The following is a 576,716-nucleotide window of genomic DNA, read 5'->3' as shown; positions in this document are numbered from 1 at the left end:
TTATCGCCAATCATAAAAAAACCTCAACACTTACTTAACACTTACTTAATTACATCCTTCTAATGAAAAAAAGAGTGTGTGTACTTATAGTACACACCTCTATAAGTACACACACTTACCTATAGTAAGTCCTTATAATAGTCGAAATATGTCAATAACAATTAATATTAAACAATAGCTATTTGTATAACAAGGGAGGAAAGTGCTACTTTTCCTCCCGAGAATGAAGTTTACTGCCCGACGCGTAGCGGAGGGCAGTAATCATTCAAGGGAGGAAAAGGCACTTTACTCCCATGTTATACATATGGTTTTTCCACCTTCCTCAAATAACAAGTAATTTTTTCATTTTTACTTAATTTATTTATGTAACTAACCAACAAAATTTATTGGAACTAGAACTAACAAGTAGGTACAATATAACTGTCAACTGTCAAATATAAGTCAAATTATTAATGTAAACATTGTTAAATCAGAATAACAATTTACTGTTTTTTATCATTCTGCAAAATACAGAGTGTTTTTAAATAAACGTTAAAATGTATAGATACTTACGTAATAGAAAATAGGTATTGTACAGGGCGTCAATAAGTTATATTTCATGAATGAAATACCATGACGTCACTTTTACTTTTCCTCCCTAGGGAGGAAAAATATTTTCCTCCCTAGGGAGGAAAAGTACAACTTTGCTCCCTGCAATCAGGTGCGGAAAAGTATACTTTCGGTAGAGGTAGGTGGAAAAAGAGTTTTCCTTACGGGGGATTCGAACCAAGTACTGACACGTCCGTAACTAGATACGCATACCGCGCAACCAGTCTAAACATGGCCGATATTAATTATAAAAGGAACAAATAGGCAAGTAAAAAATGTAAAGAAAATAATTGACATTAAAAATGAAAATACATTATATATAAATCATGGTAGATATAAGGATATGAAAAAGAACTTTACGTACAATATAATATGTAATAGTAATTTTATTTTTATTGAATTACCTTCATCATTAAAAATAATGGTTATCAGGTGCATTTAATAAGAAATTTATCACTTCTTCTTGCGACAGGGTTTTTGATTTTTTGAGAATGTATAATTCCTCCCTTTTTGTTTCAAGAAAGCTGTAAGTTTTTTATAATTGCTTATACATATCTATGTCTTTAGTTGTGGTCAAAGTTGCCTTTAACATTGAATAATAGGACCACATAGTCGATGGAGAATATTCTTTAGGCAATTCAAAGAAATATGCTAGTAAAACACTTTCACTATAATTTGCAATACAATTTTTTTCACGCCCTGCTTCAAATATGTCATATTGCCTATTGTATTTTTCGATGGATTTTGCTAGGAGAAGCTCTGAAACTGCTTCTAACGATTTCTTGTGTATTTCAGGTGGCGTTCATGTAATTTCTTCCATTTCCAAAGCAGCACTACTGTACTATAATTTCGTTTTAATACTTTTATTACAATAAATAAAATACTAGTTTCAATTTAAACTTTTAAACTTTTTAAATATGACAGTGATGACAGGTGACTTCTGCATGCCGTTTTCGATTTTCAATCGATAGATAATTGAATAATTACTAAATCGGTAAAATTTTGATTAATATTATATGAATATAATTGCAAAATACTACAGAATTTCACTTTTTGGCATAAATTTAATTAATAATAACGTAAATTGTGTACAATATTTTCAAAAATTAAAGTAAATAAAATTTAAGCTCACTCAAATAAATAATCGATTTGCCATCGACCACTTACATTCAATCTCGGTTAATTTGATTAATCGCGGCAGGTAAAGTAAAATTCTTCTTTCAGTACAATAAAGTGTTACTTTACTGCCGCAAATGAGGGCAAATGAGTACAATAATGAATGACTTTAGTGACGGTTGGCGATAAAATAATTTATTGTAGCTGGCTTTATACCTTCAATAACAAAAAATTTACCAAATCCTTTATAAAAGTAAATTTTATTAAAAAATCCCTTAAAAGGCTACATCACAGTACGTTTTCGAACTAAAAATTCATCATCAGTGCTGTTAACACGTTTATAACATGATGAGCCACCAAAATATGGCCAGTGTAAAATCACTTTCAATCTTGTACAATTATAAAAGTATTATTATGTTAAATTAAAAGTGATGTTTAAAATTATCCTAGATATAGCAACAGGCATCACAGGACTTACCCTACTTCTTTTTCTTCTTCTTCTTTTTGCATAGACATGACTCTGTCTGCTATTTCAATGTGCCTCTAGTAAGTTGTCGTTCCATCGTTTTCGTGGTCTTCCCACTGATCGTCTTCCTATTAGGGAACCGTCTCTCGCTGTCCTGATTATCATATTTGTTGTCATTCGGCTTATGTGGTCATTCTATTCTATTCATCTGTTTCTTACCCAGTTATTAATGTTATACACCTTGCATCTACGTCGTATATCTGTACTTCTAGCTCTGTCCCATATAGGCTTACCATCTATTTTTCGAAGGATTTTCATCTCCGCTGTTTCGAGCAATCTTTTTGTCCTCTCTGTGTCGGGTCGTGTTTCTGCCGCGTATGTCATTATTGGTCTGATGACAGTTTTGTAAATTCTGCCTGTCATTTCGATATTTTTATTTCTTCATATTGTGTCATTCAGGCAACCTGCGGCTCTGTTTGCTCTATTCACTTGATCTTCCACTTCTGTTTCGAGCCTTCCGTAGCTAGAGAGTGTGATGACTAGGTATTTAAACTCCATCAATTGTTCTAGTATCTGACCTTACAGCTCCAATTTACATCTTATTGGATCTGCTGTTATAACTAGAGAGCGGAATATATGCAAAGTGCATATAGATGCATATATTGCATATTTTCAGACAACAAACACAACATTGCATGTTTAAGCTAAACACGATTTATTTTGCATATTTTAAAAATAAATTATACAAAAGTTTAAAATTTTCCTCTCTTAGTTGGAATTTTATAACTTCGATATGAACGAGCTCGTTATTTATCTATCTATCGCTCATTATTATCTATCTGGACTTTCCCATGACTACCTGAATTAAACAAATATGTGTGTTTCAAGAAAAATATTATTTTATTAGCGTAGCAAGTCGTAGGTACCTACCTGCTTTTAAGGGTCTAATATTTATTTTGTCAGTTTCCGGCCAACATTTGTTTAAAGTAAACGTTGTATTGTATTTAGTGTTTTTGAAGTGATTGGTATATATTAAATTTAAATATGTTTACCATTCAAAAAAGTGCTTGGATAAAGTGTTTTCCCGAGTTACAGCTAAGTGGAGACAAAGTATTTTGCAAGGCCTGTTCCAAAATCGTAAGTTACATTCATTTTCACATTTCATTTTTAAATGAGGAACTGACAAACAAAAGCTTTTTTAATTTTAGTTTTTTACTAGATCTAATAAAGTCATTAGAACAAAGGAATTTACAATTAAGTGATTCGGTTAATCTTGTTAACACTTTTTCTGCTCATTGTCAAAAAATTCCCGGAAATACAGGGATTACAATTAGAAATAAATTAAAAAATGTTTTAGAAAAAAATGAGGGCTTCGATTGTTTGAGGAAAGTTGTACGTATTTTTGAAGGCAACTTTTCTGAAGATCTTACGACTTGGCAAATTAGTTTACTGCCTAAATTAAAATATTGTCCTATAACATCAGTAGATGTAGAACGAACTTTTTCTGTGTCCAAACACGTTTTTAGTGATAGAAGGCAAAAGTTGCTAGTTGAAAATTTTGAAAAATATTTGATTATAAATTCATACTATAATTTAGATTCTTAATTTAATTATAATATCAGTTTTTGTGTGTCATTTCATTTGTTTATATGTGAAAAATAAATATGTATTAAACATAAATATAGGTTGAATTTTTTAAACATAAATGTTTATATTTAATATATTGTTTTATTTTTGAGTATTTTTAATATGCATTTGCATATTTAGACAAATTTAGAAAAAATACCTGCATATTTGTAGTAAAAGTAATGCATATATATGCGCATATTTTGGTAATGTTGTGTTGCATATATTCCGCTCTCTAGTTATAACTATGCATTTTGTCTTTTGTGAGGAAATTAACATGTTAAATTTTCTGGAAATTATGTTGAATTGGTGCAGCATACGTTGTAAATCATCTTCACTTTGAGAGATTAGTATTGCATCGTCCGCATAGCAGATTATTTTAAGTTGTTTTTCCCCATTTGGTATCCTTTTTTAGTTCTTACTTTTTTTACTATTTCGTCCATGATCAAGTTGAATAATAAAGGACTCAATGAATCCCCCTGTCTTATCCCATTGCTGGCTTCAATTGGGTCAGTTAATTCATCGTTCACTTTTACTTTTATTGTGTTGTTCTGGTAGATGTTTTCGATCATTTTAATTATTCCTAGAGGTACCTCTCTCGAGTATAACAAATGGATAACGTCCTTTAATGTGACCCTGTCAAATGCTTTCGAAAGGTCCACGAAACATAAATATGTCGGTTTGTTGTATTCCAACGATTTCTCTTGAACTTGCCTCATTATAAATATAGCGTCAGTGCATGACCTTCCCGACCTAAAACCTTGTTGTCCTTCTGCTAATGTTATAATTTCATTCAATTTGTTTGTTATCACTTTGGTTGTTAATTTTAATGTTCTGTTTAAGAAGTTAATCCCTCTGTAATTCTCCGGGTCTGATTTGTCTCCTTTTTTGAAGAGAGGTATTAGGATGCTTGATCTCCATTCTTGTGGTATTTTGTTTTGTTCTATTATTTTTTGTGTTAGTTTTAATAGTTGTTTAGTTTGATCTTGTCCTCCGTAATTTAGGAGTTCGTTCGATATTCAGTCCTCTCCTGGAGATTTTTTATTTTTTAATTTTCTTAATGCTTCCTTTACCTCTCCCTCCTCGATGTTTATTTCTTCGTTTGTTGTAACTTCAGGTGTTGGTAGATAGAGATCGGAAGTAGTCTGTCCATGTTTCCTTCTGAATGTGTTTCGCCTTTATTAATTCGTTCATCTCTTTCTTTGCCCTCTGATCATTCTCCATACTTCTTTTTGTGTTCCGTAGGAGTCGTGTTCCATCTGTTTCTAGAAACTCTACCAGTTCTCCCTTTTTATTTGCCTCACTAAAGTATTCGTTTCTGATTCTTTTGTAGTGGTTGTATGCCTGTTGTGTTTGTTTCGTTCTGTATTGTAAAAAGGATTTCTTCTTTTCTTCACATTTTATCTTAACTTCCTTTCTAAACCACGGGGTTTTCTTCTTTAATATGTGAATATTCGTTACTTTTCTCTCTCCAAGTGATTCTGTTGCAGCGTTGATTATGTTATCTTTGAGTTTTTGTCAGCTTTTATCGATGTTATCGTTTTCTAATATTCCATTCTCAGCAATCTTCTCTGATATTCTTTTCCTGTATAAGTATTGCGTGGATTCCGTATGTAGTCCTTCGACTTTGATTTTTGTTTGTGTTGGTGCTGCCCTTTTGGGTGTGAAATATTTCAAAATGATTCCTATTTTACATAATACTAAGCTAGGACTTACCCCTTTGCCTGAAAAGGAAAATCTTTGACCAGTGTGTGTTGCCTGTACTCACTTATGGAGCGGAAACATTAACACCCACAAAAAAGGTAGTAAACAAGATTTGCCTAATTTAGAGGCCTATGGAACTCCAAATGTTGGGTGTCTCCCTGAGGGATCGAATCCCAAACGAAGAAATACGTCGTAGAACAGAAACAACAGACGCTGTCGAAAAAATCACGGCTCTAAAGTGGAATGGGGCAGGACACCTCGCCAGATTGTGAGGCAACCGATGGACAATACGTATTGTCGAGTGTAGGCCACGAGAAGAACACTACAGAGAAGAGGATGCCCACCAACCAGATGGGCCGACGATCTCAAGCGTCATATCGGTAACTGGATGCAATTCGCACAAAATAGAGACAAAAGGAATAAGCTGAGGGAGACCTATGTGCAGCAGTGGACACGTACGGGTTGATGAATATGATTATCACAGGACTCTCTACACAACAGTGGATTGCAAGTTCGGAGGTTATGTCCTCGCATTACGTAGCAACTTACCGTTGGTACTTGGTAGTGTTGCAAGGCACCATCGGTATGTCAAGTACTTACCGTCCGTAATGTGAGGAAATAACCTCTAGACTAGCAACGCACGTGTTATATGAGGAGTCTTTTGATGCTTGATGCTATATCTAGGATAATTTTAAACATAACTTTTAAATAAAATATGAATGTAAACTTTCATAATTTTACATTTAAAGGGTTTTTACCTACAGATTTTGGTTGATCAAGCTTGTTAAAAACCTGTTAACAGCACTGGCGATGACCTTTTTAATTCGAAAACTTTCTGTGTTGTAGCCCTTTAAGGGATTTTTAAATGAAGTATAACTTTTATAAAGTAGTTTACTGCATTTTTTTAAATCTATTACAAAGCCAAAGATGTATTAAAAAATAGGATCTCTCTCCTGTCGTTTCCCCATTACTGAGGATCGTGATTTCTTCCAATATTCCTAACAATGTTTCTCCATTGGTCTCTATCTTCTGCTGCTCTAAGAGCGTCGCAGAATGAGTTTCCAGCTGAATGCTTTATTTGGTCAGACCATCTAGTTGGTGGTCGTCCTCTTGATCTTCTCCCCGGAACGTTTCCAGAAACAATTAATCTCTCCAAACTGTCGTCACCTCTGCGAACCACGTGACCAAAGAATTGCAGAATTCGTTGCAGACATAATGTGGACAGCCTCTTTTTAATATTGAGTTGGTTTAAAATGGAAACGTTTGTCCTACGGTATGCGCAGCATTCTTCTCCAGCACCACATCTCAAGGGCATAAATTGTTTGACGCTCGCATGCGCGAAGAGTCCAAGTCTCTGCTCCGTATAGAAATATTGAGAATACAAGGGTATTCACCAGTCTCATCTTGATATTCTGAGAGATAGATCTGTCTTTCAGTAACGTCAAATAATTGTCAAAGTGTGGACACGAATTTTTATTCTCCGCATTTTAATAGTTTGATTTTAACGATACAAACGAGCAGTTCTCGGTGTATTGTGTGTTATTGTGTTAATTGGTGTTCCTTTTGTTAATTTTCTTTATTGTTTATAATAGGTAGGTTAGGTAAGTAATTAAAAAAATATATAATGGATGAGACCTCGGGTGGCACTTCGCCACCCGAAAATAAGGATGCAGAGGAGGATAGGTATGTAAATAATTTTATAGATTTAAATAATAGATATAGAACTGAGGATAAAGGTCCATATTTTGTATATATTGAGAGTACTGATAAGCATTTGGGAAGAATTTTCCCAATCCGGATTGGTCACGTTTTGTTGACTGACAATTATATAAAATCCGATGTCCTTGATATCAAATCGGTTGGTCTTAATCGCGTTAAAGTTATTTTTAAGTCGTATGAAAAAGCTAATTATCTAGTTGATAATAAAATTATGTCAAATAATAACTTAGTAGCGTATATACCCAAATTTTTTACACACAAGAAGGGTGTGTTGAGGAATATTGACACATACTTTTCTGAGGAATATTTAAAAAATGCCATAATATCTAATAAAGAGGTGGTTCAAGTTCAACGCATGAAACGAAAGGTAACAGATAAAGACGGTAATATTTCATATGTAAACAGACAAATGGTTATTGTGCAATTTGTAGGAAATGAACTTCCTCAAAATATACAAATTAATTTATGCAATTTCTCTGTAGAACCATATATATTCCCCGTTGTTCAATGTTTTAATTGCTTGCGATATGGACATTCTGCCAAGCAATGTAAAACCAAATCTTCTCACTGTCGAAACTGTTCTAGCCTAAATCATACGTCAGACTCTTCTTGCGAAAAATTCTGCATTTATTGCCAAAACAATGAACACTGCTCTACATCCAGAGATTGTCCAGTATATAAGAAACAAAAAAATATCAAACAACTCATGGCCAGCGAAAATATTACATTTAAAGAAGCTGAAAGAGTGCATGATAATCCATCTTATGCCAAGATTTCTACAAATAATAGATTTTCAGTTCTTAATAATTCCACTAATTTTCCCTCTCTGCCACTCCCTAGTACGTCCCAAACTCCAAATTCTAGCTTTTTGCTACGTAAACCCAATGTTCGAAATACTTCACCCAAAAGACAAGTGAAAAAACGTAAATTATCTGCTCCGGAGTCTCCACCTATTTCTCAGTCTCTGCCTACTTCTTCCCATTCTCAAACAAAAAAAACCAAATCTTCACATAATCCCATCATACCAAATCCTCACAGAGATGACTTTATCCAATATAAGGAAAAACTAACAAGTCAGATAATAACCGTAGTTAAACAAGTAGTTAATTCAGATTCATCCGCAACAAATTACAATTTAGAAGAAAATATTAGAAATATGATCTCCTCTATATTAAGTTCTTCAAATCTAATTCCAGAAATGGATATTGAATCTTGTTCTGATGATTCAATCCACTAATAAGATAAGTACACTCAATAGTAAAAACATTAAAGTTATCCAATGGAATATTCGTTCTTTCTCTAAAAACCATCCAAGTTTATTAAATTTTTTACACAATAATCCTGTAGATATTATAGCTTTATCAGAAACCTTTAAAAAACCAAACCATTCTTTTAAACTAAAAGGGTATAAGATTATCCGACAGGATCGTGCAAATGGCTTTGGCGGTGTTGCCATTGCAGTTCGCCAAGACATTAAATTTATCAATTTTCCTATTATTTTTGCATATAAAAAAGATTTAGAACTTTGCGCAGTTAAATTTCCGTCCTTAAATATCATACTAGTATCGGTGTATAAACCACCTAAATTAAATGTTTCTAAATCAGATTGGTCAAATATCTTTCGGCAATTTAATTCTCCTGTTATTTTCTGTGGCGATTTTAACAGCCATCATACACTTTGGGGATCTCATATTAATAAAGCTTGTGGTAATCAATTAGTAGAAGCCTTAGATGATAATAACTATGTTGTTCTCAATAATGGTAAACCAACTAGAATTTCTCGTCCAGAAGAGCTACCTTCGGCGGTAGACATTACATTTTGCTCTGCTAGTTTGGCTAGTGATTGTTGTGTATGGGATGTCGTACCAGATGCGTTAGGTTCAGATCATTGTTTAATCAAATTTGAAATTATTAGGGATAGAGTTATAATAAATAAAAATCCAGCATCTAAATGGAATGATAAATTAGCTGATTGGTCTGCATACTCCACTATACTGGAAAATTCGTTAATTAGTACAAACCAAAATCTAAACTCCAATCTACTAAGCTTCTCTATTTTTATGGAAAAAGTCTCAGAAGCAGCATCCGCAACTATTCCCCTAAAAAGAGCAAGACAACAAGTAACTCAACGTCCAATATGGTGGGATACCGAATGCTATGATATGTTTCGTCGCAGAAAAGAAGCCCTGAACCAGTATAAACGTGTCTCAAACTATACAAACTATTGTCAATACCAAAATGTAGCTAGTCAAACTAAATTACTATTTTCTAAAAAAGCTCGAGACAGCTGGATATCTTTCATAAGCAGTATTAATAAAAACACGCACCCTACTAAAATTTGGAAATTTATAAAAAAAATATCAAACAAAGACTCAACGGGATCGGGCAGTATATCAGCTGATATGGTGGACGATTTTTTTGAGTTTTTTATTCCCAAATTTGCATCAAATAAAATCGACTTCAGTAAATTCAATAGTAATGTAGCATGCAATGAATCATTTTATATGCCTATCAGTTTGGAGGAATTACGATTAGCAATCAAACAATCTAAAAGTACAGCACCGGGTTTTGATAGCATTACATATAAAATGATTGAATACTTGCCTGCAATTGCTAAAGACATTCTTTTAAATATTTTTAATAGTTGGTGGTTGCAAGGTTTATATGACCAAAGTTTAAAAAAAACTGTAATTTGCTTACTTGCTAAACCCAACAAAAATTTAAGTCTACCTAACTCTTACAGACCCATTTCATTAATATCATGCATTACAAAAACATTTGAGAGAATTATCAAATTAAGAATGGAATTGCATTTTGAAAGTAATTGTTTATTACCTATTAATCAGTTTGGATATCGCAGAGGCAAAGGCACCTCTGAAGCATTAGCTCACTTAGTTTCCGACATTCAGAATGCACTTTCCGTTAATCTTATAACGGCATGCTTGTTTTTAGATATTAAAGGGGCTTATGATACTCTGGATATTGATATTCTAACTGTACAGCTCATAAAATACGGTCTAAATTATAAATTCGCACAAAGAATCACAGATTTGTATAGGGACAGAGAAGTTTTCATTCGAGATTCAGAAAATCACATTTACCGCCCTCGATTATTATCAGTCGGAATTCCGCAAGGTTCAGTCCTAAGTCCAGTACTTTTTAATATCTATACTGCAGAATTGCATGACATGTTAAATGAAACAAATAATACAATTAAAATCATTCAGTATGCAGACGATTTCTGTATATACAGCAGCCGTAAATCATATAATGAGTGTTTATGCGATTTGGAACTGATAATGCAATGTGTAAAAAGATGGTCTATGGCTTTTAATTTCACGTTATCCCCTGAGAAATCTAGCATCACCTTTTTCACTAGACATAGGTTAAGTTCCCCTACCAGTATAAATTTAAGTAATGTTGATATTAATGTATCCTCTCACCATAAGTATCTGGGCGTGGTTTTGGACAAAAAACTAACCTGGACACTCCATGTGAATCACATTATCAACAAATGCGAAAAAGGTTTAAACATGCTTCGTTGCATATGTAAAGCTAGATGGGGTGCCGACCCAAAGATAGCATTAATGTTCTATAAATCGTATATTCGGTCAATCATTGATTATGGATGCTTTTTATATGGTTCATCGTCAAAATCTAATTTATCAAAAATCGATCATATTCAGTATAAGGCAATACGTATATGTATTAGTTCGTTTAAGTCAACGCCATGTGCTGCAATTCTAGCAGAAGCGCAGGAACCTCCTCTAAACCTTAGAAGAGAATTCTTGTCTAATAAGTTTCTATTAAAGACCAGGACTTTAGACTCACATAACTTATTAAGTAAAATTAACAGTCTCACTGAATATAACTTAACAAATTCTTATTGGAGAATTAAAACTTCTCCCCCTCTTACAGATGCTTATCTAGAAACTAACAACTTTAGCATTAACACTAAACAAATATTACCCATATATAACCTTTCTATTGAGGAAATCGCAATCTTTCCAAAGATCATAAAACCTACATACAGAAACTTACCATGCCAAAACAATAAAATTGTAAAATTAATCTTATCTGAATTTTCTAATTATAAATACATCTATACAGATGGTTCAAAAACATGTAATAGTGTAGGTAGCGCTTATTATGTTTCTAATATAAAAAGTGGTAATTCTTTTAGACTACCTAAATGTACATCTATCTTCACTGCCGAACTTTATGCTATTGAAAGAGCCCTAACTTACGCGGTTGAACAGAACTTTGGAGACACGGTTATACTATCAGATTCTTTATCTGCTCTTGAGGCAATATCGCAACCAATAACCAAAAAACACAACAATGAGTTGTTATGCCATATTAGAAAGACAATCGCTCGATTTAAAAATAATAGCAGTGACTTGGTCTTTATCTGGGTAAAAGGACATGCCGGAATCAAAGAAAATGAGATAGTGGATGAAATGGCAAAGAATTCAGCAACTTTAAATGAAATAGTAGATTTAACAATCTCCAGCGATTACATTCCCGAATTGCATAAAAAATTAAGAAAAAAATGGGAAACTATTTGGCTTAAGTTTGTACAAACTTCGAGGAATCCATACACTAACATACACCCACAACTTCCGCAAAATATCCCACATATATTTGATTATCACGTTACTCGATTTTATTCCACATCCCTAAGTCGCTTAAGATTAAACCATGGCAATTTTCCTGCACATTTAGCTAAAATAGGAATGCGTATCAACTCTCTCTGTTCATGTGATAACTACTCTACTGCAGATTTAAATCATATAATCTTTAATTGTGAACTTAATAAAAACCATACGAAAGCACTAATTGCTAGACTTCAGGAGCGGAATGTAAGTTTACCGCTGAATATTTCACATCTACTAAGCTTCAATACCAAAACTATTAATGATATTATCATACAATTTCTTAAAGATTCTAAAATAAAAATTTAATATGACATCTTCAATCTTCAACTTTCAAATATCTGTGGCAAAAAGTTTATCTAATGCCATCCCCACTTTGTGAACACACACACAGATCTGTCTTTCCAAACTTTAGTTAGGCGACTCATAGCATTTTTTGCCATACCAATACGTCTCCGAACTTCTGTCTCACAGTTACCATCGTAAGTTATAGTAGGATAGTTATACTAGGATAGTTATACTCACAAAAAATAGGTTACCAAGTGCAAAAGTGAATTTAAACTCTTTCCAATCTGATAATCCCATTTGGGATCATATCAATGTTGCATTGATTTATTTGACAGTTGTGTCATTGACCTATTTGACACTGCATTGAGATTTATTTGACAATGTATTGATTTATTTGACAGTTATACCAGTAAGCGTTTGGGCTGAAAAGGCTTAAGAGGAAACAGTAGCGATCAACAGATAGCAAAAACGCGTTCCAAGAGTGCGGCTGTAATTTTGAATACTTTTTCGAGATATTTGGCACACGTATTCGTAATATAATAAAGAATGGCGGTACAGAGCCCAATTTGAAAAATATATTAATATGTGGAAATTACTCTGTAATTAAATACAATATTAAAAAAACGAGCCTGTGGCACCATTAAGAAGAACAAAAAAAATACACTTTCTTCAAATAAACTTTTTTATCCGATGCCTAGATTTTGGGTCATTTTGAAACTACTAATGAAATAAAAAAAATTAGTAGTTCCAAAATGACACAAAATCTAGGCATCGGATAAAAAAGTTTATTTGAAGAAAGTGTATTTTTTTGTTCTTCTTAATGGCGGTACAGGCTCGTTTTTTTTTAATATTGTACTTAATTACAGAGTAATTTCCACATATTAATGTATTTTTCAAATTGGGCTCTGTACCGCCATTCTTTATTATATTACGAATACGTGTGCCAAATATCTCGAAAAAGTATTCAAAATTACAGCCGCAATCTTGGAACGCGTTTTCGCTACCTGTTGATTGCTACTGTTTCCTCTTAAAATCAAAATTAGAAAAATACAAAAATAGTGGAAATATGTTTTTAAAGCGGTCTTATCACGAAGAGGAAAGCTTAGAAAAAATAGACGATAAAGGCAGGCAAAATTTAGAAAACTCGTTTGAATACTAAATAGTCTCAAAATTTCTCAATACTTGAGAAGCAAAGTGTTCAACAAGTATACCTATGCTTCTTGTCATGACGTATGCATGTCAAGCCTGGACCTTAACTAAAAAAAAAAATATGATCAAACTTGTCACAACAGAATGAGCAATGTAAAAAGCAATATACAGGGTGTTTGTTTGGGAAAGTAACATATATGTTAACTGAAAAGGAGACAATTAGTCAATCTCAAAAACCTCATATATTTTCGCTAAAATTTAGGTACAAGTAACGTTTTATAGGCAAAAAATAATTTTTTCTCTTTTTTTAAATAAAGCAAACTGAAAAGAGTTGATTCCTCATTAACTTATCTTTTAAGACCTTTAAAATCCCGTGTAAGACTTTTTCAGCTATTTTTTTGACTGGCCTAATTTTTTTTAATAGTTGTAGTTAAGTTATGTAATTGCTGATAATATATTATCGATACTATTTATTATATCTAACAGAATACTGAATAAACGTTGAAAAAAAAACTGATAATGACATAGCAGACAGCTGTATCTCACAACTATCATTTAATTCCCCAAAATCTATTAAAAGGTGTTTGTTTACTATAATTGTTTCACGAAAGATTGATCGATTGCTTTAAATTTAGAAGTCGACAAGTTTTTTTGACTAAAATAATGCGAGTCAACCTAAAAATAAGTTACAGAACAAATCATTTCGTAATATAGGCCAAGGCATTCAGGAAAAACTCTGGAATAAATCGATTTTTAAACACAGCACTTGAGAAGGTGTCCTTCACTACACAATAAAGAAGAAGAAAATAGAATGGAAAAAATACATTGAAGCCGAGCTGGAAGAAGATAAAGGGGTATATAAAAGGCTGAGACGATTAGCGAAAAACGCTATAAGACAATTACAGTCACACAATCAAAGACGTGAGAAGAGTTTGGAGGAGAATTACAGGAAAACTAAGTAACAAGTAATAGAAGCAAAGTAAGTTATTAATCGAAGTAGCACAGAAAACGACAATAAATATCGTTCCCATACCACCAGATTGACAACAGGTGGAATACTTTCTTTGGTTACAACCTCCCGAGATTTTAAAAAATTATAAAGCATACAGGATGCCGAGGAAATTAAGATGAAAGAATTTTAAAAAAATTCACAACCCATATGTTCAGCGTGGTAAAAGTTACAACAAGAAAGATTCCTTAGTACTCAACAAAAGAGTAAATGAATTAAAATGTATAAATATTTTCAATTTCTTTGCAACACTTTGTTGAGTACTAAGAAATCTTTCTTGTTGGAATTTTACCACGCTGAGCAGATGGGTTGTGAATTATTTTAAAATTCTCTCATCTTAATTTCCTCGGTATCCTGTATGATTTATAATTTTTGAAAATCTCGGGAGGTTGTAACCAAAGAAAGTATTCCACCTGTTGTCAATCTGGTGGTATGGAGACGATATTTATTGTCGTTTTCTGTGCTACTTCAATTGATAACTTACTTTGTTTTTCGGTATATGGCCCTAGTACATCCGTGATATTTCGATTTTTGCAATTCGGAAAGGCCCAAAGTGTGATGCCTGGGGAAATCGGAGAGAAGAGGAAATGGGACTACTGGTGAGGAGGAAAAAACCTCCGAAACCGGTATAGACTCTTCCTGCACTCTCATGTGAGAAAATGCAGCAGCTGCTGCATTTTCGTGTTGCAAAGAAATTGAAAATGTTTATACATAATAATAGAAGCTTTTGGACAACAATCAGACATATGAAGAAAGGAAAACATAAAGAAATTACAATAGTAAGGGATACAACAAACCAAATCCAGATAAATGAAGAACAAATAGCTCATGTATGGAAAGAAAACTACGAAAATAAATTTAGAAATAAAGCAATAGACGTTAGAAATGGAACATATCAAGATGACGAGAACAAAGACATAGAGCAAATAAGTAGAGAAGAAGTAATGCAGGAAGTATCAAACATAAAAACAGGCAAAGCAGAAGAAGTTGATAACATAGACTCGAAAATGGTAAAATATATGGAAGAAGAGGGGATAAACTAGCTATGGAAAATAAAGAGGCACAGAAAAAGCAACATATCCCAAAAGACTGGTAAAATAATCTTATAGTGTCAATATACAAAAAAGGATAACACGTCGACTGCGAGAATTGTATAGTAATAGGCTTGTCATCGGTACGTTTTAAAATATACACAAAAATAGAAGAGAAGAGGCTAACCCGTTGTCCTAGGTGAACGACAAACGCGACAACGCGACACGATGCGACGCGACGCGAAAATATCAAGTAATGGTTGTATTTGTGTATGGCCTACGTTTTCGAGTTAATCAGTCTACGACAAGACGCGACGAAGTGCGAACTTGATTTGTTCGCGACGAGACACCACACAGCGTGACGCCCCTTTGCTTTTTTCAATTCAAATTATGCTACGCAATAGTTTATTAAATAAATAAAAACTAATAATAACTATATAGTACCATTGATTTTTCATTAACATACCTTATAAGTCAGTAACAGCCTCTCCTCAATAGAATTTCGTTTTTGAAAATTACTTATTGATAGCTCAGTTATTAATACTGAGTTTAACAGCTGCAATGATATAATCGAAAGTGAATAAGCTACAATACTCTTTAAACCAACGTGGATTATTTCATTAATTTCGGATATAAATGATTAAACTCTCCAAATTTACTCGTTCTAAATATATGACATTTGTTGTCTTTCTTTTTCGTTTATGGAATTTTTTAGCTAAGTATTTAAAATATGAATTTTCTAGTTACACTGCCATATACTTCCCCAGACTTAAGAATAGGAATGAATAATTAACATCGTCACGTTTTTCCTGGTTTGAGTGATAAAAAACAACGCGATGCGACGCTACATAAGCCACACGTCGCGTGAATTACTGGTCGCATCGCATCGCAACGCATCGCATCGCGTTGCGTCGTTTTCCGTCGCTCACCTAGGACAGCGGGTAAGACAAGAGATAGAAAAAGAACTGGGAGAAGAACAAGCAGCGTGTAGACCAGAACGACAGACAAACGATAACATTTACATCATTAGAAATATAAAAAAAAGAAGTATTGATTCGAAGGGGAAAGCTCATTATGGCATTCATAGATCTAACAACAGCGTTCGACTGTATAGAAAGAAAAAGAATAAATATGGCAATTCTTGCAGAAAATATAAGTATCAATTACATTAATAAAAATAATTGAAATAATTGAAAGTATTTATTGGGTAGTAAAAGGACGTGTTCAGATAGCAGGAGAAAGTTCTAGAAAATTCAATTGGGAAAGAAGTATCAAACCAGAAGACAGTATTCGCCCAGTACTATTCATAATAGTCACGAACGAATTGATTAGAAATACTGTAACATTTTTTTATATAATAGTATTAGTAAATAATTAATATCCTTCATCTGTGGTTAATGCTAATCACCGATGTAATTAATCTATTTCACTTAAGGACAGCGATTTCATTAATAAAACTTTTTATTCATTAAATAAAAACTTTTCATTATCAAACATTAATTACAAACAATAATTATTTAAAAATACAAAATTAGACGGTTTAGTTTTGATTTAAATCTGTCTCCTGCCATCCCCCGATAGCGCTATTTCTAGGTCTACCTTTTGTCAAGGAGGCTATGCAAGAAGACAAATTTAAATCAAAACTTCCGTAGTTCTCGGTATACAATAAAACTATTTATACCGGAGTAAGGTTAGAACGCCCTCTAACGGGGAATAAGTGAAATAAATGGCGACTCGATTCTAGTTTTCTGTTGACCTAGATATCAAAATATCAACAGGCACCGCTGGGAAATATTCCAAAAATGCGGTTCAGAGAAACTATATGAAACGAGTCTTTGTACTCTTATACAGAGTATAGCATTAGTAAAAATACAAAATTAGACGGTTTAGTTTTGATTTAAATCTGTCTCCTGCCATCCCCCGATACGCTATCGGGGGATGGCAGGAGACAGATTTAAATCAAAACTAAACCGTCTAATTTTGTATTTTTACTAATGCCATACTCTGTATAAGAGTACAAAGACTCGTTTCATATAGTTTCTCTGAACCGCATTTTTGGAATATTTCCCAGCGGTGCCTGTTGATATTTTGATATCTAGGTCAACAGAAAACTAGAATCGAGTCGCCATTTATTTCACTTATTCCCCGTTAGAGGGCGTTCTAACCTTACTCCGGTATAAATAGTTTTATTGTATACCGAGAACTACGGAAGTTTTGATTTAAATTTGTCTTCTTGCATAGCCTCCTTGACAAAAGGTAGACCTAGAAATAGCGCTATCGGGGGATGGCAGGAGACAGATTTAAATCAAAACTAAACCGTCTAATTTTGTATTTTTACTAATGCCATACTCTGTATAAGAGTACAAAGACTCGTTTCATATAGTTTCTCTGAACCGCATTTTTGGAATATTTCCCAGCGGTGCCTGTTGATATTTTGATATCTAGGTCAACAGAAAACTAGAATCGAGTCGCCATTTATTTCACTTATTCCCCGTTAGAGGGCGTTCTAACCTTACTCCGGTATAAATAGTTTTATTGTATACCGAGAACTACGGAAGTTTTGATTTAAATTTGTCTTCTTGCATAGCCTCCTTGACAAAAGGTAGACCTAGAAATAGCGCTATCGGGGGATGGCAGGAGACAGATTTAAATCAAAACTAAACCGTCTAATTTTGTATTTTTACTAATGCCATACTCTGTATAAGAGTACAAAGACTCGTTTCATATAGTTTCTCTGAACCGCATTTTTGGAATATTTCCCAGCGGTGCCTGTTGATATTTTGATATCTAGGTCAACAGAAAACTAGAATCGAGTCGCCATTTATTTCAATAATTATTTAATTAAAAGCTGTGCGATTGGCTATTTTTTAATAAAACCGAGCTTCTTTTTATAAAACCACCCCTGCGAGGTTGTTTTTGAATTTTGAACTATAAACTTTTGTTAACTTTGTATGCTTTTGCTTTTAATTCTATTTTATATATTTGTTCTTTATCAGTTTTCTCGAGATAAGCCCTAAAACAGTAAAGAGATATTTTTCATGATAGATGCTTGATTTGATTTTTTTTTAATTAATAACCAGGCTCTCTTTTTTGTGCGTTTAATTGTGCATGATTTTACCTTATGATACTTGTATTTCTTTTATCATAATTATTGTTTATTTCTACCTGTACCCAACCACACATTAATTGTTGGTGCAGTTTTTCCTCTTTATTTCTTGTTGTTTTTTGTGGTTCACCCTTCTGGTGAACCATTTGTTCAACATATTGTTTTTTGTTTATTTCACGATTTTTATTTATCTACTCCTAATAAGTTTCCTGATAATAGATTACCTCTAAATATTTGCTAAGTAACATAACTATCACTATATTATCTTCAACCAGGAGAAAGATCTCGCAGAGTAAGTTTTATAGGTAAGTAGGTGGAATACTGTCACCGAATATATTTATTATTTCTTTATGTAGTGTGTTGACAACATTTATTTCTTTTACTAATTAACTGGTCATATCTTTTCTTGTATTTGGTCTCAGAACCTAATTATCTATCCTTACCTGTTTCCGTTTCTAAGGTTTCTTAATTTTCCCCTTGTAACCCCAAAAAGTTAAGTGGCGCCCTCTTTCTGTTTTCTCTTATCTTAGGTAATTTTACCTATCTATATTTTTATCTGTTTCTCTCTCTTCTCTAATCTACCTTATCTTGTCTTATCTTTACCTATTTCTTCTATTGGTCCCATTCCACTTTGCAAAAGCTAGTTTCGAACCCTCGACTCGATTTCCACCAACCATCTGGCTGCCGTTCGCAGTGTCTGGTGCCCATTGGTGACCTTTCTAGCACCATCCAAAAAGGTTTCCGAGGTTACAATACTGAAGAAAGAACCAACAAAATACGGACAATAATAGGATACCAAAGATTACAGCCATTAAAAATAGAAACCTTACTTATAAAATAGAAAAAAACTTAAAACTTATAAAATAGAAACCTTACTTATTGTATGCAGATAACATAGTCCTTGTAGCAGATTCCGTGACCAAAATGCACGCAATGACTGAGGAAATAGAGAAACTAAAAATGTAAATTAACATTGAAAAACGTAAAATAATGATCATCGGCGAAAAGGGAGAAAACGAAATAAATACAAAATGAAAAATACTCAACTGGACATAGTGTACAAGGTGTACTACGCACTAGCACCAGGTCTGAGAAAAAATGAATTGTCCCAAGAAACAAAAATGAAAATATGATTGTAATATCGACGATACTATACAGGGTGAGTCATGAGGAACTGTACACACTCCTACCTCGTATAGAGGCTCCTATGGGAAATAACAAATGACCATTAAAAAGTGTCTGCTCCCATTGTTTAATAATATACAGGGCGAGTTTCGCATTTTGACAGAAATTTGTATTCGTCATAATTTTTGAACGGTCAGATCGATGTGTCTCTTATTTTGGTCAATCGTTACACTATTACCACCTAATCAACTGATTTATTCAAACAAGAAAAAAATCAGGTCCGGCTTTAAAAAAATTAGTTCGTTTGGGTCTTAGAAAAAATTTCACCCTGTATACGCTTTTTGAAAACTCTAATATAAATTTTACAAATTAGACAAATATGCAGGTAAAATGGCATATTTATTTTTTTCCGCGCACGATTGATTAATTTTTTTATAAAAAAATCAAATTTGACTATGAATTAAAAGTCTGGTAAAGTGAACCATAGATTTAACAAAATTAACTTTTATTACCAAAATTAATTTTTTTTTTTGAACAAATATTTAATTTATGTTACCACCCAATCATCTGATTTACTCAAACTAGAAAAAAATCAGGCCCGGATTTAAATAATAAGTTCGTTTTGGTCTTAAATAAAATTTCACCCTGTATACGCTTTTTGAAAACTCTAATATGAATTTTACAAATTAAACAAATAGGCAATTAAAATGGCATATTTATTTCTTTCCCCACACGATTACTTAATTTTTTATAAAAAAAAAGCAAATTTGACTATGAATAATTAAAAGTTTGGTAAAGTGAACCATAGATTTAAAAAATTCACTTTTATTACAAAAATGAATTTTTTTTAAACAAATATTTAATTTATGTTACCACCCAATCAACTAATTTATTCAAACTAGAAAAAAATCAGGCCCGGATTTAAAAAAATAGTTCGTTTGGGTCATAGAAAAAATTTCACCCTGTATGTGTTTTTTGACAACTCTAATATGAATTTTACAAATAAGACAAATAGGCAATTAAAATGACGTATTTATTTTTTCCATACACGATTACTTAATTTTTTATTAAAAAATCAAATTTAACTATGCATAAAAAGTTTGGCAAAGTTTTTGCATAGATTTAAAAAAATTAACTTTTTTTACAAAAATTAATTTACAAAACCAACGTTTTTCTTAAAATTAAAAGTTTTACCAGTTTTTTTATAACACGTCTAGATCTAAAACTCCCCATAACACTTCTTTTGGACTCTATAGTTTAACATAAACGTGATCAAATAGATAAATTTTAAATTTTTCACTTAATTTTTGCGATTTAACTTTGCAATTCGCGAATCTGCACCTTTTATTTTTTTAAATTCATAACTTTTACGAAAAGAGGACTGAAAGTCTACAACAATTTTCATAGTCTTCACAATGGTAAGAGATATGTGCTGTAAAAATTTCAGAAAAAAAAATATTAAAATGGAACAGAGTTGTAGCGAGTTAAACCATGATTTTATTTTTTTTTTTTTTCATTTTTAGGTTAAAATTGAAAAATTCCGATTTTGACAAATTTGATTTTTTAATAAAAAATTAAGTAATCGTGTGGGGAAAAAATAAATATGCTATTTTAATTGCCTATTTGTCTAATTTGTAAAATTCATATTAGAGTTTTAAAAAAGCGTATACAGGGTGAAATTTTTTCTAAGACCAAAACGAACTAATTTTTTAAATCTGGGCCTGATTTTTCTTTAGTTTGAATAAATCAGGTGATTAGATGGTAACATAAATTAAATATTTGTTCAAAAAGAATTAATTTTTGTAATAAAAGTTAATTTTTTTTTAATCTATGGTTCACTTCACCAAACTTTTAATTCATAGTCAAATTTGATTTTTTTATAAAAAATTAAGTAATTGTGTGCGGGAAAAAATAATTATGCCATTTTAATTGCCTATTTGTCTAATTTGTAAAATTCATATTAGAGTTTTCAAAAAGCGTATACAGGGTGAAATTTTTTCTAAGACCCAAACGAACTAATTTTTTAAAGCCGGACCTGCTTTTTTTTCTAGTTTGAATAAATCAGTTGATTAAGTGGTAATAGTGTAACGATTGGCCAAAAAAAGAGACACATCGATCTGACCGTTCAAAAATTATGACGAATACAAATTTCTGTCAAAATGCGAAACTCGCCCTGTATATTATTAAAAAATGGGAGCAGACACTTCTTAATAATCATTTGTTATTCCCCATAGGAGCCTCTATACGAGGTAGGAGTATGTACAGTTCCTCATGACTCACCCTGTATAAGAGTGAGAAATGGACTTTGCAATAAAAGTATAATAGTAGGATAAATGCAGTGGAAATACGAGCTATAGTAAGAAAGACCAAATGGGACAGAAATGAGACAATAAGGGGGATAACAAATCAGGAACCAATAATAAATAAAATAATAAAGGAGACAATTAAACTGGTATACATATGTATACAACTGTAGTCATATGATAAGAATAAAACCCAATAGACTAACGAGAAAAATTCACAAAAGAAGAAATATCACAAAAGAGAAAAAATGCAGATAAAACAGAAAAGAATTCAAGAGTTAAAAGACTTTTTCCTGACCTCAAAAAATCCATTTATTTTTCCTAAATCTCCTGGTCTAATAGTAGGCGGTGGTGAGTTTCTATGAAACAACTGCATGGAATATTTTATTTTTAGGCAGAAAAATATAACAAATCAAACTGTTTTCAAATTCTTCGATGTTTCGAAAATAAACGGTTCGACAACTGATATAAATCGGCTTGTAATTTATTTTTAAAAATTGTTCTTGGAGCTCTTCAATGTTACCCATAAATCTTCTTTGGCAATTTTAAATAAACTCGATTTTCGTATTTCCAATTCTCAGCCATGTTTTATACTATTATCTAATATTCAACACGTCTTTTCAAAAATACAGTGAGCACATTGTGATCTTTTACATTTTTTTGTTTTTCACACCATATACTGGGTGCGCCAAACCTCCGATTTTATTTTGTTACGGCTAAACTGTGAAGTAGGTATATAATGTTTATAACAAAACTGATGTATATTAAAGACTTCTACAATTTTAAATTACATTCGATTATACAGGGTCAGTCTGAACAACCGAATGAAACAAGGTTGTGTTCTTGAAGTTATACTTGGGTATACCGCGATTGGGAGTGAATATTTATTATTCTGCGCACATGCGCACACAGACAGTATGGAGTTGCTAAATCCAAAGAATATATCTCTCTCTTAACGTCTATATTATTTCCTAAATCTTTTAAATTATGTATGTATCAGCTAGTGTTACCAGGTGTCCCGATTTGCGCGGGACGTCCCGATTTTCAGGGGTCTGGGGACGCGTACCGATTTGTACCTGATCGGGACAGTAAATGTCCCGATTTTCACCCACGAAAACCTTGGAGGATTTTAGGGGGACGTGCAGTGAATTTTATAACTATGTTATAAAAACAAGGCACTCCTAAAAGCGGCAAAATCGAATAAAAAATATAATTTTAATAAAAAATTAATAATTTACTTAATCTATGATTTTTTTTGTAGTTTCATCTGATTATTATTATTATGTAGGATTAAAAAATACAGCTTATAGAAACACCTTGTAGTCCAATAAATGAACGGGAAATACGGCGATACCGTGTAATTTTCAGGATCAACTCCGAATTGCATGAAAATTTGGACGGCTTGTTCCGTTGGTTGCTTTTACTCGGGGGGTGAGTCACCCCTAGTTGGGGCTGAAAAACCGCGCGTTTAAAATAAGTCCGGAGATGGATAAATTGACTAATTCTAAGCAATTTTAGTTCTATAGAATTTTAACTTATTTAATACTTTTCGAGTTATTTACGATTGAAAATTTTTATTTTTAGACACAAAAATCACGTTTTCAGGCGATTTTCAAAATAACTCAAAAAGTATTTGATCGAAAAAAATATTCTTAGCAAAAATGTAGCATAATATCAAAAAATGAAAAAAATTGTGAACTCGTAAAGTCTATAGACCCAGCAAAAGCAAAGTTGTAGCTCATGAAAAATATGTTCTTATTCGTCAAATTCCAAATCAAATATTTCAACGTGAAATAACCAAGAAATGAAGCACTTTTCGGGGAAACCCAATTAAAACTTTTTGAATAAATCTTTATTTTTATGTTTTAAAAAAGTTTCTAGCATCAAAACTAAGCGAGTTATGCTCAAAATTAAGTTGACTCCTTTTTTTTGGTAAAAGAATCGTGAAGATCTCCCCCTACTTAGCACCCCAAATTAAATTAATCGTTACCGCTTTACAAACAATTTACTTTACTTATGTATTTTTAACATGGTTGAAAGGGCCTGAACGAGTCATTAATCACGAGTGTATGGAAAATATGAACAGCCATATTTTAACCAATTTTTGTCTTACAGAAAAACAAAATGAATCTATCATATTTATAACAGCAAAACCTACCTACTTTTACTCCTTGAGATTTTTAGTATCGCTAATACTTTTTAAGTAATTTTGAAAAAAGGGCATTTTCCAATACCTTAGGAATTCTTTTTTATTATAAAATCATTTTTTTTTTCAAAACTAAGCACTCCCAACTGGTAAACCTTTCAGATCGTATAAACAATACCCATATAAAGTAAATGGTAAAGCGGTAACGATTAATTTTATTTACGGGGCTAAATAGGGGGAGATTTTCACGATTTTTTTTATCAAAAAAAGGGGCCAACTTTATTTGAAGCGTAACTCGCTTAGTTTTAATACTGGAGACTTTTATATAAACCAAAATTAAAGATTTTTTTAAACACTTTAAAAAATTATAATAGGTTTTGTCCGAAAATTGCTAATTTTTTGGTTATTTCAAGTTGAAAAATTGGATTTGGAATTTGACGAATAAGAACGTATTTTTGATGAGCTACAACTTTGCTTTTACTGGTTTTATAGACTTTCTGAACATACACTTTTCTTTTGCTTTTTTAAAAGCTACATTTTTACTAAGAATATTTTTTTCGATAAAATTACTCGAAAAGTACTGACTTGGTTTAAAAATTATATACAAAAAGGGTTTTTTAGACTTAGTCAGTTGATCTATTTTGGAACTTACTTCAAACGCGCGTTTTGCTACCCCCGAGAAGGGGTAACTGTATCTGCCACCCCCCAAGTAAAAGCAACCAACGGTACAAGTTTAACTTTGAAGTAGACAGTAAGTAGAACCTAAAACCAGATTTTCATGCAATTCGGAGTTGACTCTGAAAATTACACTCCAAAACGGTCATTTACTGGGCTATTATTGTTTATTTGTCCCGACCTACAACCCTAAATCCCGATTTGTTTTTGCTTGTGTACCGATTAAAAACAAATCGGACCTGGCAACACTAGTATCAGCCCAAGAAAGTTGTGGAAAAAATATATTAGTATTTTTAGTAAATATATTTATTATAATTTTTGTGTCTTTGGATTTGTCTTCCTCGGGAGTAGGTAATACGTATTATTAAAACATTTTTATATTTATACTTCACTTCGTCTATTTGTTACCGTGATTTGTCATAATGTCCGAGAAACCGTATAAACCATGAGCTCGTAAAGTCATGGGGCATTGATTCGACTACAGATCGAGAGGTCCCGGGTTCAAATGCGGACAACTGCTGTCTTTTTTTTTTAATTTTTAGATGTTTGGGAAAGTAGCAAGTATTAAAATTAGTTTAATATTTAAATAAAATAAAATAAACTGTTTCAAACGGACCAAACGGAAAATTTAAACCTCCTCTTCAAACAGTGTTGCGTGTGAATGCGAAATGTTAAAGCTGTAGTTGTATTCATGCCCCGGAATCTCATATGGAAAAATTGGGGAATTTCCCCCACCACTTCCACACCGCTCAGCTAAAGAAAGAGAAACGACAGCCTTTCTCGCTCACGAAGACTTTAACCAATCATTTATGTTAAAACACCATACCTGAATGTCACAAATAAAATAATCAAACGAGGCTTAACTCGACGATGTCAAAAGTAATGACAGTTAAGGCGGCTGCACAATTGACCGGGAACGGGAACGAGAACGGAAACGAGAACCGGAAAAAAGTTAACCTCTACGTAAATTAATGTTGTAGATGCACAATAACTGAGAACGAGAAGCTGTCCGGTAAAGGAACGAGAAGTTGACCATGTTTTAACTTTCTCGTTCCCGTTATATTCCCGGAACCAATCAGAAGGTAGTATTAAAAATACTGTCAAATGCCCAATAAAAATTTGTTGGAAGTGTGTGACCAAGTTTTACTGACAATTTTTATACATTTTGCATTAAAATAAATGACGAACGATTGATTTCTTTATTGGAAAAATAATGTCCTCATCCGTATGATGATTGATGTAGAATGTAGATCATAGTACGTACTTATATGGTAATTTGATACATAATAATAATATAAATATTTGAATGATATGCTTTTTATCTTTATGCTGACAAACCTTTGTGATTGAACACATATTGTGTAAATTAGTTCCAAGATCATAAAAAACGAAAATATTAAAAGCTCGTCATCAAATAAATCCATATTTTTAGAGTTAACAGGCATTTTCTTTTAATAAAATTAAAAAAAGATCGTTCCACAAAATTTATTTTGAGAAGAAAAATAATTAACAGCACAAGTGACAGTGACACAAAACAGCTGTTAACCATTTAATTGTGAACCTGCTGATGCTTTCACTTCCCGTTCTCGTTCCCGTTTCCGTTCTCGTTCCCGTTCCCGGTCAATTGTGCAGCCGCCTTTAGAGTTAGTAGTGCAAATACAAATAATTTTCTATTAGTTTACAGTTTTTATTGTATTATCTGTAACGATTTATTCTTAGTAATTTCAATTTCAGTTGGTTCCTTATCCTTCGTTTATAAAGTGTAGTGTGTAGTTTTGTTTTAGTTGCGAAAGAACTTTGGTATTGTGTTAAAAAAAATAAACATGGTTTATTATTGTTGTGTACAAATCATAGAAAAGTTAGAAAATGCATAGGTAAATAGTAATTAGTTTATAACTGTTTTATCTGAAACAACAAATAAATACACGTACCTATATTTAGAAAAAAATTGTCTAACTTTTTTATATCCCTTTTCCTTACTAAATTTGACAGCAAAAATAACATATTTTGCAACTTGAGAATTCCGAATAATTTATGAGTATTACTTAGATATTATTTAAATAAAATACTTTAACAAGCTTAGTAAGTTTTGGTATTTTATTTTAATAATATAGATGAGATTATTTCTTGCTAAACGCGTGCCTCTTGCGAGAAGATTTCTCGCAAGAGGCGCTAAACGGATAAAATTAATGCTTGTCCATTTGAATTTCCCGCCAAATGGTGATTAGTTAACACATCGCTCGCAAATGGCGTAAGGAACCAAATTTTTACAGTGAGTTGCCTATCTATCTGGTAATACTATATATTATTTATCTATGGTTGTATTTTCCTACTGTCTTTCCTTTTATGTTATTTACCATTAACCGTTGCCTGTATTGTCTGTTAAAAAAAAAGTCGCTATGACGGGCACCTTAGCGTGAAGCGTGTGTCCATGTTATTCCTTGTTGTACAATCTTCAATAGTGTTTCCAATGGGAAGGTTAGGAAATCGAGTGAATGTGCGTAATGGAAATTGACCGGCATAAACTATATATTATTTTTATTATTTTACTTTATTTATATGTATATATTATTATAAAATGTAATTTTTTACTTATTAATAAATTGTCTGGCTAAATAGGTCTTGAACTTAAGGCCAAAAAAAAAATTAAACTGTTTAAAGTATTTTATTTTTTTGAAATCATATAATAGAATTATAACTTCTTACGTGCGTACAAAGTACACACACACATTCTTTTTTAATGGAACACCCTACATGTTCAAGCATCTTTAAATATTTTTTTCTTAAATAGGAGTTTGTAAAGATTTTATAGGTGTAAAGTAAATAATTATTGAAGTATTTACACTCTTATTGAGAAAAATGTTAATATTTAAAGGGCTATGGATTACGTTAGGTTGGCTATTCCAAATCGTGAAATAATCACAATCCTGGGAGATTTTAACCTCAAAGTACCAGTAAAACTTTCGTTAATTACCTTGTTTCGACTGACCTTATATATATATATATATATATATATATATATATATATATATATATATATATATATATATATATATAGGGTGGAATGCACTTACGGAATAAAATTATTTCTCTCCTTGTTTTAAAAAGTTTTTAAAAACGCTGAGACCGGTCGATTTTTATATGTAAATGTGCGCTTGTTAGTTATAAATTTGAATGTACAGGGTGATTCACGCAAGCCTGGAATAGTCCATAAGCTTTATTTTTAATGGAACCCCCTATATATTTTTCAAAGCTGCTCAAGAGCCTGATGTCAACACACTATATCATGTATAGTGTATTATGAATAATACAGGGTGAAATTTTGAAATTATTATCTATGGAGACCACTTATGAAATAAAATAGTTTGTGTCCTTGTTTTAGAAAATTATAAAAAGAGTTAGAATACGTCAACTATTAAAATCAAATATGCACTATTTTAACACAAATTTAAATATACAGGGTGATTCACGCAAGTCTAGCATAGTTCAGGATCTTTAATTTTAATGACACACCCTATATATTTTTATGTTTTTAAAAGCTTCTAAACAATCCCATCTCAAAAAGTGTATTATGTATGGTCTATTATGATAAAATAAATAAAATAAATAATACAAGCTGAAATTTTAAAATTATGTATAATTTTCGTCAATACATTAAATACATTAAATTTTGAAATTAATAATTTTGTCATACCCTAAATAATGCTATTATTTTTTAAATTAGCTAAATAAAGACATACATTTTCTATACTTAGTATGAACATATTGGGTTTTGTATTTATTGTCTTGACGAAATTTATAAACAATTTCCAAATTTTACCTTGTATTATTCATAATAGACCCTAGATAATCCACTTTTTTGATATGAGGCTGCTAAGAACATAAAAAATATAGGGTGATTCATTAAAAGTGACGATCATGGACTACGCTATACTTGCGTGAATCACCCTGTATATTCAGATTTGTTTGTAAAGCGCCCATCTAAATTTAAAAGTTGACGTGTCTCAGCATTTTTTATAATTTTCTAAAATAATGACACAAACAATTTAATTCCATAAGTGATTTCCATACTATATAATTTAAAAATTTCACCCTTTTTTATTCATAGTACACCCTACATTATATAGTTCGTTAAAATTAAGTTGTTAAGCAGTTTTTTTTAATATAAAAATATACAGGGTGTTCCATTAAAATTAAATCTCATAAACTCTGCTAGGCTTGCATGAATCACCCTGTACATTTAAATTTATAAAAATCCACAAGGAAAAAGTTTTCCTGTAGTTGGCTGTATACCAAGTGATACAAAAAACAGTAAATCTTGTATAAAAGGTATATTTAAAAAACCGTCAAAAGGGCCACATCAAATTCACATAACTAGTTTTCGACTGGTTTACCAGTCATCATCAGTGCTTACCTAAAATGAATATAACCTGATAAAAAAGGCAAAGATGTTGAAATTTTGACTAGGGTTAAAAAATATTAGGTTATACTCACGTGCAATGTACATGCTTAACCACCAAGATAGTATTATACAAAAATATGTGGGTCAAAGCCCAGTAAAAGTAGTCCGTCAAGGAAACATAGGTATAAAATGCTACCTTAAGCCTGGATGTTTAAAACCTTAGTCAAAATTTCAATATCTTTGCCTTTTTTTTTCAGGTTATATTCATTTTAGGTAAGCACTGATGATGACTGGTAAACCAGTCGAAAACTAGTTATGTGAATTTGATGTGGCCGTTTTGAGTGTTTTTTAAATATACCTTTTATACAAGATTTACTGTTTTTTTTTTGTTTTTTTTTTATTTAAATTTATGTTTATATTTATACAGTGAGCACGTAAAGGTTGGAATAAATTCATTTTCTCGAGAATGGAAGATTTTGGAAAAAAATCTGGAAACTGGTCAATTTTTATTTTTACGACTTTTTGGCATATATATCATACTAGTGACGTGACCCATCTGGGCGTGATGATGTCATCGATGATTTTTTTAAATGAGAATAGGGGTCGTGTGATAGCTCATTTGAACAGTAATTCAATTTTCTATTCAGTAATATAAACATTAGCATAATTATTTTTACAGGGTGTCCAAAAAAAAATTTTTGGATTAAATTTATTGACATAAAAAGAAGAATGTATGTAATTTATTTAGTTCAAAATACATTCTACTGCTCTCAGAACACTGAAAAAAATGTTTATTTTAAAAATAATCATTGCTTTTCGCTTAAATTAAATGTTCAAACTGTCACGAGGCTAGTGGGTGGCGGCTTTAATATTGAATTTAAGCAAAAAACAATATTTATTTGCCAAATAAACATTTTTTCCTGTTTTCTGATAGCAGTAAAATATATTTTGAATTAAATAAATTACACACATTCTTCTTTTTATGTAAATAAATTTAATTCAAGAAAAAATTTTTGGACACCCTGAATAAATAATTATGTTAATGTTTAAATTACTGAATAGAGAATTGAATTATCTTTCAAATGAGCTATCACACGCCCCCTATTCTTATTTAAAAAAATCATCGATGACGCCATCACGCCCAGATGGGTGACGTCACTAGTATGATATATTATATGCCAGTAAGTTGTAATTTTAAAATAAAAATTGACCTGTTTTGGGATTTTTTTCAAAAGTCGTCCATTCTCGAGAAAATGAATTTATTCCAACCTTTACATGCTCACTATATATAAAAATCGACGGGTATCGGCGTTTTTTACAATTTTTTGAAACCATGACAGAAATAATTTTATTCCATAAGTGCCTTCCACACGGCATAATCTAACATAATTTTAAAATGTAGACGTATGGAGCGGAAGCAATGTTCCTTACGAAAAAACAGGAAAAACTAAGAATAACTGAAAGAACACTTATGAGAATAATACACGGACCAATAAAGATAGAACAGTAAGAATATGGAAGACTGATGAATCATTAAATAATAATAATAAATATAACCGGACACTATAAAGTATAAACACTGAGATGGTTTGGACACATACAAAGAAGAAGAGAGAAAGATGCAGTAATTAGGAGCATATCGAACTGAAAACCAGTAATAAGCAGACTAACAGAGAGCCAAAAAATAGATAGAAAGACTAACTACTAGAGGATATATCAAAGAGAGAGTGGAAAAAGATAGTAGACAGAGCAAAAAAAGACAATAATATTATTAATAATGTTATAATAGTGATATCATGACGTTCAAGAACACTGAAATAGACTAGACACTTATATTATCATGCACTAATTCTCCAAAACAGGTTAAATAAAACAGCAGAACAAATTCAGTTCCCACACTTTTCCTGCCCAATACTTCGTTTTAACAGGTATCCGGTAAAAGAATATGTGTTTAAAAAGTCCATAAGGTTGATTAACTTTTTAACAGACTTTGTGATTTGCTGCACAGATTTCACTACCGAGGAATTTCTCTAGAGGAAGTACATTATTTGTAATTGAATCGGTGCAAGCAATTTTCCCAAATTGTTATTATCTTTCTAACGGCTCTAGTTTTAGAAAATACTGCAAACAGTTACCGTATTTCTTTTATCAAAAGAATAACGGAGGAATGGGATTCACAGAACAATACAAACAAGCATATACTCGTAGAGATACAAATTCAGTTTCATTTTCGGAAGAACCCAAATATTATTTCCATATTTTGGAAATTGTTTGAAATTTTGATAATAAAATCAACAACCCTTATAGTCAAGCATAGAATATACATACATACACAGGGTAAGATTTTAGTGCGATATTAGTCAATAATTATATTATGGTACCTACTTCTTGTGTCGTCTGTTAACGAAGGTTGGCGATCACTTTTTTAAACGCTTCTCTAGTTTTTGCAACGTGAAATATCTGATCAACATTGAGGTTAGTCTAAACTTTGATATTCCTCAGCCAATATTTTTCTTTCTTTCCAAGCCTTTTTCCCCTTTTCTTTACTCTTCCTTGCATGATGACTATGACGCGTGGCACATATTATTTATCGTTACGAAGTATGTGGCCCAGATACGATGTTTTTCTTATTTTAATTGTGTTCATAAGCTTCCTGCCATGTCCAATTCGTCTTAACACTCCTTCGTTTGAGACTTTTACAGTCCAAGGAATTTTCAGAATACGCCTATATAGTATATAGCCACATTTCGAATGCCTCCAATTTTTTTATGGATTGAAAAACGAGACTCTTACAAAAACAACTGCCAAGAATATAAAATTAAAATAAATGGAAGACATATAGAATGTAGAGGAAGCAGATATCTATACCATATATCTCGGGCCTATCGTGGAAAAAAAGGCTGTAATAGATCGGATGTAGAAAAAAGAATAGTAAAAAAACAACATGCATATATTATATTTGACAGCTCTATAAAGAGTATATTATTATTGTATTTTTTAGAATCTTAGCAATAGGAAGAAACAAATATCAAAAAAGTACAAATCTTTATGAATAAATCATTAAGAGAAATCTTAAAAATACTGACCTGATAAAATATCAAGCGCAAAACGATGAAGAAGAACAAAACAAGAGAAAATAACACTAATAATAAAACGAAGGAAATGGAAATGAATTGAATATACAATATGGACAGACCAAAATAATATAACCAGACAGGCACTCAACCTACTAAGTAGGTGAAAGATGAAGAAAGGGAATAGCCGGATATTAGCCGAAAAAAAAACTGTAACAAGAGATCATGACCGAATTGTCCTGAGATTGAGAGAGGGCAAACAGAGAGCGAGAAATAAAGAGGAATGGAAAACTTATGTAGCTGTAGAGGAAATTTCGAACGAATACAACAGAAAAGGATGCTATAGATTATACTACAGGATATTTGACGGGTTATGGTTAGATATGATTCAAATTTTAACTTTAAGCTGTGTTTATATTTACAAAAGAAATTTCCAAGAAACTCTATTTGGTATCAACGCAAACTAATCTTTCAATATTTGTTTCAGATCCAGTAGTCAGATGTTCCTGGATGTATAAATCAAAGCAAGATGAACCTCACCACGAACTCTACCGAAGTAGACGAATTCACCTACCCTCTGGTAGTCCAGATATTCCAGACCATACTATTCACGGTCGTCTGTATAGTCGGCCTCGTAGGAAACACCTTAGTCATTTATGTAGTCATACGCTTTTCCAAAATGCAAACAGTTACCAATATGTATATCGTCAACCTAGCCATAGCCGATGAATGTTTTCTTATAGGTATTCCGTTTTTAATAACAACCATATTGAACAGGCATTGGATATTTGGTTACTTTGCTTGTAAAGCGTACATGCTTTCTACAGGCATCAACCAATTTACTAGTTCAATTTTGTTGTGTGTGATGAGCGCAGACAGGTATATAGCTGTCTGCCATCCGATATCTTCTCCAAAATGGAGAACCCCGTTTATTTCTAAGATGGTATCTTTATTCGCTTGGACCTTTAGTATCTTACTGATGATCCCCATAGTACAACACTCAAAAGAAATTGACAATGATGGAAAGACCTCGTGTGTCATAGAATGGGCTAATTTTGATTCTACAGCAAACATCTCCACCAACTCCACATTTGAGTTCGATGACCAGGAAAATGCCCATATGTTCACCTGGTACACTTTTATCTGTGGTTTTGCAATTCCGTTGTGCTTAATAGTCAATTTTTACTGGTTAGTGATTTTGAAATTGAAGAGGGTAGGACCCAAGAACAAGTCAAAGGAGAAGAAGAGGTCTCACAGGAAAGTTACCAATTTGGTGCTCATCGTCGTGACAGTGTATATCATCTGTTGGTTGCCGTACTGGGTTACACAGCTTGCTATGAGTGATGATGTGGATGATACGTGAGTATTATTTTTTGTTTATAATTATTAATTTATGTAAGAGACCATTTGATTCTAAACGTTTTTATATTATTATATTCGATGAGTCCGCAAGTTTCTTTTTTTTTCTTTACTTCAATAGTTTGCATCAAATCTTTAGACGTTAATTTGACTGACTTTTCTTCAATGAAAATGAATGAAAATTTGCAGAGGTATGCATTCGCGGGAACAATACACGAATAGTCAATAAAAACATTTTTATGTTCATTAATAATTGTTTAAATAAAAATAAACGATTTTAATGAAAAATACTTAAATTCTCTTGTTTTTTACAATGCAGAAACTTGAAACTTCTACGGATTGTAGCTAATTATATCAACTATACATAATTTCACTTTTTACGTTAATTGTTTACGTTATGCTTCATAAATAAACAATAAAGTTTCAAATTTTTTGCCGATTCCGACTACTTTTTATGTTTGTACATAATATGTTTTATACATATTTTAATAAACATGACGATATATTTTAATGTTTGAAAAGTGTAAGACTAAAAAGTAAAAAAAAAATATGAAAAAAATATTTTTAAGAAACGCTTTTCTTTAGTTACGAGTGACTAAAATTAAACATATTATAAAAAAAATCAACTAAAAAGCAAAAAATAAAAAAAGAATGTGTGTGTACTTTGTACGCACGTAAGAAGTTATACTTCTATTATATGATTTCAACGAAATCAATATAACAGTTCATTTATATTTTATTTAAATATTAAACTAATTTTAATACTTACTACTTTCCAAACATTTTTATTAACACAATACGAAAAATTAAAAAAATAAAAGAATTAAACACACGCAAACACATTGAAAAATGAAACCAAAGAATTGGTTCTGAAACTGAACAATTGTTGAGAAAATTTTAACTAAATACCTACGTATTTTCTGAAAAAAAAAATATAATATATACTTACAATCATAAAATGTTTCAAAAATATAAAAAAAATAAAAATTTGCATTGGGAATTGAACCTGCGTCTATCAGGTTTAGATTATTTTGAACTCACCTCACCGCGAGGATGAATCGGGTTTACGTCTTAGCGTAGTACAAAAAAAAACAATTTATAAAAAATAACAATAAAAAAATTAATAAAAAAAACAAATTAACAATATAAAAAAATGCAAAAAAAATACAAAAAAAATAAAAATTTACAAAAAAAAATGAACAACCAAAATAGAGTATTATTTAGATAATAATTGTAGATAATAATGTTAGTTTGTTATGTATTTAGAGTTAGAAATACAGAAAAAATTCCTCTGATTGAAAAATCAAATTTGTTTGTTTTTAAAATAACAAAATGTCTGGCTAATTGGCTCGGCCAAGGCCATCAAATTCACTCAAAAAAAAAACTCACCCCACCCAGAATTTAACTACCGAGACATGTGAATGAAGTGGAAAGCTATACCTAGCAACTAAACGTTTTAAACATTTTTTGACAGTTGCTTATTCTGTTAGTTTAATCAAATAAGTTTGATTCTTGTGGAATTAAAATACGTCAAAATATAGACTGAAAAAGTAATATATTAGATGGAGATTTTTGTTGGTAATCAAATTATGTAAATCAAAGCATTACCTACTAGCTAGGTAGTTACATTTTCCAAATAGGTATTTACCTAATTTGTAATTTTTGCTTTTAAAAACTATTTAAAAGGTCACTACAATTATGAACTTGCTTTTTGTCACTGTCCTCACAACAATAATAACTAATATACACAACATTTTGTTTATCCAGAATCTCCATTTGAACAACTATTGGCAGATGATTTTAACACCCAATCAGATCCCTCATAGCGTTTCATACCATACTGTCGGTGTGCGCATGCGCCCAGCAAAATAAAAATTTACCCTCGTGCCTAAAGAAGTATAACTTCAAAAATTGAAAAAATGTAACACATTCGTTAAAGAAAAGCGTGGTGAGAAAACCGTTTATTCGATAAAGACGCACCACGCTTTTCTTTGACGAATGTGTTAGATTTTTTCATTTTTTTTTTATTTTTTGCTTTTTAGTTGATTTTTTTATAATATGTTTAAGTTTAGTCACTCGTAACTAAAGAAAAGCGTTTCTTAAAAATATTTTTTCATATCTTTTTAATCTAAAATGATTGGTTTAAAATATCAAATAATGCAATGCAAAAGTTTATATCTTTCAGCAAAAATTTGCTATCGTTTTAATTACTAAAGCCAATAATGGTACAGAAGAACAATCTATCATTATATCGCTCATGCTTGAATCAATAATCAGCAAAGTATTACGAAGTCATATCAGTATCCCTGTCTAATCAGACAATCGGACTAAATACAAAATCGAAGAATCTAGGCCAAGGAATATCTCCTTCTGCTTATTTTCTACTGAAGTGGTTAGCGTACAATGGAGCCATTTACTGTGATAACCATGGACGAAAACGATTGTGCAAAAGCTTACATCTTTTAGCAAAAGCTTGATATCGTTTTATCTCATATTTGAATCTATAATCAACAAAGTGTTATGGTGTCATTTCAGCATCTCTGCCTCATCAGGCACTCGGGCTGGCTGCAAAATCAAAGACGATAGGCCAACGAATGTCTCCTACTTATTTCTCACTAAAGTGGTTAGCGTACAAATGCGCCATCAACGTACCGTTCGAAATTCTAGAGATTGGCTAATTTTTATAAGAATAGTCACGTTTTTTAAAACGTTTTTATATACTTGGCTTGGTTGTTGTCACGGTCTCCGCAAATTTTTTAATCCATTTTAAAAATAGTTCTAGGCTACCTAGATACCTGAAATTTTCAGAATAGCTAACAATGCAATATTTAACTGCTATTATACAGGGTGATTGATTATTGGGGTAAAACTCCGTAGATCCGTTTTAGTAATGGATAGCGATAAAAGTAAAAATTGTAGCCAACTTTGAACTTCACATTACAAAATTAGTTAGAATGTTACAGGGTGTTCGATAACATAGTGACAGATCAAAGGTATGTTTTTTTAAATGGAACACCCTGTATTTTATTTTATATTAAAAATCTTCTTAATTTCTCCATTACAAAAATATAAAAGTTTAGTGTGTTATATGGGGTATTTACAAAGTTATAACCAATTTTATATGAACATCGTAACAAGTTTAACTCCCTGTATAAATAAAAATAAGCACAACGGCAATGGTTTATTAATGCCATATTTTTTATTTATTATCAAAATTTTCATAAATAATCGATATTACTAATTTTCTTTATATTGAATACAGGGTGAGTCAAAACGCAAGTACATTATTTTCTCAGTAATTTTAAATGAAACACCCTATATTTTATATCACTATCGAAAATTATCATTGCCGTACTTTCATTTTTATATAACATTCCCTATGTCTAAATTTATTAGTTTTCGAGATATTTTCATTTATCAGAACAAATTAATTATTAATTACGGGTCTAAATCTATCCAAATTTTAGGAAATCCATGACTGAATTGTCTAAAACTGATTATTTCATTCATAGGAGATTCTGACCAATAGAAAGTTACATAAATCTAAATTAAACTGATAATTTTTGATAATTGGCCGTTGTCAAGTATATTACGTCAGATGCCCTTCGTTGCTATGAAAAAATACATTCAGTGACATTAATGACAATTAATGTTTTTAAAATCATAAAAGTAATGACTTTTAACCATAAAATATTTATAACAACTGTTTGTTTAATTGTACTAATTTGTACTTACATAAATAAATTACAATAAAATTTTGGTTTTGAACAGTTTTATTCATGAAATAATCACAACAAATTGCACTCGCTCTCTAAAATTAATATAGAATTTTAGAGCTCTTGTGCAATTACTACTGATTATTTCATTGATAGGAGATTCTGACCAATAGAAAGCTGCAGGAATCTAAATTAAACTGATAATTTTTTATAATTTCCCGTCGTCAAGTATATTACGTCAGATGCCCTTCGTTGCTATGAAAAAATACATTTAATGACATTAATGACAATTAATGTTTTAAAAATTATAAAAGTGATGACTTTCAACCGTAAAATATTTATAATAACTGTTTGTTTAATTGTACTAATTGGTACTTACATAAATAAATTACAATAAAATTTTGGTTTTGAACAGTTTTATTCATGAAATAATCGCAACAAATTGCACTCGATCTCTAAAATTAATATAGAATTTTAGAGCTCTTGTGCAATTACTACTGATTATTTCATTGATAGGAGATTCTGACCAATAGAAAGCTACAGGAATCTAAATTAAACTGATAATTTTTTATAATTTCCCGTCATCAAGTATATTACGTCAGATGCCCTTCGTTGCTATGAAAAAATACCTTTAATGACATTAATGACAATTAATGTTTTAAAAATTATAAAAGTGATGACTTTCAACCGTAAAATATTTATAATAACTGTTTGTTTAATTGTACTAATTTGTACTTACATAAATAAATTACAATATAATTTTGGTTTTGAACAGTTTTATTCATGAAATAATCGCAACAAATTGCACTCGATCTCTAAAATTAATATAGAATTTTAGAGCTCTTGTTCAATTACTACTGACAATTCACGATTCCTAATTAGCAATCTGTAATCAAAGTTGGTTACAATTTTTGTTATTAACTCTTATTGCTATCTATTACTATAACGGACACTTTTTAATAGTAATTTGTTATTATCCATAGAGGCCTCCATGTGAGGTAGGGATATTTACGGTTCTCATGACACCCTGTATAACATTTATTAAAACGGCTATTTACAAACTAAGGGTAAGTTATTAGACCAGTAAGGATCTGTTTTTAGGTGGATGTGAGAGGTGGCATTCAGATTTTTGCGGATAAAGTTAGGTGATAACTTCGTTAATAATAATTGATTTATGCTCATTCTCAAATATGCCCGGAACATTAATAAAAAAAATAAAATATTTAAAAATTTCAAAAAATTTCGTTTTTTTTCTACTTTTTTTGCTTATAACTTAAAAACTATTCATTTTAGAACAAAGTCCTATAGGAATAAAACAAAAATAATTAAATTTTCTATCAGATGCGATTGGCTAAAAAGTCTTAATTTATCACCCTTGCTTCAAAATAGCAATAAATATAAAATAAGGGGGCAAAACAAGCCTGTCTTTATTCAATGATTTTCCATCACTTAGGTTACACTTGGAACCTTCCTAATTCGCTTAGAAAATTTTTGTAATGTGCTAAAACCGTACACCAAATTTCATTAAAATTGGCTTACTAAATTTTGCATAATAATTTTGCAATCTAAACTTTTTTAAAAAATTAAAATTTTTTAAAATCTTGCACAACAAAAACTAGAACATACAAAGATTTGTCAATTTTTTTACATATAAAGAAGTACTCCACCTATCTAATGCACTTTACGGAATTGAAATCTGATTATTTAAGCAGCCTCAGCAATGGTAGGGGAGCCCAAGCGGGGATTTTTGCAGTTACTCGAGCGCGTCAGATTATCATATGGGGAGAAACGTGGTACCCTGCAGATGTACCTCTACCATATATTGGCTCTTAACACAGGGGAGTTCGTTAAGGGGGGCCCGAAAAAAAAATCTATCCTTAAAAAAACTCGAAATTGTCAGATTAAGATAAGGTAAGTTAAGTATATGCAAAAGAGTGTATATTTCAAGAATCTGACGATTTGAGCCGGGCGTAAGGAAATGGGCGAGTCCCAAAATTTCACAAGAAAATAGCGAATATTTCGCGAAATGAACGACAGATCGAAAAACTAAAAAATATGTGCTCAATATTTTTTAAAAATCTATCGAATGATACCAAACACGACTTCCCACGGAGAGGGGTGGGGGGTAAATTTAATATTTTAAATACGAATCCCGCGATATTTCGCGAAATGAACATCAGATCGAAAAACTGTAAAATACACTTATTTAAAATTTTTTAAAAATCTACCGAATGGCACTAAATACGAATCCCCACAGAGGTGGGGAGGGGGGTTACTTTAAAATCTTAAATGGGAGCCCCATTTTTTATTGCAGATTTGGATTCCTTACGAAAAAATAAGTAACTTTTATTCGAAACATTTTTTCGAATTATGCATAGATGGCATTATAATCGGAAAAAACGATTGTTGGAAATGGAAAATTAAATTAAAAAATGGCAAGCGACCACTAAAATGGAAAATGTTACTTAATTTTTTTTTGGATTTAGGACCTACTCTTCACAAACCAATAGGTCTCCAAAGCGCTCAAGTGACTGCACATTTAGCATACTTTGCTCCCCTACCACAATGTTTTAAAGTTATAAACAATTTTTTGGTTTATAAACAAATTAGTGCTGTGGCCAGGAGGGGGTGCTACGGGCTCCTTTATTTAGATGGACTTACCTAAGTTTTCTTTTTATGTATTTTGACCCGTAGAACACGAATTTTTTGGGTAACAGTTTATCCGGATGTCGATAAGATTGTTATAAACAAAGAACTTGAGGAATTACATAAAATCGATTTTTCGCAAAATTATTCTTTTTTTTGTATTTCTTGGGTAATTCTAAGCAAAAAATGTTCTTACAATTTTTTTCGTAGGATGCATAGTTTTCGAGATAAACGCGGTAGAACTTTCAAAAAATCGAGAAATTGCAATTTTTGAACGCGAATAACGTTTGATTAAAAAATAAAATAGCAATTCTGCTGACAGCATTTGAAAGTTTAAGTCAAATTATACCGGTTTTAATTATTTGCATTGCTAAAAATTAATTTTTTTATTATTAAACAAAGCTATTTGTTTATAAGCCAAAAAATTGTTTATAAATTTAAAAACATTGCTGGGGCCCCTTAAATACTCCGATTTTAATTCTGTAAAGTGTATTAGATAGGTAGAGCACCTCTTTATATGTAAAAAAAAATTAGCCAACTTCTAAATGGTCTACTTTTTGTTCAGAAAGATTTTAAAAAATTTAAACTTTTTTAAAAACATTTAGATTGCAAATTTATTATGCAAAATTTATCAGGTCGATTTTAATGAAATTTGGTAAACGATTTAAGTATATTACAAAGAATTTCCTAAGCGAATTACTAAGATTCTAAGTGCCACCAAAGTGGCTAAAAAATATTGAACAACAACAGACTTATTTTGCCCCCTTATTTTGTATTTATTGCTATATTGCAGAAAAGGTAATACATTAAGACACTTTTTACCAGTCGTATATCATACAAAATTCAATTATATTTATTTTATTTCTCTACGACTTTGTTCCAAAACGAATCGTTTTAAAGTTATAAGCAAAGAAAGCAGAAAAAAATCGACGTTTTTCGAAATTTTTTAATATTTTTATTTTTTATTAATGTTCCGGGCATATTTGAGAAGGAGCATAAGTCAATTATTATTACTGAAAGTGTCACCTAACTTTATCTGCGAAAATCCGAATGCCACCTCTCACATCCAAAAATAGACGTTTTTTCGCAGATACTTACTGGTCTATTATCAAGCCAACAAAGTTATATAAAAATTTTGAATTCCTTTATCTTTTCCTTTACAAAAACTTTTAATTATCTTTTTTAAGATTAGGCCTAACAAATATCTTCTATTTTTCTTATTGTATTCGGAACTTTCTAAATTAACTCAACTCGACGATACGATCTGATCAATTTGTCGTAACAATTAAGAGCATACTTTTCCTCCGTTCGGCAATCTACCCACAAACAAGCAAAAAAAATAACAGGGAATCTGCTTCCTCAGTCGAACCACGTCCCACTTAGTCAATATGTCAAATCAGATTAGTATATTACTCTTTCTTGAATTTTCTCCATGGTTTGTTTATTTTGGGTCGTTCACACTGATGACCTAGCGTCTGTTCCAGTCTGTTTCAGTTAATTATTTTAGTTGATCGGAGAAAAGATACTTTATATACAGTTGGTCATACAAGGGATATCGAAAAATTTCGTTACGTTTTGATCTGTAGCCGCTAGGGGCGGGGCTAGCGCAGCCATCTTAGCATCGTGGCGTTCCTGCGTTCAGTAGCTGTCCAACTGTGCCAGTGCGAATTCACTGTCTTTTTTCGTTATTTAACAAGAGCTCAGGGGCGTAACAGAAGCCCCCGCAGCGTGAAGCTTGCGGGGGGCCCCAATCGATCAGAGGCCCCATCTTGTCGTCTGATATTATGTAAAAATCTGTTATAGGTATATGATTTTACTTTGTGTGTTTTAATTAAAAACGTAAATTTCTAAATAGGCGTATTCGGCAAGTGAATCATGTCATATCTAGAAACTTACTCCTTTTCGGTCTCACGAACTTTTATGGTGACGACAATAAACTACACTGCTCTATTGAAAGATTTGAGAATTGCAATTTACCGAATTTTAGAACAATATCTCTACATCCAGAAATGGGTTTTCTCTTTAATCTACGTTTAGTATTTCGATAAAATTATCCAGAGGCGTAACAGATGCCCCCACGCCCTAAGCTTACCAAGCTTATGGGGACAACAAGGTGACACTCCTCCTTGGGGTGAAAAACATAGGTACGTTTAGTCCGGAAATGCATAAATTGACTAGTAAAGCAACTTTTGTTCTATAGAGTTTCTTTATCTATGTTAATACTGTCTTTTCAAGTCATTTGCGAATGAAAATGTTTATTGCTTAACAAAAAAAAACCAAGTTTTCAGACTGGTTTTTCGCAAATAACTCAAAAATAAGTATTTATCGATGTAAATATTAGATATCGAAAAACTATTTGTAGCAAAAATGTAGTTATCAAGATACAAAAAAATGGTGTACTTATTCATGAAGTCTGTCGACGCAGTAAAAGCACAGTTGAAGCTCATGAAAAATTATTCTTATTCGTCCAATTCCAAATCGAATATTTCAACCTGAAATAATCAAACAATGAAGCACTTCATTCGGGAAAAACTAATTCAAACTTTTTTTAAATGTTTCAAAAAAAAGCTTTATTTTTATTTTGTATTAAAGTTTCTAGCGCCAAATCTATACGAGTTACGCTTAAATAAATTTGACCCCTTTTTTGGTAAAAAAAAAATCGTGAAAATCTGCCCCTATTTCGCACCCCAAACAATTTATCGTTATCGCTTTACCATTTACTTTAAATATTTATTGTTTATATGATCTGTAAGTTTGACCAGTTCTAAGTTCTTATTTTTGAAAAAATTTGGTTTCATGGTAAAACAAGCTGAAAATGCGAGCATTATCATAACGAAAACTTTGTTTATTTACGTATTTTAGTTCATAATGGAAAATTGCTATTATGAAAAGTAGTTTCGAATTAATAATTATGTTTTAATGTGGAATTATATCATTCTAATTTAAATGTTATGAACTATAAAGGTAGTTTACTCTTGATCGAAATTCATATTTTTTATATACCTCGTATAAAATTAATAAAATTTTATATATGATGGTTGCATCATAAATCTTAGAACATGAAGAGCTTTCTATGAAGAATAACTTTTCTTCGTCAAATTAAAAATAAAAGAGTTATAAATGAAAATGTTGTTGGTATCTATAATTTGAGAAAAATCTTCAAATATTTTTTTCATTCGAAGGATGTATTTGCACATATCAGACCATAATTTTTATACCAAACAAGATTTAATGGGTTGTTAAAATGGGTATATTCAGTTTCTACTGTTGTAAGACATTGATAACAAATTAATAGGATAGTGTTCAGTGGAATTCAATTCAATCTCACTTTTGTTGTTAGGTGTTTTATTTCTAAGCTATCATTACTTGTTGATAGAAGTATATTGTGTAAATATCTGTATTACAACAATGTGTATATAAATCTGGCGAATAGTCACATGTTTTCCTTATTTAAAGTTATAAAATTAAATTTTAAATGTAAATACAATAGTTTTTATATACATATATTAAAGATTGTATGAGGTTACTACTCCACTGTCTCCCACAGATACTTGAATAAAGGTTTATAATTACAATTCAGACTGATATGAGTATTAATACAAAAATCAGGATTAGACTTCATCTCTCTTGAAAATCATTAATGTTTTTATTTATCTTTATCATGTTGTCGGGCTCAATTTTCTCCTTAAGTAGTCTTCTAATTTGACACAGTCAAAGGCTTTATTTAAATCTATAAAACACAAATACGCACGTTTGTTATGTTCCAAAGCTATCTCGGTTTGAAAGTGGATATTGACGCGGCAAAATAAACTTAATTTCAATTAAAATTGTTGCTAATTCCCATTAAATTTAATTGATAACAGAAATGCCACAAAAAATAATTTCAGAATCGTATCAGTTCTTATAATTCATGTATAAATATAAAAATAATAATTTCGCAAGTTTCTCTTTTATTAGAGTTTTACGATACGATACAATATCGATACTTTTTAAGTATTGAGTATTGTATTGGTTATGGCAATGAAGTATCGTATCGAGTATCGATATCGGCAATACTTTCTTATAAAAATATCGTATTGATATTGATTTCGATACGAGATCGATACAATACTCGATAAAATATCGACATAAAAAGAATAATTATACATCTGAGCTGTGTAGGCTCTTTATGCCCACTTTTGCATGCTTGGCAAATGGGCATTATTCTAAAAATATTACAAATATTTCTTATAACTTATAGATTCTTATAAAAATTGAATATGGCTGAATGCTTATTTGAAACGACTAATACTTAATAATTCTGTATCTATTGTTTAAAAACTACTTTTGAAAAGATGGGGAAATCCCGGAGATTCGGAATAAATCGCAATTCATTATTTTTGTTCAAAATTATTTTTGCGTCATCATCATTTCCTCCTCCTCTATCCTTTATCCTTCGTAAGGATGTGGTGACGTTATGGTATTTGACGAATGGTTGCTATCCATTCTTCTCTCTCCTGGGCGCGGTGTGCTGCCTCAGACAGAGAGTAACCGGTGGCGCATTTTATTTGGTCTGACCATCGGAGTGGCGATCTTCCTCGAGTTCTTTTACCCTCTACCTTGCCTTCAACCACCAACCTCTCCATGCCTTCTCTTCGTCTGGTAATGTGTCCAAAGTAACTCAATATATTTTGGTTGATGATGGTGGTAAGCCTAGTGTTGATGTCGAGTTCTGATAATGTTGAGATATTTGTGCGATGTGCTGTCCAGGGTATGCGCATTATTCTACGGTATACCCACATTTCAAAGGCGTGAGTCGGACTTTTTAATGGTCCAAGTTTCTGAAGCATAGGTAGCGATAGGAAAGATAAGCGTCCGTACCAGGCGCAGTTTCGTGTTCCTGGTTATGGCCGTATCTTTCCATATTTTAGTGAGTTTGACCGTTGTTGATCTGGCCATTGTAAGGCGTCGGCGTATTTCTTCTTCGCATCCACCATTGTTTGTGATAACGGAACCTAAGTAATTGAAACGGCTTACCACTTCAAACCCCGCTACGTTTCGTATTTCCGGCTGGTTATTTCTAATTCGATCGATTATCATTACCTTGGTCTTCTGTACATTAATTTTAAGTCCATATTCACGACTAATAGTATCTAGTCTGTACATGATGTATTCAAGTTCATTTGTTGATGATGCTAGTACTAAAGTGTCGTCAGCATAGCGGAGATTGCTGATTTTTCGGCCTCCGACTGATATTCCTCCTAGCCATCCGTCGAATACAATGCGCATGATGTGTTCGCTATATATATTGAATAACGTGGGAGAGATAATACATCCTTGACGAACACCGGCTTTTAGTTTAAAATTATCGGAGTATGTGTTGTTGACTCTTACGTTTGCTATGTTGTTGATATACAGTTGTTTCAGCAGGTATATTAGATGTTCGGGGGTACCCATGTCTCTCAGTATTCCCCACATTTTATGCCACTTTACATTATCTAACGCTTTCGAGTAGTCGACGAAGCACAAATAGGTTTCTAGATTAAATTCTCTAGATTTTTCTATAATTTGTCTGAGATTAAGAATTTGTTCTCGTGTGCCTCTTCCAGGGACAAATCCACATTGTTCTTGTGGGATCTGTGGTAAAAGTATTGATTTTAATCTCTCGTTAATTATAGTTAGAAGGACTTTACTTGCGTGGGAGATCAGGGCTATAGTGCGGTAGTTATTACAATCAGTTGGTGAGCCTTTCTTATAAATGGGTATGAAAGTAAGCTTACACCAATCATCTGGCCATTTTCTTGTGTTCCAGATTTCATTACACAGTTTGAACATCACTTCAACTCCTATGTCTCCCATTTCTTTAAGTGCTTCCGCCGTGATTCCGTCTTCTCCTTGAGATTTTCTAGTTTTCAATTTTTTTATTGCGGTTTCTATTTCCGATTTTAAAATATGTGGTTCCTTTTCGTCATTTATTTCTTCTGGATTCACGTCTTCATGGTCACTATGAAACAGCATTTCACAGTATTTTTTCCATGTCGCTGCTATGCCCTCTGCATTGGTGATGATCGTTCCCAAGTTATCTTTAATTACCTGCGTTTGTGGTTTAAGCTCTTTAGTTAAGCATCATTTACTTCCATAATATTGCCATAAATGCCACATGATATAAACAGTGTAATCATAACAGACATTTACTCACTCTCAAAAATTTCAAGTTCATGCACTCAAGTGTAAAATATTATCACAGCTGATGCTTGGGTTGCAGATCACTTATCTAAATGCCTATTCCACGAAATATAATTAAACAACTGTGGCGTTTTATTTATTTTTTTCTCGATATCGATATTTTCAACAATATCGAGGGAAGCGTATGGAGAATACAAAAGTATTGTATTGATTTCAGATAATGAGTATCGTATCGACATTAATATTGCTAAGGTGTGTATTGTATCGGTATCGTATTGATTTTCGATACGATATCAGTACAATATCGATATTTTTATCGAATATCGAATATCTAAAACAAATTGGATAAAGGTTTAATTGTTTGACAAACATTCAATAAAAAACATAACTGAATGTTTGTCAAACAATTAAACCTTTATCCAATTTGTTTTAGTCAAGAAATAACTATTGCACGGAATACTAAGTGTATGGTAATTTCTTCTTAAATATTCACCCCTCGGCAATTACTCCAGTACATAAACCAAGCAATAGCTATAAAAATGTAATAATAATAAGCAGAATGGCATTATTATTGCTCTGTTTAGTGACTCCCGGCAAATTTGGAGCATGGTGTGTGATTTAACATTTTCGCGTCGCAATTTGACGCAACTATTTGTTTTTCATTACCAGGTTTTCATTACAAACGTCTAAGACTCGGCAATTGTTACTCTAAGTCTGATTTATATGCGTTTATTTTCAATGTGGAGCAAGGAAAGGAAAACATTAGAAATACATATTAGCATAGTGTTTTAAAATAATTTTCATTGTTTTGTCAAGATGCTGAGGTAATATTGGACATGAAATTTTAAGAAAAATTTAAGTTGGCAAAGAAAAATGGTTATCATATTTCTTTTTAAAACGGTCAAAGTTTGTTTTGTTGAAAAAAGTTTGAAAACATGCTTGATTCCCGTATGCTGCCAGAACTTGTTCAATAATAATCCTGTGTCCACATGAAATGCCCAAATCGTAGATTTACGTCTAAAAGATAAAAAATCTGTTAGCTAATATCAGTAATCAACTATTTTCAATGGGAAATAAGCCACAATTTTACCAAAAAAATGATTTTATTTTTTTAAGCCTTTCCTCGATGTTTTAGTCTCAAAGAAGGATACTGGATATGAGACTCAAGTGTATAGAAAACTAACACATACCAACAAATATCTCAATTACAAATCAAATCACAACATCAACGTTAAAAAGGGAATCATTAAATCCTTATACGAAAGAGGCAAAATTACTTGTTCTATCGAAAATTCATTGTTAGAAGAAAATCAATTGTTAACATAATATGTTTTATTAAAAATGATTATCGTTTATCGTTTATAAATAAGGAATTGTCAAGATTGGATCGAATAGAACAGAACAACGTAGAACGGGATCCTATAACAGCCACAAGAAATAATACGAGAAAAATATCAATACCATATATAAAAGGACTATCCGAGAAACTTAAAACAATAGGAAATAAATTCAACATTTCAACAACATTTAAAACAACAAACACTTTGAGATATATTCTTACTAAAACTAAACCTAACAATGAACAAGAAAGAACAAAGAATTTTATTTATAAAATACCTTGTGAATGCGAATAGTTTAATGGTCTTGATGGTGAAACATCAAGACCATTAAACGTTAGAATAAGTGAACATCAGATTTATATTAAGAATAGAGAATTTTATAGATCTCAAATATGTCAACACGCATAGGATAATGAACATAGAGTTCAGTGGAGAGATTCAAGTATAGTCCTAAAAGAATCAGATATTAAAAAGAGAAAAATCAAAGAAGCGGCTTTAATTATGCTAAATCAAAGCAATTGTGTCGCAAATTCCTCGGTAGAATGCAGTAGGATGTGGTTTCCCATACTGAAAGAGGAAGTCAATAGAAAGAAAATACCACGATTAGTAAGTCAGTAACATATCGAGTTAGTACATAATATATATTTTAGTATTATGTATATAATATATATGTATTATTAATATTATTTATAATTTAAAATAGCATTCATATATTAAAGTCGGAATTTTGAATTAGATTTGAGAGTAAACTAAATGTAAGCCCAAATACTTACGATGTCGGGATGGTATAACGAGATTTTTCCTGGTTTTCCCTCGTGATTTACTATGGAGTCTCTACCGCGAGAGTTTTACTGCCACCGTTGCATTTGGTTGTCTTTTTAAAGACAGATTACATGCTATGATTTTTGTGGCGGATATTCTTGAATTGGGTTGAGTTCATGTAATCAAATGAACTATCTTTTAGTAAAGTCGTCCCAGGAAGGCAACTCATTAATATTGGTAATATTATTTTAAAGTCTTCTACTTTAAAATGTGTAATACATGTCTGCATTGCCGATATAAATGAGTCAGATTAAATAAATTATTAGAAGAATTTTTTACTAAGTAACAACATATTTGTTTAATTTAGTATTATTTTGTATTTTGACAACGACACCCGCGTCAAAACGTTAATAGAATCATTTTTTTTTTGGTAAAATTGTGGCTTATTTTCCATTGAAAATAGTTGATTATAAAAATGCCACAAGAAAATAACTTCAGAACAAGCTAAGATCAGGTTCCACATTTTCGTGGTATAGGCATTGTGGAAAAGAATTCGCGGAATATTTCTCTCAAGAGGGTTCACTGGTGTGTTATTCCTGAAGTAGTCATGAAACAATGAGCTGACAATTACGATTCCACATCATGGCGGTTATTTGTTAATTCTTCTAAGAGAAGTCTGAAGGGTGTCATGTTGTACATTGGTAATACTTATTCCTTCCTCGGTGTTTGTTGCTCGCTCCGTACATCTCAAACAAACATATGAGAATCTTGAGCTGTTGCTAAATAAATAAAAGGACCTTAAAATCGGACAGATTTTTCCAGGATACAATGACACATGGAGTTATTTCCTAGAAGTGATATACTGTTTCCTTGGAAACAACAAGTCTCCAAAATACAAAGAAATTGTAATTGATATGGTCTAAAATTATAAAAAAATCGTGATGCAATATGAGCGTCAAACTTCATTTCATGGATTCCTACATTGACTATTTTCCCGAACATTTTGGAGCTGTGAGTTAGCAACAAGGAGAGAGGTTTCATCAAGAATGGAGAGACGTTACTAAAGAAGATGTAGAATGATGGCTGTTTACTGCTGAGCCTTGAAAACGGACCCACTCGCAAAAATCCACAAAAAGAAAACTACAAAACGCAGTTTTCACGAAAAAAAGAGAACGATTTTATTTTAAAAAATCAACGATTATCTAAAGTGGATATAGTTGCGTTTTTTTTTTCAGTAAGTATAGTTTTAGTAAATATTTCTCGGTATTTTTGGCAGTTTCTACAAAAAATTTCAAACACACTTTCCCTGAAAATCCGACGTGGTGGAAAAAAATAAGCCCAAATTTACGACCAGCACACCCTATTTACTATAGGACACCTATTACACTTGAAACAATTTTCATGGAAAATAAGTGTAGACCAGGGCGCATCTGTAAAAATATTAGTACATTTGTATGTTGAGAGGTGACTCATATTTTTTTGCAGAAGTTGCTTGAAAATAACTCATATAATAATATTTGAGCTATCCTTCCACTCAAAAAGGTCCGGAACATTGTTTAAATAATCAAAATGTCAAAAAATGAAGGAAAAATTCGATTTTTTTGTTTTTTTGATTATAACTTTAAAAGTGTTTATTTTCGAGAAAGCTTGCACTAAAATAAAAGTTGTATAATTAAATTTCCTACAATACACTATTAACTGAAAATTTTAAAAAACGTCACCCTTGTTGCAAAATAGCAATAATTTCGAAAAAAACAAGTATTCGCATTTTACGTTTTTCGCCTATCTATACTACACCTTGGACCTTCATATTTCACCCAGAAAAACTTCATAATATGATAAAATAGTACTGTAAATTTCATTAAGATCGGTTTAGTAGATTTTGCAAAATAAATTTTATCTACTCTATGTCATAATATGTATAAGTTTTTAGTTTGTGAAAACTGTCATTATAGATAGCAGTGCGTGAAGGGTTTAAAGTATGCGTGAAGTAACAATGTATTTTAAATGGGATTTACTTTTTCGCACTGTGCGTACGCAACAATCGTGTGCGTTTCGTGTGCGTTCGCAAAAAGCATACTTCACGAACTGTTTCATAAATAACTATTGCAATCCAGCTTTCGCTAAAAAAATTCATTTTTTCAAAATTTTGCTGCACTGACAATAAAGCAGACAGCAAGTTGAATTGTTTACATATAAAAGAATACAGTACCTTTTATTTGCAATTCGCAAAATTAAAATCGGTTAACTATCACGGGGTCAGGAATTTTTTTAAATAAACATTAATTTTTGGTGTTACGCGCAGGACAGCGGATACGTTCGCTTTGATTGAGCATTCCAATGACCTTTGATAGTGATTAATAAATTTTAATTTTTAGTACATTTCGAAATAAATAAATAATTTGTTTATTGCAAAATAAAAAACATACTCTGTCCTTTGAAATAATACTTTTTTAGCAAAAACTTTTTTTGTTCATATATTTTAACTTAGAAAATAAAAGTGTATTATTTTTAAACATATGCAATTGTTTAAACAATTTTTCACAAACAATAATCAAATTAGTTTGATGTTTGTGGAATTAAAATTATGAACATACAGCAAAATATAGAGTAAGAAAATAATATATCAGATAATGATTGGAAGAAATTTTGGTGGAAATCAACTTGTGTGAATCAACACCGCGGTCCTGCGCGTAGCATCAAAAATTAATGTTTATTTAAAAAAATTCCTGACGCCGTGGTAGTTAACCGATTTTGATTTTGCAAATTGCAAATGAAAGGTACAGTATTCTTCCATTTGCAAAAAAATTTAACTTTATATCTGCTTTATTTTCAGTCCTGCAACATTTTGAAAAATGAATTTTTTTGGGAAAGCTGGATTGCAAAATTTATTTTGCAAAATCTATTGAACCGTTCTTAACTAAATTTACACTATTGTTTTATTGTATCATAGAATTTTTCTGGGTGAAATATGAAGGTCCTAAGTGTAGCAGAAACGGTTGAAAAACGTAAAATGCGAATACTTGTTTTTTATGTTTTTTTCGCAATTATTGCTATTTTGCAACAAGGGTAACAATTTTTAAAATTTTTAGCTAATCTTATATTGTAGGAAATTTAATTACGCAACTTTTATTTTAGAGCAACTTTTCTTGAAAGTGAATACTTTTAAAGTTATAATAAAAAAACGAAGAAAAAAATCGAATTTTTCCTTCATTTTTTAACATTTTGATTATTTAAATAATGTTCCGGACCTTTTTGAGTGGGAGGATAACACAATTATTATTATATGGGTTAAGTCCAAGCAATTTCTGCAAAAAAAATTAGAGTCACCTCTCAACGTCCATCTCAAAACAGATCCGCCCTGGACTATGTGTAGTTTTGTCTTTTATATAATATAATAATTATATTAAATACCTAACATTACCAAGTATATTTATTTTACATGTTCAGCTGAAAGCGCTCTGAGACAACAAAAGCACACAAGCACTTTAAAAACGTCAGAAAACTGCAATAGTTCAAGTCTGGATTTTTAAACCTCTGAGATTGTTCGATACAACATAAGCGTTGTACTTTTTGTGTACTTGGAGCGAGAATGCCAGAAAAACCAAACTGTTATCGCTGATAGCAGTGATTTTGCTGAATACAAACGACAGCAACTCTTTACAATCGAGATCAAGCTGTTTAGAAAAGGGGAAACGTCCTTTTTATTCTGTTTCTTTTGGAGCTCTAATGCGAACGGTTTTATTTTAAAAGAATTAAAGATTTTACATAACTGTACCAGTAAACAATCACAAGACATAATAATTAATAATTATGAATCTGAAATTGAGTTATATGTACCTTGCTTTTAAACTAGAAGGAGTAATTCAAATTTACCACGCTGTAATGCTTGTTTGAAATGTTATGTGTGGTCTATCCTATTGTATGGTTGTGAGATATGGACGTTAAAAACCACAATGCTAAACAAATTAGAGGCATTCGATTTGTGGTGCCATCGACGAATCCTAAAGATATCGTGGGTTTCGCACACTTCCAATGAAGATGTTCTTCAAATGATGAATTCAGAACGTCTGCTCATAAGCATCATAAAGAGGAGAAAAACAGAATACTTCGGCCATATAATTAGAGGACCTAAATACCATCTGCTTCGCCTTATAATACAAGGAAAAGTGGAGGGAAAGAGATGGATTGGTCGAAAGAAACTTTCATGGCTGCTTAATATTAGAGAATGGTGTCGCTGCACAGTAGAAGAATTATTTCGCGCAGCAGCCGATAGAGAGAGTTTTCAGGAAATTGTAAATATGATTACGGCCAACGTCTGAATACAGACACGGCACCCAAGTAATTGGTCCAACCTCAGGCAAGTTTACTACACTATGAGGAAATTTTGACACTATTGACATTTATGAAATTTTGATACTATTGGCATTTCGTAGGTTAACTAAGTTATATCGACGATTTTTGTGTTTTCTGCGTTATTCCTTTAATTTATAGTCTGCTTTTATATAAAAAAAACAGTTGTTTTTAGAACTGTTTGGCGACGTATTAGTATAATATATTTATGGATTACCGATTAAAGTCGAATGCCGACATGATCAACCAAAAATGAAGATGTATTTGGTGATTTTTCGAGTGAAATTATTGGGCATAAATCTGTCTTTGAGTTTACTCCTCTTGGTTTAAAAAGAGGGATTAGGACCTTAAAATTAATGAGTGACACTAACTTAAAAACTGGTGTGCATGGCTTCTTTACACTTAGTCCAGTGTCCTTCTATGTGTAGATTTTCTTTGATTTTTGATTACGCTTTGTTTAAAATTTCATGTTTTTCAATAATAGTACGTTCTTTAACGGTAAAATATTGCAAAACCTCTAAATTTTAAAGAACCGCTTGGAATGACATGAAATTTAGCATACATATAGCCAGCAAATCAAAGAAAAAAAGTGATATTTAGCCGATGTGTGATTTTTCCCTGGGGGTGAGTTTCACCCCCTATTGGGGGTGAAAAAATATATGTCCAAAATAAGTCCGGAAATCAGTAAACTGATTAATTCTAAGCAACTTTTATTCTATAGAGTTTTTTCACCAAGCCAATACTTCTCGAGTTATTTTCGAGTGAACATGTTCATTTTTCAACAAAATAATCACGTTTTTAGACGAAAATAACTTAAAAAGTAAGTATTTTGTCGAAAAAAAGCATTCATAGCAAAAATATAGCCTGTAAAAAAGTGAAAAAATAATGTATATACTAGCTCTTATGGCTAGTAAAACCAGAGTTACAGCTAATGAAAAATAGGTTCATATTCGTCAGAAAGATATAGAGATTATAGATAGATAGATAGATTCAATTCCAAATCGAGTATTTTAACGTGACATAACCAAAAAATGAATCACTTTTTGGGGAAAACTAATAACAACTTTCTCAAAGTGTTTAAAAAAAGGTAATTTTTTGTTTTGTAAAAAACATTACTAGCATCAAAAGTAAACAAGTTACGCTCAAAATAAAGTTAGTCCCCTTTTTTTTGTAAAAAAATCGTGAAAATCACCCCTAATTAGCACCTTAAATAAACTTAATCGTTACCACTTCACAAGTTTCTTTATTCGTGTATGCATTGTTTATATGATCTGTAAGTTTCATCGGTTCAATGTCCTTATTTTTCAAAGGGCCTGAACGATTCTCTAATCAGGAGTGTATGCAAGTTGAGAAACACCAAATTTTAACCAATTTTTGTCTTACAGAAAATAAAAAAAATAAAAAATATTCAGAAAAGCAAAGCCGACATTTTTTATTGTTTGAGATTTTTGGTATCTCTAACAAATTTTAAGTTATTTGAAAAAAAGCTTTTTGAAATTTAAAATTTTAAAAATTTTACTTTAAAACCAATTTTTTTCAAAAATAAGTACTTTGAATCGATGCACGAAACACAACATAATTAAAGCAACTTGTGAAGCGGCAATGATTAATTTCATTTAAGTGGCTAATTAGGGGTTAATCTTCCCGATTTTTTGTGCCAGAACAAAAGGGACCAACTTTATTTTGAGCGTAACTTGCTTACATTTGATGCTAGAAACTTTTTTTTATAAAAACAGAAATAAAGCTTTTTTAAAACACTTTAAAATAGTTCTAATAAGTATTCCCCAAAAAGTGCTTAGGTATTTTGATATTTCACATTGAAATATTCCATTGGGAATTTGGCGAACATGAACCTATTTTTCATTACCTATAACTCTGGTTCTACTAGGTGTAGAGATCTCATGCATACACCATTTTTTGTACTTTTTTACAGGCTACATTTTTGCTAGGAATATTTTTTTCGATAGAGTACTTACTTTTTGAATTATTTGCGAAAAACTGTCAAAAAACGTGGTTAGTTTGTTAAAAAATTAACATATTCACTCGCAAATAACTGAAAAAGTATTGACTTGGTGAAAAAACTCCATAAAACAAAAGTTGCTTAAAATTTGTTAATTTATCCATTTCAGGACATATTTTGGACATACATTTTTTCACCCACATCGGCACAATATCACTTTTTTCGTTACCATGTTAGCTATAGGTATGCCAAATTTTATGTCAATCCAAGCGGTTTTTTAAAATTTACAGTAAAAATTGTGAAAGAATGTATCTACTATAATTTACTGTATTAATTACCAGTTTTGTGACTTTCATATGAAGTATGGTGGCAGTTCATATCCTCTAAAATTACCGATATTATTTTGATTTTTTTAATAACGAACGAGATTTGAAACTCGGGAATTTGGTACATCAGCTTATATTTATGATTCACCCTCGTCAGTTTCCTCTCGAGGTATAACTAATGCACTTAAACTTGTAGTGCAGATATGAAATAAAAAGTATGAAAATTAAAAATATACAAACATTTTCAATTTCGTTGCAACCCGAAAATGGAGCCGCATTATATTCTAATTTAATCAGAGAGTACAACAAGTGTCTATACCGGTTTCGGGGCTTTTTGCCCCTCGTCAGTAGTCACATATGCTCTTCTCTCTGACTGAACCAGGATACAACGACGCGTGCAGTCCCGGATTGCAACGAACGAAATGGCTGGGATGCCTTAGCGACATCTGCTAGAAAAAAGACTTTTAAAGAACATTTAAAATATTACTTTACATCTATCAGATTGAAGACAATGGGAACCTCCTCTGGTGACACCTTCGAGGCTTCTAAAAAATTCGTACTCTATTTGGAGTACGTACGAAACCTTCTCGTTGGAGCTTTTATCACGCTGACCAGATGGGACGTAATTTGCCAATTGTAGAAATCCCTCATCTTCCTGTAGTCTCGGCATCCGTATGGCTTGCATTTTTAGAAGCCTCGGAGGTGTCACCAGAGAAGGTTCCCATTGTTTTCAATCTGATGGGATGTAAAGTAATATTATTTTAAATGCTATTTTATGTACTATTAGATTGAAAACTTAGTCTTTTTAAAAAAAATATGGTTTGTTTTTACTATTTACAATGACAATATCTCGACTCATATATTATATCGAGACCAGGGCCGAACTCGACCAATATTTACACTGTAACAATTAACCTGCTAGATAACGAGTTATTAATGGTAAAATGTACGTTTTTCTTCTACTATTTTACTATCGATAACGATTTTATTTTTGTTCGGCTTAATCTAAACTTCAACTAAAAAACGCTAATGCCCTTTTTATAAAAACTTCTTGGCGAACTTCAGGAATTTCAGACGAACTTAATTAACTAACTTTGAACAGCCTTGGCTTTTTTATTATATTTTTATTAATTATTTCAATGCATTCTCTTCTTTCAGAACCGACGGAAAATCTAATATTGTGTTGTCGAAATGCAGGAATGCATAGATGTTCTGTACAATATAATTACGTTATTTCAATTCTTGGACTTAATAAAGATATACTTGAGAATTGAAGATCTAGGTAAAAATTGAATTACCTTATACTAAATTTACTTTTAAGATGAAGTAGAAATAAACAAACCAAGACACGTTTAATCTTACGAGGAGCACTCCCAAATCATGATTTACAATGTATAAACTTTGGAAATCATGATTTGGGATTTACAATGTATATACTGTTATATAATTTTATGGGGAAAATTTAGAGAAAATTTTGGTTTTGTTTCCATAAGTAGTAATTAAAATAATTAATTAATTAATCGAATAAATAAGGTGCGGATCAATCTCATAACAGAGAGATAATTTGGTAACTTAAAAGCCTTCTTGGTTTAGATTATAGTTCCAGAAGCTGGTGAAAATTGAACGAATATTTTAGCAACAATTCAATTGTTAATTAATAATTTAGGGTCGCAATAATAACCAAAATAATTATGATACACTGATCAAACTTTGAAATCTTATAAAGATGAGATGCCTATTTAACATTTTGTTAACAAAATATAAATTTTTTATTTTTTTGCATAATCTTTAAGGGCCGGTTGTTCGAACGCTAATCAACAATGATCATTATTAAATATTTAATTACTGTCACCAAAACTGTCAATGTCAACTTTGTTTGGGTTGCTGAAAACATAATTAATTACAATTATGAGATTTATTATTAATTATGTTAATAATTATTGTTATATTAATTGATTATAGTCTCAGAATTGTAATTAATTATGTTTTAACAATTGACATTGACAGTAATTAATTATTTGATAATGATCATTGTTGATTAGCGTTCGAACAACCGGCCCTAAATGTTTAAAAAAATAGTTATAAACAAATTAACGTTTCTCAGAAAGTTTTTATTATATTCTAATTTTAAAAAATAGTTAAAATGCGTATTTCAAATATCTTGAAAATGAATGCTTTAAAACTTTTTTGCAAGTATTTGCAAAAAAGTTATGAAACAGCAAAATAAACATACGATTACTACTTTGTTTATAATTTTTTAAATTATTTCAAAGCGTAAAAGTGAGTTTAAAGTACAAGCTAATTATTTACAAAAAATATCGATTATTAGTTTAATGGTTATATTTTAATTAAAGATTATAAATATATTTTTTTGTAATTTGCACGCGCGAAAGTAGACTAATACAGTACTGTAGCTAAAATGTTCACTCGATGCGACGACCGCCCGCGCGACGTACATTTAATAAATAAAATTATAACATTATGTATGCTGCGTGCCAGTCGCTTCGAGTGAACATTTTAGCCCCGGCTCTGTATCAAGGCTACTTTCGCGCTAAAAATTACAAAAAAAATATTTTTAGGGCAGGTTGTTCGAACGATAATCAACAATGATCACTATCAAATATTTAATTACTGTCACAACTGTCAATGTCAACTTTGGTTGGGTTGCTGAAAACATAATTGATTACAATTATGAGATTATTTAATCAATTAACATAACAATTATTAACATAATTGATTAACTAATTTCATAATTGTAATCAATAATTATGTTTTCAGCAACCCAATCAAATTTGACATTGACAGTTGTGACAGTAATTAAATATTTGATAATGATCATTTTTGATTAGCGTTCGAACAACCGGCCCTTAATCTTTGATTAAAATATAACCATTGAACTAATATTTGATATTCTTTGTGAGTAATTAGATTGTACCAGAGACTCACTTTTAAGCTTTGAAACAATTAAAACAAATTATAAACAACGGAACAATCGTATATTTACTTTGCTGTTTCATAACTTTTTTGCAAATGGTTGGAAAAAATTTTTATAAAGCATTCATTTTCAAGACCTTTCAAATACGCATTTTAAGTATTTGTTAAAATTAGAATATATTAGACAATTTCTGAGAAATGTTAATTTGTTTATAACTATTTTTTTAACATTTAAAGAATATGCAAAAAAATGAAAAATTTATATTGTGTGTACAAAATATTAAATAGGCATCACATCTTTATAATCTTTCTAAGTTTGATCAGTGTCTCATGATTATTTTGGTTGTTATTACGACTGTAAATTGTTAACTAACAATTGAATTGTTATTCTGAAATTACAATATATACCAAGAAAGCTCTGATGTCACTAAGTTATTTAATTATTGATTAATAATTTCTTACCTAAAACTTTATTTGAAAATTAGAGCTTTTGTTGGGAAAACCCTCATTTTCGCAGATCGGGAAAATCATATCTCCATGCAGAATTTAATTGCGATGAATTTTTATTTGGGTGTTTTTGTTGTACAGTTAAAATCTTCGGAGCTATAGAGCTATAATTAAAAAAAATACGATTTTTCGGCGCCATTTTGTTTATAAAAAAAGTAGCACACTATCTGCGGCCTTTGCATACCTATATTATTAATGTATAGGATCTTATAATTCGATTCCAGCAATAAAATTGCTGGTAAATAGCTTTTCCATGAATTTTGCTAATTAGCACAGAGTATAATGTTTTATGTTGATTAAACTTATAAACTTAGTGAGATATTTTTATTTATTTTAGTTCCTCGACAACTAATGGCCATTGGCATGGTACAGTGGATTTTGCAATCAGATACTTAGTGTAGTGTGTAATGTGTGTGTGTGTTGAGTAAATGTCTTTGAAAAGTCAACTTCATATTGTCCTTACAAAGAGAAACTAATTTTGCCCAAACGTCTACGGTTCCTCCGGGGTGAGTACCGATCCCACAAAGATAGAAACTCATTTTCATTTATTAATTTTTACAAAATTAAAAATTTCCTACCCAGCTGAGATTCTAACTCTCTATCTACACACACCGGTAAAATTAGCCGAACACCTTAAAAATGGGACATGTTTGATGTCTCGAATTTTCTAAACCAGTGCAGTGGTCTGATTTAAGTGATTCTTTTAGTATTTTATAGCCTTATTATTTAAGAAAATCGTTGTAATAATATTGTTGCTAGACAGGTAAATATCATTTTATACCGGGTGTACGAATCATACTGTGTTTTTTTTCTTAAAGTTTGGAACACCCTGTGGAATATTCTACCATATGTAAGATATTAAAATTAAAACTCGATTGTAGACTTATGCGTTCTTAACATTTTCCTCTTTGATTTATTTACTTATGTGGGATAATAAAAAAGTTATGTGCGCTAACAATTATCCATGTTTTTCATCAAGAAATCCTCATAGTAGGGGAGGAAAGTATAATTTTGCAGTTACTCGAGCGTTATGGGGACCTATTGGATTGTGAAGAGTATGTGCTAAAACCAGAAAAAGGTTAAGTTAAGTTTTTCATAAAGTGGGGGACTTTTCATTTTTTAATTTAATTTTGAAACAATCGTTCTTTTCCGAATATAGCGCTATCTATTCATAATTGAAAAAATGTTGCGAATAAAATTTGCTTATTTTTACGTCAAGAATCCAAATCTGCAATAAAAATTGGGGGCTCCTATTTAAGATTTTAAAGTAAACCCCCACCCCACTTCCGTGGGGGGTCGTGTTTGGTGCCATTCGATAGATTTTTGAAAAATATTGAATACGTGTTGAATTGAATACGTTGAAATATTGAATAAGATTTTTCAAAAATCTATCGAATGGCACCAAACACGACCCCCACGGGGATGGGGTGGGGGGTTACTTTAAAATCTTAAATAGGAGCCTCCAATTTTTATTGCAGATTTGGATTCGTGACGTAAAATAAGCAACTTTTATTCGCAACATTTTTTCCAATTATTGAGAGATGGCGCTATAATCGGAAAAAACGATTGATGAAAATTAAATTAAAAAAGTCCCACACTTTATGGAAAACTTAACTTACCTTTTTTTGGTTTTAGCACCCACTCTTCACAATCCAATAGGTCCCCATAACGCTCGAGTAACTGCAAATTTAGCATACTTTCCTCCCCTATTATGAGGATTTATTGATGAAAAACAAGGCTAATTATTAAAGCACATAACTTTTTTATTTTCCAACATAAGCAAATGAATCAAAAAAGAAAATGTTAAGAAAGCCTAAGGCATAATTAAGTTTTAATTTGAATATTTTATATGTGCTAGAATATTCCACAGGGTGTTCCGAACTTTAAGAAAAAAACACAGTATGATTGTTACACCCGGTATAAAATGGCATTTACCTGCCTAGCAACAATATTATTATATTGATATTCTTAAATAAAAAGGCTATAATATACTAAAAGGATCGCTCAAATCGGACAACAGGTTTAGGAATTTTGAGACATTAAACATGTCCCATTTTTAAGGTGTTCGGCTAATTTTGCCGGTGGGTGTATCTATCGATGGCTTAGTGTGAAAACCTCGTATCTCATTTTTTTTTCGAAAATGACGTTTTGGTGGTTTTAGTTTGAAAACCTTTTATCTCACGATTTACAACTGTTAGAAAAAATCCAAATACACCAGACTATTTTCTACAGCCGAAAAAAGAAACCACGTATATCAATTGCTCTCTTGATTTAGTGTGTATACCACGTATATTTATAACCAAGAACTTGGTACTTAATTTGGAGTGTGTGTTTAAGAAATTCGACTTGAAGAAATGTTTTTTTGTGAACAACAAAAGGTAGTCCGGCATATAGAAACAATTTATAAACCTTAAATCAAAAGATTTGTACTGTATCAACCTAGTATTTGGAGGTGTGCAATAAGCTATGAACAATGAAAACCTCATAAATAACCATAAACACAACCTCATTTTAGATGATAAACACGTATATCAAGATATACGAGGTTATTATGGTTATTTGGGCAAAGGTTCTATATACTGCAAGGATATTTACGTGTTTTTCATATAATATAATAGTTAATATTTGTATTTTCAATTTAATGGCAACATTTAACACTTTCAGCTCTGGGCAAAGATCAGATATTTGTCTCAATGTGCTCAAATTAAAATACCTAACAGTAGTTTTTGTTTCAAAAGAAACTTTTTGTTTATTATAAGGGACTTTCGGCCCTCGGTAATAATGTAATCTTTCATTCTGCATTTAAATTTTTCAAAAATATTTATTAATTTTCTCAGGATTCGAAAAAAATGCATTGAAATAGCATTGGATGAAGATTTTACGCCTACCCCCTTAATGATGGATCGTAATGAGTTTGAGAAATAAAAGGCCTCTGATATATAAAGTATTCCTGAATAATTGCCTACATCTAAAAAGAATCAACAGATAGACAGATAAAATCAATTTTTTGTCGATGCAAGAAAAAGTAAAAATACAAACTTTTAACTTCAGATTTGTTTTTAGAAGGGTTTGCAATTTCAGATTATGTTACGGTTATTTGAAAATTTTTTGCGGAGTGTTGTTTTAAAGAAAATTGGAAGTATGAAAGACAAACAGGATTAGTCTTGGCAGAAAATTTATTTGAAACGTTCCATTGTTGTTTGAATTAAAGTTCAAAAAGTTTTTGAGCTGATTTTCAAATAAAAATGGTGAAAAGGTGTCGGAGCTTAGAGGTATTTGAAATATCTGTGTTAGTTCTTAAAATTATTTTTTGGTATACAGGGTATGTCAAAAAAAGGGTAACACGGTCTCAAGGATAGGTAAAAAACTGAACAATAATTGGGGTTTCCTTAGTAAAAAATTTTTGTAACGCCATCCGTTTTCAAGATAAAGAATGAAAAAAAATGTTACAGGTTTTTTACGATTTTGCCGAAACTACTAGCAACATTGTAGTGAAATTTTATACGAAAATGTTTTGGAAGCTGATACATCCCATGAATTAGTTTTTATATCTAAGTTTCATAGAGGGCGCTAGTTACAAAGTTCGTTCCAAGTATTATTCAACATAACTTTTTTAAGGGTAAAATTATTATTCAAAATTCCAATTGAACTTAAACATCATACAATTTTACACCAAGAAGGTACTTTTGGTAAAACTCGATATTGTGTCCCGTTTTTGGAATATTTTCATTTGAAAATTATGTTAATTTGAAAAACATGTATTTATGTTAATATTTGGATATAAGAGCAGAATATAGATAGCAAATACATACAGTGCGCTGGAATAAATGTCCCCCCCCCCCTTATTAACTCATTTATTTTTAGCACATAAGCAAAACGCACAGACAAGTCGATTTTTAAAATAGTCATAGTATATTATTGCATCAATATTTCGAACTTTACGCGATGCTTCTTCATGTGACAGGCATAACTAAAGCTCGGATTTATAGGCAACAAAAATTGAAGAAAAAGGCGCCTATATAGGCAAAGATTTTTATTAAAAAAGGCAGGAATATTAACATTTAGGCAAAATATAGGCAATAAAGGAATATAACTTATTATTTATTGTACAAAGTGAATTAACGTAATATTAACTTAAGGCAGGTATATTTACACATTAGTATAAATAAACTAGTAACTAAATAACTGTTAATTAATAATTAAACATTGTAACCACTTAAAATTTTATCATTAATAGAAACAACTAAATGTTTTTCAATATTTTCGGTCTTAAAACTATGTCTTCGATCATTTAAAATTAATTGGTACATTGAAAACGAACGTTCGACATCGACAGATGTAATTGGAGCATATTTCAGAGCGGATAATAAATCTGGCATAATTTGTAATTCCTCGGAAAATGTCCCATTCAAAACTTTAGCAACATTAGATAAAAACGAAAAACCTTCATTCTTGTCGAAAACATATTTCATATTTTTAAAAATTAATTGACCGTTACTTCCAGGTGCCGATTTAATTGTCGTCTTTAAATTATCTATTAATTTTACTGACTCACGTAAATTTATCTCTTGTTTTTCTAAGAAGGTAATTGTGGTAAGGTTGGGTAAAAAGAAGTTTGTTAAACTATCTTGTATAAATCGACTTATTGTTAAATTGTTTGTTTTTTCCAATTCTTTAACGGCAACTAAATAAGGTTTTCTCGCAAAGTTTTCGTTCAAAATTCCAATCATACCTGCCGCATACATCTGTCGTTTCATCCACGATAATATACAAAAAATTGCCCTCTAACTCCCGCTTAATTTTTGAAATACATTCCACATAACATGTTTCCACAGTATGTTTTCTCAATGAACTGTCGTCCGGTAAGGATTTATTAAAATATTTTTCGAAAAAGCATTTAAAACGAGGGTTATTAACTTTATATAGAGGAATGTTGGATGCAATCATCATCTGGCATAAATCAAATTTAAATGCGTCTTCCTCCTTTTTTTTCAACTGCTTAAATTATCCCGCAGAGATATTTGGGCTAACTTAGAGGAATTTAATTTTTCCAAATTACGTTTATGAAGTGGGGTTCCACAATGCTGGTCAATAAAGTACTTTTTTCTACTTGAAATCTGAGAATTTAAAAAAAATAATTAGAATTCTAAAACCGCTTTAGAATTTAGTTATGTTGTGGGACGAGAAAAAAAGAGAAAAAATAAAACTTACCGATTTGCCGCATGGTTTACAAAATGCTCCATCTCCTTCTAGAGAAAGTTCCGAATAAGGTGCGATCCGTAGCCTTAATTTAGATGTCATCTTTTCACACAAATATCTAAAACGTTTTAAAACGTGTTCTTTACTTTTCGGTATACGCAACAAAACTAAACTAGGATATAGCAATTTGTGACTAAACTCTGATACAGTAACCGACTGTACAACTGATAATAAACTAATAAAGCTTAGGGATTTCCAAATAGTTAACCCTCAAGTCTCGATCAGGTACATATTCCTAGAAATCTGTTATATAAACAAACCATTGATATTTTATTATTGACCCAAAATTTTATTATAGAATGGTTTAGTAATAGAATAATATCATGGGTAGTACCATGAAATTTTTAAAAAGGCACAAATAGGCGGAATTTACGAAAAAAGGCAAAAAGTGCAAAAAACAATTATAATAGGCAAAATAGGCAAAAAAAGGCATTTTGCCTGTAATCCGAGCTTTAGGCATAACTTTGATTTTTTTAATGGGAAAGTACATCATGTGGTACCTCGTTTAGAAGCTTTTGAAATACTGATTACAAAAATGTATAATACTTTAATCCTATTTGAGAGCGTAGGAGCAAAATTTCGGTCGAATTATTTTTAAATTTTTTTCGAATCCTGAGAAAACTAATAAATATTTTTGAAAAATTTAAACGCAGAATTAAATATTACAGTATTATCGAGGGTTAAGAGTCCCTAAGAACTTCTATAATGTTTATTTTAATAAGTCACAAGGGTGAAAAAAAGAGAAAATTTAGTCTGATTTTTAATTTAAAATATATCATTGATAAGAAACTTTTTGTTTAGTCTAAGGGAATTTCATCCCTCCGTAATAATGTAATCTTTCATTCTGCGTATAAATTTTTCAAGAATACTTATTAGTTTTCTTAGAATTAGAAAAAAAATATAGTATTATATATTTCTCAAATAGGAATATAGTATTATATATTTTTGTAATCAGCATTTCAAAAGCTTTTAAATTAGGTATCACATGATGTACTTTCCCATTTAAAAAAGTCAAAGTTATGCCTGTCACCTGAAGAGGGATCTCGTAAAGTTCGAAACATTGATGCTATAATATACTATAATTATTTTAAAAATCGAAATGTCCAAGCGTTTTGCTCATCAATTACAAAAAACTCGAAGATGTACCACAAGGTTATGGATACTTCTCTTCATGTTTTTGATAACCTTGTGGTACATCTTCGAGTTTTTTGTAATTGGTTTACCTCGAGACCACATTTGAGTAAGTATGGATACTTCTCTTCACGTTTTGCTCATGTGCTAAAAATAAAAAAGTTAATAAGGGCGGGTAACACTTATTCCAGCGCACTATATATTAAAATGAAAGGAGCAGAGGATGACTATAGTTTTGAAAAACTGAGTTTGAATACTTATAAGTATGAAGGAGTAACCTTATAACGAATACAAAACTACCAAGAAATAACCAAGCAATAATAATGCTATAACTTTATGAAGATAAAATATAGAATCGAGATAGCCCGCACAACATTTTTAAAAATGAGGTCATTCTTCTTTAATGATAATTTATAACGTCAACTTCGAAATCATATGATTAAATGTTACATTTGGTCAGCCCTTTTATATGGTGTCGAAGCATGGACATTAAAAATACAGTGAAACCCCGATAAGTCGGCCCCCGATAACCCTGAAATTCGGCTAACCCGGATCGATTTTTATCAGACAAACATTTAAACAATAGAAATGTATGTAATATAATATTTGAGAGATAATGGGTATTTGTGTAATTTGAACTACATATACGATAGTAAAAATGATTCATGGCACACGACGTTCATTGTCGTGTTATCGGAAACAATAGGCACCTGTAGTATCCTTTATTTATTTCAAACTGTCTTCTTCACGTGCCATCTCCGCGACGTAGGTTGGTAATCATCATGGCTATTCTGATCTTAGATGCTGCTGCACTGAATAGTTCGGTTGATGTGCATCCGTACCATTCCCTCAAGTTACGCAACCACGAGATTCGTCTCCTTCCTACACTTATCTTGCCCTGGATTTTCCCCTGTATATTCAACTGAAGTATGTTGTATCTCTCACTACGCATAACATGCCCCAGGTACTGCAGCTTTCGTGTCTTGATGGTTTCCAATATTTCCAGTCTTTTGTTGACTCTTCTCATGACTTCGTTGTTTGTTGTATGCTCGGTCCATGATATCTTCAGGATTCTTCTATACACCCACAGTTCAAATGCTTCCAACTTTTTAGCAGTCGATGCGTTAAGTGTCCATGCTTCTATCCCGTAAAGCAGAGTCGAGAAAGTAACCTTTCCAGCCTAACTCTCAAGCAGGCCCGCGCCGTCCATAAGGGCGAAGGGGGGCGGAGCCCCCCGGCGCCGTATTCAAAAGGCGCCAGTAGGAGCCGAAAAAAATTTTTTACAATACCGAAATTACCAGAAATGTTAGTAATATTTTATTATCTTGTAAAATTTAAAACTTACCAATCGTCGGTAGGTATAAAAATGGCAGTAAGTATTACTCTGATCCCATAGTTGTACGAACCCTTATTTCTCTTATTAAACTGAACCATTTGTTCTCTGATGGTATAATCGTTGTTTTTTGTAAATATTTATAGTATTCATAATAATTTACCGGTAGGTATATTACTTTCCTAAACACATAACAAATAGTTTGTAGGTATTCGCTCCGTGCATAACTGACGCAACACCTAGCTTCACCAGGACCTCGATTTTTGACCCTTCGCTTCGTTATCGATCATTCGCTATCTGTACACTAAACAGATACGAAGCGCATACGTTCGATAACGAAGCGAAGGGTCAAAAATCGAGGTCCTGACCTTTTTAGATCTCACAAATTGACGTTAAGCATATGATAAATAGATAACATTTATTTATCATTTTTTATAAAATTTCTTATACCAACAATACCAATGACATTACAAAGATAGCTCCAATAATGTCATTTTCGCCACTAATCACGCTGACATCGTTTCTAGGTACCCCCACCATGGTCACGCACGGAGCGAATACCGAATACCGATTCTAGTCCATTCACTCACAATAAAATATTGCAAAACTTCCGAATTTTAAAGAACCGCTTGGCTTGACATGAAGTTTGGCATACACATTGCCAACCTGCCAAATAAAAAAGTGATATTGTGCTGATATGTGCTTTTGCCCTAGAGGTGAGTTTCACCCCTTCTCGGGTGTGAAAAAGTATACGTTTAAAACAAGTCCGGAAATTAATAAACTGACAAATTCTAAGCAACTTTTGTTGTATAGAGTTTTTTCACTTCAAGTCAATACCTACTTTTCGAGTTATTTGCGAGTGCATATGTTCATTTTTCAACAAACAAAAACACGTTTAGAAACCCACGAAAAACACTTTTCGGGGAAAACTCATCATAACTTGTTTATTTTTGTTTTTTAAAAAAGTTTCTACCATTAAAAGTAAGCAAGTTACACTCAAAATAAAGTTGGTTCCTTTTTTTGGTAAAATAATCGTGAAAATCACCCCCTAATTAGCATCCTAAATGAGATTAACCGTTACCGCTTCACAAGTTACTTTAATTATGTATCTATTATCTGTAAGTTTCTTCGGTTCAAAGTGCTTATTTTTGAAAGGGCTGTAGTTGAAACGGCTTGAACGAGTCCCTAATCACGAGAGTATGCAAATTTTGAACAGCCATATATCTTATAGTCCAATCTGTCCAATCAACATTTTCTCGTGGAATTTTGAGAATCAAGGTCGATTTCAGGGTAGGGTAGATTTTAACCTTTGTCAAAATCTACCCTACGCCGAAGCGGGCTTTTGCCCTGGGGGTGAAAACAACCCCGTCTAGGGGATGAAAATATTTTTAATCAAAATAACTATGGAAGTCGATATATTGACCAATTCTGAGTAAATTTTATTCTATAAATTTTTTTTTGGAAAGTTGATACTTTGAAAGTTATTAGAACCGAATTATGAGAACCTTCAATCTTAAATAACTCGAATGTGGTGAAATTTTTTTGGGAAAACAAGAGACATCTTTTATAGGTCATTAAAAAAATATAAGTTATTCATGAAAAACGGTCAACGTGAGTTTTTTCAATGAAAAATGCATAGTTTCAATCGCTAATAACTTGGAAAATATCAACTTTGCAAAAATTATTTATAGAACAAAATTTACTCAGAATTGGTCAATCTAACGACTTCCATAGTTATTTTAATTGAAAAATTTTCATTCCCTAGATGGGGTTGTTTTCACCCCCAGGCAAAAGCTCGGTTCGGCATAGGGTGGATTTTGAAGAAGAGGATCAACCGAGCTTAAATCCAAATTTTCATTAAAATCGGTGTTGATTCTCAAAATTCCACGGTTTTACATTTTTTTACCGCTTTTTGCCAATTCTTGTCTTACAGAAAAACAAAAAATCCAAAATATTCAGAAAAGCAAAACGTACATTTTTTTACTCTGAGATTTTTGGTATCACTAATAATTTTTGTAGTAATTTTAAATGTAACTTTTTCGAAATTAAAAAAAATACTTTAAAACCAATTTAAAAAAAAGCACTTTGAACCGATGAAACTTTTGTAATGAGTTTACCCCGAAAAGTGCTTCATTTTTTGTTTATTTCTCGTTGAAATAGGTATTTGATTTGGAATTTGACGAATAAGAACCTAGTTTTCATTAGCTACAATTCTGCTTCATCTGGGTCTACTGACTTCATGCATACACCATTTTTTTTCTTTTTTGTAAGCTATATTTTTGTTAAGAATGTTTTTTCGATAAAATACTTTTTGAGTTATTTGCGAAAAGAGTTTTTTTTTATTGAAAAATGGACATATTCACTCGCGAATAATCGAAAAGTATATACTTAGTGAAAAGCTTTATAGAAAAAAAGTGGCTTAGAATTAGTCAGTTTATCCATTTCCGTACTTATTTTAAAGGTATAGTTTTTCACCCCCCGAGAAGGAGTAAAACTCGCCCTCAGAGCAAAAGCACAATATCACTTTTTTTCTTTGACATGTTAGCTACGCTGATGCCAAATTTCATTTCAATCCAAGCGGTGCTTTAAAATCCGGAGCAAAAACCGTGCGTAAATGGACTTATTCACTAAATTGCAAAAAACTACTTACAAGGAGAGGAGGAAAGGGGTGCCTAAAATTACTTGCCCCGGGGCGCTTGAAAGCCTTGGCGCGGCCCTGCTCTCAAGTCTAATTTCAGTTCTCTTGCACAAAGTACCTTTCTAATTTTATTGAAGTTTGTTCTTGCTTTCTCTATTCGAACTTTGATTTCTTTGGAGTAATCATTTGTGTGATTAATTATTGTGCCAAGATAGTTGTAGCTTTCCACCCGCTCCAAAGTTTTACCTTTAATTGTCAGGCTTTCATCATCATTTTGGGTTTTTGATATCCTCATAAATTTAGTTTTCTTGACGTTTATTTATAATCCATATTCTTCTCCATACTCAACTATCTTGTTCATTAGCTTTTGGAGGTCTTTAAGGTTGTCTGCTATTATGATAATATCGTCCGCATATCTAATGTTGTTAATTGGCGTTCCATTTACCTTTATTCCTGCTGTTTCTCCCTCAAGAGCTCTTTTCATAATTTCTTCAGAGTATGCATTGTCTTAGATTTGCAAACTGTCTTAGCATTGTTTAAAAAATACTAAAAGACTATTAAAAAATTATTTTTTAAACAATGATCTAGTCTTCACTGTTATGAAATACCATAACATCGTTGCGATTGAGACCGTATTGTGTGTAGTACAGTCGTATTGTTCGCGTCCGTTCTGTAATCGTTCGTAAATCTATTCAGATTTTGTGTTTGCGTGTTTTTTTGTGTCCGTAATGGCAACAAAACGTAAAAATGTTGTAGTGACAATGGAAAAGAAACTAGAAGCATTAGGTAGAATTGATAAAGGCGTAATTGATACGTAATGTAGATGTGTACTGACCATATATATTTCATGTTATTTCAATTATTTGTTATATTTGGTATATATTTCATGTTATTTCAAACGGAGTTTATCTGTAAGTATACCGTATTTTATTAATTTTTACCATTTTCTCCGGCTAACCCGGATTTTAGATAACCCGGATCGGCCGCGATCCCAATTAATTCGAGTTAGCAAGGTTTCACTGTATCCACCATTAATAGTTTGGAGGTCTTTGCAATGTAGCTGCGCACACGAACACTAAAAATACCATGGACAGCTATGCTAACAAATATGGCAGTCCTTAACAGAGCAAGTGCTGCTCGCGAGCTGCTTGATAACGTCATATGTGGAAAGATAGTCTATTTTGGACACGTAATAAAGGGAGACCGATATAATATGATTCAACTTATTATAATGGGTAAAATCGAACAGTGAACAAGAATGAAGAAAGCAGAGCAACTATTTAGAATAGCTCGAGACAGAGACAGTTTCGCCATGTTAATCGCCAACGTTAAGGGGACTTGATAGGGCACGTCAATAAGAAGAAGAAATACCATTATGGCTTTCCATAATGGTATTTCTTGGGTTAGGAACTTAAAAAGACAAAATGAGCAAATTCCACCAATTCGTAAAAGAGACCGAACATGGGCACGCACTGATGAGGAAAAAGCAAATACCTTCCGAGAATATCTGGAGGAAGCCTTTCAACCTCTTCCATTGCAAAATACGCCTGAAATAGAAGCTAAAATCAAAGAAACTCTTGGAGCTCCACATCAAATGTCCCAAATTCCAAAACTCTTTAAATTCAAAGAGGTATATGAGACAATCAGAAGAAACTTAAATCCAGATAAGGCTCCAGGGTTTGATCTGATCAAATGCCGTCTTATTAAAGAGCTCCCAAGAAAAGGGATCGTGCTAGTAACAACAATATTCAACGTAGTGCTACGATTAGGACACTTCCCTGCCCAGTGGAAAGTTGCCGAGCTTATACTTATTCCGAAACCTGGAAAACCAATAAATGAAGTAACTTCATACAGACCAATCAGCCTGCTGTCAGTCCTTGGTAAACTCCTAGAAAAGCTACTCATAACCCGACTGACTCCCATAATAGAAGAAAACCACCTGATTCCTGAACACCAATTCGGATTCAGAAAGCATCACACAATTGAACAGATACACAGAGTATAGTGGACGAAATAAATGAAGCATTTGAGCAAAAAAGTTACTGTACGACTGCTTTATTAGATGTGAGTCAAGCCTTTGATAAGGTTTGGCATGATGGGCTACTGTTTAAATTAAAAAAATCACTATCCACACACTGTACATTATTATGGAATCCTACCTAAAAGAAAGATACTTTACTGTAAGGTACGGACAGATATCAGAAATCACATTGATAAAGGCAGGGGTACCACAGGGCAGTGTTCTTGGTCCACTTCTCTATATTATGTCCACAGCTGATCTTCCAGTAAGCAACCAAACAATCACAGCTTCCTTTGCAGGCGATAAAGCGATAATGGTTAAACACAAAGACCCAGTCATAGCCGCAAAAATTCTCCAACAATATCTAGTGAAAATTCAGGACTGGACAAGAAACTCTAGAATTACAGTCAATGAAGTAAAATCAGTGCAGGTTACATTTACCAAATGCAGAGGTACAGTGCCACCTGTTACACTAAATGGACAAGATCTGCCTCAATCTGGCAGCGCTAAGTATTTAGGGATGCACTTGGACAAAGGACTGACCTGGAGAAAGCACATTTTTACCAAAAGAAAACAACTTGGCTTGAAACTCAGCAAATACTACTGGCTATTGGGAAGACAGTCAAAACTTAGTTTAAAAAACAAATTATTGGTGTATAAAGTAGCCTTAAAACCAATATGGACATATGGTATACAATTATGGGGTACGGCTGCAAACTCAAACATAGAGATATTGGAACGCTTCCAGTCGAAGGTACTACGGGCCATAACAAATGCACCTTGGTTTATACCAAAGAGAAATCTGAGACGATCTCCAAGTAGCCACAGTTAAGGAGATAGTGAGTGAATACAGCAGCCGCTATTTGGTAAAATTTGAAAACCACCCAAATAATCTTGCAGTGAACCTGCTAGAGGAAAAATATTTGGAAAGCGAGGTCCAGAAAAAAGAAGAACATCCTGGTTAAAAAACCTCAGAACCTGGTTCAACACAACATATGTGCAGCTTTTCCGCGTTGCTGCAGATAAGGTGAAGATTGCCATGATGATCGCCAACATTCGTCACGGATAGGCACATCAAGAAGAAGAAGAAGAACCTGCTAGATAATAGTGAGCAGACTCGGAGACTGAAGAGGCACAAACCATTGGAGCTACCATAGAGGTTCTAAGCAGCAGTGAAGGGAAGTGTAGTGCAGTGCATTGAAGTACTTACCCCTACACGGCACAGTTCAATAATTTAAGAGACTAGTGGAGTCTTTGTTATCACTGGATAACAAATCCAAATTTATACATACACCCCTCTGAACAAACAAAAAACATGCTTATAATTTTTATGTATTAATTGCATGTAGAAAATATCCTATAATAAAAAAAATTATGGCTTTCGCACACCGCTTTTTCGTCTGTTTGTAGATCGGCAAAATAAGAGCGCTATTCTATTGTTTAGAAATTTCTTTCTTTACCAAACTGATAAAATTAAGTGGCAGCTTCCTTCTTAAAGTTACTTGCCGCCTTCGATGAAAATCCGAGAACAATATGTGAATCTATCACACATCTATCAAAAAATTTGGAATTTAAATATAAAATGAGGATAGGATTATTCTAATTCAAATTAAACATAGGAAAAAATAATATTCGAGTTATTTCAACTAAATTTAAGACGAAAATGATCGCCTCGTAGCCCATATTAACCTTTCAAAATCAACTACATCCTCCCTAATCCTTATTAATATCTCGTGATCCTTTAAAAATAATTCATGTGGAACAATTATCAACGAACGATATAGAATGTAATTATTTGAATTATGTGCTCAAGATCCATCCAATAAATATATTCACAAGCACGTGATTGATGTTCCCCAGATTTTAAGGGAGGGAGTTTATTAAAATGTTGCTTTCTTTGGGAGTCTTTGTTGATAAAGAACCTCGTTTTTGCCAAGCGAGATGTGTTTTAAAACAAAGTGTGTTTGAAAAAACACTGTAACTGTATTCTGATTGAACAAAGTTTCATATAACGCTTATTTATGAAGTCTACAGACCTTAAATTAATTCAAGAATAATACTAAAAAATAAAGAAATGTTGATAAAACAAAATATTAAAGATGTAAGAATTTTTTTCGTTTATTTACAATTGGCGTCAATCTGGTCATAAGATAAAAGATAACCAATAATCAATTGTAATCTATCTGAAACTGCTAACTTAATATCAAGAGTTTATCTTTGGTGTTTTCTTAACCCTCCGTTAGTACTGCGGGGTCTAATTAGAACCCTAACTTACAACTAGATTTAAATTTAAATTGAATTGAAATATATCTTATATTTTAATTCGCCCAGAGAGGACCGTAAGCCCCTTACTTATGTTTCACCCTCATTAAAGATCATCGGAGGAGTATACATGGTTACCTCTGAACTAAATGGTAAATACAATGTCTCCCAATGTCGAATTACAACAAATATCTCGGATATTGACGCCATAGCGACATTTAGATCTGCAGGAGAGTATAGAATACTTGCAGATAGGATAGACTTTTCTACAAAAAAGATTGGACATTTTTTGCCCATACTAACAAAGATATTTAGGGATAGCTTAGTACTAAGTTATATACCCAAGATTTGAACAACTGTAAGGCATGATACAATAACCCAAGATACGACACGCAGCGTTCCTAATTTCGTTTAGGTCGCGCATGACGTCACGTTGTGAGTAGATCCTTTACATTTCGAATGCCTTGTCATTATGATTTGGGGATTTTAGCTTTTAATATCAGTTGTGAAATTTTCGAGAAGTGCTGTTTTGTTTAGTATGATTAAATATAATTATTGAGAACATAATCTAATAATAGAAATCAATTACAAACATGATTTTTTATTATTAGGCAAGATATATTTCATTATGTATATATTATACTGTATAATACACAGCGTTGCTCTCTACTGTTGTTTTGAAGCTATTTTCTTGTGGCAATTTTGTAATTAACTATTTTTTAATGGGAAATAAGCCACACTTTTACCAAAAATAAATTATTTTTTTAACGTTTCGACGTCCAAATCGGATGGCGTTCTCAAAATACAAAAAATATTAATGAATTAAACAAAAATGTTGTTGCTTAGTAAAAAATTCTTCTAATAATTTATTTAATCTGACTCATTTATATCGGCAATTCAGACATAGTATATTATACATTTTAAAGTATAAGACTTTAAAATAATATTGCCAATTGTTCATTCGATTACATGAAATCAACCCCAACTCAAGGATATCCGTCACAAAAAAAATCATAGCATGTGATCAGTCTTTAAAAATACAACCACATGACCACATGCAACGATGACAGTAAAATTGTCGCATTAGTGATTCCATAGTAAATCACGAGTGAAAACCAGGAAAAAACCTCGTAATACTATCATGACATCGTAAGTATTAGGTCTTACTATTATTATCGTAAGTATTATATTAGAATCTGGTATTAGTTTTGAGAGTAATCTAAAGTAAGCCCTAATACTGACAATGTCAGGGTATCACGAGGTTTTTTCCTGGTTTTCCCTCGTGATTTACTATGGAATCTCTAACGCGAGAATTTTACTGTCACCGTTGCATGTGGTTGTATTTTTAAAGACAGATCACATGCTATGATTTTTTTTGTGACGGATATTCTTGAGTTGGGATTGATTTCATGTAATCGAATAAACAATTGGCAATATCATTTTAAAGTCTTCTACTTTAAAATGTATAATGTATGTCTGAATTGCCGATATAAATGAGTCAGATTAAATAAATTATTAGAAGAATTTTTTACTAAGCAACAACATTTTTGTTTAATTCATTAATATTTTTTGTATTTTGACAACGGCATCCGATTTGGACGTAGAAACGTTAATAAAATAATTTTTAGTAAAATTGTGGCTTATTTCCCATTAAAATTAGTTAGTTGCTCTCTACCAGAATCCACTTTGCCTTTTCCCGTTTTGGCTAAATTTTGGGATGGAATAGCTTTTTTTTAAAGTATTGAAAATTTTTAGGAGAATATCCAAGCAGCTCGTGTTTCAGATTGCGTTCATAATCGTCGCTGTTACAATGTGTTGAACAGATACGAGCGTTGTTAACGTTAAAATTGTCTGCACGTTTACGTTTACATAATTGTTTTCACACACATCGCACTTTTTTGTCTTTTGGAAAACTAAAAAACTTGATTTTCGTATCGAAACCTTGTGATTGATTGTCCACATTACAACCAAACACGGCACACCTCATTTTTAATAAAAGTTTAACAAATTATAAGTAAAATTCACCTTAAACAAAAAAATAAACACCGTTTACTATACGACCACACTGAATTTAATGCTGTTCTACTCACAGAGTGACGTAGCTACGTAGGCCCCGCCCACCGACTCCATGTCATATCTTCAGTTATTGTATCATGACTGTAAGGGTGGTTACAACTGTAATTGCAATTGTAATACAAACTGTGACAACTGTTATTACAACTCTGTAATAACATGTTACAAGAATACCAGATAGTAAACACCTTTGTCTATCTCGGGCCTAGTAAAACTAAAGATGGTAACTGTGAAGCAAAAGTTCGGAGATGTATTGGTGTGTGGCAAAAATGCGATGAGTCTCCTAACTAAAGTTTGGAAGGACAGATCTATCTCTAAAAATATCAAGATGAGACTGGTGAATGCCCTTGTATTCTCAATATTTCTATATGAAGCAGAGACTTGGACTCTTCGCGCATGCGAGCGCCAAAAAATTTATGCCTTTGAGATGTGGTGCTGGAGAAGAATGCTGCGCATAACTTGGACAGCTCATAGGACAAACGTTTGCATTCTAAACCAACTCCAAATTAAAAAAGGCTGTCCACAATATGTCTGCAACGAATACTGAAATTCTTTGGTCACGTGGTTCGCAGAGGTGACGACAGTTTGGAGAGATTAATTGTTTCTGGAAACGTTCCGGGGAGAAGATCAAGAGGACTATCACCAACACTAGATGGTCCCACCAAATAAAGAATTCAGCTGGAAACTCATTCTGCGAAGCTCTAAGAGCAGCTGAAGATAGAGACCAATGGAAAAACATTATTAGGAATATTGGAAGAAATCACGATCCTCAGTAATGGGGCAACGACAAGAGAGAGAGAGAAGGGTGGTTACGTACTCAAAATAGGACGGCAGGACAACGCTCTGCTTAAATTCTAGAGGTCGATAAATCTTACATTATTTCTGTTAAGGCAAGACTAAAAATTTTTGATAGGCTTATTAAGTAGGGGCCTTTGAGGTATCATCCTCTCAATGGCAAACAGCATAGATATCAAGAAGGAAAACCAACATAAAGAGCACTTGACGAAGTAAGTAGTTCAGGAAATCAGTGACTCCGTTAAGGTGATACAGTAGCAATCAACAGGTAGCCAAAACGCGTTCCAAAATTGCGGCTGTAATTTTGAATATTTTTTCGAGATATTTGGCACACGTATTCGTAATATAATAAAGAATGGCGGTACAGAGCCCAATTTGAAAAATATATTAATATGTATAAATTACCCTGTAATTAAATACAATATTAAAAAAACGAGCCTGTACCGCCATTAAGAAGAACAAAAAAATACACTTTCTTCAAATAAACTTTCTTATCCGATGCCTAGATTTTTTGTCATTTTGGAACTACTAAAATTTTTTATTTCATTAGTAGTTCCAAAATGACACAAAATCTAGGCATCGGAGAAAAAAGTTTATTTGAAGAAAGTGTATTTTTTTGTTCTTCTTAATGGCGGTACAGGCTCGTTTTTTTAATATTGTATTTAATTACAGAGTAATTTCCACATATTAATATATTTTTCAAATTGGGCTCTGTACCGCCATTCTTTATTATATTACGAATACGTGTGCCAAATATCTCGAAAAAATATTCAAAATTACTGCCGCAATCTAGGAACGCGTTTTCGCTACCTGTTGATTGCTACTGTTTCCTCTTAATAATGGAGAGATTATATTAACAGCCTTTTTAGATTTAGAAAGCGTATTTTATTATGCACTATCAGCTTATCTTTATGATGCAACAGCATCAACAGAGATGTCCACTGCCGTACGCAACTAGATCAAGGCACTGCTAGAAATAGGCTGCTTCTAACCACAAATTAGAAGCCTTTGAGATGTGGTCATATCGTAGAATGCTTAGAATAACATGGGTTCAATGCATTTCAAACAGATAAGTCTTAAAAAGAGTAGGTCAAGGCAAAGGCGACTTGATGAAGATGACAAAAGAGAGAAAACTTGAATATCTAGGGCATATAATGAGAGGTAACAGATACCAGATGCTGCAGGTAATACTCAACGGAAAAATCGACGGAAAAAGAGGCTTTGGTAGGAAGAAATATTCATGGCTCCGAAATCTTCGCCAATGGACTGGCTTATGAGCAGATGGATTGTTATATGCCGCGCAAGATCTAGAACCATATTGGCAAATTGTCATGGACGCTACTCACGCCTAAAATTTGGGCACGGTACTCATAGAAAAAGAACAGACATGCAAGTGGAGGAGTTTTTGGCTGTCTAAGCCTGCGCTGCACTTAGTACAGTGAGTAGCGAATATTGTAATGAAGGGATCTGAGCGGTCCGGAGACTAAGTTCCCGGACGCCCTTAAGAGGACGTTAAATAGGATGTTGAAAGCTCGGTACGGTTTTAAATCAGAGTGAAAATCAACCGATGAATGAACTGGATTGTAGAAGAGATTGTCGATTATCACTAATAGTTCAGGGCGCATTTGTTTTAAGATGGACGTTGAGAGGTGACTCATATTTTTTTGCCGAAATTGCTTGAAATCAACTCATAATACTAATTGAGTTATCCTCCCCCTCAAAAAGGTCCGGAACATTGTTTAAATAATCAAAATGTAAAAAAATTAAGGAAAAAATCGATTTTTTATTCGTTTTTTGATTATTATAAGTTTAAAAGTATGTATTCACTTCCGAGAAAAGTTGTACTGACATAAAAGTTGCGTAATTAAGTTTCCTACAATACAGGATTGGTTAAAAATTTTAAAAATTGTCACCCTTGTTGCAAAATAGCAATAATTGCGAAAAAAACATAAAGAAGTATTTGAATTTTACGTTTTTCAACAATTTATGCTACACTTAGGACCTTCATATTTTTATTTCAGCTTTCGCAAAAAAAATTTATTTTTCAAAATGTTGCAGCACTGAAAATAAAGCAGATAGCAAGTTGAATTTTTTTACATATAGAAGAATAATGTATCTTTCATTTTCAATTTGCAAAATTAAAATCGATTAACTATCACGGCGTCAGGAATTTTTTTAATAGTCCATGTGGTGAGACCGCTCCCGTCTGGAAAAATTTCTGATTCGGTTTATTTGTGGAAAAATGTCCCCTTTAAACAAATCTGAAGGGTGCCGGGCGGAATTTTTGGGCAGAAATTGTTTAAACAATTTTTTTAAACAAATACAAAAGATCACGTTTTTTTGATCCGAAACATATATTTTTCAGTGTCTTGGGTCATTCTGAACAAGAAAGGTATATTGTAAATTTTCTTAGAAATTGATAGTTTTCGAGTTATAGGCGATTTAAAATCTGAAAAATGCGAAAATACGCATTTTCAAGACTTAAAAACTCATATTCAAATTAGTATTTTTGAGGTTGCCAGATACTTAAATTGAAGAATAAATATTCAGCTTCAAGATTCTGAAGAGTGGTCGCGTCTAACTTTAATTTATACCGTTGTTTTTTAATTGTTAAATATGCGTGTTTATCCGATATTTTTGCCGGTGCGGCGCGCTCCGTTTCAAAAATCTCCTATTTTTCTCCGAAAAATATTTTTTATGGATTCTTTGAGACATTCTAAATAAAACAAGTTTCCTGATATTTTTCTCAAAAGTTAATAGTTTTAAAGTTATAAGCGATTTAAAATCCAAAAATGCGTTTTTTGTCATTTTTCGAATTTTAAATCGCTTATAACTTAAAAACTATTAACTTTTGAGAAAAATGGCAAGAAACTTATTTTATTTAGAATATCACAAATAATCTAGAAAAAAGAATGTGTGTGTACTTTGTACGCACGTAAGAAGTTATATTTCTATTATATGATTTAAACGAAATTAATATACTTTTTATTTATATTTTGTTTAAATATTAAACTAATTTATACTTACTACTTCTCAAACATTTTTATTAGAACAGTGCCAAAAATTAAAATAATAAAAGAATAAAACACACACAAACACATTAAACAAGCCACAAATGATGTCTGAACATTAATTGTCGAAAATTTTTTTAACTAAATACGTATTTTCTGAAAATACAATTATATAATAAATATACTTACAATCATCAAATGTATTAAAAAAAACAAAAAAGAAAGTTTCTATTGGGACTCGAACCAGCGCTGATAAGCGCGGTTGGTATTGGAATTCATTCGCCTTCAACGCTTAGCCACGGACACTATGTGTCATTATTTACGAAGATCGACTAACTAAACGGATTAAACTTGTGATATTTTGATATTTTGAAAATTGATCAAATTATTTAAATTTTGAATTGAAATGATTTAGAATTGAAAAAATACAACAAAACATAGAGTAAGAAAACAATATATTAGGTGAATATTGATAGAAATTTTGATGGTAATCAAATTATATAAATAAAAGTATTACATACTATGTATTTTGGCAGACCAAATAGGTAGGTTTATACCCATGATACATTAACAATTATTACGTACCTGTTGCCTTTAAAAACTATTTAAAAGTCACTACAATATTATAAACTTTTTGTTTCTGTCCTCACAACAATAAAACTAATATATTATACATTTGTTTACCTTTACCTCCAAACCACAGCTGTCCTACAGCTGCCATATCGGATAATTTTTGACATGTCATTTGAACATCCAATCAGAACAAAGTTATAATGCGCATGCGCCGGGCTGATAGGTTTTAACATATAAAAATTCACCCTCTATCGCCGGTAAAGAAGTATAACTTCAAAAATATTTTTCGGAGGAAAATAGGAGATTTTTTAAATGGAGCGCGCCGCACCGGCAAAAAAATCGGATAAACACGCATATTTAACAATTAAAAAACAACGGTATAAATTAAAGTCAGACGCGATCACTCTTCAGAATCTTGAAGCTGAATGTTCAGTCTTCAATCTAAGTATCTGGCAACCTCAAAAATACTAATTTAAATATGACTTTTTAAGCCTCGAAAATGCGTATTTTCGCATTTTTCAGATTTTAAGTAGCCTATAACTCCAAAACTATAAATTTTTGAGAAAAATTACAAGATACCTTTCTTATTTAGATTGACCCAAAAAATCTAAAAATTTAGTTCCAGGGCAAAAAAACATGATCTTTTGTATTTGTTTAAAAAAATTGTTTAAACAATTTCTGTCCAAAAATTCCGCCCGGTACCCTTTATATTTGTTTAAAGGGGACATTTTTGAATAGGAATCCACAAAGAAACCGGATCAGAAATGTTTTTCAGACGGGAGCGGTCTCACCGCATGGACTATAAATAAACATTAATTTTTGGTGCTGCGCGCAGGACAGCGGTATTCGATTCACACAAGTTGATTTCCATGATTATTTCATTCATAGGAGATTCTGACCAATAGAAAGCTACATAAATCTGAATTAAATCGATAATTTTTGATAATCTCCCGTCGTTAAGTATATTACGTCAGATGCCCTTCGTTGCTACGAAAAAATACATTCAGTGACATTAATGACAATTAATGTTTTAAAAATTATAAGAGTGATGACTTTCAATCGTCAAATATTTATAAAAACTGTGTGTTTAATGGTACTTACATAAATAAATTACAATAAAATTTTGGTTTTGAACAGTTTTATTCATGAAATAATCGCAACAAATTGCACTCGACCTCTGAAATTAATATAGAATTTTTGCTCTCGTGACACTTTGACATAATTAAAACTGTCAAAGTGTCACTCGGGAAAAATTCAATAATTTCAGAGCTCTTGTGCAATTACTACTGAAAATTTCTTCCCATATGTATCTAATATATTATTTTCTTACTCTATATTGTGTTGTATTTTAATATTTTAATTCCACCAAAATCAAACTAATTTGATTATTTTTTGTGAACTATTGTTTAAACAATTGCATATGTTTAAAAATAATATACTTTTATTCTCTAAGTTAAAATATGTGAACAAAGAAAGTTTTGCTAAAAAAGTGTTATTTCAAAGGACAGAGTATGTGTTTTTATTTTGCAATAAACAAATTTATTTATTTATATCGAAATTTACTAAAAATTAAAATTTATCAATCATTATCCAAGGTCATTGAAATGTCCAATCACAGCAAACGTATCCGCTGTCCTGCGCGTAGCACCAAAAATTAATGTTTATTTAAAAAAATTCCTGACGCCGTGGTAGTAAACCGATTTTAATTTTGCAAATTGCAAATGAATGGTACAGTATTCTTCTATACGCAAAAAATTGCCTGCTTTATTTTCAGTCTTGCAACATTTTGAAAAAATAATTTTTTTGCGAAAGCTGGATTGCAAAATTTATTTTGCAAAATCTATTGAAACGATCTTAATGAAATTTACAGTGTTGTTTTACTGTATTATAAGGTTTTTCTGGGTAAAATATGAAGGATCTACGTATAGCATAAATACTTGTGTTTTATGGTTTTTTCGCAATTATTGCTATGTTGCAACAAGAGTGAAAATTTTTAAAATTATTAACCAATACTTTTAGAAGTTAATTAACCAATACAGAAATTAATACTTTTAAAGTTATAATCAAAAAACGAAGAAAAAATCGAATTGTTCCTCAACTTTTTGACATTTTGACTATTTAAACAAAGTTCCGGACATTTTTGAGTGGGGGGATAACTCAAATATTATTATATGAGTTATTTTCAAGCAATTTCTGCAAAAAAATATTAGTCACCTCTCAACATCCAAATGTACTAATATTTTTACAGATGCGCCCTGGTCTACAAGAGAATACCAGAAAAGTACAGTACAACCTGCCATATCCGGACCTGTCATATCCGGACCTCCCCATATCTATATCCGGACGGTTCTGCGCCGTCCGGATCAACCGAAATCTACCGAGAAAGGCAGTCCTGCTGTTGGACAACGCACTAAAAGAAGAACTAAAAGATGACGAAATAATGTATTATAGAATCTATAAAACGTGTCTATCGACGAAAGTTATTGACGGCGTTGATTACTGGAATGTATGAAGGAGAAAACGTTTCAGAGACTGTAAAAGAAGTAGTAGTCTTGATATCTGGATTTTTTCATATCCGGATCGGTCTGTCGCTACATTGATCCGGATATGGCAGGTTTGACTGTATAGGCAAATCTCAAATTTTGAGTGAAAATTTTACACTATTTTTGAAAACCACTTTCGGAGTATAAATCGAAAGTCAAATAGCAGTTGAAAATGTAATTGGCATTACAATCAATGTATAAACATAATATTCAAGTTGACAAGGCACAATAAAACAGTTTCATAACCGATATAATATAGACCTCTGCCATTATATTCAGAAATATAAAGTATAAACATAAATATAGACAGAAATTGGTAGCATACCTAGCTATATATCTGTCAAAGCAGTAATTTCATATAAAAAAGTTTAACATGACAAACGAGCTAGTTATTTTGCACGCAAACCATGGACGGTAATAACCGTCAGAATATGCGGAACTGAAACTGCTATCGAATTGAATTATTGTTGAGGATACAGTGGATAAAAAGATATTGATTCTCTTTATCGGTAGCACAAGCTGGCAATTCGACCGAGAACGTTTATTTTTTCTCATAAATTTGCGATTACGACCGTACTTAGTTGACTAATTTCCAGCGATACCAACCTCTAATTTATTTTTATCCGATTTACTGTATAGTCTGCGGTGGTGGAGTTGAAATTTATTTGCTTTGAAATGTGTAATTAGGTGAAGTTCTTCTTCCAATGGTCTTTTAATGGTCTTTGTACAAAAGGAAAACAAAATTATCAATAATAGTCTAGGATCCAGGGGAGAGGGGTTGAGTATGCACTATTATAATATCCCCTGGGTATCTTAACGTTTTTTTATGTTTTTAGTAGGTTCCATTTGCTACCACATATCGACACAGGGTCTATATGTGGTAAGAGTATATCCCTAACAACACAAAACATTCCAGGAATGTAATATCAAAGTTCTATTAATGTTTGAATGTACTGGATATTCAAGGAACATTCGGGGAACATCTTATTAAATTATTGGTGGAATGTTACCACAAGACATTCTATGAACATACTACCAATGTCCTATATTTCAAAAGTTGTCAATTACTATTCAATTTGCGTTCATTTTCAAATTTGCCGCGCGTGTATCTATGTAAGGTCGCGTGGTCATCACATTTAATGATAACCTAAACATTTCTGATTGGAAAATGCATAGATAAAGAATATTGGGAAAATGGAAATTGGTGGCTTTTTGCTGTTCTGTTAGTTTTACTCTGGCTGGATCTATTTTGTTTAAACAATTATGTAAGTATTATAAAATCCGTTTTCAATTTTCTTTAGTCTTTAAGGAACGAATTATTTATGCATATTATTACCTGTAAATAGTACCTATTTCATTTGATTTTTTTTAGAATCAGCTGAAAGTGGTCTACAAAAAAATCAGGAAGGAAACGTATAGCCTTGTGGCTATGAAAGGCAAAAGAAGGATATAAAAAGTATATTGGCTAATTGGAAGAAACTCCACATTGTCGATGCATAATAAGTTATTACTTTATAAACAAATATTAAGACCTGTATGGATTTATGGATGCCCACTATGGGGGTGTACTAGACCAAGTAATATAAAAATTATACAAAGATTCCAGAACAAAATACTGAGAAATATTGTAGATGCTCCTTGGTATATGACAAACAGTGATCTCCATAAGGACCTAGGAATGGAACCTAGATATAATCAGCAAGAAGATGTCAGGAAGTCACGAGCAACAACTTCATAAGTACGAGAATATTGAGGAAATCCAGCTCCTCGATACTACTGGGCAAACTAGAAGATTGAAGAGGACAAAGCCTTTTGAACTAGTTTAAGTGATAGGTGATAGTGAAAAGCAGAGCATAGTGCTTGTGTGCCTGTGTATGTTAGAATAGTGAAGGATCTTGTTAGATTAACTAAGAGACGCTATGGGGTAAGCTCTTCATTTTAAGGAACAGTAGTAATTTAGGTTAAATTAAAATTGCTCATTGGTCAGTTATGATCAGATTGTAATTGTAATGTACAATTCAATACAATGAATCATCATCGTAGTGATGATTATGGAAAAAAATATATGACAAGATTTGGTGCAATAAAAATGTTTATATTTATCAAGGATGTATTATTTGCTATATCCACATATACTTCTGGTATATCGTCGGTGATGTGAATGTTAAAAATGCTTACAGAGGATTTTCCTGGGACATTTAGGGGACATTCTTGTGCTTTTGAGGACATTCCAGGAATGTTTTCTATGAACATACATCGAATGTTTGGTGTTATTAAGGATGTGGTCGACACAGTTCCACTTAAAGATCAGAATTATTTCTATGGTATCTGTCACTCCTGTTCTCCACCTTATTTCCTTGTTCGTAATCCGATCCCTACGAGAAATCCCTAACATCGAGCGTTCCATGGCTCTTTGTATAACACAAATTTTATTTCTTTTTTCTTCGTTACCTACTGTTAAAGTTTCTGCAGCATATGTAAGTAGGTACTGGCAACAATATGACTAAGTGTTTCTCCGTTGACATTAATTTCTTTTTCACTCAGATTTGCGTTCTTAAACATATGCTCTAATAATGTTGTAAACAATTTTGGCGAAATTGTGGATCCCTGTCGAACTCCCCGTTTTATTTTAAATGCGTTGATCTTTTTATCTGCATGTTTCACGTTTGCTTTCATGTCGCGTTTCATGTCGCATTTTGATAGATGTATTTCATCATGTTTATATAGCGATGATCTGTACGGCAATCTGTTAAGGCTTTTAACATGTTTTTGATGACATTGTGTCGAAAGCTTTTTCATAGTCAACAAATATTAGGACTAATATCTTGTTATATTCAACACTCTTTTCTATTAAGTTCTTAATTACTTATAAATGATCATTCGTGCCATATCCTACTCTAAAATCTGCTTGCTCTCTTGGCTGATAGAAATCCAATTTACTTCTCAACTGTTGGTGGTAAGATTAGCTCATCGAAATGTATATATAACTGAACTCTGTGTGTTCTTAGAAAATATCCACAACATAACTGTGTGTGGCCAAACTGTAAGGAATAAATAACATGAAGCTGGCCTGTACGCAACATGTCCATTAATGGTTCTCATGTTACGTCATAGAAATCGTGGACTCAGATTAAGATGTGCACAACAACGTCTGCATTGGGGTGTCAAAAGGATGGAGTTCTGTGTTATTCGCAGATAAAGCTAGGTTTTGTTTTCACCCTGATTCAAGAAGAGTGAAAGTTTGGAGAGTAGCCGGTCGACAAGAGATACTCAGGAATATACAGTGTGTTCGTCAATATAGTGGTCTACAAGTTCATTATCATCATTCTCCTTGCCTTATCCCTATGCGGGGTCGGCTTCCCTAATTGCATTTCTCCAGACAATTCTATCTTGGGTCATATCAATATTAATCCCCTTTACCAACATGTCCTGCCGAATCATCTCCCCCCACGTCTTCTTTGGTCTTCCTCTCCTACTCCTTCCAGGGATCTGCACTTCAGCAATTCTTCGTATTGGGTGATTAACGTCTCGACGTTGAACATGACCAAACCATCTTAACCTATGCTCTCTCATTTTGGCATCAATTGGTGCCACACCTAGACTTCCCCTAATATACTCATTTCTAATTTTATCCTTCTTTGTCACTCCACTCATCCATCTAAGCATTCTCATTTCAGCCACAAGCATTCGTTGCTCCTCTTTCTTTTTCACTGCCCAACATTCATTTCCGTACATCATAGCCGGTCTTATGGCTGTTTTATAGAATTTTCCCTTCAGCTTCATTGGAATTTTTCTGTCACACAACACACCACTCGCTTCTTTCCACTTCATCCATCCAGCCCTAATTCTACTGCATGCATCTCAATCTATTTCTCCATTACTCTGTAATACCGATCCTAGATACTTAAAACTATTGCTTTTCACAATCATTTCACCATCCAAAGACACCATTTTATTTGTGGTAACTCCATCTTTAAATGAGCATTCCAAATACTCTGTCTTTGTCCTACTAAGTTTTAAACCTTTTTCCTCCAGAGCTTGTCTCCACTGTTCCAGTTTTTGTTTTAAGTCTCTTTCACTATTTCCTACTAATACGACATCAGCATACATTAAGCACCATGGAATGTTACCCTGTAGTTTCGCTGTTATCTGGTCCAAAACTAATGAGAATAAATACGGACTAAGCACCGAGCCTTGGTACAATCCTACTTTCACATGAAATTTAACAGTTCTCCCACACCTGTCCTAACACTAGTCGTTACTTCCTCATACGTATTTCTCACAATCTTTACATATTCACCAGGGACTCCTTTCTTATTGAGTGCCCACCACAGAATCTCTGGAGGAACTCTATTATATACTTTCTCAAGATCAATGAATACCATATGAGCGTTTGTTTCTTTACTCCTGTATTTTTCCATCAACTGCCTTATAATAAAAATTGCATCTGTTTTTGATCTGCCTGCATAAAGCCATATTGTCAATAATAAATGACAACAACACCAGTCAAGAAATACAAAAACGGATTCTTAGCGGTAATAAGTGTTTTTATGCATACAAAAACTTAATGAAAAGTAAGTTACTGAATCGTGAGTCTAAGCTTATAATCTACGAAACAGTAATTAGACCAATGGTCACATGAATGTGAAACGTGTGGACCCTCTCAATCACTGATGAAAATCAACTGAGAATATTTGAGCGCAAAATACAAAGGAAGATATTTGGTCCAACACATTGCAGCGAGGGTTCATGGAGACTTAAAATGAACCACGAGCTGGATAAACTAATGCGGAGCGCAGATATTGTTAGATTTGTAAAGTCACAAAGACTAAATTGACTTGGTCACTTATAGAGAATGCCAGACCGACCATTAAGAGTTATCCAGAGATGGAAGTCTTAAGGAAATAGAACAAGAAGAAGGACCCGTAAAAGATGGATAGACGACGTAGAGGAGGATATTAAAACCATGAACATCAGGCAGTGGCGAAGGACAGTATGGAATGGAAGAACATTTCAGAATGGAAGAACATTGTTAAGCAGGTCAAGACTCACAAAAAGTTATAGCGCCATTAGAAGAAGAAGAAGAAGAAGAAGAAGAAGAAGAAGAAGAAGAAGAAGAAGAAGAAGAAGAAGAAGAAGAGGAGGAGGAAGAAGAAGAACCGATTTAGTAATATAAGCGTCCTATTTTAGTTTATGTTTGTTTAAACTTGCTACAATATGTTTGTGTGTATACATTATATATCGATGTTAGTTCTTACTTTGTTTTTCCACCCGTCACTTTAAATTTGTGTGCTATTATTTGGATAAGATTGTTAAAATTTTATAGTAAGTTCCAACTATCATGGTTTATTCGTTGTTCTGTAGTTTGAACTCCGATGAAGTCTATATACATAGACGAAACTTAGACTCGTAATACAAAGGCACGTTCCTTAGTTTTATTTGCTTCCTCTCAGTGAGAAACAAAGGGTATCTACCAGTATTATCTCTTTCTTCTTTAAATATTTCACTAGTATGTATCCGTTGCTCGATGGGTCGCTCTGTTAGACAGCAGACTTAGTAAAACACAGGTTAAGTTCAAATAAAAATATATTCTTATAACCCAACAAAATAACATTTTTTAATCCTCAGCGCAGTGCAGTACATTAACATAAGGCAGGCAATTGGTACTAGGATAAAGATGGGAGCGGCCGTTCAATACACGGTCTGAGAATAACGGGTCAGCGATTCATCAATTCTAAATCGCTGGACGGTTGGTCTTTTATATATCTATATAAAATTTTGACAAATATAGTAAATAAAAACCCAAAAATCTGTATAAAAATACTAGGACATTACCAAAATCGATTTAGACCAGGAATATCAGTAATAAATTACATATTTGGTAAAAGTTGAGATATCGCAATAAATAATAGTTTTAAAACACATTTTTATAGATTAAGGAAAGTTTTTAGAAAGATATTTTTACAAAAACCCCAAAAAGAACCGCTTTGGCGTAAAGAAATACTAAAATACAGTTTCTCGAGTCTTAAAAACTAGCTCTTTAAAACCATAAATCATTATTGGGGGAAACATAAGTACAATGGAGTTCTCTTTCCAGATTTTCCATCACCCTTCATCTGCTGGCGTCTTGCATGAGTTACTCGAATTCCGCAGTCAATCCAATTCTTTACGCCTTTTTGAGCGACAACATATATAAACATCTATATAAAATAGCGACATCTATATAAAATTTTGACAAATATAGTAAATAAAAACCCAAAAATATGTATAAAAATACTAGGACATTGCCAAAATCGATTTAGACCAGGAATATCAGTAATAAATTACATATTTGGTAAAAGTTGAGATATCGGAATAAATAATAGTTTCAAAACACATTTTTGTAGATTAAGGAAAGTTTTTAGAAAGATATTTTTACAAAAACCCCAAAAAGAACCGCTTTGGCGTAAAGAAATACTAAAATACAGTTTCGCGAGTCTTAAAAACTAGCTCTTTAAAACCATAAATCATTATTGGGGGAAACATAAGTACAATGGAGTTCTCTTTCCAGATTTTCCATCACCCTTCATCTGCTGGCGTCTTGCATGAGTTACTCGAATTCCGCAGTCAATCCAATTCTTTACGCCTTTTTGAGCGACAACTTCAAGAAGAGCTTCGTGAAGGCGTGCACTTGTGCGGCCAACAAAGAGGTCAACGCGACGCTCCAGCTCGAGAACAGCGTCTTTCCGAAAAAGAATAAACACGCGTCGGAAAGGTGAGTGGATTTTTTAATTATTGTGACACGGTTTTTTATTAGTTTGCATCTGCACGGCTTTTTTATATGATTTACTAACTTCTTTTATAAATATAAAAAGCAATATGATTCGGCAAAGTTAATAAATTAAACTGCAGTATTTGATTAGTAGACGATTCATCAGCGGTAAATAACTGTAAAACCGTGGAATTTTGAGAACCAAAACCGATTTTAATGAAAATTTGGGTTTAAGCTATGTTGCTCTATACATTTTTTTGCAAAGTTGACACTTTCCAAGTTATTTGCGATTGAAACTACGCATTTTCATTGACGAAACTCACGTTTTATAACGGTTTGTCATGAATAACTTTAAAAAAAATTAATTTTGTATACTTGAAAATATTTTATGGTTCTACTCATCATTAATCCCTGCATTTGAGAAAATGTTCGATGCCATATTTCGGGGACACACTATAGATGTATAATGTATAGATTATTGCATAAATCAATAGAATATTATAGTCATACTTTCATTTCAAATTAGTTAATTTTTCTGAGAAATTAATAGTTTACAATATTTGCATTTCATTCTATTTCTATTACGCCAGTCAATGCGCGACATTAAGAACAAGGTATTACCTCCGAATTCTATCCTACTGCATGGATTTTAATGAAATTTTGGGAGTAGCCCAATCTCTTGATTCAAAGTCTATTCTATATACTATGGCGCTTTTATCATGGGGGCGGTTCTCACCACTTCTCGGGGGTGGAACATTTTTATTTTCGAATTACATGGAGAAAAAGGAAGGATTTTAAAAAAAATTTAAAAATGCATTCTATAATTTGATCACATTTTTTACAAAAACCATTCATTTTAAACCCGTTCAACTTTTTGAAAGTAGAAATAACACTATATTAAAAGGTATTGCAGAAGAAAAACAATGCATTTAAATTCTGGTGGATGAGGGGTTAAATGTATGTACTTTTCATTTTACCTTAAAGTACATTAGTCATATACTTTTTTGCACTATATCTCGCTTAGTTTGAATGTAAGCGGCATTTAATGGTGCTCGTTTTAAAGGCTTTTTCAAACACTACAAAAGGCGTTGGTAGCATTATACACCTAAAACCTACCGTTCCTCTGTTATTTCAAGTTGAATACACCAATTTGAGCATGCACCAAAAAACAAACTCTTTTCACCTACCATATCTCTTTTTGCATTATAAATAGAACATTTACGAAGGAACGAATCTCTTTGTTATTTATAACCTAAAAAATGTGTTATATAGTGTTTTTAGTTCGATGCATAGTTTTTAAGGTATTCACAAAAAACCGTCCGAAAAGGTGTCATTTTTCAATGAAAATGGCCAATTTTCAATTACGCATAACTCAAAAATTATTGAGTTCTCAAAAAAAGCATAGACCAGTTTTTGCTTAGAAATAGGTTCTCTAGCCACTCCCGTGCTTATTTTGACCAACAAATTTTCCACCCCCTTGACGGGGTGGGAACCGCCCCAAGATAAAAGCGCCATAGTATATAGGGTAGATTTTGTTTCTTGAGCTATTCCCTACTTATTGTGAAAATATCAAGTACATCGATGTAGTAGGATGGAATGCGGAGCCAAATACCCTCATTGACTGCCCTATAATAATGCTCTGCTATGATCGCGTGAGAGAGGACACACAAGATTATAGCAAAATTTCTATTTACTGTAACTTTTCGAGTTTTTGAGCTACAGCAACGAGTTTTTCCGCTTCAACCGGAATCCACATTTTAAGTAAAATTTATTGTGATAAAAAATAATAAAGTAATATATATGTCTGCAAAATTTAAAATTTTAGTTTCTATTACAAAGGAAGTTACGGGCACTTGAATATTTTTTTTATAGAAAATTCATAATTCCCCTCCTATGGGGAGTTAAGAAATCTGACTAATGTCATTCAATTTACCGATAGGATTTCAAAAATATATCAAAAAATAAACAAATTCCTTGGAGCCATTTTTGAGAAAGTCTAGTTTAAAGTTATGTCAAATTTTGACCCCTTAAATATAGGCAACCCATAACTTTTTCTGAAAAACGATAATATTCTTCTTATAGCCCCATCTTTAGGCTATATAACGCCTTTTTCAAATTAAACTTATCTTAAACAAGTTTTTAGATAGGTAGGGAAATGTGTCGGGTGGGCGGTCGGCCATGTTGGCCGCCATTTTGAATTTGGAAACGTCAAATTCCGTATTTCTATTTACCTATCAATGAGCTAACTTTGAGTTAAATTTCATTCGTTTCGGTCAAAATTTGCAAAAATGGACCCTAAATAACCCCCCTATTTCAGCCCCCCTTTGAGAAGTTTTTTTTAAAACCTTAGTTTCTCGACAAAATTCTCTTACCGAAATCAAACTTACTCATACCGAATTTCATCGAAATCGGTCCGGTAGTTTTTGCTGGGCGGTGGCGACATACGTACATACGTACGTACATACGTACGTACATACTTCCGACATGTTTTTTTTTATTTGCTTTTTAGACTCAGGGGGACTCAAAACGTCAAAAAAAAGTGAAATCTGAAAAAAAAAATTGCACGATCCTATAACTTTATCTATTATACTATACTACGAATATAGTATGATAAAGTAAAGTTGCGTCAGAAAGACCTAGGTAAACCCAATAACGACTGAATTATTGCTCTTTAAAGAATGGTTATTTTCGAAGAATCTCGAAATGGAAAACCTTCAATCTCAAATAACTCGAATATGGTGCAAGTTTTTGGGAAAACTTAACAGACATCTTTTAAAGCTCTTTAAAATATCTTTCACATAAGCTCTGACAAAAGTTTTTGCGTAAGAACTGACTGACTTATGACGAAAATAAAGTCGCTCTCTGCTTTTTTCTTTTTGAAATGTAAAAAATTAAACCCTCGTCGTTACAATCCTAATTACTCTGGGCTAATTAGCAAAATTCATGGAAAAGTTATTTACCAGCAATTTTATTGCTGGAATCGAATTATAAGATCCTCCATATTAATAATATAGGTATGCAAAGTCCGCAGATAGTATGCTACTTTTTTTATAAGCAAAATGGCGCCGACAAATCGTATTTTTTTCAATTATTGCTCTATAACTCCGAAGATTTTAACTTTGCACCAAAAATATTCCAATAAGAATTCACCCCAATTTAATTCTACATAGAGGCATGTTTTTCCCGATTTGGTCCGACGAAAATTACCCTCGGAAAATGTGGATTTTCCCAACAAAATCTCGAATTTTCAAATAAATTTTTTGGCCCAGTAATTATTTATCAATAATTATATAGCTTGGTGAAATAAATGCTTTCTTGGTATAGATTATAAATTCAGAAGCCGGTTAAAATGAAACGAATATTTTAGCAACAATTCAATTGTTAATTAACAATTTACAGTCGCAATAACAACCAAAATAATCATGAGACATTGATCAAACTTAGAAAGATTATAAAGGTGTGATGCCTATTTAATATTTTGTTGACAAAATATAAATTTTTCATTTTTTTGCATAATCTTTGAATGTTTAAAAAAAATTGTTATAAACAAATTAACATTTCTTAGAAATTGTTTATTATATTCTAATTTTAAAAAATACTTAAAATGCGTATTTCATAGGTCTTGAAAATGAATGCTTTTGAAAAAATTTTCCAACCATTTGCAAAGAAGTTAGGAAACAGCAAAATAAATATACGATATCTCCATTGTTTATAATTTGTTTTAATTGTTTCAAAGCTTAAAAGTGAGTCTATGGTACAATCTAATTGCTCACAAAGAATGTCAAAAATTAGTGCAATGGTTATATTTTAATCAAAGATTAAAATTACTTTTTTTTGTAATTTTTAGCGCGAAAGTAGGCTTGATACAGAGCCGGAGATAAAATGTTCACTCGAAGCGACTGACACGCTTAAACTCGCGCGAGTTGTGTATGTGGGCGGGTAGCTAGAGTACTGTATTATTCTACTTTCGCGCGTGTAAATTACAAAAATATATATATATAATCTTTAATTAAAATATAACCATTAAGCTGATAATCGATATTGTTTTATAAATAATTAGCTTGTACTTTAAACTCACTTCTACGCTTTGAAAGAATTAAAAAATATATTAACACCGTAGTAATAGTATGTTTACTTTGCTGTTTCATAACTTTTTTGCAAATGGTTGCAAAAAAGTTTTAAAGCATTCATTCTCAAGATATTTGAAATGCGCATTTTAGCTATTTTTTAAAATTATAATATAATAAAAACTTTCTGAGAAACGTTAATTTGTTTATAACTATTTTTTTAACATTTAAAGATTATGCAAAAAAATAAAAAATTTATATTTTGTCGACAAAATGTTAAATAGGCATCTCATCTTTATAAGATTTCAAAGTTTGATCAGTGCATCATAATTATTTTGGTTATTATTGCGACCGTAAATTATTAATTAACAATTGAATTGTTGCTAAAATATTCGTTTAATTTTCACCAGCTTCTGGAACTATAATCTAAACCAAGAAGGCTTTCAAGTCACCAAATTATTTAATTACTGGTAAATAATTACTTATCTAAAACTTTACTTGAAAATTAAAGATTTTGTTGGGAAAACCCGCATTTTCCGAGGAAAATTTTCATCGGGACAGATCGGGAAAAACACGTTTCTATGCAGAATTTAATCACGGTGACTTTTTATTTGAGTATTTTTGTTGTAAAGTTAAAATCTTCGGAGTTCTAGAGCAATAATTGAAAAAAAACACGATTTTCGGGCGCCATTTTGTTTATAAAAAAAGTAGCACACTGTCTGAGGACTTTGCATACCTATATTATTAATATATAGGATTTTATAATTCGATTAATAACTTTTCCCAAAAATGGCCTATTCTCCGATAATCAGCCCAGACTAAATAGAAATGAATAAATTCTCACTTGAAATTAACTTTTTTTAAGTATAGTTGATACGATCCATGTGATTCGACGGGTTTGGAATGCCTAGTTTAGAAAAAATAGTTAATTAAATCGAAAATGACATTAATATGATTTTAAAAAAAGGTGAATTTTTCTTAAATAAACCTAAAAGTATTCATGATACAAAAACAAAAAACAATCAAAATTTTCAGTAAAATAAATTCTACAATTAATATTTGAAACATTTATTCATATTATAAATACTTTTAGGTTTATTTAAGAAAAATGCACTTCTAATAATAAAACACTGAAAACGTTTATTTTCTATACTTCCACAGAATTTTCATCATTACTTCCATCAATTCTGTGGAAGTATAGAAAACAAACGTTTTCAGTGTTTTATTATTAGATAAAATGAACTTCCATCAAGTAACGGTCGAATCCATCAAAAATGCACTTTTTTAAATTTTAAAAATGTCATTTTTGATTTAATCAACTATTTTTTCTAAACTTGAATATGGTGCGGCTGTATTTTCGTGTTGCAACGAAATTGAAAATGGTTATTCATTTTTGATTTACATGTTTACTCTGATTGGAGTACGAAGGGAACCATTCTCGTTGGAACTTTACCGCGCTGGGCAGATGGGACGTGAATTATAAATTGTAAAATTCCCTCATCTTCTTTAGTCTCAGCATCCGTTATGGCTTGCAAATTTTAGAAGCCTCGGAGGTGTAACCGGAGAAGGTTCCCATGGTTTTTGGTCTGGTGGGATGTAGAGTAATATTTTTGGTGTTATTCTATGTGCTATTAGATTGAAAACTTAGTCTTTTGCTAGCAGTTGCCGCTAGGGCATCCCCGCCATTTCGTTCGTTGCAATACGTGACTGCACGCCGTGTTTTGTCCTGGTTGGGTCAGAGAGAGCAGCATATGTGCCTCCTGATGAGAGACTAATAAGTTTCGAAACCGGTAGAGTGTAGAGGTGCTTGCTGCACTCTCTGATTGAATTAGAATATGGTGCGGCTGTATTTTCGTGTTGCAACGAAATTGAAAATGGTTATTCATTTTTGAAAAAAGTATTTGTTAAATGCTGTCCCAATTTCCATTTGTTTTAATACAGACAGTTTAGCAAAGAAATATACAATACTATATCTATAAAAGTTCGTGTAATTGTCCATGAAACATTAAAACATCTCTTATTATAAAAAATAAGAAATGGTTTCCCATATATCCAAACATTTCCAGTATGTGTGCTTTGTTTAAAAATCTTTTTAAGCGGGACCGTCTGTTCTGAGTAAACAAATCCGTTTATTTAGGCGACACTACATACATCAAACACAACCGCAAGTTGTAGCTCTTTAGAAATTGAGCTTTCAAGGGATACTTTTTAAACAGACTTTTGATGAGGTCGAGGTTATTTTTCTGTATGCTATTAAAAAAGTATGTGTAAAACATTAATGAGTCATGTGTGTGTCACTTTTCTGTAAAATATAATTCAAACTCTTTTGATATTAGTATGTATAATATAAAGGGTGGAACTGTCAAATGTCGTCTTTGTTTTTTACTAAAATTATTTAAACTGACACTGACATTTTTATAGATTTATCACTATCACACAAGTTCAAAAGGTTTGGTGCGTTTGATCCTGCGGACTAGGTTTTGATTATCTAAAAGTTCTAACACTTCCCTGTTTGTATGGTTGTGGAGTCGTTTTTCGTGACCCTTGGCAATCTTCTTTATTTCTTCTTTGATTGTTGCTATACGAAGTTCCCGATGTAGGTCTTTGTTGCGGATATACCATGGAGCGTTGACTATGTTTCTTAGTATTCGGTTTTGGACTCTTTAAAGGCAAGCATAGTTACTCTCACTAGTACAGCCCCATAACTGTAAACCATAGGACCACATTTGTTTGTAAATTAATACTTTGTTTTTGATTGTAAGTTGTGAGCTTCTACCTAATAACCAATATAACTTCTTGTACTTCAGTTTTAGTTCTTCGGTTTTCTTTCTGATATGTTCCTGTCACTTTAATTTGCTATCCAAATGTAGCCCTAGATATTTAACTATTTTCTTGTACGGAACGATTTTATTGTTTATTCTAACTGGGTGACTATTTATTTTTTTGTAGGTGAAATCGACATGGGCAGATTTCCCTTCATTGATTCTTATGCGCCATTTATTATTCCAGGTGTTTATTTTGTTTACTGCATTTTGCAGGACAGTGAACCTAGCCACAACAGTGATGTGTGCAACAATAATTATTAAATTCTAAGGTGAACCGTTGGGAATACCTAGGACAGTACAGTAGTAGATTAAGTTAAATGTAAAATGCTGGTTAGTCTCAAGATTAGGTGCATTGTTAATTTAATAAATAAAAAATAAAAAAAAAACTAAGATTATTTGATCATCGTCAAACAAAAAGCTATGGATATAGTTTCGTCAATTTTTACTCCAATCTGCCCACATTTCTTATTCTAGTTTTTAGTGTTTCATTTATACAGGGTGTCCAGAAACTCTCCAGAAACGTGCAATTCAGCAGCGTTGAATTCCATTGTTTTTTTCATGAGCTGTTTTATAAAAAATGTATAATCAGTAGGTACATGAGCATCATAGACGAAAACCACTATGTTATTCTGAATTCGCAGCTGTTCTTCTATTCCTTCCTTGATGATTTTCCCATGCAACCTACCCACAGAAGGTATAAATCATATTACCAGTGGCGGCTCGTCAGAGGAGGCAAGGGAGGCTCAGCCTCCCCATAAATTTTTTACACACTCTACACTGTTTTGTTTATCATGAATCGCGAAAACAACAAGTATAACTCTCACTATTATAAAACGTGTAAATTCCATATTATCACTAATTATCCATACGTACGGAACATTAGCATTAGAACGCATGATCGCGTCTCAGTTTTATTACATATTATTGTAGGCAGGACCCTGGGTTATCCCGAGATGCATGAACGGAGCACGGAGCCGAGAAGCCCAACAGTCTCCGTTGCTAATGCTTCGTGCAGCGCAGCAGGCGTTTAAGGAGACCCGGTCTCCTAACAGTGGCATCTACGGTGCCATCACACGCTGCCCGGAGATATACCAAGGGAGGCAGAATAGCTTCTCGGCTCCGTTGCGTGCGTCTCGAGACAACGAATTTTAGGGTTCTGACTAAAAATAATGAAAAATCTAAAAGTGCGAATTTTGTTATGAAATTTGGTATCTGGGGTTATAATAATATTTAGAACAACTTGCTCAAATAACTTTTTCCGATATCTCTAACTCAAAGCAAAATATCGGTAATTTATGGTGTTTTTGAATTCGCAGTAGGCCGCGTTTAGAATTAAAAAAATTCAGTTGAGTATCTTAAAAAATTTTAAGCTTCATTATGTATGGACTGCAAAACTTCAAATCTGTATTTATTTTGATATGCGAGGTATCTCTTTACAAATAGATGGAATTGTTAACAAATAAACGACACAAACTTTGGTATTAAACTTTTACAATTAGACTAACTATTTTTAAAATGATATGATATCATGAAATTATGAATTAGGATGATATTATGAAATGTAAATAAAAAATGGTCAAAAAATGGGGCCTTAAATTACATTTTTTGGCGCATTTTTTTGCTAGTGCAAATTTGTCTAGATATTTTACAGTTAAGTATAGCCTCCCCTATTGTAAAAATCACGAGCCGCCACTGCATATTACCCTATAATTATTGAGATCTTTTTTGTTTCCCTTTTTATATATGGAGCTCTAATAGCCCATTTTCCATTCCTCTATGTTTAATTCTTTTATTAACGCTTGAGGGGCGTATTTTAGCATTTCTGTAGATATGTCTCCAAGGCCAGTTGCTCTGCTATTTTTCATCCTTTGTATCGCATTTCTTATTTCCTTTTAAGATATATCTGCAACTTGCATTTTTCTGTCTCTTATTTCGTAAGTTAAGGGAGTATGTAGATATCTTTTTTTGTAATAACTTTGAGTAATGTGTTATCCATTCGCCTATTTGTATCGGTTCTATCTTTACCCTTTCATGGGCATTCTGATAAGGCTTGTTGCAACTAAGTCTTCGGGGAAAGGTATTTGGAAAGAGAGGACCAGGGAGAAGAAGAGTATCTTGGCTTCAAAACCTGAGAAAGTTGTTCAGTATATCGACAACCGGATTATTTACCGGACATTATGTCTAAAGTTTTTCAATGTTTTCCATTCCTCCCTTTGTTTTGATCTTCCATTAAGCTGCCCATATCTTTATATTTTTGCCAAAGTCGTTTTTTTCTACTCTTTATTTTTTTTTGTTTTAGAAGGTTGCCTTCTGTATTCTCTTCTGTCTTCTTGATCTACTGTGGTGAGCCACTTGTGATAAGCCTTCTTTTCATTTATTTTCTTTTCTATCTTTGGTTTTTTATCTCGTTAGCTTTTGGTTTTCTATCTTTGCTGTCCAAGAACATAGTTTTTTGTTTTTATAAATTATCTGGTCAATTTTCCTTCCAATGGATTTTTTTTACTACTAGTTGTATTGCGTTTTTATGTTTTCATGTCGTTCTTCATTTGATATTCCTTGTATATCTTTGGTTTTTGATGCTACTCTCAATTTATAAATAAAAGAGTTCGGCATTTTATTTTTTTAGACTGTTGTGATCCTTTTCTCTTACGTATATCCTTGATTTCACCAATTGGTGGTCTGCTCCAGAGCTAGCTTCTCTATTATTATGTATCACTTTATCAATCAAAGATAGAGTAAAAATTTTAATTTTTTAATTATAACGCGGGCACATGAATTTGATACACCCTGTATATTGGTTTGTAACTATTTAGTAGAAGGTAGTTTTTACGCAGTGAGTCTATCCTTAATGAGTTTTTCCCTGAAGACTTAAAGACATTTGTAAACAAAGTGAAGTGAAAATACAATTTATTTCGGATTATAATTTAAAAAGATTGTTTGTTACGGGAGAGGTAAGATCCACAGGCAGCTGTAATTATTAGTTTTTACGAAAATAAAGGTAGAGAGATTTGGAATTTTAAGTCTGTTTGTTTTAAGAACAAGAATATTTGTATAATTTCCGGAAAGTGATTAGGATGAGTAGAAGTATTGTTTGAAAGGAAAGTGGAAAGAGAAATGTTTGTGATTGGCTTGGCAATTTAGAATGGGGAAAGAAGTTTGAATGTTGAGACAGTTTGGAAAAGAAAGAGCATTGTGTGGCCGGCATCCGGGAAGAGCAGTCGAAAAGTTTTCGCGGATAGTTCAGAAGAAAGTACTATTGGATTTGTTTGTTAGTGGAAAGTAGCTGAAAAGTGGAACGAAAGACAAATCAAATCGAGAAGAAATACCTCTTTGATTCTGTAAAGTCCAAGAGAGTACGTTAAAAGATTTATCGTTATTAAAATTATTTGTGACACCAAGTAAAAAAGATACTTGGGTCTCAGGAGATTATTATTGAGAGAAAGAGAGGAGAGAGTTTTGGTGTTTATTGAACGAGTACTGGTCAAAAGCATATGAATTAAGATTCCAACATTTCAAAAATTTAATAGGAGGTATAAGTAGTTTTGTAAATACCTAAATTTGTTTGTTTAGCTTATTTTATTAATGGTATTAGGAACAAAGCGATAAATATTTGTTTAAATTAGATTAATTATATGGTAAAAGTTTCATTTGGACAATTATGCCCACAGGATTTAATTTATAGATTTTCAGAGCATTGCTTTTGATAATAAAGGTATTGGTATGTGCTTATTTATGATTTTTCTATTTATTTCCTTTTCCTATTTTATCCCGATAAGGATCAACTAAGAGATACTGAGGCCACGAGAACGGATAAGTATAACCTAAGATAATTTTAGTTAATTTTTATGACAAAAAGGCACCCTGAGATTTTTTATTAATTTTTTATGTATGATTTGCGTCAATTCAATAATTAATTAAATAAATACTCAATTAAAATAAAAGTAATAGAAAGCAGATCATAACACTATATACTATCGTTTCTTTGCCCATGATCATTGACTCTTGTCTAACAATTACATAGTATATTCATTACGTAGTCATTAAATATTCTTAACGAATACTAGTCACATAAGTCCAGTACGATTTTTTTGACTGTTTACTTTTTCTATTGTTACGATGTTATATCATTCCTATACTGTTGTACAGAGTTGAGTCGTGGACTCTCACAGATCCCACCTGCAAGAAAATTGAGGCTTTCAAAATGTGGCTTTATCGTCCAATCCTGAAGATATCAGATATCTTAATAGTTAATTACAAAAATGCCACAAGGAAATAGCTTCAGAACAACATGAAGATATCTTATACCGATCACGTTACCAATCAAGGTGTTTTTATTAAGAATTCTTTGACTATATCACTTCATTTTATTTTTATGTCTGCGCTGATGATTCTTTCATTTATGGCTGTCCAATCCTTGACATATTTATTTACTTCTCTGTCGACTTATGTTAAGGTACGTATCCACTACGTTGGTGCTTCGTGCCCCCTGTGGATACAGCATTCGCTTCTCTACATATAAACAGCCACCGTTCCAGGTGATCTTAACCCCTGGCGATCCAATCGGTGGCGGTTTATACAGAGCGTTTACTTTGTAATTAGATATACCACATTGAAAAAAGCGCTAAAATCGGCAACATTGTTTATTATTCCACTACAGTATCGATGTTTATAGTCTAAGAGCTAGTAAACCCTCCGACTAACGGTCGTCCTGTAAGGCTAGAAATTTTTCTAGTGATAATTCTTAGCACACCAAGGCTAAAAACCATGACCTGGCAGGCCTCAGTGGTGCACGTGTATCTACCAAGTGAATCGAAAAGTGCAAATTTAGGGGGTAAAATAAACTTTCTCCTGTAAGGTTTAAATTTAAGTATGTGTTTGAGTAAGTCATTCAGAAGAAATGTGTACAATGACAGGCGATTCTGAAGAGCATAAGACCTTGCCAGGAGAGGGGAAAGATTAGGGGTTTTTCCTAAAATTATTCTTTTTGCATCGAACAAATTTTTTTTAGGTTTTTTGAATCATTCCAAACAGAAAACGTATTTAGTGATTTTTTTCTTAAGTTAATAGTTTTTGTTATATAAGCGATTGAAAATTTTGAAAATTGCGAAATCGGCCATTTTTAACCTTAAATCGGACATTTATCTAAAAATTTCAATGTTGCCAAGATACGTAGATATTCTTTAAACATTGATTGATGAAATCCCAAAGAGTTTTTTGCAATAAAATATTGAAAACCCCTTTGTTTTTTTAATTGCTAATCAAGCAGGTGCGACACTGTAGTATAAGTGAGGACGTTTGAGTTTGCATAAATTCATTATCTCGAGAATGGGCAAATTTCAAGAGAAATCCTCAGACAGGTCGATTTTTATTTTTAAATTAGGACTTTTTGGCATATAAAAAATAATTATTTTATTTGAAAGATAATAAATAAGATTGCCGCCCCCCCCCCTTTAAAAAACCCCTAGAATAGAATAGAACAGATAATTTGTAGTTTCTCGATATGCGCATTTTTTGAATTTTTGTGCATATCTTGCGCATATTTCGTAATTTTTTACTGCATATATATGCGCATATTTCATCAAAATTGATCGCATATAAATCCGCTCCCTAATAATAAATTAACATAATAATCCACAGGTGATTGAATTTGGGGAGCCGGCAATGAAATTGATACTCTAATGATTGCTCATGCCGCCGACACTTTTAAATGTTTACATGTCTATAAATTATATTAACATCGTATATATTGTTATGATCTGCTCTCTATTACTTTTATTTTAATTAGTATTTATTTAATTAATTATTGAATTGACGCAAATCATACAAAAAAAAATTAAGAAAAAATCTCAGGGTGCCTTTTTGTCATAAAAAATTTAACTAAATTATCTTACGTTATACTTATCCTTTCTCGTGGCTTCAGTATCTCTTAGTTGATCCTTATCGGGATAAAATAGGAAAAGGAAATAAATAGAAAAATCATAAATAAGCACATAGAAATACCTTTATTATTAAAAGCAATGCTCTGAAAATTTATCAATTAAATCCTGTGGGTATAATTGTCCAAATGAAACTTTTACCATATAATTAATCTAATTCAAACAAATATTTATCGCTTTGTTCCTAATATCATTAATAAAATAAGCTAAACAAACAAGTTTAGGTATTTGCAAAACTACTTATACCTCCTATTAAATTTTTGAAATGTTCGAATCTTAATTCATATGCTTTTACGCAAAATTTTTAACTTCGGATTATAAAGAACATCTATCAAAGTTATTGACTGACCTTTTTGATTCACACACAATGATGTCTCCTCTTGACCCAAACAGCTCTTCCTTGTTGATTATGTTAGGCAACCAATCAAAGCCCTCTCCGTTCTCAGCATCAATCCAGCAGCATACCAGCAACTATTTCTCCAAAACACAAGCGAGGCCACTTTTGACCAGTACTCGTTCAATAAACTCCAACTCTCTCCTCTCTTTCTCTCAATAATAATCTCCTGAGACCCAAGTATCTTTTTTACTTGGTGTCACAAATAATTTTAATAACGATAATTCTTGTAACTTGCTCTCTTGGACTTTACAGAATCAAAGAGGTATTTCTTCTCGATTTGATTTGTCTCTCGTTCCACTTTTCAGCTGCTCTCCACTAACAAACAACCTTGCTTCTGAACTATCCGCGAAAACTTTCGACTACCCTTCTAGGATGCCGGCCACACAATCATCTTTCTTTTCCAAAACCGTCTCAACATTCAAACTTCCCTTTCCCCATTCCAAATTGCCAAGCCAATCAGAAACATTTCTCTTTCTACATTCTTCTTTTTCATTCGAAAAACCAGGCATTCTTTCAAACAATACTTCTACTCATCCTAATCACTTTTCGGAAATTATACAAATACTCTTGTGCTTAAAACAAGCAGCCTTAAAATTCCAAATCTCTCTACCTTTATTTTTCTAAAACATAATAACTACAACTACCTGTGGATTTTACCTTCCCGTAACAAACAATATTTTTAAATTATAATCCGAAATAAATTGCCATTTCACTTCACTATATTTACAAATGTCTTTAAGTCTTCAGGGAAAAACTCATTAAGGAGAAACCCACTGCGTAAAAGCTATCTTCTACTAAATAGTTACAAATCAATATACAGGGTGTATCAAATTTATGTGCCCGCGATATAATTAAAATTTTAAATTTTTACTCTATCTTTGATTGATAAAGTGATACATAATAATATGTAACTCATTGCATGTGGAAAGCCGGCAGTATTGCCATCTTAAGTTCCTATATCTAATCGTCAAGTTAACATAGTGTATGTAGAGGAGCGCATGCCGTAGCGACACGGAGCACTTAGCACCAACGTAATGGATGCGTACTTTTATACTATTAAAAACTGAGTAACACTAACGTCTTTCTTTATTTCCTTGTTTAACACAAAACCTTTTCCTATAATAACTGTCCTGATCTCCTCTAATGAAATTTCTGTAAAACTCTCCTACTATCCCCCAATTTAGGTACCACAAAATACCGTTTAAGAGGGGTAAAACACTTCTATAGAGACGCAATTAACTAGGTTGGAAAACGCAATTAGGACCTGAAATAATCACTCATTTCTATGCAGGTCATAACAATTGTATGAACTCATTAAAATAATAATTAGTTCATTGTATAGGTAGTTAATATGTATGGGGGGTTTGGACTTTTGAAATACGCGTAGTAATGATTTTATATTCGGTCTTTATTATGCAACAATTATTATTACAGGATTATATATCGGTATTACATTTGTAATATCTGTATTTTGAACCCATTAAAATTTGTAATAATGAATTATTCCTGAGTAATTATTATATTGTGTCTCAGTGGCGGCCCAATCCAGCGATACTTCACCGCCAAAAAATTGACAAAAAGAATTTTTTTCTCTATATGTAGTTTTATTTTTAGTGAAGCCCTTTTAGGATGACTTATTCTACTTTCCGATAATACAGATCTGTATCAACAACAACAAACTGAAGAGTTGGTCGAAGAAATATTCAAAGAAATAATGATAAATACAGCAAAAGGGATAAGTGGATTGAAAAAAACAGGAAATAAAAAAATAAATAAATATCATCTAAAACTCAAAGAAGGAAAGAAGCAAATTATCGAAGAAATCGTACAAAAGGAAGGATCGGAAAAAGAGGGGGTACTTGAAAGGAAATACAATCCAAAAAACTCAGAAGTAAAGAAACAAGCCAGAAAATATAAAAGAAATTATATAAATGAGATGCTAAATATATCAGAGAAAGCAGCACAAGAAAACGACCTTCGAACATAATATAAAATCATACGAAACTTAACAGAAAAGGCACAAAGAAATATACGAGAAATAATGAATACACAAGAAAACTGAATCAAAAATGAGAAAAAAATACAGAGAAGAAGAAATCATAGAAGTCATAGAAGACAAAGTAGAATCACCAGAGCTGGAAGTGAATGTTGGAGAAATTACAAAGGAAGAAATTGGAAACACACATTGGACTTCTAAAAAAATATAATACCTCAGAAATTGACAATATAGTTGATATTTAAAATACCCAAAACAGGAGACCTAAGTACTCGTAGATGCAATAATTGGCGTACAATAACACTAATAAGCGCACATCTAAAGTGTTGACCAAAACCATACTGGAAAGATTTAAACCTTAATCAGATAAACAACTGAGAAACAATCAGGCTGGCTTCCTTGCCAATCGCTCTACCATTGACCATATTTGCATCCCTAGAATTATCTTGGAACAAACAAATAAGTGGAATATAGATATAAATGTGAGTTTTTCGACCTTAGAAAGGCTTTCAATCTTGTAAATAGGATACAGATATGGAAAATCCTAACATTATATAGGTCACTACTAAAAATAATAAACTTTATTAAACTCTTCTAATAAGGATACAAAGCCAAACGGGAAGTCTCAGGTAAAGTATACCGAAATACCTGTAAAAGTGGAGTCAAACCCTAATAACACAAAACATTCCAGGAATGTTCCTAGAAGGTACACACATGACATTGAAAACATTCCTGGAATGTCCCCAAAAGCACACGAACGTCCCTGGAAAGTCCCAGGAAAGTGCTGTGTCAGCATTTTAAACATTCCTTGAATGTCTTGTTGGAACATTCCATGAATGTCTGCGAATGTTCTTTGAACATTCACAGTATATTGTTTAGACTGAATGTCTTGTTGAAACATTCCATGAATGTTCTTAGGACATTCAAAGTATATTTTTTAGACATTCTCTGAAATATATCGTCAGTGATGTGACAATACCTCCTATATGTTTTTTCATGAGTTTTGCAGGAGACGAAAAACTTTTTTACGGTCACCTCCTGTTTTCATACGTAAGTTTTGACTTGTTTTGTAGTAAATAGATAGTTGAATTTACTACAAAACAAATCAAAAAATATATGAAAACACGAGGTGGCCCAAACAAGTTTTTCATCTCCTACAAAATTCATGAAAAAGCAGATAGGAGGTATTGTCACATCTCCGACGATATACCAGAAGTACAGTAGGAAAAATGAAAGAATACCCATGAACGAACATATAAAACACGCTGTATTTTCCTGTCACCGTGTCACACAAAAAACTGGTCAGCACAAGTATATGTAATAATTATTGTTACTTGCACTGGAAAATTTTCTTTGTGACACGGTTACAGGAAAATACAGCGTGTTTTATATGTTCATTCATGAGTATTCTTTCATTTTTCCGACTGTATATGTAGCCATACCAAATAATACATCATTGATAAATATAAACATTTTCATTGCACAAAATCTTATCATATATTTTTTTCCATAATCATCACTACGATGACGATTCATTGTATTGAATTGTTCATTAGAATTACAATCTGGTCATAACTCTGACCAATGAGCAATTTTAATTTAACCTAAATTACTACTGTTCCTTAAAATGAAGAGCTTACCCATAGCGTCTCTTATCTAATCTAACAGGCACACAAGCACTATGCTCTGCTTTTATAACCGCACTATCCTAACATACACATGCACACAAGCATTATGCTCTGCTTTTCACTATCACTCAAACTAGTTCAAAAGGCTTTGTCCTCTTCAATCTTCTAGTTTGCCCAGTAGTATCCAGGAGCTGGATTTCCGCAATATTCTTGTAGGTACTTAGGAAGTTGTTGCTTGTGACTTCCAACTTTACTCCAACTTTAAAAACAAATCCAGCTGTAAAATATTTATATGCCTGAAGGCTTTTGTATGCTTTCATCTATAATATCTATAATAGTAATTTGGTGGAATGCACTTTAGGGTAAAATATTCTGACTGATTGTATATGGATCTAAATCCCCAATTATTTTCAGCTTCAATAAAAATCTAAAACAATAAAAGAAATAATGTTATTGCTTGCAAAATTCATCAATATTGATAAATATCAGAGAAAAATGAACATTGATAAAAATTGTTTGCCCTACCTTTCTCCAAACATCTGGTGTCTCCAATAATAATTTCCTTAAATAATCACTTTGCAGTGTGGTAAAGTTTATAAAGTTCACAAAATACAGCAAACGAAATCCAAATGAATCCAAAATATGACGATAAACAGTGAAATGATGAAATGAAATGATATTACAAACATAACCTCTGTAACCTGTATGCCATGCCAACCAGAACCAGAAGTCACGTGGTTTGGATTGCCTAAATACATATACACGCGCAGCAAATTTGAAAATGAATGCACATTGAATAGTAAATGGCCTCTCTTAAAATATAGGACATTGGTAGTATGTTCATAGAATGTCTTGTGGTAACATTCCACGAATAACTTAATCAGATATTCACCGAATGTTCCTTGAATGTCCAGTACATTCAAACATTAATAGAACTTTGATAGTACATTCCTGGAAGGTTTTGTGTTGTTAGGGAACAGGCACTATCCCCTACTCTATTCATTATTATGATAGAACTAAGCACCGAAATCATATGAAGGATCAAGGGGGAAGAACGATGAATGTCTATATGCGAGTTTCGGTAAAATGAGAAACAAAGTTACATATTCATTGTTTTCCCCTTTGCGTCGAATCTTGTGACGTGATTTTAAGACGATTATCATCTTTATTACCCCTTGGCCATTCACAGATTCATAGTACTCTTTTTAAGCTAACAGATTGCACCAAAATCGCAAAATGACCAAAAATTGACATTCATCGTTTTTCCCTCTGACCCTTCATATGGAATCAAAAATTGACACGTCGGCATAGTACTCCTTGGTACTCCGAAGAAACACAGAAAAAGCCAAACTGTTAAAAAATAATAACCACTCAAATAATATAATAATGATAAACGGTAAGGAAGTAGAAGAGGTAAACAAGTTCACATATTTGGGATCAATCACGGAAAGGAACGGAGGGTGTAAAAATGAAATACAGAAGAGAATAATAAAGGCCCTACATGTATTCAAACGGAACAAAACGACAAATAGTCCAGTCGGGTTAGACGAATAACAGGCCTAACCTTGCATTAGGAGCTGCCCCAAATTTTATTTTTCTAATCTTTAGGGAGGGTCAATATTAGTATAAATTTAAAATCTCGACTGAATTCCACCGTTGCGTTAGCCGCCATCTTGATTTTAAACGAGAACTGTTTTTGCTCAATATCTCCGCCATTTTCAATTTTTTGACAAAAAGTGTAAAACTAAAATTGTTGAAAATACGATTTTCTATAATTTCATTTATTATAATTTTTTTCGTGCGGTCGATATTTTCCGAGTTATGAGGGGAAAATAGTGACAGTTGGAGCACAATTATTGAATTATTGAATTATCTCGTTTATTATTAGTTTTACAACAAATATGTATCTGTACAAAAATAAAGAGAATTGAATTCTACACAATTTTGATCTCTTTCATTTTTTTGCTAAAATTAATATTTAAGGTAGTACGTATGCGGTAATGGCGCGAGCGTAAGACCGGATTGATTTTATAGCAATTGTTTTTGTTCAATATCTACGCCATTTTCAACTAAAATTGTTCAAAATATAATTTCCTACAATTTCTTTTTAACAATTTTTTTCATGCGGTTGATATTTTCCGAGTTACATGGGAAAATAGTAAAAAGTGGTGGGGGGAGCATAATTATTGAATTGAATTTTGTATCCGAGCTGCCCCAAATTTTATAATTATATCCTTTAGGAGAGATCAATAGTAGTGTAAATTTAAAATCTCGACTGAATTCCGCGGTTGCATTAGCCGCCATATTGATTTTAAATGAGAACTGTTGTTGCTTAATATCTCCGCCATTTTCAACTTTTCTATATAAATGGTGGGAAAGAAAGTTGTTGGAAATGCAATTTCCTACAATTTCTTTGGCACAATTTTTTATACGATCAATATTCTCCGAGTTAAGGGGGAAAATAATGGAAGCGGAGGGGAAGCATAATTATTGAATTGTCTCATTTATTATTAACTTCACGGCATAATTGTACATAAACAAAAATAAAGAGAATTATATTTTATACAATTGTTGAAACTTCCAATGAAACATCAACCAAACTAAGTATATAAAAGACATAAAAAGACATTACATACATTAAGTTCACTTAATTTTATTAACTAGCGGGTTTTATTGGTTGAATTTGTCTGTCGATATTTTAAGTTTTATGTCAGCTAATATATCGTGATGTTCCAACAATTTTTTTTTTAATTTTGGACCCTGTTGGGGGGAATTTTCCCATCCCCCCCCTTGTAGACCCGCCACTGGTTCTGTCAAAAAATTGTAGTAAATCGTAATTGCAACAGTTTCAGTTCTTACACTTTTTGTCGAAAAGTTGAAAATGGCGGAGATATTGAACAAAAACAATTGCTACAAAATCAATCAGGTCTTACGCTCGCACCTTTACCACATACGTACTACCTTAAATATTGATTTTATCAAAAAAATGAACGGCATCAAAATTGTACAAAATTTAATTCTCTTCATTTTTGTATAGGTAAATATTTGTTGTAAAACTAATAATAAACGAGGTAATTCAATAATTCAATAATTGTGCTACAACTGTCAGTATTTTCCCCTCATAACTCGTAAAATATCGACCGCACGAAAAAAATTATAATAAATGAAATTATAGAAAATCGCATTTTCAACTATTTCAGTTTCTACACTTTTGTCAAAAAATTGAAAATGGCGGAGATATTGAGCAAAAACGGTTCTCGTTTAAAATCAAGATGGCGGCTAACGCAACAGTGGAATTCAGTCGAGATTTTAAATTTGTACTAATATTGACCCTCCCTAAAGATTAGAAAAATAAAATTTGGGGCAGCTCCTAATGCAAGGTCAAATGCTATCCCGACTGAGCTAAAACAAAATACATATCAAAAATAACAAAAATTAAAATCTTTAATAGTTGCATCAACAGTATACTCCTTTACGGATCACAAACATACAAAATCATGAATGTAGAATCAAATTTTTTAAACGGATATTTTAAGTATCTACCCTGTAAATAATAATAGAGACACCCACACCTGAAATTGCCTCTTTTTACAATTTTATTACTATGTGTTGATTGCGAAAACACTTTATAGTCTGGTATCTTACCATTGTTGATTATTCTATTCATAAGCGTAACCAGGGGGAGTTGGGATTAAACCCCCTCCCCCATTGGGATCTACTTTGAGCTCTATACGCTTAACACCATACCTCCCAGAGACCTTCCAGTTGTTGTAACCCCCCCCCCCCCCCCCCCATTAGGATCATTCTGATTACGCCGTTGATTTTATTTACTGAGATATAAGATGCTTTTATTTAATTTACTTATTTCTTGTACAGCATTCTTTAATTTTACTGCTTCAAAGAGCGTGTTCGTGTTCCAAGTGGCATACTTGACATTTTTTATACTTCCGGAAATTGTTTGTCTGGAAAACGTTCTGGATATTTAAAACCTGTCGGAAACTAAGCGTCATTATATTTCTACTTTCTATATAATTGAAATACAGTGGAACCTCGATAACTCGAATTAATCGGGACCGCGGCCGATCCGGGTTATCGAAAATCCGGGTTAGCCGGAGAGCATGGTAAAAATTAATAAAATACGGTATACTTATAGATAAAGTCCGTTATAATTAAAATAACATGAAATATATATGCACAGTACACATCTAACTTGCCTATAGTTGTATAGAGTATAGTATAGACAGCTTAGAGTATTGTTCATTTCTCTTCTTCTAAAGGTGCCTATCTTCTGGAGATGTTGGCGACTACATTGACCCATCTTATTCTATTTACGGCAGCTCGAAATATATCAGTTGACGTTAGACCAGTCCACTTTCTAAGAGTGGCTAGCCAGGATATACGTCTACGTCCAGGGCCTCTCCTGCCCTCAATCTTGCCTTGTAGAATCAACTGTAGCAGTCGGTATTTTTCATTACGCATAATGTGGCCGAAGTAAGCCAATTTTCTGTTCTTTACGGTGTTCATTTCTAGGTAAAAAAAACTCAGTCAGTTTCGGTTGTGTCAATTTCGTCTGCCATCGAAACAATGTTATGTTATTTAAGGACAGTGGCTCTTTCATTGTTTAAAAGACCATTGTTTAAAAAATAATTTTTTGAAAGACAGTTGGAAATAAATAAAGGAATAACAGGTGCCTGTTGTTTGCGATAGCCCCAGATAATTAACATCGCTCTGCCGCCGCTGCCGTGTGCCATGAGTCATTTTTACTATCGTATAGTTCAAATTTCACAAATACCCATTATCTCGCAAATATTATATTATGGTCGAAGCGAAGTTTTATCAATGAAACTCGATATTTTAAGACATTCCATAAGAGGCTACAGATAAAATGTTTTAATAATACATACATTTTTATTGTTGAAATGTTTGTCTGGTGAAAATCGGTCCGGGTTAGCCGGACTTCCGGGTTATCGGGGGCCGACTTATCGAGGTTCCACTGTACTTGCAATAATTTTGATAATGGGCTATTTTAGACCACACAAAACGTTGTAGAATCGATTATTTGTTCTAAAATTAATAGTAAAGAAGCAACTTAAGTTCGTAAGTTCTAGATTTTCACCCAACGTTACTGGAAGTTGGACCGGAAGTCGATATTTGAACTATTCGTGTGACTTTGCGTCGATCGATATTATAGATAAACGAAGAGAAGTGTACTTTTGAATTGTGTAAAATATAAATATGATTTCTAGCTGAGCGCTTTCGGCTTATAAAGCCATCTTCAGAGCTATGGTCAATAAGTTCAAAATCCCGCTATGAAGAGAGATGGATCCCATGTACGATATAAGAAGACTTATTCTATTTCTTAGGCAGTTTTTAATGATAAAAAAACCTTGTCTGTCTGTTGAAAAAAATTGTTCAATGTTGCTATTGGTTTGTAGCCGGAAAGTTAAAAACTTCAAAAACGAGCACAAAAGACTTTCACGCAAAAAATTACATTACAGATAACGAATATTTGATCATGGTAAAGTCTAAAAAACCCTACAATCTGAAGTGTACGGTGTCAGCATGCAGAATGGACCATTTATCGATGCATCGTCAGCATGAATTTAGCGCACGTCCCCAAAATTGCCCCGTCGCGTCCGTCGTGGCGAAAAAAAAACTGAACAAAAAAGTGGCTTGGATTAAGAAATATTTACAGATGAAAGCTGTGAAATGTGTTTTAAATGTAATCGTTTTTCGAATAATCAGAAAAATAATAAATATTATTGAAAAATTTAAACGCAGAATGAAAGATTACATTATTACTGAGGGTCGAAAGTCCCTAAAAACTTCTATAATGTTTATTTTAATAAGTTACAGGTGTGAAAATAAAAGAAAAAATTTAGTGTGATTTTTAATTTTAATCTTTAATTTTGCGTTTAAATTTTTCAAAAATATTAGTTTTCTCGGGATTCGAAAAAAAATGAATACATTTAAAACACATTGAAAGTGTGTTTCACTGAAAAAGATTTTGACTACGACTTTTTGCGCTTTTCCCCTTATACATATACTGTTGTGATCTACTTTGATTAATTAATCAATTAATTATCTCATTAATCAAACAAATCAAACATAAATAAATTGTAAATCTCAGGGCTAAATTATGCTATCAATAGTTACTTTCGTGACTTCAAAATATTTCTCAGTGGCTTCCTAATAGGGATAGATACAAGAGAATAAAATAATACACATATGAATTTCAATTAGAAATTATAAAAGTTGTTTATTTTATCTAACGGAAATAAATAATGTTTAATACTTCAAATTTTGAAGCATAATCTTCACTGATGATGCATAAGGATGCTGAAATAGTTACTATATGGAGATGGTAGTCCAACTCTGAATCGAATATAAACAAAACCTGCCTTGAACCCTTTTTTATCTTTTTCATTTTTACTCAATTTGTGAGTATTTAGAAACTGTCTTTCGGTCCTTTTCCTAGACGAAGAGAAGGTAAATGTGTGGCCTAAGTGTCCTCTATTTGCTTTCTCCTATTTCGTTGTCTCTATGTGATTATATATTGTAAAATCCGGAGATATGGGATGCAGCCAGAAGCAGTTTATTAACGAAAAGTCTTGGATTTAAAATATTGTTTATTATATTTTTATTTCAATTATTCTAATTGTTTAAAAAGTAGTAAACTTTGTATCTAGGGCTTTTCGTTTTCCTCGTAATACGAGAGATGTCGCTGTATTGCGTCTCAAAAGGCGGGTTCATCGCATCGCGATGGTTTGCTTTAAAAGAGGCAGAATGTTTGTATTCCCTTCAGAGTTGTGACTGCATAATCTTCACTGATGATGCATAAGGATGCTGAAATAGTTACTATATGGAGATGGTAGTCCAACTCTGAATCGAATATAAACAAAACCTGCCTTGAACCCTTTTTTATCTTTTTAACTTCAAATTTTATTTATTCTTCTATCTTTATTTAATCTAACAATTATGAAAATAGGAATCTTATTTCTTTTTGTCTCCAAATTTGTTTTTTAAATTATTTACTATGAATCTCTCTACTTCTGCTATACAGGATGTTCTACCTGCTCCAATTTTTTTATATAAAAATATTTTATTTTATCAATATTATTGTATAGAAAAAAAATCAACTATAATGATTTATAAGTAACGAAATTGATTGAGGTTTGATGATTTTATAATAGTGAAATGCGTATGTAGTTCAATATGCACTATTAATACGTAAAACCATACATTCATGTCTCAATAAAAAATAAAACTGACCTTTGCTGATAATTTGACAATGTCGTTCACACAAAACACGTTTCCTTCTTTGCTGGTGTTGCGATCCAAAGAAACTCGTCCACGTTTTCCAATAATGTCCCTGCTCCTCTGCAAACTCGTTCTACCATTCCTCACTATGCCTCGTACAGTACTCGTTCCGGCTTTCTCCTGATGCAGTATTCCAACTTTTGAAACACTTAAACAACCACTGGATAATTTAGACTCAAGGAGTTATATCATCTCTCGACTTGGCCTATTACTCGTTCTACGATATGATGCTTGTCACTTTTCCAAAAACCAAACCGGCGTTTTACTGTCTTTGTACACTATTCCTCAAAACTGGACTCTTCCTTTCGATCCAACAAAACAGACTGACTCTCTCTCTCCTCATTCATTCTCATCCTTCCAAATCGTTCCCCTCCAGAATTAATTTTCCAACCAATCAACACAACTTTCCAACAATCATGACGTATTTACTAAAAAAACACTTTTTTTCTAAACATGTCTTTATGGATTTCCAAGAAAAAATAATATTCGGACTATTTTAATTCTATTTTCTACACTAATCATATTTTTATCTATGTTTAAGAATCTTAATACACAGGTATATTTTAACTATCTATTATGTACCGTGCGGCTAATGAATTACCTACCCGTATATCTTGAAAAACTTAATGACCTATTATATTGTCCGCGGTTTTGATAAACAGTTCAAAGAACACTTTCTTAAACCAGCACCCTAATTGCTTACTTAAAATGCATTGTTCATGGGACTAGTAAACACTTCTGCGAAAACACTTTCTTAAAAACTAGCTATAACTATTTTTACAAAATTTGTCTTATACAGGGTGTTCAAAATTTATATGCTCGTGGTTGATAAATATGAAAATTTTTATTTTAATTTGAATTTTAAATATAAATATAGTATTTTATTTCTCCTGTCAAATAGTAATATAACAATACTTATTAATACTTTATATGCTTATTAATACTTTAGAATACTATGCACATTTGCTATTTATCATTTGATTGCAATGTTTCACATACTAACCTCAAAACAAGAATCGCTGCACGTCATTTTCAATTATTGACATACTTGGCAAATCGTGGCCGTATGAGAATGACGTGAAACGATTAATTTTCTGCTTTCGCTGTACGTGTTTGTTTGATACTGCTTGTTTGTTATCGTTTGCCGTTTTTCATTTGTTTATTTTCTTCCAGTGAGCGGACAACACAAATTTCGTCCCTGTAAATTTAATAGTGAGCAGCTCCCATCATCTTAGCAATGGACGCTAATCTTCTCGCTATTTACGTTTCAATCGTAATGTATGTTATGGTTGTCCATAAAAGTAGCATATTTATACCAAAGTTGAATAATCGTATGAGAAATGTAGTAGATTTTTGTATAAATTAGTGAAATATATCATATATGATTTAAAATTGTTTTTCGGATAGATATAATGTTACGCTACATTTGGTGTACAAGTTGATTCAAAATCAATTTTGTTCAGTGGTAAATTCTTAATGTGATAAAAAAGCAGAAAAAAAGAAATATGTAACATGTTCAATTCTCATAACATATCCAATATATTCTAATTTGTGCTCTTTGATTATATGTTCATAATCTCGCATTCCTTGTCTATTCTACGTAGGACTTCAACACCTACCACATCTTAAAGGCGTTAAGCTTTTCTAAAGAAACTTCACAAAGTGTCCAGGTCTCTATTCCATATAATAACGTAAAAAACAGTCACCATATAATGATATCAATTTTGGTACTAAGTGGTACCAAAATGATTAAGTCATTTTTGCTGAAGCAGGGAGGACATGGATAGAGTTGCACAAGTTTGACTTGAATGTTTGAACTTGACTTAAATTTAACTTAATTTCAAGTCAAACTCAAGTCAATCCTTCTGACAAATAATTCAAGTCAAGTCAAGCTGACCAATCGTAAAGGTTTGAAAATTCACACTGTTTGTCAAACTAGTTTGAAAGAGTTTGAAAAATAATTTATTTAGTAGATATACTTTTTTGTCGAGATTGACATGTTAGTTGCCAATTAAGACAAGAAAATTAATAGATAATACAATGAGTGCCACATAAAAGTATCTTGATACAGGAAGCGATTATAATCAAAATAGGGTAAATTTTTTGAAAATGATTCCTGTATGCTTAGAATTGCTTGCTAACAAGTTTCGTTTTATCGATATAACTTTTTTATATTTGAGTGTTACTAGATTAAAACAAAGAATTCGTTGGATAGTTTTTTTATCATACCAAGTGTAATTAAATCTACTTTGGAAGCTTTCAAGTATTACGTAACGCAAGTTGAGGGGAGAGGGGGCCATGTAAAACGTTACGCCGCGTTATACGGGGGGGGGGGGGGGAGGCGGTTACGTTCGAACAGCACGTTACGTAACATTGTTTTTTAATATAAATAAAAAAACTACGGAATCACAATCTCCCAACTTTTCAACGTTCGTTTATATGTTACATAGAACCCCTGGATTGTATTATATTTCCCATTCACTCTCCGCTCATGTTACAATAGGACAATAGTATTCAAGTGACAAAAATCTTAAAATTTGTATTAACCAGATCAAGCACAGTAACACGTGTTTGCAATAAATAGCTGGACCTTTCTTCACAACAAAAAATGAATAGATACAGATGGGATAAAGAGGTTGTAAGAGCTTCAAAAATTGCGTTTCGTAATACTTGAACGGCCCCTTTAACAAAAATTCATGAAAGAACAACAAAATATTATATTTTTGATAGAGTAGGTTTAATGATTTTTTTGCGACTTTGCAATGTCGTCTGAAAGAATTAGTTCACTATTTGTCATTTTACAACGCTGTTCTTTATTTTTACATAATACAAGTATGCAGATTTTTTTCTCCTAATTTTTGCACTGGGAATACCTTCAAAATCAGACTCAATTTGATGTGGTACTTATTCTGAACCAAAAAATATTCAGGTTTAGATATTATTTCACAAAGCACACACTTCAAAACGAACGTAATAAACAAGCCAAGCATATACTTCTTAATAATATGAACTACAAACTAATTTGCGGAGTAGCAGATTCAGACCTATCCAAATAAGTAAAAACAAAAGTCGGTACGCTAATTAGAATTGGAAATAAACAAGTTGCGCAATATGATATTCAAACTTCAAACTGTTTGAAGAAGTTTGATTTCAAGTCAAACCTAAAGATATTGAAATCAAGTCAAGCCAAACTTTTTTGCAAAAAAAGTTTGGTTTTCAAGTCAAGTTTGTTAATTAAAATCAAACTAGTTTGACTTCATGCATCTCTAGACATGGAATATATGATAAGGAAATGAAACGAAGAATAAAAGCTATGGAAGCACTCAAGATAAATATGTAAGATCGAATACTTAAGTATTGGATCCGAGGTTGCAGATTTGAAGTTAATTTTGGAAGAAGAGATTATTAAGAGTTGTAAGACTTCTATTTAGGCTCAATGATGCCCAGATGGTACTTGTATGAAAGATACAGAAATGAAAATAGCATAGAGAATCAAGCCACGAAAGCACTTTGTGGAGTAATATAGAACAATACTCTAACCAAAGAAAACAAAAAAGATTATGTACGATAACTTGTACATATGTGAAAGTATGAATATATTTTCAGAGGATGTGGACTGTAATTAGGTTAGGTTAGGTTTAAAAGTGAAGCGTTTTACCTGTCTGCTCTATGGGGACAAGGAAAGACTATCTACTAAGATACTGGGGGGTCAGAATGGGGCTAGTAGAAGGAACAGACACATAAACCTTCATGCGAACGGCAGCTCATTTTTTGTGCGGTGGCAGGTCGTAGATTCATTGGGAGGGGTAGGAGGGTTTAAAGAAGACTAAACTACATAACCAAATAAGCAAAGGATACTTACACAGACTTGAGGACTTTCCTACTATTTAAACAAATTGGGACGCCGTTTGAAAAATCCTCAAATTCTCATATCGAGTACTTACTGGAAAGCAACTGGGGGACATTCATCGTAGATTCCTCGTTGGGGTTAAACTGGGCTACAAATTATCATCATTTGGCTTCTATGCCATTATATTTTCTTCTGTTCTAAAACTTATTCACTTGTATTAGATATCTGTTAATAATTTTCTTAAATAAAAGAGGTTACAGAAATAAAGATGTGTACATTTTATAATGTTTATTTAAAACTTACTCCGAGAATAAACATATTCTCAAAAAAGAAATGAATAATAAAAACAAATATATGGTTTTACAATTCTTAACCTTATTTATTTTTAGCAGTGTACCAAAACAAAAATTTGACATGGCTGTCAAAAGTCACTGCAATTTTATATTTACTTTACAATAAAATTTTTAGAGAATCCATGTTGAAAACAAAATATTTAATTATGTAAAACCTTTACCATTAATATCCACTTTTGAATTATTTAAAATAAACATTATCCATACCTCGTTAAAATAAAATCCTTGTCACATGTCACACTTGGAACTTCAAAATTTTCCATTCGAGATTGGGGGGAGGGAAGACATTCAAATCCAAATCATTACAAAACAGGATAAAATCTATACCAAATAATATCATCCGGGCATTTCTTACTGGAACATGAACAAATCCAAAACTGGAACATAAACAAATCCAAAACATCATAAAACAGGAACCAGGAAACCACGCACTTCTTTTTTTACCACCGGCAAACCAAACTGCATAACAATAAAAGTGTTTCACAATAATATATCCATTGAAAATGTTGTGAACTATTGTAATAATATTCCAGACAAGTTAAAAATCCATCTGTACTTCTACTATAATAAGAAAACCATTTTGCCGGCTAAGTGCGACTTTCTATGAGTCTGTTGGTTGAGTTCCACACAAAAAGATGTTTACTCTTCAGACATTTTTTTGGAACTATCTTATTTTCGGTGGCATACGCACGTACCTAACCTTCAGAAAATTCTCCTACGCTTCAAGCCGATCATTCTTTCGGTTTGACATTTGACCAATCGGCGGAGAGAACTCAACGATCTTTCAAAATTCTGACCAATAATAACATGGGATTTTTAGCGCTCAAAGCTAAAGGAAATATACTGGGACCTAACGAATCCTTCCAGAACAACAAATGTTTATACAAGTAAACAGGAAATTTCCTATGATTTTACTATTGTGAAATACTTTGAAATATTTCGAACAGGAGCGGCTTAGGAAATTTTAAAGATATATAAACTCACCAAAATATTAGAAAAATAGATATTTTTCTTGGGATAGGATATTAAATTAACGGATATTTTTTTATAAAACATTGTAGTAGAAATCCATCAGCTACAAAAGGGAAGATAAAATATAAGGTTTTATACAGACAATATTAACATGTGTATAAAATCTTACCAAACTGTGAAGCCTTGTCCGGGACACTGAAGCGGAAGCCGGTCACATACGAGATGGCTGTTTTCGTACCACGTGCCTCGCGTTTTGACTGTTGCGAAATCGTGTATGGCGTCACTCCCGGATTACTGTTTATGATTACTGTTCGTGCACGTAACGTACGTATTGCTATTTCGTTTCAGCCCAAAAGAAAGGCTGAGAAGGTCGAGAGGAGGTTGCACCCTCACGTGTCTCACCCTACGGTGGGTATAGCAGGAGAGCGTTACTTCTTGACCGTAGAACGGCTGATGAGATAGAGAAAGATTTCTATTGTGCCGAATCCAAAATTATCTGTCTGTAAGGGATAAGGAGAGAGGGTAAAAATAGGAGATATGGAATGGTACTATTGAACAGGGCTTTCCTGAGACTTATTTAAGGGTTGTAATAAGAGATTTAATGCAGTAAAAAAATATAAAAATATTTTTTGCATGTGAAAATTAAACAGGATCTTTTAGAGCATAGTGTTGAATATTACCCTATATAGAACGAAAATTTGGCCAATGACAACCACAATAAAAAATAAAATAACAAGTAGTTGGACTTCGTAAGTCCTAGGTTTTCACCCAAAGTAATCGAAAGTAGAACTGGAAGACGATATTTGAATTTTACGTGTAACTTTGCGTGGATTGATATACGAATTTACTAATGTTGAGTCATTCTTACTAAACTTTGACATTTGTCACCTCATTTGTGATTCTACCCGGTATAATGGCAGAGGAGTTACATTGGCGGTCCTACGGACCGACGGAAAGATTGCCCAGGTCAAATATCTCACCTTAGTACCATCCTTAGATTATAAGCTTTCATTTGACACCTCATTTATCATTCAAGCTGGTATAACGATGGAGGAGTTATATTCGCGGTCGGAGGGACCGACGTACAGACCGCCTAAGTTAAATATCTCACCTTTAGTACCATCCTTGGATTATCAGCTTTCATTTGACACCTCATTTGTCATTCTACCTGGTATAATGACGGAGGAGTTATATTCGCGGTCGTACGGACCGACGGAAAGACAGCCTAGGTCAAATATCTCACCTTTAGTACCATCCTTGGATTATAAGCTTTCATTTGACACCTCATTTATTATTCAAGCTGGTATGACGATGGAGGAGTTATATTCGCGGTCGGAGGGACCGACGTACAGACCGCTTAAGTTAAATATCTCACCTTTAGTACCATCCTTGGATTATCAGCTTTCATTTGACACCTAATTTGTCATTCTACCTGGTATAATGACGGAGGAGTTATATTCGCGGTCGGAGGGACCGACGCACAGACCGCCTAGGTCAAATATCTCACCTTTAGTACAATCCTAGGATTATAAGCTTTCATTTGACACCTCATTTGTCATTCTACCTGGTATAATGACGGAGAAGTTATATTCGCGGTCGTACGGACCGACGCACAGACCGCCTAGGTCAAATATCTCACCTTTAGTACCATCCTTGGATTATAAGCTTTCATTTGACACCTCATTTGTCATTCTACCTGGTATAATGATGGAGGAGTTATATTCGCGGTCGTACAGACCGACGGACAGACCGCCAAGGTCAAATATCTCACCTTTAGTACCATCCTTGGATTATCAGCTTTCATTTGACACCTCATTTGTCATTCTAGCTGCTATATTGCCGGAGGAGTTGTGGTTACGGACAGACGGACAGACGGACGTGGATAATACAAAGATTTCACATTTTTTCAAAATGGGTGAAAACAACAACAGTTTGACTTTATGAGAAGATGTCTACAAATCACCAGAGAGTATAGAACAAGAGCAAAGGAAAACAGAATGGAAGTAGAATGCCCAATTACAAAAAAGTTGGAAAATAGAGCCCTACAGTGGTATGGGTATGTAGGTACAAAAATGCAAGAAGAGCACAGGTTACCGAAAAGAATATTGGACCCGGCGGGTAGAAGACGAAGAGGAATACCTGCTACAAGATGGAAAACGTACATAGGAAACTATATGATAAACCTCAGAGTAGGTGACTGAGAGAATAGATTGCTGTGGAGAAGAGGAAGAAATAAAAAGCAGGCAGAAGAAGAAACTTGTGACTCCAAAATCTGCGGAAGTGGTTTCAGCTCACATCGGGCGAACTATTCATAAGTGCCAAAATCAACATCAAAATTACCATGATAATCAACCAGCGAAGAAGATAAACTAGAAAAAGAAGTAGCTCAAATAACACAATAATCTTCTTGCTGTGTTTTTTCCTTTTGAACTTTTGAACTTTCCTTTCGAAAGAACTTCCTCAAGGACAAAGGACAATTTGTTATTAAGACAATCTGATTAATCCTGAACTCTTCTACCCTAGTTGCCTGTCACCTCTTGTAACATAATGACCTAATTAATTATTACCTAGTAACTCACTTACCACGTGTGGGGGTCATATGTTGCCCTAAAGCCACATCCATAGTAATTATATCCATCCTTTGGATTTTACGATGTTTACATTTATATAAGACTTTTAGTGTAGTTTTAAAAGTTTTAACCTTTGTATTTTTTGGTGGCTCACCATGTTCTTGTAACACTGATGATGCTCTTTTTAGAGAGCGTAAACGTTTTGTTTCTGTTTGTAGCCCTGTAGGGGCTTTTTAAACTAATATACCTTTTACCAGGACAAAAATTTTTTATTAAATTTTACTTCTACCCTACTCAAAATTTGGCAACGTTTAAAATATAGCAAATAAGTAGAATATATGTGTTTGCGGTTTAGTACACTCATAATTTTATTTAATTAGAATGGAAAAACAACAATGATTTAAATTATGTTTTATTGATGCGCTTTCCATGAATGAGCCTAATTAAATTTTATCACACTAATTGAATTAATTACTACGATATTTTCACTAAATACAATTTGCAGTATCATAGCAATACACGAAAGCATTGGTTTTCTGCAATTATATATGCCATTTTGTTAATATATTTTCCGTGTTTGTTGCCGATTATTTTTTAGCTGAAGCTGTTTCCACTTAAACTGATCGAATTAAAAACTGAAAAACGAATACTATCTCCGACTGAAAATTACTACTCGGGGTTATCACAAAGTGTAGTAAATTTTAGTGCGAAATATACTTTTTCTACGAGCGTGCAAAAATGTCTACTTTCGCGCACGCATTTTAGTTTAGAAAGTTTCACTTTTCCGCACGCGTGTTACTTTTCCGCACGCGTGTTACTTTTCCGCACGCGGTTTTTACTTTTCCGCTCGCGTGTTAATTTAGATATGTTAATATGGCCTTAAAGTAATTATAATACATGCAATAAACTAATATTTAGATATTATTTACTAATTTATTTCAAATATATCTTATTCTGTTCCTGTTTTAATGAAATTAACGCGACAATTCGATGAAATAAAATTATTTTGACATAATATTCGAAAGTCAAATCGGTAGACAATAACAGTCGTTTTGAATCATCGTCATGGAAACCAAGATCGTCGTCATGCTAACTAATTATATTGAAAGTTTGGTTTTGACAACCTTGTCAAAGAATTAATTTGTGTATGTATTTTCATATTAATTAAATTAATTGATTAAGATTTGGTAATTTTTCAAAGACTCTTAGAAAAAATATTGTTCCTAACTCTTGCAGAAAGTCTCTTTTCCGCACTCGACTGCTTGCCGAACTCCCGCTTCGCGTCGTTCGGCAAACTGCAGTCGCGTGCGGAAAAGAATGACTTTCTGCACTTGTTAGGAAAATAACTATTTCCGATTTATACTTTCATGCTAGATATTTATAGTTTCTGGTTTATATTTCGTAAAATACATCGATCACTTACAACTCATTACCAAAAAGCTTAATTTTAGCTTCGAAAACAGTCAAGGAAACATAAAGGATGATGCTTAATTACTTAGAACAATATCTGGAAAGAAAAGCCAGAACCGTCTTGGAAATCTACACAAAATTAGTCAAAGTCTATTTGAAGTTAAATTTTAAGGTGCAAAATAATTAATCAAATAAAGGATACAGCATGTAATTAGAGAGGTGGATCCCACATTGGGACAAAGGCAAAGATAATTATGACGAAGCCAAACTAACCAATTAGGTCTGGATCCCGCGTACCAAAAAAAAAGTTGATTAATAGCAAGCTGAAAATTTGTTAATAGCTTGAGGGGGTCTAGTCGGACAAACTTTGATATATTATGGTAACACTGGAACAGGGGAAGTTTGATTTGTGGAACAGGTTAAAAATTTGGAACGTCAGACTACGAAAACGTCAGATGTATTTTGTCGGACAGAACTTCCAATTGATTTGTTACCCTTTCATTAAACTCTCATGCAAAAATCAGACTGCTATTACTAACCAACATGATTCCTGTCTTTTGATTATGTTCTTCGTGTTCCACTCAGTAAAATGCCCAGTTGGTGATAAACACCAGTCTGATTTTTGCATAAGAGTTTAATGAAACGGCAACAAATCAATTGGAAGTTCTGTCCGACAAAATACATCTGACGTTTTCGTAGTTTGACGTTCCAAATTTTTAACCTATTCCACCTCTAAAACTTCCTCTGTTCCAGTGTTCCCATATATCAAAGTTTGTCCGACTAGACAGTGTTAAGCTATTAACAAATTTCAGCTTGCTATTAATCAACTTTTTTTTTCTTATGCGGGATCCAGACCTAAATAAATTGCAGGTAAAGACGGTTGGTAAGACAAATAATGTAGTAATACAAGAATTGTCAATATATACAGGCAAAACAAAATTGCTAAAAAAACATAACACATTTCGAAAAAATGGCTAATATCTGAGATCATCTCAATATCCAAAAAAACCAACGCAATGAAATGCGAAGAATATAGAACGATCAGCTTGATAAACCATGTTTTAAAAGTCTTTGAGTAATACATGAACGTGTTTAAAAAAATCTGGAATACACGCGATATATATCAGAATTAACCAACATCAAAATATGTGACAGCTGCATTAAGACTATATTATTGTATGGGGCAGAATCTTGGAAACTATGAAAAAACTACAAACTTTTATAAATAAATCGTTGAAAAATTCCTCAAAACATACTGGCCTAATAAAGTAATAAATGCAGAACTATATAAAGTTGATTGACTATATAAAATAATAAAATCTGTCAACGTTGTAGTTCCTTTCTAAAATACATAATCAATAGCCTACAATAGAGATTAGCGGTTATTGTAGAAAACCTTTGTCTACTCCAAAAAATCTACAAAGCCTAGTTCTTTATAGTTTTTACTCTTCTAACACATCGCTTTCCTCTCTTTTACTCTTCATGATCAATTGGGGAATGTAGTACTTTTTAATAATAACTAGTTATTCTTTTTTAATTGATCTCAATAGTTGTTTTTCAAGGTATTTGTAATAATTTACTTGTTCTGATACCTTTCCATTTATCAATATAGTTAATGGGATATTCTGCTTCTTTTGGACTACCATTCTTGGCCTGCGCAGCATTGTTGATCATGTTGTTAATATTATATAAGTGCTTCAATTAACCTTGGAAAGGTTACCACTGGATACTTGACCTCATTGGTTCATTCAGGTTTCTCATGGTTTCTCTCCAAATTATTTCAACTCACTTAGTCCAGTAAGCTTCCCCCTATTTATAAAAACTACTAGTTTAGTTTTAGACGTGTTCACAGAGAGGTTATCTTTTAGTTTTAGAAGGGTTCACATGCACCAATTCTCTATGTAATTAAGGGTATATCGCATCTGATCCGCAACAGTACTAGACAATTTTCCTTTAATCACTATTACAATGTTGTCTGCGAATCCCTGGACGCAATTTCCTTAGCCAAAGAATCAGGTAAAAAAACTTAGCTGTGGTTTATTCCCAATACATATAGTAGATAATATTAAAATAATAGATATTATTGGAAAATTCTTCAATTTTTCAATAGATATTTACGTACATAGCAAAACAGTATATTTAGCATTATAATATGGTATTTTTATGGACAACCTTATAGCTTGAGCTGTTATTATCATCTAGTTTTAGTGTATATTAGTTAGTTTTGTAGTGTATAGTTTATTTTGTAGATGCACCTCGATCATAGAATACTTAAATTGCTAGAGATGTTTATAGTAAACATCGTTTTATGTTTTGTGCTCTTTCAAGAGGTTCATTATTTTAAAGTTTTAGTCTTTTAAAGGATGAATCGGTTGCAAATGTTACTACATTTTAACAAAATTAAAGAAATAAATGTTAGACTTACTCAAAATCAGTTAATTGTACCTTCGACGACCGGTTTCGAACACTAAACTTTGCTGTTCATCGTCAGATCTCTGGACAGGTTAATTAAATGCTAAAATTGCAAATTGTAATTATAGGGCAGTCAATGAGGGTATTTGGCTCCGAATTCCATCCTACTACATCGATTTACTTGCTATTTTCACAGTAAGTAGGGAATAGCTCAAGAAACAAAGTCTACCCTATGCCAATGTGCACTTTTATCTTTGGGGTGGTTCCCACCCCTTCTCGTGGGTGAAAAATGTTTTGGGTAAAATAGCCAGGGAAAAGGCTAGAGACCCTAATTTTAAGCAAAAACTGTTCTATGATTATTTTTTGTAAACTCAATACGTTTTGAGTTATTCGTGGTTGAAAATTGGCTATTTTCATGGCACCTTTTCGGACGGACTTTTGGGAATACCTTAAAAACTATGCATCTAACAAAAAAAATTTATGTAAAATATTTCTGTAGGTTATAAAAAAAAACAAAGAGATTCGTTCCTTCATACTTCTAGTTAAAATACAAAGAGGGATATGGTAGGTAAGAAGAGTTTGTTTTTTAATAAATTACTTTTAATGGGAAAAGTTTGTTTTTTTGCTGCATGCTCAAATCGGTGTATTCAACTTGAAATAACAGATAAACTGTCCATTTTAGGTATATAATGATACCAATAACTTTTGTAGTGCTTGAAAAGACCTTTAAAATGAGCAATACTAATTGTCGATTACATCCAAACTAATCGAGATATTCTGCACAAAAGTTAATGACTAATGTATTTTAAGAAGAAATGAGAAGTATATTTAACCCCTCATCCATCAGAATTTAAATACATCGTTTTTCTTCTACAATATGTTTTATTATAGTGTTATTTCTATGTTAAAAAAGTTGGGCTAGATTATAATAAATGGTTTTTGAAAAAAAATAAGATCAAATTATAGAGCGCATTTTTAAATTTTCTTAAAAATCTTCTTTTTCCTTCATGTAACTCGAAAAAGATAAGAGATACGAAAAAAGGTACCACACAAAAATGCAGGATTTTTCAGATAAAAATTTTCTTTTTATTTTTCCTTACTGTATCTCTTATCGTTTTAAAGTTACATGGAGAAAAAGGAATATTTGTAAGAAAATTTAAAAATGCGCTCTATAATTTGATCTTTTTCTCAAAAACCATTCACTTTTATCCCGTCTAACTTTTTGAACATAGAAATAACACTATAATAAAAGGTAATGTAGAAGGAAAACCATGCATTTACATTTTGGTGTATGGGGGTTAAAATTACTTCTCATTTTTTCGTAAAATATATTAGTTATTAATTTTGTTTGTAGCATATCTCGCTTAGTTTTAACGTAATGGACCTTTAATATATCTTATTTTAAAGGCCTTTTTAAGCACTACAAAAGGAATTAGTGGCATTATACACCTAAAATCGACCCAATTTGAGAATGTATCAAAAAACAAACTAATTTCACATACCATATCTCTTTTTGTATTATATCTAGAAGATTTATGGAGGCAAGCGTCTCTTTGTTTTTTATAACCTACAAAAATGTTTAATATAGTTTTTTAGTTAGATGCATAGTTTTTAAGGTATTCGCGAAAAACCGTTCGAAAAGGTATTATGTCTCAATGAAAATAGATAATTTTCAAACACGAATATCTCAAAAAGTATTAAGTTTTCAAAAAAAATATATAGAACAGTTTTTGCTTAGAATCAGGTTCTCTAGCGAATTCCGTGGTAATTTTAACCAAAAAATTTTCCACCCCTAAGAAGGGGTAGGAACCAACCCCAAGATAAAAGCACACATCGGCATAGGGTAGACTTTGAATTAAGAGATAAGTAGAGGCTAGGCCCAAAATTTCATTAAAATGCATGCAGTAGGATAGAATTCGGAGGTAATATCCTATTCTTGTTACCATTGAATGGCGTATTATTAGGATTCTATCAGGTAATTTATAGTGTATCTGATAGAACCCAAACAGTTACAATGGACCGCGATAGTCGTGACGTCAAAACGTCAAAAAAAGGTTTCCAAACACGTTGTGTCTAGGTACACGCTAAAATGTACGCAAATAAAAAAGTTAAACTTCATCAAGCTAGTGACTATTTAGCGTGGGCAGTGACTGTATATTTTGATACACGCTATTTTGATATGTTTAGTGTTTTTTTTTTGTTCTGATTCTGTCCTTGGTTTATAACCTTTAGCCACTGTTTAGTGTTTGTTTGCTAGAAAAATATTTGTTATGACGTTTAATTCTACTTAACTTTTTTATTTGCGTACACGTTAGCGTATACCTAGACACAACGTGTTTGGAAAAATTTTGACGTTTTGACGTCACACTATCACGGTCCATTGGAAATTTTAGTATTTAAGTAACCTGCCCAGAGACCTGAGGATGAACATCAAAGTTTAGTGTTCGAAACCGGTCTTCCAGTTTACAATAAATTGATTATGTTTAAGTCTAATATTAAGTTCTTTAATCTTTTTAATCGTTTATTTATAAACAGGTAATCTTAATAAATGAATTTTGTGTTTAAAATTGCAATTGTGTCTTATCTAGAATGTGGAAACCATTTATGGAATGAAATTGTTTGTGTCCTTATTTTAGAAAATTATAAAAAAAAACTTTGGGACCAGTCAACTTTTAAATTCTAATCTGCGTATGTTTGTACAGTTTAATTCCCGCAAATCTGGCCTAGTCCATAAACTTTTTTCATGAAACACTCTGTATATTTTAATTTTTTTTAAAGCCCCTTAACAACGAAGTTTTTCATGTAGGGTCTATTATGAATAATACAAGGTAAAATTTTCTCCACCTTGTTGTTGGCAATAACCGACTGTTCTATAAAACTCTTCTTTGGCTTTGTTTGCGGTAAGTTTGAGATAAAACATTTTTGAATTCATGAAACATTTCCATTCGATGGATCTGTCTTGTATCTACTATTAGTTGTTCTTTTGGGTTATCTCTCTTATTTTTGTAGATATCCCTTGGATCTTATCTGCATTTATGATTACTTTCCATTAGATACAATCTTCTATTGAGACGAATTGATAAAGAGATGGAATTATTAACAACTGTTAAAAGAAGGGAAACGTCCTATCTTAGCCATATATTCCATCATCATCATCATCATCATCATCATCATCATCATCATCATCATCATCATCATCATCATCATCATCATCATCATCATCCAGCCTTCTGGATCCAAAGTTGAACATAGGCCTCCCCTAATTTCTTCCAGTTTTGTCGATCTTGGGCTTTCTGCAACCAATTCCCAGCAATCCTTTTGATGTCGTCTCTCCATCGTGTAGGTGGTCTACCTCTACTTCTTCTGTCTTCTCTTGGTCTCCACACTGCAATTTTTTGGGTCCACCTCCCGTCCTTCATTCTGGCTACATGGCCCGCCCAATTTCACTTCAGCCACGCTACTCGCTCTGTGACATATGTGACGCCTGTCCTTCTTCTGATTTCTTCGTTTCTGACCCTATCTCTGAGAGTCAGTCCAAGTAGTGACCGTTCCATTCTTCTTTGGGCCACTCTAAGTTTCGTTGCTGTGGCCTGGGTTAACGATAATGTTTCGGCGCCGTAAGTCATGACTGGAAGCACACATTGGTTGAACGTCTTCCTTTTCAAATAATTTGGCAAGTTGCCCTTGAAAATGTCTGATAGAGCTCCATATGCGGCCCATGTTAAGGTGATCCTTCTCTGTAATTCAACAGTTTGATTGTCCCTGGCAATTTGGATTTCATGCCCTAAGTATTTATATTTATGGACCAATGCTATTTCATTGACGTCGACTTTTGGATTTTCGCTTGGTACCAGGTTTGTCATGTATTGTGTCTTTCCAAAATTTATGTTTAAACCAACTTTTTTACAGGCGGCATCTAACTCAGTAAGCATAGTTCTAATCTCTTTTAAGTTGTCTGTTATAAGAACTATGTCGTCTGCCAATCGTAGGTGGGAGAGCCTTTTACCGTCGACATTTATTCCTTTGGCGTCCCACTCCAATTGTTTGAAAGCATGTTTAAGTACTGCCGTAAAGAGTTTGGGAGATAACGTGTCTCCCTGTCTAATTCCTCTTTTGATTTTTATAGATTTGGTATCTTTGTGTAGTCGGATGGTCATGGTTGCATTATTGTATATGTTCGCTATCAGTTTGGAGCACCGAAAATCAATACGACTTTCCTCCAATGCTGTCATTATGCTGTTAATTTCTATCGTATCAAATGCTTTGCGAAAGTCTACGAAAGCCAGGACCAACGGTCGGTTGTATTCGATAGATTTTTCTATAATTCCTTTTATCCATTGTAGGTGGTCGTTAGTGCCAAAGTTTTTCCTAAAACCCGCCTGTTCTCTAGATTGGTAAAAATCCAATTTTGTTTCCAGTCTATTTGTTATTATTCTTGTGAATAACTTGTAGATGTGGTCTAATAGGCTTATGGGCCGGTAATTCTCGAGGTCTGTTGGATCGCCCTTTTTGTGTAATAAGATGGTAAGTGCACTGTGCCATCTTGTAGGTGTTTCACTTTGGTGCAGACAAGTTGAACAATTGCTTTATGTTGTTTAAAAGTCTGTCTCCTCCAATCTTTACGGCTTCTATAACGATATTTTCTTTTCCCGGAGCTTTATTTCTTTTCATTTTTCTCAATGCGTTCCTGATTTCGTCTGTTGATATATCAGGCATCAATTCCGATCCGTGGTTGACTAACCTTTTTCCTGAATCTTCTAGTGGCTCATCATGGTTTTGTTGGCTGTTGTATAGTTCTGTATAGAAGTCTTCTACTACCCTTAATAATTCATCTCAGTTGATGATGATAGTTCCATCTATATCTTTTAATTTCGTTATTCCTTTTTTGCCATTTGTTAATTGTCTTCTTAGAACTTTATGGCTCTTGTTATCTTCAATTGTTTGTTGAATTTGTTCGTTTTTATATTTTCGGTTGTCCGTCGTAATAGATTTTTGTATTCTTTTACTGATCTCTCTAAGTTCATGGTGTTCTTTACTTCTATTACTTTGTTACACCTCCATATATGTTCCATATGTTCCATATAATTACAGTCCGTTACAGCTTATAGTGGAAGGCAAGATTAAAGGTAGAACATGTTTGTGTAAAAGCAAAAAATCCTGGCTGAGAATTTTAAGGGAAAGGACTCTCATCTGTTGGTTGTCAATCTTCGGTTGAAGATGGCATGTAAAGAAGAAGAAACTTTAGAAAGTTTGCGAGGCAGTGACGTCTAAAATTTCTCCTATATTCATAAAATTATAATTTTTGAACCTCCCTATATACATAAGGTAAATATCCATTCCCAAAAAATCAACACTTCCAAACAATATTTCGAATAAGCAAATTCTATTGCTGAATTGAGAATCCCGCAAAAACAGATAATAATCAAACATAACAAACATATGTCAGGTAAAATCAAGATTTATTGCCGAGGAAAAAATAATTCTAAACAAATCATGTGGATATAGGAATTTCGTTGTCAAAATAAGCTAATTAGTTCATAATGTGAGGCCGCTCCCGTCTGACTAAATTTCTGAATCAGTTTTTCTGTGGATTTCTATTCAAAAATGTTCCCTTTAAACAAATCAGAAGGTTGCTAGGCGAAATATTTCAGCAGAAACATTTTTTTAAATAAAGCCAAAAGATCTTTTCTGTTTCCGGAAAATATTTTTTTAAGTTTTTTGGGTGATCTTAAACAAAAAAGTCTTGTGTCGTTTTTCTCAAAAATTTGATAGTTTTCGAGTTATAAGCGATTTAACATTTTTTTTATTTAGCTAATGCCTCAACAACGAATGGCCATTGGCATAGTAGGTACGGTGAATTTTTGCAGTTAGGTACCTACTGTCATGTGTAGTGTGTGTGTTAAGTAAGTGTCTTGTTACTTTGCAAAGTCGACGTCATTGCCTTTGCAAAGAGACGCTAATTGTATCCGAACGTCTGCGGTCACTCCGGTGAGTACCGATCCCACAATAGACTAAGAGCTGCTATAGGTGAAATTTCTTAATCATTTTAGGCACGATGGGACCCTATAACTTAAATAGTAGAACCTAAAAGAAAACGTTTGAGCACTGTGCCGTCACTTTTCAGTGGCACATGCGTCGACAGTGGCGCATCAAACTTTCCACTTATGGACGGGATAAATAAATTAAAAGTTAACAGAACTTACTAACAGAATTAATTTTTTTTTATTTTTTTAAGTTCTACGTGGTTAACATATAGGACTCAGCGTAATTTTAACCCACCACCCCCTTCCCCCTGCCCCCACCATCAAAAACTTCATTTTTAGTTTTTATTTTTTTTTGGTCGGATGCAATCAATTTTAAAATTTCAAAAAATTCACAGGCATAGCTGAGGCTTTTATAAAACATGCCTATTTTTTATAGACCCATAGGTAGAGTGTACATAACCTCAAAAATTTAAAGAATATTTTTTTTTTTCACAAAAGCGTATAACTTTTTTTGAGGAATAGCTGCAGGTCTAATTTTTTCTTAATCCTGTGTGTTTTATCAAACACTATATTTTTAATTTTTTTCAGATTTTTCCGTTAGGCACCACGCCTTCAAAAATCCGAAAAACTGTTTTTTGGGTGGTTTTGGGGGATTTTCCCTATTTTATAGACTTTATAATATATCAAATCAATTTTGTTTTTACAGGTTAAATGTATCTTGAAATAACTGAGTCCTTTATAATATTTAAAAATCAGAAAAACACGTTCAAACGCCCCAAAACCCCCTTAAAAAGAGTTTTTTGGATTTTTGAAGGTGATTAGCGTTACAGAACAATCTAAAAAAAATTAGAAATATAGTGTTTTATAAAATACATAAGACTAAGAAAAAATTGGATCTGTAGCTGTCCCCAAAAAAAAGTTATATACTTTTTTCCAAAAAAAAAATTTAAGAATTTTTTTCGGTTATGTAAACTCAACCTACAGGTCTATAAAAAATAGACGTGTTTTATAAAAGCCTTAACTATGTGTGTGAATTTTTTTAAATTTTAAAATTGATTGCATCCCACCAAAAAAAAAATTAAATCGAAAAATAAAGTTTTTGATGGTGGGGGCAGGGAGAAGGGGGTGGTGGGTTAAAATTACGATGAGTCTTATGTCTTAATCACATAGAACTTAAAAAAATGAAAAAAATTAAATTTTGGTAATCAGGGAGGGTATTTTTTAATTTATGTATCCCGTCCATAAGTGGAAAGTTTGATGCGCCACTGTAGACGCATGTGCCACTGAAAAGTGACGGCACAGTGCTCAAACGTTTTCTTTTAGGTTCTACTATTTAAGTTATAGGGTCCCGTCGTGCCTAAAATGATTAAGAAATTTCACCTATAGCGGCTCTTAGTCTACAAGGATAGAAACTATTTTCATTTATTAATTTATAATAAACGAAAAATTTCTGACCCTGGTGAGATTCTAACTCACGACCATTCGGACCTTTCGATCCAAAGGTAGGCGCTCTTACCACTGAGCCACAGAGGGGGTTGATTTAAAATTTGAAAAAGGCGGAAATACGCATTTTCGAGGCTTGAAAACTCATATCTAAATTATTATTGTTGTCAAGTGTCTACATTTAAGTTTAAACATTCATTAAAGTACATTCATTTACATTAAAGTAAGATTGTTTTGCCTTCGCATTGCAACTGAATAAAAATGGTATACATTTTTATTTTAAACATTCAATTTCAAGATTCTGACGAGTAACTGGGGCTTAACTCAGTATAGTCCGCTGTTTTTAATTGTTAATTATGCGCGTCATCTCGACTACTTCTCAACAAATACATTCTTGACATTTGTTAAAGTCTTAAATTGATTATAATAATGTTTTAATTTATATATTATATTTATTTCTTCTTCTTCTTTCTCGAAACTCCTTATGCCCCTCAGGGGCGTCGGAGGTCTTATTCATCCATATCTTCCATTTCTTGCGGTCCTTTGCTAACTCTTTCATTTGTTGATGTGTTTTTCCTTTTTCCTGTCCAATTTCTATAATCTGATCGATCCATCTCTTCCTTGGCCTCCCTTTCCTTCCTTTACCATATCTTTTTGATTCCATCGCTTGCTTTGGTAGCCTTCCCTGGTCCATTCTGTTAATGTGTCCATACCATTTTAGTTTTCTTTTTTCTATCTTGGTTATTATCGATTCCTGTTTCAGTTTTTGTCTAATATCTTCATTTCTTATTCTGTCCAATTTCGTTTTTCCTGCTATTTTTCTTAGCTGCTTCATCTCCGCTGCGTTTATTGTACTGTCTATTTTGGCATTATTTACCCATGTCTCACTTGCATATATCAAAGTTGGTACAGAGGTTGCGTTGTATACCTTCAGTTTTATTTCTTTATCCATTTCTTCCTTTTCAAATATTGTTTTATTTAGTGCATAGTAGATCATATTTGCTTTTTTCGCTCTGTATGAGATTTCTTGATCTATCTTTCCATCCTCTGATATTATTACTCCAAGGTATTCAAACGTCGAGACTACTTCACTTATTTCGTTTTTGCACCTAAATATCGTTTGGTTTATTCAGGGCCCCCGCTACCATATGTGCAAAGTGTGCAATGCACACGGGCGCCGTCCTTTAGGGGCGCCAAAACCGAGGGTTAAAAAGTGCAAAAATATTTACAAAAAAAAATAAAAAAGCAAAAATCAGTTTTAAAATGAAAGTTGAGAAATTAAATAGTTCAGTTTTATTTTGTTTGGATGTTGGATGACATTTTTAGTCTTTCTATAAACATAAAATAAAAAATCCCGCTATAAAAATAACAAACACCCAACTGTAGATAAGAAATACCTAACTATGCGCTGATTTTGTGAAAAAATTCCAAACACATTGGTTGAGCAATAGTGTGTGGGCGGTAATTCTATCTCATCGATAAACGAACGATTCTGCGGCGCTCAAATGATTAATCGACAATATTTGAAAATAGCATACCTATCAAATAACTAATTAGACCGGACTGTATCGTCGCCCCCTTTGCGAAATTATTCCAAATCGATTTTTTTGCACAAACTAACTCAAAAAGAGGTCCTTATAACAAATTCACAGGGTGCCAAGCGGTGCCGTGGACGAAAAATTGGTAAAAGATTTTTTTTAAAACAAATTCACAACAGAATTTTTCATTTCGAACAAATTTTTTTAGTTGGGTCCTTCCGAGTAAAAAAGGTATGTTTTCATTTTTCACTCAAATTGATTTTTGTCGAGTTATATGCAATTTAAGATTTAAAAAATACGAAAATGACCATTTTCAAGGCTTAATAACTCGATTAAAAATTATTGTTATGAAAGTCAAAAAGCACCAAATCAAAGTTTAAAATCACTCCTTCAACATTCTGAAGAAATTTTTGTCATTATTTTATTACAAAGCTGTTGTTTTTAATTATTAACAATTAGCGCTATAGTCCAGGCTGTATCGTTGCCCACGTTAGCAAAATTATTTCGATTAGATTTCTTTGCAAAAACTTACTCAAAAAAGGTCCTATAACAAATCCACAAGGTTCCAGGCGGTACCTTGGTCGAAAAATTGTGTAAACAACTTTTTTTAAACAAATTCACAAAAATAATTTTTTTACTTCGAACCATTTTTGTTTTAGATAATTTGGGTAATTTTGAGCAAAAAAGGTATCTTGTGATTTTTCTCTAGAATTGATTGTTGTCAAGTTATATGGCCATTTTCGCATTTTTCAAATCTTAAATCGAGTATAACTCGACAACAATCCATTTTGGAGAAAAATGACAAGGAACTTTTTTACTCAGAATGACCCAAGTTATCTAAAAAAAATTTGTTAGAAATAATTTTTTTTGTGAATTTCTTTAAAAAAATGTTTAAATAATTTTTCAACCACGACACCGCCTGGCACCCTGTGGATTTAATCTAGGACAAATAATCCTCGGACAACTAATCCCGGAAAAAAATCCCCACAAATTATCCCTGGACAAAAAATCTCCAGACAAAAAAATCCCCGGACAAATAATCCCTACAAATATTTTTGGATAAAATATCCCCACAGAAAATCCCGGACAAACAAATTTTACGTGACAAAAAAGAGTGAGTTTTTTCAAAAATCGTGGGAGAGGATGATATGGGGAATGAGCTGAGGCTGTGGGAATCATGTTGTAATTATTGGCTTAAATCTTTTGCTTACTCTGTTTTGAATAAGTATGTCCAGTACATTGCGTATCCGTGATGATAACTGCTGGTCTTGACAACGATAATCTTGATTGTAATCCAAAAAACATGTTCCTTTTTGTATATTTAGCGTCAAAAATATTTAGTCATCATCATCATCATCAATGTCGTTATAACTCCTAGAGAGTCTTTGCCGCGTTTATTATTGCCTTCCATGTTTGTCGGTCCTGTGCCACTCTTTCCCATTGTCTCACTCCCATTTTCTCCAAATCTCCTCTGACTGCATCTTTCCACCTTTTTCTAGGCCGTCCTACAGACCTTCTCCCATCTGGCCTCTCCCCGAGTAGCTCTGTATGTCTGGTTTGATTTTTGGGTAAATTTTTTGCATGACATATTCTAAGGCCAGATTAAACAACAATGCTGACAACGGATCTCCCTGTATCAGTCCAGAATTTACGCAGAAACCGTTTGACATTTTTCCCACTATTCTAACTTGTACAAAGGAGTTACTTAGATGCATTTGCGTTACCGCAGTTAGTTTCTTCTGCACGCCCAACTCGGCCATTTTGGTCGAGCTGGGTGTAAGTTAAAATTGTATTCCATGTAGTGTTGGACGATTAATGTAAAATTTGAAGATTTCGGCATGGAATTGGAATTCGAAATTTAGTAAAATTTCGGGAAAACATTTAGAGAATTATCCGACAACAAATAATTCGTGGGGATTTTTTGTCCGGGATTTTTTGTGGTGATATTTTGTCAAAAAAAAAATTGTGGGGAATATTTTTCCGGGAATTTTTGTGGGAATTTTTTGTCCGGGGATTATTTGTCCGGGGATCTTTTGTCCGGGGATTTTTTGTTCCGGGGTAATTTGTGGGGATTTTTTGTCCGGGATTATTTGTCCGGACCCCAAAAAAATAAATAAAAAACATTATCAAAATACCTATGCCCATAAAATGACAAGAGGCTCCAAAATCCTTTTTTGCACACAGGCGCCAGTAGTTCTTATGGGGGCCCTGGGTTTATTTCTTCCCTTTTCTTTTGGGTTACTATCATGGTCTTCGTTTTCTTTACATTTACCTCCATTTTCAAATTTTCTATTTCCTCCACCCAGATATCGATTAATTTTTGCATTTTCTCTTTATTGTCTGCTATTATTACTAAGTCATAAGACAATTTTTATTTGATTCTTTTTGGTGTAAAGTCAAAATCTTTGGAGTTATAGAGCAAAAATTGAAAAAAAAAACACGATTTTCGGGCGCCATTTTGTTTATAAAACAAGTAGCACACTATCTGCGGACTTTGCATACCTATATTATTAATATATACAATCGTAAGATTCGATTCCAGCAATAAAATTGTTGGTAAATAACTTTTCTATGGATTTTGCTAATTAGCCCAGAGTAATACTGCTCTAAATTAAAATACTGCTCCAAATAAAATAAACTTTATTTTTTCAAGAAAATTATGAACACATGCATATTAAAAAAATGGTAGAGGTTCTTTAAAAAAATTACAGAATTTTTGAGACTTTTTTGTTTAAAATGGTGCAAAGAAACCAAAAAAAATTTTCGGGGCAAAAAGGTGATCTTTTAAATCTTTTAAAGTTTAAAGGGGATATTTTTGAACACGAATCCACAAAGAAACCGAATTAGAGTTTTTTTCATACGGGAGCAATCTCACAATATGGACTAAATGGGGAGAATTGGCTGAAATACCCGAAGCTGATTATAGCTCAGTCCGACACGATTAAGAGGTCAAATTATCACAGAAAAACAGAATGCGTAAATCACCACTTAGGTCTCAATCAATAACGAAATTCATTAATCAAAACTGTCACTTCAGAGCTTTTTATTGAGTTTTGCAAGATTACAGCACAACAAGTAAATTAAGCTACTCATATTAATTTCAATCAAACGCAGAAGATCTAAAAAAATAAATAAGATGTATCGGATTAATCAGAAATTAAATTTATTAATCTTATTCAAGTCAAAATGGAAATAAAAAAAATAACCATATCCAGCTTGTTTTTATATAGTAATCAGAAAATAATTTTATATAAAAGATAATTAAATTTAAAAAATTAGTAATATATCATTGCAAAATGCAATTTAGAATTGAAAATAATAAGGCCACAGGTCGCGCATAGTGAATGGTCTCCAGCTACAAAGGTCAGCTGCAAATATATTGAATAAAATTATCACCGAGATGGAGATATTGACTGTATTGTATTAGCCCTAGCTAGTCTGCTAACACACACACACACACACACACACACACACACACACACACACAAACACACACACACACACACACACACACACACACACACACACACACACACACACACACACACACACACACACACACACACACACACACACACACACACACACACACACACACACACACACACACACACACACACACACACACACACACACACACACACACACACACACACACACACACACACACACACACACACACACACACACACACACACACACACACACACACACACACACACACACACACACACACACACACACACACACACACACACACACACACACACACACACACACACACACACACACACACACACACACACACACACACACACACACACACACACACACACACACACACACACACACACACACACACACACACACACACACACACACACACACACACACACACACACACACACACACACACACACACACACACACACACACACACACACACACACACACACACACACACACACACACACACACACACACACACACACACACACACACACACACACACACACACACACACACACACACACACACACACACACACACACACACACACACACACACACACACACACACACACACACACACACACACACACACACACACACACACACACACACACACACACACACACACACACACACACACACACACACACACACACACACACACACACACACACACACACACACACACACACACACACACACACACACACACACACACACACACACACACACACACGCGCACACTCACACACACACACCCACACACACACACACACACACACACACACACACACACACACACACACACACACGTGCTCAAGACGTTACAACTTTAAATAAAAGCCGGACATTCAACAGACTAGTTTTATTGTAGTTGAAGTAACATACAAGAGGTCGATGCAGGCAACTTCAGAGCTGACGTGGTTAAGAGATTCTGGTTTAACCCTTACCATTTTCTCGTGGATTTCTCTGGCAGCCATCTTGGAAGCTGCTAAACTGACCATTTTTTCGAGATCAGCGCTTACATCTTCTTCCATAAGCCGGTCCAACACGGGTCCCTTGCCGAAACCGAACAAAAATCTGTCTCTTAGGCATACTGTTAGCTCACTGCCGCACTCATAGCCTACCGCTAATCCTCTTAAGCGTGCAGCCCACTCACTAGCCGATTCAGTCACGTCTTTCTGAGCAATGTAAAATTTAAATCGCGCTGCAAACGGACTCTGCTATGGTTTTAAATACCCGTCCAATGTAGCAAGAAGCTGACTATACGTTTTTTCTTCTGGTTTTTCAGGACTTACCAGATCGAAAATAAGCTGATATGCGTTCTCGTCTAAAGCGTTTAATAAAATAGCTCTCATCTTCTCTGCGTCCGTATTGACTTTGATACCGTTTGCTGCGAAATAGCTTCCTAGCCGCGCTTTGAAAATTGACCAGTCTGAACTCTTCAAACAGAACTCGCGTAATTGACCACATACCGATTCCGGCATTTTTAACACTTTTTCACTATTTTTTACACGTTTTTCACTACGTATTTTTTACCTCGTCGCCAATGATGTAATGTATTAGCCCTAGCTATTCTGCTACCACACACACGTGCTCGAGACGTTACAACTTTAAATAAAAGCCGGACATTTAACAGACTAGTCTTATTGTACAGTTGAAGTAACATACAAGAGGTCGATACAGGTTACAAAATTGCCTTATACAGGGTGTTAGTAAATAAGTATGAAAAATTTTAAGGGCTAATTCTACATGCAAAATTAATGCCGGTTTGCTTTATAAATATATGTCCGCAAATGCTTAGTTTCCGAGATACGGAGTGTTGAAATTTTTATTTCAAACTGCCAATTTATTTATTGCTTTAAGACCAGTTGAGCTATGAAAATGAAATTTGGTGAGTTTTAGGAGGTAGTTATTACGCATTTTTTGACATACAACTAAGTATTTTCTATTCATCATTGGCGCGCCTACGGGTAATGGTCTGAATTTTTTAAAGAAAAAATTAGTACGCCACTGAGATATTTCGAATTAAAAATTATTTTTAAATTTCACGTCTAATTTATGATTAAAAACCTTTCTTGCCTTTTTTGCATATGGTGCACCGTTTTTATGCAGAAAAATAAAACATCTTGACGCGTATTTTTCATTTTTTGAATACATTATCAAGAAATATCCAATAATAATACTAAACTGGAACAATAACAGAAAATATTACTAGTAAGATTTTAAATAGGTGCAGAGCTACAACAGATGTTAAAAAAGACCTCCTGTAGAGGTTATAGAAGAATTTTATATTCATCATTGGCGCGCATACCGGTAATGGTCTGAGTTTTTTTAAGAGAAAAATAGTACGCCACTGATATATGTCATTTACGATAAAAAATCTTTCTTGCCTTTTTTTAATATGCGGCGCTGTTTTTATGTAAAAAAATAAAACATCTTAACGTGTACAAAGTATTTGAACTAAGTTTCTATGCATATGGAAACTACCTCAATACTTTGTAAGTGTTAAGATGTTTTATTTTTTTGTATAAAGACGGCGCCTCGTATGAAAAAAAGGTAAGAAAGATTTTTTGTCATAAATTGAACGAGGAATTCAAAAATAATTTTTAGCTTGACATATCTCAGTGGCGTACTATTTTTCTCTTCAAAAAATTCAGACCATTACCCGTACGCGCGCCAATGATGAATATAAAATTCTTCTGTTACCTGTAAAGGAGATCATTTTAAACATTTTTTGCAGCTTTGCACCTAGTTGAAATCTTATTAGTAATATTTGCTGTTATTGTTGTAGTTTAGTTATTATTATATTGGATAGTCCTTGATGATGTATTAAGAAATGAAAAATACGCGCCAAGATGTTTTATTTTTCTGCATAGAAACGGTGCATTATATGAAAAAAAGGCAAGACAAGTTTTTTATGAAAAATTAAACGTGGAATTTAAAAATAATTTTTAATTTGAAATATCTCAGTGGCGTACTATTTTTTTCTTTAAAAAAATCAGACTATTGCCCGTATGCGCGCAAATGATGAATACAAAATTCTTATTTGTATGTCAAAAAATGCGCAATAGCTACCTCCTAAAACACACTAAATTTTATTTTCATACCTCAACTGGTTTTAGAGCAATAAATAAATTGGCAGTTTGAAATAAAAATTTCAACACCCCGTATCTCGCAAACGAAGCATTTGCGGACATATGTTTATAGAGCAAACCGGCATTATTTTTTCATGTAGAATTAGCCCTTAAAATTTTTCATACTTATTTACTAACACCCTGTACACTACTACAGTGTAGTGGGATGGTCAATGTCAAAATGTGACACCGCGCGAAATACGAATAACCTAAACCTAGTATATCACATTGACTTTATCGAAGACGTCAAAAATGACAAGCAGAAATATCCGAAGACTATGAGTGCAGAATCATGCTAACATCTCCAGGCGAAATAAGCGAGTTAATCAGAAAAAACTGGCCAAAAAAAGCAACTGAACAGGACGAAATAACAAACAGGGCTCTAAATATAATATATAAAGTATCTTCAAATCAAAGCCATAGTTCATTTGACAAATATTAAAAATGCAATATTTAGATAAAGGCTCTTCCCAAACAGATAGAAAAAAAAGCGAAATGTGATAATGATTCACAAACCAGGGAAGAACAGTAAAAGAGTAGAAAGAGTCGTACAAACCAGACACCAAACAGAGACAGATTGACTTGGGATAATTCATGAAGCACAATTGAGTTTCAGAGCAATAACCAAATACGTTTCAGCTTGATTTAACAATACAAAGGGGCTGGGAAAGCTTGTGTGTATTGAAGTATTGAATAAATACGTACAGCTAGACCGCCAGATCCTACTCCCTTGGATTTTTTCTGTAGGGTTTTCATAAGTACACAATATATGTATAACACACCCAAATTATTGCACCCAGCATTGCAGACCTCAAAGAAAGGATAGATACAAAAATACGGAATATATCACCTGAAACTTTTTTTCAATGCAAAATGGAGGTAAAAGAAAACACTAGCCATGTCAAGCTTGTTTTTCTGTAATAATATGAAAATATATATATTTTTTAAAGAGATGAGGTCAAAAGCAAAGAGGTGAGATCTTCTATCAAGAAGTTAAAAAGATAGGAAAAGGTTACCAAAATCACCATGTAGTTATGTTAAAGGAAATGACGGAATCAGTATAGTCTTATGTTCATTTTCAATATACAGATCGATATTTTGAATGTCCCTTTTAATAATCACCATAAATTTAAAGTTATCTTTCTGATATATTTAATCCAAATGATAATATTTAGTCCAACGGTTCTACGAATGACTGACTTGTAAATTCTGCTTTTCATTTCTTTCTCGATATTTTTATTTGTCAATATTGTTTGGAATCCTGCGTCTCTGTTTGCTCTATTCACTAAATCTTCCACTTCTGTTTCGAACTTTCCGTAGCCAGATAGTGCCATGCCTAGATATTTAAATTCCACTTATTTTATTATCTGACCCTCCATCTCATTTTATCTTTTTTGGAGAAACTGTCATGATATATTTTGTGGTGGTTATATTAAATTTGTGCAACATACGTTGTAAATCATCTTCACTTTCAGAGATTGCTTCGTCTACAAAGCAGATTATTTTAAGTTGTTCTTCTCCCATTTGTTATTATTTATTTTCGTTCTTACTTATTTTATTATTTCATGTATGATTAGGTTAAACAAGGGTCAGGGAATCCCTATATCTTATTCCATTGCAATTTCCAGTTCCAATTGAGTCAGCTAGTACTACTTCTACTTTTACTTTTACTGTATTTGTTTTTCGGGTAGATATATTCGATCGTTTTGATTATCCACGCAGTTATCTCTCTTAAGTACAATTTAGATAATGTCTTTTAATTTGACCCTGTCAAATGCCATCTTAAGGTCCACGAAACTTAAATAATGCCGGTTTGTTGTTTTCTAATAATTTCTCTTACACTTCCCTCATTATGAGCACAGCTGAGTGAATGATCTTCCCGACCTAAAACCTTGTTGTTCTTCTGCTATTGTTATAATTTCATGCCATTTCATTTTGTCATCACCAACATCATTCATCATTTCATGTCAGTCTATTGACTTTTACATATCATACAAGATCTTCCTATAAAAAAAAAGTAAATTAATTTTTTTATCATTTTCATTATTGAAAAGATACCTACAAGTAACAGTCTTCTATGGTCTCTGTTAGACAACGTGTTAAATGTCATAGTTTGTATTGTCTTTGAATGTTGTGTTTGTATGTGTATGTAATTTATATCTAGGTTGGTTTCAGCACAAATGCGAAAATGTTTCGAATTTGGACTGAAACAAATCTCTTGTTTACGTGTATGTATGTCATGTACTAATAAAAAATTGAATATAATTAGTATTTTATTTACAAAAAATCACTTTGTTTATGAGGCAATAGGTGAGCTAAAAAGGGCTGTTTTTGACCCTTTTTAGTGGCATATTTCAGGCCCAGGGTCACCTAGAAGGCTAAAAAATAGCTATATGCTACTTTTTTAAGGTACAATACTACACTAAAATTTGGTAAAAATCCGTAGACTGTGAATATATCTTGAATCCAAAATTCCAAAACTTTGTCAGATTTTAGAACAAAATAGTTTAGAACTTTTGTTAAATATAGAATCCATTTGTTTGCATATTAGACTTACTTTAAAAATATCAAAGACAATTTATATTCGGCGCCACATTTACCAACTCATACGCAAGGAGTATTCGACAAACTGAATATTTTTGTACAATATTCAGTTTCAAAAGGACAATACCAAATAATAAAGAAAGTAGCTTTTTGTGAAATTATTTTTGTTTATGGTAGTATAACATCGCAAACATTTTTCTATCTACATATTTATCTATTCAGTGTTCATTATCTGGCTCATATTATAAAATAAGAAAATAAAGATCATAGTGCAAGTTATTGGTTTTCTGTTGGTTAACTTCTTCATTTATGCCTGCTGACTCTACAACTTTCTTCTAATTTGTTCGGTCTTCCATCAACATAGGGTCAAATGGAATGTTCATTTTCCGGAGACCTGCTTGGATGTTATCTCTCCATCGCATTCTGGGACGTTCGAATGGTCTTTTGCCTGTAGGAATCACATCGCCATATCAAAAAGATGGAGATCATCTCTTCTTGATGTACGAAATAAAAGAGGAGCAGACATCGCAAGTGACCACCATTTGTTAATTGGTACCATTAAAATCAAGATGGCAAAAAACAAAATCACAAGAAACACCAACAGACCCACATATAACCTGAACAAATTAAAAACTCTTCCAGGAAAACACATGTTTAGGGAGGAGCTTCAAGTAAAAACAAGAGAACGTGAAGTAAATAGCTGGGAAGATTTGGCAAATGTTCTGACAGAAATAGCTGAAGACAAACTGGGTAAAAAAGAGAAAGATAAAAAGGAATGGATATCAGATGAAACTTGGAATCTTATCGAGGAAATAAAACAACGAAAAAAAGATATCTTGCAAGCAAGAACTGTAGAAGGAAGAACGAACCGACAACAAGAATATGAAACACTAAATAAAGCAGTTAAAAGGAATGCAAGAAGAGACAAAAGAAGGTGGGCTGAAGAACTGGCAAAACAAGCAGAAACAGCTGCACAACACAACAGGACTAGAGAGCTGTACCAAATTACCAGACGATTAACAAAAAATGGGCCCAACTGTTCGAACATTGTAAGATCCAAGACAGGTGAATTACTTACTACAACGGATGATCAAGTAGAGAGATGGAAAGAGCACTTTCAGGAGATGCTAGGCACGCCCAGGGATAACGCGGATGAAATTGTCGAAAACCCGCAGAATGTAGACTTGCATATATCTTGCGAGTCCCCTTCCAAAATGGAGATAATAACAGCTATCAAATCTCTGAGAAATAACAGGTCCCCGGGAATCGATAACATTGCTGCCGAACTACTTAAAACTGACCCGCATCTAACCGCTGAACTTTTGCTCCCCATAATCCGAGAGGTGTGGGAAACAAACCGCATTCCAGCGGGCTGGAAAAAAGGTAATATTATTAAGCTTCCAAAAAAGGGCAACCTCACACTGTGCAAAAATTGGAGAGGAATAACCTTGCTTACAGTCATAAATAAAATTTTTACGATCATCATACATAAAAGATTAACAAACAAGGTTGAATTTCGAGCGAATCAAGCAGGTTTTAGACCAGAATCTTCCTGCATAGATCACATTAATACAGTGAGGGTAATAATGGAACAATCGGTTGAATGGAACACACCTCTATACATGGTCTTTGTCGATTTCGAACGTGCCTTTGACAGCCTGTCTCATGCTGCTCTATGGAAAATTTTAGAGCTAAGAAACATTCCTCATAAAATAATTTCCATTATAAAGTCACTGTACACTGAGGCGACGTGCAGCGTGACACACAATGGGGTCAACAGTGACGAATTTGACGTACTTACTGGAGTCAGACAGGGATGTGTGCTTTCTCCGTTTCTGTTTAACATAGCTCTGGACTATGTTCTCTCCAAACTAGACTTCGACACAAAAGGGATACAATGGACGTTAACCACACGCCTAAGTGATCTGGAATACGCCGACGATATCTGCCTGTTAGGACAAAGGTTCCAGGATGTGGCCGACCAATTGGAAACACTATCCACTGAGTCCAATAAAATAGGTTTAATAATCAATATTAGTAAAACTAAGTCGATGAGAATAAATGCAAGGAACAACACGCTATTTAATATCGACAACAAGCAGATTGAAAATGTGGAGAACTTCACGTACCTTGGAAGTGTCATAACAGAAAGCGGAGGTACAGAAGACGATATTCGTATGAGGATACGAAAAGCTCAACAAGCTTTCAGCATGCTTAACCCTGTTTGGAGGTCTGGAGAATATACTACAAGGACAAAGATCCGAATATTCCAGTCAAATGTTATGTCTGTTCTACTCTATGGATGTGAAACCTGGAAAGTGACAAAATACCTTACAGACAAATTGCAGGTCTTTGTTAACAAATGTCTACGAAGAATTGTTCGTATTTTCTGGCCAAACACCATCAGAAACGAAGATCTGCTACACCTGACCCAACAAAAGAGGGTAGAAAATGAAATCAAATACAGAAAGTGGGGGTGGATAGGTCACACACTCCGAAAAGATAGTTCCAGTATTGCAAAAAATGCCCTAGAGTGGAATCCCCAAGGAAAGAGAAAAAGAGGTCGCCCAGCACAAACTTGGAGAAGATCCATCATGGACGAGATAAGAAGTCAAGGAAAGTCTTGGAATGAGGTGAAGGCCCTAGCGCAAAATAGAACCCGATGGCGCGTTTTCACTGAAGCTCTATGCTCCACTTAGGAGTTCAAGAACATTATATATATATATATGTCATGTACTAATAAAAAATTGAATATAATTAGTATTTTATTTACAAAAAATCACTTTGTTTATGAGGCAATAGGTGAGCTAAAAAGGGCTGTTTTTGATCCTTTTTAGTGGCATATTTCAGGCCCAGGGTCACCTAGAAGGCTAAAAAATAGCTATATGCTACTTTTTTAAGGTACAATACTACACTAAAATTTGGTAAAAATCCGTAGACTGTGAATATATCTTGAATCCAAAATTCCAAAACTTTGTCAGATTTTAGAACAAAATAGTTTAGAACTTTTGTTAAATATAGAATCCATTTGTTTGCATATTAGACTTACTTTAAAAATATCAAAGACAATTTATATTCGGCGCCACATTTACCAACTCATACGCAAGGAGTATTCGACAAACTGAATATTTTTGTACAATATTCAGTTTCAAAAGGACAATACCAAATAATAAAGAAAGTAGCTTTTTGTGAAATTATTTTTGTTTATGGTAGTATAACATCGCAAACATTTTTCTATCTACATATTTATCTATTCAGTGTTCATTATCTGGCTCATATTATAAAATAAGAAAATAAAGATCATAGTGCAAGTTATTGGTTTTCTGTTGGTTAACTTCTTCATTTATGCCTGCTGACTCTACAACTTTCTTCTAATTTGTTCGGTCTTCCATCAACATAGGGTCAAATGGAATGTTCATTTTCCGGAGACCTGCTTGGATGTTATCTCTCCATCGCATTCTGGGACGTTCGAATGGTCTTTTGCCTGTAGGAATCTCCTCCCGTACCAGTCTTACAAGTATTTCGTTATGAAGTTTGTGCACGTGGCCTGCCCATCTTAGTCGCTGTGATTTAATTTCTTGGACAATATCGCTGTCATTGTAGAGTGCTTTTAATTCGATGTTGGCTCTGATCCTATACTGGTTTGCGTTAATATCGTGGTGAGGTCCGAAAATTTTTCTAAGTAGTTTTCGTTCAAAACGTCTGAGCTTTTTTTCGTTTGATTTGGTCATGGTACAGGTCTGACGATGGTTTTATAGATTTTGATTTTGGAACTTTTTGTAAGATTTTTTTATTTTATAAGCTTATCCAGTGCGAATAGACAGCGATTTGCTGTTTGGATTCTGTCTGTTATTTCTTCAGTAACATCGATGTCAGCTGTGATTGCGGCCCCCAGATACTTGAAACGTTGTACTCTTACGAAATTGAAGGTGTTGACCGTCACATTTTGTCCTATCCTGTCTCTTCGTTTTGTTCTGTTTATACACATATATTTCGTCTTCTCTTCATTAATCCTCAGCCCTACTTCGCTTGTTGCTCCTTCCACCTTGTTGAAAATGGCTTTTCTGGATAGTATGGAGACTCTAACGAGATCAATATCATCTGCGTAAGCTAGTAATAAGCTGGAACTAATGGAATTACTGGAATATGGTCTTACTATATATACAATATGGAAAATGCAGTTCTACCTAACTTCTCTTAATATTTTTACTTTTTCTGGTAGTTCCACTTCTATAGCACCAAGTCCATTCTTGGACTTTCAAGAAATTATAAAAACAAAAAACACCCAAAAAGCGATACAGGCAAATAAAATATTTAAGGTACTCAAAGAAAATTAAAAACTGCAAAGAAGCAAATAATCACATTAAAAAAATAAACATAGTGAAATAATAACCAATAGGACTGAGTTGTTAAAAACTGTGGAAGACTTCTATCAAGAACAATACAGTAGTAAACGGGACACCGAAATAAAAATAAACAAGCAACTGAAAAAAATAGTATATTATTCAACGAGCATGTAATGATGGCTATTACTCACGATGATGAAGTTTGCGACACGAGCCGTAGGCGAGTTTTGTAATTCATCAGAGTGAGTAATAGCCTTTGCATGCAAGTAGAATACTATACTTTTTCTACGACCTTTTTTATTTGGGTTAGTAGAAAATATAATTATCAACTACTAACATTATTTAAAATCGAAAGATTTTATTTTTCATAAGAAAACATATTTTATATAACTATGGCAACATTGTTAGAATTGCCCTCTTTGAGCTTACGAAACAATGAAACAGGCAGTTGACATTAGTGTCATGGAATGGAGGTGGCTTTTAAAAATAAGACATATGTTAAGGCAATTACACGAAAAGGAACGTGTGCTCTCAATAAAAATTTATTGTACAATCAACAGTAAGTAAAACAGAATTCATTGATATAAATTTCATATCCGTAAGCCCTTTTACGGAATTATTAGCGATTGTTTATATTTACCTTTGAATAACGTCAATCTTAAAATGTCAAATGTTGAAATTTAAACGTAAAAATATACTAACCCATTGTTACAGTTAAACATCCTTTAACCTTCCGATGACCAACCTTTTTTTGTTACACGGATGACCAAGGGGTGGAAAAATGACCTTAAGTCAAAAATGTCAAAAATGACAATTAACAAAAAAATGAAGTTTTTTTTTAATTTTTTTATGGCATGGACTTTATGTCATTCAGCCAGTCACAACATGAGTATGAGTGTCATGTGTAGTGTGTATGTTGAGTAAGTGTCCTGTTACTTTGCAAAGTCGACGTCATTAGCGTAAAACTACTTGGAATTACACATAATAGACACTATTTTACTAAACATCAACTTCAGAATATATTTTTTATTCGTAAAATATAGGGAAGTTTTTTTATTTCAAAATATGAGGATATCTAGAATGATATTAAAGTCAAATAAAAAAATAATGAGTTAAAAATTGAAAATACTTTTGAATTTATTAAAAAAAACATACGCTGGGGCCACAATTTCCCCCGCTTGGTCATCCGAAGGTTAAACATTTTTCGAATTTAATTGTTGATATAAATTAGAATGATTATTTTATTAAATAAACAAGTTTAAGTAATTTTATTTGCTAATAGGTATATTAAAAGTGCTATGCACCACTTGAATCTAACTTCAACCCTTGAGTAATGACCCGTGAGTAACTTCAGCCCGTGAGTAATGAACTATTACTCACGGGTAAAGTAATGGGTGTTATTATCTGTTCAAAAACAGCGAATAATGAGCATATTATTAAACGGTCGTAGAAAAACATATTAAATCAATGTTCTGAACTAATACCAGAGGTAACACGTGAAATCAGACAAACAATGGATAAGATGAAAGACCTAGAAGTCACCAGGAAATGATGGACTAGTTATCGAATCTTTTAAGAACGGGGGGAAAGTCTGATCCCCAAAAAAAGGAGATAAAACTGACCTAGAAAATTATAAGCACATTATCCTATTATGCCATATCTACAAACTCTTGACAATAATCATAACAACTAGAATGGATCAAAAGCTAGACGTGTGCAAACCAGAGAGTAAGCAGGATTTTGATCAAAATTTGGCACCAACGACCACTTGCAAACGATAAAACAACTCATTGAAAAATCTTTAGAATACACAGACACAGACCTTTGATATTAGTCTTTTCAAATCTCCACAAAGCGTTTGACTCAGTGGAACTAGAGAGTGGAATTGACGCATTAAATGAAAGTCGCATTGGCAGCCGTTATTTCAGATTAGTATACAATATTTATCAATTTGCGACAAACGTAATAAAGTTAAGACTTTACCACCTTAAATATTCTGATGACATAGTTTTGATAGGAGATAATCTAGGCGACACCAACACCTTGTTAGAAAAACTGGAAAGAGCTTGCGACACAAAACACAAAATCCAAAACAAACTACATGGCTAACCTCGTTCCCAGTAATAATTTAAAAATTCAGGAAAACTAAATAGAACTTGATAAAGATAAAGGCATTTTTTGTTTATATTTGATTCAGAGTTGGACCACCATGTCCATATAGCTATTTCAGCATCCCATGCATCTTCAGTGAAGCTATGCAGTCACAACTCTGAAAGAAATATCAACAATCTGCCTATTTAAGGGAAACCATCGCGATACAATGATTCCACCTTTTGAGACGCAATCCAGCGACATCTCTCGTATTAAGAGGAAAACAACGAAAAGCCCTAGATACAAAGTTTACTACTTTTTAAACAATTAGAATAATTGAAATAAAAATATAATAAACAATATTTTAAATCCAAGACTTTTCGTTAATAAACTGCTTTCTGGCTGCATCCTGTATCTCCGGCTTTTACAACATATAAGCACAAGAGACGCCGAAATTAGGAGAAAGCAAATAGAGGACACTTAGGCCACGCATTTACCTTCTCTTCGTCTAGGAAAAGGACTGAAAGACAGTTTCTAAATACTCAAATCTGAGTAAAGATGAAAAAGATAAAGGCAGTATTTGTTTATATTTGATTCAGAGTTGGACCACCACCTCCATATACTAGAACTTGTTGATAAGTACAGTGGAACCTCAATAACTCGGATTAATCGGGACCGCGGCCGATCCGGCTTATCGAAAATCCGGATTAGCCGGAGAATATGGTAAAAATTCATAAAATATGGTATACACACAGATAAACTCCGTTATAATTGAAATAACATGAAAATATATATGTACAGTACATATCTAAATTACTAAAAACACGCAAACACAAACCTAAGCAAACGGAAGCGAACAACACAAGACTGTACTACACACAATACAGTCACAATCGGAACGATATTATGTTATTTAAGAACAGTGGACACTAAGAACATTGTTTAAAAAATAATTTTTTAAAAGTCTTTCAGTCTTTTTTAAACAATGCTAAGACAGTTTGAAATAAATACTTAAAGGAAACAGGTGCCTGTTGTTTCCGATAATCCCAGGCAATGAAGGTCGCTCTGCCGCCGTGTGCCATGAGTCATTTTTACTATCGCATAGTTCAAATTACACATAATGAACTATTTTAAATGGGAAATAAGCCACAATTTTACCAAAAAAATAAATTTATTAACGTTTCGACGCCCAAGTCGGGTGTCGTTGTCAAAATACAAAATAATACTAAATAAACAAAAATGTTGCTGCTTAGTAAAAAATTCTTCTAATAATTTATTTAACCTGACTCATTTATATCGGCAATTCAGGCATGTTTTATACATTTTAAAGTAGAAGACTTTAAAATGATATTGCCAATATTGATGAGTTGCGTTCCTGGGACGACTTTACTAAAAGATAGTTCATTCGATTACATGAAATCAACCCCAACTCAAGAATATCCGCCACAAAAAATCATAGCATGTGATCTGTCTTTAAAAAGACAACAAATGCAACGATGGCAGTAAAATTCTCGCGCTAGAGATTCCATAGTAAATCACGAGGGAAAACCAGGAAAAAACCTCATGATACTATCCCGACATCGTAAGTATTTGGGCTTACATTTAGTTTACTCTCAAAACTAATACCAAATTCTGACTTTAATGTATGTATGCTGTTTTAAATTATAAATAATATTAATAATACATAGATATTATATAAATAAAACTAAAATATAAAATATGTACTAACTCGATATGTTAATGACTTACTAATCATGGTATTTTCTTTCTATTGACTTCCTCTTTTAGTATGGGTAACCACATCCTACTGCATTCTACCGAGGAATTTGCGAGACAATTGTTTTCATTTAGCATAATTAGAGTCGCTTCTTTGATTTTTCTCTTTTTACTATCTGTTTCTTTCAGGACTATACTTGAATCTCTCCACTGAACTCTATGTTCATTATCCCATGCGTGTTGACATATTTGAGATCTATCAAATTCTCTATTTTTAATATAAGACTGATGTTCACTTATTCTAACGTCTAATGGTCTTGATGTTTCACCTACATAAAATTGTTCGCATTCACAAGGTATTTTATAAATACAATTCTTTCTTCTTTCTTGTTTATTGTTAGGTTTAGTTTTAGATAGAATAGATCTCAATGTGTTTGTTGTTTTGAATGTTGTTGAAATGTTGAATTTATTTCCTATTGTTTTAAGTTTCTCGGATAGTCCTTTTATATATGGTATTGATATTTTCCTCTTATTATTTCTTGTGGATGTTATATTCAGTGGAGAGATTCAAGTATAGTCCTGAAAGAAACAGATATTAAAAAGAGAAAAATCAAAGAAGCGGCTCTAATTATGCTAAATGAAAACAATTCCTCGGTAGAATGCAGTAGGATGTGGTTACCCATACTAAAAGAGGAAGTAAATAGAAAGAAAATACCACGATTAGTAAGTCATTAACATATCGAGTTAGTACATATTTTATATTTTAGTTTTATTTATATAATGTCTATGTATTATTAATATTATTTATAATTTAAAATAGCATACATACATTAAAGTCAGAATTTGGTATTAGTTTTGAGAGTAAACTAAATGTAAGCCCAAATACTTACCACATCCTACTGTATTCTACCGAGGAATTGTTTTCATTTAGCATAATTAGAGCCGCTTCTTTGATTATTCTCTTTTTACTATCTGTTTCTTTCAGGACTATACTTGAATCTCTCCACTGAATATAACATCCACAAGAAATAATACGAGGAAAATATCAATACCATATGTATATAAAAGGACTATCCGAGAAACTTAAAACAATAGGAAATAAATTCAACATTTCAACAACATTCAAAACAACAAACACATTGAGATCTATTCTATCTAAAACTAAACCTAACAATGAACAAGAAAGAAGAAAGAATTGTATTTATAAAATACCTTGTGAATGCGAAAAATTTTATTTAGGTGAAACATCAAGACCATTAGACGTTAGAATAAGTGAACATCAGTCTTATATTAAAAATAGAGAATTTGATAGATCTCAAATATGTCAACACGCATGGGATAATGAACATAGAGTTCAGTGGAGAGATTCAAGTATAGTCCTGAAAGAAACAGATAGTAAAAAGATAAAAATCAAAGAAGCGGCTCTAATTATGCTAAGTGAAAACAATTCCTCGGTAGAATGCAGTAGGCTGTGGTTACCCATACTAAAAGTCCAAGTCAATTGAAAGAAAATACCACGATTAGTAAGTCATTAACATATCGAGTTAGTACATATTTTATATTTTAGTTTTATTTATATAATATCTATATATTATTAATATTATTTATAATTTAAAATAGCATACATACCATTGTGTTTTCAATTTATCAATCAAAGGCAAAATGTTGAGTAAAAAGCATATGAATTAAAATTCCGATATTTCTAAAAGTAAATAGGAAGTATAGCTAATCTTGCGAATACATAAATTTGTTTTGTTTAGTTTGTTTTACCAAAGTCATCGGGAACAAACCGATGAATTGTTTTTTTTTTAACTATAACAAATTTAAGTGGTAAAAATTTCATTCGGACATCTGTGTCCACAGGTTTTAGATTTGATAGATTTTTAGAGTATTCATTTTGATAAATAAAAGACAATTCTGTATGTTTATTTTATATTTTTGCTTTATTTCTTTTCCTATTTTATCCCGATTAGGATCAACTAAGAGATACTGAGACCACGAGAGAAGATAAGTATAACGTAAGATAATTTAGACATTTTTTAATATTACAAAAAGGCACCCTGAGATTTTTTTATTCATTTTTTATGTATGATTTGCGACAATTAAATAATTAATCAAATAAATAGTAATTAATATAAAATTAATAAGAAGCAGATCATAACAATACATTAAAGTCAGAATTTGGTATTAGTTTTGAGAGTAAACTAAATGTAAGCCCAAATACTTACGATGTCGGGATAGTATCACGAGGTTTTTTCCTGGTTTTTCCTCGTGATTTACCATGGAATCTCTAGCGCGAGAATTTTACTGCCATCGTTGCATTTGTTGTCTTTTTAAAGACAGATCACATGCTATGATTTTTTGTGGCGGATATTCTTGAGTTGAGGTTGATTTCATGTAATCGAATGAACTATCTTTTAGTAAAGTCGTCCCAGGAACGCAACTCATCAATATTGGCAATATCATTTTAAAGTATTCTTCTTTAAAATGTATAATACATGCCTGAATTGCCGATATAAATGAGTCAGATTAAATAAATTATTAGAAGAGTTTTTTACCAAGCAACAAAATTTTTGTTTATTTAGTATTATTTTGTATTTTGACAACGACACCCGACTTGGGCGTCGAAACGTTAATAAATTCATTTTTTTGGTAAAATTGTGGCTTATTTCCCATTTAAAATAATAGTTCATTATAAAAATGCCACAAGGAAATAGCTTCAGAACAACATCAAATTACATAAATACACATTATCTCTCAAATAATATATTACATAAATTCTTATTGTTGAAATGGTTGCCTGATGAAAATCGGTCCGGGTTAGCCGGACTTCCGGGTTATCGGGGGCCGACTTATCGGGGTTCCACTGTACCTTTAAAATCACAAACGAAGACCTTCAAAAGAGAACCAGAGTTACAGGTGTTGTGAAGAGAGCTTGCAGATTAAGACTGAGATGGGTTAGATAAATGGCAAAAGCATACGAAAAATTGGATTCGTACTGCACAAGACCGTGTACTCTGGATATAGACAAGAAAGGCCTACGTCTTGCAGTGGACTTAAAACAGGCTGATGCTGATGAAGTCCACTCTAGACGTAGGGTGTAATTGACAATTGAATGGGAGCGGTGGCCAAATTAGAAGATGGCATCGGAATTACCAATTTCTTAAAATTTGCTGCTTCTACATGCTGCCCTAATTTAAGACGTGCGCCACTATAATTAGAATATAAATAAAAAATGAATTTAATGTAGACGATATCGAACTCCCCAAATATTCCTAATTAACATTTTATCCTGGATGTCTCCTGTAGTCGCTTCTGTTCTTATTTCTGATCCCGTCTTATTTGTAATCTTATCGATTTTGAAATGTAATAATATATACTTTAAAATCAAAATTGGTATAATCTAAATATAGAATTGGAAAGAAACATCAAGAGAAATGAGTAGCTCTAACATGGAAATTGCGTTATGGAACACAGGTGGCTGGAAAGGAAAAGGTATTTTCCATTATTCAGATATTCGTAATATATGCGAACTGTTTGAGTTTTGCAATAATGTGGTAGCTACTATTATTGCTCTATAGAAACACTTTTGAATAGAGTGTCAGTGACTTCATCGCCTTGCCAACGAAATGTATTTTGTTTTTTTTTTGAGTTTTTCCGTAAGTTAATGGCACTGGATTTTTTTTTGGGTAGAGATACCCAAGATGATGTGTGACAACAATATTGGTGTTTGGTTATTTTGTAAATATTGATACTCCTCCTCATTCCCTGAGCTCTTCTCAGGGTGTGATGACACTAAATATTGTTACCGAGGCGCAAAATAGCAACCAGGATTGAAAAACTGTTACATGCCTGCTGTTATTCTGTTTCTGTTAACATTTATACAATAATGAAAACTGTATAGAGCAGCTACTATTATTTTTATATGACAGCAGTTAAATTATACATAGATGTATATATCTCAAATTAAAATAGGCAACACCCTATCACCTAGATTTGCTCCTACGAAAGGGTTGCTGCTTTTGAATTTTAAAAAGTATTCAGCTAGTGAATGCAGAGGTTTAATCGGTCAAATTTGTTGGCAAAAAAAATAAAGAAGTCGGCTACTCCATTGATTTATTGAAAAAGTTTCGCTTTAACATTTGAAAAGCTTCGTCAGTTCACTACAAAATAAAATGAAGTCTACAAGTATATCATCTCCAATGGTGTTGTATATATTTACAAAACAATTTTTAGTTTGTTTTAGGTTTTAAACAACTGTACAGCTACCCAACACACAGAGCAGCTACTATCCTAACGAAAAACAACAAAAAGTAAACCGTTCACTACTGTTCATTTATTTGTTGATTCGGTGATTTAAATTTCACAGGAGGCATAATTTAGTTTGTTCGTACACATAGATCGAAAGACGAAAAATAAACTGCCTATGCAAACGAGCTAGACACATGTGCGAATGACTGACATCCGTGCTGGTCACATCTAAGCCTTTGATTTTTAAACTTATACGGGGTTAGTTGAAAAATTTGTTCGAAGGGAGAAACTATATGGCAATACTCTTTCAAGGTTTGTTTACGTCAGAGTATGGGGAATGATATTATCTTATTTATTCTAAGATGAGAGAGTGGTAAGCCCGGCTCAAATTGTCGATGTCAGTTCTTTTATTTAGAGCAGATGGCTGTTTAAGAATATGGCACATTTCAAGGAAGTACCTTTTTGTTAACTTTGTTTTTTGGCTAGTATTTTGACTTTCGTGAAGTCGATCTGATGTTTAGTGGAAATGGCGTGTTGTGCAAGGGCGCAATAGAGTTTGAAAATTCTAAATGTCAAAAAATAATATAAGAAATTATCAAAAAAATTGAATATAGGTGAAATATTAAATAATATAGAGTCAAGACTAGACTTAACAATATAAATGGATTTATGAAGTAGAACACCACTTTAAATCGATGAAAGATATACTGTTGTATAATTTTTATGGGAAAAATTTAGAAAATAAATTTATATAAGAGACCACGAGATCATAGATTTTCATCGCCCTGTATATGGCCAAAAATTGCAAATATTATAATTTAGTTAGTAAACAGTGTTTTCGCGGAAAGTGAAATCGTTAAGGTGGTTTTTTAATGGTTCTCTGAACGGACTTAAACAATGGTGCGGGAAGATTAGAAAGTACATTTTATTTCGCATTGGAATCGACAATAGGACATTTGTAAATGATTCGTAGAAGGAGAGACAGTAAACAAATTTATTGAGTTTAGAATACAGGGTGATCAACTTCTGTGACAAAGTCTAATATATCTGTTATTATAAAATATATATAAAAAAGTTGTTAATAAAAGTTATAGACACCTTTAATTTACACATTTTAAAATGAGTGAGAAATATACAGGGTCCTCCATAACACGGTGCCAAACCAAAGTTATGTTTTTTTTAAATGGAACACCCTGTATTTTATTCAAAATTTGGTTTCTCTACATTTTTCTGATTCTAGAGATATAACACTTGTCTAGGGTTATACTGAGTGTTTTAAAGTTATGAGCACTTTTATCAAAAAATCATACTGATTTGATCGCCCGGTATGATTCTAACAGTATAATATAAACTTATTTTTTTTTACTGCTGTTGACTGTCAATATTAAAGTAGTTTTGCAACAACGTACACATTATCACTACACAAATTGTATACAGGGTAAGTCAAAATGCAAATAAAAGATTTTCTTCATATTTTTAAATGTATTCGTATTTTATATTACCATCGAAAAGTTATTTCATTATACTTGCATATCTTTTGTTGATAAGTCATAGATACGTTTATTACAGTAAATTAATTACCCTTAATATTAGAAACCTCCAATGAGTTTGTTAATGATAATTAAAATTAGACTGCATTTCATTTTTTGTCCAAGTTTATGGTAAATTCTATACAATAACGATAATTTTATATTTACTAACAAAATTATATTAATTTTCCGCGAAGAAATGGGAACTGTAAATTGCTGCAAGTTCTTGTTTAAGGTGGCTTTGAAATAATTGACACAAGAACTGTCAGATGTAAGATTTTAATTATCTGTACGTTTTTATTTTTGTTATTGATTATAATTGTTTGCCATATTGTTATAATTGTCACCTAACAATGAATTTTATTCGTGAAGAAATGACAGACATGATATGGATTTTAGGAGAGTGTTTCAAAAACTCATTAGTTGCCACAAGAATTTATAAGGAACGGTGTCCATAGCGTCAACAACTAAATAAGAGAGCATTTGACAACCTATTAGACAGGTTTAATCGTACTGGTTCTGTTTATGAAGCAAAGCAAAAAACAAAAATCATTATTACGGATGAAAATCAATTAAATGTTTTACTGCCTGTTACAGAAAATCCTCATACAAGTTACAAGTTATGGATCTATGCAAAACATACGCAAGAAAAACAACATGCACCCATATCATATACAATTACATCAGGAACTTGTCGGGGATGATTTCGAACGAAGAGTACAATTTTGTCAATGGTCACAACAACAAATAGTTATACAGAGAGATTTTTTTTGAGTTTTTTCTTTTTTCTGAGACGAGGCAACATTCCACAAAAATGGTAGTGTAAACAGACACAATTTTCATTATTATTCCACAACCATTCCATATTGTGTTCAGACACATAGTCAAACTAGATGGTCCTTAAATGTGTGGGGTGGAATCATAGGCAATTACGTTATAGGTCCTTTTTCCTTTGAGGAATCGGTAAATGGTGAGGTTTATTTAAATTTTCTAGTGAATCATTTATCTATTCTACTTGAAAATGTGCCATTAAACATCCGCCAACATATGTGGTACCTTCATGACGGAGCCCCTGCTCACCACAACGCACTTGTTAACGGTGAACTCGATGAACTGTTTCCTGAAAGATGGATAGGAAGAGATGGACCATTTCACTGGCCATCCAGATCACCAGAATTAAACGAAGTTGACTTCTTTTGCTGGGGTTATATTAAAGACTTAGTGTATAGGACACCTCCAGCAATAGTTGACGATATGAAAATAAGGATTCAAAACGCCTTTCAAAGTGTCACACAACAAATGCTTACAAACATCAGTAGGTCTTTCGAAACTCGTCTCCAGGCTTGTGTAGACGTTATGGGAGGTCATTTTGAACATAACTTTTATAACATAAGAAGTACGTTGAACATTTTTTTTATTTAATTTAGTTTTTTAAGAAATTTTAATAAATTAAAGTATTGTTATTAATAACTAAGTAGCGCATGTTGTTATCAACAGTAAAACTAAAATATCTCGAAAACTAATAACTTTAGGTATAGGGAATATTTAAAAGATATGTAAGTATAGTGATAGAACTTTTCGATAATAATATAAAATAAAGGGTGTTCCATTTAAAATTAGGAAGAAAATCTTGTATTTACATTTTGACTTACCCTGTATACAATTTGTGTAGTTATAAAAAAATTGTACATTGTTGCAAAACTACTTTAATAATGACAGTCAAAATCATTAAAAAATAAGTTTATATTACACCGTTAGAAACATACAGGGCGATCAAATCAGTATGATTTTTTAATAAAAGTGCTCGTAACTTTGAAACACTCAGTATAACCCTAGACAAATGTTATATCTCTAGAATCAGAAAAATGTAGAGAAACCAGATTTTGAATAAAATACAGGGTATTCTATTTAAAAAAAAATAACTTTGGTTTGGCACCGTGTTATAGAGGACCCTGTATATTTTTCACTAATTTTAAAATGTGTACATTAAAGGTGTCTATAACTTTTATGAACAACTTTTTTTCATGTATTGTATAATAACAGATATATTGGACTTTGTTACAGAAGTTGATCACCCTGTATAAGGATTTTTGTTTACCATTTTGAAACAATAAAAGTAATTTGGTATCTCCTGGAATTTTAACAAAATGGAAAAGTTGTATACAAAATAAATTGGTTCTTAAGAAATGAAAATATGAATGTAGTGGGTAGAGAGGATGTTTGTGATTGGAGGAGAAAGATAGATGGTGGGGATGAGAGTGTTGAGTCTAAATTTGAGGAGAGAAAAAATTATGACTGTGAAATGAATATCTGGAGAGTACAGTCCAGTTTTTAAAAAGTGAGAAGTCGGTGAATTAGGCGAATTAGTTATAATAGAGAAATATACGAGCAGTATAGCGAACCAACTCTAGCACAACACACTAAACTGCAGAGATTACGGTGGGCAGGGCACGTGGTCCGCATGCATGAGAGTAGAATCCCCAGAAAATTGCTGAATGCAAGAATGCAGGGAAGAAGACCTGTTGGAAGACCTAAAAAGAGATGGGAAGACGAAGTCGATGAGGATGCCAGGAACTTTCTGGGAACGCGTTCATGGAAAAGAACAGCGGTAAATCGAAATGATTGGAGAAGCTTATTGAAGGAGGCCAAGGCTCGATTTGGGCTGTAGTGCCATTGGATGGATGGAGAAGTCGGTGAAATTGGCCTTTGCGAGCAGAATCGTGGTGAAGCGAAATCGTTGACCGAGTTGAGAAGTTAATTTTCCTTGTGTCCGAGGAGATTCCTGTTTTCTGTCTAGAACGAGTAGCCGGTGGGTATCAATTTGCACAAGATATCGAGCAGAGAGAAAACTGAATAGAGATTTCGAGCGAGTCCCGTTGTTTGTTTGTTTGTGAAGCAGTTTGGACGAGAAGGGCCTTTCGCTACATCCTAGGAGCACGTGTGGGAAAATCGAGGACTACGCAATCCAGGAGAAGAAGTAAAGAAGAAACAAAGAGGTTAGTCAGAATTTTTGTGAAACGGAGAGAGTTTGTTTTATATCCACACCATATTTGTTTATTTTTTGTATTGAGTAGCTATAGCATAATTTAATCATTCCTAATTTTAAAGAAGAAATAAGTAATCAATTCAAAAGGAGAAAAGTAAATTTTAGTATTTTTTGTAAGAATAGTCTAACAAATTATTTAAATAACATTTTTTTTAAACAAAAGATATATCAGAATAAAAGCTTAATGTACCGGGTGTCCACTTATATTTTCCCCCATTTTAACTGCCTATAACTTCTAAACGGCTTAAGATAGAAATATGCGGTTTTCGCTGAAATGTTTTATTTTAGTAAAAGTTTTGTCTGAAAGGATTGAATTTTTTATATCGCTTTCAAATACGAAAATAAAAATGGCGGATTTTTGAAAAAAATGTTGTTGACTTTTTTTAAATGGAACACCCAGTATATTCTTTTTGTAAATTGAAAGAAATGTCATTCACCTATCCAGCGATATAAAGTTTTTCAAATAGGTCTGGATCCCGCGTAAGAAAAAAAAGTTGATTAATAGCAAGCTGAAAATGTGTTAATAGCTTAAGGGTGTCTAGTCGAATAAACTTTGATATGTGTGAACACTGGAACAGGGGCAGTTTTAATTGTGGAACAGGTTAAAAATTTGGAACGGTCACAGCACGAAAACGGCACATTTATTTTGTCCGACAGAACAGACTTAAACTCTTCGAACAGAGATTAAACTCTCATGCAAAAATCAGACTGCTATTTATCACCAAATGGGCGTTTTAATGAGTGGAACATGTAGAATATGTCAAATGACAGGAATTATGACAGGTAATAAATAGCAGTCGGATTTTTTCATGAGAGTTTAATCTCTGTTCGGAGAGTTTAAGTCTGTTCTGTCGGACAAAATAAATGTGCCGTTTTCGTGCTGTGACCGTTCCAAATTTTTAACCTGTTCCACAATTAAAACTTCCCCTGTTTCAGTGTTCCCATATATCAAAGTTTATTCGACTAGACACCCTTAAGCTATTAACAAATTTTCAGCTTGCTATTAATCAACTTTTTTTTCATACGCGGGATCCAGACCTAAAATCGGTTGTCAAATCACTGAATAATTAATTTTTAAAATGAGAGGTGGAACGTGGATATCACATACTAAATACCATAACGAAGCAAATTGATATTATGTTATGTGATTTCCACATTGCATCTCTCATTTTAAAAATTAATTGTTCAGTCATTTGACAACCGATTTTAAAAAAATTTATATCGCTGGATAGGTAAATGACCGTTTTTTTTTCAAGTTACAAAAAAATATACTGAGTGTTTTAATAAAAAAAGTCAACAACGTTTCTTTTTAAATCCGCCATTTTTTAATTAAAAGCGATATAAAAATTGGTAATTTACCTAAAAACTTGAAAAAACGGTCATTTACCTATCCAGTGATATAATTATTTTTAAAATCGGTTCTCAAATGACTGAGCAATTAATTTTTAAAATAAGAGATGCAATGTGGAAAACACATACCTAAATACCATAACGAAGCAAATTGATATTATGTTATGTGATTTCCACATTGCATCTCTCATTTTAAAAATTAATTGTTCAGTCATTTGACAACCGATTTTAAAAAAATTTATATCGCTGGATAGGTAAATGACCGTTTTTTTTTTCAAGTTACGAAAAAATATACTGAGTGTTTTAATAAAAAAAGTCAACAACGTTTTTTTAAATCCACCATTTTTTATTTAAAAGCGATAAAAAAAATGGTCATTTACCTAAAAACTTGAAAAAACGGTCATTTACCTATCCAGCGATATAATTATTCCAATGTGGAAATCACATAACATAATATCAATAATTTGCTTAGCTATGGTATTTAAAGGTATGTGATATCCACGTTGCACCTCTCATTTTAAAAATTAATTACTCAGTGATTTGACAACCGCTTTTGAAAACCTTTACATCGATGGATAGGAGAATAAATTTTCTTTCAATTTACAAAAAAATATACTGGGTGTTCCATTAAAATAAAAGTCAGCAACGTTTTTTTCAAAAATCCACCATTTTATTTTCGTATTTAAAAGCGATATAAAAAATTCAATCCATTCAGACAAAACTTTTACTAAAATAAAACATTTTAGCGAAAACCTCATATTTCTATCTTGAGCCATTTAGAAGTTATAGGCAGTTAAAATGGGGGAAAATATAAGTGGACAGTCGGTATTAGATGAGAAATAGTTGCAACAGAATTGAATTTTAGTATAATTTTTTTAAATCTTATATTTATGGTATATTGGATAAATAAAAAATATTTATAACATTTATATGACATCGAGTGATCGAGTGTGTTTAATTTCCTTCTTTTGTCCCTGGATGAAGTAAACAACTAGAGATACTAGAAGCCACAAACCTAAGGTAATGCATTAAAATTAAAATAGCCCTGAGAATAAAATTTATTAGAAAATTTAAATTAATTTTGGTTTTGTTTTACATAAGTAATAATTCAAATAATAAAGTAATTAATCAAAATAAGAATTATCCTGATCAATCTCATAACAGAGAGAAATACAGATCATAACAATACATAAAAAAATTCCCTCTTCTGCATTAAGTAAAGGAAAAAGTTGACATTACAGATCAGAGGTTCCAACTCACAAAGGTTTTGTATTGCTAGATTTTACTATTTTTAGAAGAAAAATAGAATAAGAAAACAGAAAGTTAAGAAATGAATGAAATCAATAGAAATTGGAATAAAATAATTATTTAAAGAAAAATAACGAAAATGTAACGTTAATAACGTTACAAGCTTACTGTATAAACCACACTTCTCTAAATCACGCCATCGATCGTTTTGACGCCTTCCACAACATAAAAAACCTTTCCATGCCTCGGGCGCTAATCTCCATACTTCACTCGCTCAAATCGAACGATAAGCGACTTCAGCGACGCAATCTGCCATTTCCGTTGACAATTAACGTTTAATCTCAAAGTTTTGTGTACAAGTCGAGTAATATTTCTTAGTGCACTATCAAGTGTTTCATTTTATATACCACATTCACCACAAAAGACAAGGAAATGCACGACACATGTGACTAATTGATATTTTTTTATTACTCTTGGAAAAAATTGTAAACTCAATCTGTCATTTCCGTTGACAATTAACGTTTAATCTCAAAGTTTTGTGTACAAGTCGAGTAATATTTCTTAGTGCACTATCAAGTGTTTCATTTTATATACCACATTCACCACAAAAGACAAGGAAATGCACGACACATGTGACTAATTGATATTTTTTTATTACTCTTGGAAAAAATTGTAAACTCAATCTGTCATTTTCGTTGACAATTAACGTTTAATCTCAAAGTTTTGTGTACAAGTCGAGTAATATTTCTTAGTGCACTATCAAGTGTTTCATTTTATATACCACATTCACCACAAAAGACAAGGAAATGCACGACACATGTGACTAATTGATATTTTTTTATTACTCTTGGAAAAAATTGTAAACTCAATCTGTCATTTCCGTTGACAATTAACGTTTAATCTCAAAGTTTTGTGTACAAGTCGAGCAATATTCCTTTTTGCAGTACCTATCAAAGGTTTTGATTTTGACACCTGAGACTAATTGATATTTTGTTTGGCTATTTTTGAAAAAAACTTGAAATGACTGAAATCAGGTCATTAAAAAGAGAGTAATTAAAAAACAAAAAGATGGGAAATAAACAAGTAAAGCCTGAAAACTTCTCTCTCTCTCTCTCTCTTTTATTTTTTTCTCTCTCTCTCTTTGTTTCTTTCTTTCTCTCTCCTAAATATCAATGAAAAATTTTATAATTGTGTGAAGTATTTTTATCTGTATTTATGAGTTCAGCCGTATACTCAATCAACGGTTCAGGTGAATTACCTCAAAGCCTGATTTTTCTTCTCTTTTTTCTTCTTCTTATTAAGGTGGCGAACATGTCTACGTAGGCGTCCATTATACGTTGTCTTATCAGGTGATATATTAGATCAGTGTATTAGATCAGTAGATCTAACTAAAGGGCCCTGTGATCAAATTATTTGTCAAATTTCACGTGTTTTTCAAATTATTTGATAGTGTGCCGATGTGTTTGAGGCGTGTATGGGCGTGAGGCAGACAATTTAATGACTTTAATTTTAAATTATATTGAAATTTTTAAGAACTGATTAAAAAGCAGGGTACTATCAACTTTTAATAATAAATTATTAAAGTTAATACACAAATACTTATTTTAAAAATAATCAATACTTATTTACTACATTGCAACGACCCATTTAGTAATCACAAGAAAAATTCAGGTCCGGATTAACAAAAAAAAAGATAAAATAATTGTGACCTTGAAACAACACCCTGTATATTAAAATTTTCAAAGTTCGTCTGCACATTTGAAAACAGCACTTTAATGATATTAATTTTGAAATTATATCGGAATTTTTGTTTTGAAAGGTAGTTTTTAAAAATTTCGACATAATTTCAAAATCAAAGTCATTGAATTGTCTGCGCAAAAAATGGAAGCTCCATTAAAGCTCTTTTCAAATGTGCCAGCGGGTTTTGAAAATTTCAATATACAGGATGTTGTTTCAAGGTCACAATGGATTTATAATTTTGTTTAATCCGGACCTGGATTTTTCTTGTGATTAGTAGTTGGGTGGTTTGGGTTCTAAATGTGACATATGTGTACCAAATATCAAAAAATATACAAGGTGGTTCTAAAGTTATGGGTCCAGAAAGAAATGGGCAAAATCGATAAAACACCCTGTAACTCGGTTATAAAGTCGGTGGAGTAATAAATTTAGTATGTCTAGAACCGCCTCATTTACCTCTGTTCACCATTCAAGTATTTCTGTTTTCCAATGAAACACCCTATATACTACTACAGTATATAAGGTGCCTATATATAGGTGTTGGAGCTTTTACCATGCTGAGCAGATGAGTTGTGAGTTATTTAAAATTCTCTCATCTTAATTTCCTCGGCACCCTGTATGATTTATAAATTTTGAAAATCTCAGGAGGTGTAACCAAAGAAAGTATTCCACCTGTTGTCAATATGGTGGTATGGAGACGATATTTATTGTCGTTTTCTCTACTACTTCGATTGATAAGTTACTTTACTTTGTTCCAAAAAGAGAAGTATGGGACCTTCCATGAAAAGCTAGAGCGATGGTTGATATAGCAACCCTGGAATAAAGAAGAAAAAAAGTTACCACAAGTGTTCAGAATTATCTAAAACCGCGAAGTTCACTCAGGTAGCAAATCAAGGAGAGGGGACTACAGTTGAATGCGTTGGTGCAAAGAGTAAATATCCATTTAAAATGCATTGTGCACGAAATCAGTTGCTTTACGAAATTGTCAGGTAAAATTGTGGAATAGTTATTTATTTGCAATACACTTATTATTTTTTTTAATAAACATAAATATTACAAATGCCGTGAAAAATAGGACACCAAGTGCGCAATCCCGTGAAATTTAACAAAATGTTTTAAATTTACGCAGGAGAAAGTATAAGTAAATTTTACTGTAAAGCTGGTAACAAATGAAAACCCGGAAAACCTTTGAAATCCGATTGATCTGACAACGTCGAGTAACCAAAGGCTTCTATCGGTCTGACCTTGGCGGTTTCAGATATTTCTGTCAACCTGTACTTCTCTGAAGTTTAATTAATATATCTGTCTTCCTCAGAGCCTCCTTGAAAACAGGTAGACCTAGAAATAGTACTATGGGGGGATGGAGGAAGACAGACTTTAATCAAGACGAAACCGTAGATTTTCTTATTTTATTATTTTACTAATGCCATACTCTGTATAGAGTACACAGACTCGTTTCATATGGGTCTCTGAACCGCAAAGTGGAATGTTTTCCTAGCGGTGCCTGTTGGTATGGTTATACCTGGGTTAGGCAGAGAACTCGAATCGAGTCGAAATTCATTTCGAAATTCATTTAATTAATATGTTACAAAACAAATATCGATCACATAATACACTAACCATATTATCCAGCGTGTCAAAGCCTATTTAAAATTACAAGGAAACCAAACAAAGGCCTCTGATGTAGGGATTTGAAAGGCAACAAATTATATATACCGAGATGTTCCCGAGATCTTTCCCTGATTTGCATAATTCTTGACACGCTTCCGGAGGCCGTTAGCCGGAATAATTTAAGACGCCTACATCGAATCGACGCTTTGTAGGTATTTAAGATATTGAAATAAATTAGCTAGCGGAGCTGTTCGATTACGTTCTAATATATAATTTAAGTTGTGAGGTTTTCCAGTGAATACAACTATAGTAGAATCCCACTAATCCGGTACTACGAGGGTCGGCATAAGTCAGGCAACGCTCTCGAAAAATTTGCAACGCTCATAAGTAGGGAGCGGATTTTATGCTAAATGCATATTGCTTGCATATTTCGCATATTTGAGAACTTTACCAAATTTTGCATATTTTTAAAGAAATGTGCATATTATGTGTCTATTTAAAAACATTTTTGTCCAAACGAAAAAATTCTAAAATTTTTTAATTCGTCACAAAATATTCCCCCGCACATGCTGTCATATCTTTTCGAAAACTACCTAAAATCACTCACAACCTTTTCGGTTTTTTTAGAAAACACCCGATATTTACCCACAAAGTGCAACGGAAATTTAAATTTGATTTAAATTAGATCCCGTAAATCAGTAAAATTAGTCATCTTTAGTCTTTCAAAGCGAGTTTTTGTGTAAAAGTACTTCTCTTTGTGAATAGTGCAATATGCCGAAAAATTCTAACTTGGTTTATTCCCGGATCAGAACCTATCCCCAGCTTCTTAAAAAAATGGAACAGTATTCTGCAAAAGATGTAGGAAAATCGTGAGTTTAAGATTGCTTTCTTCATCTTTTTTCTTTAATATATAATATTTGGCTGCTTCCTCAACATTTTAAGTTTAAACAGTTTGAAAAAGTATGTGTTATTGTCGTAGATAACATCTTAGCGAAAATGTTCGGTTACAAATAACGTCGGGACAGAACTACATAAGTCAAAATGCAAGAAGATGAGCGAGTCGAAAGTTGATCATCGATCAGTTATACTTTGACAGTAAACAATCGTTGATGACTTCATCCAATGAGCAATATAAATTTAATTCACATTTATCCGAGGTGATGATTTGTGTAAACATACCTTTGAAAAAATTGGAAAATCCTATGTTTAAAAGTTTTTTGGAAATATATTCCAAGAAAAGTGTTCCCGATGAAAGTACATTGAGAAAAAAATACGTACCTCTTTACAACGATACCATAAAAAATCAAGAAGATAGTGGAACATCGATATATTTATTTTATTTTAGATAAATATTATGTGGTTTCTCACAATGCGCAGTTTTTGAAATGATTGTGCATATCTTGCGCATATTTCGGAATTTTTTACTGCATATATATGCGCATATTTCATCAAAATTGCTCGCATATATTTCCGCTCCCTACTCATAAGTATGGCAAAGCTGTCGAAAAATATTAAAACAAAGCATGTCCGTTAGGGTGCATCGAAAAAATAAAAGTTGGAAATGTTATATCTAATAGTGTGAAAAAGTTGCTAGTATTATTTTCATCATATTAGTATTTTTAATTTTTTTTCTAAGCGAATCTTCTGCTCCCCCAACGACCTTGAATTTTATTAAATATCTGATTTTTATGGAAATTTCAATTTAGATTATTTGGAATAAAATATGCACTAACTCGATCTAAGATCAATTAAAGAAAACCTAAAATGTTGTCAGTTACAAATTTAAACGATATTTAAAGTTTTATTTGTTTTTTCCGTCTCCCCAACCCCTTTGAAATGCCCCGTTTCGTGAGTCAGTGCGATGTTTGGTGCGATGCCTTACTTTGTTATTATTGTTGTTTGTAAATTAAAGATTTTTAAAATAGATAAACCAGGACCATGGGGAATAAAATCAAGATGTGCTGTGGACCGCCCCATTTTTGGGCAACCACCAAATATACCTGAAAATGTTTTACCGAAATACAAACAAGCGATAAAATTTTGTTGCAAGCGGATAAAAAACTCAGCAAGAAAGAGCCAGAATTTTCTGGTATTGCCGAACAGGTTGAAATTAAATTGGAGGAAATATGGAAAAAGGCTTTAATTCCAATAATTTAACATACAAGAATTATTCAGCTTTTAAAAGCTTATCATGACAAATATATGAAACTTATGAAACCATTTAAGAACAGGCAAAACAGTGAATTTTACAAAAATAAAATTCAATGCTTTAAGAACAAAACTAAAACTACTCGTTTCGATCTTGCAGCATGCAAATGTGACACTCTGATTACCTAATTGTCTTTGTAGCAAATCTCAAAAAGTGCCTCTGGATGAGCGCGAATTTATATCAATCAATCACAGAGGTCCCAGAAAAATGGTGATAAGCTCGATTGATAGGGAAAACATAAACAAATATAATTAGAGATAACAACGGTAAAAGAAGAAAGTTACCGACGCAAAGACAAAACTTTAGCTCAAGTAAAAAGCAGTACCAAGTTTTATTGTCAATCGATCGTGGAAGAACACATAACACTTGTACATGAGCCAGGGTGCAAATATTTCGGATATGGGTATCCTCTGTCTGGTATATCAGAGAGTATCAAATCCAGCTATTGCATGTGACGAAACAGTCGTAAATACTGGCGTTAAGGGTGATGTAATACGGCTGTTAGAAGAACATCTTAAAAAACCGCTTCACTGGTTTGTATGTCTGCGACATTCAAATGATGTACCCCTTGGGCCCTTGGACATCAAAAGAAGTTTGCCAGTGACCAAATCAAAAAACGTGAGGGTCTTCAAACTTTCTCCTATAAAAATGTTTATTCAAACGACTACTTTAAGTTAATTAACTAACAAGAATATCACCTTACAGAACCACCTATATCTCTAGATTTTCGAGTGACAATCTGCGAGATTTTATTAAGAACCCTAACTTAGACCCTTTTAACATTGAGATTGAGAAATATCACTACCACAAACAATGTGTAGAACGATGTGTCAAGCTTGTGACACAAGCTGCTCTAGCAGTTTGTGGAGTGTATTCGAGGGATGGATTTACAAAAACTCGAATTGATTCCAGTAAAACTATGCCTCACTATGCTAAATCGGAAGACATCTTCGAATAGAATGCTTTTACCATATTTTTTTGTAATATTTTTTTTTTCTCTGATTCTGGCTTTGGTTTAGAACTAGAACCTTTAGCCACGTAATTGTATAACTTATCACTAAGTCAGGGGAGTAATGTGTAGTGTGTGTGTTGAGTAAGTGTCTTGTTACTTTGCAAAGTCGACGTCATTGTCTTTGCAAAGAGACGATAATTGTTTCCGAACGTCTGCGGTCCCTCCGGTGAGTACCGATCCCACAAGGACAGTTTTGTAATATTTACATACCTAATTTTGTACTTTCCTTTATATTTATTTTAGTATTAAAAAACTTGAGTGACGTCAGGGAGACGGATAAGTTAGGCTATTTTGTTATAAAAGAATATTTTAGTATACTTTTCTTAAGTTAAATTTTTAATAGCCTTGTGAAACCAGAAAATACATATTTTCCAATTTAAACCGAATTTATTTATTCAAGTTCTATAAGATATTACATTTCCCTTACAAAATAAATTCGCATATTAATGTATTTTTTCTAATTTTTAGTTGCCGTGGGGGGCAGAATTTTTTTTTATTTCAACGCAATTTTACTAAAATACTAAATAGCGTGTTAGGCAACTTTTGTGAGCTATTACATTTTCGTTTCAAAATAAAATTTTTTTCGTCTGTTAACATTTTTTCAAAATTTTTAATTGTCTTGGGGGGGCAGAAGATATTTTCCAATTTCGAAAAAATTTTACCAAAATACTTAATAGTTGATTGGGCAACTTTTGTGAGGTATTACTTTCCCATCGCAAAAAAAAAATTTTTGAAGATATTCTTCTTTAGCGGCGAATCGATTGAGGGTAAAATTGTACATGAACCACGCGCCTGCGCACACTGACAGTATGTAGTTCTGACAGTATGTAGTTCATTGCTAATCTTTAAAAATAGGTATGTATGTATCTGTAACCGTGCAAATAAGTCATTAAAAGAATATATTAGTGGTTTTAGGAAATGTATTATTTATTATAATTCTTGTGTTTTTGGATTTGTGTTTCCCTGTAGTAAAATAATAAAATATGTAGGCATAACATTTTTACAGTTTGTCGCCGTATTGTGTAATTATATCCGAAACTTACGTGTCAATTCAAGTGGCTCGATGGCGTAGTTGGCAGAGCGGTGGGACAGAGAACGGAAGCACACGGAAGGTCGCGGGTTCTAATCCTGGACGATTCAAATTTTTTTTTATTTTTCGTTATTTTAATAAAAAATTTTTGAAAGTGGTAGATAAGAAAGTTAGTTTAATTTTTAAATAAAATACAAATAACCTGTTAAGTATATTTACTTCGTTTAAATTACCTATATAATAGAAGAATATCTTCTTACGTACGTACAAAGTACACACACATTCTTTTTTTTCGCCTTTTTCGATGCACCCTAATGTTCGTGCTTCAGACAGTTGTGTCGGTGTGATGATAGCACGTGGGCGTCGAGCTGTGCGGCATGTCTGCGGAAGTACCTTAATGTTAATTTTGGAGAATGGATAGGTAGGTAAAAGACGAGGAATTGTTGACTGGCCCGCACGAGCATGTGACCTGACACCCTGTGATTTCTTCCTGTGGAGCCTTCTCAAGAACCGCGTCTTTGTAAAAGGACTACGCACCCTTCCCAACCTCCGAACTGCAAGTGAAGAAAAATTTGAAAATCTTCGCGGCCAACTTGGTGTGCTTCGCCGGGCCTGCCTCCGTTGCGAAACGTTGCAATAAATGCATTAATAAAGATGGACCTTAATTTGAATACTTACAGTAACCCTTCTTCGAATCCCTTTTATAATTTCTTTGAAAACATTCATTTTGACGCTGCATTTTTTTCTCTTAATGCAAATTTGTTGCCTGACTTATGCGGACCCCTGTATTAAAACATAGAGTGTTTCGGATGATTGGAATCTTCGGATTACTAGATTCTATAGAAAATTCATAGTAAATAAATTAAAGCATTTCGTAATAGTCCAGTAGTTAGAAAAGAAAATGCCACTGAACCTCTAATAATCATACAAATAAGCTGAATTTTGCTGAAATTGTTAATTTTAATACTCCAAAAAATATGCAAAATGTTTGCCACTCTTACCCCCGGGCTCTCCCCTAAAGTCCCCCTGGGAGAGCGGGTTAGAGGTTCACTGAAGTTCTTGATAGGGTTAATAAAAAGGAAGAAATTTATACAAACGATTAAGGGGCGAAAGATTAAATGTTTCGGTCATATGGTAAGGGGTCCTCGTTATAGTCTGCTGCGTTTGATTATAAAAGGCAAAATAAAAGGGAAAAGAGATGTAGCTGCGGACCCGCCTACCCAATAAAACCACACATTGTATACCTATCAAAAGTTTTTAATAAACATTGAATATAAATCATCATAATATATTGTTGTAGAATTGTTTTTTAGCAAAATTCAAAAATAAATTATAGTTCATCATTTAAAACAAAAATTTAATTCATATCAAAGACCATGAGATCATAGATTCTCATCCCTATCTAATTTAGCTATTAAACAGTGTTTCGGGAAAGTGAAAACGATTAGTGATAATGATTCGACGAAATGAATTAGTACCCTAACAAACAATTCGGGATAAGAAAGTGGACATATCGTTTGGCGAGAACAATAATATTTTTAAAATGTTTTCGGGAAGGTTTAATGATGGTAAACACATTATTTTAGTTTTTAGAAGTAAAAGTAATATGTAGGAAAAAACTAATTATGATATTTCTTAAAATTTGACAAATTGGAAAGTTATATAGAAAAATATTTGGTTCTTAAGAAATGGGTATGAAAGGTGAGGTATTACAGAGAAAATAATATAGTATTATTTTGTATTTTGACAACGACACCCGACTTGGGCGTCGAAACGTTAATAAATTCATTTTTTTGGTAAAATTGTGGCTTATTTCCCATTTAAAATAGTTCATTATAAAAATGCCACAAGGAAATAGCTTCAGAACAACATTGTTTTTTTAATTATGAAATTTTTTTTAAATAACTTAAAAATTATTGGTGATACCAAAAATCTCAAGTACTAAAAAATACAGGTTTTCAGTGGCGACGCGTGACTTTTTCTAAAGTGTTACCAAAACCAGATGCAAAAAATCTTATTTAAAAAAATGAAGATATGGTTAAATGTATATACATATAGCTTCAATAATATCATTTTGTATATCACTTGAAACTCTCGAAAAAACAGTTGATATTTCTAGATATTGACAAAATTTTTGATCTTTTTTGGCAATTAATGTTAACAATTCCCTGTAATTGCCTCGAATGTCAGAGCCGTCGCCCTCAAAATGACCACGAAACGCTAATTCTTGTTCGGCCAAAAAACATACGGTACATATCTATTATAAGTGAGCTAAGGATATACGAGTACCTATCTATTTTTTTAAAAAACTCATTATATGTTTAGCAATATTTGCTTTAAATGCTTGGTTAAGAGAACTTTTGATTCTTGTTTTGCCAAACTGAATCAAATTGGGTATACATCTTACATGTAGATAACGGAGAAATTTCATGTCTCTTTTTTAAAACTCTAAAACTATTTCAATCGTGAACCTGGACCACCCATTTTTCTGTAAAAACCAGAAGACATAGCCAACAATACAGTCTATTTTTCTTGCAACCACATAACCAAGGATTTTCACTGTACCAACTAAATTTAAAATATCGAGCTAATTTTTTAAATTCCTTTTTTAAATTGTTTAAAATAGGTCTTTCATTTTCAATAATCTCATTTTATTTTTCAATCAGAATTACTTTTCAAGTAGTTGATCGATTACGCAGCGACACTCATCCATGGTGAACTGCACGCACACTTTTTATTATAGGTACTGTTAGCAAATTTAAATCTGGTAACAGCCCTAAGCCATACACAGCGTGCTTACACCCATCGCTCCTTCAAAATTTTCACTAGCCGGTCCCGAGCCGCCCGAGCAACAGCGAGAGAACCATTCATTGTCACCACAAATGAGACTGGTAACAGAATATAATAAAGTGCAACTGAGTCACATAAACTCGCCAATATTTTCGTGTGTCTGGCTATTTACTGAATTAGGTACTATTAACACATAATATAATAATATATTTCTATTGGTAAAAATAAAATAAAATAATAAATGGAATTATTCATCGTCATAAAATACATATTTATTTGCAAGATTTTTAACTGTTACCAATGGTAACAGTGGTTACATGGACGCTTCGCCAGTGCAGGTTTTGCTATTGTAAATATTTTGGACTTTTTGTTTTCCTGGAGACAAAAACTGGTTAAAGTATAGCTATTCAAAATTATTTAGCCCACTTATTTAGCCCACGATTTTTGTTACTAACAAAAGATAGGGAACAACATTATTTTGATCGTAACTTACTTACATTTTTACTGGCAAATAACTCGAAAAGTAATGGCTTAGTGAAAAAACAGTATAGAAAAAAAAGTTGTTTAGAATTAGTTAGTTCATCCAATTCAGGACTTATTTTGAACGTATATTTTTTCACCCGAGAACGGGTCGAAAGTCACCCCCGGGCCAAAGGAACACATCGGCACAATATCACGTTTTTCTTTGACATAATATTAGCTATGTGTATCCCAAATTTCATGTCTATCCAAGCCGTTCTTTAAATTTTGTTGGTTTGAAGGTTTTGCAATATTTTACCGTGAGTAAATGGACTATTAAAGCAATAAATTAATATTACCGTTTTTCATACTGACATGACTGATGACTTTACAGCCGTTTTTATAAATAATAAAACTTTTTTTAAAACAAAATTTTCTACATCTAAATCTCCAGTCATAATAAATTGAAAACCAATATCGGAAAACTACTACAACTTTTAAAAAATGAACATTGGAATGAAATTTATATCAACAAAATAGATTATCAAATTGCATATGATATATTTATTAATAAGTTAAATAATTACATTCAAATATCTAGGGAGATAAAACCCTTAAATAAAAAAATATCAAAAAAAAACCTTGACCGGTGAGGCTGATATCAATCAAACGACGAGATTTTCTTAAAAATAAATTAGTGTCTATATATTATCCTTATTATCCTTACCACTATAATTGTCTATATTTATGCAATGTTATTAAGGTGCTATAAATGCGAACAAAAGGTACATCGAGCGTCTTGGGATTATATTTATGACCCACCGTATAAAACTTGCATTGAATATCTGTTCCTGAATTACTGTAAATTTGCAGTTTACAACTTTTACTCATGGATCTCGCTAATATAAAAAATACAAATGTGTTTGTGTTAGCACGTGTTTAGGCAGGCACCGGCGGTTATTCTAAACAAGTGTTGAGACAAGAGCTTTGATGAGCAGGTAAAACGAAGAAACCTTACAATAGCGTTCTCTGTATTTCCTAATAAAGGTTTTCAAATTTTTTTATGAATAGATAATTTTTGTTTTTATTTATAAATGCCTACACAAAAATTAAAATTCATTAAGCAGTTACATTTCGTAGTGTGTAATTGTGTAGTTCAACATGTCCCAAACAAATTAGAAACAAAAGAAGTAAAAAGCGCGTTAGAACGGGCCCCTGCGGAGCCCAGGCCCTGGTTCCGCGGAACCCGTGCTCAGTACGTCACTGAGACTAACCTCTTGGTTACACACACGCTGACATTTCTAAAGGAGGGCTTCAGAAATGAATACCACCGAGTTCTTGTGTTATTGATACATTCTTTGTTAATTCTATTTCCGGCTTCAACATCAACATCATCTACTGCTTCTTGAAAGATTTTCTTAGAGTAGGTATATGTTTAACACATGACATTCCTGTCGAACTCCATGTTTGATTTTGATATCGTCGGATTCTCCTGCCTCTGTCCGGATAGACAATGTTTCACCTAGTAACAAACCCGAAATATTTCCTCCCCCAACTCGTACTAACAGGAAAAACTGAAGAAAATCATAAAACCGGAAGGAAGAAACTCTATCGACATACAAACAGTGAGGAATAACTTTTAGAATGTGCCACTAAACTGTCTCTGGGACATTCTCAGTACTCTTTTTTTTATTATTATTTTATAATGGCTTTGGCTTATAGCCCAGTAAATGAACGGGAAATACGGCGATACCGTGTAATTTTCAGGGGCAACTCCGAATTGCATGAAAATTTAGATTTAGGTTCTACTTACCCTCTACTTCAAAGTTGAAATTGTGCCGTTGGTTGCTTTTACTTGAAGGGTGACCCTTCTTGGGGGTGAAAAAACATACGTTCAAGATAAGACCGGAAGTGGATAAATTGACTGATTTTAAACAACTTTCGTTCTATAGTTTTTTATGTAAGTCAATACTTTTTGAGTTATTTGCGATTGAACATGTTTATTTTTCAACAAAAAAACTACGTTTTCAGACGGTTTTTTGCAAATAAATCAAAAAGTAAATATTATTATTTTATCGAAAAAAATATCTCTAGCAAAAGTGTAGCTTATAAAAAACCGAAAAAATGGTGTATCAGTAAAGTATCAGTAAATTGAGTAAAAGCAAAGTTGTAGCTCATGAATAATATGTTCTTATTCGTCTAATTCCAAATCGAATATTTCAAGGTGAAATCACCGAAAAATTAAGCACTTTTCGGTAAAAACCTATTTGAACTTTTTTATATAGTTTAAGAAAATATTTATTTTAATTGTTTAAAAAAGTTTCTATTAAAAATGAGCGAGTTACGCTCAAAATAAAGTTGGCCCCCGTTTTTTTTTGGTAAAAAAATCATGAAAATCTCCCCATGTTTAGCTCCCTAAAATGAAATTAATCGTTATCGCTTTACAAACAATTTACTTACTTATCTATTTTTTATATGATCTGTCAGTTTCGCCGGTAGAGTGCTTATTTTTGAAAGGGGTATAGTTGAAAAAACTTGAACGGGTCACTAATCACGAGTGTATGCAAATTTTGAACAGCGATTTCTTAACCAATTCGTGTCTTATGGAAAAACAAAATGAAACTAGCATATTTATAATAGCAAAACCTACATTTTTTACTCTTTAAGAGTTTTCTTATCACTAATACTTTTTAAGTTATTTTGAAAAAAAGAAATTTTTCAAAAATTTTTAGAAAATTTTTTTCTATAAAACCAAATTTTTTTAAAAATAAGCACTTCAAACCAGTCAAACTTACAGATATATAAACAATACACACACACACACTTAAAGTAAATGGTAAAGCGGTAACGATTAATTTTATTTAGGGTGCTAAATACAGGGAGGTTTTCACGATTTTTTTTTTACAAAAAAAGGGACCAACTTGTTTTTTCGGTGTAACTCGTTTATTTTTGATGCTAGAAACTTTATTAAAAAACAAATGTAAAGCTTTTTCTAAATACTTTAAAAATGTTAATAAGCTTTTCCCGAAATTTAATTTTTCGGTGATTTCACGTTGAATTATTCGATTTGAAATAAGACGAATAAGAACGTATTTTTTATGAGTTGCAACTTAGCTTTTGCTCAATTTATAGACTTTACTGATACAACATTTTTTTTTTATTTTTTATAAGCTGCACTTTTACTAAGAATAGTTTTTTCGATAAAATATTTACTTTTTGAGTTATTTGCGAAAAACCGTCTGAAAACGTAGTTTTTTTGTCGAAAAATCAACATTTTCAATCGCGAATAACTCGAATATTATTGACTTACATAAAAAACTTTATAGAACAAAAGTTGCTTATAATCTGTCAATTTATCAATTTTCGGGCTTATTTTAAACACCCGTTTTTCACCCCCGAGAAGGGGTGACTGTCACCCCCCAAGTAAAAGCAACCAATGTCACAAATTTAACTTTGAAATGGAGGGTAAGTAGAACCTAAATCCAAATTTTCATGCAATTTGGAGTTGCCCTGAAAATTACACTCCAAAACGGTCATTTATTGGGCTATTAGCCAATTAGCAAGTCTCAGTACTCAATCAGCTAAAAGATTAAAACTCCATCAGATTTATCGAAACGAATGTTTTAAAGACGCATAAAAACGTCTTTATTAATATATTTAATAAATAGGTAGAAAAAGAAAAGGTAAAAACAAAAATTAATAAAAAACTTTATTTACAGTTATAGGTACTTAACTTTCAAATTTGTTTTTGTTGTACACGAAAGCTACCAGATTTATCAAAATACCTAAACACCATTCATTTTATATCTGACTGTCACTTGTCGGGAAGCAGCTTACAGCGTGTTTTAACTACTCACGCATTTATTATTTTCGTTAAAGCTTTTCATTCTCTTACAAATGGCGTGGTTAGTAGGATTACTCTTTCAGCAGTGGCATTTTTTCGTCGCTATACAAAGAATCATGATTGATGTGATTTGTTTTGGCGGTAAAGTCCTCTTTGTAATTTAATATCGCGATGACAATGTACATGGTTGTGTTTTGTAAATGATTTGTTAACATTTGTTTTTCTGTTTAAAAAAAATAAATTTATTGTTTCTTTCGCTTACTTATCCAATTAATTATTGTATGATCTTCGCGGTTTGTCTCTCTTTTCTTCCTCTTATCATGTCTAATTATGTTAAGGTTTCAATATTTTCCAGGATTCACATTGCCTTGTTCCTTCTATGTATTTTGTATGTTGTGCACATGTTCCTGGTATGTCTTGTACATGATTAAAATTTCGTTTTCTTTATTTTTTCTCCAATATCTCGTACTTTTTTATTCCGTTATATACTCCAGGCTGTGGGTGAAAAATAGGTCGATTTCAGGATATAATTCAGGAATTTTTGAAACCTATCAGGTGTTGTAAAGGACGATGCCAGGAATAACTTATACTAAAATGTGACCAAAAATCATTTGTTAAATTTGCAATTTTTAAAGATTTTTAATTTTGCAACTTAGGATGTTGATTCTAGAGAAAAACTTTTTAAAAGAAAGTTGTAGTAAATTAAAAAACCTACAATTTGAGCTATGGTAAGTTTAATTTCGTTTATTGGTTATTGCAAAACAGCCTGCGAAAGGTCCAAAATGGCCGTTTTTTACAATTGCGTTATTTATTGTACAAATAATGTTTTTTTATTTTTTAAAGCTTTAAAATGAAGATCTTCCAATTCCAAACAAAAAAAAATTGTAAGGCCGGATTAAAGAATTTGTTGCTTAGATATTATAAATTGTTTATCCCAAGAGGTCAAATGTCGAAGGCTATAACTTTTTGAAAAAAAAATCGTAGAGAGTTGGTGAAACATTCAATCTCCTTCTAAAGAGTTATATTTTCATATAAATATAAATATATAACTATATTTTTAATTTTTTCATTGTTATATAAATATAATAATAATAATGTTACTTCTTATTATACAATATAAAACTTTTTCTTCTTGTAGTGACTATCCGTTTTGGATGTTGGCGACCATCATGGCAATCTGTACTTGCACACTAAATCGGTACTGCTGCTCTAAAAAGATTTGTAGTTGTTGTGTTGAACGATGTACGTAAATTTTCTAGCAAGGTAATCCTTCGCCTTCCTGGTTCTGTTTCCAAATGGGGTTTGCCAAATTGCCATGATGGTCGCCAACATCCAAAACGGATAGTCATTACAAGAAGAAAAAGTTTAATATTGTATAATAAGAAGTAACATTAATATTATTATATTTATATAACAATGAAAAAATTAAAAATATAGTTATATATTTCATAATAATATATATGTATCATTTTTGTAATATTATTTCTTCAGAAATGAGATTTCACATATAAAAGTTTATCAAGAAAAACAAATACAGTGGTAAATAGACTATATATTATAATGGTAATATATTATTAAATTGTTTTCGGTCAAAATTTAATACAAGTTATGTAAAAATTTTCCGAGCGCGCGGATTTGAAGCGAGCAGGGCGATTTGCAAAATTCGGCCGCTCGCAAAAGCACCGATTTTAAAAATAATTTTTAACAATTAAATGTAACTATATTTTATAATAATTTCTATTTTAAGATAACATAAGTCTTTCTTTAGTCAATGACTAAAATAATTTCTTAATTGTTATAAATAAAGGCACTACGATTTAAGAAAAAATAAACAATTATCTCGGCTTCAGTTGGTTGTAGAAAATTTTTATTTTTTTATGAATCTTCGTTTCGTCTTCATCAACAATAATCTGTAAGTTAGAAACTCATAGGATGTACAGGGCCGCTTCAGCTCTAAATGTTTATAACGAAATTTGCCCCCTTATTTTCAAACCCAAAAATTAGAGGTTTAAAAATGTTTTGCGCATTTATTTACATCAGAATATGAAAATATAATTCTTTAGAAGGAGATTGAAAGTTTCATCAACTCTCTACGATTTTTTTTTTCAAAAAATTATAGCCTTCGACATTTAACCTCTTGGGATAAACAATTTATAATATCTAAGCAACAAATTCGTTAATCCGGCCTTACAATTTTTTTTATGTTTGGAATTGAAAGATCTTCATTTTAAAGCTTTAAAAAATAAAAAAATTATTTGTACAATAAATACCGCAATTGTAAAAAACGGCTGTTTGGACCTTTCACAGGCTGTTTTGCAATAACCAATAAACGAAATTAAACTTACCATAGCTCAAATTGTGGGTTTTTTAATTTACTACAACTTTCTATTAAAAAGTTTTTCTCTAGAATCGACATCCTAAGCTGCAAATTTAAAAATCTTTAAAAATTGCAAATTTAACGAATGAAAATCGCAATAAAAAAAAAGCTCACAATATTTTTGGTCACATTTTAGTAAAAGTTATTCATGGCATCGTCCTTCACAACACCTGATAGGTTTCAAAAATTCCTGAATTATATCACGTTTTTTCACCCACAGCCTGGGGTAATAGTGTTGCTGGATATTCTGGGTGTTCTCTTTTAATTCTTGCTGCTGTATTTCTGTGTATATGTGACTGAACTAGTTCTTTTTCAAACGAATCTTTGGTCTCTTAGTACCTACTGATGGTATCAACTTCTTCTTCTTTCTAGTCGATAGATTATTTTTAAGAATTTTAATTTTATGAATGATCTCTTTTACTGACAAGAGATCTTGCGTCTTTAAGACAAGCGTCTTTAAAACATTCGTTTTCATTTGACTCGATCTTTTGCTATTCTTATTGATTGTAGAAAAGGCGTTTTATTAGTAAAAGCATTTTTGAAGTTATACTTCTTTACCGGCGATATGAGGGTGAATTTTTATATGTTAAAACCTATGATCCCGGCGCATGCGCATTATAACTTTGTTCTGATTGGATGTTCAAATGACATGTCAAAAATTATTCAATATGGCGGCTGTGGCACAACTGTAGTTAGATTATTTATGGTTGTTGCGTTTTAAAATTTGTGTGAAAAGAAACAACAAACAAAAGTTAGTTAATAGTTATACTGCCTTTTTAAATAGTTTTCATATACCTATATTTTTGGACTTTTGGACTATTTTGGACAAGGTAAACTTATTCTAATTTGGTAAGTAGTTTTTATTATAATCATATTGTAATTATACATTTGGATTAGGTTGAAATACAGTAGAGCGTCGATTATCCGAACTAATTGGGGGACATAGGTGTTCGGAAAACCGATTTGTTCGGATAATCGAACTACAATATATTGAAACATATTTATAGTCATACATATTTATCCACAAGTGAATAAAAGCCATATTTATATACCTACATATTTATTTATATCTTGATAATGACAACTAGCAACTAAACAAAAAAGTGCAGTCTTTGCAACCACATAATTATTTTTGGATACAATATTGAAGAAAATTGGAGATATTTTAAGCGTCAATTACTAACGCTTGCTCGGTATTCGAGTGCGGGACGCGGGAGTCGATAGTTCGAATAAGCGGTCGTTCGGTTGATCGACGTTCGGATAATCGACGCTCTACTGTACATTTATTTTTCTCAAGAATGGGGATTTTAGAGAGAAATCCCAAATTAGGTCCGATTTTTATTTTTAAATTATGATTTTTTGGCGTAGATTTATTTATCTAGTAGGTATGTAATGCTTTGATACTTAATTTGATTACCAACAAAAGTTCTACCAATCTTCATCTAATACATTGTTTTCTTACTGTTTTGTTATATTTTAATATTTTCTTCCACAAAATTTAAACTACATAATTTAATTATATTCAAAACAACTGTCAAACAGTAAAACGTTCAGTTACCCTATTTTTCCACATGACAAATAATGTGGAATTGGACGAGTGAGTCTAGACTTCGATTACGAATCAAAGCGTCCCGAAATTCACGGGTTCGATTCCCGATGCAAGTTTTTATTCTTTTATTTTTTTATGCATTTTATGATTGTAAGTATATTTGTTATATAATTTTTTTTTCAGAAAATGCGTATTTAAAATTTTTGCCAACAATTATTATCGTTCAGAAATCATTTTTGAAGTTATACTTCTTTACGGGCGTAATGACGGTGAAATTTTATATGGGAAAACCTAGCGACCGGGCGCATGCGCATTATAACTTTTTTCTGATTGGATGTTCAAATGACATGACAAAAATTATCCAATATGGCAGCTGTGGCACAGCTGTGGGACTGTGCATGGTTTGGTTATAATGTATGCTTGTTGCGTTTTAAAATTTGTAGGAAGAGAAACAACAAACAAAAAGTTAGTTAATGGTTATACTGCCTTTTTAAATAGTTTTAATATTATATTTTTGGACTTATTTACATAGAAGAGATGATTGTTGCATGCCAATGTGAAAGCTCATCAAACTGTGCCTAGTATGAGTGCCGCAGATCTCGCTTATTCAAAGCTAAAGAATCTTTCACTGGTAAGTGTTTTATAAATAGTTGATCAAATTTTGTTATGATATTTGAACATAGCCACTTTGCACGACGCAAGTGATTGCGAAATTTATTAGTCGTTATACGGGCTCCGATACCTACCTTGAACCTACCAAAATACATAAGTAGTATGTAATACTTTTATTTTACACCTTAATATTCACCTAATATATTGTCTTCTTACTCTATGTTTTGTTGTATTTTTTCAATTCTAAATCATTTCAATTCAAAATCAAAATAATTTGATTTACATAAGTTAAAAATGTCAAAAGGTTAATCTGTTTAGTTAGACGATCTTCGCACATAATGACAAGCTGTCTCTGTGGCGAAGTTTTAATGCGGGTGAATTCCAATACAACGCAAATACCAGCCGCGTGGTAAGTTGGTTCGAATCCCAATAGAAACTTTTATTTTTTTATTTTTTTTTATACATTTTATGATTGTAAGTATATTTATTATATAATTTTATTTTCAGAAAATACGTATTTAGTTAAAAAAATTTCCGACAATTAATGTTCAGAAATTATTTGTGGCATTTTTAATGTGTTTTTTGGCAGTTTTAATAAAAAATTTTGAGAAGTAGTAAGTATAAATTAATTTAATATTTAAATAACATATAAATAAAAAGTATATTAATTTCGTTTATAATCATATAATAGAAGTATAACTTCTTACGTGCGTACAAGGTACACACACATTCTTTTTTTCTTTGTGACATTTTTTCAATGTGTTTGTGTGCGTTTAATCTTTTATTTTTTAAAATTTTTGGTATTGTCTTAAAAATCACATAATATGTAGTAGAAGTATAACTTTTACGTGCGTACAAAGTACACACACATTCTTTTTTTATTTTAATACATATGTTTGTTATACGAAAATTAGATATCTACAATATCGCCGGTCTGGAAGAAGAACGACTAACTGCAAATTTTGTCAATTCCTGTTTATTGCGTAATTAGCTTCTAAAATACTATTAATGATACAAAAGCGACAGAACTGTACCAATGTGCTAAGCCACTGCAGGGTAGTTGCGTCGTTATTGAAATACGCGCCATTTTAGACCTTGTTTCATATAAATAATGACGCAACTGTAAATAGGGTTGAAAGTGGGGGGATTAAATTAAAATAATGAAATTCTGACCAATAGGGATGAAAATAAAAGCCATTGCTGTAAGAATATACGGCATACTAAATATTTAAAAATCTTTTTTTTTTGTACAGAAAAATTTTAAGATGAAGAATCACGCAACTGTAGATCGGGTTGAAAATGGGGAGATTAAATTAAGATAATGAGATTTGAACCAATAGTAGGCTAAAAGCATCCAGTGGCGGCTCGTCAGGGTCGGCAGTGCCGACCCACACATTTATGGATACATTATAGATTTTTTAAATATTTAATTTAATCGGAGTTGATGATATTCGTTTCTGTGAAATAAAAAATATATCTGTGAGATAATACAGACTAAATTTTATTTATTGTTTTTAAAGGACTTCGATCCCGATACGTTAGTTAAGTGATCCCTGTGCGCTGTGCGTAAGAGACTTTTCAAATTAATGATCCTGTAGCCATGCACCCGCACCCGATTGCTATTGTGTGAATTCTTATTATAAAGCCCGGCACGGCATGCCGTCCTCAGATCGAGGATTTGCTATAAAATAAGAAGCTATGGAATATTAGCCGATAGGCAACCAATTATACATTCTCCGTACTTATTTGAATGGCAAGTACGGCAGCGGGTACCTCTGCCGAGGCCGAGCCGAGCGGTGATCTGCAAACGGCAGAAAGGCACGTACGTAGCCACGTATTGCCTTGCTAGCGCGCCCGGGAAAATTATGAAATAGGTACCTAAGTAGTTTTACGTCGTTTAATTATTAATATTATTATTGATATTGTAATTCTTTTAAGTTGTTAGGAATTACCATTTAGGGGACAGGATGTATCGAAGCATTCGTTAAATCAAGTTAATTATAGAGAACAAATAAAATTGTTTAACAAATACGATCTGGAATTTTCTAATTTATTTTCTGACTCGAAGAATATACCGGCGTAACTAAAACAGCACAGAATGAAAGAATCAATTAGTAGTTACATTTTAATCCTTTTCGGTAGAAGTAGACGAAACTACTGATAGAGGTAACATGTCATTCACAAGTATCAATAATTGTTCTTCGATACGCGTTATGTCTAAATTTATGAGAGGTTGTTAGGTTTTCAGACGTGAGTAGAAGACATAAGACAGAATATATTTTTGGTGTTTTAATTTAAAGGATAGATTAAATTTTTTGATATCAAAAATAAATTGGTATGGCAAATTTATGACGGGGCTGTCTTGATGTCCAGTGAATTGTATATTCTCCGGACAAAAGTTAAAACAATTGCACCAGGCAAAACTATTATTTACTCACTGTTATAAGTCATTGACCTCTTTGACTATTCAAAATTTAAAAGTTACGCCAAAGAATTTTCAAAATATCTATTAGACAAGTTCATTAAAAATTATCCATCATTTTTTAATAAAATAAAATAAGAAAATGAATTAACAGTTTTATATTCTGATCCAAATATTTTCGGAAGGTGGGATAAGTTACAGACTATGTATAATTTTATATACTGCAATTCATTAGGTACAACAAACTGTTCCCGAAATTAATAAATTATTGTGCTCAAATGTGGGCAAATTCTGTCTCAAATGAACGGGATTTCTCTTGTCTCAAAAGAGTCAAAACGTATTGTCGAAACACCATGAAACAGGAGAGAATGTCAAACTTGTCTCAAATGTCGATAGAAAAAAACTTTTAAAATCCCTCCAAAACAATAATAAATTTTACAATTACATACATTATAACCCATTTTGCTACTTCGAAACAACATAGACTAGAGTTAATTTATAAACAGGTATAGTTTCTAAATTTATAGAAAAAAAAACAAAAAAAATAAAAAAAAAACAAAAACCAAAGATCTCCTATGAAATTGAAGCCTTTGGAGACAAAACCTTGCCGACCCTGTCCCTAAAGCCAAGAGCCGCCACTGCAAGCATCATTGTAAGAATAAATGCCATACCGATGCTCCTGGACGGTTACTCTTTATTTAATCACTATTTTAAAGATTTAAAAAATTTTAGGTGAATAATGACGCAACTGTAAATAGGGTTGAAAATGGGGGACTAAATTAAAATGAAATTCGAACCAATAAGGATAAAAATAAAAGCCATCACTGTAAAAATAAACGCCATACCGATGCTCCTGGGCGATTACTCTTCATTCAATCTCTATTTTAAATAGGTATTTAAAAATAGTTTTTTGCTCTCCTGAGAAATTTGGCTTTTTGCAGTTACGTCATCCTTACTCCGAACTGGCGATATTATCATTCCTTCCTTAATTAATGTACAAAATATTTATTTGATGTATTTACATTCATGTACAATTCACGTTAATGAATTAAATCTGGATTCAAATCTAGTTAGCTTAGTATCTATTTTTCGTTGCTGTTTGACTTACTCAAACAGCAACGTACAGCTTACAGCTTCGCTCTTATCTAATTGCACCAAATGTAATTACTTCTACAATTGAAAATGCTTAGCTACTTCCGAATTCTAAACGAGTTGAGTGATTTTCTCTCCTGTAATTAATATTTAGTAGCTATTCTGTACAAATTAATGAACTCTAAAGAGTTTCTAGGGTATCTAAGATCGTAAGTCGGATTGCTTTAATAATTAGCGCTTTCAAGTTTTAAGTCTGGCACTTTACTGTTTGAGGAAGTTCTACAAAATATTAATGCAAGTATAGAACTGGAAATAGGTGACGTATATCACGTACAAACTCGGAAAACTAAGAAATATTGGAGATTTAAACATCAAAGATCAAAAGATCGACTACAGGAAATAAGCAACACAAAATAGATAATCGACCTCTATCTTGAGCGATATACATCCAATTTGTTTCGGCTATTGATTAATGTCATTATCCATCTCAAATGTGGTCTTCCTCTTGGCCGTCTACTTTTGTAATTGTGACGTTCCAACGTTGGTCTTTTTGTCTAGCAGTGTGGCCTGCGAATCTCCATTTGAGTTTGAAAATTTTTTGTAATATCCTCGACTTTTGTTGTTGATCTTACCTGGTTGTACCTCTTTTATTTTCTGAAAGTCACAGTCTACTGGCGAATATATATCCATCTCACAGGTAATTTAAACAACGTGTTTGTGATTACTATACTTTGTTCTTGCAAGAATAATTGTATTAGTTGATCTCCTCCCTCGTTACTTTTTCCCTAATCCCTGATCTTCCACTATTGCTTCAGCTCCTTCCCAGCCGATTTTTGCTTTGAAATCGTATATAACGGACCTGACTTTTCTGCTCTCTGTTATTTTCAGGGCCTCTTCAATATGTTTTTTTGTCTCTTCAATGTTTTTACTTCATCTTCTGTTGTATTGTAAATGCGGGGAAATATATAATGTGCAGCATCTGAGAGTATACAGACTTTGCCCATCACAGTGCACCCTCTATGATTTATGGCTCGCAAATAAAAAGGGTGTAGACGTAGCCCAATTCTGGGCAGAAAAACTGTAATCGGTTCCAGACTCGAAAAAGTAAAAGTCTGTTGCCTCCGTCGTTGTTAAATATCTCTCTCTCTCTCTCTCTCTCTCTCTCTATCTATCTCTCTCTCTCTCTCTCTCTCTCTCTCTCTCTCTCTCTCTCTCTCTCTCTCTCTCTCTCTCTCTCTCTCTCTCTCTCTCTCTTGTCGTTTCCCCATTACTGAGGATCGTGATTTCTTCCAATATTCCCAACAATGTTTCTCCATTGGTCTCCATCTTCAGCTGCTCTAAGAGCTTCGTAGAATGAGTTTCCAGCTGAATGCTTTATTTGGTCAGATCATCTAGTTGGTGATCGTCCTCTTCATCTTCTCCCCGGAACGTTTCCAGAAACAATTAATCTCTCTAAACTGTCGTCACCTCTGTGAACCACGTGACCAAAGAATTGCAGAATTCGTTGCAGACATATTGTGGACAGCCTTTTTTTTAATATTGAGTTAGTTTAGAATGGAAACGTTTGTCCTATGAGCTATGCAAGGTATGCGTAACATTCTTCTCCAGCACCACATCTCAAAGGCATCAATTTTTTGGCGCTCGCAAGCGCGAAGAATATAAGTCTCTGCTCCGTATAGAAATATTGAGAATACAAGGGCATTCGCCAGTCTCATCTTGATATTTTGATTGATAGATCTGTCTTTCCAAACTTTAAATAGGCGACTCATTGCATTTTTTTCCATACCAATACGTCTCTGAACTTCTGCTTCACAGTTACCATCGTTAGTTATACTAGACCCGAGATAGACAAAGGTGTTTACTATCTGATATTCCTGTAACATGTTAGTCAGTTGAATAGTGTCGAATCTGTCGACCACCATTATTTTTGTCAGCTTTATTGATTTTCAGATTAACTTTATTGTTTTCGTACTCAACTCTTCGCAGAAGATCAACCATTTTTTGCTCATTTGCTGCTATAAATGTAGTGTCATCAGCAAATCTTAAATTGGAGATTTTCCTACCAGCTACTGTTACTCCACCGGCCCATCCTTCTAAAACCATGCTCATGACATGTTCACCATAAATGTTAAATAAGTCAGGTGACAACACGCATCCTTGTCTAACACCTCTCTCGGTCTTCAATTGGTTTGAGAACTTCTGATCTAGTCGTGCTGTCGCTATATTAGATTGGTACAGATTTTTAATAATTGTCACCAGGTGCATTGGTGCGCCCATTTCTATTAAAATTGACCACAGATTTATCCAGCTTACACAATCAAATGCTTTTTGGTAGTCAACGAAGCATATAATCATAGGATCAAATTTAGTTTTGTGGATATATCCTTATTTGTAAGAGAATAATGCTTTTTCTTCTTCTTCTTGTGCCACTCCTATCGGAGATTGGAAATCATCAAGGCTACCCTGACTTTGTTTACAGCTGACCTAAAAAGTTCATTAGTGGTGCAGCCAAACCACTCTCTCAAATTCCGCATCCACGACATTCTTCTACGGCCTGGATTCCGTTTTCCTTCTATTTTTCCTTGCATTATATTTTGAAGTAATGCGTATTTATGACCTCTCATCAGGTGACCAAAATACTCGAGTTTTCTTCGTTTTATCGTTAATAAAATTTCTGGGTCTCTTCCTATCCTTCGTATTACTTCAAGATTTGTGATTCTTTCAACCCAACTTATCTTCAGCATTCGACGGTAGCACCACATCTCGAAACTTTCAATATTTTTTATGTTGTTCTGTTTGAGAGTCCAGGCCTCTACACCGTATAATAGCGTGTTAAATACGTAGCCACTTAGCATTCTTAATCGTAGAGGGATGCTTATATCTCTGTTGCAGAAGAATTTTCTCATCTTTATGAAGGTGGCCCTGGCAATTTCGATACGTCTTTTTATTTCATTGTTTTGGTCTCCAGTTTCGTTTATTAAAGTTCCCAAGTATTTATAACTTGATACTTTTTCAATTTGAATGCCGTTTATAATAATATGTGCTGGTTGTGTCATGATTTTACTGAAGACCATATACTTGGTTTTTTTGATATTAATGTTTATGCCATAATTGTTGCAAGCAATATTTATTTTTGAAAGTAATCGTTGTAATTCTTCTACTGTTCTTGCAACTAGTACAGTGTCGTCTGCGTATCGAATATTATTTACAACCTCTCCATTGATTACGATTCCTTCATTTGCTTGCAAAAGGGCTTCCTGGCAGATGCTTTCACTATATACATTAAATAGCAGTGGTGACAAAATGCATCCCTGTCTTACTCCTCTACGTATTTCTATTGCTTTTGATATCTCGTTTTCTATTTTGATGTTAGCTTTCTGATTCCAATATAAGTTGAGAATTATTCGCAGATCTTTATCTATGTCTTTTCTTTCAAGAATGTCTCTTAGCCTATCGTGGCGTACTCTGTCAAACGCTTTTTCAAAATCGATAAAACATGCATGTACTTCTTGATTAACGTCTAGGCATCTTTGTGTAAGAACATTCAAACCGAAGAGAGCTTCTCGAGTACCTAGTCCTTTTCTGAACCCCATCTGTGTATTACTTTTTGGATTGGGGTAAAAACCTCGATTCTCGGTTCTGTTAGTTTCTGTATCGACAATACTTGCTAATCCTGGTTTATGTTGGTTGCCTCAGAAAGAATTATATTGCTGCAATTGATGACAATCCATAGGAAACTTCTTCTTTACTCTTCTTTGCCTTTTATATAGGCAGTACTGTCTCTTTTTCTTCAACGGTGCCTTTCATTCTGACCCTAAATTGCCATTCCATATTTTCGTTGGGCGTCCTTATACTTCTTCTGCCTAACGGTGACTTGTCCCTGGCTATTATTATTATCCGTGATTCAGACATCCTGCTTATGTGTTCATTCCACTCTGTTCTTTACCCAGGTATTTATATTGTCGAGGATTTTCCAACTATTTTTGCTTACAGTATTTTTTTCATTTTCAAAACACTTCCCTTTTTTTTGTATGTTATTTTTTCCCCTGGTATTTTCATATGTATGTTTTTTATCTCGCACTCAATGTCATATCGTTGGAATATGTTAGATATTGGAGTTTTATCTTATGTATCATTTTTTATATTATATCGGTATTCTCCAGCATAATTTTTGTGTTCGTAAAGCTCATCTTTATGTATTCTAAGCTTATTTAAGCAATATGAATGCGATATGCAAAGCAAAGATATACTATACTCATTTTTGTGATTGATCGTTCTCTTCAAAAGCGCGCGTAAATGTATTTCCTTGTATTTGCCCAGCTTTTTTGTTATACATAATATATATCTGCTACATTATGTTATATGTAAATAACGTAAGGTGGGGCATTGTTTTTCTTTCTACATTCTTATCACAAGGAATCCTTTACAATTTACTATTTTAGTTGGAAATAAGCCCCAATTTTGCTTTGAAATTATGTTTATTTGACGTTTCGATTTCCACTTTGAAAATCGTTATCAAAATACAAGACATTGATAAACAAATTCTTCTAATAGTATGATAATGTTCAGGAAAAAGTCACACCATTTTGAGCGTCGGGTTTGGGGGGGGAGATGGGGGAGGAAGTCGGTAAATTAGTAGTTTTTTTAAGTTTTTCGTCAATATTTCTATAACTATGCTTTAGCGTAAACAATGTTTTATACTTTGATAATAGGCCTCGGACACCTAAACCTTACTATGAAAGAATCTGAATGTACTGTTCTAAACTAAATATACAATTCCCAAAAGTTTTTCCAATAAAGTCTGACAACTGGCCCCGTGGATCATTGCAGAACGAAAATTAATATATCATTAAGCTTAAATATTAAAGACCAAACAAATCCATCAATCTTTAAAGCAAAGCTTAACTTTATCTTGAACCAGCAGTATAAAGACTGGTATAAAATATTTACCGACGCATCTAAAACCGAACAGGGAGTTGGTGCAGCTATTATCACATCAGACGGTCTCTTAAAATTTGACCTTCCCACTTATTCCACCATATACTCATCAGAACTTTTTGCCTTATTCAAAGCACTACAATATATTAACAGCAAAAACATCTCCTACAGTGTCATTCTTTTCGATTGCCTCTCCGCCATTAAAGCTATGCAAAATCTCTACCCGAAACATCCCATAGAGAAGATGATAAAATTGGAACTTCAGAAAGCTCAAGAAAATCTCAGAACAGAACAGTAAACTTCGTGTGGATACCTTCGCACATTGGTATCGAAGGTAATGAATTGGCAGATGTAAGTGCTCGCGATGCTATCGGTAGTGACGAATCAGAGGTCGAATATCGGAGTGCGGCAAGTGATCTAAAAGCCTTTTTCAAAAATAAAGTGTTAAGTGCGTGGAACCGGGAGTGGCAAAATTCTGTGTCGAAACTAAAACTAATTAAAAGTGACATTTCTCCGTGGCAACCGACAGCAACAAGCAGAAAATCCCAAATAATCTTAACACGTCTGAGGCTGGGCCATAGTAGGTATACACATGCACACCTATTCACAAACAGCAAAGCTCCAAAGTGTTCCGTTTGTAACGTAGTAGACAGTATAGATCATTTTCTAATTGATTGTCCTAAATATACTATTGAAAGACGTCTATATGGTATTCCGAACAGCTTACAAACGTTACTGGGAAAGAACTTTGATTACAGAAAACTAATAGGGTATTTATCTTGTATCAATATGTTGTACAAAATTTAATCATGTAAGTACTAGATATTACTGATATTTGTATCTATTGTAAATTGTAACCGTTATGTCGCTAATATCCTTCGGGAGGATGCGGCTTTGTTTTAAATAAATAAAAAAAGAATGTGTGTGTACTTTGTACGCACGTAAGAAGTTATACTTCTATTATAATATAATTTCAACGAAATAAATATACCTACTTAACAGTTGCAATACAAAAAATTAACAATAATTACCAAAAATGAACCAAAACTTAACAATGCCAAATGTTAAAAAAAAAAAAAAAAGAAAAAAGTATGAATCGTCCGGGATTTGAACCCGCAATCTCGCGATTTTTTGATCTCTTGTCCAATGCTCTACCAACAAGGCCATCAAGCCGCATGCTACTTACCTTTCAGATATACATAATTATACATCACGGTGACAAGTGAAATATAAAAATAGATGTTTTATTATTTTACGCCCAAGGAAAACAAATCCGAAGACACAAAATTATAATAAAAAACCTTTTAAACCACCTTTTTCAAATTGCGCAAGTTGTATTATTAATATTAATGTAAATAAATGAAATATAAATATTTTGACGTTTCACAATTTGACAATTCACTTTTAACTGCAGTGCCTTAAAAATTTTAAAGCACTAGTGCCTTAAAGTAGCATTTTTAACGCTCCTATGGAGTCCTAAAAATTGCATTTTTAACACGTTTGTAGAAAAATATATTTAAAAACACTAATATATTCTTTCCACAGCTTTTCTGGACTGATACATACATAAATTAAAACATTTTGAAGTATAACTTCAAAAATATAATATGAAAACTATTTAAAAAGGCAGTATAACTATTAAATAACCTTTGTTGTTTCTCTCCCCACAAATTTTAACACGCAACAACCATACATAACCAAACCGTCAAGCGTCCAAACCACAGCTGCGCTACAGCTGCCATATTGGATAATTTTTGACATGTCATTTGAACATCCAATCAGAACAAAATTATAATGCGCATGCGCCCGGATCGTAGGTTTTAACATATAAAAATTCACCCTCATATCGCGCGTAAAGGAGTATAACTTAAAAAAAATGTTTTATGCAAAAATGTTCTACATACAATTTAAAGCAAAAAAGGTACTATGCATAATTGTTATAATATCAACGGTTCCAGAGTTACGGAGGGTGAAAAGTGAAGGTTTTCGATACTTTTTATATTTTTTGGGCAATTGATGATGACTTTGGGCCGTGAGGTTGACGTTTCTTCAAGGGCTTATCACTAACATACCATCGGCCACTGAAATAGCAAATTTTATTTACTGTTAAAGAAAATTTCTTTCATCAGTAATAATATTATAAATTGCCCAAAAAATATAAAAAGTATCGAAAACCTCCACTTTTCACCCTCCGTAACTCTGGAACCATTGATTTTATAACAATTATGTATTGGACCTTTTTTGTTTTAAATTTTATGTAGAACATATTTGTATAGAACATTGTTTACGCTAAAGCATAGTTTTAGAAATATTGACGAAAAACGTAAAAAAACTACTAATTTACCGACTTCTACCCCATCTCCCCCCCCCCCCAAACCGGACGCTCAAAATGATGTAACTTTTTACTGAACAATATGTGGACCATATTGAACAATTTGGTGTTGGAGCAAAACTTATACTTTGGATGTTTGGGTTAGGCCTTTTTTGGACCAATTTATACTATACTACCTCCGTAACTTTGGAACCGTTCATTTTAGAAGGATTATGTATAGGACCTTTTTTATTTCAAATTTAGTGTAGAACATTTTTGTGTAGTAGGTTGTTCATGATAAACCGCATAGTTTTAGAAATATTGACGAAAATCGTAAAAAACTACGAATTTACCGATTTCTCCCCACCAAACCCGAAGCTCAAAATGGTATGACTTTTTTCTTAACATTATGTGGACCATATAGAACAATTTGGTGTTGGAGGATAACTTTCACTATGGATGTCTGGGTTTGGGTCCAGTTATACCATACTATAATAATTTAATTTTATCTGACTCATTCATATTGACAATTCAGACATAATGTTATACGTATTAAAGTAGAGATTTAAAATTATATTGCCAATATGTATGAGTTGTGTTTCTGTGACGACTTTATTGGAAGATAGTTCATTCTTTAGAAAGACAAATTACATGCTATGATGAAAATTACAGGAAAAAAATCTCATACTATCCTGACATGTTAAGTACTTGGTCATACATGCTCTGATTTTATATGTATAATATTTCAAAATAATGTATCCTCGATATTTTATTGACTTACTAATTGTGGTATTTTCTTTCTATTGATTTCCTCTTTTAATATCGATAACCGAATCCTGCCGACGAATTTGCGACACCATTGGTTTCATTTAACATAATTAGAGCCACTTCTTTGATTTTTCTCTTTCTACTATCTGTTTCTTTCATGACTATACTGGAATCTTTCCACTGAACTCTATGTTCATAATCCCATGCGTGTTTACGTATTTGAGATCTATCAAATTCTCTATTTTTAATATAGGATTGATGTTCAATTATTCTAACGTTTAATGGTCTTGATGTTTCACCTAAATAAAAATGGTCGCACACACAAGATATTTTATAAATACAATTATTTGTTCTTTCTTGTTCATTGTTCGGTTTAGTTTCAGATAATATAGAACTCAATATGTTTGTTGTTTTGAATGTTGTTGAAATGTTGAATTTATTTCCTATCCTTTTAAGTTTATCAGTTAATCCTTTTATGTATGGTATTGTCATTTTCCTCGTATTATTTCTTGTGAATATTATAAGATCCCGTTCTAAGTTGTTTTATTCCAATCGGTGCATTCTTGAAAATTCCTTATTTATAAAATTAATTTATTATTAGAAAAAATGTGTTTTTCTTTGCATTTAAATAATAAAAAACTATTAATCTTGAATGTGAAAATTATACCAAAACAACTTCCATCCTTAAATACTGAAATTAATGCGATTCCAAATATATTACTCTTATAAAAGAGTGACATTCAGAGACAAATTTCCTGGGAATTTCATTACAGTTTCAACACTTGATTGATATCCACTGGGCTAAAAAAACAAGGATTTCCGTAGCAGAAAATTAATAAATATAAGAAAAAAATTGCACTCAAGGGAGTGACAACAGAAGTGAAAAATTCTTGAATTGCGTTGAAATTAAATAAATAAAATTAATAATTTTTTGTGAATATGTATTAATAATTACATGTAATAATTACAAATTTGTAATCTGACTACAATAATTTCTTATTCTTTATTGTTTATTCAAAGATTTTGAAAACAAAAAGAAAAATATTTGCAGTATGTAAAGCACGTGCTCTGTATACTTTGTGAACTACGTATATACTATAGAAAAGGCACGTATACAGGGTGTCCCCGAAAATAGTGCGTTCCTTAAAGGTATAGGTAGAAGGTACCATGTAGAGCAAAAAAGTCTTATAACATTTTTTTCTAAACTCAACCATTTGGCTAAAAACGAAAATACATTTTGGTATGCAAATTGAAATCTGACAACTATGTATACAAAAATCTAAAGATATACAATCACAATTCAAAAATAGTTGCAGCATGGGCCTTTAGTATTTACATTAAACCCTGTCTTCCTCCTCAACAAACAAACAAATTCTTGTTTTGTTTGATTTTCGCACATAGGGTGGTATAAATATTTTGTTGGTGTCTACTGTCTGACCTAAATTGCTGGTGTCAATAACTTGTCCAAACAGTTCTTGTACAGTGATGTCAGATTATTTAATTTTATGAAAATAAAAGTTCGCTTATATGGAGGACAATGTAATTTTTTTAAACGGTTAACTTTAGAAAAAAATGTTATCGGATTTTTTGTTCTACACTGTGTATTATATCCATACTTTAAACGAACGCACTATTTTCGAGGACACCCTGTATATACGTAGAGTATAGAACTATATACATCCAAAACGTGCACAACGTCGCTAAAGAAGTTTTGACTTCAAAAAGTGATAATGTATCCATTCAACGGTGCTTTCATTCTGTCCCTAAATTGTCATTCCATCTTTTCCTTGGGCGTCTTATACTTCTTCTGCTTGTCCCTGGCTATTCTTACTATCCTTGATTTGGATATCCTGCTTATGGGTTGATTCCACTTTTCTTTCCTTTTCTTTACCCAGGTATTTATATTGTCTACCCCACATAGGCGTCTGATTTCCTCACTTCTTACCCTGCCCTGTAGTCCTTATCCAGCAATCCTACTTAAGATCTTCATTTCGTTGGTCTCCAGATGTCTTTGTGTTTTGCTTGTATCTTTTCTTGTTTTGGCCGCGTAAGTCATCGTAAAATGAACCAGTGCTCAAAGATTCTTTTTAACATAATAAAAACCTGCAGAAAAAATATTATACTTAACACGATCCTAAAGTGATTTTATGGGATTCGCAGGATATTCATCCCGTAAATTATCATTGTCAAAAATCGTTACATACATAGATCTAACATTCACACTACAGGTTAAAGCAACAGTCCAGAAAACAGCAACGACCAGAGCTGCAATTAGAGAAATCACGGGAAGAAGAAGCAAATTAACCATGAAAACAAAAATAAAGACTGATGTATCATACTACCAATAATTACATTTTCATTTCTTACGCATGGGGACACACAAGTCAAATCAACAAAAAGAAGGTCCAAGCAGCACACACTATTCAAAGACCTGAAAAAAATAAGAGTACTGAATCTGGTGGAGGAAAAAGCCAGAACAAAATTTGCTGAGCTAGACCACCCAAACCGGATCCTGCATAAGATATTAAGGTATGATGTGTACCATAGAAAAAACATTGTGTACATTAGAAAAATAAACAAAAAAAGAACTAAATTTATGATTGTCTCAAAAACAAAACATGGAAATGAAAGGTTAATGATAGAGCAAACGCAAATAGAAAAAGTTAAGACATAAAAATATCTGGGAACCTGGGTTGATGACAAAAATGACCAAAGCAAAGAAATTAAAGTCTGAATTGGAACTGCAAGGCAAGCATTTATAAAAATGCTTACAAACAAAGACCTTCAGTTGCCTCTCAGATTGGGGGCTCTGAGATGCTACATATTTTCTATATTGCTATACGGAATGAAAGCTTGGACATTGAAGAGACATCACATAAGAAGAATAGAAGCGTTCGAAATATGGTGTTACAGAAGAATATTGAAAATTCAGTGGGTTCAAAGGATTACCAATGTTTAAATGCTACGACGTTTAAATAAGGAGAAATTATGAAAAGTATAAAAACTAGAAAACTGGATTATTTGGAGAAAAACATGAGTTGCTGAGAATTTTTATGCAAGGAAGGATCCAAGGAAGAAGAAGCATGAGAAGAAGACGCGTCTCCTGGATGAGGAACCTTAGAGAATTTAACTGTAGTTCATTACAACTATTCAGAGCAGCAGCCAACAAAATAACCATAGCCATTATGATATCCAACCTCCGGTAGGAGAGGGAACTTTAAGAAGAAGAAGTGTACCATAGATTGAAGCACAGTCTAGATAATCGTAGCTCTATCAAAAGAGGACAATGCACTCACCTTTAGCATCTCAGTGTATTTACTAATGTTGGATTTATATTTTCAGACAGCCCACAAAAAAATCTACAAAAAACAACATCGGCCACCAAAAATTCAATAAAACACTAACAAAAGACGCAAGCCACAAAAAATATTAATAATACGTACTTGCTCAAAGATGTCGAGATATATCTGTAGACATATACTGTTGTTTTATTGACTTCCAAAAGGCATTTGATCGTGTTAAGCACTCTATATTTATCGAAGCTGTAAAAGACATAGGCTTGGACAGCAGAGATGTTCGAATAATTGCAAATTTATATTGGAATCAAACAACATCAGTTTTAGTAGATGGTGTGGAATCACAGGCTCTAAATATTAAAAGAGGAGTACGGCAGGGATGCCTCTTGTCACCACTGCTTTTCAACGTTTACTCCGAAAGAATTTTCAGAAAAGCTCTTTCTGAAAAACAAGAAGGAATACTTGTGGACGGTGAAGTCATCAATAATTTGCGATATGCAGACGATACAGTACTCCTAGCTTCTAGTCAAGAAGATCTGCAAACACTACTTGATAGTGTCGTTGAGAGTTGTAGGGAGGCAGGTCTGGATCTGAACATACGGAAAACCAAAACACTCGTAATAAATAAACAGCAGCATATAAAACCGTCTATATATGTAAATAATACCAAACTTGAGCAAGTTGATAAAATCGTTTACCTTGGACAGCAACTAAATTGTAACGCAGAAAGTCACGGCGAAATTATATCTAGGATAGAGCAGGCTATTTAGAAGGATGTTCAAGGTGTTATGTAACAGAGACCTAAAATTGGCATTGAGGATCCGCCTACTTCGCTGCTACGTGTTCTCGGTCTTACTTTATGGTGTCGAGTCCTGGATTGTGAATAAAATCGATCTAAATCGCCTGGATGCTTTCGAAATGTGGTGCTATAGAAGAATTTTAAAAGTTTCCTGGGTGGAGAAGATTCGAAACTCCACAATACTAGAACGTCTCAGCATCAAGCAGAGAAAGTTGGAGTACTTCGGACATGTAATGAGAGGTCCCAAATATAGGTTGCTACAAAATATTATGCAAGGAAAAATAACAGGCAAACGCAGTCCAGGACGAAGAAGAACCTCGTGGTTGAAGAACCTGCGAGATTGGTATAGTGTTGATACAAGCATGCTGTTTAGGGTGGCAGTGAATAAAATTAAGATAGCTATGATGGTAACCAAGGTTCTGAAAGGACATGGTACATCAAGAAGAAAAAGAAGAAAAAAACTTTCGAACGAAATGACAGATCGAAGATAAGTCACTAGAGATTGCGGGAATAAAACGCCTCACGCTGATCGGGGTAGGATTTCGTGAGGAAGTCCGTATACCCAGGACTCCCACATATTAAGCACTTTGCTGATAGAGAGCCCCTATAGCGCATCAGAGTGCTATAGGAGGGAGAAGTGGATGGTCCGGAGCATTAGGGCGGGGTGGAGTGATCCCTGCTTACATGAGTTAATCCTCCTCGCCCCAACGAATTGTATCACCCGAATGTCATTATCATGCTCAATTTCGTGAGCAAGCCTGTAAGGCTGGGTTAATCACTATTGCTTGCTTGCTACTATTAAATTACTTTTATTTAGTCCATGTGGTGAGACCGCTCCCGTATGAAAAAATTTCTGATTCGGTTTCTTTGTGGATTCCCATTCAAAAATGTCCCCTTTATACAAATCTGAAGGGTGCCAGGCGGAATTTTTGGGCAGAAATTGTTCAAACAATTTTTTTAAACAAATACAAAAGATCACGTTTTTTGCTCCTGAGCATATATTTTTAAGTTTTGTGGGTCATTCTAAACAAGACAGGTATCTTGTAGTTTTTCTTAAAAATTGATAGTTTTCGAGTTATAGGTGATTTAAAATCGGAAAAATGCGAAAATACGCATTTTCGAGGCTTAAAAACTCATACTTAAATTAGTATTTTTGAAATTGCTAGACACTTAAATTCAAGAATAAACATTCAGCTTCAAGATTCTGAAGAGTAATCGTGTCTAACCTTAATTTATACCGTTGTTTTTTAATTGTTAAATATGCATGTTTATCCGATTTTTTTTCGGGTGCGGCGCGCTCTATTTCAAAAATCTCCTATTTTCCTCGTAAAAATATTTTTCTAGATTCTTTGGGATATTTTAAATAAAATAAGTTTCTAGACATTTTTCTCAAAAGTTAATAGTTTTAAAGTTAAAAGCGATTTAAAATCCAAATATGCGTTTTTTGCAACGAACTGTTGCGCAACACGGATGGAATGGCCCCGTCCCATTCAAACAGTGAATCGAGATTGCGACCAACATACAAGTGAGAAGTCCTAGAGAGAGACAGAGCTTGCCAGGGAAAATTTGCTACAACATACCACCAGAGTTGCCAGATGTGATTGTATAAATCCCCCACTTAGAAACTGAAATTCCCTCAAATTGAAGCTCAAACCCCTTAAATTTAAATTTTTGCCGCATTTTAATAAATTAGTAGTCAAATGTAGAGAACAGTAAACCAAAATTATACTACTTATCAACAGAAGGCCCTGGAAATAATCCATAGGTCCTATCGTCTTCGATTATATGAGAGTAAAATATAAAGTCCTATGTATATACGCAAATTTAATTTACCATGACCCCTTAAAATCTCTCATAATTGTCCCTCCCCAACCATTTCTGCTTAGAAAAATTCCCCTAGACGCTTTCAAATTACTCCAAAATTATGGGAAAATACCCCAATCTGGCAACCCTGACTACCACTATCAATTTTTTTGTTTACGAAAGATGGTGATTACCTTCTATCCTTCCCTGACTAGACTCTCTCATCCTGGCCGCATTAAATTCACTTCTTGCCCATTCCATCCGTGTTTGACAGTTCGTTCGTTTTTTGGCATTTTTCGGATTTTAAATCGCTTATAACTTTAAAACTGTTAACTTTTGAGAAAAATGTCAAGAAACTTATTTTATTTAGAATGTCCCAAAGAATCTAGAAAAAAATTATTTTTCGGAGGAAAATTGGAGATTTTTGAAATAAGGCAAAAAAGTCGGATGGACATGAAAACAACGGTTTAAATTAAGGCTAGATGCAATCACTTTTCAGATGCTTAAAGCTGAATGTTTAAACTTCAATTTAAGTATCTGGCAACCTCAGAAATACTAATTTAAATATGAGTTTTTAGGCCTCGAAAATGCGTATTTTCGCATTTTTCACATTTTAAATCGCCTATAACTAGAAAATTATCAATTTTTGAGAAAATTTACAAGATACCTTTCTTGTTTAGAATGGCCCACAAAACTTAAAAATATATGTTCAGGAGCAAAAAACGTGATCTTTTGTATTTGTTTAAAAAAAAATGTTTAAACAATTTCTGCCTAAAAATTCCCACCGGCACCCTTCAGATTTGTTTAAAGGGGACATTTTTGAATAGGAATTCACAAATAAACCGAATCAGAAATTTTTCCAAACGGGAGCGGTCTCCAGGGGCGTAACAGAGGCCCCCACAGCGTGAAGCAATTGATCGGGGTGCCATCTTGTCGTCTGATATTATGTAAAAATCTATTTGTTATAGGTATATGATTTTAATTTGTGTGTTTAAATTTAAAAACGTAAATTTCTAACTAGGCGTATTCGGCAAGTGAATCATCTCATATCTAAAAACTATCTTTTCCGGTCTCACGACCTTTTATGGTGACGACAATAAACTAGCTTTATACGTGACTATTGAAAGATTTGAGAATTGTAATTTGCCGAATTTTAGAACAATATTTTTAAATCTAGAAATGGGTTTTCTCTCTAATCTTTACCTACGTTTAGTATTTCGATACAATTATCCAGAAGCGTAACAGAGGCCCCCGCAGCATAAAGCTTACCGGGGGCCCCAATATGTCAAGGCCTCCATCTTGTCGTCTAAAATATGTAAAAATGTATTGTTATTTGCATACATAAGTTTTTTAAGCAGTGCAGTATTGAAAATGAAGTTGAATAATTTTAGATATATTCGATGATAGTAGATAGTGCACGAAGAAAGTTGTTCATCTCATAGAATAATACTATGTACTAATGTAATAATTTAGTAATTTTCGTTCTATTTTATTCTATACCAATAAAGATGAAAAATGTAAGTCGTCATAAACAATGCACGAATACACGAATAGCTCTGTAAGAAAATTCTTTTTTGGTAAAAAAATCGTGAAAATTAATCTGCCCCTATTTCGTACTAGACCCAATATGTCAAGGCATCTGTAAAAATATTAGTACATTTGGACGTTGAGAGGTGACTCAAAATTTTTTGCAGAAATTGCTTGAAAATAACTCAAACAATAAAATTTGAGTCATCCTTCCTCTGAAAAAGGTCCGGAACATTGTTTAAATAATCAAAATGTCAAAAAATGAAGGAAAAATTCGAATTTTTTCTTCGTTTTTTGATTATAACTTTAAAAATGTTCATTTCCGAGAAAAGTTATATTGACATAAAAGTTGCGTAATTAAATTTACTACAATATAGAATTGATTAAAAATTTAAAAAATAGTCACCCTTGTTGCAAAATAGCAATAATTGCGAAAAAAAACCATACAAAAACAAGTATTCGCATTTTACGTTTTTCAACCACTTATGCTACACTTAGGACCTTCATGTTTCACCCAGAAAAACTCTATGATCCAATAAAACAGTACTTTAAATTTCATTAAGATCGGTGTAACAGATTTTGCAAAATAAATTGTGAAATCCAGCTTTCGCAAAAAAAATTCATTTTTTCAAAATGTTACAAGACTGAAAATAAAGCAGGTAGCAAGTTGAAATTTTTTTTGCGTATATAAGTGTACTGTACCTTTCATTTGAAATTTACAAAACTTAAACCGATTAACTACCACAGCGTCAGGATTTTTTTTAAATAAACTTTAATTATTGGTGCTACGCGCAGGACAGCGGATAGTTTGCTCTGATTGGGCATTCCAGTGACCTTTGATAATGAATGATACATTCTAATTTTTATTACATTTCGATATAAATAAATAAATCTGTTTATTGAAAAATAAAAACACATACTCTATCTTTTGAAATAACACTTTTTTTAGCAAAAACTTTCTTTGTTCATATATCTTAACTTAGAGAATAAAAGTTTATTATTTTTAAACATATGCAATTGTTTAAACAATATTTCAAAAACAATAATAAAATTAGTTTGATCTTTGTGGAATTAAAATATTAAAATACAACAAAATATATAGAGTAAGAAAATAATATGATAGATAAAGATTGGAAAAAATTTTGGTGGAAATCAACTTGTGTGAATCGAACACCGCTGTCTTGCGCGTAGCACTAAAAATTAATGTTTATTTTAAAAATTTCCTGACGCCGTGGTAATTAATCGATTTTAACTTTGCAAATTGCAAATGAAAGGTACAGTACACTTCTATAATAAAAAAAAATTAAACTTGCTATCTGCTTTATTTTCAGTCCTGCAACATTTAAAAAAAAATGAATTTTTTTGCGAAAGCTGGATTTTAAAATTCATTTTGCAAAAACTATTAAACCGATCTTAATGAAATTTACAATGTTGTTTAACTATATCATAAAGTTTTTCTGGGTAAAATATGAAAGTCCTAAGTGTAGCTTAAATGGTTGTAAAACGTAAAATGTGAATACTTGTTTTTGTATGGTTTGTTTCGCCATTATTGCTATTTTGCAACAAGGGTGACTATTTTTTAAATTTTTAACCAATTCTGTATTGTAGGAAATTTAATTACGAAACTTTTATGTCAGTACGTCTTTTCTCAGAAATGAATAGTTTTAAAGTTATAATCAAAAAACCAATAAAAAAATCGAATTTTTCCTTCATATTTTGACATTTTGATTATTTAAACAATGTTCCGGACCATTTTGAGTGGGAGGATAACTCAAATATTATTATTTGAGTTATTTTCAAGCAATTTCTGCAAAAAAATTTAGGTCACCTCTCAACGTCCATCTCAAAACAGATGCGCCCTGGACTATACCCCAAATAAAATTTATCGTTAGCATTTTACCGTTTACTTTACATATTTATTGCTTATATGATCTGTAAGTTTGGCCGGTTCGAAGTTCTTATTTTTGAAAAAATTTAGTTTCATAGTAAAAAACTTTTTTCATCTTGGAAAAATGCATTTTTCTGAAAATAACTTAAAAAGTATTAGTGATACGAAAAATCTTAAAGAGTACAGAAATGTAGGTCTTGCTTTTATAAATATTTTAGCTTTATTTGGTTTTTCTGTAAGACAAAAATTTGTTAAGATATGGGTGTTAAAAATTTGCATATACTCGTGATTAGTGACAAGCCTTTTAACCAGGACTCTTTTAAAAATAAGCACTTTGATCCAGTAAAACTTACAGGTCATATAAAAAAGTTAAGTATAATAATTTGTAAGGCAATAATGATTAGTTTTCATTTGGGGTGCCAAATAAGGGGAGATTTTCACAATTTTTTTACCAAAAAAAGGGATTAACTGTATTTTGAGCGTAACTGGCTTAGTTTTGATGGTAGGAACTTTTTTAAAAAATAAAGCTTCTTTTAACACATTGCGTGCCACGTCGCTCATATATGAGAGACACAGATGTTTTGCCAGGGACCACGTCGCTCATTTTTGATATACACGTACGACTGACTTTTATTGCCGTGGATATCAGTGGCCCCGAGACTATTATCCCGATTAAGGCGTGGCACGCAATGTGTTAAACAATTAAAAAAAAAGTTCTAATGAGTTTCCCCGAAAATTATTTAATTTTTTGATTATTTCACGTTGAAATATTCGATATAGAATTTGACGAATAAGAAAAACGTTTCATGGGCTACAACTTTTTTTTTACCTGGTCGATAGACGTCATTTTTGTTTCATTTTTTTATAAGCTAGATACATTTTTGCTAACAATATTCTGTTCGATTAAATACTTACTCTTTGAACTATTTGCGAAAAATACGTGGTTTTACGCAAACGTGGCTTTTTGTTGAACAATAAACATTTTTACTCTTGTCTTGAATTGACCACTTCGGTGGTGACACTGAAATTTACACGGTATCGCCATATTTTATGTTCATTTACTGGGCTGTAACACATAAATATAGATATTTGTTACACAAGTCGCATTTAGTAATTTTTTAAAAGGGGCCCCATTTCCAATTCTGCGGGGGGGCGACGGAGTTTGTTACGCCACTGGCGGTCTCACCACATGGACTAATTTGAAGTTTCGATTTCCACTTTAAAAATTTTAATATTTTCATCTTAATTTTTTTGTTTTCAATCCCAAATCAATCAAAAATGGTGAAACAGACTATATTATTACTACTTATTGTTCCAGGTTGAAACATAGCCGAACTCGAGGCACGTCAATCTGCGTAAACAACGACGAAGACGCAGACATAGGCCCTTTGGTCAGCAGGTCCGATGCCACCACATCTGGAATTACTACGACCACCAGGACCTCCAACATTACGGACAGTAGTGAAAGTGTCTTGAAGCACACGGTGAGGAATGGTGGGTCTAGTGGAACTCAACCTACTAGTTTATAAAAGAATTTAAGACTAGGTTAATAGATACTTTAAAATGCCAAATGAAAGTTAGATATCAGACCAAAAAGTAAAGTAATGGGTGTGTTTTGTTTGAAAATTGCTGTTTTTAAAAAGTAAGTACAATTTTTAAAATATTTATGGTGAGGAGAATAATTTTAAATGTTCTAGTAACAACGAAATCAAAATCAGTTGATTTTACATAAATAAATTATTAATTTCTATAATTACCCTATACAATGGAAATTTTATTACCCTATACAATGGAAATTTGCCCAAATTATTATGATCGGTAAACCAGGTAAACCACTTACTAAACCTAATTCATACCGTCCCATCAGCTTACTACATGTTATGTCTAAGGTATTTGAAAGACTAATTCTGAATAGAATTCAAGATCTTGTTGAAGTCTATGAACTTATACTGTAGGTTATTAGCAGGTATTGAACGAAAACGAGTAATAAAATCAAAACAAACAATAAACAATACAAATTACAACACCTGCTATTTTCTTCCGATAGCTACTATTGTTGGTAGAGATTAATGGAAATTCTCATAGGTGCCATACACACATGTTCAAATCAATTGGTGGTTAAATAGCTCAAAAAATGAAACAATGGATAAACAATGTAGGTAACACCAAAATATAAGGTAAAAATACAAGGTTACTTACAATCGTCAATCAGGACGCGTCGACCAAGTTACTATTTTTACGTCTTTTCTCGTGGGCCGTCTAAATGTTTCTCATCGGGGAAAGAATTCTTGGGACCGCAAGTGGTTGAAGCATCCCTTTCTTCATCACAGGTGGATTTCGAAAGAATGCGAGCGAGACACAACACGTGCGTCGACAAGGGTAAAAAAAGGGACATGATTTCGAACTATTTACACAACAAATCAATTGTATGGAATTTCCAACATATACCACAGCATCAATTTGGTTTCCGTCAGCATCACTCCACCATTCAGCAATGCCATCGAATCACTAACACAATAAAAAGCTGCTTGGAAGAGAAGAAAATATGCGCTTCTGCTTTTCTTGACGTAAAGCAGGCATTTGACAAAGTCTGGCACGACGGTCTCTTATATAAATTTAAAACATACATGCCTCACCAAATATATCTCATTCTCAAATCCTACATCAACGAACGATATTTTCAAGTCAAAGTTAACGCTTCAACATCAAACTTTCATCCTATCCATTCTGGAGTTCCTCAAGGAAGTGTCCTTGGCCCATTCCTGTACCTCCTCTATACATCAGACATACCTACCAATAATGATATAATAATGGCTACTTTTGCTGATGATACAGCAATTCTAACTTCAGACGCAGATCCTGAAAACGCTGCAAACCAACTTCAGGGTTACCTACAAGTGCTACAAACCTGGCTTGAACAATGGAAGAAAAAAGTTAACGCCGAAAAATCGACAGCAGTTACTTTCACAACAAGAAGACAAACATGTCCCCCAGTACACATCAATAATATACCAATTCCACAAAAATCTGAAGTAAAATATTTAGGGCTGCATCTAGATCAGAAGCTTACTTGGAAAACCCATATCAAAGCCAAACGGACACAGCTAAATATAAAACTTAGACAAATGTACTGGCTACTTGGAAATAAGTCGAAACTATCACTCAAGAATAAAATACTGATCTACAAGATCATCCTCAAACCCATTTGGTCTTACGGAATTAAACTCTGGGGTTGCAGTAAACCTTTCAATACCAAGATCCTACAAACTTTTCAGTCGAAATTTCTACGAACAATAGCCAATGCTCCATAATACGTTTCCAACCATACCATACACAATGATCTTGGTATTCCATTCATAAAAGAAGTCATTGACCTTCAGGCAAACAGAGCTAAAGAAAGAAAGTCCACAAACGATTGCCAAATCATCAGAGAACTATACCAACCACGACTACCTACTAGACGTCTACATAGAACCTGGCCCGAAGAACTTGGGGAATAGGTGAAGACTTAGAGAACCGTTAATAGACGGTACCCGCTACAAGCCACATATCAGTCAACATATTTGCTAAATACTCCTGTAATACTGAGTAGATTGTAAATTTGCTGTAATAAATAAAAAAAATTCAATACAGATATATACTTAGTTAACATTCAACATTTTTTTAACGTATTCTTCTTACTTAAGAAGTTCCTATTACGTACCTTAAAGTAACATTTTCCAACAATATGAAACTCACAGGCAATTAGGTCTCTGAACGCTACCCCTGTTATTTCTTTCCGATTAATTTTATTTATTAAGAGAGCCAGCACTCGGAGAGCTTTCCTCTTCTGAGGGAGTTATGTCGTCCACACCACCTGCTTTATTATCGTTTATTTGGTGAATCGTGTCTCCCATCCCCTCCAGACAAAAGTAGGTACCCAGTACATCTCTTTTTTCAACGATAGTTCGTTAGACTTTTACTCTGTTCCTCCTTGACCTAGACCTGGTATGACTTTTTTCAGATTGGGTCCCGTGGCGATGGGATCGTTGACAAGATTTCGACTCAACCTCCAAGCGCCTTTGCTGATGTGTCTCATGTCCAGAATCGTCATTAGCTTGCACTACCACATATCCGTTCAATTGGTGGATATCTGCATTGTTGCTTCCATAAAAAAGGTCATCCTCATGTTTTTCATATCTTTTATGTAAGCGTTTTTCTTCTGCTATTCATTTCTTGATATTTGTTTTAGTATTTGTACAAATTTATCTCATGACTCAGGCCACGGTGAGAAACTTCTCGATTAAAGGCTTCAGAGAAACTTTTCCATTTTGCTTTATTGAAATTGAACCTTCTCTGGAAAGGAACAGTTTTGGAATCTGATTGCTACTTTGGAAATGCAAAATAATTATTGGTCTGTGATATTTTTTGGGGAGGGGTTGCAAAAATTTGTGTCTCTATACAATAAAAGAATCACTGAAATTACGCCATGAAGGGACAGGACTTATGGGCAAAGAATATATACTCTCCTAGAAGAAGCTTTTAGGTGGAACAGATGGTCACGTTTATTTGTCACTTCAAAGCAGGCTTGTTGACGTGGGATGTTGCGGAACGGTGGTGAGGAGGTGAGGAGATCACGTAAAAAGAAGAAAACTGACAGAGCGTAGAGCGACATTCTGAGTGAAATAGAAAAATGTAACAGAAAAAGATAAAATCTGAAGACGGGATTCAACACAACGTGAAAAAGATTAAACACAACGAGAGATAGAGAAATTTCTGTCAAAATTTGGTATTTATGACCCTTAAAATAACACCAAATGCTAAAATTTATTGGCCTGTGGATGTCTCGTCAACCGAGGGTACGATCAGTGGCGTGGTAATTTTATGGTCAAACTACGTTTTGTTCTAATTTTTATCATTGTGAGAATTAAAAAAACCAACTAATATTTTTATCTCCACCACTGGGGGCGGTCACCTTTTGGTTTCCTGTATTCTTCGGGACATATGCTGTGACCCCTTTTATCACAAAGTAAATATTACTAACTTTACCGTCTTGTAGGTTAATGCGTTCTCTTTCTTTTCCACTATTATATATATTATATCCTCTCTTTGTCGGCGTTTAAATTAGGACCCACTTGAAGCTCGCTTCAACACGCGCTTCGACCTCGTCGTCAGATTTCCCCTTAAGGTCCGTAGTCGTTGTCACGTGGCTTCTACTCAGTGGCAACACAAATCCTATGCTGAAAAGTTACAGGGCAGTACTCTTCTACTCACGTCTATATTCTTTGTTATGAGTATCACAATGAGTGGGACGAAGGACACCTTTAATATATCCATATATCGGTATATTGTCAGCGAGTCAACCAGCACTACAAGCACTGGTGTGTTAGGAAGTGACGTCCAAACTGGTGTGATACTGTATCAAAGAACTGAAGGAACTGGGAGACCGCAATAAGGTTGAGTCTGGTACAGGCAACCAGAATTATCTGTAACCTTCAAGGTCACTTGCACCGCATAAACGAACGTATATAAGTCTTCACCTCACGGTTGCAGATAAATCGGTTTTACTGTACCAGGGCATCGAAGGCAACGAAAAAGCAAACACTTATGTTTATTTTCGAGATATCTCGGTCTAAAGCTTGAATCGTATTTTCTTATTCTGTCATGTATTCGCTGAACTTGATATTTTCTCTTTGATGTCTCTCTATTCTATTGTTAAATATTTTCTTATTTTGAAATTTATAATTTTAATAAATATAATTTATTGATTATGTATATCAGATTTTGGCATGAGAATTATAATTGTAAAATATAAGAGTTAAATTTTAAGATTATCATTGCATCGATGCCTAACAATTCCTGTTAATTGACGAAACTCATTAGAGAGTAAAGGTAAAAGTTAGATATTAAAAAAAATACTAAAAGCATGTTCGTGATCCATTAGCACATTCCGAAAGGCTTGAAAAAATGATAAAAGTTTCAAGTAACTTTTTAGTAAAAGCTCTCTCGTGTTCGGCAGTATATATACAGGTTGTCCCAGGACTAATGGAAAAACAGATGGAGAAATTATGAACTAGGCCAATATTAAGCATTTAGTATTAAACTTTTTTATTCCTGACTCCCGTCTCCCAGTGGATCGGCATTTAAGAAAAAGACATTTAAAGAAATAAGAAAGAGAGATATATATAAAACAGCAGATAGAGTAAAACAGCCAGAAGAGAAAAGATATCTGAAGGAAGACAAAGATAGAAGCACGGCCACCTAATAGATGTTAAGACAATAACAAGAAACAGGATAGCAACCTCACAAAATGGAGACACTTCGAAACATTTAGGGGGGGTTAATGTCAGGTAGAAGCCAAACAATTTAAAGATGGGTGATTTTATTAATTAAAATTCTTTGACAGATATGGTACCAATATTTTTTCTGTTTCTATGTCCAATAAATTGTAAGAGTATAATTATTATAATCTACTTTTGTATTGCGTACATATTAATATTATTAATTTATACTTACTTTTTAAAAATTTATTATATTTTTTATAGAACTATTAGTTTACAATTGTAATGTATAAGAATAAATAATTTATGTATTTATTAATTATTAATAATAAAAATGGTAATTTAAAACATGAGAACAAATTACAACCACGAGGCTTCGTTCGAGATATTTTTACAAGAAGAAAAATATCGATTTTGTTTTTTTAATTTAAAATAATAGTTATCTGAAAGGCCTCTATAAAGGTTGATGTAATAAAAATTAACAAAGATAAAGAACAACGCTCAATTTTTACTATGTTGCCGTTTATCTATTTAAAATTATATATTCAACCCATTTAATTCAGCCCTTAATTTTTTTTAAATCACTTTTTTTGAGAAGTCCAAAATTTCGATACCCACGAGATCGTCCGCCTTTTGTATTGATTTCCCCCAGATATTCCAGTTAAAAAATAGCGCCCAGTAATTTTTTGATTTTTGGCTTTCTTTCCTGTGGTATGTTTACCAAAAAACTCGTGAACGTCTAGAGAAGATGCAGAAGTGGAAAAATGAATGCCTAAAATGTTTGTTCAAAAATAAACTATACTGAAGTTTTTTAATATTTGCCAACTTTTAAAATAGCATCCCTTAAAGGACTTTTCAGGGACTTTTTAAACAAGTCTAAGATATTGTTTATAGAAGTATCATAAGATTCTTCAGTTTTAAATATTACTTTGAACAAATTTGCATGACAGTTGAAATTTAATTTTCTTTTTTCTACAGCTTATAACGTTTTATATCATCATCATTCTCTTTGCTTTTACCCCTGGGGGGGATCAACTTTCTTAATTACATTTTTCCATAAGTTTCTATCATGGGTCATACCAAAAGCAATCCTCTTTAGCCACATATCCTGACCGATTGTCTCCCCAGGTCTTTTTTCGTCTTCCTCTCTCACTCCTCCTCTTTTTTCTCACTCCATTCATCCATCTAAGCATTATCATTTCCGCCATATGCATTCGTTGTTCCTCTTTCTTTTTAACTGCCTATCATTAAATTCCATACATCATAGCTGGTCTTATGGCTGTTTTATAGAATTTTCCCTTTAGATACATTTAAATTGAGCATATTTTTATTTCCAGATTTAGATTTGGAAATTATCAAAAAGCGTTCGATAGAACAGATCATGACCCACATAGGCCAGGAACCAAAGCTTTTCACCTCGCAATTTTAACAGAATGGATCGATTTGCTTGAAAATTTGAGAATAAGTAGTGGATAGACCAATGATCAAAATCTATATGATGTCGAAAGGCGCTTTTACCATGGGGGTGGAAATTTTTATTATATTATGACCGCAAAAGTTGATAAAAACGTTCATTCTAAGCAAAAAATGTTCTATACATTTTTTGATAAAATTAATAGTTTTCGATTTATTCGCTATCAAAAGTGTTAGTTTTATATAGATATACCTACTCATTTAGGATTCACTCAATTTTTGCCGTAGAAAAAATTTTTTCAAACCAAGTTCTTGGGAATTGAATAACCTACAATCTTATATTGAAATATTTTTTCGTATCTCTGATGGTAATCTTTCTATTCTGAAGAAAATGGAATATTTTACCAAACTACAAAAAATTTTAACTCCAGTTTTTTTTTAAACTAATCTTTCTAAGTCAGTCAAGCTTCTAGAATCTATTATAATACATAAATAAATAAGAATGAATAAGGCCAATGACTAAAAACACCGCTACCTTACATTATTATGCTTCCAATTGGATTTCTCCTTTTTTTTTTTCAAAAAAATTTATTGATTTTTTAACCTTAACTTTTTTATTTTTTATCTTAGAAAGTTTAATAAAAAATAATTTTGTAGGTTTTTATAAGATCTATAAGTCTATTAATATTAAATCTTTTTAAAATCCTCAGTCGCAAAAAGAGGTGGCTTTGAAAGGGTCGGTAAAGGTGGTTTTTGCATGTTATTACAAGTTTTAATTGTCAATAGCTCACTTAACTTTTGCGGTAGAAATATTTTTGCAAACCAGGTTCTTGCGAATTAAATAAGCTACAATTTCATATTTAAACATTTTTTCGTATCTCTGAAGCTAATCTTGCTATTCTGAAGAAAAGGCAATTTTTTCCAAACTACAAAAATTCGGTATTCGCTTTTAACTCCTTTTTTTAACTAATAATTATAAGCCGGTCAAACTTCTAGAACCTATTAATAATACATAATTAAAAAAGACCAAATAAAGTAAATGACTAATTTTAATTAGGGTGGTGATTAGGGGGTTGCTTGCGATCACTTTTTCGCTGAAAAAAATGGGAACTGACATTATTTTCATTATAAGTCACTTAATTTTTGAGATAGAGACTTTTTTTTATTTCTGGAGATAGATATTTTAAGTACTTTAAATTAGTTTGAACAAACTGTCCTCGAAAAATACATAGTTTTCCCGTCTTTTGACTTTGAAACTACAATATTTAGCATTTAACGAAGAAGAGCCAACATATAATAAAGTATAGCTCGATTACTATTGGTCTTAAAGAAAATAAAAAAAGGTTTTGTTTATTTTTTCAAAAGGTACATTTTTGTTAAGTAAAGTTGTTTTGATAAAACGAAAAATTTTGGAATTATTAGCAGAAAACTTATTAAAAACATTGATTTTTTTCGATATAAAACTAACATGTTCGATAGCGAATAAATCGAAAACTATCAATTTTATCAAAAAAATGTATAGGACCTTTTTTGCTTAGAATGAACGTTTTTACCATCTTTTGTGATCAAAATATAATAAAAAATTTTCACCTCCGACCAACCACCCCCATAAAAAAGCGCCTCCCGGCATGATATAGATTTTGATCCTTAAACTATCCACTACTTATTCTCAAATTTTCATGCAAATCGATCCATTCTGTAAAAATTTTTCTGTGAGGTTTTGTCCTTTTATTTTAAGCTTCATTACTTGGACTACTGATGGAAATATTAAATTCACTTGGTCTAGATATTGGATGCCAACGTAAAATAAACAATATCTATTTAAAAAATGTCTTCTTCTTCGTCTTCCTCTTTATAAGTAATTCTGCTTGTTCATTGGCGGATTGATACCTCTATGGAAGGTTGTCACTCCATCTTTTGCGTGGTCGGTCGATACTTCTTCTGCCGATTGGTGATTTATCTCGTGCTATTTTGACCACACGTGTCTCCTCCATTCTGGTTATGTGGTTGTTCCATTCTTTTTTTCTATTTAGTGTCCATTCGTTTATACACTGTACGTTACATTGTCCTCTAATATCTTCACTCCTCTTTCTATCTATCAGTGTATTTCCTTTGTATGATGTTTAGCTTAGATGTGAAGATAAGTTTAGCAGATGAACAACAGGGTTTTCGTACTCTGGAAGATCGTGCACAGATGCAATTTAAAAAATGCAACTGTTCGAATTTGTAATCATTTAATAGACGCCATAAAGATAAAAAAAGAAGTGCGCCACAGGGATGTATAGTGTCCCCATTATTGTTCAATATATATTCCGAGCACATTATGAATCTAGCTAGACGCTTGTCTCCAGGATAGCAGAAGTAAGCAATTTTGGACTGTTGTGAATCCAAACTTTGTATTGTCATGTAACAAATATACAGCGTGTCTACTTAAGTTGGAAACATATGGAAAACTTTTTATTATTAATTTTGCGAAAAAAAGTTATTTTTCATAAAAAGTTCTGCATACTCTAAAATCTACGATTTAATCATCAGATATCAAATTTTATCAATTTTATGCGAGGTATGTCAAAAAATGTGAATTTCGTTCAAGAGTAAAGTACCTTTATTTCTCTCAATATCGAAAATTCTTATTATGAAAAGTTGTTTTTAATTAAAAACTAAGATCAAATATGCAATTGCATGCTTCTAATTGAAGAAAAAATTTCCAAATTTTTCTCAAATTTATGGATACTTAACTTCGTTTTTATTTATTACACATATGATAACTCTTTTATTATTAATTTTACGAAAAAAAGGTATTCTTTATAAAATGCTCTGTATGTCCTAAGACGCAACCATCATATATCACATTTTATTAATTTTGTACGAGGTATGTCAAAAATTATGAATTTCACTCAGGAGTAAAGTATTTATTTTTCACAATATTGAAAATTGTTATTATAAAAAGTTGTTTAGAATTAAAAACTATGTTTCAAAATGCAATTGCATTCTTTTAATTAAAATATTGTGAAATATAAAGGTACTATTATACTGATGAGCGAAATTCGTATTTTTGACACACCTCGTATAAAATTAATAAAAGTTGATATATCTTAGATATATCTTACATTTATATATAGGTGATCTAGGATATAGGTGATCTATTTAAGATATATCTAGATATACCTTAGATATGTACCTTAGATATATCTAGATATACCTTAGATAGGTGTATCTTAGATTTTAGACCGTGCTGAGCTTTTTATGAAGAATAACTTTTTTTCGTAAAATGAATAATAAAAGAGTTATCATATTTGTAATAAATAAAAACGATGTTGGGTATTCATAAAATTGAGAAAAATTTGTAAAATATTTTTTTTTTCAATTAGAAGCATGTAGTTGCATATGTGATCTTAGTTTTGATTTCCAAACAACTTTTCATAATCAGAATTTTCGATATTCAGAGAAATAAAGGTGCTTTACCCTTGAACATAATTCATATTTTTTGACATACCGACATACCTACCTCGTATAATATTGATAATATTTGATATCTGATGATTGAATCTTAGGTTTTAGAGCATGCAGAACTATTTGTGAAGAATAACTTTTTTTCGTAAAATTAATAATAAGAAAGTTTCCCATATGTTTCCAACTTAAGTTGACACGCTGTGTATTTGAGTGTTGATGTAAATGAATTAAAAGAAGTTTTAGAAAACACTATTAAAGCCAAATTTGTTCAAATCATAATATGCTAACCTAAACAAGAATCTTATATATTTGTATTTACAATTTTGGACCACCCTATATTGAGCAGGGTAGTAGCTACTTAAATTGTTTTGACTGTACATAAGTGTGAATATCTGTGTATATGTTTCGGTGTTACTTGAAAAATATTCAGTGTAAAAAAATATAAATAATATTGCATCAATTTGAAAAGATTGGTTTGAAATTTTTATAAATGTATAGCGTGAGAACTTCAGTGAAAATAATTTTAGAGGATTTTTCATGAGCCCGTCAAATCCTTTAAAACTATATGATATATAAAGACTTTTGTGTACAATTGTTAAGGTACATATCATGATACAAAGATAGTTCTCTGATAATGTTTGTAGATATGTAATGGCTAATGAATTTGGTCAACTTTTATTTCGTAAAGAGGAAAAGAATTTGTTAATTTTATTTAGAGAACTCTCTATTTTTATTTAGATAAACTCTTAACATTCCAAGCTTCGAATCGTATTGGGCTTTTCTTGTTTATTATTAAACGCTTTTCTACAAGAGAGTTTCGACAATTAAGGACCTGCGCTCTAAGTAAGTTGTATCTTCCCTGCCGGATCGTTTGGGTCACATAAACCTTTGATCAGTTGTTTTCCCCTTAGCTTCTGAATTCTTATCAATTTGGGTCAATTTGTCAATCACCGGACCCCTACTGCTTATCAACTCTTCCGCCCAAGACCGTTAGTTAACAAGTGAGGGATTGTTTATACCGACAATCATTCGGTCATGATTTGGGTTGGCTATTCAATTGGATATTACCCATCTTATACCTCGTGAAGATGTAGATTTTTATATTTATATCGTCGATATGAAGACCTTTCGCTATTTTTATTAATATTATTATTTTAGTTATACTAGACCCGAGATAGACAAAGGTGTTTACTATCTGGCATTCTTGTAACATGTTAGTCAGTTGAATAGTGTCGAATCTGTCGACCACCATTATTTTTGTCTTAGCTTTATTGATTTTTAGACCAACGTTATTGCTTTCGTACTCAACTCTTCGCAGGAGATCAAACATTTCTTGCTCATTTGCTGCTATAAGTGTAGTGTCATTAGCAAATCTTAAATTGGAGTAGTTCCTTTTTTGTGTAGCGAGCGGGATATAAATTGAGGTACACCAATCAGATGGTCATTGTCCTGAATTCCAAACAGCGACACAGATAAAATGAATGATATGTAATCCTTTGTCACCTAGTAACTGTTGTATTTCACATGGTATTGAATCAATGCCTGGGGATTTATTTCTCTTTAGTGATTTAATTGCATCCCTGACTTCAGCGAGTAAGACAGTAGGTTCTCTAATGTAGTGAGATGGCCACTGATTTTCTGCTGATACCTCCTTATTTTTATATAGCTCTCCACAGTAGTTTCGCCATTTTTTCAATATTTCGTCAGTGTCGGTCTTTAGATTAAGTTCCTTATCTATTACAGACCACGTTTGAGGTTTAAATTCTCTGGTAAGGAGTTTGATCTTCTGGAATAAATCCCTCGGTTCATTTCGACAGCCATGTTCCTCTATCTCTCTGTATATTTGAGAGAGGTAATCAGCTTTATCTTTGCGGCACTGTTTTCTGATTTCTTTCGATAACGCTCTGTATTCATCGTTTGTTCCGTATCTAGTTTTATGTTCTTTTCTGCGTTGAATCATAGTCCACGTATTATCGGATATCCATGGCTTACGGCCAGTGGAAACCGCTGCCTCACAGTCTTTTGCAACCGCGATTACCTTATCTCTGAGATAGATCCAAATGTTCTCAGGGTCACTATCTACTTGTCTAAAGAAAGAGCTTATTCTAGGTTTTGTTGGAAGTCACTAATTTTTGATGGATTTAGAGACATGACTTTTCTCTGGGTTCTTCTTTTGGGGATTTTAAAACGAAGTCGAACGTTCAATACCAGGAGTTGATGATCGCTTCCACAGTCTGCGCCAGGATATGTTTTACAGTTGATGGCCGACGACTTCCATCTTGATCTTATTAGGATGTAGTCTATTTGATTTCTTGTTCGCCCATCTGGGCTGCGCCATCTGTATAATCTCTGTAGGTGATGTTGATATAACGTGTTTGTTATTGTAAGATGTTGTTCTACACAGAACTCCACTAGACGGCCATTCTCATTTCTGTGTCCCAGTTCATTTTTGCTCAGCACTCCTTCAATATTTTCATTAGATGACCCCACTTTGACGTTAAAATCTCCTAAAATTATGATGAGTTAACGATTCGGAATAGCGCGAACAGTTTCTTCTAGACGACCATAGAACCTGTTGATGTCTTCTTCTTGTGCAGCTGTTGTAGGAGCGTATACCTGGACAAGGTGTAGGGTATTGGTGGATATTCTCATTTTAAGGGATATTATCCTGTCATCAATAGTATCATATCCAATTACGCAGTCGGTAAGTTTAGAGGGTACAATTATTGCCACTCCATTTGTACTTTTGTTATCTGGGCCTGAAAAATAGACGACGTTGCCAGCAGTTGTTTTAAAATGCCCTTTACCTCTCCAGTGAGTTTCTGAGAGTCTGAGTACCGAAAGATTGTGGTCTGCCATTTCTTTTTCAATTATGTGTAACTTTCCAGGGTTTTGGATTAGTCCTTGGACGTTCCATGTACCAATTCGCTGACATTTTCTTAAATTTAATGAAAATTTGGATTCAGTCTCACAATTTCTGCCAGGTGCCTGGTCCCTCACACCTTGGCAGCCGGTAGCAAATTTCACACCATCCGACCCGGAACCGAGATTGCGCCGAGCGTAAGTCGGGTCGCTACACATTCCATCTTCACTTACCGACATTGTCATCGTTATGAGAAGAAATTCTCTTGGGAAAATAGTGCAGTGGTTTCCTTTCCCTTTGCCTTCTGCACCGCTGTATGTGTGCCGTTTCTGTGGCTATCATTCTCGCCGCATGGTCAGTTTTGTAACAGTCTGCTGCTACTGTCCAACATATCACCATGTCTGGCTACTCTCACTTAGTTTAGCCTGCAGACCAATGCAGTTGCCCGGGATGTGGCACGTGGAGCCATAAGTGAGAGTTGAGTGCCTTATGAGGACCAGTTATCAAAAAACAATCTCCCTTCGATGACGTTTGATGTGGCCGTTCCAATAAAAGATACTACCTCTATAACACACTCTTACACCCCCGTATTTCTAATACGTTCGTCATTATTAAAAATTGTAACACACTTGGGTCAAACTCACAGAAATACTTTATTTTTGTCTGGACTATTATTGATTCTAATGAACCTCTATTTCTTTTGTCTGCGCTAGTTGTGTACCTGATAGGTGTTAAAGTCATACAAAATTTATTTAACAACCATATTATTATCCCAGAAATAAATCGTGACACAAATTCATTATAAATATAAAACACAACGTCAAGTTACATAAATTTTATTAATTGTACTCTTAGGTATGCCTGTTTAATGTGGTTGAAAAATAGTCAATATTGTTTTTCCTGCATTTTTCATTTTCTTGTGACGAAATTTTCAAAAACTGCAATTTTCAGAATCGTAATTTTTCATCACAAGAAGTGAAAAAATTTTAGGGAAAAAGGGAAAGTAATATCGAATTTTTTAATCACCTTAAGGGCGTAGGCGGAAAATTTCGCGCCAATATGTGTTTTCATGCATTAATTTTTTTCGAAACCTGAGAAAACTAATAAGTATTTTTGAAAAGATTAAACGAAGAATGAAAGATTGCATTATTACCGAGGACCGAAAGTCCCCGAAACCTTGTATAATCTATGTTTTAATGTCACAGGGATGAAAAAAAAAGAGAAAATGTGATTTTTAATTTCAAATATCTTATTAAAAAGAAAATTTTTGGTTATTCTAAGGGACTTTCGGCCCTATCTAATAATGTAATAAAAAATCAATGGGAAAATCCCAATAGTTGGCTGTATACCATAGTTTAAAAAACCAATACAGAAGTAAAAACTTCGAGATGTATTCTGGTATAAAATCGTTTATTTAAAAACTATAAAATGTCATCGATTGCAGAACGTTTTCGTTCTAAACAGAACATCTTCAGTGCATCCTGCCGAGTATTTTGAAACTAGCACACCGTAAATAGTGTTAACATCATCATATATGGTTTACATAATGTAATATGTTAAAATGTTATGACTACAAGTCGATGTTAATGGATAAAGTGGAACACATGCTAAAAGGGTGCCATGGTTCCCTGCTCGAAGATACTAGGTACTTGCCAATTCAATGGGCACAGACCAACTGAGAAATTATGAAGTGGATATACCAAGTGGATATAGTTGGTATATCCACTTCATAATTTCTCAGTTGGTCTGTGCCCATTGAATTGGCAAGTACCTAGTATCTTCGAGCAGGGAACCATGGCACCCTTTTAGCATGTGTTCCACTTTATCCATTAACATCGACTTGTAGTCATAACATTTTAACATATTACATTATGTAAACCATATATGATGATGTTAACACTATTTACGGTGTGCTAGTTTCAAAATACTCGGCAGGATGCACTGAAGATGTTCTGTTTAGAACGAAAACGTTCTGCAATCGATGACATTTTATAGTTTTTAAATAAACGATTTTATACCAGAATACATCTCGAAGTTTTTACTTCTGTATTGGTTTTTTAATAATGTAATCTTTCTTTCTGTGTTTAAATTTTTCAGAGATACTTATATTATTATTTTCCGCATGATTCGAAAAAAATGAACGTATTTAAAAGATATTGGTGCGAAATTTTACGCCTACGCCCTATAAAATATCGACAAAATAGCCACTTAGACAAAAAACAATTGTATTTTTAATTTATTACCTGTGATATTAATATAAATTCAATTCTGAATTAGATGTTGTGATAGTTTTTGTATATAGACCAATAATTAAATATAAAGATTTATTTTCTATTCTTCGTTGTTTTGTTATGTCTTTGGAAGTTAAGTGAATAAAGAAATATTAATTTATGTATAAATTAGAGAACTATGGATTAAGTATTACAAAATTGAATGTACCCTTGTATTTTCTGTATAATAAAATTGCAGCTGTAAAGTGTTTTTATTTTGAAGTTCCCATTAAGTAGGAATGCATAAGGGTTCTTACATAATAATAATTATCCAGTATTTATAGCAGAATATAAAAGCAATATTTTTTAAACAATTAATATTAAAATTACACTCACCAGGCATCCGGGTTGAACCCCGCATATATTCACATGGCCGAGTTTTCGACGTCTTCTCTGGCGTCGTCTTTAGGGCTTCCGGGGTCTCGGTCTCCTGAGTCCCCAGACACCACATTGTTCACTGCACAGAGAAAGCTCGGTCCCATGAATATCAAGGCAGTTCAACCCGGAAGCCTGGTGAGTTTAATTATAATATTAATTCTTGAAATCTTCTTCTGCTTATACTTGTTGTAGATATGTCGATCTGTTAATTCCGACGTTGAAGTAATTCTTGAGAGGTATACTGCCAGATATCTCTCCATCTTTTTGGTGGTCTCCCCGGTGGACGCTTGCCTGCTGGTTTTCCTTCTAGAGCAATTCTTGGTAGTCTGTGCTCCTCCATTCTTTTTACATGATTGAACCATTCTATTCGTCTTTGCCTGACCCATCTTACTACATCTTGCATGCCACATTGTTCCCTGATGATGTTGTTTCGTATTCTATCCCTTCTTATCTTTTGTCTTTCCTGCTATTGCTCTTAGTGTCTTCATCTCGGCTGTTCGTAGCATGCTTTTGGTTTTATTGGTGTCTTCTCTTGATTCAATACCGTAGATCATAACAGGTCTGTCGCTAGTTTTATAAATTCTAACTTTGCTGTCCATTCTCATATATGGGTTTTTAGTGCGGCAGATTCGTGCAAATATAAGAATTGTGCATTTCATGATAGAAGCATATAATTTAGACCACATATACTACAGATATAAAGGTTCAAAATTAGGTATGAGGCCATCTCAGATTTTACCTTTTACAAAAATGCGGGCATTCAAAATGGCGACGATACATATGTGACTAATAGCACGATAACTTTTAAACGAAAAGTCCGACTTCAACCAAATTTGGTATATGGGTTCTTTTTTGATGTATAAGATCGATCTCCTGAACCGGAAGAATCGGTTTACCAGAAGTTGTGTTTTTCCTGATTTTTATGTAAAAATATGTTGTTTTTGTTTTCAATTCTTTCACCCTGTATATATGAATTTTTCAAAAAGGTGATACCGGCATTGAAAAGAGCGAAAAATTAGGAAATATTTTGAACTTCTTAGTTATGTTAATTACCATGTAATAAATGCATAACTTATCTTCACATGGACCTATGTGCGGAAAATTCGTGCAAATCTTATAAGAATTATTGAGCATTTAATGGTAAAAGTATATAATTTGGACCACATATACTACACATACAAAGGTTCAAACTTAAATATGAGGCCATCTCAGATTTGGCCCTTTACAAAAAAGGCGGGCATTCAAAATGGCGACTATACATATGTGACTAATAGCACGATAACTTTTGAACGCAGAGTCCGATTTCAACCAAAATTGGTATATAAGTTCTTTTTTTGATGTATAAGATCGAGCTCTTAAACCGAAAGAATCGGTTTACCAGAAGTTGTGTTTTCCTGATTATTTTGTAAAAATATGTTTTTTTATTTTTTCAATTCTTTCACCCTGTATATATTAATTTTTCAAAAAGGTAGTACCGGCGTTGAAAAGAGCGCAAAAATATTTTTTAGGAAATGTTTTGAACTCTTTAGTTATATTAGTTATCATTTATTAAATGCATAACGTATCTTCATATATGTGGGTACCTCTATGCAGCAGATTCGTGCAAATAATAATATAAGAAATATTGTGCATTTAATGGTAGAAGCATTTAATTTGGACCACACATACTACACATACAAAGATTCAAATTTAGATATGAGGCCATCTCAGATTTTATTTTTTACAAAAATGGCGGGCATTCAAAATGAATCTGCCGCCCATGGGTACATGTGAACTTGTGAACATACGTTATGCATTTATTAAATGGTAATTAACATAACTAAAAAGTTCAAAATATTTCCTAAAAACATTTTTACACTCTTGTTTTTTTCAAAAAATTGAAAAAGGGATAACATATTTTTACATAAAAAAACAGTAAAAACACAAATTCTGGTAAACCGATTCTTCCGGTTCAAGGCCTTGATCTTACTCATAAAAAAAAATAACCTACATACCAAATTTGGTTGAAAGCTGACGTCTCGTTCAAAAGTTATCGTGCTATTAGTCACATAAGTATAGTCGCCATTTTGAATTCCCGCCATTTTTGTAAAAGGAATAAAAATTGAGATGGCCTCATATCTAAACTTGAACCTTTACATGTGAAGTAAGTATATGTGGTCCAAATTATATGCTTCTACCATTAAATGCACAATAATTCTTATATTTGCACGAATCTGCCGCACATATGTATCTACATGTGAAGATACGTTATGCATTTATTAAATGGTAATTAACATAACTAAAAACTTCAAAATATTTTCTAAAAAATATTTTTTAATTTTTTTAATGGCTGTATTAACTTTTTGAAAAACTAATACATACAGGGTGAAAGAATTGAAAAAAAAAACAACATATTTTTACATAAAAACCAACAAAAACACAACTTCTAGTAAACCTATTCTTCCTGTTTAAGACCTCGATCTTGTACATCAAAAAGAGAACCTATATACCTAATTTGGTTGAAATCTGACGTCTCGTTCAAAAGTTATCGTGCTATTAGTCACATATGTATAGTCGCCATTTTGAATGCCCGCCATTTTTGTAAAAGGCAAAATCTGAGATGGCCTCATATCCAAATTTAAACCTTTATATGTGTAGTATATGTGGTCCAAATTATATACTTCTATCATTAAATGCACAATTGTTTCATATATCGGCTGCACTATATTCCAGATCACAGCTCTCAAACATCCGAACATGACTGCGGCCTTGTTTGTTTGCCCTCTTAGGTCTCTGGTTGGATCATGATAACTTGATAAATCTACACCTAGATATTTGAACTGGTTTAGCTGTTCTATGGGTTTCCTCCCCACTACCACGAGCTTGTATCTAATTGAATCTTTCGCAATGGTAATGCATTTTGTTTTCTGCGTGGATATGTTCATGTTGAGTCGTCACATGCTAGTAGAATCGATAAAGTTGTCTTTGTAGGTCATCCCCATCTTCTGCAATCAGGGCTACATCATTTGCACACTATACTGATCCTGCTGGTGGTGGTCAAATGAAGTATAAGGAAAAATAAAAGAGAAGGGAAAATTATATAAAAAGTGGCAAGAAACCAGATCGGACATAGATCTTCAAAACTATATGGTCGCCAAAAAGGAAGCGAAAGTAGCAGTAGCAAAAGCTAAAGCAGAAGCGTATTCAAACCTATCCGATCAACTTGATACCAGGGAAGGCGAAGCAAGGATATATAAAATAGCCAAACAGAGAGCAAAGAAAGCAAGATATTTTAATCAGATTAGATGTATCCGAGATGCAAATAATAAAATACTAGTTCACGAAAAGGATGTCAAAAAGAGATGGAGAAAGTATTTTGACAGTTTATTAAATGCAGAATTTAACAGACAGCCTGTGGAGTTAACGGAGACAGTAACAGCAATGGTTACCAGAATAACAAACGAGGAAGTGGCTCAAGCGCTTCAAAAAATAAAAAAAGGGGAAGCAGTCGGACTAGATGGCATTCCTGGGGAAGTATGGAGAGCATTGGAAGAGACAGGAATAAGTTGGCTATCAGGTCTATTTAATAGAATTATGGAAGTTGGACAAATGCCAGACGAATGGAGAAGCAGTATATTAGTACCTGTCTACAAAAACAAGGGAGACATACAAGAATGTACAAACTACAGGGCTATAAAACTGCTTAGCCACACCATGAAAATATGGGAAAGAGTAATTGATAGACGGATACGTGAAGAGACCGAAATATCCGAGAATCAATTTGGCTTTGGACCAGATAACAGCGAAACTACAGGGTATCATTCCATGGTGCCTAATGTTTGCTGATGATGTAGTGTTAATAGGAAATAGTGAAAGAGACTTAGAACAAAACTGGAACAGTGGAGACAAGCTCTGGAGGAAAAAGGTTTAAAACTTAGTAGGACAAAAACAGAGTATTTGGAATGTTCATTTAAAGATGGAGTTACTACAAATAAAATGGTATCTTTGGATGGTGAAATAATTGTGAACAGCAATAGTTTTAAGTACCTAGGATCGGTATTACAGAGTAATGGAGAAATAGATGGAGATGCATGCAGTAGAATTAGGGCTGGATGGCTGAAGTGGAAAGAAGAGAGTGGTGTGTTGTGTGACAGAAAAAGTCCAATGAAGCGGAAGGGAAAATTCTATAAAACAGCCATAAGACCGGCACGGAACTGAATGTTGGGCAGTGAAAAAGAAAGAGGAACAACGAATGCATGTGGCGAAAATGAGAATGCTTAGATGGATGAGTAGAGGAGTAGGCTTAGAAGGAGTAGGAGAGGAAGACCAAAGACGACCTGGGGAGACGATAAGGCAGGACTTGTTGGTAAAGGGCATTAACATTGATATGACCCAAGATAGAATTGTGTGGAGAAGCCGACCCCGTGTGGGGATAAGGCAAAGAGAATGATGACTGATCCTGCTGTGACCGAGTCTGTATCCTAGTTGTAGCGATTCCACATCTTCTATTATTTCATATATTAGCATAATATAATTCTTGTAATAATATTGATAGATATTGTTCTTCTGTATCTTTAAACATAATTTTTTATTTCTTTTACATTTCTATGTAATTGAAAAATAATCAAGCGTGCCTGTATTTTCAGAGCTGCGTGTGTTATTATCTCGAAATAAAATGAAAGGACTTTATCCAATTTTTCTCCAATTTCCAATATTATACGGTAAAGGAAGTTTATGACGGGTGTAAATTTTTCAAATGGATACCTAATATATGCAGTAGAAAGAGAAAAATACTATCGGATCGGATGGTTCTAACAACGGCGACACCGGGAATATTATACTAAATCAATCTTTTTATTTCTTTATGATAGGGATTCGCTGTCCTTTTGGAAACTAAGTAATAAGAAGAGTGTTCGAATACGTCGCAAAATCAAAGTGATTTAGCTAATATTTTTCAATGATTTCGAATATAAGTAGAATAAAAGAGATAGAGAAATAAAAAATATAGGAAATTAAAAATTAAAACAATAAATAATTGGAGCAAGATCTTCACTGATGATCTAACTCGATTGTTATTCAATATTTGAGATCTTCGAAGTTTTCGATCTTAGCGCAGAAAACTCTATTCTTGCATGCACCAGATGACTCTAAGACATAAAATGACTCTATAGACATAAAAATAGACATAAAATAGACATAAAAAATGTAACATTTCAATGGACTATTAGTACCTACACCAGGTGGTGAATCGTAAAACGGGCCATAGGAAACTCAATGTAAAATTCTAAACTGTTGAATTCCTGCTTCCCTAATTATTTTACATCAAAATTCATGAGAGAGTATTTGTAGAGGATTGAAATCTGTATTAAAATCAAAAGTTAAAATTGTTCTACGATTTAAACGCATTCCAAAATTTTGAAAAATATAATACATTTGCCACAGTAGGTATGTATGTAAAAGTTAGGCCACACGTTACTATTTAACTGACAGTACTCACACCATTGACTGAATAAAAAATCTTTATTGACCTGCTAGGTATACAGGGTGTTTCATTAATAATTGTCCATATAGTAACTGGAGAAACCTTAGCACAAAATATGAAGATTTATCCTAAAACACTTAAATAAAATGTGGTTCCTTACTGAGTTACAGGGTGTTTTATCTAAAAATTTAAAAACTATTTTTGGTCAGCATTTTAAAATTACTCAAATTATCCTTTTCATACTTGACAGGAAGTGCGACTACTATACACTCTACTAAATTATGATAAACAAACGTTTATATCTACTACCAGAGTCGTACGACAGGGGATAGTGAATGGTTGACCCTTCTCAAATTCTACGTCACTGGAGGAATTACTATTTTAGTGCCATTTTTAGATTCTCCAATACTTTCTACGTAAATAATATACTCTTCATTGGTAACGATAAAGTCATTAGTTTTCGAGATATTTGAAGTTAAATATGAAACGGCACAGTTATTTTGATTAATTTATGATATGATTCATATGATTAAAATTTAAAAATTATTTGTACCCAGTACTTTAAAATTATTTGGCGTATCCTTATCATACTTGGCAGAAAGTGTAGGTACTGTACACCCTACTAAATTAAGATAAATAAACGTTTATAGCTACTACCAGAGGCGCACGACAGGGGATAGTGGCTGGTTGACCCTTCCCAAATTCTACGCCACTGACGAAATTGCTTTTTAGTGTAATTTTTTGATTTTCCAATACTTTTTATGTAAATAATATACTCTTCATTCGTAACGATCAAATGATTAGTTTTTGAGATATTTAAAATTAAAAATGAAGCGACAATACATTAATCAAAATAACCGTGTCGTTTCATTTTTAACTTTAAAGATCTCGAAAACTAATGACTTTATCGTTACGAATGAAGAGTATATTATATTCATAGAAAGTATTGGAGAATCCAAAAATTGAACTAAAATAGTAATTCCGCCAGTGGCGTAGAATTTGGAGAGGGTCAAAATAGTTTTTAAATTTTTAGATAAAACACCCTTTTACTTAGTAAGGAACCACATTTTATTTAAGAGGATCGGTACGTATTTTCGGCTGCAATGCTATTCAAATGGGGATTCATTTTTTTCGAATCCTGAGAAAACTAATAAGTATTTTTGAAAAATTTAAACGCAGAAAGAAAGATTACGTTATTAGCGAGGGCCGAAAGTCCCTGAGAACTTCTATAATGTTTATTTAAATAAGTTACAGGGGTGAAAAACTAAGAGAAAATTTAGTGTGATTTTTAATTTCAAATCTCTCATTCAAAATAAACTTTTTAGTTATTCTAAGGGACTTTCGGCCCTCGGTAATAATTTAATCTTTCATTCTGCGTTAAAATTTTTCAAAATTATTTATTGGTTTTTTCAGGATTCGAAAAAAATGAACACAATGCGGTGGTAATATTTTCCAAATCTATCTTTGTCTTACAACGCACTCAGCCGAATATAATATTGTCAGCATATGTCAGACACTGACAATCAGTGACAATTTTAAATATTTGACATTGCATCGGGAATATTTTGAGGTACTTATTGATTAAATATAGGGCTTTTCATCGATTGTCATTTGTTTCGAGCTTCTGTCATATGTTGTATAATCTGTGTATAATATTAATATACATGAATTATACGACATATGACAGAAGCTCGAAACAAATGACTGTGAATGAAAAGCCCTATTATTGATATATAGTGTATTTGATAAATAATTGATTTAAGACGTGAACTTAATAAAAAGTTATTTATTGTGTATTATTTTTGGAAGATCCAAGCAGAGAATACATCAGGATAATATATTCTGTGATCCAAGTATTTTGTTGTTAAAGATGTTCAAAATTGTAAGCGTTCCATAACAATATATTATTAAAAAATCACTTTAACACTTTTCCTCTTTTCTCGATTGAGTATTAGTCTTTGTTGTACAAATAACTTATTACAATCACTGAATACATAGTTAGTGAAAAAACTATCACATTTATTAACTGAATTAATAATTTGCAATTATAAAAATAACAGTTATCCAAGAACATTCAAAACCCATCTCTTTAAATTAATGATGACATTTTCAAGTAGAATGACATTCTAGTAATGTTTACATATCCATACCAGTGTGAATTTTACTACACGTAATTTGCCGTGTAAAGACAGAAAAAGTAGGGATACACCTAAAATATTTGCGAATTATGTACCCATAGCCTTAAATGTTTTAGGTTAAATCTTCGTATTTTGTGCTAAGGTTTCTCCAGTTAGTATATGGACAATTATTAAAGAAACACCCTGTATATACCTACTCTTCGACACTTTCGATCTCACTTCCATCTAAGTAGATTGTGCTATCTTGATTATAATGGTAGTGATATAATGGATTCTGATATCCTGTAATAATTATAAATCAAATTAAAACCAAATTCATGGCGACTAACACAAACACAAGAGCTGGAAATGTTGACGCAGATCTAATCGTCGATGGCCAAAACTTCGAAGCGGTCAAAGAGTTCATATATCTAGGGACATCGGTTAACCTCGATAATAACACATCTGAGGAAATAAAAAGGCGAATAATAATTGCAAACAGGTGTTTGCAATCAAACGTCTGTCTCAAAAAACTCGTATAAGGCTGTATAGAACATTGATAGTCCCCGTTCTCACATTTGTTCTCACATTTCTCTATTTCAAAAATCTCATATTTTCCTCCGAATAATATTTTTTAGTGGGAAATTCTAAATAAAATAAGTTTCTTAAAATTGTTCTCAAAAGTTAATACCTAGTCTTAAAGTTATTAGCGATTTAAAATCCGAAAAATGCCAAAAACGGATTTTCGGATTTTAGATCGCTTCTAACTTTAAAACTATTAACTTTTGAGGAAAATTTTAAGAAACTTATTTTATTTAGAATATCCCAAAGAATCTAGAAAAAATATTTTTCGGAGGAAAATATGAGATTTTTAAAATAGAGCGCGCCCGCACCGGCAAAAATCGGATAAACACGCATAATATTATTATTTAACAATTAAAAAACAACGGTATAAATTAAGGTTAGACGCGATCACTCTTCAGAATCTTGAAGCTGAATGTTTAAACTTCAATTTAAGTAACTGGCTACCTCAAAAATACTAATCTAAATATGAGTTTTTAAGCTTCGAAAATGCGTATTTTCGCATTTTGCAGATTTTAAATCGCCTATAACTCGAAAACTATCAATTTTTGAGAAAATTTACAAGATACCTTCCTTGTTTAGAATGACCCACAAAACTTAAAAATATAGTTACGGAGCAAAAAAACGTGATCTTTTGTATATGTTTAAAAAAAATTGTTTAAACAATTTCTGCCCAATAATTCCGGCCGGCACCCTTCAGATTTGTTTAAAGGGAACATTTTTGAATAGGAATCCACAAAGAAACTGAATCAGAAATTTTTCCAGACGGGAGCGGTCTCACCACATGGACTAGGTAATTGAATTCATTCTGCGAACAGTTATCTTTATTTATAATAATATACAGTTTTAGGTAGATATACATTTTAAAAATTACCGCAAATATAAAGTAGGTACTGCCGAATAGAATATATTATTTCATTCGTATTATTCCACATAAAGTCAACTAACCATGAGAAGAACAATTCGGAATTAATTTTAATAATAACATACACAAAAACACAATTTAAATTTTCCGAAGTTTTTAAAATTCGCGGTAGTTTAATCAGGACTTTTATGCACGTCTATGAACGTTCGGCTTCTCTCGGTATAACGTCATCTGATTCGCAGAAGCACTGACACACGTCAGAACATTTTTAACCCCAAAAAAATCAGCCATGCCCTGGAATCTTATATGAACAAACTGGGGAATTTCCCCCATCACTTTCACTACGGTCAGCTAATAAAGAGAAATGACAGCCTATCTCGCTCACGAAGACTTTAACCAATCATTTATGTTAACGCCATATCTGAATGTCACAAATAAAATAATCAAACGAGGCTTAACTCGGCAATGTCAATTCTGTCAAAAGTAATGACAATGAAAGTTAGTGGAAATAATTTTCCATTAGTTTACAGTTTTTATTGTATTATCTTTAACGATTTGTTCTTAGTAATTTCAATTTAAGTTGGTTCCTTATCCTTCGTTGATAAAGTGTAGTTTTGTTTTAGTTACGAAACGAAAGAAGTTTTGTGTTGTGTTAATAAAAAAACTGAACATGGTTTATTATTGTTGTGTACGGTTGTGTACAAATCATAGAAAAGTTAGAAAAATGCATAGATAGGTAAATAGTCATTAGTTTATAACTGTTTTATCTGAAACGAAACAACAAATAAATACACGTAGGTACCTATATTTACAAAAACATTGTCTAACTTTTTTTATATCCCTTTTCCTTACTAAATTTGACAGCAAAAATAACATATACATTTTGTAACTTGGGAATTCCGAATAAGTTATAAGTAGTACTTAGATATTATTTAAATAAAATACTTTAACAAGCTTTGTAAGTTCTGGTATTTTATTTTAATAATATAGGTGAGATTATTTCTCGTAAAATAAGAAGATATTTTAATTAGTAACAAAAGGGCCCGCAAGAGGCGCTGAACGGATGAAATTAATGCTTGTCCATTTAAATTTCCCGCCAAATGGTGATTAGTTAACACTACGGTCGCATGTGGCGAAAGGAACCAAATTTTTACAGTGAGTTGCCTATCTATCCGGTAATACTATATTATTTATCTATGAAAATCAGCTGTCAAAAAGTTCTTTTACGTTACGGAACTGCAATGCGGATCTGCAGTATACATAATACAGTTTACATGTTTTGTTAAATAAAAAAAGCAACAGTGATATAAATCCAAGTACAATAAGAATATCCGCAATACATTCAACCAGTGAAAATGGAGTACCTCAAGAAACCTGAATTGGTAGCCAAAGTTCAAAAATATTTCGGTGTGAATACAAAACATATCCAAAAAGATAAAGAGTACACGATAGAGAATAAGTTCTGGTATTATTTGTTTGTTTTTGGTACAGCTCTAGGTGATGAGACCTTCTATTCTGCTTTTATTCCATTCTGGTTTTGGAACATTGATGGGGCAGTTGGAAGAAGAGTTGTCTTGGTTTGGACAATTGTCATGTATATAGGTAAGTGCATGTATGGTTTTTAAGTGACTAAGAACATTCCTCATCTGAATTTTTTTGCCAAAATACTCTGCAAAATACTTTGTAAATCTTACTCTGCAAATATGAACTATGGATGTTTTCTTTCACATATTTTTAACCCCTTGGCTGCGTGTAGAGATATTTATAAACTTACGTTGAGTACGTTACGAGTCATATAATATCCTGTATACCCCATTTGCCACCATGCTTTATGACACAGTCGATGCAGCCAATCATTAATGTAGTGCGAGGTTTATTTGTCTCGTAACGCAGCCAAAGTGTTAAAATCGGAATATTAGAGAACTCCTTCTATTAGTGTAGTATCTCACTGGAAGATTTAAATCACATATTTTTTGAATATTCTAAACATGAAAATTCTACCAAAGAATTATTAGTAAAATTGTTCAATCTAAATAGGTATCTCGGGTCCAGTCAATTTATCCTTTTTAATTTCTTTATTTGACAAAACAATGACCTGTTAATTAAACACCTTGGAAAAACAAAATCAGGGCCGGCGATAACGGGCCTGCAAGGGATGCATTGCAGGCGGGCACCTCTGTTTTGGGGCGCCAGAATGAGCTGGCGCAAGAATCAGCTTTTTTCTGCTGGTGTTATGCACCAGCCAACCAAATTTATTTTTTAAATTTGGTTAAATTGCTCATAATACGTTAATCTGTGTTTGTTAGTTTTGCATATCACACATATAATAGATGTTAAATATACAATATTAAAATATACAAAAATATGCAATGCCACATAGAATTCGTACCATGTAGTTATAATATAATTTATTGGCCAAAGGTACATATCATAATTTCAACCAAACAACTTTGCTCTTTAATGAGAATGCTTTGTTTATTTTCTTCAAATTTCTTGCAAGTTGTTAGTTTTGTATCATCAGTTATGATGAGAGGAAATGAATGATTTCTAGTAAAATAAACAAGATTGTGATACATACTGTCTTGTCTTCTTGCTGCCTGTCTAAGTATTATGTACCTATTACCTAATAATAGGTATCAAGTTAAGTGTTAATCCCATAAAGACCATAATATTTTTTAAAATAAACCTTTTACATACAATTTAGTTTAGAGCTCTTTAGATTTAGTTTTATTTCATGTGATTATAATATAGAATAGTTTGTCAGTTGTACTCTGCAGTTAAACAATCTAGCCCTAGCCCTGCATTCAATTAATATAAACTTACATTTGTTAAGTACTCAGTACTATTATTAAATTCCGGTTTCGCATTACTGCAGAAGCATAATCTTGAGGTTTTCAAGTTATTGTTTTTATTTAGTTAAATAAAAATGGATTCAAAAAAAAATATGAGGCACAAATCTAAAAAGAAAAGCCGAAAAAGAAGAAATGACAAAAGAACAATCTAATTCTCTTAGCCAATTTCTTAAAAAAGTTAAAGTAAAGTTGTTTTGTCAGATGATGGGTCCAATAAAACTGTATCCGAACGTCTAACTTTATTTACCGAGGACATTTTCGGATAGCGGGACAGCGAAATCGGTGTCTCGCTGCTCGGAACACACATTTTTTGGACCAAGTCCAAAATCAAGTCATTAATAGGGAGAAAAGCTCTTGTAGCTACCCCTAAAATCAGGAGGTTTAACCACATAAAGTAATACAGAGGATGTCCCATTACCCAGGGTATCCAAGGTAACGTTCAGTACAAAGTCTCCTCATTTTTTATGTTATGTTGGTACCTACTGCGATGAGGAGGGGTGGTGGTATAGCTTGGGGGTCAGATAGATACCACTCCAGGTTATGGGCGGTCAGATAGGTACCACTCCAGATTAAGCAGTGTGACCGGTTTGATCTTCAGACATGAGGGTCCCGCTGTTCCATTAAAACACACATTGTCCCCGAGGCTGGGGTTGTAAGAGTTCTCTGTGTATGTGTGTGTGTTTGGGGGGGGGGGGCGCCTGTGCTAGTTTTGCAGGCGGGCACCTTATACCCTAGCGCCGGCACTGAACAAAATTATACCTTTGAAACTTTGACAGAATTTTTATTGTACTGCTAATAGACCTTCTGTGCATTATAATATGTTTCACAGCAAAGTATACGTTTGAAGAGTATGAAATATAGTTTCACAATTCTTTTGCCCTAATTTAATTGTCAGTTTAAATCAGTAAACTGCAGTCCCTGGTCAAATTATTAGATGCACTGTAAGATTTATAAAATATTAATTCTGAGGTGATAATAGGTTTTTTGTATGTACCAGACACAATGTACGTTGTTTGGTTGCTTTTTACTTGCCTCTAGTTTATATTTTATCCCAAATAAAACATCATTATTAATAAACAAATATGTATTTATTGACTCTTGAAAGAAAACAGAAATAAGGACAATTAAATGTTAATATTTTGTAGAGCCACCTTCAGCAGCTATTAGAGCTTTAATTATGTGTGGCATACTATCAATGCAAACCTGCACTGTCTCCTGCATTTGAGGATGATGATTCCACACAAATGTTTCTTTCTAAAAGCTGCGTTTTGTTTGTGATCATATCTTTAGCCACTTCTCATTTCATTACCTAACTGAAAAACGTTTTTGGTGGGGTTCATATCGGGGCTATTACCAGGTAAATTTGACAAAGGGATGTTTTGTTCTGCCAAAAAAGCTTTAATAGACCGTGATGTAAAGCAGGGAGCTTAATCTTGTATAAAAATGAATGGTTCCACATTTGGAAACCAGTCTTGGAACTGTAGAATCAACTGCCCTTGCAAGATTGTACTGGTCTTGCCACATCATTCCTTTTACCACATACAGACGTCCAGTATCCTTGCCACTAATGACTGACCAAATCATCACTTTTGTAGGGTGCTTCACAGCAATTTTTTTATTGTTGACAGGTCTGCTTCAATGATGTTAAAGCACATTTGAAATTTTGTTGGATTGACCAGGTAATAGCCCTGATATGAATCCCATCGAAAACATTTGGGAGTTAATGGAAAGAGAAGTAACTAAAGACATGATCACAAACAAAACGCAGCTCTTAGAAAGAATAATTTAGGTGTAGAATCATCATCCTCACATGCAGGAGACAGTGCAGATTTCCATTGATAGTATGCCATGCATAATTAAAGCTCTAGTGTGTCTAGGATAAATAGTATATTTCCCATTAAAAAAAGAAATATGACAATTTTATGATTCTTCTACAATAGGTATACCAGCATAAATATTATAATATAATATAAACCTCCCACATTATACAAATCTAAATTTTTATGAAGACGGCTGAAAATAAAATCTATTCTATTGAATTGTTTAAAGCCAATAAGGAAAAAGATATATGACAATCTTAAGATTCTTCTACGATGGGTGGACAACCCACATTATACAAATCTAAATTCTGATGAAAACAACTGAAAATAAAATCTCCATAAGAATGAATTGTAAACCAGCTTATTAAAAAAGTTGTTTATCTTTTTATTTTATATTATTTGGGACATTTATTTATATTATATGAAAATATAGGAATATTCCAATATTACCTATTACATATATTGATGGTGTTGTATTGAGTAATAAGCTTATAATAAAGTACAAGCAAAGGTGGTTACTATAATATTTATGTACCTACTATATTTACATTTTGTGACACTATTTTTATTCCAAGCCACATAAATATAAGGCTTAAAAATGTTTTTTTAACTTGATTAGAGTTGCCCTCATGAAGGCAAATGGCTGAAATAATAGCCTTAAATTAAAAAAGTATCTAAATGTCGGAGCTGTGGGTCCAAAGATGAACTGAAGAAAACACTCAATAAATGAAATAAAGTATTGTATTAATTAGACAATCAAAGTATTGAACATGTGGATTTTAGTACACTTACTTAGAAACAACAGTAAATTCAAGTTGGGATCAAGCAAAAGAAATACATATAAGAATAGAAATAGCAAAAGCATCGCTCACTAGTATAATGCTAGTATGAAGCAATTACCTCTAACAGCCTCACCCTACCTCAAAAATCTGACTTCTCAATTGTTATGTATTTCCGGTTTTGTTGTATGGAATGGAGGCGGGAACAATGACCGCAACATTAATGAAGAAATTAGAGGCCTTTGAAATGAGGGCTTCCTGACATATATTACAAATATCCTGGACCTAGTACTTGACCAAAGAGGAGGTACTATGCCAGATAAGTAAGAAGAAAGAGATAGGAATTACTATAATGCTATAAACTAAAGAAAGTTGGAATACTTGTGTTACCGTGACCCGTCAAAATAGCCCGGTCAAAACAGCCCCGTCAAAATAGCCCGAACACAAAATAGCCTCGACAAAATAGCCTGCAAACAAAATAGCCCCGACAAAATAGATCGCACACAAAATAGCCCCGGTCAAAACAGCCCCGGCTAAAATAGCCCCGGCTAAAACAGCCTCTTATAAACAATTACATAATTATTTATACAAGTTATCCAATAACTTTTTTAATTTAAATTATTTGACAAAAGGAAAGAATGTATATAATTTATTTAATTTAAAATGCATTTTACTGTTGCCCGAAAACAGAAAAACATGTTTATATCATAAATTAACATTGATTTTCGCTTAACTTAAATGTCCAAACTTCCAAGAGGCAGGAAAGGTAGGACTCGAGTTCTCTGAAAAGACAATTTTTATTTAATGTGGTTAAGATAAACATCTGAATAGAGGATAATTACCATTTCCGAAAAAATGTATTTTTAAGCTATTATTTCATGATGAATTCTGATGGGAGCTTTTTGTCGGGGCTATTTTGTCCGGGCTATTTTGTCGGCGGGCTATTATTCCGCGGCTATTTTGTCTGTAGGCTATTTTCTCGGAGCTATTTTGTGTACGGGATATTATGTCGGGGCTATTTTGTCGGAGCTTTTTTGACGGGGTACCTTGTGTCACATTATGAGGCACAGTGAATGTAGAGTACTTCAGCTAATTTATTATCCCAGGGAAATAGACAGCAGAAGGGGTTGGATATCAATGACAAGGAGACCTTGTGGCTCCAAAACTTGCAGCAATGGCTCAGATTCTCATCTGCCGAACTATTCAGATATTCTGTAAATAAAATCAGAATAGCCATGTTAATTTTTAATGTTTGGAACAGACAAGGCATGTGAAAGAGAAGATTAATTTACTTATAGAAAATTATTTACATGGATAAGAATGTTAGAAAGGAAAATATAGAATGGTAGGAACTACCTCTACCTTTTGACAAAATGAACCATAGAAAAATAAAAGAAAACATTACAGTATAATATGTTACAATTTAAAAAACCAAAAAAGTATTTAGAGTTTTCTATGAATATGTGTTTTTGTTTCAAGGTCAAGGCATCAAAGATATAATCCAGTGGCCCAGACCAGGCCCTCCAAGTGGGCTTTGGAGTATGGCATGCCTTCTACACATGCCATGGTTGGAGTGTCCATACCATTCTCAGTTTTGTTGTACACAATGGGCCGGTACCAGTACAACGTTCCTTTGGGGATGTGCATTGCAGTTCTTTGGTGCACTTTGATAAGCATCAGCAGGCTCTATTTAGGAATGCATACAGTTTTGGTAAGTAGGGCAATAAAGTAGGTATACACTATTTGAAAAAAGTAGATACATTAATTCAATGGAATTCAAAAATAAGAATGCTGAGATATGGGGATTGAGTAGAATGAGAAATGTCATAAATGCGTTAACTCATTTGTTAACAAAAAATGCTTCATTATGATTTTTTAGTTAACCATATTTAAATTTCAATTTAAGGCATATAAATCATTTGATAGCCAAAGCTAGATAATTGAGCATGGCAAATGAAGAAGAAACCAGAGTTGCTCATATTGATCCGAACAGCTCATTTGTGTAGTTGACTCAAGTGGGACAGGTTCAAGGTTAAAGTATCTAAAGTAGTGTTTTTTTTTTGTTTTCAGGATGTCATAGTTGGTTTAGCGTTAGCCGTACTCATTATGTTTCCCATTGTTCCTTTGGTAGACTTATTCGATAATTATTTACTTACAAGTCCCACATCTCCGATATTATTACTAGTTTCGTCGATTTTGTTGATATTCTACTATCCAAACAGTGGCAAATGGACTCCAACCAGGTGAGTAAACTAATTTGATTTGTAGTTTTAACATAATTGCTTTAAAAAGGTAAATTGTGCATTGAAAAGTTATAGCTGATAGCAATGTTACAAGTTGCACCAAGTTAGTACAAAGGGTTTTGTGTTGTATCTCGTAAACTAGCAACGATACAGAAAATTTTATTGGACATCATTTGTAGCAAATTAAATTGTCTAGAACTTAATTCCTATCACTTTTTATCGTTAAATGGAAAATAAAAAAGTTGTTGTAAACAAAAATAACCGAAACTTTTTAAACAAATTTTTAAACGTTATAACCTTTTTTCTGGTTATTGTACAATAAAGTAACATCAACAGTGATTAACATGTTATTCTTGTTCTCATGATCATTTTTCAGTGCGTCACAGTTTTTCGATTTCTCTCTAATGCATTAAGTTAGATGAGACGGAAAAAGCGGTAGCTCCGTGATTAAACACAAAAATAATGCAGCATTATAATGGTTATACATATACATAAGATGTATATTCCTAACCTACGTTTGATTCGTTGATATTTAGAATGCGCGTTTTTTCTAGCCAATCAAATACACGTATTACGAACATTTGACGAAAACTTCGTCCATTTTGGCCATTTTTTAGAAGTGTCAAAGAGTCAAGTGACGGTTATTATTCAGGTCATTATTTTGTGTACCTGTCATTTTGAAATTTCGAATTCGACTTTCCTTGTGTTTCACAACGTTTTTGTGCATTATTTTGTGTTTTGGTTTAGAATTTAGTTCGTTAAAAGTTAGTCATTGGCGTGAGGAGGCTAGAGACATTCAAGATGTACCGAAGAGTGCTAAATATCTCATGAGTAGATAGAATAGCCAACGTGGAGGTAATGAGACTTACGCATAAGGAACGAGAAAAACTAACAAATAAGAAGAAAACTGAGATATATGGGACATGTGATGAGAGATGTATATCTAATACTCCAGATCATTATGCAAGAAAAAGATTCATAGTAAGGAGACGTAACTCATGGCTGAAGAACCTTAGGAACTGGTTTGGATGTAATAACAATGAATTATTTAGAGCCGCGGTTTCAGAAATAAATATCTCTCTGATGATTTTTAACTTTTGAAGCGGAGACAGCACCTAGAGAAGAAGATAAAAACATAGTTTATGGATAGTTTTGTGTCATTTTTTAATGTTTCCATATTTATAAATTTAATTAACAATATTGTTTACTTTTTAATTTTATTCCCCTTTATAAAAAATACCTACACGTTAACATATTGTGTAAAAATCAAATCTACTAAATTACTAATTAGTTTAATTCCACAAGCTTTTCACCTATGGCTAAGTACGATTCTGGCATCTGTCAGATTCCTCAATAATTTCATGATTCATGAAATAAGTCTCGACACACCCAATACAGTATATGACGTCATAATTAATGACGCACTGAAAAATGATCATGAGAACAAGAATATTCCTAATAGAAATAGAAATGTTTTGATAATTGTGTAATTAGAATTCATGAGAGATAAGATTATAAGGTACAGCATGACTGGTCTCAATCATCATCTGTTCTTATCAAATATTTGTATATTTTTAACTGTAATTGTTTGGTGTGGTCAAATCTTTTGACCTTATTTCTCATTTCTGATGTACCTGGATGTTCAAATAGTATCAAACATTTAGTTTTGTGAATGAAACACTTGTTCTTTTATTATTTAGCTTTATTTAGTACTTTAATCCTACCGAAATTCATATTCTAAGCATGTGCTTGTGGCCCCATTACATTTTTCTACATAACCTACAATATCTTTGTATAAAATCTGCCGTAGTATGTGATTCTTCTTCACTTTACGTCCACACAACGCTATAAAAATGCTTAAGGGAAGTATTCTTCTTCTTCTTTTGGCACATTTTTTTTCGAATATTGGCAATCATTGTGGCTATAATTATTTTATTAACTGATTCTTTAAATAGATTAGTTGTTGTTGTGGAGAACCATTTCCTCAGGTTCTTCAACCATGATATTCTTCTTCTCCAAATTCCTAGGTTTCCGAATACTTTGCCTTGACGGATTATTTTCAGTAATCTGTATTTAGTGCCGTTGTTCATTATGTGTCCGAGATATTCTAAATTTCTCCTTTTACGTATACATCACTTCTCTTTCTTTCCCCATTCTTCGTAGTACGGTCTCGTTGGTTATCTTGTCCATCCATGATATCCTCAGGTTTCGCCTGTATAGCCACATCTCGAAGGCTTCTAGTTTTTCCTCCATCGCTTCAGGGAAGTGGAAGTATTACAAAATTGGAAAGAAATCCTTTGTAAAAGGTATAAATTTTTTTTATTAAAAATCCCTTAAAAGGGCTACATCACAACAAAACGTTTTCGATTTTTATAAAAAATCATCATCAGTGTTCGATCTAAAAATAAGTATAACCGATTTAATGAATATAAAGTTATTATTTAAATTTTGACAAAGGTTAGAGCAAGTTGGTTATACTTACAAACTGGATGCTAGCTGAGCCACAAAAGAAAAATATCTGGGTAAAAACCCTTTACATAAAATATAGATGCCTTAAAAGTGCATACTTCAATAAAAAGGCCTGTGATGGTCACATGGCAAACAGGATAATGCCCTAAGGTAAGGTATACAGGTTTCCCAACACGTGGGATCCAAATTGAGTTGATCACATTTCAATGACTTAATGGCAACTGAATGCGAAATGAGTGATGTTTCTGAAAGGTGTCAAAAGACAGATGGACAACGTGACGTGGAATTTACCCTGTATTACGACAGCCAACTAATTGTTAGTAAAATATTTAATGAAAATTTACATAGTAATAACAAACATCAACAAAGTTGTGGCTATAATTACATTTAAGTAAGTACCTTGAATATGTAAGATGAACGTGAAGTATGAAATGATTTTTATAATGAGAAATAGCCAGAATCTATGCAGCCATCTATACATGTTCCTATTCAAATTGAAGTAAGTCCAACTGTGCTGTTGAAAATTTGATTTACTATGAATTAAAAGGAGTGTTTGGTTTAATTGTACCAATGGCAGAGTAAATTAGAGAGTCTGTAGTAAATGGAAGTCTGATATTAAAGTAGTGTTGAAATTAAGATAAGTTGTATGAGTCACAGGAGGAAACTGATATGATATAATGATATGTGAATTAATTGGTTAAGGTACCTGAGTGTTGATATTGGAAGTGAAGAAGAATATCAATTGAACTAATAACCTGGCAAAAGTATGAGGTCCTTGTGGATTTTGGAAGTATTACATATTACACTTTATAAAACACACTCTTGTGATGTGGTTACATGAATAAATTAATCTTTCCAACATTACTTTCTTGCTAATGACACTTGACTTAATGCACAGTGTGGCAGGATTCCTCAACAAATAATGTTAACAAGGTTTGGGTGGTAATGTACACATTTTCAAGGAAAAATTAACATGTTATAAGGTGACTTTCATCAAGAAATAAATAATACGAAATGACCGGAGTGGTGAAAAAGTAATATTAGAAAAAATCAAGAGGATTTGACCAGTTTCATAACTAAACTTGGCAATTATTGTTTATTAAATATCTGAACTATGGTAAACATCTTGTATTTGACATTTTGACAAAATTATTAAAGTAAAATTTGATCAGCCTGTCAAGATATACAGGGTAGTAGCCAGAAACGATTATTTAACATAATTTAGTAGGGTGTACAGTGCCTACACTTTCTGCCAAGCATCACACGGATATATCAAATTATTTTAAAGTATTCTTTTTTTTTTAATAATTTATTCTTTATTTAAAACTTTAAGAATTATGTGTGCCCGGTACTATAAAACTATTTGACATATCCTTATGGTACTTGGCAGATAGTGTAGGTACTGTACACCCTACTAAATTATGTTAAATAATCGTTTGTGGTTAATACCAGAGGCGTACGACAGGGGAAAGTGAATGGTTGACCCTTCCCAAATTCTATGCCACTGATGAAACTGCTATTTTAGCATAATTTTTGGATTCTCCAATACTTTCTATGCAAAGTCATTTCATTCGTAACGATAAAGTCATTAGTTTTCGAGATATTTGAAGTTAAAAATGAAAAGGCACACTTATTTTGATTAATGTATTATGCTCCTTCGTTTTTAGCTTCAAATATCTCGAAAACGAATGGCTTTATCGTTACGAATGAAGAGTATGTTTTTTACATAGAAAGTATTGGAGAATCAAAAAATTGTACTAAAATAGCAATTAATCCAGAGGCAATTCCTAGAATTTGGGAAGGGTCAACCATTCATGTTCCCCCGTAGTACGCCTCTGGTAGTAGCCAGAAACGTTTGTTTAACATAATTTAGTAGGTCATACAGTACCAGCACCACTTACCAAATTTCGTGTTGTTGTCAAATGCCTGTCAGGAAATATTTAAAAATAAATAAAATAAAAGTTTAACTTTGACACCCTGTATTTCGGTTATTATCAACTTTTGTACTAAGGTAAGTTAGCTTAAATCGACCTGTTTTAAGCTCAGGAATCTAAGGCTAAGCTATGGCCCATTATTTACCAAACACCCTGTATAATGAGTAAATATTCAAGTTGATGCTGTTTTAGGGGAGACACTACAATGATCCTCTCCGTCTGCGTCGGAATCCAAATAGGCTCCTGGCTGAACTTCCACTCCGGCCTGATGACCCCATCAGAGCTCACACCACCATACATCATCATGTGGCCCTCCTACACCATGTTCGGATGCCTCCTCCTTCGCACCTTCATCGGATTCGTCACTGTACTACTCACGAAGAAAGTCTTCACCAGCATCACCTACAACTTCCTCTGTGCTATTCTCAGACAAGACGTCAATAATCTGAAGAAGTCTGAAAATACACTGCAAAACAAGCACAAGACTTTCGTCGAGCTGAGCTGCAAGTACGTCTTTTGTGCCATGATCGGTTTCAACGCTGTCTATGTGCTGCCTCAGCTGTTTAGGTTTTTGCGAATCGAAAGACCTACGTTTTTCACAGAGATTTGATAATTACTTTTTTGTAAAGGTAACTATACATATATCTAGTCAAATTACATCTCAGTTTATGATCAGGGTTGTTAACAAATATTTGGAGGGATGAACGTCAAATGTTGTAAATAAAAAGAACGAATCCAGTTATTGTTACAGTTATTAAAAAATGTCTTTAGGCCAGTTATATTGGTGTATTTTTTTATTTGTTTTGTGTTGTATGTCGACTGTTGCCCAAACCACATTATATAGAGGTTCCACAGTAAAACCACTCCTCTGTCGGCGCTTTGATCTCAAGAAGTAATACCGGCAGTACGCAATTGGTAATTCACCAGTGGTGGATGCGGGTTTTCCCTGTTAAAATCCGTACGTTTCTATGCGACTAGCAATGCGAGAGTAGTGCAAAAGCGACTAAGAACATTGCGCGGTCGCCATGAGCGACTACAGATTTTACTTCCAATTTTTCGGAGAGTGGTTATATTGTCCCTCTTTATACTGTGCCCAAACCCTAAAGAATATCGTATTACCAACAATGTTTGGTTAAGTTGGGACTCCAGGCCCCCCTCTTATGCACAATTTATATCCATGTAACGTAAACTTTGTATAAATGCCTGGTAGGCAACTTACAATGCCATTCGCGCATTAGAATTTGTCAATTAAATGATTATTATATTTATTTTGTATATATTTTTGGTGTCTACTCATTTATAAAGATTTATAAGTCGTTATTACATGCATTACTGCTTTGCGCATGCGTGACTACCTTGCGCATGCGTTTATCATAGAACGCTACTATTTGACAAGTGAACTTTGACGTATCACACACAGTTCGTTTCTGTTGAGTGTGCTACGTCTTCTTAAACGAATAAAATTAGAGATTAAGACAATTTGAACAACTAGGAAACATTTCAAAGTAGATTTCATAGTAATTTGAAATTATATAGTAATACAAAAAGTAGGTACTTACGGATGAGTAAAATGCATTTAAAATCGCAAATTTTCCATAGAATATTCCTTATATACGGGGAATGTTCAGAAAGTAACTATCATTAAAGTTATTACTTTTGTGCATCAGTTGATCTACCCCAAAAGTCCTTAACACCCTTCCTTCTTAATAGGGAACTCGCACATTTTTTATTACATAATAATGTTTAGTTTTGTTTCAAAATGAGATTTCCAAAATTTCACGCTTCAAAAACTCATAATAACTTAGAAGTACAAATTTAAAATCTGCTGCTTATTTAAAATAGTTCAAACTACCGGTGACGTCACATAATTATACTTTAGTTATGTTTATGGTTATATTTATATTTTAATGACACTTATCGTGTGTCATTGTAATAATATACCAGTTTGTTGAGGTTAGAAAATCTATCAAAATATTTATAAAACTGAGTGTAATGTCAAAACGAATGCCAAAGTTATTGAATTAATGGCGAGAACATCCAATATTACAATTATACCCCAGGCTGTGGGTGAAAAAACGTGATATAATTCAGGAATTTTTGAAACCTATCAGATGTTGTAAAGGATGATGCCAGGAATAACTTCTACTAAAATGTAACCAAAAATTTTAGGTTTTTTATTTATGACGTTTTTCATTTGTTAAATTTGCAATTTTTAAAAATTTTTAATTTTGCAGCTTTTTTTTTGGCAAAAACTTTCACAAACAAGTCTGGCTAATTGGCTCTGCCAAAGCTATTTTTCAAAAAAAAATTGCAGCTTAGAATATTCATTTTAGAGAAAAACTTTTTTTTTTGTTTTGATTCTGGCCTTGGTTCAGAACCTTTAGCCACGTAACTACATATAAAATTATTATTCGTTCATAAGTATAAAATGTTTTTTTTCACTACGGTAAGAACTAAATCCGATTCATCCTCGCGGAGATTTAGAACCTCTTAGTGATTTATTTATTTATTTTTTTTAATTTTTAATTTATTTTTTTTTATTTTTTTTTAATATATTTTTTTATTATTATTTTTTTTAATCTTTTTTTTTAATATATAATTGTTTTTCGAACATACATAGGTTACAAAATAATATAATTAATTACAGGAAATATCTCATTCATACATTACATAATACAAGAAAAACTTTTAAATAGAAAATTGTAGTAAATTAAAAAACCTACAATTTGAGGTATGGCACGTTTAATTTCGTTAATCCGTTATTGCAAAACAGCCTGCGAAATGTCAAAATGGCCGTTTTTTGGAATTGCATTATTTATTGTAAAACTAACTTTTATTTATTTTTTAAGGCTTTAAAATGAAGAAGTGAACGTGTTGCTTGGATATTATAACTTGTTTATAAAAAGGGGTCAAATGTCGAAGTCTATAACTTTTTGAAAAAAAAATCGTAGAAAGTTAATCCAAGATCCACTCTCCTTCTAAAGACTTATATTTTCATATTCTGATGTAAATAAATGTGTAAAACATTTTTCAACCTCTTACTTCGGGTTTGAAAATAAGGGGGCAAATTTCGTTATAAACGTTTAGAACTGAAGACGCCCCTGTACATCTTATGAGTTTCTTACTTGCAGATTATTGTTGCTGAAGACAAAATAAAGATTTGAAACAAAATAAAAAATTTTTACGACCAACTGAAGCGGAGATAATTGTTTTTGTTTTCTTAAATCGTAGTGACTTTATTTATAACAATTAAGAAATTATTTCACAGTCATTGACTAAAGAAAGACTTATATTATCTTAAAATACAAATTATTTTAAACGAAAATTACATTTTATTATTAAAAATGATTTTTAAAGTGTAGTGGAGGTTTATTTTTCTTTAGGAATGTGATTTATTGTGTCGGTTGCCCGTATCAACGGTTAGCAACTTAGAGTACATTGAATCACGGTTTTTGCTCCAAATTTTAAAGCACCGCTTGGATTGACATGAAATTTGGCACACATATAGATAACATGTCAAAGAATAAAAATGATATTGGGCCTCTGTGTGCTTTTGCACTGGGGGTGAGTTTCACCCCTTAAAATTGTGAAAACATATTCGTTCAAAATAAGCCCGGAAATGGATAAAACGACCAATTCTAAGCAACTTTTATTCTGTAGCATTTTTTCATTAAGAGGAAACAGTAGCGATCAACAGGTAGCGAAAACGCGTTCCAAGATTGCGGCTGTAATTTTGAATATTTTTTCGAGATATTTGGCACACGTATTCGTAATATAATAAAGAATGGCGGTGCAGAGCCCAATTTGAAAAATATAATAATATGTGGAAATTACTCTGTAATTAAATACAATATTAAAAAAACGAGCCTGTACTGCCATTAAGAAGAACAAAAAAATACACTTTCTTCAAATAAACTTTTTTATCCGATGCCTAGATTTTGTGTCATTTTGGAACTACTAAAATTTTTTATTTCATTAGTAGTTCCAAAATGACACAAAATCTAGGCATCGGATAAAAAAGTTTATTTGAAGAAAGTGTATTTTTTTGTTCTTCTTAATGGCGGTACAGGCTCGTTTTTTTAATATTGTATTTAATTACAGAGTAATTTTCACATATTAATATATTTCTCAAATTGGGCTCTGTACCGCCATTCTTTATTATATTACGAATACGTGTGCCAAATATCTCGAAAAAATATTCAAAATTACAGCCGCAATCTTGGAACGCGTTTTGGCTACCTGTTGATCGCTACTGTATCACCTTAAGTTAATACTTTTAGAGTTATTTGCGAATAAATACGTTCATTTTTCAACAAAAAAAAAACACGTTTTTAGGCGGTTTTTGGCAAATAACTCAAAAAGTAAGTATTTTATTGAAAAAACATTCTTAACAAAAATATAGCACATTAAAGATTGAAAAAAATTATGTATGCATGAACTCTCTAGACCCAGTAGAAACAAAATTCTAGTTAATGAAAAATAGGTTTATATCCGTCAAATTTCAAAGTGAATTATTTCTGTGTATCTGTTTTTTTAAAAAAGTTTGTAGCATCGAAAGTAAGCAAGTTACGCTCAAAATAAAGTTCCTCTCTTTTTTTTTGTCAAAAAAACTCAGGAAATCACCCCCTAATTAGCATCAAAAATGAAATTAATCCTTTTTTACTTTACAAGTTGTTTTACTCGTGTATGCGTCGTATATGTCTGTAAGTTTCATCGGTTTAAAGTTCTTATTTTTGAAATTGCTGTAGTTGAAAAGAACTAGTCAATAATCACGAGCGTATGCAAATTTAGAACAGCCATATCCTAACCAATTTTTGCCTTACAAAAAAAAACAAAAAATTTAAAATATTCAGAAAACTAAAAACTACATTTTTTTACTCTTTGTAATTTTTGGTCACACTAATAAATTTTCAGTTATTTTGAAAAAAAATAAATTTTTTTCAAAATTAAAAATTAAAACAGATTTACGTTAAAACCAATTTTTTTTTAAATAAGCCCTTTGATTGAACCGATGATACTTACAGATCATATAAATAATACATGGGCAAAGTAACTTGTGAAGCGGTAACGATTAATTTGATTTAAGATGGTAATTAGGGGGTGACATTCCCGAGTTTTTTCGACAAAAAAAAAGAGATCAACGTTATTTTGAACGTAACTTACTTACTTTTGATACTAAAAACTTTTTTAAAAAACAAAAAATAATATTTTGTTAAACACTTTAAAAAAAATTTAATGAGTTTTCTCCAAAAAGTGCATAATTTTCTGGTTATTTCACGTTGAAATTTGAAATATTCACTTTGAAATTTGACGGACATGAACCTATTTTTCATTAGCTAGAACTTTGCTTGTGCTAGGTCTAGTGAGTTCATACATACACCATTTTTTTTTTAATTTTTAATGGGCTATATTTTTGCTAAGAATGTTTTTTCAATAAAATACTTACTTTTTGAGTTATTTGCCAAAAACCACCCAAAAACGTGTTTTTTTTTTTTGTTGAAAAATGAACGTATTTACTCGCAAATAACTCGAAAAGTATTAACTCAATGAAAAAATGCTACAAAATAAAAGTTGCTTAGAATTAGTCGTTTTATCCATTTCCGGGCTTATTTTGAACGAATATGTTTTCAGAATTTTAAGGGGTGAAACTCACCCCAGTGCAAAAGCACACAGAGGCGAAATATCATTTTTATTCTTTGACATGTTATCTATGTGTTTGCCAAATTTCATGTCAATCCAAGCGGTGCTTTAAAATTTGGAGCAAAAACCGTGATTCAATGTACTATAAGTTGCTAACCGTTGTTAAGGGCAACCGACACAATAAATCACATTCCTAAAGAAAAATAAACCTCCACTACACTTTAAAAATCATTTTTAATAATAAAATGTAATTTTCGTTTAAAATAATTTGTATTTTAAGATAATATAAGTCTTTCTTTAGTCAATGACTGTGAAATAATTTCTTAATTGTTATAAATAAAGTCACTACGATTTAAGAAAACAAAAACAATTATCTCCGCTTCAGTTGGTCGTAAAAAATTTTTATTTTGTTCCTAATCTTTATTTTGTTCTCAGCAATAATAATCTGCAAGTTAGAAACTCATAAGATGTACAGGGGCGGCTTCAGTTCTAAACGTTTATAACGAAATTTGCCCCCTTATTTTCAAACCCGAAGTAAGAAGTTGAAAAATGTTTTACGCATTTATTTACATCAGAATATGAAAATATAAGTCTTTAGAAGGAGAGTGGATCTTGGATTAACTTTCTACGATTTTTTTTCAAAAAGTTATAGACTTCGACATTTGACCCCTTTTTATAAACAAGTTATAATATCTTAGCAACACGTTCACCAATCGGACTCTATAAAGTTTTTTATGTTCGGTATTGAAAGATCTTCATTTTAAACCTTAATAAATAAATAAAAGTTATTTTTACAATAAATAATGCAATTGCAAAAAACGGCCATTTTGGACCTTTCGCAGGCTGTTTTGCAATAACGGATTAACGAAATTAAACTTGCCATAGCTCAAATGTTAGGTTTTTGAATTTACTACAATTTTCTATTTAAAAGTTTTTCTCTAAAATGAATATCCTAAGCTGCAAGAATCTTTAAAAATTGCAAATTTAACAAATGAAAAACGTCATAAATAAAAAAACCTCCTAAAATTTTTGGTTACATTTTAGTAGAAGTTATTCCTGGTATCGTCCTTTACGACACCTGATAGGTTTCAAAAATTCCTGAATTATATCCTGAAATCGACCTATTTTTCACCCACAGTTTGGACTATTATATGACGTCTCGACCAATGAGGGCGCGTTTTGGGCTGGCTGGTATAATTAGAATTTTTAATCGTCTTTAGGAGCCAAACAAAAGACAAAAAAACTTTTTGAAGTTATACTTCTTTAGGCGCGATTGAGAGTAAAATTTCATAATACTGCGCGCATGCGCACACAGACAGTATGGCGTTTAGTTGCTAAATCTTTCTAGTTATGTATAAATATATCAGTGCAAGCAAAGGTGTGAAAAGAATATATTAGTGTTTTTAGTAAATATATTTATTATAATTTTTGTGTCTTTGGATTTGTCTTCCTCAGGAGTAAGATGAGTATTATTAAAACATTTTATTGTATATTTATAATACTTCACCTTGTCTGTTTCTTACCGTGAATTGTCATTAGGTACGTCCGAACCGATACAGACACAGTCCTCGTAGCGTATTTGATAAAGCATTCGGCCAGGGATCGAGAGGTCTTGAGTTCGAATCCAGTGCAATCCTATACTTTTTTTATTGTTTTGAAAGCGGTAAGCACAAAATTAGTTTGGTGTTTAAAAAAAAATTAAAACAAACTGTTTAAAGTATATTTATTTTTAAGAAATCATATAATAGACGTATAACTTCTTACGTGCGTACAAAGTACACACATGTACAAGAATTCATCTGTACTCAGTAGATATATCTTAAAAACACCCTGTAATTATCTACGATAATTACTTTCAGTTATTTATGTCATCATAACAATATTACAACCTTCATTCGATTATACAAATATTGTTATCCTAGATCACGATTCACTAATAATTGCAGAGTCAATTATAACCACTTTTCATGGTCGATGCTGAATAGGCATTTCTAAATATATAAACAGCAAAACTATAACAAGGGAATTCTTATTATTATATTAGACATTCGTCATTCTATTTTGTGATCAGACGTAATATTTCCACATTAAAGATAGTGTCTCTTTTTCTTCACGAGACGTTCTTTGGGTGCGGTGCTACCAGCTTATGCTCATGCGAGTGTAAATAAAACAACTCAACAAGTAAAAGCGTATCAATTATTCCACCCCTCGGATAAGGGATAACCACCCTCACCGGGAGCAGATAGCCTTAATGCCAGGGCTGTCATACACATATTCTTTTTTTTTTTGTTCTTTGATAAATGTTTTAAATTACGTTCTGTTGTGATATATAGCATTTTTTAGAATTTAAATGCAAGTTCCCTATTATATTGATGCCAAAAGTCACAAATTGTAAATATTAGAGTGAAAGTTTACATGTTACTTTCTGTACATTCCTCGTAGTGCTCAATGATTTTTTTTAGACAATACACAATTCTTTTTGTAGAAATTAGAGTAGTCCGTCCATCTTTATAGATTTGTATTAAAAATTTCGACTTTTTTGATAAAGATATGAGATATAAAGGATTTTTATTTGTGTATAAATGTTTTGCAAAATGTTTCTTTATTACCAACCCTAAAATCGTCTTTATTTCCAGGGTATACAATTTCTATGATATTATTAAATAGAGAAAGGTTTCTTCTATAATTTTCTTTATGCGCCACTGGTAAAATTTAAGTTTTTACTATTATACTGTGTTGCCGTATCTCTTTGAATGTTGTATAGTGTCGGAAAATTTAAAAAGTTCACGTTTTCAAGATTACACAAAAGATTACAAAATATTGTTTTATCATAAAGATTGAAGGATATACAATTTCGAATTGCAATGGAAATAGGAGAATAAAACAAAGCTACTGCGATAAAATTTGAGAAATTCTGCCAAGAAAATGAAATAGGTAGGACAAAATAAGAAACGAAGTCACGACAAAGTAGTGCAAATGAAACATTTTAAAGAAAATACACATGAGACGTTTGATTAACAGACCAGAAAATAACTGGAAGATTTATAAGTTAAATAGAAGAAGGGTTATTGAGGAAATAAATAGAAAATAGAGAAAAAGTATGGAAAAAATGAAGTCAGTTACATTTTAAATGATAAAAAATATATCTGTACTGAAAAGTAAAGTCTTGAGTCAAAAATATGGATTCTACCTAAGGTTTTCAATAACTTAAAAACTTTGGTTACATTTAGCAACATATTGTAATTTGATGCTCCAAGTGAGTTTTGGCACTAAGGAAATTGTAGGAAAACCAGGTTAAAATATTTACTAGTTAAACAATTTTTGTTTTTATCGAAATGTACGATACCATATCATTTATGTTAAGAGAAAAATAAATGCAACAAGATTTTTACAAGTTCCTTCACTATTTCCCTGTTCTGTTCTTTTCTTTTTTGGGTCTACAAAGAGAAAGTAGCTGCTGGGGGTCAGATCTGAAAAATAAGGTAGGTTTAGAAGCAATTTCTGTACATTGCGACCGGCTTATTATACAGTGTAGTTTTTTGATGAGATAGTACGTTTTCCAATTGCCGTCTAGGCGTTTTTTTCTCTATTTGTCCTTCAAGCGCACCAGTAACATTATAGAATATTCGTTATTGATGGTTCTGTCATCTTTTTAAGACAATCATGGTCAAAATACCTTTTACATCACACTATACTGAAGCTAAAACCTTTTCAGCTGTTGTTTGTGTATTCGGACTACTTTTAGCTGCTCCTGTCTACCGATTTGACGTCACAGTGAAGTAGTGGATGCGTATTTCATCATGTATCACATACCGACGCAAAAACTGGTGTTTCCAGCATTAAAATAGTTGAAAACAACTCTCCGACTCCTCGATGTCTTTGTTTTTGATCAGCTGTGCGTAAAAACTTTATTTAAATCGCTGAAACTTTTATAATAATGGTTCAGTTGAATCAAAGCCATGCTAGTAGAATTGGCAACGCTGCAATGATGGCTTAGGTATCAGCAGCCTTTATGTTAGTGAGTGAAATATCCAGTGGCGTACTGAGCATGGTTCCGCGGAACCAGGGCCCGCTTTAACGCGTTTTTTTGCTTCAAAGAAGAAAGAAAAGTTCGAAGAAAAAAATCGGTCACTTTTCTTAGCCCGAAAATGCAAAATGCGGTGATAGATTAACTTGGAAACTCAATTAAAAGTGAACTACTTCATAATCTCATTTTTTTGACTTAGTTTTTCGATGTGTAGAAATTGTGTATGCCGAAGAAAATGTCTTGGATCTTGTAATTAACGAATCATTTTTAGGATTTGTTCCAATGACTGACCAAACTGCGTGTACACTTATATAAAGTTTTGGCCGAAATAACTAAATTAAATATATGCATCAACAAACTGCGGGGTCAGGGATGTGATGGCGCAGCAAACATGAGTGGCGTTTATAATGGCGTTCAAGTCAAAATTTCGAAAAGATATCAAAACGCTCCTCATGTTCACAACGCTTCATATAGTCTTAACTTAGTTTTAAATGATTCAGTCAAAATATTTATTTAAACTTTACTCTGATCATTGATATGTGTTCAATATTTTTTGATTTTATTCCACATTTTTTGTGTTTGCACCAGCTTCATGAATTTTATTTTAATAAAAGTCGTGTTTGTTTTTTTTTTAACAAACTATTAAGCTTATTTCTATAGTTTTTATAATAAATATTAAGTGTTAACGAAAATTGCTTTATTAATTTCTTTTTAAGAAAATCTCGTCGTTTGATTAAAAATATCAACCCCCATTGTTATCCAAGGTTTTATTTGTGATATTTTTTATTTAAGCGTTGTATTTACCTAGAGGTTGGTATGTAATTATCTAACTTATTTTTAAATAGTGATATACAATTTAAGAATCTATTTTGTTAATATAAATATCATTCCAATGTACATTTTTAAAAGCTGTTTTAGTTTTCCGATATTACGATTTTTAATTATGACTGAAGATTTAGATGTAGACCATTTTTGAGTTTAATTATTTATAAAAACTGCTGGAGTAAAGTGATCAGTCATGTCAGTATGAAAAACGATAGGATTAATAATAATTTACTCTTTAAAATTAACTTGAGTTTTTATAATATCACATATTTGATGATGATTTGATATACCGGATATCCACTTATATTTTCCCCCATTTTAACTGCCTATAACTTCTAAACGGCTCAAGATAGAAATATGCGGTTTTCGATGAAATATTTTATTTTGGTAAAAGTTTTGTCTGATTGGATTGAATTTTTTATATCGCTTTCAAATACGAAAAAAAATGGCGGATTTTTGAAAACAAAAAACGTTGACTTTTTTTAATGGAACACCCAGTATATTTTTTTATAAATTGAAAAAATGGTCATTTACCCATCCAGTGATATAGTTTTTCAAAATCAGATGTCAAATCACTGAGTAATTAATTTTTAAAATGAGAGGTGCAGCGTGGATATCACATACCGAAATAACATAACTAAGCAAAATGATATTAGGGAGTTTTTGTTGCTACGTAACGTACGCATCTCCGTATACGTAAAGCAACTAACGTGTCGTAGAGGATGAATTGTTAAAATAGGTAGTTTTTGTAACTGCCTTAACGTAACGTAAAGCAAATCGTAAAGTCATTTTTAAATTCCGTTGACATTTAAAAAAATAAAACAATGTTCACACAATATACAAATGTAAAAAAAAGATAAATGAATGATGAAATTGTATGGTTTTAATTGCTTCTATTTAAATATAAAAATATTATTTTTCCTTAGGTTAAAATTGTTTTATTTTTGTTTATACCTACTTTTTAGTTGTAAATTATTGTATACCTACATCAGAATTCCAGTAGGTATAATGTAAATAGTGTGGTAATATTTATTTGAAAATTTTACTGAAACTAGGTCATTTGTTTATCTAGTTATTAATTGTGGTGATCACTGTATTTCTTAAATTAATACAAGGTTTGTTTGTTTTGCTTTTTTAATAGACAACTTAAAAACAATAAAATTTTAAATCTATTATGAAGTTCCAATTTCCAATTACGAACACAGAATAATTTTACTCAAATAGACTAAACCAATAACCAATATAACCTTAAAATGTTTATAAACGGGTAGTACGCTGATGAAATGTTCATTTGGTAGGTAATCGGGCAAGATCCTCGTGTGCATTCGGTGACTTTCGGCTCGATAGGGATGCGTATGAACCCAACGTACCAGCCCGTAACCTTAGGTAATACGTATCGCGATACGGGAGTTCAACCATTAATGCGCAAGCGTATATGTCAAAAAGATGCGTTACGCTTACGTATTTGTGTGCACAAAAACTCCCTATTATGTTAAGTGATTTCCACATTGCATCTCTCATTTTAAAAATTAATTGCTCAGTCATTTCACAACCGATTTTAAAAAATTTATATCACTGGATAGGTAAATGACCATTTTCTCAAGTTACAAAAAAATATACTGGGTGTTTTAATAAAAAAAGTCAACAACGTTTTTTTTTAAACCGCAATTTTTTATTTAAAAGCGATATAGAAAATAGATATTTACCTAAAAACTTGAAAAAACGGTCATTTACCTAACCAGCGATATGAAATTTTTTAAAATCGGTTGTCAAATGACTGGGAAATTAATTTTTAAAATGAGAGATGCACTGTGAAAATCACATAACATAATATCAATTTGCTTAGTTATGTTATTTAGGTATGTGATATCCACGTTGCACCTCTCATTTTAAAAATTAATTACTCAGTGATTTGACAACCGATTTTGAAAAACTTTATGTCGCTGAGACTCCGCTATACAGCGGAGATTATTCGACAGGAGAATCTCTCCTTCGTGCCTAAGTCAGTACTGACACGACTAAAGAGAGAAAGATTTTACGCGCATTCTATTTAAGTGACAGAGAAAGAGCTACATTGGACTATTAGTATACCTTTAAATGTGAATCTCTGTGCCGGGCACGAGGTTGAGTTTCTTTACGTGCTGGTTTGTCACTTTTATTATGTATATTCTGTGTTAAAAAGTTTTGTATTTATAATTAAACTTTTAGGGCATCATGATCGTGGGTGCAGTGTGTAGTATAAATAATATTTTGATTATTTCTCAAGTTTAATTTATTAATTGACAATGAAGATTAGTATCTTAAAAAAAATTTTAAGAAATTTAAATTTTTAAGTATATTTTTTTTTAAATATTTAAAAAAAAACTACAAATGTTATAAGGTTTTGTGGATCTTTCGAGTTAGCTTTAAGAGGTCACCACGAAAAAGAAAATTCAGAAAATAGAGGCATATTTAAAGAGCTGGTCAATTTTAGCGCCGAATTAGACAACGACTTAAAGGTTCATATTATTCAAAGTACCAGATCTTTCAAAGGTCTACCTTCTCCGGACATTTAGTTGCTTCTAATTTATTTATGTCGGAGAAGTTTTCTGCTTATAAGCATCAGTTCTTTGCATCATTTCTTAATGAAACATGGAGACAATTTTAATTTTTAAACAAAACTCGATTTAAAACTGAATTAGAAGTAGGTACTGTATTGGCGAGACGAATTAAGTACTACCTCTGGGGCTGTTTCGCTATCGGTTTTATTGTAGAGGGAAGGCTTAAAAAGCACATTTGAAGAAACTATTAAACTTTTAAGTATTTTAGTTACCATTCCTATATCAACATCTGAAGCAGAACTCTGTTTTTCGATGTTAAAACATAGTGCTTTAGGTATGCTATCTGCAGAAAAGCATTTTGTAAATTGTATTGATAATTTTAATAATAAAGGCATTGAAAACTTTGCAACCAAAAAATAGAAGAATGAACTTCATATATCGTAAACTTTAAAAGTGACATTACAAAAATGTGTGCATGTGTGTGAATAATGAAATAGTATTATTTTTATAAATTGGTAAATAGAGACTAAATCTTAATAACAAACTTCAAGCACTATCAGCAGTAAATGCTGGTGGTAGGTTAAGAGGTTTTTATTATTAATTAATTTACGGAACTATTTTGATCAATGTTGGACAATTGGTTAGCACCTCAGATCAATAAACATAAGATACATAAGATAAAAGTATCCGCGCATATATTTTTTCAGTTTTTGTTGTAAGTATACCTTTTTTGACAATACCGTGAATCCGTCACTAAAAATTTTGGCGGCTGCCCGAGTTCTGGCACTACCTTCTTAAAGTGGTACGAGCCGCCACTGCCTGATGAACAATATTTCTCCATTCACTGCCATTTTGTGTTTTTCTTTTCCAGTCCCTCACCTTCACTTCACATGTTCAAGGTCTTCCTGCACTTTATTAATCCACCTCGTGCTGGGTTTACCTTAGAGATTGCAATTGCTGGATCCAGCGCTATTTTTTACGTGGTGGATGCAGCAGCGCGGATCCACAAACGTGTCAAATTCGAAATAAGTTACTTAATGTTTTCATTAGCCTCTTTATTCAAAGCCGTGAGTTGGCAACTTGCCATTCTATCGCGCTAGCAGTAGCTCAGTATGCTGGAAAGTTTCTACAGCCTAAAAGTTTGCATCCATAAAGCGTTGATAGACATCGATTCTGCTACAAAATTCTCTGCTGGCAAGTGGTCAATAAACAATGAATTGATCCCACTCTTTGACCGGTAAAACTGGCTGTAGAAGCTCTTTGCAGAAGAGAGTACACTTTGATAACGGCCGACACAACCATGAAATTTGTTTTAGACAAACTAAATAGCCAGGTCTCTAGCCTTAGTGCCTTCTATCAAAAGCACTACGCAACAGAATCACGGAACGGCACCTCTCTGAAGTTACAGGTACATTGATGTACTTACAAAATCCAAAAAAGTATGACGAAGGACTAAACAATCCTGGTTATTTCCCCATAACGAAAAAGAATGCAATGCGACAAGAGATAAAAAAATTGTTGAGTCGTATAAAAAATAAACAAATGATTGTGGAACCAGTGCATGAGGACATAATGGAAGGAAATGGGATAACTAATCCGGAGCCCGTGAATTTTACTTTAGAACAAGAGATAGAATTGAAACGAGAAAGAGAAAAAACTGGTTATCAAAGAGAATATAAAAAGATTTTGGAAAAGGAAATGACCGATTGTGACACCGAATGAGTGAAAGGCGATAATTTGTCCATGGTCTATGGCTATTTGATGACCTTAAAACCAACCAGCATAGAGGCCGAAAGGGCTTTCTCCGCAACCGGATATATGTGCAGTTCTGTGCGAAGTAGGTTAGTAGACGATAGTTAATTATGGTTTTGGTCTAACTTTAAAAAAACAAAATTATTCATGTTGAAATATGTCTGTTGTTTAGAAATTTAGAATATAGACAAAAAAACAGTAAAATCGTGTTTTTATTTTAATTCCACATTTTGCTGGATTCAGACCAATCTTGCAAAAATCCAACTGCACTGAAAATGCTGCTGGATTGCAATCCCTAATCGAATGAAATTGCATCGGGAATCGAACCCGTGAATTTCGGGGCGCTTTGATTCGTAATCGAAGCCTAGACTCACTCGTCCAATTCCACATTATTTGTCATGTGGAAAAATAGGGTAACTGAACGTTTTACTGTTTTGACAGTTGTTTTGAATATAATTATATTATGTAGTTTAAATTTTGTGGAAGAAAATATTAAAATATAACAAAACAGTAAGAAAACAATATATTAGATGAAGATTGGTAGAACTTTTGTTGGTAATCAAATTAAGTATGTAAATCAAAGCATTACATACCTACTAGATAAATAAATCTACGCCAAAAAATCATAATTTAAAAATAAAAATCGGACCTAATTTGGGATTTCTCTCTAAAATCCCCATTCTTGAGAAAATAAATGTATGTATTCCAACCTAATCCAAATGAATAAGTACAATATGATTATAATAAAAACTACTTACCAAATTAGAATGAGTTTTCCTTGTCCAAAATAGTCCAAAAATATAGGTATATGAAAACTATCTAAAAAGGCAGTATAACTATTAACTAACTTTGTTTCTTTTCCCACAAATTTCAAAACGCAACCATAAATAATCAAACTACGTACAGCTGTGCCACAGCCGCCATATTGAATAATTTTTGACATGTCATTTGAACATCCAATCAGAACAAAGTTATAATGCGCACGCGCCGGGATCATAGGTTTTAACATAAAAATTCACCCCCATATCGCCGGTAAAGAAGTATAACTTCAAAAAAAGGTCGTAGAAAAAGTATAGTATTCTACTCGCATGTAATGGCTATTACTCACTCTGATGAATTACGACACTCGCCTACGGCTCGTGTCGCAAACTTCATCATCGTGAGTAATAGCCATCATTACATGCTCGTTGAAAAATATAACTTAAATTTAAGTACCTATATATACAAAATTCTTGACTGCTCTGACTGAAGGACCTGATGAACAATATTTCTCCATTCACTGCCGTTTTGTGCTTTTCTTTTCCAGTCTCTCACCTTCACGTGTTCAAGGTCTTCTTCCACTTTATTAATCCACCTCGTGCTGGGTCTACCTCTTCTTTTGGGATGAGTTTTCTGGTCTTAACTAGTTTAGGCATTCTGTTCGAAGTCCCAGCCATCTGATCCTTTGCTACTTAACGAACCTGGTGATAGTAGGTTCTTTGTTTTCATCGAATGCTACACCTAGGTATTTAAAATTGTCCACCCTTTTAAAACTATAGCTTTTACCACATAGGTACTACATACCTCACTCTAAAGTATTCTGTGACTTCTGTCCCTTCCATTTCCATGATCATATATTTAGTTTTGTCTTCATTTAGCTCCAATCCAAATTTCTGCGCTTCTTCAATAATTTTCTTCACAAGTCTTCTTAATTATTTCGCGGTCCTTGCTTGGATCGTTAGATCATCAACAGATGTTTAGTGCCATGCACTGGTGTTCATGTTTCATAAATTGTTTCTTCCATATTAGTGCTGCATCATCTGATTACATTTTTTAACACTAAGTGGATAACTTACATTAGTGGGTACATACGGTACATACATTCAGTTTTAGTAGTTAAAGTTAAAATTTTATTCTGTATACATTGACTGGTTGTTATTAAAATACCTATTTTTGAGCCGAACGAGATGGTATGAAGAATGTTATGTTATCTAAGACTTACAAAACTTTACATACTCTGCGGAAATGGTTGCAATTGCTAATTTTTATCACAGAATAATAACATGTTTTAAAGCACTGGAGGCATTTTTAGCATGATCACATTCCTTGGTATTAGAATAATTATTAGAAGTTGGTTTAAAAGTTTAAAGCAAAACATGTGTATTATCGGTTTCCTATGTGTCAGACAAATTTTATAAAGCATCATTGCAACGTCCGGGAATTTTCATCAATGAGTTAAAAAATAGTTTCATGTCATATCAATATGTAATAATAATAATCTCTCTTTTATACCGCTAACACGACGTTGGAACTGTAGCAAGGTAGTCTGCCTACGATATACAAGGAAGGTAACAGGGCCAGTACATAGGCGTAACCAGGGGGTGGTTTTGGGGGTTATAACCCCCCCTTTTTAATGTACTATACGCTTAACACCATTGATTCCATACCCCCAGAGACCTTCAAGTAGATGTAACCCCCCCCCTTTAGGATTATCCTGGTTACACCTCTGAGCCAGTGCTACGCTTCAACCGCCCATTATTACCCCTGGTTTTATCCAAGGTACTCCTTTTATTCAGGTTGAGTCGACCTGGGGCCTATAGACATCTCTAGACTCATAAAAATCTCTAGATGTTCTCGCCGGCGCTGGGATTCGATTCCCGGCCTTTTGCGTGGAAGTCGAAACATCCTATCACCTGAACTATCTGGCCCGCTTCATTTTCTATATTATTTCTGATCTTGTTGCTTTTATTTCTTCAATTTTTAGGCACTTTTCCTAATAATCAGTTGCACGCCATATTAATAATCCATTGAAAAGTTATATTTAGGTTGTAATTTTTCAATAGTTCTCGCTTTATTTCTTCTATATGACCTATCTGGTCTAACGGTATGAAAAATGTGCATTACATTGAAGATGGAAAATGGTATTTAAAAAAGAACAGATCAAATACTTTTAAACTATTTATTCATCTAAATTACAAGAAAGTCATAATAAATTTACAATCTATATAAAGCAACTAAAATTAAAATCCTTTATCCGCCAACCAGCGGCATCGTGACAGTCAAAATCTGAAAAATACAAGGTTGATATACTGTGATGTATATATATAAAAAAAAGTTTTGTGATAAAAAGAAATGAAACTAGTGGACGTGGGAAATTATCGGTATTAACACATTGCGTGCCAAGCCTTAATCGGGATAATACTCTCAGGGGCCACGATATATCCACGGCAATGAAAGTCAGTCGTATGTGTATATCAAAAATGAGCGACGTTGCCCCTGGCAGAACATCTGTGTCTCTCATATATGAGCGACGTGGCACACAATGTGTTAACATATAAAACAATGAAACTAAAGGTGGAAGACTATTGAAAATGGTCATGTTTTACAGGTTTATACCGATAATTACCCACCTCTACTAGTTTTATCTCTTTTTATTTCACAACGTATTATGTTGTCCATCTTTTGCGTTATTTTGCCGGCTATTAAAGCGCTCATAACTGAATGCAACTTGGTAAATACAAACTCACAACTTACCTTACTCGATTTATTGAAATCTGCGGAACAGGTCTTTTGCTTCACAATATATGGTATAAATACGTCTAAAAGATATCCTCGTGTTTTCGATTCCAAAAGAATCCTATCTTCACCTATATCAAGCGTGACCTCCTTTATCGATATCTAAAAAAAGAACAGCCGATAAAGTACTTCTACAAGGTTGCTGGTTTTCATCAAGCATATTTAAATAGATGAAATACTAAACTTCAAGATCACAAACGGCTTCTATAATACACATGGGTACACGAAACAAGAAAAGTGAGGTCTATTATTGATTATATTATAGTGGGTGGGTTGTGATTGCGCGCAGCGGTCAAATACCTCCTGGGGTACTGAAATTTACCTTTAAGAGGGTTGCTGTGATTGCGCGCAACGGAAGGATTAAGGCAGGTAAACAAAACGGTATATTGTGATTGCGCGCAGCGGTCAAATACCTCCTGAGGTACTCTACACTCTAATACCCGAAAGTTAGGTTTGGACCGAAGGGTTAGGTCTTCCTCCTTTGAAAATTGTACTGTATAATATACAAGGTGTCCCAAAAGTAGTGGAACGGTCGAATATTTCGCGAACTAAACATTGGATCGAAAAACTGAAAAATACGTGTTCAATCACTTTCAAAAATCTATCCAATGACACCAAACACCAACCCCCACTACACCCCCTGGAGGTGGGGTGGGGGGTAACTTTAAAATCTTAAATGGAAAACCCCAGTTTTTCTTGCAGATTTTAATTGGTTACGTAAAAGTAAGCAACTTTTATTCAAGACATTTTTTCGAACTGTGGATAGATGGCGCTATAATTGGGAAAGACGATTTATCCTGATACCATAGGTAAATTATAGAAACGGTCTAATATCTCACGTAATACACTTCCAAATGAGAAACTAAAAAACAGATTTTTAATATTTTTCGAAAACCTTTCGAATAACACTAAACTTGACCCTCCAACCCACCCCCTGGGGGTGGGGTGGGGGGTAACTTTAAAATCTTAAATAGCAACCCCATTTTTTATTACAGATTTGGATCCGTCACGAAAAATTAAGCGACATTTATTCGAAACATTTTTTAGAATTGTTAATAGATGGAGCTTTAATTGGAAAAATACGATTTATTAGCGCCATCTATCAGAAATTTTAAAAAAATGTTTCGAATAAATGTTGCTTAATTTTTTATGGCGAATCCGAATCTTCAATAAAAAAGTGGGGGTTGCTATTTAAGATTTAAAAGTTACCCCCCACCCCACCTCCAGGGGTGGGTTGGAGGGTCATGTTTGGTGTTATTCGATAGGTTTTCGAAAAAGATTAAAAATCTATTTTTTGGTTTCTCATTTGGAGTTGTATTTCGTGAGATATTAGACCGTTTCTATAATTTACCTATGGTATCAGGATAAATCGTTTTTCCCAATTATAGCGCCATCTATCCCCATTTCGAAAAAATGTCTTGAATAAAACTTACTTTTACGTAACGAATCCAAATTTGCAAAAAAAACTGGGGGTTTCTATTTGAGATTTTAAAGTTACCCCCCACCCCACCTCCAGGGGGTGTAGTGGGGATTGGTGTTTAGTGTCATTGGATAGATTTTTGAAAATGATTGAACACGTATTTTTCAGTTTTTGATCCGATGTTTAGTTCGCGAAATATTCGACCGTTCCGCTACTTTTGGGACACCCTATATAATATATATAATATATTAATTTTTTAATTAATTAATTAATATTATAATAGGGTATCCTCGTCTAATAAAGATTTCATCGATATACCTATGTTATTTTATTCTAATAATCGTATTTGTATTTATTTAACCTCCGTTGCAGTAGTCGACGAGTACCCACCAAAGTATTACCATAAACTCAATAGTTGTCCCTATCAGGCGACTTATTACTCCATCCAGCTAAACGTAACCTTATAATAGAAAAAGCACTTAAAGATATCGGATTACAAATAGCTTCTCCTGTATTTGCATTGTGTAACACATTATTTATTGTAATATTGTTGTAACCGTTCTTGTGCAAGTGGCCTTAGTAGCCGAGCACATTAATTTTAAATAAAAAAAAATATTAAATACAGTTTCTAACAATACATTTATTTTTTGTTATAGAAGGTTCAAAACAACGCCAAAAGGAAAGCCACCGAAGATATTTCTATCCGGCCCAGCAAAATCATGAACATGGAAATGGGAGATGCGGTTCTTTCGGCAACAACTCAAGACCTATCAAACATTCGGGATAGCATTTACCGATCTCGAAGAAAATTACTTCCACCACTTCCCAAAAATTTGGACGATGTTTTCGACGCTTTGGCTACAATTGAAATTAAAACTTCAATAAATGAAGACTTCCTGCTTTCGTTTAATAAGGAGTTAGGAATAGTAATATTCAGTTGTGAAAAAAACTTACAATTTTTGTGTAGTGAAACAAAGTTTTTCTGTGATGGGACCTTCAACTACTGCACAAAATTCTTCACGCAGTTATTCACGATTCACGTGGTCCGTAATGGACATTATGTGCCATTAGTTTTTGCACTTATAAAAAGACAGAAGCTTATGAGCAAGTGTTCAGAACTGTAATATCTGCTTGTGATAGCAAGAATCTGACATTAAATCCCAGTGAAATTGTGTGTGATTTCGAAGAAGCTATTCACAAAGCAAGCCGAAACGTTTGGCCCCAGCTAAAGATAACTGGCTGCAGATTCCACATCAGCCAAGCTTGGCTGAGGAAAATACAGAATATTGGACTCAAAAGAGAGTATTCCGACAAGGACAGTGAGTTGGGGAAATGGTTACGCTAGTCTTTCGGCCTCATATATTTAGATAGTACCGATGTTTCGGAATGCTTCGTTGAAGAATTGATTGATGAAGCCCCCAACGATACCCGTATAACGTCCTTCTGCGATTATTTAACGGAGAATTACATTTCTGAATCTGCAAGATTTCCTCCAGAGATGTGGGCTTCATGTAGCCCAAGTCGAGAACGGACTACCAACGCCTGTGAATCTTTTCATAGCCATTTTAACAAAAGATTTTATTCTCCGCATCCTAATATTTTTGTATTTTTAAATGAATTAAAAAATGTTCAAGTAGGATCTTATGTGCAATTAAATAAATTACATTTACAAAAGAAAATTAAAAATATTAATTATGAAAGAACATTAAAATATGTAACAAATTTGATAGAGAAATTTAAAAATAAAGAAATATTCAGAATAGAATTTGTTAAAACTATATGTTATAAGGCATGTTCAAATTAAATGTCTACATATGTACATTATTTAATACAATAAATATTAATTATAAAAGAAACACTACATATTTAGTTTTTTTTATCACAACTATTTCAATGTAGTATTCACTTGTTATTATCTTAATTTTTGAAAATTAGTAAAATTTCCGTTCAAAACGAATAAGAAGTAAATAAAACTTCCGTTTACTATAATTTACGACTTTGCGCGCAATCACAGCATACCTTTTTAAAGACGTGCGCGCAATTGCACCATTGGCTTAGACACCCTGTTGAGAACCCTGACCGCTGCGCGCAATTGCAGTCTGCCCATTATAGTAAACCACGAAAGCTCAGGGGCGTCATTTGATAGGGTCAGGGGGCGGGCATTCGCCCCTACCTGACCCTGAAAATGACTGAAATTTACAAAAAATACATCAATTTTCATCATTACATCCTAATAAATAATAATGTATTGTATACAGGGTGTTTCATTAATAATTGTCCATATTAACTGGAGAAACCTTAGCACAAAATACGAAGATTTAACCTAATACACTTAAATAAAATGTGGTTCCTTACTGAGTTACAGGGTGTTTTATCTAAAAATTTAAAAACTATTTTTGCTCAGCACTTTAAAACTGTTCGACGTATCCTTTTCATACTTGGCAGAAAGTGCGACTACTATACACCCTACTAAATTATGATAAACAAATGTTTCTAGCTACTACCAGAGGCGTACGACAGGGGATAGTGAATGGTTGACCCTTCTCAAATTCTACGCCACTGGAGGAATTATTACTATTTTAGTGCTATTTTTAGATTCTCCAATACTTTCTACGTAAATAATATACTGTTCATTGGTAACGATAAAGTTATTAGTTTTCGAGATATTTGAAGTTAAATATGAAACGGCACAGATATTTATGATATGATTCATATGATTAAAATTTAAAAATTATTTGTACCCAGTACTTTAAAACTATTTGGCGTATCCTTATCATACTTAGCAGAAAGTGTAGACACTGTACACCGTACACCCTACTAAATTAAGATAAATAATCGTTTCTATCTACTACCAGAGGCGTACGACAGGGGATAGTGGCTGGTTGACCCTTCCCAAATTCTACGCAACTGACGAAATTGCTATTTTAGTGTAATTTTTTTATTTTCCAATACTTTTTATGTAAATAATATACTCTTCATTCGTAACGATAAAATGATTAGTTTTCGAGATATTTGAAATTAAAAATGAAGCGACACAATACATTAATCAAAATAACCGTGTAGTTTCATTTTTAACTTCAAAGATCTCGAAAACTAATGACTTTATCGTTACGAATGAAGAATATATTATTTTCATAGAAAGTATTGGAGAATCCAAAAATTGAACTAAAATAGCAATTCCGCCAGTGGCGTAGAATTTGGAAAGGGTCAACCATACACTTTCCCCCCCGTTACCAAGCCTCTGGTAATAGCCAGAAACGTTTGTTTAACGTAATTTAGTACTTTGTACAGGACCTATACTTTCTGCCAAGTATGAAAAAGATACGTCGAACAGTTTTAAAATGCTGAGCAAAAATAGTTTTTAAATTTTTAGATAAAACACCCTGTAACTCAGTAAGGAACCACATTTTATCAAAGTATTTTAGGTTAAATCTTCGTATTTTGTGCTAAGGTTTCTCCAGTTACTATATGGACAATTATTAATGAAACACCCTGTATATAATGGTTGCCCCCCAAAACCAAAATTTCAAATGACGCCCCTGCAAAAGCTCGATAAAAATAAAGGATGTGAGACTAAAACGAGGCGCAGAATGCTGCACGAAACACAAACTGATAATTGCTTGGATGGAATTCCCTCATATATGGACCCAATAGAAACCGAGTTTGGGAAATTCTGATGAATTTCGGCTCCGGCTACACCTCCCAAAATGTGCTCAGTAAAAGAAAAGAAATTCAAAATAAACTTACTAGAAGAAGACTCCATACAACACTTATATAAACGAAGATTGGACCGAAAGCTACAATACTTTAGGTATGAATGAATCACTACAACAAAACAAACGTACCAACACATAAAAACCTGCATGAGACATCGGCACTAGAAGCTCTTTGAGAAGAGGACCAAAGATACACCCACCAAAATACGAAATTATACACTGAAGACATAAAAGAGAAGAAAGAACTTCATATAAAATACCTGAACACTAAAAAGTATGAGGGCTAGGAACTATACTGGACAAAAATAAAGAAGTAAAAGGTCAATAAATGTTTGAAATAAGATAATAAGATGTTTGTGAAAATAGTTGCAGAAAAATGAGGAGGCATTAAAAATAAATAAATCTTCTTTGTTGATCATAATATAAGTATTATATTCATAAATACAAACAAGGACAAGCTATTTGGCGGTGGTGTATTATTTGGTGTTACATCTAATAAGTCATTTTTAGGGAGAACTTGACTTAAACCGTTTGACTTCTGAAGCATCCAAATATCAATATACATATAAGAAAGGAAATAGAAGAAAAACTACGAAAACTATCGAGCAATCAGCATTATATCGTCTACAGTCGGAAAAATGAAAGAATACCCATGAACGATCATATCAAGCACATATTTTGGATTTGCTGCCTTTTTCTATAAATAACAAACGAGAGAGATAGATTATTAAGTGTTGTCTACTAAGCAAAAACGTTATCCAAGACATACGCAGTTACATATTTATAATTGACAGAGTGAGACGGCGATACAATTGTTCAACGTAGTTATATTAATTTAGTAGAAAATTTAAACTCACACTTGACTATTTCTGTACTTCTAATGTCATTCTTAGAAAAACATTCAACATCAGTAGAGATAATGATTGTATAAACTACTATTCGAGTAATCGTGCTGGTCAACTATAATCTCACAGATTCAATTTCTGTCACTTTGACAGTGAAACTGGTTAGGTTCGGTAGAGTTTATAAATTTTAATAATCAGTCGTATTTACTTGAATAAACTCAGTTCTTTTAAAAGCTATTTTGATATTATATTGTATTTTTGGTTTGGTAAGTACTTATTTAATAGGGCTTTTCATTCACAGTCATTTGTTTCGAGCTTCTGTCATATGTCGTATACTCCGTGTATATTAATATTATACAACATATGACAGAAGCTCGAAACAAATGACAATCGCTGAAAAACCCTATTAAAATAAGTCAATAAAATTTGTAAGTAATCATCTGTCAATATGGTTAACTTCTGCCTATGAGTTTGCCAAACGTGTGCATATTACTCTGACTTTTCAATCATAGTGTATAAAATTACAGATTAGTATATTCTTACGAATGTACATTTATTTGCAGATAATGTCTGGAAAATGATCTCGATACCAAAATGATCTGAATTCATTTAAGTCACTTAATGCAGCCGACATAAACGAAATTTTTAAATTCCTGTTACTATTTACGTCCGGCAGCTTTAACATGTAGAAATTCATAAAACTATATTTGCTTACTCACTATTTTTGTATTATTAATCTATATCAAATAATTAATTACGGTAGTAAAAGTAACATTTATTACCAATAAATATATAGGTATTGTCAGAAAAAGAATAACATCTCAAAAATTTTTTGACACATTTACGTAGCGAAAAATCGTACGGTGGGGTAGTAGTCACATCCGTTTTTTTACAGTATTAACTTAGTTTAGACGCTGTTTTGACTAGAAATTTTTGATTTGATTCGTATGCATATCATCGATGACGCATGGGTATTCTTTCATTTTTCCTACTGTATGTCCAAACAATCTGGACTATAAAAGACAGGCAGCAACTCGCTAGAGTTTTTGCTACATAAAAACTGAAAAGAAAGGAGAGGTAAGAATGAGTTACTTCTAGTTTACTTACTACATCGGGTAATTTAAACTCTCCATACAAACAATTCTGGCCATCTTTTTTCTTGTACATTCTATAAACCGGCTCCCTGACTACATTTTCAGTGGAAGATATGGTTTCTATCAGGTTTTTCTTGGGCAAGTTTGGATCTGCAACCTTAGGAAATATATGAGATTCGTCTTTATTTGCCTCAGCCATTTTCTGCTGAATTTCCCGATCTTGTATCCTATGCATTTGAAGAGTCCCAAAACATTTTTTGTTTTTCAAAATAATTTTCTCTTCTACGCACTGTATATTGTATTTGTCTTGAATACCGTGGAATACAATGGCAAGGAAGAAGTTTTTAAATGTCGCTATTTCCACGACTTTTTTGTAAAAGGAGGGATTGATGGCAACATCGCAAACTTTGGCGCTTTCTCCCTTTTTGTCATTCTCTGTCCTTATTTCGCCGATGCTCATAGGCACCCTGTAATCCCCCGGTTCATCGGATTCTAAAATCTCTTGAAGTTCTGTCGCTGAGATGTCTTTTGGTGGCGGAATGGAGTTAGTTTGGCAGATGTTGATGAAGATTTTGGTTTTTTCATCGATCTCCCTGGTTTTGATGCAAAATCCTGAAAAAAATAAGACTTTATTAAATGATTTAATCAAAATGTATTTTACAACGCGATAATCGCAGATAAGCGTTTACAAATTGGTACCCTTCAATATGTTAAGTAGGTACTACTTGACAAAATTCATTTTGTCCTTGAGATTAACAAACAAAACTGCGATAATAATATATAGGGTGGTTCCTTAATGACAATATTTTATCTGATATAATCACGCTAAAATTATACTGGTACTGAAATACACTTGAGATCTGGTGGTGGTCAGACGAAATTCAAGAAAAAAAAATAAAAGTGAAGAGAAGAAAATTATATAAACAGTGGCAAGAAAACACGTAGGACATATATCTTCAGAAATATTGAAAAGGAGAAACAAAGATATATAAAATCCGAGATGAAAATAATAAAATACTAATTCACGAAAAGGATGTCAAAAAGGGGTGGAAAAAGTACTTTGACTGTTTCATTAAATGAAGAATTTGATGGAAAACCAATTGAGTCAGAAACAGTAACAGTAATGATCACCAAAAAAGCAAATGAAGAAGTGGTTCCAGTACTTTACAAAATAAACAAAAGCAGTTGGATCAGCTAATATTCCTGGTGAAGTGATATTCATTTACTAACACCCTGTATATAGTTCCATATTCGAAATTTTAAATTTCTTTTAAGATAGCAGTATAATGGATCACCTTATACATCAGCAGTATCATATTGTGCATCTAAAATTGTAATTCTACTTGAAGTACTTTCGAAATCAAATTCTGAGAGTTCGGTAATTTTTGATTAATTTGATAATTCATACAATGTACGTTTTGATTTATATCTTTAGTTCAAATTGAAAAATGGAATACATGGATAATTTATATGTTGATTAATAAAACGTATATGATTACACAAACTGATAACAACATCATTATAGAAAAGAGATTTATATAAAAAAAAGAGATTTAGTCTAGGCGCCAAATAGAGGTCACCGTGTCCTTTTCAATTCTGATGGACAAACTCAACGGTTTCTTATGAATTTTTGGCTGCTGATTACGAATTTCGAGGGTGAATTTCGATCCGAGTGGTCAAAAAATTGTTATAAACAATTTAATTGTTCCTAAATTGTTTATGTCTCTGGCTCATAAACTAAAAGAGATAAAAAGAATGTTTCAAATAAAATTTGTTCGTTAATAAAAAACGAAGGAAAAAACGTTTACTACACTTAAATCCAACAATTACAACTCAAGATATTGTAAAATTAGTGCACAATGCAAATTGTAAAATAAATATTTTTCGAAGCTTTATCGATCGTTACTCGCCTTCTACGCATGCAAATGAGCCTTCGAAGGTCTCATTTTAAAGCTTCATTAATAGTCTTCCAAACAGAGTTTGTTAAATTACTTGATCTTCATTTGTTTTAAATTTATACCCATTTGAAGTAATAATTTTCTTAAAAAAACTGTACATTAATTTGTTTATAAGGGTTTCAAGCAAATTTAAGCTATAAACAGTTATACTTTAATTAACAATAATGATAGAAGAACTCAAAAGAAACATTTTGAGCTTACGAAAATGGTTGTAAGTTTATTTTTGGCCAAGATATCGATATTTTAATAGTGCTCTCTGAGGCGCAAGTTCGGCTCACCGCGTAAAGGTTCACGCGCTAACTTCTCGATGCAAATTATAATTTCTATGTATATATACGTTACATATCTTTATTTTTCATTTTGAAGATGCTAATAAAATTTTATAATATAATTCTTATAATTAAATCATCATACTGTACCCCGTATCACCTTTCATGCTACAGTCAAACCCGCTTATTAGAATACCGGTTATAGGAATATCCCGGTTTAAGGAATAGAAATTTGAGGTCCCGAAACGGTTTTACTAGCCACTAATGATCGGTTATTAGAATATCCTGGTTATAGGAATACTTTTCCTTGGCACGAAGGCTATTCCAATAAGCGGGTTCGACTGTATTTACTTTGTCTTCTATTTTTTGTACTAAATGAGAAAAAAAACCATTAAAAACTAATATTTCAGAAATAGAACTAAAAAGTAAGTTGATATTATTTATTAATACTATTTTTACAAACTTTTTGTTTCATGCATCTGAATCGAGATATACAGGGAATCTCAGCTTTCTTTACATCTGCATAAGTTCTTAGAGCAATCTTTACAATTACATGGTAGTACTAAGTCTGTTCTTGTAGGCAGTAAAACTAAAACTTTCTGGGGCTTCAGAGTCTAATTATCTAATATGATATAGATAAATTCTATATTATATAGATATCCAGTGGATAGTGGATAGTATCCATATAAAGTGGATCTAGTTCTTTTGTAGCACCATCAAGGCACGTCAATTGTGTGTATGCCGCCACAACATAAATGCTCGTTTTATATGCAATGACGATGCTGCAAAATAACTCGATCCATTTTTATGTGGATATCACATATTGGCTCATTTGCATGCGTAGAAGCCGAGTTAATATCGATAAAGCGTCTAAAAATACTTGACTGTGAGCCGATGTTGCGCCTCATAGCGCGCCATTAAAATATCGATATCTTGACCAAAAATAAACTTACGATCATTTTCTTAAGCTCAAATTATTCCTGTTGAGTTCTTCTATCAATATTGTTAAATAAAGTATAAATGTTTACAGCTCAAATTTACTTGAAACCCTTATAAACAAATTAATGTACAATTTTTTTAAGAAAATTATAACTTCAAACGGATATAACTTCAAAACAAATGAAGATAAAGAAATTTAACAAACTTTGTTTGGAAGCTATTAACGATTCTTTAAAATGAGACACTTTAAGGCTCATTTGCAAGCGTAGAAGCCGAGTTACGATCGATAAAGCTTCGAAAAATACTTATTTTTCAATTTTTAATTTGCATTGTGCACTAATTTTACAATATCTTGAGTTATAATTGTTGGATTTAAGTTTAGTAAACGTTTTTTTCTTCGTTTTTTATTAACGAACAAATTTTATTAGAAATATTCTTTTTTATCTCTGTTAGTTTATGAGCCGGAGCCTTATAAACAATTTATAAACAATTAAATTGTTTATAACAATTTTTTGACCCCTCGGATCGAAATCCAGCCTCGAAATTCGTAATCAGCAGCCAAAAATCCATAAGAAACCGTTGAGTTTGTCCATCAGAATTGAAAAGGACACGGTGACCTCTATTTGGCGCCTAGACTATATGTCAAAAATCGAAGTTCATAATTTTTTTAAGTTATGGTAATTTACGTAGATACTTTGATACGTCAGAACTTTGAGTGTCAACATAAAAATTCACATGCTGAGATGTTACATCATATTGGTATCCTTCTGTACGAAATAGAAGCAAGTACTCTGACTAAATCGATGATGAGAAAAGTAGAAGTTTCGAGATGTGGCTTTACAGAAGAATAGACTAAGAGCCGCTACAGGTGAAATTTCTTAATCATTTTAGGCACGATGGGACCCTATAACTTAAATAGTAGAACCTAAAAGAAAACGTTTGAACACTGTGCCGTCACTTTTCAGTGGCACATGCGTCGACAGTGGCGCATCAAACTTTCCACTTATGGACGGGATAAATAAATTAAAAGTTAACAGAACTTACTAACAGAATTAAATTTTTTTTATTTTTTTAAGTTCTATGTGATTAACACATAGGATTCATCGTGATTTTAACCCACCACCCCCTTCCCCCTGCCCCCGCCATCAAAAACTTAATTTTTCGTTTTTATTTTTTTTTTGTGGGATGCAATCAATTTTAAAATTTAAAAAAATTCACACGCATAGTTGAGGCTTTTATAAAACATGCCTATTTTTTATAGACCCATAGATAGAGTGTACATAACCTCAAAAAATTAAAAGAAATTTTTTTTTTTCAAAAAAGCGTATAACTTTTTTTGAGGAATAGTTGCAGGTCTAATTTTTTCTTAATCTTGTGTGTTTTATCGAACACTATATTTTTGACTTTTTTCAGATTTTTCCGTAAGTCTCCCCACCTTCAAAAATACGAAAAACTGTTTTTTGAGGGGTTTTGGGGGATTTTCCCTATTTTATAGACTTCATAATATATCAAATCAATTTTGTTTTCATAGGTTATATGTAACTTGAAGTAACTGAGTTCTTTAGAATATTTAAAAATCAGAAAAACACGTTCAAACCCCCCAAAACCCCCTTAAAAACAGTTTTTTGGATTTTTGAAGATGACTAACGTTACAGAAAAATCTGAAAAAAATTAGAAATATAGTGTCTGATAAAATACACAAGGCTAAGAAAAAATTAGATCTGCAGCTACCCCCAAAAAAAAGTTATATACTTTTTTTCAAAAAAAAATGTTTTAATTTTTTTGAGGTTATGTACATTCAACCTAAAGGTCTATAAAAAATAGACGTGTTTTATAAAAGCCTTAACTATGCGTGTAAATTTTTTGAAATTTTAAAATTGATTGCATCCCACCAAAAAAAAATAAAATCGAAAAATAAATTTTTTGATGGTGGGGGCAGGGAGAAGGGGTGGTGGGTTAAAATTACGATGAAGCTTATGTCTTAATCACATAAAACTTAAAAAAATGAAAAAAATTAAATTCTGGTAATGAGGGAGGGTATTTTTTAATTTATGTATCCCGTCCATAAGTGGAAAGTTTGATGCGCCACTGTAGACGCATGTGCCACTGAAAAGTGACGGCACAGTGCTCAAACGTTTTCTTTTAGGTTATACTATTTAAGTTATAGGGTCCCGTCGTGCCTAAAATGATTAAGAATTTTCACCTATAGCGGCTCTTAGTCTAGAATACTGAGAATGTCCCTCATAGACAGAGTCACGAATAAAGAAGTCCAAAGGGTTTCAAAAGAAACAGAAATGAATAATGAAATAAATATACGAAAACTGTAATACATTGGCCACGTGATGGGAAGAACAAAATCCCAGCTTCTGCAGAAAATATCACGGCTGTGCAATCTCAGGCAGTGGTTTAATTGCACGTGTAACACTGTTCTACAAAATATTTTTTTCTGGGGTACTGATGATTGATCCTAAATGGCCTTTTCGTTCTAAATCAGAATCTGTAATTTAAATTGCTCTATCAGGCACAGATTTTGAGATATTTAGTATTTTATGGTAAAATTCAGGTAAAAATGACCCTAATTAAAATACAATTATGTAGGATAATATCTACCTGGTAATTTCTACCAAATTAGTAACCAAGGGCAAAAATATACCTAAAACTATATTTTCGAGATTATTATAATCCTCACAACACAATAGGACATACAAAAGAGAGGGATCTAATAATAATAGCACGAACTTTCGACAAGGCGGAGGCGGTACCTCTAACCCAGTGCGCATGAGCGCATGGCAGTTTATAAAACCTAATGTAACAATATGGGTGGGGTTAGTTTCATCTAATTCGTTCTTATAGAAAGTTGTGAAGTGTGTTAAGTGTCCGAGAAAATGTCGTCACGTTATAAGTGCCGCAATAACCCAGACAGTTTCTGCTATATTTGTGGTGAATACATTTTTGAAAGACACAGAAAACAAATGTCTCCAGTTGTACATAAAGCCTACAAACTATATTTTGGTTGTGCCATTGGTGATCAGGATAAAAAATGGGCGCCACATTTTTGTTGTGCGAACTGTTATGTGAAGTTGATACAGTGGTGGAATGGAAAACCTGTTTCGATGGGCTTTGGTGTTCCAATGGTATGGCGCGAGCCCAAGGATCATGTTACAGATTGCTACTTTTGTCTAACAAATGTACGGGGTTTTACTAGCAGGGAGTCTAAACAACACATAGGATACCCCATAAACGTACCTTCTGCTATACGACCAGTACCTCATAATGCAGAAATTCCTGTACCACCAGTTCCCCGTGATGAAGATAAAATCCGTGGTGTAATTGAGAATATGCCAGAAACAGAAGCAGAAACACCTTTGGACACTTCTGCGGAGGGAAATAACTCAAAGAATGAAGAGCCCTTGTCTGCATCAGACCCAACATATGAGCCTTCTAAACACGTAGTACCGCATCTTTTGTCTCAGGGTGAATTGAATGACTTAGTCAGAGATTTAGGTCTAAGTAAGAGTAAGGCAGAGCTTCTGAGTTCACGTTTGCAAGAATGGAAGCTTTTACAGCCAAACACACGTGTAACAGTTTATAGAGACAGAGAGCTTGATTTTGTCAAGTTTTTTGAGAAAGATGACATCATGACCTTTTGTAAGGACATCAGAGGCCTAATGACAGCCCTGGATAGACCATATAAAGCTTCTGATTGGCGCCTATTCATAGATGCATCTAAAACAAGCTTAAAAGCTGTTTTACTTCATAACGGTAACTTAATATCTTCGGTTCCCGTTAGTTATGCAAGTTTGACGAAAGAATCATATGGTGTGCTTCAACATGTATTAACAAAAATTAAATATCAAGATCACAAATGGAAAATTTGCGGAGACTTTAAAATAATCGCAATGATACTTGGCATGCAAGGAGGATATACGAAGTACTGTTGTTTCTTATGTGAGTGGGATAGTCGTGCTCGAAAAGAACATTTTGTAAGAACAGTATGGCCAACCAGAAAATTAATAGTTGGAGAGAAAAATGTGACGAATGAATCTCTTGTTGCCCCTAATGATGTAATTTTACCACCGCTCCACATTAAACTGGGTTTAATGAAACAATTTGTGAAAGCAATGGATAGAAATGGCCAAGGATTTGCTTACCTCATTACCAAGTTCCCCCGCCTGTCTGATGCAAAAATTAAAGAGGGTGTGTTTGTGGGACCACAAATAAGGTATCTGATGAAAGACGATAGTTTCGACACACTTTTGTCTAGAAAAGAAAAGCGTTCCTGGATTGCGTTCAAGAAAGTATGTAAGCAGTTTTTGGGAAGACATCGTTCTGAAGACTATAAAGATGTAGTTAAGGAAATGTTAAATGCATATAAAGATATGGGATGTAATATGTCTTTGAAAGTTCATTTCATGCATTCCCATTTAGACTACTTTCCAGTTGATTGCAGCAAAGTATCAGATGAGCATGGAGAACGCTTTCATCAAGAGATAGCGGCAATGGAAAAAAGGTATGAGGGAAAATGGCAACCGTCAATGCTTGCAGACTACTGCTGGAATCTTAAAAGAGACTGCGACGATAAATACAAAAGAAAAAAAATAAAATGTTGTGAAATTATGTTTTTCGATCTTTGTATATATTCTATTAGTATTAAAAAAATATATTTTGTAAAAACTTTTTAGTTTTCATGTTAAATATACAGCAGTTAAAAACATACGTAAAATGTGTATTATTCTCATGTGGGGTATCTAAGGAGGAAAGGTGTAGGGGGCACAAATATTTATTTTTATTTTTTTTTAAATATATTTTCGTAATATATAATAGCTGGCATCAGTTAACCCGCGTATAGTTGGTCCTGTCTTAAAAAGTCTTTCATTCCACTGGCGTATTTTGTAAAATAATGGATCAAACAAAAATTCAAATTACTCAAAAACGGTGCCTGATAGAGAAATTTTGAAAGTAAATCTGAATTTAGGAGACCAAAATCATTGATAATCAAGTGCCAGATAGTCAGAAAAAAAGAAAAAGTTTTTTTTTGTAGAACAGTGTAATCAGCTTTAAGAGCTATAAACGAAAGAAGACGGCATCTGAAGAAGAAAAAGAAGAGCCCGAGAAGAGCAATATAGTCCATGTGGTGAGACCGCTCCCGTCTGGAAAAATTTCTGATTCGGTTTCTTTGTGGATTCCTATTCAAACATGTCCCCTTTAAACAAATCTGAAGGGTGCCGGGCGGAATTTTTGGGCAGAAATTGTTTAAACAATGCTTTAAACAAATGCAAAACAATCACGTTTTTTTGCTCTGGAACATATATTTTTAGGTTTCGTAGGTCATTCTAAACAAGAAAGGTATCTTGTAAATTTTCTCAAAAATTGATAGTTTTCGAGTTATAGGCGATTTAAAATCTGAAAAATGCCAAAATACGCATTTTCGAGGCCTAAAAACTCATATTTAAATTAGTATTTTTGAGATTGCCAGATACTTAAATTGAAGTTTAAACATTCAGCTTCAAGATTCTGAAGAGTAATCGCGTCTAACCTTAATTTAAATCGTTGTTTTTTAATTGTTAAATATGCATGTCCATCCGATTTTTTTGCCGGTGCGGCGCGCTCTATTTCAAAAATCTCCTATTTGCCTCCGAAAAATATTTTTTATAGATTCTTTGGGACATTCTAAATAAAATAAGTTTCTTGACATTTTTCTCGAAAGTTGACAGTTTTAAAGTTATAAGCGATTTAAAATAAAAAAATGCGTTTTTTTGTCATTTTTCGGATTTTAAACCGCTTATAACTTTAAAACTATTAACTTTTGAGAAAAATGTCAAGAAACCTATTTCCCAAGGAATCTAGAAAAAATATTTTTCTGTGGAAAATAGGAGATTTTTTAAATAGAGCATAGAGCGTGCCGCACCGTCAAAAAATCGGATAAACATGCATATTTAACAATTAAAAAGCAACGGTATAAATTAAAGTTAGACGCGATCACTCTTCAGAATCTTGAAGCTGAATGTACCTTCAAATTAAGTATCTGACAACCTCAAAAATACTAATTTAAATATGAGTTTTTAAGCCTCAAAAATGCGTATTTTCGCATTTTTCAGATTTTAAATCGCCTATAACTCGAAAACTATCAATTTTTGAAAAAAATTACAAGATACCTTTCTTGTTTAGAATGTCCCAAAAAACTTAAAAATATATATTTACTTGCTCTGTATATATATTTTTTAAATATATAAATATATACAGGGTGAGGCAGATAAAAGTCCTATTAGAAATATCTCGAGAACTAAAGGAACCAAAATCATGAAAATTGGAATGAAGGGGTTTTGAAGAGTGATCTCTTTATTGAAAATATTTTCATCGATTTTCTACTTCCGGTTATACCGGAAGTGGCTTATAACTTCGTTTTTTTAAATGGAACATCCTGTATATTTTTACATTTTTGGATTCTCCTGGATGTCTTCTTTCTTAAAATATTAGGTTTTGTAATGTTATACAGGGTAGTTTAAAAGATAATTACGTTTTTTTTTCTTAATTTCCTAGCAACATTCACACCCTGTAAAATTGTAGTAGTTTGACATCAAAAACTCTATTTATGTACAAATGATTTTTAATATAGTCTACTATTGTTAAAAATTGTTAGTATAGCTAAATGTTGAATTGTACTATACAGGGTTGGTCGAAACTCGAAAAGAGTATTTTCTGAGTTTTCTTAAATGGAACACCCTATATTTTATTATCGTAATGAAATGATATTTTATGCTACTTTTTTATTTCTTAAGCATTCCCTATACCTAACTGCTTTAATTTGTGAGTTATTGGTGATTCAAGCCAAACATTAATTTCAACAAAAAATACGTGAAATTTTATTAGATTGGCCGTGAAAATATTCAATCACAAATCATTTTTCGGAAATAAATACATATTAATCTTGACTGATCTTTAAAATTGCCAATAATGGTTGAGCTATCAAAATACCTACGTAGTTAACATTCTTGGCGCGATTAACAATTAAGCACAAATTAAAGCATTTAGGTATAGGGAATGCTTAAGAAATAAAAATTACCATAAAATGTCTTTTCATTACAATACTAAAATACAGGGTGTTCCATTTAAGAAAATTCAGAAAATCCTCATTCCGAGTTTCCATCAACCCTGTGTACTAAAATTTACCATTTAGCTATACTAATAATTTTTAATAATAGTAGACTATATTAAAAATTATTTTAACATAAATAGAGTTTTTGATATCCAACTACTACAATTCTACAGGGTGTGAAAGTTGCTACGAAATTAATAAAAAAACGTAATTAGCTTTTAAACTACCCTGTATAACATTACAAAACCGCATATTTTAAGAAAGAAGACATCGAGTAGAATCTAAAAATGTAAAAATATACAGGGTGTCCCATTTAAAAAAACGAAGTTTTAAGCAACTTCCGGTATAACCGGAAGTGGCAAATTGATGAAAATATTTTCATTAAATAGATCACCCTTCATTCCAATTTTCATTATTCTATTGCCTTTAGTTCTCTAAATATTTCTAATAGCCCAGTTATCTGCCTCACCCTATATATACAGAGCAAAAAAGGTGATCTTTTGTATTTGTTTAAAAAAATTGTTTAAACAATTTCTGTCCAAAAATTCCGCCCGGCACCCTTCAGATTTGTTTAAAGGGGATATTTTTGAATAGGAATCCACAAAGAAACCGAATCAGAAATTTTTTCAGACGGGAGCGGTCTCACCACATGGACTAATAAGGATAACTTTGTTTTACAAAATTATTACGTTTATCCCTTTACCAGGAAATAAAAATGATGATATTTATTAGCCAGAATTCAGGCGCCTAATTCGTAATTCAATTGTTGATAAATTAAAGTACTGAACTCAAAGATAATAATCGTAATTATTGTTTTCAATTGCGTAATGAGTTTATATTATTATTATGCAATAACTAGCAACATCGTACAACACCGTTAAATCTATTTTGTATGTACACTCTGGGCTAATTATCAAAATACAAGAAAAAGTTATTTACCAGCAATTTTATTGCTGGAATCGAATCTTATGATTGTACATATTAATAATATATGTACAGTAGGGTGGAACGAAAAAATTGATTTTATAATTTCAATGTGTAATAGTGATAGAAAGTTGCCTATAGCCATTGTGAAGCCACAAATAAAATATTTTTTCAAACAAAATATTTTTAGAGGTGCCGCAAAAGGGTTGAAAGTTAGAATTTTTAGTTAAATTTTGCAAATTTTGATGATTTTGGTTTGGTAATATCTTAATTCCTATTTTAAATGATAAATACACACTCTAAAACTACTCTTTCAAGATAATTTTAGTTTTAACTTACAACAATCCATTGTTTATTTTTACTAAAACTGGCAAAGTTTGAACTCGAATTCCACATTTAAAAAAATATTTAATAGGAAATATTTATTTCATTCCTTAATACAATTTAACATTCTGACTATAGCAGAAGAGCACACTTCAATAGTAGAGGAACCTGGATCAACCTTGCTAGGGTATATAACTTCTGCTTCCGGAACAGGTGAAGCTATAAAAGATAATGGAGCATTTTCAAGAGGACAATCTTTTGAACATTTCCAATATAACAGCTGTCGGATTTGATGGAACTGCCACTAACACCGACACTAACAATGGTGTAATTGCTTTTATAGAAAAAAACCTAAATAAGCCGCTGAAGTGGCCAATTTGTTTGTTCTATACCCATGAATAATTGCCTTTGCATAATTTGTTTTGCACATTGGATGGAAAACCTAAAGACCTTAATGAATTTGGAGGGCTTTTAGGCAAAGATCTTAAAATCTGTAACCAGTTTCATGTGGTTAATTTCGTTCCCATACAAAACAACCTCCCTACTCTAGAGATTAAGGATGATCTAAGCACAGATCAAAAATATTTACTTGAAATGTGCAAAGCAATCTCCAGTGGTGTATATCCTTCTGATCTTTCTTTAAAAAACCATGGGAAATTAGCTCATTCACGATGGCTTACGTTGGCTAATCGCCTTCTTCGGTTATATGTTGCAACAGAGAATCCTTCAAATAATCCGAAAACTGTAACTATGTATGTGATGAAGGTGTATGTCCCAGTGTGATTTCATATCAAACTGAAACGATTTTGCATAAATGGATCAAAACATCTATGGAGACTCATCAAATTGTCACGTTATCTTTGTAAGGAACATCTCTAAATAATTGATCTAGTAATTCAAAGGAATGGGACAAGAGAAAACACAAGGGAGCTAGGTCTGCTGCGACTTTTGAAGGCAAGATCGGAACTCATAAATTATGTAAGGAAGTTTGTTGTCCCGAAGCTTAACTTTAATGCCAATGACTTACATTGATATAGATATAATTAACTGGACGCTAGAATAAAATTACTTAGCCTCCTATGACAAAACATAGAACTGACGAGGACTTAAAAAATATATAAGTGAAGCAAAAGACCCTAGTTGTCAGGTACAGTGTGTGGATTTTCCGTGTTTTCCCTGTCATACACAGGCAGTGAAAAGAGCCATAAAGCTCGTGACTGTGTCATCTCTTAGTGCCTGTGGTCTTGAAGCAAAAATGGCTTTGTTAGAGCAAAGATTTCTTCCCAAAAGATCATGCCCAAGTTTGAGCCCAAAAAACCATTTTACATATTTAAGTATCAAGATGAATATTGTAACTAAAGAAATCTTATAGCAATGTGTACATATAGCAATGATAGCAATGTTAACTGTTAGTAGAAACAATATTTGACTAAGAAATGTTAGTTACGTCACCAGGTTAAATAAAAAAATATTTGAAATTTTCTGTATTTTTTGTTAAAAACCTATCTTTTCAAAGCTCTTGCGGCACTTCAAGATGTAAACCTAGAACAAAAATATTTTGTAATTTTATTGTAGACATGATAAGGCAACTTTCGAGTGCTATTAGAAAGTTCCATGAAAGAAAAATTTTTTTTCCTATCCTTTCGTTCCACCCTAATGTACAGATCTGGATCCCGCGTATGAAAAAAAAGTTGATTAATAGCAAGCTGAAAATTTGTTAATAGCTTAAGGGTGTCTAGTCGGACAAACTTTGATATATGGGAACACTGGAACAGGGGCAGTTTTAATTGTGGAACAAGTTAAAAATTTGGAACGGTCAGACCACGAAAACGGCACATTTATTCTGTCCGACAGAATATACTTAAACTCTCCGAACAGAGATTAAACTCTCATGCAAAAATCAGACTGCTATTTATCACCTGTCATAATTCCTGTCATTTGACATATTCTACATGTTCCACTCATTAAAACGCCCATTTGGTGATTAATAGCAGTCTGATTTTTGCATGAGAGTTTAATCTCTGTTCGGAGAGTTTAAGGGCCGGTTGCTCGAACGCTAATCAACATTGATCACTATCAAATATTTAATTACTGTCACAACTGTCAATGTCAACTTTGGTTGGGTTGCTGAAAACATAGTTAATTATAATTATGAGATTAGTTAGTCAATTAACATAACAATTATTAACATAATTTATTAACTAATTTCCTAATGGTCATCAATAATTATGTTTTCGGCAACCCAACCAAAGTTGACATTGACAGTTGTGACAGTAATTAACTATTTGATAGTGATCAATGTTGATTAGCGTTCGAACAACCGGCCCTAAGTCTATTCTGTCGGACACCCTTAAGCTATTAACAAATTTTCAGCTTGCTATTAATCAACTTTTTTTTCATACGCGAGATCCAGACCTAGTAGGTTTGCAAAGTCCGCAGATAGTGTGCTACTTTTTTTATAAACAAAATGGCGCCCGAAAATCGTGTTTTTTTTTTTAATTTTTGCTCTATAACTCCAAAGATTTTAACTTTACACCAAAAATACCCAAATAAAAATTCACCGCAATTAAATTCTGCATAGAGACGTGTTTTTCCCGTTTTACTTCGACGAAAATTTTCCCCGGAAAATGCGGGTTTTTCCAACAAAATCTTTAATTTTCAACAAAAATTTTAGATAAGTAATTGTTTATCAATAATTCAATAACTTGGTAATATAAAAGCTCTTTTCCTATCGATTACAATTCCAGAAGCCGATGGAAATTCAATGAACAGTTTAGCAACAATAAATTGAACTGTTAATTAAAATTTTACGGTCGCTATAATGAACACAATAATTATGACAAATAATAATAACTATGATTTTTGTATAAAAAGACACTGTACCTATCTAATGTACTTTACAGAATTGAAATTGGTCTATTTAAGCGGCCTCAGGAATATTTTAAAATTATAAACAATTTTTTGGCTTATAAACAAATAGAATATCTCGGGAAATATTAAATTAAATTAAATCATGAAAACGGTATTGGAAATAAAGCTGCAGGACGCTTCTTTTAAAAGAAAAAACGTTTAATTGGGATGAGTGGTTCCTGAGATACAACCGGTCAAAGTTGTCCGTCATTTATGGCAAAGATATAAACAATAGGATCATAATTTTCGAACCATCACCTTTTTATTTTTGTTCTCTTTAAGCAAAATAAATTGTCCTCTTTAAAAATAGCAAAATTCCATTCAAAAATTAGGTTGGAGAAAATGTAATCTCAAAGTTCAAATCGGTGTACTCGCTTACTTTCAGTTCCTATATTTCCATAGTTTCTTTCCTGTTTCCCTAATTTTGAATTTGGGCTACTCAATTATCAGTAGTAATTGCACAAGAGCTCTGAAATTATTGAATTTTTCCCGAGTGACACTTTGACAGTTTTAATTTCACGAGCCGAAGGCGAGTGAAATTATGTCAAAGTGTCACGAGAGCAAAAATTCTATATTAATTTCAGAGGTCGAGTGCAATTTGTTGCGATTATTTCATGAATAAAACTGTTCAAAACCAAAATTTTATTGTAGTTTATTTATGTAAGTACCATTAAACACACAGTTTTTATAAATATTTGACGATTGAAAGTCATCACTTTTATAATTTTTAAAACATTAATTGTCATTAATGTCACTGAATGTATTTTTTCGTAGCAACGAAGGGCATCTGACGTAATATACTTAACGACGGGAGATTATCAAAAATTATCGATTTAGTTCAGATTTCTGTAGCTTTCTATTGGTCAGAATCTCCTATGAATGAAATAATCTCTAAGATTTTTTTTCTTAGTCAAGTCTTTAAGAGCATAGGATCTTCTTTGGTCATTTCACGACTGTCCTTAAACCTTTTAACCCATTCAAATATCTTTGCGCTATGAATATTCACCTTCTTACATTTCCTTTAACAAGGCATGTGCTTTTGTAGCACGCCTTATTAGTTGAGAAAGAAATAGAAAACTTTCTACAGACAGTAGACGAGCATTTTGCTTTAAATGTGTTGAACAACTATGCAGAGACATGAATGTAGATGTATGTGCATGTTTTATTGATTAAAGAAAAGCATTTGACTGCCTTAATCATTAAAAGATCATCGAAATTCTGAGTACAACTGGAATTGACGAACAAGGCTTGCGAATTATCTCAGAACTATATTAGCACCAAACGGCAACTAGAGAAATAGAGCACACAACAACCGAAGATGGAATCAGACGGAAAGTGCGACAGAGTTGCATTCTGTCACCGGTATTATTTAATCTGTATTCAGAATCTGAATATAATGAGAAAGCACGAGAATTCAAAATTCCGATGATCATCTGCTTTCTGGATTATCAGAAGGCATTTGCCTGTGTAAACTGGACAGTTTTGTGGAAAGTTCTACATGAGATGGGGGTTCCTGATCATCTGTCAGCTCTGGTGAAAAGCCTATATGAGAACAGTGAAACCAGAATAAGAATATTGAAAACCATAAGTCCGATCCTTTTAAAATAGGTAGAGGAGTCCGACAAGGATGTATTCTATCTCCAAGTATTTTTAATTTCTATGGGGAATATATAATGAAAAAAGCACTCGACAAACGGAATGGCGGTATTTCTATTGCAGGAAAGAAGATCTCAAATCTCAGATATGCAGATGATACAACATTAATAACTGCATCCGAAGAAGAAATGTCCAGCCCGCTGCAGCTAGTGGAAGCCGAAAGCAATAGATGTGGTCTCAAGATCAATAAACAAAAAAGAAAAATTATGATATAGTATTTTTACTACAAAAGCGATGTTACGTAGGTCAAAATTTTTGACGTAAGAGAACTGTCAAAACATTAGATTGTGACTTTTTATTATTGCCATGTTTATAATAAACATGGCAATAATGAAAAGTCACATTCTAATGTTTTGACAGTTCTCTTTACATGTTTACTTTGACCTTGACCTTCAACGGACGTCATCTTCTAGAGTTTCGATGGTTTTCGGCATTTAATTGATGCAAATGAATTACTGGAGGGTTTTTTGAGGTCGCTAAACACGAATATGCGACCAGTACCGACTCCCGGAGCACCTGGTTTCCAAGGTCAATGAAAGGCGCTCCTGGAGTTTCGAGGGTCTTTGTTACTACATTGATGCAAACGGATTAGTTATAGGTTTTTGGTGTTGCTGAAGACGAATACGTAATCAGCACAAAGACAGGTTATCTTCTGGAGTTAAAAACCTAAGAATAATCCATTTGATTCCTCCGAAACTGCAGAAGATAGCCTGTCTTAGGCACCAGGTGCGCCTGTGTCTGTGCTGATCACGTATTCGTGTTCAGCAACCCCAAAACCCTATAACTAATCCGTTTGCATTAATGTAGTACCTACCAAAGTCCCTCGAAACTCCAGGAGCCCCTTTCATTGACCTTGGAAACCAGGTGCTCCGGGAGTCGGTTCTGGTGGCATATTCATGTTTAGCGACCTCAAAAAACTCTCCAGTAATTCATTTGCATCAATTAAATGCCGAAAACCATCGAAACTTTAGAAGATGACGTCCCTTTCAGTGGCCCTGGTCACCACGTCCCCCGAAAGTCAATTCTGATGGCATATTTGTGTTTAGCGATCCCAAAAAGCCATGAGTAATCTGTTTATATCAATTTAATGCCGAAAACCCTCGAAACTCTAGAAGATGACGTCCGTTGAAGGTCAAGGTCAAAGTAAAGGTCGCCATTGGATAGCCAGGAAAAAATCCTAGACTACTAGTACTTTACCTTGATTCAAACTTCTACATGTTGCCAGATAACTAGTAACTCAGGGAATTGGAATACCCAGTAAATCTTATAATTTTCCAAGTTTGTGCCTCTATATTTTAAAAATCCTTCATACGATTGAGTTGTGCCCATGAGAACTTTATCAGGATTCTTCAAAGAGGATTTTCTCAAAGTATGAACGAAATCCACTGACACCTAATTTCCATAAGGTTTGTGCGGGGTACTTTTCGTTAAAGATTTCATTACTTATCGGAAAGCTCGATGTAAAGCCATAACAGCATCATGTCTGGTGACCACCGAGTTTCACATAACCTTTTAAGTGTTGGCAAACGCGATGGATCCAAAGTCATAATAGTACATAGTAGGTACATCCTATCTTTTAATACTGGCACTAAAAAAACAATCTTTTAATTATATCCTGAAAAACCAACTCCTGTACACCAGCAACGGCATCATTTAACACTAGGTTCAGATTATGGGATGCACAATGAACATAGGAAACTGTTTTTTCAATGTTAGTTATACGCTTTTGTACGCCTGAATATACACCACTCATAACGCTTGTCCCATCATACCCCTTTCCTCTGCAGTTGTGTACGGAAAGGTGCTTTGATTGTATAAATTTTAAAATTTCCTTTACAGCACCTTCTGCACTTTTAACTATTTAATGGGAAATAAGCCACAATATTATTAAAAAATGATTTTTATTAACGTTTCGACGCCGTTAATAGTTAAAAGTAGTATTTTGTATTTTGACAACGGCACCCGATTTGGGCGTCGAAACGTTAATAAAAATCATTTTTTTAATAATATTGTGCCTTATTTCCCATTAAATAGTTAAAATTGTAAAAATGCCACAAGAAAATAGCTTCAGAACAACTTCTGCACTTTGGTCTAACATGCGAATAAATCCCAAAAAACTTTCAACAACTTCTGCTTTAGAAGATATAGCTATTTGTATAACAAGGGAGGAAAGTGCTACTTTTCCTCCCGAGAATGAAGTTTACTATCCGACGCGTAGCGGAGGGCAGTAATCATTCAAGGGAGGAAAAGGCACTTTACTCCCATGTTATACATATGGTTTTTCCACCTTCCTCAAATAATAAATCATTTTTTCATTTTTACTTAATTTATTTATGTAACTAAACAACAAAATTTATTAGAACTAAAACCAACAAGTAGGTACACAATATAACTGTCAACTGTCAAATATAAGTCAAATTATTAATGTAAACATTGTTAAATCAGAATAACAATTTACTGTTTTTTACAATTCTGCAAAATACAGAGTGTTTTTAAATAAACGTTAAAATGTATAGATACTTACGTAATAGAAAATAGATATTGTACAGGGCGTCAATAAGTTATATTTCATGAATGAAATACCATGACGTCACTTTTTTTACGTTTTACTTTTCCTCCCTAGGGAGGAAAAGTAAAACTGACGTCATGGTATTTCATTCATGAAATATAACTTATTTAGGGAGGAAAAGTAAAAGTGACGTCATGGTATTTCATTCATGAAATATAACTTATTGACGCCCTGTACAATATCTATTTTCTATTACGTAAGCATCTATACATTTTAACGTTTATTTATAATACACCCTGTATTTCGTCGAATGGTAAAAAACAGTAAATTGATATTTTGATTTAACAATGTTTACATTAATAATTTGACTTATATTTGACAGTTGACAGTTATATTGTACCTACTTGTTGTTAGTTTTAGTTCTAATAAATTTTGTTGGTTAGTTACATAAATAAATTAAGTAAAAATGAAAAAATTACTTGTTATTTGAGGAAGGTGGAAAAACCATATGTATAACATGGGAGTAAAGTGCCTTTTCCTCCCTTTAATGATTACTGCCCTCCGCTACGCGTCGGGCAGTAAACTTCATTCTCGGGAGGAAAAGTAGCACTATCCTCCCTTGTTATACAAATAGCTATTCATCGCAAGTTACATAGGTACCGGAAAATAAAATTAAGCTGATCGTGTTTCGAAATATCTTGAGTGGTATCAAGAATTATTGAATAAAATCAATTTTTTTTTAATTAAATTAATCAATTTGTTTTCAGTTTCTTGAGCCAGCAAATTTATAACTTCGTTTTATATTTGGGGGGTCAAGTAATTTGTTTTTTTTTTAAGTTATTGTTTTTATCGATTAATTTAGCTAAAACAGGATCATATTTAGCTACCACCGACAAAAATTACCTTTTTGGGATTCACTTTCATCTAGACTACCAACATGTTCACGAAAGTACGAAACGCTAAATTGCGCCTGAAAAGAGTAAGAAGTACGTCAATTACCCGCTTCATTATTTCCTTCCAAATTCCCTATTTTGATGCTCATTAGGAAAATATGTTTTGGTCCCCAATTTAAAGAAAGTAGAAGTATTAAGCTTGAAGGCTTTAAGGGGCCCCTCCTAACGCGGGGGCTCCCCGCCTTGCGGGCCTGTCAGCTACATAACTGACCATGGAGCTCAGCAAATAAAAAGCTCAGCATGGTATTAACCTTCGTTAGGAGACAGCACCTGAAGATTAGCATAGACTGACGTGAAAATAAATTACCAGTTTTATGTAATACTTTCTGTCAATCAACAATTCTTTTCCTTTTCAGTATAAATTAATAATACACCTACCCAATATTCCTCGACATTTAAACATTATGATAATTACCCACATTAGGCTTTTTCAGATTTATTATAAAAAATTTCACAACTATTCGTCATAAATTGAAATAAACAAACAAAAATTTCAAGGACAATCTGGTTATTTATAGATGTAAAATCCTCGAATTCACAGTGATTATAAACATTATAACTAATCGGCAGAAGATATTTTCATCGGAAGTCTTTTATTATATTTTTATTATAAAATGTTTTAATGACCTTGACAACTATTCTTATTCAAGAATACAATAGCTTGTTTTTTGCTGTCGGAGGATTTGTTGAATGTTTATCTAATATGATGTTTACACCTTTTAAACCTTTTTGTATTGGGTTAATTTACTAAATTACAGTAAAATCATATAATAGCATTGTACGAAGCAAGTGGTACATGAAGCAATGCAACACTTCGGAATTTCATGTCGGTAAAGTCAGCAGCACCATTTCATAAGACCAAATTCAGACTAAGGGCCGGTTGTTCGAAGGCTAATCAACAATTATCATTATCAAATATTTAATTACTGCCATCAAACTGTCAATGTCAACTTTGTTTGGGTTGCTGAAAACATAATTAATTAAAATTATGAGATTTATTATCAATTATGTTAATAATTATTGTTATATTAATTGATTATAGTCTCAGAAAATTGTAATCAATTATGTTTTTAGCAACCCAACCAAAGTTGACATTGACAGTTTTGACAGTAATTAAATATTTGATAGTGATCATTGTTGATTAGCGTTCGAACAACCGGCCCTAAGACTATATTTTATTGCTAATTTATTGCTAATTTATTACGCAAAGGAAAAATTTATTGCTGTAGCCGTTTCCGAGAAACAGTGGGTGCTGCTAGCTTTACGGTAAAGCTAGCAGCACCCACTCTATATCTCGGCAATGAAAAGGAGTACAGGGATCATTTTAACGGCATATTTTATTGCTATTTAATTGCTCTTGATTGGTATATTAACCAATCCTGAAAAGCTATCCCATCATCCCCTAGCGTAAAACTCACCCCCAAAAAGATGATGAAAATCGAAAATTCAACCCCAAGGAATTAATTGCTAATTTATTACGGAAAGAAAAAATGTATTGCTGTAGCCGTTTCCGAGAAACAGTGGGTGCTGCTAGCTTTACGGTAAAGCTAGCAGCACCCACTCTATATCTCGGCAATGAAAAGGAGTACGGGGATCATTTTAACGGCATATTTTATTGCTATTTAATTGCTCTTGATTGGTATATTAACCAAACCCAAAAAACTACCCCATCATCCCCTAGCGTAAAACTCACCCCCAAAAAGATGATGAAAATCGAAAATTCAACCCCAAGGAATTAATTGCTAATTTATTGCTAATTTATTACGGAAAGAAAAAATTTATTGCTGTAGCCGTTTCCGAGAAACAGTGGGTGCTGCTAGCTTTACGGTAAAGCTAGCAGCACCCACTCTATATCTCGGCAATGAAAAGGAGTACGGGGATCATTTTAACGGCATATTTTATTGCTATTTAATTGCTCTTGATTGGTATATTAACCAAACCCAAAAAACTACCCCATCATCCCCTAGCGTAAAACTCACCCCCAAAAAGATGATGAAAATCGAAAATTCAATCCCAAGGAATTAATTGCTAATTTATTGCTAATTTATTACGAAAAGAAAAAATTTATTGCTGTAGCCGTTTCCGAGAAACAGTGGGTGCTGCTAGCTTTACGGTAAAGCTAGCAGCACCCACTCTATATCTCGGCACTGAAAAGGAGTACAGGGATAATTTTAACGGCATATTTTATTGTTATTTAATTGCTCTTGATTAGTATATTAACCAATCCTGAACATCTACCCCATATCCCCCAGCGCGAAACTCACCCCCGAAAAAATTATGAAAATCGAAAATTCAACCCCAAGGAATTAGTTACTAATTTATTGCTAATTTAATACGAAAAGAAAAAATTTATTGCTGTAGCCGTTTCCGAGAAACAGTGGGTGCTGCTAGCTTTACGGTAAAGCTAGCAGCACCCACCCTATATCTCGACAATGAAAAGGAATACAGGGCTCATTTTAACGGCATATTTTATTGCTAATTAATTGCTCTTGATTGATATATTAACCAATCTCTAAAAGCTACCCCATCATCCCCTAGCGGGAAACTCACCCCCGAAAAAATTATGAAAATCGAAAATTCGACCCCAAGGAATTAATTACTAATTTATTGCTAATTTATTACAAAAAGAAAAAATTTATTGCTGTAGCCATTTCCGAGAAACAGTGGGTGCTGCTAGCTTTACGGTTAAAGCTATATCTCGGCAAGAAAAATGGGTACAGGGTCCATCTAGGCGACCAATTTTATTGCTAATTATTTTTAATAATTCTGTCAAAATTCCGTCCTGTCAATTCTGTAAATATTCTGGACGCTACCGGAGAAGCCCCTGGAACGAAAATAATAAACAAAAACCAAAAGTGGTCAACGAAAACACCATGACACTAGAGGTTAAATAAAACTGTCACCAAAAAAAGAAAGCTTTCCTAAAATATAGGTCAGAAAAAACGAATGAATCATATGAAAACTATAAAAGAGTAAGAACTGAAACTCATCAATTGGTAAGAAAAACAATAACAGATTATACTGGGAAAGATTCACAAAAGGACTAGAGATGGATTTCTATGGACAACAGAAACAAGGCGCTTCATAAGACAACAAAGAAGCAAAATGAAAGAACTAGTTGAAATAGAACACATAAAGGAGGATACGTGGGTGGCCTTCCTGACAGAAATTTTTAAAAAAGAAAACGAAAAATCTTTACCAGAAACACCAAATAAAATCAAATACCAAATGAACTCTTATAATATGGTGGTGTACGTACAACAACTGCAACTTCTTATTCATAAAATAATCGCCACGAACAGAATACCAGATGAATGGAGAAGAGCGATCATGCTGAGGTTCTTCAAGAAAGGAGATAAGAAGGACCCCAATAACTATCGAGCAATAAATCTTTTAAATACAACACTCAAATTGACAACAAGAATTATAGCGACAAAGATAAACGAACGAATAACTCTGCAAGAGGAGCAGCAAGGATTTCGGACAGGAAGATCATAATGCACGGATGCAGTTTTTGTAATGACAAATAAAAGAAAAGTCGCTGGAATATAATAAATCAGCATATATTATGTGGCTGATAGATTTGGAGAAAGCGCTTGATAGAGTGAGAATTCGGAACGCGACACATTTATTATATGAAAAGGGAATATCAGTGGATTTAGTAAAAACCATTGAGAATATAATATATATGAAGATATCATAGCGATATGTCTGTAAACCTGTATTGCCCCAGTTCCCAATATATCTTTTCATAACTGTAGCAGTTAGTGCTAGGTTTGTTCTAGTTTGTTTTGTTCTGTAATTTTGAAGTTTGTTCTAAAAAAATAAAAGAGTTATTCAATATACAATGTGGCGCTCCAAGCGCTTATATTATAATAAGTTGGTGCTGGGTGTGTTCTGCATTTCTGTCAAAGCGTGAAATTTGCGCAAAAACAGTTACACAAGATATTATGCGTTGCTCCAATTCTACCTAAATGTACTGCCCCATAATATAAAATCCAAAAGAAATTGAATAGGCTAACTTTGTTATAAAGCTCATTCACAATAATTCTAAGAATTGACTTATGCAGAATTTAAGAGTAACCCGCTGATAAAGTCGAAGCAATAAAGGGATTTCACGTAAATATAAGTATTGAAATGGGCCGGCTTAAGAAATTTTATATTTAATTTGGTATTAACTTAACATTACATATTTATTTTAAATAAATATCTAGATAAATAAGGGAAAAATACAGAAACTGATAGAGTATTAGAATTAATTAATTATTATATTTTTCTGTGTCGATTCTTTATTAAATATATCCCAATTTTGAAAGTATGTAATTAACAATTTTTGTTATGTTATAGGTATTTTCCTAAGAAGTGCGGAAAGTAATACTTTTCTGCACGCGATTGCGCGAAGCGGAGTTCGGCAATCAGTCGAGTGCGGAAAATAGACTTTCCGCAAGAGTTAGGAACAATATTTTTTCTACGAGCGTTTAAAAAATGACCAAATCTTAATCAATTAATTGGGCTATTGAATAAAAAGAAGTATTTGCTTTTACTTCCTCGTATTTAAGTATTTACTTAACGGTAATTGAATAAAGCATTAAAGAAATGACTTTATTCAATTAGTATTAAGTAAATACTTAAATACTTGTAAGTAAAAGCAAATACTTCTTTTTATTCAATAGACCCATTGAATTAATTGCACATTCTGAACAAATGCACCTGCTAGGTTTGTCCAAACAAATGCAGAAAGTCATACTTTTCCGCACGCGACTGCAGTTTGCCGAACGACGCGAAGCGGGAGTTCGGCAAGCAGTCGAGTGCGGAAAAGAGACTTTCTGCAAGCGTTAGGAACAATATTTTTCTACGAGTCTTTAAAAAATGACCAAATCTTAATCAACTAATTTAATTAATATGAAAATACATACACAAATTAATTCTTTGACAAGGTTGTCAAAACCAAAGTTTCAGCATAATTGGTTAGCATGACGACGATCTTGGTTTCCATGACGACGATTCAAAACCACTGTTATTCTCTACTGATTTGACTTTCGAATACTATGTCAAAATTATTTTATTTCATCGAATTCTCGCGTTAATTTCATTAAAACATAAACACAATAAGATATATTTGAAATAAATTAGTAAATAATATCTATATATTAGTTTATTGCATGTATTATAATTACTTTAAGGCCATATTAACATATCTAAATTAACACGCGTGCGGAAAAGTAAAACGCGTGCGGAAAAGTAAAACGCGTGCGGAAAAGTAAAACGCGTGCGGAAAAGTAAAACGTGTGCGGAAAAGTAAAACGCGTGCGGTAAAGTAACACGCGTGCGGAAAAGTAAAACTTTCTAAACTAAAATGCGTGCGCGAAAGTAGACATCTTTGCACGCTCGTAGAAAAAATAAATTGCAAGTGAAATAATAAAATAGTGAAATGAAAATTAAAATACAGACCGGACCTGATTCCGAACCACAGAGCGTGTTTAATTTCAGCTCCGATATACTCGCAATTTTATACCAGTATTTTCACAATAGTAAATTAACAAAAGTGATATACCTGTTCAATAAAGTTAGTGTTATAAGACCCAAAAACGTAAGTAGAAGAACATTAATTAGATTGAAATAATATATTCATTTGGAAATCTATCTATATAAAATCTTCATATCAACACTACACCGGACTGGTTTTTTATTAACAACAATTAAAACCAGGGCCGTACTTGAATATGTTTATAATAAATCGTTCAAGTAAAATTAAATGATGAATAATACTTTATCAACAATGGAAACTCCTACCACTTCTCAAAACACTCCAATGTACTCTACTATTGCATCTCAACAAACTACTCCAAAATTACCAGTCAAAGAACAAGCCATCATCTTCAGTTCAATTAATGGCGCAAAATTGCAAGATTATCTTTTGCAACTAAGACCACTCGTCCAACCAAAAAATATTATTTATTCATCAAGAATCTCTAATAACCGAGTATGCGTTTATCTTTCAAGTAAAGCTGTAGTTGATGACTTTCTAAATAAAACAGGATCCATAAAAATAAATAATGAAGTACTTCTAGCACGTAGATTAGTCACTCCATCGGAACGTATTCTCTTATCTAATGTTCATCCAACAATACCGCAGGAAATGTTTATTAATATTCTCCAGAACCTAGGCTTGAAATTAATGTCACCAATAACATGTTTGAGAATTGGAGCTAAAAATCCTGAATATAGCCACATACTCAGTTTTAGGCGTCAAGTATACATAGAACCCCTAGATAATATAACCATACCTGATTTTGTCATGGTTAATCATGATAATGTTAGCTACAAAATATTTTTGTCCAACGACCAATCGCTTTGTTTCAAATGCAAACAAAATGGCCATCTTGCCTCACAATGCTCATCAGAAACCTCTTCCCTAATCAATTCTAATATGCCAAATACTATTCCAACTTTTAATCCACCTCAAAGTATCACCTCGCAGATTCCCACAACAGATAACCAAACAAATAATTCATCAAGTCCTCTTCTTCCAATAAATTCTATGGAGGTGTCAAATATATCCCTTTCAACAACAGAAACATCAACATCAACCAAAAGACATTTATCAGAAACCCCATCTCCAACAGAAGAACCAGCATCTAATATATTTAACGAAGCATGTAATAAAAGTAGTCCTATATCCAAAAAAATAAGAGCCGACAACAATTCTGAACCCGAAAAAAACATAATACCACCCACTCAAGACTCACCCCAAAAACAACAGATACAAGTTGATCAGAAATTACAAAATAAAATTCACACAATATCCAAGGAAACAATAGAAACCGAAGAAGCTGCTAAAAGATTTATCAATAAACATTCAAAATCATATGTCTTAAATTACGATGAATTTCGGGAGTTATTAAATGAGACATGCGGAGCTAAAGATGTCTATAATATTGTTAAGGATTATACACCAGATTTACCATTACTTATTAAAATGCTTGTAGACACTCATCCTCATTTTACTGACTCAAAATTAAAAAATCGAATCACACGACTACGCAAAAAGCTAGAAAGACTATTACAACATGAAGTATCTGAACCCGATAGTGATTCATGTGCTTCAACTAAACAATAAATCACTTTCAATAGTATATTACAATGGAATTTAAATGGGTATTACACCCATTTAACAATGTTACAGCTTCTTATCTCAGAATATGCACCAGATTTTATTTCGTTACAAGAAACTCACTTCAAAAATAACTCAACACACAACCTGAAAGGTTACACAGGATTTTGCACCAATCCACTCAATCAGAACTACGCTAGTGGAGGAGTAGCTCTATATATAAAGTCAAATATACCTGTTCAAAATATAAACCTCACAACTAATATCGAAGCAGTTGCTGTAACAATACTTGCCCCTCTAAAGTTAAATATTTGCAGCATTTATGTTCCACCAGACAAGACTCTGACTAAACCCGAACTACCTAATCTTCTCCAACAAATTCCTTCCCCACGAATAATCACGGGAGATTTTAATTGCCATAATATTACATGGGGATCAAATAAAACAACAACGAGGGGAAATATGTTAGAAAACGTTTTGAACACTATGAACTTATGCCTACTTAACGACGGCTCGCCAACAAGATTCAATATGGCTACGGGAACTTCTTCCGCCATTGATCTCTCCATATGTGAACCCTCATTGATCACCCAACTAGACTGGACAGCATTAAACGATTTATATAGTAGCGACCACTTCCCAATCTTAATAAAGCACACAGTAAATTTAAACACAAATACAATACCAACTCAAAAATTGAAATTAAAAAAGGCAAATTGGATTGAATTTGAGAGAATTGTATCAAACAGAATGGATCAGATTAAAATTTCAGACTCCATTGATGACACACTTAGGAGCTTCAATCAGCTTATACTGGATGCGGCTAATATAACCATAGGTAAATCTCAACTTTTAAAAAAACGCAAACCAGTTCCCTGGTGGAATTCACAATGTGAAGCCGCTATTAAATTAAGTAAAACAATTTGGAACCGCTACAAAAAATACAAAAATATTGATCTATTAACAGAGTACAAAAAACGTAGAGCTGAAGCAAGAAGAATAATTAAAAAAAGCAAACAAGAATCATGGCAGAAATACATATCTAGCATAAACAGTAGTAAAAATATATCATCAGTTTGGAAAAAGTTAAAAAAATAACAGGGCAGCATACCTACCAACAAATTGTGAGCCTGCAAAAAGAAAAAACGCTACTAACTGAGCCACAGGATATAGTAAATGAACTGGCTGATACCTATCAAAAATTCTCATCCAACCAAAGTTACACCCAAAGTAACGAGTTCCTAACATACAAACAAGAGGAGGAGGCAGTACCTATTACAATTTCCGACGAATTTAACGCTATTAATATACCTCTCAGTTATGGGGAATTTGAAGATGCACTTAAAAGCATAAAAGACACTGCACCAGGTCCAGATGACATACCAATACAATTCATTAAAAAACTTCCCATGGAAGCAAAAGAGTTTCTGCTCCAAATTTTCAATATTATTTGGGAACAAAAATCATTTCCAAAAATCTGGAAAAATGCCATTGTTATTCCTATTATTAAAGCAAATAAAGATAAATTACACCCAGAATCATATCGTCCTATATCATTAACGTGTTCCTCATGTAAACTTATGGAAAAAATAGTCAACAGAAGATTAATGTGGAACCTGGAACGCAATGATCAACTGATTATCGAACAAGCTGGCTTTAGACCAGGCAGATCTACAAACGACAACATTATCGATCTGGAAAACGCTATTCACGAAGCTTTTAAAAATAACCAAAAATGTATGGCGATTTACTTTGACATAACTAAAGCATTTGATACAGTATGGAAACACCGTATATTGAGCATTCTAAACAAATTTGGATATCAAGGAAATATTTTAGCCTATATAAACAATTTTTTAACTCAAAGAACATTTCAAGTCCGAGCGAATGGTGCTATATCCTATCTTAGAGAACAACAAAACGGAATCCCACAAGGATCAGTCATCAGCCCTACTCTGTTTTTAATAGCAATAAACGATATAGTAAAAATCATGGCGAAACCTGTTCAGGCACGACTATATGCTGACGATCTGATTATTTACATCAAAGGAAAAAACGTAAATCATATGGCGTCAATATTACAGGAACACTTAAATAAACTAGTAAATTGGTCCTTAAACACCGGTTTTAGTTTTTGTTCTAATAAAACAAAATGTATAATATTTTTAAAAAAACGTATCGAGGATAAACCAAATCTCACGCTTGAGAATCAAAATCTTTCCTATACAAACGAAATAAAATTCCTAGGAATGATATTTGATCAACAGTTAAATTGGAAAAGTCATATTCAGGAGTTAGTTCTTTCATGTCGAAATGGTCTTAACTTGTTAAAGTATCTAGCTCACAGGACTTGGGGTGCCGAAGGTAAAACACTGCTCATGCTATATAGATCCTTAATTCGCTCTAAGATTGACTACGGATGTGTCGCATATGCATCTGCCAGCAAAACAACGTTGAAACCTTTGGATACGCTACATAACACCTCCCTAAGGATTATACTTGGAGCATACAGAACAACTCCGATAAATAGCATACAAGCTGAAATAGGCGAACCCACTCTAATGCTTCGTAGACAGCTGTTAACCTTTAATTACGCTTCTAACATAAATGTACATAAAAGAATTTCAATAAATAACATTTTAGATCCGTCCATGACCAATGACTCTTCAAAGTTCAATCTCCCTTATTCTCGCAGAATCCACCATGCAATGGAGCTACTTAACTGGCAGGAATTTCCACCCTTATATCAATACAAAGAAATATCTTCATCTCCACCTTGGACTGTAAAAATTCCAACAGTCAATTGCAGTCTATTACAATTCCAAAAAAATAGCACTAACCCTAATCTCATCTTACAACACTTCAGAGATCTAATTAACTCTCATTCCGAATACACAGTATACTATACAGACGCGTCTAAAACTGAAAATGGAGTCGGAGTGGCATTTGTTAACAACACAGAGACTCACAAACATAAAATTCCAGATACTGCAACTGTATTAACTGGGGAACTTCATGCGATCTACCAAGCAATACTACATGCAAATTCGAACAAGATGAAGAAGATATTAATCGTCACAGATTCTATGTCATCACTACACGTAATAAGGAAAATTTATACGCAGCATCCAATAGCTTTACTAATAAAGGAAGAACTACATAAATTGCATACTGAAGATTTAAGAATCAAGTTTCTCTGGGTCCCATCACATGTTGGAGTAGCAGGCAATGAAGCAGCAGACCGAAATGCCAAAGAAGCCATAAATGATAACAGTATTCCAATGTCGCTTCAATCTGTAAGTATGGACCTAAAAAGCTACTTCATAAAACATATTTTCGAAAATTGGAACAGTAAATGGAAATCCACATCATCAAAGCTTCAGGAGATAAAAAACAACGTTGGACCATGGCAACCACCCGAGGTATCTAGACGAAAGCAAACAATTATTTCCCGTTTACGACTTGGACATACCCAATTTTCTCATGAATATTTGCTGAAAAAAGAAGAACCTCCAATTTGTGCGGGTCACCCCTTACAGTGAAACATGTGCTAGTGGAAAAGTGTGAAAAGTTCAATAGCCATAGAATTAAATACCATAAAGCTAACAATCTTAAAGACATTTTAGACTATAACAACACTAATAAACTATTTCTGTTTCTAAAAGACTGCAACTTACTAAACAAAGTGTAATTAACTGTTACTATCCCGCTAATAACCTTCTTAGGTTGAAGCGGATTGTTGTAAATAAAAAAAAAAATTAAAATAAATTAATGTAATAGGTATTATTAGATATTATATTCCATGTAAGAGAAGAAAGTGAATATTACAGTAATTTTATAATCAGAAATACGACAATAACCAACAATTATTGACGAAACCGTAGTTTGTGACAGCTAATAACCTTCTTAGGTTGAAGCGGATTGTTGTAAATAAAAAAAAAAATTAAAATAAATTAATGTAATAGGTATTATTAGATATTATATTCCATGTAAGAGAAGAAAGTGAATATTACAGTAATTTTATAATCAGAAATACGACAATAACCAACAATTATTGACGAAACCGTAGTTTGTGACAGGAGTGTTCATTTTATTTCATAGAAAAATATTATGCAGGGTGGTTTATTGCATTCGCCCCGGTCTCTGTATTACGGGAAACGACTTGATATTTAAAAAAAAATCTTCATAGAAATATACAGGACCAATGTGAATTATGCAGGGTGCTCCAAAAAAATAGTAGTATAATCAAAGTTATATTTTTTCTTATGGAACACCCTATATCAGATAACATTTTTGAATTTTTCTTAAAAAATAAGCTGTACTTTTATAAGGGTTCTTCATACCTAAGTACAGGGTGTTTTGATTTATTTCGATTTTTATAAAAAAAAATTATATAAAGGTTTTAGAAAAAAGTAAATATTTATGAATCTAAAAATCGGTGATAAATTTTTTCTTGGATCTTAATAATATACTACTCAGCGTATTTAAATAGATATTTATGGTAGCAAAATTTGAACCCTGAAGAGGACAAAATCCTAAACGGGGACGCACATTGAACGTATTTCTTCTTAGCAATTATCTAGACAAGCAAATCAAACAATGTTGGACTGGAGTGTACAGGGTGGTCAAAATATTATATTGTTCTATTAACAAATTCAAGCTGTAATAACGCATTTATTTTAAATTAAACGCCCTACATTTTATTAGTTTATCGTATGGAAAATTTACTTGGATTTTAATCTTTTTAAGGGTTCATATACCTATCTTTGTACATGGTGGTTAGAATTTTAGATTGTTCTATTAACAAATTCAAGCTGTAATAACCTACTTATTTTAAATGAAACACCCTAGGGATTTATAGATTGTTCGTATATCTCAGAATTTAAGACGTTTAGGGCATCTTAAATAAAGTTTTCTTCTTAAAATAAACACAAACAAACGCCCCCTTAAATATTTTACCATACTTTTGAAACGCTGTGTATATAAAGATTACAGTGGAACCTCGATAAGTCGGATTAATCTAGAATGCGGGCAATCGGGGTTATCGAAAATCCGTGTTAGCCGTAGAATATAGTAAAAATTAATCAAATACGGTATCCTTAGAGATAAGCTCCATTATAATTGCAAAAACATGAAATACATTATGCACAGTACATATGAATTACGTACAGGTATATACAGTCTTGTTCATTCCTTGGTAAAAATTTCAGTCAGTTTCGGTTGTCAATATTACGTTTTTATTGTTGAAATGTTTGTCTGATGAAAATCGGTCCCGGTTAGCCGGACTTCCGGGTTATCGGAGGCCGACTTAACGGGGTTCCACTGTACCATTTATTTTTTTTTATTTCTTTATTATTTATTTAATTTTAATATTATATTTTTTATATAATATTAAATATTTCGAGTATCTTATATGGTCGCCTAAGTGCACATTCAGAAATTGGAGAATATAAAATTGGTTTAACCCTTAAATGCATGATTTTTTTTTGTTGATGTTACATATCAAAAAAGGTCTTTAGCGGAAGCTTAGAAATGATGAAAAAATAATAAAAAAAAATTAAGTTTAATTTTAAACACTTGTTTTTGACAATAACAAGTTTGTTGCCAAAATTCTACATTGTGCATACAAGGTCAAGTAAGGATATAAAATCTACATTGTTAATTTACATGAAAATTATAAAAACAATTAAGTATTATTTCTATTGAAACACAGTGCCACACCACATTTCTGACATTTTGTATGTGTAAACCCTTTGATAAAGTTCGCCATGAAAAAATGCTACATATTCTCAAAACTACCGGTCTGGACGGTAGGGACATTAGAATAATCGCAAATTTGTATTGGGTGGCCAGGCTGAATGTGTTAGGGTTGCGAATCAGTGCTCTGAAGAAGTAAAAATCAAGCGTGGAGTTCGACAAGGCTGTATATTGTCACCAATGTTGTTTAATCTTTACGCTGAAACAATCTTAAATGGAAAACGCAAAAGAGGGAATACTCATTAATGGTATGCTTATGAACAATATCAGATACGCAGATGACACCTTGTTGCTGACTGGATCAATTGAACATCTTCAAGCGTTATTGAAACGAATGGTGGCATTCTGCGCGATATATGGACTCAAACTCAACGCAAGAAAAACAAAGTTTGTGGTTATTAGTAAACAGGCAGCCGTGAATAATAATAACTATAACGTAACAATCGGTAATGACTCAATTGAACGAGTAAGTAATATTGTATATCTGGGTACTCATATTAATGAAAGCTGGAACCCTAGTACAGATTATTTGATCTGATGATAATATTATGTATCTACAGTTGACTTGGAAGCCGGTCCTGACATCTTGGATAATTCTGAAAACTATACAACAATAGAGTAGGTATTATATTTACAAGGGATTATTCAGCTTTACAGCTGTTATTAAGGCTATGGGTACATAATTCACAAATATTTTACGTGTATCCCTACTTTTTCTGTCTTTACACGGCAAATTACGTGTAGTAAAATTCACACTGGTATGGATATGTAAACATTACTACAATGTCATTCTACTTGAAAATGTCATCATTAATTTAAAGAGATGGCTTTTGAATGTTCTTGGATAACTGTTATTTTTAAAATTGCAAATTATTAATTCAGTTAATAAATGTGATAATTTTTTCACTAACTATATATTCAGTGATTGTAATAATTTATTTGTACAACAAAAACTAATACTCAATCGAGAAAAGAGGAAACGTGTTCAAGTGATTTTTTAATAATATATTGTTCTTATGGAACGCTTACAATTTTGAACATCTTTAATAACAAAATACTTCGATCACAGAATATATTATTATCCTGATGTATTCTCTGCTTGGATCTTCCACAAATAATACACAATAAATAACTTTTTATTAAATTCACGTCTTAAATCAATTATATATCAATAATATTTAATTAATAACTCAAAATATTCCCGATGCAATGTCAAATATTTAAAATTGTCACTGACTGTCAGTGTCTGACTGACACTATATGCTGACAATATTATATTCAGCTAGGTGCGTTGTAAGACAAAGATAGATTTGGAAAATATTACCACGGCATTGTGCTCATTTTTTTCAAATCCTGAAAAAACCAATAAATATTTTTGAAAAATTTAAACGCAGAATGAAAGACTAAATTATTATCGAGGGCCGAAAGTCCCTTAGAATAAATAAAAAGTTTATTTTGAATGAGATATTTGATATTAAAAATCATACTAAATTTTCTTTTAGTTTTTCACCCCTGTAACTTATTAAAATAAACATTACAGAAGTTCTCAGGGACTTTCGGCCCTCGCCAATAACGTAATCTTTCATTCTGCGTTTAAATTTTTCAATAATACTTATTGGTTTTCTCAGGATTCGAAAAAAATGAATCCCCATTTGAATAGCATAGCAGCCGAAAATACGTACCGATCCTCTTAAAATAACTTTTATAATGAGACACTAAATTTCTGGATACAGATAAATTTTTCCATAAGCGTTATAATCAGTGGCGGCCCGTGAGGTAGTGCCATAGAGCCATGGCACTACCTTGCTAACTATGCAGAAACATATTTTTTATCTTCAAAACTTTTTAATTCCTGTTAATTTTTTTGTGTGTATTTCTTTTGATCTTCATAAATTATATAAAATATGGCAACTATGGGCCTAATACAATCCCTGCCGACAGCGGAGAGTATTCGACAGAAGAATCTCCTTCGTGCCGAAGTCAGTACTGGCACGACTAAAGAGAGAAATATTTTACGAGGATTCTATGTAAGTGACAGAGAAAGAGCTATATTGGACTATTAGTATACCTTAAAATTAGAATCTCTGTGCCAGGCACGAGGGTATGATGCCAGGTCTATTTATTTTGAGTTTCTTTACGTGCTGGTTTGTCGCTTTTATTATGTATATTTTCTGTTAAAAAGTTTTTGTATTTATAATTTAACTTTTAGTGCATCATGATCGTGGGTTGTATTGTGGGTATTTTGATAATATTTCGATTATTTCTCAAGTTTAATTTGTTAATTGACAATGAAGATTATTATCTTAAAATTTTTTTTGGTGGTTTTTCGCTAGAAAAAAAACTACAAATGTTATAAGGTGTTGTGGAGCTTTCGAGTTAGCTTTAAGAGGTCACGACGAAAAAGAAAATTCAGAAAATAGAGGCATATTTAAAAATTTTAGCGCCGAATTAGACAACGACTTAAAGGTTCATATTATTCAAAGTACCAGATCTTTCAAAGGTCATTTGCTTCTCCGGACATTTAGTTGCTTCTAATTTATTTATGTCGGAGAAGTTTTCTGCGTATAAGCATCAGTTTTTCGAATCATTTCTTAATGAAACATGGAGATAATTTTAATTTTTAAGCAAAACTTGTTTAAAACTGAATTAGAAGTAGGTACTGTATTAGCGAGACGAATTAAGTAGTACCTCTGGGGCTGTTTCGCTATCGGTTTTATTGTAGAGGGAAGGTTTAAAAAGCACATTTGAAGAAACTATTAAACTTTTAAGTATTTTAGTTACCATTCCTATATCAACATCTGAAGCAGAACGCTGTTTTTCGATATTAAAACAGTGCTTTAGGTATGCTATCTGCAGAAAAGCATTTTGTAAATTGTATTGATAATTTTAATTATAAAATCATTGAAAACTTTGCAACCAAAAAATATAAGAATGAACTTCATATATCGTAAACTTTAAAAGTGACATTACAAAAATTTTTGCATGTGTGTGAATAATGAAATAGTATTATTTTTATAAATTGGTAAATAGAGACTAAATCGTAATAACAATTTTCTAGCACTATCACTATCAGCAGTAAATGCTGGTAGTAGGTTAAGAGGTTTTTATTATTAATTAATTTACGGAACTGTTTTGATCAATGTTGGACAATTGCTTGGCACCTCAGATCAATAAACTTAAGACACATAAGATAAAAGTATCCGCGCATATAATATCGTGAATCCGTCACTAAAAATTTAGGCGGCTGCCTGAGTTCTGGCACTACCTTCTTAAAGTGGTACGAGCCGCCACTGGTTATAATAACAAAATGAAAACTGAAACAATGAGAAATTTAAAATACAGCAGCAATACATGATTTTTTTCAGCATAAATAAGAAATCGGTTTATCAATAACACACAGTATTTGTCAAGGAAGGGAATCAAGAATTTGTAAAATGCATTAAATGTAACCATATCTATGTGTTCCGTTTGTGGAAGAGACATTAATTGTTACTACGTTTTCAAGCAATTTTTTTGCTCCCATTCATGTTTTTGTCTTGAAAATTGTACATTAGTCGAGTTAACCGACATTCCAGCAACAGTTAGTTAGGTACCTTAAAAAACAAAACATACCAAATTAAAGGCATTGTTGAGTTTGTTCCTCCTGAAAACGAAATAACAATTGGACATTATATTTCCCACTGCCGACGAAATAACAATAAATGGGAAATTTACGATGATCTTAAAACTTCGGTGGGGTCAAACAAGACAAAAAGCAAATCTTTTGTTTTATTCTTGATTATAGACTATTTTTTCTAACAAGTTTTCTTCAAATGATCAGTGCTATACGAGTCCCGAATCATATCGTTTCCATAAACGTTTGTGGGGCACTACAGTTTTAGGCAAAATTGTAGCGCAACATTATATCTTGTATAACCTATTTTGTTTATGCAGAACATATTACACGCTTTGGCAAAAATGCAGAACAAACCTAGCACTAACTTGTGGTTTATTCAGATTTTCTCTAATCGTTTGGATTCTATATGGGCAGTACAGCTTTACGCAAACTTGGAGCGCCACATTATATCTTGTATATCTTTTTTGTTTATGCAGAAAAAATTACACGCTTTGGCAAAAATGCAGAACAAACCTAGCACTAACTTGTGGTTTATTCAGATTTTCTCTAATCGTTTGGTTTCTTTATGGGCAATACAGCTTTACGTAAACTTGGAGCGCCACATTATATCTTGTATATCTTTTTTGTTTATACAGAACAAATTACACGCTTTGGCAAAAATGCAGAACAAACCTAGCACTAACTTGTGGTTTATTCAGATTTTCTCTAATCGTTTGGTTTCTTTATGGGCAATACAGCTTTACGTAAACTTGGAGCGCCACATTATATCTTGTATATCTTTTTTGTTTATACAGAACAAATTACACGCTTTGGCAAAAATGCAGAACAAACCTAGCACTAACTTGTGGTTTATTCAGATTTTCTCTAATCGTTTGGGTTCTATATGGGCAATACAACTTTACGTAAACTTGGAGCGCCACATTGTATATTGAATAACTCTTATTTTTTTAGAACAAACTTCAAATTACAGAACAAACTAGAACAAACCTAGCACTAACTGCTACAGTTATGAAAAGATATATTGGGAACTGGGGCAGTACAGGTTTACAGACATATCGCTATGCTATCTTCATATATATATTATATTCTCAATGGTTTTTACTAAATCCACTGATATTCCCTTTTCATATAATAAATGTGTCGCGTTCCGAATTCTCACTCTATCAAGCGCTTTCTCCAAATCTATCAGCCACATAATATATGCTGAATTATTATATTCCAGCGACTTTTCTTTTATTTGTCATTACAAAAACGGCATCCGTGCATTATGATCTTCCTGTCCGAAATCCTTGCTGCTCCTCTTGCAGAGTTATTCGTTCGTTTATCTTTGTCGCTATAATTCTTGTTGTCAATTTGAGTGTTGTATTTAAAAGATTTATTGCTCGATAGTTATTGGGGTCCTTCTTATCTCCTTTCTTGAAGAACCTCAGCATGATCGCTCTTCTCCATTCATCTGGTATTCTGTTCGTGGCGATTATTTTATGAATAAGAAGTTGCAGTTGTTGTACGTACACCACCATATTATAAGAGTTCATTTGGTATTTGATTTTATTTGGTGTTTCTGGTAAAGATTTTTCGTTTTCTTTTTTAAAAATTTCTGTCAGGAAGGCCACCCACGTATCCTCCTTTATGTGTTCTATTTCAACTAGTTCTTTCATTTTGCTTCTTTGTTGTCTTATGAAGCGCCTTGTTTCTGTTGTCCATAGAAATCCATCTCTAGTCCTTTTGTGAATCTTTCCCAGTATAATCTGTTATTGTTTTTCTTACCAATTGATGAGTTTCAGTTCTTACTCTTTTATAGTTTTCATATGATTCATTCGTTTTTTCTGACCTATATTTTAGGAAAGCTTTCTTTTTTTGGTGAAAGTTTTATTTAACCTCTAGTGTAAACCATGGTGTTTTCGTTGACCACTTTTGGTTTTTGTTTATTATTTTCGTTCCAGGGGCTTTCCGGTAGCGTCCAGAATATTTACAGAATTGACAGGACGGAATTTTGACAGAATTATTAAAAATAATTAGCAATAAAATTGGTCGCCAAGATGGACCCTGTTACCCATTTTTCTTGCCGAGATATAGCTTTTACCGTAAAGCTAGCAGCACCCACTGTTTCTCGGAAACGGCTACAGCAATAAATTTTTTCTTTTCGTAATAAATTAGCAATAAATTAGTAATTAATTCCTTGGGGTTGAATTTTCGATTTTCATAATTTTTTCGGGGGTGAGTTTCGCGCTAGGGGATGATGCGGTAGTTTTCGAGATTGGCTAATATATCAATCAAGAGCAATTAATTAGCAATAAAATATGTCGTTAAGATGGGCCCTGTGCCCCTTTTCATTATCGAGATATAGAGTGGGTGCTGCTGGCTTTACCGTAAAGCTAGCAGCACCCACTGTTTCTCGGAAACGGCTACAGCAATAAATTTTTTCTTTTCGTATTAAATTAGCAATAAATTAGTAATTAATTCCTTGGGGTTGAATTTTCGATTTTCATAATTTTTCGGGGGTGAGTTTCGCGCTAGGGGATGATGGGGTAGTTGTTCAGGATTGGTTAATATACCAATCAAGAGCAATTAAATAGCAATAAAATATGCCGTTAAAATTATCCCCGTACTCCTTTTCATTGCCGAGATATAGAGTGGGTGCTGCTAGCTTTACCGTAAAGCTAGCAGCACCCACTGTTTCTCGAAAACGGCTACAGCAATAAATTTTTTCTTTCCGTAATAAATTAGCAATAAATTAGCAATTAATTCCTTGGGATTGAATTTTCGATTTTCATCATCTTTTTGGGGGTGAGTTTTACGCTAGGGGATGATGGGGTAGTATTTTGGGTTTGGTTAATATACCAATCAAGAGCAATTAAATAGCAATAAAATATGCCGTTAAAATGATCCCCGTACTCCTTTTCATTGCCGAGATATAGAGTGGGTGCTGCTAGCTTTACCGTAAAGCTAGCAGCACCCACTGTTTCTCGGAAACGGCTACAGCAATAAATTTTTCCTTTGCGTAATAAATTAGCAATAAATTAGCAATAAAATATAGTCTTAGTCTGAATTTGGTCTTATGAAGTGGTGCTGCTGACTTTACCGACATCGGAATTTCTACTACACTGATAAGATTGGTCACGATGACAATGTCCAAAATAATATGTAAAGTAAAAATCCAAAATAGCTATTCTGAAGAATTTAGTACAATAGTCAGTATTTTTGCAAGACATATTTTATTGGCGAAGCCCGAGGGAACTAGAAAAAAGTAGGCCAAGTTTGAGGTGTAGTACATTGTTTCACGGTTTTTGCTGTAAATTTTAAAGAGCCGCTTGGATTGACATGAAATTTGGCATACGCATAGCTAACATGTCAAAGAAAAAAAGTGATATGGTGCCGATGTGTGCTTTTGCCCTAGGGGTAGGTTTCACCCATCTCGGGGGTGAAAAAATATATGTCCAAGATAAGTCCCGAAATGGTTAAACTGACTAATTTTAAGCAACTTTTGTTTTATAGAGTTTTTTCGCCAAATCAATACTTTTCGAGTTATTTGTAAGTTAATATGTTCATTTTTCAACCAAATGACCACGTTTATAGACGGTTTTTTGCAAATAACTCAAAACGTAGGCATTTTGTCGAAAAAAATATTCTTACCAAAACTATAGCCTATAAAAAGTGAAACAAACAGTTTAGTCCAGAAAGCCACTGCGCATCCGCTAGGAAAAATATTCTAATTCGGATTTTTTGCACAATCTTACTCAAAAAGGACTCCTTTTAACAAATTTCAATGTTGCCAGGACCAAAAGGTGGTCAAAAATTTTTTAAACGTTTTTTTTTGTTTTTTTCCTAAAATTATTTTTATTGCATGGAAAAAAGTTGTTTTAGGTTTTTTGGATCATTCCAAACAAAAAAGGTCTTTAGTGACTTTTTTCTAAAAATGATAGTTTTTGACATATAAGCGATTAAAAATTGAAAAATTGCGAAATCGGCCATTTTTAACCCTCAATGACTATGTGAAAAACTGAAAATTTGAATGTTGCCAAGGTAGGTAGATATTCTTTAAACATCGATTGATGAAATCCCGAAGAGTTTTTTGCAATACAATATTCAAAACTCCTTTGTTTTTTAATTGCGAATCAAGCGTGCGCGACACTATTTTCCACCGACAGTATGGTGCAAATGAAAGGAATAAATTCGTTATTTCGAAAATTGGTGACTTTAAGGAAAAATCCTGAAATAGGTCGATTTTTATTTTTAAGTTATGATATTGTGGCATATATGGTATACTAGTGACGTCATCCGTCTGGGCGTGATGACGTAATCGATGATTTTTTTAAATGAGAATAGGGGTCGTGTGGTAGCTCGTTTGAAAGGTTCTTCAATTCTCCATCAAGTAATGTAAACATTTACATAATTTTTTATACAGGGTGTCCTTCTACTTCTTTTTTTGTCAAATAATTTAATTTAATAATAATTTTTTGGACACCCTGTATAAATAATTATGTAAATGTTTATATTACTGAATAGAGAATTAAAGAACCTTTCAAATGAGCTAGCACACGACCCCTATTCTCATTTAAAAAAATCATCGATTACGTCATCACGTCCAGATGGATGACGTCACTAGTATACCATATATGCCACAATATCATAACTAAAAAAGAAAAATCGACCTGTTTCGGGATTTTTCCTTAAAGTCGCCGGTTTACGAAATAACGAATTTATTCCTTTCATTTGCACCATACTGTCGGAGGAAAATGGTGTCGTGCACGCTTGATTAGCAATTAAAAAACAAAGGAGTTTTAAATATTGTATTGCAAAAAACTCTTCGGGATTTCATCAATCGATGTTTAAAGAATATCTACCTACCTTGGCAACATTTAAATTTTCAGCTTTTCACATAGTTTTTGAGGGTTAAAAATGGCCGATTTCGCAATTTTTCAATTTTTAATCGCTTATATGTCAAAAACTATCATTTTTAGAGAAAAGTCACTAAAGACCTTTTTTCTTTGGAATGATCCAAAAAACCTAAAAAAAAACTTTTTTCCGTGCAAAAAAAATAATTTTAGGAAAAAAACAAAAAAAAAACGTTTAAAAAATTTTTGACCACTTTTTGGTCCTGGCAACATGCAAATTTGTTAAAAGGAGTCCTTTTTGAGTAAGATTGTGCAAAGAATCCGAATTAGAATATTTTTCCTAGCGGATGCGCAGTGGCTTTCTGGACTAGTTAGCAAAAGCAGAGTTATAGCTAATGAAAAATAGGTTCATATTCGAAAAATTCCAAATAGAATAATTCAATATGAAATATCTAAATAATGAAGCATTCTTGGGGAAAACACATTACAACTTTTTTAAAGTGTTTACAAAAAGCTTTATTTCTGTTTTTATAAAAAAAATTTCTAGCATCAAATGTAAGCAAGTTACGCTCAAAATAAAGTTGGTCCCTTTTGTGTTGGCAAAAAAAATCAGGAAGATCACCCCCAATTAGCAACTTAAAAGAAATTAATCGTTACCGCTTCACAAGTTACTTTACTTATGTTGTGTTTATATGATCTGTAAGTTTCATCGATTCAAAGTGCTTATTTTTGAAAAAATTTAGTTTTAAAGTAAAATTTTTAAAAATTTTAATTTTGAAAACAATGCTTTTTTTCAAAATAACTTAAAAATTGTTAGAGATACCAAAAATCTTAAACAGTAAAAAAAGTCGGTTTTACTTTTCTGAATATTTTGTATTTTTTGTTTTTCTGTAAGATAAAAATTGGTTAAGATTCGGTGTTTCTAAATTTGCATACACTCGTGATAAGTGACTCGTTCAAGCCCTTTTAACTACAGCTCTTTCAAAAATAAGGACTTTGAACCGATGAAACTTACAGATCATATGATCAATACATACGCGAGTAAAAAACTTGTGAAGTGGTAACAATTAAGTTCATTTGAAATGCTAATCAGGGGGTGATTTTCCCGATTTCTTACCAAAAAGAAGGACCAACTTTATTTTGAGCATAACTTGTTTACTTTTGATGCTAAAAATTTTTTTAAAAAAACAAAAATAAGCATTTTTTAAACACTTTAAAAAAGTTAAAATGAGTTTTGCCCAAAAAAGTGCTTCGTTTTTTGGTTATGGCAAGTTAAAATATTCGATTTGGAATTTGACGAATATGAACCTATTTTTCATTAGCTATAACTCTGCTTCTGCTAGGTATAGTGACCTAATATATACACCATGTTTTTCACTTGTTTACATGCTATATTTTTAATAAGAATTTTTTTTTCGACCAAATACTTACTTTTTGAGTACAAATTTGCGAAAAACCGTCTGACAACGTGGTTATTTTGTAAAAAATTTACCATATTCACTCGCAAATAATTCGAAAAGTATTAACTTCGTGAAAAAACTTTTCTTGGTGACTATTTCACTAGACTGTTTTTAACTGATAAAACGGCATAGCAACGCTTCGTTTTCTACTGACAAAACTCCTTAACGACGTGAAATCTCAGCGACAAAATTATGACAGATAATAAATAAAGATAAATAAATGAATAAAGAAATAAATATTATATTTCGTTGATATGGTGCATTAATTGTCTCGTGAAATAGTCTTGTCGAATATCATTCGAGAGAAAATTATTTCCGGCAAAATTTTCTCCTGGTTTCATTCAAGTTCGTGCCTTTTGGTAATTTTCGCTTATGAAATTTTGACAAAATCACTCGACTGACGTCTCGTGATTTAAGTCAAAATTTAATTCGCGAAAATTGCCAGGCAACAAACTTTCATACCAGTCGAAAATATTGCCGGCAAAATTTTCTCTCTTGTGATATTATATACGAAAAAAGTTGCTTAGAATTAGTCATTTTATCCATTTCCGGACTTTTGGAACATATATTTTTCACCCCCAAAAGGGGGTGAAACTCACCCCTAAGGCAAAAGCACACATCGGCACAATATCACTTTTTTTCTTTGACTTGTTAGCTATGTGTATGCCAAATTTCATGTCAATCCAAGCAGTTCTTTAAAATTTAGAGGTTTTGCAATATTTTACCTTTAACCCTTAAACGCCCAAGGGTGGGTAAAAAATGTCCACCTAATGCGTATTCCCTGGTAACATATTTTTTACGTTTTTAAAAATTTTCCAAAAATTATTTATTGTTAAAAAGACAACCTTTCATCGAATGGTAAATTGGTTCTACCGATATTTTTTAAAATAAAAGTATTATCTTGAGTTAAATATGGGTGGGCATAAAAAGTACACCCTTGGTAAAACGTGTTAATAAAGTTTTCTATATAATTTCTCGTTGGTAGGGACATAATCCATATAATTATCGACGTATAATTACATAATTGACATAATTATCCGCCAATGAGGAGGCTGAAAGGAAGAATGTGGAGAAAATCGACAAATATGAATTACTAGCTTTTACTGGTATGTTAATTTTGATGTACATTGTAATTTTGTTGTAAGGTTTGTAAATGGTTTATATTAATATTTTAGAAGATTATGTGTTTATTCAGCATAAGATTCATAAGTTTAATCCATTTCCAACAACTCTCAATAAATATATTAGCTATTTTTGAGGTGGACATTTTTTACCCACCCTTGGGCTTACATGGAACCTAAAAAAGGTTGGGCGTTTAAGGGTTAAAGAACGTACTAGTGGTGTAGATGAGGATGTCAGAAAGATCGGTGTTCCTTCAACATACTGTTTCATAAAAGAACAAAAATCCGTTTTGCTTTTTCTATCTTCATTTTTTCTCGATAAAATTAATAGTTCATTTGCATTTATTAGTTCTAAGCCAAGCCGCACACCAAAGAAACATGAAACGGAAAACATGAAACGAAAAACATGTTTCATGAAAAGAAAACACTGCTAAACAAATCTCAAAGTGCGCCTACCAATGAAACGAGTGTGATTCATGCTCATGACACATTTTTATTTTCGGAGAGTCTCATAAATAACCGGACGTATATTTGTTTAGCAGTGGTTTATTTCCATGAAACGTAATTTACGTTTCATGTTTCTTTGATGTGCGGTGTACTGAAGTTTTAGAGTTTTAAAATAAAAATTTGAAGTGATTATGTCGTCTCAAATGACCTTGATTCGCACATTAAATAATAGTACATAAAAATTTTGAAAAATTGCATGATATCAGACAGACACCTTATGATATTTTTTCTTTATGAATATATCTCTTTTATGCCACGACAAATATTATGTGCTCCTGTGGTCTTATCTTTGTCATTTGTTTAACAGCACTTTGTCTACGGTTAAAAATATAGATAAAGTAATTATTTACTAAGAGATCAATTATTTATCTTCTTCTATTTGAATGATTGTTCGTTTAACAAACAGGTGTTAGATGCAAGGTAAACTTAAATTTGTATAAGATATACAAGAATTTTCCATTGAATTATCATTATCGTGGAAGTTATAGTGCCTGAGATTTTTGTAATCTTTAAATGACATTTTTCAGAGATGCCCATGTACAGTGATTGATATGCAGGAATATTGCAGTGGGTTATACATTATTCTAATATGTGACTGGCAAGGCGCCATTTCTTTTTGTAATTTCTTTTACGATACATATTCCTGATCTTCGTTCTAAGCTTTAACTTGGTGTTATTTTAGAATTAAAATGTAAGTTCGTTAATATTACAAAAAATGGAAAAACAAAACCTTTAACTCTTCCACTTTTTGTTGTCTTTCTATTTCTGTTTGTATACTTCTCTTCGTGTTTTTTAGTTGGTCCATTCTTCTTTTTGGATTATATTATGATACACTGACATTAGTACTTTTCCTTTTTTGTCTATATCGTTCATTTGGAAGAAGAAAGTTATAACTAAGAATTTTCACTTTTTCAGTAGAAAGGATTTAAGATTCATATTAATTTATTTCATTTATTTTGTGCAGTGTTTATTGATATTATAGGATTTAATGATTGAGTATGATAGATTTCTTATCTATTTATTGCTCTGACAAGAATTTTCTTTTTTAAGATATCAGGTTTAAAAAAAACTTAGATATAACCTTCTTGAATAAAGAAATATTATCTTTTTAAAGCACTATGTTTGCTAATAAAGTTACATTTTAGGAATTGTATTAATAAAGTATTATTAAAAATAAATGCCATTATATCAATTATGATTTAATAAAACTTATTAATGAAACATTAGAAAAAATCTAATTATATCGTATCCCTTATACAACACAAAATGAAACATAAAGCAATAATAGTAATACCTACTTGTTTTTCTTTACAAATTTTTGTGAAAACTTAAATAGTATTCAGGAAAACATTGCGTTTCTCTATTAATTAGAGACAACAAGCATTTGTTGTTAAATTGAATTAATCCTTAAATAATACTACAATTTAATTTATAATAATTTACCCAATGCAAAAAAAGATAATTCACGTACCTATAACAAAATAACTTTGAAGAATAAGGTTACATTTCACAAAACTACTTTTTACGCACATAATATTGCTTCTTTTTTATGATGAATTATCCAAAAAAAAAATACAACTAAGAAAGTATCCTTCTATCAGAACATACTGTTCACTTTTAGTGTTATAATTTTTAAGAAAAATGGTTATATCTTTGCTTATAACTCTATTACAAAAATAAATCACCCTTTTAATTAAATTAACTTATCTTTGTCTATTGTATTCCAAGATATAACTGTATTCACTTATCTATCTATGACTGTATTCTCTAAAGCGAATAACGTTCTGTAGAGAAAGTTAGGGGAAAACCACAGAGCTACATCTGCCATCTCTCGGAGACTAGTGTACTTACACATGTAACTATTTTTTTCCATAGTAGAAGTCATTATTTGGAAGGTATTGATGCAATAAAAAAACTTTAACAGTTTGAGATGTAACCCTCTTCTTCCAAATGAACGATATTATAAGACTGGATTAATGTAGTATCAAATCCATTATTGTTTTACCTTTGCACATGTTCTTATGATCTGAATTTTTGTTATTTTCTATGAATTTTAATATGCTTTCGAATACTTTGCTTGGTTCTTGTCATTTCTCGTGGCATTGCACTTATGCGTCTTTGCGTACATCATTTAAGACTATTTTGTCCTTTAAGAAATCAAAAACAACTCTGATAGGCAACACGGTACGAAATTCCACATATATATTGACAGACATTTGAGTCCTGACCTGCCAAAATCAATCGTAAATAAAATATGTATTCACATGTTCCATCAGTAAACAAGGCAAACATGAATAGCTGATTATTATTTGTTAAAATTGAGGTTGTTCAGTACTGCCGGCAAATAAAACAGGACGTCCTTGCACTTTGTTAAAAGAAGCGACCGTTAGAAATCTTGTATTCTATTTCAAGTCATTCAATGATTTTTGTTGCTATTCAGAGAGAGAGTGTATGTTATAATTATAATAATAATATAAATTTGCCAGGTGTTCCTTATCTCGCTTTGTACAAAAAGAATCTACGAGCCCCTTCCCAATCCTAAAAAAACCCCAGGGCACGACCTCATCACAGGTTACATATTAAAAGAGCTACCGGAAAAAGGATATACATAAATCTAACACAATTATTCAATCCATTCATGAAAATCAGCTATTTCTGACCACAATTAAAGTAGCTGAAATAACATCCATTTTAAAACAAGGCAAACCAGTAAAACAAGGTAAACCACTGCTCTCCAAAGTGTTCGAAAAAGGTTTACTAACAAGACCTCTCGTAGAAGACAAGGGAATAATTCCAACTCACCAATTTGGATTCAGACAGAAATATTCTACCATTCAACAAGCAGGTACATCGAATATTAAACAGAATCCATATACCTCGAGGCATCCAGATATTGCTCCGCCCTGTTCATAGACATAGGACAAGCGTTTAACAAGGTATGGCACCAGGGATTGCTCTATAAGCTGAGGAGTTGTTTACTTCTAAACTAGTACTTACTACTAAAGTCATACATTACAAATAGACGTTTTAGAGTCAAATATGGCAATGACATAACAGAACTCTAACCCATATGAACGGGAGTCTCACAGGGAAGTATACTGGATCCTGTAATCCTGTCCTGTACCTACTATGCCGACCTGCCAACATCACCTGCCACAACAGCTACAGTTGCAGATGATACGGCGATCTTGTGCTCCAACGAGAATCCAAATATCGCATCAGAACTGCACAATAACATACTTGAAGTCGAAAAATGGTTAAAAAATGGAGAATTAAACCGAATGAGCAAGAGTCGATACATGTAACATTTACAACTCGTAGAGAAACCTGTCCACCTGTATGTATTAAACACGAACAAATACCACAGAAATAGTATGTAAAGTATGTACCTTGGGATTCACCTGGACAACTGGATAGAAAACCTGGAAAAACACAATAGGAAAACAATCCCAGTTAACAACTCAAAATAAATTACTCCTATACAAAGCGGTGTTGAAGCCAATATGGACATACGGAATATAACTGTGGTAAACAGCAAACAGCGGCAAATTCTAATATACCAAATTATATTTATATCTATAAAGGTTCCAGTCCAAAATAGTAGGGATGATTTTAAATATGCGCACCAACGCACCGTGGTATATTACCAACAACGGCGTACATCCAGACGCAGAAATAACTTATGTAAAGGAAGAAATTACATATGGAATAAAAAAATACAATGACCGATTGCGGGAACACCCAACTCACCTAGCAAGGAATTTGATACAGATTTACAGTGCACAGGTTAAAACGTAAAGTGCCTAGTGATCTAGTGTGACCAAACAAAAAGTGTAGTGCTAATCATGTTTTTCCCAGAACCAATAATACATTAAGCATCAAAATTCACGCACCACCTTAAAAATAGAACATTTTTGATCTCTCGTATTTCCTAAACCTGTTTTCCGATTTTAGTGATTTTTTAAATATGTTATAGCCTAATTCTTCAAGAATATCGATGTAATAATATTGTTGCTAAACAGATAAGTGGAAGTGGCATTGTATGCCGGATGTAACAATGATAGTGGGTTTCTTCCTCAAAGTTTGGAACACCCTGTAGAATATTCTAGCGCATCGGTTCTCAATCTGTGGTACATGTACCACTGGTGGTACATATCATTATTTGAGGTGGTACACAAAACGCAAAAACAACGAAAATCAGCACCACTATTATAGCAATTATAGTTAATTAGATCACCTAGCTATATAGGTATTTCAGATAGGTGGTACCAAAAATATTAAAAAGTATTTGGTGGTACATCACTCAAAAAGATTGAGAACCGCTGTTCTAGCGTATAATACATATAATAAAATATTGAAATTAAAACTCAACTGTAGCCTTAGGCTTTTTTAACATTTTGCTTTTTGATTCATTCGCTTATGTTGGATAATAAAAAGTTAGGTACTTTTACAACTAGCAACGTTCTTTATCAATACGGGTTGTTTCTAAATAAATGCGAAAAACTTTAAGGGGTAATTCTGCATGAAAAAATAATGGCCGTTTGTTTTATAAACATATGTCCGCAAATGCTTCGTTTCCTAGATACGGGATGTTGATTTTTTTCTTACAAACTGACGATATATTTATTACTATAAAACCGGTTGAGATCTGCAAATGAAATTTGGTAGGTTTTAATAGGTAATATGACCCGTATTCACGCCAATGGTGAATATAAAATTCTTAATTGTATGTCAAAAAATGCGCCATAACTACCTCTTAACACCTACCAAATTTCATTTGCATATCTCAACCGGTTTTAGAGCAATAAATAAATCGTCAGTTTGTAAGAAAAAGTTCAACATCCCGTATCTCGGAAACGAAGCATTTGCGGACATATGTTTATAAAACAAATGGTCATTATTTTTTCATGCAGAATTGCCCCTTAAAGTTTGTCGCACTTATTTAGAAACACTCTGTATTGATGAAGAACGTTGCTAGTTGTTAAAGTACCTAACTTTTTTATTATTCAACATAAGCGAATTAATCAAAAAGAAAAATATTAAGTAACTCTAAAGATACAGTTGAGTTTTAATTTTAATATTCTATTTACGCTAGAATATTCCACAGGGTGTTCCAAATGTTGAGGAAAAAACATACTATCATTGTTACACCCGGTATACAATGACACTTATCTGTTTAGCAACAATATTGTTACATCGATATTCTTGAAGAATAAATATATAACATATTAAAAAATCAATAAAATCGAACAACAGGTTTAGTAAATACGAGACATCAAAAATGTCCCATTTTTAAGGTGGTGCGTTAATTTTGATGTTTAGTGTAGTTCAATAGACTAACATTAAGAGCGGCATATTACTGGATATGCTCTTAAATCTGTCATTGATCTTCTGATGGCATCCATTTCCATGGCATCGACCTTTTTCTTATATATCTCGGTTATTCTCCATGTCTGCTCCATAGAGTAGGCTAGTTTTAACCATTGTCTCATATATGTTCCATTTTCTTTTTCTTTTCTTTGATATTTCTTTACTCCAGAGAACTCCGTTTAGGCACGATATAGCGCTTTGTGCTTGTATGATTCAATGTTCTAGTTCTCGTTCGTCTTTTCCTCTAGGATCGAAGATGACCCCAGATATTTATATTCATCACATGAATTTATTTTTTGATTGTCGTCGATATCGAGTGGTTCTGCTTTAGCGCCAATATAAAATCAATACTTCAATTCAAAAATTATTTCTTTTTACCTAGGTAAACTTTGATTTGGCGAAGGTCTCAATTTGAAATCTAAGATAATACATTTTTGAAGTTATACTTCTTTAGGAGCGATTGAGAGTAAAATGGCATAATACTGCGCGCATGCGCACACAGACAGTATGGTATAAACGTTATACGGGATCTGATTGGGTGTTAAAATCATCTGTCAATAATTGTTCAATATGGAGATTTTGGATAAACAAATTAATGTTGTGTATATAGTTTTTATTGTTGTGATGGCAGAGGAAAAAGCAAGTTTATAATATTGTAGTGACTTTTTAAATAGTTTTTAAAAGCGACAGGTACGTAATAATCGAGGTAATAATTGTAAATGGTTCAGTATCCTAATAAAAAAATTCAAAGGTACCTACCTATTTGGAAAATTTAAAAAGAACCTACCAAAATAGTATGCAATGCTTTGATTTACATAATTTGATTACCATAAAAATTTCTATCAATATTCACCTAATATATTGTTTTCTTACTCTATGTTTTGTTGTATTTTAATATTTCTTGCAATTCTAAATAATTTCAATTCAAAATCAAAATAATTTGGTTAAATTCAGAACCGCCAAAAGTTTAATCCGTTTAGTTAGTTGATCTTCGCGCATGATGACACATGGTCTCCGTGGGTAAAAGTTTAAGGTGAATGAATTTCAATACTAAGTCGACGAACATAGTGGAAGCTGTTCCCGCCCACGGTCAAACCGTGCGGACCCGCTTTTAAACGTTTTGAAAATGAATGCACGTCTTTAAAAGTACACGAACATAGTCAAAGCAGGTTCTCGCGGGCCAACCGCTTTAACCCGCCTGACCGCTTTTACTCGAATGAGAATTTAGTTTTTTCCGCGCGGTTTTAATGTTTGTACAATGAATAAGGAGGCATTAATTGCTGCCGTTTTTGAAAGATCCTCTATTTGGGACACGAGGGAGAACGATATTTCACTTTCTCTCATTATCTTATTTTAAGTTTTGAAATAGATGATGATATTCTTCATGAATTATTTTTTCGCGATTAAGAAAATGTATACCAACTTTTTTTCTTTTCAGTTTAGTCGAAACAGAATCAAAAGCAATCATATCGTCATCAGAAGACGAAATTTTGCTATAAGTTATAGACTCAACTGACAAATTTGAACGATTTCTCTCGCTTTTACCCGTCTTCATTGTGTTACCATTCCCGCGCGCGACAACCGCTCAGATTCGCGCGGTTTGCCCGTAAGCGGAAACCGCTTTCACTATGTGTGCCGCCTAACTGCGCTGATAAGCGGGTTCGAACCCCAATGTAAACTTTTATTTTTTTATTTTTTTTATACATTTTATGATTGTAAGTTTATTTATTATATAATTTTTTTTCACAAAAAAAAACATATTTAGTTAAAATTTTTCCTACATTGTTCAGAAATCATTTGTGGCATTTTTCAATGTGTTTATTTGTGTGTGTTTTTATTCTTTTATTATTTTAATTTTTGGCACTGTTTTAATAAAAAATTTTGAGAAGTAGTAAGTGTTAAAATTAGTTTAATATTTAAATAAAATATAAATAATATTATAAAGTATATTAATTTCGTTGAAATCATATAATAGAAGTATAACTTCTTACGTTCGTTTGTACACACACATTCTTTTTTTTATTTTGACTGGACTAGAAAGTTAACCAAAACTTCGATCAAGCTTGGAATTCGAGTGCATCATATTAACGGTCAACGCAAAAATTCGTTTAACCAATTAAAGATATTAATCAAACTTCAATTTCATTTGAACAATGACATCGTGTATGTGGCGTAACATAGCGCAACTCAACTTGGCACTTATTTGTTTAATGAGTGTGTTTGTTAAACTAACAATTTAAAAGTTATTATTAAAAGCTGGTCGGCTTGTTCCTGCATTCAGTGATTCAGTACTCTCGCGATCATTGCCATTGCCAATTCATTCCTGCTGCATCTCAGTTGTTATTTAAAACAGTCGTGAGTTGTAGATATTTTTGTGGATAATAAATATGTAACCGTGTTAGTGCAGTGAGTTTTGATATGAACTTGATAAGTTTCCTTACTTTTAATACAGGTATGTTTAAAAAATAATAAAAATTCTTTAACGATATTTGTACATAATACGAGTATTACATATTATTGTCTTATTTGGGATAATGTTATATACGTTATTGGATTATTTAGAAGTATAGATAAGTGAAAAAATTTTATTGATAACGCCATTTTTCTCTAATTCGAGGGTTTTCAAAATTCCTTTGATTTTATCTTATAATGTGAGCTAGACATTGCCTAGCATATCAATATTGATTTTCAAACCTATTTTATTGGCTTCAGTGGAAAGTGTTTCCAATTGATCAGCCACATCTTGGAACCTTTGTGCTAAGAGGCAGATGTCATCGTATTCTAGATCGCTTAGGCATGTGGTTAACGTCTATTGTATACCTCTTGTGTCGGAGTCTAGTTTGGAGAGAACGTAGTCTACAGCTATGTTAAAAAGAAACGGGAAAAGCACGCATCAGTTTTTGACTCCAGTGATATGTTAAATTCATCACTGTTTTAGTGTTAAACTGTGTAGCTAGCAGCAATGCTATGTCGTCAGCGTACGTCACAAGTTGCGGCATCGATGTTATCGATATTAACTGTACCTTTTATTTCGGTAGCTTTTATTTTTCCTTCTATAGCAACATTAAATAGTGACGTTGATAAAGAGTCGTTATGTCATTCTCCAGTTGCTATTTCTATTTCTGTACAAAAAAGATACAAAGGTATGATATACCATATTGTTGATTTCTTCAATATTTGTTATTCTTATCTAAATCACAGTACAATTATTGTTTAACAGTTTTTTGTTAAGAATCAGCTACACAAATAAAGTTTACTTCTCTCAATTGTTAGTTGTTATTAATGTTACCATTGTTTGTACATATTGGTTTAGTCATCATATCTATCTTGTGGTAGCCTATTGTTGTATGAGTCTTAAAAATACACTGATATGGTCATACGTGAGTTGTTTGTCAATATTTTCCTAATCTTGATTTTTGTACTAGTTTTTCTTTAAATTTAACATTTGCCCCATTTTACTCTCACTGTACCTACGACAATTGTTGACAAGATATTCAATTCCTGGCTTTAAAAAAATATCATAATGGTAGGAGAGCCCAAGCGGGGATTTTTGCAGTAACTCGAGTTCGTCAGATTATCATATGGGGAGAACTCTGGTACCCTGTAGATGTACCTCTACCATATATTGGCTCTAAACAAAGGGGAATTCGTTAAGGGGGGGGGGATGGGCAAAAAAAATCTATCCTTAGAAAAACTCGAAATCGTCAGATTAAGATAAGGTAAGTTAAGTACATGCAAAACAGTGTATATTTCAAAAATCTGACGATTTGGTAGGGGCTTAAGGAAATGGGTGAGTCACAAAGTTTCACAAGAAAAAAAGCGAATATTTCGCGAAATGAACGTCAGATCGAAAAACTAAAAAATACGTGTTCAATATTTTTCAAAAATCTATCGAATGATACCAAACACGACTGCCCACGGAGAGGGATGAGGGGGGGGGGGGTAATTTTAAAATTTTAAATACGAATCCCGCGATATTTCGCGAAATGAACATCAGATCGAAAAACTGAAAAACACACTTATTCAATATGTTTGAAAAATCTATCGAATGGCACCAAACACGACCCCCCACGGATGTGGGGTGGGGGGTTACTTTAAAATCTTAAATAGGAGCCCAAGTAACTTTTATTTGAAACATTTTTTCGAATTATGGATAGATGGCGCTATAATCGGAAAAACGATTGTTGGAAATGGAAAATTACATTAAAAATGGAATGTCCCCACTAAAATGGAAAACTTTACTGAACTTTTTTTGGTTTTAGAACCTACTCTTCATAACCCAAGAGGTCCCCAAAGCGCTCGAGTGACCGCACATTTAGCATACTCTCCTCCCCTACTATAAAGTATGCACAGGTTTTTAAACTACCTTGAAAATTCTCGAGAACGAATGAAAAATCTGAATATTAAGACAACCTCGGTTATACAATTCTAATTTTCTTCACCAAACCATCATTTGAATGGCTTTCCATTTGAAGATTATCGAACTGGTACATAAAATAGTTTTTGTTCTTGTGTAGGTGCCCTGTCCATATTCAGTCATTGGCCGTCATCATGTTTACAATTTCCTGAAACCTGTCACTATCGACAGCTGTGCGAAATAATTCTTATACTGTAAACCCACACCATTGTCTAATATTACGCAGCCATGAAAGTTTCTTTCGACCAATCCATCTCTTTCGTTCTTTCTGTTTTCTCCTCTTTATGATGTTTATGAGCAGACATTTTATTTTAAGCACATATTCATCAGAAATGTGCGAAACCCACGATATTTTTAGGATCCGTTAATAGACAATTCGAATGCTTCTAATTTGTTTAGCATTATGGTTTTTCATGTTCATGTCTCACAATCATGAATATAATAAGATAGACCGCACATAACATTTCAGGACCTTCTTGCGAATATACATCGGGCTTAAGGTTTTTTTTCTACAACCGTGTTAAAAATGCAATTGTGAGCACTCCATACGAGCGTTAAAAATGCTACTTTAAGGCACTAGTGCTTTAAAAAATTTTTAAGGCACTGCAGTTCGTATTGACCGTATATGCAATTTTGATGTAATGTCAAAAGAATTAGTCCTGTCGCCAGGGGGGGTACAACGGCCTCGTTAATTCAGATGGACTTACTCAAGTTTTTTTTATGTATTTTGACCCGTAGAACACGAATTTTTTGGGTAACAGTTGATCCGGATGTCGATAAGATTGTTATAGACCAAGAACTTGAGGAATCAAATAACAGCGATTTTTGGCAAAACAAAACAATATTTTGTATTTTTTGGGCCATTTTAAGTAAAAAATATTTCTACAAGTTTTTTCGTAGGATGCACAGTTTTCGAGATAAACGCGGTTGAACTTTAAAAAAATCGAAAAATTGCAATTTTTGAACCCGAATAACTTTTGATTAAAAAATAAAATAGCAAGTCTGCTTACCGCATTTGAAAGTTTAAGTCAAATTATATCGGTTTTGATTATTTGCATTGGTAAAAATTTATTTTTTTATTGTTTAACAAAGCTATAAACACGTAGGGTTTCCCGTGCTTTTACATGCGTTTTAACGCATGTAACGTAGAAATAGTCTTGATTGCACTAGTACCTATTCTACCTACTCGTTCGATTTTAAATGAGAAATCATAGAAACATCACTCACGCACTAGTTGTTTGTAGCTTTGTTTAGCAATAACACAATAAATTTTTAGCAATGCAAATAATCAAAACCGACATAATTTGACTTGAACTTTCAAAGGCGCTAAGCAGAATTGCTATTTTATTTTTTAATCAAAAGTTATTCGGGTTTAAAAATTGCAGTTTTTCGATTTTTTGAAAGTTCAACCGCGTTTATCTCGAAAACTGTGCATCCTACTAAAAAACTTGTAGAAATATTTTTTGCTTAAAATGACCCAAAAAATACAAAATATTGTTTTGTTTTGCCAAAAATCGCTGTTATTTGATTCCTCAAGTTCTTGGTCTATAACAATCTTATCGACATCCGGATCAACTGTTACCCAAAAAATTCGTGTTCTACGGGTCAAAATACATAAAAAAAATTTGGGTAAGTCCATCTGAATTAACGAGGCCGTTGTACCCCCCCTGGCGACAGGACTAAATATAAAAGTGGAATGTCAGTCAAGTTCAAGTAAAAGTTTTTGTAGATATTGTCCTGTAATTACGTTTGTAGAAAAAATATTGTATGATATGCGTGTTAAAAAGTACATTTTTAAGGCACTCATGTGAATTGCAGAACTCGCTATCGCTCATTCCGCAAACTTTCACATGCGTGCCTTAAACGTGTACTTTTAACACTTATATCATAAATAACTATTATTAAAAGTATTTAAATAATTTTTAAGATTGTAGTTAAGTAAATCATATAGTCGTTGAAATGATATTCAAAGCTTTTCGTGCCATTCACCACCGTGCATCGCTAAAATATTTCTTTTATTCTATCATCTGCATTACCGTTTCGATATTTTTAAACAAGAAATTCATCCTAGAAGATCCTGAAGTGTCTAAATACGTTAACACAACAGCAAATCACATCAAATTAGATTTATTAGCAAATAAATATATTTTAGCTAATAAAAGTATTTATTTCCAAATAAATCTAAATTTTATTACGAAAACGGATACAATCTTTAATCTTGTCAGTGGCGTGAATAGGAATGGGTTTATGGAACTTCAGAAAATATTTCATTGGCGTATCTCTTTCCTCTTCTATGGGAGCAGTGGGTTTTAAAAGTTCTCTAGAAATGGGCAAATCTGCGTTATAAATAAACTCTCAACCAACACCCGACAAAAATTTTATTTAGCCTTGATATACCCAAGGATCTTGTACCAAGTTGGTATCGATCATTCTCATAACAACAGTAAGTTCTGCCGAAGCTGGGTTTATTGTGCTAAGGGGCTTTACAATATGTAAATACTTCTTCTCCTTTTTGTGTAGATATGACTCTGTCTGTTTTTTCCATCATTTTCCTGGTCTTAACACTTCCCACTGATCGTCTTCCTATTGGGGAACCGTCTTTGGCCGTCCTTACTATTCAATTTGTTGTCATTCGGCTTATGTGGTCGTTCCATTCTACTCTTCTGCTTTTCACAAAGTTATTAATGTTGTCCACCTTGCATCTCCGTCGTATATCTGTACTTCTAGCTCTGCCCTATAGTGTCTTACCATCGATTTTTGAAGAGATTTCATCTCTGCTGTTTCTAGCATTATTTTTATCCTGTCTGTGTCAGGTCCTGTTTCTGCCGCGTATGTCATTATTGGTCTGATGACTGTTTTGTAAATGCTGCTTTTCATTTCTTTTCCGATATTGTTATTTCTCTATATTGTTTCATTCAGGCAACCTGCAGCTCTGTTTGCTCTATTCACTTGATCTTTCACTTCTTGTTTTTCTCGCATTTGGTATCCTTTTTTAGTTCTTAAATATAACTTATTATAGGCTATTGATTATGTATTTTAGAAAGGAACTACAACGTTAACGGGTTTTTTTTTTGTTTCATATAGTCAATGGACCTCTAAATATGAAAAACCTACGAAAAACCATTTAAAGGGGTGCGTTTTTGAGAAAAGGGTGAATTAGTCCCTAGGCACAGGGCGAATTAGGGTGATTTATATGCACTTTTGGTGCAAACACGTCTACAGGAAAATTGTTCTAGGTTAAATTTACTATCTAAGCATCATATTTTAAAGTCAAAAGTATTTTTTTTACAAAAATATATTCACAAGAAAAGCAAGAAAAAAACACGAAAGATAGCAATTTGGTTTTTTGCCCCATAACTTTTTTCCTCGGGGATATAGGTATAGGCATTGCTTCACAGAATAAAAACTTCCATCCTTTTTCTTTACAATGGCGTTTACTAAAGGTATCTATGATTTATAGTTTCGAAAATATGATTTTTCAAAGTTCGCCACTCACAGCGATTTTGGCCCATTTTCCTTGTTACTTTTCAAACATTGTTCTGTACTTTTTTTCAACGTAGCTTTAGGTATATACAATGTTACATTTAATAGATAGAAAAGTCAATTAACTTTAAAATGGTCTATTGTAGAAGGACGTATGACTATTTTTAAGCAAGATATGCTTTTTAAAATATGACATATACACATGCAATAGGTCCCACTAAGTTGGAACCATATGGAAAACTTTTTAATATTAACTTTATGAAAAAAAAATCTTTATAAAATGCTCTGCATAGTCTAAAACTAAAACCTAAAATTTTATCAATAGTGTACAAGGTATGTAAAAAATATGAATTTCGCTCAAAGAGTAAAGTACCTTTATATTTCACAATATCGAAAAGTGTTATTAAGAAAAGTTATTTGGAATTAAAAATTATGTTACAATATGCAATTATATTCTCCAAATTAAAAAAAAATTAAAAAATTTCAAATTTTTCTCAAATTACGGATACTCTTGGACTCTTGGATATCTTGTTTAAAGATAGTCCTAGAATTTTTTGCAATACACCATTTTAAGTAAAGAAAATAAGCGTTTCTTATTCTAAATGTACAAGAAAAAAGTCATAATGAGAAATTATCATTAAAAATATCAAAAATCATAAAAAGTATAAAAACTTAAAAAAGCATAACTTGCTTAAAAAGAGCCGTATGTCCCTGAAGAAAAAAGTTATGGAGCAAAAAACAAAATTGCTTTCTTTCGTGTTTTTTCCTTGCTTTTTTTTTGAATATATTTTTGTAAAAAAAAACATTTTTCACTTCAAGATGTGAGATTTAGATAATCAATTTAAGCTAGAACAATTTTCCTGTAGACGTGTTTGCACCAAAAGTGCATAGAACTCACCCTAATTAGCCCTGTGCCTAGGGACTAATTCACCCCTTTCTCAAAAACGCACCCATTTAAATGGTAGCACTCCCCGGTTTTTTCAAACTTAGAGGTCCATTGACAATATGACACAATAAAATCCCGTTAACGTTGTAGTTCCTTTATATACTATATGTAGTTCCTATAGTAATCAAAAGAATCATAATTAAAACTGAAAAAAAATATTAAAAACTGATTATAATGGTTCTTCAATTCAACTAAAACATAAAAATAAGTATAACAAAAATGGGTTCAGTTTCTGGATGTTAAAGGTGCATACGACAATGTTGACTGTATGATTAAGTAGTATGATCATTCATTAATTCTTATGCAACCCATTCAGTAGCTATTTACTGTGCAGCAGACCCTTATTAGACGCTTGCAATTAATTCATTTATTTATTAAGCTCAACAGGCCTTGTAGGGCTAAAATGTTTACATTTCTAATTACATTTTATTTTAGTCTTATAAATTTTTTTTAATTACACTTCAATCTTTTTTTATGCACTCCTTCACCACCTCCCTTCATCTCCTTCTGTCCAATGCTAGTTCTTTCCATCTCTCAATGTTACTTTTCTTCGGGTCTTCAGGTCTTCTACACACTGTCCTTCCATCTTTTTCTTGGCCTGCCTGCCTTTCCTTCTCTTTTGTATTGGTTTTCGTGAGAGTACCATTTTTGGCATTCTTTTACTTCCCATTCTCTCGATGGGCCCCAAATATCATCGTATTCTCTGTGCTTTAATCGTCATCGTGATCGTTGGTTCTTTATATAGTTCTTCCAATTCTTTATTGGTTCTTCTTCTCCGCTGACCTTCTATTTTCACACCTCCATATATTGCTCTACATATTTTTCTCTCCCATCTTTCTAAAAGATTTGTTTCTGACTTTTTCAGCACACATGTTTGGCATGCGTATGTTACTGTAGGTCTGATAACAGTCTTATGAATTCTGAAAAAAATTCAAAAAGCTGAAATTTCTAGTTCTAGTGTGAGTCTAATAATTTGAGCAGGGTCTGTAATTCTGCGTACCATCCTGTATCTGACACAGTGTAATTCTTAAGATGTAAAAGATCCTTAGCAGCTTGTATAATTTTTAAGAAATGTAAATTTCCGTTACTATAAACCAGTTTGTGTATCAAACAAGTTATTCACGTGATGAACGAAAATTTGCAAATCATCTTCATTATTTATAGATCTCCTAGCTAGGCATTATGCAACACTTTCATGTATAAAAACATTCATTTATGTTGCATTATTACGTTGAGTAGATAATGTAATGATATGATTGTATGTTCTCAAAAGATTTTATTTTTTGATGTACGATTGTACGAATGAATTTTATATAAAATACATATCTAATTTAAATTTAATTATACAAATATAGGCATCTTAAAAGATCTTAAAAGACAATTATATCACAGTCAAATTCAAGGATTTGTGTCATGGCCGATACAATATTGCCTTGCATTAATGATAGAAGTTTTTTGCTTTCTTGGAGTTGGAGTATCCGATTATTATAGAAGTAATATTTTATAAAGTCATTTTTGGAAATCAGATTACTGAACAACTTTAACTATTAGTACGACAGAACAAAAGTAGAAAGGTTTATAAAGAGGTTTGTTCCAACAAACAGTCAAACTGGGCGCTCATCTATAATACTCATCTATAGAAGGTTATCCTGCTATAATCCCAAAGCCGCGTTAGCGGTATAAAACGGGAGAATAGATAGGAATAGATACGAGAGGAAGACCAGCATTAGCATTTAGAGAAGGAATCAGATGAATAATAGTAAAGTAATATTCGCGCTGTATAACCCGAACGTATTCAGAGTAAGTTCGGGATTAGTCTCCAAGGCGCAGCCGTCAACGTAAACTTATCCTGGACATGTTCAGGATTTCATTCTCCGCGAACAATTTTCGGATTCGTAATGTAATGACGGGTTGCATACATTAAGGTTAAAGAAGGAAGCCTTTCTTGTCCCTTTCTTATTTCGAAATCAATGTCAACAAAAAATGCAAATGCAACAAATTTGTATTTCAACAAAGAGAAAGAGAATAACAGCAACAGGCAAAGGATTAACTTTCTATTCGGTGCCTTTCTTAAAAGTTAGAAATTTGATTAGCGTCTTTATTATTTCGACAATATAATTTGGTATTTCCACGCCGAAATCCGGCTTAAATTTTTGTAGAGAGTAAAAGATTGTCGAGTCTTGGAAATTGCAGCTTGTTATTTAGATATAAAAATTACCTTTAACTTCCTGGAGGTTGAACATTATCTGAAGGAAGAAATAATTTAGTAAAGCAATCATTTCCAATTTTGATATATTGAATTTGATGGGTTGTGGCATTGTGTTGTGGTTTATTACACCACAAAAATAATGAAATATAACAAGACACAAGAAATAGTTTCAGAATAAGTTTGATGTGTTGTTTATGATTCATTATTCAAAAAGAGACTAATTTAACTCATAAATTAAACTGAAAAATAAACCACAAGAATAATGTAGGTACTTATAAGCTCATCTAGATAAAAGAAATTAAGTAAAAACAGAGTACAATTTATTGTAATACTACCATCATCATTCTCTTTGCCTTATCCCTATGCGGGGTCGGCTTCAATAATTGCATTTCTCCACACAATTCTATCTTGGGTCATATCAATGTTAATCTCCTTTACCAACATGTCCTGCCTTATCGTCTCCCCCCAGGTTTTCTTTGGTCTTCCTCTCCTACTCCTTCCAGGAATCTGCACTTCAGCTATTCTTCGTATTGGATGATTAACGTCTCGACGTTGAACATGACCAAACCATCTTAACCTATGCTCTCTCATTTTGGCATCAATTGGTGCCACACCTAGACTTCCCCTAATATACTCATTTCTAATTTTATCCTTCTTTGTCACTCCGCTCATCCATCTAAGCATTCTAATTTCCGCCACATGCATTCGTTGTTCCTCTTTCTTTTTCACTGCCCAACATTCAGTTCCGTACATCATAGCCGGTCTTATGGCTGTTTTATAGAATTTTCCCTTCAGCTTCATTGGAATTTTTCTGTCACACAACACACCACTCGCTTCTTTCCACTTCATCCATCCAGCCCTAATTCTACTGCATGCATCTCCATCTATTTTTCCATTACTCTGTAATACCGATCCTAGGTGTACTTAACACTATTGCTTTTCACAATCATTTCACCATCCAAAGATACCATTTTATTTGTAGTAACTCCATCGTTAAATGAACATTCCAAATACTCTGTTTTTGTCCTACTAAGTTTTAAACCTTTTTCCTCCAGAGCTTGTCTCCACTGTTCCAGTTTTTGTTCTAAGTCTCTTTCACTATTTCCTACTAAAACACTACATCATCAACATACATTAGGCACCATGGAATGCTACCCTGTAGTTTCGCTGTTATCTGGTCCAAAACTAATGAGAATAAATAAGGACTAAGCACCGAGCCTTGGTGCAATCTTACTTTCACCTGAAATTTATCAGTCACTCCCACACCTGTCCTAACACTAGTCGTTACTCCCTCATACATATCTCTCAAAATCTTTACAAATTCGCCAGAGACTCCTTTCTTATTGAGTGCCCACCACAGAATCTCTCGAGGAAGTCTATCATATGCTTTCTCAAGATCAATGAATACCATATGAGCGTTGGTCTCTTTATTCATGTATTTTTCCATCAGTTGCCTTACAATGAAAATTGCATCTGTTGTTGATCTGCCCTGCATAAAGCCAAATTGATTATCGGATATTTCGGTTTCTTCACGTATCCGTCTATCAATTACTATCTCCCATATTTTCATGGTGTGGCTAAGTAGTTTTATAGCCCTGTAGTTTGTACATTGTTGTATATCTCCCTTGTTTTTGTAGACAGGTCATATACTGCTTCTCCATTCGTCTGGCATATGTCCAACTTCCACATATTGTAATACTACCGTAATAGATAATTATCGAATATCGAATGAAATGTAATAAGATAAATAATACTAGAAAAGGTACCTACTTATTTATAAACATACTAAATGGAAAACATTGACAAAAACAACTAAAAAAGCTTTAATATAAAAAATATTAAAATTTGTTTGAAGAATATTGAAATGATACAACACTTTACATAATTTAAAAACTTTAAAAACCAGAATCTACATCTACAAGTTGTTTAACAAAACAATATTTTACGTTAAGAATTGGACGGAGTCAGAACAAAATAAATGGTGAGAATGTCAAGAAATTCTTCGCAAATATTTTGTGCGCCTGTGCGAACTTAAAATCCGAAACGAAATCCTTGAACGTCGAGAGGGTATCCCGGACACGTTCAGGATCTTTTTTCTGTACTGCGCGAACACCGAATTAAAAATCCGGAGGGTGTTCAGAGGGAAAACTTCGACCTCCGCGAAAGCTCGATTTTGTAATGCGCAGGCGTTCTCCCTCTGGGTACGTTCGGGTTGTCCAGCACGAACAAAGCTACTAAGAGATAGAAGATAGAACCATGAATAAGGAGGAATGGACTGGCCGAAAAAGATTGGCAAAATAAGTTATCAATAGAAGTAGCACAGAAAACGACAATAAATATCGTTCCCATACCATACTTTCTTTGGTTACAACCTCCTGAGATTTTCAAAAATTATAAATCATACAGGACGATAACCTTATAATAACTGAGGCAGAACTAGTTAAAGCACTTAATTCGATGAAAAACGGCAGGGCTCCAGGCCCAGGAGGAATCATGACAGAGATGATTAAATATGGAGGGAAAATGCTTATAGAACGCTTAACTAAGTTAATGAATAGATGTGTTGCAACTAATTATTTTCCTCGAGAATGGAAAATATCCTACATTTCGAGCATCTACAAAAAAGGGAAACGTAGTAATCCGTCTAATTACAGAGGCCTTAGTGTTAACAGTACTATTAGTAGACTATTTAGCAGAATAATAAAGAACATATTAGACGTAAAGACAAGAGGGAGAATAAGTGAAGATCAAAGTGGTTTTACTGCGGGACGCTCATGTGTGGACAACCTTTTCGTCATCCAACAACTTATAGAGAAAATGACGAGCGTAAATGAAGAAACCCACATTGCCTTCATAGACTTGGAAAAGGCATATGACTCCGTCCCTAGAAACAAGTTGTGGCATGCCCTTGTTGAAATGAAAGTTAGTCCGGCTATTATACATATTATCAAATCATTGTACAGCGATAATGTGGGATATGTCAAGATTGGCACACAACTATCTGAAGGAATAAAAATAGAAAAAGGACTGAAGCAAGGGTGTAGCTTATCACCGTTGCTATTTAACATATACTTGGAAGTCGCTTTAAAAGAATGGAAAAGAAGTTGTGGACTAATGGAAATCATGATCTGAGATGACTGCCTGTTTAACATCCACTTTGCTGACGATCAAGCAGTACTGGCACAAGATTCGTATGACATGGAATTCATGTTAACCCGCCTGTATTCAAACTACAAAAAATGGGGATTAAATATAAATATAGAAAAAACAGAATATCTAGTCGTGAATTCTGACGCCCACTTTGAAATCCTAATAACAGAGAACCCATCAATTAAACAGGTTGAAGAATTCAAATATCTGGGAACTGTAATAAACAGAGAAGGCCTAGGCAACAAAGAAATTCAAAGGCGAGTTGAACAAAGTAGGAAGGTAGTAGGTTGCTTGAATTCCGTGTGGTGGGATAAAAATATATCCAGAACTACAAAATTAAGAATAGGGCAGACATTTGTGGAATCGGTACTCATGTATGGAAGCGAAGTCTGGACATTAACAGCAGAGTCCAGAAGAAGGATCAATGCTGTGGAAATGGACTACATACGTAGAAGTGCTGGAATCTCCCGACTGGACAGAATACGTAACGAAGAAATAAGAAGAAGAATGCAGGCACACGATACAGCGGTAGACAGGCTCGAGAGAAGAAGCCTAAAATGGTTCGGTCACTTACTTAGAGTGGACGACCAACGATGGCCAAAGAAACTCCTGAAATGGAAACTCCCAGGTAGGAAGAAAAGGGGAAGACCAAGACTATCCTGGAATGACACGATAAGGAAGGCCATGGAACACCGAGATTTGGAAGAGGAAGATGCCCAGGATAGAAATAGATGGCGGTTAGGTGTGGGGATGCGGCGTCAGCCGATATGACACCCCGTATATACAGAGTGGCCCAAAAGTCTGGAAACGGCCAATTATCTCGTAAATTGCTAGTCATAATTGTACAAAATTTGAGGTACACCTATTTTCGGATACGGAGATTCCATATTTGATATTTGCAATGTTGCCAGATTTGCCGTTTCTCGTATATTATTAGTAACTTTGGTTTTTCAAATTCATCACCCTGTATATTCAGTCATTATTGGAATCTCCTATTCAATACGAGTTCAACCATATGTAACACTTATGATTTTATGTAGTCTGGAAGGTCTTAAATACATAAAACAGTGCAAAATATGTAGATTATAATAAATTTAAATATTTAAATGTAGAATGCTGTGATTTTGACATTTGTTCACCATTTACATTATTGACTAAAACTGACAGTAGTTATGTTTTGAAAAGTTCTGCAAGATAAATTGCTTCTCTAAAATGGCGCTTAACGAAAAATAATGAATTACTATTCTAATGATGAGAGGGTACGGTGACAGAAAAATATCTTATTGTGAAGTAGCCAACTTGTTCAATGATACTTTCCCAAACCGTTCTCCTGTTCATAAGGCGACGGTACAAAAAACTGTAAAGCGATTTGAGGAATCTGGAGAAGTAAAAGATAGATACCGATCAGGTAGACCGAAAAGAGTTATGAATGACAACAAAACTTTAGATATAATACAAAGTTTTGTTGAAGATCCACATACATCCTCACGCAGGGTTGCATAAGTACATGATGTAGGTCGTTCTTCAGTCTTACGTGTATTACGTAAGAATAAATTTAAACCATACAAAATTAACTTATTGCAAGAATTAAGTGAAGATGACTTCGATCGTAGATTACAGTTTACTGAGATAATGATGGATAAAATTGAAAATGATGAAAATTTCGTAACAGAATATGTTTTTCCGATGAAGCAACCTTTACACTGTGTGGAAGTGTAAATCGACACAATTTAAGATACTGTAAGTAAAAACCATACTCAAAGACCACAAAAATTAACTGTATGGTCAGGTATAGTAGGTACTCAGTTAATTGGGCCATTCTTACGAAATGTTACTTAGAAATGAAATTGTACCTACACTGAGAAACTTGTTTGGGGCCAATTTTAATCAGATATGGTTTCAGCAAGATGGAGCTTCAGCTCATTTTGGTGTAAATGTTCGGCGTTATTTAGATGAGATATTTCCTGGACGATGGATTGGTAGACGAGGTAGAATTAAATGGCCTCCACGTTCACCTGATTTCAATCCTAAAGATTATTTTTATTGGGGATACTTGAAAAATTCAGTTTACAAAACTAAACCAGCAAGTCTTGCAGAGCTGAGGCAACGAATTATTGATGAATCACGAATAATTTCTAGACAATCATGGAGAAATGTGGTAGACGCATTCTACGATCGATTAGGGTACTCGGGTACTGTCAACTCACAAATGGAGCATATTTTGAACACTTGATAAAGTAACCATTATGTTAAAAAATGTTGTAATCTATCAATTGTTACGTTTTAATGTAGTTGAAAATAGTTAGTATTAAAAAATTTATTGACACAGTTAGGCGTTGCCAGACTTCTGTTTTATGTATTTAAGACCTTCCAGACTACATAAAATCATTAGTGTTACATATGGTTGAACTCGTATTGAATAGGAGATTCCAATAGTGACTGAATATACAGGGTGATGAATTTGAAAAACCAAAGTTACTAATAATATAAGAAAAACGGCAAATCTGGCAACATTGCAAATATCAAATATGGAATCTCCGTATCCCAAAATAGGTGGACCTCAAATTTTGTACAATTTTGTCTAGCAATTTACGAGATAATTGGCCGTTTCCAGACTTTTGGGCCACTCTGTATATATATATAAATCATACAGGATGCCGAGGAAATTAAAATGAGGGAATTTTAAATAATTCACGTACCATCTGCTCAGCGTGGTAAAAGTTCCAACAAGAAAGATTCCTTAGTACTCAACAAAAGAGTAAATGAATTAAAAATGTATAAACATTTTCAATTTCTTTGCAACACGAAAATGGGACTACCTGCCCATGGGTATGGACGCCCATGTGCAGAACCCCCGTATATCTATACCTATATACATACGAAGAAGAAGAAGATAAACGTCATATTATCTTTAAAAAGATCATATAATGGAAAAATAATAGTAACGATGGTTGTTACTATTTTATCAGTTCGTTTAAGCGAGCTCGCAAACCAAATGCAACACATACGATAAAATACATACGTAAAATGTTGCACATTTATTTCATAATAGCGTACATCTGTTTATACTCAACAGAGATAACGTCGCATGCACACATTTTATATAATGTAGAATACAGGAGCGTGCTATAATTTTGGAACTTCAGTAAGTATATCAAATATCAGTATTTGAAATGTCTTCAAGCGAAGAAGACGTTATTGTAGCTTGGCAATTTTTAAGAAGACGTCAGAGAAAAAATATGGGTTCAGCATGTTCATGCTACACTATTGTTGTTAATATTTTTGGATAATCCTCTGCAACCACTCTATTTACCTCCCAAGGGTAATACTCTGATTAATTTTGACTTGAGGTTGAACATATTAACTATTTACTTTTAGGACATAATATGCAAATCGGACAGGTCGATTTTTAAAACAATCATAGTATATTCGTGTGACAGTCATAACTAAGAGTTTTTTGAATCGGAAAGTACATCATGTAACACCTCATTTAAAAGCTTTTAAAATACTGATTACAAAAATATACAATACTTGCGCAAAATTTCGGTCCAATACTTTTTAAATGGATTCATTTTTTTTAATCCTGAGAAAACTAATAAGAATTTTTGAAAAATTTAAATGTGCGTGCACTCGTAATTAGTGACTAGTTCAAGCCTCAACTACAGCCCCTTCAAAAATAAGCACTTCCAACCGGTGAAACTTACCATATAAACAATAATATATACACGAGTAAAGCAACTTATGAAGTGGTAATGATTAATTTCACTGAGGATGCTAATTAGGGGGTGATTTTCACAATTTTTTTACGAAAAAAGGAAGGGACCAACGTTATTTTGAGCGTAACTTGCTTACTTTTGCTACTAAAACAAAATTAAAGTTTTTTTAAACAATTTAAAAAAGTTTTAATGAGTTTTCCCAAAAAGTGCTTTATTTTTTGGTTATTTCACGTTGAAATATTCGATTTGAAATTTAGCGGGTATCAATGTATTTGTCATTACTTATAACTCTTCTTTTACTAGGTAAACTCATACCTAAACCATTTTTTCACTTTTTTATGGGATATATTTTTGCTAAGAGTGTTTTTTTCGATAAAATACTTACTTTTTGAGTTAGTTGCAAGAAACCGTCTGAAAATGTGTTTTTTATGAACATATTTACTCGCAAATAACTCGAAAATTTTAACTTAGTGAAAAAATGCTATAAAACAAAAGTTGCTTAGAATTAGTTTATCCATTTCCGGTCTTATTTTGAGCGTATATTTTTTCACCCTCGAGAAGGGATGAAGCTGGGCCCCCATGCTACCTAGATAATATGTATATGCCAAATTTCATGCCAATTTAAGCGGATCTTTAAAATTTATAGGTTTTGCATTATTTTACCGTCAGCGAACTCGACCGAAGCGATCAATTGCCCATAAACTTTAAAAATATCACTTAGAAAGAAATATGAAAATAAACATGGAGAAAATAAAGATAATGGTCATGGGAAATGAGGATACTCAAGTAAATATAGAGATAAAGAACCAAAAACTAGAACAAGTAACAACATATACATAAATACATGGGTGTGAAAATAGAAAATGGAGGAAGATCAGAAGAAGAAGTCAACGAAAGGATAACCATGACTCCAGAATGTACTACAGCTTAAACAGAGCATTCATTGGAAAGAAAGAAGTAAGCAGCAGGACGAAGATGGGGGTATATAAAATGATCTTCAGGCCGATTCTCACCTATACTACTGAGAGCTGGGTGCTAACACAATCATCGAAAAATAGAATAAACTCAATGGACATGAAGTAGCCATGAAAAGTAAAAGGAATTACAAGACGCGATAGAATAAGAAACAGCATTGTAACAGAAGAACTACAAGTCGAACCAAAAACACAAATACTAGATAAGAACAAGCTTAAATCCTTTTGGCTTTTGTGTAGAATGAACGACAATAGACAAGTAAAACGCGTGTGGGAGGCAAAAGTACACAAAACAAGAGAGGAAAACGGAGACCAAAGAAAACCTGGAACGATGAAGTGGTAAGGATTCTGAAGAAGAAAAATACAACTTCGACTGAAGCGAAACGAAGGTCTAAGAATAAGCAAGAGTGGAGACGATTTGTATATGATATAATTGATATAGATGCATGAAATGTATTTTTCGAACACCTTAAGAAAGGTTTAGATATAGATTATATATATAAAATTATGTATACTACTTGGACTAAATAAAAAAGGGATTTGTGTACCAATTGAACAAATTTAAATTATACTAGAAAAAATTGATTTGTCAAAAAAACTGTAAATATTAATCTATAAACATTATATAGATAAGTCAACAAGCATGTCTATGCTTTTAAGACTTTTTTAAGTTTATTGTGTAAGTAAACAAATTATTGTAAAAAATTGACCTATAATTGACCAATAAACCTATTATATCAAAAATTATAATGCCCTATTATCCCTCTTATTGTACGCCCTCAATCCCAAATACACACATCTGGGCCTTTGGCACACAGCACACTCTACTGCTCTTTTTTGAGAATCCGATCCCGAACGAGCTTTTAAAGAATTCTAGGTAGTTTAAGTGCATTGAAGACATAAATTAACCGCAGATATTTATTAGACCATGCTGTATTGTTGGTCCCGTTAGGTAAATTATTCGGATTCGTTTTCTTTTGCACAAACTTACTGAAAAAGACGTCCTCATAATAAATCCACAGGGTGCCGGAAGGTGCCGCGGTCGGAAAATAGTTTAAACAATTTTTTTTAAACAAATTCAAAAAATCAATTTTTTCACTTCGTAAATTTTTTATATTCTTTGGGTCATTATGGACAAAAAAGGTCTCTTGTGATTTTTCTCTAAAATTGATTGTTTTCGAGTTATACGCGATTTAAAATTTGAAAAACGCCAAAATCACTTCTTCTCCTTTTAGTTTCTTGGCCTCCACTTCTTAGGTACTTGGCCAGTTCTCGTATTTAGACTGCAATTGGAAGGGAATACTCTTTTCAAGGGGTCTGGATTTTTCCATATTCCCTTCGTTAAATTCATTGTATTATGATTGTCAAATAACTATTTTATATTTTAATTTGATTGATCGTTCTTAAGATTTGGTCATTAATATTATGTAGACAATTTTATATTGAAATGGGGGTTGGACTTCCTGTATTAAAAGTTCCTGATACAGGTCAAGTTGATTTATTTTGTAACATATTCAGTAACATATGAGTTATACTTTTGTCCACATTCACAAAAAGGAGTATCACTACAATTGATTTTAAACCAATAATGATCTGGTATGAGGCATTGACCCGATCGCATTCTAATAATTAATGTTAAGTGCCTTCGATTCCCAAATGTGAATTTGTGGAACCAAGGGTTTGTAGAAAAATCACTTTAGTTTTAAACTGTTTTGTCCATTCAACTTTAAACTCATTTACAATTTTGTGTTTAATAAAAGGTAAAAAGTGAAATTTATATATTTCAATGTCTGCAGAAATGTTTAAAGTCTTGACTATATTTGCCAATTTATCAGCCTCTGTATTCCCCTTTACTCCAGTATGGCCTGGAATCAAAGCTAAGATTAAGATGTAGCTAAGCTAAGATATATATAACGCCAAAATGACCATTTTCAAGGCTTAATGACTCGGTTATAAATTATTATTATGAAAGTCAAAAAGTGACTAAATAAAAGTTTAAACCCCCCCCCCCCATCCCCCTCCCTACATGATCTTGCAGAAATTTGTGTCATTAATGTATTACTAAGCTGTTATTTTTAATTAATCAGCGCTAACAGCGTATTGAGGCGGCCGTCAATGTGAGTGGGAAAGAGATGCACCATTCCGGCAACCAATGGTGCATCTTACTCGCACTCACATTGACGGCCGCCTCCATACGCTGTTAGCGCTAATAGTTAAAAATAACAGTTTAGTAATAAATTATTGACACAAATTTCTTCAGGATCATGTAGGGGGTGCTTTAAACTTTGATTTAGTCTTTTTCTGACTTTCATAATAATAATTCCTAACAGAGTTAAAGCCTTGAAAATGACCATTTTCGCGTTTTTCAAATTTTAAATCGCGTATAACTCGACAACAATTAATTTTAGAGAAAATTCATAAGAGACCCTTTTTGCTTATAATATTCCAAAGAATCTAAAAAAAAATTGGTACGAAGTGAAAAAATTGATTTTTTAAATTTGTTTAAAAAAAAATTGTTTAAACAATTTTCCGACCGCGGCACCTCCCGGCACTCTGTGTATTTGTTATAAGGACCTCTTTTTAAGAAAAACGTTTGTGCAAAAAAAATGATCGGAATAATTTATTTAACGGGGGCGACGATACAGTCTGGACTATATGGGATGTTGCCTGTTACAAATATCGTTCGAATATCGCTTTTGGTATGAGAGCTTCCTAAGTATTAAATTTTCAAATTTCAAGTGGTACTATACCTACACATTTTTATTTTCTAGAAGGTTGTTCATACAATTACATAACTAGTATTAACAAGAAACGCTTGTAAAATATTTTTATCTATTATTTATTCATAGAAATGTCAATGTGGTTATCACAATGAGGGTATTTACCGATTTTATAACTGTGTTAATAATGTTTTTATAATTATTGTCCAGGTAATTTATTTTAGACGAGTATGGTATTTTTGTTTTCACGATGTGTGATACTTTTAGTAATTAATTTTCGATTGAAAATCGTGTGCAGAATTGATAATAATTGTTTTATGGATCAACCACTGATTTAGAAAGTCTTTATATCAGAGGAGTGTTATGTCGTTAGTCATGAAAAAATTACTTGAGTCAGTAATTTTTTATTTGGTGAAAAAATGGTCACTTTCTGTACGATACAAAAACAGAAAAGTTCTATATCTTATGAAAAAATGTACAAAAAGAGTGTTTTTCACCCGTAAATCCCCTAAGATATTTTTGGTTTTAATAGACCCCTAATGTCGAATTTTTCGACGTTTATTCGATGCACAAGTTCATTTAAGAAAAGAAAACATAACTACCTTGTAGTACATTATTTCACGGTTTTTGCTCTAAATTTTAAAGAACCGCTTGTATTGACATGAAATTTGGCATAAGCATAGCTAACATGTAAAAGAAAAAAAGTTATATGGTGCCGATGTGCACTTTTCCCTGGGGGTGAGTTTCACCCTTATCTCGGGGGTGAAAAAATATATGTTTAAGATAAGTCCCGAAATGGATAAACTGACTAATTTTAAGCAACTTTTGTTCTATAGAGTTTTTCACCAAATCAACACTTTTCGAGTTATTTGCAAGTGAATATGTTAATTTTTCAACAAAATAACCACGTTTTGAGACGATTTTTCGCAAATAACTCAAAACGTAAGCATTTTGTCGAAAAAGATATTCTTAGCAAAACTATAGCCTATAAAAAACTGAAAAAACGGTGTATATGTTAGGTCTCTATATCTAGCAAAAGCAGAGTTATAGCTAATGAAAAATAGGTTCATATTCGAAAAATTCCAAATAGAATAATTCAATGGGAAATATCCAAATAATGAAGCATTCTTGGGGAAAACACATTACAACTTTTTTAAAGTGTTTAAAAAAAGCTTTATTCCTGTTTTTATAAAAAAAAATTCTAGCATCAACAAAGTTACTCTCAAAATAAAGATGGTCCCTTTTTTTTAGCAAAAAATCAGGAAGATCATCCCCCAATTAGCAACTTAAATGAAATTAAGCGTTACCGCTTCACAGGTTACTTTACTTGTGTTGTGTTTATATGATCTGTAAGTTTCATCGATTCAAAGTGCTTATTTTTGAAAAATTTTGGTTTTAAAGTAAAATTTTTAAAAATTTTAATTTTGAAAGAAATGCTTTTTTTTTTCAAAATAACTTAAAAATTGTTAGAGATACCAAAAATCTTAAACAATAAAAAAAGTCGGCTTTACTTTTCTGAATATTTTGTATTTTTTTGTTTTTCTGTAAGACAAAAATTGGTTAAGATTCTGTGGTTCTAAATTTGCATACACTCGTGATAAGTGACTCGTTAAAGCCCATTTAACTACAGCTCTTTCAAAAATAAGGACTTTGAACCAATGAAACTTACAGATCATATGATCAATACCTACATACGCGAGTAAAAAACTTGTGAAGTGGTAACAATTAAGTTAATTTTAAATGCTAATTAGGGGGTGATTTTCCAGATTTCTTACCAAAAAAAAGAAAGGGATCAACTTTATTTTGAGCGTAACTTGTTTACTTTTGATGCTAAAAATTTTTTTTTAAGCAAAAATAAGCATTTTTTAAACAATTTAAAAAAGGTAAAATGAGTTTTCCCCAAAAAAGTGCTTCGTTTTTTTGTTATGGCACGTTAAAATATTCGATTTGGAATTTGACAAATATGAACCTATTTTTCATTAGCTATAACTCTGCTTCTACTAGGTATAGTGACCCAATATATACACCATGTTTTTCACTTTTTTACGTGCTATATTTTTGATTAGAATTTTTTTTTCGGTCAAATACTTACTTTTTGAGTTATTTGCGAAAAACCGTCTGAAAACGTGGTTATTTTGCAGAAAAATTAACATATTCACTAGCAAATAACTCGAAAAGTATTAATTTGGAGAAAAAACTTTATAGAACAAAAGTTGCTTAGAATTAGTCATTTTATCCATTTCCGGACTTATTTCGAACATATATTTTTCACCCCCAAAAGGGGATGCTGTATAGGTCTTTGCACAGATGGAATGCATAAAGTTATTATCCAAGAAATATATGAAGGAGCTACCAGCATTACAATGGAGAGAAGGAATCAAAGGAAAAATGGAAGACAGAGCCGTAAATGAAGAGAAATGGTAAGACAGGGCAAAATGGAGACGAATCCCCTAGAAATCTGTCAGGTTGGAAGATGCTCTATACGGGTCCTTTTCAAAGAAGCATTGGAGAAAAGTGTAAGAGATACTGAGTTATATAATAAGGTTTCTAGTTTAAATAAATCAGCGCAAATTATAGCATACGCTGATGATGATTTGAACGACCGAAAACCTAAACAAACCTCTATCTCAATCACCACAAAAATATGTGTCTCACAATAAGCGAAGGAATATCAATTTCGAATAGTCCAACTAAAGACGTAGATAGAATAGATAACTCAGAGAAAAATACTCCTACCCATTATAACAGATGCTACTTTTTTGTATAGGAAGGTATAGAACACATTATTTCTCGCAGAGACTACTCAACTAAAGAGCGAAAAAGAATTTTTAATATAACTTTTTTAGGCCTCGTATATGAATGAATATATAAATTTTAATTGTATGATTCTAGTTATTAATTTGCATAATATGTGACTAACCTTATACAGAAGTAGATAACAATATTATAAATAAATTAAATGATTTTATATAACCGATTGCACAATATTCTTCAATAATCGTATAACAAATTACTGTTAAGTACCGGAAATGGCACTATAGGAGTGCCAGACCGATAAAAAAAGTATTTTAAATATAAAACAGGCAAGAAGATTAGTTTTAAAGTAAAACTAAAAGTAGGTACTAATTTCTTAGCCGGCCAGTGGTCGCTATATGAGATTTTCTCTCACGATTTTAGAAAATTACGCACAACTTTTTTTCTGGGAAATTATACGCGCTGTAGTTCCTTCTAGTCTCCTAACTATCCTCCCTCGACAATCTAATAGACTCGTCCGCTCAGATAGTGACTCAGTCTGCTTAGTTTTAGTATCACCATATTGTTGAGTCAGTGCGCTTGATGTGAGAGATTCTCTCATCAAGCGACACCGGCGCCGGCGTCATTAACTGTGTATAAAAATTCATTTTGTTTTTTCCCTTAAAACCTAAAATAATATCCTTTTATGATGTAATAAAAGGCGCCGTGCGATGATATGAAAATCCTATATTCTGTTTCACGGGTTAGTTGTAGATGGTCACTTACCATATATTTTTCAATGTTAATATTGGCGGCATAAATAGTCACATTTTATATAAAGATAATAATAATAATAAAACAGAAAACGTCGTGTCTTTTTAAAGCCAATGGCTTTATCGTTGATGAAACCTCATCTTTTTTGTAAAATTGTATAAAGAAAGGCAAACGTTGGATATGTGAGAGAAAATCTCACGCGCAACCACTCGCGTAACAACCTACCTAGCGACCAATTTGGATTCATTCAGCCACGATAAACTAAAGGTTTGTTCCAACACGATCGAGAACCGTCACGAAACGGTAACACTCCTGCGCAGTAAACAAAATCCGTTCCAACAAAAATATGATCGTCATCGGGTCGTCCTTCCCACTGTTCCAACAAAAATTGTGACCTTTTGGTGACGGTTTCGTGATGATCATTTCAGTAATCGGGCCATAATCGGACAAATGCCGCGGCACACTGGTTGGGAACCTCTGTCTTAGACCATAACACTGCTTTCATTCCTTGAAAGCGAGTGTCTAGCTGATTGCAGAATGTGTCGATCATTGAGTAAAACACAATTACTCTAAAACATGACTTGGGATCTTGAAGTTTTTCATCTTCCCACAGATCATCGAAATGATTTTTCGTCTTCTGCATTATTTTTATGATGGCATTATTATTAATGATTCTGGTTTCTTTTTATTTTTTTTAGTTGTGTTGCTTCGTCTCTTTCATTTAGTTTGTTACTTGTCAGAACTAGACTTGAAAGGCATTTCAAAACATCGTAAAATCTGTGTTTCAATGTATTGACTGCATCAAATCTTCCAGCCCAGCGTGTTGGATTGAGAGGTTTTAGAGTCACTTTCGAGGAACATCTTTCAGATTGGTATGAGGACTTCAGTGCTTCCCAACGAACTGTTCGTTGGGAGTTGAAAAATATAAAGATATGAAGGTTTATTTAGAGAAAATACAGGAAGAGGTAAACCAGATTGCTGAGAAGATACAAAAAATGGAAAAGGTGGAAGAAAAATTCGAGAATGCGTTAAAATTCGATATGGAAAAAGTGGAAGAAAAATTGAAGGAGATAGGAAGATGTCAAAAAGGACGAGACCGTCGGGAAGTAATTGAATACCTACAGCTCTAATGAGAGTAGAATCCAATTTGGTGGGGATATTACAAAACGACATCCAGCACCTTTCATTGAAATCTTAAAAAACAAATTCCAACATATATGCAGAACTTCGAAGATTGCAAAGAAATTATAAGAAGCCATCTAAAAAACGAAGCTACTTTGTGCTTTGAAAGCAAAGAAAATGAGGTGATTTCATGGAGAGATTTTGAGACAAAATTTTTTATAATGGTGCAGGTGAAACAGGATAAAATCGATAACTGAAGTTAGTTGTTAGAATTAATATGCCGGGTACTTACTCACAATCGGATAACTCGAAGTAGAACTTGACTTTAAAAAAAGTTTATTTGACCTCGTTACAATCTATGCACGGCCAACCAAACGGGGGCCCTCTTGGCCGGGGGCCCCGGGGCACTGCCCCGGTTGCCCCAATGGTAGTTACGGTCCTGTACTGTTTATTACAATAAAAATACTTCTTTAGCTATTGTCTTCTTTGGAAGGTTGGTAATCATCATTATTATTTGAACTCTATTTACTGCTTCTCAAAAAGCTGGTTAGATGAGCAATTAAACCCCTCTCTGAGATTACGCAGCCATGATATTGGTCTCCTTCCAACGCTACGATTTCCTAAAATCGTTCCCTGCATGATATTCTGCAGAAGCTGGGATTTTGGTCCTATCATCACGAGGCCAAGGTGTAAGTAGTTACCGTATATTTTATTCTATTATTAAGTTCTGTATCTTTTGGAAGTCTTCGCGATACGTCTTCATTATTTGGCTCTATCTACGTAAGATATTCTCGGGATTCTTCTGTAAAGCCACATCTCGAAAACTTCCACTTTTTCCATCATCGCTTTAGTTAAAGTGGCGGCCTCTATGTATTGGAGGATACTAAATATGTAACATCTAAGCAAGGGCATTTTTATGTCGACACTCGATACCCATAAATCGCTCTGTAATCAATGGAACAAGCTAATTCATTCACATTTAGACTCCTATTTATCTGAGTAAGCATCCATATGTCTTCCCAATATATCTCTTAACCAAAACTGTAAAGAGATAAATAATCCCTTTAAACCAGGGCGCATCTGTAAAAATATTAGTACATTTGGACGTTGAGAGGTGACTCATATTTTTTTGCAGAAATTGCTTGAAAATAACTCATATAATAATATTTGAGTTATCTTCCCACTCAAAAAGGTCCGGAACATTGTTTAAATAATCAAAATGTCAAAAAATTAAGGAAGAATTCGATTTTTTTCTTCGTTTTTTGATTATAACTTTAAAAGTATTCATTTCCGAGAAAAGTTGTACTAACAAAAAAGTTGCGTAATTAAATGTTCTACAATATAGGATTAGTTAAAATTTTTAAAAATTGTCACCCTTGTTGCAAAATAGCAATAATTGCGAAAAAACGATAATAAATTAAGTATTCGCATTTTACGTTTTTTAACCATTTATGCTACACTTAGGACCTTCATATTTTACCCAGAAAAACTTTATGATATAAGAAAACAATACTGTGAATTTCATTAAGATCGGTTCAATAGATTTTGCAAAATAAATTTTGCAATCCAGCTTTCGCAAAAAAAATTAATTTTTTCAAAATGTTTCAAAAAGTTGATTTTTTTACATATAGAAGAATACTGTACCTTTCATTTGCAATTTGCAAAATTAAAATCGGTTAACCACTACGGCGTCAGAAATTTTTTTAAATAAACATTATTTTTTGGTGCTACGCGCAGGACAGCGGATAGTTTGCTCTGATTGGGCATTCCAATGGCCTTTGATAATGATTGATAAATTTTAATTTTTAGTACATTTCGATATAAATATATTAATTTGTTTATTGCAAAAATAAAAACACATACTCTGTCCTTTGAAATAACACTTTTTTGACAAAAACTTTCTTTGTTCATATATTTTAAGTTAGAGAATAAAAGTTTATTATTTTTACACATATGTAATTGTTTAAACAATATTTCACAAACAATAATCAAATTAGTTTTATTTTTGTGGAATTAAAATATTCAAATACAACAAAATATAGAGTAAGAAAATAATATATTAGATACAGATTGGAAGAAATTTTGGTGGAAATCAACTTGTGTGAATCGAACACCGCTGTCCTGCGCGTAGCACTAAAAATTAATGTTTATTTAAAAAATGCCTGACGTTGTGGTATTTAATGGATTTTAATTTTGCAAATTGCAAATGGAAGGTACAGTATTCTTCTATACATAAAAAAATTAACTTGCTATCTGCTTTATTTTCAGTCCTGCAACATTTTGAAAAAATGAATTTTTTTTGCGAAAGCTGGATTGCAAAATTTATTTTGCAAAATCTATTGAACCGATCCTAATGAAATTTACAGTATTGTTATGTCATATAGTTTTTCTGGGCAAAATGTAAAATGGTCCTAAGTGTAGCATAAATGGTTGAAAAACGTAAAATGCAAATACAGTGGAACCTCGATAAGTCGGATTAATTGGGACCGCGGCCGATCCGGGTTATCGAAAATCCGGGTTAGCCGAAGAATATGGTAAAAATTACTAAAATATAGTATACCTACAGATAAACTCCATTATACTTGCAAAAACGTAAAATACATATAATATGCACAGTCATCGGCGCCCATATAAAAATTTTCAGGAGGGCCAGACGTGAAGGTTTTGCACATTACATTTTGTACACTATAGATAACAATATATAGTTTAAAGCATCCGAAAAGCTAGCATGGGCATGGGCGCCTATGTGCACAGTACATTCAAACTACGTACAGTTGTATACAGTATTGTTTATTTATTGGTAAAAAACTCAGTCGAACTGAAAAAATGTTTGTTTTGTCTGATGGAAATCGGTCCGAGTTAACCGGACTTCCGGGTTATCGGAGGCCGACTTATCGGGGTTTCACTGTACTTGTTTTTTTATGATTTTTTCGCAATTATTGCTATTTTGCAACAAGGGTGACAATTTTTAAAATTTGTAACCAATCCTGTATTGTAGGAAACTTAATTACGCAACTTTTATGTCAGTACAACTTTTTTCGGAAATGAATAGTTTTAAAGTTATAATCAAAAAACGAAGAAAATAATCGAATTTTCCTTAGACATTTTGATTATTTAAACAATGTTCCGGACATTTTTGAGTGGGAGGATAACTCAATTATTATTATAAGAGTTAATTGCAAGAAATTTTTGCAAAAAAATATGAGTCACCTCTCAACGTCCATCTCAAAACAGATGCGCCCTGGTCTACTTGCACTTTCTACATTTCTATTTCATCACAATTTTTTTCTGAAAGAGAAGAAGACGAATTTTCAATCAATAAATCAAGGTATTTACCTAGTACAATTTTTTGTGTATTTTTCTACACATTAAAAATGATGTTCCAACAACAATTCTTGGCCTTGCCTAAATGATTTATGAATATAATTAGGTATAAATGCTTTAGTCAGGATCCTATGGGGGACAAATGATTAATTTTCTATCATTATTTATGAAGCTCGGAGATATTTTAAAAAGCTTAACAAATCTATTATATATTATGTAATCCGTACTGGTTGGATTACAACAAATTGGTTGACCATGGACAATTATTTTTTATCTAAAGGATTATACAAAAAAAATAGGTAGTATTTAAAAAGTTTCTTCTAAAAGTCTTGTTGTGGAAAGAATATATGTATATAGTCTTTCTAACATGGAATAAATACTTTATTTATTAAGTATATCTTTTCTTCACTATCACTGTTAGACTTTGAGTCTACACTTAAAAAAATATATTACCTCTCTTATGAGACTTTTAGATTTTCGGGAGAGGGGCTTTTCGTATATATAGAAGTTTCTAAACTTTGGTGCGTTAGAAGTTTCTAAACTCGACATGAATAACAGAATAAAAAAAGTCTCATGAGAGAGGTAATCATTTTTTTTTTAGTGTGAGCTTAAGGCCTATAGGATGAAATACCTTTTTATATAAATATATATCAACAATAAACAAAATAATATTGAAGATAAAGAAGTAACATCAAAGAAAACCAACATAATGAAAAGGTTGTAATATGCATTCTATTGAGAGCACTGAGAAGGCTGTTGACCTGAATTTTTAATTTTATTATCATAATTAATAATAGCTATAATAATCTATCATACTAATTGCTTGATAAATTTAAAAACTGGGGATCTAGTACACAAAGTTCAGTAGGTTTATGAATATATTATAAAGTCAAAATGCAAATTTTATACCCACAGCATTGAAATCTGTGATATAAATAATTTATGTCAAGCAACATGGTAAATATAAATGCAATATAATATTTGTCTTATTAAAGAAGACAATTGAAAGACAAATACACAGATAATTGTCTAAAACTCGACAGTTAAACAAAGGTATCTATCTCAAAATCAATTCGAAAAGATGCCAGAACTTACAACATTGAACACCTAGTTCAAGCCAGTAATAAAAATGAAAGATTAAAGCTTATGTGTCGAAAAATGAAACAAACAGAGAAGATATTTTAAAAATTACTCAAGACTTTTACTCACAATTGTACTTCCAGATCCTAATCAAAGTCAAGTACCAAAAGTGCAAAACGTAAGTTCAGAAACCATAATACACAAAAAAGGTGACATTTCAGACCTGCAGACCTATTAGTTTGCTCTCCCATACATATAAACGATTCATGAAGATAATAAAAAAACGGCTTGTGAGCAAAATGCATAGTTACCAACTTTGACCACAGGCTGAGTTCCGCTCTAGATATGAAACAAATGATGATCATCTATATTATACACTTTGGGCCAAAATTAACCGGCCACCTTAAAAATGGGTCATTTTTGATGTCTTATATGTCCTAAACGCGAAACCTGTTGTCCGATTTAAGTGATTTTTTTAATATGTTATAGCCTTATTCCTTGACAGTATCGTTATAATAATATTGTTGCTAAACAGGTAAATTTTCATTGTATACCGGGTGTACGAATCAAACTGTGTTTTTTTTTTCTTAAAGTTTGCATCACCCTGTGGAATATTCTAGCATTTGTAGAATACTGAAATTAAAACCTAACTATAGCCTCATGCTTTCTCAACATTTTGTATTTTGATCGATTCGCTTATGTTGGATAATAAAAAAGTTAAGGGCTTTAACAACTAGACATGTTTTTTGAAGTTATACTTCTTTACGCGCGATATGAGGGTGAATTTTTATATGTTAAAACCTACGATCCGGGCGCATGCGCATTATAACTTTGTTCTGATTGGATGTTCAAATGACATGTCAAAAATTATCCAATATGGCAGCTGTAGCGCAGCTGTGGTTTGGACGGTTGACGGTTTGGTTATGTATGGTTGTTGCGTTTTAAAATTTGTGGGAAGAGAAACAACAAAGGTTAGTTATAGTCTAAGAGCTAGTGAACCCTCTGACTAACGGTCGTCCTGTAAGGCTAGAAATTTTTCTAGTGATAATTCATAGCACACCAAGGCTAAAAACCATGACCTGGCAGGCCTCAGCGGTGCACGTGTATCTACCAGGTGAATCGAAAAGTGCAAATTTAGGGGGTAAAATAAACTTTCTCCTGTAAGGTTTAAATTTAAGTATGTGTTTGAGTAAGTCATTTAGAAGAAATGTGTACAATGACAGGCGATTCTGAGGGGCATAAGACCTTGCCAGGCGAGGGGAAAGATTAGGGGTGTTTCCTAAAATTATTCTTTTTGCATCGAACAAATTTTTTCAGGTTTTTTGAATCATTACAAACAGAAAAGATCTTTGGTGATTTTTCTCTTAAGTTAATAGTTTTTGTTATATAAGCGATTGAACATTTTGAAAATTGCGAAATCGGCCATTTTTAACCCTAAATCGGACATTTATCTAAAAATTTCAATGTTGCCAAGGTACGTAGATATTCTTTAAACATTGATTGATGAAATTTCGAAGAGTTATTTGCAATAAAATATCAAAAACCCCTTTGTTTTTTTAATTGCTAATCAATCGGGCGCGTCACTGTAGTATAAGTGAGGACGTTTGAGTTTGCATAAATTCATTATCTCGAGAATGGGCAAATTTCAAGAGAAATCCTCAGACAGGTCGATTTTTATTTTTGATTTAGGACTTTTTGGCATATATATAATACTAGTGACGTCATCCATCTGGGCGTGATGACGTAATCGATGATTTTTTTAAATGAGAGTAGGGGTTGTGTGATAGCTCATTTGAAAGGTTATTTAATTCTCTATTCATTAATATAAACATTAACATAATTATTTATACAGGGTGTACAAAAAAAATTTTCTTCTATTTGTCAAATTTAATCAAAGTTAATTTAATAAAAAAATTTTTTTTTGTACACCCTGTATAAATCATTATGTTAATGTTTATATTAATGAATAGAGAATTAAATAACCTTTCAAATGAGCTATCACACAACCCCTACTCTCATTTAAAAAAATCATCGATTACGTCATCACGCTCAGATGGATGACGTCACTAGTATTATATATATGCCAAAAAGTCCTAATTTAAAAATAAAAATCGACCTGTCTGAGGATTTCTCTTCAAATTTGCCCATTCTCGAGATAATGAATTTATGCCAACTCAAACGTCCTCCCTTATACTACAGTGTTGCTCCCGCTTGATTAGCAATTAAAAAACAAAGGTGTTTCCGATATTGTATTGCAAAAAACTCTTTGGGATTTCATCAATCAATGTTTAAAAAATATCGACGTACCTTGGGAACTTTGAAATTTTTAGATAAATGTCCGATTTAGGGTTAAAAATGGCCGATTTCGCAATTTTCAAAATTTTCAATCGCGTATATAACAAAAACTATTAACTTAAGAGAAAAATCACTAAAGAGCTTTTCTATTTGGAACGATTCAAAAAACCTGAAAAAAATTTGTTCGATGCAAAAAGAATAATTTTAGGAAAAAACCCTAATCTTTCCCCTCGCCTGGCAAGGTCTTATGCTCTTCAGAATCGCCTGTCATTGTACACATTTCTTCTAAATGACTTATTCAAACACATACTTAAATTTAAACCTTACAGGAGAAAGTTTATTTTATCCCCTAAATTTGCACTTTTCGATTCACCTGGTAGATACACGTGCACCGCTGAGGCCTGCCAGGTCATGGTTTTTAGCCTTGGTGTGCTATGAATTATCACTAGAAAAATTTCTAGCCTTACAGGACGACCGTTAGTCGGAGGGTTCACTAGCTCTTAGACTATTAATAGTTATACTGCCTTTTTAAATAGTTTTCATATTATATTTTTGAATTTATACTTCAAAATGTTTTAATTTATGTATGTATCAGTCCAGAAAAGGTGTGGAAAGAATATATTAGTGTTTTTAAATATATTTTTCTACAAACGTGTTAAAAATGCAATTTTAGGACTCCATAGGAGCGTTAAAAATGCTACTTTAAGGCACTAGTGCTTTAAAATTTTTAAGGCACTGTAGTTAAAAGTGAATTGTCAAATTGTGAAACGGTAAAATATTTATATTTCATTTATTAACATTAATATTAATAATACAACTTGCGCAATTTGAAAAAGGTGGTTTAAAAGGTTTTTTATTATAATTTTGTGTCTTTGGATTTGTCTTCCTTAGGCGTAAAATAATAAAACATCTATTTTTATATTTTACTTGTCACCGTGATGTATAATTATGTATATCTGAAAGGTAAGTAGCATGCGGCTTGATGGCCTTGTTGGTAGAGCATTGGACCAGAGATCAAAAAATCGCGAGATTGCGGGTTCAAATCCCGGACGATTCATACTTTTTTCTTTTTTTTTTAATATTTGGTATTGTTAAGTTTTGGTTGATTTTTGGTAATTATTGTTAATTTTTTGTATTGTAACTGTTAAGTAGGTATATTTATTTCGTTGAAATTATATTATAATAGAAGTATAACTTCTTACGTGCGTACAAAGTACACACACATTCTTTTTTATCAATACAGGGTGTTTTTAAAAAATTTTGGCAAAGTTTAGTGGTAATTCTGCATGAAAAAATAATGACAGTTTGCTTTATAAACTTATGTCCGCAAATGCTTTGTTTCCGAGATAAGGGGTGTTGAAATTTTTCTGACAAACTGACGATTTATTTATTTCTTTAAAACCGGTTGAGGTATGCAAATGCAATTTGGTGGGTTTTATGACGTAGTTATTGCATATATTTTGACATACAATTACCAATAACTACGTCTCAAAACCCACCAAATTTCATGTGCATGTCTGAACCGGTTTTAAAGTAATAAATAAATCGTCACTTTGTCAGAAAAATTTCAACACCCCCTATCTCGGAAACAAAGCATTTGCGGACATAAGTTTATAAAGCAAACTGTCATTATTTTTCATGCAGAATTACCCCTTAAACTTTGCCAAAATTTTTTAAAAACACCCTGTATTGATAAAAAACATGTCTAGTTGTTAAAGCACCTAACTTTTTTATTATCCAACATAAGTGAATCAATCAAAAAACAAAATGTTGAGAAAGCATGAGGCTATAGTTAGGTTTTAATTTCAGTATTCTACAAATGCTATAATATTCCACAGGGTGATGCAAACTTTAAGAAAAAAACACAGTTTGATTCGTACACCTGGTATACAATGAATATTTACCTGTTTATCAACAATATTATTATAACGATATTGTCCAGGAATAAGGCTATAACATATTAAAAAAAATTACTTAAATCGGACAACAGGTTTAGGAGATATAAGACATCAAAAATGACCCATTTTTAAGGTGACTGGTTAATTTTGGCCCAGAGTGTATAATCTTTAGACCTTCTACCCTCTCTGGTGTAGGTATAAATGATCATCTATAAGTTATTAAAATGCTAATAGAAAAGTTCACAGAATACAAGACTATCTCTTTTATATATTCATAGACCATGAAAAGGCATTTGATACTATAGACCATCATAAAATGCTTTGAGCATTGGCTGACTGCCTCATTGACTACTGATATATTGCCTTGATTAAAAGTATCTACAAAACTGGTATAGCTTGTGTCTGACTTCATGAGGACACCAAAGAGTTCCGACAGGGTTATACTATATCCACGAAATTATTTAGAGCTGTACTCAAATATATGTTCAAGGCTCAAGGGAATGGAACCAAGAGGATAATATGAGAATTAATATAAATGGAGAGGGTCTGAACCACGTAAAATTTGATAAAAATAATAAACTTAAAGATAAAACCCATAACTAAATTAAAATTCATGGTGACGTTTCAATTATTACTTTAATCATTGTCAGAATAATAAGTTTCTTGAGTGGATGCTTTAAAATAACTTTAAAGGAACAAACAATAATTAATGTGGTCAGAATCAGTCATATGTTGGAATACCGCTGAATTTGGAACTGTTCTTGATCATCTTCCTAAGTGAGGAGTGACACCTAAGTGTTTGCAACATCTGACATTAAAGTGACGTCGAGTCTTCCCGACGTACGTAGCTGCACAGCTACTACATTTGAATTGGTATATAATGTTAGATGCGAGATCACTAGGAATCATGTCTTTCACATGGAAACGAGATCCTATCCTTTCCAAAGTCGTGAAAGCAAATCTTAATTCTATAGAGGGAAATGCTTAAAATTAACACCTCAAATTAAAATTAACACCTCAAAGGCAAAATTTATGACCAACCTTGTAATCAGCGATAAAATTCAGATTGAATGCCATAGTAATAGTTTACAAATCGAATGCCATTGACCAAGTAATAGTTTACAAATTTGTAATGCATGAGATTTGCTTACGCCGAGATAATCGGACAACTCAAATACAAAGAAGGATAGGCAGGTTTCACATTGTGAGATAACAACAATAAATAAAATAAGAGCTACATAACATGCTACGAAAAGATCAATGTTAGGTATTATCATCAGAGATATAGTACCAAACCTAGAAATAACAAGTAGAACAGAAGTCACAAACACAGTTGAAATAATAGCCATTGACCAGATCGGATGATAGATGGACCAGAAATATTCTGGAATGGTGACCAAGATAATAGGCATATTAAAGCAGAGAATGACCACCAACTAGATGGAGATGATGGAGCCCCATTTAGCCCCCAGATCTATAGATTATTGTAAATAAATATTTCCTATAAGATCCTATAAAACTATATTACTTACCCGATGATGGCTTAATTAATTTAGACGGATAACTCTTCTGTTCCATCAACTTTTGGAGCTCATCTTCCTCAGAATCCCTCTAAAATCGGGTCAGTTACTTATCAAAATTACTTAAACTAAAAACAATTCTTACCCTAATTCTAAGATTGTGTTCGACGATACTGGAGTCAACATCAAGAAAAATAGATCCTGCATTATTTGACATGTTTAAATAAGACTGCAAAATATCTTTAAAAATAATGTCACTAATATTTTTGTTTTCTAACCTTTAATGTAACCACCATTGGTAACCACGGTGACGTTTAGATTTTGATGTACTCTGACGTTTATTTGACTATTATTTGAAGGTTAATAAACCGAAATAGGTATATATGACGTTCTTGTCGTAGAAAAAGAAACAAATTACACGTCATGCACGCACTAGAACAGAGCTGTCAGGACAAAAAAATTTGTTTTGTTCGTATTCGAGTTCTGGAAGTTGCACAATCGTTGGTTACATTGCAGTGCAGAGTCTGTCTCTTTTTATTATTGGTGTTTTGTATTTTCTGTTTCGATTGTTGAGTGCGATTTTACCCCTTCCCTCGAGTCTGTGCCAAATGACGCAGTCAAGACGTCAAGTCAAAGTCAAATTTTCAGACAGATTTGTTGTTGAAGTGGAGGAGTGAGGTAAGGTCGGTCAGGTCGGCGATTCGGTGATTCGAGCACGATTCGAGGAATACAAAATACTTCGTGCGCGAGGTTTTACAGATTTACAGTTTACTGAAATGCTGTGAATAAAATTATTACGATCTCTCGCTGTTCCATTTACAGTTAATCAAGCGGTGTTTCGCTTTTATTAAATTAATGTTACATAAAGTGTTCAAGTAAATGTGCATTGTGGATGGTTTTCAAGGTGTTTGTTGAAATTGCATTCTATTGATGATATTAAAAAGGGGTGAGTTGACAGAAATTTATATAATTGAAGAGCTGTATTTGTTGTGTTATAAATAAGTTGAAGGTTAATCAATTATTACTAGAAATCAATATATTATAGTTCAAAATATTTTAAGGAAAACAATGAGTATAGAGTACACCGTACACCAGAATATCTGGTCCGAGGGTCAGGGACAGTATTTGAAAACATGAAAACAAAAAGGGAATTAAAAGTAAAATCGATTACTTATTGAAGAATGGATCTAAGAGATGGTAGAGAAACATTTAAGGTAGAGGTTGCAATAGAGGATCGGCAAAGCAAAATGGACTTGATTGATGAAATGAGGAATTGATAATGAAATAAAATAAATAGAAATGATATTAATAGAGATATGTACGGAAAAATGTGGGGCAACAAAGATATGTGAGTACAATACAAAGAAACAATAAAGAAGAAATTCAACAGAAGCACATGAAAAGATTAAATTATGTAGATTATTGCTAGTTTGACTTCCAAATTTGGCCCAATTTTAAGCTTCTGTGGAAAAAGGAAAAAGTTTTCCTGTAGTGGGCTGTATACCATATAATACAAAAAACGAATAAAATCCTTTATAAAAGGTATATTTTTAAAAATCCCTAAAAAGGGCTACAGCACAGAACTAGTTTTCGATTGGATGACCAATCATCATCAGTGCTTACGTGATCTAACATGCTAACCACCAAAATATGATATTATAAAAATATATGGGTAAAAACCCTTTAAAAGTAATCCGTCAAGGAAACATAGATGAAATATGCGAACTTAAACACGGATGTTCAAAATATTCCATGTAATATGCTCCAGGTCAGTGGTTCCCAACCTTTTATGTATGGCGACCCACTTTCTGATGTTTTTTCATATTCGTGACCCATGCCTTACCCATCTATGAAAATAAAGAACACAGTCACTGTAAGCTACTCACCTAGTGTAAGAGCCACAGCGCAATCCATCTGAAATCCACCCGTGACCCACTAGTGGGTCGTGACCCACCTGTTGGGAAACGCTGCTCTAGGTATCATCTGAGCTCTAATTCGACTTGTTCACATGATGACAGTATGCTAGCAAGTGACAAATTATACCTTTTATAAAGGATTTTATTCGTTCTTCTGTGAATACTATTTATTGCAGCTATATAGATATTAAATATCACATAGATTATTGATTTTATATATAGGGTGAGGCAGATAAAGGGCCTATTAGAAATATCTCGAGAACTAAAGATAAGAGAATTATGAAAATTGGAATACAGGGGTTTTCAGGTATGAACTATTTAATGAAAATATTTTGGTCTCTTTGCTATTTCCCGTTATACCGGAAGTTGATTGTAACTTCGTTTTTTTAAATGGGACACCATATTTTACCACCATACGTATATTTTTACATTTTTGGATTCTGCTCGATGTCTTCTTTCTTAAAATATCAGGTTTTGTAATATTATACAGGGTAGTTTAAAAGATAATTAAGGTTTTTTTATAAATTTTGTAGCAAACTTAACACCCTGTAGAATTGTACTGATTTGCTATTAAAAACTCCATTAATGTTTAAATGATTTTTAATATAGTCTTTTATTATTAAAAGTTATGCATATAGCGAAATGTTTAATTTTAGTATACAGGGTTTAATTTCCCTATACCTAACTGCTTTATTGTTAATCTAGAATGATCCTTAAATCATTAAAAACACACCATAGACACTTAGATTACGAGAACATTCATACTAATATGCAGATTCTCAGTGACACTAACATTTAATTCATTTTAATAATTTACAATAGTTTTTGTTTGATCAGATTTCTCGTAATCTAAATGTCCAAAATATGTGTACTGTATTATATGTAAATATGTATCCACTGTATAAAAAAGACTACCCACAAACAAATTGTATTTAATTGTCTTACTCTGAAGTGAAGTTGCTGTTTGATATCGAAGCGCCTGCTTTCGGTAATCCTGCTTTGAAAAAGGAAACAAGTTTTGTTTGCAATTTTGAAGTTTGCTGTTTTTTTATAATCACTTCTCTAAAATTATGCTGCTCTCCTGTATCCCCTGCGGTATCTTCATCGTGCAATACAACCATTACTTAATCTAAAAACTGTCAGCATTATATTCGTTTGGTTACCAAAATTACTCCCTGGTCGATGAGTTGAATAAGCCATGTTGTATTTGTTTAAGCAAAAAAAAAGTACAGCAAAACAAAAAATACAGCTTTAAGTTGCTTTCTTCTGAACGTAGAATATTTTCAGAGGGATGAGCAGGAGTGTTGTCTACAATCAATAAACATTTACCTCTTCCGGCGGTATTCCCAATTTTTCTCTTGAAATTATCTCACTGCAGGTCCAAATTCTTAAAAAGAAACCAATTTTTGATCTTGTCCTTGCTGATTTTTCTTGAAGAATCCAATTTTTCATATTTTTTACGTTCAAACTTTTTTTACATTTGAAGGGATTTTTTGTCCGTTATATCCGAAGTCCGTTAAATAGAGGTCCGTTTTATGGAGGTTTTACTGTATATGTAAGGCTATACTAAACAAACATGTAGGAAAACCTAATGGTATAGGACTTCTGCAAATTCATCCAAACATAACTCTTAAGTTTAAGTTGGAGGGGAAAAAAAGAACCAAGGAGAATTTGGAAATTTAGTAAAATCAATAGATAGAGGATTTGTTGTAAGAATTTTCTAAGCGAATTATGAAGGTTCTAAGTGCAACAAAAGTGGTTGAAAAACGTTGAATAAAAACAGTCTTTTTTGCCCCCTTATTTTCTATTTATTGCTATTTTGCAGAAAGGCAGAAATTTTAAACCAGTAGTATACCAGTGACATTTTAAACCAGTAGTATATTATACAAAATTTAATTATCTTTTCCTACGACTGTATTTTCTGTATTTTCTTTTCCTACGACTTTGTTCCAAAATGAATCTTTTAAAGTTATAAGCAATGAAAGTAGAAAAAATCGATATTTTTTGAAATTTTTAAATATTTAAATTTTTTTATTAATGTTCCGGGCATATTTGAGATGGAGCATCAATTATAATTATTGAAGTTGTCACCTAACTTTATCCACAAAAATCCGAATGCAACCTCTCACATCTACCTCAAAGATGGCTTTACAACTTTACATTTACATGTTCTCCAAATCATGGTGGTACCTAACTCAGTTATAATGCAATAATACTCAGTTATACTGCACAAATGCAATTTTCTTATTTCACATCTGATTAATTTGAGAGATGACTGACCTTCATAGTAAAGATGGTGTTCAGCTGATTTGGTGAAATTTACAATATTATTTAGCTGGTAACATTTGAATTTTTGTCTTATTAAGTACACTGTGAATTAAATTTTTGGAGCACTTTTTATTAGACAAACATATTTCTTATGATAATTATTATCTATTAATAGGTATCTTGTTAGTTTCAAGGTATATGATAATAATAACACTTGAATAAAAATAATAACTACATTTTAGATATGTTAATAACATCATTAAGTATAAAATGTAATCTACCATAGATAAGAACATAATTCTATATTTAATTCACTTTACAAAGTTTTGTTATGTAATTACTATTTACAGTTGGTGTAATTCGTAAAATAGTTGTGTGCACATATACAGAGTGTCCCAAAAGTAGTGGAACGGTCGAATATTTCACGAACTAAACATCGGATTGAAAAACTGCAAAATACACGTTCAATCATTTTCAAAAATCTATCCAATGACACCAAACACCAACCCCCACTACACCCCTTGGAGGTGGGGTGGGGGGTAACTTTAAAATCTCAAATGGAAACCCCTAGTTTTTCTTGCAGATTTGGATTTGTTACGTAAAAGTAAGTAACTTTTATTCAAGACATTTTTTCGAATTGTGGATAGATGACGCTATAATTGGGAAAAACGATTTACCCTGATACCGTAGGTAAATTATAGAAACAGTCTAATATCTCGAGAAATACACTTCCAAATGAGAAACCAAAAAAAAGGTTTTTAATACTTTTCGAAAACCTATCGAATAACACTAAACATGACCCTCCAACCCACCCCCTGGAGGTGGGGTGGGGGGTAAATTTAAAATCTTAAATAGCAACCCCCACTTTTTATTACAGATTCGGATTCGTCATGAAAAATTAAGCAACATTTATTCGAAACATTTTTTAGAATTGTTGATAGATGGCGCTTTAATTGGAAAACTACGATTTATTAGCGCCATCTATCAGCAATTTTAAAAAATGTTTCAAATAAATGTTGTTTAATTTTTCATGACGAATTCGAATCTGCAATAAAAAGTGGGGGTTGCTATTTAAGATTTTAAATTTACCCCCCACCCCATCTCCACGGGGTGGGTTAGAGGGTCATGTTTGGTGTTTGTCAATAGGTTTTCGAAAAATATTAAAAACCTGTTTTTTGATTTCTCATTTGGAAGTGTATTTCTCGAGATATTAGACCGTTTCTATAATTTACCTATGGTATCAGGATCAATCGTTTTCTCCAATTGTAGCGCCATCTATCCACAGTTCGAAAAAATGTCTTGGATAAAAGTTGCCTACTTTTACGTATCATATCCAAATCTGCAAGAAAAACTAGGGGTTTCCATTTGAGATTTTAAAGTTACCCCCCACCCCACCTCCAGGGGGTGTAGTGGGGGTTGGTGTTTGGTGTCATTGGATAGATTTTTGAAAATGATTGAACACATATTTTTCAGTTTTTCGATCCGATGTTTAATTCGCGAAATATTCGACCGTTCCACTACTTTTGGGACACCCTATATATATAATCAGCAATTAAGTGATGTAAAAGTAGTTTCCTAGAATTATTTTTTACTGTAAAGAGTTGTTTAGCATCATCATCATCATCATCATCGTCATAAGTGGCTCGACAATCCGTTGTAGATCTTGAGCTGCTCGCAAAGAAGTCACCGCTCCGCTCGTTTCCTGGCAACGTCCCTACATCTGCTGACCTTAGAATCTGTAGATCTTCTTCCACATTATCAGTCCATCTTCTTCATGGGCGTCCTCTACTTCTTGTGCCCTCTAGTTTTGAAAACGTTAATCTCTTCCTGTATTTATGATCTGACATTCTAGCAATGTATCCAGCCCATCTAAGTGTCTGCACTGTAACCAATGTCGCAATATCTGGATCTGTAAAGAGTTGTTTATAAAAAATCAAAAAGATTTCTGTATAAAGTGAACAAGAAAGTCTGATTTTGTGTAAGTATATGATGGGCTTCATTAGAGGTAAAGTTCATCTATAGCCATTAAGTAATATAGCCAGTTTGTTACCTATGTAATGGTCATAGAGGTTCATTAAAGTAATTTACCAGTGGTTAATAAGATTTAATGGTATCATGTGAGTTACTCTTCACCTACTACTACTACTAAATGACACTTTTACATCGTGACAATTCACTGCTATCTTACATATCTGAGTTTGCTTCATTCAAATTGTATTAAAGTTTATAATAAAGGGTACCCCTCGTTAAGATAGGCAAAATGCCCTCACTCTCAGAATTCAATTTTTTTAATTTTTTTACGTTCTGTGCAATTAAAAAATGAGATAACGCGGATTTTTAGCTCGCCACCCCCCTTACCCCTCCCCCCACAGCCAAAAACGTAGATTTTTAGATTAAATTTTTTTTAGTTGGGTGGCAATTGATTTAAAAACTTCAAAAAATTCACACGTGTAGCTGAGGCTTTTACAAAATATGTCCATTTTTTATGGACCCTTAGGTCGAGTGTACATAACCTCAAAATTTTTTTTAACTTTCTTAAAACCTATAACTTTTTTTTGGAGGGGGCTGCAGGGCCAATTTTTTTTGCATTTTGTGTATTTTATCAAAAGCTATCTCTCTGATTTTTTTCAGATTTTTCCGTCAGGTGCGCCATCTTGAAAAATCCCGAAAACTGTTTTTTTTAAGGGGTTTTTAGGGATTTTCTCCATTTTATAGACTGCAACATAGATCAATTCAAGGTTTTGTTAATAGATTATGTATAATTTGAAATAAATGAGTATTTAAGGATTATCAAAAATTGGGCATAACACCTTTAAACCCCCCAAAAACCATGTTTTTTTAAGTTATGTAAGGGTTTTTGCGGGCTTAATGATCTTTTTTGAGATCGATACAGCCTGAATATTTTTTTTCATTTTTTTTACGTTATATGGGACTAAAAAATAAGACTAATCGCATTTTTAGCCCACCACCCCCTCCCCCTGACCCCACAAAAAACGTCAATTCTTCTATTTTTTTTTTTTTTTTTTTTTTTTGTTTAAAGTTGCAATTAATTTAAAATTTTTATGAGGCTTCTACAAAACATATCTATTTTTTATAGACCCGTGTAGGTCGAGTGTACAATACATATAACCTCAAAATTCCTTTTTTATTTTTTTAAAACGTATTTTTGACTTCCAATCGATATTTTTTTAAAACGTCCAATGATTATTGTACATCTCTCTCTCCCAGACGGCCGCTTCAATACATGCTTAGCGCTCATGACAAAAATTTCTTTAGGCTCTTGCAGGGGGGGCTTTAAACTTTGAGTTGGTCACTTTATGACTTTCATAATAATAATTTTTAATCGAGTTATTAAGCCTTGAAAATAGCCATTTTCGCGTTTTTCAAATTTAAGATTGCATGTAACTCGACAACAGTCAGTTTTATAGAAAAATCACAAGATACCTTTTTTGCTCAGCTTGATCCAGAGAATCTAAAACAAATTTGTCCGAAGTGAAAAAATTGATTTTTTGAATTCGTTTAAAAAAATGTTTAAAAATTTTCCTACCGCGGTACTGCCTGGCACCTTGTGGATTTGTTATAAGGACCTGTTTTTGAGTAAGTTTGCGCAAAAAAATTAATCGGAATAATTTACCTAACGGGACAAGCATACAGCGAGGACTATTTGCATTATGAGCCAAACGTAGATAGTTTGTAAAATACACAAAACACAAAAAAAATTAGCAGCCATCGCCAAAAAAAGTTATACGTACCTATTAAAAAACAAAAAAATGAGGTTATAATATGTACACTCGACCTTCGGGTCCATAAAAATAGATGTTCTCTAAAAGCCTCAGCTGTGCGTGTGAATTTTTTATAATTTATAATTTAATAATTGCTAACTATTCTAAATGCGAAATAAGCCACAATTTAACTAAAAAATGATTTTATTAACGTTTCGATGTCCGCCACGGACATCGTTGTCAAAATACAAAATATTAATAAATTAAACAAAAATGTTGCTTGGTAAAAAAATTTTCTAATAATTTAATTTAATCTGACTTATTTATATAGATCGTCCCGAACCATTTTTTCAGTGCGTCACAGGTTATCGAATTCTCTCTATCGCATTACAGATGGAAAATAAAATCATTTTTTAGTTAAATTGTGGCTTATTTCCCATTTAAAATAGTTAATTATAAAAATGCCACAAAGAAATAGCTTCAGAACAACATTTATAATTAAAGTGCAAACCAACTTAAAAAAAAATAAAATCGAAAAATTGACATTTTTGGCTGTGGGGGAGGGGGAGGGGGGAGAGGGAATAGGGGAAGTGGGCTAAAATTGCGTTGAGTCCTAACTTTTTAAAATCATATAGAACTTAAAAAATAAAAAAAAAATATTCAGGCTGTATCGACCTCAAAAAAAAATAATTAGACCCTCAAAAATCCTTACAAAACTTTAAACAAACATGGTTTTTGGGGGGTTTAAAAGTGTTTCGCCCAATTTTTGAATATCCTAATATACTCAGTTATTTCAAATTATACATAATCTATTAACAAAACCTTGAGTTGATCTATGTTGCAGTCTGTAAAATGGAGAAAATCCCAAAAAACCCCCTAAAAAACAGTTTTCCGGATTTTTCAAGATGGCGCACCTGACGGAAAAATCTGAAAAAAATCAGAGAGATAGCTTTTGATAAAATACACAAAATGCAAAAAAAATTGGCCCTGCAGCCCCCTCCAAAAAAAAGTTATAGGTTTTAAGAAAGTTAAAAAAAATTTTGAGGTTATGTACACTCGACCTAAGGGTCCATAAAAAATGGACCTGTTTTGTAAAAGCTTCAGCTACACGTGTGAATTTTTTGAAATTTTTAAATCAATTGCAACTCAACTAAATAAAATTAAATCTAAAAATCTACGTTTTTGGCTCTTGGGGGAGGGGTAAGGGGGGGTGGCGAGCTAAAAATCCTTGTTATCTCATTTTTTAATTGCACAGAACGTAAAAAAATTAAAAAAATTGAATTCTGAGAGTGAGGGCATTTTGCCTATCTTAACGGGGGGTACCCTTTAGATCCAGTTTAGAACTGTAGGAAAAATAAATGAATTTTTGAGTTTTGAATTTGATTTTTAAATTGGTTTTTTATTCTCTTGAATATTTTGATTTTTTTTGTGAGTTAGTATCCAAGCCCAAAAAAAACTTTTAACATATTTCTATATTCCATTCTTCTCTTCACATTTTGTAATGTTATAAAATACTTAATTGTCTATTAACGATATGTCTTTTCTTTTCAGAATATTTAACTGCAGCTATCTGTACCCTTGTATTTTAAAATATGGCAAACTTAACAGAATTAACCACCCTCCCGACAACTGTAACTGAATTACCAAAATTAACTAGCAACTCCTCACAAAATGCAACTATTGAAGAAGAAGCTTATGCAGCGTTGAGTTCATTTTGTGGATCTCCTTTTTGGGTAAGTCAGATTTTTTTATTTATAACACAACTCAAGTGATATTTTTACTAAGATTTTTGACTAAAAAATTGGACATTTTGATTTCCACTTCAGAAATCATTTTAAAAAAAAACAATAAAAATTGTGTTGAGCAGGTGTGTAACCGCTAAAATTGTTGGGCAATATAATAGAATATAAATATTATCTAGGTATTGATATCTATTTACGTAAAATATGTTGCATTGAACGTCTGGATTGAATCAAAAATTTTTTCCTTGAATTCAAGCTGCATGTTTTAACTGATTTGTTTATGGCGGTAAACCACCAATGTAACTTGTTATGATATACATCTTAATTTAGCAGACCGCAAATTATGCACACTGCATGGTTTGCTATTAATTTACCCACAAATTTTACAGAAAATAATCTATTTTTAGACATACATAGGATTAAAAAGAGAGTAATGACTTTGAAATGCAATATTAGTCCAGGAACCGAAGCTTTTCACCTCGCAATTTTTACAGAATGGATAGATTTGCTTGAAAATTTGAGAATAAGTAGTAAATAGTCCAAGGATCAAAATCTATATGATGCCGAAAGGCGCTTTTACCATGGGGGTGGTTGCCACCCTATCTCGGGGGTGGAAATTTTTTATTATATTTTGACCGAAAAAGTTGATAAAAACATTCATTCTAAGCAAAAAATGTTCTCTACATTTTTTGGATAAAATTAATAGTTTTCGATTTATTCGCTATCGAAAATGTTAGTTTTATATCGAAAAAATCAATGTTTTTCGATGGTATACTCATTTACGATTCACTCAATTTTTGTCGTAGAAAAAATTTTTTCAAACCATGTTCGTGAGAATTAAATATCCTACAATTTCATATTTAAACATTTTTTTGTATCTCTAATGCTAATCTTTCTATTTTGAAGGAAATGACATTTTTTACCAAACCACAAAAATTCGTTATTCGCTTTTAACTCCAGTTTTTTAAAACCTAATCATTCTAAGCTAGTCAAACTTCTAGAATCTATTAATACTAGTCCAGAAAGCTACTGCGCAACCGCTAGGAAAAATATCCTAATTCGGATTTTTTGCACAATCTTACTCAAAAAGGACTCCTTTTAACAAATTTGCATGTTGCCAGCACCAAAAGGTGGTCAAAAATTTTTTAAACGTTTTTTTTTTTGTTTTTTTCCTAAAATTATTTTTTTTGCATGAAAAAAAGTTTTTTTTAGGTTTTTTGGATCATTCCAAACAGAAAAGGTCTTTAGTGACTTTTCTCTAAAACTTAAATTTTTTGACATAGCGATTAAAAATTGAAAAATTGCGAAATTGGCCATTTTTAACCCTCAAAAACTATGTGAAAAACTAAAAATTTGAATGTTGCCAAGGTAGGTAGATATTCTTTAAACATCGATTGATGAAATCCCGAAGAGTTTTTTGCAATACAATATTCAAAACTCCTTTGTTTTTTAATTGCTAATCAAGCGTGCGTGACACTATTTTCCACCGACAGTATGGTGCAAATGAAAGGAATAAATTCGTTATTTCGTAAACCGGCGACTTTAAGGAAAAATCCCGAGACAGGTCGATTTTTATTTTTAAGTTAAGATATTGTGGCATATATGGTATACTAGTGACGTCATCCGTCTGGGCGTGATGATTGTTTTAAATGAGAATAGGGGTCGTGTGGTAGCTCATTTGAAAGTTCTTCAATTCTATATTCAGTAATGTAAACATTTACATAATTATTTATACATATATATATATATATATATATATATATATATATATATATATATATATATATATATATATATATATATATATAAAAAAACAAAAGATGTAGATCTTTGAAACACACTCAGTGATCAAAAGATCCACAGGTACTGGTTTGGACGACCACTCGTACGAAAACAAACAAATGAAATAGAGAATGCGGAAAAATCCCCTTACGGACAATTCACACATCCACTACTTCGGACTGGGAAAAATTTTTTGAATAGAATCGAAGATCCAAACACCAGCTCTTAGAAATGTGTTTCGCCCTCTTCAACCTCTATGGGCTCATCGGTGAAGATGAGAGGTTGAATATCTTCAGACACATTCCAATCAAAAAACAACATTCGAGACCTAGACATAGCAGGAACGTAAATCTACGCCCAACCTGACAATGCCATTCTCAAGTTTTAATTCCCTAATTACTTTAGAGTAAGTAAGATAATCTTTATGAAAAAACAAAAGATGTAGATCTTTGAAACACACTCAGTGATCAAAAGATCCACAGGTACTGGTTTGGACGACCACTCGTACGAAAACAAACAAATGAAATAGAGAATGCGGAAAAATCCCCTTACGGACAATTCACACATCCACTACTTCGGGCTGGGAAAAATTTTTTGAATAGAATCGAAGATCCAAATTATCTTACTTACTCTAAAGTAATTAGGGAATTAAAACTTGAGAATGGCATTGTCAGGTTGGGCGTAGATTTACGTTCCTGCTATGTCTAGGTCTCGAATGTTGTTTTTTGATTGGAATGTGTCTGAAGATATTCAACCTCTCATCTTCACCGATGAGCCCATAGAGGTTGAAGAGGGCGAAACACATTTCTAAGAGCTGGTGTTTGGATCTTCGATTCTATTCAAAAAATTTTTCCCAGCCCGAAGTAGTGGATGTGTGAATTGTCCGTAAGGGGATTTTTCCGCATTCTCTATTTCATTTGTTTGTTTTCGTACGAGTGGTCGTCCAAACCAGTACCTGTGGATCTTTTGATCACTGAATGTGTTTCAAAGATCTACATCTTTTGTTTTTTCATAAACATTATCTTACTTACTCTAAAGTAATTAGGGAATTAAAACTTGAGAATGGCATTGTCAGGTTGGGCGTAGATTTACGTTCCTGCTATGTCTAGGTCTCGAATGTTGTTTTTTGATTGGAATGTGTCTGAAGATATTCAACCTCTCATCTTCACCGATGAGCCCATAGAGGTTGAAGAGGGCGAAACACATTTCTAAGAGCTGGTGTTTGGATCTTCGATTCTATTCAAAAAATTTTTCCCAGCCCGAAGTAGTGGATGTGTGAATTGTCCGTAAGGGGATTTTTCCGCATTCTCTATTTCATTTGTTTATATATATATATATATATATATATATATATATATATATATGTGAAAAGAGAAAATAATTATTCTCTTGGTAGCCCGGCGAATAGCAAAATCAAGCTTTATAACAATAAAGCTATGAAAGGCGATGTAACGGAACCCTTTTTCCGACAATACATCATGCAAACACCGTTTGGGCTAACCAATTCGTCTCTTACTGGAGAATACAGTAAAATGATAAATAGATAATTGCATTTCAGTTAGATTCGAACCCCACCGGTGCCCCGACTAGTTTCGACTCATGTCAAGTCGTCATCAGGAGACACTAGGTAGGTGTTCGAAGATAACTGATTTGCCGCTATTCCTTGGTGAATTTATAAACTAAACCCACCAGAGTATACTTAGTATGACCTCTATATGTGAAAAGAGAAAATAATTATTCTCTTGGTAGCCCGGCGAATAGCAAAATCAAGCTTTATAACAATAAAGCTATGAAAGGCGATGTAACGGAACCCTTTTTCCGACAATACATCATGCAAACACCGTTTGGGCTAACCAATTCGTCTCTTACTGGAGAATACAGTAAAATGAAAAATAGATAATTGCATTTCAGTTAGATTCGAACCCCACCGGTGCCCCGACTAGTTTCGACTCATGTCAAGTCGTCATCAGGAGACACTAGGTAGGTGTTCGAAGATAACTGATTTGCCGCTATTCCTTGGTGAATTTATAAACTAAACCCACCAGAGTATACTTAGTATGACCTCTATATGTGAAAAGAGAAAATAATTATTCTCTTGGTAGCCCGGCGAATAGCAAAATCAAGCTTTATAACAATAAAGCTATGAAAGGCGATGTAACGGAACCCTTTTTCCGACAATACATCATGCAAACACCGTTTGGGCTAACCAATTCGTCTCTTACTAGAGAATACAGTAAAATGAAAAATAGATAATTGCATTTCAGTTAGATTCGAACCCCACCGGTGCCCCGACTAGTTTCGACTCATGTCAAGTCGTCATCAGGAGACACTAGGTAGGTGTTCGAAGATAACTGATTTGCCGCTATTCCTTGGTGAATTTATAAACTAAACCCACCAGAGTATACTTAGTATGACCTCTATATGTGAAAAGAGAAAATAATTATTCTCTTGGTAGCCCGGCGAATAGCAAAATCAAGCTTTATAACAATAAAGCTATGAAAGGCGATGTAACGGAACCCTTTTTCCGACAATACATCATGCAAACACCGTTTGGGCTAACCAATTCGTCTCTTACTGGAGAATACAGTAAAATGAAAAATAGATAATTGCATTTCAGTTAGATTCGAACCCCACCGGTGCCCCGACTAGTTTCGACTCATGTCAAGTCGTCATCAGGAGACACTAGGTAGGTGTTCGAAGATAACTGATTTGCCGCTATTCCTTGGTGAATTTATAAACTAAACCCACCAGAGTATACTTAGTATGACCTCTATATGTGAAAAGAGAAAATAATTATTCTCTTGGTAGCCCGGCGAATAGCAAAATCAAGCTTTATAACAATAAAGCTATGAAAAGCTATGAAAGGCGATGTAACGGAACCCTTTTTCCGACAATACATCATGCAAACACCGTTTGGGCTAACCAATTCGTCTCTTACTGGAGAATACAGTAAAATGAAAAATAGATAATTGCATTTCAGTTAGATTCGAACCCCACCGGTGCCCCGACTAGTTTCGACTTTATCGAAAGCTTTATTGTTATAAAGCTTGATTTTGCTATTCGCCGGGCTACCAAGAGAATAATTATTTTCTCTTTTCACATATAGAGGTCATACTAAGTATACTCTGGTGGGTTTAGTTTATAAATTCACCAAGGAATAGCGGCAAATCAGTTAGCTTCGAACACCTACCTAGTGTCTCGTGATGACGACTTGACATGAGTCGAAACTAGTCGGGGCACCGGTGGGGTTCGAATCTAACTGAAATGCAATTATCTATTTTTCATTTTACTGTATTCTCCAGTAAGAGACGAATTGGTTAGCCCAAACGGTGTTTGCATGATGTATTGTCGGAAAAAGGGTTCCGTTACATCGCCTTTCATAGCTTTATTGTTATAAAGCTTGATTTTGCTATTCGCCGGGCTACCAAGAGAATAATTATTTTCTCTTTTCACATATAGAGGTCATACTAAGTATACTCTGGTGGGTTTAGTTTATAAATTCACCAAGGAATAGCGGCAAATCAGTTATCTTCGAACACCTACCTAGTGTCTCCTGATGACGACTTGACATGAGTCGAAACTAGTCGGGGCACCGGTGGGGTTCGAATCTAACTGAAATGCAATTATCTATTTTTCACATATATATATATATATATATATTGTAGTTTCTACGTCAAAAGACGGTATAAATAATATATATATATATATATATATATATTTGAAAAACAAAAAAACAAAAGATGTAAATCTTTGAAACACACTCAGTGATCAAAAGATCTAAGTTATTGGTTTACCGACCAAACGTAACTAAATCAAACAATTGAAATAGAGAATGTGGAAAAATCCCCTTACGAACAATTCACACATCCACCATTTCAGGTTGGGAAAAATTTCTTGAATAGAATCAAAGATCCAAACACCTGTTCTTAGAAATATTTTTTGATGGAATGTGTCTAAAGATATTCAACCTCTCATCTTTATTGATAAGCCCAGAGAGGTTGAAGAGGGCGAAACACATTTCTAAGAACAGGTGTTTGGATCTTTGATTCTATTCAAGAAATTTTTCCCAACCTGAAATGGTGGATGTGTGAATTGTTCGTAAGGGGATTTTTCCACATTCTCTATTTCAATTGTTTGATATATATATATATATATATATATATATATATATATATATATATATATATATATATATATATATATATATATATATATATATATATATATATATATATATATATATATATATATATATTATTTATACCGTCTTTTGACGTAGAAACTACAATATATAGCATTTGACGAAGAAGAGCTAACATATTACTATTACTATTGGTTTTAGAAAATAAAAAAACGGTTTTGTTTATTTTTTCAAAAGGTACATTTTTGTTAAGTGAAGTTGTTTTGATAAAACGAAAACTTTTGGAGTTATTAGCAGAAAACTTATTAAAAACTTTTTTTTTTCGATATAAAACTAACACTTTCGATAGCGAATAAATCGAAAACTATTAATTTTATCAAAAAAATGTATAGAACGTTTTTTGCTTAGAATGAATGTTTTTGCCAACTTTTGCGATCAAAATATAATAAAAAAGTTCCACCCCCGAGATGGGGTGGCAACCACCCCCATGGTAAAAGCACCTTTCGGCATCATATAGATTTTGATCCTTGGACTATCCACTACTTATTCTCAAATGTTCAAGCAAATCGATCCATTCTGTAAAAATTGCGAGGTTTTGTCCTATTTTAAGCTTCATTACTTGGACTATATATGTATTATATCGCAGAAGGGTTGTTATACCTCGTTTCTTAATTTTTGTCAGCATGATTAGATTTATCTAACGAGAACATTTTCTCTTATTTGTCCAGTCGTCAGGACGAAAATGCCTCTGATGCTATAAAAATCATACAAACAAGCTGACTTTTGCTGAAAATGTCAATTTTGTAATCCCAAAAAAGATGCAAAAAGTTTGATTTTTATGTAGAATGAACCCTTCTCTCAGAAACAACTCTTAAAGCGACCGACGATTTTGAGTGTGTGATATGCGCACAAAATCAATATTTTAAATAAAATTTGCATCAATTCTAGGGTAAAAACTCGATATCATTTGATCAGAATGTCTTATCGACAAAAAACAAAATCTGTTTTAAAGATGAAGAGTGTTGCATTTTTTGCGTTTTGCCGAAAATGAAATCAGTTTCTATAAAGCTGTTAAATAAATAAACGTTGCACGATTTTTGTCATTTTTTACCATCTTCATGAGATCAATAAATTGATCCCTTCCATTGTCAAGTCGCTATAGAATTTTGATTTTTAGAGCCTAATCTTCAAAATATATAACGCGAAATTTTGATTTTGAGTTTTGGTAACAAATATGGGGCATTTGAATTATGTCTGAAAAACGCTGAATTTAAACTTTCACATTACAAACCTTAATATGAAGATATTAAGAGCACAATATAAGAGATGCAGTTCTACAAGTCATCACTAACCTCCATTAGAGACGGCGCCTAAAGAAGTGTGTCTTCAAATTATCATTCTTGCAATCTATTATTCATATTTAAAGTAAAGAGAAAATGCAAAAAATGTCTATTACCTTTATAAAACTGCTGCTATAAATATTTTTCACTGACACAAACTGCTCGTACTCCCCTAATGCCGATTGAACTACACATATTATATTGATGTATACACAATTAATGAACTAATATTGATCACACAACATTTTACAACTCTTTACTTTAATTATTGACTTCGTTATCAGTCGCAAATGGTTTATCACTTCTATATCCACTTGTCAGGATATTTGTTAGGGATAAAACACACCATCTTCCCTATTTTCGTCATTTTAGCAGCACATATCCTACCTAGAGTCCTGTATGGTGATTAGTCTGTTGGTGTAATCTGTATTTGTTGTGCAATGTCGTATTTTTTAGCCTTTTCTTTCCTAATGGGAATCGTAAGTATTGCAATGATCTTCTAATAAGGTAATAAAACAATTTAAATTTTGCGCCAGGAAGATAGGCAATAAGAGTCGTGCTAATGATTCTCGAGAAATATTGTTATATGTCTATATTAACATTATGTATAGGGGTCATTCCATTTCAAATCACTCAATTTTGGAGCAAAAAAAATTTTGGACCTCCGATTTGTCTGAAAATTGGTATATAGCTTCTGCGGGACGTAAAAATAAGAAATTTAAGGTCAAAAAATCTTCTTTTTTTTTCTCAAAATGTTATTTTATGCGATTTTACAGTGATTTGGTGTTTATTTATACAAATTTGCATTTTCTATCGTAAAGTATCAATGGAAAACATAATATTTTAATAGAAGGGACTCAAAAATGTCATTATATGGCATTATAACAAGTTACTTTGATTCAAAACAAGCTTTTGATCAAATTTAATAGTGTAGAAAACGTTAAAATACCGTTTTTTACATTTTTCTCCATTCCCAAAATACATCATAATCGATTTGGCTGAAAATTTTCCCACAGATAGACAAAACATAGGACTTTAAGTGGTGAGAAGGATTTGAATTATATTACAATACCAAAAAAGTTACATGCAATATTATAGTCAAAAATATAGGCGTCTACTGTAAGTACAATTAACTCGATTATTTCATTCATAGGAGATTCTGACCAATAGAAAGCTACAGACATGCAAATTAAGGTGATAATTTTTGATAATCTCCCGTCGTTAAGCATATTACGTCAGATGCCCTTCGTTGCTACGAAAAAATACATTCAGTGACATTAATGACAAATGTTTTAAAAATTATAAAAGTGATTACTTTCAACCGTCAAATACATATTTATAACAACTGTGTGTTTAATTTCATTAATTGGTACTTACATATATAAATTACAATAAAATTTTTGTTTTGAACAGTTTTATTCATGAAATAATCGCAACAAATTGCACTCGAACTCTAAAATTAATATAGAATTTTTGCCCTCGTGACACTTTGACATAATTTCACTCGCCTTCGGTTCGTGAAATTAAAACTGCCAAAGTGACACTCGGGAAAAATTCAATAATTTTAGAGCTCTTGTGCAATTACTACTGAAAATATCGACCTTACGACAAAAATTGTTAAAAAGAAATTGTAATAATTTTAAATACGATTTATTTGGAACAATTTCAGTTCCTACCATTTTTGTCGAAAAGTTAAAAATGGCGGAGATATTGAGCAAAACAGGTTCTCCTTTAAAATAAAGATGGCGGCTAACGTAACGGAGGAATTAATTCGTGATTTTAAATTTAGGCTACTATTGACTCCTCTAAAGATCAGAAAAATAAAATTTTGGGCAGCTCGGCATTTAATTTCAAATGCTATCCCGACTGGACTAATATATACTTTGGAGTCTGATATTACTGCATGTAACTTTTTTGGTATTGTAATATAATTTAAATCCTTCTAACCACTTAAAGTCCTATCTTTTGGCTATCTGTGGGCAAATTTTCAGCCAAATCGATGATGATGTATTTTGGGAATGGAGGAAAATGTAAAAAACGGTATTTTAACGTTTTTTACACTATAAAATTTGATAAAAAACTTGTTTTGATTCAAAATAACTTATTATAATGCCATATAATGACATTTTTGAGTCCTTTCTATTAAAATGTTATGTTTTTCATTGATACTTTACGACAGAAAATGCAAATTTGTTTAAATAAACACCAAATCACTGTAAAATCGCATAAAATAATATTTTGAGAAAAAAAGAAGAAGATTTTTTGACCTTAAATATCTTATTTTTACGTCCCGCAGAAGCTATATACCAATTTTCAGACAAATCGGAGATCCAAAATTTTTTGCCTGAGTGATTTGACATGGAATGTACCATAGTATTTTTAGTATTAAGGGCGTAGGCGCAAAATTTCACGCCAATGTGTTTTAAATGCATTCATTTTTTTCCAATCCTGAGAAAACTGATAAATATTTTTGAAAAATTTAAACGCAGAATAAGAAATTACATTATTACCGAGGGCCGAAAGTCCCTGAAAACTTCTATAATGTTTATTTTAATAAGAGTCAGGCGTGAAAAACTAAGAGAAAATAATGTAGTGTGATTTTTAATTTCCAATATCTCATTTAAAAGAAACTTTTTGTTAATTCTAAGGGACTTTCGGCTCTACGTAATGATGTAATCTTTCATTCTGCGTTTAAGTTTTTCAAAAATATTTATTAGTTTTTTCAGAATTCGAAAAAAATAAATGCATTGGTCCGAGGTTTTGCGCCTACGCTCATAAACCAGATTATTAAATTTGATGCAAATTACAATACCATCATCAAGGCTTTTCACTCCAGATGGAATGTTGCCGCTCTTACTTAGAGCTCTCTGATTCGCTTATTGCTGTGAATCACTCCTCATTCTTCTCGTGTATTATCAAAATTTGTTTAAAATTTCCCTTCGCTAATTTCATATGTGTATAGTTCTCTCCAGTTTTTCACTTTCAGGGTTTTCATGTCTGTCATTACCCTATCCTTCCATCTCTCTCTGGATCTTCCTCTTCGTCTTTCAGTTTCTGGTTTACAGCTGGTATCACAGTCATTTCAGTCTCTACGCTTTAATAAATCTAACTATATCTTCTCTCTTCATTATGTCTCTTAGTTCACGGTTTATTCCTCTCATTTTTCCGTTTTGCATTCTTATGAAGATGTACACAATACAAACATTGCAACAAAAAAAATGTAAAAAATACTCGGTGAAGAAATTGATTTTATAAAAAGTAAGATTTTGTTACTCATCAACACACTGAATACCAAGTCCATTGAAATAGTGAGTAAATTTAAATATCTGGGAACGAACGTGGCTTTTTGAAGAATGGACATCGGGCAGGGAAGTAAAATGTCGCATTGTACTCCAGGGTAATAAGCTAGAAATAGACCATGTTCGGGACACTCAAAGATCCAGGTAGCTGACTACTTTTTTAGTTATTGTAGACCTATAGGATGAAAAACTACCTGTTTCCTGCCTAGAGTTCGCGTCCGTTTTTTAATTATTAACAATTTAGTGCAAAAATCGCGTTTTTTTTTTCGATTTTTTCGATTCAAAAGCTAAATAGTTGATATAAAATTACAAAATTTAATTTTTTAGAACATTAAAAAACCTTCAAAATGCCGATTTTTGAAAGTTAAAAAGTTAATTTTTTGCTACGCAAACTGCAAAATAAGTGAAGATTGTTATTTATTAATAACTTTTACTAAAACTGCCTTAGAACTTTAGTGTTTCACCCAAAAGTTGGATATTGGGGTACTTAACAAACCCTCAAAATTTGAGACCGATCCATTAATTAGTTTAAGAGTTATTCTAATTGTTTATCCCAGAGACCTTTATTTTTCAATAACATAAGACAGAAAATAATGAAGATAGGGCAATTCTGCATATGCCAAATGAAAGTAGAAAACTGATACTATCAAAATGTACTAAAAAACGATAAAAAAAATTATCTAATATAGTCAAAAATCCTAATGCCAAATTTGTGAAATTTTGTAGTTTAAAAACATTTAGAATAACTTTAAAAATATTGTCCGTATAAAAAGTCATTTTACATATTAGAAAAACTGGTATTTTACACTAATTTTTAAAAATGTAGTTTAATTGGTGACTAGTCGTGGTAAGTGAAGGGGGAGCTGGGAGCCGACAAATGCACGAGTTCAAAAACTATAAAAAGCAACTTAAAACTACTATCATTTTCTATATCTCGGGATCTACTGAATATATTTTGATCGATCTTTTTTTAATTTCTATGTAATTTTTCTTTACATTACAAATATGCAATTTGTCTAGACATTTATTAATTAATAAACAGTCTAATTTGTTTAAACAATTTTTGAAAAAATAATTTTATCCCAAAAATCCATGATTTTAATCATACTTAATCATAATTAATCATATTTTAATCATAATTAATCATAGAAAAAGTTAAGGTATACTGTAATAAATAAATTATCTTCAATAAATAATTATCTGATAAAAATCATTTATTTATTAAAGTGTACTTTAACTTATTCTGTGATCATTAATGATACTATGATTAAAAAAATAGATTTTTGTAAAAAAAAAAATTTTCAAGAATTGTTTAAACAAATTAGACTGTTTATTAATTAATAAATTTATAAACAAATTGGATATTTGTAATGAACGTAAAAATTACATACCAATTAAAAAAAGAAAGATCAAAATCCATTAAGTTGATCCGGAGATACAGCAAATTATATTCGTTTGAAATTGCTTTTTCGGTATTTTAACTCACTGGATTTGTAGATTCCCCCTAGTAATCGTTTGCACTACATTTTTGAAAAATTGTAGAGGGTGCTGTGAAGGTATAATATTTGTGCAAATTTTTTAAGAAAAAATACAAATCCCATTCTTTAAAATGGCATTAATGAGATTCCTTAATTATTATAAACAAATTAGCTGTGAATTAAAAAAAAAACATATGGCTAACTTTGTCCCAACTGAGCCCAGGATAAATTTTTTATTTGAAAACACTATCTTTTCGAATATATAAAAATATGGTTTCTACGGACAACATTTTTAAAGTTATTCTAAATGTTTATAAACTACAGAATTTTATAAATTTGGCATTAGGATTTTTGACTACGTTAATTATTTTTTTTATCTGTTTTTAATACATTTTGATACTATCACTCTTCTACTTTCACTTGGCATACTCAGAATTACACTATCTTGATTATTTTCTGTCTTATCTTATTGCAAAATAAAGGTCTCTGGGATAAACAAATAGAATAACTCTTAAACTAATTAATGGATCGGTCGCAAATTTTGAGGGTTTGTTAAGTACCCCAATGTCCAACTTTGGGTGAAACACTAAAGTTCTAAGGTAGTTTTAGTTAAAGTTATTAACAAATAACGATTTTTACTTATTTTGCAGTTTGCGTAGCAACAAATTAACTTTTTAACTTTAAAAAATCGGCATTTTGTTGAAGGTTTTTCAATGTTCTAAAAAACTGAATTTTGTAATTTTATGTCAACTATTTAGTTTTTGAATGGAGTGCAAAAAATCGAAAAAATCGCGATTTTTGCACTAAATTGTTAATAATTAAAAAACGGACGCGAACTCTAAGCAGGAAACAGGTAGGTTTTCTTCCTATAGGTCTACAATAACTAAAAAAGTAATCAGCTACCTGGATCTTTGAATGTCCCGAGAAAATCCTTATTACCGTGGACTATACCTTGGTCGTTGTTTTCTGTTACTCAGTCACATTATGCGAAACGAAAAATACCAGTTCCTTCAACTTATCGAGGTTAAAATTGAAGGCGAAAGAGGAATAGGACGCAAGAAAAGGTCCTGTCTCCGAAACATAAGGCAATGGACAGGGATTAACGACATACAATATTTAATATTTGATACACATTGCAAGAAAAAGAGCGTTAATGGAAAATGTGATCGCTAACATCCATTAGTTGATTTGCATCAGAAGAATAAGAACAACACAGATAAAAATTTAAAAATGTCCAATGTTTCTCCCGTCACAGAAAAAATATCATTACAGGGAGTGAGTTGCCATACTCAACACCCATAACAATTTTGAAAAATTGCAACACCGCACCGGTTGCAATATCTTAAATGCATGCACCAGCATTCTCAAATTTATGCACCAACATCCGTACATACTAAATCGATAAAGAATGTGTTGTTTGTGCAATCAATTTTCCGGAATTCGGACAAACAACGTCAAAACCTTGGAAGCTAAAATTCCGTTAAGATAAAAATAAGGCTAAAATAAGACAGTATTGATCAAAGTATTTTTAAGCTAAAAACAGCAGGATACTGGAATGTTACTGCCGTAAAAACACCCAAAGTTTATTAATTCTGCGATGAAAAATACACGATGTAATTATAGTATTCAATTCATTGAAATACTTTTATTTAAGTATAAATAGATAGCAATAATACACTGAAAACTGTTGTTTTCAAAACTGTTACAAAATTTATTATAAATTAATGTCACTGCAGCTGTTTCGACAGAGTGCCTACTACATACAATCAACTATTTTAAATGGGAAATAAGCCACAATTTTACTAAAAAATGATTTTATTAACGTTTCGACGTCCAAATCGGATGCCGTTGTCAAAATACAAAATTAAACAAAAATGTTGTTGCTTAGTAAAAAATTCTTTTAATAATTTATTTAATCTGACTCATTTATATCGGAATTGCCGAGTAATTGTTTATCAATAATTAAATATATAATATTATTATATTATAATATAAATTAAATATAATAGATTATAATTCCAGAAGCCGATGGAAATTAAATAAAGAGTTTAGCAACAAGTTAATTGTTAATTAAAATTTTACGGTCGCTATAATAACCACAATAATTATAATATATAAGAATAGCTATGATTTTTGTATAAAAAGACACTGTACCAAGGGCACCCATATAAAAATTTTTAGGGGGGGCAAACGTGAAGATGTTGCACATTACATTTTGTATATTTCGGATGACAATATATACAGTAGACTCTCTCTATAACGAACACGGATATAACGAGGTTTCGCTTATAACGAGGTACATTAGGTGTCCCATGAAATCCCTATTGAACTATAACGCTCTATAACGAGGCATATTTGGTTATAACGAGGAAAATTTAAATCGAAGAATACTTGTCTTTACCTGTTTTTAGCGTTGTAATGGTCATAAATAAATAAATGCCCCAACTACCTGTACATAGAAATGCCCAACGTCTGTCTTATTATCGAGGCCAGTGCTATAATAAACTCGGCCACCTGTAATAAACATCTGCCTGTTTATCGACCGATATTGAATACTATAGGAAATTTACAATCTATGGCGGCGAAGTCTCAAGGCCGCGTCTCACCATCAAATAATTTGATCAAACAGTTTGAGCAAACTTGACGTACTTGAGGAAGTACGTCAAAGTGACGTCACAATTGCAGTTTTTTTGAAATTCTAAAAATCCATTCTAAAAATTATTATCCACAATGAACACTCAGGATGTGACGTCACTAACTGTCACTTTCAGTTTGCTCAAACCAGTTTGATCAAATTATTTGATCGTGGGACGCGGCCTTCATTGTTCACTGTTCAGGTTGACCATCGACACATAATAAACTACGTAAGAGGCATCAAAAAATTTCATTATTATTATTGTTTGATATAACGAGATCCGCTTATAACGAGATAATTAATTCACCATTTCAGTTCTCGTTATAGAGGGAGTCTACTGTAGTTTAAACCACCTAAAAAACCTAGTTTGAACCCTGTTGTGAGGAATTATTCATACATTTAAACACTAGACCAAGTTTTTAAATGGAAATGTCATGGGTAGGTACCACAAAAGTTGGGCCTCTCTTTAAAACCCGTTTGAAAAGAATACAATGCTTGCAAAGCCTTCCCTTCAACTTTGGCGAGCAGACTAACCATGAGTATGTGTCGAACCAAGTTTTTACTTTAAAATCTTAAAAAGGAGCCCCCTTTATTTTTGCAGATATAGAATCCTTATGAAAAATAAGGCACACATATTCCAAACATTTTTAGAATTGTTGATAGATGGCGCAAATAAATCGCATTTTTCGAATATAGCGCCATCCGTCAAGTCAACAATTCTAAAAAAGTTCGAATAAATGTTACTTATTTTTTGAGGAGGAAACTCAATCTGAAAGAAAAAACGGGGGTTCCTATTTAAGATTTTAAAGTTAACTTTCACCCCACCTCCGGAGTGTGGAATGAAAAATCCTGTTTGGTGTCATTCTATAGACTTTTGAAAAATATTAAACACGTGTTTTAGTTTTTATTTGGAAGTATATTTCTCGAGATATTAGACCGTTTCTATAATTTTGCTGTGGTATCACGATATACCGTTTTTTCCGATTATAGCGCTATCTATCCACAATTCGCAAAATGGCTCGAATAAAATTTGCTTAATTTTACAAGGAAAATCCAAATCTGCAACAAAAATTAGGGGTTCCATTTAAGATTTTAAAGTTACCCCCCGCTCCACACCCAGGGGTTGAAGTGGTGGACTAGTTTAGTGTCATCGCATAGATTTTTGAAAATTATTGAACATGTATTTTTCAGTTTTTCGATCCGATGTTCATTTCTCGAATTATTCGGCCTTTCCGCTACTTTTGGGACACCCTGTATATAACACTCATTCATCATGAAAGATCGCCTGTTTTTCATTTAAATAAAATTGTTCTGTTCATCATAATGAACACTTTAAAAATAATCTACTTACTAAAAAAATACTTTTGCAAACTAAAATTTGACTACGCTCAATAAATTTTAAAAATTATTTTTCAGTATGAATTTTTTCAAAATATAAAATATAATTACTATTTTATACCAGTTGTTAAAGACAAATGGCTCATTAGTGATTATCGATCAGAGATCGGATTTCTTGCTGATATGGTTTTTTTTGCAGTATTATAAATGATTCATTTAATTTGTAATTTTGGGTGTCAATTACAGTGTATATGTTTCCCACGCCTCTAATCTCTTTCAATGTTTTCGTTAGTAGCATACCGTGATTGTGGGAAATGTGTATTATGCACATTCCATACAGACCACTGTCGCAGACACAAAGATTTTCTGTTAAACTATTAATAACTACCCAATATGTGAATTTTTTTTATTAATAAATATGTTGTTTCCAATTTATCTCTTAAAATTATCCAATATTGTTTTGACAAAAATACGTTTATGTAATATAAATTTAATTTTTTTCTTTCCCGAAAAGCTAGGGGGGGGGCCACGGCCCCGTGCGTATGGGCGCCTATGCTGACTGTACCGATCTAATGTACTTTACAGAATTGAAATTGGACTATTTAAGCGGCCTCAGCAATATTTTAAAATTATAAACAATTTTTTGGCTTATAAACAAATAGAATATCTCGGAAAATATTATATTAAATTAAATTAAATCATGAAAACGGTATTGGAAAAAAAGCGGCAGGACGCTTCTTTTAAAAGAAAAAACATTTAATTGTGATGAGTGGTTCCTGGGATACAACCGGTCAAAGTTCACCGGCATTTACGGCAAAGATATAAACAATAGGATCATAATTTACGAACCATCACGTTTTTATTTTTGTCCTCTTTCTCCACATCAATTTTCATATCTTTAAAATACTCATAACATATATTATTATAATAAAAACTATCGATATTACGAGTGAAAATTGCCAAAAATAGCAAAATTCCAATCAAGAATTAGGTTGGAGAAAATATAATCTCAAAGTTCAAAATCGGTATACGTTAAAAAAAATGCATATTCTCGGCTTCTAATGGAGCCATTTTCTTCATTCTTTTTTTGTTCCCAAGTAACTCGAGTAGAGCCATCTAGGTAACGCATTATTAAATGTCAAACTTGCTTTTGTTTTGTTATAGTAGATTAATTTATTTATAAGAAAAGAAAACTACATATTTTTCCAGTTGTAGACTTTTTTTAGATAAACTTACTACATGTGTACCTTTTAACGTTAAAAACACAAATATTCTCATTTGAAAGCTGTATAATTATTTAAACAATCTTTATTTAAAAAAATTAAAAATTTTTGTTATAATAAATAAATTAATTTATTATAACAGAACAAAAGCAATTTTGACATTTAATAATGCGTTAGTTAGATGGCTCTACTCGAGTTACTTGGGAGCAAAAAAAGAATGAAGAAAATTGCTCCATGGGAAGCCGAGAAAATGCATTTTTTTAACGTATACCGATTTTGAACTTTGAGATTACATTTTCTCCAACCTAATAATTTTTGGCAATTTTCACTCGTACTATCGATAGTTTTTATTAGAATAATATATGTTATGAGTATTTTAAAGAGATCAAAATTAGTGTGAAGAAAGAGGACAACAATAAAAAGGTGATGTTTCGAAAATTATGATCCTATTGTTTATATCTTTGCCGTAAATGCCGGTCAACTTTGATCGGTTGTGTCTCAGGAACCACTCATCACAATTAAACGTTATTTCTCCAATACCGTTTTCATGATTTGATTTAATTTAATTTAATATTTCTCGAGATATTTTATTTGTGTATAAGTCAAAAATTGTTTATAATTTTAAAATATTCCTGAGGCCGCTTAAATGGTCTAATTTCAATTCCTTAAAGTGCATTAGACAGGTACAGTGTCTTTTTATACAAAAATCATAGTTATTCTTATGTATCATAATTATTGTGGTTATTATAACGACCGTAAAATTTTAATTAACAATTCAATTGTTGCTAAACTGTTTATTCAATTTCCATCGGCTTCTGGAATTATAATCTATACGAAAAGAGATTTTATGTTACAAAGTTATTTAATTATTGATAAAAAATTACTTATCTAAAATTTTAGTTGAAAATTAAAGATTTTGTTGGAAAAACCCGCATTTTCCGGGGAAAATTTTCGTCGAAGTAAATCGGAAAAACACGTCTCTATGCAGAATTTAATTACGGTGAATTTTTAGTTGGGTGTTTTTGGTGTAAAGTTAAAATCTTTGGAATTATAGAGAAAAAATTGAAAATAACACGATTTTCGGGCGCCATTTTGTTTATAAGAAAAAGTAGCACACTATCTGAGGTCTTTGCATACCTACATGATTAATATATACAATCATAAGATTCGATTCCAGCAATAAAATTGCTGGTAAATAACTTTTCCCAAAAATGGCCTATTCTGCTATAATCTGCCCAGACTAGTGTATTTTATAAGTTTTGTAAATATCCTAATGAAATATGTAATAAATTAATATGTATTTTTATAATTTATTTGTATATTCCTTAACATTTCTGTTTTTTTCTTTCCAGGACACAAACCTAACATGGAACACAAACGACCCAGAGTTCACACCGTGTTTCGAGAAAACTGTACTAGTATGGATACCGTGTATTTTTCTATGGGTCTTCGCCGGCCTAGAAGTATTTTACATATTCAACAGCAAACGACGCAATATACCATGGAACTGGTTAAATTTATCAAAATTAGCAATAACAGCCACTCTAATAGTTTTAACAATTAGTGATATAGTAAACTCATTCAAAACGGCAGGTAACAGAGGCAGCGAAGTGAATGATGTGGATATTTACTCGCCGTTGATCAAAATACTAACATTTGTAAGTATTTACATATACATTGTGTTTGTCTCTTTGATTTTTTTATCATATTTCATTATAACAACAAAATCTCGTTATTTATTAGTAATGTTGTAATGTTAAATTGAGCCTGAATTGGAAGAATGTATTTTGTGGGGGCGTCTGTCTTCGTTTCCACTGGAGCACTGGGTAATTAAAATCCGGCTCGAAGGACCAGATGTTTTTAGGGCGTAGTAATGAAGTCTGATATAATCACTACACACTTGTACAACGACTTCGCTGTTAGCTTCCTACCAGTCATTGACCTATCTTTTTCACCTCAAGCTCTTCACATTGACCTCAAGCTCTTCCAGTACTCTACTCTTAAACACTCTTGCCATATCCTTATCCTTTAACTTTCATCACATTTTTATTTTTTTATTTATTTTTCACGTTTTTCACCTATTTTTGTATTTTTATCTATTTCATCTGTATTTAATCAGTAATGTATTCACATCTTATCTTTTTATACATCATACTTCGCGACATGACCATAAATGTTTCATTAATTTATTTTAAAATCGAAATTCAGACGAGAATTTTTGCTACAATCATTGTATCTTACTTTCTAGACATCCCCCGTAAGTATTTGAGTTCGTCAAAGTGTGCCTATTATTGTTGGCCCAGATTTTAGTTACAAAAAATTATTCGTAACTATAGTTTCTTAGTGATTGACTAATACACATTAAAAAATATTTTACATCATATCATTTAATGATCTATAATTAAGGACAACAAAGTTATCACTCAATGAGTATTGGAAACCATAAAAAGTGCTTGTTCATTTAGGTTAATAAATAACATGATTATAAACTTAATTTATCGATCATATTACATACTATTAATTTGTAGTTACTTTAAGGCCAGTTTTCCTGCTACGTTTTATTGTACGTTTTGTGGGACAGGACAAATCATATCCAAGAAATCGTGGCGTGTAAGCATAGGGGAGTGCAATTAGAACGAAAACATGCATTGTTTCGGAAAAATTCAAACAAGCTTATATTTTTCTAAAAACTTTTTTGTTAGTTTATATACATGTTAAAGTAAAAAGTTCTACTCGCAGATTTGGCCGCTAATTGTTTATTAATTGTTTAAACAATAACAATTGTTTTGTATAAATAATTTTAAAAATATCGTTAAATTCATCATTTTACTTTGATCAAATATGTTTCTATTTTGTTTTTGATTATGCTGAATCCGAATATGGCATTGCAATTTGAAAATTTCTATACAGAAGCTCTTATACAGTGTGTCTGCGTAGCTAGGAACCACATGAAAAACTTTTTTATTATCAATTTTACGAAAAAAAGTTATTCTTAATAAATTATCAAATTTTATCAATTTTATACGAGTTATGTCAAAAATATGAATTTCGTTAAAGAGTAAAGTACCTTTATATTCCAGAATATCAAAAAATGCTACATATTATGAAAAGTTGTTTGAAATTAGAAACTATGTCTAAATATACAATTACATCATTCTAATCGAAAAAAAAAATTCAATTTTTTCTCAAATTAGGGATACTCATCATCATTTTATTACAATTATGATAACAATTTTATTATCACTTTTACGAAAAAAAATTATTCTTCATAAAATGCTCTCCCTGGTATAAAATCTAAGGTACAACCATCAGATATCAAACTTTTTTAATTTTATACGAGGTATGTAAAAAATATGAATTTGAGTGAAGGGCCTTTATTATTCACAATATTTGAATTAGAAGGATGTAATTGAACACTAAAACAATTTTTTTAATTCCAAACAACTTTTCTTAATAACAGTTTTCGATATTGTGAAATATCGAATTGTGTACTTTACTCTTGAGTGAAATTCATATTTTTTGACATACCTCGTATAACATTAATTAAATTTGATATTTGATGATTGCATCTTAGATTATATACGATGTAGAGTATTTTATAAAGAATAACTTTTTTTCGTAAAACTGATAATAAAAAAGTTATCAATAGGTTCCAAGTTACGCAGACATACTGTATAAGAGCTAAAAATATTTTTTGCTGAACATTTATTATTGTTAAAGCTCATTATTAAATGTATTTTAGATAAGTTTTACAGAAAAAAGTTTTGATCACTTTATATAAACATTTTTTTTTAGCTGGTAATTTTCGGTTTTTGTATTACATTTTTGTTATCTTTCTTAATTTTCTTAAAAAGAAATAGTTTATTTTATGTCTTAAGTAAAATAATTTAGTGCATTTTAAAGATTACATCCTAAACTTTAAAAAAGCACTTATAAAACTGTAATAGATCTGTATCAAACTTGAGTAATACCGTCTTAAATTGGCGGTAATTATATAAAACTACGAAGATTTCAAAAAGTACATTTTTTGAGACGTCATATAATTTGAATTAAATTTTTGAGATTTTTTTTTGAATGAAACATCATTTAGTAAGATGCTTGAAAGGTAAGTTGTGCAAAATTGAGAGTTTTATAAGAAAAATTGTATTAGTTACACATTTTTAAATCATTTTTAAACAAAATTCATGTAAGACTCACTTTTCGCCCACACCGTACTTATAAGATAGCTTAATTATTCTTCTTTCATGTTCAATTTATAAAATTTCATTTGATCCATTAGTTAAAGAATTACATTAAAATAACTCAACCGTGCACTTCGCCGTACGTTAGTTTACAGTGCGCCAATGTTTGTGAGAAGGGTGACTTTAGCGTTATAAATAAAAAATTATAGAAGATACAGATTTAATTTTAGAAAATTCTTTATATAAGGTTTTTTTTTTGTAAAAGTTTCTGAATTATCCAATGGTCAGGTCAGTTTATTTCTAAAATTTATATTTTCGGAGTTATTTAAAAAAACATCTAATTTCGTAGTTCATTTGTTTAATAATAAATGAAGCACCCACCACTCTTCTCGAGTAGAACTTTTTGATATGTTGTTTATTAAACATTTCTTAATGAAATTACAAAAAGTTCTATCCTGTTTGATTTTTTTCGAAGTGAAAATCTATATGCACACCCCTAGCAGCAAAACTTACGTCTTGTCGAATCGAAATGAAATCACAAGATCTGATTGAAGAACTGATCCAAGAAGCATCATTTTGCGAGAACTGATAAGACAAAACAAAACATGTAGACTATAAAGGTACTTTTAGACGGTCAGATCAGTTCAGTCCGTGAAGTTCAACTCCGTTCAGTTTCAGTCGAACTTTCAGTTTTCTGTATGTGTAAACACAATAAACAGTAAGAAAAACTGAAACTGATACTGAGCTGTGGCTCGATGGGTATACTAAAAGTTATCGCATCAGTTGTCAGTTAAACTGATGTATAAACAAACTTGTCTGATCAGGTCTCAGTCGCATAAAATTATCTTAGTCTCTCATGTGGTGATATAGCTTCCCTCATGTTGGTGTCTTGCTGTTCTATAATTGGTGTTACTAACTGGAGCAATTCTAGATAAGCATCCTCACTCTTTTTTAATTTGTTTGACCAATCAGAAGGTTCAAAATGAAGTTCCTTTAATAAATTTAAATGCGAGAGTGTATTTCTTTTCAGGAGCCAATTTTTACTCCATCTACTTCTCCTTTTTCGTGGTTTTTTTAGTGCTAATAAACAACGTGACTGCAATTAGGACATCTTCGTTCATCACTGAACTGTGCAAGACAAATGACAACTGACAACTAAACTGATCGTCTAACAACCCAAATAGTCCATGTGGTGAGACCGCTCCCGTCTGAAAAAATTTCTGATTTGGTTTCTTTGTGGATTCCTATTCAAAAATGTCCCCTTTAAACAAATCTGAAGGGTGCAGGGCGGAATTTTTGGGCAGAAATTGTTTAAACAATTTTTTTAAACAAATACAAAAGATCACCTTTTTTTGACCTGAAAAATATTTTTAGGTTTTTTGGGTCATTCTAAACAAGAAAGGTATCTTGTGATTTTTCTCAAAAATTGATAGTTTTCGAGATATAGGCGATTTAAAATGTGAAAAATGCGAAAATACGCATTTTCAAGGCTTAAAAACTCATATCTAAATTAGTATTTTTGAGGTTTCCAAGTACTTAAATTGTAGTTTAAACATTCATTATTAACATTATGAGGAGTTATCGGCTCTAGCCTTAATTTAGACCGCCGTTTTTTAATTGTTAATTAAGCGTGTCCATCCGATTTTTTGCCGGTGCGGCGCGCTTTATTTCAAAAAACTCCTATTTTCCTCCTAAAAATATTTTTTAGATTCTTTGGGACATTCTAAATAAAATATGGTTTTTGATATTTTTCGAAAAAATAATAGTTTTAAAGTTATAAGCCGAAATATAATTCGAATATACGCATTTTGGGAGTTTAAATCGCTTATAACTTTAAAATTATAAACTTTTGAGAAAAATGACAAAAAACCTATTTTATTTAGAATGTCCCAAAGAATCTAAAAAATATATTATTTGGAGCAAAATAGGAGTTTTTTGAAATAGTGCGCACCGCAATTTAAATATGAGTTTTTAAGCCTTGAAAATGCGTATTTTCGCATTTTTCAGATTTTAAATCGCCTATAACTCGAAAATTATCAATTTTTGAGAAAAATCGCAGGATACCTTTCTTGTTTAGAATGACCCAAAGAAGCTAAAAAAATATTTTTCGGGTAAAAAAATGTGATCTTTTGTACTTGCTTAAAAAAATTGTTTAAACAATTTATGCCCAAAAATTCCGCCCGGCACCCTTCAGATTTGTCTAAAGGAGACATTTTCTAATAGGAATCCACAAAGAAACCGAATTAGAAATTTTTTCAGACGGGAGCGGTCTCACCACATGGACTAAAACTGTACTGAAACTGACACTGAACGGAGAACTAATCTGACCGTCTAAATGTACCTTTAAGACTATCTGATCTGATCAGCTCAAGACTATTAGTTCCACTCCAGTTCTCTTCCTTTTTTCCAAAAAGAAACCTATGTCAGACTTGCCGCAATGCACCCACGATTTTTTCGGAAAATTCATTGAAATGTTAAAAGTTTTCCGTGTTTGTGGCAAGTAAAAAATAAAGACTAATAAAGTTACCGTAATAAAAAAAACGACGCGTATGAGGAGCTTATGAAAAAATACAAAGACATAGTTATTACAACTATGTGACTACAGTGTTTCGGCAGAGTGCCTTTCTCGAGTGATTTAGATTACTATGGGTTTACCTTTTTAAAGTCTTTAACTGAAGAGGTTGAGGAGTGGGGAGCTGTTTGTTTCGAGTTGGTCATTCAGAATTATATTTGTATTTTTCAATTTATTAATTTCCATAGATTCTAATAAAGATAGCTTAAGGCCTTTATTTTGAATATGCAGAATTTTTTGAAACTGTTCATTAAAAGAATGATTATGATCTAGAAGGTGAAGTGCGTATGTAGAAGTGTCTGTTTTTCTATTGTTGAAAGCCCTTTTGTGTTCTGCTATCCGTTTTTCAAAGGTTCTGCCAGTTTGACCGATGTAAGTTTTCGGACAGTCACTGTAAGTTAGTTTGTAAACACCACTCTCTAGTTGTTTTCTCTTTCGGCTCTTATTGTTCTTAATATATCTGCTTAAGTTGTTGTTAGTTCTGAAGCTGGTGTTATTCCGTTCTTTTTTATGTATCTGGCTATTTTTGTTGTTATCTTGCCAGTATATGTGATAGAGCAGAAGGTACTGGGTTCTTTAGAGCGGGTCGAAACAGCTGTAGTCACATAGTTGTAATAAATTTTGTGGAAGTATAGAAAACAAACGTTTTCAGTGTTTTATTGTTAGATTATTTCATTCATACATATTATCAAGCAAGACACGTAGACCTCCTCCTTGTCTCACTCCTTCTTATCTATCTATGTGCGGAGGTCATACAGCTTCTTTCCACATTAAGCCAGGATGTGGCAACTTATGTATTCTCTATTACGAAGTTTTCTTAACATCCCTGTACATAATATATTCAAATTTTGTTTTCATTTGTTACAGGCCCTTACCGGAGTTTTTATTTTCTACAATAGAAAGCACGGTCTACAAACGTCCGGACTGTTATTCTTGTTCTGGTTCTTCGTCGTCCTTTGTGCCATTCCTCAGTTCAGGACCGAAATCAGAAGAAGCCAAAGGAACGAGATATTGCCCGATTATTACTATTTTTACACCAGCTACCTGATATATTTTCCTCTGGTCGTGTTGATGTTTCTTCTTAACTGTTTCGCGGACAAGGCACCTTTGGAAAGAAAGTATCCACAATCACAGGTGAGTTTTACTTTTGGTTATAAGTTTTATTTATTAGTCCGCTAAGAGACAAATAAGGGGGGGGGCAACATTTTTTGCCCCCTTATTTCTACAGTTCAGTTCTAACAGGTGGGATGAAAAGTTCGTAGGCTGGCACATAGATGGCACTACCTACTGGTATTAAATCCACATGATTTTTAGTCAGCCCTAACCATCAAAAGAAAATCTTGATAAGGAACAGGTACAAGAACTCTATTACAGTAGTGAAGACTTGCCCTGGAGCAGATGTAAACTCGGACCACAACCCAGTAGTAGCAAATATGAATGTAAGATTGAGAAAACCATTAATGAAAAGATCTAGACCACAAATATACATTGATAAACTAAGAGAACCAAATACATACCAAGAAACTCGAAATAAAATAAATCAGAGTATCCAAGAAATAAAACAACAAAATAAGAACGCTACAGATATTGAAACAAAATCGAAGAATATAAAGAACACAATAGAGACTGTGGGACGGAAAACATTAACATTTACAAAAGCTGCCAAACAAGAATGTGAAATGAATGTTTTCTGTTAACTCAGATATGAAAATATTAAAAGGCACCGCTAGGAAAATATTTCAAAAATGCGGTTCAGAGAACCACGGGCGTAGCCAGGGGGAGTTTTGGGGGTTCAACCCCCCCCCCCCCGCCCCGAAAAGTTAAGATATTAACATGTTTCAAATTTTTATTATGAATATAAAGGTTATTTTATGTGGTTTTAGTCGTTTTATTTTTTTGAACCCCCTCCGAAACTAAAACCTGGCTACGCCCGTGCAGAGAACCTGTATGAAACGAGTCTTTGTACTCTCATACAGAGTATGGCATTAGTAAAAATAGAAAAACCCCCCAGGGGGATGGCAGGAGACAGATTTAAATCAAAACGAAACCGTCTATTTTCTATTTTTACAAACAAGAATGGATGACACAAGAAATTCACGAAAAAGATGGACGAAAGAAGAATACATAAAAACAAAGATAAAATTAAATATCAAGAAATTAATAAACAAATAAAACAGAAAATAAAACAAGCTAAGGAAACATGGATGTCCATTAAATGTCAAGAAGTTGAGGAATGTGAGACAAGGTATGACACTTTCAACACCCATAAGAAGGTTAAAGAAATGATTTCAGGAAATCGTAACAAACCAATCGGGATATTAACAAATGCAGATGGTACCACTATAACTGAAACGCAAGACAAATTACGTAGATGGAAAGAATACATTGAACACCTATTTTATGACCAAAAAGTGGAACAATTAGAAGTTGACGAAGAAACCACGGGACCAGAAATAATGAAAGAGGAAGTTATTTATGCCATAAAACACACATAAGGTAGAAAAGCTCCAGGACCCGATGAAATACCAATTGAACTATTGAAGATAATTGATGAAGATAATATTGATGTCTTGGTAGACCTTTTTAACTCCATTTACAAGACGGGACACATACCCAAAGAATGGTTTCTCTCAACTTTTGTAACGATTCCAAAAATCACAAATGCTAAAGATTGCAGTGACTATCGGACAATTGCATTAATGAGCCACACATTGAAAATCTTCCTTAAAATCATATATAACAGAATCCACGTGAAATTAGAACAAGAAATAAGTGATTCACAGATGGGTTTTAGAAAGGGTCTAGGAACTAGAGAAGCATAATTCGGAGTCAATGTTCTGACACAACGATGTCTGGATATGAATCAGGACATATATGCTTGCTTCATAGATTTTAAAAAAGCTTTTGACAGAGTTCAACATGAAAAGCTTTTAAGTATTCTTAAGACCAAAAACATAGATAGTAGAGATCTACAAATTATATCGAATCTGTATCAAAATCAGAAAGCAAGAGTAAGAGTCGAAGGAGAACTGACAGAGGAAGTAAGTATACTTAGAGAAGTTCGACAAGGGTGCATACTTTCACCACTCTTATTCAACGTCTACAGTGAAGTGATATTTCAAGAAGCTTTATTGGATATTGTGGAAGGTATTTTGGTCAACGGAAATAACATTAATAATATTAGATATGCGGACGATACGGTCATATTTGCAGGTGACATGGAAGATTTACAGTACGTAATACAACATGTATACAATGTATGCGAAAGGTACGGACTGCAAATGAATCTCAAGAAAACGAAATCAATGATATTCTCAAAAAAAACCACAAAATGTTGATAACCTGATCATCAATAATACAACGATCGAAAGAGTAACAACATATAAATATTTAGGAACGTGGCTAACCGAAGATGGAGATCAAACAAAAGAAATCAGATCTAGAATAGAAATGGCAAGAAACACGTTCATAAAATTGAAGAACTTACTTTGCAACCGTAACCTTAATCTAGAGATCCGCACAAGAATGCTACGTTGTTACGTTTTTCTACTTTACTATACGGCATGGAAGCGTGGACAATAAAACAGTCTGAAATCAAAAAATTAAACTCCTTTGAGATGTGGTGCTACAGGAGAATCCACAGAATATCGTGGACTGAAAAAGTAACTAATATAGAGGTGTTACAAAGAATGAAGAAAGAATGTGAAGTCATAAAAACTGTTAAAATTAGAAAGATTCAATATCTGGGTCATATAATGAGGGGCGAGAAGTTCGTATTACTTAGGTTAATTATGCAAGGGAAGAGAAACCCAGGACGGCGCAAAATATCCTGGCTAAGAAATTTGAGAGAGTGGTTCGGTTGCAGCTCATTAGAAATATTCAGAAGTGCGGCCAATAAAATTAAAATAGCGATGATGATTTCTAACCTCCGATAGGGGAAGGAACCTGAAGAAGAACCTTCAAAAGATGCGTGTATAAATTTGACAGTTGTCGAACTATTAGTTTATGAGATATAGGTGAGTGAAGCAACTTGTTTTAGTTTAAAAAATGGATAAAAAGGAATTTCGTGTCTTAATAAAGCTTTACTTTTTGGCGAAAAAAAATACTGTTGAAGCCAAGGCTTGGCTTGATAAACATTATTCGGACTCTGCACCAGGAAAATCAACCGTTGAAAGGTGGTTTGCTAAGTTTAAACGAGGCAAAATGAGCACCGAGCATGATGCACGCAGTGGACGCCCCAAAGGAGCTGTTACCGACGAACCCATAAAAAAAGCCCACAAAATAATTTTGAATGATCGTAAAGTGAAGTTTTTCAAGATAGCTGAAACTCTAAAGATATCAAAGGATCGTGTTGGATAAATTTTGCATGAATATTTGTGTATGCAAAAGCTCTGTACAAATTAGGTGCCGCGAGAGCTCACAATCGATCAAAAACAACAACGAATTGATGATTCTGAGAAGTGTTTGAAACTGTTTCAATCGTAATAAAACCGAATTTTTCCTTCGATATGTTACAATGGATGAAACATGGCTCTATCATTTCACACCGAAGTCCAATCGACAGTCAGCCAGGTGAACTGCACGTGATGAATCGACTTCAAAACGTGGAAAGACGTAACAGTCGGCTGGCAAGGTTATGGCATCAGTATTTTGGGATGTAGTACTACGTTCTTTAACGGTAAAATATTAAAAAACCTCTATGTTTTAAAGAACCGCTTGGATTGACATGAAATTTGGCATACACACAGCTAACAAGTCACAGAAAAAAAGTGATATGGTGCCAATGTGTGCTTTCGCACTGGAGGTGAGTTTCACCCCTTCTCGGGGTTGAAAAATATACGTCCAAAATAAGTCCGAAATTGGATAAACTAACTAATTTTAAGCAACGTTTGTTTTATAGAGATTTTTCACCAAGTCAATACTTTTCGAGTTATTTGCGAGTGAATATGTTCATTTATCAACAAAATAACCACGTTTTTAGAGGGTTTTTTGCAAATAACTCAAAAAGTAAATATTTTGTCGAAAAAATATTAATACCAAAATATAGCCTGTAAAAAAGTGAACAAACGTACGGGTTAGATCTCTAGACCTAGTATAAGCAGAGTTATAGCTAATGAAAAATACGTTCATATTCGTCAAATTCCAAGTCCAATATTTTAACATGAAATAACCAAAAAATGAAGCACTTTTTGGGTGAAACTCATTACAACTTTTTTAAAGTGTTTAAAATAATCTTTATTTTTGTTATATAAAAAAAATTTTAGCATCAAAATTAAGCAAGTTACGCTCAAATTAAAATTGGTCCTTTTTTTTGGTAAAAAAAAATCGGGAACATCACCCCCTAATTAGCATCTCAAATGAACTTAATTGTTACCAATTCACAAGTTGCTTTACTGGTGTATGTATTTTTTATATTATCTGTAAGTTTTATCGGTTCAAAGTCCTTATTTTTGAAAGGGCTGCAGTTGAAATGGCTTGAAGGAGTCACCAATCACGAGCGTATGCAAATTTAGAAACAACAAATCCTAACCAATCTTTGTCTTAAAGAAAAACAAGAAAATACAAGATACATATTCAGAAAACCAAAGCTATTTTTTTTTGGTGTTTGAGATTTTTGATACCATTAATAATTTTAAGTTATTTTGAAAAAAATTATTTTTTTCAAAATAAAATTTTTAAAAATATTTTATTTTAAAACCAATTTTTTTCAAAAATAAGCACATTGAATAGATTAAACTTACAGATCATATAAAAACAACATAAGTAAAGTAACTTGTGAAGCGGTAACGATTAATTTCATTTGAGTTGCTAATTAGGGGGTGATTTTCCCGATTTTTTTTGCCAAACCAAAAGGGACCAATTGTATTTTGAGCGTAACTTGCTTAATTTTGATGCCAGAATCTTTTTTATAAAAACAGAAATGAACCTTTGTTTAAACATTTTAAAAAAGTTGTAATGAGTTTTCTCCAAAAGGAGCTTCATTTTTTGGTAATTTTCACGTTGAAATATCCTATTTGGAATTTGGCGAATATGAACCTATTTTTCTTTAGATATAACTCTGCTTCTACTAGGTCTAGAGACTTCATGCATACACCATTTTTTCAATTTTTTACAGGCTATAGTTTTTCTAAAAACATTTTTTAAATAAAATACTTACTTTTTGAGTTATTGGCAAAAAACCGTCTAAAAACCTGGTTATTTTGTTTGAAAAATGAACAAATCCACTCGGAAATAACTCGAAAAGTATTAACTTGGTGAAAAAACTTAATAGAACAAAATTTGATTAAAATTAGATAGTTTATTCATTTCCGGACTTATTTTGGACGTATATTTTTTAACCCCCGAGAAGGGGTGAAACTCACCCCCAAGGCAAAAGCACACATCGGCACAATATTACTTTTTTCTTCGACAAGTTAGCTATGCGTGTGCCAAATTGCATGTCAATCCAAGCGGTTCTTTAAAATTTAAAGCAAAAACCGTAAAAGAATGTACTAATGCGCTTGGTATTATAATATTCATCGACTATCTTGAACAGGGAAAAAGCCATTAACAGCCATTATTACTTTGCGTTATTGGAGCGTTTGAAGGTCGAAATCGTGAAAACGGCCTAATTTGAAGAAGAAGAAAGTGATATTTCATCAAGATAACTCACCGTGTCACAAATCAATACGATTGCAAAATTTTATGAATTAAGCTTCGAATTGCTTCCGCATCCACCGTATTCACCAGATGTGGTTCCCAGCGACAACCACCTGTTCGCTGACCTCCACCATTGAAGAGGTAATCACCGTAACTAGGGCTTTTAAAAATCAAATTTTATCAATTTTTTTTCTTCTGTGATAGCCTACGAACTTTTAGCCAACGATTTAGTCCATTCTTTAACGGTAAAATATTGCAAAACCTCTAAATTTTAAAGAACCGCTTGGATTGACATGAAATTTGGTATACACATAGCTAACAAGTCAAAGAGAAAAAGTGATGTGCCGATATGTGCTTTTTCCCTGGGGGTGGTTTTCACCTACTCTTAGGGGTGAAAAAATATTCGTCCAAAGAAAGTCAGGAAATGGATAAACTGGCTAATTTTAAGTAACTTTTCTTCTATAGAGTTTTTTCACTAAGTCAATACTTTTCGAGTTATTTGGCAGTGAATATGTTCATTTTTTCAACGAAATAACCACGCTTTTAGACGGTTTTTCGTAAATAACTCAAATAGTAAGTATTTTGTCGAAAAAACATTCTTAGGGAAAATATAGCCTGTAAAAAATTTTAAAAAATGGTGTATATATCACGTCTCTACACCTAGTAGAAGCAGAGTTATAGCTAATGAAAAATAGGTTCATATTCGTCAAATTCCAAATGGAATACTTTAACGTGAAATAACCAAAAATTAAGCACATTTCGGGGAAAATTAATTACAACTTATTTAAAGTGTTTAAAAAAAGCTTCATTTTTGTTTTATAAAAAAAATTTCTAACATCAAAATTAAACAAGTTAGCTCAAAATAAAGTTAGTCCCTTTTGGTTTTGGTAAAAAAATCGAGAAAATCACCCCCTAATTAGTATCTTAAATGAACTTAATCGTTACGACTTCACAAGTTTCTTGACTCGTGTATATATTGTTTATACGATCTGTAAGTCTCATCGGCTCAAAGTCCTTATTATTGAAAGGGCTGTAGTTAAAAGGGGTTGAACAAGTCACTGATCACGAATGTATGCACATTTACAAACACCAAATCTTAATCAATTTTTGTCTAACAGAAAAACAAATACTTTAACGTGAAATAACTAAAAATGAAGCACATTTCGGGGAAAACTCATTACAACTTATTTAAAGTGTTAAAAAAAGCTTCATTTTTGTTTTGTAAAAAAAATTTCTAGCATCAAAATTAAACCAGTTACGCTCAAAATAAAGTTAGTCTACGACTTCACAAGTTTCTTGACTCCTGTATATATTGTTTATATGATCTGTAAGTTTCATCGGTTCAAAGTCCTTATTATTGAAAGGGCTGTAGTTAAAAGGGGTTGAACGAGTCACTGATCACGAATGCATGCAAATTTAGTAACACCAAATCTTAATCAATTTTTGTCTAACAGAAAAACAAAAAAAATACATGATATTCAGAAAAGCAAATCTGACTTTTTTGTTTTTCGAGATTTTTGGTATCTCTAACAATTTTTAAGTTATTTTGAAAAAAAGCATATTTTTCAAAATTTAAATTTTTAAAAATTTTACTTTGAAACCAAATTTTTTCAAAAATAAGCACTTTGAATCGATGAAACTTACAGATCATATAAACACAACATAAGTAAAATAATTTGTGGAGCGGTAACGATTAATTTCATTTAAGTTGCTAATTAGGGGGTGGTCTTCCCGATTTTTTTTTGCAAAAACCAAAGGGACCAACTTTATTTTGAGCCTAACTTGCTTAAATTTAATGCTAGAAAGTTTTTGTAAAAACAGAAATAAAGCTTTTTTTAAACACTTTAAAGAAGTTATATTGGGTTTTCCCCAAAAAGTGCTTAATTTTTTGGATATTTCACGTCGAATTATTCTATTTAAAATTTGGTGATTTATGAATCTATTTTTCATTGGCTATAACTCTGGTTCTACGAGATCCAGAGACCTAACGCGTACACCATTTTTTTTTACTTTTTAATATTCAATATTTTTGCTAAGGACGTTTTTTTCGACAAAATACTTACTTCTTGAGTTATTTGCGAAAAATCGTCTAAAAATGTGGTTATTTTGTTGAAAAATAAACTTATTCACTCGCAAATAACTCGAAAAGTGTTGACGAAAAAGCTCTATAGAACAAAAGTTACTTAAAATTCGTCAGTTTACCCATTTCCGGACTTATTTTGGACATATATTTTTTCACCACCAATAGGGGGTGAAAGTCACCCCCAGGGCAAAAGCACACATCGGCACAAGATCACTTTTTTTCTTTGACGTGTAAGCTATACGTATGCCAAATTTCATGTCAATCCAAGCGGTTCTTTAAAAGTTAGAGCAAAAACCGTGAAAGAATGGACTTTACATCTAGTTTATTATTAATACATCTATGGGTTGGTCTCTGCTGCTCTAATATAAGGTTTCTTTTAGAATCCGTCACCAGAAGAGAGTGCCAGCTTCTTATCACGTCTACTCTTCGCATGGTTCGACCCGCTGGCTTGGAAAGGTTTCAGAAAACCTTTAGAAACCAAAGACCTGTGGGATATCAATGTCGAAGATAGTTCGAGGGAGTTGGTACCCGTTTTTGAAAAATATTGGAGTCAAACTTTAAAAAAAGCCGAAAGGTAACTATACAACATTTTTTATTTTTCACCGTATCAAATCATAAATTATCACCTAATCCAACCGTTATTAATAAGTCCTACTACTGACCCTATCCTACTTCTTTATAAATACAGACATTTTTGAACAATTCAAACGAAAAACTCTCTGGTTTTGACCCTCTACTCAAAGAGAACAGACGGATCTATTCCTCTGGGCTAATTAGCCCAGATTCATGGAAAAGTTATTTACCAGCAATTTTATTGCTGGGATCGAATTATAATATCCTATATATTAATAATATAGGTATGCAAAGTCCGCAGATAGTATGCTACTTTTTTTATAAAGAAAATGGCGCCGACAAATCGTATTTTTTTCAATTATTGCTCTACAACTCCGAATATTTTAACTTTACAACAAAAACACCCAAATAAAAATTCACCGCAATTAAATTCTGCGTAGAGATATGTTTTTCCCGATTTGCTCCGACGAAAATTTTCCTCGGAAAATGCGGGTTTTCCCAACAAAAACTCTAATTTTCAAATAAAGTTAATTAATCAATATTTAAATAACTTAGTGACATCAAAGCTTTCTTGGTATAGATTGTAATTCCAGAAGCCGGTGAAAATTAAACGAATATTTTAGCAACAATTCAATTGTTAATTAACAATTTACGATCGCAATAATAACCAAAATAATCATGATACATTGATCAAACTTATAAAGATTATAAAGATATTTTATCGACAAAATATAAATTTTTCGTTTTTTTGCATAATCTTTAAATTTTGAAAAAAAAAATAGTTATAATACGCTGGTCTAATTAGTAAAGTACAAAGAAAGGTTATTTACCAGCAATTTTATTGCTGGTATCGAATATTATGATCCTATATATTAATAATACAGGTATCAAAGTCCGCAGATAGTGCGCTACTTTTTTTATTAACAAAATGGCGCCCCCAAATCGTGTTTTTTTTTTTCAATTATTGGTCTATAACTCCGAAGACTTCGAAAATATTCCTCAGAAAATGTGGGTTTTTCCAACAAAATCTCGAATTTTCAAATAAATTTTTTGGGCAAGTAATTATTTATCAATAATTAAATAACTTGGTGAAATAAAAGCTTTCTTAGTATAGATTATAACTGTAGAAGCCGGTGAAAATTAAACGAATATTTTAGCAACAATTCAATTGTTAATTAACAATTTACAGTCGCAATACCAACCAAAATAATCATGAGACATTGATCAAGCTTAGAATGATTATAAAGATGTGATTCCTATTTAATATTTTGTCGACAAAATATAATTTTTTCATTTTTTTGCATAATCTTTAAATGTTTAAAAAAAATAGTTATAAACAAATTAACATTTCTCAGAAATTGTTTATTATATTTTAATTTTAAAAAATTCTGAAAATGCGTATTTCAAAGGTCTTGAAATTGAATGCTTTAAAAAAATTTCCAACCATTTGCAAAAAAGTTATGAAACAGCAAAGTAAATATACGATTTCTCCGTTGTTTATAATTTGTTTTAATTGTTAGACATTTAAGACCTATTTAATATTTTGTCGACAAAATATAATTTTTTTCATTTTTTTGCATAATCTTTAAATGTTTAAAAAAAATAGTTATAAACAAATTAACATTTCTCAGAAATTGTTTATTATATTTTAATTTTAAAAAATTCTGAAAATGCGTATTTCAAAGGTCTTGAAATTGAATGCTTTAAAAAAAATTTCCAACCATTTGCAAAAAAGTTATGAAACAGCAAAGTAAATATACGATTTCTCCGTTGTTTATAATTTGTTTTAATTGTTTCAAAGCTTAAAAATGAGTCTGGTACAATCTAATTACTCACAAAGAATATCAAATATTAGTTCAATGGTTATATTTTAATGAAAGATTAAAAATACTTCTTTTTGTAATTTTTAGCGCGAAAGTAGGCTTGATACAGAGCCGAAGCTAAAATGTTCACTCGAAGCGACTGACGCGCAGCATACATTATACTATAATTTTATTTATTAAGTGTACGTCGCGTGGCGGCCGTCGCTTCGAGTGGAAATTTTAGCTACAGTACTGTATTAGTCTACTTTCGTTCGTGTAAATTACAAAAAAATATATTTATAATCTTTAATTAAAATATAACCATTAAACTAATCGATATTTTTTGTAAATAATTAGCTTGTACTTTAAACTCACTTTTACGCTTTGAAAGAATTAAAAAAAAATTATAAACAACGTAGAAATCGTTTACTTTGCTGTTTCATAACTTTTTTGCAAATGGTTGCAAAAAAGTTTTAAAGCATTCATTTTCAAGATATTTGAAATACGCATTTTAACTATTTTTTAAAATTAGAATATGATAAAAACTTTCTGAGAAACGTTAATTTGTTTATAACTATTTTTTTTAACATTTAAAGATTATGCAAAAAAATTAAAAATTTATATTTTGTCGACAAAATGTTAAATAGGCATCTCATCTTTATAAGATTTCAAAGTTTGATCAGTGTATCATAATGATTTTGGTTATTATTGCGACCGTAAATTATTAATTAACAATTGAATTGTTGCTAAAATATTCGTTCAATTTTCACCAGCTTCTGGAACTATAATCTAAACCAAGAAGGCTTTTAAGTCACCAAATTATTTAATTATTGGTGGATAATTACTTATCTAAAACTTTATTTGAAAATTAAAGATTTGGTTGGAAAAACCCGCATTTTCCGAGGAAAATTTTCTTCGGAGAAGATCGGGAAAAACATATCTCTATGCAGAATTTAATTGCGGTGAATTTTTGTTTGAGTGTTTTTGTTGTAAAGTTAAAATCTTCGGAGTTATAGAGCAATAATTGAAAAAAACACGATTTTCGGGCGCCATTTTGTTTATAAAGAAAGTAGCACACTATCTGCGGACTTTGCATACCTACCTATATTATTATTACATATAATCATAAGATTCGATTCCAGCAATAAAATTGCTGGTAAATAACTTTTCCCAAAAATGACCTATTCTCCGATAATCAGCCCAGACTATATACTCTCTCAGTAATAACCCCTAGTTAACTCGCTAAAATACCGCGAATATGTGCTGCCTTCCCTCGAGGAGGACAGACGCGAATCTTTCTCTCTAATTTTGATTCTCAGAAAGAACACACGTGCTGTTCTCCTCTATCAGTGATAACGACTAGCTCAACAAAACCAGTATTGTGAAATAGTTTAAAACGCGAACAGTTACGTGTACATGTGTATCCGCAAAACCGCGTGTGAACCTTGATTATGTTATAGTCTGTATAAGATTGAATTACCTCTCCGAATTCATTTGAACCGCACCTATAATACAGTCCAAAAACTCTGAAATTACTTTAATAATTTCGTGTATATGTACAGCTGCAGTCATTGAATAGTTTACACCCTTATACATATCTGGTAGCCAATTTTTTGAATGTTTGCCTCGTTCAAACGCATTTTTCACGTCAACGTGACGTTAATTGCCAGTGGCGCACCCAAAATAGGTTGATTACAATTTAAAAAATAACAATAAAAGGTAAATAAATAAGTCAAAAAAGAAAATATGGAAATAAATGTAAAAATAAAGGTGTAATCTATTCTGTCACCGCAGCAATACATGCCTCAATTGTACACTCGATATAAAAATTAATCCTTTATTTCAAGCTTGTCTATAACACAAATTATTTATCATTGTTTCTACTTATTTCAGCACCTCCCCCACACAAGTTGCCCATGCCAAATTTAAATCAGATTCGGCCAGCGTCGATTTCGTTAATAACAAGAAGAAGAAACAAGCCTCCATCTTACCGGCACTGTTCAAATGTTTCGGACCTATCTATTTCTTTGGAGCGCTGTTGAAGTTGATACAAGATCTGCTCACTTTTGTGAGCCCCCAGATTTTAGGGTAAGTAAAGTTATAGATTCATTTTCCACAGAACGACATTGACGCACATATGTGTCAAGTATATGACGCGTTTTAGCGTCGAGTACATGGAAAGCCCTCTATTTTGACGCATCCCTGCGTAATTGTTGCAGCTTGTCTTTACATTAACACTGACACTTCTAGACGGAGAGGCAGCGCTGAAAAATCTCTTTGAATTTACTAGAGCTAGATTTTTCACAGTTGATTACTGTGAGTGTGTAGAGAAACATACTGCGGTCGGTCAAGTGAAACGTAGAACAGGGGTTACTGAGAGGGTATCAAAGTTGCTTTCCTACGAAGGTAATTAAAAATCCATTTACTAAGGCTGAAAATCAGTACACACATTCTAAATTAAATATAAATAAAAGCTATTATAGTCGGTCAGCTGTATGACGGGACAGAGCCGGTCGGTCGGTCCCAATAGTCGATTGAGGAAATGAAGCATTTTGGCTCGCAATTTTTTCGTTCAGCATGGATTTACTTGAAATTTTCACAGAAGGTAGTGAATAGTCCAACAATCATTTTTTATATCTAGTCGTCATCATACGCTAAAACCTTGGGGGTGGTTGCCACCCCATCTCGGGGGTGGGAATTTCTTATTACATTTTAACCATGTAATTCGGTGGAAAAAGTGTTCTAAGAAAAAAATGTTTTTTACATTTTCTTCATAAAACTAATATCTTTCGAGTTATTCGCGGTTGAAAATAACAGTTTTTCGACAAAAAAAACGACTTTTTTAGAGGGTTTTTTGAGGATACCTCGAAAAATATGCATTTAATCAAAAAAACTATAGATATCAAAATTGTATCTTTTAGTAACGCAAACCAAATTATTTTCCAATAATATCTTTAAGACCAATACAAACCGAGATACGGCATGTTAGAGGTTAGCTTTTTTCGTCAAATGCATAATTTGAAATATTCAAAGCCAAATAATGGGAAAAATTTGCATTTTTCGAGAAAAACTTAAATAATCTTTTTTCAAGTATACGATTAGACCTTTCAAAAAATAATAATAAAAAGTTTCTAGAATGAAAATTAAGCGACTTATAATCAAAAAAATGTCGGTACCTGCTTTTCTCTACGATAAAATCAGTGAAAACAACCCCCTAACTCCCTTCCTAATTCAACATTGGTCTTCACCTTTCTGTAGTTCCTTTTATATTTATATTATAAATACACTCAAGGAGTTTGACCGATTTAAAATGCCTAATTTTGGAAAAATTGGAGTTTAAAGAAAAATTGATTTTTTTCAATTTGGTATTTTTCACCTTTTACTTCAAAATATCTCCGAAAATACTGAAGATACGAAAAAAGCTGCTAAATTGTAGCTTTTTTAATGACTAAAATTACTCTGTGCATAGATTTTCATTATAGTGAATAGTTAGCCAGCTATAGCTGTTTAAAACCTCTATTTACCAGCAAACACCCCCTTATTCGAGCCCTTTAAACCGCCACAATTAAAAACTAAGTAATCTTACGGTATTTAACTTACACAGTCTTATAGCTCTTTAAAAGTCCTACAAAATCATTTTTGAAGAAACTTTATCGCCAAAAATATATAGAATATTTTTCGAGTTATTCTCAAAAAACCCTCTAAAAAAGTAGATTTTTTCGTCGAAAAACTGTTATTTTCAAGCGCGAATAACTCGAAAAATATTAGTTTTACGAAGAAAATGTAAAAAACATTTTTTTCTTAGAATCACTTTTTCCATCGAATTACATGGTTAAAATGTAATAAAAAATTCTCACCCCCGAGATGGGGTGGCAACCACCCCCAAGGTTTTAGCGTATCATAGCGGCATGATATAGAAAATGATCCTTGGACTATTCCCTACCTTCTGTGAAAATTTCAAGTAAATCCATGCTGGACGAAAAAATTGCGAGCCAAAATGCTTAATTTCCTCAATCGACTATTGGGGCCGACCGACCGGCTCTGTCCCGTCATACAGCTGACCGACTATAATAACTTTTATTTATATTTAATTTAGAATGTGTGTACTGATTTTCAGCCTTAGTAAATGGATTTAATTACCTTCGTAGGAAAGCAACTTTGATACCCTCTCAGTAACCCCTGTTCTACGTTTCGCTTGACCGACCGCAGTATGTTTCTCTACACACTCACAGTAATCAACTGTGAAAAATCTATCTTTAGTAAATTCAAACAGATTTTTCAGCGCTGCCTCGTTGGTCTATTCGGATCACGTTTTAATTCAAATTAACATCGTAATTTTCTTCTTTATAGTTTCCTTATTTCCTACACTCGATTCAACCAAGAAATGTGGAAGGGTTACCTCTACGCTGTTCTACTTTTCATCACAGCCACCATTCAAACCCTTTTCCTAGCTCAGTACTTCAACAGGATGTTTGTGGTTGGAATGAGGATCCGTACTGTCTTGGTATCAACGATTTACAGAAAAGCATTGAAGATATCAAACAGTGCCCGAAAAGAAAGCACAGTAGGAGAAATCGTTAATCTGATGGCTGTTGATGCTCAAAAATTCATGGATCTAATTGGTTACCTCAACATGATTTGGTCTGCACCACTACAGATCTGCCTGTCCTTATATTTCCTCTGGAAGGAACTAGGACCTTCTGTACTCGCCGGACTTGCTGTGATGATAATACTGATTCCCGTCAATGGATTCATTGCTAACAAGATCAAAAAACTACAAGTGAAACAGATGAAGAACAAGGATGAACGTGTCAAGCTGATGAACGAAATTTTGAACGGGATTAAAGTTTTGAAGCTGTACGCTTGGGAACACAGTTTTGAGGATCAAGTATTGAAAATCAGAAATAAAGAAATTAAAGTGTTGAAACAAGCTGCTTATTTGAATGCTGGTACGTCGTTCATCTGGTCTTGTGCTCCATTCCTGGTAAGTAAATTTAAAATGTCGTGAAAGTTGCTTTGCATACGTTTTTGGTTTTCAAATTTTGACGATAGTAAAATAAGATATATTTTTCTTTGAGTGCCGTCGCTGAAGAGTTAGTTCTATTGAACTGCATTTAAATCAGTCCTTTCAATGTTTCAACCATGATACTCTCCTTCTTCCTATGCTCTTTCCTCCTGTGATATTGGTCCTTAAGGGACGGAAGGGCCAACTCTCGAGCTCAGGAAAAACACTGATTCTACACTATACTTTAATTTATAAAAATACACGTCCATGATGGTAGGATTTAAGGAGGTGTTGCTTCGTGTGATGTCGTTCAGACACCCATCTCGAACAATAATAATTATAATAATGATCCCCTTCTTAAAATTTCCTCGTCTTTTATATCTTTCTTTCATATCGAACTTTGTAATTAGAATTAGGGTATACGTGAGAATTGCTTCCTACTGCAAGGTTACACAAACAAATTACATCAATTAGCTACACTACTAACCTTCACGTTGTTTATTTATGATTAAATCATTATATACAATTTAAAATACATATACTATAATGTAAGGGTTTATACCCTTACTGTACATTCATCTTAACTTTCCCTGTGTGTATTATCAATCTTCCCGTTTGTCCCCAATTGTTTTCATTTTATACAAATGCATTTTTTGCTATTTATCCTGGCCCTATAACTGTTGTTTGATCATTATTTTCTGTAATCCAGGTTCCCAGTATTTATGTTTATAAACCTTTTCTATCTGTACATCTCCCAAATGTATGTTTGTATATTTGTTTTTGTATTCATTTTTAGTCCATAAGTTTTACATTTCATTTATTTATTAACTTTGTTTTGTATTATCTGATTCTCTTTATTTTTATGTTGACGTCTTTCTTCCATTAAATCTAAAAATGTCTTCCCTCACCCATTGTTTCTTTTTGTATCTGGTTGGTGTCAGAATTTCTTTTTGACTTTTATCTATTTCTGTCTTTATTAATAACCATTTTGTATCCGTTTCAGTATTTTGCAAAATTTGGTCTTTAACATTCATTAATCCATTATTCATTTCATCTGCCAGTCGTTGTCTTTTGAGTGGGTTCCTTACTTTACTTGTATCGTTTTGGGCATCTGTTGTTCTTTGATTTATTATTTTTATTTTGAGCCTCATGTTTTGCCACATTTTGTGCAGTTCTGGGTTGTGATCTGATCCTATATAAGACTTACTTAACCAAAATCTGACTAATAATAATTATAGATTACGAAACAAAATTTGAAAACCAAACCATGTCGTTTTAAAGTTTTATTATTTCAGGAAACAAATCTTTGATTGAGTTGTCGTCAAAATAGGTTATATCGTCAATTTTATAGTTTTAACCAAACATTCAGCTAAAAACCGAAATGTAGCAAGAGAACTTCTGGATTCTCGATAACGACAACGTATAGTTTGTCCAAAATCTATTTGCCAAAATTCGGGTCACAGTCATGGAGCACCCTCTTATTCGCCGGATTTAGTACCATGCGACTTACAAATTTTCTCAAGAATTAAATCCTCTTTATCAACTACGAGTTTTTGGAAGACGTAAAACCAGCGCAGCTATTCAACACTCTGTCGAAAGATGTGCAGCACTGATTCGCACAATGAATTATTTAAATGGCGCTGCGTAGACATGTGGAAAAAGAGCTAAATGTAGATGTTTTACCAACAGACATCTTACCTTTTACAAATATTCACTTAACAATGCTGGATTTAAAGGTTTTTAAACAAAACCGTCGGTAGAAGTATATAGACAGACTGCGCAAAAGATGGAGTGACAACCTTCCATAGAGGTATCAATCCGCCAATGAACAAGCAGGATTGCTTATAAAGAGGAAAAAGAAGAAGAAATAAAAATTTAATCCTGTAAAATTCTGAAAGTGGGCCGAATGGGATCACCCACAAGAAATAAAATGTAGAATAGAGAAGGCTAGGAGTGTATTTAATAACATGGCCAAACTCTTTAAAATCCACAACCTTAATCTGGAGATAAAAGTAAGGCTCCTACGATGTTAGATCCTCTCAATATTATACTACGGAGTTGAATCCTGGACACTCGCTGAAGTTATGGAAAAAAAACTTGAAGCCTTCGAGATGTGGCTGTACAGGCGAATCCTAAGGATATCATGGACGGACAAGAGAACCAACTAGACCGTATTACGAATAATGGGGAAAGAAAGAGAGGTGATGTATAGTATTAAGAGGAGAAAGTTAGAATATCTCGGACACATAAAGAGAAACGGCACTAAATACAGATTACTGAAGGTAATCCTTCAAGGTAGTCCGTTCTTTAACGGTAAAATATTGCAAAACCTCTAAATTTTAAAGAACCGCTTGGAATGACATGAAATTTGGCATACACATAGCTAACAAGTCAAAGAAAAAGAGTGATATTGTGCCGATATGTGCTTTTGCCCTGGGGGTGGTTTTCACCCCCTCTTGGTGGTGAAAAAATATTCGTCCAAAGAAAGTCAGGAAATGGATAAACTGGCTAATTTTAAGTAACTTTTGTTCTATAGAGTTTTTTCACTAAGTCAATACTTTTTGAGTTATTTGGCAGTGAATATGTTCATTTTTTCAACAAAATAACCACGGTTTTAGACGGTTTCTCGCAAATAACTCAAATAGTAAGTATTTTGTCGAAAAAACATTCTTAGCAAAAATATAGCCTGTAAAAAATTTTAAAAAATGGTGTATATATCACGTCTCTAAACCTAGTAGAAGCAGAGTTATAGTTAATGAAAAATAGGTTCATATTCGTCAAATTCCAAATGGAATACTTTAACGTGAAATAACTAAAAATGAAGCACATTTCGGGGAAAACTCATTACAACTTATTTAAAGTGTTAAAAAAAGCTTCATTTTTGTTTTGTAAAAAAAATTTCTAGCATCAAAATTAAACCAGTTACGCTCAAAATAAAGTTAGTCTACGACTTCACAAGTTTCTTGACTCCTGTATATATTGTTTATATGATCTGTAAGTTTCATCGGTTCAAAGTCCTTATTATTGAAAGGGCTGTAGTTAAAAGGGGTTGAACGAGTCACTGATCACGAATGCATGCAAATTTAGTAACACCAAATCTTAATCAATTTTTGTCTAACAGAAAAACAAAAAATACATGATAATCAGAAAAGTAAATCTGACTTTTTTTGTTTTTCGAGATTTTTGGTGTCTCTAACAATTTTTAAGTTATTTTGAAAAAAAGCATATTTTTCAAAATTTAAATTTTTAAAATTTTTTCTTTGAAACCAAATTTTTTCAAAAATAAGCACTTTGAATAGATGAAACTTACAGATCATATAAACACAACATAAGTAAAATAATTTGTGGAGCGGTAACGATTAATTTAATTTAAGTTGCTAATTAGGGGGTGGTCTTCCCGATTTTTTTTTGCAAAAACAAAAGGGATTAACTTTATTTTGAGCGTAACTTGCTTAAATTTAATGCTAGAAACTTCTTGTAAAAACAGAAATAAAGCTTTTTTTAAACACTTTAAAAAAGTTATAATAGGTTTTCCCCAAAAAGTGCTTAATTGTTTGGATATTTCACGTCGAAATATTCTATTTGAAATTTGGTGAATATGAATGTATTTTTCATTGGCTATAACTCTGATTCTGCGAGATCCAGAGACCTAGCGCGTACACCATTTTTTTTACTTTTTTATAGGCTATATTTTTGCTAAGAACGTTTTTTTCGACAAAATACTTACTTTTTGAGTTATTTGCGAAAAACCGTCTAAAAATGTGGTTATTTTGTTGAAAAATGAACATATTCACTTGCAAATAACTCGAAAAGTGTTGACTTAGCGAAAAAGCTCTATAGAACAAAAGTTACTTAAAATTAGTCAGTTTACCCATTTCCGGACTTAGTTTGGACATATATTTTTTCACCCCCAAGAGGGGGTGAAAGTCACCCCCAGGGCAAAAGCACACATCGGCACAATATCACTTTTTTTCTTTGACATGTAAGCTATAAGTATACCACATTTCATGTCAATCCAAGCGGTTCTTTAAAATTCAGAGCAAAAACCGTGAAAGAATGGACTAAGGCAAGGTATTCGGAAAGCGAGGAATTGGGAGAAGAAGAATATCATGGTTAAAGAACCTGAGGAAATGGTTCTCCACAACAACAACTAATCTATTTAAAGTATCAGTTAATAAAATAATTATAGTCGGAATGATCGCCAATATTCGAAACGAATAGGTACCAAAAGAAGAAGAATTCTGAAAATCAAAGTATACAATGATAATGACTTATTCGCGGTGTGCAAGTACTTGGAAGGGAAACGAGAAACGACCGTGCGCGAGTCGCGGAGAAATATTGCAACTATCTTAATTCATATTGTCAATTGAAATTGTCAAATTGACGTATATTTCATACCTTCTGTCATTGAAGCAGAAAAATTATATATTGCTCCACAATATTGATATGATATGCAATTATTATATAAAGGTAAATTTAATTAATTGTATTTTGCTTGCAGTACTGCATTTTAATAACTAATTTTATTTACTACATACAATTGTTTACGTTTGCATAACATAACCTGCATCTTATTTTTTCTTCTTATTATTTTTTTGGACTATGGCCTTGACAATTATCCAGCAACCAGGACTAATATAATTGGCCAATATAATTAAAAGTGCGAATAAAAGTACAAAGCGTAGAAGTAGAGGTCGCTTTGCCGAACTTGCACGGTCCCAATAACCTATTTTGACGGCATTTCTACAGTTTATTTAAGTATAGAGAAATTTATTATAGCGTTTTTATTTGTTTTTATGTTTTTTTTTTCTCCCTGTGTCCAGAAATGATTGTTGGATTTGTTCAAAAGTTAATATTTTTGGAAAATTATATTAGGAATTATTAATTATACTTGAAAAAAAAATTGAGGAAACTCAAAATCTGACACTTATTTCTGGACTAATTTAACAATATAGCCACAGTACTGAAGATTTTTATACTATAGGTAACTTTCGTTACTTTCGCAACATACATCTACAGTGACCCAGTACACAACGTTTTGACAGCTGAAAAAATTTTCAAAGCCATGGCGTTGTTTAGCATTATCGGAATGCCACTGGCCCTTCTACCTATGCTGTTGGTTTACACTGTGGAGGTAATCAAATTTGAGAAGGGCATCCGAAGAGTATTGGTCTCTTTAACAAAATATCATATTTTACGATTCTGGTTATACAGATAAGTCGACTTGGTGTGATACAGTAAATTTAATCATTTAGTAGATCGGAAAATGTGCAGAATTTGGATGATGATCAAAATATTTACTTTCAGTTTCACAAAGCTTCCAAAATTTGCAAAATAACCTTGTCATTTTTACTACTATAGCAGTGAAGTAGTCTTATAACAGCACTACAAACCTTAAGAGGCCCATGGCTTCGATAGTCTTGACTAATTTCTTCCACTTTTTCGGTCCTTCACTTGTTCTCTTCAGTCCCTTGTCCATATTTCTTTTACATCAGTCCGGACTACATCAAACCAGTTTCTGCGTGGTTTTCCTCTTTCTCCTACTTGGAAAACTCCTAGGACGTTTCTTTTGTCTGGAATTCGTAAAACATGTCCCAGCCATCTAACTCTGTGCTCTGATTTTCTGTGTTATTTTGGATCTCTTATATATCTCTATTAGCTCCTGGTTTGTTCTAGGCCATTCCCCGTCAGCCTTCATTACACCACCAAAAACTTTTCTCAAGATTTTCCTTTCCCAAATCTCTCACTTTTTTCTTCTTTCTGGTCCATTGTCCAAGTTTCACATCCATACAATACCGTTGGACTTACTATTGTTTCATAAGTGCTAATCTTGGCTACCCTGGACACGTTTTTGCCTTCCTTTAATGAGCTTACTGCTTTGTTACCTTTCAACAACAGGTGTAAGTAACTATTTCTCTCCCTTCTACTCATCTATTTGTGTTACTTCAAGGTATTTAAATTCTGTTACCTTCTCAAATTCATACTCTCTCTCTCATTCATGCTTATACAGTGATGAGCGCGCTGATAACCGGCAGAATAACGCGAAAGATGGAAAACACATTAAGTTGTGAGATAAAAAGAAATGAAACTAGTGGAGATGGGAGATTTAGCGATAAAAACCTATACATTTACATTCTGCTTATTGTTTCCCACCTTGAGACCTATCGGACGAGTTTGTCAACTGCCACTATGACAGTGACAGTTTTAGTTGACATACTCCTCTGATATGTTTAAAGGTGGGAAACAATAAGTAGAATGCAAGTGTATAGGTTTTTATCGCTAAATCTCCCACCTCCACTAGTTTCATTTCTTTTTATCTCACAACTTAATATGTTTTCCATCTTTTGCGTTATTTTGCCGGTTATTTCCATTTCCATATACATCGTTTTTATTGATTTGTGTCCTTTATAATTTACTTTTAACATATGCTCCTGGATTCAGTTCTTTAGCTACTCACTGAAGGAGATAAGGGAATATTTTTAGGTTCATCATTGTTTTATTTGAATTTGATACATTTTTCTTCTTCTTCTTATTCAATCCACTAATGGATGTTCGCGATCACGTTTGACCATTTTTCTCTATCCCTTGCAATATGTATTAGATCCCCTATGTTTCTTAACCCTTTCCATTGTTTGACATTACGGAGCCATGACATTTTCTTCCTGCCCAGTCCTCTCCTTTCTTCGATCTTACCTTCAATTAAGGTTTGCAGAAATTGGTATCTTTCGTTTCTAATTACATGCCCCAGGTATGCCGTTGTTCTCTGTTTAATTGTGCTTATCAGTTGTAGTTCTGTATTTTAAGGATTCGTCGATAAATCCACATCTCAAATGCCTCGAGTTTATTCATTGTGTTTATTTTTTTAAAGTCCATCCTTCCATGCCATATAGGAGCACCGACCATACATAGCATTTCGTGAATTTTAGTCTTAAGTTCAGGTCAAAGTCGGAGTTCGTAAAGACGTTTCTGAATTTCATGAATGCACTTCTGGCCCTTTCTATCCGACATTTAATTTCCATATCCGACATCCAGTCTTAACATAGCCAGGTGCCCAGGTACTTAAATTTTCTTACAGTCTAAGGCTAGTCTTGCATTTTAATGTTGACACATTATTGACGGCTGATTAAAAGGAACGTCGTCTTTTTTATGTTGATGCTAAGTCCCATGTTCTTGCTACGTCCTGCAATTTTATTAAGAAGGTTTTGGAGGTCTTCTATATTATTTGCATTAAGACTGAGTCATCTGCATTTCGTACATTATTGACTCACGTACCATTTACTTTGATGCCGCTTTCGTATTCCTCAAGTGACTAGGTTCAGTTTTGACGTAGGTTCAGGTCAAAGTCAGAGTTCGTAAAGACGTTTCTGAATTGATACATTCAGTTTTCTATTAATATTTCCACATATTTTTTTAATCTATACAGTTTAAAGTTCACACCGCAAAGTGCGTACTATTGACTATGCTAATAACCTTATATTAATCACAAAAATTGGCAGATAAACCTGATATAATACGTAAACAATTCTTGTGGTATTAAAATGAGAGCATTCAACTAAGATTTCTGGTAAAGTTCAAAGTTTTCTTGACCTATTAAATTAATCATTTTTCGATGATTATTTAATACCACACATTAACCACTTCCGGGCCACCTCATCTCAGTGATTCCTAGAAGATTATTTGTATAATAATTTATTTGGCTTTGATGATTTGATTTGATAAGAATGATGTAATCTAGAAGGTGAAGTACGTAGAATCTGCTTTTCTATTATTGAAAGCCCTTTTGTGTTCTGCTAAACGTTTGTTAAGGTTTCTAGCAGTTTGACCGATGTAAGTTTGTATATTGTATTCGAAGTTTATCGGGGGTGGTCATATTATGTACTTTTATAAGTTTCTGTACAAGATTGATTGGGTGCTATCGTAGATCGTAAAACGGAAAATGGAGAATAATTACGATAGTTCCAAATGCTTTGTGAAACTAATTAGTATACATTTTGTTACCTTCTCCCATAAACAAACATAATATTACTGTATATTTGTCAAATTGACATATTTGTATAAGTAGTTGATGCCTAACTTTCGGGGTAACGGATTATATTGTATCCATAGAATGTGAAACGACATTTTATTTCCGCTTATCGAATTTTTAATTTTTTAAATGACACTCATTTATCTGTGAAACAGTAAATTTAACAATTTATACTTGTTATGATTGTAAATATAATTGTTGATAACCTTAACGCTAAAATTTTCATGGGATCGTTGGTGTTTCGTTATCTTGAGGATAATAGTTCAGTTATCTAATAAACGAAAAACGAACATCAAATTTTTGATAAAATTGACACATTTAAGATTTTTTAAATAGTCGGAGCTCGTGATAAGTTTTTATGTACCAATTTTATTACAAGAAGGTTTTGGATGATGAAAATCATATAATGAAAGACAACTGAAGGGTCAGGGGGAAGAACAGTGAATGTCTATCTGGAAGCATTTTCGGTAAAATGAGAAATAAAGTTACATATTCATTGTTTTTTGTCCAGTCTTGTGATGTGTTTTTAAGACTATTCTCATCGTTATTTCCCCTGGGCTATTCACAGGTTGATACATAGTACTCTTTCTAAGCAAACAGATTGCACAAAAGTCGCATATCGACAAAAAACTGACATTCATCGTTTTTCCCTCTGGCCCTTCAACTGGATATAATGTTAAAAGAAATTTAAGCTGCAACTATAACCGAAAGAGATCCATTCTGACTTATAATGATCTATGGATGTGAAACTTGGATATTGACTCAAAAATCTGTAAACCACATGGACATCTTTGAAAGAAGGGCACTGAAGCGAATACTAGGTCCTATAAATGAAAACAACAGGTGGTGAATCAGACCCAATAATTATGAAATATATAACATACATACATACAAAGAACCACCTTTATCTTTCTGTATGTCCGCCTACAGCGTCTTTGGTAGCCCATGTTTTGGGATGGAAAAAAACAGGCTTCAGAAAACATGGCAAGGAATGGAAAGATATGTTGGCCAAATTGCAAGAGGAAAAAGGACCACCCTGAAACTAAGCAAGATACAAAGAATTGCTACATCTACTTGGGACAGATAATGAAAGTTAACAAAGAACTGAGTTCGATGTTGAAAAACACTAAAATGGAATAATATTCCAAAACCAGAGTTTGCGATTACTGGATCATCCCTATACTCTATGGTTCACAGACGTGATCACTCACCAAGGACAATATGGATAAAATAGTAAAGGCACAAAGAGCGATGGAAAGATCAAGGCTCGGGGTAAGACTTACAGACAAAAAAAACAAACAAATGGATTAGAAGCAAAACCAAAGTAAAAGATGCAGGAGAACATGCTGCCAAATTAAAATGGAGCTTCGCAGGGCGTAATGCCCGACTGAAGGATAAAAGATAGAATCACGAAATGCAACAATGGAGACCATGGTTAATCTAAAAAGATTAACACACATCTTCAATACAACAGCCAAGAAATACAATATGATAATATCAGCAGAAAAAACCAAATGTATGACAACATCGAAATACCCACTACGATGTAAAATCGAAATTGATGGGAAAATACTAAAGCAGGAAGCAAGGTTTAGATATCTGGGAATAGATATAACCAGTTACGGAGATGTTGAACAGGAAGTACGACAACAAAGCTTAAAAGCAAGTAAAGGGGAGGGATCTCCTAATGACACAATTTGGAAGAACGAACACCAAAGACAAGACACAAAAGCAGCAATTAGACCTATATTGACATACACGGCGAAGACAAGACCTGACACATCTAAAACGAGACGACTACTAGAAACAACAGAGATGAAAATACTCCGACGAATATCAGGGAAAAGTCTGTTGGATAGGGAGATAAGCGAAAACATAAGAAGATCATGCAATGTAGAAGACATAAATGGATGGGTGACAAAATGGAAACAGAAGTGAAACGAACACATTAGTAGAATGGCAGAGGATAGGATAGTACGAATAGAACGAGGTAAGTCACCAAATGGATGAAGAAGTATTGGCAGACCAGGAAAAAGATGGTGCGATAACTTAAAAAATTTAGGAGGCTAATATTGAAGAAGAAACAGGCTTTAAAGCCTACATATAAGAAGGAAGAAGAAGAAGACCATGGTTAGGAAGGAAAAGCAGGGGAAGGCCACAAATGAGATGGGCCGATGACATTAAGGAGATTGGAGTTCATAATTGGAAACAAGTGGCGCAAAATAGAAAAGACTGGATTGAATTGGGGGAGACCCATGTCCAAAGTTGGATTACTTAAGGCTGGAGAAGAAGAAGAAGCACTAATACATAATTAATTTATAATATATTTTTATTACTTGACAATACAAATTTATATTTTAGACTGACCCTGAAACCAAGGGACGGTGTAATATTATTATGAGTAGAAATACAAGTTTCAATAAACGTATAAAAAATTGTTAAATTTACTGTTAAGTATAATTATGTATTAACCAATCCTACCTCTTAATAAGTCACCTGGTGGTTTTACTTTTAATTCGTTCTTAATTAACATGATTTTTTCTCCTATTGCTTTAGGTCTCTCTAGTCACTTTCGCTACATACGTATTGGTGGATGAAAAACATGTATTAGACGCAAATAAAGCCTATGTTTCTATCTCTCTATTCAATATCATACGATTTCCACTCAGCATGTTGCCCATGATGTTGTCAAATTTAGTACAAGTAAGAACAACAATCGCAATAATAGTTTTCTGATGTAAAAGTAACTTTTATTATTAGCCGAAACCTATAAACAATAGTATGAGATGATCAACTGATATGAAATTTTTTAAAAAGAAATTTTCCTACCCAGCTGGGATTCGAACTCACAACCCTTGGATCCAAAAATAGGCCCTCTTATGATAGAATTGAATATAATAATTGTTGTAAAAATAACAACTTAAATTAACAAGTCAATTTTTGAATCCAATAAAATACAAAATGATATTAAATTAAATACCTTATTGGAATCATTTTTCTGGTTGCATCTCCGTGGCTTCAAAAAATGCAAGCCAAACGAATGCTGAAGCAAAAGAATATGAGGGAATTAAAAATAAACAAATATTTTTATTTCGTTGCAAAACGAAACCAAAGCCATCTTGTAGAATAGAATAGAATAGAAATATGCTTTATTGTCATGAAAAATGTAACAATTTTATAGACAAAGCTTACAAGAATCATAAATAAAAACAATAACAAATACAATTTACTAAAATTATACAAATCGTCATTATAAATAAAACATAATAAAGTGAAATAAAAATCAGTAACAATCTATTGCAAAATTTAAAAAAATATATTTCAGTTCGGTTAGAGGGCGCTATAAGCACTCTGACCGTTTTCAAAACTTGTTAGTCTATCATCAGAGAATGCTTACATAGCTATCTCTAAACAAACTAAAATAATTCAGATGACTAGCCTCGAATTTCAACTAACGAAATGGTATGGGTGTCTTAGCGACATCTGCTAGAAACAAGTCAAAGTTTTCAATCCAATAAAAGATAAAATAATATTAAATTAAAAACCTTATTGGGGCGTTTTTTCTGGTTACACCTCCGTGGCTTCGGAAAATGCAAGCCAAACGGATACTGGAGCAAAAGAAGATGTGGGAATTCATGTCAAAATGACAAGAATCGTGTTGGTTAGTAATAACAGTCTGATTTTTGCATGAGAGTTTAATGAAAGGGTAACGAATCAATTGGATGTTCTGTCCGACAAAATACATGGGACGTTTTCGTAATCAGACATTCCAAATTTTTAGACCGTTCCACAATTAAAATTTTCCCTGTTCCAGTGTTCCGGTACATCAAAGTTTGTCCGACTAGACACCGTTAAGCTATTAACAAATTTTCAGCTTTCTATTAATCAACTTTTTTTTGGTACGCGGGATCCATGCCTAATAATGTGGAGCATAAATTGAGGCACTATAGAAATTAGTCCTGTGTTCAATATTTCAACTTTATTAAGTATAATTTAAATAATTTACCGGCACTTGAAGGTTACTTTTACATCGATCTATAGTAATGAGCATGATTCGTAAATACCAGTTATATCTATCCATTAGTAACTATCATTAATTATAGTCGATAAAAACGTTTAGGCCATCTATCAGTTTGAAGTTATTATTACATATTATTAAACAATTGCGTATAGTTTTTATCAGGATGCTTGCAAGGGGTAGCTCTGTTGATATCTGCGAACAATAAATACAGTTAATTGAAACGAACATACGATACGTTTAGTATAACACATCAAGGAGAAAGAACGATAAGTGGATTAGAGGTGGACGGGTCGATCAATACTCGATCTGGCAAGGAACGGGAAGGCGACCAATTAGTACTTGGTCGCCGTGGCAGGACGGTTTGGATTTAAATCAACACTTTAAGAGACCGGTTTGGGAGCCTCTACTAAATCGATACTTTAAATATATACTTTTTAGAAGATTTGTAAAAAAGTGTGGACATTGGTAAAACATTCATTTATTGGCCTTCAGTCAATACCCTTCGGTCAATGGAGTTGTTACCAGATCAATGCTCCAGTAGAACTTTCTTTTCCATTGTGGCGAACGTCTTATATCGTTGCTGGTGATCTATATCCACCACGCATCAAATGGAAGTAGTATCTAGGTAATGGGAGCGTATATGTACGGAGCCGTGGCACATCGACAGCGCGACTGTTACATGCTTCCGTTTTATTTGCATAAAAATAGTAAATAAAGACCTGTAACTAATAGAATCAATTTTCGACAACTCCTCTCTTGGGTCTTTGATCGATTTTAGACCTTTTTGTATCGTCTTCGTTGATTTGAAAATGAAGTACATACTCGCCTTGTTTCGCTAAGGTCTGTAATATATGTTAAGGACGTTTTGATGCGAGAGGAAATTATTCCTGATGTGGCTTATAAACCTGAAAAACAATGTATCATTTAAAAACGACGTCTGTGGAAGCCTACGTCCTCAAGTGAGCATCGAGTTCATATCAATTTAAATTAACTTACCAAAAAGTATACTTAAATCACTAATTCCAAAAATAATTACCGAAATACTGATAGATTTTGGTTCTATAGTTATTTTCTTGTGGTATTTCTGCAGTATGTATTATATTTAATAGTAATTAACGACACTTCGTTGAATATACGTTTATGTTGACTTTTCGAATTTCAATTAGAGATCGAAAGTTAAAATGATCGTATTTTCAATTAAAAATATGATTAATGCCCGTTGAATATAATAAATAACTGATGGATTTGCTGTAAATTGACATCGATCCAATACATTTTCCATTTGAAAATATAAATATTATAAAAACGATATTTTTTTGCAAAAATACGAAATTTAAACAATGATTCCGCTTTGGTGATCTAATTATTATTTGTTTAGAAAAGTATTGGATTGTTGTTGTGTAGTACATTTATGAGTCCATAGTAAATCACGTTTACTTTTACTAGACTTGGGTGTCAGTTAAAAGAATAAACAAATTCATGAATGCTGAAGAACTTGATCCTGATAATGTTCTGCACGAACCCTCTGAAGGTAAGTTTAACATAGTATATTAAAACTAATATACATGGTTTTATTAGTATGCATAAATCGTCCTTACTGGAAATGATGTATTTACCCAAAGAGAAGAGGAGGTAACGTGTATTTTATATTTTTTCAATTTCCAACTGTAATATCTGTTAAAATGTGCTTTTGTACGCCGAACGAAAAAAAAAGGTACCCAATTTGGTACATCTGCACCCAAACGGGATAACTCTGTTCCCCCCCCCTCTCTCTCTCTTGTCATTTCTCCATTACTGAGTGTCGTGATTTCCTCCAATACTCCAAATCCGATCCTCCAACCAATTTTCTCCATTGGTCTCTATCTTCAGTTGCTCTAGGATTTTTTACATAATGAGTGCTGAATTCGGAATTTGGTCTAACCATTTGGTTGGTGATTATACCCTTGGTCTTCTCCCCGGAACGTTTCTAGAAACAATGAATCTCATCTGCGATAATTATTGTTACCTCTGCGAACTATGTGACCATAAAACTGTGAAATTCGTTGCAGATATGTTGTGGACAGCCTTTTTTCTTAATGAAATGTTCGTTAAGAATTGTTGGAAAAGAAACGCTTGTCCGATGGCCTGTACCATCTGTTTAATTTTCATTCCTTAATGTTAAACAATGGAAATATGATTTACAAAAAAATTGCCATATGGGTCATACAAGGTTCTTTTTTTTTTCGAAATTTCCATTTTCGTTTTCAGAGTCTTTAGTCCTGTCGCCCGGGGGAGTACAACGGCCTCCTTAATTCAGATGGACTTACCCAAGTTTTTTTACGTATTTTGACCCGTGGAACACGAATTTTTTGGTTAACAGTCGATCCGGATGTCGATAAGATTGTTATAAACAAAGAACTTGAGGAATCGCATAACAGCGACAAAACATTTTTTTTTTGTATTTTTTGGGTCATTCTAACCAAAAAATGTTTTTACAAGTTTTTTCGTAGGGTGCATAGTTTTCGACATAAACGCGGTTGAACTTTCAAAAAATCGAAAAATTGCAATTTTTGAACCCGAATAACTTTTGATTGAAAAATAAAATAACAATTCTGCTTACCGCATTTGAAAGTTCAAGTCAAATTCTATCGGTTTTGATTACTTTCATTGCTAAAAAATTATTTTTTTTTATTGTTAAACAAAGCTATAAACACATAGTGATTGAATGATGTTTTCAATGCATTTCCCATTTGAAATCGAACGAGTAGGCGCGCATACAGACCATTTCTACGTAGATTACGTACATTAAAACGCATGCATTGGGCACTGGAAACATGTGTTTATGGCTTTGTTTAGCAAATAAAAACTTAATTTTTAGCAATGCAAATAATCAAAACCGATAGAATTTGACTTGAACTTTCAAATGCAGTAAGCAGAATTGCTATTTTATTTTTTAATCAAAAGTTATTCGGGTTCAAAAATTGCACTTTTTCGATTTTTTGAAAGTTCAACCGCGTTTATCTCTAAAACTATGCATCCTACGAAAAAACTTGTACAACCATTTTTTGCTGAGAATCACCCAAAAAATACAAAAAAATATTTTGTTTTGCGAAAAATCGATGTTGTGTAATTCCTCAAGTTCTTTGTTTATAACATCGACATCCGAATCAACTGTTACCCAAAAAATTCGGTTTCTACGAGTCAAAATACATAAAAAACTTGGGTAAGTCCATCTGAATTAAGGAGGCCGTTGTACCCCTGGCGACAGGACTACTTCAATTTCTTTTCCAATTTTGGAGTTAAAATTTTCCGTTGATACTTTAGATCCTTTCTTGTCGTCTATAGCTTTTTTAAAAACTATAGACGACAGTTACTTGTCCAGTTGGAGCATAAACCTGCACAATCTTTATTCTAGTTTGTGAGTTTAGTTAAGATCATGTATGTAATTCAATGCGAGATGCGATTAATTATTTGAATTTGAGACTTCCTCTTCTTATATATCAAGAAACCTATTCCATTGTATGTATAGTCATCCTTGCCTTTATAGTAGAGCCTATTGCCTGAATGTAAGTCCACGTACCCTTCTCCTCTTTTGTTAACTTCTGATAGCCCCATTATGTCCCAATTCATATTCCCCAATTTTTCTTCTAATTCGTAGAGTTTTTTATCTTTTAATACTACACTACCGGTGTACAGCGTTCTCTGATGCCTTCCGACTCCTAACCGCCATTCTTCTCTGTTTAACCATATACCTGAAGGGATTACTCTTTCCTCTAGTTCTTTTTCAATTCCCTCCCTTCAACTTCTTCTCGGTCTTCCTCTTTTCGTTCTCCATTGTGGCATCCACGTCAAAATCAGTCTGTTTAGGGATCCTGTCATCTTGCATTCTCTGTACATTTCCGTACCATACTAAGTAGTTGTTTTGTTTTTATGTCATCAATTATTGTATGCGTGACTCCTATCATTTCTCGTTTTCTCTCATTTGCTATCCAATCTCTTCTTGATTTACCTGTTGCTTTTTTTCAGAGATCCATTTCTTGGCCTAGTAACATTTTCTCTGTTCTTTGTTTCATTGGCCAAACTTCACTGCCATATACGTGATTACACTTTTAAGTATGGTATTGTATAGGAGCTGTTTGTTCGCTTTAGATTATGTTTGGTTCCACAGAATACCATTCATCATGAATATGGCTTTTCTATCCTGTATGTTTCTGTCTTTTATAGCAGCATCGAGTGTTCCAGTTGAGTTACCTTCATGCCCAGGTATTTATATTCATCACAGTGTTAATTCCTACCCCATCGTCTAATGTAATGGACTGCTTTGTCCCTCCAATACGCATGGCTTCTGTTTTCTTAATTTGTATACTTAAGTACTGTATACTAATAAAACGTTCTGTATATTTCCAATTAATGAATATTTAATACAATGTATTCAAACTATGAATCTTTACAGAGCCACTTACGATCGAAAACGGCACATTCTCCTGGGGCGAAGGACCAATCTTGAAGGACATCAACATTAACATCAAGAAAAAAACTCTAACGGCCATCGTCGGAACAGTCGGTTCAGGAAAATCCAGTTTGATCTCAGCGTTCCTAGGAGAAATGGACAAACTCTCAGGCCGTGTGAACTCATATGGAAAAGTCGCTTACGTCTCCCAGCAAGCTTGGATCCAGAACGCCACCCTTCGAGATAACATCCTCTTCGGAAAACCCTACGACAAAACGCTGTATGACGCAGTGGTGGAAGCTTGTGCCCTGAATCCAGATCTGGAGATGTTGCCGGCTGGTGATCAGACGGAAATCGGCGAAAAAGGTAATTGCTGATATAGTATTACCATCTAAGAGACTCATTAATATTCAGATCAGCGGGGTGCTATTGTTCGAGGTGTAAAATTGCATAAACAAGGGATCATTTCAAAAAACACATATATCCCTTGTTTATGGAATTACACACCTCGAATAATAGCACCCCGCTTAGTCGGATATTAATGAGTCTCTTAGATAGCTGGTACTATTAATTATTATACATACTTTCTTAAGCATTATTGATAAAAATTGAAGAAAAAATCTTTTGAGTAAAAGGTATATTTATTTGAAAACCCCAATAAAGGGCTGCATTAAAAAACAGAACGTTTTCGCTCTAAAGAGAGCATCATCAGTGTTCTAAGCCTAAAATAAGTATAACCATAATTGTGAAGACAAAAGTAAAAAATTTAAAGGTTGATCAAGATAAAAAATTAGGTTATACTCACAAGCTCTACATGCTAAGCCACCAAAAATACATGGGTTAAAACCCTTAAAATGTCGACTAAAAGTCTTACATTGACATGTGTATTAAATCCTGGCGATGGATGAAATTTAGAGAGATACCTCAAAGCATCTTATGACTATTCCACGAAGCGTGTGGGTGGTTAAGAGTCGATTTCTCTATCTTCACAAAGAGAAAGGTGAAAGCCAACTGATTACAGGTGACAGGTGTGAAAGCGTTTCTGGCTAATGACAGTACGAGACAGACAGTGTAACTTGAAGTTTTGTGAATTGAAATGTAGTTAGGTACACTAGCCACTAGTTTTAAAAAATTATTTTTAGTAAAATTCCATAATAACAACAAACATCGTGTGCAGGGATAACTTTATTTTCACTCCTTATATTATTCTTGTTAGCTTAATATGGAATACTTGTAATCCCAGCACACGATGTTTGTTGTTATTGTTGAATTTTACTACAAATAATTTTTTAAAACTAGTGGCTAGTGTACCTAACTACATTTCAATTCACAAAAATTTAAGTTACACTGTCTGTCTCGTACTTTCATTAGTCAGAAACGCTTTCACACCTGTCACCTGTAATCAGTTGGCTTTCACCTTTCTCTTTGTGAAGACAGAGAAATCGACTCAATCACCCACATGCTTCGTGGAATAGTCATATGATGCTTTGAGGTATGTCTCTAAATCTCATTCATTGCCAGGATTTAATATACAACATGTCAAAGACTTTTAGTCGACATTTTAAGGGTTTTAACCCATGTATTTTTGGTGGCTTAGCATGTAGAGCTTGTGAGTATAACCTAATTTTTTTATCTTGGTCAACCTTTAAATTTTTTACTTTAGTCTTCACTAATTATGGTTATATTTATTTTAGGCTTAGAACACTGATGATGCTCTCTTTAGAGCGAAAACGTTCTGTTTTTTAATGTAGCCCTTTATTGGGGTTTTCAAATAAATATACCTTTTACACAGAAGATTTTTTTCTTCAATTTTTGTAATTAATGGTATTCGCGGTGTGCAAGTACTTGGAGGGGAAACGAGAAACGACCGTGCGCGAGTCGCGGAGAAATATTGCAACTATCTTAAATAATTCATATTGTCAATTGAAATTGTCAAATTGACGTATATTTCATACCTTCTGTCATTGAAGCAGAGAAATTATATATTGCTCCACAATATTGATATGCAATTATTATATAAAGGTAAATTTAATTAATTGTATTTTGCTTGCAGTACTGCATTTTAATAACTAATTTTATTTACTACATACAATTGTTTACGTTTGCATAACATAACCTGCATCTTATTTTTTCTTCTTATTATTTTTTTGCACTATGCAGCAACCAGGACTAATATAATTGGCCAATATAATTAAAAGTGCGAATAAAAGTACAGAGCGTAGAAATAGAGGTCGCTTTGCCGAACTTGCACGGTCCCAATACAGCCAGCTACAAGATTTTTTTCCTTATGGACATTATTGATAAATGTTGTGTTGTAGGTATCAATTTATCTGGAGGTCAAAAACAACGTGTTAGCGTCGCCAGAGCAGTCTACTCGAATGCTGATATATACTTTTTGGATGATCCGTTGAGTGCTGTAGATAGTCACGTTGGAAAACACATATTCGAAAAGGTAAATATTTTTAACTTAATAATTCGGTTAACATTATTAGTCGTAGATATTTGAGATCATTCGCCTCTTTGACAGTTCCTCCATACAGAGCGGACATCCAGAGGTTATCTAAATTCCGTCTCTTTGTGAAATTGACTACTACTGTTTTACTAGGATTGGCAGAGAGTTTTTCCCTGTCGCACCACTTAGTAAGGATATGTAATGTTCTTTGAAGTGTGCTGAATAGAGCACTACCATATTTTCCTCTTACCATAGTTATCAGATCATCCGCGTAGGTCTGCCCCCTGTACATAAGAAGCGCAATCAGGTCATCCACCAAGAATGATCACAGGAAAAAAGAAAGCGCTCCCTCCTGTGGGCACCACTTGGTTATTTTGCATAAAATCTCCTCTACTTGCAGATGGTATCCATCCAGAGTTCTTGATACACAGTGGTGCATACACGAAACAGTGGCTTGCAATGTTCTTTAATGATATACTTCAGTCAGGTAACATTCCTTTCTCACTTAAGCGAACAAAGATAATTGCAATTCCGAAACCGGGCAAATCAAACGATAAGCCAGAAAACTACCGCCCCATAGCTCTACTCAGCATGGTATATAAACTATTAGAAAAGCTTCTCCTCAACAGAATTAGTCACAGGATACTAGAAAATGTCCCCATTGAACAAGCTGGCTTCCGCCCTCATCGAAGCTGTACGGACCAAGTGCTGTCATTAACAACTTTTATAGAAGCTAGTTTTCAAAAGAAACAAAAGACAGCAACAGTATTTATAGATCTAACAGCAGCATATGATACTGTTTGGAGACAGGGATTAATATATAAACTGGCCCGCATTATCCCCTGCAGAAAGATAATTAACCTCATTGACAACATGCTGACCAACAGAGCCTTCCAGGTTATAATGGGAAAGGAGACGAGTAGACAGATGAAACTTAACAATGGTCTTCCACAGGGTTCTGTCCTTGCCCCTTTACTTTTCAGCCTCTATATTGCTGACATGCCTGAAACCGAATCTCGGAAGTTTGGATATGCTGACGACTGGACCCTTGCAACAAGCCACCAATCTTTAGAAACTACAGAAATCACTCTCACGAATGACTTATCCATCCTCAGCGAATACCTTAAGAAATGGAGACTACAGCCAAGTACTACAAAAACTGAAGTATCAGCTTTTCATCTAAACAACAAGTTGGCAAACAGAGAATTGCGAGTGTATTTTAATAACAAGCTGTTAAAACACAATAAATACCCGAAATACCTTGGGGTTACTCTAGACAGAACGCTCACATTCAGAGAACACCTGACGAAAACAGCAGCAAAATTGAAAACACGCAACAATATAATACAGAAACTCTGCGGCACTACATGGGGGTCCACAGCATCAACATTAAGATCCTCTGCTCTTGGCCTGATATATCCGGTGGCAGAATACTGTGCTCCAGTGTGGCTAAATAGCAGGCATACCCACCTGGTCGACACCCAACTAAACCGTACTATGCGTATGATAACAGGCACAATTAAGCCCACCCCTACAATGTGGCTACCTACCCTTAGTAATATAGCACCACCCAACCTACGCCGCGAACATGCATTGGTTAAAGAATATAACAAAATAATGGACAGTCGCCAGCTTCTAGTCCACAACGACATCCCCGATATTCTTGGAAACCGTCTCCGATCCAGGTTACCCCCTCTACAATCTGCTCAAGCGCTGCAGCAATCCAACTTTGACTTAAATACCCGATGGAGAGAAGATTGGGAAAGTAGGACAGATCCGCATTACCATAGTCTACCGGACATCATAGGGAAACCTGGCGAATTTGAACGTCCCCGTAAGATTTGGGCAGCCCTTAATCGAATTCGAACAAACTGTGGAAGATGCGCCGACTCCCTCCACAGATGGGGTAAACTCCCCTCGCCTTCTTGTGACTGCGGCGCTGCAAGACAGACGATCAGTCACATTGTTCAGGACTGCCCACGCAGAGCATACACAGGCGACCCTATAGACTTTGTAATGGCAACCGAAGGGTCAATCGAATATATAAAAAAATTGGACATCTGTTTGTGATGCATTGTATAATGCATAAATCTAACTATATTCTGTGATATACTTAAGCCATACGCTAAATAAAATAAAATACTTGCAGATTGGTTAGAATCAACCTATTTTCCAGCATTGTTTTGATCCAGTTGCATATGATAGCGGATAATGCTGCATCATAAAGATAATCTGGTAGTGCAGTATTAAATGCGTCTTCTGTAGCTAGAAAGGGGGTTAATGCAATATCTCCATTAATAATGGAGTGACTAATCTTCTGCACTCTTCGTCCAGTGCTGTTTCTGTTGATTATTTTTCTTCTTGATTTGCACGCTGTTTGCCACTGAGAGAATAATACCTCAATGGTCCCTTCTTAATATGTCTATTAAGATTTTTTTCGACAGTCTTGAACAGAAATTATCTAAGACTGGTCGGCCTGTAGGATTTAGGTAGGGCATTGTCTTGTTGTCCTATTTTGTGTATGTATACTACCCCTATCAAGCCAAGCTCTCCAATCCTTTTTGTAGTAGGGCACGAAATAATCAGTCCTCTCCTGTAGATTTAAATGCAGCAAAGTGGTTTATGGTCCACTTTACGTTCTTTGGTTTGATATTTATTGCAGAGAATTTCCAGTCTGCTCGCCGAGGACCTGCTCCAGTCTGTTCATCAATAATAATTGTTGAACTTAGGAATTGGTTCTGTAGTAAGGTCTAGCGTTTCCTTTTTAAATTCGGTAAAGGTGTCGTCAGGTCTTTTAAGAGGATCGGTACGTATTTTCGGCTGCAATGCTATTCAAATGGGGATTCATTTTTTTCGAATCCTGAGAAAACTAATAAGTATTTTTGAAAAATTTAAACGCAGAATGAAAGATTACGTTATTAGCGAGGGCCGAAAGTCCCTGAGAACTTCTATAATGTTTATTTTAATAAGTTACAGGGGTGAAAAAACTAAGAGAAAATTTAGTGTGATTTTTAATTTCAAAGATCTCATTCAAAATAAACTTTTTATTTATTCTAAGGGACTTTCGGCCCTCGGTAATAATTTAGTCTTTCATTCTGCGTTTAAATTTTTCAAAAATATTTATTGGTTTTTTCAGGATTTGAAAAAAATGAACACAATGCCGTGGTTATATTTTCCAAATCTGTCTTTGTCTTACAACGCACTCAACCGAATATAATATTGTCAGCATATATTGTCAGTCAGACACTGACAATCAGTGACAATTTTAAATATTTGACATTGCATCGGGAATATTTTGAGAAATTGATTAAATATTATTGATATATAGTGTATTTGATAAATAATTGATTTAAGACGTGAACTTAATAAAAAGTTATTTATTGTGTATTATTTATGGAAGATAGAAGTAGATCAAGATATATTCTGTGATCCAAGTATTTTGTTGTTAAAGATGTTCAAAATTGTAAGCGTTCCATAGTAACAATATATTATTAAAATCACTTTAACACTTTTCCTCTTTTCTCGATTGATTATTAGTTTTTGTTGTACAAATAAATTATTACAATCACTGAAAACATAGTTAGTGAAAAAATTATCACATTTATTAACTGAATTAATAATTTGCAATTATAAAAATAACAGTTATCCAAGAACATTCAAAAGCCATCTCTTTAAATTAATTATGACATTTTCAAGTAGAATGACATTCTAGTAATGTTTACATATCCATACCAGTGTGAATTTTACTACACGTAATTTGCCGTGTAAAGACAGAAAAAGTAGGGATGCACGTAAAATATTTGCGAATTATGTACCCATAGCCTTAAGTAAAGTAAGCCTGGTGCCTGTGTCGGATCCTTGGAAATAATCTTGTGGATTCTAGTGCTGGCAGTTATATCTGAAATACTCTGGCAGAACTTCCTCCAAGATTCCATTATCCCTTTATTGTATTTAGTAAGATTTTTTCTGTATATTTCTCAATTCCAAAATTCTTTGGCTTTATTCGTAAGCCTCCTTACTTCTTTTTTTTTTAGTTTTTCCAATCTTCTTCTCCACCAAGTACCAGTTCTCCTGGTATGATGTGAGAATTGCTTTCCTGTTTAGATCATTCGTATCTAGCAATGATATAATTTCAGATTCATTTTTCGTTTTGATTCAGAGGCGGGCAAGCATCTACACTGATGAAGTTCAAAACAGAAACCGCTGTTTGTAGATTGTACCTTGCCTCTGAATCGAAATGAAACACAAATTGTCTTTTAATTCACTTCTTTTAATTTCATTTCAGGTGATCGGTCCCCATGGATTGCTAAAAAGCAAAACCAAAATCCTCGTCACACACGGAATCACGTATTTGCCACAAACTGAAAAAATCATCGTTCTGAAAGACGGTAGAATTTCCGAGACGGGAACATATCAGGAACTCCTGGATAGAAAAGGAGCATTCGCCGAATTCCTTCTCCAACATATTACAGAAGAAGCCGAAACCGAAGCAGGTAAATATTTAAATGATTTACTGAAATATAAAAAAATTATTTTGTTTTGGTAAATATTGCGGAAGAAACGATTTCATTTTGTAGAAATTGCTCTGCACTGTTTATTAAATTTACTTACAAAATTTTGATATTCAACAGAGACAGGACATTTTTGAACATAAAGAATCTTGAAAATTATATATAGCATACCTAGAAAGTGTAGGAATTGATATATTCCTTCCTCTTTTTCTCCTAGAGCTGTCTGCGTCCCATTTTAAAGTCTCGATAACGTTATTTATCTGTCGTTATCCACGGTATTACATTCTCATTTGGAGGCCTGCATCCTGTGTCTCTTCTCAGGTGTTCTTCATTCAGTAACTTTCGAAAGTACTCATACCATCTTTACTTTATTTCAACATCAGATCTTAACACTCTTCCATCCTTAATCTCCACGGTATTACATTCTCATTTGGAGGCCTGCATCCTGTGTCTCTTCTCAGGTGTTCTTCATTTAGTAACTTTCGAAAGTACTCATACCATCTTTACTTTATTTCAACATCAGATCTTAACACTCTTCCATCCTTAATCTCCACGGTATTACATTCTCATTTGGAGGCCTGCATCCTGTGTGTCTTCTCAGGTGTTCTTCATTTAGTAACTTTCGAAAGTACTCATACCATCTTTACTTTATTTCAACATCAGATCTTAACACTCTTCCATCCTTAATCTCCCATTCGTTAATCTGCCGCACGTGAGTCAAGTCATTTGCTTTATAGTGGAGTCACTGAAGGTTTTCACCTCCGATTTCGTTGAACCTCCATAGATTTTCATGAAAATTGGTGAGTAATTAGAGGATACCTCAAGGAACAAAGGTGACATGATGCCAACTTGCGCTTTTACCCTAGGGGTGGATGCCACCCCATCTCGAAGTGAAAATTATTTTATTAAAAATAATACCATAAATCGATAGAGGGACAAATTGTAAGCAAAATTTGTTATATAAAGTTATTAATATAAATCAATACTTTTTGAGTTATTAAAGACCAAAAATTTTATTGTTTCGTAAAAAAATGCATGTTTTAAATCGGTTTTTCACATATAACTCAAAAACTATAAGCTTTTACAAAATAGTTATTATTACTGAAATTGATGACAATAAAAAACTGAATACATTCCTCACTTAAAGCACTAAACTAATGTTAGTTAAAAGTGAGTTATTGGCAATTGAATGTGTATTTTTTTCGACGAGTACTCAAATCTAAGTATTCAAGCTTAAATAACGGAAAAACGATGCAATGTATAAAATATACCTGCTAATCATTTATCAACGTACTTCGGAATACCTATTAAATGAGCTTCGGAACAAGTTAATATCGTCAAAATTAAGCAAGTTATGATGAAAATTAAAGAACCCTCTCGAATTTTTTAGGAAAAAGTGAAAAATAAAGCATACGCCATTTCCACAAAAATTAAAATTTATAGTAATCCTTACAAGAACTTCTTTATATTAGCATAAGTATTGATTTCAATAATTTTGACCGGTTTAGAATGCATAAAGATATAATTTAAGAAAATCATAATTATTGTAATTTTCATATTCTTTTTTTAATACATAACTCCAAAAATACTCAATATGCGTAAAAAATGAAATATAACCAAATTTTAGTTTTTTCTGTGTCAAATATTCCACCTCTTGTACTATTTCCATAGGATAAAAAATAACCGAGATAGAAACGTTTAAATCTACATTTTGCTGTGAAAACCACGCAACCGGGGCAATTTAACCTTTTATTTAAAAAGTAAAAGTAAGTTGTCTAAAAAATTAAATTTAACGCGGTTAAATAGCTCTTTGAATTTACTTTCAAACGGTTTTTAGATAAACCTGATATTGTAAAAACAGACGGAGTTATTAAAAAAAACATTTTTTGGAAAAATTTTTAAAAGATAAATTTTGAAAAAAATTTGGTGCATAAATTTTAATGCTATCAACATGTTCAGGGGCTCATTTGATAGATATTTTTAAGTACTTTGACAAATGTTTAATAAGTTTATGTTATAAAATGCATCATTTTCCCGTTATTTCAGCTTGAATACTTGGATTTTTTTACTTTTTTACGGTTAACACTAAAAGGTTTTTCTGGTAAAGCGTTTATTTTATTTCTTATTAGCTTCAATTTTAGTAATAGTAACTTTTTTGTAAAAACTTATAGTTTTTGAGTTATTGATGAAAAATCGGTTAAAAACATGAATTTTTCTTAAGGAAAATTAAAATCTTTGATCTTCAATAACTAAAAAAGTTTTCATTTATTTTAATAACTTTATATAATAAATTTTGCTTAGAATTTGTCCCTCTATCGAATTATGGGGTTATTTTCGATAAAATAATTTTCACCCCCGAGAAGGGGTGGCATCCACCCCCAGGCTGAAAGCTCAAGTTGGCAACATGTCACCTTTGTTCCTTGAGATAAATACATACCAAAATTAGGAAATTCGGTATTTTTATTTTTGCTGTAGTAAAAACACGTCTCCTACCACTGGTAAATGTTATTATTTGATATTAACATTTTTAAGCACAATAAGTAATAAAAACCAAACATGGTAAAAATCGGTAACTCATATTTTTAAATAACACCAACCCGATATATATCTTTACTGATAAAAATACTTTGTTGTAAACATATTTATAATATGAGAATCCGGTAGAATCATTTATCTTCTTTTTCCTGTGTAAAGTTACTAATTTTATTAGAAATATTTCTATATTTCTAAGTTAAAAACTGATAATTAATTTTATCGGAGATGAAGATTACAAAATTGTTCATTTTGACAAAATATATTCATGCGAAAATCCGATAAAGAATTTTAGACTATGATGGTTTATTAAATTTCAGCACACTTTTTTCCTGCGAAACCCCAGTAAAGTATGGCGTAAATTGACAATTGAATATTACGAAAACAAAAAAAAGCGGTTAAAATGGGGCCCATATTTATAATGAAAAACAAACTCAGAGCTTCCAAGGTACCACAGCAAATCAATTGTAGTAAATTTAAATTTAAGTGTACTGAAAAGTTGTCTGATAGACCAGGGCCCATCTGTAAAAATATTAGTACATTTGGACGTTGAGAGGTGACTCAAATTTTTTTGCAGAAATTGCTTGAAAATAAATCAGATAATAATATTTGAGTTATCCTCCCTCTCAAAAAGGTCCGAAACATTGTTTAAATAATCAAAATGTCAAAAAATTAAGGAAAAATTCGATTTTTTTCTTGGTTTATTGATTATAACTTTAAAAGTATTCATTTCCGAGAAAAGTTGTATTGACATAAAAGTTGCGTAATTAAATTTCCCACAATATAGAATTGGTTAAAAATTTACAAAATAGTCACCCTTGTTGCAAAATAGCAATTTTTGTGAAAAAAACATACAAAAACAAGTATTCGAATTTTACGTTTTTCAACCATTTATGCTACACTTAGGACCTTCATATTTCACCCTAAAAAACTTAATTATACAGTAAAACAATGCTGTAAATTTCATTAAGATCGGTTCAATAGATTTTGCAAAATAAATTTTGCAATCCAGCTTTCGTAAAAAAAATTCATTTTTTCAAAATGTTACAGGACTGAAAATAAAGCAGATAGCAAGTTGAAATTTTTTTTGCTTATAGAAGTGTACCGTACCTTTCATTTGCAATTTTGCAAAATTAAAATTGATTAACATCACGGCGTCAGGATTTTTTTAAATAAACATTAATTATTGGTGCTACGCGCAGGACAGCGGATAGTTTTCTCTGATTGGGCATTCCATTGACCTTTGATAATGATTGATACATTTAAATTTTTGTTACATTTCGATATAAATAAATAAATTTGTTTATTGCAAAATAAAAACACATACTCTATCCTTTGAAATAACACTTTTATTAGCAAAAACTTTCTATGTTCATATATTTTAACTTAAATAATAAAAGTGTATTATTTTTAAACATATGCAATTGTTTAAACAATATTTCACAAACAATAATAAAATTAGTTTGATTTTTGTGGAATTAAAATATTAAAATACAACAAAATATAGAGTAAGAAAATAATATATTAGATAAAGATAGGAAGAAATTTTGGTGGAAATCAACTTGTGTGAATCGAACACCGCTGTCCTGCGCGTAGCACCAAAAATTATTGTTTATTTCAAAAATTTTTTGACGCCGTGGTAATGAATCGATTTTAATTTTGAAAATTGCAACTGAAAGGTACAGTACACTTCTATAAGCAATAAAAATTTCAACTTGCTATCTGCTTTATTTTCAGTCCTGTAACATTTTGAAAAAATAAATTTTTTTTGCGAAAGCTGGATTGCAAAATTTAGTTTGCAAAATCTATTGAACCGATGTTAATGAAATTTACAGTATTGTTGTACTGTATCATGAGGTTTTTCTGGGTGAAATATGAAGGTCCTAAGTGTAGCATAAATGGTTGAAAAACGTAAAATGCCAATACTTGTTTTTGTATGGTTTTTTCGCAATTATTGCTATTTTGCAACTAGGGTGACTATTTTTTTAATTTTGGACCAATTCTATATTGTAGGAAATTTAATTACGCAACTTTTATGTCAATACAACTTTTCTCGGAAATGAATACTTTAAAAGTTATAATCAAAAAACGAAGAAAAAAATCGAATTTTTCCTTCAATTTTTGACATTTTGATTATTTAAACAATGTTCCGGACCTTTTTGAGAGGGAGGATAACTCAAATATTATTATTTGATTTATTTTCAAGCAATTTCTGCAAAAACATTTGAGCACCTCTCAACGTCCATCTCAAAACAGATGCGCCCTGGACTATGAAGACTATTGAAACTTTGTAGAAATTACTGGAGTCTAGTAGTAGTAGTCTAGTCTAGTAAAAATTTTTATTTTGTACAATATAACTGTCAAACTAATTAGGACTAGACTTGTCCCTAAAACTTCCCAAAGAAAGGAACGAACATTTAGTAAGAAATGTTTCTTTCCACTAGCTTACCATGAATGAATTCCAGTGTGTCAAATGTTTTTTAAAAAACGCTGTGTATGTGTATATTCTCAGATGATAGAATAAATGCTGTAACTAACAGTGATTCTACTGGATGATATTCTAAAGAAGACAATAGCGGAAAACGGTGACCAGTTAATAAAAATATCAGAAGATATTGGTTTGAATTAAAAAAAAACTCCTACTCTACGCCCTAAAAGGCTAAAACAAATTTCATCCAAAAAGCAACCATAGACTTACCAACTCCGGGCAATTTACCAAAGTTATATAAAAGTACCTTTCCAATAAGTGAAGCAAAGAAAACGGATTTGATAAAGATGTGCCAAGAAAATATTTTTCAGAAGAGGTGCATGCTTGAATCACAAATTTAAAAACCGGTAATTATATCGTAGGTCGAATTCCAGACGTAATGATGTGAGAAGAATCGGAAGAAGACGTATTTTACCTTTTAATTTTCTAAAAAGATAGCAGATTAATTTATTTTTGTTGGAATAATATACAATTAACTTTTATTTTATAATTAAAAAAATTCAAAATAAAAACCAATAAAGGTCTCATCTAATCTTCGGGCTCAGTGGAGATCTATAGCCTGTTATTGAAACACCAAAAGCACTTTTATAATTTATTGATAGAGACTGACACTAGGGTACCTAAAAAACCCCGGGAGAACGTAGCTGTACCGATATGTGGCTCGTATGCGAATTAACGTGAGACCCTTTTGATGAAACTACATATTGACTCGTTGAAGTTACTCGAAGGAATTAATTTTAAGGCACATCTTGCCTGGTTGAGTTGACTAGTGAATGAATTTAAGTGTATGTTCTCTCTTGTTGGCAACATGAATTGGGTCATAGCCCACACGACCAAAAGAACAAAGGTTTTTACTTAGTCAGCTGAATTAATGTCCATTGCCAAAATATTGTTTATGAATTATTGCAACAATTAAACAAATTAAATAGCCCGCACATGTTTAAATATGATAAAAAATTATTTCATGTGATCTACGGGGTGATAAAAATATACTGTTTAATATTGGATATGAATTATGAATATTTGATATTGAACAATGGTTTTGTTAGTTATCGGGTTTTTGCTCGAACCCCTCGATATGTTCAGTTACATTTTTTACTTTTGTTTTCTCTCTTATCCACTTGTTTTATTTTCTGTCTTGCAGTTTTATTCCCAACAAGGATCCTTCCATTTTTCTCTGAGTTATTTTTATTTTGTTTATGTTGGCCTTTGTTAATGTCCATAGGAAGGATGCACTGATCAAATACAAGGTACTGTTGTATCTTTATACTTTTTAATATCCATATTAACTTTCCAAGCGCTGCCCACGCCCATCTGATTCTTCTTTGTATTTCAATTGTTTGGTTTTGGTTCCGAACCAAACATATTACAGATATACCTAAAACATATTTACTTTTGTTATTAACAGACTAAAACAGATAAATAAAGGTATTATGGGTAGAGTGAAAGAATTTTCTAATAACTTAGTGCCTACAATTTTGAAACTATATTTTGTGCAAACTTTATATATTTTTTGTTCCAGTAACGCTACATTAGTGTCCTGTCTCTGAACTTTTGGGCAAAAAAATAATATTTTTTCGTTTTTATAGGTTCTAAAGTAAAATCTAACGGTATGTCGTTTGCAAAATGTAGATAAGCGTAGTTAGAGTGCAATTTTTTACCCATTTTTCACGTTTGAAGCCACTTGATCTTTTAAAATATATCAAATCGTTTATTTGGATTTCCGAATTTGATTGGATTTGAAATTGTTTTCGTTTGATTCGAAGTTTAAAAAGATCGAGATGGTTGGCATACGAATCATTCTCATTTTAGAGATCGTACCTATAGGTCATAAACGACATATTCTAGCTGTAGCGCGATTATCCATTTCATTTCATGTGTTTGATCATTTGCTTTTTTTGGCATGCTAGTTTTTTTATTCAAAAATATAGTAGAATAGTATAAATGATAAAAAAAAGATTGGGAGGCTAAGTTAGAGCCCAGAGAGCAAATTGGATTTAGATCGGGATATAGAATACAACCTACAGAATACAACAAATGATTGGCACTGATATTCGTGGACTACGAAAAAGCATTCGCTACTACTCTTATAAGCCAGCAAAAGAATATCAAAAGTATTGGTAGAAGCCGAATAGAGCATCGCTGAGGAAGACGTATGTTCACCAATGCACGCGGACATGTTGATGATGATGAGGAAAGACCAGTGAAAAAGACAAGATGATACTTATGTTCAAAAATCTCAAATGACGAGGGCTCAAACCTTAAAAGAAAAAAGGATAATAGTAGGATAATAATAGTTAAAGATACAAGGATATGAACGGTATTTAGTATGAATTAAGTATATTTTCAGAAATCACGATTTACCACTTGGTACGAAAATCTGTGTCATCAGATGCTATGTACAGTATGCGGCAAAATAAACAGTACTGAAATGAATATTGAAATGTTTATGATTATTTATATATTTAGTATAAATGATATAGCCTTGCAAACATCATTCACGACGACGCACGTTCCCTATAAAACAGATGTTAAAGATGCCCTCTGGCCAGTGGCGGATCTACGGGGAGGGAAAATGAGGAAATGCCCACCCTAACAAGGTCCAAAATTAAAAAAAAAAAATTGTTCAAACATAAAAATACACCCACCGCACCGGCACGAAAAACGGGCACCCCACAAAATGGGTCATTTTTAATGGCTCGTATTTCCTAAACCTGTTGTCCGATTTAAGTGATTTTTTTAATATCGCTGTTTATTTTTGTTTTTTAACAATATCGCTGTAATAATGTTGTTGCTAGGTAGGTAAATTTTCATTGTATACCAGGTGTACCAATCAAACTGTGTTTTCTTCTAAAAGTTCGGAACACCCTGTGGAATATTCTAGCATTTATAAAATTCTGAAATTAAGACTCAACTATAGCCTCAGCTTTTCTTAACATTCTGCTTTTTTATTCATTCGCTTATGTGGGATGATAAAAAAAGTTAGGTAGGTACTTTAACAACTAGCCATGTTCTTCCTCAATATAGGGTGTTTCTAAACAAGTGCGACAAACTTTAAGGGGTCATTCTACATGAAAAACTAATGACCGTTTGCTTTGTAAACATTTGTCCGCAAATGTTTCGTTTCCGTGATACGGGTTGTTGAATTTTTTCTTACAATCTGACGATTTATTTATTGCTCTAAAACCGGTTGAGATATGCAAATGAAATTTGGTATGTTTTAAGAGGTAGCTATTTTATATTCACCATTGGCGCACATACGGGTAATATGACCGATCATATTACCCGTATGCACGCCAATAGTGAATATAAAATTTTTAATTGTACGTCAAAAAAGGCGTTATAACTTTCTCTTAAAACTTACCAAACTTCATTTGCATACCTCAACCGGTTTTAGAGCAATAAATAAATCGTCAGTTTGTAAGAAAAAATTCAACATCTCGTATCTCGGAAACGTAGCATTTGCGTACATAAAGCAAACAGTTATTATTTTTTCACGCCGAATTACCCCTTAAAGTTTGTCGCACTTATTTAGAAACACCCTTAATTGATGAAGTACAGGGCTAGTTGTTAAAGTACCTAACTTTTTTATTATCCCACATAAGCAAATGAATTCAAAAACAGAATGTTAAGAAAACCTGAGGCTATAGTTGGATTCTAATTTCAGTATTTTATAAATTCTAGGATATTCCACAGGGTGTTCCGAACTTTCAGAAAAAAACACAGTTTGATTGGTACACCCGGTATACAATGAAAATTTCCTGTCTAGCAACAATATTATTACAGAGATATTGTTAAAAATAAGGCTATAAGATATTTAAAAAATCACTTAAAATATCTTGGATGGTTTTTCATTGGATGTTACCGCTCTAAAGCAAATTTCCCCTCCCAAGGGAAATTTCTAGATCCGCCACTGCCTCTGGCACGAAAAAAATCTTTAATTTTAGTCCTTAATTCCGAAATGGTAAACGGTGACCCCTTCAGCATTCCCCATGTGTACGTATCTGGTGGCGTTAGTTCTGGTGACTGGAAGTTCCAAAAATGATCACACAGTATTTGAAGAGACTCTCTGGCAGTGTGACAGGTTATCTAGTCCTGCTGAAACCACTGTTGATTTTAAGCTTGGACCATTTTTGTGACCTTTTCCGTAAGGCCGAAAATAGTACTCCATTATAAAAAATTTTTCTGCAAAACTGAAAACCATCCTGAAGTATCTAACATTAACATAATATTGACAAACGTTATAACAACGTTCAGAAACCACTCAATACGTTTCGGCACATGACACATACAAATTTGAGGCGTACGAATTTCAGTACTGTTTATTTTGCCGCATACCGTATTTTATACGTTATTATACGGATTAGAGGCCGGGATGCTTTCTGAAGCTTCTTTAAGAAAACTGGAAGCCTTCGAGGTGTGGTGTTACAGACGCATTTTAAAAATTTCACGCGTGGATCGTGTGACTAATCTTGAGGTCCTGCGTATAATGGGCAATGTATGCTGATTATTAACACAATCAAAGAGCGCAAACTAGAATACCTTGTCCATGTTATGAGAAATGAACAGAAACTATGTCTTGTTGCAACGTATTCTTCAAGGCAAGGTATTTTAAAAGCGCGGACCAGGGAGAAGAAGAATGTCTTGGCTTCAAAACCTGAGAAATTGGTTCAATACGTCTACAAGCGGATTATTTCGAATAGCTGCAAGCAAGGTTAGGATAGCCATGCTGATCGCCAACATTCGGAATGTATAGGCACCGTAAGAAGAAAAGTATGTAGTTTGAATCTAAAGTTAAAAGTATATTTTTGTCGAAATCATTCGTTTATATGAATGCGTTAGTTTTTTTTTTAAACTTTGTTATTCGTTATTAAGTATATTCATTGATTTGTACATTACAATTTTACAGAACTCGATGAACTCAAAGACCAACTCGCCGACACACCATTATCTCAAGAAGTAGCAAGACAACTAGTCAGGCACAGGTCTCGCGTCTCAGAATCTCAATCAGAAACAGGCTCCGACCACATCGGCAACGGATCTATCCAACGCCTCAACAGCGTGGACAAAAGCAACCACAAACTATCCATAGATGACGGTAAGAAAGGTCCAAAGAAAGGCGAGAAGCTAATAGAAACCGAGAAAGCAGAAACGGGCAACGTCAGCTGGGCCGTCTACAAGCATTACTTGAAGTCTATCGGATTGGTGTTTATGTTGGCCACCTTGATTTTTAATTTAGTGTACCAAGGTTTCAGTGTCGGCTCCAACGTTTGGTTGGGGCTTTGGTCAGATGATCAAAAGATCGTCGTCAACGATACCGTTGACACTGCAAGACGAGATATGTATCTCGGGGTGTATGGTGCTCTAGGTCTTGGACAAGGTAAGTTTTTGAACGTTTTCTGTGCATGAATTCAGTGCTATTTATGATGGTAATAATGTATTTTGGGTAATAATTTGGGTTAAAATATACTAGCTTGATTTAATGAAGATATTTTATATCGTAATGAGACTGAAACCATATTTATTCAAAATATCACTTTGTTTATCGCACATGTTTTGAAATGTTGACAAAATCTACGAAAAACTGTAAAGAAAACACTATTTTGTTAAACGAATAGTATGTTCTTGGCTGTATTTTTAGTTACCAATTGTTACGGACGACAATTCGAACAAGTTTTAACTCTATTATCCTCTTAAATGCCCCTCGTGTATTTATACCTTATGATTTTGTTGTAGATGATGTCGTGAGTCATCTGTCTGGTCACTGGGTTCCGTAGAATGTACTTCTTTTCTCACCCTGTTTATGATTCTGTATACTGCCTTTTTAATTCTCTATACCTTCCCCCAGTCACTCTCTTATTCCAAATATCACTTTGATTTTCCCACATATTGTGAAATGTTGACAAAATCTACGAAAAACTGTAAAGAAAACACTATTTTTGTAAATGAATAGTACATTCTTGGCTGTATTTGTAGTTTCAATGCGTTCAGGACGACAATACTTAACTCTATTATCCTCCTAAATACCTCTCGTGAATTTTTACCTTATGATTATGTTGTAGAAGATATCGGAAGTAATCTGTCTGGCAACTGGGTTCCGTAGAACGTATTTCTTTTCAGGCAAATGTTGGTCTTTTCGTCGGTTCAGTGTACTCTGATTGGTGAACCTCTCTACCTTCCCACAGTTACTCTCTATATTGATCCAAATTGATACTCAAAACGGCAAACAGGTGTATGTTCTCAAAAAGAATTTTGATAGTGTGTAAAAAATGTTTTATTATCAGCTAAGTACTTTCAACACATAACGTGCCATCATCAGAGCTTCGTCCTCTTATAAAACCTTCATAGAAGAGCAATTGCTAAACGACACAATAAAATACATGGATACTGGGCAAAAGCCACAGATATCGGGTATAACAACCCCTTAAAATGAATAAAATCACATCTAAATTCTTTTATATATTAAAAAGACAACATGGGAAGCTGTTCACGTGGGCTCAAAATCGTTTGACTCAGCCATGTTGTCTTTTTAATATATAAAAGAATTTAGATGTGATTTTATTCATTTTAAGGGGTTGTTATACCCGATATCTGTGGCTTTTGGCCAGTATCCATGTATCCCGTAATCATGTACCCAGAATCATTTTCAAGAAATTTACGACCCTATTTTGACTATAATCGCTTCCTCTATAAAGTTGCTTTTATATGGCACTCATTGTATTATTAATTTTCTTATCTTAATTGGCAAATAACATGTTCATCTCGACAAAAAGTATATCTACTAAATAAATTATTTTTCAAACTAGTTTGACACACAGTTTGAATTTTCAAACCTGTACGATTGACCAGTTTGACTTGACATGAATTATTTGTCAGAAGGACTGACTTAAAATTTTTCGATTTTTTTTTGTTTTATTATATTTTTGTATTGATTTAAAATAATACAACCAAAAATGTTTTTAACCCAAATTACACACCAAACTTATTACCAAATTATTGCTTCTTCCACTAATTAACAAAACTCTTCATTCGAGAGCACATCTATACAATAAATTAAATCGATTAAGTTTATCGATTCTTCTAATCGATTCAATCGATTAATATTCTCAAAACGTTGGATTTGCTCTCGATCGACGTACCTGCATGCATGTTTTTGTATTTTTTCTTTAGTTGCTGTATTTTTGGTTTTGGCTGCATTCTGACATCTATTTAGGTGAATCTTGAGATGTATTTCGTTACTTTTATCCTTTAGTTAATTTTACCGTTTGCTCAACATTTTTTAACATTTGATACATTACAATTTAATACTTCAAACTATCGTTAACTGGGTTGGTGACATCAGGCACTGGAGTGCTGTTAAAATCGTTTTTGAGTTGCGCAGAAGGTCAATTTTTGATCCGATAAGATCGAAGAATGAGTTGATGCCTCGGTTATCGAACGAGTTCTTTCTTATGCCAAAATTAAAGTTATACGAAGGAGCATCAATAATTTTGTATCTTATTATGTTAGTTAAATGGTTGCGACATTGGAAATTCTGCACGAACAATTGAGGGCATGATCATCTCACGCGGAGATGATGCGAATGCACCCCGTTAAACTCTTTCTTGTGGAGTTTTCTCAAGCCGCAGGTGTATGCAAGTCTATGAGGACTTGAAGCAGTCAACCATACATATATTGTATGACTGCGAAACATTAGATCGCAGGTGGCATTTTTTGGAGACTACTAAGTGACTCCAAAAACATAACATCCACTAAAGTTGTACAAACAAGCTAGTAGAGACACACCTATGATATACTGCCTTGTTGTCTTTAGTCACAGGACAGTTAGCTGTGGTGCTAAGTATGTGTTAGCAGTGTTAGCAAAAAAAATTAGTAAACCAAGACAACGATTGGTAGAAAAAATCCTCCCTCATTACAGATCTTCCAACACTGAAAGATCTGAATTGTTATGTATTCAGTTTTCAAACCAGTCGTTAAGAGTCGTTGGATGTTGCAATGAACTTTATCGTTTATTTGTTGGATGCTAATGTTGGGAGGTTTATAAAGCAGAAATAGTCAAGTTTTGAAACGCTGAAGTTGTTCTTGGTCATAAAACTCTGATGATAAACGTCAAAATTCTCCAGAAATCATCAACAAAGGTCATGATATGAACGTGACATATTGTGAAGTCAAAATTCATGAGATGCTCTAAACTTGTCAAATTAGCTTGTACATAGCATCATACACAAAAATTTGGATATGCAAACTATGTACGGTGTTTGTTCATAATGTAGTATGTTTTCTAGGATACTTACTATTATTGATCACATATCGGTACATTTCTGCAAGCCAAAGACGATCAAACAGTCAAAGTAATGGAGAAACAGTCTTAGTTCGGTACGTGCTTATCATCACTGCGCCGTTCATACCCACTCGCCGGACCGTTTATGACTGTTCATCGCGATGTTTGTTGTTTGTTCTTGGTATATTATGCTCACTCCCAGTAGACTCCTTCATGTTGGAGAATACTTATGAAACCTGAATAGGTAGAATCTTGTCGACCTTAACTTCCACTCTGGATCAGTCCATTTTTTATCTTTAGACCACACCGACTGGCCAGAGCTGAGCGATACGACCATTGTGAAGTTAGCTGACTTCTACTTATTCACAATGACACGACGTCGAATATAACGTGATTTTTGACGGTAAATGTGACATTTGACATGCAACGTAACATTTTACATGACATTTTGTCATAATACGTGCTGTTTTGACATAAAACGTGACGTCTGACGTCCCATGTCAGTTTTCACGTCAAATATCACATATCACGTCAAAAGGCACGTAAAGTGTCGACTAAACGTAGATATAATAACTAGTAGATTAGGCAAGCTATGGGCCGCTCTGTGCATCAAGGTGTAACGCCAATATTAAGGATTGAGTGGTCTATCCATATTGGTCTGTCACATGCGCGGGATCGCTTGGTTAAAAGAGATAGATAGGCCACCGATCGACTGCTTCCGCGTTCCCCTTTTTTGCTCAGTATGCCTTGTCTATCCTTAATATGTCTATGGACTAAACACGTCAGCACATGAAACGTGAAACTTTACGTGAGACGTGCCATTTGACGTTTCTCGTCAATATTTCATGACGAAAATCACGCAAATTGTCATGTAGCTTTAAGTGGAACATGAATGAAAAAATTCCTTTTGAAAAAATTCCAATTAGTATCTTTTTTTGCTTTATTGCGACTAAATTTTGTAACGAGGCATCAACTAATTGTTTCAAATTTGACTGCAGACTCGATTAAGATTTGATGATCCATCAACAATAAACAATAACAATGTCATTCTCTGTCGGGACCATGAGGCACATTTATGCATCCGGTTCATACTTAAATAACACAGATACGATACACACATACATCATTTGCATACGGCAATATTTAGGATGATTCATATAGAATGGATACGTACCACAGGTTCTGTACTGTAAAATATCCGTTCTTTATGAACCACCCTGTATATTGGTATTACCGTAAAAATGACCATACTTGGTTCAGTTTATAGTAAAAGGGCAGTTATTTGGAATTAATGGGTAGTTAACAAATCTATGAATACTATACCTATAGATCTTTATATACTTAGACATTGTTCTATTAGTTATATTTATATTCTAGTATTTGCAAGGTCAGTATGGATTATCGTATAACAGACTGATTTCATTTTCTAACTTTTTGAGTATTAGTCTTTGATTAATTGCATCGGAAATGGTTCTTTATAAATTTCAATTTTACCTCTTAACCACTTTCTGTTGGTTCGTTTGATCTACAGTTACGTTTATTTAATATTAAGGTAATCAATCGCATCTTTTAACTTTTTAGTTTGTAATTTTTTTGTGCGATGTTAAGAAAACTGGATAGAGAATAATGTAACGACTATTGATAAGCATTTATCATCATCAGAGACATCATGACATCGGGATGTCCTCGACGGAAATACAAGTATTGATTCTAAGTCAACCAAATTGTTTATGGGATTCCAGTACAGTTCAAACTCATTCACTGCCACCCTAACTGCCGGTTTCACAAAGTAAAGTTAAGAGATAACCAGAGGTTACCCCAATATATTATAATGGGGAACTTCTGGTTATCTCTTAACCACAAGTTATCTTTACTTTGTGAAACCGGCCGTAAATAGCATGCTTGTATCAACACCATACCAATCTCGCAAGTTTTTCAACCATGAAGTCTTTCTCCGTTCCGAACTGCGTTTGTCTGCTATTTTCACTTGCGTAATATTTTCTAGCAACCTATATTTGTGATCTTCCATTACATGTCCAAAGTACTCTAGCCTTCTTGTCTTGATTCTTTTTATAATCTCAGTAGTCTTGCTAAGACGTTCTAGTATTGTGGAGTATCGAATCTTCTCCACTCAAGAGACTTTTAAATTTCTTCTACAGTACAACATTTCGAAAGTCTCAAGGCGATTTAGATCACTTTTATTCACAGTCCAATACTCGACACCATAAAGTAAGACCGAGAACACGTAGCAGCCAAGTAAGCGGATCCTCAATGCTTATTTTATATAGGTACCTATCTGTTACATAATACTTTGACATCATTCTAAGAGCGGCTTTGACCTGTTTAATTCTGGATCTAATTTCACCGTGAGTCTCTGCGTTACAATTTACCTAATATCCAAGGTAAACCAGGTTTACTATTACGAGTATTTTGGTTTTCCGTATGTTCAGATGCAGACCTGCTTCCTGACAGCTCCTAACGACACTGTCAAGTAGTATTTGCAGATCTTCTTGAGTAGAAGCTAGGAGTACCGTGTCGTCCGCATATTGCAAATTATTGATGACTGCATCGTTCACAATTATTCCTACTTGTGAAGGAATTAATCACAAAGGCATGTTAAGAAAGTATCATAGGAACCGTGACCTGTATATACCAAAATACCCGTAGAGCTTCCAAAAGCTATAGTTAGAATAATCAAAGGTGTACTTTCTGGACTTAGCTCACTTAGATATAATTTCTGTAAAAGTGGTAACGTGGACAGAGCACTAGGAAGGCTATCCAGGCAAGAATACCTGGACTAGGCATTTTTTTGAACCTCATCAGGGAGGCAAATGCAGCTGCGAAACCAATGGGACTTCTTAGAAGTCTGGATATTGAGGGCTAAAAAATATCGGTGTCAGGTATACTCAAACGTTCCCTTAAATAGCAGCTCAAAGATATACGAGGTCAGACAACTCCAGTGAAATCTACAATCATATGCATTTGGTTTGTTTAGAATCAAACGATAGACATAACCCTAAATAAGAAACGGGTTTGATCAGCTTCAACTTTTATTTAATGAAAACTTAATGACAAAGGATCCAAAAGGGTTCTAATGACGTTAGATAGTTCTAATGTTAACCCACGATTAATAAAAATGCTTGTTTTTATTATTTAAGTGTAAACATTTTGTAAATATCGCGAAAGAAATGAAAGTTTTCTTAACATGTATTTTATTTTGGCTTTGATTTTTTTAGTTTTTGCTTAGTTATTTGTTTCCAATGTTATTGATAAAATCACTTGCTTTTTGTATTATTTTATGTTGTTTTATGTTTATTTTTGTTGTTTTAAAATGGCTCATTTACACTTTTAAATCAAAACTTCTAAGAAGACACGTTATTAAACATTTTAGATGTATTTGTCAACAATAGTAATGACAAGAACTTGTTAAAGTTATTCTCAGTTGCAATGAACCAAATAGCAATGGCGAGAAAAGTCTAGTACATCTAGTACATACTAAAATATTAAATCAGTGATTAAGTAGAGCTTAAGTCAAAAGTTCTCTGTATAGCAAATTTGTAACACTTATTCTTCACTTTATTTGCATTATCCCTAGGAGGGTAGACTTACCCAATCATAATTTTCCACGGATTTGTTCATGATAACCAATTTGATGGTTAAACTCTTTAATGATTCCCTCGTCTTCCCCCCTTGAGTGTTTTTTAGTGACTTTCTAAATATTGTTAGCTTGCTTTCTCCATAGGCTGCGATCATCTGCCAGATGGACGGCCTTATGTATGTAGGTATTTTCCTACCAGAGTCTTCATCTGATTTGCCCATCTTGTTTGAGTTCTTCATCTTGGTGTTCGACCTTTTATCTTTCCTTATACTACCAATAGTTCGATAGTTCCCGTTCTTTTGGCAATCTGACCAAAGTCCTGGCAATCTGGCATAATCGTTATTGTGGCAAATACTGGGCACTATAGAATGTCCGAAATCAGTGGATATGGTCCATTGTTTCCATTGGTCTGTTTTTCCGTGGATATGGTTCTGGTGGTATCTCGTCAGGGCTTGTAGCTTTCCTATCTTATAATACCAATTTTACTGCATGCATGAACTCTTCTTTTGTGATACTTGTCCCAGTTTTTTTACCATGTCTCATATTTACCTCATCTTTAAATAATTCCTGTAAGTATTGTTTCCATGCATCTCCACCAACACTTAACGTCCTAACTATTCTCAGATTCTATACAGCAATCTTCTGAAACGGAGGTTAGGTTTTCTGTGGTTTTGTCCTTCAATAATATGCTTCTTCATCCAGAAGAAATACACGGAAAAATCCTAAGAGACTGCAGCTTTGCTTGAAACAGAACTTTGTCACTGAAAAACTATCGCCACAACGAAAGAACTTTAGAATTAGTAGAATAACTTTTAATATCTTTGAAATAGTATTTCGAATTTAACTGAATAAATGAGTAGTGGCAGATTCGCCAAAGACTAGTAATTTCATACTTAAGTAATCGTAACATGTTTCTTCTGGACTTATTATTAACGTCGATTCTAAGAGATATCGTTGCCACCTATCGTAGAAAGGTCTTAGAGACGTTCAGGTATAATCCCACGGATGGTACCTTCGGACCATTACCCGCTCGAGTAAGTGCGTCAACCAAATGTCCGAACCTGCGGTTCCTCTCGTATTGAGCAGGATTACTGTCGCAACTACTAGTCATCAGTAGGGTAAAACTAACCTGTTTCACGACGAGTTAAATCCAGCTCCTATTTAATGCATATAGGTGAACAATCCAACACTTGGCAAATTTTGCTTCGCAATGATAGGAAAAGACGACATCGAAGGACCAAAAATGACATCGCTATGAACGCTTGTCCGCCACAAGCCAGTTATCCCTGTGGTAACCTTTCTGACACCTTCTGCTGAATATTTCTCAAGCCAAATGGATCGATAGGCTCTGCTTTTGCAGTTCCTATGCATTTATGCAAGATTTCAGTCCTCGCTGAGTTGCTCTTAAGACACCTGCCCTCTTTGATTGACAGTCTGGTTTACTTCTGTAGGTTATGAGAAAGGCATTGATCGAGGAATTGGAGTATTGATATCAAATTGTTGTCAGATGTTGTTCTGATGTAAGATTCTATTAGTATGGGAGGGATACTTGGAACAAGAACCTGGAGCGCTGTTGGTCCCTGATCCTAATCTAGTCAACTCTCCCGTTATGATCACCGATCGTGGAGCTCATTCTAATGTACTGATGATACTTCAGTTTATTCTCTGAGAATTATCCTCATATTCCTTCAAACTCATCAACCTCGGTTTAGCATTGTCTTCATTGAACTGTCTTTTTTAGTCTTTAATTTGAGTCCAGAAGGCTTAAATCAATACCAATAACATAATTGAATGGTAGGTATCTGATATAAAGATAGTACATGGTCCCTTCTTTAAGTATGGAATTACTGGCTGATTGTAAAACTGAGTACCAATTTTAAAGTCCTCATTCTACTTAAAAACAGTGTAAATGACCATTTAAATATTTTTTGGGTTTTCAGTTGTAACGATATTGTTTGCCTCGTTGGCGCTGTACGTGGGATCTTTAAACTCAGCAAGAGCTTTGCATAACTTGATACTCGGTAACGTACTAAAAGCTCCATGTACTACATTCTTCGACGTGACTCCTTTGGGAAGGATTCTGAATAGATTCAGCAAAGATATTGACACGTTGGACAACGTGTTGCCCATGACAATGAGAGGCTGGATCACTTGTTTCTATTCGGTTAGTAGTCTTGAAGTGTTTACTACTATAAAGTACAACCAGCAATCTAACAGATTCATTAATACTATATTGTTCGAGGTGTGAAATTCCATAAACAAGGGATCTACCTGTTTTATGAAATGATCCCTTGTTTATGTAATTTTACACCTCCAACAACAAAAACATCTTGCTGAGCTGAATATTAATGAGTCTTTTAGATACCTGATTCGGTTATGGAAAGCAGTTATATTGAGAATTGTCTGTTAACGGGGTAGAATTAACTATGTTTAGGGGGAAAATGTTGCATAACACTTATACCCCAGGCTGTGGGTGAAAAAACTTGATATAATTCAGGAATTTTTGAAACCTCTCAGGTGTTGTAAAGGACGATGCCAGGAATAACTTCTACTAAAATGTGACCAAAAATATTGTGAGCTTTTTTTGTTATTGCGATTTTCATTTGTTAAATTTGCAATTTTTAAAGATTTTTAAGTTTGCAGCTTAGGATATTGATTCTAGAGAAAAACTTTTTAATAGAAAGTTGTAGTAAATTAAAAAACCTACAATTTGAGCTATGGTAAGTTTAATTTCGTTTATTGGTTATTGCAAAACAGCCCGCGAAAAGTCCAAAGTGGCCGTTTTTTACAATTGCGTTATTTATTGTACAAATAATTTCTTTTTATTTTTTAAAGCTTTAAAATGAAGATCTTTCAATTATAAACATAAAAAAATATTGTAAGGCCGGATTAACGAATTTGTTGCTTAGATATTATAAATTGTTTATCCCAAGAGGTCAAATGTCGAAGGCTATAACTTTTTGAAAAAAAATCGTAGAGAGTTGGTGAAACATCCAATCTACTTCTAAAGAGTTATATTTTCATATTATGATGTAAATAAATGCGTAAAACATTTTTAAACCTCTAATTTTTGGGTTTGAAAATAAGGGGGCAAATTTCGTTATAAACATTTAGAGCTGAAGCGGCCCTGTACATCCTATAAGTTTTTAACTTACAGATTATTGTTGCTGAAGACGAAATGAAGATTTATAAAAAAATTAAAAAATTTTACGACCAACTGAAGCCGAGCTAAATGTTGGGTTTGAAAATAAGGGGGCAAATTTCGTTATAAACATTTAGAGCTGAAGCGGCCCTGTACATCCTATGAGTTTCTAACTTACATATTATTGTTGCTGATGACGAAACGAAGATTTATAAAAAAATAAAAATTTTCTACAACTAACTGAAGCCGAGATAATTGTTTCTTTTTTCTTAAATCGTAGTGCCTTTATTTAAAACAATTAAGAAATTATTTTACAGTCACTGACTAAAGAAAGACTTATATTATCTTAAAATAAAAATTACTATAAGATATAGTTACATATAATTATTAAAAATTATTTTTAAAATCGGTGCTTTTGCGAGCGGCCGAATTTTGCAAATCGCCCGGCTTGCTTCAAATCCGCGCGCTCGGAAAATTTTTACGTAACTTACGTAATATTACCATTATAATATACAGTCTATTTACCACTGTACTTGTTTTTCTTGACAAAACTTTTATATGTGAAATCTCATTTCTGAAGAAATATTACAAAAATGATATTACGTATATATGAAATATATAATTATATTTTTAATTTTTTCATTGTTATATAAATATAATAATAATAATGTTACTACTTATTAGACAATATAAAACTTTTTCTTCTTGTAGTGACTATCCGTTTTGGATGTTCTCGACCATCATGGCAATTTGGCAAACCCCAATTATTGGATACTGAGAACCAGGAAGGCGAATGATTACCTTGCTAGAAAATTTACGTACGTCGTTCAACACAACAACTACAAATCTTTTTAGAGCAGCAGTACCGATTTAGTGAGCAAGTACAGATTGCCATGATGGTCGCCAACATCCAAAACGGATAGTCACTACAAGAAGGAAAAGTTTTATATTGTATAATAAGAAGTACCATTATTATTATTATATTTATAAAACAATGAAAAAATTAAAAATACAGTTATATATTTCAGATAATGTATCATTTTTGTAATATTATTTCTTCAGAAATGCGATTTCATATATAAAAGTTTATCAAGAAAAACAAATACAGTGGTAAATAGACTGTATATTATAATGGTAATATTATTAAATTGTTTTCGGTCAAAATGTAATACAAGTTACGTAAAAATTTTCCGAGCACGCGGATTTGAAGCGAGCCGGGCGATTAGCAAAATTCGGCCGCTCGCAAAAGCACCGATTTTAAAAATAATTTTTAATAATTAAATTTAACTATATTTTATAATAATGTTTATTTTAAGATAATATAAGTCTTTCTTTAGTCAATGACTGTAAAATAATTTTTTAATTGTTATAAATAAAGACACTACGATTTAAGAAAAAAAAAACAATTATCTCGGCTTCAGTGGTTGTATAACATTTTTATTTTCTTCTATCGCTTCAGCTCTAAATGTCTAAATTTGCCCCCCTTATTTTCAAACCCAACATTTAGCTCGGCTTCAGTTGGTCGTAGAAATTTTTAATTTTTTTATAAATCTTCGATTCGTCTTCAGCAACAATAATCTGTAAGTTAAAAACTTATAGGATGTACAGGGCCGCTTCAGCTCTAAATGATTATAACGAAATTTGTCCCCTTATTTTCAAACCCAAAAATTAGAGGTTCAAAAATGTTTTACTCATTTATTTACATCAGAATATAAAAATATAACTCTTTAGAAGGAGATTGGATGTTTCACCAACTCTCTACGATTTTTTTTCAAAAAGTTATAGCCTTCGACATTTGACCTCTTAAGATAAACAATTTATAATATCTAAGCAACAAATTCGTTAATCCGGCCTTACAATTTTTTTTTATGTTTGAAATTGAAAGATCTTCATTTTAAAGCTTTAAAAAACAAAAAAAATTATTTGTACAATAAATAACGCAATTGTAAAAAACGGCCATTTTGGACCTTTCGCAAGCTGTTTTGTTATAACCAATAAACGAAATTAAACTTACCATAGCTCAAATTGTAGGTTTTTTAATCTACTACAACTTTCTATTAAAAAGTTTTTCTCTAGAATCAATATCCTAAGCTGCAAAATTAAAAATCTCTAAAAATTGCAAATTTAACAAATGAAAATCGCAATAACAAAAAAAGCTCACAATATTTTTGGTCACATTTTAGTAGAAGTTATTCCTGGCATCGTCCTTTACAACACCTGGTAGGTTTCAAAAATTCCTGAATTATATCCTGAAATCGACCAATTTTTTACCCACAGCCTGGAGTATTAGAGAAGCTTGTCAAATCGTCGAAACAGGGGTTTTTAGTAATAAAAATAGTAGTATAATCGTGTAACTAACCAATTACTGAATAAATGATGCATAAAGACAGATTCTAACTAACTTTCAGCGTAAACTTCCTCTATTAATCGTCTAGTTTTGCATTATTTTCATTAACTCTTTCACTATATTCCACACAATTTCATAACTATCTCTTATCTCTCTCTCTCTCTCTCTCTCTCTCTCTCTCTCTCGCTCTCTCTCTCTCTCTCTGTCTCTGTCTCTCTCTCTCTCTCTCTCTCTCTCTGTCTCTGTCTTTCTTCAGTGTCCCCCCCCACCCGGAGGGGGTGTAGTGGTCGTTGTGATGCCGTGTATGGTCCTTCTCCAAAGATCTTTGTTTCTGGTCATTTCTTTTAACTCATGCATAGGTCTTTTGAATATTCTTGTGATTTTTGGTCGATTCATATTGTTGGAGATCTTCCTCGTGATCTACAGCGTTCTACCTTTCCTTGTAGAGGTCTTTTCATGTTTTCTGTGTCTGCTTTTATAACATGAGATCGTTCTATAGTTGTCGCATTTATGGAAGCTGCCTTTTTATGTATTGTCGTTATTGTAGACTTTGTCCTGTCGTCAGACCATTGGTTGGAATGCTATACAGAGAGAGTCTGTAATTTGGAATAAATTCAATATCTCAAATACTCTTTGTTTTTTTGAAAAATGCTCAGACCCGTCGATTAGTATTTCAAATTGTCCTTTTTGAAATACAATAATAATGTATACAGGGTGTTCCAATTTAGAGATATGACGTCATCGTTGATTTTCTTAAATGGCAACACTGTCATTTTGATAGCTATTTTGATAGGGTGTGTAAAGTTATACACAACTGCAAAATATCAAATTTTTATTCTTTACCATTTACAGGATAATAGAAAATAACAAAATTATGTCTGTAATTTGGAATAAATTCAATAATTAAAATACTAATTGTTTTTTTGAAAAATGCTCAGACCTGTCGATTAGTATTTCAAATTGTCATTTTTGACATACAATAATAATATATACAGGGTGTCCCAATTTAGAGATATGACGTCATCGTTGATTTTCTTAAATAGTAACACTGTCATTTTGATAGCTATTTTAATAGGGTCTGTAAAGTTATACACACCTGCAAAATTTCAATTTTTTATTCCCTACCACTTACAAGATAATAAAAAATAACAAAGTTATGAAAAACAAGTAATCAAGTAATAATTGAATTTAATTATTTCAATTAAGCAAATACTCATAATGTTGCCCTCAATTATGGTCAAATTGTCAATGGGCAACGTTATGAGCATTTGCTTAATGGAAATAATTAAATTCAATTATTATTATTTGATTACTTTTTTTCCATAACTTTGTTACTTTTTATTATCTTGTAAATGGTAGGGAATAAAAATTTGAAATTTTGCAGTTGTGTATAACTTTACACACCCTATCAAAATTGCTATCAAAATGATAGTGTTGCCATTTAAGAAAATCAACGATGACGTCATATCTCTAAATTGGGACACCCTGTATGCATTATTATTGTATGTCAAAAATGACAATTTGAAATACTAATTGACGGGTCTGAGCATTTTTCAAAAAAACAATTAGTATTTTAATTATTGAATTTATTCCAAATTACAAACATAACTTTGTTATTTTCTATTATCTTGTAAATGGTAGAGAATAAAAATTTGATATTTTGTAGTTGTGTATAACTTTACACACCCTATCAAAATAGCTATCAAAATGACAGTGTTGCCATTTAAGAAAATCAACGATGACATCATATCTCTAAATTGGGACACCCTGTATACATTATTATTGTGTGTCAAAAAGGAGAATTTGAAATACTAATCGACGGGTCTGAGCATTTTTCAAAAAAACAATTAGTATTTGTAATATTGAATTTATTCCAAATTACAGACTCTCTCTGTATGTTGTTACAAAGCAAGTAAAGCTTATTCCTGTATCTTTTGTCACTTTGAGTATTTCTGTTAGCATATTTGGACCTAGTGCTTTGTTGTGCTTGAATTTGCTGATCACTAATATTATTTAATTCTCAAGTATATTAGGGTCTTATTCCAGTTCTTCATGGGTTTGGTGAATAGGTTCCCGGCGCTGATCATCTTTATATAGATATCTGCAATATAATCTCATCTCTCCGCTATATCTTCTCTGTTGGTTTTCACGATTCTTGTTTGGCCTTCAACAGCACAAGTTGGCTTTAAAGTCTCTTGTTGTGTACCGTATTTTTTTTTAAATAGATCAATTTCATTACATATTATATTGTGATATTATTGTTGTTTATCAGCCTTGCATCTTCGTCCAGGATGTTAGGAGCATTCCTCATTGCAATTACTTCTAGAGTAACAACCTTTGGAGTCCATATCTCAGCTCCGTATGACAATACAGATCAAAATATAACATTTGATCATCTTTTACTTGGGCATCTCCTTATTTGGGTCTAGTTATTCTATGATGTCTATCTATCTATCTTTGAGCCTTTATCCATCTTTGGACATAGGCCTCGCCTTCTCTTTTTCACTGGTTTCTATCCAGCGCTGTGGTCATCCATCTGGAACTGGCATGCTTTTTGAAGTCGTCGCTCCATCTCATCTGAGGCTTTCTTCTTCCTCTCTTATGTTCCCATGGTCGCCAGTAGATCATCTTCTTGTTTCATCTTTCATCTGCTTGTCGGATGGTGTAACCTGCAAATTTCCATTAGAGTTTTGCCACCTGTTCCTTAACGTCTTTCACTTTGGTTACTGCCCTGATACAGACGTTTCTTTTGCGATCTTTAAGTCTTATATGCAACATCTGTATTTCCATCGATCTTGGTGCTTTTGCCACTTTCTCGATATTCTCCTTTGTAAGTGTCCAAACTTGGGAGCCATATGATGGTTCTATGATGTAAATATTCAAATAATTTAAATGAGATAATTTTCTCAATTTTTTGTTGATCTATCTGTTGGTAAGCATCGTCGTCCGGTTAGCAGCTGAATAGTATTAATTTTGTCGTAGTGGCATTCACTTTTAGACCATCCTCCTGCTTTGTCGTTTACACCAATTCTTGAAGGTCAGGGATTCTATTTCTCAGGACCACCGTGTCGTCAGCATATCGAGCAGGACTCCACATTCCGTGAATACTTTGAGAAATGGGACTTTTCCTGGATGTTATTTGAGAACTTTATTTGGTTTATTGGTTAAGTTGATGATTGTCAATGAATATTTTTTTAAATGAAGCACTTTCGGAACTTGTAGGGATTTCGTCTTGTTTTTTTTGTGTGGGAACATGTTTTTGTTATATATAGCAATACTTATGTCTTATGTATGGTGCTAGTAAAATTAATGTGTTGTTTTTCTATGTGGAATAAAAATATTAATGTACTTTTCGTATGTATGTGGGGATAGTGAACAAATTAGCCAATCACCACAAGAAATTTTTGTTTGAAAACTAATATTTGTAGACCTTTTTTTACCAGTTAATAGGTTAATAATATTGCTGTGAATTCTGGCGAAGTACTTTTAGATTTATATCCAGAAGTCATATAACACGATTTAATGTTTCTATAATGTGTCCAAAAGATTAAGTACTTATACATATTTGAGTGTTTCTGAAAACGTTAGATAGGGACTAAATGTTTAAAAGCTTTATTTAAAAATATTACAAATCATTCAATGTCCTATGGCCTTTAGCCACGATATCGATAAATCCTTTTACCTTGATGCATAAGCTGACTTAGCTGACATTATCTGATTTCCACAGTACGCTCAACTTCCAAATATTTTCATGCTTTCCCTCATGGTGTTTTTTGTTTATGAAATCATGAAGATTTGGAGGATTCCTTACTTCTCATAAAAAGTTTAAAAACATACAACATCTCAAGATTTTTTTCTATTATCAAGATATTAGAGTTTTCGGAAGCGGTTGAGGAGGTTTCTCGTAGTTTTTGTACCACACAACTATGACTGTGACTGATGCTATTCCTTATTGACATTCAATAATGAGGTATCTCTTTGGGATTTCTCTCTTTCTGTTCTTGTGGAACAATTTTTTTAACTTTTCCACTGATTTTTCTTTGATATGCTCGATGGGATCAAATCTTCAAACTTCCAAAGATAACTTGAGTTTAGAAAAAAAAAATGTCTACAGAGGCCCTGTCTGGTCGGTAGGGGGCTGAGTGCTAACAAACATCCTTTTTTCTGCAGAAATTATGAATGGTCAACTTCATTCCTAATCACATTGGGTTTTTTGCACAGCCCACACAAATCTCTCAACGTTTAAAGGAAGTAAGTCTAAATGTAATTTTCCAAAATTCGCTGCAACATTGTTAATATTTTACATTTTAATACTGGTTACAAATAACTTGATATTATATTTTTGAACTAACTTTTTGCATAAAATACAACCCCAATAACATTTTGTAAACGTTGTTCCTATGGGACACTATAGTTCTGTCGTTATATAGTAAACTTAACGTGATATTAAATTATTATATGAGCAATAAGAGATTGCCTACCGAATACACAAAACAGTAGTACACATTTTTACTTTTTGTATGAATGCATCCCTTGTAGCTTAAATGCAAGAGACCCTCTTATATATTCGATATTTTTATTAGAGATTATTTTAATACTTTTGTTAGGCTTTTGTATGGTAAGTGTAGTACTCGTGTAGGGATAGTTGTTGTCAAATGGCGATCAGTAACATAGATAGATTACTCAAGCTAAGAATGTATTTAATTGTCAACGATAAAGAGCTCAAAAGAGTCTCGGTACCGCTTGTGGTAAGTGCTTAATTATTTGTAGCACATGCTTAAAAATTTATATAGGTCAGACTTCAGACATGTAGAAGTTTCAAAACACATTTCTACAGCACATTTTTCTGTAGCACATTTCTCTTAGTGGGGCAGATAGTTTTACATCTGTCCTTACTTTGTTACAGAAATCAAAGGCTAAAAATAAATAAAACTAACGTTACTTGAAATGTTAATATTATTCAACTTAAGAGCAAGGATCTGGTTGTTAATGACTAAATAGTTCTTAGAAATTCTTCAGCATATGAGGTATATAAAGAATAAAATAAGTCCTAGACATGTCTTGCTTTTGCTCTCCTTTCACATTTCAAATTATGTGTCCAGTTTTTGTTAAAACAGCAAAATATCGTGTATTTTCGACAATTACGGGTATTTTATTTTGAGATGTAGAACTTTTCCAATATTGCTGGACATGTTTGAACTTATCATGAGAGGGAAATCCCTTAGAAATTAAGGTGTAATAAAAACTGCACATTACTTGGTGATTATATAATATTTATAATACTGAAACTTTCATTTTTGGTTACGTTACTAAGTTGCTTCCGTTTTATAATGGGTTTTCTTCTCCTTATGTTCCTCTTCTATGGGAGAAGAATGTTGTCAAGGCTATTCTATTTTTGTGTACAAACTGTTCTAAAGAGTTCGTTTGTAAATGTTATTCATTATCACTAAATATTCGCTGTGATAAAACTGAACTAGTCGGACATGTCTCTCGTTTTTTGGCTCCAAGATCATGGGTTCCTATATGTTCTGTAACTTTATCTTACTCCACTGTCCCAGTCAGTAACAATAGATGTTGTTCGTGCCATAATGATATGACTAGAGGTACTATTGGCTTCTGTGTCCTGATGTGATTGACCATTTTCTGATTTCTCTGCCTTCGGAGACAATTTCTTGACCATAGCACAAAAGAGTGCTCTGCCACTTACGCTCTTCCACCTAATCTACAAATCAGTAAATGGAGAATTAATAAAGACTCCCTCACCTAATTTAAAGTGGAGTGCCCACGCAGTTCACAGGATTTTGGCACGTGCAGCCAAAAATGAGAATTTTATGTTTTTCAAAGACCAGTTATTTAGCTTAACCTTCTTCTTCTTTAGGTGCCGTGTCTGTATTCAGACGTTGGCCGTCATCATGTTTACAATTTCCTGAAACCTCTCTTTATCGGCTGCTGCGCGAAATAATTCTTCTATTGTGCAGCCACACCATTGTCTAATATTATGCAGCCATGAAAGTTTCTTTCGACCAATCCATCTCTTTCCCTCCACTTGTCCTTGTATAAGGCGAAGCAGATGGTATTTAGGCCCTCGAAATATATGGCCGAAGTATTCTGTTTTTTTCCTCTTTATGATACTTATGAGCAGACGTTCTGAATTCATCATTTGAAGAACATCTTCATTGGAAGTGTGCGAAACCCACGATATCTTTAGGATTTGTCGATACCACCACAATTCGAATGCTTCTATTTTGTTTAGCATTGTGGTTTTTAACGTCCATGTCTTACAACCATACAATAAAATAGACCACACTTAACACTTCAGGACCTTCTTTCGAATATTCATCGGCAGGTTTCTGTTACATAAAACTGGTTTCTAGGTCATAAAAGCCTTCCGTGATATTTCGATCCTAGTTATTATATCTTCATCAGAGTCACAATTTACATTTAACCAGCTGCCAAGGTACTTGAAATGATTCACCCGTTCTAACTCCTCCCCATCAAGAGAAAGCTGACCCTGATCTATATTAATCCAACTACCATCCACTTTGTTTTTGAAATGTTGATTTTAAGGTCTCTCCGATAACTTGCTTCACTGACTAGATTTAGTAGTGTCTGAAGATCTTGTAAATTTTCAGCAAGAATGGCTGTATCGTCAGCGTATCTAATATTGTTGATTACTTCTCCGACCAGCCTTACTCCCTCTTGTCTGTCATCCAAAGCCTCCCTAAAGATTTCTTCAGAGTACAGATTAAAAAGGGTGGGTGATAAAACACAACCTTGTCGTACTCCACGTTTTATCGGTAGTTTTTCAGTACGACTGTCTCCAATTTGGATAGAGGCTACTTGATTGTAATATAAGATTTCAGCAGTCTTATATCGTAGTGGTCAAGTCCTGCTGCCCGCAGGCAATCGAAAAGTGTATCTTGTTGTAGTCGGTCGAATGCCTTCTCGATGTCGATGAAACAACCCTAAACGTTCTTTCGGAATTCACAACTTTTTTGTAAGAGAACGCGCATACAAAATAGTGCTTCTCTAGTTCCTAGACCATTTCTAAATCCAAATTGCTTATTACCCATTCTAGTTTCGCGCAGAAGGAATACTCGGTTTTGTATAATACGTAAAAGTGTGTTAAGTGTGTGACTCATCAAACTGATTAGTCTAAAATCGCTACATTTGGTGGGCCTGCTTTTCTTTGGTAATGTTATAAACAGTGACTCCAACCAATCATCTGGTATTTTCCTTCGTTGTAAATTTTGTTGAAGAAAGTAGTCAAGTAGGTAATGTTTTCCTCATCTAAAAGTTTAAGTAGCTCAACAGGGATTTGATCTGGTCAGGTGCTTTATTGTTTTTGGCTTGTTGTATTGCTTTTATGACTTCCGACTTCAGTATACTGAGACCTCTGTCTAATTGGTTGGCACAGGTAGTATTTGGAGCATTTTCCATCTCTCATCTTAACCATCTCTCATCTATTACGCTGATGGTTATACTTTGATGACTATAGACTCAACGAGATGCCTCTATCTTGCAAGCTTCTGGTCAATATTCAAACATCCTTCTCTTTTTCTGCGAGTACTGTCTTCATTAGTGGAGGTTTGTGATTACAATAGCAATCTCGTCACTGTTTTCAGTTTTCTAACTAATTCTTCGAAGCCTAATCTTTTTCAGTTTCTGATGTTATTTAATCAGAGGAGCTTTGTTCTACTTAGATCAAGTTCTAGATCGCAAAGAAACCTCATCAGTTTTACAAAGCTATTCTTATCTTCCATCTTAGATGTGGTCTTTCTCTTGGTCGTCTACCTTTTGTAAGGTGTCGAATGTGGTATTGTGGCGTTCCAACGTTGATCATTTTGTCTAACAGTGTGGCTTGCGAAGCTGCATTTGTTCTATCTGTTGAAACAGGTTCTGCGCCAAAAAACTTAGTTGTTGCAACCTTATTTGTGCAAGAGAGACCTAACTTAACTCTCTTAACTTGAGTAATCTATTTGCGTCGCCTTAAAAATTAACATCGTTGTATTGTGAGTTGACTGTACCGTCGTTTGTAGCAATTTTCGTTTGTTCTTCAGAGGTAAACTTGACGATAGCGGCCCTAAATGCCGCCACAGATATCCATAAAGGACTGCTCTTCAACGTCTTACGGCAACCGATGCATTTTTTCGACATTTATCCCATCGGTAGAGTTTTGAGTAGATTCTCTAAAGATATTCTCGATATCGATACTGAACTGCCGTTCAACTGTTACGAGGTTATAGAGAGCGGCCTAATTGTGAGTTTTTTCTGTTCTGATGACTCTGTAGCAGTTATATTTAAACTAAAATTTAATATTGCTAGAAATTGTCTAAAGAAAATTATTGTTTAACTATAAATGCCAAATGATTCTTTATTTTGATATAAATTGACATTAGCACATATGTATGTTTTTTAGTCCACAAGAATCTCGAGAGTTTTGTAAAACAAAACCTAAAAATTAAAGATACAGTGGAACCTCGATAAGTCGGCCCCCGATAACCCGGAAGTCCGGCTAACCCGGACCGATTTTCATCAGACAAACATTTCAACAATAAAAATGTATGTATTATGTTAAAACATTTTATCTGTAGCCGCTTCTGGAATGTCTTAAAAATATCGAGTTTCATTGATAAAACTTGGCTTTGACCATAATATAATGTAAAAATGACTCATGGCACACGGCGGCAGAACGTTCATTATCCATTATCGGGCTATCGCAAACAACAGGCATCTTTTATTCCTTTATTTATTTTCAACTGTCTTTTAAAAAATTATTTTTAGAACAATGGTCTTTTAAACTTTAAACAATGAAAGAGCCACTGTTCTTGAATAACATAACATCGCATGGCAGACGAAATTGACACAACCGAAACGGACTGAGTTTTTTTACCTAGAAATGAACAATACTCTATCTATACTGTCTATACTACAACTATAATAGGTAAGGTAGATGTGTAATATGCAGATATAATTCATGTTGTTTTAATTATAACGGACTTTATATATAAGTATACCGTATTTTATTAATTTTTACAATGCTCTCCGGCTAACCCGGATTTTCGATAACCCGGATCGGCCGCGGTCCCGATTAATCCGAGTTATCGAGGTTCCACTGTACAAAGTTTCTTTTAACGCTTGACCCATCTTTAAAGCGGAAAAAGCCTTATAGTGCAGTCACTGAAGGTTTTCACTTCCGATTTCGTTGAACCTCCATCGATTTTCATGAAAATTGGTGAGTAATTAGAGGATATCTCAAGGAACAAAGGTGACATGATGCCAACTTGCGCTTTTAACCTGGGGGTGAATGCCACCCCTTCTCGGGGGTGAAAATTATTTTATTAAAAATAATACCATAAGTCGATAGAGGGACAAATTATAAGCAAAATTTGTTATATAAAGTAATTAAAATAAATCAACACTTTTTGAGTTATTAAAGACCAAAGATTTTATTTTTTCGTAAAAAAATGCATGCTTTAAATCGGTTTTTCACGTATAAATCAAAAACTATAAGCTTTTACAAAAAAGTTGTTATTACTGAAATTGAAGATAATGAAAAATTGAATACATGTCTCACATAAAGAACTAAACTAATGTTAAATCAAAGTGAGTTATTGGCAATTGAATGTGTATGTTTTTCGACGAGTACTCATATCTATGTATTCAAGCTTAAATAACGGGAAAACGATGCAATGTATAAAATATTAATATATAAAGTACTTCGGAATACCTATCAAACGAGCTTCAGAACAAGGTAATAGCGTCAAAATTAAGTAAGTTATAGTTCGAATGTTTTAGGAAAAAGTGAAAAATAAAACATGCGCCATTTCCACAAAAATTAAAATTTATAGTAATTCTTACAAGAACTTCTTTATATTAGCATAAGTAATGTTTTCGATTATTTCATTCATAGGAGATTCTGACCAATAGAAAGCTACAGAAATCTGAATTAAATCGATAATTTTTGATAATTGCCCTTCGTTAAGTATATTACATCAGATGCCCTTCGTTGCTACGAAAAAATACATTCAGTGACATTAATGACAATTAATGTTTTAAAAATTATAAAGGTGATGACTTTCAATCGTCAAATATTTATAAAAACTTTGTGTTTAATTGTACTAATTTGTACTTACATAAATAGATTACAATAAAATTTTGGTTTTGAACAGTTTTATTCATGAAATAATCGCAACAAATTGCACTCGAACTTTAAAATTAATATAGAATTTTAGAGCTCTTGTGCAATTACTACTGATAATTTTGACCGGTTTAAAATGCATATTTTTGAAAAAAAGATGTAATTTAAAAAAAATCATAATTTTTAAAATTATTGTAATTCTCATATTCTTTTGATAATACTCCAAAAATACTCAATATACGTAAAAAGTTATATATATAACCAAATTTTAGTTTTTTCTATGCCAAATATTTTACCTGTTTTACTATTTCTATAGGGTAAAAAATAACCGATATAGAAACGTTTTAATCTTAAATATCAGGTATTTTAGGATTAAGTTTTTGCATGTAAACTGATTTTTTCTTGAAATAAAATTATTTTTTATTTTATTTTTATTTTTAAATTTTCTTGTGGGAGCCATGCAAACGGGGCCATTTAACCTTTTATTTTTTTAAAATTAAGGGGTTTAAAAGATTAGGTTCAACGAGTTTAAATAGCACTTGGAATTAACTTTCAAACAGTTTTTAGATAGGGCATAGGTAAATTGAGTCCCGTATACCTGAATTAAGAAGGGTCAAAATATTTAGATGGTCGAATTGAATCACGGGCATCGTAATCCTTCTAATTACCTTTTAATAGCTTTTTAATTTGTAAGTATTTTGTTGGTTATGCATTTATGGTAATCAAATAAAAAGTAATATGTATACCACAAAATATTTAGTATAGAGTGCGATCTATCTGTATACGGTACAGTGTTAAGTTGATTGCCAATGAAAATCGTTCTTAGTGAAAAAGAAAAACAATAATTGATTGTGTTGAATGGCTTCAAACATCGTTTTCAAAATTATTTAAAAAATGACGGCAAGCCTTGGATTTGTTGTGCGCAGACGAAAGAAAAATGTAAAGCATTTTTAAAAACCCAAGGGGACAACGTAGTGACGGAAATTATGGATGACCACAATCATAGTTAATTAAACGAAGATGTACTCAATCGTCAAATGTTAGTAACTCCTTGAAGTGAAAGACCGTAGAAGATATCAGTGAACGACCTATGAAAATGGGGGACATGAAAATTTTGCATGAGGAATTACGAAATGGCAATATTAGTACCTTGGCTACCAACGATGTGGAATTGGTCAGAAAAATATGTATAACGCCCGACGATCTCTTCTGCCTAAATTGCCAAAAAGTATGGAAGAAACTCATGAACATTAAAACATTTCCAGTGAATACCAACAAAAAGGAGGATTTTCTAATGGTAAACGACATACAAAAAGCAAATTATTGTTTTATTACAACAGCAATTGAACTTTTGAATATTGCTCAAAGGTTTTATGCAAATGTTTTCCATTCATGATCTAAAAGAAGATCATTATATACCTTTGGTTTTCTTCTTATTGCCAAATAGAAAAAAACGTACATATACATAGACTGGCATTTAAATACCTTACTTTAGGTTTAGCATGTAAATGTGGTTATATTGTTTACTGTAAATATTTTAGGATTACATTTTTGTAATAAAATTATATGTTATAAAATAAATTATTGTTTTCTCATTCCTAGAAAGCATTACGTACACCGACTAAGCCCCAGGTAGGCACGGGACTCAATTTACCCATCTTCGGGACTCAACTCTGCTATTGGAAAGACGGATTATAAATTCTGGGACTCAATTAGGTTACTCCGTTTAGATAAACCTGATATCGTAAACACGAACGGAGTTATTAAAAAAAAAACAATAACAATTTTTGGAAAAAATATTTAAAGATAAATTTTGAAAAAATTTTGGAGCATAAATTTTAACGCTAACAACATGTTCGGAGGCTCATTTAATAGATATTTTAAGTACTTTGACAAATGTTTAATAAGTTTATGTTATAAAATGCATCAATATCCCGTTATTTCAGCTTGAATACTTTGAGTTTTTTACTCGCCGAAAAAAATATACATCCAATTGCCTATAACTCACTTTTAGTCAACATTAAAAAGTTTTTCTAGTAAGAAGTTTATTTGATTCTTTATTAGCTTAAATTTTGATAATAATAACTTTTTTGTAAAAACTTAAACTTTTTGAGTTATTGATGAAAAATTGGTTAAAAACATACATTTTTCTCAAGAAAAATTAAAATCTTTGATCTTTAATAACTTAAAAAGTTTTGATTTATTTTAATATCTTTATATAACAAATTTTGCTTGAAATTTGTCCCTCTATCGAATGATGGGGTTATTTTTAATAAAATAATTTTCACCCCCGAGAAGGGGTGGCATCCACCCCAGGGTAAAAGCGAAAGTTGGCACCATGTCACCTTTGTTCCTTGAGATATCCTCTAACCACTCACCAATTTTCATGCAAATCGATGGAGGTTCAACGAAATCGGAGGTAATAGCTCATATCCACCTTCAGTGACTCCACTATTAGTAGTGTGACTTCCACAAGCTTCAATAATTGTGGGGGACTATGGAGCTATTGGTAGTAGAAGGAAGGAGAACAGGCCGAAGACCAAGAGGAAACTCTACAACATAATGGACAGACCAAGTGAAGACTCTGGTAGGAAATTCCCTACATGACCTGACGCATGGTCGCAGTCAATGTAAACAGCAAGCTAACAATATTTAGAGTGTGACCAGTCCCTGAGATGGCCTCAAGAAATGAGAAGGAAGAATCTAAGATATAATGGTTAAGCAAGGTCTTGTCTAATTTTTAAGCATATTATGATTGAATTCGTGTTCAAAGTTAAAGCAGTAGATAAACTGCTAAATAGATTCAGCGTATGGTTCATATAGTTGTTCCCAAGCACACTCCATGCAGTTGAGATCAACAGACTCAAATGAGGAATTGCTTGATTTGTTGTAACTACAGTGGCAGACCTATGTGGAGTTTCCAGTGCCCATTCCAGAATTCTGGAACCCTGTAGCGGAATGTACAGATCTAGCAAATTGATACCATATGTTTTTAGAACAAAATCAATGGGAAATTCCCAGTAGCTGCCTGTATACCATAATTAAAAAGCATACAGAACAAGTAAAAACTTCGTTTGTATAATGATATAAAAAGTTTATTGAAAAACTATTAAAAAGTCATCCAAAAGGATTTGTAAAACGTTTTCGATCTAGATCAGATCATCTTCAGTGTCTAGAACGAAGGATTTCCACGTTAGAATGAATGCAAAAGGTTAAAATTATGACTAGTTAAAGAACAAATGTGGATAATACTTACGTTCTGCTTAGTAGATGAAACTAGCAACCTTATAGAATAGGTGACATCGAGAAATATGATTTACATTTCTAAAAACTGGTGTTAGTACCGACTCTAAGTCGATGTTAAAAGATGAATTTAAGAGTGCTCAAAGGGCAACATGATTCAATGCTCGATGATAACGTGTGGTTCTTGCCAGTTCAATGGACACAGACCAACAAGAGTATAGGAGATGACAATCTATTTATCAGACTGAAGTGACATGACAAGACAGTTAGTCAATTTTTGGTTATGAAGTTAAAAAATATTATAGTTTATGAATTTAAATTATTAGTTAAGCTGAATGGATGTTAATAACTGTTAAGTGCAATTTGAATTAAAATAAATTAGATTCTATTGTAAAAGTCTAAAAGGCAACTCCCTGTTACAGAAAGAACTGTTATTATTGTTATGTTAATAAAAATGTTATTCATAATAAAGTCAATGACGTCATTGATGACAGTTTAAAAATGAAGACGAAAGTTTAATTTAGTTTGAAATAAAAAGAGAAATGAAAAATACTTGACTGTAAACAACTTATAGACGGAAAAATATAAGATACATAGTAATGTTGTAAAAGATGAAAGGAGTAATGTTGGTTGCCTAATATTGAGGTTGTAATGGTTAACAAAGAAAGAGAAAATTTATAAATTTAGCTGATTATTTGAATTAGTTAACTAATAATTTGAAATCTGCAGATGACACTGGAGTGAACAGACTGAAATGGGTGAAAAATATATTACTGTAAAAGTTTTATAACAGAGAGAGAGAGAGGTTTAGCAAAAGCAAGTTAAAAAAACAAGTAGTGGTGGTTGCCTGATATGGTAATATTGAATATGTTTTTAGAGTCAGTTGGTAGTTTTTGCCGTCTATGATCTAGTGCTCCGCAGTCATGCAAAATAGGATTGACTGCTTCAGAAACTTTACCACAAAGACTCCCACTGAGACACCACTGAAATGTTTGATGCAAAGTCCAACTCCAACAATTAAAATACTTTGGACATATGAGATCAGACTCAGAAAACATGGAGAGACTCACCATCCGAGGAAAGGTAGAAGGTCGAAGTTCACGAGAAAGATCCCCAAGAAGATGAATCGACCAAATCGTATTTATATGCAAAGTAAATTAAAAGAAATTACCAGACACAGAGATATTTGAAGACAGAGCGTACATGACATCTCAACGACCATTACACTTCCTCCGGAGGGTCAAGACTGAAGGAGCGATTGGAAAGTCTTCATTGTGTTCAGTTGTGCCTTGACTGACGCATATTCAGAAAGGCAGCCTGTTATGATACTGAGCTAAGCATTATATTTAAGGAAATGGAAGTATTAGCTAATAACTGCGTTTAAGTCAGGAAAAACATTTTTGTTGATTTTCTCTGTCTAGCTCATACTAGTTCAAAACAAATGAGTAAGCAACCATTCTAACAAAAACTGCACGAAAAGATTACATTTTTTTAATAGATCGACGATACTTAGACACCGACGAAGAAGACCAATTGCATTCTTTCTACCAATGTAGATGTTCCAGGGCCAAGAGTCTTTTGTGTTTGTGCTGCCTAATTAGAGATCAAAAAGATTCAAGATTTCATAAATTTAGCTACTTCGTAACGTGGAAGTAAAAAAAAATAGACTAACAATTTTTATTGTACCGTCTTAAAATTCAATCTAGATTACGTTCTCAAAATATGACATAACTTTATGGTACCATAAATGAAATAAAATGTTCTAAATATATTATAATAAAATAGAATAAATAGTATAATAAAATAAATAAATGGGCAAATGGGTCGGGAAAGTAAATAACACTAACTAACGCTTAGCAGTAACTCTCATTTCCAAGATACGCCACTGGGTGGCTTCCGATATTTTCGCCGCATGGGAAATCCGATCAAAATACATCATCATCGTCCATGGCGTTACATCTTCGTGAGTCTTTGCCACGTTTACTATAGCCTTCCATGTTTGTTGGTCCTGTGCCACTATGTCCCATTGTCTCACTCCCATTTTATATCAAAATACGACATATCATAATCCGCTTGCATTTTATATTTGGGAATATGTATATTAAAAGAACAATATGCAGAAGTATGAAACGCCTGGCGTAAACTCATCATCACAAAGAAGTCAAAATTTCATTTTAAGGCGTTTTGTTATTTGGAAGGAAATAAAAATAGACTGTTTTTATGTTGTTCGTCTTATAATCCAATCTAGATAACATTCTTAAACTTTTACATAACTTTAAGGTATCATAAATAATAGATACAAACTTTGATTTACATTTATTTTATTTTACGAGTATATAGTACAGTCTGTGAACCTCTAAAAAGCATGCGAAATAGCTGAATTTTCCTGAGGATGTCAACCACTAAGATGCAAAAAAGTTTGCCAATCTTACCCCTCGACTTCTACCTAAAATTTTGCCTTATACTTGTACGGCAGTCAATGAGGGTATTTGGCTCCGAATTCCATCCTACTACATCGATTTGCTTGATATTTTCACAGTAAGTAGGGAATAGCTCAAGAAACAAAGTCTATCCTATGCCGATGTGCCCTTTTCTCTTGAGGGTGGCTCGCACCCCTTCTCGGGGGTGAAAAATGTTTTGGTTAAAATAGCCACGGAAAAGGCTAGAGAAGCTAATTGTAAGCAAAAACTGTTCTATGATTATTTTTTGAAAACTCAATATTTTTTGAGTTATTCGTGATTTTGAGTTATTTCATTTTCATTGAAAAATGACACCTTTCCGGACGGATTTTTGCGAATACCTTAATAACTATGCATCTAACAAAAAAACTATATAAAATATTTTGTAGGTTATAAAAAACAATGAGATTCGTTCCTTCATAAATCTTCTAGTTAAAATACAAAGAGGGATATGGTAGGTAAGAAGAGTTTGTTTTTTTTTGCTGCATGCTCAAATCGGTGTATTTAACTTGAAATAACAGAGAAACTGTCGATTTGAGGTGAATAATGATACTAATAACTTTTGTAGTGCTTGAAAAGACCTTTAAAACGAGCAATACTAATTGTCGATTACATGCAAACTAAGCTAGATATTCTGCAAAAAAGTTAATGACTAATGTATTTTAAGAAGAAATGAGAAGTATATTTAACCCCTCATCCATCAAAATTTAAATACATCGTTTTCCTTCTATAATATTATTATAGTGTTATTTCTATGTTCAAAAAGTTGGACTGGATTAAAATGAATGGTTTTTGAAAAAAAAATAAGATCAAATTATAGAGCACATTTTTAAATTTTCTTAAAAATTTTCCTTTTCCCCCATGTAACTCGAAAAAGATAACAGATACGAAAAAAAGATACCATACAAAAATGTAGGGCTTTTTCAGATGAAAATTTCTTTTTTATTTTTCATTACTGTATCTCTTATCATTTTCAAGTTACATGGAGAAAAAGAAGATTTTTAAGAAAATTTAAAAAAGCGCTCTATAATTTGATCTTTTTTTTTCAAAAACCGTTCATTTTAAACCCGTCCAACTTTTTGAACATAGAAATAACACTAAAAAAAAAGGTATTGTAGAAGGAAAACCATGCATTTACATTTTGCTGGATGGGGGTTAAAATTACTTCTCATTTTTTCTTGAAATACATTAGTTTGTTATCAATTTTGTTTGCAGCATATCTCGCTTAGTTTTAATGTAATGGACCTTTAATATAGCTCATTTTAAAGGTCTTTTCAAGGATTACAAAAGGTATTAGTAGCATTATACACCTAAAATAGACCGTTTCTGTTATTTCAAGTTGAATACACCAATTTGAGAATGTAACAAAAAAACAAACTATTTTCACCTAACATATCTCGTTTTGTATTATAACTAGAAGATTTATGAAGGCAAGTGTCTCTTTTTTTTATAACCTACGAAAATGTTCAATATAGTTTTTTTAGTTAGATTCATAGTTTTTAAGGTATTCGCAAAAAACCATTCGAAAAGGTATTATGTTTCAATAAAAATAGCTAATTTTAACCACGAATATCTCAAAAACTATTGAGTGTTAAAAAAAAATTATAGAACAGTTTTTGCTTAAAATTAGGTGCTCTAGCGAATTCCGTGGTAATTTTACCCAAAAAATTTTCCATTCCTAAGAACGGGTGGGAACCACCCCCAAGATAAAAGCACACATCGGCATAGGCTACACTTTGAATTAGGAGATAAGTAGAGGCTAGGCCCAAAATTTCATTAAAATCCATGCAGTAGGATAGAATTCGGAGATAATATCCTATTCTTGCTCTCATTGACTGGCGTATTGTTGGCAAAACTCAAAATCAGAATAGCAATGGAAATTCCAAAGTGACCATTCAGTGGAAGTGATAAACTTTGTTGATCTCATGCGAATCGTAAAAAATGACAAAAATCGTGCAACGTTTATTTATTTAACAGCTTTATTGAAATTGACTTCATTTCCGGCAAAAATACGGAAGTTGCATACGAAATCTGCACTCTTCACCTTTACGCCAGTCAATGGGAGCAAAAATAGGATATTACCTCCGAATTCTATCCTACTGCATGGCTTTTATTGAAATTTTGGGCCTAGCCTCTACTTATCTCCTAATTCAAAGTCTACCCTATGCCGATGTGTGCTTTTATCTTGGGGGCGGATCCCACCCCTTCTCGGGGGTAGAAAATTTTTTGGTTAAAATAACCACGGAAGTGGCTAGAGAACTTAATTGTAAGCAAAAACTGTTCTATAATTTTTTTTTGAAAACTCAAAATTTTTTGAGTTATTCGTGGTTGAAAATTTCTCCCCTGCAGAAAGATAATTAACCTCATTGACAACATGCTGACCAACAGAGCCTTCCAGGTTATAATGGGAAAGAAGACGAGTAGACAGATGAAACTTAACAATGGTCTTCCACAGGGTTCTGTCCTTGCCCATTTACTTTTCAGCCTCTATATTGCTGACATGCCTGAAACCGAATCTCGGAAGTTTGGATATGCTGACGACTGGACCCTTGCAACAAGCCACCAATCTTTAGAAACTACAGAAATCACTCTCACGAATGACTTATCCATCCTCAGCGAATACCTTAAGAAATGGAGACTACAGCCAAGTACTACAAAAACTGAAGTATCAGCTTTTCATCTAAACAACAAGTTGGCAAACAGAGAATTGCGAGTGTATTTTAATAACAAGCTGTTAAAACACGATAAATACCCGAAATACCTTGGGGTTACTCTAGACCGAACGCTCACATTCAGAGAACACCTGACGAAAACAGCAGCAAAATTGAAAACACGCAACAATATAATACAGAAACTCTGCGGCACTACATGGGGGTCCACAGCATCAACATTAAGATCCTTTTCTCTTGGCCTGATATATCCGGTGGCAGAATACTGTGCTCCAGTGTGGCTAAATAGCAGGCATACCCACCTGGTCGACACCCAACTAAACCGTACTATGCGTATGATAACAGGCACAATTAAGCCCACCCCTACAATGTGGCTACCTACCCTTAGTAATATAGCACCACCCAACCTACGCCGCGAACATGCATTGGTTAAAGAATATAACAAAATAATGGACAGTCACCAGCTTCTAGTCCACAACGACATCCCCGATATTCTTGGAAACCGTCTCCGATCCAGGTTACCCCCTCTACAATCTGCTCAAGCGCTGCAGCAATCCAACTTTGACTTAAATACCCGATGGAGAGAAGATTGGGAAAGTAGGACAGATCCGCATTACCATAGTCTACCGGACATCATAGGGAAACCTGGCGAATTTGAACGTCCCCGTAAGATTTGGGCAGCCCTTAATCGAATTCGAACAAACTGTGGAAGATGCGCCGACTCCCTCCACAGATGGGGTAAACTCCCCTCGCCTTCTTGTGACTGCGGCGCTGCAAGACAGACGATCAGTCACATTGTTCAGGACTGCCCACGCAGAGCATACACAGGCGACCCTATAGACTTTGTAATGGCAACCGAAGGGTCAATCGAATATATAAAAAAATTGGACATCTGTTTGTGATGCATTGTATAATGCATAAATCTAAATATATTCTGTGATATACTTAAGCCATACGCTAAATAAATAAATAAAATTGGCCATTTTCATTGAAACATAACACCTTTTCAAACGGTTTTTTGAAAATATCTTAAAAACCATGCATCTAACTAAAAAAACTATAAAAAACATTTTTGTAGCTTATAAAATACCAAAGAGACTAGTTCCTTCATAAATCTTCTAGTTATAATATAAAGAGAGATATGGTAGGTGAAAATAGTTTGTTTTTTTGGTGCATGCTCAAATCGTTGTATTCAACTTGAAATAACAGACAAACGGTGAATTTTAGGTGTATAATGTTACCAACACTTTTTGTAGTGCTTAAAAAGATCTTTAAGATAAGCAATATTAAAGGTATATTGCATTCAAACTAAGCGAGATATGCTGCAAAAGAATTTATTATTAATGTATTTTAAGAAAAAATGAGAAGTACCTCTCATCCACCAGAATTTTAATGCATCATTTTCCTTCTACAATACCTTTTATTATAGTATTATGGTCGGGTTCAAAAAGTTGGATGGGTTTAAAAGGAATGGTTTTTGGAAAAAAAATAAGATCAATTTATAGAGCGCATTTTTAGATTTCCTTAAAAATCTTCTTTTTCTACATGTAACTTGAAAATGATAAGAGATACAATAATGAAACATAAAACAAAAGATTTACTCAACAAAATCCCACATTTTTGTGTGGTACCTTTTTTTCGTATCTCTTACCATTTTCGAGTTGAGAAAATGTTGTATCTCTTACCATGGAGAAAAAAGAAGATTCTTAAGAAAATTTAATAATGCGCTCTACAATTTGATCTTATTTTTTCCAAAACTATCCATTTTAAACCCGTCCAACTTTTTGAACACAGAAATAACACTATAATAAAAAGTATTGTATAAGGAAAACGATGCATTTAAATTCTGATGGATGAGGGGTTACATGTACACTTCGCGTCAAAAAAAACTGGTACAACTCTTATAACCGAAAATCGTGTTTTTCAAGTTGTGTAAGTTGATCTTGTCACAAGTGTCATTATAATTTCTAGGGCAACGTTGCCAGTTCAAGGAAAATATGATATCAAACTAGGTAAAAACGGGGCTGTGCGACAGACCGCATTTTTTAATATACTAAAAACTAAAACAATTGTAATTTTCCGTCATCTCAATTAAGTATCCATACAATGATTCGTGTTTTATTATAATTTATGAAAATATTTCAATTCAAAAATTTTTATAGATAATAAATCTTGACATGACTTTAATTTATTATATTTAACGTCAAATCGAGAGGTGTGATTGGTTTCTCGTAAATTATAGGACAAAACTGCATTAAGAGGAAACAGTAGCGATCAACAGGTAGCGAAAACGCGTTCCATGATTGCGGCTGTAATTTTGAATATTTTTTCGAGATATTTGGCACACGTATTCGTAATATAATAAAGAATGGCGGTACAGAGCCCAATTTGAAAAATATATTAATATGTGGAAATTACTATGTAATTAAATACAATATTTAAAAAACGAGCCTGTACCGCCATTAAGAAGAACAAAAAAATACACTTTCTTCAAATAAACTTTTTTATCCGATGACTAGATTTTGTGTCATTTTGGAACTACTAACGAAATAAAAAATTTTAGTAGTTCCAAAATGACACAAAATCTAGGCATCGGATAAAAAATTTTATTTGAAGAAAGTGTATTTTTTTGTTCTTCTTAATGGCGGTACAGGCTCGTTTTTTTAATATTGTATTTAATTACAGAGTATATCCACATATTAATATATTTTTCAAATTGGGCTCTGTACCGCCATTCTTTATTATATTACGAATACGTGTGCCAAATTTCTCGAAAAAATATTCAAAATTACAGCCGCAATCTTGGAACACGTTTTTGCTACCTGTTGATCGCTACTGCATCACCTTAAGTTGTGTAGAATAAATAAAACACACTGGAAAAATTAAAAATTTAATTTGAAATTAATATAAAATTAATAACTTTTACAGTGAACAAGTGTGGAATTTAAATATAATATGTATTACGATTCGAAATATACATTTTAAACGTTATTTTTTTGTATTTAGATTTAGTGCAATTCCGTTATCTGTGATGGCAACAACGACGTGATTCACGAACAATAATTGTCAGTCTGAACACAGGTTTACATTGGGAAAAAAAGTGTACCAGTTTTATATGACGCGAAGTGTACTACACATTTTTTTTAAATTCCATTAGTCGTCAATTTTTTTTGCAGGATGTCTCGCTTACTTTGAATGTAATCGACATTTGATGTGGCTCATTCTAAAGGCCTTTTCAATCACTACAAAAGGTATTGGTAGCTTTATACAACTAAGATCGACCGTTTCTCTTTTATTTCAAGTTGAATACACCGATTTCAGCATGCACCAAAAAACAAACTCTTCTCACCTACCATATCTCTTTTTGTAATATAACTAGAAGATACATGAAGGAACGAATCTCTTTGTTTTTTTATAAGCTACAAAAATGTTTTGTATAGTTTTTTCGTTAGGTGCATAGATTTTAAGGTATTCGCAAAAAACCGTCCTAAAAGGTGTCGTTTTTCAATGAAAACGGCCAATTTTCAACCACGAATAACTCAAAAATTATTGAGTTTTCAAAAAAAATTATTGAATAGTTTTGCTTAGAATTAGGTTCTCTAGCCACTTCCGTGGTTATTTTAACCAAACAATTTTACACCTCCGAGAAGGGGAGGGAACCACCCCTAAGATAAAAGCGCACATCGACATAGGGTAGACTTTGTTTCTTGAGCTATTCTCTACTTATTGTGAAAATATCAAGTAAATATATGTAGTAGGATGGAATTCGAAGCCAAATAACCTCATTGACTGCCCTACTTTAGATTACATGTTTATTTTTGTCAATAGGACAGTCTGATAAAAAAATATCGACTTTTTACCGTGGAATTGAGACAAATTTGATTTAAAAATTTATTTCGCGCTTAACTTACAAATCGCCGATTGCTTCAAGCGTCGTTTCTGAGAGAACGGTTGATGGTTTGGGGTTCCAAAATTGACATTCCCAGCAAAATTAAGTTTGTTCGTATGATTTTTAGAGATCTGTGATGACTGGATTCTTATTATTTTTTAATTTTTATTTACAGTAATCGGCATTGTTTTTGGTAATATAATTTTTGTCACTGCCGCCCTAAACGCAGCCATTGTATTGCATGAATTCGTATTAGTTAACGTTCTTCGTTTACCGATGGCGTTCTTCGATACGACGCCAATTGGACGCATACTTGGACGCTTTTCTAATGACATAAACGGCGTTGATTTGAGGTTGCCCCCTTCGATACAGGCCATACTAGGGAATTGTATTAGGGTATGTTGGTACTTTTATTGTTTTCGGGCATTTGGACGCCATTTTGAGTGAAATGATAATGAAGTTATATATAAGTTTTTTTTATTATTGAAATTGGACACTCGTACTTTACGAATCGACTAACTTAGGTCGGCAAACCGGCAAATATCTTCATCCGGTGTTTAGAAATTATATAAAATGACTAAAACTTGCAAGAACTTATCGCACACGTGTAACAAATGACTAACGACAACATCTGAAAACTTTTGGCACAAAAACTTAGTTTGATATACCTACATGGGTAGAAGCGTAATCACTTTCATAAAATGTGTCTTTTACCACACAATATACACTTAAAAATCACCAAATAGCAAAATATTAGTTTCCTAACTGAATTAAATTTCGCTGTTGCGTGAAAGCAACGCTATACCATATAGGGCTAAAAGGTACACTTCCATCTCTCAAAAATTTAGCAACAAAATAAAAAAATACATTCTCACGCCTTATTTCTGAATTTTAAATTAACCGTCAAGCTTAAACTTAAACCATCACCAGATCCTGCTATTTGTACCTCCCCTACTATATTGTCTTGAGTTTCCTTAGCACCTAATAACTTTTAGACCGTTTTAGATATATCACAGTGAAAATTTTACGAACATAGGAGGATTGTCTTTTTAGTTTTGCATATAGCCATAAAGACATAAAATATATAGACTTAAAGTCCACTACTGTATTGCTTTTCAAAATATGTCCCACCAAGATCGATGCACTTTTAGGGTCGATTTCTCATACCTGCGTTAATCTATGGTTGAGTTGACCGAGGTTCACCGGTGAACTTCGGTTTTGTTTGGAATGCATTTCTCATTGTTAGTGCACGTTCTACAGCTTTCGAGAAATGCCAATAGGTGGCAAAAGGTAAATAACTATCGCCATTTTGTACGACCTTTTTTATGCTGTTTTTGAATAAAGTTAAATTTAAGTATTTATAGTCAAATAGTCATTTTAATAATTATAAATAAATGTAATAAAAACAAAAATAATGTTATCGTTTATCGTTAGGCTTAATATAATAAAATAGGTTATATTAATATTATGACAGCGTTTAGTGTTAATACAACGCATGCGTAATCCATGAAATCATCTGAACTAGGTTCTGAAATCTTTGAACGGCCGAATTCCAGCGTTCAAGTTTAAACTGCCATCGGTTGAACGTGAATTGAGAAAGACGATTTTTAGTTTAAACTGACGTTCACTAAAAGTTCAGGTAAAACTAGAGTTGAACTCTACATGATTGTAAAACAGTTATTCCAGTCTTCAGTTGACACCTGCAAAACCGCTGTTTTAAATGCATCGATGGCTTCTTCTAGCGACTGGAATCGCTGCCCACGCATTGAATTCTTGATCTTTGGAAACGTGAAGAAGTCATTGGAACTTAGATCGGGGCTATACGGTGGATGGTTTAACAATTCGATGTTTTGAACCACCAAAAACTCTATTGTGTCTTGGGCAGTGTGAGAACTTGCATTGTCCTGATGTAGGATGAGTCTCCGTTGTGTGTTGCTTTGTCTGAGTTTCTCGATAACTTCTGGTAAACAAACGGTTATATACAAATCACAAGGAAATGTTCTTCGATCTCCTAAAGCATGTTTCGTTACCAGATTTATTTTCTTTGCCACATTTCGAGAACGGATCTTGACGCGAATCGCTTTTTGGTCTTCTTTGAGCAATTGAGGAATCCAACGAGAAACCAACTTCGTGACACCCAGTTCTTCTTGTAGGATCTTTTAGTTCGAGATCTTTGAAATGCCCAAAGATGCCTCTATTTCCCTGTACTTTACACGACGGCCATCCTTAATTAGCTGACGAACAGCATCAATGTTTTGCTGTATGACTGCTGTTTTGGGTGGACCTGGCCTGGCTGCGTCGCTGATATTGGAGCGACCACGTTGAAATTCGCAATATAGTCTGTTCGCTAAACTCAGACGCAACGGGCTAGTTATTTTAGTTGGTAATTTTTTGTTTTTGGCCAATGTTGAGACAATTGGCAAAATTACTATCAATTTAGTAATTATTAACTACACACAACGCAAAAGTCTAAGGATATTTTAATAATTTGACAATACCAATGACAGAAATTTCATGACCATATAAATTTGCTTGTACTATAATTGTTGATGCAGACACTCACTTCTTAACAAAAAAAAATTGCAAAACTGATAGCAATGCGTGTTTTAGAATGTTTTTTATAAGGGACAAAAAATCGACATTTTTATGTTTTGTTCATTTTTAATTTTAGTCACTTTATACCATTCTTGCTTAATAGGTGAGTTAAACATATTGTCTTTTTACCATGCAACGACAACATTTAACGTTGGACGAGATGAATAGAGCCTTGGGCCTTCTTTAAGCTGGTATGCGACAAACTCAAGTTGCTGACCAGCTGGGTGTCTCACAAAGCGTCGTAAGTCGTTTGTGGCGTCGGTTTAGAGACACTGGGAGTCCAGCCGAGCAGGATACAGGACGTGGTCTCTCTACAACCGTCGCTCAAGACCGATATTTAATTTTAAATGCCAGAAGGGAGCCAACAATACCTGCACCCGAGCTGGTTAATGAATTACAGCTTGCACATAATGTAACAATTAGCCGCAGTACTGTGAGGAATCGTCTCCATGAAGCCAATCTTCGTAGTCGGCGACCACTGAGATGTCTACCTCTATTTAGAGGCAATCGCGTTGCAAGATTAACCTGGTGTCAAGAGTTTCAGAATTGGACTGACAATGACTGGGCCACAGTTTTGTTTAGTGACGAGTCTAGATATGGATTTCATCCAGATTCTCGTCGGACAAGAGTTTGAAGACGACCCGGAAATGGAGAACGATTACGACATCTTCAAGAAGTGTATGCACACAGAGGTGGTACATTAATGGTATGGGCGGAATCATGATTGACGAAAGGACTGACCTCATTTTCCCACGTGGCTTTCTCAGAAGTCAGCAATATTTGGACACTATTCTTGAACCTGTTGTACGCCCGTTTGCTGCTGCTGTTGGAGAAAATTTTTACTTTATGCATGATAACGCTCGTCCACATGTTGCGCATATTGTAACAAACTGGTTGGATAACGAGGGTATTGATATATTGCCGTGGCCAGCACAATCACCGGACTTGAATCCCATTGAGCATGTATGGGACATGCTCCAACGAAGAATTACTCCACATATGGGCAATATCTACAATGAGTTTCAATTAAAAGAGCTTCTGAGAGAACAATGGACACAACTACCTCAAGCAGACATTAACAATGTGATTCGGAGCATGAACAGTAGATGTAGAGCGCTGTCATAAACCAACGTGGGGGCCATACTTTATTTTAAGTTTATATTTCGTATTTTTGACATTTTATGGTGGTATGTGAAACATGGGTGATTTGCAATATATTTTTTGCTCCAATTTTCTGTTTTTTTTTGCAATTCATGGTTTTTGACATATTAAACAACAATTTAAACTACAAATTTTGTATTACTTTTTTTAAGTTGATTACAGATAAACAAAATACGTCTATTTATAAAAATATCCCTTGACTTTTGCGTTGTGTGTATTTAGTAATTATATTTTTTTTCCAATTTTACCAAATTGGCAAAATTACTTGCCAAAATCACTAGCCAGTTGTGTCTGAGTTTAGCGAACCGACTATACCAGCGGAAAATCATTGTTGCGAGACATTGTTGTTGGGATAATTCTCTCTGAAAATTGTAAAAAATTATTGCTCGAAAATGTTCTCGGCTAAGATCCATTTTTGACCGACTTGCTAATTTCAAAAAGTCACTGTATCTACGCGACTTGTATCGCAATGAAACTCTGGACTTATGTCAATAAAACATTGAGGTTACATTTGTGTCGGAAGGTTTTACTGGTGGCGTCCTCTAAGCGGCTATATGCAAAACTAAAAAGAGAATTAAATTATTATTAATCGTAATTAATCTGTTTTTCGAAATTTTAGCCCTGCCTTCCTTTGCCGCCGATTTGGGGATACAAATTGGAGGTCTTTCGGCAGCTATAGCCCTTTATAAAATGCTAATGAAACGAGTCATGAGTTACCCCCTATCGTTCTTTGACACTGTTCCTATGGGACGTATTCTCGCTAGATTTTCCAAAGATATTGACATTGTTGACGAAGTTATGCCTTTTCAATTGTCTGGTGTGGTCTACTGCTTGATGGAGGTATTGATGCATTTTTTTCTAAAATTTACGAAATAACAGTAAATAAGAGCGTTTAGTTCTTAACGGAAGTTGATTGTGGTGAAAATGGCTGAAACTGGATTATTATTCTTTTTTTTTTTTAACCTTATAACTTTTTTTTGGAAATGACTGTAGGTCTATTTTTATTTTGTTTTTTTTTTTGTCAAAAACTATATTTCTAATTGTTTCCAGATTTTTCTCTAAGCTGCGCCACCTTCAAAAACTCGAGAAACTAATTTTCGGGGTTTTTGTCGATTTTTACCATTTTCTAGACTTGAAAGTAGTCAAATAAAGGATTTTATATAGATTATATATAATTTGAAGTAATTGAGTCCTTTAGGACATTCAAAAGTTGGAGAAGCACGTTCAAACCCCCAAAAATGTGGGAGTTTATTTTGGTCTGAACTTGCCAAATTTTTCAATGTCCTAAAAGAGTCAGTTACTTTAAATTATATTCCATAAGTTATAATAAAAAACCTCGCTCGATATATTTTAAAGCTTTTAAAAAGGAGAAAATACCCAAAAACCCCTAAAATACCAGTTTTTTTTGGGGTTTTTGAAGGTGGAGCACCTTACAGAAAAATCGAAAAAAGAAATAGAAATCGAAATATAGTTTTTGATAAGAGACACGAAATAAAAAAATAGACATGCAGTCATCTCCAAAAAACTTATACGGTTTTTTTGAAAAAATAATGCATTTGAGGTTATCTACCTCAATATATGCGTCTATAAAAACAGACCTATTTTGTAAAATCCTGAACTATACCTGTGAATTTTTGAGATTTTTAAATTGATTGCATCCCTCTTAAAAATAAAATAAAACGATCAAATGACGTTTTTTGGGGGATTTCAAGTTTCAACGTGTTTCGCCCAATATTTGAATCAAACAAATAAAATAGAGAATGTGGAAAAATCCCCTTACGAATAATTCACACATGCACCATTTCGATATATGAATGTCTTAAAAACCGCAGTTACTTCAAATGATATATAACCTCAACCTCTAAAAAATCTTGATTTGATCTATTTGCAACATAGACATATGTAGACTGCGCGTTGCTATCTAAAAATATCTGAAGATTGCGACAGAGATAACTGAGGCTATTAGTTGGGAAGTATCTTTCTAATCGACGGGGTTTATCCAATTATTTTGTGTTTATCGATCACGTCACTTTCCCACTAACGCCGATTTGATAAACTCCTCCAATTAGAAAGAGACTTCCCACCTAACAGCCTCAGTTATATCTGTCGCAATCGTCGATTATTTTTAAATAGCAGAGCACTGTGTAGATATTATACAGTGAGCACGTAAAGGTTGGAATAAATTCATTATCTCGAGAATGGACGACTTTGGAAAAAAATCCTGAAACAGGTCAATTTTTGTTTTTAAATTACGACTTTTTGGCATTATATCATACTAGTGACATCACCCATCTGGGCGTGATGACGTCATCGATGATTTTTTTAAATGAGAATAGGGGTCGTGTGATAGCACATTTGAAAGGTAATTTAATTCTCTATTCAGTAATATAAACATTAACATAATTATTTATACAGGGCGTCCAAAAAAAATTTTAATTTAATATATTGACATAAAAATAAGAATGTATGTTATTTATTTAATTCAAAATACATTTTACTGCTCTCGGAAAACAGAAAAAAATGTTTATTTAAACTGTCAAGAGGCAAGTGGATGGCTGCTTTAATATTGAATTTAAACAAAAAACAATATTTATTTATCAAATAAAATTTTTTTCCTGTTTTCTAATAGCAGTAAAATGTATTTTGAATTAAATAAATTACATACATTCTTCTTTTTGTCAATAAATTTAATTCAAAAAAAAATTTTGGACACCCTGTATAAATAATTATGTTAATTATGTTAATGTTTATATTACTGAATAGAGAATTGAATTACCTTTCAAATGAGCTATCACTTGACCCCTATTCTCATTTAAAAAATCATCGATGACGTCATCACGCCCAGACAGGTGACGTCACTAGTATGATATATATGCCAAAAAGTCGTAATTTAAAAATAAAAATTGACCTGTTTCGGGATTTTTTCCAAAGTTGTCCATTCTCGAGAAAATGAATTTATTCCAACCTTTACGTGCTCACTGTATGTCTATGATTTTGAAGTCCATACCCACGTTTTTGGCGTAACCCGTCAAAATGGCCCGGTCAAAACAGCCCCGTCAAAAAAGCCCCGTCAAAATAGCCCGGATACAAAATAGCCTCGGCAAAATAGCCCGTCAACCAACTAGCCCCGACAAAATAGATCACACACAAAATAGCCCCGGTCAAGACAGCCCCGGCTAAAACAGCACCAGTGAAAACCCCCCAATAAAAAATTTACCTTTTAACGGAGTATCATTTATTTTAAATCACTATTCTAATTGGGAAATAAGCCACAATTTGACTTAAAAAAATTATTTTATTAACGTTTTGACTTCCACTTCGGACGTCGCGCGTTGTTGTCAAAATACAAAATATTAATAAATTAAACAAAAATATTGCTGCTTAGTAAAAAAATTCTTCTAATAATTTAATTTAATTTGACTCATTGAGATCTGCAATTCAGACATACAGTATGGTGCAAATAAAAGGAATAAATTCGCTATTTCTTAAATCCGCGACGTTAAGGAAAAATTTTGAAACAGGTCGATTTTTATTTTTTAGTTACGATATTTTGGTATACGTATTACTAGCGGCGCGTCATCCATCTGGGCGTGATGACGTAATCGATTATTTCTACACGCGTGGCGTACTTTGTACGTCACAAGAAAATACACTTAAAAACAGCGGATTTGTTTAATTTTTTTTTGAAAAAATACACTTAGTTGTTTGTTATAAACCTTATTCGGCATCAGTGAATACTTGGAGTTCCTTTTCAGTAAGCCAATTGGGATTTATAACTGGAATCATGGAATAACTGGATTCCATGATAAATAAAATTACTAATGTTGTTCTGAAGCTATTTTCTTGTGGCATTTTTATAATCAAGTATATTCAAATGGGAAATAAGCCACAATTTTACCTAAAAATAAAATCATTTTTAGGTAAAATTGTGGCTTATTTCCCATTTGAATATACTTGATTATAAAATTACTAATAAAAAATTTTTTTAAATGTGATTTTTTACAGGAGAAAAAGTATTGTTTACAAAGAAAAATATATTTTTTGCCATAATGACTAAAGAACAATTAAAATATGTACTTATATTATGACTTATAGTAATATAATCCTGGGGTATATTGTCCATCACCGGAAACAACAAATAATAAAATGTAAATTACGATCTTTCCAGAACGCCGATTATAACGAAACTAAAACCAAATTGTAAAGCACATTCCAGTGATAGGTTAGAAAAATAAGCAAGGTCAAAACTTAAATTTTTAAATATATTTCCAGTAGAATTCTTATATCTGGCGTACAAAGTACGCCAGCGCGTGTAGTTAAAAGTTAAATGAGAATAGGGGTCATATGCTAGCTCATTTGTAAGGTTATTTAATTATCTATTCAGTAATATAAACATTTACATAATTATTTATACAAGGTGCCCAAAAACTTGTTTTTAATTTAAATTATTTGACAAAAAAAGAAGAATGTATGTAATTTATTTAATTCAAAATACATTTTACTGCTACCAGAAATCACAAAATATGTTTATATACCCTATTCCACGAACATACGCCTGTTTTGGATTACTTCGACAATGAATATTTTACTGTGCAAAATAAGAAGAACGAAAGTAAATTGCAAATTACATTGTTGCTTATTGGAAATTATTAGCGGCATTTACTTTCGTACTTCTTATGTTGCACAGTAAGATATTCGTTGTCGAAGTAATCCAAAACAGGCGTATGTTCGTGGAATGGCCCATATCACAAATAAACATTGATTTTCGCTTAAATTAAATGTTCAAACTTCCAAGAGGTAGATGGCTGGCGGGAACTGGCTTGAACATTGAATTTAATCGAAACAGAAGACAGGGTTCGAGTTCTCTGAAAAGACCATTTTTATTTATAGTCCATTCTTTCACGGTTTTTGCTCTAAATTTTAAAGAACCGCTTGGATTGACATGAAATTTGGCATACGCATAGCTTACATGTCAAAGAAAAAAAGTGATATTGTGCCGATGTGTGCTTTTCCCCTGGGAGTGACTTTCACCCCCTCTTGTGGGTGAAAAAATATATGTAAAAAATAAGTCCGGAAATGGATAAACTGACTAATTTCAAGTAACTTTTGTTCTATAGAGCTTTTTCTCCAAGTCAACACTTTTCGAGTTATTTGCGACTGAATATGTTCATTTTTCAACAAAATAACTACATTTTTAGACGGTTTTTCGCAAATAACTCAAAAAGTAAGTATGTTATCGAAAGAAACGTTCGTAGCAAAAATATAGCATGTAAAAAAGTAAAAAACATGGTGTACGCGTTAGGTCTCTGGACCTCGTAGAACCAGAGTTATAGCCAATGAAAAATAGATTCATATTCACCAAATTTCAAATAGAATATTTCGAAGTGAAATATCCAAAAAATTAATCAATTTTTGGGGAAAACCCATTTTAACTTTTTTAAAGTGTTTAAAAAATGCTTTATTTTTGTTTTTATAAAAAGTTCCTAGCATTAAATTTAAGCAAGTTACGCTCAAAATAAAGTTGGTCCCTTTTGTTTTGGCAAAAAAAAATCGGAAAGACCACCCCCTAATTAGCAACTTAAATGAAATTAATCGCTACCGCTCCACAAATTATTTTACTTATGTTGTGTTTATATGATCTGTAAGTTTCATAGATTCAAAGTGCTTATTTTAAAAAAAATGGTTTTAAAGTAAAATTTTCAAAAATTTTAATTTTGAAAAATATGCTTTTTCTCAAAATAACTTAAAAATTGTTAGAGATACCAAAAATCTCGAAAAACAAAAAAAGTCAGCATTGCTTTTCTGAATAGCATGTATTTTTTTGTTTTTCTGTTAGACAAAAATTGATTAAGATTTGGTGTTTCTAAATTTGCATACATTCGTGATCAGTGACTCGTTCAACCCCTTTTAACTACAGCCCTTTCAAAAATAAGGACTTTGAACCGATGAAACTTACAGATCCTATAAACAATACATACACGAGTCAAGAAACTTGTGAAGTCGTAACGATTAAGTTCATTTGAGGTACTAATTAGGGGGTGATTTTCCCGATTTTTTTACCAAAAAAAAAAGGGACTAACTTTATTTTGAGCGTAACTTGTTTACTTTTGATGCTAGAATTTTTTTTTATAAAACAAAAATGAAGCTTTTCTTAAACACTTTAATTAAGTTTTATTGAGTTTTCCCCGAAATGTGTTTCATTTTTAGTTACTTCACGTTAAAGTATTTCATTTGGAATTTGACGAATATGAACCAATTTTTAATTAGCTATAACTCTGCTTCTACTAGGTACAGAGACGTGATATTTACACCATTTTTTAAAAATTTTTACAGGCTATATTTTTGCTGCAAATGTTTTTTCGACAAAATACTTATTATTTGAGTTATTTGCGAAAAACCGTCTAAAAGCGTGGTTATTTTGTTGAAAAAATGAACATATTCACTGCCAAATAACTCGAAAAGTATTGACTTAGTGAAAAAATCTATAGTACAAAAGTTACTTAAAATTAGTCAGTTTATCCATTTCCGAACTTACTTTGGACGAATATTTTTTCGCCCCCAAGAGGGGGAGAAAACCACCCCTGGAGCAAAAGCACATATCGGCACAATATCACTTTTTTTCTTTGACTTGTTAGCTATGTGTATGCCAAATTTCATGTCAATCCAAGCGGTTCTTTAAAAGTTAGAGGTTTTGCAATATTTTACCGGTAAAGAACGTACTATTAATGTGGTTAAGATATCTGAATAGAGGATAATTACCATTTCTGAAAAAATGAATTTTTGAGGGATTATTTCATGATGAATTCTGATGGGAGCTTTTTTGTCGGGGCTATTTTGTGGGCGAGCTATTATTCCGCGGCTATTTTATCGGAGCTATTTTGTGTGCGGGATATTATGTCGAGGCTATTTTGTCGGAGCTTTTTTGACAGGGCTATTTTGACGGGGTATCCGTTTTTGGGAGGTTCGAACGTGTTTCTCCTGTTTGAATGTCCTAAAGGTCTCAGTTGCTTTAAATTGTATATAGTCGAGGAAATGAAGCTGAAAAAATGGCAAAACCTCGCAATTTTTTCGTCCAGCATCGATTTGTACAAAAATTTGGGATTAGGCTCATTACACCCTCTAGTTCATTTTCTATATTGAGCCGTTGTACGCTTTTGGTTTTTTAAGGGTGAAAACTACCCCTAATTGTAAAAAATTATAAAATAACATTTTAAACTTTAAAATTGTCAACATTTGGTTCTTATTAGTTACATAATGATTGTTTTATGCTTTAAGATATACTATCATAAATATTTCAACCCTTAGAACCACCCTTGTTGGAGCTATATATAAAAAATTTACTTATCCTAAAAGAATAATTTCGGCTTGCATAGATTTCCATAAAAATTTGGAATTAGGATCATCTCACCCTGTACTTCATATTCTATATCATGCTTAAGGGCGTTGCTTATTTTTAGGGGTGTAAACTACTCCTTATTGTCAAAAATTATATAAAAACATTGTAAACTTTAATATGGGTAAAATTTGGTTTTGATTGGTTACATAATGATTGCTTTATACTTTAGGATATAATATCATAACATTTCAACCCTTAAAAACCACCCTTAATAACATTACAGTTTTTATAAGTAGATAATTTAATAGATCTATACAGAAAAAAAGTAGAATTAAAGAATTACAATAACAATTATTTACACAAAAATACGAATTTACAAATATGTAAAAATACAAATACAAATAGTTTTTTAGTCATCTTCCAGTATACGAACTGGTTCTGAGGTATTATACATACATTGAAAATTATCCATAAGCGGACTATCCGAATTTTTTGAAAAAAAAAATGGTTTTATAAACATAGCTCCTTTATTTTTGGCGATAAAAAGTATTTTCAAAAATAACTTTGTAGGATTTTTGAAGAGCTATAAGACTGTGTAAACTAAATTGCGTAAGATCTCTTAGTTTTTAATTAGGGTGGGTTTAAAGGGCTCGAATAAGGGGGTGTTTGCTCGTAAATAGAGGTTTTAAACAGCTATATATAGCTAACTGTCTACTGTAATGAAAATATATGTACAAGGCAATTTTAGTTATTAAAAAAGCTACAATTTAGTTATCTATCATTTTTTTCGTATCTCCAGTATTTTCGGAGATATTTTAAAGTAAAAGGTGAAAAATGGGAAATTCCAAAAAATTAATTTTTCTTTAAACTCCAATTTTTCTAAAATTAGGCCTTTGAAATAGGTCAAACTTCTTGGGTGTATTGATAATACAAATGAGGCGTATAAATGCAAAACTCGCTTTTTGCAAAAAATACCAAATATGACTTGACTGTAGTTTAAAATTCATTCACCAACGTACATTTAGAAAAACTTACCAAATATTTGCAAAACTGTCTCCTTACTGGCTATTTTGTGACGTAAAAATCAGAGAAATATGCAAAGCTCTCTTTTTATAACGTTAAAGAAACATTTTTATTGATTATCTCGACAAGAGTATAGAATCCATAAGGCGAGTTTTGCATTTACACGCCTCAAATATAAAAGGAATTACAGAAAGGCGAAGACCAATTTTTAATTAGGAGGATAGTTAGGGGGTTGTTTTCACCGATTTTTTCATAGAGAAAAGCAGGTACCGACTTTTTTTTTTTGATCATAAGTCGCTTAATTTTCAGACTAGAAACTTTTTATTATTATTTTTTGAAAGGCCTAACTATATACTTCAATAAGGATTATTTAAGTTTTCCTCGAAAAATGCAAATTTTTTCCGTTATTTTGCTTTGAATATTTCAAATTATGCATTTGACGAAAAAAGCTAACTTTTAACATGCCGTATCTCGGTTTGTATTGGTCTTAAAGATATTACAGAAAAAGAATTTGGTTTCTGTTCCTAAAAGATACAATTTTGATATCCACAGTTTTTTTGATTAAATGCATATTCTTCGAGGTATTCTCAAGAAACCCTCTAAAAAGTCGATTTTTTCATCAAAAAACTGTTACTTTCAACCGCGAATAACTCGAAAAATATTAGTTTTACGAAGAAAATGTAAAGAACATTTTTTTCTTAGAATTACTTTTGACATCGATTTACATGGTTAAAATTTAATAAAAAATTCCCGCCCCCGAGATGGGGTGGCAACCACCTCCAAGGTTTTAGTGTACAGCGGCATGATATAGAAAATGATCCTTGGACTATTCCCTACCTTTTGTGAAAATTTCAAGTAAATCGATGCTGGACGAAAAAATTGCGAGCCAAAATGCTTCATTTACTCGACTAATATAACCTATAAAAAAAACAGTGAATTAATCTATTTTGAAGTCTATAAAACCTCTAAAAACCAGCTTTTCGCGTTCTTGAAGATGGCGCACCTTACAGAAAAATCTGGAAAAATTAGGACCATAGTTTTTGATAAAATACACAAAATAAAAAAATAGACCTACAGCCATTGCCAAAAAAAAGTTATACGGTTTCTTAGAAAAAAAAATGCATTTTGACGTAATGTATACCAGTGGCGGTTTCTCCATAAGTGCACATGTGCACGTGAACCCCCAAAATTATTTTCACACCAACATTCATATATGTAATATTTATCATTCTATAAATAACATTTTAAGAAATTCAAAATAACAGATCCAAGGAGTTTATAAGTATCTAATAGGTAACATTTAATTATTTTTATTCTATTTCAAAGGAGAAAGTTCACGGATGCGAGGCCTTACACAGAACCCCGCGTTCACCGCTCTCACAGTGGTTCCTATACCAATGACTTTTCATACGACAAAATACAACTCACCACCCACCCCGCTACCCGCTATAGCCCACAAGTTTAGATGGCCACAGGATCACAAGTTAGATGTGATCTTATGGCATGATCTTTGGTGTTTTCAACGTGCACGGCACACGAAGTTCGAATTTCGGAACTATATTAAGAATGGAAGGATTTGTGGACGTAAATGTTAGCGTGGAATATTTAAAATCAATTAAATTTTCTTCATTATATTTAGAAGAAAAATTAAAAATGCCGAAACCAAATTTGTTAATTAAGAATTTACCAAAGTGCAAACGTCGGGATTATAAATGATTATTTAAAATGGAGATTTGTGTAAAAACTTACAAATTGTGTAGGTGTGAAGCACATATTTGGAGAAGAGGAAGCATAATGAATAAAATAGAAGATACGATTTTAACTATCCAGTTGGAATTCCAGATTGGAATTTTCCAATTATGTACTTGTTACGATGCCAGTGACAACTGCAGAAACAGAACGATGTCTCTCTGCATTGAAACGTATCAAAACTTTCCTTAGAATAGCTATGGGCCAGGATCGATTAACTGCACTCACAATGTTTTCAATAAAAAAAAATGATTCAAGAAATTCCAAATTTTACTGAATTTGTTTGTGAATAATTTATCTAAAAAATAACAGGCGACTGACTTTCGTTACAAAACTTGCTTGTAACATTTAAACACTAAATTATAATTTTAAGTCAATAAAATACATTATTTATTGTAATTTTTAATAAGGTCCTTTGATTTTTACAATTTGAAGACACTCAAAAACCTTTACCTACGGAAATAGGGTCTCAAGGTCTTTTTATATGTTAACATTATGTGTGCACCCCCAATATTTTATACCAGGCGCCGCCACTGATGTATACTAACTTAAACTAGAGTCTATAAAGAATTGACATATTTTGTAAAATCCTGAATTATGCCTGTGAATTATTTAAAATTGATTGCACCCCACCTAAGAAAAATAAAAACGAAAAAATTACTGTTTTAGCTAGTAGGGGTGGGGGCAGAGAAATGGTGGACTAAAATTGCGCTGAGTCTGCATAATAAGTAAAAAAATATAAAAAATTTAATACTGCGAGTGAGAGCATTTGCCTATCTAACAGGGGGTACTCTCTATTAAGTATTTAATTGGTAAAAAAATTTGTCCCTCGTCCTTACATTATTTTACGATTATTTGCATGTGAATTGCAAAAGGGGTTGGAAATTGCATCGTCAGCAGCTACCCGGTGCTTTTTATGAACTAATTATGACCTAAGAATCATGGACAAAGGGCCTAGCCGGGGAAGATGGTGAAAAGTGCCCCCAACCCAATTTAAATTCCATATAGGCCACTTTTTAGCACATATAGAGGAACTCACTTTCTGAAATTTTTATCCCCCTAGGTGGTCACGTGACCCCCCTAGAGCCTAATTAGGCTTTTTATGTTTTTATTTTTTATCTCAGCCACATCAAGAGCTAGCCAAAAACTTTATTTAAAAAACTTGTAAGTTTCAAAAAGATCTATATGAAAATTTTTTTTTTTATTTTTTTGGCGGGAAATTCGAATTTTTAGAACAATTTTAAACTTTTAAATAACTCTGAAAAAAAAACTAAGACATTCGTTTTTACGAAAATCAATTATAATGTGTATTTTTGCACAATCTTTCACCCTGAATTTTTTCAGATTTTTAAAATTGGTGAAACGTACCTTTAAAAATAATAAACCGCATTTTTTCGGTTTTTTTTTCGTTTTTTGATACAACTTTATACATATTTTTCAAAAAATTTAACACCGTCACTAGAATAGGTAAAAAACTGAAAAATAATTGGGGTTTGCTTAATAAAAATTTTTTGTAACGCCATCCATTTTCAAGATACAGGGCGTTGAAGAAAACAAAATTTTACATATTTTTTACGATTTTGCCGAAACTACTGGCAACATCGTAATAAAACTTGGCGGGTTTTAAAAGGTAGTTATTGTGCATGTTTTGACATACAATTAAGGATTTGATATTCATCATTGGCGCGCATAGGGGTAATGGTCTGAACTTTTCAAAGAAAAAAAGATAGTACGCCACTGACATATTTCAAATTAACTATCATTTTTGAATTCCTCGTTCAATTTGTAATAAAAAATCTATCTTCTCATTTTTTCATAGGACGCGCCGTTTTGCTGCAAAAAATAAAATATCTTAACGCTTCCAAAGTATTCGAATTAATTTTGATAATGGATGTACGAGTTTATTATGTAGATGTAGAAACTACTAGAAGTTCGAATACTTTGTAAGGGTTAAGATCTTTTATTTTTTAAATAAAAATGGCGCGTCGTATGAAAAAATAAGAAGATACATTTCTTGTCACAAATTGAACGAGGAATTTAAAAACGATTGTTAATTTGAAATATGTCAGTGGCGTATTATCTTTATTCTTTAAAAAGTTCAGACCATTACCCCTATGCGCGCCAATGATGAATATCAAATCCTTAATTGTATGTCAAAACATGCACAATAACTACCTCTTAAATCCCGCCAAGTTTTATTACAATGTTGCCAGTAGTTTCAGCAAAATCGTAAAAAATGTGTAAAATTTTGTTTTCTTCAACGCCCTGTATCTTGAAAATGGATGGCGTTACAAAAAATTTTTATTAAGCAAACCCAATTATTTTTCAGTTTTTTACCTATTCTAGTGACAGTGTTACCTTTTTTGAAAAATTGTATAAAATTGTATCAAAAAACGAAAAAAAAAACTGAAAAATGCGGTTTTTTATTTTTAAAGGTACGTTTCACCAATTTTAAAAATCTGAAAAAATTCAGGGTGAAAGATTGTGCAAAAATACACATTATAATTGATTTTCGTAAAAACGAGTGTCTTAATTTTTTTTTCAGAGTTATTTAAAAGTTTAAAATTGTTCTAAAAATTCGAATTTCCCGCCAAAAAAAAATTTTTTTTCATATAGATCTTTTTGAAACTCACAACTTTTTTGAATAAAGTTTTTGGCTAGCTCTTGATGCGGATGAGATAAAAAATAAAAACATGAAAAGCCTAATTAGGCTCTAGAGGGGTCACGTGACCACCTAGGGGGCTAAAAATTTCAGAAAGTGAGTTCCTCTATATGTGCTAAAAAGTGGCCCATATGGAATTTAAATCGAGCTGGGGGCACTTTTCGCCATCTTACCCGGCTAGGCCCTTTAAATGTATTTTTTTGGAAAATATTGGCAATATTTGTGCATGACGCATAAAAAACGCATAGAAACCCAAGTTTTGTCTTGCAACGGGATACTTTGATTGGGATATTGAAATGGGGTAATAATAGCATCAATTTATGGGGTGGTTATATATAATAACAATGGTAATTTAGATTATAATGGGAAGATACTAGGTAGTCTGACAAGTAACCTCCTTTGAAATAAAAAACATGTTTTTCCAGAAAATTATATTATTTTCTTCGATATAGTCGTTTTAGCTCAATATAACGATTCCAGCTATTTTTCAGCAAAATAGGTGTTCGTTTCGTCACTTATTTCTTCGTTCGATCTGCTCTCACCATCTCTTCAGATTTGGGAACGCATAATAATTGGAGAGAGCAAAATCAGGAGAATAGGCCTCATGAGAAAGCAATTCGAAGCGCAACTCATGAATTTTTGCCATTGTCGTAGCGCTCTTGTGAGTCAGTACATTGTCTTGCAACAACAACAACACTTGTTTCTTTTGCATCTGGGGCCGTTTCTTACTTAGTCCCTGTTTCAAGTTGTCCAATAATGCACAATTATATGGCTATTGATAGTTTTACCTTTTTCAAGGTAGTCAATGAAAATATTGTCTTTGGAATCCCAAAATACAATGGTCATGACCTTTCCGACCCATTGACTGACTCTTGGTAGCTTCGGAGCACTTTTGCCGGCTTCAGTTTACTGCCTTGCGTTCATACTGTTCTGTGGTGTGTAGTAATAGATCCAGGTTTCATCAACTGTCATCAATAGACGCCAAAAGTCCAACTGATTGCACTTTATAAGGTCCAAATACTGCTGAGAAGGGGTCACACATTCATATTTTTGGTCAATGGTCAGCAAACGCGGCACCCATCGGCAGGATACGTTTATCATATTCAAAATTCGTTCAAAGTATGACTAGTGCACTCTTTACTAATTCTTGCTCTTCTTCTTCACCTTCATTTTACGATTTAGCTAGAACCATTGCCTGGACTTTCTTCACATTCCTCGGTGTAGCTGCTTCGATGGTCCATCCAATGTAGATATACGGCCATTACGAGATTCCCGGAACCAAAGGGAGGTTACTTATTAGACCACCAGATATACTGAAAATGTAGTAACTATGTATTTTAGCAATTCCTGCATTTGGTGCAGATTTGGGAGTCCTCTTAGGATGTCTCTCGGCAGTTATTCTAATGTACCAAAACTTTCTCAGAAGGATCGTCTGCGCACCAATGGCCTTTTATGATACTATCCCTATCGGGCGGTTACTATCACGGTTCTCGAAAGATATAGATATTATAGATAGACAATTGCCTGAATCAATTGTACACGTATGCTATGGCTGGTCTGAGGTAGATACCTATTAACTAATACATATTTTTATTGTAGTAAAGAAAAAAGAGAGACGTTCTCACAAACAGTTTATTTTACAACTGACGACCGGTTTCGCTGTCTACAATAATCACAGCATCTTCAGGTCACGGTAAAAGTAAAATTAAATGCTACAAATAACAAAAAACCAGAGTTAGTTAAGTGATCTGGTTTAAATCAAAGGGTAATGATCAAGCCAATATTAAAGGCTTTATAATAAATACTTTAATATTGGCTTTAATATTGGCTTGATCATTACCCTTTGATTTAAACCAGACCACTTAACTAACTCTGCTTTTCTGTTATTTGTAGCATTTAATTTTACTTTAACCGGGACCTGAAAATGCTGTGAATATTGTAGGCAGCGAAACCGGTCGTTAGTTGTAAAATAAATTGTTTGTGTGAACGTCTCTCTTTTCTTTACTATACTAGTATGGACTCACACATGCAACCCATTCATTATTTTACATATTTTTATGTTTAGAGTTAGTATTGATGCTAATATGCCAACAGCATTCATTATATGATCTCATAATACAATGGAATTATTTTTAAATTATTTCTATTATTATAATAATTATCTTTATACCTAATATGAATATGCTGAACCATCTGGTTAAACTACTACAAAATTTGTATGAAAATGATGAAGCAATCGTGAGATGGTAAAACATGTACATGTAATCCTCGCGTTGCATAATAGGTGGAGATACAGTGTGAAAAGCGTAACACGATGGCTGGAAAAACCTCAACATGTTAAGATGTTGTTGTATTGGACTCACACCTCTCTGGTCCAACTCGGCTTCAGATCAACATGCCCACCAAAAAATGTATTCGTTGATTGCAGATAAAACGCTTTTAAATAAACATAACATGTTTGGTAATGATTATACTAATATCACGTTCTCGTTGTTGATCTAATTTCAATCCGAAAGGCAAGTACATACTTAAATGTAAACTCTATTAATTAATAAATAACCTAAGGGTTTGTTTGTGGACCCTCTCAGCCACTGATGAAAGTCAACTGAGAATATTTGAGCGCAAAATACTAAGGAAGATATTTAGACCAACCCATTGCAGCGATGGTTCGTGGAAAACTAAAGTGATCTACGAGCTGAACGAACTAATGCAGAACGCAGATGTTGTTATATTTGTGAAGTCACAAAGACTAAACTGACTTTGTCGAGCTGTAAAAATAATCCAGAGATGGAAGGCCCAAGGAAATAGAACAAGAAGAAAGCCCGTAAAAGATGGATACTTCATGGTACGAAATGTTTAATGTCATACTGCTGTCATCTTCCCCAATGGTTGGTTGTGAGGTAACTTGTCTTGTCTTGTGGATAATCTTGAGCTGGTGAGTTCTTGGGTTACACTAGGTTTCGAATCCAGACTGCGCAAGAGCTTCTTCTTCTCAGAACAGCTGCATCTTCAACAGCTTTATGGATCTGATGTTGTGCACCATGTTCGTAGAGGGCTTTGGGCTATAGTCCATTCTTTCACGGTTTTTGCTCTAAATTTTAAAGAACCGCTTGGATTGACATGAAATTTGGCATACGTATAGCTTACATGTCAAAGAAAAAAAGTGATATTGTGCCGATGTGTGCTTTTGCTCTGGGGGTGACTTTCACCCCCTGTTGGGGGTGAAAAAATATATGTCCAAAATAAGTCCGGATATGGGTAAACTGACTAATTTTAAGTAACTTTTGTTCTATAGAGCTTTTTCGCCAAGTCAACACTTTTCGAATTATTTGCGAGTGAATATGTTCATTTGTCAACAAAATAACCACATTTTTAGACGCTTTTTCGCAAATAACTCAAAAAGTAAGTATTTTGTCGAAAAAACGTTCTTAGCAAAAATATAGCTTATAAAAAGTAAAAAAAAATGGTGTACGCGTTAGGTCTCTGGATCTTGTAGAACCGGAGTTATAGCCAATGAAAAATAGATTCATATTCACCAAATTTCAAATAGAATATTTCGACGTGAAATATCCAAAAAATTAAGCACTTTTTGGGGAAAACCCATTATAACTTTTTTATAGTGTTTAAGAAAAGCTTTATTTTTGATTTTACAAAAAGTTTCTAGCATTAAAGTTAATCAAGTTACGCTCAAAATAAAGTTGGTCCCTTTTGTTTTTTCAAAAAAAAAATCGGGAAGACCACCCTCTAATTAGCAACTTAAATGAAATTAATCGTTACCGCTCCACAAATTATTTTACTTATGTTGTGTTTATATGATCTGTAAGTTTCATCGATTCAAAGTGCTTCTTTTTGAAAAAATTTGGTTTCAAAGTAAAATTTTTAAAAATTTAAATTTTGAAGATGTAAAAAGCTGTTTAAAGCTGTAAAAATGTTTAAAGCTGTAAAAAATCTATACCAACATAATATAGCAAAAGTTAAGCTAGGCAAGGAAATCTCGTCAGGATTTGAAGTGAATAAGGGTCTTAAACAGGGCTGCTGTCTATCGCCGACACTATTTAAAATATATTTAGAGCAAGTTTTGAAATCCTGGAAAAGGAAATGTAAGAATATGGGTATACCGCTAAATGATGATATCATGCTATACACTCTATGTTTTGCGGATGATCAGATTCTTATGGCCCAGGATTATCACGATATTGAATATATGACCCGAAAAATCATAGAAGAGTACCGGAACTGGGGTTTAGAAGTGAATACCAAGAAAACGGAATATATGTGCGTTGGAGGTATACAGCAGGATCTAGCGTTGGAAAATGAAATAACTATTAATCACTGTCAGGAATATAAATACTTGGGTCTTACAATTACACAAGATGGAACGTTGGACAAGAATATCCAAGAAAGGTGCACACAAGGAAGGAAAGCTATCGCATTATTGAACAAAATCCTATGGGACCAAAGTATCTCCAAAGAAAATAAACGTAACATCTATAACAGCATTGTTAAGAGCATTATAACATACAGCAGCGAAGTTTGGCCACTTAAAGAAAAATCCGAAAATATGCTCAGAACAACTGAAATGGACTTCTGGAGAAGATCTGCTGGTATATCAAGAATACAAAAAATCAGAAATACAAGAATATTGGAGATAATGGATGTAAAGCATACAATAATGGACGATATAAAAACAAAGCAACTAAGATGGTTTGGCCACGTACAACGTATGGAAGAAGACAGATTACCCAAGCAAGTGCTACGATGGGCACCAAAAGGACGGCGGAAGAGAGGAAGACCTAGGAAAAGCTGGATAGAAGGAATCCATAGGGAAATCGGAGAAAGAGGCTTGAACGAAGACATGTGCTACGATCGAGAGCAATGGCGATTGGGAATCGGAAGACGTCGTAGAACGTTATAAACCGATTATATATATATATATATATATATATATATATATATATATATATATAAATTTTGAAAAATATGCTTTTTTTTCAAAATAAATTAAAAATTGTTAGAGATACCAAAAATCTTGAAAAACACAAAAAAGTCAGATTTGCTTTTCTGAATATCATGTATTTTATTGTTTTTCTCTTAGACAAAAATTGATTAAGATTTGGTGTTTCTAAATTTGCATACATTCGTGATCAGTGACTCGTTCAACTCGTTTAACTACAGCCCTTTCAATAATAAGGACTTTGAACCGATGAAACTTACAGATCATATAAACAATATATACACGAGTCAAGAAACTTGTGAAGTCGTAACGATTAAGTTCATTTAAGATACTAATTAAGGGGTGATTTTCTCGATTTTTTTACCAAAACCAAAAGGGACTAACTTTATTTTGAGCGTAACTTGTTTAATTTTGATGTTAGAAATTATTTTTATAAAACAAAAATAAAGCTTTTTTTAAACACTTTAAATAAGTTGTAATGAGTTTTCCCCGAAATGTGCTTCATTTTTGGTTATTTCACGTTAAAGTATTCCATTTGGAATTTGACGAAGATGAACCTATTTTTTATTAGCTATAACTCTGCTTCTACTAGGTGTAGAGACGTGATATATACACCATTTTTTTTTAATTTTATAGGCTATATTTTTCGTAGAATATTTTTTTCGACAAAATACTTACTATTTGAGTTATTTGCGAAAAACCGTCTAAAAGCGAGGTTATTTTGTTGAAAAAATGAACATATTCACTGCCAAATAACTCGAAAAGTATTGACTTAGTGAAAAAACTCTATATAACAAAAGTTACTTAAAATTAGCCAGTTTATCCATTTCCTGACTTTCTTTGGACGAATATTTTTTCACCCCCCAAGAGGGGGTGAAAACCACCCCAGGGCAAAAGCACATATCGGCACAATATCACTTTTTTTCTTTGACTTGTTAGCTATGTGTATGCCAAATTTCATGTCAATCCAAGCGGTTCTTTAAAATTTAGAGATTTTGCAATATTTTACCGTTAAAGAAGGGGCTACTACATTATTGTTGGATTAGGTTACAATTCGTGAATCCTTCTTGTTGCTTATATTGAATGTTATTTTTGTATGTAGTCGTTTCTGCAGTGTTTATTAGTGGTTTTCACGATATAAAAAAATATACCGTGTAGTGGATGTTCGTTGAGTATCTTTCTTTGTTCATTGGTCAGCATTTTGAGCCAGCAGATAAGTGGAGGAGAATTTCGCATAGTACTGGAAGCCGTTGTGTTGCACTGGATTTGGTTATTTTTCTAATTTTTAATATACTAACTCTAATAAATATAACCACTTATATTCTATAGAATTATTTCTGTATTAAACAATTCTTATAAATATTATATAGAGGTGTACATAAGTCAACTGGCAAATTTGCAAAAAATAATTATGTATAAATGTTCAAAATGTTCACCATATATCTCAATACACTTTAAATAAGGTTTTTCGGTGGAATCAATAATGCGAAAAACCATCGCGGGATGTTTATTGGTGCTAACTCGATTGTTATCCAATGTTTGAGATCTTCGTGTAAAAACTCGGTCCTTAAGTACGCCGCAAATTTAGAAATCCGTAGGTGTAATGTCTGGTAAGCTTGGAGGCCACGGTTTGTTTTTAAGTGTACCGATAGATCCAGGAAAATGTCGGTTTAGCATAATCTAGCTTCGTAATCGCTATCCTGTCAGTAAAACTGTTTTAGTAAAATATTAGTTCTTTTTTTTTAACATGGCCTTGGCAGAGCCAATTAGCCAGACTTGTTTGTGATTGATTTCAGATTGCATTAGTTCTTATAACACACGAAAAAAAACGGTATTATTTCGTTTCGAGGTCGACTAGCATACTGACTTATGTCCAACCGGTCGTGTTGCTAGGCAATTCACGCTGAACGCGGGAGAAAGCTGTGAAATTATCTCATGCGTCATTTTCAATGACGCTAGCTGACTTATACGCACCTCTGTATATTTTATAAATAAAACGCCATAATATAGCCCATATCTTCTGAAATATCGACAGCCAAAACTGAAAACTTTTTACTGTAACGCTTGCGAAGTATCATCTTCGCCTTGTAGCACTAATTTTCTTCTATTCTAACACAATTGAAAATGTTTTTAGTTGTTCTAAAGCACCGTGTGTCATAAATGGGTGGTTATGGTTAAAAGAACAAGATTCTTATTAGCAAATAGAGGTACATTTCAATAATGAAAGACAGCTGTAGATTTAATTCGATTCAGGGACTACCACCATAGGCTGACGTAGTACTTTTCAGTGTCTTCAGACCCGCCTGTGGTGTATCCCGAAGCGAACTGAATCCAGCTGTCGAACTATTAATCGAAGCAATAAATCACTGAACCTCCGAAAAAAAAGGGCAAGACAGATCTTAATAATTCTTTTTGCATTCGATTCGTGAATGTGCCAGGAAACTTTGTGAACCGGAGCCATGATATAATATTGAAAAACTGCATACAAAAAATGCATTCTTAAAGTGCATGTCAAACAGACAATAAAAAAAATTCAGAACTCGTCAATTATCGGCGGAAATTAGTTCAATTTTGTTACTCGGAGGTTTTTGGGGTCGCTGAAAACGAATATAACGTCAAAAATCATTATTCGGGGGTTTTTGGGGCCGCTAACGACGAATATGACATCGGAAGTGCTCTACGGAGTACTTGATAACCAGGGTACCTACTCCTCGTTTTCTGGAGTTTTTGGCAAATTCATTAAAAAATTAGTTAAAATTCATTCTTCTTCTTCTTAAGGTGCCGAGACCGCTTGTCGATCGTTGGCTCTCATGTTGCCCAGCATATTAACAATCATTGTCTTATTTACAGCCGCACGAAATAGTTCAGTGCTAGTTTTCCCAAACCATTGGCGTAGGTGTTTAAGCCAAGAAGTTGTACGGCGGCCCACACTTTTTTTTCCCATTATTTTACCTTGCATGACAAGGTGAAGTATGTCATATTTTTCTGGGTGACGCATTATATGACCAAAGTATTCCAATTTGCGCCTTTTAACCGTGTTCACTACTTCGCAACTTTTATTCAAACGTTGCAAAACCCTTTCGTTTGTGACTCTTTCTACCCAACTGATCTTCAGGATACGGCGGTAGACCCACATTTCAAATGCTTCTAGGTTTTTTAAAAGCGATTCTGTCAGTGTCCATGCTTCGACCCCGTAAAGTAGTACTGGGAATATATAACATACTATAAAATTCATTACTTGGGGTTTTTGGTATCTCTGACGACGAATATGACATCGGAAGTGATCTCCGGTATACCTGGTGCCCAGGGTACCTACTGTTTATCTCGTAACTAATGATGTTTGACTAATTTTTTAATGAATTTGCCGAAAACTCCATAAAACGAGGTAAACAGTAGGTACCCTGGGTACCAGGTACTCCGTAGATCACATCCGATGTCATATTCGTCGTTAACGACCACAAAAATGCCCGAGTAATTATGTTTGACTAATTTTTTAATAAATTTTTTGCCGAAAACTCCACAAGAGAGCTAAACAGTAGGTACCCTGGGCACCAAGCACTCCGAAAATCACTTCCGATGCCATATTCGTCGTTAGCGGCCTCAAAAACCCCCGAGTAATGATTTTCGACTAATTTTTTAATGAATTTTAATGACGAGGTAAACAGTAGGTACCCTTGGCAACAGGTACTCCGGAGCTCACTTTTGACGTCATATTCGTTTTCAGCGACCCCAAAAACCCCCGATTAACAAAATTGAAATCATTTCCGCCGATAATTGACGTTCTGAATTTTTTTATTGTCTGTTTGAGATGCACTTTAGGAATGCATTTTTTGTATGCAGTTTTTCAATATTATATCATGGCTCCGGTTCACAAAGTTTCCTGACGCATTCACGAATCGAATGCAAAAATAATTATTAAGATCCGGCTTGTCCTTTTTTTTTCGAAGGTAAGGCCGATTTTAGTGCTTTATTGCTTCGTCTATATGCATATTAATAAAATATTAAATGCCTACGGACGCGTTAGCAACATCTATCTAGGGAATGAGAAAATTCTCTATAGGTCAGAATGCAGAATCCTTGGTGACTTTCTATTGCCTGAGATTATTGTATATTGACTGATATTCATGTTTTTGAAGGACAAGGCACTGATGCATATGTTACTGTTAGTTTCACACCATATTATATGAAGTCTAATATAAAATGTCTGTTTTTAAACTTCACATTTTTCGCAAATTCACATTTTACTTCATTCTTGAGTGTCTGGGTCTTGTGTATATATACATGTAAAATATGAAAAAGCAAATGGAACTATATTATGTAGCTCTGTGTTTGATAATATGAATTGTATTTTGACATTCCATTGCTTGTAGAGTCTTACACTGAGCGCTTGGGTGTTCTAGATCGCACAAATCACAAAACCAATCTTGGTCCAAGTAATGAAGCTTTTCACCACGCAATTTTTACAAAATGGATCGATTTGCTTAAAAATTTGAGAATAAGTAGTGGATAGTCCAAGGATCAAAATCTATATGATGCCGAAAGGCGCTTTTACCATGGGGGTGGAAATTTTTTATTATATTTTGACCATAAAAGTTGACAAAAACGTTCATTCTAAGCAAAAAATGTTCTATACATTTTTTTGATCAAATTAATAGTTTTCGATTTATTCGCTATCGAAAGTGTTAGTTTTATATCGAAAAAATCAATATTTTTCGATATACAGTAATACTACCTCGACTTACGCTACACCGACTTACGTACGCCCGAACCCAGAGTTAAGCGATTTTCAAATCTTGTCAATTAGTCATTTGAGCGCCACACAGTCGCTCGATTTATCGATGAAATAGAATTACCGCCCACATATTATTGCTCATCAGCTCATCCAATGTAGATATTTGGACTTTTCGCACGAAATCAGAACATCACTAGAATTTATTTTGTACATATTAGGTATTTCTTATCTACATATGTTTCTGCGAATGGGTGTTTGTTATTTTTATGAAATTAGTACTGCGATTAAAGAAGTTGTTGATAGTGATGACGTTGAAGAACTGTTGAATTCCTACAATCGGGAGCTAACTATTGATGACTCATAGAAATGCATGAGGAAGAACAAGACATTGAAGAGCTTGATTGTTTGGATCCAGTTTAAACTGAAGATCAAATAACTGTTGGAAACTTGACTGAAGGTGTCAGTTTAATTGAAAAGGGCTTACAAATTTTAGAAAATATAAACTATAACAAAGATCGCATTTCTTCTACCAAACAAGGGATAAAGAAATTATTAGCCTGCTATGAAGAAATTTTGCGGGAGAAAACAAATCTTTGAGTTGTCTCTTTGTTAGATTTTATGCAGCCTTCTACATCAAAATAAATTAAATTGACAATTTTATATTTGTATATTCTATTTTTCTTAGCTTCCGGTCCCAATTAAAAATAATTTATATACATACATATACATATGCGAAATTACACCCCGACTTACGCGAATTTGACTTACGCGCTTATTGCTTGGTCCCACCTATCGCGTAAGTGCGGGGTATTACTATACTCATTTACAATTCACTCAATTTTTGCGTAGAAAAAATTTTTTCAAACCAAATTCTTGGGAATTAAATAACCTACAATTTCATATTTAAACATTTTTTGTATCTCTGATGCTAATCTTTCTATTCTGAAGAAAATGGCATTTTTTATTAAACTACAAAAATTCCTTAGTCGCTTTTAATTCCAAAAAACTAATCATGCTAGGCCAGTCAAACTTCTAGAATCTATTGCTAATACATAAATAAAGAAGAATGAATAAGGCCAATGACTAAAAACACCGCTAACTTACATTATTCTGCTTCCAACTGGATGTCTCCTTTTTTTCAAAAAAAAATATGTTGATTTTTTAACCGTAACTTTTTTATTTTTTATGTTAGAAAGTTTGTTAAAAAATAATTTTGTAGGTTTTTACAAGATCTACAGTTTGTCCCTGTAAGTTGTATCCATATGGAAAACTTTTTTATTATTAATTTTACGAAAAAAAGTTATTCTTTATAAAAAGCTCTGCATGGTCCAAAACCTAAGATTTAACCATCAAATATCAAATTTTTTGAATATTATACGAGGTATGTCAAAAAGTTTGAATTTCACTCAAGAGTAAAGTAGCTTTATTTTTCACAATATTGAAAATTGCTATTATGAAAAGTTGTTTGGAATTAAAAACTGTATTCTAGTATGCAATTACATCCTTCTAATTGAAAATTTTTTTTGAAAAATTATGGATAACTAACCTTATTTTCAGTTATTTTAATTCAGATAACTCTTTTATTATTAATTTTACGAAAAAAAGTGATTCTTAATAAAAAGTTTTGCATGGTCTAAAATCTAAAATACAACCATCTTTTGTCAAATTTTATCAATTTTATACGAGGTATGTCAAAAAATATGAATTTCGCTCAAGAGTAAAATAAGTTTACTTTTCACAATATCGAAAATTGTTATTATGAAAAGTTATTTAGAATTAAAAACTATGTTTCAGTATGTAATTACATCCTTCTAATTGAAATATTCTGAACAATAAAGGTACTTTACTTTTGATCTAAATTTATCTTTTTTGACATACCTCGTATAAAATTGATAAAATTTGATATAAGATGGTTGTATTTTAAGTTTTAGACCATCCAGAACTTTTTATTAAGAATCACTTTTTTTCGTAAAATTAATAATAAAAGAGTTATCAGAATTGAAATAACTGAAAAAATAATGATAGTTATCCATAATTTCTCAAAAAATTTTTTTTCAATTAGAAGGGTGTAATTGCATATTAGAATACAGTTTTTAATTCCAAACAACTTTTCATAATAGCAATTTCCAATTTTACTAAAAATAAAGCTACTTTACTCTTGAGTGAAATTCAAACTTTTTGACATACCTCGTATAATATTCAAAAAATTTGATATTTGATGGTTAAATCTTAGGTGTTGGACCATGCAGAGCTTTTTATAAAGAATAACTTTTTTTCGTAAAATTAATAATAAAAAAGTTTTCCATATGGATACAACTTACAGGGACATACTGTATAAGCCTATTAATATTAAATCTTTTTAAAATCGTCAGTCGCAAAAAGAGGTGACATTGAAAGGGTTGGTAAAGGCGGTTTTTGCATGTTAATACAAGATTTAATTGTCAATAGCTCACTTAATTTTTGCCTTAGAAAAAATTTTTGCAAATCAGGTTCTTGGAAATTAAATAAGCTACAATTTCATATTTAAACATTTTTTCATATCGCTGACGCTAATCTTTCTATTTTGAAGAAAAGACCATTTTTTCCAAACTACAAAAATTCGTTATTCGCTTGTAACTCCATTTTTTTTAACTAATCACTCCAAGCCCGTCATACTTCTAGAACCTATTAATAATATATAAATAAAGAAAACCAAATAAGGTCAATGACTAATTTTAATTATACCCTATTCCACGAACATACGCCTGTTTTGGATTACTTCGACAACGAATATTTTACTGTGCAAAATAAGAAGAACGAAAGTAAATTGCAAATTACATTGTTGTTTATTGGAATAATTATTAGCGTCATTTACTTTTGTACTTCTTATATTGCAAAGTAAAATATTCGTTATCGAAGTAATCCAAAACAGGCGTATGTTCGTGGAATGGCCCATAGGATGGTGATTAGGGGGTTGCTTTCGATCACCTTTTCGCTGAAAAAAATAGGGACTGACATTCTTTTCATTATAAGTCACTTAATTTTTGAGCTAAATACTTTTTTTTATTTCATGAGATTTTTTTTATATACTTTAAATTAGTTTAAACAAGTTATCCTCGAAAAATGCATAGTTTTCCCGTCTTTTGACTTTGAAACTACAATATTTAGCATTTGACGAAGAAGAGCTAACATACATATAATAAAGTATAGCTCGATTACTATTGGTCTTAAAGAAAAATATCGAAGACTATTAATTTTATCAAAAAAATGTATAGAACGTTTTTTGCTTAAAATGAATGTTTTTACCAACGTTTGCGGTCAAAATATAATAAAAAATTTCCACCCCCGAGATGAGGTGGCAACCACCCCCATGGTAAAAGCGCCTTTCGGCATCATATAGATTTTGATCCTTGGACTATCCACTACTTATTCTCAAATTTTCAAGCAAATCGATCTATTCGCTAAAAATAGCGAGGTTTTGTACTATTTTAAGCTTCATTACTTGGACTATCTTGTTTTTTTAAATTTCAGCCATTCCCGCTGTGTTTAGCGAAGTAGGACTTCATCTGGGTTGTTTGGCAGCGTCTATCGTCATGCACAAAAAGTTACTGTATGGAATTTTCAGAGCTCCGATGGCATTTTTCGATACTGTTCCTTTAGGACGTATATTGGCGAGATTTTCGAACGACATTGAAGTCGTTGATGACGATTTGCCTTGGGATGTTTCCGATGGATATATCTGTGTGTTTGAGGTATAAAAAAGAGCGACGTGTTGTAGGTTTTTTGATAGCTGAACACTCTTAAACGTTCCTCTCCTGATTTTACCACTTTTTCCACGTTTACACCGCTCAACAAAAACGAATTTTAAGCACTGCCTAACAAAATTCACCAGTGGAAGTGCAAAACACATATAATGACGCTGTAAACAGGTCTTAGGTTTCATTGGCTTAGATGGTCAGTGCTTGCATTGATTGATTTCGCGACTTTTGATTCCATCTTTTAAACGGATTTAGTTACTTATACAGTAAGCTCCATGTTAGTAGACACACGGGTACCTAATTGCTAGGCTTATAGGCTAATCCGGCCAGCTTTCACATGTAACTTTCATGTCTGTCATGTCATGTAACTATCATGTCATGTATCCATGTATGTCATGTACATATTTTATAACTTTTCAACTTTAACACATCATCATCATTCTCTTTGCCTTATCCCTATGCGGGGTCGGCTTCCCTAATTGCATTTCTCCACACAATTCTATCTTGGGTAATATCAATGTTAATCCCCTTTACCAACATGTCCTGCCTTATCGTCTCCCCCCTAAGTCTTCTTTGGTCTTCCTCTCCTACTCCTTCCAGGAATCTGCACTTGAGCTATTCTTCGTATTGGGTGATTAACGTCTCGACGTAGAACATGACCAAACCATCTTAACCTATGCCCTCTCATTTTGGCATCAATTGGTGCCACACCTAGACTTCCCTTAGTATACTCATTTCTAATTTTATCCTTCTTTGTCACTCCACTCATCCATCTAAGCATTCTCATTTCCGCCACATGCATTCGTTGTTCCTCTTTCTTTTTCACTGCCCAACATTCAGTTTCGTACATCATAGCCGGTCTTATGGCTGTTTTATAGAATTTTCCCTTCATCTTCATTGGAATTTTTTTGTCACACAACACACCACTCGCTTCTTTCGACTTCATCCATCCAGCCCTAATTCTACTGCATGCATCTCCATCTATTTCTCCATTACTCTGTAATACCGATCCTAGGTACTTAAAACTATTACTTTTCACAATCATTTCACCATTAAAAGATACCATTTTATTTGTATTAACTCCATCTTTAAATGAACATTTCAAGATGAGAACTGACTTTAACACAATGAGAACTATAAACTTTAAATACAACTGTTCTATAAACTGTCAACTGTTTAGGTTTACATATATACAATTTCTGACGTTCTAGATGGCACTAGACATCAACAGTACATGTCTACAGATTTATCGCGACATCTTTGAGCAGGTGCGTTCATCCCAAACAATGCCTCATTCGTCCACACCCGTTACAGTAACCAAACTGTGTGCCACTTAGGTGTTCCTCGCATTTATTATAGATACTGGCATGTAATACTTTCAGAAAATTCCAATAAATGGCTTAACAAACTGATGGTTCTATAATCATCACAGGTTTGCTGTTGTCTTCTTAGGTAGAGCTATGAGCAATGAGTTGGAACAACCATTAGGTAGGTGTCCGCTGGCATATATGGTATTGAAAAACGAAGTTATAGCCTCTAAAACATTACCGTCATTTATAAGCTTGTATATTTAATTGATGGATTCGACCGTTACTTGATGGAAGTTCCTTTTATCTAATAATAAAACACTGAAAACGTTTGTTTTCTATACTTCCACAGAATTTATTATAACTAAGTGACTACAGCTGTTTCGGCAGAGTGCCTTTCTCAAGTGATATAGTTTACAATGTGTTTGCCTTTTTAAGTCTTCAACTGAAGAGGTTGAGGAGTGGGGAGCTGTTTGTCTCGAGTTGGTCATTCAGAATTATATCTGTATTTTTCAGTTTATTAATTTCCATAGATTCTAAAAAAGATAGCTTAAGGCCTTTATTTTGAATATGCAGAATTTGAAACTCTTCATTGAAAGAATGATTATGATCTAGAAGGTGAAGTGCGTATGTAGAAGTGTCTGTTTTTCTATTGTTGAATGCCCTTTTGTGTTCTGCTATCCGTTTGTCAAAAGTTCTGCCAGTTTGACCGATGTACGTTTTCGGACAGTCACCACACGTTAGTTTGTACACACCACTCTGTAGTTGCTTTCTCTTTCGGCTTTTATTGTTCTTAATATATTTGCTTAAGTTGTTGTTAGTTCTGAAAGCTGGTGTTATTCCTTTCTTTTTTATGTATCTGGCTATTTTTGTTGTTATCTTGCCAGTATATGTGAGAGAGCAGAAGGTACTGGGTTCTTTCTGTGGTGGTGGATACACTAATTTCAGGGCTTTCTTATGGAGTTTTTGGTTTAAAATTTTGTTAACTGTTTGTTCGTTATAGCCGTTGTTTACTGCTATTTGTTTAATGATGTTTAGTTCTATCTCGAAGTTATTTTTTGTCATGGGAATTTCTGTCAGTCTATGTATCATGCTATGGTAGGCTGCTAATTTGTGTTGTGTAGGATGGGATGATGAATTGTGTATAGTTGTGTCAGTATGGGTAGGTTTATAATATACGGAGAACTCATGTTTGTTGATATATCATAAACCTACCCATACTGACACAACTATGCACAATTCATCATCCCATCCTACACAACACAAATTAGCAGCCTACCATAGCATGATACATAGACTGACAGAAATTCCCATAACAAAAAATAACTTCGAGATAGAACTAAACATCATTAAACAAATAGCAGTAAACAACGGCTATAACGAACAAACAGTTAACAAAATTTTAAACCAAAAACTCCATAAGAAAGCCCTGAAATTAGTGTATCCACCACCACAGAAAGAACCCAGTACCTTCTGCTCTCTCACATATACTGGCAAGATAACAACAAAAATAGCCAGATACATAAAAAAAGAAAAGAATAACACCAGCTTTCAGAACTAACAACAACTTAAGCAAATATATTAAGAACAATAAAAGCCGAAAGAGAAAGCAACTACAGAGTGGTGTGTACAAACTAACGTGTGGTGACTGTCCGAAAACGCACATCGGTCAAACTGGCAGAACTTTTGACAAACGGATAGCAGAACACAAAAGGGCATTCAACAATAGAAAAACAGACACTTCTACATACGCACTTCACCTTCTAGATCATAATCATTCTTTCAATGAAGAGTTTCAAATTCTGCATATTCAAAATAAAGGCCTTAAGCTATCTTTTTTAGAATCTATGGAAATTAATAAACTGAAAAATACAGATATAATTCTGAATGACCAACTCGAGACAAACAGCTCCCCACTCCTCAACTTCTTCAGTTGAAGACTTAAAAAGGCAAACACATTGTAAACTATATCACTTGAGAAAGGCACTCTGCCGAAACAGCTGTAGTCACTTAGTTATAATAAATTCTGTGGAAGTATAGAAAACAAACGTTTTCAGTGTTTTATTATTAGATTGTATATTTCACTTAGAATTTCATCAGGCCATGTCGCTTTGTCATTTTTGGAGGATTGTATGGCTTGTATTACCTCAGAACATAATTGGGGGGTCCGTCATAGCTAATAATATCCGGGGGTATTAGTAATTTAATTTTCCCATTCATTAAGTTTGTCTTCTACTTCGAATATTAGTTTACCATGTTCATCATATAGCAGTGTATCATAGTTTGTCTCATTGAAGATACCAGCCGCTTCTTTCACTTTTTTTGTGCATGTTAAACCTAACGTTAGGTTTAAAGCAAATAAGGAGACAACTAAGATGATACATCAACACCCAACAATAGAGCCAGAAACATCGGCCACCAAAGGAGGTGGAGGTAAAATTACGAGATATGCCACAGATATAAACATATGTTTAATGGTAAAGACGTAGTATCTTTTATAAAAATAGGAAGACTAAGATGGGCAGGACATCTAGCAAGATCACAGCAGAACAACCCTCCTAGAAGAATCCTTATGTCACAACATGTGGGAAGTTGAAATAGGGGTAGGCCAAAACTCAGATGGAAGGATGGTGTAGATGAGGATGGTAGAAAAATAGGCGCAGCAAACTGGCAACAATTGCCAATGGATCGAACTGACTGGCGTAGTAGACTTGAGAAGGTCGAGGCCCTTTTATAGGGCTGTAGCACCATTGATGATGAACCTATCGTATTTATTTTTAATTTTATCTCGTTTGATAAATATCTTTTAACTATATAGGGTGAGGCAGATAACTGGCCTATTAGAAATATTTAGAGAACTAAAGGTAACAGAATCGTGAAAATTGGAATAAAGGGGTTTTGAATGGTGATCTATTTAATGAAAATATTTTCATCAATTTGCCACTTCCGGTTATACCGGAAGTTGCCTAAAACTTCGTTTTTTTTTAATGGAACACCCTGTATATTTTTACATTTTTAGATTCTACTTGATGTCTTCTTTCTTAAAATATGCGGTTTTGTAATGTTATACAGGATAGTTTAAAAGCTAATTACGTTTTTTTATTAATTTCGTAGCAATTTTCACACCCTGTAGAATTGTAGTAGTTGGATATCAAAAACTCTATTTATGTTAGAATGATTTTTAATATAGTCTACTATTATTAAAAATTATTAGTATAGCTAAATGTTAAACTTTAGTATACAGGGTTGGTCGAAACTCGGAATGAGGATTTTCTGAATTTTCTTAAATGAAACACCCTGTATTTTAGTATTGCAATGAAAAGACATTTTATGGTACTTTTTTATTTTTTAAGCATTCCCTATACCTAAATGCTTTAATTTGTGCTTAATTGTTAATCGCGCCAAGAATGTTAACTACGTAGGTATTTTGATAGCCCAACCATTATTGGCAATTTTAAAGATCAGTCTAGATTAATATGTATTTATTTCCGAAAAATTATTTGTGATTAAATATTTTCACGGCCAACCTAATAAAATTTCACGTATTTTTTGTTAAAATTAATGTTTGGCTTGAATCGCCAATAACTCACAAATTAAAGCAGTTAGGTATAGGGAATGCTTAAGAAATAAAAAAGTAGCATAAAATATCATTTCATTACAATAATAAAATATATTGTGTTCCATTTAAGAAAACTCAGAAAATACTCTTTCCGAGTTTCGACCAACTCTGTATAGTACAATTCAACATTTAGCTATACTAACAATTTTTAACAATAGTAGACTATATTAAAAATCATTTGACCATAAATAGAGTTTTTGATGTCAAACTACTACAATTCTACAGGGTGTGAATATGGCTAGGAAATTAAGAAAACAAACGTAATTATCTTTTAAACTACCCTGTATAACATTACAAAACCTCATATTTTAAGAAAGAAGACATCCAGGAGAATCCAAAAATGTAAAAATATACAGGATGTTCCATTTTAAAAAAACGAAGTTATAAGCTACTTCCGGTATAACCGGATGTAATATATTCCGGTATAACCGGTATAATCGATGAAAATATTTTCATTAAAGAGATCACTCTTCAAAACCCCTTCATTCCAATTTTCATGATTCTGTTTCCTTTAGTTCTCGAGATATTTCTAATAGGACTTTTATCTGCCTCACCCTGTATACTTGTCGAAAGAAGATTGTGTACCTGGTGTATAAACTTCTAAAAAAGAAAAAATCCACAAAGAAAATTAAATATACCTGTATTTGGTAATAAGAACTTGTTGAATGGGAATCTTGTTTTTGAGTTATTTGCTTTTAGCGTTCTTTAGTGAGGGTTTTGATCTGTTAGGTATCACTAATAGTCCGGGATCCCTTGCCCATTTTCCCCATTTATTACTAACAAGCTAATTTTTCGTGAGTAGGTGCATTTTGACGAGACGCCCAACTTTTGTCTTTACAACAATTTATGTTTGTTGTAGCTAACAGAGATAGCAGGGGTGAAGTATGTTAATTTGACCATTCTCAAAAATTTATTACTAACTGGGCTTTTTTTGTTAATTCTCAAGATAATTATGTCAATTAGCCAAAAAATATTTGTCCTACAAAATGCAAGGTTTTATCAAAGAGTCTCCCCTTTCCAACATGTATCTATCATTAACAAGGTCATAAAAAATAATGACTAACCATCTGATTTGTTTTCTGTTGATTAGTTAATTTTTATATAATTCAACGGGCGGGCATGTTTTCGACGCTAAAGTACTTGAGGGTCTTAAAAGTACCCGTGTTTTGGACGCTGCCAGAAAGTAAAGTTAGGACCGAAGGGTTGGGTCTTCCTCCTTTCGTGTAACACTAACATGCGTTTTCTGTGCGGCAGTGAAACGATTTATATGGACGGTACATTTAGTTACTGTGCTCCATATTTCAAGCAAGTTTTTACCATACATGTATTTATCAACGGACATTATATACCATTGTGTTATTGTTTACTTCCCGACAAATCGGAACAAACCTATATAAAACTATTTAATGTTTTGAACAGCAAATGTGAATAGTATGATAAAATTGATCCAAATAATTGCATAACCCAGACATCCAAAGTGAAAGTTTTCCTCCAACACCAAATTGTTCTACATGGTCCACATAATGTTCAGAAAAAAGTCACACCATTTTGAGCGTCGGGTTTGGGGGAGACAGGGGGGAGAAATCGGAAAATTCGTATTTTTTTACGTTTTTCGTCAATATTTCTAAAACTATGCCGTTTAGCATGAACAACCTTTTATACAAAAATATTCTACATTAAATTTGAAATAAAAAAGGCCCTATACATAATCCTTCTAAAATGAACGGTTCCAAAGTTACAGAGATAGTATATTATAATTGGTCCAAATAAAGGCCTAACCCAGACATCCAAAGTAAAAGTTTTCCTCCAACATAAAATTGTTTTATATGGTCCACATATTGTTCAGTCAAAAGTTACACCAATTTGAGCGTCCGGTTTGGGGGGGGAGATGGGGGAGAAGTCGGTAAATTAGTAGTTATTTTACGCTTTTCGTCAATATTTCCAAAACTATGCTTTAGCGTAAATTATGTTCTATACACTAATTTTCCACATAAAATTTAAAACAAAAAAGGTCCAATACAGAATTGTTATCAAATCAACGGTTCCAGAGTTACGGAGGGTGAAAAGTGGAGGTTTATGGTAATTTTTATATTTTCTGGGCAATTTATCATATTATTACTGATGAAAGAAATTTTTTTGTAAATAAAATTTGCTATTTCAGTGGCCGATGGTATGTTAGTGATAGGCACTTGAAGAAACGTCAACCTCGCCACCCAAAATCATAATCAATTGTCCAAATAATATAAAAAGTATCGAAAACCTTCACTTTTCACCCTCCGTAACTCTGGAACCGTTGATTTTATAACAATTATGTATAGGACCTTCTTTGTTTTAAATTTTACATAGAACATTTTTGTATAGAACATTATTTACGCTAAAGCATAGTTTTAGAACTATTAACGAAATACTTAAAAAACTAATAATTTACCGATTTCTCCCCCATCTCCCCCCCAAACCGGGCGCTCAAAATGATGTAACTTTTTATTGAAGAATATGTGGACCATATAGAACAATTTGGTGTTGGAGGAAAATTTTTACTTTGGATGTCTGGGTTATACGTTTTTTTTGGACCAATTACACTATACTACCTCCGTAACTTTGGAACAGTTAATTTTAGAAGGATTATGCATAGGACCTTTTTTGTTTCAAATTTAATGTAGAACATTTTTGTATAGAAGGTTGTTCATGCTAAACCGCATAGTTTTTGAAATATTGACGAAAAACCTAAAAAATTACGAATTTGCAGATTTCTCCCCCCCCCCCCCCCAAACCCGACGCTCAAAATGGTGTGACTTTTTTCTGAACATTATGTGGACCATGTAGAACAATTTGGTGTTGGAGGAAAACTTCCACTTTGGATGTCTGGGTTATGCAATTATTTGGATCAATTTTATCATACTGTTCACATTTGCTTTTCAAAACATTAAATAGTTTTATATAGGTTAGTTCCGATTTGTCGGGAAGTAAACAATAACACAATGGTATATAATGTCCGTTGATAAATACATGTATGGTAAAAACTTGCTTGAAATATTGAGCACAGTAACTAAAAGTCCATATAAATCGTTTCACTGCCGCACAGAAAACGCATGTTAGTGTTACACGAAAGGAGGAAGACCCAACCCTTCGGTCCTAACTTTACTTTCTGGCAGCGTCCAAAACACGGGTACTTTTAAGACCCTCAGGTACTTTAGCGTCGAAAACATGCCCGCCCGTTATCCTGGTCCCACGTTCAAAAGTTGTAGTAAAAATACCTTATGTAATAATAATTTACTATGAAGCTGAATGTTTGTGAATAGCTTCACTTCGATAAGACGCCCAACAATCTTAGTCCTGTCGCCAGGGGGGGTACAACGGCCTCCTTTATTCAGATGGACTTACCCAAGTTTTTTTCATGTATTTTGACCCGTAGAATACGAATTTTTTGGGTAACAGTTGATCCGGATGTCGATAAGATTGTTATTGACCAAGAACTTGAGGAATTACATAACAGAGATTTCTCGCAAAACAAAACATTTTTTTGTATTTTTTTGGATCATTCTAAGCAAAAAATGTTGTAACAAGTTTTCTTGTAGGATGCACAGTTTTCGAGATAAACGCGGTTGAACTTTCAAAAAATCAAAAAACTGCAATTTTTAAACCCGAATAACTTTTGATTAAAAAATAAAATAGCAATTCTGCTTACCGCATTTGAAAGTTCAAGTCAAATTATATCGGTTTTGATTATTTGCATTACTAAAAATTTATTTTGTTATTGTTAAACAAAGCTACAAACACCTAGTGCGTGAGTGATATTTTCAATGATTTGTCATTTAAAATCGAATGAGTAGGTAGAATAGGTACTAGTGCAATCCAGGCTATTTCTACGTAGCATGCGTTAAAACGCATGTAAAGGCACGGGAAACACTATGTGTTTATAGCTTTGTTAAACAATAAAAAATAACTTTTTAGCAATGCAAATAATCAAAACCGATATAATTTGACTTAAACTTTCAAATGCGGTAAGCAGACTTGCTATTTTATTTTTTAATCAAAAGTTATTCGGGTTCAAAAATTGCAATTTTTCGATTTTTTGAAAGTTCAACTGCGGTTATCTCGAAAACTAGGCATCCTACGAAAAAAATTGTAGAAACATGTTTTGCTTAGAATGACCCAAAAAATACCAAAAAATGTTTTGTTTTGCGAGAGATCGCGGTTATGTAATTCCTCAAGTTCTTGGTCAATAACAATCTTATCGACATCCGGATCAACTGTTACCCAAAATATTCGTATTCTACGGTTCAAAATACATGAAAATAACTTGGGTAAGTCCATCTGAATAAAGGAGGCCGTTGTACCCCCCCTGGCGACAGGACTATTTCCTGTACGAATATTTTCGTTTGTGGTAGCAAACAGGGGTAGCAGGGATGAAGTACGTTAATTTGACGATTGTCAAAAATGTATTACTAACTGTTGTTTTTTGTTAATTCTAAAGATAATTATCTAAATTAGCCGAAAAAATATTTGTCCTGCAATAAACAAGGCTTTGTCAAAGAGTCCCCCCTTTTCAACATGTATCATGAACGAGGTCATCAAAAATAATTACTAACCACTTGATTTTTTTATGGATAGTTAATATTTATATACATATAAGTAAACACCCACGTTGTCCTATAAATTGCATGGTCCGTTATTCCGGTTCTCCAATGAAATACATATTTGAAATTAATGAAATTAAAAATCAATTTATTTTCTGCTATTAGAGCTGAGTTACACTGGTACAAGTACGCATGCGCACAGCGTTGTTTACAGTGTGTTATCAACGAATATAGGCGCATAGGCCTTTTAATCACATTTTTTTGTGCGTATGACAATTCTTATCGGACTTGCGATACATACCTGTTTTTTTGTAGGGCAGTATTTTGTTTGGATGAAAAATACATATGCCTATATTACGTGATACTTTTGTCCTACAGTTACTAATAAATGGTCTTGTGCAGGCGCGGATACAGAGGGGGGCCAACGGTTCCATAGACCTCCCTATTGTATAAGTTTTACAATTATTGTACCCACTTAAGCAAAGGAACATCACTGCTACAAATTATGATTTTGTGTAACTATTTTACGCATAATGCTTAATTTGAATTATATCTAACAATAAAACACTGAAAACGTTTGTTTTCTATACTTCCACAAAATTTATTACAACTATGTGACTACAGCTGTTTCGACAGAGTGCCTTTCTCAAGTGATTTAGATTACTATGGGTTTGCCTTTTTAAAGTCTTTAACTGGAGAGGTTGAGGAGTGGGGAGCTGTTTGTCTCGAGTTGGTGATTCACAATTATATCTGTATTTTTCAATTTATTAATTTCCATAGATTCTAATAAAGATAGCTTAAGACCTTTATTTTAAATATGCAGAATTTGAAACTGTTCATTAAAAGAATGATTTTGATCTAGAAGGTGAAGTGCGTATATAGAAGTGTCTGTTTTTCTATTGTTGAAAGCCCTTTTGTGTTCTGATATCTGTTTGTCAGATCCGAATATCCAAGCAGCTCGTGTTTCAGATTGCGTTCATAATCGTCGCTGTTACAATGTGTTGAACAGATACGAGCGTTGTTAACGTTAAAATTGTCTGCACGTTTACGTTTACATAATTGTTTTCACACACATCGCACTTTTTTCTCTTTTGGGAAACTAAAAAACTTGATATTCGTATCGAAACCTTGTGATTGATTGTCCACATTACAACCAAACACGGCACACCTCATTTTTAATAAAAGTTTAACAAAATATAAGTAAAGTTCACCTTAAACAAAAAAATAAACACCGTTTACTATACGACCACACTAAATTTAATGCTGTTCTACTCACAGAGTGACGTAGCTACGTAGGCCCCGCCCACCGACTCCATGTCATATCTTCAGTTATTGTATCATGGTTCTCAACCACTAACTTACATATGAGCGGATCTTTTGCTATGTCATACATTTAGTTTTGTTAGTTGAAATGTCTCTTGGCATTTCATGACATGAAAAGAGCTGTCTCTTTTCATGTTGAACAAGAGCTGTACAAGAGATTTTTTACTTGGTGTATAAACATCGAAAATCTAAAAAGAAAGGGAAATATACGGATATTTTGATAATAAGAATCTTGTTTTTTTGAATTATTTGCTTTTAGTGTTCTTTATTAGTGGGCGTTTTATCTGTCAGATACAACTAACCACAAACTCTTTTTTTTTTTTTCAAATTTCAGCAATCCCATCGTTCTTTAGCGACGTACTACTACAACTGGGTTGCTTGGCCGCGGCAGTTGTAATGCACAATAAGTTACTCTCTGGGGTTCTTAGATCACCAATGGCATTTTTCGATACTGTTCCTATGGGGCGGGTATTAGCAAGATTCTCAAAAGACGTTGAAGTAGTCGATGATGAATTGCCTTGGTTTGTTTCGGACGGATCTTCTTGTTTGTTCGAGGTATATAATTGTGTGGTGTGGTTTAAGTGCTTTAGTAACACATAATGTTTTAATAACAATACTCTCTGACCAAATTCACTTTGTATTTGAGATGTGCATAAATAGAACGGAGACTATAATATTATATAGTTATAAGATATACACTGCGCGTCATGAAAAAAGGGGAACCCCAAAAAATAGGTCATGTTTGATGTCTCCTATCTCGTAAACCTCTCGTGCGATTTAAGTAATCTTTTTAACATGTTATAGCCTTATTCTTTAACAATATCGCCTGTAATAGTATTGTTGCTAAACAGGTAAATGTTTCATTGTATACCGGGTGTACGAATCAAACTGTGTTTTTTTCTCAAAGTTCGCAACACCCTGTAGAATATACCCTAGCATTTATAAAATACTGAAATTAAAACCCAACTATAGCCTCAGGTTTTCTTAACATTCTGTATTTTGATTCATTCGCTTATGTTGGATAATTAGCCTAATAAAATAAAAAAAAGTCAATATGTAAATTCGTACAGGTTAAAACAAATTTTATATCAAAGTTTAGGTGGGTACAAAAGATATTTTCAAGAAAGTATCCAAATCATACAAGGGGATCATTGTTTAAATAATTAAAAAGGGGTCATTTTTTGCAAAAAAATTACTTTTTTAACTGCTGAGGTCATTCAATTACTAATGAAGGTCTATAGGATTTTTTTCTGCAAAATTGAAGGGTAAATTTTTCACATAAGACTTACTAAATTAAATTTGACCCCCTATTTATTTAAATAATTATACATAAAACTTTAAAAACAAATGTGCAAAAAATTATTTTTAGCGTTTTAAATAAGCAATATAAAATATCTTATTTTACAGACTAAGTTGCGCTATGTTACCAGTATTAAGGAAAAAAAATTGGTCGAAAAATATTTAATATTTTTTGATATATTGAATTTGTTTATTAAATGTTACTATATTTTCAATTTCAAAAACGCGGTTGTTGCCAAAGAAATATTCACCTGCTTAAGATCTCATTATTTTTATTTTTATGTATATTTTCGATAAGTGTATTGATAAATTCAAATTTCAGTTAAACTCCCCACTAAAATGGCATTTGAAAATTATTCAAATTTGTTTATAATTTGTTTTTTTAATAACGTCGCGGGGATTAAGTATTTTGAAATACCGTTTCCATAATTGGGTTCCTGGGAATTTTTTACTAATTAACAAAATTTTTTGGTCATTTTTCTTCTTCTTTTTTTTCTTTGAGTTATATTACTACGGGCCCTTTTAGGGTTAAATTTTATTAAGAATGTCGAATCTCTGAGTTGTAGATTCTAGACCTAAAAATATTAAGATTTAACTAAAATCTCTTAAATAAAATGTGGCTACTTACTGAGTTACAGGGTGTTTTATTTAAAAATTTAAAAATTATTGTTACCAAATACTTTAAAACTATTTGACGTATCCTTATCATACTTGGCAGAAAGTGTGGCTATTATACACCCTATTAAATTGTGATTAATAAACGTTTCTAGCTAGTGCCAGAGGCGTACGACAGGGGATAAAGAATGATTGACCCTTCCCAAATTCTACGCCACTGAGTGAATTACTATTGTAGCGAAATTTTTCGATTCTCCAATACTTTGTATGTAAATAACTTTATTGGTATCGATAAAGTCATCAGTTTGAGTAAATAACTTTATTGGTATCGATAAAAACACCCTGTAACTCAGTAAGTAGCCACATTTTATTTAAGTGATTTTAGACCAATCTTAATATTTTTAGGTCTAGAATCTACAACTTAGAGATTCGACATTCTTAATGAAACTTAACCCAAAAAGGGCCCGTAGTAATATAATGCCAAGAAAAAAAAAGAAGAGGAAAAAAGACAAAAAAATTTGTTAATTAGTGAAAAATTCCCAGGAACCCAATTATCGAAACGGCATTTCAAAATATTTAATCCCCGCGACGTTATTAAAAAAATAATTTATAAACAAATTTGAATTATTTTCAAATGCCATTTTAGGGGGAAGTTTCATTGAAATTTGAATTTATCAATACATTTGTCGAAAATATACATAAAAATAAAAATAATAAGATTTAAGACAGGTAATTATTTCTTTGGTAACAACCGCGTTTTTTCAATTAAAAATAGAGTAACATTTAATAAACAAATTCAATATCTCAAAAAATATTAAATATTTTTGGACCAATTTTTTTTCAATAATACTGATAACGTAGCGCAACTTATCCTGTAAAATAAGATATTTTATAGTGCTTATTTAAAAAGCTAAAAATAATTCTTTGCAAATTTGTTTTTAAAGTTTTATGTATAATTATTTAAATAAATAGGGGGTCAAATTTAATTTAGTAAGTCTTATGTGAAAGATTTACCCTTCAACTTTACAGAAAACAATCCTATAGACCTTCATTAATAATTGAATGACCTCAGCAGTTAAAAAAGTAATTTTTTTGCAAAAATGACCCCTTTTTAATTATTTAAACAATGATCCCCTTGTATGATTTGGATACTTTTTTGAAAATATCTTTTGTACCCACCTAAACTTTGATATAAAATTTGTTTCAACCTGTACGAATTTACATTTTGATTTACATGTAGTGTAATTTTATTTTACTAGACTAAATACAGAAGTTAGGTACTTTAACAACTAGCCATGTTCTTCATCAGTACAGGGTGTTTCTAAATAAGTGCGACAAACTTTAAAGGGTAATTCTGCATGATAAAATAATGACAGTTTGCTTCCTAATCGTATGTCCGCAAATGCTTCGTTTCCGTGATACGGGATGTTGAATTTTTTCTTACAAATTGACGATTTATTTATTGCTTTAACACCGGTTGAGATATGCGAATGAAATTTGGTGGGTTTTAAGAAGTAATTATTGCGCATTTTTTGACATACAATTAATATCTTATATTCACCATTGGCGTGCAGACGGGTAATATGATCGCTCTTTTTACCCGTATGCGCGCCAATGGTGAATATAAAATTCTTAATTGCATGTCAAAAAATGCGCAATAATTATGTGTTAAAAACCACCAAATTTCATTTGCATATCTAAGCCGGTTTCTTTTTCTTCTTCTTCTTTTTGTATAGACATGACTCTGTCTGTTGTTTCAATGTGCCTCTAGTAAGTTGTCGTTCCATCGTTTTCGTGGTCTTCCCACTGATCGTCTTCCTATTGGGGAACCGTCTCTCGCTGTCCTGACTACCCTATTTGTTGTCATTCGGCTTATGTGGTCATTCCATTCTATTCTTCTGTTTCTTACCCAGTTATTAATGTTATCCTCCTTGCATATCCGTCTTATATCTGTACTTCTAGCTCTGTCCCATAGAGTCTTACCATCGATTTTTCGAAGGGATTTTATCTCCGCTGTTTCGAGCCATCTTTTTGTCCTCTCTGTGTCGGGTCGTGTTTTTGCCGCGTATGTCATTAAAGGTCGGATGACTGTTTTGTAAATTCTGCCTTTCAAATCGGTTTTAAAGTAATAAATAAATCGAGAGTTTGTAAAGGCTGTATGACACTATGCATTTTCTTGTATCATTTCTAATATCGTTTCTGATATCGTTTCTTGTATACATTTTCTTGTATCATTTCTTGTACGTACATTTGTGCCCTGTATGACACTATGCAAGTTCTTGTATCGAAAATTGTATGAAATTCGGCACGTGATTGGTCGATATTTTGTTTGCCACCCCGTGTCACGTTATGGTAGTACTGCATCTACATCTACAGCTGATTTTAAGGATTTTATAAAATTTATAAACTTTTAATTACAGCTGATTTTAAGTATTTTATAAAATTTATAAACTTTTAATTAACATTTTAATGTTAACCAGAATTTTACGTTGACTGCTTGAGGTTGATTATTTGTGTTTTTATTTTGTTTTGATATATTTGTGCTAAAATATTTGCATTAGAATTATCTTCAGTTTGATCCAAATTAGGAGCTATTGTATTTTGTAAAAATTATGCACCATGAAACCTAAATTTATAGTTTTGAACTTTACGAGGAGCTAAATATGTGGTTATTAGTAGAACAGTAGTCCATACCAAGCGGTATATTAAGTATCAATATAAGATTTATAAATAATACCTACAAAAACACAAATAAATTCATCAATACATGATCCCATTTTCATTTCAGCCGCCATTATGAGTAAGTAATTATGACATTTTAGATGTTTTACCAGCAGGTTTTACGTTTTTGCTCTTTGCGCAGAAATTGGCGCATTTCTTGTACAAGAATCTGTGTCTGACTCAAATTCTTGTATCGTTTCTGATATCGTTTCTTGTATCTGTGTATGACACTATGCATTTTTTTGACATATCAGAAACGATATTAGAAATGATACAAGAAAATGTATAGTGTCATACAGCCTTAAGAAAAAATTCAATATCCCGTATCTCGGAAACGAAGCATTTGCGGACATACAATTATAAAGCAAACTGTCATTATTTTTTAATGCAGAATTACCCCTTAAACTTTGTCGCACTTATTTAGAAACACCCTGTACTGATGAAGAACATGGCTAGTTGTTAAAGTACCTAACTTTTTTATTATCCAACATAAGCAAATGAATCAAAAAACAGAATGTTAAAAAAACCTGAGGCTATAGTTGGGTTTTGCGGGTGTTGCGAACTTTGAGAAAAAACAGTTTGGTTCGTACACCCGGTATACAATGAAACATTTACCTGTTTATCAACAATATTATTACAGCGATACTGTTAAAGAATAAGGCTATAACATGTTGAAAAAATTACTTAAATCGGACGACAGGTTTAGGAGATACGAGACATCAAACATGACCCATTTTTTGGGGTGCCCGTTTTCTATGACGCGCAGTGTAATAAAAACAAACTAAAAATGCGAGTTTTATCATAACGAAACCTTTGTTTATTTACATATTTAAATTCATCAATTTACCGGAGGGAACGCAGACGTTCAGATACAATTAGAGTATCTTTGCAAATACGATGAAGTCGGTTTTACTAAGTAACAAGACATTTTACTCAACACACACACTACACATTACACTATAGCCTGATTGCGAGATCAACTGTGCCATGCTGATGGCCTTAGCTGTCGAGGCATTTAAGCTAAATAAAAAAATTTAAGCTTATCATCAATTACGTAATGGTATATTCTTCTTCTTCAAGTGCCTATCCGTTGCGAACGTTCACTATTAACGTGGCAATTCTGATCTTGTCCAGGCCTCCTCGCCATATAGTGAGATCGTAAAATTGTAGCATTTAACTAGACGCAGTTTTAAGGATAGAGATAAATCTTCCCTTATGAAGAGCTTGTTCATGTTGTTAAATGCTGGTCTAGCTCGTTCTATTCTCGCCTTAATTTCTGTGCCCTGTTCCCATTTTGCATTTACATTGGTGCCAAGGTATACAGAGTGGGCCAAAGAAAACAGTCCACTGTGATATTTGGCAGTATTTATTAGATTTTAAGGAAATGACGAAACAGGAAGATTTTGATCTAAGGGCGACAGATTTTTACGGTACATACATTTGTGATTTGTCAACCCCCTCCCTTCCATTTCCCCCACCCCTTATTTTTAAATAGGGAATAGTGGTCGTGTGCTAGCTCATTTAAAAGGTTATTCAATTCTCTATTCAGTAATATAAACATTAACATAATTATTTATACAAGGTGTCCAAGAAAAAATATTTTAACTAAATTAATTGACACAAAAAGAAGAATGTATGTAATTTATTTAATTCATAACACATTCTATTGCCAGAAAAAAAATGTTTTTTGAATAATGAAAATTGAATTTAAGCGAAAAACAATATTTATTTGTCAAGTAAACATTTTTATCTATTTTTTGTCAGTAGTAGAATGTATTTTGAGTTAAATAAATTTCATACATTCTTCTTTTTGTGTCAATTAATTTATTTTAAAATATTTTTCTTGTACACCCTGTACAAATAATTATGTCAATGTTAATACTACTGAATAGAGAATTGAATAACCTTTCAAATGAGGTAGCACATGACCCCTACTCCCTATTTAAAAATAAGGGGTGGGGAAATGGAAGGGAAGGGGTTGACAAATGACAGATGTATGTACCGTAAAAATGTGTCCCACTTAGATCAAAAATTGACCTGTTTCTTAATTTCCTTAAAATCTAATAAATACTGTCAAATATCGAGGTGAACTATTTTCTTTTGCCCACTCTGTATATAAGATTCTACATGGTCAATTAGTATGTTGTTTATGCGTAACTGTCGAGCAGGTTGTTGCTTTTTGCTTCTCAGCATCCATGTTGTCCATAAATGTTTTGAAGTTCATAAAAGTGTCATTCATAAGTATTGCGGCTATTGAAAACAGCGACTTGCGACCCATCGTGAGCTTAAATCAATAATAATAAGATAAGGTAAGAGTAAGCCTCTGCCTTAATCCCTCAGAAAGATTTATGGAGTAGCGAAGTAGAAAATCTTTTTTCTCTATGACACACGTACATTCCCATTTGATTTTAGATTTATTTTTATCAATTTACGCTCTTATTACTCAAAATACAAGGTTGTTCAGGCGTAAGTCTATTCATGCTGGAATGCCAAACCAAACCAAACATAGATCACTTGATAGCTGTCAAAATGGCTGCCAATTACAAAAGTGCTGCTAACTTACGTTTCTACATTTCTAAAAAACACTCTTTTTAAACATCCAAAAATTAAAAAGAAAAATGAAATATTCCAATACTTGACAATAAGAATCTTGTTTTTGAATTATTTGCTTTCGCGTTCTTTGGTGAGCGTTTTCATCTCTTAGATACAATACGTTTAGTTTTCAATTAGATATAGGCGTCTGAAAGAAGCGCTAAAATCGGCAACATTGCTTACGAGAATGCCACTGTAAAATATGGAATGACTGAATGAATTGGGACGAATCAAGTGCGTTACGTGAGCAGCGGGGAAGCAATGTTGCCAGTTATAGACCGTATATCTAATTTAAAACCTAAACAGTCCGTATCATTAACCACAAGATCTTTTTTTTTTCAAATTTCAGCAATTCCTGCAATATTTACCGACGTATCACTACAACTGGGTTGCTTTGCAGCAGCAGTTATAATGCACAAAAAGTTACTCTCTGGGGTTCTTAGATCACCGATGGCATTTTTCGATACTGTTCCTATTGGGCGCATATTAGCAAGATTCTCAAAAGACGTTGAAACTGTGGATCACGATTTGCCTTGGTTTTTTTCAGACACATGTTTCTGTGTATTCGAGGTATATAATTTTGTGGCGTGTTTTAAGTGTTTTGGTAACACATAATGTTTTCAGTGCCGGAAAAACCATTAGGCGGACTAGGCGGCCGCCTAGGGCCCGGGCACTTGATGGGGCCCGCATCTCGTTCAAATGCATTAATTAATATTTAATTATTTAAGCAGTTATTAAAAAAAAATTAAATGTTAAAAAAATCAAATAGGGCTAACTGAGACAAAAAAAATGGTTAATTTATGATTTCCAATCATACTCAGTTTTTTGCTTTGTCTTTTGTCAAATGTCAGGAAAATACAACCGACTTCAAGACAAATTAAGCAGTTATGTATCTTCAAAGGCATTTTTATATTCCATGTTCTAATCATTCCCTCAATTTGGTAATCAATTTTGCAAGCAAATGTTGATAAAAGCTGATAATTAATTTGGTATGGTACGTTTTTTTTTAATTTCTACCGACCGATGGGTCTTATAGTCCATTCACTCACGGTAAAATATTGCAAAACGTCCTGGATTTTAAAGAACCTTTGGATTTGAAACAAGAGCTTGGATTGACATGAAATTTGGTATAAGCATATAGATCTGGATCCCGCGTATGAAAAAAAAGTTGATTAATAGCAAGCTGAAAATTTGTTAATCGCTTAAGGGTGTCTAGTCGGATAAACTTTGATATATGGGAACACTGGAACAGGGGAAGTTTTAATTGTGGAACAGGTTAAAAATTTGGAACGGTCAGACCACGAAAACGGCACATGTATTTTGTCCGACAGAACAGACTTAAACTCTCCGAACAGAGATTAAACACTCATGCAAAAATCAGACTGCTATTTATCACCAAATGGGCGTTTTAATGAGTGGAACATGTAGAATATGTCAAATGACAGGAATTGTGACAGGTGATAAATTGCAGTCTGATTTTTGCATGAGAGTTTAATCTCTGTTCGGAGAGTTTAAGTCTGTTCTGTCGGACAAAATAAATGTGCCGTTTTCGTGGTCTGACCGTTCCAAATTTTTAACCTGTTCCACAATTAAAACTGCCCCTGTTCCGGTGTTCCCATATATCAAAGTTTATCCGACTAGACACCCTTAAGCTATTAACAAATTTTCAGCTTGCTATTAATCAACTTTTTTTTCATATGCGGGATCCAGACCTAATAGCTAACATGTCAATTAAATTAGTGATATTGTGCCAATGTGTGTTTTTGCTCCACGGATAAACTGACACGTTTGTGGGGTTGGTGCTAAGTTGCTAATTGGGGGGTGATCTTCCTGATTTTTTTTTGCCAAAACAAAAGGGACCAACTTTATTTTGAGCGTAACTTGCTTACATTTGATGCCAGAAATTTCTTTTATGAAAACAGAAATAAAGCTTTTTTTAAACACTTTAAAAAAGTTGTAATGTGTTTTCCCAAGAATGCTTCATTATTTGGATATTTCACATTGAATTATTCTATTTGGAATTTTTCGAATATGAACCTATTTTTCATTAGCTATAACTCTGCTTTTGTTAGGTATAGATACCTAATATATAGGGTGAGGCAGATAACTGGCCTATTAGAAATATTTAGAGAACTAGAGGCAACAGAATCATGAAAATAGGAATGAAGGGGTTTTGAAGGGTGATCTATTTAATGAAAATATTTTCATCAATTTTCCACTTCCGGTTATACCAGAAGTTGCTTAAAACTTCGTTTTTTTTTAATGGGACACCCTGTATATTTTTACATTTTTAGATTCTACTCGATGTATTATTTCTTAAAATATGCGGTTTTGTCATGTTATACAGGGTAGTTTAAAAGCTAATTACGTTTTTTTATTAGTTTCGTAGCAACTTTCACACCCTGTAGAATTGGAGTAGTTGGATATCAAAAACTCTATTTATGTTAAAATGATTTTTAATATAGTCTACTATTATTAAAAATTATTAGTATAGCTAAATGTTCAATTTTAGTGTACAGGGTTGGTCGAAACTCGGAATGAGGATTTTTTGAATTTTCTTAAATGGAACACCCTATATTTTAGTATTGCAATGAAAAGACATTTTATGGTACTTTTTTATTTCTTAAGCATTCCCTATACCTAAATGCTTTAATTTGTGCTTAATTGTTAATCGCGCCAAAAGTGTTAACTACGTAGGTATTTTGATAGCTCAACCATTAATGGCAATTTTAAAGATCAGTCTAGATTAATATGTATTTATTTCCGAAAAATTATTTGTGATTGAATATTTTCATGGCCAACCTAATAAAATTTCACGTATTTTTTGTTGAAATTAATGTTTGGCTTGAATCACCAATAACTCACAAATTAAAGCAGTTAGGTATAGGGAATGCTTAAGAAATAAAAAAGTAGCATAAAATATCATTTCATTACAATAATAAAATATAGGGTGTTCCATTTAAGAAAACTCAAAAAATACTCTTTCCTAGTTTCGACCAACCCTGTATAGTACAATTCAACATTTAGCTATACTAACAATTTTTAACAATAGTAGACTATATTAAAAATTATTTGAACATAGAGTTTTTGATGTCAAATTACTACAATTCTACAGGGTGTGAATATTGCTAGGAAATTAAGAAAAAAAACGTAATTATCTTTTAAACTACACTGTATAACATTACAAAACCTCATATTTTAAGAAAGCAGACATCCAGGAGAATCCAAAAATGTAAAAATATACAGGATGTTCCATTTAAAAAAACGAAGTTATAAGCCACTTCCGGTATAACGGGAAGTAGCAAATCGATGAAAATATTTTCATTAAAGAGATCACTCCTCAAAACCCCTTCATTCCAATTTTCATGATTCTGTTTCTTTTAGTCCTCGAGATATTTTTAATAGGACTTTTATCTGCCTCACCCTGTATAAACCGTTTTTTTTTTCACTTTTTCAAAGGCTATAGTTTTGATAAGAATATTTTTTTCGACAAAATACTTACGTTTTGAGTTATTTGCGAAAAACCGTCTAAAAACGTCGTTATTTGGTTGAAAAAATGAACTTATTCACTTGCAAATAACTCAAAAAGTATTGATTTTGTGTAAAAACTCTATAGAACAAAAGTTGCTTAAAATTAGTCAGTTTGTCCATGTCAGAACTTAACTTGGACATATATATTTTTTTCACCCCCCGAGATGGGGTGAAATTCACCCCCGGGGCAAAAGCACACATCGGCACTGTATCACTTTTTTTTCTTTGACATGTTAGCTATGCGTATGCCAAATTTCATGTCAATCCAAGCGGCTCTTTAAAATTTACAGCAAAAACCGTGAAAGAATGTACTAATCGAAATACGTCGGTTTAATGTTTAAAGGGGTGTCCCGTTTTCTTTGTAGAAACAGCCATAGGTGTTCGCTTAGAGCTAAAATCGTTCGTAATATATTATAATTCGGCGTTGTAGGTATACGAGTGTCCAATTTTAAGAAATATTATTAGGTTTATTTTTATTATGTAATTCAATATTATTTACAGCTTTTTACTATATTACCGTAATAATTTCTTTTGCTTTTTCGCGTAAAAACGAAATGAATGCGAATATTTTAAAAAATGTGAACATTGGTGAATCCCAATTCAAATCTTTTTTCCGTCGATTCCACAAAAAGATTTCTAAACGAATTTAATAAAATTCCACTTCTACTTCAATTATAAAATTATTTCACAAAATTATTTATTGGTTTTTTAAACAAATTTATTTTATACGGTAGTTCACTTATTTCACTTATAAAACTTTTTTACAAGATGAATGAACAGTGTGTATTTTTAAACGAATTGAATAGCAGATTTCACTTGTTAAATTTGTTCACCAATTATTTCACTTATAAAATTATTTCACAAAATGATTTGTTACATTATTTTTAACATATTTTTTAACAAAATAGTATATTCCACAGTAGTGATATATTGTATGCTCAAAATGTGGTGGAACATCTGGCAGTGAAAATCTGGCAGTCTAGACAACATCCGGTTTGATATTTGCGTGCGAAATGAGGAACATCTGGGAGTGATAGAGGAGTATAGTGTGGGAATTCATTTCGGTAACACGAGGTTTACGGCCAATATTTGAAAGTATCTCAACGACCGGGACACCTGGCAGTCTAGACAACATCCGGTTTGATATTTGCGTGCGAAATGAGGAACATCTGGTTCCGTAATAACAAAGAGTTCAAGAAAGGATCTATGATATTGTATAGTGTGGGAAATCATTTCGATAACACAAGGTTAACGGCCAATATTTGAAAATAACTCGACGTCCGGGACACCTGGCAGTCTAGACAACATCCGGTTTGATATTGGCGTGCGAAATGAGGAACATCTGGTTCCTCATTTCGCACGCAAATATCAAACGGGATGTTGTCTAGACTGCTAGATTTTCACTGCCAGATGTTCCACCACATTTTGAGCATACAATATATCACTAGTTTCCACTTATTTGAATTGATTGGCTTTCACTCATTATTTAAATTGATTGACTAGTAGTAGATTTTTTTCTATAAATTTTTGTTAATACCCAGCTTTGCCAAAGAAACAGAAGATTTTTAATGGCTTACCTTCAAAAATTAACAAAATTTAAATATAACTGCTTTTACCCACATTTGAAGTTAAAGTATAACGTGCACGTGAGAGTTTATGATCTATTTAGACTGCCTTTACCATTGGTATTGAACACATATAACACATACAAGTTATCAATTTTTGATAAAATTGTACATAGGTTGTTTTTTAATATTCAATTATGCTGTTATACCGTATACAGTTTAAAAAGTCATCTACCCATCTCATCTGTGGTCTTCCTATTGGTCCTCTATCTTTTTAAGGTCACCAATGTTGTAGCTCCATTTAAGTTTGGCCATGTTTGTTATGATATTCTTGACTCTTGTTTTCGATCTTAGATCTTACCCAGTCGTTCCTTTTTCTGTCTGGCACTCGTATAGCTAATATTGTCATTTCCTTGGTGGTAGTTTATCCATATTTGTCTTGGTTAGGGTCCAGGTTTGACATCCAAATGTCATGACAGTAAGGATGCACTGGTTGGACAGTACTAATGTATTTTGCGATTCTAAGGATCCAACTGAATTTTCCAAATACTGCTTATGCCATTCTTGATCTTCTAGTGATTTGGTTATCTTGTCGTTAGCGAATCTGAGATGATTTAACTTGTCATTAAAATTTATACCATAATGTTAAATTTGTAGTTAGTTTTTTTATTCATTTTTTTACGTTCTCTTTTGTTGGTTCCGTAGGCTGGTTTTTCGAGCTGTACAAGGTTTTTGTTTTATTTAGTTCTACGTATTCTGTAGTATGGAGTTTGTTTCCGCTAGTAGTTGTCTTCTTTCCTTCATTAGTTCCTTAGTTTCATTACTTATTGTGTCTTCTTTAGTTCTTGTTTTCTTTGCGACATATAGAATGGCTTCGAGAGGGTTTTTATTTATATTTTTGTAACGTCCTCAATTTTGTCCTGATTATGTGGAGGATCTGATTCGAACTTACTCGCTAAGACCTTTCGACATTCTTCTCCGTTTGTTCTTATTTTGAAGGAATCTATCTTCGTTGTTTTTTTAAGATGACTTCTTTATATACATTCATGTATAATATCACGTCTATAAACATAATATCAAACATTTTGAAAAACTACGAAGATTCCACGTGACATAAACATCAACAATGTTGCCAGTCTGTTGGTATTTCATAAAGTGTGACGACATAATAAAATAAAAGAAACTTATAATTACAAGTCACATGGCTTCATTAGCAATAGATTAAAACGTGTAAAACACTGCAATGTCACCTATTTCTAGCAGTCTAAAGACACTTTCTTGTTCATAAACTCTCATGCAATTGTGTAGATTATACAATACGTTTAGTTTTTGATTAGATATAGGCGACTTTGCTATAGAGGGAGCGCTAAAATCGGCAACATTGCTTATACCACTATCGTTGTTTAATCGCCGAATGACGACGATGTTAGGCGAGAATTAGGTTTATTAGCGTGGGTGGTGAGGACCGTCTGGTACTCGAAGGCGCGCAGTGTTGCCATTTATGTCGTGTATATCTAATTTAAAACTAAACATGCTGTATAACGAAAATCTAAATTAACGAATTGATCCTTTTTTAGGTCGTAGGTACTCTAGCTGTAATCAGCTATTCCACACCAGTGTTTATTTTAGTGATAATCCCCTTATGTTTCATTTACTACTTCATGCAAAGGTTCTACGTGGCTACCTCTAGACAAGTAAAGAGGTTAGAATCTGTGTCACGTTCCCCGATTTATTCGCACTTTGGAGAAAGTGTCTCTGGAGCACATGCTATCAGAGCGTACAATCAACAGGAAAGGTACGTATTTTTGTAGGTATTACTATACATAAACGTAATGCGTTGCAAACTCTAAGAGATGGTAAATTCCAAAGATGTATGCCGTCTACCTTTTAGAGACTTTAAACATGAGCTATAAAATGACAATTCTTTAGGTAGGAGAGTGAGAGAACGAGAGAGAGACAAAATCTGGTACAAGTTGAAAAATTTTTGTATTTTTCATCGGGGTGCCATTGCCCTAGGTGTGAAATTACATAAACAATGGATATATAACACCGGTTTATAGAGTCCTGCACTTTACGGTTCCTGTTTTACAGCCCGTCGATCTGTCCAATCTCATCGTCGTAGGTCTCTCAGACATTGTTTTCTGCATTCCACTTATCCAGGTAGTTTTCGGCCTGCCCTTTTTCCTTCTTTCCGAGGGTTGCCATTCCATTATCAACTTTAGGACTCGATGTTCCTCCATTCTTTGTACATGGCCATACCAACAAAGTTGTTTTTCTTGGATTTCTTCTATTATGTTTGTTTTCCGATTCATATCTCGTACTCGTTTATTCGTTATTTGTGAGACTCTAGAGATGCATGCCGATCTTCGCCAAAAGTCCATTTCCAGTGCAACTTCCGTTCGCTTATTCAGTTGCCAGATTTTGCATCCAAACAATAGCACGCTGTTCAAGGTGCTATTATAGAGCTGTGTTTTCTTTTCGTTTGATATTGTTTTTGACCAAAGTAGTGAGTTCCAAGCTCCTATTACTTTCTTTCCTTTCATAATTCTTTCCTCTATTTCGAATTATGTCCTTCCACTTTGTTGGATTCTCATTGTCATTTCGTAAATCAAGTAGATCCATTATTTATGGAATTCTCTTCTGGAGCTGACTATTAATTAGTCTCTTAGATGGCTGCTAAAACTATACCTACATTAACAAAATGACGTTTTCTACCTCTGTCGAGCCTGTCTACGCTTGATACTTCGGAAATCCCATCTCTTATAATCTGCAACGATATAAATAAGTAAACTGAAGCAAAATCCACGAGGACAATAAAATTCCTGGAGCTGGCTGTATACCATAAATCACAAAATACCAGGTTTTTGTAAAAGGTATATTTTAAAATACCCTAAATAAGGGTCACAATACAAAACGTTTTCGGATTAAGAAATCCATCATCAGTGTTTAAAAGCCAAAAATTGCATGCCTGAGCCACCAAAATGTATTGAGTAAAAACCCTTTAAATGTAAACGATTTAGTTGTTTTTCATATTTATATAAAATGCATGTGATGTCAGGATGTTACCCAGGGCAACACAGGACTCTTAAGGACAAGAGTCCTGTGTTGCCCTGGCTAACATCCAGGCATATCTTTGACATCACATGAATTTTATATAAATATGTAAAACAACTAAATCGTTTACATTTAAAGGGTTTTTACCCAATACATTTTGGTGGCTCAGGCATGCAATTTTTGGCTTTCAAACACTGATGATGGATTTCTTAATCCGAAAACGTTTTGTATTGTGACCCTTATTTAGGTTATTTCAAAATATACCTTTTACAAAAACCTGGTATTTTTTTTAAACTGAAACAATTATGCCTACTTTTTCCACCGACAAAATATCAACATCTTATTAACCTTTTCCTTTTGTTGTTTATAGATTTATTGTGGAATCGGAAAACAAAGTGGATATGAATCAAATATGTTATTATCCCGGAATTATATCGAATAGATGGTTGGCAGTCAGGCTCGAAATGATTGGAAACTTAATTATATTTTTCGCTGCTCTGTTCGCTGTTCTCAAGAAAGATCAGGCGCCAGGATTGGTCGGTCTTTCTGTGACCTATTCGCTACAGGTAAGTGATCTTCCAGAGCTACAAATATAACAAGACGAAAAAAAATATTTTCGGACGATAAATGAATAGACGCGGGGAATCTGCAATTTGCATTACACGACACGTTAATTAATCTAGATAAAAATCCAACGAATTTTTATTCCTAGTACTCATTTTTAGCCCGATCAGGAAACACAAAAGTTTACGAAAACTTCCAAAAAAATAAAGGAAGGATGAACATTTGGGAATAGGTAGGTAGTTGAAATTGCGTCTATTATTATATAAGAAAAAGCTTACAATTCTACATCCCCTCCATTTTACAAAAATTGGGAAATACGGGGTGAAAAATATTTTCTCGGGGATGAAAAAATATACGTTCAAAATAAGTCCGAAATTGTATAAGGTGACTAATTCTAAGTAACTTTTGTTCTATAGAGTTTTTTTCACTAAGTTAATACTTTTCGAGTTATTTGCGAGTGAATATGTTCATTTTTAACACAAAGAAAAATATGTTTTTGGACGGTTTTTCGCAGATAACTCAAAAAGTAAGTATTTTCGCGAAAAAAATATTCTTAGCAAAAATATAGCTTATAAAAAACTGAAAAAAAATGGTGTATGCATGAGGTCTGTAGACCCAGTAGAAGCAGAGTTGTAGCTAATGAAAAGTAGGTTCTTCTTCGTCAAATTTCAAATCGAATATTTCAATTTGAAATAACCTATAAACGGAGCTCTTTTCGGAGAAAATTCATTACAACTTTTTTAAAGTGTTTAAAAAGGTTTATTTTTGTTTTTTTTTTAACTTATAACATTAAAAGTAAGTGAGTTACGCTCAAAATATTGCTGGTCTTTTTTATTTTTTGCTAAAAGAATCGCGAAAATCATCCCCTAATTAGCTTCCCAAATAAAATTAATCGTTACCGCTTCACAAGTTACTTTACTTATGTATTGTTTATATCAGTGTTTCCCAAAGTGTGGGTCGCGACCCCCTGGGGGGTCGCAATGAGGTACTAGGGGGTCGCCGGAAATTTCCAAAATAAGACAAAAACACTACTTTGTTAAATCATGTATTTTTATTTTAATAAAGCCGTAAATAAAAATTAACAATTAATTATCAAACGAAACATAAAACTAAATATTAAAAGTCCTTAAAAGTAAAAGAAAAAAATAAAGTCAAATATTACAATGTTAATGAGACCCATGCGCCTGTTTTTTTGAAACTAGTCTTTCAAATCTAGGCTGTGTATTTGAGACACACACAATTATATCGTTTGCAAGTACGAGACGATTTCTCACTTTTGTTTTAATGGCAGTCATAGACGAGAAACTTAACTCACATAAATATGATGTTACAAATGGAACTAAACATTTTACAGCTTCATTCGCCAACTGAGGGTATTCCTGCATCTTTTTGGTCCAAAATTCGTCCGGGTTCTGGGAAAAAAATTGGAGCTTCAATATTCCATCACTTGATATTTCAATAAGTTGTTCTTTCATGTTTATTGGTATTTCAGCATGTTGAAAGGAATCGGCTAAAAACGGATTCAGTATCCATCTGCAACTGTCGTAACTGTTTTGAATTTCTTCGGGGAAATAATCACAGAGCTGTTGTTTTAAATTAAGCAAAGTAACTTGCATGCCTGCATAAACTTGTTCAAAATTTGTAGCACTGTAACATACATTTTCTATAATTTCCTGAACGCACTGGAATGAATCGAGCTGCTTTTTGCCAAGTGAAGTTGACCATAAATCGATTTTTCTTATAAACCCCTTAATTTTATCTGTGGCTGTAATTATATTAATGTCGCGACCTTGCAAATTACTGTTCAAAATATTTAATTGTTCGAATATATCAGCAAGGAAATCTAGTTTCAAAAGCCAAATAGGATCGGAAAATTGATTTTCATATGGGGACTTCTCATCTTTCAAATACATTAAAAGCTCTGCTCTTAAGTCAAATACTCTTTTTAAGACGTTGCCCCTTGAAAGCCACCTTACTTCGGTGTGATAAAGAAGATTTTGAAATATAGCACCCATGTCTTCGCAGATTTTTCGAAAAATACGGGTCTGTAAAGCTTTTCCTTTAATGGAATTTACAACTTTAATGATGGATTTCATAACACAGTCCATTTCAGGAGGTAAAGCTTTTGACGCCAGAGCTTCTCGATGTAAAAAACAATGTCTCCATGTGGCATTAGGCATTATTTCTTGTAATCTGACGACAAGACCAGATTGATGTCCTGTCATAGCTTTAGCGCCATCTGTGCATATAGCAATACATTTTCCCCAGTCAATAACATATTTACTTGTGCGTTTCACAAAACTGTCGAATAAACATTTTCCAGTGGTATTGGTCTCCAATGGGGAACAAAATAAAATATCTTCTTGAATGCCATTATTTGTATCATATCTTACAAACGTAATAAATTGGGCACAGTTAGATATATCCGTGGATTCGTCCATTTGAAGAGAGAAGTACGTGCATTTATTAAGATTTTCCAAAACTTGCGCTTGAATATCTTCTGCCATATCACTAATTCTTCTTTGGATAGTATTATTTGACAAAGGTATTGTTTTTAACTTTGCAGGCTCTTTTTCACCAATCATTATATGTACCATTTCAACAGCTGCTGGCAAAATCAGATTTTCAGCAATTGTGTGCGGATTACTAGTTTTGGCAACGCGATAAGCAACTTTATAACTTGCTAATAATGCTTTTTCGTTAGTAGTGGTTGCCAATTGAAAAGTACCTTGCTGTTTGTGAAGGACGTTCAACTTTCTTTCAAAGAATTCTACGGGTTTGTCTTTTTTATCTGAATGTTTGCTATTTAAATGTCGAAATAACTTTGATGGCTTCATGCTTTCGTTTGACAATACTTTTCCACAAATAACACATTGTGGTTTATTGGAAATAATGGTAAAACCATATTTAAGATATTCATCACTGTAAAGTCTGTTTTTCTTTTTATTACTGCCACTTTCAGACGTAGATGGTTCTGCACTTCTTTTTAAAAACTTATCCATAATTTGTAATTTATCGTAGACGTAAATACGTAAACGGGAATACGTAAGTCGCAAAATATTTACTCATTACTTAATACCGCTGCATTCGCCACAACGTGCTGTTTCAAACTGAAGTCTCATTACACATCGCCGCTTATATAAAGCCAAAACGAGGCTACGAGAACGTTCCAGAGTGCCATCTAGTAGCGAAGTAAGGAGTAGAGCCTTCGCGAATATCATGGAAAAGTATTGCGATGTGGACACAAAGATGTCGCGGTGTACAATGTGCAGTCGACTTTTTATTATTTATTTTTATTGTAAATGCTAGTCTGGCAGAAGTACTACTAGTGTACTAGTGGGACAGATCGCAATTATTAAAATAATTGTTGAATTTTTTAAATGTATTTAGTTTGAATTTAAACAGTAAAGTAAAATAAAATTTGAGAAACCATCAGTTGTAAATTAGGCACGCTATTTTTGTCGCTATTTTGGTTTGGGTGATGAGTAGGGGGTCGTGAACAATTTTTTTAACAAAAAGGGGTCGCGCTTTAGATAAGTTTGGGAAACACTGGTTTATATTATCTATAAGTTTCATTGGTTCAAAATGCTAATTTTTGAAAAAAATTAGCTTTAAAATAAAACATTTTTTTTTTAATTTTGAAAAAAATGGAATTTTTTATGGAATTAACTTAAAAATTATTAGTAATACCAAAAATCTCAAAGAGTAATAAAATGTTCGTTTTGCTTTTCTGAATATTTCTGATTTTTTGTTTTCTTGTTAGACAAAAATTGGTTATGCTATGGCTGTTCAAAATTTGCCTTATCTCGTGATTAGTAACTCGTTCAAGCCGTTTCAACTACAGCTTTTTCAAAAATAAGCACTTTGAACCGATAAAACTTACAGATCATATAAATAATACATAACACTTTAAAAAAGTTGTAATGAATTTTCCCCGAAAAGAGCTCCGTTTTTGGGTTATTTCACATTGAAATATTCGATTTGGAATTTGACGAAGAAGAACCTACTTTTCATTAGCTACAACTCTGCTTCTACTGGGTCCACAGACCTCATGCATACACCATTTATTTCAATTTTTTATAATCTATATTTTTGCTAAGAATATTTTTTTCAATAAAATACTTACTTTTTGAGTTATCTCCGAAAAACAGTCCAGAAACATTTTTTTTGTTATAAATGAACATATTCATTCGCAAATAACTCAAAAAGTATCGACTTAGCGAAAAAACTCTATAGAACAAAAGTTGTTTAGAATTAGTCATTTTATCAAATTCCGGTCTTATTTTAAATGTATATTTTTCACCTTCGACAGGGGGTATTCCCCTCCATTTTTGTAAAATGGGGGGGATGTAGAATTGTAAACTTTTTCTTATATAATAATAGACAATTTCAACTACCTATTCCCAAATTTTCATCCTTCCTTTATTTTTTTGGGTCAGATTGTTCTTTGATCAGGCTATTTGTGAGTTAACGAAGTTAGAAAAAGACAGTTTAAGATTTGGTTTCAACACAGAGACCACCACAGTTTTCTCATGCACATTTCATCCTCTTGGGCTCCTCAGAGCGACTCGTGGTGTGCTCTTTATGGACCCGTCCCACACGCATGGACAACCTTCGAGAAGAAATCGAAGGTTTATAGTTAGATGTGTGGCGTCAGACGGTCGAATAGGGAAGAGCAGCGTATCAATATAGTAATTTTAACTTTCAGATTACACAAACACTCAACTGGCTGGTCAGAATGACGTCTGATGTGGAAACCAACATCGTTGCCGTCGAAAGAATTAAAGAGTACGGAGAAGCCCCGCAGGAAGCCGCTTGGGAAATCCCTAGCAAGCAGACGTCCCCAGCCTGGCCGGAAGAAGGTACAGTCCAATTCAAAAACTATTCGGTCAGATATAGACCCGGTTTGGATCTCGTGTTGCACGATCTGGACTTCGAAATCAAGGGTGGAGAGAAGGTTGGTATTGTAGGAAGAACTGGAGCAGGAAAATCGAGTCTAACGTTGGCTTTATTCAGGTGAATATAGATTTTTATTTATTCTTCTCCTTCTCCTAGTGCCGACTTCAATAATGAAGGTGGGCAATAATCATTGCAAATTCGTGTCTATCTTCTGCTTTTCTGAAAATCGTTTAACCCGATCCAGTCGCGAATGTTTTTCAGCCAGGATATTTGTCGTCTACCAGGACCCCTCAAAGGACAACTCAAATGTTTTGAGTTGTGCCACTATTGCAGCAATATCTTTTTCATTAAATAGGGATTATAAAATCTGTAGTAACAACAAAAATGACTGTAGTGGCACTCGAACAGTGCCACTACAAAAAGTCAAATATTTCTACAATACTGACCCAACTCTAAATGTGTTACTGTTGATGACAAGCACGTGCTCTGATCTTATCGTTGGTTGGACGCAAACTGAGTAGGTAGTGTTAATAATGCGGCCAATATTTGGGACTAATCTCATACTACAATAGCGACACTTCTGCCATCTCACGGCCTAATGTTGAATTGTCAATTGTGCCGGTATCGATTCTGAAAAGAATGTGTATTTAAAACTATTCCTAGTCCAAAACAGTGTTTTTTGAATTCCTCGGGGGAAAAGATTTCCTGTAGTTGGCTGTATACCATATACACACACCGGCAAAATTAGCCGAACACGTTAAAAATGGGACATTTTAGTATGTTATAGCCTTATTTTTTAAGAATATCGTTGTAATAATATTGTTGCTAGACAGGTAAATACCATTTTATACCGGGTGTACCAATCATACTGTGTTTTTTTCTTAAAGTTTGGAACACCCTGTGGAATATTCTAGCATATGTAAAATATTAGAATTAATACTCGATTGTAGACTTAGGCTTGCTTAACATTTTCCTTTTCGATTCATTTACTTATGTAAGATAATAAAAAAGTTATGTGCGTTAACAACTATCCATGTTTTTCATCAATAAATCCTCATAGTAGGAGAGCAAAGTATACTAAATTTGCAGTTACTCGAGCGTTAGGGGAACCTATTGGATTGTGAAGAGTATGTGCTAAAATCAGAAAAAGGTTAAGTTTTCCATAAAGTGGGGGACTTTTCATTTTTTAATTTAATTTTCCATTTGAAACAATCATTTTTCTCCGATTATAGCGCTATCTATCCATAATTCGAAAAAATATGTCGAATAAAAGTTGCTTATTTTTACGTAAAGAATCCAAATCTGCAATAAAAATTGGGGGCTCCTATTTAAGATTTTAAATTAAATCCCCCACCCCACCTCCGTAGGGGCTCGTGACACCCCACGGAGAAGGGTGGGGGGTAAATTAAAAATCATAAATACGAACCCTGCGATATTTTGCGAAATGAATATCAGATCGTAAAGCTGAAAAATACACCTATTCAATATTTTTCAAAAATCTACCAAATGGCACCAAACACGACCACCCACGGAGGTGGGGTGGGGGTTACATTAAAATATTAAATAGGAGCCCCCAATTTTTATTGCAGATTTGGATCCTTGACGTAAAAATAAGCAACTTTTATTCGCAACAGTTTTTCGTATTATGGATAAATAGCGCTATAATCGGAAAAAACGATTGGTTGAAATGGAAAATGGAAATGAGACCCACACTTTATGCAAAACTTTACTTAAATTTTTTTGGTTGTAGCACCCACTCTTCACAATCAACTCCAGGTCACAAGAACGCTCGAGTAATTGCAAATTTAGCATACTTTTCTCCCCTACTATGAGGATTTATTGATAAAAAACGGGGCTAGTTGTTAAAGCACATAACTTTTTTATTTTCCAACATAAGCAAATGAAGCAAAAAAGAAAATGTTAAAAAAGCATAATTCTACAATCGAGTTTTAATTTTAATATTTTATATATGCTGGAACATTCCACAGGGTGTTCCGAACTTTAAGAAAAAACAGTATGCTTGTTACACCCGGTATAAAATGACATTTACCTGTCTAGCAACAATATTATTACACCGATATTCTTAAATAATAAGGCTATAACATACTAAAAGAATCACTCAAGTCGGACCACTGGTTTATGAAATACGAGGCATCAAACATGTCCCATTTTTAACGTGTTCGGCTAATTTTGCCGGTGTGTGTATTACAAAAACGATAAAATCCTTTATAAAAGGTATATTTATTAAAATCCCTAAAAAGGGCTACATTACAGAACAGAAGTAGTTTTCGATCGGATGACCGGTCATCATCAGTGTTTACGTGAATCTAACATGCTAGCCACCAAAGTAAAAAATATGTGTGTAAAAACCCTTTACAATTGATCCGTCATAGGAACATAGAAATAAGATGTGAAATTAAACATGGATGTTTAAAATATCCAACGTTTTATGCTCTAGGTACCATTGAGCTCGAGTTTGACTTGTTCACATCATGACTATATGGTAGCAAGTGTTTTTTGGGTTGTGCCACTTTTACAGTCCATGACCGATGTGTAGATTGTAGATTTTGATCAATAAACATTATCTTTCAGAATAATCGAAGCTGCGCAAGGAAACATCCTAATCGATGGAATCCGCATCGACGAACTTGGTTTACACACTCTTCGTTCTAGACTTACTATTATCCCTCAAGATGCCGTACTGTTTTCTGGAACCCTACGTATCAATTTGGACCCATTCAACAAACACAGCGATGAAGACGTATGGAGGTCCTTGGAACATGCGCATCTTAAAGAATTCGTGAAAGGTGAGTACTAAGATCAGAGGAAATTAACCATTAAAGTTTCCACAGTTTTCACCGTATTCCTTCACTCAACCATTCTCTCTAGTTCTTTCTGATTTGCAAGTCCCCTTCCTGCAGATTTCTTCTTTCCATTTCTTCGTCCACTTCATTTCTAAAAGATCTTCGGGGTCTGTCCCTTTTCCTTCTTCCAATCAGTCCACTCTGTTTATCCGACGATTTTGGTGTGCTCTTCTGACATGTCCGTACAGGTTAATCTCTTCTGTTCGATGTAGTCTATTATTATCTGAGTTCATTCCCATTATTTTCTTAATCTCTGTTATTTATACTATCTCTTCTTGTTACTCTGCAGCTTCTCCTTAGGAATTCCATCCCTGTTGCTCTTATTTTGTTTTTGGTTTTCTTATTTATTGTCCAATTTTCACACCCATAAGTGAGTAATGGTAATACAGCTCTTGGTAATGGTATTGCATATTCTTGTTTTTGTTTTTATGCTTTTATGTACATAAGTACTTAGTTGTTTTGAACATTAATTGTGAGACCCCTCTTGGTGTACTCCTCTTCCAGTTTTCTAAGCATATTAGTCTATTGAGTCTATTCTATATCACTCTCGTCTTCAGCTAGAATGGCTTGGTCGCCAGCGAAGTGTATCGTGTACCATCTTTCGTCTTCGATTGGGATGCCCATATTGCAGCACTTTCTGCGCCACACTGAGAGCACCTGTGTACTGTGTAGGTGCTATGCAGCAGCCTTTCCTTAAGACCTTGCTAATAGGAATTCATTTAATTGATTTTGTTTCCAGTTTTAATGATTACTTGATTTAATTTTTTCAGGACTACCAGCTGGCCTTAATCACGAAGTCACCGAAGGCGGTGAAAATCTGTCAGTCGGCCAAAGACAGCTAATCTGCCTCGCCAGAGCTCTACTCCGAAAAACGAAAATTCTCATCTTGGACGAAGCCACAGCAGCAGTAGATTTAGAAACGGACGATCTCATTCAAAAGACAATCAGAACGGAGTTCAAAGAATGCACAGTACTTACCATCGCACATAGATTAAACACGATCATGGACTCAGACAGAGTCATCGTGCTAGATAAAGGCAGGATAGCAGAATTCGACAGCCCTGCGCGACTGCTAGCCAATGAGAATTCAATATTTGCCAGTATGTCGAGAGACGCCGGTTTAGCTTAAAAGCAAATTTTCCAAAAAAGCAATAGAACGTCTTAACTTATCAATTAAGTTGCCAATGTTGACTAATCGTGCTAGTTTTTTAATTAATCGTAGTCTAGGGTCACTTTAATTGGCTAAAATGACAGGTGGCAGATCACTAAACGTCATCTGTTACCTGTAGTCAGCCATTTGTCATCTGTCATCGGTCATTTGCCGTCGGTCATTTCTCATCAGTCATTTGTCATCGATCATCTGGCATTGTCAAGTTTAAATTATCTGCATTTAAAAGGTAAGTGTCACAATCTTTCTACTGGCCCAATAACATAGTTACTGACAGTATCAAAAGTAAGATTAATTTTTGTCGCCACTTTGAGTTACAGTGGATGAGCATCTTATCTAAATGGTCTTAACTAATTACACATAGAAGATAACAGGGGTCTCAGAGACCTACATGTCAAAATTATGGCATGTATTTTCAAAACTGACATTTACCAGTATTTTTACAGAAAAATATAGATTCTCTGAAGGTCGTCAAAATCAAGAAAATGAACTAAATATTTCTAAAGGCGTAGGAAGTAACGTGGACCTAAGGAAATCAAAAAAGCTCTTTCGTGAAACTGAATTTTTACGAATTTTTACTTTTATGGCAGCTAAATCCTGTTTTACACTTACATTTTTTATACATATTTCAGTATAAGTAGCGCAGACTCTAACACCGGTCCCTCAGACCAAAAAACACTGATAACTCAAAACGCGTAAATGCTCTATCGCTGTATATGTGATACGGATATCTTTTGGCCTTAAAGGTACTAAAGAGATCAACGGTCTCACCGACCGGGTGTTAGCTATGGAAGGTTAAGACAGTCCCAAAAAATTTATATTTTATCATTCGACTCTAAGAATTTGATCACTCATTGCTGTACGATAACTTGTACATATGTGAGAGTATGGATATACTTTCAGAGGGTGTGGACTGTAGTTAGGATTGTTAGTTTCAGGTGGAAATATAAAATATAGGGTTTTATACAGACAATATTCATATGTATTATAAAGTCTTACCAAGTTGTGAACCTTGTCCGGAACACTGAAGACGGTCACATACCACAAACCATACATACTCATAGACGTTTCACGACCATGTTAATCTTTCGGATCGAATTAACGCCATCTCTTGATTGGAATGGGAACTAAATTGACAAATTTTAGTTACGTGAGAATTTCAAATTATAAATTTTGCGGGATTTTTGATGAAATTTCGCAGGAAATTAAAACAACAGAAAGACAATTCAATGTTTTATTCCATATTTTACTGAAAATTTCAAATATTCCAATTTGTTTTCAAAATGCTAAACTGCTATATGTCACGTGAAAGCACTGATGTGTATCGAGTTGAATGAAAATTTTTGAAAGAATCTTGTAGGATGATTGTTTAGATAAATATTACCTTATAATCTTTTACAAACTTCCAAAAATATATAGGTCCGAAATGTTGATGACACACTTGTGTCTATTGGAATAAACTGTTTCAGGATCTATTATATTGTTTTTTTAATGTGGAGAAACACAACACGGGATGATCAATGTAAACTAAAAATTCTACTCATAAAAACGGAGAGGAGGTTAATACACTTGATGAAAATTGTGATTAAATCGAATTAAAAACGTAACACCACTATAATAAAATAATTAAGCCACAAACTATAAAATAAAAAGTAAATAACAAATTAATTTAATTGTCAACTGTCAGTTGTTAAATATGACAAGAGAATTGACTGACAGCGACATCTCTGGATTGGAATGGTAACTAATTTGCTGTCTTGACCTTGACAATTTACGTGAAACGTCTATGAGTATGTATGGTTTGTGTCACATACGAGATGACTGTTTCCGTACCACGTGCCTCGCGTTTTGAGTGTTGCGAAATCGCGTATGGCGTCACTCCCGAATTACTGTTCGTGCACGTATTGCTAATATTCGTTTCAGCCCAAAAGAAAGGCTGGACCGTCAAGAGATGAGCGGTACCGACTTGATACGTCGAAAGATCGTGGCGAAGAGATTGCACCCTCACATTTTATCACACTCGCCTAACATTTTATCAAATATCATATAAAAATTTTATCAAGTTGCACATTTTAGAAATTTTGATTTTGGCTGGTTCCAACTCGTTGATCATTCTCTGTAAATACTTATATGCGCTGTTGCCACGTATAAAAAAATTCATTAAACTCTCATAAAAAAAATTAAATTTTGTTTTGATATATTTTTATCAAATTGTTCATTACTTATTAGAAAGAAATTTTGATTTAGAAAATAATGTGTGGCAGTTAAAGTGATCATAAACTACTTTATGGCCAAACCCAGTGATATATCGCCAAACTATCTAGCTATTTGTAAAAAATGTTTTATATTTGTGTTGGACGTTTTTATAAATAGTATACATACATAAATAATGAATAATCATCATTTGACTCATATACAATAAAAAAACTAGCGCGATTTTTTTATTACACAATTTACTATCAGGAAAAATTGTACAAAAAATCCCGATAGATGTTCATTGTGTATCGAAGAACATTTTTGGTAATGTTCTATAGTTTTTTTTTATATTTTATAGACTTACTATTTTTTACAATTAAATTTAAGCCTTGAAAGAATCAAGAAACAACTTAATGTGATGTTACGAATTATTTCTATAGAATATGTAATGGTAAGTTACTTAATTGTAAAAAAAATACTTAATTACATTTGTTTTCAAGATCATGATTATTAATTTGTGCTATGAGCTTTTTGAAGTTTATACGAGGTTGTCATAAGTTTTTACGAGGTTTTTTAATCCCTGAAGATGTATAGGTACGTCGTTGATTGTTAATCCGATAAAATGTCTTATTATCTATACACTCCTGGTAAAAAAATCCAAAATCGCTAAAAAAGTAATTATAGGAAAAATAAGTAACCCAAAGGAAAGTAAAAGTAACGCAAAAAAATTAACATTGCTCGAAGAATTAAACAAAAGAAACAATAAAATTTTAATTGTCCACAGCTGGCTGTTTCTAGGTTTTCAATTCAAGGATTTCAATAAGTTGCTGAATCTGTTCTTGCAGTATCTGTTCCTATTATTTGTTCAACGCAATTTTCAGCTCTTGAATCGCTTCTAGCAATGGTTGCCTCTTTTTAATCTTTTCCCCTAAAATGTCCCATAAATGTTCTAATGGATTCATGTCAGGACTACAAGCGGGCTAATCCAAGACGGGGATTCCGACAGTATTTAGGTAGTCCATGACGATTCGCGCAGTATTTGGACGCACATTATCCTGCATTAATAAGAAATTATCCCCAACGAAAGGGGCGTAGGGGCAACATTGTCCTCCAGATACTGTCGTATGTATCTGTTAGAGTTCCATGTTCAATTTTTTTGAAGTTATACTTCTTGAGGCGCGATTGGGAGTGAATTTTTGTTATTCTGCGCGCATGCGCACACAGACAGTATGGAGTTCGTTGCTAAATGTTTTAAGTTATGTATGTATTAGTCCAAAAAAGGTGTGGAAAGAATATATTAGTGTTTTTAGTAAATATATTTATTATCATTTTTGAATCTTTGGATTTCTCTACCTCGGGAATAAGATAATAAGTAATATTTAAAGTATTTTTATACTTCACTTGGTCTATTTGACAATATCTCTAAGAAATCTTGTAGTCCGCACCCGCACAAACAAAAGGAGTATAGCTCAGTGGTAGAGCGTTCGACTGGAGATCAAGAGGTCCCCGGTTCGAATCCGGGTGTTTTCTATTTTTTTTTTTTTTTATTTTTGGTATTGTTTTAATAAAAATTTTTGGAAACTACTAAGTAAAAATTAGTTTAATCTTTAAATAAAATATAAATAAACTGTTCGAAAGTATATTTATTTCGTTGAAATCATATAATAGAAGTATAACTTCTTACGTGCGTACAAAGTACACACACATTCTTTTTTTATTTATTTATTCATTGCTAATTTACAGTCTACTTCAATAAAGTAATAAGTAAATATGATATAGGTTCTTGGCTTGTGGCAGGTGTCGTCCATTGACGACTCTCTGTGATTTACCTAGCAGCTAGGTCTTCTGGCCGAAGTCTTTTTAGGAGTCTGTCAATCAGTGGAGGGTTGAATAATTCGTCTATGAGATGGTTTGGATGGTCTGCGCTGCGATTCATGTATCTTCTGGAGTGGTCAGCAATCACATCATTGATGAAAGGAATGTTTAGGTCTGCATGAAGGGTTTGGTTTGACACGTACCGTGGGGCTTTAGCTAAGATACGAATAGTCTTTAACTGGAATGCACTCCATGGTCAATGAAAATTAATTAATCGAAAGAAATACCCGCCCGTACCATAACACCTCAGCCACCAAACAGGTTTCTGGGTAAAATACAGCAAGGTGCTAATCGTTCTCAGGTTCTCCTCTATACACGTTCGCGTCCGTCTGGAGATCGTAAGTAAAAATGGAACTAAGTAAGTTATCAATCGAAATAGCACAGAAAACGACAATAAATATCGTTCCCATACCACCAGATTGACAACAGGTGGATTACTTTTTTTGGTTACAACCTCCCGAGATTTTAAAAATTATAAATCGTACAGGATGTCGAGGAAATTAAGATGAGAGAATTTTAAATAATTCACAACCCATCTGCTCAGCGTGGTAAAAGTTCCAACAAGAAAGATTCCTTAGTATGTACTCAACAAAAGAGTAAATGAATTAAAATGTATAAACATTTTCAATTTCTTTGCAACACGAAAATGCAGCAGCTGTATAATACTCTGGTTAAATCGAAGAGTGCAGGAAGAATCTATACTGGTTTCGGAGGTTTTTCCTCCTCATCAGTAGTCCCATATCCTCTTCTCTCCGATTTTATACATTTTTCCTACTTTCGTCGTCTCTTGTGATTATATATTGTAAAATCCGGAGATACGGGATGCAGTCAGAAAGCCGTTTATTAACGAAAAGTCTTAGATTTAAAATATTGTTTATTATATTTTTATTTCAATTATTCTAATTGTTTAAAAGGTAGTAAACTTTGCATCTGGGGCTTTTCGTTGTTTTCCTCGTAATACGAGAGATGTCGCTAAATTGCGTCTCAGAGGTGGGTTCATTGCATTGCGATGGTTTGCCTTAAATTGGCAGAATTGTTTGTATTTCCTTCAGAGTTGAGACTTCTGAGCTTCACTGATGAGGTATAAGGATGCTGAAATAGCTATATGGAGATGGTGGTCCAACTCTGAATCAAATATAAACAAAACCTGCCTTGATCTTTTTTATCTTTTTCATTTTTACTCAGTTTGAGTATTTAGAAACTGTTTCGGTCCTTTTCCTTGACGAAGGGAAGGTAAATGCGTGGCCTAAGCGTCCTCTATTTGCTTTCTCCTACTTTCGTCGTCTCTTGTGATTATATATTGTAAAATCCGGAGATACGGGATGCAGCCAGAAAGCAGTTTATTAACGAAAAGTCTTAGATTTAAAATATTGTTTATTATATTTTTATTTCAATTATTCGTTTAAAAGGTAGTAAACTTTGCATCTGGGGCTTTTCGTTGTTTTCCTCGTAATACGAGAGATGTCGCTAAATTGCGTCTCAGGGCCTAGATTCCGTGCACTGTAGATATCTACACGTCGCTTTCTATCGATATTTGAATATCAAAATATTTGAATTTTTAGCTTTAATTGAATTATTTTCTAGTTTTGCTAGGTTATACTCTAATTGATAAACTAGAGCAAAACTAGAAAATAATTCAATTAAAACTAAAAATTCATATATTTTGATATTTAAATATCGATAGAAAGCGACATGTAGATATATACAGTGCACGGAATCTAGCTGCAGAGGTGGGTTCATTGCATTGCGATGGTTTGCCTTAAATTGGCAGAATTGTTTGTATTTCCTTCAGAGTTGAGACTTCTGAGCTTCACTGATGAGGCATAAGGATGCTGAAATAGGTATATGGAGATGGTGGTCCAACTCTGAATCAAATATAAACAAAACCTGCCTTGATCTTTTTTATCTTTATACATTTTAATTCATTTACTCTTTTGTTGAGTACTAAGGAATCTTTCTTGTTGGAACTTTTACTGAGCAGATGGGTTGTGAATTATTTAAAATTCTCTCATCTTAATTTCCTCGACATCCTGTATGATTTATAATTTTTGAAAATGTCGGGAGGTTGTAACCAAAGAAAGTATTCCACCTGTTGTCAATCTGGTGGTATGGGAACGATATTTATTGTCGTTTTCTGTGCTACTTCGATTGATAACTTATTTTGTTTTTCGGTAGATGGCTCTAGTACATCCGTGACATTTCGTTCTTTGCAATTCGGAAAGGTCCAAAGTGTGATGCCTGGGGAAATCGTAGAGAAGAGGATATGGGACTACTGATGAGGAGGAAAAAACCTCCGACACCGGTATAGACTCTTCCTGCACTCTCAGATTTAACCAGAGTATTATGCGGCTGCTGCATTTTCGTGTTGCAAAGAAATTGAAAATATTTATACATTTTAAAAATGGAATTTAAAGGAAACATTACAACACTCCATTCTGAACAGTACAGTCTCTGTGATCATTCGTAAATCTCATCCAGTTAGCTCGATGAGCTGTTGTTAATTTAGGTCATGCTACTGGCTTATGAGAACGTAAACCACTTTCATGTAGGACTCTTCTTACAGTTCGTGAAGAAATATAAATTCCTCGAGCTTGTAACGGACGAAGAACTTCATGGTTGAAGAACTTGTGAGATTGGTATGGTGTTGATGATACAAGCATGCTATTTAGGGTGGCAGTGAATAAAATTAAGATAGCTATGATGGTAACCAACGATCTGAAAGGACATGGTACATGAAGAAGAAGAAGAGGAACTTCTAACACATGACTAGCCGAGAACAGTTGACGTTAAAGAGCGGTTCCGTAATGTGGAAATCCTTGAAAATACGTTCATCACGCTGATCTCTGCACCTTTTTCTGCCTGAGGTCTTCTAGGGTTCTTAGCGCTACTAGTAGCGCCATCAAGTGGCCTTTCGTAAAAGCTTGTGACAGCTCTCGTATATCTAAGACAAACTTAAAAGTAATCTTAACATACTTAAGTACTTTTTCGTACTTAATATTTTTATTTTGTACTTATTATACATGGTGAGAAAAAATATTTAGTCTGTACATTGATTCGTTTTGTATTGTTTGGCATCTTGAAAATGAATTTACAATATTTGTAAAATATTTGCAAACATCATCAGTATTCTTGCCAATTTGTTTGTAAATAGAAGATGTTTTCACTTTATAATTGTAAAGAATTAAACTACTTTTTATACACTATAAGAGTTGTCGTTTGTTTAATAAACTTTTAAATCAGTTCAGTTTTTTTTTAATATGATTAGTGAATAGTTCGAGGGAAATACGATTTCTCTCCTTTTTCTTTTTTAGGTGCCGTATCCGTATTCAGACGTTGGCCGTAGTGATGTTGAAAAAGTAACTATTCGTTACAAAGTACTCGTTACTTACGAATACCGAAAGTAACGATTACTATACAGAGAGGCAAATCGTTACTTTGATTATTCTGATTACTTCGTACCAATCGTATCAGAGCGAGTAACGACTATTGTATCTACTTTGATTACTTTGATTACTCGGATTACTTCGTACCAATCGTATTAAAGCGAGTAACGACTATTGTATCTACTTTGATTACTCTGATTACTTCGTACCAATCGTATCAGAGCGAGTAACGACTATTGTATCTACAACTAGTACACTTGATTACTTTCTAGTTTCTAGACTGACCGGAAAAATGTGGAAATGATAATGTTTCTACAGTTGTTATATCTGTGATAATGTTATATCGGAATACCTATACAACATACCAACCTACTGAGAAATACGAATTTCGATATGATTACCGGTACTCAAATACAAAAGTAACAAAAGTAATAATAGTAATCAAAGTAACGAATACTGTAAATGATTACTTTATACAAAAGTAACGATTTGTAACGAATACTCGAAAGTAACTATAATCAACATCACTAGTTGGCCGTCATCATATTTACAAGTTCCTGAAATCATTCGCTTTCGGCTGCTATGCGAAATAATTCTTCTCCCGTGGAACCACACCATTGTCTAATATTACGCAACCATGAAAATTTCTTTAGACCAATCTATCTCTTTCCCTTCACTTTTCGTTGTATTATAAGGCGAAGTAGATGGTATTCTTTTCTCATAGACATCTTTCAGTGCGTCACAGTTTTTCGATTTCTTTCTAACGCATTAAATTGTATGTGACAGAAAAAAGGCACGTCTGTGATTACAGGCATTTATAACATTTATTCTAGTTGTCGCTATAATCGAAAAAAAAAATATTTACGAATTTATTATATAATATATCTACGAATACAATCTGTACAATTTATAAGACGATACAAATCAAAGAAAATACCATTTTATAAATGCAATAGACACAATTGATTTTATGCCAAATTGCAAATAAAATGTGACAACTGTCAGATTTAACTAAAATGTCATGTTAGAATAAATGTTGTAAATGTATATTATCACGGACTTACCTTTTTTTCTATCATTTGTGACGCACTGAAAAATGGTCATGAAAAGAAATATACTTAGATCCTCTGATTATATGGCCGAAGTATTCTGTCTTTCTCCTCTTTGTGATGTTTATGAGCAGACGTTCTGAATTCATCATTTAAAGAACATCTTCATTGGAAGTGTGCGAAACCCTAGATATCTTTAGGATTCGTCGATGGCACCATAATTCGAATGCTTCTAATTTGTTTAGTATTTTGGTTTTTAACGTCCATGTCTCACAACTATACAATAAGATAGACCACACATAACATTTCAGGCCCTTCTTGCGAATATTCATCGACAGGTTTATGTTACATAAAACTGGTTTCCAGGTCATAAAAGCCTTACGTGATATTTCGATTCTGGTTATTATCTCTTTTCATCAGAGTCGCAATTTACATTTAACCAACTGTCAAGGTATTTAAAATGGTTTACCCGTTCTATCTCTCTTTAAGAGAAAGCACACCTTGATCTACATTAATCTTTCCAACTGCCATCCACTTTGTCTTTGAAATATTGATTTTTAGGACTCTCTCTGATAACTTGCTTCACTGATTGTTAATAATTAAAAAAAGATACTGAAATCTCTGCAGAAAATACCTGACAAATCCAGATACCTGGATTTGTCACAGCCCTGAACAGGGTCTTTTTTTGTTTATTTCCCTGGTGTAACAGGACGAAAAATTGATCCCCGCATAAGGTAAGTACTGCACAACTTTTTATTGGCTGCGATTCTAGAAACACTACCGAAAACTACTCATAGAAGATGTAAAAAAATCACTAACAACGCTTTAAAAATTTTTATATACCATTAATGGGATGGGCATTACATTATTGCCTTCAAATTACCCCCTTGGCAATGTAAGCACTACTCTAATGTTGTTTACCCTGCTGTAAGGACTGTTGTTTGCTATATTGTTTAGCTCATCCGGGTTTTTTATTTAATATTTTTGGTTAAGTCAAATCTGCGCTTTTTAAATTATCTCTTTAGTTTTGGGAAAGAAGAACAAGATCGCAAGAACTAGATTTGGTGAGTAGGAGTGAAAGGTTCCTTTCAGAAAATCAGAAATTTCCTAATTGAAAGATATTAATGTCTCACTATTTACTTATACGCTCTGAGCTTCGCTGGTGTCGCTCCTAGCGGATTACTAATGCAACTTTCACCGGTAATTTTTAAATTTATTATTTAATTGTTATCGCTTAATATTTACAGCGCAAAAAAGTAATTAAATTGTAATCGATTTTTTAAAGATTTTGCTAATCATTTTAACGTTCTATTAATGAAATATTAATTTCTTACTTCGGATACTTTCACAATTATCGTGTAGATGGCGCTTAGATTAATTTATAATTACATATTAAGAAGTATTAAAAAAACTTAAAATGCAGTATTTAAAACGTAAGTATATTTAAGGTAAAAATATGTACCACAGCTTTGACCAACTATAATATTATTTCCTATTAATGTTTTAAATTAATCACTTGACATTTTTGTCAAATTTCCAGTAAAAGCTTACAGAGTTGTCACTACTGGCGCTCGCGAATTTTTAATTATCCCCTCTACCTAGGAGCTCATAGCGTATAAAGACACGATTTGTTTTTTCTCTCTCCTAAAACCATGTATGTAATTTTAACAATAAATTAATTTTCGCACATTCTCACAAATCAATTGTGACGGAGTTTGGTTGAGTAGACACATCCATAAATCGACAGTGCTTCCTTGTCATGTGTCAATTTAGCAGCGTTGCCGTATAGGTAGAAATATACCCAATTACGTGTATTTTTTCACACCATTCATCAGTACATTTCTACATTTTAGGAGAAATGATGCTCTCAATTTAATACATTTTATAATAAAATTACTATATTTAAATATTTTTAACTTTATTATTGTATTTAAAGTTTATTTAACACTTCAGAATATTATACTTTATGGGTTTGGAGCACGAATTTTTTGACATTTACACTTGCGGCAACAGTGCAAGTCAGCTGATTCATTCTTCAAGTCGAGAGTTTTGTTTTTGATGAAATACTTTTGTAGTTTTTACATTTTTAATAAAAAATGAATTTAATTAAACATTGGACCATGGTTTAAAACATTTGTGTTGTGTCAAACTTCGGATTTAAGAATAATTTACCATCGAAAGGTAAGTGTTACATAATAGAGAATTCTTAACATTAAAAATTGTTCTGACGCTATTTTAATGCTATATTTTAACATTATTTGCTATCTTCGTAGGAATTAACCACAGTTCCAGTTGAAAATACGTTCATTTTGATTTTTACTTCGAAAATCGTCCTCAAAATACACATAGATTTTGTAAATTCTATTTCTGAAGTGGAAATCCAAATATCAAAATGACCGTCTTTTCAACTGAAAGTAGTAAATAATATTAACATTTATTTGATTCTATAGAACTACTATATTGTAAAGGTCTTTTTCGATGTCTGTCTATTATTAGATTGTTACATTTTGTTGAGTCTTCCTAGTTTTTGTTTAGTTTACAGTCCGTAACTTGGTTGAATAGACACCGTAGGTTTAGTTATTTTAATTTCTAACAGTTTAAGGCACTGACAGTTCCGAAGATATCCGAGCTCGAGTCATCATAGGCGGAGGTAATTTAATTTTTTAATTAGTTCTAAGTTTTGCCGATCCAGCAAAAAGGCGCTTCGATCAGTTTTTTCAAATTTCGCGGGGTAGTTTGACAGCAAGTAGCAGGTGGTTGTTTATTTCGTTGTTTGGTTTTAAATTTTAATTTTAAACGTGGTTTTAATGGTTTGAAACTGTTCTATTTGTTACTTTGTTAGTTTGTGTTGATATAAAGGGTGAAAACAATTAACATGTCAACCCCAAGCGTTTATACCCTACCAGAAAAGATGGAAATGGTCAAATGGCATTGCAGGAAACATTCTACTGAATCAATAATACAGTTATTTGTCACTACTTTTAAAAATCGCCCAATTCCAACAAAGGAAACAGTTGAATACATTATTAAACACTTTGAAAATTTCGGTTGTATAAATGACTGTGGGGATTGTCATTAAATCTCTGTTGAACGTCAAGTTCGCGAGATGCAAGTAACTATACCTGTTTTAAAAAAATATAGGAGACAAGGGAAGATGGGCTAGGGATACAATCAACATAATCGAGACAAGTACAAGGAGAAAAAAGCCATGCAAATAAAAGCAAAAGTTATCCAGTTCTGAAAAGATCCAGATCCCAAGTACAGAAGTTCTAAGTTTTTTTGGGAAATCTTTGTTATTTTTAACCACACCAAACCAAACTTAATACTCATGGTTTCTTGATGTCCTCAGGAACTCATCCAACTTGCCTCCAACCAAGTTCTACCACAAGATTTAATCTAATAGACATTAGTATAATAGTTATTTGTTTTCGTTTTGTATTTAATGTTAGTGTTCCTGTACCAATGGCTATAGTTGTCGACATACTTTATGTAAATAAATAAGTTTTAAAAAATTCGTTGTAATGCTACTACTATCGGTGTTTACAGTGTTCACCGATGCCTTCTGACTCCTAATCACCATTCTTCTCTGTTTAACCATAGACCTGGATGGATTTCTTTCTTCTCTTTCCTCCAGTTCTTTTTCAATTCCCTCCAGTTTCTTCTCGCCTTCCTCTTTTCCTTCTTCCTTGTGGCATCCACATAAAAATCTGTTTAGGGATCATGTCATCTGGCATTCTGTGTATATGGCTGTACCATATTAGTTGCTTTATTTTTATGTCATCAATTATTATATGTGTGACTCACATCATTTCTTGTATTCTTTCATTTGGTATCTAATCTCTTCTTGATTTGCTTTAGAAGTCGATTTCTGTTCCTAGTAACATTTTATTTTTATTTTATTTATGAACGGGCAAGCCCAATTACAATAACGTTAAACTATAAATTCATAACACTGACTATATCTACAGTTACAATATAAAAAATTAATCTGTATTATTATACAAAGCAATACAAAAAGTTATCTATATCAAATGCAATACAAAAAGTTATCTATATCCATTACTCAAGTCAAGAGTACACAAAACCTGACGCAAGAATGAGCCAAAGGTTGCAAAGAAATCTATGTTATCATATTCATTGGCTAGTCTGGCAGTTCTTGAAATGAAGTTGTTAAATCCATAGTTAGTGCAATGTATAGGGTAATGGAAACTAGCTATAGATCTGGTAGGTCTAGATGGAACATGTACAGTGCCGGCAAAAAAATCTTTACATTGCCAAATTAATCACCAAATTTGAAGACAATTTGCATGCGTTCTGTCTGCGCTTGGAGGGGAGGGGGGATAGCGTACTTGCGACTGCAATTATCTGTAGTTTACGGACTGCTTGGCTTATTTAGGGTATTCTGCGCGTTTGCACTGTAAACAGTTGGCTTTGTGTGGGTAGTCAGTGTTAAACATCTTCTCATTTACCACGTAAAGTTTGAGTTCGTCAAATTCTAAATTAAATTGACAAATATGGGTCGAAAAAGACTCACAAAAGAGAAGGGTCGTGCTTTAACATTACTGGAGAAATTAGACTCTGTAATTACTGTAGCACGTGATATTGGTGCTTCAAGAGGTGCTATTTATCAACTGAAACGTTCGGCTGCAACGTTTCAGTTGATAAACAGCCCCTGTACGGTAACTACAGTCACCTTTCTCTAGTAATGTTAAAGCACGAACCTTCCTCTCTTTTGTGAGTCTCTTTCGACCCATATTTGTCAGTTCAATTTAGAATTTGATGATCTCAAACTTTACAGAGTAAATGAGAAAAAGTTTAACACTGACTTCCCACCCAAAGCCAAAGCAAACTACAGATAATTGTCGTCGCAAGTACGCTATCCCCCTACCCTACCCTCCCCTCCAAGCGCAAACAGAACGCATGCAAATTGTCTTCAAATTTGGTGATTTATTTGGCAATGTAAAGATTTCTTTTGCCAGCACTGTATATTAATTTTATTGAGCAAAGAAGCAGCAGCAGCTCTACCATGCAGAATATTGTAAAAAGTATATTCAAATGGGAAATAAGCCACAATTTTATCTAAAAATGATTTTATTAACGTTTCGACGCCCAAGTCGGGTGTCGTTGTCAAAATACAAAATAATACTAAATAAACAAAAATGTTGTTGCTTAGTAAAAAATTCTTCTAATAATTTATTTAATCTGACTCATTTATATCGGCAATTCAGACACGTATTATACATTTTAAAGTAGACGACTTTAAAATGATATTGCCAATATTGATGAGTAGCGTTCCTGGTTAATGAGTCAGATTAAATAAATTATTAGAAGAATTTTTTACTAAGCAACACCATTTTTGTTTATTTAGTATTATTTTGTATTTTGACAACGACACCCGACTTGGGTGTCGAAACATTAATAAAATCATTTTTAGGTAAAATTGTGGCTTATTTCCCATTTGAATATACTTGATTATAAAAATGCCACAAGAAAATAGCTTCAGAACAACATTGGGGTGTAGCGTTGGATCGCCTCCACGTGGTGTACCCTGGGTAACGCCAAATGATCCATCCTCCCAATCCTAAGGTGTAACACCATCGTGCCAACGGGATGCATGGTACAGGGAGTAAAGTGTATCTGAAGCGATGCCCTAGAGAGATGGCGAACTCTAGGGGAATATAGCCTTGGTGCGGTAAGGGCGCACTGCCGTACTCGACATTTATTTCGACCCTACTCGTGGGAACAATCGTGGAACCAAAGAGAAACATTAAACAAGCGGAGAGGGACTCAGAAATGGGCGACCTCTCCGAAGAAACAAGAATGGAAGCTGCGGGAGCAGCAGACCATATAGAACACACGGACAAGGGAGCTGTGGAAACAGCAGACCATGCCGAGGAGAGAGGTATTGAAGCTGACCAGCTAGAGACAAGCCTCGAGAAACTAAGTCTCGGGACAAAAAAGCTATCTGGGGCTCAAAAACGGAGGCTTAAGAAAGCCGAAAAAATAGCTGCTGGCACGTGGGTTAAAGAGAACCCACATAAGACCAAAGGCCAAAAGGGGAAAAGTGACCAGACCACGGGAGTGAAAAGGACCCGGTCTGACAACTCGACCCCAACAAAAAACCCCGAGGCCAAAAGACCGAAGGGAATTACGAAACAAGCAGCTAACAACGCGACCAGGAGCGGTAATACGCAGACTGGCACAGTTGCTAGCGCTAAAGAGGTAAGGGGCAGTAAAACGCAGACTGGCACTTACGGCGAAGTGACAGACAAACTGAGGATGGCAGTGGTAGACAGACGTCATCCTGAGGTAAAACTGAACCAGGAACAAGCAGAACTGGTTCGAACAAAACTGGAAGAGGCAGTGGATAAGGCACCCGGCGGAAGTCAGAATCCACTGCAGTTCCTAAGAACTACATTCAGCGCGGGGATTCTGTGGATCCACTGCGCGAATGAGCCTACCAAATCTTGGCTGGAGGGGACGGTACGAGAGCTTCGGGATCTCTGGGAGTCGGCGGATTTGAAGTTGATCGAATCCAAGGACTTGAGAAGACCGATTGTGCTTGTGCACGTGCCTGAGACCGGCATAAGCGAAAAAGTGTTCAGGAGTCGCTTGGGCAAGCAGAATGCAGGGCTCAATACGACAGACTGGACACTGAAAAGCCAGAAGGTCGAGGGGCAAGGAGAAATCCTTGCGTACTCGATCGACAAGGTCTCCTTTAGGGCTTTGAAGCAGACCCAACTCAAGGCCTTTTATAGGATGGGAAGGGTAGCATTCAAGATCGTGCGGGAGACAGATGGAGATGACAAAGGTGAGAGTGATCCAAGCCAACCTTCAACACAGTAAGGCAGCTTCGGCAGAACTTGCTGTGGCGATGGAAAGGTTTGATGTTGCTCTCATCCAAGAACCCTGGGTAAACCAGGGTAAAATAAAAGGTCTCTCAGGAATAAGTGGAGAACTGATTTACAGTAGATCCGCTGAAGTACCAAGAACCTGCATAATAGCTAAAAGCAACATTAAGGTACTGCCGTTAACTAATTTCTATTCTAGGGATCTAACAGCAGTAATACTAAAAGTTACAGAGGGAGGTAGGATGAAGGAGATAATACTCGGATCAGCCTATCTGCCCTATGATGATCCTAACCCACCACCACCAAGGGAATTGGAGGAGCTGATGAGAGACTGCAGAGGCAAAGGATCACAGATAATCATCGGTTGTGACTCCAACTCACATCACATCAGCTGGGGGAGCACCGGAAACAACGAAAGAGGTGAGCACTTACTACAATTTATTATGGAATATAATTTAGACATACTAAATGTAGGCAACAAACCTACCTTTGTGACTGCCAATAGGAAGGAGGTTATCGATATAACGATGGCGACTGCATTTGCAAGCAGCATCGTTAGGAACTGGCATGTGTCTGATGAGGCGAGTTTCTCAGACCACAGACACATACACTTTGAAATAACGGGCTATGAGCACGAAACAGAGACTTATCGAAACCCCAGGAAAACTGATTGGGAAGCGTATCAAGAAGACCTGACATATAGTTTTCGTGGGGCTATAAAGAGGATAAGGAACACAATAGAGCTAGATATGGCTACTGAACAATTTCAGGATATAGTCATAGAAGCATATAAAGATAACTGTCCCGTAACAGTGAGGAGCTCCAACAGGAAAGTGCCCTGGTGGAACAATGAACTTGCTAAAAGAAGGAGAGATGCGAGAAAAGAATTCAATTCTGCCAAGAGATCAGGCGAGTGGAGCGAATATCGCAAAGCTCTGACTGAATATAACAAGGCTCTACGGAAAGCCAAAAGAGAATCATGGAGGAAGCACTGCGAGGAGATAGAACAGACTGCAGTAGTGGCTAGACTCCAAAAGGTTCTCTCGAAAGAACCTAAGAGCAATATCGCCACGCTCCAAATGGAGTCAGGCGATTACACACAGACCAGTGAAGAGACGCTGAGGGAACTCTTCAATGTTCACTTCCCTGGGTCGGTCACCAGAATGATGACACCAGAAGTTCTACAGCAAGAAGGACCAGTTACCATGAAATATGGAAATAGGGGAAGCTGGAGAGCTGCAAAAGAGATGGTGACACCAGACAAAATTAAATGGGCAGTAAGTTCATTTAAACCATATAAATCACCGGGAATGGACGGGATTTATCCTGTACTTTTGCAAAAAGGTACAGAAGCAATGTACAAGCAAATGTGTACAATACTTCGTGCAAGTATTGCGCTGGGGTATGTACCAGTTGCTTGGAGGTCGACAAGGGTAGCATTCATACCTAAGCCTGGTAAGGGTGGACGTATGACTGCGAAGTCCCTTAGACCAATAAGTCTGATGTCCTTTGTACTAAAGACATTGGAAAAACTGGTAGATAGACATATTAGGGATGGAATATTGGTTGAAAGACCAATAGAACAAGACCAATATGCATATAGGCCAGGTGTATCAACAGAAACAGCACTGCACCATCTAGTACGGAGGGTGGAGTATGTTCTGGAAAACAAAGAGGTGATGTTGGGAGCCTTTCTCGACATAGAGGGAGCCTTCAACAACACCTCATTCGATGCAATCACAAAGGCTATCCGGCTGAAAGGAGTGGATGAAATAAGCTGCAGGTGGATAGAATGCATGCTTAAAAGCCGCGTGGTATATTCGACACTGATGGGCGAGACCATGTCAGCACGGGTTGCCAGAGGATGCCCACAGGGAGGTGTATTATCTCCGTTAGTGTGGAATCTGGTTATGGACGGACTGATTGGAACGCTCAACAGGAAAAAATATAATGTCCTGGGCTATGCAGATGATTTTGTCATTCTGGCTCAGGGCAAGTTCAATACAACTGTCAGGGATAACATGCAACAGGCCCTGAATGTAGTATCAAAATGGACAAGTGAGGTAGGATTGTCCGTAAGCCCTCACAAATCCAAAATAGTAGCCTTCACCAGAAGGACAAAATTAGAGGGAATAGGACCTGTGAATCTCATGGGGATCTCCCTAAAGGTGGAGAGGGAGGTAAAATATCTCGGAGTCATAATAGACTCAAGGCTTACCTGGAATCAACACCTGGAACGAATAACCAAAAGAGCGATGGCCACTTTAATGGTGACCAGACGCACACATGGCAGAACATGGGGACTTAAACCGGACATGATGTATTGGATATACAACATGATGGTAAAGCCCACAATAACGTATGCAGCATTGGTCTGGTGGCCAAAGGTGCAACAGAGAAATGCTATAGAGAAGTTAGGCAAGATACAAAGGCTTGTCTGTCTCAGCATAACAGGAGCAATGAGAGGCACACCAACTGCAGCAATGGAAGCCTTACTAGACCTTCCTCCCTTACACATCACAGTGAAGGGCGAGGCAAGGATGGGGTTACATAGACTGCAGGGTAATCAAAGCAAAATTGCAGTGGGCAAAGGACACTGCAGCATCAATGATATATGCGGGGATCCAATATGGGAGATGATAACAGACCATTGTATCCCCAAATATAAAATGGAAATACCTTTTCAGGTGGAAATACACTCCAGAGAGGTATGGGAAGATCCTGGCAGACATCTGAAGTATGAGGGCCACACCTGGTATACAGATGGGTCCAAGACAGAAGATGGTTCGGGATCAGGAGTATATAGTGAGGATAGGAACTATAACGGTTCCATCCCACTAGGAGAATATACCTCTGTATTTCAGGCGGAGGTATATGCAATCCTGCACTGTGCACGGATAAACAGATTGAGGACTTATACTAATAAGAGAATCAATATCTGTTCAGACAGCCAAGCGGCCTTGAGGGCTTTAAAGAACCCAAGGATAACCTCAAGGCTTGTATGGGAATGCCGCGAAGAACTTGACACCCTGGCGGAACATAATGAGGTAAAACTCATTTGGGTGCCTGGACATCAAGGGATCGCTGGTAATGAAAAAGCTGACGAACTTGCTAGACGAGGATCAGCAACAGGATACTTCGGTCCAGAACCGGCACTGGGAGTGCCCAAAAGCACAATCAGAGACCGATTAAGAGGCTGGATACGAAGACAGCACAAAGAATACTGGGAAGAAATTCCCACGCAAAAGCATGCGAAGAGATTTATACCTCAGACATGCGCAAAAAGAGCTGAAGAACTGTTCAAAATGAACAGGAATCAGCTCAAAATTATTACAGGTTTCTTAACTGGACAATTTCCAGTAAAAGGACACCTACACACGATAGGACTATATAATGGAGATCTCAGCTGCAGACTATGCAATAGAGAGACCGAGACAGTCAGACATTTATTGTGCGATTGCGAGGCGCTGGATCGTAAGAGACAAGCAATATATGGAGACTGCAAACCAAGTCCGACAGTGTATGGCACTAACCCAATGGACCTTTACAGGCTAGTAAAGGGCACTGCATTATTGGATTGGGTGTCATGAGAACAAATGGAAGGAAGCACAATAAGCTGAAAAGCTGCAGTGCCACCGGGGTGCATGCACGGACGGCTTCCGGAAGAAAAAAAAAAAAAAAAACAACATTGTAAAAAGTAATACGATCTCTCTTCTTGTGACGCATAGAGATGGGTGGCATATTTAATGTAGCAAGTAAATCTGCATCATTGTAGTTGTCCAAGATGTTTAATTTGAAAACAATCTGTTTAAGGAATTTATGCTCAACACGACACAAGGTCTCAATATGCACACCATAAAAAGGTGACCATACACAGGACGCATACTCAAGATGGGGACGGACAAGAGAGCAATAAAGCGTTTTTAAGGCGGTAATCCCAGTAAAATCCTGTGTGCTTCTTTGAAAGGTACAGTATCTAGGCAATGCTGTCCAATCTTGTATTCAAAATGGATTGGGGATCTAGGTCGAGAAAATGTAATGGTTTTGCATTTAGATGGATTCAGACTCATCCCATTTCTTGTACACCAGTCCAACAAATTGATAAACTCATATTAAAGTTTATCATAGTCCTTGGGAGATTTAATCAGACAGCTCAATTTTAACTCATCGGCAAACAGCAAAAAAGGGAAGAAGAAAAACATTCGTGAATATCGTTTATAAAAATGTTAAACAAGAGGCCCAAGATGTGATCCTTGAGGAACCCCTGAAGGAACAAGAATTGATTTGGAAAGAAAATTACCAATTTTTACTATCTGTCTACGATTAGACAAATAGCTGCCAAACCAAGAAATCAATGATTCATCAACACCAATCATTCTGAGCTTATGGACCAACATACCAATTTTCTCTGTTCTTTGTTTCATTGGCCAAACTTCACTGCCATATGCGATTACACTTTTAAGTATGGTATTGTATATGAGCTGTTTGTTCGCTTTAGATATTGATTGGGCCCACAGAATGCCATTCATCATGGATATGACTTTTCTACCCTGTTTCTGTTTTCTATAGCAACATCTAGTGTTTCATCTTGAGTTGTTTTCATGCCCAGGTACTTGTATTCATCACAGTGTTTATTCTTTACCCCATCATCTAATGTAATGGTCCCTTAGGAAGCATTTTTGGACTAGATGAATTGAGTTAAATTGTCTTAAAATTATATGAGGAATCTCCTGTCTCCATTTGTCGGTAGAGTTTCTGGACACCCGTATGTAACACATAAAATATAATAGTTAAAAGAAATTAATTACATACAGAACAAATTAGAAACAGACTAATAAGGGTGGACAAAATAAAACAATTAAGAGGCAATATTAATTTGTTGCAAGTCGCATATAAATTGGTTAGGTGTGGAACTAAAATTTTGGATAATATTATAGAAGTTCTGTACGTTCTTTTCAATACACTGTTACATACTAATGATATCAAAACAAATGTGATATTGTTCATGTAGTTAATCATTGAGTGTACCAACATGTTACAAAAATTCTTTACAAATTTTATTTCATGTATCTTTACAAAATTTGTATCATTTAATGATAAGTCCAGTTTTTTCTTGAACTTAAGTCTTAAAAAGAGCGTAGGCGAAAAATTTCGAGCCAATGCTTTTTAAATTCATTCAATTTTTTCGACTCCTGAGAAAGCTAAGAAGTATTTTTTTTAAATTTAAACGCAGAATGATTACATTATTACTGAGGACCGAAAGTCCCTGAAAATTTTATATTGTTTATTTTAGTAAGTTACAGGGATGAAAAAGAATAGAAAATTTAGTGTGATTTTTAATTTTAAATATCTCATTCAAAAGAAACTTTTTGTTTATTCTAAGGGAGGCCCCCAGTAATAATGTAATTTTTTGCCTACCCAGATTCAGATTTTTTACTGGCATTTACATTTTTGAGCTGATAAATTCAATCGTCAGCGCTACAGCTGGAGTTTTATTCACTTGGGGGGTCGTCCATTAATCACGTGACGTTTTTTTGGCATTTTTAACCCCCCTACCCCTTTGTGATACACAGTGAGGTTTAAGACCATCTATATCACGTGTATTGTCACGTTTTGTGATTTTTTTATGGACCCCTCCCCCCTTTAGAGCCTCACGTGATTAATGGGCAGCCCCTTGCAACACTATTTTGACATCTGATAGCGTAAAAATATTTTTTTTATATAAATAGTATGAATCCAATACAAGATTGTAAAACAAATTGATCACAGATGAGAACCATATAAGAACATTAAAATATATAGACCAGAACTAATCGGTAAAAAACGTGTATTTTTGGATGTGAGAGGTGGCATTCGAATTTTTGCAGATAAAGTTAGGTGACACCTTCAGTAATAATAATTGACTTATGCTCCTTCTCAAATATGCCCGGAACATTAATAAAAAAATTAAAACATTTAAAAATTTCGAAAACCATCGATTTTTTTCTGCTTTCTTTGCTTTTAACTTTAAACCGGTTCGTTTTGGAACAAAGTCGTAGAGAAATAAAATAAAGATAATTGAATTTTGTATGATATACGACTGGTCAAATTCTAAATGTTTTTAAAAAAGTTCAAATTTTTTAAAATCTTTCTGAACAAAAAGTAGACCATTTAGAAGCTGGCTAATTTTTTTACATATAAAGAGGTGCTCTACCTATCTAATACACTTTACAGAATTAAAATCGGATTATTTAAGGGGCCTCAGCAATGTTTTAAAATTACAAACAATTTTTTGGCTTATAAACAAATAGCTTTGTTTAACCTTCGGAGTACGGAGATTATTTGACTTACTTAGATTACGAAGATGGATCAAGCGTGACCCATTCTCATTTTATTTATAAGGATGTTTTAAATAGTCAGTATTAATAAACAGTATCTTTAATTCAACAAAAAACAAACAAACATAACAATTATAATCCTAAATTATTGTATTTAAATTTTTTAAGATGGTTTCCCATGGGTACCCAGATAGCACAAGTACGTTTTATGGACATCCAATGGACGTACATCTGTGTACATTGGAACGTCCAATGGACGTCCCGCTAAGGTACAATGGACATCCGATGGACGTCCAACGAATGTCCAGAGTTCACAAAATTGGACGTCCATAGAACGTCCTCTACAAACGTACATTGTACGTTGTATTGGAGCTTTCAGTGTACACCTTATGTACATTCAATGTACGTCTTATGGACATTTGTAGGGCACTTTTCAGAAAGCAATCTAGTATCCATAATTTTGTGAATACATAGCAAAAAGCCTTTATAGGAAATAGTTCCTTATAATACTAAACTTATACTTAAAAATATTACACAAAAGACCTTTTTTATTTCTCTTTACTATAACTTCATTATAATATATACTTTATTATAGGAACTAGGAACTTCATTAATGCACGACTGCACTTGCACGATAAACAGAAAACACAAATACCTATATCACAGGATGTATTTTCATAAAGACGAGATTCAGATAATGACGCCCTAGGAAGCATGCACATTAAAAGAGGTTTAATCTCTGTTCTGTTTCTGTTCCAAACTATTTTTAGAGTCAGTCAGTACCGTTGTTGTATATTACAAGCGCGTTTGCCATTCTGTGAATTATCATAAATAAACCATCCTTCAGTATTCCACAACAATTAACAGCGATAATCCCCTAAAGTACCTGCGTAATACTACCTTTCACGACCGATAGCGCGAAGAGCGACAACGTTGTCAAGAAGATTCTCATTTAGTTTGTATTGGAACTTAATATAATAGTCGCGTTTTGTGTAAAATATCTATGGACCACAAATGGATGTCCAATGTACGTTGAAATCAAACGTCCAATGGACGTCCCGTAATGTACGTACATAGTACGTCCAGTTTTGGTCCATGGACGTTTGGACTTTAAATGTACGTTATATGGACGTACATCGGACGTTGTGTGCTATATGGGTATATACTAGTTCGCTCCGGCGGCCAGATTTTAATACCTTACAGAAAACGGGCATAGGTAAATTCGCTCCGGCCATATATTTGAATACGTATACCCGTAAACAGAGACGGTTGCGATTTACGTGTACCTACAAACATATTAAAAATATTTTTCGAAATCCGAAGACCGGGTCAGGAGTGACCCGGCATCATAGATGTTACGTAGAGGAAAAACTGTAATTTGCATGTTCACGAATTATATACGAAAAAATAGATTAAAACAAATAAGGAGAACTTACGATCAATCGGATTTGTAAAAAAATTATTTCATAAAATATTAAGAAATAAGTGAATTTCGGGTCACGCTTGACCCAGTCTTCGTACTCCGAAGGTTAATAATAAAAAAATTAATTTTTAGCAATGCAAATAATTAAAACCGGTATAATTTGACTTAAACTTTCAAATGCTGTCAGCAAAAAAATGTTTTATTTTGCGAAAAATCGATGTTATGTAATTCCTCAAGTTCTTTGTTTATAACAATCTTATCGACATCCGGATCAACTGTTACCCAAAAAATTCGTGTTCTACGGGTCAAAATACATAAAAAAAACTTGGGTGAGTCCATCTAAATAAAGGAGCCCGTAGCACCCCTCCTGAACACAGCACTAATTTGTTTATAAGCCAAAAAATTGTTTATAACTTTAAAACATTGCTGAGGCTGCTTAAATAACCCGATTTCAATTCTGTAAAGTGCATTAGATAGGTGGAGTGCTTCTTTATATCTAAAAAAATTTACAAATCTTTGCATGTTCTAGTTTTTGTTGTGCAAGATTTTAAAAAATTTTAATTTAAAAAAAAAGTTTAGATTGCAAAATTATAATGCAAAATCTAGTAAGTCAATTTTAATAAAAATTGGTGGACGGTTTTAGCACATTACAAAAATTTTCTAAGCGAATTAGGAAGGTTCCAAGTGTAACCTAAGTGATGGAAAAACATTGAATAAGGACATGCTTGTTTTGCCCCCTTATTTTATATTTATTGCTATTTTGCAGCAAGGGTGTTAAATTTAAAGACATTTTTAACCAATCGTATCTGATATAAAATTTAATTATCTTTGTTTTATTCCTATACGACTTTGTTCCAAAATGAATCGTTTTAAAGTTAGAAGTAAAGAAAGTAGAAAAAAAAAGAAATTTTTTGAAATTTTTAAATATTTTATTTTTATTTTTTATTAATGTTCCGGGCATATTTGAGAAGGAGCATAAGTCAATTATTATTAACTAAGTTATCACCTAACTTTATCCGCAAAAATCCGAATGCCACCTCTCACATCCACCTAAAAACAGATCCTTCCTGGTCTAATAATATTTAACTGTTTTATTCAAACTTAAAAACAAAATCTTTTTTGTTACAGGTTTAATAAGCATAGAGAACATGGAAGGGTAGAGATGCCATCGATATCATCATCGGAAGTAAGTGCCAAGAAGAAGCAACAAATATGATAGTATTCTGATAATTTTTTTTGTATTTTATATGTTAAGTTCAATATGTTCAATTTTATTGTTATCTAATTTGTTTGTATAAATCCAGTAAAAGATTTTTCTTCTTCTTTTATATAGGCCGTACTGCCTGTTTTTCTTCAACGGTGCCTTTCATTCTGCCCCTAAATTGTCATTCCATCTTTTCCTTGGGCGTCCTATTCTTCTCCTGCCTAACGGTGACTTGTCCCTGGCTATTCTTACTATCCTTGATTCAGACATCCTGCTTATGTACTCATTCCACTCTTCTTTTCTGTTCTTTACCCAGGTATTTATATTATACCCAGTAAAAGATTGTAAAACAAATACATACACTCACCGGCACAAAATTCCGCCACCCAAAATTTGTGATTAAGTTTGACAATCTATAATTTTATTATTTGTACTCCGATTTTCAAGATTCTTGCATCAGATTGTAGGTACATGTATTGTCAATTGCTATTATTCCGGTAACAAAAAATTTTTGCTTAGGTGGCAGTATACTGGGGTGAATGGAAGTGTTGTTTCTTCTCCTAACTTTAAAAAATTCTGTGGAAAAATTGGAGGGCTGGATTTGTTTCATACTCATTTTGTATTAATCTGAATGTATCACTAAGGTTTTTTTTTAATTATCCGAATTATCCTTTTCTTGTAAGAGCTGTAAATAAAAACACTACTTTGAAGGTTTATTTAATTAAAAATATCATATCCACTAATAATAACAAAACAAAACAAAATTAACAACAAAACAATTAAATAGCGGATAATTCCACCTCTTGCAGCAACGACTGCTCTCAATCTGTTGATCATTAAATAAAGATGTGTTATCCTTGCCTGGGGAATAGCCCGATATTCCTCTACCAGGGCCATAACTGTACCAAATTTTCTGGAAGCCTAGGATGACGGCGAATAGCTTTTTTTAATTCATCCCATAAATGCTCAATAGGATTGAGATCTGGGCTGCATGCGGTCCATTCAAATCTTATCAATCAGGCCTCTATTTTATGAGTCAATCAGTGTTTTTATTCACAAAAAAGGTGCAGCTCTTACAAGAAAAGAGATATGCAAATAATTCAAAGAACAAAATTTTAATGATGCCTACGGGATAATATGACAGGACTATGAAACAAAATGAGCTATTCCATTTTTCCATAGAATTTTTTAAAGTAGGAGAAAATACAACGCTTCCATTCACCCCTGTATAATGCCATGCAAGGAAAATTTTTTGTTAACGGAATAATACCAAACGATATCAATACATGTACTTACAAACTGGTGCAAGAATCTTGAAAATCGGAGCACAAATAATAAAGTTATAAATTGTCAAATTTAATCAAAAATTTTAGGTGGCGGAATTTTGTGCCGGTGAGTATGTATATAAGAACATTAAAGTTTAATGTTTAACTGTTTTATTCAAACTTAAAAACAAAACATTTTTTGTTACAGGTTTAATAAGCGGAACGTGGAAGGGTCCAGGCAACCAAACGACGTTTTTATAACGTAGATAACACGTCATAAAAATGACCAATTGACGTGTTTCTATGACGTAGTACTGACGTTGAAAATCACGTGTATTTGTCTCATCGATTTGACGTCATAATTGTGACAATTTTAAAACTTAATCGTATCTACGTTTTTTGCACGTCGGTAAAACCACGTCTTTAATACTTTCAAAAAATGACCTCTTTCAGATGTTTCAAAATAGTATAAAAAATAGGTATGTACATAACATAAAACCTATAGGCCTACGTCCCATGTGTCGAAGATATAAGTACTACCACTTGTTTAAGATCGCTTGTGCGCTAGGCTTGAAGCATCATTGATTCTGCCTGATTGTACCAGCCCTCACATTATAGAATTTTCACTAGTTATATACATACTTACTGTGTCAAAACTGAAACAACATATATACGAAACCAATAAATAATTTATTAACAAATTATCCAGCATACTAATATCTTAATTTAACGCTGTCTTAATATCTTCATTTAACGCTTAATTAAAAACAAATAAACATAACCTCAAATAGTTGTCAAGAAGAATTACTGCATTAAACTAACTCACTGAGCAAAAACACATAAAAATCTCTTAATTTACACGTTTCTTCAACTAAATATCTAAATGAAAAGTCTTATTTTATCACACAAGACACAAACCACGTAAACAATAAATGAGAGATTTCTTATGAACATTTAGCGTCATCTATACCTAAACGAAATTGTTTAGTCAATACAAACAAGCAAGCTCCTCCCAATTTTGTGACGTCAGACTTAGGCTGTCTGAAATTAAAACGTTTTTTAAACGTAATTTTAACGTCATTAATCTTACGTATTTAAAATCATCTACAAAAGACGTCTATATGACGTAATGTTCAAACACGTGTTATATTCAACCAAAAACTGACGTTTCCTCAACGTTATATGACGTCACTTGGTTGCCTGGTAGAGATACCATCGATATCATCGGAAGTGCCAAGAAAAAGAAACAAATATGATATTCTGATACAGTTTTCGTATTTTATATGTTAAGTTCAATAAAACGTTAAATGTTTGAGTTTTAATTCTAACTACCCTTAACCTGTATATTTTAGTGATAATGTAGAAGATTTCGTTAACTTGATTAGTCAACTGACCAAGCCTTCTGGTAGTAAATCGTAAAAATTGTCGATTTTTGACTATTCCGTTCAATATAAATCATTGATGGACACACCCTTGGTTATTTCTGCTCTCCTGGTACTAAATCAATTTCCAATCAAATCAGGGAACTTTGAATATCGATAGAGATTGATGGACACACCCTTGGTTATTTCTGCTCTCCTGGTACTAAATCTTAAAAATTGTCGACTATTTTCTTTAATATAATTCTTAGATGGACAAACCCACTGCCATTTCTGCTCTCCTGGTACTAAATCAATTTCCAATCAAATCAGGGAACTTTGAATATCGATAGAGATTAGGCTTATTTTTGGGAAAATAATACGATCAAGTTAATTTAAGGATTTATTATGAAACCTCTAATTTTACAAACTGTATACAGTATAATATCATACAATATATTTATGTACACTTTTTTCTGGTTTATGGTCTAGAGTGGACGTTCTTGGTGGGATTACCTACTTCTTGTTTATCTGCAAATAAAAGTAATGATTAGAAATGGTATTTTGTAGGTAATTTACAGGTACAGTAAAACCTCGATATAACGGACTTCGGATATAACGGACCAAAAATAGGGTCAAATGTAAAAAAATTAAAAACGTTCTGTTAATATTATACATACTTAACCCTGCCTTTACTAACATACATTGCATAACAACGGGGTCCCCGTGGATCCCAAACGTTATATTTTACAAATAATGTTAATAAACTTTTTATTATAGAAAAATGAGGACACATTTCTAAATAATCTGACTTATTTTAAACCTATTTTTATATAACGGACTTTCGGCTTTAACGGACACCCCGTTCCCCCAATTAGTCCGTTGTATCGAGGTTTTACTGTGTTTCGTAAGAATGGTGGTTTCAAAAATCAAACAAAGGAGTTATATTATAGAGACAGACACAATAAACATAAAACACCTGCTGTTCTTTATTTTATTTATGTCTTTTATTTCCCTTGAAGGAAAAGTCCTACAGTATTGACACTTGGTATATAGGAAAACGTCTATTAATTTTGGTTTCAATAAATTTTTTGAGTGTCTATATAATTTAACAAGGGAAAAGGAGAAAATCAAAGGCTACAGTTCATCAAAAATTCACATACTTTGACTCAAATTGGACAAAATATCAATTTTCTAATGTTAGGAAATTTCCAAATCGCTAAGATTTTTTTTTTCAAATAGAATCACTTCCTAAAAAAATTCTGAACGCAGAAGAAGAACGAGGGACATATTTTAAGGCCCATGAAAAAATTATGGTATAAAATTTTTTGTAGAAAATCTACGTTTTTTTTTAAGTTGACATGGTTCCTCAAGAGAAAAACAATTGCTGGAAGACTACAGTTTATCAAAAACTCACATACTTTGACTCAAATTGGGCAAAATACTAATTTTTTTGTTACGAAATTTACAAGTCTCGAAAAATTTCTCACAAACTGTAAGCCCTAGAAAAATTCTCAGCACAGAAGAAGAACGAGGGACATATTTTAAGGCCCATGAAAAAATTATGGTATAAAATTTTTTGTAGAAAATCTACGTTTTTTTTTAAGTTGACATGGTTCCTCAAGAGAAAAGCAATTGCTGGAAGACTACAGTTTATCAAAAACTCACATACTTTGACTCAAATTGGGCAAAATACTAATTTTTTTATGTTACGAAATTTACAAGTCTCGAAAAATTTCTCACAAACTGTAAGCCCTAGAAAAATTCTGAGCACAGAAGAAGAACGAGGGGCATATTTTCCCACCTCCCCAGCACCAGAAAATCAAAGAATATTATATTATTATATGGGCTATAATAGCCCATGAAAAATTTATGGAATAAAATTTTTTATTGAAAATCTATGTTTTTTTGAGTTTATATGATTCCTCAAGAGGAAAGCAATTGCGGGGAGACTACAGTTCATAAAAAACTCACACACTTTGACTTAAATTTGACAAAATATGACTTTTTTAATGTTACGCAATTTCCAAGTCTCTAAGGCTTATTTATACCCCATGAAAAATTTTGGTATAAAATTTTTTGTTGAAAATCTACGTTTTCTTGAGCTTACATGATTCCTCAAGAGAAAATCAACTGCGGGGAGACTATAGTTCATCGAAAACTCACATACTTTCACTAAAATTGGACAGACTATGATTTTTTTAATGTTATGAAATTTTCAAGTCTCTAAGAATTTTTTTCTCACAAACCGTAAGCCGTAGAAAAATTCTGATCACAGAAGAAGAATGAGAGGTATATTTTATGTACGAAAATGCCTACAGTTTACACATTTTAATGCTTTTAATTAATATATGGCCAAAATACAGCAGCAGAAAATCAAAGGCTATAAAAGCATATGAAAAAATTACATATTGTATAAAATTGTTTGTTGAACATCTACGTTTTTTTGAGTTAACATGATTACTCAAGAGAAAATCATTTGCGGAGAGACTACAGTTCATCAAAAACTCACATACTTTGACTAAAATTGGACAAAATATGATTTTTTAATGTTACGAAATTTCCGAGTCTGTAAGAATTTTTTGAAGTTATACTTCTTTACGGGCGTAATGACGGTGAAATTTTATATGGGAAAACCTAGCGACCGGGCGCATGCGCATTATAACTTTGTTCTGATTGGATGTTCAAATGACATGACAAAAATTATCCAATATGGCAGCTGTGGGACTGTGTTTGGTTATAATGTATGCTTGTTGCGTTTTAAAATTTGTAGGAAGAGAAACAACAAACAAAAAGTTAGTTAATGGTTATACTGCCTTTTTAAATAGTTTTCATATTATATTTTTGGACTTATTTACATAGAAGAGATGATTGTTGCATGCCAATGTGAAAGCTCATCAAACTGTGCCTAGTATGAGTGCCGCAGATCTCGCTTATTCAAAGCTAAAGAATCTTTCACTGGTAAGTGTTTTATAAATAGTTGATCAAATTTTGTTATGATATTTGAACATAGCCACTTTGCACGACGCAAGTGATTGCGAAATGTATTAGTCGTTATACGGGCTCCGATACCTACCTTGAACCTACCAAAATACATAAGTAGTATGTAATACTTTTTTTTACATAATTTGATTACCATCAAAATTTATATCAATATTCACCTAATATATTGTCTTCTTACCCTATGTTTTGTTGTATTTTTTCAATTCTAAATCATTTCAATTCAAAATCAAAATAATTTGATTTACATAAGTTAAAAATGTCAAAAGGTTAATCTGTTTAGTTAGACGATCTTCGCACATAATGACAAGCTGCCTCTGTGGTGCAGTTTTAATGCGGGTGAATCCCAATACAACGCAAATACCAGCCGCGTGGTAAGTTGGTTCGAATCCCAATAGAAACTTTTACTTTTTTATTTTTTTTTATACATTTTATGATTGTAAGTATATTTATTATATAATTTTATTTTCAGAAAATACGTATTTAGTTAAAAATTTTTCCGACAATTAATGTTCAGAAATCATTTGTGGCATTTTTAATGTGTTTGTGTGTGTTTTATTTTTTTATTATTTTAATTTTTGGCACTGTTTTAATAAAAATGTTTGAGAAGTATTAAGTATAAATTAATTTAATATTTAAATAAAATATAAATAAAAAGTATATTAATTTCGTTTATAATCATATAATAGAAGTATAACTTCTTACGTGCGTACAAAGTACACACACATTCTTTTTTTCTCACAAACCGTAAGCCGCAGAAAAATTCTGAGCACAGAAGAAGAACGAGCGGCATATTTTATGTAAGAAAACGCCTACAGTGTACTCTTTTTAATCCTATAATATTTGACAATCCAAATATTATAGGAGTATGTCAACTAAAACTGTCACAGTTGCCAAACTCGTCCGATACGTCTAAAGCCGATGCCGCACTGCAGGATACTAGATGGTCGCTTGGAAGGTGGATGGTGGAGGGGCGCTGCATCCTGGACGCAGTGAAAGAGTGAATGAAGTCCAAAACTGACTGCTGAGGAATCGTTTGTTACGTTACGTTTATTTTGTTTTTAGCATATCGTCCTATTAGAGGTAAAACTCACTAACTACACTTTTCAGAAAGTGGAGAAAAATTGACTTAAAAGGTACAAATTATTTTTGAAGTTATACTTCTTTACGATCGAGAGTGAAATTTTATCACATGCCGGGCGCATGCGCACACAGACAGTATGTACAGTTGTTGAGTCCGCGAGTCTTTACCCGTGCGTCATCATTTAAAGCATACGAAATAGGTCGAAAATTTACTAAACTCAACGGCAAATGGATATTATTCCGATCACGGGTTATTATAAAATTTGACGTTATCAAATAAATAGAATGTCAAATTTAAGTTTTGATTTAAAATTTTGGTGCATAATTACAGCTACATTTGAAGTAGCTTAATAAATTATTTTGTTATTATTGATTAATAAATAAATAAACAATTTATAGAAAAATTCAATAACATATTTTCTTTTTGTTATTTTATTCACTTTGGCGGAACCTTAAACACAAGCATTCAACTGTGTCAACAATAAGGTTAGCTTTGTACGTCGTCAAAATTTATCTTAAGATAACAAACTTATCACAAAATTTCTAATTCCAATATAAAATAAGTTGTGACTGCATAGCTCCGCTGAGGAGGCATGAGGATGCTGAAATAGCTATATGGAGATGGTGGTCCAACTCTGAATCGAATATAAACAAAAACTGCCTTTATCTTTTTTTATAAAATTAGTTGTGAAAACAACTGTTTGTATACTATAAAAAACTTCAAAATTCAACAAATTAACAGCAAAAAATTCAACAAACTGACAGCCACAAAAGTAAACAAGCCAAAACGTCAGAAATTGTACTTAAAATATGTGAAGACATCCCCAATCGTCTTTCTTTGTACCTATCTCTTTTCAATACACTGAGTCTAAATCGTTCATAAAAATAACATGTGTTTTTACATAATAACAGGCGGCAGCTGGTTTGTCATTAATTTCATGCGTGGAAGAGAATGATGCTAAATAAAAAGTACATATGTGTTTTATCTCACCAGGTATTAATGATGCACGGGTAAAGACTCGCGGACTCAACTGTATTTCGTTGCTAATCTTTCAAGATGTATGTATATGTGTCAGCGCAAATAAGTCATATTATATATAAAAGGATATATTAGTGTTAAGTGAATGTATTATTTATTATAATTTTTGGGTCTTTGGGTTTGTCTTCGTCGGGAATAAGATATTTTATAATAATAGTGGTAGAGCGTGTGACCGGAGATCAAGAGGTCCCGGGTTCAAATCCCGGACGATTCATATTTTTTTATATTTTTGGTATCGTTTTAATAAAAAAAATTTTATTTAAAGAAAAGTAAAGAAAGTTAAGAAAATAAAAAAAAAAATCATGACACAACCAGCACATATTAGTATAAACGGCATTCAAATTGAAAAAGTATCAAGTTATAAATACTTGGGAACTTTAATAAACGAAACTGGAGACCAAAACAATGAAATAAAAAGACGTATCGAAATTGCCAGGGCCACCTTCATAAAGATGAGAAAATTCTTCTGCAACAGAGATATAAGCATCCCTCTACGATTAAGAATGCTAAGTGGCTACGTATTTAACACGCTATTATACGGTGTAGAGGCCTGGACTCTCAAACAGAACAACATAAAAAATATTGAAAGTTTCGAGATGTGGTGCTACCGTCGAATGCTGAAGATAAGTTGGGTTGAAAGAATCACAAATCTTGAAGTAATACGAAGGATAGGAAGAGACCCAGAAATTTTATTAACGATTAAACGAAGAAAACTCGAGTATTTGGGTCACCTGATGAGAGGTCATAAATACGCATTACTTCAAAATATAATGCAAGGAAAAATAGAAGGAAAACGGAATCCAGGCCGTAGAAGAATGTCGTGGATGCGGAATTTGAGAGAGTGGTTTGGCTGCACCACTAATGAACTTTTTAGGTCAGCTGTAAACAAAGTCAGGGTATCCTTGATGATTTCCAATCTCCGATAGGAGTGGCACAAGAAGAAGAAGAAGAAGAAAGAAAGTTAGTTTAATATTTAAATAAAATACAAATAACCTGTTAAGTAAGTATATTAATTTCGTTGAAATCATAATAATAGAAGTATAACTTCTTACGTGCGTACAAAGTACACACATTCTTTTTTTTAAATTCACCTGACTTGAATATTGGATGTTTTTAATGCAACTGCAAAGAATAAATAAAATAGATATTTTAATCCATGTTTCGTCAAATAGTGGGTCTGCTGGGTTCCAAATTGCCCTTCTTTTATACACAGAACTTATTACGCTTTCCTCCATAGCCAGGCTACCCGGATAGACGCCTGGCGAACCACCGGATGGTTAGATGGTAGTGGGAGGCCACTGCGGCTCCGTCGTTTTGTTATTCGCGGTATAAGTAGCTGGATGGTCGCCAGGCAGGTATCTACCATCCACCATCCTACCAAACTTCCTGCAGTGCTTAAAGGTGGGAAACAATAAGTAGAATGTAAATGTATAGGTTTTTATCACTAAACTTCCAACCTCCACTAGTTTCATTTATCTCACAACTTAATATGTTTTCCATCTTTTGCGTTATTCTGCAGGTTATTAGCGCGCTCATCATTGTATACACACACCCAAACTTACATGGAATCATCTGATAACTCTTACTATTTCGTACGAATTTAAAAAAACAAACACACGAAGTCAAACAATATTTATTTTAAAGCAATTTAATAGCAAATACATAACAATTAAATAAAACATTAAAGTATTTAACAAACAAAGTGAAAGTAGTTGTTTTAAAGTTAGTAGCATCCAAAATTTCAATGTAAAACGAATAATGTTTAAATTGTTTTTACTTATTTTTTTTTTGAAGATCTTCTTTTTTAGCGGCGAATCGATTGAGGGTAAAATTTGATTGATCCGCGCGCATGCGCACACCGACAGTATGGTATTAGTTGTTATACGGGCTCTGATTGGGTGTTGAAATTTTGAAATGATCTGTCAATAATTGTTCAATATGGAGTTATCGGTAAACAAGAATATTGTATAATATTAGTTTTTATTGATGTGTGGACAGAAATAAAATCAAATTTATAATTATAGTGACTTTTTAAATAGTTTTGAAAAGCCGCAGGTACGTAATTCTAAATGTTTCAGTTGGAAATACGTAATAGTTTCAATACCTATCTATTTGGAAAATGTTAACAAAATAATGTAGTTACCTATTAGTAGGCAATGCTTTAATTTACATAATCTGATTACGAACAAACTTTCTACAAATCTTCATCTCATATATCGTTTTCTTACTCTATATTTTGTTTTATTTTATTTCGACAAAAATCTAACTAATAATTTTATTAAATTCATATAAATTTATGGTGTAAACGTTTAGTTTGTCTATATTCCCACATGACGTATACGAGAGTTTGGTGCAGTTTGAAATGGCGTCAACTTTCGTACGGCGCGGTTGACGTGAAGTGGGTTCAAGCCCCAAGCAAGTTATTATTTTTTTATTTTTTTTATAGATTTTATGATTGTAAGTATATTATTATATAATTTTTGAAGATATTCTTCTTTATTGAAAGTGGTAGATAAGAAAGTTAGTTTGATTTAAAAAAAAATAAGTACAAATAACCTTTTAAGTATATTTAACTTCGTTTAAATTACCTATTATATAATAGAAGAATATCTTCTTACGTGCGTACAAAGTACACACACATTCTTTTTTTTTTTTTGTATTTCGTGGTAGTCACTGTTATCACCTTTAGTCCTTATGCAAGCTTCAGATTGCGTGGGCACGCTCCTAATCAAATTATCAATATTTCGTTGTGGTAGGTTGCTCCATCCTTTAAGAGCAGCTTGTACTAGCCGTGCGGTGTTTTGTGGATTATCCCGGCGAGCTCTAATTTTTCTAATAAGCATATCCCACAAATACTCTATAGGATTAAGCTCGGGTGAGTAAGCAGGCCACTCCAAACAAGGGATACCTTCTGCTTCAATGATGTCTGTAGTCACTCTAATGGTATGTACAGGCCCATTATCATGCAATAAAATCAAATTTTCTCCTGTTGCACCTCTCCAGAGCCTGACTACAGGTTATCAACATACTTGTGAGCAGTAAGTTGATTGGATGAAAATTAAAGGAGTTTTTTTTACAGATCACAATTCCTCTCCAGAACATTACACTTCCCCTTTTATATCTGTGAACAGATCTGACAGTTTTCGTTCTTGCTTGTCTTCCTCGACTTCTAAGTACATAATTTCGTGGGTCATCTGATTTTACACCAATCCCGACTTTTTCTGAAAATAGCACATTTTAGCAATACCCAATGTTCCAGTTTTGGTGGTGAAGACACCAATTTAGGCGACCAATCTTGTGCTGCCTGGATCACTCGAACACATAACTGTCTCCTGCTGTATACTTCTTGGTACGAATTCTTCTTCTTATCGTTTCAACTGAAACAGTTACACCTGTAGCTTCCAAAAGCTGCCTTTGGAGCTGCAGGTGAGAAATGGTTGGGTGTCTTCCAGCTGATTGGACAATTAAATGATCTTGGAGAGCCGGTATTACTTTTGGCGACTTTCCCTTGCTTTATTTTTGAGCTTTCCTAGTTCCTGTTACCTAGCATAGGTTTTGGATAGAACGCCCCGTATTACGCCTAGCTCTACAGCTATGTCCCTCTGAGAACATTACTTTCTCCACAAGACCAATAATCTTTCCTCGTTGTAAGTTCTATAACCCCGCATCAGGCATATTTTCGTTTTTGGACGTAAAAGTTAGTTTCTTTATTTTTGTTCAATTTGAGACTCAAGCAAATAACCTATACCGTACCGAGCTGTACTATCCGATTGTCTTATATATTTGTTTATTTCCAATAAAAAACCTTTATTTTTCGCAACAATAACAAGTTTTTTCAAAAGAAATAAATATTACTTTGAAATACATGGTGATCCCATATAAGTTTGGGTGTGTATGTCTATGTATTGTACTGGCAGCAAATAATAAAAACCCATTCATCTAAACTAAAACAAAATAGTGAAAAAATAAAATACCTTGGAATTATACAGCCCAAGTGTCAAACTACGGAGAACTGAGAAGACTTCTGCTTCTCTTATTAAAGCCGACTTTTGCCTAGCCTTTGATCCAGTCTCCATTGTTTTGCTGGTAGCTGTTTCTTGAAATTTATTTAGAAGATTTGGACCAGATTTCCTCACAGATCAGTTAGCTCTACGAAAAGCCTCTTCTTCTTTTCTTCTCCTTCTTCTGTCTCTCAATTTATTTTCATTTCCATATTTCCTTTTCAAATTCTTTTTAACTCTCTCTTTTGGCTTTCTTTACTACCTGTTTCACTCTTCTTCCATTTAAATTGTTAGTTGGAGGCACATATACCTCGTCCAATTTACTTACCGTTGCACGTCATCCGCGCCATAGCCTGTGACACGATATCAACACGAAATATCTAGGCGGTAGGTGTGTTTCCCTTTAGAATCATTTTGATTCTAAAAAAGAACACACCCACCGCCTAAATATTTCATGTTGGTATCGTGTTACAGGCTATGGCGCGGATGACGTGCAACGGTAAGTAAATTGGACGAGGTATATATTATTATTATGATGTATCTTGCCAGGATGTGGTGCAATTATGAACTTAATTGTGTATGGACGAAATAATGTACTAGGCTCTTTGCATTGTAGTCTTTAGCTACAAATCAGCATTTCTTGTTCATATCTTGACTCTGACCACCAGATATTCTGACCACCAATAGAACCGCATGGAAGAAATGGATAAAGGTCGAACCGGACATCCGACGGGTTCAGAGCTATTATGAGTCCATAACGGACTCAAAATTATATTATTATGAGTCCATTAGATACTTCTCCATACGGTTCCATGTACCGGGTGTCCCAATAAGAATGACTCCCGGCCATATCTCAGGAATTGTTTATAGTACAGCTTTGAGAAAAAAATATTTATAACAGAAGTTGCCTCGGGAAAAGCCTGGAAATTATTTTCATAATTGTAGGTCCACCGCCAGAGGGCGTAATTGAATATCAAAAATTAAAAAATAAAATTTTTCCAAAATTTACCTAATGAAAGGGCACTGGAAATCCAATCATCGTATTCTTCATAAAATTCTGCGCATATTTGATTTCACAAGTTTAAGTCTACCTTTGCAAATAAGAGGTGGGGTGAGTGGTAACCTTCTTATGAAAAAATGGCTGTAAGTCCGGTTCTGCTAAATCGAATTTTGCATACTTGGTCTTGTTGAAAACAGCTCTTTTTTGTCAAGGTAAGAGTCTTATTTTCGAAATAGCCTAATCAGTAATATGCCAGCTACTAGGCGTTATTTATTTATTTTCGGAAATCTAGTTTTCTTTGGAGAATATTAAATACAAGTATGCATTTTTAATCCTTTTTGACAAAATTAGACCAAATTAGCAACATAATACCGAAAACCGCATGTCGATATCTTTTTTCTATCTCGAGATATCTTAAGAAACGTGTAAATTTTAAACAACTGTTAATGTCACTGGTAAACGAAGTTAAGGAAAAGTAGTGTGCTATGGAAAAACAAAGAAACATTTTCCAGATGTAAACGTATATAATTAATTAAAACAACAATAAGACAAATAACACTATAAAATATAACAAAGAAATAAAAGTAACTACATACTTAGTGACGACCTAATGTTCAAATTGTTGCTCATCATTTTCGATTCAAGCATTTACTCTTTAAAGAGTAGATTGAACAGCAGTCTCAATTTCTGCTTTCGCAATGCTTTGAATGGCGTTTCGTATTCGTATTCTCTAGATTCTAGATCATGTTTTCTCGCGTAGTGGGCCTAGCGGCAAAAACAAGGTCTTTAATCCGTCCCCATAAATAAAAGTCTAAAACAGTTAAAGCTGTTGCTATTCAATCTATTCTTGAAAGAGTAAATGCTTGCATCGAAAATGATGGGCAACAATTTGAACATTTAGGCAGTCACTAAGACTAAGTAAGTACATAGTTGCATTTATTTCTTTGTTATATTTTATAGTGTTGTTTGTCTTATTGTCGTTTTAATTAATTATATACGTTTACATCTGGAAAATGTTTATTTGTTTTTTCCACAGCACACTACTTTTCCTTAACCTCATTTACCGGTGACAGTAACAGTTATGTTTAAAATTAACACATTTCTTAAGATATCTCGAGATAGAAAAAAGGTATCGACATGCGGTTTTCGGTATTATGTTGCTAATTTGGTCTAATTTTGTAATACAGGATCAAACATGCATACTTTAATATTTTCCAAAGAAAACTAGATTTCTGAAAATAATGAAATAACGCCTCCTAGCTTGCATATTACTTTAGGCTATTTCGAAAATAAAACACATTGACGAAAAAGAGCTGTTTTCAACAAGACCAAGTATGCAAAATTCTATTTAGCAGAGCCGGACTTACAGCCATTTTTTCATAAGAAGGTTCCCACTCACCCCCACCTCTTATTTGCAAAGGTAGACTGAAATTTGTGAAATCAAATATGCGTAGAATTTTATGAAAAATACAATGATTGGATTTCCAGTGCCCTTTCATTAGGTAAATTTTGTAAAATCTTGATTTTTGATATTCAATTACGCCCTCTGGCGGTGGACCTACAATTATGAAAATAATTTCCAGGCTGTTCCCGAGGCAACTTTTGTTATAAATATTTTTTTCTCAAAGCTATACTATAAACGGTTTCTGAGATATGGCCGAGAGCCATTCGTATTGGGACACCCGGTACAGTACACCTTCAGAGGCATTGTTGTCCACTCTTGCAATCGACCATGATTATTCCATTTTTGGTTTGGTGCACTTAAATAACGATAAATAAATAAATAACTCTTCTTCCTTTCTTTCGTTTGCCCAGTGTTGTGATTTTTTCATCATAATTTTCTTCGTCATGTGGCTGTGTAGTCAGTAGCTTTGCTTATAATAGCTTATGATTGGACCCCATTAGGGAGCGTGTATTACCAGTTGTCACATAATTTAATTTGTGGGCAAGTTCTTGTGTATGGACGAAATAATGTACTAGGCTCTTTGTGTTGTAGTCTTTAGCTACAAATCAGCATTTCTTGTTCATACCTTGACTCCAGATATGAAAGAAATGGATAAAGGTAGAACCCGACATCCGATGGGTTCAGAGCTATTATGAGTCCATGACTGACTCTAAATTCTATCATTTTGAGTAAATTAATTATTTCTCCATACGGTCCCATGTGCGCCACAGCTTCAGTGGCATTGTTGTCCACTCTTGCAATCGCCCATGATTATTCCATTATATCCATTATTTTTCCTGTCTTTAGTTTGCACACTCCTGTGAAGTTTTCGACATAATTTTCTTCGTCATGTGGCTGTGCTGTCTGTGTATCAGTAGCTTTGCTGGTAATAGCTTATGATTGGACCCTTATAGACGGAGAGGCAGCGCTGAAACATTTCTTTGAATTTACTAAAGCTAAATTTTTCACAGTTGATTATTGTGATTGTGTAGAGAAACATACTGCGTTCGGTCAAGCGAAACGTAGAACAGGGGTTACTAAGAGGGTATCAAAGTTGCTTTCCTACGAAGGTAATTAAATCCATTTACTAAGGCTGAAAATCAGTACACACATTCTAAATTAAATATAAACAAAAGTTATTATAGTCGGTCAGCTGTACGACGGGACAGAGCCAGTCTGTCGGCCCCAATGAATGTACAGGGTTATTCACTATATTTTGACCCCTTTGTAAACTGCTTTATTTACAGAATTAGAAAAAAATGTAACATACAAAAGTTATTCGATTCTTTAATTATGATTTTTGACATATATATCGTACTACTGACGTCATCGATCTGGACGTGATTACTATTTTTTAAATGGGAATAGGGGTCTAGTGCTAGCTCATTTGAAAGGTTATTCAATTCTCTATACAGTAATATAAACATTATGATCATTATTTATACAGGGTGTCCAAAAATTTTTTTTCAATTATTAATTAAACAATTAATTTAATTAAATTTTTTTTACACCCTGTTTAATTAATCATGTTAATGTTTATATTACTAATAGGGAATTGAATAAGCTTTCAAATGAGCTAGCACTCGACCCCTATTCCCATTTAAAAAAAATAGTCGATTACGTCATCGCGCCCAAATGGATGACGTCACTAGTACGATTTATATGTCTCAAAATCATAATTTAAAAATCGAATAACTTTTGTATTTTACATTTATTTCTAATTCTGTAAATAAAGCAGTTTACAAGGGGGTCAAAATATAGTGAATAAATAACCATGTACATTCACTGGGGCCGACCGACCAGCTCTGTCCCGTCATACAGCTGACCGACTATAATAACTTTTATTTATATTTAATTTAGAATGTGTGTACTGATTTTCAGCCTTAGTAAATGGATTTAATTACATTCGTAGGAAAGCAACTTTGATACCCTCTCAGTAACCCCTGTTCTACGTTTCGCTTGACCGACCGCAGTATGTTTCTCTACACACTCACAGTAATGAACTGTGAAAAATCTAGCTTTAGTAAATTCAAAGAGATTTTTCAGCGCTGCCTCTTGGACTATTATTAGGGAGCGTGTATTACCAGTCATCACAAAATTTAATTTGTTGTCAAGGTTCTTCTTGTTGCGCTCTTTAGCTACAAATGAGTATTTATTTTTCATATCTTGTCTCCAAATATTCTGGTCACCAATAGAACCGCATGGAAGAAATGGATAAAGGCTGAACCGGACATCCGACGGGTTCAGAGCTATTATGAGTCCATAATGGACTCAAAAAATTCGATCATTTTGAGTCCGTTCTCGTTTACTTCAGCTATTTCTCCATGCGGTCCCATGTAGGTGCCTACACTTTCAGCAGCATTATTGTCTACTCTGCCCATGACTATTCCGTTTTTGGTTTGGTGCACTTTTCTCTCTTTGTTCAGTATCTCTTTTAGACACATGTAGAAATCAGCTACTTCTTCTGGTGCTCCTTCTACTGGGGCATATAACTGTATGAAGATGTTTGCCCCATTTGTAGCGTTATTGATGACTTTCTCTGGCCCATTTCTTTCGCTAGTACTCCTTTTGCTGTTTCGTTGCGATTCGCTCCTACGAAAAACATAAATAAAATTGCTCTTTCCATTATCGTTTTATTTGAGATCCAATATTTCTAAATGTTGCATCTTCATTACCTCACATAACTGGACCTCTTTCTATAATGGAGTTGACGTTCAAGGTGCCGATTGTGATTTCTTTCTAGGTCTCTTTCTCTATTTGCCAACAACACTACTATTGAAGGGGCTGAAGAAGGAGGGACAGAAGAAAGAAGGCGATCGTGATTTGTTAGTCGCTGATTCCAGTTTTCAGCTAAAAATGATATGTATTATTAATATTAAAGTTACAATTATCTTTTAATAGAATTGAAATACCGAAATTTCATCGCAATCTCAAGTGAAGGTATCAAGTGAATGTACAGGCAAAGAAGGTATGTCAAAATAGTAAGATTTGAGAAAAATGGTTTTAAAGGTTAAGACTCTCTGGTGTTTGTTTATTATTTATGCACTGACGAAAACTCGTTTATTTACTAAATTTGCTGTAATTACAGTGATGGCATCAGCCTATGTGTACAACATGACATAGCATTTTTTCGCCGGGACCGTGCGTATTTGCCACCTTCTTAGCTTGACTAGAGAAATTAAAATATACAGGCTGGGGCATTAGTATGACAAAGTCCAATTACTCGTTTGTCGTAAGAGATATGAAAAAAAGTTATTTAGGTAAAAGTTGGGGCACTGATAGGACCATAATTTAAAAATATATTCAAATATACAGGGGCGTGCGTATTGACAGGAAGGCACAAACTTATGGTTTTTTAAATGGAACACACTGTATTTTTACATTTTTGGATTCTCCTCAATGATTCCATTCTTAAAATATATGGTTTGTAATATTATACGAGGTAATTTAAAAGATAATTACGTTTTTTTTGTTAATTTCGTAGCAAAATTTACACCCTGTAGAATTGTAGTGATTTGACATCAAATTTTTATTTTATGTTCAAACGATTTTTAATATAGTCTACTATTGTTTAAACA

The 576,716-nt window shown here is 32.9% G+C and overlaps 4 protein-coding genes, 1 long non-coding RNA gene and 1 other non-coding gene across 25 annotated transcripts in view; 4 read left to right on the top strand and 2 right to left on the bottom strand.

Annotated features, from left to right (window-relative positions):
- The window catches only part of LOC126891646 (somatostatin receptor type 2-like), a 525,450-nt gene extending 319,630 nt beyond the window's left edge, over positions 1-205,820 (top strand). Inside the window, exons 3-5 of one of the 2 annotated variants that reach the window (XM_050660870.1) lie at positions 32,670-33,541; positions 88,439-88,642; positions 203,503-205,820. In XM_050660870.1, the coding sequence (XP_050516827.1) occupies positions 32,712-33,541; positions 88,439-88,642; positions 203,503-203,713 (1,245 nt within the window). In that variant the 5' untranslated portion in view covers positions 32,670-32,711 and the 3' untranslated portion in view covers positions 203,714-205,820. Of the gene's footprint in view, positions 1-32,669; positions 33,542-88,438; positions 88,643-113,981; positions 114,372-203,502 lie in introns of those variants that run through there. The other variant, XM_050660871.1, reaches the window with a different exon arrangement.
- Positions 205,821-229,051: 23,231 nt separating this feature from the next.
- Positions 229,052-240,722, top strand: LOC126891645 (sphingosine-1-phosphate phosphatase 1-like). Its single transcript, XM_050660869.1, is given in 5 exon segments — positions 229,052-229,448; positions 234,777-234,821; positions 234,824-235,008; positions 235,368-235,540; positions 240,136-240,722. Coding segments are annotated over 5 exon segments (1,068 nt in total). The 5' UTR covers positions 229,052-229,201; the 3' UTR covers positions 240,554-240,722.
- A 16,929-nt stretch (positions 240,723-257,651) lies between these two features.
- LOC126891633 (PIH1 domain-containing protein 1) lies at positions 257,652-351,534 on the bottom strand. Of its 2 annotated transcripts, XM_050660856.1 has the most exons (5): positions 351,182-351,534; positions 351,049-351,127; positions 265,371-265,969; positions 258,241-258,384; positions 257,652-257,772 (listed from the first exon to the last, which is right to left on the bottom strand). In XM_050660856.1, exons 1-5 carry the CDS (start codon positions 351,251-351,253, stop codon positions 257,737-257,739), a joined length of 930 nt encoding a protein of 309 aa, XP_050516813.1. In that variant the 5' UTR covers positions 351,254-351,534; the 3' UTR covers positions 257,652-257,736. The 2 variants fall into 2 exon arrangements, with proteins under 2 accessions (XP_050516813.1, XP_050516814.1); XM_050660857.1 differs by lacking the exons at positions 351,049-351,127; positions 351,182-351,534 and adding an exon at positions 310,777-310,858.
- On the top strand, positions 316,723-541,961 carry LOC126891618 (multidrug resistance-associated protein 1). 18 transcript variants are annotated; one of them, XM_050660813.1, is made up of 20 exons: positions 316,723-317,127; positions 360,494-360,675; positions 379,273-379,578; positions 385,541-385,807; positions 393,776-393,969; positions 397,664-397,858; positions 400,121-400,754; positions 411,358-411,504; positions 414,269-414,353; positions 417,255-417,617; positions 419,570-419,703; positions 423,989-424,196; positions 430,824-430,844; positions 434,144-434,614; positions 443,054-443,277; positions 523,679-523,896; positions 525,526-525,721; positions 530,428-530,735; positions 533,211-533,425; positions 534,253-541,961. In XM_050660813.1, exons 2-20 carry the CDS (start codon positions 360,535-360,537, stop codon positions 534,609-534,611), a joined length of 4,686 nt encoding a protein of 1,561 aa, XP_050516770.1. In that variant the 5' UTR covers positions 316,723-317,127; positions 360,494-360,534; the 3' UTR covers positions 534,612-541,961. The 18 variants fall into 18 exon arrangements, with proteins under 18 accessions (XP_050516770.1, XP_050516771.1, XP_050516774.1 ...); XM_050660814.1 differs by lacking the exons at positions 411,358-411,504; positions 443,054-443,277 and adding exons at positions 405,760-405,909; positions 517,355-517,575; XM_050660817.1 differs by lacking the exons at positions 411,358-411,504; positions 443,054-443,277 and adding exons at positions 405,760-405,909; positions 510,113-510,333.
- Trnas-gga (transfer RNA serine (anticodon GGA)) lies at positions 538,305-538,376 on the top strand. Its single transcript has one exon. It is a non-coding gene; the product is annotated as a tRNA-Ser (tRNA).
- A 20,000-nt stretch (positions 541,962-561,961) lies between the features above and the next one.
- Positions 561,962-575,011, bottom strand: LOC126891642 (uncharacterized). The gene is made up of 2 exons (XR_007700503.1): positions 570,668-575,011; positions 561,962-562,102 (listed from the first exon to the last, which is right to left on the bottom strand). It is a non-coding gene; the product is annotated as an uncharacterized LOC126891642 (long non-coding RNA).
- Between the last annotated feature and the right edge of the window lie 1,705 nt (positions 575,012-576,716).

The sequence above is a fragment of the Diabrotica virgifera genome, chromosome 9 (assembly GCF_917563875.1).
Source record: "Diabrotica virgifera virgifera chromosome 9, PGI_DIABVI_V3a".
Taxonomy (NCBI): domain Eukaryota; kingdom Metazoa; phylum Arthropoda; class Insecta; order Coleoptera; family Chrysomelidae; genus Diabrotica; species Diabrotica virgifera.
This window is presented reverse-complemented; position numbering and strand designations above follow the sequence as displayed.

Bases quoted from the DNA above. Each gene is read 5' to 3' on its own strand.
- LOC126891618 (XM_050660811.1), top strand. From the start codon at position 360,535: ATGGCAAACTTAACAGAATTAACCACCCTCCCGACAACTGTAACTGAA. The intron at 419,704-423,988 runs GTAAATATTTTT...ATTTCATTTCAG, and splicing joins GAAAACACATATTCGAAAAG to GTGATCGGTCCCCATGGATT. The intron at 434,615-443,053 runs GTAAGTTTTTGA...TTGGGTTTTCAG, and splicing joins TGCTCTAGGTCTTGGACAAG to TTGTAACGATATTGTTTGCC.
- LOC126891633 (XM_050660856.1), bottom strand. From the start codon at position 351,253: ATGTCAAATAATGCAGGATCTATTTTTCTTGATGTTGACTCCAGTATC. The intron at 265,970-351,048 runs GTAAGTAATATA...TATTTTTTTCAG, and splicing joins ATTAATTAAGCCATCATCGG to GATTTTGCATCAAAACCAGG. The intron at 257,773-258,240 runs GTAAGTTGTGAG...TGTATTTTTCAG, and splicing joins ATTTCAATAAATCGAGTAAG to ATTTTGACTGTCACGATGCC.